At 40.8% G+C, this 521,712-nt stretch overlaps 2 protein-coding genes across 5 annotated transcripts; both read left to right on the forward strand.

Moving 5' to 3' along the window:
- The first annotated feature begins 549 nt into the window (after positions 1 to 549).
- CEP112 (centrosomal protein 112) lies at positions 550 to 278,926 on the forward strand. Of its 2 annotated transcripts, XM_030534468.1 has the most exons (28): positions 550 to 996; positions 4,244 to 4,362; positions 8,224 to 8,414; positions 9,931 to 10,100; positions 23,985 to 24,081; positions 26,885 to 26,959; positions 43,293 to 43,340; positions 43,469 to 43,546; positions 66,542 to 66,628; positions 70,257 to 70,356; positions 71,538 to 71,656; positions 74,401 to 74,544; positions 81,869 to 82,023; positions 82,357 to 82,486; positions 84,064 to 84,156; positions 85,418 to 85,477; positions 90,393 to 90,472; positions 127,745 to 127,880; positions 135,765 to 135,872; positions 153,610 to 153,792; positions 173,652 to 173,756; positions 191,272 to 191,502; positions 219,618 to 219,680; positions 231,810 to 231,959; positions 260,489 to 260,578; positions 273,002 to 273,103; positions 277,069 to 277,133; positions 278,568 to 278,926. In XM_030534468.1, exons 2-28 carry the CDS (start codon positions 4,263 to 4,265, stop codon positions 278,569 to 278,571), a joined length of 2,964 nt encoding a protein of 987 aa, XP_030390328.1. In that variant the 5' UTR covers positions 550 to 996; positions 4,244 to 4,262; the 3' UTR covers positions 278,572 to 278,926. The 2 variants fall into 2 exon arrangements, with proteins under 2 accessions (XP_030390328.1, XP_030390329.1); XM_030534469.1 differs by lacking the exons at positions 173,652 to 173,756; positions 278,568 to 278,926 and having other exon boundaries at positions 277,069 to 277,137.
- A 55,342-nt stretch (positions 278,927 to 334,268) lies between these two features.
- On the forward strand, positions 334,269 to 362,875 carry AXIN2 (axin 2). Of its 3 annotated transcripts, none has more exons than XM_030534660.1 (11): positions 334,269 to 334,325; positions 336,244 to 337,200; positions 343,473 to 343,613; positions 350,681 to 350,783; positions 352,895 to 353,035; positions 353,330 to 353,817; positions 354,026 to 354,208; positions 354,504 to 354,734; positions 355,481 to 355,576; positions 356,848 to 357,015; positions 361,084 to 362,875. In XM_030534660.1, exons 2-11 carry the CDS (start codon positions 336,377 to 336,379, stop codon positions 361,208 to 361,210), a joined length of 2,502 nt encoding a protein of 833 aa, XP_030390520.1. In that variant the 5' UTR covers positions 334,269 to 334,325; positions 336,244 to 336,376; the 3' UTR covers positions 361,211 to 362,875. The 3 variants fall into 3 exon arrangements, with proteins under 3 accessions (XP_030390520.1, XP_030390518.1, XP_030390521.1); XM_030534658.1 differs by lacking the exon at positions 334,269 to 334,325 and adding an exon at positions 334,771 to 335,085; XM_030534661.1 differs by lacking the exon at positions 334,269 to 334,325 and adding an exon at positions 335,422 to 335,494.
- Positions 362,876 to 521,712: the final 158,837 nt, after the last annotated feature.

Raw genomic sequence — 521,712 nt, forward strand, 5'->3', positions numbered from 1 at the left:
CCATCCATCAACCTGACACAGCCCCACCACAGCCTCCTCCCCAACCCCTCACCCCATCTCTCCTGCACCCCAACAGCCCCCGACACAGCCCCTCACCCCACACACAACCCCATCCATCAACCTGACACAGCCCCACCACAGCCTCCTCCCCAACCCCCACCCCATCTCTCCTGCACCCCAACAGCCCCCACACAGCCCCTCACCCCATCTCTCCTGCACCCCAACAGCCCCCAACAAACCCCTCACCCCATCCTTCCCCACCATCACAGCCCCCCACCCACTGCTTAATTTATAATGAAAGAGGTGCCAGAGCTGAAGCAATTTGTTTTACATTCCGAACGGATGCAGCAAGCCCAGAGGTACCAGGGCTATGAACCATCCCCCCCCCCGAGCCAGCCCCGCAAACCACCCGTCCCCCCTTACAGCCTCCCTCCCTCACAGCGCCCCCCCGAGCTCCCGGCCCCGGCATTTCCGGAAACCACCTGCCCCCAACACAACCGCGGCCCCCCCCGCAACAACGTCCCTCCCCTCCCCCCGGCCCGGGCAGAGCCGGGGCCTTGCTCGCTCCGGCAGCGTCGCAGCTATGGCAACCCCCGCGGCCTAGCCCGGCCTACGGAAACGGAAGCCGGCCGGGGCTCTGTCGCTCAGGCAGCCGGGAGCGGCGGGGGGGGTTGGTTTGAACCGTTGGCTGCTTAGCCGGGTGCCTAGGCTGGCAGCGGCCTCGGCCTCTCCGGGGCAGGGGGTGCCAGGCCGAGCAGTGCCTGGAGAGGGACGCTCCCTCCCCACTGACCGGGGGGTACTGAGCAGGCCCCCCTCCAGCCTGAGACCCCCCCCGACCAGCATAGGGACCCCCCAGAACAGGCCTCGTGCTCCCCTCCCCTCCTGCTGCAGCAGCCCCCAAAGCTCCCCGTTGGGTGCCGTGCGAGCTGTGGAGCCCCGGGGAGACCCCCAGAGTGCGGGGGAGCCGTGCCCAAGCCTCGACGTCGTGGACGCGAGGTAAATGGCGCTGCGTGGTCATGGCCCAGCAGACGGATTGAGGGGCGTGATGGAGGGAAATCGCCTTCCCCACGTGCGAAATCCAGCAGCGGGGCGCGAAGGTGGTTAAAGCTCTGGAAGTCGTGGGGGAAATCACATGTCATGATGGTACCTGATGCAAAGTGGGGAAAAAATAAATCTGAGAGGAGAGGGGGAGAAATAGCATCACTCCTTTCCTTGCGGCCACCTTCCACGGTTGCGTATGACAGCTTGTTTGCGAAATGCTTAGCAGTGGGTAGGAAGGTGGGAACAGGTGGCTAGAAGATGTCACTGTGCTTAAGTGATCTATGGAAGAGATAGCAAAGGAAACCAGTGCTGGGGGCTGGAAAGTTGACAGGCTGAGTAAGATACATATAGTGATATATCTGTCCAACTGCTAACAAGGGTTGGGAACCTGTTTAGTATGAGGCAAATAGTGCAGCATTGTAATATATGTAGTATAACAATACTTAAATCACAGAACATATAGATGACAAAGTGGGGGCAACCTACCCTTGGATGGAAAATTATTGAATTTTGAGTAACGCAAAGGGTCTTGCATATCACTGATGGGTGTTTATGTATAATGATTTATTTGTGTAATTTCTAGTGGGAACAGCAAGCCCTAGACTACTTGTAAAGCATTGTAATTAGCATAATCTTGCAGTGTAATGTAGAAAATGTTTACTATTTTAAAATTTAGATAGAAATTAATGATAACAGGAACCCTTGGCTCACTGCATTTCCAAATTTCAGTTCAGTTTAATACCAATACCAATACCAACATTAGTATATGCATTTACAAATTTCAATTTGGCACAAATGGAATACTAGATTAGAATGTTACATGATAGTATACATTGCATAAAAATAGCTGAAGGAGAAGAAGAGTGAGGAAAAATACATTTTCCTCTTGATATGGAATATTATTGAATGTTGGAGCCGGGAGATAGATAGTATGTGAGGGAGGAGACTTTCCCTCTCAGTTGAAGATGTAAACAGGTAAATAGTGCATTAGATTATAAAACCCTGATCCTCCAAAGACATCTGTGCATGTACTTAAGTTTATTCACTCTCAATGGACCCAAAGGCTAGTTGGGCTTGGTGTGTCTCAAGTTAGATACGTACATAGGCCTCAATCCCACAAACACATTGCATTTTACATCATCCCTATATATTTTAGGCTGCAGTTAGCATGATCATTGCTAAATGTAATCTCCTGAATGGGAAACTAATGAATTTATAAATCATGAGATAGATAATTTGGAAGAAAGACTTTTGTATGATTCTCTCCTAACCCCCTAGTACATAAGAATGGCTGTACTGGATCAGACCAAAGGTCCATCCAGCCCAGTATCCTGTCTACTGACAGTGGCCAATGCCAGGTGCCCAAGAGGGAGTGAACCTAACAGGTAATGATCAAGTGATCTCTTTCCTGCCATCCATCTCCACTCTCTGAGAAACAGAGGTTAGGGACACCATTCCTTACCCATCTTGGCTAATAGTCATTAATGGACTTAACTTCCATGAATTTATCTAGTTCTCTTTTAAATGCTGTTATAGTCTTAGCCTTCACAACCTCCTCAGGCAAGGAGTTCCACAAGTTGATTGTGCACTGTGTGAAGAAGAACTTCCTTTTATTTGTTTTAAACCTTCTACCCATTAATTTCATTTGGTGGCCCCTAGTTCTTGTATTATGGGAATAAATAAATAACTTTTCCTTATCTACTTTCTCCACATCACTCATGATTTTATATACCTCTATCATATCCCCCCATAGTCTCCTCTTTTCCAAGCTGAAAAGTCCTAGCCTCTTTAATCTCTCCTCATATGGGACCCATTTCAAACCCCTAATCATTTTAGTTGCCCTTCTCCGAACCATTTCTAGTGCCAGTATATCTTTTTTGAGATGAGGACACCACGTCTGTACGCAGTATTCAAGATATGGATGTACCATCGATTTATATAAGGGCAATAATATATTCTCTGTCTTATTCTCTATCCCCTTTTTAATGATTCCTAACATCTTGTTTGCTTTTTTGACTGCCTCTGCACATTGCGTGGATGTCTTCAGAGAACTATCCACGATGACGCCAACATCTTTTTCCTGATTTGTTGTAGCTAAATTTGCCCCCATCATATTGTATGTATACTTGGGGTTATTTTTTCCAATGTGCATTACTTTACATTTATCCATATTAAATTTCATTTGCTGTTTTGTTGCCCAGTCACTTAGATTTGTGAGATCTTTTTGGAGTTCTTCCCAGTCTGCTTTGGTCTTAACTATCTTGAGCAGTTTAAATCATCTGCAAACTTTGCCACCTCACTTTTTAAACCTTTCTTCAGATCATTTGAATAAGTTGAATAGGATTGGTCCTAGGACTGGGCCTTGGGGAACGCCACTAGTTACCCCCTCTCCATTCTGAGAATTTACCGTTATTCCTACCCTTTGTTCCCTGTCTTTTAACCAGTCTCAGTCCATGAAAGGACCTTCCCTTTTATCCGATGACAACTTAATTTACATAAGAGCCTTTGGTGAGGGACCTTGTCAAAGGCTTTCTGGAAATCTTAAGTATACTATGTCTTTGAGGGAGTCAACAACCCCTTGTCCACATGTTTATTGACCTCTTCAAAGAACTCTTAATAGAATTAGTAAGACATGATTTCCCTTTACAGAAACCATGTTGACTTTTGCCCAACAATTTATCAGTAAATCACTGTTTTTAAAAATGTACAACAGAGTGTTGTATTTTAGCTATATCTTCTGTTCCCAAATAACTTTTTATCAAAATATTATTTGTAATATTGTTCTTCTTGCTTTACACATTGTTTTCATTTGTAAGTGGTATCTTGTCACTGACTTCCAAGTAGGAAACGCTGTTTTTGGATGAATATTACCTAGTTTAATAGCTTTTAGGGAGTAATAAGATGGGTTTATTTATGACCTGTATCTTGCCAAATGCTTTTTTTAGGTGGTTATTGTTCTCTCTCCAATAAGCATTTCAAAATCAAACAAACATATTGTTTGACAAACTTTCCGGAGTGTTAGCTCTTTGCAAAAGTGTGTGTGTGTGTGAATTTAGTGCTAATGAAATAGCTATATTATTGTTTGTTCTTTTTAGGTAGCTCAAAAAGTTAGTATTTGCATTTAGACATTAGGTAGATTAATAGTAATCTATAGAACAATGAGGTTTTATATAATTTCTCTATTTCAATTTAAAATTTGCAGGTTGGCTGTTAAGTGCACAATGAGTAGTGAAGAGGAAACATGGGAGAAGTTGGATGCGGAATTTGATCACTATGTTGTAGATATGAAGCCATTTGTGCTAAAATTACCACATAAATCAGGTAAACTGTGCTACGAATTTGCATGTAAATAAACATGACAATCAGAAATACTCTAGTTTTACTACAGAATCTTGGTATATTATGAATCTCGAGTGTAAAATAATGACATCTGTATGCATTTGTAAATGCATTCTGCTAAATAACAAATTAAGTACCACAAACCTAATGTTGCAGAGTGCATCGTCATATGTGCTCAACTTTTAAAGTTGATTTTTAGGTTATCTTTTAAGCACCTTTTGTGAATACTGTTTATTCAAGCTCATCCTTCTTATTTTGATGACGTAAATGTACTTTTGCATAAATATATTAATTCCTGTATTTTCCAATTAATGAATTCAGTGGAAATTAAAACTAAAATAGGCTTTGTCTTGGAGATTATGCCATTTATAAAATTGCAAGCATTTTTTTAGAGACCAATCTGTCAAGATACAATTATGTTTATAAAAGAAATAAATCCAGCGCTGGAACTTTTTAAACTACTAGTACAAGTATCAGCTAAGGAGTGATTTTATGAGCTAAGTCATTACTTTCTTTTAATAGTATGCAGTTCACTTCTTATCTTCATATTAAGGGCCTGATTCTCCAAACCTTTGTTTGCACTAATAGTTCTGAATCCCACAGGTGATCTTGTCTTCCATGGAAGGATTTGTTTGAGTAAGGCTTCTCTCTCAGGCCTTTAAATTGAATGATAAAATATTAATGCTCATGCAAACTGTATTTTGCAACTGAGGGCATGATTCTGAAGGCACTGACAGTTCTCAGCTTGCATTGAGTTTAATAGAAGGATGCTCAATACATTGCAGGATCTGACATGATCAGAAGTAGGTTTTCATAGCATTTCAAAATGATGCTGTAATCAGATTACTTTCAATAGAACAAATTTTATTTTACCTCTGAAGCATGCATTAGAGAGAATATTCTTCTCTGGAATTGAGACTCAAAATATTTATATAATAGTAGAACCCTGTACACTAAGCATAAATATGAATCCACAGAAATTAGTTCTGGAATGTGTCTCTCTTTATCCATTTGAAAATATAACTGTTACCATGGATCCACCATTATCTCATGTTCTGAGGCTGGCACACACCTTTTCTTTAGGTGAAGGGCTGTTTTTATGGTTGTCCTGAAAAGGCTAATGAAGCAGAACTCTTCTGGAAAATCCTGAGGGAAAACATTGTTCCTACTAGGGTTTGATAGTATGTATTAATAATCTCTTAAATAATCTCTTATCTTCAGCAGTCAATAAAGGGTGCTAGGAGTCTTCTTCTCCAGCTTTGCCTTCACAGGCTGCCTTGGTTGATAGCCGTTTTCCCTCCTGCTTAATCTGGGACAGTGGTGTGGGAAGTCTTGGTTGAAGCTACCTAACAGTCATAAAGAATTTAGTGAATTTTTACACTTTTTTATTTTGTTTGTTTTTAGTTTTGGTTGATAATTCATATTAGTTAAACAAGCTGGCTTCATGTCTTGGCTGATTTGAGTACCTCTGCAAAGAAACTTCTGATTACAGAAAAAATGAGTGGATTTTGGGATGGCGGCTAGATCTAAAGGGAATGAAAGATAAATTTTATGTAGCTGAGTTTAGGCCAGTGATGTTTCATAGATGTTTAAGGCCAGAAGGGACTATTGTGATCATCCAGTCTGACCTGCATAACACAGGTCATATGACTTCCCTGTATTAACTCTTGATTCAAGTCCAATAGCCATGCTTGAACTAGAATCTTTTAGAAAAATCTCCAATCTTGTTTTAAAACTTTCCAGTGTTGGAGAATCCATCACAGCACTTGGGAAGTTGCTCCAATGATTAAGTATTTTCACTGTTAAAATTTTATGCTTTATTTCTAGCCTGAATGTGTCTAGCTACGTCTTCCAGCCATTGGCTATACCTTTGTCTGCTAGATTGAAGAACCCTCTACTATCCAATATTTTCCTCATGTAGATACTTCTAGACTGTGACCAGATCACCCATTACATTTCTTTTTGATAAGCTAAATAGGTTGAGCTTGTTGAGTCTCTCACTATAAAGCTATTCTCTGAACCCTCTCCAATTTATCAACACCCTTCTTGAATTGTGGACACCAGAGCTGGATGCAGTATTCCAGTAGCAGATGCAATAGTGCCAAATACAGAGGTAATATAACCTCACCACTCCTACTCAATATTCCCTTGCTTATACAATGAAAGATTACATTACCCCTTTTGGCCACAATGTTATGCTGGGAACTGATGTTTAACTGATTATCCATAATGACCCAAGTCTTTTTCAGTCACTGCTTCCTGGATAGTGTCTCCTATCCTGTAAGAATAGCTTACATTCTTTGTTCTCAGATGTGACCTTACATTTGGCCATTTACTGAGATACTAAAGGTGTTGGGAGAACTTTTTGCTTTGTCTCCTTGTTCCTAACTGGCAAATGTCATCAGGGAAGAACTAAGCTCATTGTTGGTAGAGGGACGACAGGGTGCCATCTTCTTTTAAGGAGGTTAGTCTGTAGCTCAAGAAAACAACATTTGATCCTTGCAGTCTGGTTATCATTTAGTACTGTATTTAATCTTCCATATTTGGTAGTTTATGGGAAGAACTGTGATAATTCAGAAGCATCAGATTTCCTTGACACTTGTCATCCTTCTGCAGTTCTGGGAACAGGACAGGAATTGCGTTGGTAGAAGATAACTTCTTAGTGATGGATGAAGACCGAGTGCGTATGTGTATGTTGATACTGCTGGATGATTCAGTTGTCCTCAATTGTGAGCTAGTTTTGGTTTTCCTATGGCTTGCATTGGGAGAATGCAAGGCTGCTTTTGGGTGAATCCATTTCTTCCTTGATGGCCTCCTTGAGAGAGTGGGGTTGGAAAATTGTTCCTCATACCTATAGCATGCTGTTATATAGTGTTTCACAGAGTTCAGTCTTTTCTCCCTTCATGTTCAGCATGTAGATGGGGACTTTGGGAGGGTATGGCTTGCAGCAATTTCAGTAGACTGCTGATACTTAACTTGACTTCTCTATTGTGCATATCTCAGCTAGTGCTGCCAAACACTTGGCTCAGTGTCTCACTTGGAATTGGGGGCATTGAGTTTCAGCCAGCTGGTTGTCATCCATCTGGATAAGACTGAGGTGCTGCTGGTAATGTTGGGGATAAGCAACTAGAAATTATGGTGAAGATTATATTTGTTGAGGATATGTGCCTGCTATTTGTAGCTAGAGTTTGCACCTTTGGATTGTTGTTGGGTAGCAAGCTGATGTTGGAATATCACAAACCACAGTGTTGAGGAGGGTTTTAACTCATATATACCTGACTAGGAGACTGAGACTCTCTTTTGGATGTGAACCTTACCACTTTGGTCATAGAAAGATTAGATTACTGCAGCGTGCATGGGACTGTACCCTAGGTCAACTCAGAAATTGAAACTGGTTCAGAAAGCAAAATAAACTTTAAGTGATATAGTACTCTGGGAGTACATAACATTAGTTGTCCATGATCTGACTGCACAGGCTGTCTATAAGTTTTCAAATTGAATTTAAAGTATATGTTTTGAGCTGTATAGCATGGAAGTATTTCTATGGCACTCTTCTTAAAGTTAGTACGGAATTCAATTTTCTTTTTCTGTGATATTCTAGTGGATAAATTATATTTTTCCATTTGTGTTTTGTTTGACCTGAAGTTCCTTTCCATGAAAAATATACACATCCTTGTAAAATTTCATGTTCTACCTTAAAACTTCCTTTGTGCAAAACTTAAATTCTTGATTGAAGAGAGAGATGTCTACAAAGTTATGCTGTGGTTCTTTCATAACTTCTGCCGTTCTTAGGTTTGTTCTGTTTTCCGAGAAAGTCTATTGTAATGGAATGTATTTTTCTAGAACGTCAGAGATGTGCGCTCTGGATTAAAAAACTCTGCGAGCCCTCAGGAGCAGGTGCGGGAATTATGGGTAGAAAGAATCGGAACTTGTATGCAAAATTGTTGCTGCATATGCTGAAACGAGGAGTTCTAGAAGGCCCTTTTACACATAAACCTGAACCTGGAATTCTGAAAACCTTGCCTTCATATATGGTGGGTATTTATTTCATTTTTATGGAGAACAAACTTGAGTAGTTCATAAATGTAATTTAAAAATTGTATATTTAAGTATTCACTTTTGGTTACAGATGGAATCAAATTCTGCAGTGATTGCAGTGGAATTGCAAAGAGTGAATGTTGGCCTACAACTTGTACTGTGGTTCCATTAATAATTTGTAACTGGAGTTGGCAAACAGATTTCTAGGTCTTTGTGAATTTTTTTTATGTGACCTGTTTTGTTTTCTTCTTCAAATAAAAAAGAAGTTCAGGAAGTGTGGAAACATACCTTTTTGATGATATCTAATTAAGTTGCTAACTGATATTTACAGATAACTTAAAATATGTTTAAAAGGACATAATCAATATTTTCAAAGCTAGACTTAAACTTCAAATTGGTATAGTGAAAGGAAAGAGAGTCTTGTGCTTGAAGCTTAGGGCTGTTGTATTCCTGGCTTTGTTACAGACTTAGATGGGTAAATCAATTAAATACTTTATATGTATGTTAAAAAAAAAAAAAGTGTGTATGGGGATAATGGCTCACATGGGCATTGTGAAGGGTAGGGCCTGACTTTTAGAAATTCTGAACTTTCTGCTGCTCCCTTTGACTTCAGCACTTCTGAAAATCAGTTCTTTAATTTATTATTATTGTAAAATGCATTTAGCTTTTTGGTGTTACTCAGTGGTATTGCTACTCAATTTTTAGTTTTGAAGGGTTGTTTTAATTTTATATATGTTTGGGTTAAACAATAATGAATTGATGATTGGATTGAAAAAATATTGATTTTCTATACTAAACTAACCATCTCTGATCCCTTAGGCCATCAAAAGTTTTTTTTTTTCCCTTGTTTGTTCTTTCCTCTTCCTTCTCCAACTTTAATGCCCCAAACTAAAAACAATTAATGTTTTAGAACAATGTTTTAAATGTTTCAAAACAATGTTCTCTCTGCGTGTTGAGGATGGCTTCATGATGAGCAGGGCCCCAAGGTAATGGGGATGCTGGGGTTGAAGTACTGGGCTGTGAATCTTACTATTGGAAGAGGCAGTTGGATCTGGATCATAAGGTGGCTGATTAGTACAGGAAGGTTGGTCCCTAACTGGTTCCTAACATGGTATGTAGCTAAGCCTGATCCTGCTCTTCAGAGCAAGTTATCAATTTATGACGCTGTTCATAGAACAGTTTTGTTAGTGATCAGTAATACAGGCTGTGCAAAGATGTTCTGTGGTAATAAGTGCTATGTAAACTTATAACTATTTTCCCTTATATCCAGGACTCAGTATTCTTGGCCCCCTATTTTAAGCATGCATTCACTGAACTTATTGGCAAACCCCCTTTGACTTTACTGGAATGGAATTGCATTCTTTATGCTGCTACCAAACCAGCAAGCAAGTGATGATGATGATGATAAAAAAGGGTGCATATATTCCTGGGTTGTTTTTGTTTTTTTTTGTCTAGATCTTACAATGTTTATCTTTTCTGACTAACCGGATCTTTAATTTTTTTTAAATATAGTCAATCTATTTTGATGAACCAAATTCAACGAGAGCACAGAGTGGTAGCCCAGAAGCTTTACCTGACTGGGTCATGGGAGAACTAGGAACAAGTGAATCAAAATTGGAGGAATCATGGAAATTCTCTTCTAGAGAGGAGTCAGCTTTGGTAGCATCACCACTTGTACACAGGTAAGAATTCAAAATCTGATCTATAAATAATGCTTATTAACATGTCGAATTGGACATAATCTTACTGTAAAGTGCTAGTTTTTTGTATATAATAACAATATGTTAAAAAAAATTAAGGTTGCAAAGTCAGTCACTCAAAAGTTTGGAAGTGTCAGTATTAAGGTTGCCTGAACAATGTTAATTCGGCCCTTTGTGAGTAAGCACCATGATAGTCTTTAATTACAAATTATTTTCCCTCCTCCACTGCTACAATTCAATTTTCCTGCCCTCCCTCCTCTCCCACTCTCTGGCTTCTGCAGTCCTCCCTCTCCTTCCTCTCCCTTCGCGAGGTATTCAAATCACTCTGTTTCCTCTTCCTCCTTGTACCCTGAGCTTCGAGAAGCACAGGAGAATGTCTCCTTGTTTTCAGTTCCTGTGCCTGGCTTCACAGTGGTTTCCACAGCCAAGAAGAGCAATTGCAGGGAAAAGCCTGCCCTCTGCAGGAGCCCTGGACTCGGAGCATGCTCAGTGCAGACTCTAAGGAAATTTAGCAGCCAAACTCTAACAAGTCTCTACTGAGCATCTGCAAACTGAAATTTTTGAGAAGCTTATAATTTGGCTATATTTGGGCAGTTTGATGGAGAACACAGAGATGGCAGAAGGTAAATCTCTCACACCAGTGTGTCCTCTCTGCCAATTTTAAGTCTCTGATCCAAAGCATGGAGGTGCTAGAACTTCTCAGCAAAATGATTGTAAGAATTTTTATTCACACGGGCAAAACAATTTATTTTTCCTAATCTTGCTCTGAGAAACAGTTGAATGGTTTTTGCTGAAGTGAAAAAATACAAAAACCCCAACATTCAGCCTAAAGCAGACAGCCAGCAAGGAAAATTTCAGCCTGAATGGTTAAAGTTTTGCAACGTTTTCTGTAAGTAACTGAAAGCAGGGTCTTATAATAGAAAGTGTTGGTCAACCTTAACTATAGGTGGAGGTGCCTACTCCATCTCTGATAAGTGCATTCTTGAAAGCCTTTAGAGATCAGAAAATCTTCACAACCCTCTTGCGATGTGTGTAAGTGAATATTTTACATCATTTGACAGATAGGTACAATGAACTGAAAAGCCCAAGGCCTCAGAGGGAGTTAACTTTGGATGCCTAGATTAGGACTTTGGGTGGAAGTAAGCAGATCCAATGGAGGCATACAGGCAGAGTCAAGGAGAGGCCTTGAAATCAGTGCAAGTTTCTCTTGTAGGTCTCCCAAGATTCGGGATCTTGGGAAGTACACTGGTTCTGGGCAATTATTTAGGACGTTGCTGATCAAAATATGGTATATGTTTTAGAACAGGAATCATCTTATGACATTATATAAAATTTAACAAGATGTGTATATTGTGTTGATCTTACTTCTGTCTTCAGTTTGTTTTGTGCTCCGAGCTTTTTGACATATAATTTTATGATATTTTATAGACCTATTTATTATTGTGTGAAAGCTCTTTTGTCCATGACACTGGAAAATAGTTTTAACTAAACAGTGAAAGTGGAAAAGGAACAGTCAATCTACTGATGTGAGGGATAGCTTAGTAATATGGAAAAACAGTTGATTAGTTGACTTCTGCAGGAAACTTTTTAATATAATCAGTTTAGGAGCTTTGGGAACAGCTCGCTGAATTACAGTCAGGTCTCCAGATTGACACTTGGAGTTGCTGAGAGTATTGATCAGCTATCAGATCTCTGGGTGCCTAACCTGACTTTCCTTAATGAACTAAATATAAAACTTACATCTCTCTTTTAGCAAATTGGTTACCTTGGCAAATGTGATGTTTTGACTAGAAACATCTTTTGGATTTGTTTTTATTGATACGTTCTCTGTTAGAAAAATAGATTTACTTATGTTTCCCTTATATTTAATTCATGCATGTAAGGAAGCATGCTATTCTGGGCTGTATTCTTCTTCAAACTGCAAATTCTTCTGCAGTCTTCCCTAAATCTATAGCTCTTCCTTTAACCATACATATGAGGCTGAGGTAATATTTGAGATGTCAGCTGGTGTAGTTTTATCTCCTCCAGTTGATCCAGTACAAATTAATAAATAAAAATCTGCTAAACAAACAGAAAAGTGCACAAGAAACTTTTATTTCACATGTATTTTTATAGTGAATAATTTATTGCAAATTGGAACTGAAGTTTAATGCCGCCTCATAAATTTTACAACCACTTCTACTTGTCCTTTGAAAAACCTCTTTTAATCTTAAAAGATTTTTCCCTCTTAGTGTGTTTTGATCACTTTATAAAATCTTCCTTTACTTAGACCTTCTTGTATGTGAGGTATTTCTAATGACATTTTAGATTATGCTGTTTGTGTGCTAGCCCTTTTTTTTCATTATTAAAGATGCAGTCTTTTTGAAGTCTTTTTCTTGGGGCTCTTGTTAAGCAGCTCTTTCGTGTCTAAATCCTGTGTAAGACTTTGGAACATCTTCCTGTGTTCTGCTAGCAGACATTTTCTCTCAGTGCAGTAGTTCAAAGGTGGCTATGCTCTGATAGCAAAGATTGGCCACAATTTTCAAGTCTAAATGCTTACAGTTAGGAGTGAAATCCTGACTCCATTGACTTTAGTGGGTGTTTTGCCATTGATTTCAGTAGGGCCATGATTTCACACTAGATACCCAATTTGCAGAGGCACTGAACACGCACCTTGTTTATATTTAGATGATTAAGAGTTGATTTAGGTGCTCAATGTTAGACACAACCAAATTTGACATTTTTGCTATAAGATTTCAATATTATATCTCTCATTCATTTGCACACCACTGAGCCTTTGGTTTTTAAATCCACTATTTTTTCTCTCATCTTACCCAAATGTTTTTGCCTGTGGAGGCTACTTTTTTTTAATCCAGGCACAAATTGATAGGTGAGTAGTTAAACTTTCAGAAGTCTTATTGAAAGTCTGTAGAAAAGTAAACATGATTTTTGGCTCCTAAGTCAGTCACTTAGGGACTAAACATTTTACCAGATGGCTTCACGTCCTTCTAACAGTGACTTAAAATTTCAGATTGTCTTAATGTCCATTAAACCCGAGATAACACATGTATCACATTTGATACTCTTAGTTGGTCTTTCGGTTGCCTTCACTTATGCTCACTGATATGGATTTCTTGTCTTGAGTGTAGATGCCAAGCATAGATGCAGAATATCAGTAGTTGCCATGAGAGTCCCGGCACTACCATGGTACTCTTCTAGGTTTTGTCATACATCTTGACGCTGCTTCCCAAAAAGAAATGTCTAACTAGAAAAGGAAAATAAAATACATGTGGCTCGATTAACCCTTTAGGCTTGGCCACCCTTGAATATGAGGTGGTGTGGAGCTGTGCCACCCTAAAAATAGAACCAGAAAGGCTTTGGGCTTTAAAGATGCCTCTCTGAGACATGTTTCCTCTTTAGCTCTCCTTTTATTCTCAGAGTGGGGTTGAAGGGGGTTGAAATATGTTACATTAGCACTATACAAGATGCAGCATACTCCTCCCCTCTTGCATCCAACCCACTCTGGTAGTCAGCGTGTGGGGGATGTGGGCTGGAGCCATACCTCCATCTACTTTCAGCCCTCCTTTCCCCCCCCTCCTTTTGTCTTTCCTCTGACTTGCTTGCAGGGAGGAATATCAGGGAGCACAACCTCTTCTCTCTACCCATATCTGGATCCAGCGTCCAGATAGGTCCTATGCAACTGCACGGGGAAGTGTGGTGGTGGAGAGTCGTTACCTCATTTTACTTTTCTGTGTTCTACATAACACTAAGATATATTTCTAAACCATAATGGGCAGCTGTTGTGGCTACTAAGAAGACAGATGTTGGATCTGGTACCTGAGAATCCCTCTAAAGTTCCATGCAGTCTGTTAAGTGATTGTAAAAACGACACCACCTTACTCATTAGATCTGGTCTCTATGTGTATTCAGATATCAGCTTGTTTGCTTACTTACTTACTATATCTGCTTACTTTAGAGGGGGGAAACCTTTTACTGCTGTTATCCCTGCAGAATCAACCCAGTTCAGGCAGTATGAAACTGTTGCTTTTTCTGATTTGCATATCAGCAGAAGAATTGTTAACTAAATTCTACGTGCCAGGCCATCTGCACAGATTATGCATCTAGTTAAGCCTGTGCCACCACAGGGAACAAAGTTTCACAGATGACACTGAGGAGTGGGGAGGTGTGGGAGGTCTAGGTTGGATATTAGGAAATACTATTTCACTAGGAGGGTGGTGAAGCACTGGAGTGGGTTACCTAGGGAGGTGGTGGAATCTCCATCCTTAGAGGTTTTTAAGGCCCGTCTTGACAAAGCCCTGGCTGGGATGATTATGTTGGTGTTGGTCCTGCTTTGAGCAGGGGATTGGACTAGAACCTCCTGAAGTCTCTTCCAACCCTTATCTTCTATGATTCTATGATATCCTCTGAGGACAACAGGGTTGCATGGGTGTAACTAAAGAGCAGCATTTGCCCTTGGAATCTTTACAGCAAGTGAAGATACATGATGCAAAAAGAGCATCACATAATTTTCAGATCTCAGTCTGTGTTTGCCATGATGGTAAATAAATAAGCCTCATTATACTTCTAAATTGAGCAAATTCAATATTAAAATTGTGACAGTAAATGTGGAACTCCATTGTGACATTTTTTTCAAAGCCACTTTTCAGAGTAGAATTGCACTTTCATAGAAGATTAGGGTTAGAAGAGACATCTAGTCCAACCCTCTGCTTAAAGCGGGACCAACCCCAACTAAATCATCCCAGCGAGAGCTTTGTTAAGCTGGGCCTTAAAAACCTCTAGGGATGGAGATTCCACCACCTCCCTAAGTAACCCATTCCAGTGCTCCACCACACTCCTAGTGAAATAGTGTTTCCTAATATCCAACCTACACCTCTCCCACTGCAACTTGAGACCATTGCTCCTTGTTCTGTCATCTGCCACCATTGAGAACAGCTTACCTCTATTCTCTTTGGAACCCCCTCTTCAGGTAGTTGAAGGCTGCTATCAAATCCCTCCTCACTCTTCTCTTCTACAGATTAAATAAGCCCAGTTCCCTCAGCCTCTCCTCATAAGTCATGTGCCCCAGACCCCTAATCATTTTTGTTGCCCTCCACTCGACTGTTTCCAATTTGTCTGTATCATTTCTGTAGTGGAGGGGTAGGGGGCAAAACTGGACGCAATACTCTAAATGTGGCCTCACCAGTGCCGAATAGAGGGGAATAATCACTTCCCTTGATCTGCTGGCAAAGCTCCTACTAATGCAGCCCAATATGCCTTCAGCCTTTTTGGCAACAAGGGCACACTGCTGACGCATATCCAGCTTCTCGTCCACTGTAATCCTCAGGTCCTTTTCTGCCGAACTGCCGCTTAGGCAGTCAGATCCCAGCCTGTAGCAGTGCCTGGGATTCTTCTATCTGAAGTGCAGGACTCTGCACTTGTCCTTGTTGAACCTCATCAGATTTCTTTTGGCCCAATCCTCCAATTTATCTAGGTCCCTCTGGACCCTATTCCTACCCTCAAGCCTATCAACCTCTCCTTCCAGCTTAGTGTCATTTGCGAACTTGCTGAGGGTGCAATCCATCCCATCATCCAGATCATTAATGAAGATGTAGAACAAAACCAGCTCCACGACCGACCCCTGGGGCAATCCGCTTGATACCAGATGCCAACTAGACATGGAGCCGTTGAGCCAGATGATCTAGCTAGCTTTCTATCCGCCTGGTAGTCTGTTCATTGAGTCCATACTTCTTTAACTTGCTGGCAAGAATACTGTGGGAAAGCATATCAAAAGCTTTGCTAAAGTCAAGGTATATTACGTCCACCGCATTCCCCATATCCACAGAGCCAGTTATCTCATCATAGAAGGCAATCGGGTTGGTCGGGCATGTTGACTGTTCCCGATCACATTCACCTGTTCCAAGTGCTTTAAATACATGTTGTCCTGTAAAGCATGATCATGGATGGTGTTCTTTGGCAGTGTAGCATTAGTCTGCAGCTAATGGCTAGCAGGCAATCAAAAGCACAAGATACTCACTTCTAGAAGTGGGTACTCCATTCAAAGAACACATCTATTTTTGGGGGGGGGGGACGACTTTAATTTGTGCATTAAATTTTTGAAGAGGAATAAAAATGGAGGAGAAAACCTAGGTTACTTTTACACTTGGCAGTTCTTCTGAGTTACATGTTAAATTCATAAAGTGAGTTTCCACTTCACATAAACTGAGTATAAAAGAGAAAATATTTAAAACATTTAAGCTATGCAAAGGGTAAGGAAGGGCCAAATGGAGCTTTGTTATCTGTAAAAAGAAACAATATTTCATGGGAATAGTTGATGTATAATGTGTCTCTATTACTTTGTTACATGTCTTCCTTTGTTTTTACAGTGGTGAACATGCTGTCAGTGCTCAGTAAATAAATATTAAAAGTGTGAACCTTTTTCAGTGTGTTTCTTGGTGCCTCTGCAATTTATTGTAATGCCAGCAGATGGCGAACTTCTTCCATTTTGTGTAGTAAAGCAAATTCTTCTTTGTACTGGAGCATGTTTATTAATGTGGCCTATGTGGATAAGCAGTATGTTTTAGCTTTGATTAATATTCTATTATCCTACTATTGGTAATTTAATTCTTACAGGTAGACCATAGCAGTTTCTGAAGACATTTTAAAACAAGCCATTTATTTCAAAGAAAGATGTTTATGAATTATGGTTTTGAGAGCAACTAATACTCAGGTTTGAGTAACATAACCCAAGATTACCACCCCCCTTTTAAAAATCGGAGTAAAAGAGCACTTGTTGGCCTGCTGTACTCTGTTATTTTTGTACAGTTTGTGTATATGCTATTTTACTTATGGAAATGGCGGTTTTTCCTAGGAACCTACTTACCTGTTACATTTATAAAATAAATGCAGATTGTCAGATTTTTTTTTCTGCCAGAGTGGGATTGGGTAATGCTGGACTTGACGCGACAAGAGAGGTCCTTCATGTCAAAAATTGGGAGGGTAGATTTAAACTAGCATTGTATAGTTAGATTTTAATAGAAATCTGACCTTTCAAACTGAATTAGTAGATGTTGTTTATAGACATCTAGATTATGCCTTAAAACCAGTCCTGTTGTGTTGTACCACCCTAAGAGGAAGCCACATTTTCTCCCACCTGGTTCCTAGTAGGAAATCATTTGCTACTCTCCTTTATCAGTAAAAATTACTCCCTCTTCCTATGCCAGCCCACTGTCCTGGCTGGTGTCGGGGTGAAGAAGTTGGAATCAAGGCTGTGGCCACTCCCTGTCGACCTGCATTGGCAGGGGAGGGGGAAATAGCACCCTTGTCTACTACTTCCAGAGATGAACAGGGAAGACTGCAAAGGAACTCCCCCTTATGTCCTGTATGGTTTGATTAAGGCTAAGCAACAGTCCCCATCTTTTCAAAGCTTCTACTTATAAAACTGAGCAATGCTGCTTCTTTTTTAAGGTCCACTTAAAAATAACAAAGAGGTGCCTAAGTATATCTGAACACACTTTTCCAGTTTTAAAATACTTGAGTAATCTTTTGTGGGTAAGATTGAACATGACATCTGTTTGTTTTTTTTTAAACCTGAAGCTTTATCTAGCCATCACATAACCTGAAAAGAAACAGCCTATATTGAGATAAAGTATAGATTTACATACAGATAAAGATTTGTTGTCTTGTAATATAAAATAAATCCTGGCAGAATAAAATTCTGTTACGGGTAGGAATGTTATGAGTCACTGGAGACAATATTTGCATTTTTATATTCCTTTTGTTCTTTTTCCTCCTAGTTTTTGTTTATCCAAACCATTCGCTGCAATGCAATCACTATTGTTTATCCTCACACTTTATTGATATTTACTCATGCCAGAAGAAAGGTATGCTCCAGCTGGTACATTTCAATGCTCCCTGCTGCTTAGATGAAAGCTGGGACTGTTTTCCTCATGGAAAGTTGGTTTGTGTTTCAGTTTTCATAGAAGTGACTAATTTATACTGTACATCCAACAATTGTGTCTCTCTTCATAAACACTTAATTCATCTCAGCATCTCTTGGCATAACTCACAGCTGAATTTTTTGCTGGGAGGGAAAGAATGTAAGGTATTTTAATAGTCTGACTTGACTTTAATAGTACGTGGCTATTTGTTAATAGGTATATTGATTAAGGCGATATATTTTTATCTTAATGTGAATGGATTTGCACTGTACATAGAAAGATTCTTCTCTACAACCTCAAATTTAGCATGGCCAAAGACAGGCTTATAATTCTTTCTCCCAGATCCTCTTCTTTACGTCTATTCTCCATTATGATCTAGATTATAGCCATTCTGCCTGTGACTCGAGCCCATAAGATGAGACTTATTTTCATCTCTCCCTTTCCTTCACATATACAGTTCTGACACTTTTTACTCCAATGTTTGTTCTAAAAATACACCTTGTCCTTTCTTCTCTGGTGGACAAAGTTCTTGTCAATGCCCTAATCATCTTCTTGCTTAAATACTGCAGTCTTGTCCTTTTCAGGACTATCCCTACCCTGTCCAGTCAATGAGGCTGACATGAAATGAAACTCGCAAAACATTTCTGGTTTGACCATGTTACTCTCCACTCCCACCCTTTAAATTACTGGTTCCCCATGAAATGCAACATTAATTTCAAACTTCTTGTCTTTGCCTTCTAGATTTTACAGTGGTCAGCATGTGCTTATGTTTCTGACCTGCTTTCTTGTAGCTTTTCTTCCACTCTGTAGTGATGCCAGCTCAATGCTTGTTTCTTTTCCTTCTCTTACAGTTCCCACACCTTATTTTGTGCTGCTCTTTATGTTTAGAATGCCTGTCTCAAAATTATTTACCAAATAATCTACTTCACTGCATTCGGGTCTATTCTAAAATCTCACATCTGTTGTCTTGTCTATGAGAAATAAGAGGAGGAAAGATAAGAGCCCTTAAAGTTTGCACAATCCTAGCTGTATAACCACTGGTCTTGCTATTTTCACCTTTTTTCTTCCTTTTCCCTCATGTACCTTTTCTGTGGCCCTCACTTGAATGTAAATGTTATATTCCATGTGTTTATTTGTGAGCTGCCTTAGTTCTTCAGTGTGGCTAGGGCTAGTGCTAGGGCCTAGAAATAGCCATGCAAGCAGAGTTCCATTCATTCATTCATCCTTAGTGATAGTAAGAAATCAAAGTTGTAAGCTCTTGGAGGTAGGGATTGCTTCTCCTTTTGTAAAAGCAGCAAAGAATACCCACTTCTTCAGATGCATGCACCCACGAAAGCTCATGCTCCAAAACGTCTGTTAGTCTATAAGGTGCCACAGGATTCTTTGCTGCTTTTACAGATCCACACTAACACGGCTACCCCTCTGATACTTTTCTCCTTTTGTGTTCATACATTACCTGGCACAGTGGGGCCCTGATCTTGATTGCCACCTCTGGGCACTACTGCAATATCAAAAGGTTATTCCTTCCTGCGGTATTTAGACCTCATCCTGGAAATATACATAATGTTTGAAAGGAGAGTGTTTTCTGTGTGTCTTTCCCTAATTTCCTGTTTATATTTTTTCTCTCAATCTATAGTCCAGGTATCTAATCTTGCAGTGATAAGAACACTGCAGCACATTGTTGTGTAGGTTTTCTAGTATAATAACCTTTGAAAGAGCAGCTTTTATTTCAGCAGCACATAAAATATGTGTATTGATACTCTAGGCATTCCCATGGCAAGAAGTCATGAGCTCTGGAAGTTGGGTTATATGCATTGTAAAAAGCAGAGAGGCTATTGTTACTTTAAGCTGACATCATTTGTGACATGGGTCATATGGGAGCTCTATGTAATAGACAGTACAAACATTTCTAACTTGTTTTCATTATCTATTTAACAATTAAAAGAAAATTTAATGTTTAATATTTAAATAATGCTTAATTTTTAAACAAAGGGGTTTTTGTTGTTTTAATCCATTATTAAAACAGGATAGAAATTTTGCCTACAGCTCTCTATGAAGGACTTCCATAATGCAAGTGTCATAAATGATGATGTTTTTGGTCACCGTTATGTAGAAGGTACATACAGTAACTATGATTTAAAGTCTTTATTTTCAAATAAGTTTGACTGTGTTTTTCACCTTTTAAACTTTCATACTTCTGGATGACTAAAACATTTTTATCTTTCATGATATAATTAAATCTTTTTTGAATGTATTTATAACTCTTGAATCATAATTAAAAACCAATGTGTAAGCACTACATTTTTTGTGAGAGAAATGACTGATTATAAAACTGGGCATTTCAGTTCTAACTGTTATGATTCTATCAACCTGATAAATGTTATGAAAAAAATATGATTTAACAAATGTTAGGGGCACAATTAAAATATTTTGATTACCCTAATATTTTGTTTGGAGCAGAACAATTTGATGGGTAATAGTTTCAGAAAAAGGACCATGTTTATTGTGAGATGTTGAGTGTAGTTTAAAAGTTCTATTCATCTTTTTTGGCTCCTGATTCATATTGTACTGCAGGAAATGGTGGTAATGAATAAGTATGGCGTGTGCATCTTGTCTTGGTTAGTGATGAATTAGTGTCTGACTGCTGTTAGTGGGCCCTCTGTTGCTTAATATTCTGTCTTTCTAGTATAGAGATACTGACTACCTTGGTAAAAATGCCATGCTATTTTTTGCAGGAGTAACAGTAATAGATTGTGATTATCAGACAAAACTCTGTGTAAAGGACAGTAAGTGTTGCACAGGCCTCCTGAACTGCGGGGGAGAGGAAAGAGTGAGAGGGAAGAATTTCACAAGCAGTTTCATTTTAGGGTCTCAAAAGACTTCCCAAATGTTAATTAAGCTGCCGTGCAACCTTAATTCGGCACCCTTGTGCATATGCATCGTGATAGTTTTAATTAAATGAACACATACTATTTTTTTTCCCAGAGGACCCCTGCCTCAGTGAGTGCTCTGAACACAGAATTATTAATTTCCTCTATGGCATTCTCCACTATATTATCTGAGTGCTTCATAAACAGTAATGAAGCTGTTTTCACAAGACCCCTGTGAGATGAGGCAGTATTATTTATCTCCATTTCACAGATGGAGAACTGAGGCTAAGAAATATTAGGGTAAAAAGACACCTAGGACCTAATTTTTCAGAGTACTTAGCATTATATAGCACTTCATGTGATCAGAGGGTAGCTGCCATTGACTTTATTTGCAGTTGAGAGTGCTCAGCCCTTTTGTCAATCAGACTGCAGGGTGTCAAGTTGAGCATCCAGTATGTGAGGCATACACAGTTGATGATCATGTCTGAAAAGTTTATCTTAAGTGACTTGATTGGCATCATGTAGGAACTCTGTGGCAGAAGCAAGAATAGAAGTCATTTCTCCAGGGCAGCGTTCAACGGTCTTTACCATGAGACTGCCCTTTCTCTTCCTGCCGATCCCTGCCTCATTCACTGCATAGCTTCCGAGCTTCTGTAACAAATCAGGTAGGGATCTTACAGACAAGACAGCCCTTATTCAGCTCCAGAGGAGGTCCATCATTCACATTGAATGAAGCATGAGTCCTGTGAAAAAATTAGTATGCGATCATGTAATTAAAAACTGTATCATAAAGCACACACACATCTCTGTTACTGGAGGTTTACAACCATGGTAGCCCATTCTGTATGATCCTCTACTAATCAATTTGTGGATAAATAATCCTTTTGATCCACCATTTATACCATCTCCTCTGTCCAAGATCATCTTTTTCTGCTTCGTGTTTTTCTGTTCGCTTTCTCTTCCAGTACCCGTAACATGTATTGACTGCTGAACCTCTTAAAATTTGTCCTGCAAATTGAATCTTTCTTTTCGTAAGATTTCTGACTAGCATTTGCTGAGTTTCAGTCATTTCCAATACTATTTTTTTGGTTACTTGGTCTGTTCATGATGTATTTTCAGACTTCTTCTATAACACCATAACTCAAAGGATTGTAATTTCTTTATTATCAATATTTTGGATGTCCATGTTTCATAGCTGTAATTTAACACAGACCAAATGTAAGATTTTAAGAGTTGGAATTTAGTCTTCACATTTATGTCCCTTCTTGCAGGGCTTTGGAGCTGTGCTCCAGCTTTGCTCCAGTTCCAGGCTAAAACCTGCAGCTCCACTGCTCCATGCTCCAGCTCCAGGCTCTGCTCCAAAGCCCTGCCTTCTCATCAGATATTTAGGTTAAGGCAACCTTAATTCTGGCATTTCCTAGTTTTTGAGTGCTTGACTTTGCAACTGTAGTAATATTCTTTTTAAATAATTTTTTGTATGTAATTTCTTGGGGGTTTGAAAGAGGAAACTGAACATACAAATTCCATCATGTGGCGTCATATTAACACCCACATGGGGAATCTGCAGGGTTGGAATCTTTAGCTCCATCACGCACACCTCTCTCACGTGAGCTAAGAAGCTAACTGATAGCAGGTAGAAAAGTCTGTGCCACAAGAGCACGCTCCTGTCCAGAGCCTGGAATAGAACCTAAGACTTCTGAGTCTCACCATTCCTTTTATGTCAGCAAATATCTGTGAAACCCACTGGCAGAGTGTCCTATCCCCATCCCAAGTGGTTGTCTAAACAGCATAAATATTAGTTTGCCAGCTATCACATTTAACATTTGGGTTTGGGGAACTCTGTGCTTCCTGCTCATCAAGAGCTGAAACAATGTTCTTGAGGCACCGAATTACCAGCTGTTGGGCTCTGAATAGAGCTGAACTGCCAGTGCCATAAGGAGTTAAAAATCTTGAAGAACTAGTGGAACTCTAACTTGTCTGGTGTAAGAGATCTGAGACTAAAGAGCAGGGATCCAGTCAAATGATATCTTCAAAGAAGAATAACGGATGGTGTGTAATTTCCCTTCCATGTTGGATGAAATGATTTCTATGTATGGTTTTATCAAGCCCTTTGATCCTTCTGATGAAATGTGCTATAGATGGAAGATAATTGTCATATCACTGTGACCCTACTCGTGACATCAACTGAAAATTATCTCACCAATAGTACAAGCTGCTTCATAATATAGCCTTTCTGTTTCTGAATATTATTCCACTGCCATAAATGCTTTAGTCATCATTAAATATGTGGAGCCTTTTCTTATTTTTTCCCTTGAACTTAGGAAATAGACCAAGTAATAACTTTGGAACAATCATGTAGAGACCCAGGAATTTGATAGGTATCTTCAACGTACAATGCAATTATCAGTTTAGGGTGCGGTTTTCCAAAAGCATCTAGGGGCATTAGGAGCACAAGTCTAATTGAAGTTGTGTTCATGATGTTAGAATTCTAATGTTCTATATTATCAACAATTCACTTTCAAATAAGCTTTTTCCTTTCCAACTTTAGTCTGTGTCTTCTGATGTTAAAAACTCTATTCCTGAGCAAAATCTGGGTATTTTTAGAAAATGCAATCTTTTAATATCACAAAATAAAACCTAACTGTACTGGGCCGGTGCAAATCTTCTTTAGGAATAAATGGATTAAAATATACACAATTGTAAAGAATAAAATTCCAGCTAAATTAATAATTGTCGTATCACCCAACATCCATATCTATATAACAAGCAGAAACAAAGAAAACATATTGAAATAACATAGCATTACATTATATGTTAAATATTGTGAATTTATTTTTTAAGAGTATTTGAGAAATTTATTCATCTTCCCACTGTTTTTAAAATGCTTCAATTTAGATGCTACAAAAACACCATTTTCCCTCTTATTCGGTTAACCAATTTATTTTTAATCTGCATCACCTCACATAATATTTTCTCCTGTATCTATTACTTCAAAAATATTTTGAGATCAAGATATCTGTCCACTGTGTTGTTAGATGTGAATTCTTTATATTCTGGTTGTTACTGTTTTGTGATGACAGGGAAAGATACAAGTATAATGGGAAGCTAGCGTTAAGATCACATTCTATGAGTCCACCTCACCGGTCAGATGAGGACAACCGTGCCATGCAGACACCTGTAAGATACTTTTTTGTAATAAATTTGATCTTGTTTCAGTGAATTATTTTTATGTAGCCCCATAAAATTGTCATTTCTCATTGTAAAAGTCATCCCTGTGTGCAGGTAGAAAAATGTAGCAAACAGCAGTGGGAAGGACTGAAGCTCACCGAAGTCTGTGCTCTGCAGTTGCTGAAAAAAAAATTCACATTGGTTACTTGCACTTTGTCCTAGATGGATGACTCTGATTTAGTGCAGAACAAGGCTGGTCAGCTGCATTGTTCCCATTAAACAATTTGGCAAATTAACTGCTGTTGATGTCATCTTGTATTTTTCAATAATAGATTAAAGAAAACTGCTGAGGCTTTTTTGGCTGCATTTAATGATAGTCGACCTTTTGAAGGACTGAATTTTTGACTGATTGTTTTATCCAGTGTCAGACAGCCAGCATTATGTCTTACTAAGAGAGACTAAACAGACTTTATATAGAATCTTTTATAGTCCTAAATATTTGATGATATGTCAATTACAAGCAATTTAAAAACAAAAATTCTTGCTAATAAATGTGTACAGTTGTCAATATGTATGCTGTTTCCCTGCATAAATGTGATATCTCTAGACTAGGTGGTATCATATTCCATATGCATTTGACATGTTTTTCAATTTAGTAGAGGTGCTAGACACTTTAAAAAAGTGTCTTATTGACCAGTATTTGCTTTATTTGAAGCAAAATAAGTGTTTAATATGAAACACTATTTTATAAAAGAAAAGGATGGTCTTACACTGAAGACTCTGGACTGGGATTCAGGAGATCTGGATCCTGTGCCCAGCTGTGCCACAAGCTTCCTGTGTGACTTTTGTCTCACCATCTTATTTTGCTTTCCTTCATTATCCCAGGGTTGTCTATACAGTGCCTTAAGTTTCCATAAGAGTGATGTAAATTTTAATCTGCACTAACATGTTGCATATTAACTGGCCTTTGTGGACCCTGCTGATGTGCACTAAAAGTTCCTTTAATGCATGTTAATGTAGTCCGGTTTCAAACAGTACTGTATTAGTGTGCACTAGAGAACTTCTAGTGCACACCAGAATGTGGGCCAGTTAGTATGCAACACGCTAGTGCAGACTGAATTTACCCCTCTCTTGTGTGACTAAAGCTCTGTGTAGCCAGCAAGCCTTCATAAACCACTGTGATGAGTGCCATAGAAAAGCCTATTAATAAAATAATTCTTTTTAGCTTTGCCAAACAGTTTGGTTGTTTTGGCTGTCTGGAACAAATAGCATGTTATGGTCCATGATGTGCAGATGTTCTGGCATAATTCAGTCCCAGGTAGAGGAATTAGGGAGTTTCCTTAAGAAGTAAAGAACTCCCTCAATTGTGTGTTCATTCCTTGAACTAAAAGCTCACTTTTCTACAGGGTTATGGTGTCTGAATGAGAACACATTTTTGAACACAGAGAAGCTTGCATGTGATCTTAAACACTTCTAGTTAACAAAACCTAATGAGACAAAATAATTCATGCTTCCGTGCATTGTTTTTCTAACTACTGTAGTTTACTACAATTAAACTTCTATTATAGAACTGAAATAGAAACGTCTGGAATAATTTTTTCTAAGTCTTTTTAATGCATTAAATAAAATAATTAGTTACTGTCATGCTACAGTGAAACCCATTGTGAAAGAGACTTGTAGCCTAAAGCAACAGTAATCACCAGTCATTGCTCAGTGTTGGAAACTGCTTTTCTGGTCTGGAGCTGGTCTGCTGCTCCTCTTGGCTCTGGTACTAGCTGTTCTGCCCACTCCCTTCTATACTACAGTTCACAATCTTCAGCCTTCCTCTACTTTGTGGCTGGTCAGTGTGCTTGTTCCCCATCACAGTTAGTCCCACCCAGCTCTGTTTTGGGTTATTGCTAGGCATACCTCAGTTCCTTGCAGAAAGGCAGATTTTGGTCTCATCTTGTAAATTCACTCTCTGTGCAAGAGGTCACCACTAAGGCAGACAGGGAAAAGAATTATGTTCCATGAAAAATTTTGAGGTTCTGAAATTTTGTTTCACTTCCACCATGGAACGAAATTGAGACCTTTTGAAATTTTTCATGAAAAGTGTGAGAGAGAAACTCTCACATCCCAGCACAGGAAATCACAATAGCGGGGGCATTCACCTGGGATGTGGAAGATTCAGGTTTAAGTCACTGCTCTGAATCAGACAGAGCAGGGACTTGAACCTGCATGTTTCAGGTGTGTGCCCTCACCACTAGGCTATTAGCTATTCTGGGGTGGGTTTTTCTATCTCTGATGTTGATTAAAAATTCCATTCTGGACCTGAGTATCATCCCAACAAAAGTTTAGTGAAAATGGGTATGTTTCCATGAAAAGTTTAAGTTTTGACAGAAAATGCTAATTTGACAGAAAAATGTTTTATTGAAAAATTCCCAGCCAGCTTTAGTCACTGCTCTGGGAACCTGCTTGGCGGGAGGAAGAGTATGTGGGCGGAGGGAGGGTGTGTCCTGTCCGCTTTTATAATGCGGTTATATTTGTTCTTTTGGTACATTTTGAGGATATGGAAAGGGAGCAGCATTAGGCACAAATTATCTAGCAACAGATAGGTGATGGAGCTACCTGAATTAAAGCCAAGAGGAGCAGCAGCCCAATTCCAGACTGATGGTTTCTCGGGCGGGAAGTGAGTTTTCAAGGGGGACCAAAACTCTTCTTTCTTTTGATATGGTACCATATTTTTTTTTTCCTTTGAGGGCAGTATAGTTCAACTAAAAGTTTCTTTAATTGTATATTGGTCTGCTCTTATATCTCCATTTTCATATTCCAGGAAGATCAACACAAAAAGCCCATTTCTTTGGACGACAGTGATCTTGAAGCTCGTCTCAATAGTTGGAATCTTGGGGTAAAATAAACAGTGTATTAATTTATTTATTGGCTTCAAATGAAAGCTGTCTGGTAATTTAGTCTGTTTCTGAAATAGTAAACAATAACTTGGCCATTCCTTTTAGAGATGGAAACAAGTTGGAAGCAATCATGACACTTTGAAAGATAAATCATGAATAAATGTCATTTGAGAAGAAACTATTAAAAAACACGTGTCTATATATTATGGTTTTTTAAAGGATGCTGGCATAGGCTCAACTCCTCTAACTTGGTGTAAATCCAGTGATTTGCATAAATCCCTTGTGAAGCAGTCTGCAGTATTAAGGCCGATATTCCTGTACAGTTGTGACTTCCTAACATATTTGTAAATACTGTACTGTACTTTGTTACAACTTTGAATGATGACAGACTTGACTTTAGCTTGTGAGATAAATCATCTTTCATCATATAGATTAAATCTGAAAGAGAATACTTCATTCTGAAAATGAGGTCGGATGGAGTTCTCTCTCCACCAAGATCCACAGACAGCCTCAGAATATATATTTATTGGATTTTGGCAGTAATGGATGATAGGGCTCTCTGTGTTTTATTTCCACTTTTACCATTAGGAGAACTTTAATTGGGCTTAAAACATTTAGATAGGACATTAACATTTTAAAATATTCCAGCCAGTATATTTGCAGTCTGTCATCTCTCCTTAGGACACAGACATATTTTTAATAGTATTTTAATGTGCTGTGTATTTTTGGCATTACAATCTACATTAGGCAAATACAGTTAGACAATTAATGTATTTCTTATAAATAAGATGAAAGGAGTTTGTTAAAATCACTTCAATATTGTATTTAAAATATTCTGTGGTTTTTCGTACATTTGTGTGTGCATACAGATTTAGCACGTCAGGTTTGATCTTTTTCTGTTGATCTTTAGCAATTAATTCAAGTTTTCTAGACTAGAACAAGTTTAGATTCCACTTTGATTTAAGATAGCTACCATATTGAGATTTTTTTCTCTTCATTCCTTCAGTTACGCTCCTCACTCTCTCATCACTCATCACTGTGGTACGTGAACAGCAGGGATTTGATAAAGTCCCTACTCTTTATAGCAATACTCTTTCATGATATTTTGTCTAATCCTTCTCCAATTTGATTAGGATTATGGATCTAATCTAGTGGATCTGGAATCACCCAGTTTTCATCCATTTGAATAGGTTTTTTTTTTCCCCTCACCCTTTTCTTTTTTCATCAGTTTTTCCACTGTGTATTTATTTCTGTGGAGCTAGATTCTCAGAAGATTGTTTTGATACTTATTGGACAGAAGTACAATTAGTATATAGGTTTTGTCTGAGTAAGGATTTGAGGATTGGGTTCAGTGTTTTGGAGTGGTGGTGAACACTCCACACTTAATACTGAAGCTTCTTCATGTAAACCCATGACTTTACCAAAAAGAAGTCAATCCCCTGAAATTTCGCATGTTGTATCTCATCCCAGAGTAGAGTTTTCTAGAGAGTTTGGAAGAAATTGAGAAAGGAATGTTACAGTTACAATGTTTGAAGAATTTTTCTGTCATTCAATTTTCAAAAAGCTTTCTAGTATTTTTTGACTTGTATCTTCAAAATTGCTATAAATGTGTTTGACCTTGCTGAGTGTGCTGTTTGCAATTCTAAATTTTTTTCTTCTTTTGAGGAGCTTGGGATTATTTCAGGAACAAAGAAGATATAAGAGCTGTTTGGGTGTATACAGTGCAACATTTAAAAAACGCATAAAAATTCAAAAGTTGCTAATATAAAATGGACTCCAGGCTTTGCTACAGCAGGCTAAGATGAGCAAGACGTGTGGGAATAACTGGGTAAGGTGATGGAGGAGGGAGTGGGAGACTGTCGGATGTATGGAGATGGGATGAAGGAGAGCACGGAGGGCTAGGGAGTAGAAAAGGGAAATAAGAGAGAGCGAACACTGTACTGCAAGTGACTGGCAGAGGCGCAGGCAATATGCTTCCTATTAAGAGATCCATTTCCAATATTACTATAACATCAGATCATTGCTCATGTAAAAAAATGATGGCCAAGATGTTCAGAAGTGACTAGTGATTTTTGGTATCTGTTCTTCGCTACCCAACTTGACACCTTAAAGGGGCCTGATTTTCATAAAGTACCAAGCACCACTCTCTGAAAACCAGGCCCCTTTAAGGTATCTCCTTCTGGGCATTGAAAAATTGAGATACTCCAAATTGCTCATTGCTTTTGAAAATCTTGGCCTACACAGTTATATAAATCTGCTGCACGATATAACCCATCATATCACTAAACAGATGAATTATTCATAAAAATGTTCTTCTACTCCACCAACAAAATCATGCAATGAGTAAACTTACAGATCTCTGAAAAATTAATAATTCTGAGAGTATATTCATTTGAAAATCTTTCCTGCGTGGTTAAGAAACAATATACTCAATAGTATACCTCACACATTTCCATTACGAAACAGGAAATGTTAAGGTTGAAAGGCTGTAATAATATGATGTGGTGAAAGTAAGTATTGAAGGATTATATTGCATCGAGGTACTGAGTGTTCATTTAACCTTTTTTTTTTCCTTGATGTAAATCTATAATTTTTTGGTGGGAGTGAAGGGCATGGAGGTGGGAATGTTAGCTGGGTTCTGCTGAAAAACCCTGAAAGTTTGAACTTTATTTAAAATGTTGTTTATTTGGGTTAAGATAACATTTTTCTAGTCTATCTTCCATTTGGTGAAATGTCCAAATGCTGCTTATTTTTCTTATGCTGTGTCCAGCATGGATGGACATAACTGTGTTTAGAAATCTTGGCCGGTGTTTTGCATTCATGGTGTATGGTTTTCTTCAGTAAAAATGTAAGCGATAACAGAGGACTTCTGTTTTTTGCTTCTTTTTCACAGTATTATCTCTCATGCTTTGGTGCCTGTTGACATTCTAAATGTAAATTGCACACTTGCTTTTTTTCTTCCCAGAAGAGGAAAAGCTTGACCTTGAGCCAGTTCACTAGCTGTCTGTCTGCTTGTTCCAAATCTAAATAAACGAAAGGATTCTAGATGCACCTTCTTGGCCCCGTGAACAACTCAACCTTTATATAGCAATAAAAGATCAATTTCTACCATTTTAAGACTTCTCTGAAAAACACATTTTAAAAAGATTCTAAATTACATACAGTGAAACTACCTGAATTACTAAACTTCCAAACAGCCTTTTCAGTAGTAGTCGATGCTACAAGAAATACCTTGCAGGGGACAATAACAAGAACTTAACAAGATTTGCAGACAATTGAGAAGTGCATTGTATGAATATCTAGATAGACTAGATTAGAAAAATGTGCATGTTTTTTAAACATGTTAAGTATTTGAATAGTTGGGGAACTTCAGTCTCTGGATGTTTAATAAGTTATAATTTAGGGCTGTCAATCGCAGTTAACTCACGCGATTAACTAAACAAAATTAATCACGACTAATCGCAATTTTAATCACACTGTTAAACAGTAGAATATCAATAACAGTAACAAATAACAATAGAATTTATTAAATATTTTGGATGTTTTCCTACATTTTCATATATATTGTATTCTGTGTTGTAATTGAAATCAAAAAGTGTACAAAAACAAAACAATGTAAAACTTCAGAGCCTACAAGGAGATAATGCTGTTCTCTTAGGATCATAGAAGATTAGGATTGGAAGAGACCTCAGGAAGTCGTTTAGTCCAACCTCCTGCTCAAAGCAGCACCAACCTGAACTAAATCATCTCAGCGACGGCTGTGTCAAGTCGGCTCTTTAAAATCTCTAAAGGTGAAGATTCTACCACCTCCCTAGGTAACCCATTCCAGTGCTTCACCACCCTCCTAATGAAATAGTTTTTCCTAATATCCAACCTAGACAGCCCCCACTGCAAATTGAGAACAGCTAGAGGGGGAAAGAAGTCTCAAAAGACCAGGAAAGGGTTTAAAGTGAGGGCCAATCCGCTCCTGGCTGACCCATGAGAGGTTGAGAGCTCATAGAATCATATAAGGTTAGGGTTGGGAGAGACCCCAGGAGGTCATCTAGTCCAGCCCCTGGCTCAAAGCAGGACCAACCCCAGTGAAATCATGCCAGCTGGGCGTTGAAAACCTCCAAGGATGGAGATTTCAGCACCTCCCTAGGTAACCCATTCCAGTGCTTTACCACTCTCTTAGTGAAATAGTTTTTCCTAATATCCAACCTAGACCTCCTCCACTGCAACTTGAGACCATTGCTCCTTGTTCTGTCATCTGTCACCACTGAGAACAGCCTAGCTCCATCCTCTTTGAAACCCCCCTTCAGGTAATTGAAGGCTGCTATCAAATCCCCCCTCACTCTTCTCTTCTGCAGACTAAATATGTCCAGTTCCCTCAGCCTCTCCTCATATGTCATGTGTCCCAGCCCCCTAATCATTTTCTTTGCCCTCTGTTGGACTCTCCAATTTGTCCAAATCCTTTCTGTAGTGGGAGGCCCAAAACTGGATGCAATGCTCCAGATGGGACCTCACCAGTGCCAAATAGAGGGGAATAGTCACTTCCCTCGATGTGCTGGCAACGCTCCTACTTTTGTAGCTGGCATTGCAAGGTATTTACGTGCCAGATATGCTAAACATTCATTTGGCCCTTTGTTCTTTAGCCACCATTCCAGAGGACATGTTTCCATGCTGATGAGACTTGTTAAAAATAATGTGTTAATTAAATCTGTGACCGAACTCCTTAGGGGGAGAATTGTCTGTCCCCTTGCTCTGTTTTACCCGCATTCTGCCATATATTTCATGTTATAGCAGTCTCGGATGATGACCCAGCATATGTGGTTCATTTTAGGAAGACTTTCACTGCAGATTTGACAAAACGCAAAGAAGGTACCAATGTGAGGTTTCTACAGATAGCTACAACACTCAACCCAAGATTTAAGAATCTCAAGTGCCTTCCAAAATCTGATTGGGATGGGGTGTGGAGAATGCTTTTAGAAATCTTAAAAGAGCAACACTACGATGTGGAAACTACAGAACCTGAACCACCAAAAAAGAAAATCAACCTTCTGCTAGTGACAGCTGACTCAAATAATGAAAATCAACATACGTCGGCAAATAATGAAAATCAACATGCATTGGTCCACCCTGCTTTGGATTGTTATCGAGTAGAACTCATCATCAGCATGGGTGCATGTACCCTGGAATGGTGGTTGAATCAGGAAGGAACATATGAATCTTTAGCACATTTGGCACATAAATACCTTGTGACGCTGGTTATGACAGTGCCGTGAGAATGCCTGTTCTCACTTTCAGGTCACATTGTAAACAAGAAGTGGGCAGCATTATCTCCTGAAAATGTAAACAAACTTGTTTGTCTGAGCGATTGGCTGAACAAGAAGTAGGACTGAATGAACTTGCAGGCTCTAAAATTTTACATTGTTTTATTTTTGAATGCAGTTTATTTTGTACATAATTCTACATTAGTAAGCTCAACTTTCATGATAAAGAGATTGCACTATAGTACTTGTATGAGGTGAATTGCAAAATACTATTTCTTTTGTTTTTTACAGTGCAGATATTTATAATGAAAAATAAATATTAAGTGAGCACTGTACACCTTGTATTCTGTGTTATAATTGAAAATGTAGAAAACATCCAAAAATATTTAAATAAATGGTATTCCATTATTGTTTAACAGTGCAATTAATTGCGATTAATTTTTTTAATTGCTTGACAACCCTAGTTATAGTCATACTTTCTGATATTAACTAAGGGCAAAATGTAGTTTTAATACTTTTCTTTTCCTTTTTTTTTTTTTTTAACCTCTAGGAGCCACTGTAAATTCAAAACTAAATATTTCCTCCACATAAACCTGTAGGAATATAATCTAATAATCTTTTATTTGTGGTGGGGAGATGGAAATTCTTATTAACTGAAGGACTGATTATCTTTTGGACAGTGCTAAAGACAGAAAGTTTCCTTGAAAGTTTGTTACATTTGATATGCTAATTAATCTCCTAATGCAGATTCAGTTATAACATCCACAATAAGATTGGTACCAAAGCAAAGCAATTTCTAAGAATTCTGTGTGTAAAAGGGTGGATTATTGATCTAGAATTTATCAAAAGGAAGTAATAGTGGCCGATATTGTATATACAACTTTACACTTACATTAAATATATTTAACTTTCAGGGCTGTTGTGAGGATTATTTGATATTTGTAAAATGCTTTTAAAATATAAAGTGTGCAGGAGTGCTAAATATTATAATGTTTCAGAAAAGATATTTAAAAGATTTCTTATTTCATATGGTTGCATACAGGCTTTCTAACATTAGGCCTGGCAGCATAAGAAGAAGAATGAACAATCAAACAAACAAACACACAACAACATAATGAAGCACAGACAATTCTCATTCTCAATCTCTAATATATGACAACATATTTAATCTCTCCACAAATAGATTAGTGTATTCTCTTGCAGTCATGGCATGCAGTGCAGTATAGAAGATACTGCGGTATTAGAAATGCCATCTTTTGAACGAAGCAGGTTCCTTCTTTTGAGCTCTTATGGCTCTGTACATGAAATAAGAGATTCCAAAGATGTAATTGGCTAATATACCCCATTTCTATTTAAAGAAAAATAAAGATAATAAGAACTATTGTGTGGTACACACAAGTTGAGGAATGTGACCACACAGCCATTGCACTATTGGTACCCTGTCATTTTTTTATTACATATTTTAAGGATACCCCAAATATGAGGCCCTATATACAATCAAAGTCTTATTCTGTTTATTTGTGAAATCTAATGTTTCCCTTTGGTTGGCTTTTGAAAGATCATACTCATTTTCTTCACTCAAAACCATAATACTCCTCTGGAACATTTGAGAAATTACAGGTGGATCAAGACCTGCCTTTTCTTTTTCTCATTCTTTTTCTCATTCTTATGAGGTTTTAAGTAGGGCCTAAATAAATATTACAGTATTCAATGCGCTTAAATCTATATGTTCTGTGAAATAATCTTTCTCTGAATGTCTGTCTTTAAGATAAATCCACAAGTCAAGAGTGCTTTATGGCACTTCAGTACCAAAGCAGATTTAAATGATTCTCCGAAGGTGGCAGTCAGCAAGCATCATGGACACCAGTGTGTATTCTTAAATGTCTAGTGAGAGGAAAGCAAGAAATTATTGGCTTGCCAGAGCTGGCAATGTGTTTTGGCTTGCAACTGTAGCTTGAGAAGAAGAGTGAGACTGTTGGAAGCTTTCCAAAAAAACAATAACTTTTGCTTTAGTGTACATAGTGTATTTCCTATTCTAAATCTTCCTTCACCTTGCATTACCTTGATAGAAAATACTTCCAAATGCTTTCTGAAATGCATTTCCCTGTGCTCAATATTTCTTTTAGAGAAGTTTGAATATTATTCTTCCTTTATCAGGTCAATCTACAAATAGAGTAACTCCCAGTCATCTGTGTTTGTATAAACGCTACTACCCAGGGCCAGCATGCTGGTTCAGTGGCATTATACTGAGAGATCAGAGTTCTGATCCTGAGCATTTTATCTTTTCCACAGGGTAGCATGCTCAGTTCTTGGGAGGATTGAAATGAAAAGATTCCGATTTCCACTGCTGCCATCTTTGTGCCATCTAGGCACTAACAAGCAAAATCTTACACTGTGCCCTGTGCTCTGCCAAACCACTTGAAGGAATAGGTTCAAGAGGTGGTAAAAAGCACCCTGCTGCCTCCCACAAAGAGTTTAACTTAATGAGCTGACACAGAGAATGACCCAGAAAATAATTCCCATTTCAGGACACACACGCACACAGAGGTTATCCCTTAAGTAACTAGTATCAGAGGGGTAGCCGTGTTAGTCTGGATCTGTAAGAGCAGCAAAGAATCCTGTGGCACCCTATAGACTAACAGACATTTTGGAGCATGAGCTTTCGTGGGTGAATACCCACTTCGTCAGATGCATCTGACGAAGTGGGTATTCACCCACGAAAGCTCATGCTCCAAAACGTCTGTTAGTCTATAAGGTGCCACAGGATTCTTTGCTGCCTTAAGTGACGGGCACCCAAACCATTTATGGTTTTGCAGAACATAACAAACACTTTAAACTGCACAAGAAAGTGAATAGAAAGTAAGTAGAAATGGAGCACAAAGTAAGTGCTGGGGGGCATGTCTGACAGCTTTCCCCATTAACAGTCCAAGTTGCTTGCATTCTACCCCTCTTTTGAAAGTACCACCAGGTTGTGCATCTTGCAGTAATCTTGAGACTGTAAAGAAATGGATCACTGGTGTGCGGATTGCTTCAGAGAAGGAAAATTCCCTTATCTGTTGCAACTGTTTTCCAAGAGTCCATTTACATACGGAATCATTGACTGTATAAGGAAAGTATCCTCATCTCTGTCTTATCAACATATAAGTTCTTAGTGTATGTAAAAATAGGATCAATAAATAAAGGCCTGATGCTGAGTTGCTAAGTGCTTGAAACTTGTTGTTTCTGGCTAAGTCAAGTCTAAACTGGTAGTCTGAATTCTTATCTAGATTTTTGACTGCTAGTTTTTACCAGATTCTCCTTTCTTTGTTGTTGTGTCCAGTTATATGGGAAGAATATGGAATTTAGAATGTGTTTGCAATTGTACATTTATAAGGTCAGATCTGAAATTTAACACTGCTTCCAAATATTGTCTTGTATGTTTTTTGGTTCATGGGCCTGATTGACTCTACTTTTATTTTTTAACATGTGGTTATGTCTTTTTATTGCAGAATATTGCTTCTTATCAGAACTATCATGAAATGCTTTGTTTAGGGAAGTCAGTGTTTATGATTTCTGAACCAAATGGAGAGGTTAATGCTTAACAAGTGTTATGATATAAAAGCTTCAAAGTATATTTATGATATCAACAAACTCTTCCTCTACAAGAAAAATATTTAAACATTATTGTATCAAAAAGTGTCACATTGCTTAGCTTAACCATTTTGTTGCTTCTTGCTAGTAACACTATTGCCCCATTTGTCTTGGAGCATACTTGAATATCCCTATCAAATGTTGCATTATTTTAGCTCTTTAGATTCTAGTCATGTTTGGACACATTTGAAAAGTAGGCTTTTGATCTTGATAAATTTTGCCTTTCATAAATGGAACACTAATATAAGATGACGTTTGAATACATTATAATAGTCTCTTTCTGAGCCTTTATTGAGTTTTATCTAAATTGATATGAAACTGTCCTTGATTAAGTTTTGCTGCCTTGAAGTTGAATTAGTAATGCAAGAAAAAAAAATCTACTGTGTTGCTGTTTGGAAGGAAAAATTTTTCCTTCTGTAAGATCAGTTGAGTTCAAATCTCCAGTTATGTTGCAGCTACTTTGAACTCGTTTTGTCATTTGTAATTTATTTTAGAATCTGTTAAAATATATATTTTTTAATACTAGAGTATACAGCAGCCTAAAGATTGTAGGTATTCTATCACACATTTTAATATACATTGTGAGTGATCAGACCTGGTTTTTAGTTTTGTTTTAGAAAAATTGCTTATCGATTGAGAGTAAAATACTTTACAGAGCAAATTTCTTTTCCTTTAAATTAAATGTAATTGTTTATATTAACTTTGGAAATTTTTTATTACTTTTCTCTGATGTAAGCAAAGTTGTTGGTTAACTTTCTAGAGTGAAAAGAATTCCTGTGTGAGAGAATATATATGGACAATAAAACATCAATGTGAGGAATAATATTTATACAGTATAACTGAACTAGTATTAACAAATGGATACTTTTGTAACTTCTTTCATCCAGAGCCCCCAAGGCAATTTGTAAACACTGAAGTAGGCTTCACCATATCCCTGAGATAGCATATCATCTACCACTGAGTGGAGCCAATTCTGAAGTATGCTATGGTGGCTCTTTTATGTGTGATGGTAATACAACCCAATAGTTCAGGAAAGAAAATGCACACAAATATTGTATCCAATTGAAATTGGAAGAGAATTTTAGTGAGGCAAGGTATGCTTTGATTAACTAAAAATGGATTAACTCCCAACTTTTATCAAACGTATTATGCCATAGGATCTTTAATAAAAAGTGCTCAGGACCTTGATTTTAAGTCTTAACGTGAAGAATTTCTCATGTGTTAGATTCTCTTATAATAAAGAATCAAAAGGGTCTCCTGCCTAAGAAATTCTTTGGTCAGTGATTTACTTTACATTTTCTTAGGTTGGATGGTGGAAGAAAGAGAGAGAAAAATGACTTAGGATCCACTGCTTAATTTTTTTTCTTCTTGGAGAAACTAAACATAAATTGCTTGTGAGTCCAGCAAGACTATTTCCCGGGTTCCTCAAAGTAATTAGCTGGAAAGGGATGTGAGGCTTTTCATTCTTCCTAGGGATAAATGTGTTTCTCTACAATGCTTGCAGAGCTCATAATTAAATAGGTGTTCCTGGTGGGGCAGCATTTAGAGTAGTGGACTAGTCTAATTGTTTTATATTTGAAATAATTATAAATATAATTATTGTACTATGTATATAGAATACAATAGGTATTATAATTAAGTGATTAACATAATTTTCTTTTGAAATTTATGCTAAAATGTTCGTGCATTGAATCTTTCAGAAAACCCATCTAAAATGAAATGTTCTTGCTGCTTTACAGCATGTGTAAACCCACGTTATAAAGTGCCTAGTCTGATCAATAAAATCAAGTCCTCTGATAGGAGAACCATCCATTAAATTCTGTAATAGCTGGACTAATGTTTAATAATTTCTTTATTTCAATATATTTTGTATTTCTTAATATTTTCAAAGATCTGGGCCAAGATTTCAAAAATAAGTAGTGGTTTTGGTTTTCCCAGGTTTTGAGTGCCCAAATGGAGATGTCTGAAAGTGTCCTTATTTTCTGAAAATTATGCCCCTTTAAGGTGTATGAAATTGGGACTCAAAATCAATTTTGAAAATCTAAAGGTCAATCAATGGCTATTAGCCAGGATGGGCAGAGATTGTGGTCCCTAGCCTCTGTTTGCCAGAAGTTGGGAATGAGCAACAGGGGACGGATTACTTGATGGTTCTGTTTCTTCCCTCGGGCGTCTGGCATTGGCCACTGTCGGAAGACAGGATACTGGGCTAGATGGACATTTAGTCTGATAGTTTTTATGTAAAACCTGATCTGTAATCTCTTGCTTTTCCATCTGGGCAGGACTGTAGAAACAGTGGACCAAAGTCAGCCCTGCTGAATGTGGATGCAATTTCTGTTCAAGTCCATTGCACTTGCACCCTCTTTTGTAAAAGGAGTAATTTGGGCTGAATGCACTTAGTCCTGGGAGTTTGCGGGCAAGGGTACTGTGTATTTCTTTCTCTAGAGACCCTTCTGGCTGTGGTAGAGGGGCAGCATTGACTGGCTGCCAAAGGAGATCTGTGAATCAAAGATCTATCTATCTTTGTCCGGAAGGAATATAGCTGTCCTACAAGTTTAAAGTAAATAAAATTATGGCGAATTCTTGGGTGGCTTCGGCAATAGTGCAATCTATGCCTGAAGTTTCTTGGGTGCTTGGCTCAGATCTTCCTTCTTGTCTCTCTATTCCAGTTAAACTCAACTATTCTGCACAAGCTATGTCCTTTCTTTTGTTTGGTTTTCTTAGTTTCTCTCTGTTGCTTATTGTAAACATGCCTACTGTATATACTGTGATGTTGGAGAGCAGCACCACTGTAAAAACTTTCCCACAGTGAACTCCAAGTGGTGGTGTGCCTTCAAAAAATAAATTCAACTTTCATGCTGACAAACAGTTTTCAGGTCCTTTAATGTCCTTCTTCCAAGACTGCAGCAGCAATCTTAGAGTGTACTTCACTACAAATCACAATGTTAGATAAGAATGTCCATACTTAATTTCCTGAAACTATTCAGCATTTGTTTCTGTAGCAAACATGCTGGCTGACTGAGTTTGTTAGATTAATGTAAGAACTCGGGTCAAGGTTCAGTTTGGTTGTTTACCATTTCAAAATCTTAAGTGTTCTTAACTCTTTCATGTGTGTTTTTTCCATCCTTGTTTTGAAAACCAAACATATTTTTCTCTTTGAAGAAGCTTACAGGGAAATGTGCAGCAAGCTTTCTGATTCAAATGTTTTTTCCGAAATCTTAAAAGATGCCTTTCAATTCTAGTATTGAACTGTAATACGTCCTGTATTATTTTAGTTTTCAAAGTATTCCTTAATAAGTGACTTCCAAAGAACAAAATATGATGCAGGGGAGGAGCAGGAAAATTGTAGCCGTTTCTGTGATATTTGCTGTTTAAAAAGAATAGGGACACTGGTTATAATTTTATACATTTAGGGTTAGATTGAGCCTCATACTAAACTTTGTATAAGGAATGGCGTGCAGCTGTGCCTACCCAGGAGAAGCCCTAGGTACCCAGGATGCGGGGGGTAGGGATAGTGGTTTGAGCATTGGCCTGCTAAACCCAAGGTTGTGAGTTCAATTCTTGAGGGGGCCACTTAGGGGTGTGAGGCAAAATCAGTACTTGGTCCTGCTAGTGAAGGCAGGGGGCTGGACTCAATCACCTTTCAGGGTCCCTTCCAATTCTATGAGATAGGTATATCCCCTGTGGAAGGAGCTGATGCTCAAAATCACATTTCCTTTCCTGCTTCCTCTTTGCTTTTGGGGGAAGTCTCCTTAGTGCAGTTTCATTTCTCCATTGTGCCAGCTCCACTCTGTTGGCTAATGCATTACAGGGATGGAGCCTTGGTTCCATCCACTGTCTTCCCCTGTTTTTCCCCTCCCTACTCACCTGCCTGAGGAAGTGGGAAGTGGAGGACTACTGGGTGCACATGCTTGCGGTAATGCAGTATGTGTGTATGCATGTGTGCTTACTTTAGTTTACTGTCCTGCATGACCATCTAGGGTGGGGTAATATTCCAGACATTAAATAGAAATTCCAGAGCAAAACCCAAATTAAATATGTACTTTTTTTTTTTACGATAGTGTCTTGCCATAGGAAGTAAAAAATTAAAATATGTAATCATTTATATACATGTTGGTATACAAATATTTAGCAAAAACATTGCACAGTGCCCGCTGGTTTTATGTGAGGTTTATTTGCGGCTGTGGTTCTCTGTGCTTTGTCATATTGATGACTTAAAGTGGATGAGTGAGGTTTCACAGTATAGCTGATACAGCGTCTCTCTATATTGACCTTTTGACAGCAGTGTCCAGATTAGAACAATATTTGGTAATGAAAATGTTAGTTTGTATAAGGTAATTGGGGCCTGAATCAGTGAGCGGAAGCCTTTTTAAAAAAATTTTTTTTTATGTTGAGCGGCTTTGGTTCAGGCCCATAGGTAGTATGTCACTGATATATTAAGAGATGTAGAAACACATTTTAGTAAATGGATGAAACATGCCATGGAAAGTTTTTACCATATTTAACATGTCTTTTGTTTATAGAAGTATAAAAAGTAATTTCAATATCCAGTGAAATACAGAACATATATTTTTAAAGGTTATGGACTGTAGTGTGATAGCGGACAACAAAGTAAAGTGGATTATCTTTATCAGCTGATCAAACAGAAAATAACTTTTCGAATCAAGTGTATTGTGGGTTGACATTTTTCCTGGAGCATGTATCGGTTGCTTTGAATTATAGGTATTAGTTGATATAGAATTGAAAGTGCTATGGAAAATCCAGCTGAAATTTGACTGTTTGACTGAATTGCTTTTTCTTGCTGATGTGCTGATTTTCTGCCCTGCCCCAGAGCTCCACTAATTTTGAAAAAGGAGATTCTTCCCATAGTTCCCCCCCTTTTCGTTCTGAGTGTTTTTTAAACGGCTGCCCTCCTTAGCTTTCCTACCATCGAACTGTTGGTTTATGAGGGCTCAAGTGTTTTAAGGTGACCAAACTAACCTTCACAAAACAAAACATGATCTGTTGCCTATATAATTGTTTGACTGACTAATGGACAGAAGAGAAGAATCCAAAACCTTTTCTACAAAAAATGTTTGAAAAGTCAGTTTGTACTAAGGGTATTTGCAAATGAAAGTTCAACTGTATGTCAAGTAAAGATATATTTCACTTGCTTCATACCCAAAAAACTTTGTCATGTGATTTACTATTTGACACATGGCAAACCTTGTACATCATACATATGTGGTTTGATTTGTCTTCGACCTTTGACTTCTTATTTTTAAATTTGCATGTTTCTTACAAATACAAGTCCCCCCCCTTTTTTTTAGCACTTTTCACTGTGATATTCCTCCTTTAATGTGGTATAATTTTGAGAACAAGAAGTCTTGCAGAAGACTAGCATGAAAGGAATGAATGTTGAGACATTAAATGTTTACAGATCATTTTAAGTGGATTTAATCCACAACAAGTAACAAAGTGGGAACATTTAACTTCAAAGCACATCTGGCTGCTGTTACAAAATCAGAAAATGTAATACTTAGGCCATAGAACGTATTAGAGCCACATTTCCACCCCCACGCCCCCTTTTGTAAACAACTAGCATATACCTTCCTTATTCAAAGTGGTGCTGAAATTAAGCAAGACTGAAAATTATTGCGTTTCATGCCCAAATAAATTATGTCAATTGGTTGTAAATCTTTAGCAACTTTTATCTTTAAAAAGCTAAGAAAAATTGTTTACAATGTATGTGAAACATGTGGGATGTTTAAAAAGCACTTACACCCTTGAAGCCTGATCCTGCATTCCTAGTTTCCTCATAACTTTCCTTGAGGTTAATTGAAGCTTAGAATATGTAGGTTCGGCCCCCCAAAAAAAGCTCTGGGGCTAAGAGTGCCTTATCCCTTGGAATCTATGGAGGCTATCTGCTCAATCTTAGATCCATGCTGGTGGGGAGGATTTGGCAGGGTGAGGTTATTGGTAGGGACAAGACATTATGAAGAGGCAGAGAATTATGGCTACAAAGTTGATTATTGAAGCAGCAGCTTTTGTCTCTCCCTCTCCTGCACCTTCTATTAAGTTTTCTGTTTTTTTTTTTAACTTCTGTGCTTGCTCTTTTTTCATTTCTCCTCATACTTCAGTCTATTCCTGCTTTCCTTTTCTTTCTCCCCTATTTTCTCTCACTTTCTCTACCACACTCATTTCATTTGATCTATTTTCCTTACACCAAGGATATGATGGTCTCTTTTGTTCACCTTTGTCTGTTCATATCTGCTGTCAACCTAATGTGAATTGGTAGCTTCCTTGGTAATTTTTAAGGTGATGGTGTCCCTTCAATTCCATTATGCTGGAATATTTTTGGAAAGTCCTGGCTGCACTTATTTAAATGTACAATCATGGTTTTTATGATGAAAACAATGTCCTCATTATTTTAATAAGTGGATGTGGTCATTGTAAAAAGTTGAACTTTGATTTTTCCTTCTGAAATACAGTGATGCACATTAAATAATACAGGAAACTTTGTCTAAAAGAAGGTCTGATTGATCTGCTATAATAAATTCCTGCAAGGTAAATAGTGATGGGTTATTTAGAAAAAGGCTTTAATGTTTGGCTATAATGATGATCTTGAATGTATGTAGCACCTTTCATCCAAATGGAACCTAGAATGTTCAGAAACGTTACTGTGTGTGTAAAATATGCTGACATTGCATATCTTTGAACTATAGCCACCTCTGGGGTGATATGACAACTTTTGAGCAGCACATAAGAATACAACATAATATTTTAGAACAGGAAAGACGAATACCATCTCAGATTGAAATTACAGAGAGATTAAGCCTTCTTCTTTCATTTATAAATTCAAAAAAGTGGCAAGCACTCTTGATATATTTCGTATTTGCTATGCCTGATAGATCAGTTTAATCTTCTCTAAAAATAAAGGACTTAATGTTGTAAGATGTGTATTGCAATCACATTTTCATTCCAAATCTTCATACCACATTTGACAGATTATATTCTTGAAAGCATTTCCTGGATGTTATGCATTCTGTGTGATGTGATGTTAGAATCTCATAATTAGAGAAAATTGAGATATAGCTGTCTGATAGAGGAAGTGGTTTGTGCACAGTGTTTCAAATGCCGTTCTTAAAGTTTGTGATTGAAACGGCTGCTGTAATTATACAATACTTTTAATGAATTTTTCTTTTAACAATGAGTTCCATGTATGATTGTTGTTTGTGTAGTCATATTGTTGTCAGTTATATTTTTTGGAAAAAACACTACGTTGAATTTTTCTCTCAGTTTAACCAGCGGAAAGCCAGATTAACTCCACTGAAGCTAACAAAGTATATTTGCATTTACATTTACTTTTGTAAAATTTGGCCATAGTTTTTTAAAGTTACTTTATAAGAAATAATGATGAAAAGCCATGTCATATGGTCAGTAAGCTGCTGTTGTATAATGTCTTGTTTTCCAGCTAGAAAATCCAAGATATTTGCGAGAGAAGCCCATACCTCTGTCTCTGGTAAGTGTTATATTCCCTTGATGATTTATGGAGGTAGACTACATTTTGTCTTTTATATTTTTCACTTGAGAATGATTCTTCTCAAGGTAATGCTTTGAACTTTAAATATGATCTTTCTCATTCAATAGATGACACCCAAAATGGGCTTGGGAAAAATTAGCACTTTTCGAGATGAACAGTCACTGTTTCGCATCCACGAAAAAGAGGTAAGATACTTCTTAAGTATCTGGATCTTTAAATATCCTAAAAATTTTTTTCTTTCTAGTGAAATAAGTGATGGTTTCATCAGCAATCTCTGTTCTTTCGAAGAAGAGAGAGTATGTAATAAAAAACAGTATATGTATAGTAGCAGTGTAACTATGAATATGCTGGAAATCTTGCTTAAGACAATATACTTCAAGGTCACTGAGTTTGTGCTAAGCAAATAATTTCTTTACAACAATTTAGGAAAAAATGACACCCTCAATATTTAAAGAAAAACTGTACATTGGTAGCCCTTAAAAATGTCAATTAATTTCCTTTGGTCCTGCAAACACTTACACATTATTAACTTTAGCCATGTGATTAGTCCTGTTAAATTACAGTATAATACAGATTCTAGTAACTGTATCTATTTGACTTCAGTAGAACTGACCAGTGTTCTGAAGAGTGGCCACTCTATTTTAATTCATGTCAGTACATACAAAATATGTGCTTTTGGAAATCTATATATAGCATAAACATCAACAGCTTCCTTCTTTCTTCCCCTAACTTCCACCAAACTATCCTGTGAAACTGAGGAATGATATCTGGAATATATTGGAAGGCTGAAGGAGAAAGGTGTCATGGGATGTGGGAGGTGGACAAGAGACCTAGGCTGTAAGAATTATTTTTGAAAATATGTAATGTATTAAATAAAGTATCACTTCCTATGAACATAAATTAGGGGTATAATAGATTCTGATGACATGAACAAAGCACTCAAGCTTTGCTCTTATGGCTGATATCTTTGCCAGAGTCCCTGGATGGAATTTACAGTCTTATTATGTACAATGTGGGGCACATTCTTCCTTGTACTATAAAACCAAATCCTTTAATACGGTAACAGGGAAATCTTTTTATGACATGCTTGTACCTATATTATTGTGACGTCTTTGCCATTCCTTCTGTACATATTCTATTTCACTGATGCATGTTAGCAACTTGGAGACTAGGCAAATACTGTGCATTCTATTATGCTCTGTCAGCCTAAGAAGCTGCTAGACTAGCAACTTGAAAATATTAGTGTTCTGAGGGTTAAACTTCCAAACCTTCAGCTAAGCGTTTGAGATCCATAAAACATGTGCATTACTTCAGCCTAAATATCCCACAGTTCTGTTCTCATGTTGTTTTGTTTGTGGAAGTTTACAGTATTCAATTTTCATCGATCAGGCCATGCATCAGATAATACAGAGATGGTGTGTGAGATAAAAGTAGCAGGCTGCAAATTTTATTCATTAAAATAACATACTGGGGTGCATGGGAGGGCAACTGTCTCCTCTACCCTACCCCTTTTCCCTTGAGCTATCAGGCAATTATTTGAGTCCAGTGTGGGATAGATGAGTTTGCTGATCCTATGCCTAACCCCTGGATAGCCTGTAACTGGGAATTTCACACTTGAGCTGGAATCCCAAGCCATTTGTGTATGGGATGAGAAATGCAGATGGAGGGGACTCAGTTTATGTGAGACTCAGTTACCCACTGCCCTGAGAACAGCTGGGTTAGATGTCATTGGCTTCCTGGATGCTGGCCTTGGGTTTACACTTAGCCTGCCAGCACTGGATGCTGACTGCTAGCTGAACCATTTTTATAATTTTCCATTTTAAATTCTAACTAACCAAACAGGTCCTCAGGCTGGCATGGGAGAGTTTTAAAACGCAAACAACTTCCCCTTCCACTCTATTGGATATTGGCCTATTTTATACAATGGGAAAATCCCTTCCTCTTTCTGATCCCGAAAAGGCAATCTGGTTAGGCCCATGGTGGACTAGGGACTTCTAGCCAGGCAACTACAAAACAGTGAGTTTGCGTGAGTGCATGCTTTCTGGGCTGGCTTGTAGCTCACATCCAGGAGAGGGCCTCTTATCCTCCCAGGAGGAGGAGCTGCATGAGCCAGTCAGCTGCTCCTGCCTGCCATGAACAAATCAATCAGAGCTTGAGAGGTATCACTGTGATACTGCCCAGGGATACTCAGGCACCTTGCTACCACCTCTCTTTAAGTTAGGGAAGCCTTGTCTGTATCTTCTAGGGTTCAGCTCCCTAAGTGTCCCAGTCACAGGCAACACAAGCGCTCCCTTCTCAGACCACGTGGGCTCTGCTGTCCCTCATGCGGTCTAGTGATAGGCACACTCCAACCCCTGAGTCCTCTGATCATCACCCTGTGGTGTCCAGCTCCTTATCCCTTGAACACTCACAGAATTATTATACCTGCTCACAAAGGAACAGTGCGGTACAGCTTACTAGTTATACCTTAGACCCCCATCTCTGCTTAACACAGAGCACTTACATGTATGTATAGTGAAAATAAGACTAAGTTTATTTAACAAAAAACAGAGAGTCAAATGATAGCAAGCAGAAACATTGGAAACAAAGGATGACATATAATATCAGAACATACGTTTTAGAGCCTAAACTCAACTAACAAGATATCCTCTTGTCTAATAAGGTACTGCTTACCTCCAAGTCTTTCTCAGAGCATTTTTCAGGATGGCTGAGACTTTTTTCATGAGATTAGCCCACGGGCTGCTTGCCTTCCCAGAGAAAGGATAGACTCAAAGATGCCAAAGCATCTTTCTGCACCCCAGATATATCAGACCAGTCCTTTTTTTCTTCACTTATAAAACAGGATTTTCACCCTGCTGTTTACCTATTCCTGTTAATTTTCCTTCTGAAGTCCCCTCAATTTCTTCATTAGCATTTGATTCAGTATGCTAATTGTCTTCTATTGTAAGAATGGTTGGCTAGGGGAATAAATGTCTCCTACCTCCTATTCTGGTGGAGTCTTGTCTCAAGGCACATTACCTGTGCGTGACCTGCCTTACATAAGTATATGTATGTGTATATATATACATAATGTCCTTACATGTTATCCATGAATACATTTCTCAAAAATGTTGATGGCCACTGCGATACAGGCTTTCAGGAGAAAACTTCCATGACACTCTTTGGTGAACTAGAATGTAAATACCAGACCCAGGGGAAGCCTGTAACCTTTATGCACCCCTGTTCTCTCTGCCAGTTGCCATCCAGGGGTCCTTGGGTCACAGTCACCAGCCTTGTTCATGCTTTTCCTGTGTGCCCAGAAAGGCATACTTTCTATATGTCCTCACCCTCCAGACCCTGAAAAGAACCTTACTGTGTCCTGCTGGTCCAACAGAAAACAGAATCTCCTGCTGGTCCAACAGAAAACCTCACCCCTTGTTTAGTGGCAGGGGCAGTTCTTAATGACACTGTAATAAATAGGATATTGATTGTTAACCGGTGATGTCTAGAATCTTAGCTGGTGTAAATCCAGATTTTCTCAACTGTGTTTCTTCTATTATCCTTCATCAGAAATGGCTGGCATTTTGTGAAATGATAGGAGATGTTTTGTATCCATGTCCAGGTCTTTTCATGTTATATCAAAGGAAAAAAGAAAACATTTTTTTGTTATCATAGTGGTAGTCTGCATATATTAGATCCACCTGCTTTTTACTCCAGTTTTGATTCCATGTTATTTTTGGATGTTTATTATTGGACGCTGTTCTAGTAATTTTTCTTTAGAATGTGTTACGTGAATAATTAAGAGGAAACGGTCACTTTTAATTATGTCTTGCATGTAATGAGATCTTCGCTTTTTAAGATGACATTCTGGTACTGGAATAAACATTAGAATGCTACCATGTTTGAGCACTGAAAGAGAGAGAAAGCTGTGAACCTGTTCATTTATTGCATCTAATTCATTCTGAATTTTTTTTGTGGTTTTATGTGTTTCCACACCCTAGGTCTGTGTGTGTGCACGCTTTACATGGAGTGCTTTTATTTTTTGTGTCTTCTCTGAGACGTTTGAAAATGCATTGTGAGTTGGTGGGTAGCTTGAAATGTCTCCTGTAAACATCCTGGCCCCAAAAAGAATTGACTAGTTTGCTAAGTAACCCCATGATGATTGTTTTGTGATACCCTCCCTCCCAAACCCCATGCAGTAATGCTCCTTACAAACAGTACAGCAGAACTCTAATTATATGACTAGAATGATGGATGTGAAACCTATTCTGCATATACAATTTTTTTTTCAAAGCAACATATTCAGGTCTGAGAACACCACTTTCATCTGACTAGAATAAATACCCTTGTAACTGTGATGTTTTTTGGTTAACTTTTAAAAATCTGCACATTTGTACTTTATAGCCTTTTTTTATAAAATGTTTCTCTCTCTTCCCTCACCCCCTTTTAAAAATTCATATTGTATTTATTTTACCTTAATATGCCAAATCCCGCTTGTCTCAACAAATCTTAGTAGTCTGTTATGTTGTTATATTTTATTCATTTATTTTGAGTTTATAAAATATCAGTCTACTCTATGCTCTGGACTCCCTTGTGTAAAGACTGTCTATATAAAATAAATACCTTGTATTTTGTAGCAAGCTGCTCAGCTCGCTATAATAATTACGTGAGCATCAGACAAAAACAGTAAATATAATTAAACAAATTGCCCCCATTCAGCACTCCTCCTAATTCATAAGGAAAATGATGGCCCTTGCACATTGTCCAGAAAGTTAATGACTCTAGAGCCAGTGGACCAAGTTGTGGGAAAGCAAATTCCATGACATATTTAAAAAATACAAAAAAAAAATTACACATGCTTAATTTTAAATATATAAACTACATTGTTGTAAGATTAAAGCACAAGTACGTAATTCAGTAAACTACTCATAAATACTTAGAACTGCATAGAACTCCAAATCTATTAGCCAGAGTTGGAAAGGATAGAGCCATCATCTGCAAACAATCAGTCCTCCCACCCTTTGATAGTAGATATGTTTATAAGAAGAATAAAACTTAGAAATGTCTTAACTTTATATGTACATGAAGCCTAATCCTAAAGACAATCAGTAGAAAAAAAAATCTTTGGCCTAGACATGAGGAAGAGCAAAGCTGGGTAGCAACACTTCCATGACTAATGAGGGAATTAATCTGAAAAGCTGCTCCCTATCAACAGCTACTAGTCCAACTCGATACTCAGTCACATTGTGTAGATGTCACTTTTCCTGCCTTGCTTTGGTATTGCCTAGTCCTTTGGATTGGCAGTATTCAAAACCACCAATTGTGCCAGGACATGGTAAGACAGGTTTCATTAAAGGTGGAATAGAAAATAATAATAATTAATAATCAGAAGCGCACACGTCAGCTGAGTAATATTGTAAACTGCAAATAGCAGGAATTCACACTAAGAGCCTCAGTAAAACACTCAACAAGTGATTCTGTTGAAATTGCAAATTCTCCTGCAAACCACACAGTGGGGGATCCAGTCCCTTTTGCTAATGGTACTGTACTGTGGGCTATTTTTAACTTGAAAGGTTATAGAAAGTATTTCACAATCACCATATGCTTACTATTAACCAAGAGGCTTAAATGTGTTTTCTTCTTAGTTTGACTGTGAAGCTCAGTTAAAAGTGAGGCCTTTTCATTTTGAGTATGGAAATATATTAACAGAAAAGTAGTGCTATACAAAGGAAAGTTTTTCTAAAGATTTAGCTTTTTTTTAAACTTCTTTGTGGTAAAAGGGGAGAGCATTAAATAAAATAACTGTGGTTTTTTGCTTTTAACCTTTAGCCCTTCATTCGTAAACCTTCCCTGCACCTGTTTTAACTCTCTAATGCCAAACACATGGCCATTTTCAATGATAACCACATCACAGAGTTGTTCAAATATGAGCATCATCAGGCAGCGGTTTGTAGTAGTGTTCCCCCCAATGCTTCTGACGTGGATTAAACCATTTGGGAAACTGTCATCACTAAAAATCTTGGATTCAAACAAGGAAGAGGCAACAAAACAAGGGCAGATCAGTTTTCAGCAGTTCAGAGCAACTGAGAACAGATGGCAGGAATGGTTCATCTTGAGGAATAGGCAAGCTCCCTTTGAACTTCACCTCCACCCATTCTGAATGCCACCCACCCATGGAGTGAAAAAAGGAGTGAAGTCCTTATTTATGTTTTTCAAAAACACAAAACTGACTGTGTAGTTAAGATTGGATTTTGAACCTCTTGTGGAGTGGAAAACAAATCTATTTATATGAATCTACTATTTTAGTGGTTGTGGGTAGCCCCCAATGAGTTTCCTTGACATAAAATACTTCATTTGGAACTACTTTGTGTTTCTTTAAAGGGCTTCTTCTGTTTCATATTTTTTCAGTTTCATATTTTTATTCTTTGCTAGAACATTTTTTATCTTTGTTACCTTTATTATCTCTCTACAATAGATTTTTTCCCCCAGTAAGCAAGGTATCTAAACTCAATAAATGCTCAACAGATCCGAAGCAGATATATTTTAAGTCACTTAACATTCTGCTTTTTTAATGTTACTAGAATGAAAATAACTGTCAATAAAAATTTTGTCAAGAGACAAACTTTTATTTATTTATTCTTTTAATCTAAAGGTTGTTATAGTACAATCATGAATTTTACTGTAAGAGTATTTACACGGCTTGTGAAGGTAGCCTAATTACAGTATATTCTCTATAGTGCTGCTCATCGCTGCTTAGTCGATTGTAGATGAGGCAATTATTGAAGGCTATGCAGAGTGTAACAACTATGTTATGAAACTTGATATGTGACTTGTGAGACAGGGAAGGGAAATATGCAGTGTAGTTATCGCCATGTTGGTTCCAGGATATAAAGCTACATCTACACTGCACACCTTATAAAAGCAAGTCTCTGCCACTGCAGTTGTGCCATTGTAAGTTGCACTGTGTAGCCGCTCTTTATCACTGGGAGAGAACTCTCTGTGACATTTTTATAGTTAAATGTCTACAGGGTTTGAGATGTTGAAAACAGAGTAACTCTGTCACCTTGTGGACACTTTGACCTGCATTTTGAGGATTGGCAAATGTAGAGTCCATCCCTCATTCAAGAGGGAGAGAGAAGAAATGGGTCGAAAGGTGACTAGAAATGGAGGACTACAGAAACTGGGACTCAGATTAAAGAGAAGAGCTAAAATAAAAATGTCAAGTTAAAGAAGCGAGGGAATTATAGAAGAAAAATGAACAAAGCATTTTAGAAAGATGAAAATGATAGAAAAATAATTCAAGGAAAACGGACATTGAACAAGAATGAAGGAAAAAATGCATCAAACAGTGGGGAAGGCTGGCTGGATGACCCAGATACTGGGACTCTGGTCTTAAATCTGGCAGTGTGATTCACCGGTCTGGCTTCTCCTTTCATTAGTTTTATGAAGTGATCAGTGTGAATGAACTTTTTAAAGGGTTTGATTCTTCCTCTTAATAGCTTTATTCCATGGGAAAATATTTAAACGTACAAATTAGACATTTAATGCATACTTGATTAAGAGCAATTAATAAAAACTAATTTGATGACAGCATTCTAAAGGATGACTCTTGTAATTAATCAGAGCTTTTAAAAATGTAAAAATAAAATTGCTACGCTTTAGGCTACATCACGGAGCAGACATTTTTCTCTTCATTAAAATCAGATATTTTTGCCAAGAATGTTATAAACTGTGTCAGTATTGTTTTCCTATAATGGTTTGTGTATTTTTTATATATATATAAAAATATAAAAGCCCACACAACACACATGAGGAACCTTAAGAGCCTGAAGCCTGGGCAAAAAGGTTTAAGCCAATCTTTGTTGCTGTATTGTTTATATTTGTGATAATAAAACCAAGCTCCAACAGGGGGCTGAGTTTGGACTCTCCCTAATATGTGAACTGTGTTAGAGAGCAGGTTAGGAAAGGCATCTGCTCACATGAGGTTTGCAAGGCTTTCTTCAATTCAAAGGTAAAGAAAAACTTTGAAAATACAATATAAATGTGATTCAGGCCCCAATCACTATTGTATACAAAGTAATCTTTCATGAACTTTATTTATTCTTAAAAGCAAAAGAATTTTTTCTAGGAGAGGAAAAAACCATTGCACTGTGTATTTCATCACAAACTACTAAACAGTTTATTAAGAGTATTTTTTTAGCTTAGTGTGTTAACTTGTATTCATTTATGAAGAAATGTAGCTGGGGTAGAAAATCATTGCACAGGGTTAAATTTTCTATATGTGCATTCTGCAGATAAATTACACAACTGTAAAACGCCCGGAATCTCATATCAGTTGCTGATAATTAGGGGCCCTAAATCTATGCATAGACATGTTAACTCATTTATAACTTCCATTGTATCCCTATTCAAATAATTTTACAACCACAAACTTCATTCTTTGTTGCTTACTTAAATCATAAATAGAGACATATAGTACCAGTCCTGCATTAATACTTCTGTTTATCTTCTCAATATAGCTTATTTATTTTTGCATTATTATTAATTATTTATTTTACAGTAACACCTGGAATATCCTACCAAGATCAGGGCCCCTTTTTCTATGCACTGTTATGTGCATGAAGACTGTTCCTGCACTTCAGACCTTAGTCTAAAGAGACAATACAGACAAAGAGTGAGAGCCATGAAATATTATTTCTGCTATTTTACGAATGATGAACTGAAGGACACTGGGGTTAAGTGATCTGCCCAAGATCACATAAATAGTCTGTGGCAGCACTGGCAGTTAAACCCAGATCTTCCAAGTCCCAATCCAGTTCTTTACTCATACATGGACATTCAAATTAGGAGAATCATCATGCAATGGCTTACATACACACATAATCTCCATTATTGAATACTACTGTTTCACCTGTGGGTGGGGAAAGCCTGAGAATTGCAGAAAGTAACATATTCAGAGGCATTCCCTCCTCCTTTCCTGTGTCTCTTCACAGTATCCACATGAGAGGTGCCTTACTCCTGCAGACCTTATGAAATGTACAGGAGTAGGGTGAGTGCCTCAGTCTCCTGATGAGCTTTAGAAACTTGGCGAAGGGGCCTGCTCGAGCCCCCACAAAGCTTTAGAGTGCTCTTCAGCGGCCACCTTTTATGAAATATTTAGGAAGCTTGCTTATTCCAGACAAACCTAAATTGAATAGTTTGACCCCTGGCTTTGGAATTGATTTTGGTTTTTAATCTAAAATAGCTGAAATCCAAAGATTGAGAGGGCTCATTGTAAGGCTTATTGTTTTCCACATGCACCTGAAAACAGTACAGGAGGAATTGTGATTTCAGGAGTGGGGAATTTTTTGAAGGGCCGAGGATTTGTGGTGGGTTATATTAAATTGCTGTTCTTATGACATATATTTTTCAGGACTTGTCTACATGTGGAGTTGTAATGGTTTAAGTGGAGATGTTATTTGAAACTCTTTTAGTTACAGCAGTGAAAAAGTCTGTGGGGACACTCATTTCAATTTAAACTAGACTTACTTAGGTCATATCTACACTACAAAATTATGTCAACCTAACTTCCGTTGGCATTCAGCCATTACAGTTATTAAATTGCTTGTGTGTGTGTGAGAACACTTGGCTCCTTGTGTCGGCGGTGCACGTCCTCACCAGGAGTACTTGTATCAATTGTATTGTCAGTGTGGGGCATTCTGTGATAGCCCCTGAAAGCCTGTAACAGTTGACATAAGCAGCGTGGTGTGTACACTGATACTGCGTCAACCTAATTATATTTACTGTGACTCTTCACCAGAGGGGGAGGTGGTGTTACTAAATTGGCGTAGAGAGGTACGTACATTGGCAGGAGCCAGATTTAAAGGAAGACACTTTCATAGCTACCTAGATGCAGCTCAGCTTACATCAACCTAACCATGTTGTGTAGAGCAGGCCTTACATTTACCTTACATCTAATTTGGAATAAACAATGGACACCAAATAAAAATGTCTATATGTGGTTTCTACTAGTTTATCTAAACTAGTTTATTTTAAATTCATACAAGAGTATGAGCAGACAAGGCCAAAGTATGTAAAAAGTATATGGATGGCTGGGTGCCCTTTTTCAGAATTTCTATAATGCAGAATCAATAAATTATGGACTCCTATTTAAGCATTTAATGGGGCTGATGATTATACTTAGGCTTGTCCAATTCTGCTGAGTCTAGTAAAAGGAGTGGGAGGGTAGTTGTTGTGATGGACCTCACAAAGCCTGTTATGGCTTATGGATGGGTTGATCTGTATTTTTTCCAATGTGCATTACTTTGCACTTATTAATATTGAATTTCATCAGCCATTTTGTGCTCAGTCACCCAGTTTTATGAGATCCTTTTGTAACTGTTTTAAGTCAGCTTTGGACTTAACCATCTTGAGCAATTTTATAATGTCTGCAAACTTTGCTACCTCACTGTTTACTCCCTTTTCCAGATCAGTTATGAAAATGTTGAACATTGCAGGTCCCACTACAGATCCTTGTGGGACTCCACTATTTACCTCCTTCCACTGTAAAAATTGACCATTTATTTCTACCCTTTGCTTCCTATCTTTTAGCCAGTTACTGATCCATGAGAGGACCTTCCCTTTTATCCCATGACTGTTAACTCTGCTTAAGAGCCTTTTGGTGTGGAATCTTGTCAAAGCTTTCTGAAAGTCCAAGTACACTATATCAATTAGATCACCTTTGTCCACATGCTTGCTGACACCCTCAAAGAATTCAAATGGATTGGGAAAGCATGATTTCCCTTTACAAAACCATATCTCTTGTTCATGTGTTTTCTGACTAGGGTGACAAGAGGGCCCAATTTTATAGGGACAGTCTCGATATTTGGGGCTTTTTCTTATATAGGCACCAATTACCGTCTAACCTCGTCCCGATTTTTCACATTTGCTATCTGTCACCCTATTTCTGACCCACTAAGTTTCTACAAAACGTTACTTACAAAAGTAGTCCCATTGACTTCAAAGTCACGAAATCTAATTTTTATTTACTTTAACCCTTCAGTGTTGATCTTAGTAAGACCAAAAACTTATTTTAGTAGTAGATCGGCATGGCACAGAAATAATAGAGCTACAGGAAATGTACAGCCAGGATGAGAAACATTTTTCCAAACTGACTTTGTAACTTTTATAATTTACTAATATTGATACTGCTGGTAGTAGATTTCTTAACAATTCTGTATATGCCACATATGTGACATTTACTTTCCATGTGCAGTGTAGTTTTTCTATGACAAAAAAAATGGAGTGGAAATGCTGAGATGAATTGCAATATAATGGGCTATATGTAGAAAATGTGTGAAAATGAATGAAGTTTGATGTTTTAGCAGATACCAAGATGACTGGAATTGAACAAAGACTCAGAGATTGATGAAATACACATTAGAAAACAATCAATCATATTTGTAAACAAAAAGCAAATGTGCGGGTTTCAATTGTATGTATATTTGGTGCATAGAAACTGGGTTATTACAGTTTATTCTCTAATTTCTGCTACATAGAGAAATCATTGGGATTTCTATTGCTTAATTAGTTTGGGGTGACAGATGAACTGGCAAATACAGTAACTCCTCACTTAAAGTCGTCCCGGTTAAAGTTTCGTTGTTACCTTGCTGATCAATTAGGGAACATGTTCGTTTAAAGTTGTGCAATGCTCCCTTCTAATGTCGTTTGGCAGCCGCCTGCTTTGTGTACTGCTAGCAGGAAGAGCAGACCGTTGCAGCTAGCTTGTGGGGGCTTGGAACCAGGGTCGATCGGCAGCTCCCCTATCAGCTCCCTGCTCCCCTAAGTTCCCTGTGCAGCAGCTGCCAGCAGGCTTGCAGTTGCAGCTATCTCCCCACACTGCCATGTGCTGCTTCTGCCCTCTGCCTTGGAGCTGCTCCCCGAGCCTCCTGCTTGTTGTGCAGAGCGGGGTGGGAGGGGCTAAAGTCAGGGTGTCCCCTTCCCCCCTGCTCCTACACCCCGCTTACCCCTTCTCCATATAGAGCAGGGTGTGGACAGGTACACTGAGAGAGAGACAGAGAGAGCCTGGGGCAGCAGCTGCTCTCTCAACTTCCTGATCCACTTAAAAAGACAATGGGTTTAAGAGTGGGTCAGCTTATTTAAAGGGGCAGTGTGTATCTCTTTCTCACACACAGCTGTCAGCCTCCATCCCAAACCCCACTTTGCCTCCAGCATTTATAATGGTGTTAAATATATTAAAAAAGTATTTTTAATTTATATGGGGGGAGATCACACTCAGAGGCTTGCTATGTGAAAGGGGTCACCAGGACAAAAGTTTGAGAGCCACTGATTTAGCAGCAAGGCATTCCCTGGGAAATATCCCACCGTCTACCTTTACCACCTCAACCAAGCTTCACAATCATCATAACTGTGAACAGTATTAAATTGTTTATTTAAAACGTATAGTGTGTGTGTGTGTGTGTGTGTGGTGAAAAACGTTTCCCTGGAACCTAACCCCCCCCATTTATATTAATTCTTATGGGGAAGTTGGATTTGCTTAACATTGTTTCACCTGAAGTCGCATTTTTCAGGAACATAACTACAATGTTAAGCGAGGAGTTACTGTAACTTGACTTAGGTAGTGGGATAATTTTCTGTTTGCCTCTCTACTCACGATGTGTTTGATCCTGCAGGGGGCTGAGCATGCACAAATGCCATTCACTTCAATGGGAGTTAAGAGAACTCAGCACTTTGCAGAATTGGGTCCAATTGGAACTTTTCACTTAGGCCCTGATCCTGCAGTCTGAACTGATTTTTCCTCTGTCACCATTTGAAGCCAATAAAATTCCATGTAGGCACAAGATTCCACCTGGATGAATCAACTTTTAGGATTGGAACTGTAAGCACTAATGAGGATGCAATTTTTTGCATTTTAGAGCTCTATTTTTTTTTCTGTTTATCAAGGTTTGCTACCAGGGCCGGCTGCAGGCACCAGCCCAGCAAGCAGGTGCTTGGGGCGGCCAATGGAGAGGGGCGGCATGTCCGGATCTTCAGCAGCAATTCGGCAGCGAGTCCCTCACTTCCTGTTGGAAGGAAGGACCAGCCACCGAATTGCCCCCGAAGACTGAAGTGGCTGTGGTAGAGCTGATCGTGGCTTTTTTTTTTTTTTTGCTGCTTGGGTCGGCAAAAGCCCTGGAGCCTGCCCTGTTTGCTGCTGTATGTGAACTTTGACAGCTAAACATTTCAGGCTTTTTGGCACTTACTGATCCTCAAGTGTCTTCGCTACAAGTGTTAGAGAATGTTCATGATGTATAAGAAGTGGGACAGTTGTCACTCCAAATAAAACTACTGAATGTTCTTTCACTACAGCATTTAAGAATTCCTTAATATATTTAATATGATGTGCTATTGTGAATAAAGTTACTTTAAGTGACTAAATTTGATCAGGGACAAAACTCATCATTCACTTCAAAAAATTTTCCCTTAAAGTTGAAATCTATGACAATATTAAAAATTAAAACAAAGACTTTAGATAATATTTTCTTTTTTGAAAGACATGAAACAGATCTCCATGTAAATTATGAAGTGACAATGGCTCTAAATTTTTAATTAATTTATAAGTACAAAAAGATGTAAAATCTGTGTACAAACCAGTGCCTAAGGGATTTTGAGAAATATACTAGATACTTTCTTGTTAGGAAAAGTAAGTGGCAGATAGAGAACATCAACTTTTAGAGCAAACACTTTTATATTGGGACATTTAAAAATAATGTCCTGTTAATTCATAATTTGAGTGGCTATCACATTGTTTATAGCATAAGCATGTCCTTTTAAAAAATTTTAAAACTGAAAAACACCCATATGCTGCATACAAATAATGAATATATGATGCCTTTGCTTTGTGAATTAACAATGAAAATTTTAAACCTTCTAAAATTTTCCTAGTGAAATTTTAATTTTCTTATTTTAATTTCCTGCTGAAAACTATACATTATTAAAATGCAATTACATAGAAAAGGAGTTGCATACCAAGCAGCTCTTTTTATTGTGATTTTGGAATGTACTTAAAATTGCTTAATTGCAGTTTTATTTTTGCTGAGATATGGCACCAGTCTTGCAAAAACTGACACATGCTTAATTTTATCAGTTGCTCCATCCATGTAGATAGAACCAGTAGTTCTCAACATGTGGCCTGTGGGCTGATTGCAGCCCAATCAGCACACAGATGTGGCCCATGTGACATCCTCAGGACCATACAGGTAGTATTGGATGCAGCCCACAATGGTAAATAGGTTGAGAACCACTGAGATAGACCCTTTAGATGTGTGAAGCTTTTCTGTCTATGCAGATTGAATTGTAGGGTTAAGCCCAAAGCTAGATATCTACGATTTCAAAATGACAATTACCAAAAATTATTTCTACAACAGAAGTATGTATTTTAAGTAATTTAATTTTAATTTCTTCCTATATCTAACATTATAGTACCATGTGAATTCTGTCAGTAAGTGAAATAATATGTAGAGGTTTTTTTTTTTTAATTGTACTGATACTTTTGATATCACTTGAAAAACATCAAGAAAAATGCCCCAGGTTAATGCAAATTCCAGATGGAAAAGCTGTTTTTATTGTTCATTGTGTTCTATTGGGAAGAAAACTATTTACGATATCCTTTAATTTGTAGAATATGTTTGAAAATCTGATAGTTTTATAAATTTAAAACAAATAGAAATGTAGGCAAAAAATATCTGTGCTCCCTAAAAGAATCATTTTTGGAAAATTCAAACACAACAATGGAGAGGCACAGTACCCTCGACACAGAGAAAAAAAAGTAATTTTGCATATAGAAAAAAAAATCCATATGCCAAACTCAGATTACTTGTTTGTTTACATAGAAACCCAGATTCATCAAATGGAATGAGTCAAACCTCTGAGAGGTGCCCCACTTGGTTAGTGATTAGGTGCTTTGGGGGCCCAGGAGGAAAGGATGTGTTATGATTAGGCTTGATCATCCTGTTACACAAAGTCAAGGACTCCTCCTTAAGTCTTTAGTTGTGAAGGAAACCTGACTTTTCACCAGAATATCATTTTTGTCAAGGATACCTTCATCTTGTTCCTTGATAACTTATTTGCAGAGTAGTGTGGTGTAGCAATGCAAGCTTTACTGTAGTCATTAATTCCTCTGCTGGTGCAGCTTAGACATACTGTAGTTTTTAACCTCCCAGGAATTTTAATATGAGATATTATATGTAAAATCATCTCCAGTGAAGCAGCCCTCCTCTTTAAATCTTGAGATTTTTCTCCTGTTATCCTTCAGACAGCTTTATCCTAAATAGCTTAGGCAAAGGACACAGGCTGTGGACCTTCTTATAAGTCTCGCAGAGAGCAGCTTTTTTTTGCTTAAGGCCTGAAGATCAGTCAGCTGTCATGAACAAAGCGCTCTAAGCCCACGTCCAGACTAACCCGCAGCATCGGTGGGTTAAAATCGATTGCTCGGGGATCGATATATCGCGTCTAGTCTGGACGCGGTGTATCGATCCCCGAGCGCGCTTACATCGATTCCGGAACTCCATCAACCCGAACGGAGTTCCGGAATCGACACGGAGAGCCGCGGACATCGATGCAGCGCCGTCCAGACGGGTGAGTACCTCGATTTTAGAAATTCGACTTCAGCTACGTTATTCCCGTAGCTGAAGTTGCGTATCTAAAATCGATTTTAATACCTAGTCTGGACGTGGCCTTAGAGTGCCATGCTGGAGTTGCAAAGAAGTCAGCTCCACTGCACTTTAAGCTAAGGCCTGTGCTGTGGTCATGGTTAAGAGTTTGTCCTGATGTACATGAGTCTCACTTCCACTGCAGTTTTTTGTGTTGCTGTACATTTTTCTGTTAATGTCTTGCCTTTTTTAGGCTTCAGGATGTTTCAGGTCTTGTATTTCTGTTGGAAAGAATACAGTCAGAGTGATCAATAAACTTATGCCAGAAAAGGAGGTATTTTGTTAAAAGGGAAAAAAGTGTATGCCACACCAAAATAATCCCCTATCCCCTTTTTTTCCCCCCTCATAAAGACCACTAGTTTGTATTTTCTGCTTGAAATCCCTTTAGGATTAAGTGGCAGTACTGCTCTACAAAATCCTTTACTTACCAGTGAAAAAGGATGGTTTTAGCTCTTGCTTTATATAAAAAATATTTTATCTATCTATATACTTCCTTGCAAGTCTTTATTCATGTATATATTATCTCACGGACAGACATACTGGGTTATAAGAAAAGATATGTGGTTAATTTGAAAATGAGGAACTTTGTTTTGCTATTCTCATGTATTTTATGAGTGCATAGTTGTGGAAGTGGAGAGGATAATTATATTTTGTAATGTCAAACAGTTCAGTACTAAGAATTTAAGAGAAATTCATGCATCAATAAACTATGCTCTAATTGTATACGTTTACAGAAAATAAACCAGTATAAATGAAGGTTTTATCGGTTTCCTTTTTCTGCCAATGGCTTTGTGTGTGACTTTCGGCAAGTCAGTCATTCTATCTTGCCTCAGTTTAATTTTGGGAATAAAATGAAGACAGTTATCCTTACTCATCTTCATTGTTTAAAAATAAGGGAGTAGGGTACAAACTTATTTTGTAAATATAAAATAATAATAAAACCTTGAAAGTGTTTCAGAATGGGTAGACAGTAGTTTAATAAATATATAATATACCTAATTCTACTTGATAATTTGGTGCAGAGAAAGTTTGACCTTTTGTCGCTAGCATCAGTTCATGTTTCAACAAATTTTGCCATATATGTTTGTTACACACATTCATGATAGCTAAGGAGAGTAAGTAATGAGTTGCCGCAGAAAATGTATTGTAATTGAGTTTCCCCATAGGATACTACAACCTCTGCACATTCTTCACTACAGGCCCTGTGGGAAATAGATTCTTGTTCACTTTCTTTGCTGTACTGTATCTTCTATGAAGTACATGCACAAGTTTAAAGTTCTTAGGATGAAAACATGTCCCCATTGAAATAAACAGGAGTTTTGCTGTTGACTTCAGTGGAGCTAGGATTTCAGCTTAATATCCTTGATATATGGTAATTGTTTTCTTAATATATTTGATGTATGGTAATTGTTCCTTTCTTTCCATTTCATGGAAACATAAAGATGAGGTAGATTTTGAGATTAGTGGGGCATCTGACTGCCACAAGAAGTGAAAAATGGAATGTAATAACTACTGTACATGATGTTAAACTGTTCGGAGCCATAATTTTAGAAGTGTGTAAATAGTATCTAAAACTAAATAATGGAGACTTCCAATAATCTATAACTTAAAAAGATTCTCTACTAGATAAAATCTGTTGTTCAAGAGAAGTGCAGTGCAGTACTTCTACAATGATTCAGCATTTGAATTATCCAGATGAAAGACTATATGTGCAAAGAATTCTTGTTTACTATTACTTAGCCCCATGTATTAAGAGTTGAGTAAATGGCATTCAGTAGGAAGTTTACTAATTACATAGTAAAGAATGAAGTTTTGTTAAGTTTCATTTTTTATGATTATTAATCATTGTGGATTAATAATTCCTTTTTTGTCTTCGTGTTATGCAGGTGTTGAAAATTTTGTCTTGAGATAAAAACAAGTTGCACTACTTTATTGGTTCTAACTTTGAAGTTAGAATTTACAGGTCTCCCTTCACCCCTCCCTCCCCTCAGTTAGTGAAAAAAATCTGGCGAGTGAACATAAAGTTTTGGCAAATATCCCAAAAATACTAATATACAAGATGCCACCTCTGGCCTGAAGGTGATTAGTCCAGTGAAGACAAGCAAACAGTGATCAATAGGAATTCAAAGTATCTCTGAGCCCCAGGCACAGAATAACATGGCTGATCTGCATAGCGATATGTTTATATATCAGGTAATTAAACAGATCAAACAGATTGTACTACCTCAGCAAATTCATGTGAAAAAAAATAGTGGCAGGATAAATGCTGGGATTGTGACATATGAAAAATTTGGGAATTACCTAGATAACTGATATTTATGGCAGTAATCGGATGGCCACTAAGAGGTTTAGATTATAGCTGCATTACTAAGGATTCCTGAAACTGCCTTTCTCAAAATGGAGACAAAGTGGGTGAGGTAACGTCTTTTATTGGACCAACTTCTGTTGGTGAGAGAAACCAGCTTTCAAGTTTACACAGAACTCCTACATTTCTGAAAATGCTTTACAGTGGTTTGATGACATAATTGTTTGCTGTTGATGGGTTTTTGAAAATAGGAAGAAAGGAAAGTCTGACTAGGCACTTAAAAGCTGTTCTGTTGGTATCACCCTCCATGGCTTTAAATAACAGGGGCAGCACAGATGTTTGACATCAGTAATGTTTACATGGCCTTAGGGTTTAATTGCTTCATAGTCTCTGTGAGGAGAATAAACAATGACAGAAACCTAAAGGAATGATAGTCAGGCTGTGGCAATGGATAAATTTCACACTTAATTGCAAACTTTTCAACTATGGATAAATATCTACTCAAAAATTAAGTTCTTTCTCTGTCTCAGGCTTAGTGCATCATGTACTTTCTGTTCTAAGCCATCTCTTAATTAGGAATAAGGAGATGAATCCATATGTAAGTTGTTAGTATACATGGACATCAGTACATAAACCAACAGTTGCTTTTCTCATGAAGATGAATGCACTGAGGTCTAAATTGTTTTCATCTGCTTTCTTTCTGACACACATGAAAGGGTTACCATTACATCGTTTGTATAATATTTTGTGTTTGCAATATATATTAGACCTATAAAACATAACACAATTTAAGACATAGAAACTGCTGGTAGATGAGAGGAGCTGGCTCAGAAATACAGTCAGCTGTCACCAGTTGAATTTAGTGATAGGAGATTAACATGATAGTAAGTAAAAGTTGCAGTTAATTTGACTCATTTACGCGCATTTTAAATTTCAGAGATATTCCTTTCTTTAAGTAGATAGTTAAGAGTATTCGAAGTGTAGGGGGAAAGCCCCTTCCCTTGCTCCAACCTGCCTCACGCATGCTTAGCCCAGGGACCCAAGACACTGAGATGCAAGCTGCAGGTAAGGCTCTGGTCCTGATGAGCATAGACGGATGGCCAGGACTGCAGAGGAGGATGAGCCCTGTCCACAAGGTACTTCTGAACAGTTCCTTCCAAATGATGATTCCACATTCCTGGCTGGTGAGTGGCAGAGCAGGACCATGACAGCAGAGCTGCAAAGGGCTCCCTGCCTGGCTGTGGGGCTGGTGACAGCTGGCTCCTACAGGTGCAAGATGTGGGGAGGTCCGAGCACAGACTCTGCTGCTGAACATTTTGTGCTCATGAATGGAGTAATTCAGTAACAGGTTGGTCTCCCTGTAGCCAGGGACTCATCCTACTCTCTGTAGTCCTGGCCAGGAGTGTCTGCTCTGCCTCCCCAGGGTCTTAGCCTTCCTTGCAGTTTGCACCTGCTGGAATCAGGTGTTACTGGCCCTGTGGCAACGCAGGGAGCCCTCTGCAGCTCTGCTTTCATGTTCCCTCTCCCTCATTCCTATGATTGCAGAGTTGGTGACACCCAATCCCTGCAGGAGCAAGGTGTGGGGGCAGCTGCATGACACCTGTTACCAACTGATTTTTTTTCTGGTTGATTTCAATGTTGTGCCAAAATAGAGGTTCGCCAACAAATATAAATTGAATCCTGCCCTGTCTGCCATTACACCAATCTTTGTGTTATCCTTAAATTTTATATTTACTACCAAATCATTGATGAAAGTGTGTTGGGGTAAAAGTTCATCCCTACTCTAAGGGCTTGCCCCAGGCATATGGACAATTTAAAATCTTATTCAAGCCTTTAGAATAGGACATAAGTAGGACTTAAGTGGTGTATAGTTTGTACTGTCGCACTGTGCATCTCTATCTAAGGAAAAGCTGGCAGTAGTTCTAAAATTTTAATATTTTTAGGTTTATCACATTAAACAGTTGAGTTAATGGTTTCAAAATGGCTGTGGAAGATAATACAGCTGTACTTATGCCTCATGGACATAGAACTGAGTATCAAACTCATAATCTTAAATATTATTACCACAATTTTTCCAACAAGTCAGTGAGTGCAGGATTAGTCTAACTTCAAAGATAAACTTTAAAAAACACCTTTTCTTTGCAAAAGAAAATCCTGACACCCCTAATTATTAAAATATATGCCACTTTAAAAACTTTTTAATTAAATATTTGAAATATAGTTTCCCTGTTTTACTTGTGTCTCTGATGTAGACTTCCCCAGTATGTGGTAATGACATCATACATGGTGTCAGCCGATCAGGCAGGGCAGAAAAACACTGGAATTTTAAAAAGTACCTAAGGGAGTCATGCACCCTTTTGCCAATGAGAGTTGGGCATCTAATTTTTGAAAATCCTACCTTGTCTGCACTGTTTGGATAATGTATTTATTTGTTGTAAATGAAAGGGAGAATGCTGAGTATTTGGGATTTGTGAGGTAAGAATAATTTAACCATTTTTTCTAAAATGGAAAAGGATTTGGTAATTTTAATCTACCTAAGGTATTTCAAATGTTTCTATCCTTGAGTAATGAGCCTCCTCTCTCTTATCCTAAGCAAGCATTTTCAGAGTTTTTCATACTGTATCTCTGGATACATTCATTCGCTAGTCCTCTTCAGATGAAGTTTAGAATCCTTTTCTACAAAGTAATGCCAGGTCCTGTTACACTTGAAAGGAAACTCTACTGGAATTAGTACATTTAGCGACAATGCACTCTTGCTAATTGGGGAAAACTAGTTGCCAATGAGAGATATTTGGTACAAGGGCATATTATGAAATGTCTAAGCATTTGATTGTCTTGAGAATACAAGCGTCTATGATACCTGGAAAATCAGGGGAATAGATTTCCCTTCCTTTGGATTAGACATCAGTCCACCCATCTGTGTTGAAAAGAGTTGGATCTATTGGCAAAGACTTGGAGATGTTTTCTGGTATAGTAGCTTGCAAAGGACTTCAGACCTATTTTGGACTTTGGGTTAGATGTCCTCCGTAGGCATAGTACAGTTAGATGTGTCAGTTACTTAAATGTGGAGAGTCCTTGATGGAAGGGCTTGCTGCACTTGCCTCTCCTACTTTCAGCTGTTGACAGGATCGATTGCCTGTAGGATTCTTTTTGTTAAATTCAGTGCAGTAAAGTTGTGATCTTTTAGTATGTGGACGTTTTCTATATACATTTACAAAAAATATCTATGCTGGTATATCTATGTGTTACAGTGAACGGATAGCAGCGTGTTTGTATTAAATATGTATCTTTATATACATAAAATAAATTAGATCAAGTCTTGAAATATTGTGTTTATTTAAACCAAAGAAAATACAGAAAAATAAATGTAACGAATTAAGAATTTGATTCTTTGTCCCAGGGTGCTCCACTCACTGCCGGTATGGTGCCTCCTCCTGATTACTCTGGGGATTATCTCTTAGGCCAATGCCCCGTGCGCAGTTTGCATGCCATCACTCTGGTCTGCAGCTCCTCTTGCTCCAGCACCTGCAGCATCTTCCTTATCACTCAGTGTTCCCCCTCTGGGGTCAGTACATCAACAGTCCTAGGCAGTCTTCCCATTCACTGCCCCAGTGCCACTCCCTCAATGGCTGGTGAGGGAATCTGGGCCTGCCCTTTACTTCAGGTTCCTGTCCGGGGACTCTCAGCTCAACAGTTCTGGGCTTCCTCTCTCTGCCCTCAATGCTCCTTCCCTGAGCTGCTTCCTACACTCTGGTTCCACTTCTCTGTCTAGCTGTGCTAGCTCCAAGAACCCTCTCCCCAGGGAGTGACTGCCTTTTCTCTGCAGCTGCCCCAGTCTGTAGTCCCTTTCCTGGCTCTATAGGTCCCACCTGTTCCTGCACAGATGAGTCTGTTCCTAATTAGCTGCCTCCAGCCAAAAGACCTCTCCTCTCCTCTCCTCTCCCCCCCACTCCGAAACCTAATTAGCTGATTGTGCTCACCTGGCCCAGTTCTGCTCTTGGAAGGCTAGTGTGTGGCTCTCAAACATATTCTTTTATATAATACAGTTTATCCATCACGTAGTTAAACACAAGAGGCCAAATCTGTGGGTCCAGCCAAGCTGTGCAAGAGCTGAGGGTGGAGGGAACGTGGCTGGGATCCTGTTTTCAGCTGGCTAAGGAGAGCGGTGGCAATTCAGCATCTCTTAGAACAGCTTAAATGTTGGTCTAAGTTGTGCTAGTGGGAACAGTCCAGGAAAGAACATTCTGCTGGCCAGCCATTGCCACCCGTGACCTAGCCTGATGTGTCACTTATGAACAGCGGAGGTTGTAGGGCTGATTATGCTGGGGTCAGCTTTCTGGCTGCATTGCTCCCTGAGCAGCGGAAGTAACTAGTTTTAAGTGGGAGAGATACAATTTGGTCCAAAGTATCATTGGTCATTTTAGAAAGCTTTTTGGTATACACAAAAGAGCTATGATACATGGAGATATAATTCTGACAATGCTTTTCAAAGGCCATAATAAAAATGTGTGAGAGATTTAAATGATCATGTTATCATCTTAGGTGTACAACTTGTCCTGTTTACAATGAACAGCAATATCATTGGCATGTTACATGGAAGCTTTTAAATAAACTACAATAAACAAATAAAAAGGCAAAAACAGGATATTTCCAGCTTGCTGATTTGCCAGCAATAATCTTAATGATTTTGTAAGTAAGAGAATCTTTAAAAAAGGAAGTGAGTACAGAATATAAAATCTGTGAATAATAGAAACCTATAAAAATAAACATCAGTGAGAGCTGAAGGACATCCTTTGTATAAATTTGAGAAACACCTGCCTAATAAATTAAAGAGCTTTTAGCATGATTTATGTGCATTATCACAAATATTAAAACTTTCTTTTCACACTGTTTTGTTTAAAAATATGATTTTAGCTTTTTGGACAGTAATTTTGTCTCTTTCACCAGCTGAAATCTTCTACAATTTTGTAAACAGTGGGTGCAGATTGAAACTGTTAATGTTTGTATGAAATAAATGGTCTGAAAACACTTCAAAAACTGTCCTTGGATTTTTTTTTGTATTGTTTATTGAGTAGCAACCCCTCTACACCCCCCCCCAGCAAAAAAATAATTTTCTAATTATGGAAAGTAAATAATCACTGAAGGGCCTTAATGTAATTTTATTCTGCAAGTGAATTAATAACTATGAGATACTTTTTCCTTTAAAGCTGGAGATGAAAACAAAAATAATGGAAGCTAAATTTCATGAAGAAAAGCTTAAATTACAGCAGAAACATGATGCTGATGTTCAGAAGGTAAGAAATGTTTGGATGTTACTTCTGAGGGATGTACAGTACATGAATCTGTAATATTGAATATGATCCTAAAAAATAATTCAGAGCTGAATTTAATTGCTTTAGCTCTTTCAGATTAACGTTAATTTTGCTTTAAAATAAGATGTTATTGTTTGTTGCAGTTGGCAAAAATTGATTTGAAAGGGAGATCTCCAATACAGGCATGAACTTGGAAAAGGAAAATGTCTCTGTGAAAAGTTAATAAATGTGCTAAGTGATGATATTGCAGATATGAGTGTTTGAAGAAAATTTTTTTGCTTCACAACCCATCAACTTCTGTGGCTTCATCTGATGGTGAAACTGTAAATCTGTGATTTTTATCATTAACTAAGACCATCATCTGATTATTTTTTTGAAACTCCAGCTCTAACTCTAGCATTCTGTTTGTAAATTTGTATTACTTGGCTTTTATTAACTTTAGTGTAAAGTTCAGTGTCACTTTAACATTTTCTTTTTATTTTAATTGTTTAAATGAGTGTACCAAATGCATTTTCTTATCACAATGGTTACAGTACTTGGTTTTACTGTTTTATTTTTGACACTGTGCTTGAAAAAGTAGGCTGTTTTAATAAATAGATTTGCAAACTGTTGAACACTTACAATTCAGCTTAACTTAGTTTATCAGACTGTTAGTTTACTTTTGATTCTACACAGCAATAAAATATCACTTAATAATGGTTACTTTGGGCTATGTAGGATTTCTTCTGACTGTGTTGCAAAGCATCACTTTCCAAATGATTAAAAAGACTGTCACCACCTATATTGTTTATCTTAGTATCATGTTTTTTATCATGTTTTTACATAAGGTCACATCTTCTGAGGTAGTAAGTGCTTCTTCGTCCTTAACTCCCATGGAGTTACTGGGAATTGAGTGCTCCGTACCTCACAGGATGAGGTTCATGGGGCCTTATCCTAATTTAGGCTTTACTGAGTGTCTCAGTTTTGTTTTTCAAAACTGAATCACAGACTTGGAGGAAGTCAGTTGACACAACACTATGACACATCAAAGACTCCCATAAAGGATGTTAATATTTGGTCAGGTGCATATTTGACTCATCTGTTCTGAAAGCTTGTAAGTGTAACTGGCTAGTGAAGTTGAGAGTCTAAAGGAAACAGCTTTGTAAGAGTAAGAAATAGTTGAGATGCCTTCCCATCTCCTTAGTTGTTGTTTTTTTCAAACTGCTGTCAAGATTCCATCTTTTGAACTTGTTTTATCATGTTGGGTATGTTTTAGAAGAAGTTAAATAGTTTTGCATTAATCCTTTAATCACAAGACCATTTAATGTAGGTGAGAGTAACATTCAGTTTTGGGGTGGCAGCGTTCTGCTTGTTAAAAGTTTTTAGAATTACTATAAGTTAACATTAAAACATTTTAAACATAAATATTAAGTTTAACATTGAGTTTATAATATTCATTAAAATGTGTCTTAAACTGCAGCCAGAAGCATAACAACTTACATAAATATACATCTTTTTATTTTAATATTCAGATTAGACAGTACTATAAATTTCGTTTGTACAATTTCAGGGGTAAGTGTATTTTTATAAATACAGAGGTGTTTGTATTTTTATAAATACAAATACCTATATAGGATTGTCTTTTGCTGTCAACATATCAAGACAACTTATGTTGTTTAAATCTTTTCTATGAGAATGTGGAAAGAAAAAAGAGTAAAATATTTTTTTTAAATAATCTTGATGGTTTAAGGAAACGAAGGCAGTCCAGATGAGAGGCTTCCATATCCCTACATATCTGTTGCTTTCTTTCTGTGGCTTGCCTCCAACAGTAGTGCTCTCTTGGGATGGCCAGATATATTCAGTGGAGGGAGGGAAGAAGGTTGAGATACCAGTGCAAGGAGTTGGTGGGGGTAAAGACCAGCAAAGGTGGGAAATTAGCCAATTATGCTAATGAGTCTGATAGGATCAAAGTGCTTGACTGGACAGAGAGAACTGGTGATTTTCGGAAGAATGAGAGTATGGAGATATGTTTATGTATAACCAAAGAGTGGTTGTGGACAATGAAGGTAGACAAAAAGTTGTCTTTGCCTTTCTATTGTAGATTCCATTGTACATAGAACACCATAGTAAATCTCCATTATAGAGTACTGTCTTTGGCTTGAAAGACCTACAAAACACAGTAAAGGAATTGAAAGCAAATATATAAATGCTTTCAGAGATAAGATAATGGGGAGAGGGAGTTTTTAATGAGATATTAAGGATACAGGTAAATGTATAGCTGGGAGTGAAAAAGAAAACAGCTGAATACTATTAAAACTGTCAGACATGGAGAGGAAGTTGGTGTGGGTCATCAACGTGCACCCTATATCCCCATAGAGAATGTAGTCCTACCAAAAAGCAGGGTAAGGACCAAAAATACTGTCCTTGCTTTTACTTTTGGAATAGCCAATTATATTTTTTTGAGTGCCACAGCAGGATCACTTGGTAAGATGTCTTACAGTATTTTAAAATAAAAGAAAAAATTTGTTTACCCACTGAATGGCAAAGTGTTAATTCTTTTATAAGGAAAATTTTGCATCTTATATTTTCTTCTCTGTGTTTGTGTTCTTTGATGGGATCCCATAGGGATTAATTGAGCATTTATCAATAAAAAGTATGTTCACATTCTTGGATTGTCTTCAAAACTGTTAAATTTACTGTTATGACAACGGTGTATTGTGTTGGGGCTGAGACAAAGATGCTTGTTCTAGTGGTTGGAGCAGGAATCACAGTTGGGGAGTCAATCCAAAGATCGGAGCCGGAGTCAGAATTGGGAGTCAAGCTAAAGATTGTAGCCAGAGTCAGAGGATCAAGCCAAGGAGTTGGAGTGTCAAGCTGAGTGTCAGAGCCAGATTCAGGGACTGGAGGCAAGAATCAAGAACAGGACAGGATGGCAGGAACAGGTCCTGGAAGTAGGAACCAGGGGCAAGGTTGGAAAGCAGGGTTCAGGAGTCAGGCAAGAAGGCAGGGTCCAGTGTAGCAGCCAGGTAGAACCCAGTTGTGTGGACAACTTCCTCTTCAGATTTAAATAGGAGACCCTGATCAAGCAGAGCTCAGTATGTTCCTCCAGTCAGGCCTGGGGAAACCCTCTCTGATGTAACTTCAGGTTTCGTGATCTCTTCTGCTCAGCCACTGGGTGGGAGCAGGCAGGTGACAATCAATTAGGAACCCTGTGGACCAAGGTTCAAGACCTGTAGAATCATGATGCTCTTGATGCCTTGTGAAGATCATTCTTTTTCAGAATCAGTTCTTTGTCTGCGTAACATTTTCTCTTCACTTTCTCTTTGTTTATAAGGACATTTACACTAAAATAGTATTTTTGTTGCTGAGAAGTTCTTCTCCTGCTGTTGCCTGCTTCCCATCTGAATTCATCCTCTGTTTATAACCATTGCAGTTAGTTACTGTGGAAATGATAATTTCATACTTTTCATTACTTCCATGAGTCCAAAGCATCTCTTGACTACTACTCTTTTATAGATACAAAATTATTCCATTGTTATATATCCACATATATGATATTGTTCTTTGGTTGTGGGTTATATTTTTCTTTTCAATCACAGGTTTGTTAAAGTGTTGTGAATTTCTACTACAGATTTTGGATAGAAAGAATAATGAAACTGAAGTATTGAAGACCCTCTACAAAAGTAAACAGAATGAAGCTGAGGAGACTATTAGGAAGCTAGAAAAGAAAGGTGATACAATGAGAGAACATTTTTTGCTTTCTATTTCTGTGTGGTGGTACTATATACATTAATGACTAAGGGCCACATTTTACCTTTAGGTGCACATGTTCAACTCCTGTTGAATTTCAGTAGGAGTTGTGCTCATAAGTTTGCGGGCAAAGATTGGCCGTAATTTTTCATTTGACTAGGATGCTCATTTGATTCCCTTTGTGCTCCATTTTCCATACTACATTTTTCAAGAGACAGCATGTTCTTGTTAGGTTTAGTGCTTACCGTTTTTTGTGGGGCTTAAAATACCACATAAACAGTGTTTCTTGTGATAGAAATACTTTGATATCTCAAATCCTAATCAGAAGTATCTATTGGGTTTCCGGGAAGTGGGCGGGCTAAGCCCGCCCACCCAATCAGAAGTAGAAAGTTTAGTGGCACATGAATTCTAAAACTTATTTAAAATGATCAGTTTGGAACCTTGTAACAAGTTCAAGATTAGTTTTAAGCTCTGGGTGGAGAATTGAGCAATTTATTTATTCAGTGTATTTAGTCCAGCCCTACTTTATGGTTTATTTAAATCTTTATTTCAAGCATTTTGAATGCCTCAGTATTTGGGAGCCCAATGTAACATATCTTTAAGGAGCCTGATTTTCAGAGGGTAGATGCCCAGCTTCTTTTGAGAATTAGGATCTTTACAGGTACTTTAGTTGGCCACTCAGAATCACTAGTCACTTTTCAAAATTCTTAGAGAATTGCATGTAAACTGCTATTGGTTTTCTGCTGTTCTGGTACATTTAAGAAAAATTGGCAGCGCATAACATCTTGATGCAAGGTATTTAGAGTTGCAATGTTTTTATATTTTCTTATGTCACATACTTACTGAAGGTTTTACAGCATTTTGTATATTCATATTCATGTTTTCACAGAGAGAGAAAAAAAGTCACCAGGAAATATTTTATAAGTAAACAAAACCACAGTGGAAAGAGAACATCCCATATTTGTTTAAATATCCAGTTTAAGGCATGGAATTTAATGTTACATTTGTAAGGAAGTTATCATATAAACAAAATAATGTTTTAAAAGCACAAAGATATCAGAAAGTGATATTAGAAAGGAAGACTGGAGTTATCTGATTGCATTTGTTGCCAATATTGGAAGAGGGCATCTCTTGAATTGGTTTATTTTCTATTTTTTGGCAGTTCAGACCCTTGTTCGCGAGTCACAAGTTGTCAGAGAGACTAAGGAAAAGCAGATTGTGGAGTTAAAGAAGTTGTGTGAGCAAAGCACAGATTCTTTGAACAATGACTGGGAGAAGAGGGTAATGGATAACACTTCATTTGCTTTAAGTCTGAAGTTTTCATTCAATAGAAATGTAGAAAGATCAAAAGTACAATTCATCATATTGATAATCATTAATTTAAAAAAATTATAAGGGACACATGCTACTTCTGAAATTATTTTTCTGTATTCTCTGTGCTCACTTTTAGAGTAACATTGCCAGTTTTTCTTAATGTATATTTCACCTAAAATAGATCTTTGTAAATTTGACCTACTACAAAATTTTGCCATTTTAATTTGTATCCACCACCATCACTACATCTAGTCCTCCAAAGCATACAAGCAAATCCCAGTCTTTCTTTGGAGGCTTTCTGCAAGCCCTATTTTTTGCTTTTGACAAACCCATTTGCCTGGGTATACAAGGAAGGTGTCCTGCCACATTCTTTTGGTGACAGTTTATCTGATGTGGATTTTTTGTCTGTTAAACTGTTGCTGCCCACAGCCACAATGACTCTTTAGAACAGCTATTTGTGCAGTGACACTTAAATTGTTCAATAAAAGTTTTATTTACTTTTAGGCTTAAGGTATCATCAATGTGTGCTGAGACAGATGTATCACAGTACAGCTCCAGCCTTGCCACAATATTGATGCGGCACTTCCCAGAGAGGATGTATTTAATTTTATGTCTTGGCACCTGGACCTATGAGCCAAAGGCCTTGTTAGTTTTTCTTCTTGCTTTGGAAGAGAACTTGCTCATAAATTTTGTTTTTCCCAATAGCAAAGAACCTGAGGCAAGAATGCTCAATGTTTTGTTTCTTACAAAAACAGTGTTTTGATCCTGAATTCATCATACTTGCTCTGCTGGACAGTTAACTAGCAAGCGTTATGCCCAAAGCTGCCATTGTCATCCATGATACAAGTACACAAACAAAAATGCTATGTTAAGTTTAAATCCACTGAAAACCCAGGAGAGGTGTAAAGGCACCATTTACCCCATGGGGCAAAAAGTGATAGTCCAGTATTCCAAGACAATGCAATAAAGATGGATAAGTAGAATATTTTTCTAGTGTATATGAAAGTTATTTCATTTTGTCCTTCTCAAGTCCTTTTTTTCCTTTGAATAGAAGTTGACCTTTGCAAACTCACATCATTACTGTCCTTTGTTATGTAAGGAGTCAAGTTGTTGACAGGAGACAGCATATTTTGCTGATGTAGTGTTGTAGAACAAACTGGGGGCTGTTTCCAGCATGATTTAGAGTCAGAAAAACATGTTGCATTGTGTAACATTTACTTTAAAAAAATGTAATCAGGTATTCTCTGATTTTGTGCTTACTGAAAAGGCCTTTTTTCATCTGTCCCAAATTTTTAATAAAGAAGAACTAGATAAAGTTCTTTTTCTCCTGATAGTAAATATTGAGCCAATGATAAAGTCATGTTAGTTGCTTTCATTGTGTGGAGTTCCATTCATCGTTTGGGTAAGAAGTTTTTCAGTAACTGCTACAAGGACTGTCCTGTAATGGGTATCCATTAGTTTTTTTAAATTTAGTGGTCATTTTAATATTCCTGTATATAAGGATTGGTACTTTTTAATTTCTATTTTCAGATTATTTTTAAAAGCATTATAACTACAATTGAGTCTCTTGCAATTCAAAAATAGATTCATTTTTCCAGCACTGACTTTTCCCCCTCGATACAGTTTTAATTTTCATTCTGACAGTTCTGGGAAAGACTTACATTGTCACTGTTCGCAGTAGACTCTATGAAGAGGTGGTCCTGATGAATAGCATCACTGCATAAATTTGCATAAAAATCATAAGATCAGCATTTTCTGTATGTTTCAGGCACCTGACAAGGAGACTGACCACTGCTGTGGTGTTTTTATTTAAAAAATAAATATGTATAAATTAATATGGTTTTAACAGTTTTCAGAGTGTCATTACCCACATTTATGTGACATTGTGTGTTCTTTAGGTCATTATTGTGAGTGAAATGGGCATGTTTGAAACCTGAGCAACACACTGTAATGGTTCATGCCATCAATCCACCAGACAGGATCTGGCCAGTTTAACGTAAAATTATTGCCAAGGTGACTTGTTAATCAATTTAGATTTGAAGGTCCAAATTTTTAAATATATTTAGGTGCTTAGGAGGCTAAATCCTATTGAAGCCCTTTTTAAGATGAGATTTTTGGCTTTTAAATCAGTTAGGTGTTACAATGCTGGCGGAAGCAACTCCTCAATACCTTTACAAATCTGGGGGCTCTAGCTCTTAACCCAAGAAGGGATGCACTTAGTGTTACAATGGAAGTAATGTGTTGAGCAGTATAGTTGGTAGCTCAAGACTGGTGTCACAGATAACACTCTCTAATTCAGGTAAGTGGATAGTTTTTGTTTCCAGGGTCCCCAGTCTCCTGCATTTTGAGACGTACTGTTAGAAGAAGGAAAGTAGTTGTGGAGAGCAAATTATTTGTACAGTAAAAAATGTATAAAGTTTGTACATTAGTAAGTGGTTCAATTTCAATATTAAAATGAATACAAGAGCAACAAAATTAAAGGCAAAAACTACAAATATATTTTCAATGTTCTGTGAAAGGTAAATATAAATTGGTTGGTGTATACATATTTAAGAGTCTTTCCTTTTTAGTTCAGGAGCAGTGATACAGAAAACCTTATTATGTATTAATAAGGGGGGAAATGATAAGGTTTTTATTCTAAAGGTCAGAAACGTCAGCTATACAGTTTTATAAGTCACTGAATAGTCTGGTGATATTTTTTTTAAATATAGCTCCATAATGCTGTGGCAGAAATGGAAAAGGAAAAATTTGATCTTCAGAAGAAACACACAGAAAATATCCAAGAACTGCTTGAGGACACAAATGCACGTCTTAGTAAAATGGAGACAGAGTACTTGGCACAGACAAAGGCAACTGTAAGTTTTTTATATCCAGATCATGACCACAAATATGAATTGCGATGTTTAGGTTTCATGCACCTGTGCATTTTGGAATGCTCATTTTTCTTATGACATGGTGTATCAGAAAGTATTGGGAAAGGAGTTCAGATAAGAATTACTTTTATTTTGTTCCTCCACAAAAGTGTGCATGAAGACTGTGGGGCTGAAAAACATTTTTGACAGTATTACACTATCATGCTGCAATGCTATGACATTGCTTCATCAAAGAGATAGTAGAAGTAACACTATTTCATTTCAAATGTCTAGGCAGTTATTTTTTTCAACAGAGTCAGATTAGAGATGTTTGAATCTCACTTCCCTGCTTCTTTTAACAAAAGTAAAATGGTGAATTCTAGGGTTTCTGAAAGATGCTGGATTGGTAGCACTGGAAGCTACAATCCAGTGCAGTGTGGACAGTTCCAGTGCAAAATTCTTCAGACTTAACCATTAATGTGCCTTTGATCTGGAGGGGGGATAATCTTTAGGAATGAAGATGATTCAGTCTCCATCTTTATTTAGTCCTTGGTTTATCTGCTGAGACTAATAACAACTGTATTTTCTGTGATGGAGGTTGTTAATTGAAGTTATTCATTTTTGAGGAATGTGATTGAGAGTGCCCTTTCATTACAGTAAGCAACCAACTTTCTTTTCTTTAACTGGGAAAAAAGACTGAGTACATACTGTAAATACTTTATGAAAATGTTTCCTATTATTAATTTTACTTTCTCACCATTTCTCCTTCTATCTATTGCTTCTCCCTGTTCATGAAGCTGAACTTTTCCTTTATTTTCCAGTTCAATTAGTTTACGCCCAAAAAAGGTGGTTGACACTTTGTTTATGAAAGTCTTGAGAGTTATCATTTTGCTCAGCTACTCCTGTTGTCATATAAGCATAACGATAATCTGTTGTTGTTTTTTGATAATGCATAATGTGTTCAAGTCATTTTGTTAGTGCTTTATGTCAGGGATTTTGTATGTGTGATTCTTAAGAGTGTTTTTAAGAATTATTCCACTAGAACAAACAAATATTAAATGAAAAGCTTCCGTTTTGACATTACCTTTTTTTTCAGTTAGCATAATGAGTCCATATAATGCAGAGAGTGTAGAAATAGCAGGATCCTTTTTAAAGGTAGGTATTCCAGAAGTCATCACACATCTCCCTGTAATTGCTCATCTTTAGAGCTCCACAATCACAGTTATAATCTTTTCAGTTTAAAGCCTGGGCGAAACTCACTGAAATCCATTAATGCGGCTACCTCATGAATACGCTAGGAGATGTAAGTGGGTACTTCTAAGGGCATGTCTACACTACAAAGTTAAGTTGATATAATTTAAGTTGACATTCAGCCACTGCAGTAATTAAGTCAGATGGGTGTGTCCACGCCCCACACATTGTGTTGGTGGAGTGCATCCTCCCTAGCAATGCTTGCACTGATGCCCAGCACATTACATTGTTACACTGTGGGTAGATATTCCACAGTTCAGCTAGCCACATGGGGTTTTGGGATGGGCTTGCAATGCCTCATGAGACCAAAATATTGTCATGGGGAGAGGATGGGACCATGGCATCAACCTCCCATGATGCAGTTTCCTCCCTTCCTCTCCCATGATATCAATGGCAAACAACCCATGATTTTTCACACCTTTTTTTGAAAGTTTGGCTTCAGCACATGTATGTCATAGCCTGAGAAGCATAGATGTCGCTCAGCTGTGCACTCTTGTGAGCATTACAAACACCTCGCGCCTTATCCTGCAGTATTTCCAGAGGTGAGACAGGAGCTGCTGCACAGAACATTGTGATGTCATTCAAGCAGCTCTGATGCAAGCCATAGAACAAAACAGTGCTCGGTTGCTGCTGACAGCCGCGCAGCAGTTGAACATGGTGAAGGACCATTTCTGATCCCAGGAAACAAGCACTGCCTGGTGCGATCTCATCGTTATGCAGCTTTGGGATAATGAGCAGCGGCTGCTGAACTTTTGAATGTGGAAGAGCACATTCCAGGAACTTGGTGCAGTGCTTTCCCCAGCCCTGAAGCACAGCAGCACTAAAATGATACTTGCTCTGACAGTGGAGAAGCAACATTCAGTACATAGTGGATGGTTTTGCTGTGGTGGGGTGCCCTAACTGCGATGGGACAATAGATGGCACGCGTATCCCTATCTTGGCACTAGACCACCTTGCCAAAGAGTACATAAACTGAAAGGGATATTTTTCAGTGGTGTTGCAAGCACTGGTGAATCACAGGGAGCCTTTCACCAACATCAGCATGGCATTGTCAGGAATGGTGCATGATGCACACATTTTTAGGAACATAGGTCAGTTCAGAAAGCTGCAATCAGGGACTTTATTTCCAGATTGCAAAATAACCATTGAAGATGTTAAAATGCCAATACTGGTGCTGGAAGATCCAGCCTGCCACTTGCTCCCATGTTCAGCTGCATGGGGGAGCATGTGTGTGGAAGCAACAGTTGCTGCTTTTGAGAGGGTACTCATTTTGTCATTAAGGATAATGCCCACCTAGAAGTGTGGAATTATACAGGCAGTATATTGGAAGACCAGCAGTCACTGGGGTAACCTTTCTTTGCTCAGCCCTCGTCCAGACTAACCCGCGGCATCGGCGGGTTAAAATCGATTGCTCGGGGATCGATATATCGCGTCTAGTCTGGACGCGATGTATCGATCCCCGAGCGCGCTTACATCGATTCCGGAACTCCATCAACGCGAACGGAGTTCCGGAATCGACACGGAGACCCGCGGACATCGATGCAGCGCCGTCCAGACGGGTGAGTACCTCGATTTTAGAAATTCGACTTCAGCTACGTTATTCCCGTAGCTGAAGTTGCGTATCTAAAATCGATTTTAATATCTAGTCTGGACGTGGCCTCAGTCTAGCAATGGTAGACAATCCTCCCAGGAAAGAAGCAGTGGGCAACTAACCCTCACCTAAATTTGTTCTAACACACTTGGAGAAGGAAAGAGTTCATTCTGAATTCCACATAAGTGCTTACAAACCTCAAGGGAGCGCACTGTGTATCATTAAAATACTAAAAGGCAGATAATTTGAAACTCAGTTGTGAACTGTATTTACTGTACACAGTTTATAAAGTAAATATTTGTTAGCAAAAATCAACAAGTCCCTTTCAAAGAGGTATCTTGTACTTTTGTCATCAAGATGAGACATTAAAGAAAAGTGATAGTTTGAATGAACTAAAGGGCAACGTGAAACAAACTTTATTCTGTCATTAATGAATGTTGAATTGAAAAATTAGCATTCAGACCTTGTCATAGGCAACAGTAAATACGGAGAAAAATGGACACAATCTGTCAGCAGGATTGAATTTAAGAACCATCAAAAGCAGACAGATCTTTCTGAGCAGCTCCTGATTTAATAATTAAACAAGGTAGAGTTCAAGGCATGACTTAAGATGAAAGACTAGACTATCACTGAAAATTAGTTTCTCTTTTTTTGTTATTTTAGATTTTTTTCATTTTTCATGGCGTTTCATACTGTCAGGAGTGCCATTTATTGTGAACAAGTGAATTGGCTGAATGATATAACTCTTGTCAATGTTATAATATAAGTGTTTCCCCCACTAAAACAAACATTTATTTATTGGAAAAAAATACTTTAGTGCAGATAGCAATGGTTATGAAGTGTGTGTGTGATTTAGCATCGATAATTATAATACACTGAAGCAACAATGGATTACTAGCTATGGAAACACTTTATGAAAATTTATGAAAGCTTTATGGCTTTATGAAAAAGGGTTTTTGGCATTAGTTTTATTACATAAGTAGTAAATTTATTTTTTTACTACTCATATATTTTCAGCCATCTCTGCCATAGACCTTACTTTACCATTATCCATAGCAGTAGTCCTGTGGTAAGTGTATATATAGGAGGATATTTGGGAAAAAGAGAGAGGACTGGGAATGTGTGCACACCATGCAAGTGATTAATTGCAAGATGAGTTAATGGTCTAAATCATCAAAGTCAGCAGTCATTCCAGACTTACATCTGTGCAACTCAGAGAAGAATGTTTGGGGGAGGGATTTAGGGGTATGTAATTTTGCTGAATCAGCCAACTTGAGGTCCTGAAGAGTGATGTCTTCTCCTAGAAGCTGAATCTCACCTGTGTAATACAACCAGACACTTAGAAGAATTGAAAGCATAGTGTTGCTCCTTAAATTATTCCCTCCCCCCGAACACTCATGCTGTATATTTTACTAGACTGTGACTATTTATGGTAAAAGGCCCTTAATAGTTACATCTCATAATTTGTGATATTCTGTAGTAAGAAATATGCTGTGCTGCTAAAAGGCATCTTCACCTCCTAACATTTTAAATAATATTTTAGGTGAATATTGATGCTTAATATTGACTGAGTTTTTGTATTTACTTTTGTTAAGATACAGAGGAACTCACAGTCCCTACTCTGAGAAGTTTACAGTGTAATTTAAATGGATAATTCAAAATGCATTGAGAGACCCAGAGGAAGGCTCTGATTTAGCACTTCTGTGTCTTTTTAAACATTTGGGTGATAGTGTTTTCCACTGACATTGGTTAGTGTTTGTCACATTAAAAATGTTTTGGGAAGGACATGTTTTCTAAGTGAAAATGCAAGAAGAGGGAATTCCTTATGGTTGGGTGAAAGTAATTTCAAATTATAGATCTGTAGAAAAAACTCCTAAGAAGAGCCAAAACAAATCAATAGTTTTGGAAGATCCTTGATGACTCGTTTGTAAATTGAGAGTGAAATCCACCCAGAGGGTATGAAATGAATACCCACTGTGGTTAGATTAGTGCACAAATCTAGAGTACGAAAGCTTTCACAATTGATTGGACATAGTTTAATATAGTCTTTTGCTTAAAGGGCCAGATTCTGAGCGCTGATGTAGCTGCTGCTTTGACAACTGTTTTAGATCCTGATCTTGCATTAGACTTCCTATGGACAGCCTCGAGATGCAACATCCATGTAGTCCAGGAGCTCTAGTGACCCATACTGTGCAGTGCACATTTCAAGAGGAGTATCCAACAGCTGATGGATTATGGGGGGGAATACCCACAGTACATTGAACAGCCTATCAGAGGATTCAGGCATATTCTTAAATATGCTCTTCATTAAGGAGCATACTGACCAAAATACTGACTAGATAAAGGATGGCTCCTCTTATTAGTACTACATGTACATCATAAAAATGCCAACTGTTTTCATGCAATTTATAAAAGATATTACCCTGATTTGAAACTACTGTATCTTGTTCTAAAATATACAACCATCAGTGCAATTCCATATTAATTGTAACACAGTTTCATTGCATGCTACAAATTTCTTAGGGGATTGGCTTTGTTGTGCCTCAATTGACCTCTTAAGTTATCTTTGAAGATAACTCTTCTCATTGGCAATTAAGTTGATAACTTTTTTTCTTGCCAAATTTCCCCCAGCTGGCAAAGTGGGATATCCTCCTTATTTTATTCTATGATTCAATCTATTGGGTACAGGATGTCTGAAAGCTGCTGTTTGTCAAAACGAAGATAGTAATCTCCACTAGCTACATGACAAATCCTGTAACTTAAAAGTAAAATATACTTGACTTTCTTTGTTGTCTAAACAAACCAGACCCTGCAGCTGGCTTTGCATTGTTGGAAAGAGTCTCTTTCAAAATGCAACACAAGTGTTTGGTTAAGTTTGGTGTGTTTGAGAAAATATTTTAGACTGTTTTGCAAAGCTTAAGTAATGCTATTCTGATTGCATGAGTGTGTCAGAAATGTCTCCAGGCACATTTAAATATACTACAAAACTTGAATGGAGTTGACAGATGTTTGAGTTTTTACTTTCCTTAAACAGAGGGTGAAAATATTCTTCCACTTCCTCTCCCTTCCCCCATCTCCAAACCTTTGTTAATATAAAAATAACTTTGATTTGAACATCCTGAAAAGGCAGCTGTGTCTTATTTTCCCACCTCTGCCTTCCCAGGAATTCTATTCTCATTTCCTTATACACTAAGATTACTTTAGGAAAGAATGGAGAAGAGAAAAAATATATATTTTTTGGAATTCTTAGATATTTTTATTTTAAGTTCTGAATGCTTTGAAATTGTGTTTAACACAAAAACGTTCAGTGTACATTTATAATGTATTGAAAAAGGATTCGTTATAAGGAGAGGTAAACATAGAGGGAAGCAGGCAGGGAATTTGGAATGCCTGTGTACTTGGCCTGATCCTGATTGCTATGTCCCCTTGAGCCAGAGTATCTCTCTCTGTGTGCTTCCAACTTCCCATTTTTGAAATGGGGATAATGCCACCTTCCTCATGGGGTGATGTTTGTATTTGTGAACAGTAGTTGTTAATATTTGTAAATTGATATGAAGACTTACTAAAAATGTGTCAAATATTATTGAATATTGTAATAAATGTATCATCATCAGTCCTCTTAATAGCCTCCTAATGTATAGCATGCCACACTTATCTGTATATCTCAAAATATCTCATACACATATGTGAGCATGTTTACTCAGATACATAGAGAAACAGTCTTTTATGTATGGAAAATGTCTTTTATCAGCTGCTATATCATGTTATTTTTCCAGTCTCTTAGATGTGACACTAAAAGAGACTTACTGCAAATAATGAACAACTTCTGAATTCTTCAATTCTTTGGTACCTCAGTATATTTATTGGGAACAGGCATTGGCCATGATAGCATTTTAGTAACTGAATAAGTATTTTATTACAGTAAACATTTGGTGCCAATATAACGTACAAATTAAATAAATTGGATTTCATAACAACATTATAAAGGCTTTATCTGACCAACTGACTTGTTTGTTCTTGAAAGAGACTATAAATAAAGAAAAATATATATGTTTCCTAGTATTAGTCTTGAAAGTTTTTTTGGGGGGCTCTGTCTTACATGAAGGCTGTCTATATTGTCATTGGTCATAATGTTGTTTGTTTCTGACAGGTATGAAGTAGCTCAAGATACATTATCCTTAATAGCAATTTTTTCTTTAAACTGTTTGTTTTGCTTCATATTATAAAAACTTTATTCTATAGAAATCTAGTGCGAGTATTGTTCCAATTTGGGTCTAGTGGCAGAGGTCACACTTTTACTTTGTTTGAAACATGAATATTTTGAAAGCTTTGATACATTATAGAATTTACTGTCCTGACTGATGACAGCTTTGCTTTTATAACTTTTGTTTCTGTGGACCACCAGAGAACTGCAGTTACTCTAGGCTGTTGAATAACAACAGGAGTGTGCACTAATTTATTCTTAACAATGACCTATTCTTTTAGAACCAGATGGTCAAAGAACTGGAGGCCCGTGTCCAGCAGCTGACTGTAGAGGCTGAAAGTAGTAATTTACAGCGTCAGAAATTATCTCAGGAAAAGACTGATCTAGAGCAATGCTACCAAGCAGTATGCACTGAACTGCAGGAGATGAAATCAAGGTAATTAATAAACTAGTCAGAGTTTAAACCAAAGCAATTCCAAAACTAAACATCACTCCCTGTCTTCAAGAAAATCAGTGCTCAATTATTCAGCCTTAGGAAATTGTCATGAAAATTTACCAACCCAGGTGCAAAAACCACTGTTCGACACTTACCAGGATGTTGATCATGAAAAAAATATATATGTTTTACATTGTACAATTTTATTTTACATTTTATCAGTTGAGAGGACTAGGTGGGTGTGTAGAATTTTGCAGAAGCTTCAAAAATTACATAAAGCAAATAAAATTTGAAGCCAATTTCCATTTATTTTTCCTTTATTATTACTTGTAGGTGCAACTGCCTTCAGAAAGAGAAGGATCGCATAATACAAGATTATGAACAGAATATTCAACAACAGCAAAACAAATATGATATTGACATAAATTTTATGAAACAGGAACATGCTCTCTCAGCAGCTAAGGTATGTTTACAGACATATAACCTCCCAGGAATAATGGGCATAAAAATGCTTGCCTACCAATTACGTATATAAGAGGACACACTTTCCAAATGGTCTGTTAGGCTTCAGTCCTGCAAATATTAAGGCACGTGAATGACTTTACGCGAAGGATGTATAATATATCAAAGACCTACTCACTGGCTGTGATGGCTTGGGGGGAATCTGTCTGTAGAACTTTTGAAATTTGGTTGATATTGTGAAGTTGTGTTATGAAATTGCTGTAATTTTTGAATGCCTCAATATATACGTGGATTCCACCCCTGCATGTGTGACCGTGTCCATCCTCCTTGATGATATGCAGTGGAGGGTTGTTAGAACTCAGTGACCTCTATTCAGGTGAAAACACCTTGGAACATTGGGTTGGACTCATGCCTAGGAAAACTAGTTATATCCTACCCCTCTGCAGGGAGGTGGGAAAATAGGAGCAATGGAAAATAACTAAAATATAGAACAAAGAAAGCCAGGTGTTGGAAAGGGCGGCATATAAAGAGAGGAAGAGCACAGCTAAGAGGAGAGGAGGCAAGCTGGGGAAGAAGACTCCATGAAGGAGAAGTAATGAAATATGAGAGCCTGCATGAGGGAGCAGATCATGTCTGCCTCCCTGAGCGCAGATGGCCATCCAGGGACTCCCAAGGGAAGGATAAACTAACAAAGGGCATTGTGGTTAGGATACATATTATTTTGTATGTGATCTGTACTCTTTTGTGCATTTTATAATTACATAAAAGAGCAGTAATATGCAAGAATTCTGTGCAAGATGTCTCTATGTGTTATATACTTCACAACTGCCACATTCCTCCTGAGAGAGTTAAATGGTAAACCGTTTAGCTGAGCTCTTGTTTTGGATGTATGAATGTAACTTGAACATGCAAATTTTGACAAAAAGATTAGAGAGTTGGGTGAGGCCTGTTTGAAAAATTGTTACCAAAAGAGTTATGAAGAAAAATATTTTTCTTCAGGTACATATTAAAATATTGTCCTGTTTTTATTCATGAAACATTTTGTTGCATACATCTTTGAACTGAACCTTTTAAATAATCAGCACAAAAATGTAAGAAATTATTTTTTTTATAAGTCGCCTTTGTGATAGGTTATCTAGCCTACATCATGTTCACATCAAATATATATTATAAAAACATAGCAAATTTCAAAAACTGTAGCGTATTCTAAACTATTGGTTAACCTAGAGCAAACATGGCATCCACATTTTGGTCTGAATTACTGGAAAGCTAAGATCTCTGATAAGAAAATGATAACTGACTATCCATTTTATTTTCAAAGTTCTTTCTTAAATCAGCTGCCTGTTTGTTTTGTTTTTTATTTTTGTTTTGTAATTTTTGACTACAGTCCCATCTGCACTCTTATGGACGAATAGAAATGAAGTACATATGACTAGTGTTGAAAAAGATTGTCTTTTCCGAATTTATAATTTTTTCTACTTTTCTGATGCAACTTTGGAAAGGGAAAGAGTAACTTATTTCTGTAGAGCAAATAGAGATTAAAAGACAAACATTCACTCTTCTATTAAATCCCTGCAGGCATCTGATGTGATTGAAGAATTAGAACAGAGTGTGTCTGAATTAAAACAACAGTTACAAGAATCAGAACATCAAAGGCAGCAACAGCTGAGGGTGAGCCCTGAATTTTTCACTCAGGAAAAATGAAGAGCCCTTTTTACTTGTTCCTAAGATTTGTATGAATAGAATGCCAAATTAAGAAATATTTTGGAGCTCTTGGAAATCAGAGGAGCCGATCCCTTTACACTTAACAGAGTAGAAATTTTTCTTATTCTTTTGGATAAGGCTTTTAAAGAAACTTTGTGGCTATTTGTCTTATTTTCCTGTGTGTTGAACTGATACAAAAATGTCTATCAATGGATTATAGAGAAGTACAAAGTTGAAAGAAATCCCTGTCTCTTCCTTTCATAGCAGTATCTAAGTTTATAAAAGTTAGCATAAACTTGTTTCGTGATTGTTACAGTGCATCCCTGTTGGAGCCCTGGGTATCTCCTTTTCCCCACATCTCATTATGTTCTGTCGTTACTTGGGGAAGGGTAGCCATTTTGACAGGGCCGGCCAGAGGGAGGGGGAAGTGCGGCAATTTGGCCCAGGCCCTGGGCCCCATAGGGGCCCGCAAACCGCTCGGGGTTTTCGGCGGCAGGTGCCACCTGGTGAGTACAAGCATCGCAAGCGGCAGGGGAAAAAAAAAAAGCCGCGACTGCTCTACTGCTGCCGCTTCATTCTTCAGTGGCAATTCAGTGGCGGGTCCTTCCCTCCGAGAGGCACCCGCCACCAAAGTCCCGGCCCTGCCCCAAACCCCCTGAATCCTCTGGGTGGCCCGGCATTTTGATGGCACAGGAGGACTATGTACTACTGTCTTTGGAATCCTTCAACATTTTTTGTTTGATAGAGTGAATTGTTGTAAATCAAGGAGAAAGCATTCTTTCTCCCCTCTTGCACTCATCAAGATCTAACTTCATTGCCTCCCATCTTATTTTAGTCTGGGAAGCTAGGGACTAAGGGCTTGTCTACACAGATACTTACTGTTCAGCAAGCCAGTATGTAAATCTTCAGCATATTAGCTTCCTGTGCTCTAAATGGACAAGCCCTGAGACCTATGTCTTCTGGTGGGTATTCTGGAGACACCCCACACTAATCAAGTATTAGTAATAATGCTGTGTAATTGTTAGAACTAATATAAAACATATTAAAATTGTTTGTAGATTAATGTTTAATTACGAAATAAAGTTGGACACTTTTTGGTTGATATAAACCATACTGCACTCTAGTAAAATGTGCAGGTTTTGTCTAGGTAAAGACTGCTTTTGAATTATAGTAATCTGTTTAAAGAAGTAGCGATTCCTTATTAAAAAATCAATTCCTCAATTTGCAGGATCAAGAACACAAATTTCAACAGGAAAAACTTCATTTAGAGCGGATTCATGAAAAAAAGGTAGTGTTTGAAGGAAAAATAAAAATGTTATGTGCACTTTCAGATGTCTTAGGCAGCAGCTAATGATTTAAATCCACAAATCCATAAAAAAATGAATATTGGGCAGAAAGGGGGTATGTAACTGATGAAACCTAAAAGCTTGTCTAGCAGTTAGCAGCTTTTAAACAAGGATTAAGCTGTTAAAATGTTTTCCAGAAGTATAATGTATGTGGTTCGAAACATATTAATGCCTGCTATTTAATTCACTTAGGGTGAAATTCACCCCAGTGAAGAGGATGCAGACAGGGCCCTATTAGGTACTACTTTTGTTCTTACTGTGATTTTTCACTCTCTGCTATTGCTTTAGTAGAAGACAGAGGGAGTTTGAAATTGCTATTGATATTTTAGCATTTTTCCCAACAAATACTTACTGTACATTTTACCTGTACCCATACATATGCTCTATAATCTTCCAGAGGTAGTGTTTAGAGAGCAGAATTTTTTTTTTAAATTGTGCTTAGCACTTATAGTACATATTTAATCTTGCAGCACTTCGCCAATATGTACAAATTTTTATACTTAAGCATCAAAGGTGTTGACATGAAACAATCGTTCATTGCAAGAGTTAATTATTCCACATGACTTTGTTTTTTTAATAACTTTGTCTTTAAAGTCAAACCTGTGTTCAGCTGATGTAGTGATTTAATAACAGAATGTATGTATAAAAGTTTACGTAATGGACTTGCATGACTTATTTTTTAAGCTTTAGTGACAAACTCATGATGGGAATGAATTGAAATACAGCTACACGTGAGCTACTCTTCATTTACTTATAACAAAAGAAACAATGGATCTAAATGATGCATTGTTTGCTAGATCAGTGTTATAGAGGGCACACAATTTATGAATTTACCCTGTATAAGCTTTATAGAGGGTAAAATGGATTTATTTGGGTTTTGGAGTTTATTTGGGGTTATCTGAGTGTTAAAGACAGGAACACTTCTGTTAGTTGCTTTCAGTTAAATCTGCAGCTTTGAGGCATGTGGATCAGACCCTGGGTCTGTGTTGGAGCAGACTGGCATGCGGGGGTGTAGAGCTAAGACTGGCATTGGAGGCTGGCAGAGAGACAGAGATTGGGAGCTGGGGGTGGAGACTGGGTGGGTGGCATTTCTAGAATGGCCTAACTTTAGAGTGCTTGACTTTTCAATTTTAATAATATTTTAATGAAGCTATTTGTATGTAATAAATGAGTCTTGTTTTAAAATGGCACACATAATTTTCTTTAAAAATATTAATGATTACCAAAACAATTGTCATTGCTACAAGAACAATTCAAGTCTAAACTGATGCAGAACCACGTCAAAATATATGTGCGCATATATGCATATATGGGAGTTATTATTTGAATTGGAATGATTACTTCCTACCGTTTTCATATTTTTCACTCTCTCTTCAGTTCAGCTTTCTTTTGCCTTTCTATCTCTGTGATATCTCTTGAGAGCTTCAGGTCAAGAATGAGTATTGTCATCTCATCCCTTAGGGAATATGCCCTTTGACTCTTGAAATAGATAAGATAAAGCTTATTTCAGGATGGATTATATAACTGTGTGATGATAAACAAGATGGGAAAAACTTTTGTTTTGATAGAGATTAGCACAGGTGTCCACATGTTCAAAAGCATTGATGTAACTGTATACTGTGAAAATCTTTTAGATGAGACAAAAAAATATATGTGAACCATGTTATTTACATATGCCCATAAAATAGAGGACTGATTCACCTATAAAATACTAAAAACGATAGCATATTGTTGAGTAAAGGAAGCGTGCATTGTGAGGTATAATCTGTTCACTTAAATACATACCAGTATCTAATAACCTTTATTGATCTATGGTGACTATTCCCTGTTAAGATCGTTGAACATCAAACAAATAATAAATAATAACCCTAAATGTCACTGTTTGATTAAGGATACTAATCTACTAAATCAGGAACCGGTTAGGCTAAATGGTTTTACAAGTAAAGGAAACACCTGCTTTTTACAAATAATCTGCTTGTATTCCAAACAGGCAGCTCAGTGTAGTAACCGTGATACAATATTATCAAGAGCAGTTCTTGTAACAGCTGTTATACATATATAATATGCTAGGACAGTAAATACTGATTCCTGACCACCCTAATGGAAAATCCCTCTATCTCTGAGAATGTTCCAAACCAGCTAAATACTCAGACTTCCACACATTTAGCCTCTGTACTAAAACTTGCTACCAGTGAGTCTTTTTAACTGTGTTTTTCCTTTCTTGTTTTTCATCTGAGATATCAGTATGCTATGTTGGAGTATGTCAGTTGCATCTTGTTATAGACATTCAAGGTCATTGATACTAATACAGATTCTTGCCTAGATATTTTCTAGAGATATGATTTCTGATCATATTGTGCAAATACTTTTGCAATATGTAATCAGCTAAAATGTACTGATTCCTGTGGTTCACATTGTAGAAGTTTATAGGGTGTGGGGGTTTATTGAATTTTCTTTTTTTTCCCCTTGAGGCTTCTGTAGAACTACAGAAGTGCTTTGTGGAGCCAGAGCTGTGACTTCCCATCATTTGTACATGTTCACAACACTTTTTAGCTGATGGCACATGTATTGCTTCTAAATGTTCTCAGTGCCATTCTAGACTTCTGTACTTCATAAACCACATTTTCTTTGTTTGCTCCATCTGTTCTTTTTCTCTCTCTGCTCTAATTTCATCACACTCATCAGTTTGAAATTAACAAATATTTAATGCCCACTTTATCCTAATATCAATTGTTATATACTATCAATAAAAATAATAATATATGCAGAACCATGGAATCTCTTCAATTAGGTATACATAAAATTATGCACCAATTTCATAAGCCTCTGAGAACATTCATATTAATCAAACATCATGCTGCAAATAATTGGGTACTAGAAGACCATTCCCTAAATTTACCACTGCTCTTTGTCTCAAAGAAAATATAGATATGTGGATAACATCTCCACACTATTGCCTCAGCAATGCTCTAAATAAATAAATAAATCTTTGACACCTAACCTGCCTTAGGCAAAAACCGGTGTAAACAGATGTGCTTTGTACCATGCCTGGAAGGTTGACACTCTGAAACTCACTTCCCCCTGTTGGCCCAACAGAATCAGAGTAAAGAACCCTCCACAGATTAAAACTTGCTACTAGCCACCTGACACTAAAAGGTAGGGCATGTTAGAAACAGCCTAGGAGCTCTGAAATGGCTTACAGGGAGAGAGGTGATCTCAGATAGCTAGGATCTATACCATGTAAAGCCTTAAAAGAACAAAATTGTCAGCTTAAATTGCACCCGGAAGTCTTTTTTTTTAATCATTATTATTTAGTACTTGTATTATAATAGCATCCAAAATGTGCTGGGTGCTGTGCAACCATTTAAAGCAGTCCTTGCCTCAAAGAGTTTATAATCTAAATAGTTTTAAAAACAGAGAAAAAAGATGATATTAGGAGAAATGGGGTCTGTAAAATAGATTAAGCATGTGTGTCTGTACACATCTTCTGGAATGTGTACATGTGAGGGGGGCAAGGGTGTTTGTTTTGTGTGTGTGTATGTACATATATATATATATATATATATATATATATATATATATATATATATATATATATATATATATGATTATGTTAGTATATACATATATTGGCTGACTGAGGAGTTATATTTATGATAAAGATTCTGTAACCTATTATGGGTGTGCATTTGTTTGGGTGTTAAGGTTAGATGCACAGTTCACATATGCTGCAAAATTACAGTACCCAAGAATTTCAAAATGATAACAGATTATTAAGCCTTGACTTATCTTGTGCTTGTTGAAGCATGTGGCTAAAAGTATATATAGTCTTTCTCACATGCTTGTTGAATCACTCACCTTTTATTTCAATGAGAGTGAAGAATTCTAGAGTAGTCCAGTTCTCTTCTTCCTCTGTAACTTTTCTTTCCACGGGGGCAACAGCTCTTGGATGCCATAGTTTCTGAATGTATATCAGGGGTCGGCAACCTCTGGCATGCAGCTCGCCAATGTAAGCATCCTGCTGGGCTGGGCCTGTTTGTTTACCTGCCGTGTCGGCAGGTTTGGCTGACCATGGCTCCTACTGACTGTGGTTCACCGTCCCAGGCCAATGGGGGCAGCGGGAAGTGGCATGGGTGAGGGATATGCTGGCTGCGGCTTCCCACCACCCCCATTGGCTTGAGACGGCGAACCACGGCCAGCGGGAGCTGTGATCGGCTGAACCTGCCGACGTGGCAGGTAAACAAACTGGCCCGGCCCACCAGGGAGCCGCGTGCCAGAGGTTGCCGACCCCTGATGTATATTATACTGTGGCCAGTATGTTTAAGTAACTTAAACCCATTTAATAGTATTTTTAAAAAATGCTTTGTGAAAAAATCTTCTTTATAAAAATTTGTTGTAAGTTTAAATTCAAACAAGTCAATGAGTAGGGACTCGTGTCTAGGCTATTAAGCAGTGTATGATATGGTTCAGACAAATCTGTATCTCTTATCTACCCTTTATTTCATGATCTCTTAGTATCCTCATACTGGCAATTGATACTAAAGAAAAAACTAGTTATTTTTAATACCGTTATTGTATTTTTAGCACTAGAAGTTTAACATTTCTTTGGACAGGAAGAAAAATCACACTAGTAGAGAAGGTTATATTCTATAGTCTTAGCCTGCTGCTAATTTTGTCCCTAAACTTTGTTTGAACTGTGGAAACATCACATTACATATGTTGATTCTTTTTCAACAACTTCTTATCTAAATCTATACGAAACTAATTTATTACATTCAAAATTGAAATAATACTCAATCATTCTGTTGGTCACATGCTGTAGTAGCTAAAATGTAAAATTTTTCTTTGAAATGGTAGATTCATGGCTTCCAAAATGACCTTGATAAAGAGAGAGGGGATGCTCAAAAGAAAATTCGCAAACTGGAAGAGGCTTTGAAGTAAGTGAAACGTGATAAAGAATAATTTCTTTCTTGAAATGTCTCTGTGTTTTTATTCAAATTCAGTGAGTAGACCATATGCTTTGTGTTTTATGACAGCGCTCTATAGTTTAGTTTCGGTCAACTTTCCATTATAAAACCTTATTTTTAGGGTTTTATTAGTCAGCTGTAAAAATTTTTAAAAAAATTAGTTCATCTGGTTTTAAGTGATAGGAATGTAACAAAATAGAAGTTAGTGGTTTCAGATGCTCTCTTCCCCTTAAGTAACTCAAACCAGCTTCAGTTTAGAACTGACATGTTTACAGACCATAATTCCTTACTGAAGATCAGTTGTTTTGGACATTTATTAGGGGAATCAGGTTACAATTGAAATATTCATGTATTGTTGTTATTTATTTGTTTGTGGTAGTACATAAAGTTGTGCCCCTAGGTACTGTACAAACAGGATTCAGTGGTTAAGATGCTAGCTTGAGACTCAGGAGACCTGGATTCAGTTCCCTTTATCATTACAGATTTCCTTTGTGACCTTGAGCAAGTCACTTAGTTTCTGTGTCTGTTCCCCACATGTAAAATTTCCTTATCCTCCAGACCTGTTGTGAGGATAAATATATTAATGATTGGGAAGTGCTCAGATATTGCAGTGATGAGCATTATATAAGTATATAAGATCGAAATGTATAAAAAAGAGGCAGTTCCTATCCCAAAGAGATTACAATCTAAGTATAAGAGGAAACACAACAGATGGCTACAGCAAATAGACTGGGGAGCTCGAGCAACAATACCAATTTGCATGATAGCAGCCATCATGACACATCATCTTCCGTTCCGTTGTTGAGTTTGTAGTAGGCATTATGATAGAGGAGAGTTGGAAGGAAGGATTTGAAGAAGGAAAATGTGGTACCTTTGCACATTTTTGTACAGAGTTCCTCCCATTCAAAAGGGGAATCATGGGAGAAAGTGTGAAGGTCCTTGCTGGAAAATTTTACAAATTGGCAGGCCAGGCAGTCATCAGTTGCACAGCGGGTGCAAGTATTGACATCTTGATATTGTATAAGATATTACACGTAGGCAGGGATATGCCGTGAAATCCTTAAAATGAAGACTGATTATACGTGTTAGATATGGTGGAGAATGGAGAGCCAGTGGAGGGTTAGTCGAAGCAGTGACCAAAGAAAATAATCTGTGCAGCAGCAGTTTGGAAGGATATAAATAGTCAAGATGGAATTTGTTGCGGCCAGACACAAGGGGGTTGCAGGAGTCAAGATGATGAGGTTAACTTATCCATTTTATTTCACTAAAAAGTAACTACTGGAAATGCACACTAACATTTTCAGGGAAATGCGTCTGACAGAGTGGGTATTCACCCACAAAAGCTTATGCTCCAGTACATCTGTTAATCTATAAGGTACGACAGGACTCTTTGTTGCTTTTTACAGATCCAGACTAACATGGCTACTCCTCTGATTTTCAGGGAAGAATCATAAGAATTTATATGACTTAGTTTTAAAAAGGCTGATTTGGATCTAAGATGCTGTATTTGAGCTCATTTTGTGTGTCATATTGCATCTAGTAAGTGATTTTCCAGGATTTGTGCCTTGTATCTGGAGGCAGAATCTGGGTTTAAAACATGCATTTCAGTTGTTTTGACATAATACATCTCGTGTGACAGCTTTTCACAGTCTAAGTAGCCCATTGTGTCAGTGATTAATGAACAAAGTAGACTACCTTGTCTAGTGTGATGTAAGCCTTTGTAGTGTCTGATCTAAAGTGTAGTATCTTGGGTCTAAGCACAGGGGGCCAAAATTAAAGACAGAGACCTGGATTCTAATCTTAGATGTATAGTTTGAAATGCTACGTGTCTTGAAAATTCACTGTCATGCTAATTCAGTAGTGAATTTTTCAAGCTGTGTGAAGCCACGTGCTGTACATCTGAGTTCAGAATTTAATTTTTCAAAATTGAGCAGTTTAATGGGCTGTTTAAATCTGATAACTGGATTCTCAAATCAACACTTAAGAACATAAATAGCCCTTTTATTACACGTAAGTGATCATTTGTACATTCCAACATATTGAAACATCCAGTTTTGATAACTTTGACATGTAATGTTAATTTAGGACCAGTCATTCTTAATAGTGTTGAATAATACCTTAATCTGTAAATAATCCCATTGATTTAAAAGATAAAGAGGACTGGATAAATTTGAAATCTTGGACTGAAGCAAAGATCTCCTTCATACTTCTCCACTAATTCCATTATTTTTATCTGTATTCACCCACGAAAGCTTATGCTCCAAAACGTCTGTTAGTCTATATGGTGCCACAGGACTCTGTTATTATTTTTATTGTTGATCAGAAAAATCAGATTAGGCCAGTATCCTTCTGAGTACTTTAGATTTGACAGGCCAGTGATGGTACTGAGATCGTTTGGAGCTGTCATGAGAAAGCCCCCATATCTTCTTATAAATATAATTTATACTGACACCCAAAGATCCCCAGTTAGGATTGGAGATCCATTGTTTTGGACTTGTACAAACATAGATAAGAGATAATTCCTGCTCCAGAGAGTTTACAATCTAAATCATCATCTAACAGTGTCACCTGACCTCCTTATGCACAGTTCTTCTTCGAGTGACTGTACATGTGCATTCCTATCTTGGTGAGCCCAGTACAGGATCGTTGAAAACGTTTTCTCTCAAAGGTACCCATTGGGTGGCTCAAGCTACCATTGCTGCCGTGTATCACTTCATGAAGGTGGAAAGGGCAGAGCCTCCCCTAAGTCCGCTTAGTTCCTTCTTACTGACTGTGATGGTCATTGGAACTCTGTTCAGTACCAAAACAGTTCTGCCTTGGTCCCAGAATTTGTAAATATAGTGTGTGTTTATGTAATTAGTTTAGTCTTCAATATACTTAGGATAGTAAGTTTTAGTTGTGTTTAAAAGAAAAAAAAGATTTTTGGACTTGTTTTCCTGTTCGCAAGCTAGACATGGAGCAAGATTTGGGCGGGTTGTCCTTCCGTCCCTGTTCAGAGGCACTCTGATCCCGTCATCTGTTTTCATGACTTGTGAGTCATCAGGAGTGGAATGCACATGTGCAATCACTCAAAGAAGAAAAAATGGTTACTGACCTGTTCCATAACTGTTATTCTTCAAGATATGTTGCACATGTCTGCTCCACGATCTGCCCTCCTACCCCTCTGCATTGGAGTTTTCTGTCTGAAAGGACCCGGTGGTGGTCCTTTATACCTGCATGCAGTGTGAGCTGCCCCAGTGGGTACCGTGGTGGGAGAAAAATTCTGACAACTGTTATAGAGGCACACACACACACCTACAGTATAACGGACATGTAGAAAACATCTCGAAGATTATGTTACAGAACAGTTCAGTTACTTTTTTTTCCTAGCAGTGGAAAAGAACTTATCTCTATGGGGAACAGATAACCTGTCTCCAGGTGTGCCCCAATTTTATCTATTCTGGACTATTTATTATACCTGAAGTCTGAGCTTTTCCTTGGCTATGTCTTCACTACCGGCCGTATCGGCGAGTAGCAATCGATTTCTTGGGGATCGATATATCGATCCCCGAATGAGCTCCTGTCGACTCCGGAACTCCACCAACACGAACGGCTGTAGCGGAGTCTTCAGGGGGAGCCGCGGACATCGATCCCGCACCATGAGGACGGTAGGTAATTGGATCTAAGATACTTCGACTTCAGCTACACTGTTCACGTAGCTGAAGTTGCGTATCTTAGATGGATTCCCCTCCAATGTAGACCAGCCGCTTGTCACCATTCAAAGTGATCTATCAACATCTCAACGTACTGTTTTCATTTGGCAATTGAAAATTCTTCAGCTATTCCACTATTGTAAGATTCCACAAAGGACTAGTTAAGATATCTCCACTAGTCAGAAAACCTATTCCAATCTGGGATCTTGGTGCTGACAAAGTTAATGCATGTTCCTTTTGAATAACTGGGAGAATGCTTTTTAATTTAACCTGTTGTTAAAGACATTTACAATTAAAAATTTCAGGTCATGTTAGACATAATTGTCCACAGAAAGAGCCAACGGCTCACCACGGCCCACACGTGCCTGCGACTGATGGGCCACACAGCCGCGTGCACCTATGTGGTAAGCCATTCCTGGTTCATTTGAGGCCCCTGTAAGAGCAGCTGGCCTCGGTTTACGTTCCCAGCAGCCATGCCTGGACCGAGTGGTCGCGGTGCCGAGCCATCTCCTCTCGTCTCTGGAATGGTGGCGGGATCCCAAGTCAGTGCTGCAGGGAGTCCCCTTTGTGACCCCGGCGCCCTTGCTCACCTTGGTCTCAGATGTGTCTGATCTGGGCTAGGGAGCCCATCCAAGCAAGTTCAGTACCCAAGACTGTTGGCTGCAACATGACCTAACCCTTCAAATCAATGTCCGGGAGCTCAGAGCAGTTTTCCTGGCATGCCTCACCTGGAAGTCAAGGTGGTGCAGGTCCTGATGGACAATACTGCTGCAATGTGCTACATCAACAGGCAGGGCAGTGCCAGGTCTTTGGCCCTTTGCTCATCCTCTGGGACTTTTTTGTGCTGCATGCCATTCATTTGGGGGCTGCCCACCTGCCCAGAACCAAGAACATCCTAGCGGATCATCTTGGCAGATCCTTCTCATCTTGCCACAAATGCTCACTCCATCTGGAGGTGGTCAGTCTAATTTTTCGCAGGTGAGGAACTCCCTAGGTGGACCTGTTCACGTCCAGACAGAACAGCAAGCGCCATGTGTTCTGTTCTCTGCTGGGCAGGGACAAGGGTTCTGTGTCAGATACCTTCCTGATTCCATGGTCAGGAGCGCTGATGTATGCCTTCCCACCGGTGCCGTTAATCCACAGAATCCTGCTCAAAGTGAAGCAGGACAGAGCGACGGTCATCCTTGTAGCCCCTGCATGGCCTCATCAGCACTGGTTCACCATCCTCCTGAGTCTTTTGGTAGCCATCCAGTTGCAGCTGCCTTGTCAGCCGAATCTGCTGCATCCAAACCTGGTGGCGGTGTACTTGACGGCCTGGTTTCTGCATGGCTGAGTGCGGAAGAATGGCAGTGTTCCGCGGGTGTCCAGCAGGTCCTGCTGGGCAGAGGAAACCCTCCACCGGGCTACCTACGTGGCTAAGTGGAAGCGGTTCATGTTTTGGGCCTCGGATTGCCTCATCCGGGTGGAAGAGGCCCCCTTGCAAAAGATCTTGGACTATTTACTGCCCCTTAACCTCCAGGATCTGTCACTGTCCTCAGTGTGGGCCTGGTGGCCATTTCAACTTTCCATTCTCCGTCTCGTGGCAGGTCGGTCTTCGCCCATCCCATGACGGTGCAGTTCCTGAAAAGTCTGGAGCATCTTTACCCGCATGTCTGGGACCTGGTTCATCCTTGGGACCTGAACTTTGTGCTCACAAGGCCTCCGTTTGAGCCCCTGGCTTCCTGCTCCCCTCTGTTTCTCCCTTGGAAGGCCTTCTTTTTGTTCGCTGTAACTTTGTTCTGTAGGTTGTCCGAGATCAGGGAGCTTATGTCTTATCCGCCTTATACGATATTCTATAAGGACAAGGTCCAGCTGCGTCTGCACCTGGCATTTCTGCCCAAGGGTCGTCTCCCAGTTCCATATCGGTCAGGACATATACCTACCTGTCCTCTCCCTGAAGCCTCATACTACGGATGGAGAACGCAGACTGCATACTCTGGACGTGTGGCCAGTGCTGTCCTTCTACGTAGAGAGGACGAAGCCGTTCTGTAAGTCTACATAATTGTTTGTTGCTGTCGTGGACAGGATGAAAGATTGCCCAGTGTCTACCCATAGAATCTCATCCTGGATCATGGTTTGCATCCGCTACTGGTATGAGCTGGCAAAGGTGCCCACGCCAGCGATCATAATGGCTCACTTGACTAGTTTGCGGGTGTCATTGGCGGCCTTCCTCACTCAGGTGCCCATCCAGGAAATCTGCTGTGCAGTGACTTGGTTGTCTGTCCACACGTTCACTTCGTACTATGCGCTGACCCAGCAAACTCAGGCTGATGCTGGTTCGGCAGGGCAGTACTCCAATCTGCAAGACTGTGAACTCCGAGCCCACCTCCAGGGATTCTGCTTGTGAGTCACCTACCATGGAATTGACATGAGCAAGCACTTGAAGAAGGAAAAACGGTTATCTATTGTTCGTAACTGTTCTTTGAGATGTGTTGCTCATGTCCATTCCATTATTCGCTCTCCCGCCCCTATGTCAGAGTTGTCGGCAAGAAGGAACCGAGAGGGCTCAGGGCTGGCGGCACCTGATTTACCACGCCATGAGCATGGCACTCCAGCGGTACCTGTGTTAGCGGCCCTATGGGTGCTGCTAAGGCAAAAGTCTCCGACGGCTGCGCATGTGGGTGCATGCACACCTACAATGGAATGGACATGAGCAATATATCTCAAAGAACACAGTTACGAAAGGTAGGTAACCATTTTTTCTCTGAGAGCGTTGCCTGTGTGTATTCATGTTATGTCCACTTTCCTCTTTTCCTCGGAGTTTTACTCTTCAAGGGTCTCTGGGGTTTAAGAGAAGGAAACGAGGCTGTAGGGGATCACATGGGTTTCTAGAGGCCATCTCCAAATACTTGGCTCTGTGGGGTGGTGCTTTTATAGTTTCAGCGGGGACACTGCTTTAGAAAGTTTTTAAAGCTTAGAGGTGCCAGGAGTGCATCCTACTAGTGTGAATGTGTAATGGCTTCTTTCTCTCTCTCTCGGAACTACAGTTACTAGTAAGTAATCTTTCTTTCTCCTTTTTTCAAAGATAACTGAAACAGTGTAGAGAATTGGCACACGCTGCACTGAAAAGAGATAGATATATTGCACCAACTAAGTTTTTCATTGAGTTTGCATCTTGATCAAATCTTCAATATACAACAAACCCAGTATTTTCTGGGTGTGTATGAGTGATTTACACATAGCAGATGTAAGTGTGACAAGTTTTGCTTCTTCCTCTTTTGATTATGTAGAATACTATTTCCATATGTTTTAGCCCAATTTAATTTTTGCCTATCTATTTCAAAGTTACAGAAATAATTTTCTTAAAAAAGCAAAGATTATTCTGAAACAAACCGGAAATAATTTACTAAAAACTAATCAGTCAAATGTTAGTGTTACTTATGCGATGGATTAGGGGCTTTTTGAGGATGGTTTTATACAGTAAGAATAGGCACAAAGCAGAAGTATATATGTTTTTATTCAGATAATCTCTTAAGTATTTGGAATAAACAGGGAATATTTCAAAATGCTCAATACATTATTAAACTAGAACTTCCAAGCGTTCGGTTGTCTATATGGTATATCTTTTTGTATTTGTGTGGGGAGCACATTCATTGTAACTATTTTTGCCTCAAAATATTAGCCTTTTTTGCAGCTACATCTCATTGTTGGATTATATTTCATTTGAGATCTGCTATAACCCCCAGATCCTTTTAAGCAAGACTACCATCTATCTAGTTATTCCCTATTTTGTAATTGTGCATTTGATTTTTCTTTCCTAAATTAAAGCACTTTGCACTTGTGTTTATCGAATTTCATCTTGATGAATTCATATCAATTCTCCAATTTGTCAGAGTGGTTTTGAGTTCTAATCCGTCCTCCAAAGTGCTTGCAATCCCTCACCGCTTGGTGTCATCTGCAAAATGTATAAGCATACTCTCCACTTCATTATCCAAGTAATTAATGAAAGTATTGAATAGTACTGGACCCAGGACTGACCCCCTGTGGTACCCCAGTAGATTCACCTTCCAAGTGTGACAACGAACCATTGGAAACTACTCTTTGAGTATGGTCTTTCAAGCAGTTGTGCACCCATCTTACAGTAATTTCATCTAGACCACATTTCTCTAGTTTGCTTTATCTGTCATGCAACCTCTCTGACCTCCTACCATTCTCTTTTATAAGCGCACTTCAAACGTTCTCTCTTCCCTTTCCCAGTAGAGCTGGAACACTTTTTATAGTGGGGAGTGCTGAAAGGCAATGAAACTATAAAGCAGTGGTCCCAAAAGTTTTTACCTTGTACACCCCCTTACTCCTGTCCGCAAACCTCCACCTCAGAGCTGTGACTGGGAGCAGGGTCATGCTTCGGGGAGGCAGGGGGCTCTGACGGGGTAAGAGGGCTGAGGCTGGCGCCCTGGACGTGGGTCTGGGAGCAGACCCCTAGATGCAGAGCCAGCAGCTGGGACCCAGGGCATGTAAAACCTTGGGGTGCTGCAGTACCCCCCACACCCTTTGTTCACGTGCCTATTCTCTTTCCTGTATACTTGTTGAGGATCTTCTTTTGTTTTATTTTGTCTTTTTGGTAAAATTTTCAAAAGTACCTCCAACTGTGAAAAGAGCTTAGGCACTTACGCTCCTAAATGTTGTTGAAAATTAGTGGGACTTAGGCTCCTAAGACTCTTACATGTTTTTGAAAATTATACTGCTTGTCTTAAATTTTAAAATCATTTGGGCAGAGACTGTGTTAAAAGCTCCATGTAAACTTACAGCACTATATAAATGATTACCATCACCATATATAAAATAATACTTTTGGTTACAGTAGAACTTCTCAGGCTAGGGATGGCTTATTTAGATTTAAAAATGAATAGTTTTGTTTAAATCCAATTTTTTAGTGTAAAGTACTTCTTAGCCTGTAAATGTTACTGCTGAGTTTAGCTAAATGAATGAAGTTTTTTCCTTAAATTAAGAGAAATAACCAGCAGTTATTGTTCATAAAGAAATATAGTATCAAGTTGTTTCCTAATCTTTGCTACTCAGTGTGACTATGCTTCATTTCCTTACTGTTATAATATACACAGTCTGAGTTTTTTTTATGAAATGGAAGCTTTCCTTTTTAAACACATTATTATAATACATTTATTCTACTTGTCTTATTTGTATGCAGTTTACAGTATTTTAAACTATTTTGCCTTGGCTGGTAGGAGAAAATATGTCCATTTGTTATATTTCTAGCAAAAAAATCTATTTACAAAAATAACTTCTGATGTGCAAATAATTTTTGATCAAAAATGCCAAAATACTGAATGCTTTCATCATTTTGATGCATCCATTGGAAATATTACTTATTCTTTCCAAGATGGGGCATACTTACTAGGTATCTGTCAAAATCAACAGTGTGTTACTCATAATAAAGAGCAAGATGAGCTATATTCCTGTAACCATAAAATGTCACTAAACTGTTACCTTTCCTTTGTACTGTTTCTCTTGGTGCTAAATACCATGGTAAACTCCAGACCACTACATTCCTAGTCTTGTAATATTGTATGGTATGAAGTAGTTATTTAAGGGGGGCGCGAAATTCCTGACTGCAAGAACTTTTAAAAAAACCTGAACCCTAATTAAGAATTTTATTGAAACTGATTAAAATGAGGTAGGCACAGTATTTTCACGGAACTCCAGAGGAGTTGTATGTTCAGTATAAAAATACAGTTCTCATGGTTGATAAATATGTAGTTATATTCAAAATTCAAATATTGACAATTTGATGTTAGGGTAGGATCTGTAACCAATGATATACCAAGGATTTCACATTAAAATTACTTTTGTCTAGTGCCAATTATTCACTTTCTGCCAGTAAAAATGCACATACTTCCAGGGTTGGCATCAGTCCCTACTGGCATACAAAATACAGCTTAAAAATGGTCACTAGGCTCCAAAGATTAAAGTGAAATTAAATCTATGAAGTGCAGATGGAAGGAGCAGAATGGGAATACACCACAGGGTATGACATTGAAATGCTGACATCATCCACATTCTGTAAAGCAATAGTTCTCAAACTATGGGTCGAGACCCCAGTGTGGGTTGTGACCCTGTTTTAATGGGATTGCCATGGCTGGTGTTAGACTTGCTGGGGCCCAGGACCCAAGCCCAAGCCCCATGCCTAGGCCCAAAGCCGAAGCCTGAGCCCCACCACCCAGGACTAAAGTTCAAGGGCTTTGGCGCTGGGCAGCAGGATCAGGCTTCGGCTTTAGCCCTGGGCAGTGGGGCACAAGTTACAGACCCCAGCCTGGGGCGGCAAGGCTTGGTCTTCAGCTTTGGCCCTGTCACCCAGGGCAGCGGGGCCTGGGTGGGCTCAGGCTTCAGTACCGCCTCCTGGGGTCGTGTAGTAATTTTTGTTTTCAGACGGGGGTTGCGGTGCAATGAAGTTTGAGAACCCTGGCTGTAAAGACATAAGAAAAATAAAGGTGAGAAGCAATAACAATAATATGAGCTCCAATCCCTTGAATACTAAAGGGGAGCATTCTGAGTCTGTATGAAGGCAATTGCCTTGAAGGACATTTTCCAGATATTTTTTCTGCTCCAGGCCCATAATTACTGCAAGTATATTTACATAACTGGAGGTGAAAGGAAAGAATAAGGCGGAGTGGGTTATATAAACCATGGGGCCATTATTTATGCTGCCTTTTCAAGATCTGAACAAAGCATATCTTCAGGTCTTCTTCTTACCGGGGATCAGATCTACAGGTTGCTAGTAATAGTCCGGAATCCAGAATATGCTTGTGATTGCATAGTGTTAAGTAGTTGTTAAGTGTAGTTAGAAGTTAGAGTCCCAGTGGGAACTTTGCCCAAGGCGGGACATGCCCTGGTCTCCAGGTCTTAAGCCTTGTGTGGACTGTAACAGGCCAATGCCTGTAAGTGACCCCCACAGCAGATGCTTGGGGGAATCAGATGTGAAGGACAAGTATTGTATTTGTACACATTTTTTGACCCAGGTCTCAGAAAGAGTGGGATATTTGTTTGTGGGCTCTCCTTATGGAGGCTGCCCTTTGTCCGGCTTCCAAGCATAGTACCTCAGCGTGCAGCACACCCCCGGCGCCAGGCTCCACCCAGCGTGAATCCCTGGCATCGGGCAAAAACGTCTAGGGGGCATTGAGGTCCTTAGTCCCTTAAATGATCCACCACCAACTCCTGGGAGTGGTAGGGGACCCAAACTTCTGGAGGCATCAACGCCTTCCCAAGCTCCCCGGCTCTGAGAAAGCAGAGGCTTCCATTTGCACCGCTGGAAACTGCAAAGGGCAAGCCAGCCGCTGAAACCCCTCAGGGGGCAGTGGAGCACCACCAATCCCCGAGACAAGGCCACGCTCTCCATCTCAGTGCCTCATATCTCTCGTGTTGCAACCCATATCCTTTGCGGCTCGCCCTCGGTCACTGGCACTGCGATTGCAGTACCCACCCTCTTGGCACAGATCCCTAGGGGGACACGTACTTTGTACTACTGGCACCATTTGCCCTCCCACCGGTCATCCTCTCGGCGCAGATCCAGGTGCCGATCCAGGAAATCTGTCGGGCTGCTACCTGGATGTATGTCCACATGTTCACATCTCATTATGCGCTTACCCAGCAAGCTTGAGATGATGCTGGCTTTGGCAGAGCAGTGCTGTGTGCTGCAAGACCGTGAACTCTCAGCCCACCTCCATTGATACTGCTTGTGAGTCACCTAGAATGGAATCAACATGAGCAAACACTCAGAACTAAAAACTGTTACCTACCTTTTGGTAACTATTGTTCTTTGAGATGCGTTGCTCATGTCCATTCCATTACCTGCCATCCTGCTCCCCTGTTCGAGTTGCTGGCAAGAAGGAACTGAGAGGGCACAGGGCAGGTGGCACCTGATATACCAACGCATGAGCACAACACTCAAGAGGGCGCCACAGCCAGTCCTACGGATACTGCAAAGGCAAAAATCTCCAACGACCGCGCACATGGGCACGCACACACCTAGAACGGAATGGACATGAGCAACACATCTCGAAGAACAACAGTTACAAAAGGTAGGTAACCGTTTTTTCGACTGTCAAAAGAATACATGCAAGTGATCTAGTTAAGAGCTTCATGACTTGCTTTACTCTGTCTTTTTCTTTCTTCTTTTTTTTACCTGTCTCAAGAGCCAAGGCTAAGCACTTTGCAAGTGCTGATGATACAGAGCAAATGTTCAGCAGCTGGCTCATTTAAATTCACTCTATAAAATTGTTTGTTTACACAAGAAACTAGCAACACCTCTTTTCTCTATTGCCTGTCTAGTCTTCATCCAATCTTGTTTAAAACTAAGAGCTTTGTATAATGTCACCATTTTGGGGGCTATACTTTCCAGAAACTGACAAAGCCGATCTACAGACAGGCGTGCACTTTTAAACAGCAGTTACTAAAACATGTTGATACTGTTGTAGCTCTTTTTTGGTGATCTGTTTCAGATGACATACCAGAATAGCACCACGTTCTTTCAGTCAATATTATTTCCCCCAAAAAGCTGAGGGGACATGGCCATGGAAATTCAAATCAATATTTAATCATTGTTAATTTTATATTTAAATGTTTTAACTTGTACTATTCAGATATTTTTTATTTATATTTTGGAGTTGCAGGACAAAATTCTATTCCATTTTATACTGGGCTAAATCTAGAATAACTATGAGATTTGCACTTTGGGTTTTCATCAGCATAATAGAGAGTAAATTTTGCTCAATATGTTTTTAGTCCTTTATTTCTGTTTCTTAAGTGATAATTCAGGAACTGTAGTATTGTATGTTGATTACACATTTTGCATAAAACATGTAAAATTGACAAAAGTTGGATTTTTGAAAATTTAATGTAGAAATGCAAGAGGTTAACAGTAGGGCTTGATTAAAGCCTAGGACTTCTGACCAGTCTGAACCTTGTTGAATTTCAGGATTGTGCTTCTGATAAGAATCAGTGGATCATGACCCTGGCTAATTGGTTTTGGTTGTAGGTTGGCTCCAAAATCAGAAAAAGATATTTCTGTTGAAGTTTTGGTCAAAATCTGATGAGAATTGCCTGTGAAATTTCAGCTATATCAAATCCAAACTCATTCCTGATGTAGCCTTGAATCTGAATTTAAAATTGATCTGATAAAACAGAACACTGCATCCTTGTTTCATCTTTAATTATGATGAGATTTTTTTTCATGTACAGTTTGCAATCTAAACTAAAAGTTCAGTATTGCTAACGTTTCAGGGTCTATAAAGAGGTATTTATTCTAACAAAGTTAGTTAATTGGTCTTTTGATAGTATCAATGTTTTTCCAAGTTATAGAATATGATTAAAAATGCTGAAGCTAACAGGTAGCATATATAAATATATATAACAAATATTAATTGGTTGGCAATTTAGGATATTTGATAGCTGGGCACTAGAGATTGTTCAGCTTGGGTATATAATCCAGTTCTGTTCCTGCCAACTTCCAGCCCACACCATATGTATAATTATTATTTTTTTTTTAGGGATCCTTCCAGTGAGAATCTGATAAGAGCAGAAGTGGCTCTCTTAAGGATGAGGCTATAGAAGTGTCTCAGCAGTACAGAAGAAAAGGTTTCTTTCACTTCATGGTGCTTCCTTATACTGAAAAAGAGAGATGACCTGTGTCCCATTATGGTATCCTCATTACAATCTTTAACTTACACATGCTGACATGAGCATCTATTATTTCTACAATTTTTGTCAGGTATTGTTCAGTGTTCTCATCTTAAAGGATGCCACTTCCATGTTACTTTCAGAATGGCTCTCAGAGGATTACTATAGTTATTATGAATACAAGGTTTTGTCCTTAAGCCTTTCTGCATCCCCAAGGCTATTTAGAAAGTACCTCACAAATGAGGTAGACAGACTCAGGCATCAAGGAGTTCATAGATTCATGTACTAGCTGACTTGGTGAATTGGGGCTCTGCCTCACTAGGCCTTAGACTAGTCATTCACCCAGCATATGCACTGTTTCAGTACCTAGTTCTACATAGACTGGGGCAAACCTACTTTTGTACCAACCTAAATAATTTCCTTTATTGTTTCTGGCATGGACAAACCATTTTCTCTTACAGATATTTGCCAAACTGTCCTCCTGAGGAATAATCCTCTAAATTCAGAGAGATTCTAAACCTGTAGCTAATGGGGTTGTGATGAACTGAGAGAGACCTGCATTATTCTTACGAATATTGAGTGACTCTGGTTTTCTTGTGCAGTTTTGTATCGCTACCTACTTGAACTTAAAGGGTTGTCAGATCAGAGCTGAGACTTGGCCTAGGCAGGAAACAAAACAAACATTAAGAGATAAGACATCTCAGGCTTTGGAGCAGTTAAGTGAACAGTGGGGCTATCATCAGGAGATGCTAAAGGTTGAGACCCTATATATTAAAAGAGCCTGACCCATTAAAAGGTATGGTTAAAAGGTGCCCCTGGCAGAAAGCAAAGAGGAAAGTGGTCAGCATGCCATGAGACTGACACAAAGATGAGAGAGAGAGGTAGACACTGCAAGGCTGGCTGGCTGTCTCCAAGCAGGGCCTAAGTGCTTAGAGCAGGAGCAGTTAAAGGGTTCAGTAAGACCCATAAGGCTAGGTCTCTCCTTGTGTTATTTCTAACCAGTGTGTCTGAATGCTGCATGCCTCCTGTTACCGTTAAATAATGCTGTGTGAGTGCTAGCATGACCCCAACAGGCACTGATTTCTTGAGGTTTGTTAATGCTCAGCTCAGTTGGTGCAGTTAGGCACAGATAGAAGTACCTGCCGTCTTGACATAGATTATCTTGGGGGAGGTGCCAGTCTCTACTACTGGCACCATTTGCCCTCCCATCGGTCGTCCTCTCGGCGCAGATCCTGGTCGCCTGCCCTGTGAGAGCACTCTCCATCCTAGGGTCTCCCCAGCACCAGTACCCTCAATACCGGCACCGATCCCCCCACTCCAAACACTGGTCTTTGGCAGCGAAAATCAGCAGGCAGACACAGGCGTCGACGGCCCCACCATGGTCAATGGAAGGGGATTCCTTCTGCATGGAAGGGCAGGTCAGCCCCTTACCAAGACCCCACTGGCATGATTGGGCACCTGAGGCTGCGTTGACGTCTACAGCACCACCTTGGCAGCATGGGCAGTGGCCAGCACAGTGGCCTTATTGGAGTGCATGGAGTATGCCGGTGATGATGATGGCCCCCTTTGCACCACTCATGTGCTGGCACATCGGAGCAAAAACTAGCAGCACCGGGCTCGGTGCATGTGACCTGCTCGGAGGTCAGGGTACAGGAGACAGTGTCCACCCAAAACTCCCCTCCCTCAGGGGGGATGATGCCCCAGAGACTCCTCTGGCGGGACAGTTGTTGTCCTCATCCCCGGACGAGGCAGTTGCAGGACTCTCGAGGGCCAGCCTGATGGACGAATTTAAGGAACACCAGGCTCTGCTTTGATGATTGGCTGAGAACTTGGGCCTAGAGGTGGAGAAGATGGCCGAGCAGGCAGACACCTTGTTCAGTGTCCTCTCTGCCTCTACCCCAGCATGTGTTGCGCTACCAGTGCATGACGAGATCCTGAAAATTCCCAGGTTTTGGCCCAGGAATTTGGCACCCTGGTGGAGGAGGGCACTGAGGCAGCTAAGTGCTCTCTCCAGATGGCTTGGGACACCGTGGACTCAGCAGCTAGGGTGGTCACATCAGCGGTGGTCATGAGGTACAGCTCTTGGCTTCAGACTGCCAGCCTGTCCTAAAAGATGCAGACCTCTAACCAGGGGATGGAAACAGTCTCTTTTTGGAGTAGACTGATGCAAGGCTGCATGGGTTAAAGGACACTCAGCCACCCTTCGCTCACTGGGCATGCATGCACCGCAGTCTACACAGAAGCAGTTCTAGCCACCCCCGCTGCCAAGGCCTTGGCAGCCTCGTCAGGGATCTGCAAGAAGAGATAGAGATACAAGCTTTAGTCGCTGCTGCCCCTCCTCCTCCTGCTCACTCGTGCAGCCCGGCCTGGGAAAGAATCCCAGCGGCCAGAAGCGCTCATTTTGAAGGTCAGTTCCCGGATCCAGCTTGTTCTTTCCTCAGCTGTCTTTGTCCTGACCATTCAGCCTGGTCACAGGTCACCTTGGACCGCTGGGTGCTGGACATATTATCTTGGGGCTATACCCTGCAATTTTCAGCCGCCCCCTTCACCATCCCTCTTCAGTGACCCTTCTCAAGAGCAACTCCACGTTGAGAACCTCCTGCACCTGGGGCCAGTGGAGGAGGTCCCATGGGACACGAGAGGAAAAGGTTTCTATTCCCGCTACTACTTAATCCCGAAAGCAAAAGGGTGTCTCAGACCCATTCAGGACCTGCGTTGTCTCAACAAGTCTCTCAGAACATTGAAGTTTTGCATGGTCTCCCTGGATCTGGGAGACAGGTATGCTGCCTTCAACTTGAAGGACTCGATGCTGTGTGAGTGCTAGCATGACCCCAACAGGCACTGACTTCTTGAGGTTTGTTAATGCTCAGCTCAGTTGGTGCAGTGAGGCACAGATAGAAGTACCTGCCCTCTTGACAAACTTCTGTCAAATGCAGACATTAGAAATCCTGCCTAGGGTCTTCCATCTTTTGAGATGACTGTTCTCCTGCAGAGCCCCACAGTCATCCACTACATTCCTTTCTTCAGCCTTGTCCTGATAAATACATATAATGAAAATGATGAAGGGCTCCTGAGAGATGCCTCCTGAGAGAAATAGAACACACACACACACACACACACACACACACACACACACGAGTTGAAAAGAGAGAAATAGCTTGAAAGCAAGGAAAAAGAAGAACATGTACACAAAAAAGAAAAAAGATGGTGGAAGAAGATAGAAAGAAGAAGGGGTGAAGGAGTACAGTGATGATCCAAGCTATTTTACTTTAGTTCAGACAGTTATTACATAATTTTGTATTGGCAGTTATGTTTAAACATGGACTACCAAAATTAGCCTTTCATTGTGTATAAAAATGGTAACTTTAGGGCAACTGTGTTTTGCAGTGAGTCTTAGGAATTTGTTTGCCCCAAATGGTTTAAATCAAAATAATTTAGGAATCAAAAAAGTCAATAAAAAAACAAAAAACATTCTGTCACTGCTACATATTTCCAAGTTGCAGTCCATAGTTGTCTCCATGATATCACAGTTGAGTGTTGTGAAGATTGTTGTGATGTCATAATGAAATAATTATGGCTGCAGGTTAGATATAAGCAAGGACTGATAAAAATGAATAAACATCCTTTAAAAATGAAAAGCCTGAGTCATTCCATTATGACACTGAAGAATATTTTTTTGAAAAATAGTTTAGTTTTCCAGAGTGGTGGCTTTCAGCTCTGCCTAGGTATTATAGCATGTGCTGTGTAAAACCAACTCTTCAGAGGGACAGCGGCACAGCAACTAGGTATGACGTGGTAGTTGAATAAATGGAGTTGTAGCTTTAATTAGGAGTTTTCTTCTTAGTTAAAACCAGACTCTCAATATTTGCTTTATATTTTTTATTTTAATATTTTTCAAGATAATTGCTCAAAATGTAGCTGCTTTTCTGTAGTTAATTCCATTTTTACTTGAAAATGAAGAATTCATGTGTGTTTGTTGGAATTCCTGTAGGAATGGAAAAACTATTACTATATTTAAAGCAGGAAATAATTAAAGAAATATGAGAGGGCATTGTCTTTCATTCCAAATGTTGCAATAAAGAGCATTGTTAAGAATTTGTATTCATATTCATCCTGTTCATCATTCTCTTTTGTTGATTGTTGTGTTGGCATAAATATTTGTATTATGTTGATTTAAAGCCTATGGTAACTTTAAGTGGTTGAACATTTTGAATATAATGTTCTGTTTTAAAACAGCTTTCCCCCCACCCTAAGAATCAATAGAAAAACAGCAAGCTGTTCCTCACTCTGTGCTCTACCAGAGCATCTGAAACCATTTAGCACAGAATCAGTCAAAGTTTCCAGCATATTGTAAACATTCCTTTAGCTATAGTGAACATGCTGACATAACCCTCACTCTAGGGGGCACAATGTAAAGTATGAGCAGAGGACAGAAAATATGTGGTAACCTTATTTAACAGTCTTAGTTTAAAAGAAAAAAAAAGTCCTATTAACTATTTGTAGCCTGTCATTTACTCTCCCATATCCTCCAGAGGCATGTTAGTACCAGTGAAGTTTGTATTTAAAGGAAAACTCTAGTGTGATACTTTTTTCAGAAGATCTGTGCATTTTTCATCTTTTGTCCCTACATAACACAACAGCATGATTACAAAGTGTGGCACCTCAAACTTGTGTAATGACAGTAGTGACTACAAGAGTGAAGCATATGAAGCTTGAAGCTTGTATGTCACTTGAAGACTGAAATTAAAATATTGCTTTATAATGTGTGCAGTCTGAATGTGTCTTCTTATAATATTCAGATAGCAATGAAAACCAGTCTAATGTAAGTATCCAGTTTCCTTAATTTACTATATTTCTAGTTTTTGGACTTCTTCCAATTTCTTCTTCCCACCTCTTGGTCAAATAATTCACTAGGAGTAAGATATTTTGCAAGACATTTTGCAACAGAAAAGTAACAAACTGAAAATATTTAGCCAGATTCTGCAGTTCTTACTCCCGCTGAGACAGATTCTCAGCTGGTGTAAATTGTCCTAGCTCCATTGATATGAATGGAGGTAGGATAATTTTATACCAGCTAAGGATCTGTCCCATTGAGTTAACCATGTGAAAACTCACCATGAACAAATGTGGCAGTGTCTGGGGAATTCAAAAGGATTCACTTTTTATGATATATTAAACAAAATTAATATAATTTTCCCAAATACACTGTCCTGTTAAAGTTTCTAACACTACGCCATTTACAAGTGCACAAATTATGTACTTTATACCATTACATGACTGGAATTTGGGATGATATAAATTGTGTTGAGCTGTAAAAGTGGCATGGAAGTAGTCTGTTGACGTCAGTGAGGCTACTCATTTACTTGAGCTTAGGCATGTGCTTAAATAACTTGCTGAATCGAGGCTATAAAGGCGAAAAATGAAAAGGAACCAGTTCTTGGATTGCCAGGAACAATCCAACTGGTTAAGGATTTATTCCAGTGATTTAAGACAGTGTCATTGGTGCCCTTCTTTTCTCTGTCTACACCTTATCTCATCCGCCAATACAAATTTAACTACCGTCTCAAATGCCTGTGACTCTCAGATCTCCCTCTCTGCTCCTGTCCAAACTAAAAACACAGCCTAACTCTCTGACATCTTGTTGTGAACGTCCAGCTGTCAGATCTAGCTCAATATGGGGATAGAGCTCTTAATCTTGCCGCCACCCCCACCCCCAACTCAGCTCTCCCTGCAATCTCCTTTCTTGATCACTATGGACAACACTGCCATCCTGCCTGTCACTCAACCTGTAACCTGGGCATCAGCTTCAACTTGGACCTCTCTCTAAGTCTTCACATTCAGCCTATGATTAAATCTTGCAGATTTTTTTGGCATAACATCTGAGATATATTGCATTTCCTATCCATCCACATAGCTAATGCTCTCATCCAGGCTCTCATCATCTTGTGTCTCAATTACTGCAACCACTGTGCGTCTGGACTTGACAAATGTAATTTTGCCTTGTTCATATCTATGCAGAGTGCTGCCGCAAAGATCATTTTCCTAACCTGTGGCTTTGACCATTTATTGGCTCCCTTTTCTCTGTTTCTCAATCATAAGCTTCTTGCGCTCACTTTCAAGGTCTTCATAGTCTATCCTCGCTCTCCTTTTTTTCTCTCATTCACTATTGAGATGTTGATTCCCACCTTCAATCAGCCCATGATGCCAGCCTCTCTTGCTTACTTGTTAAATTATCAATCACCTTTGTGCTTTTTTCCATGCTGACCCTCGCACTTGGGAGTAGCTCCATGTAAATATCTGCACAGCTTCCTCATTACTCCTCCTCAAAAGAGTTATTAAAACTCTCCTTTGCTGTGATGCCTACAAAAATCTTGACAACACTTAGGCTGCTGGTGTGCTGAGTAGGGATGTAAAAAGTTAACCAGTATGTAATAATCTTACCGGTTAACCCACCATAACCATTAACTCCAGGCTGGCCCCTGCAGCCCTGCGCTGGCCAGCCCACCAACCCCTGCGGCCCCGCAGTTGCTGGTGCAGGCCCAGCTGCCCTGCCCCGCTGCAGCCGGTCTAGCTGTGCCACCATGCCAGAGCAGTGCTTCTTGGTGGGATCAGTCCCAGCCACTTAATTGGTTAACTGTTTAAATGACATATTTTTTTTATCATTTGAACAGTTAACTTTTAAAACAGTATTTACATCCCTAGTCCTGAGACCACTGCTTATCATACTGACTAATATTTACTCATTGTTACCTTTTACTCCTCTGTCTGTTGGTGTCTATCTGCTGTTCTTTTTCTTATACTTAGATTGTAAACTCTTTGGGGCAGGGACTGTGTTTATATTCTGTGTTTGTATAGCTCTCCTGCACAATAACTGCCCCTTGGACCATGACTATGGCTTCTAGGTACTATGGTAATACAAATAAACAATAATAATAGTAATTATATTTAATCATGGTCTCCTTAATTAATCTACAAGGCATTTCTACTTAACATAACTAAATTATATTTCTGTTCTTTCTCGTAACTGCATTTCTACACATGTGAAATATTTATTCTAAATACATTAATGGCTTTATGTAATCGTTTAGTTAATATCACCCCATGATTTATGTAAAACATAAGTACATGCGGTTTATGAAAAAACATTTAAAATAATTGTATTCTAAATATCATTCGTCACAGCATATTTAAAAGAATGCAGACTAGCTTTTTGATGTTAACATCCCAAATTATGCAAACTGTAAACATTTTATACGTGAGATTCATGCTTTTCTCAGCTAGACAAGCCCATATATACTTAAAATCAGAATAAAAAATAAGATTGTCTATTTCACATTTTTATTCTATTTCTCTTAAGTGATAAATACAAGTTAGAATGCTTTCTAACAGCTTCAAAATATTAAAGTGCCCAGGGACAGGACAGGGATGATGTTTTGAAGTCAATAAATATTTCAGCTTCACATTTCAGCCTTTCTTCTTCATTCCTTTGATCTGGCTTTGGTTTAGTTATCATTCCTCTTGAATGACTTCACACTGTCTTTCTTCCTCTCCACACCAAAAAGAAGTGGTTCTGCATACATTCCACATGTTTGAGCTTTGTCATTGTAAAAGATAGCCATAGTTTCCTCATTGTTTGCTGGTAATAACTGCTTCTAAAATAAGATATTTGACCACATATAAGATGCAAGCTTTGTAAACCTAATGTATAATTTATATAAAAAGCTATTATTTCATTATCACAGTTTATCAAATGTAATAAAACATGAAAAGTAAAATTATTTTTTGTGTTTCAGAGAATTCTTCATAAAAATGAAGAATTATTTTTTTACAATAAACACTACAGAATGTTAACCCCTTGAATTCTAAAGGCATATGATATCTTTAGTATTTATTATTTTATGCAACTGAAAAGTCTATATTTCTAAAGGTTGAATTAAAGAGAAGGCGGTCTATAAAGTTACCATCAAGAGATCTTTATTTTCCAACAGTTAATCCACCCCTACAATCGGAAATACTAGTTGGTCCTTGATCTTGCAATTGGATACGTGTTGGGGAACTCCTGCACTGACATGGATCCCTATTAATATTAATAGGATTCCATGTGGGCAAAAGGGTCTTCCCATGCAGATCAGATTGCAGGATTGGGGCATCATTTTCTATTTTGTGTTTAGAAAAATGCTATAAAATCTCAGCTAACTGTGGTAGATGGTGATATATGTGAACCTTCTAGTGGTTATTTTGTGCATGTGTTGTTATAGACAAGAAAATATTTACAGCAGATTGTGGACTATCCTCTACCATGAATGTCTATGCTTTTCTTTTGGATAATATCAAAATTGTTGAGCAGGGTAAATTTTAAATTTGGGATTTTACAGCTACTCAGCATTCTGTGCTTTATGATCTCTGTTGCATCTTCATGTTTGACTCTGATCATGTGTTCTTCCAAGTGGGCGTTTCCAGCTTTACTGATTGTAAAGAGTAAAACAAAACTATGGCCTGATTCTTCTTCCACTGAAGTCACTGGGAGTTTTGCCAATAGCTTTAATGGGAACAGTCTCAGACTCTGAGCCACAGAAATGGTGTAAATCTTTCCTTTGGCATTCCAAGTGTTGGGTCCTTTTAATCTCTCCTTTGGGTATTATCACCCTGATTTAGCAAAGTACTTAAACACATACCTAATTTATCAAAACATTGCATCCATCTTTAAAACACAGACACTTCTTGGGTGAAATGTAGCCATTTAATATTGCCCAAGCAAACAAAGCAGTACAGAATTCTATGTATAACTCAGCATGATGGGGGAAGGGGTTGGCGGCTTTTAGGTAGAGACCTTGTAAAACTTTGGTCGGACATTGGTTCAGTACTGACACGGGAAGGAGGGAATCAATCACACACCATTTCATCAAGTACCAGAGGATATTAGTGTAGGTGAAAAAAGTAAGACAGATAGTGATTTCCCTTTGTTGAATCTCCAGTATATAAATGATGAAAACCAGATTTCATTATTTAACTTAGCAAATAGAACATTTGGGTTACATAGGAAGTGCAAGGAAACCTGTATTCAATACAGAATAAAACTACAAGACAACTAGGGCTGTAGATATGTCTTTAAGATACTGATGAATGACTCTTTAAGATGTCTATCTGGAATATGTGTCATGCTTCTGCTGATGTAAGGGAGCAATTTATTCAGATCTAATTCTTGGTAATACAGGAAACATCAGTTAGCAACATAAGCAGGGCCCTACTAAGTTCACGAACATGAAAAAATGTGCCATGAACTGTGAAATCTGGTTTCCCACAGTGGAGTCTGGTCTTTTATGTGTTTTTACCCTATACTGTACAGATTTCATGGGGGAGACCAGCATTTCTCAAATTGGGGGTTCTGACCCAAAAGGGAGTTGCAGGGCGGGGTCACAAGGTTATTTTAGGGGGGCTGTGGCATGGCCTTACGTCTGCAGTACCTTCAAAGCTGAGTGTCCGGAGAGCAGTGGCTGGTGGCCGGGCACCCAGCTCTAAAGGCGGCGCCCCACCAGCAGCAGCACAGAAGCATGGCAATACCATGCCATGCCACACTTACTTCTGTGCGACCACCTTCAGAGCTGGGTGGCCTTGAAGGAATTAGTGGAGGCTCCACTTCACCAACCTTTGGCTTCCTGTTCTTCCTCTCCTGATGAGATGCTGATTACAAGGCTCATCAGCAATTGTTGAAGAAGATGGTTGCAGCTCTTCATATTCAAGTGGAGGAGGACCTTGAGAAGTCACACAAACTGGTGAGCATCTTAGCCTTGATGGGACCCTCTAGAGTAGCTCTTCCAATATACAAGGCTGTTATGGAGAATGTCAAGGAACTATGGTGGATCCCATCATCTTTTCTCCCATTGCAAAGAGGACAGAAAGGAGGTACTACGTCCCCTCTTGATTTGATCATTTGTATAACTATCCCTCTCCAGGCTCCCTGGTAGTCTCCACTACAGAGAGAGAGAGAGAGACAGACAGACAGACACCATGCATTGATGACAAAAGGAACAGAGTTTAAGATGTTGGACATAATTGCAAGAAAGCTTCATTCCACAGGAGGTGAACAACTTAGGATTGCGAGCCAGCAGATTCTTCGTGTCATGATGACTTCGCCTGGTGGGATAATGTCTTAAAATTTCAAGGACAGGTTACTGGATGAGGTGAAGCTAAAATTCAGGGCAGTGGTGGTTGAAGGCAAGTTAGTGGCTGGAATGGCTCTCCAGGCCAGTTTAGATGTGACTGACTGCAGCTAGTGCTGTGGCATCTGCTATTACTATGCAGTGGTGTTCTTGGCTGCAGTTGTCAGTCTCCCTCCAGAGATCCAAGAGACCATCCAAGACCTCCCATTGGAGGGTCCATGGTTCTTTTCAGAAAAGACAGATGACAGGCAGCATAGCCTCAACGATTCAAGGGCGACACTTAAGTCACTGGACATCCAGTAACATAAATTAAACCGTATTCGCTACAGCAGTCTCAGTGATACCTATTGTTTATGCCTCGTTCCCAAAACCTATCCAGAAGAAAAGCACAGGTTATGAGAGGCAACTGCCACCTCCCTCCTCTTCTGTACCTGCCAAATCAGGTAGGCAAGCTCACTTTTCTAAACAAGTATTTTTACGTGTTAGTCAAGGATGCACTACCAGTCCCCAGAGTGCCATCCTGTCCTCTCATGTTGTTTGCCAATCATTTATCCCACTTCCTAAGTGCTTGGTCTCAGATTACCTCAGATCAGGGGGTCTTAAGCACAGTGGAACTGGGATACACCCTTCAGTTTGTTTCTGTTCTTCGACTGTTTGCTCATGTCCATTCCACGTTAGGTGTGCATGTGCTGCGTGCACAGTTGCTGGAGATTTTTCCCTCAGTGGTATGGCTCTCGCACCGTCTTGTGCCACGCGCTTATGTGCCAGTCATCTTGCCCCGTACCTCTTCAGTTCCTTCTTACTGCCCATGATGATCTCTGGAACAGTTTCTTTTGCTTTCGCAAGACAATTAGCAGTGGTTCTTATTATTCCCTCTTTTCTTTCCAAAATTTATTGTCTTCAGTTTATTTCTTTTAGTAGTTGTGTAAATAGTTGGACCCTTACACATGTTTAGAGGGTCATCCTCCAATTCTGGTGCCTAGTGTGCCCCAGTCTCCGGGCTTCAAACCCTGCAGCAAGCCCCTGAGATCTGAAGTGTCTGGGGAAGGCTCATGTACGAGAGCAGTCATGTCGCCAGTTCAAGTCTTGTACGAAAAAGGACAGAGAGGCTAGGCTAAGGGTCATGTTGATGGAAGCCACATTCAGACCAGCGTCGGAGCCACGTTGGTTTAACATGGCATTGGTGTGGAGTGCTTCTCTGTCAGCACAGGTCTCTTGGCACCATTCCCATTCACCAGCACCAAGGAAGAAGCACTGTCCCCTATTTTATATCCTCAGTCCATGTGCCTGGAAAACACTAGCCCAGACATGTCCTGGTAAACTTCGCTGAGTCAGAGAGTTGAGCAATCTCCCATTGTGTGATGCGTGCGCAGCCCTTTTACAGCCTTGTAAATCCCTTGATTACAACTTCCCTGCTGATTAATGATTGTTTAACATCCTCTGGAAGTGGGTTACCTCCTTTTGTTGTCACTGAAGAACTCTCAGTGGAGGCTGTCAAACTTACAACATATTTCAGTAGTAACCATACAACAAAATCTCAACTTCATATTCACTAGCAATATACATATTTTGACAAACAATGAGTTTCAGCAGATCATGACTTTTTGTATATCTTGCACGGCATGCCTTGTATGAAATATATCATAATTGTATGACAGGGTGAATATGGGGGTTCCCGGATGCTACTTTGAGGTGCAGAGTGCAACACACATTAATCAAGCAATTTACTTACCAACTTTCTTTCCAAAGCCTCATAAACATAAAGACAAGGAGAAGATCCATGTGCTGGTCATTAGAAGAGCCTTGGCTTTTTACCTGGATTGGACATTTAAGTCAACATTGCAGTTGTTCATCGCGATTGCAGAGAGAATGAAGGGCAATCTGGTGTCCTCCCAAAGCATCTATTCTTGGATTTCAGTTTGTATTTGTTCATACTCCCACTTGGCTAACATGACTCCCCTGGGCAGGGTATTAGCCCGTGCAACCCAGGTCTCGTGAAATTTTTGCAGCTGTTCACACTCGTGTGCCCATCTCAGACATTTGCCAGGCGGCACTTGGTCAACAGTCCCTGCTTTTGCCTCACACTAGGCCTTCTCCCCTGAATCTAGAGACGATGCCAGATTTAGATGTGTGGTCCTCCAGTCCCTGTTCAGGTAGACTCTGAGCTCTTCTCCAGAATGAACTGCTTGTGAGTCACCTACAGTGGAATGGATCTGGGCAATCACTCAGGTTACTAACCTTTCTGTAACTATTTTTCCTAATTTGTGTTACACATGTCCATTCCATGACCCACCTTCCTTCCCCTTTCTACTGGAGGCTATCCAATAAGAAGGAACTGAGGGGATTGGGCTCCTCTCTTTACCCCTGTGCCCAGTGGTGAGAGGCAGCAGGGGGCTCTTGCACTGTCCCGAAGGGTACCACTGGGGAAAAAATCTCTGACATCTGTGCATTGGATGTGCACACAGCTATAGTGGAATGAACATGTGCAACGCATATCAAAGAACAAAGGTTAGTAGCCATTTCTTACCCAGGAGGTGGAACAAGGTGACTGTTCAACAGGTCTGAACCAATGGTACTGTAGCATTGGATAGACAATAAAGAATGGATCCCATTCAAGCTATAGAAGATATTTAAAGTCTATTTTCGTTACCCACTTTCGTATTTAACTAGTTTAAACTAGATTCAACACCTTAGGAAATATGCCTGGAAATGTTCGTGACCACAAATACATGCATATTGTCACTCATTCCAAAAACCAGCACCCTTTAAATAAACTAGAAAATATACAGTAAAACGATGAACTGGTTTAAAAAAGTGACTCAGGATGGAAGCTAATATTTTAACAATAAAAATATCAACCTGCCTACAATATCTTGCATTCAATAGTGCTTTTCGTTTTAAAAGATCCCAAAACACTTTAAAATTTTCACTATGTACATGGAACTATATTCTCCAGGGAATATGAAAGCATTGTACAGCAATGAAGTTTAGGACAGAAGGTGAGCAAGAATAGAGCTTCAAACTAATACTGTACTTGAGTCTAACTACTCAAGTTAGAATTTGAACAGGACATTGGGGTTACTAGCTAGACGGCATAGAATACTTGTCCGTCTAGGGAGCAAGTATGTAGTAAGCCGTGGGTGGACTTGTATGTGGTAATTTTATATGTTTCAATATTTTATGACATAAATAGCAGAGCTGATAACGTCACACAGTAAGGCTTTTAGCATCTGCCTTTTGAAGAAAGTACAGATTAAATTTGAGAATGACACTGTGGAGAGTATTTATTTAGGAGAACCATTATCATGTACAATTTGTTTGCTGTCTGAGATCATAAGTGATGTTCTGGGAATTCAGGTATGCTTTAAGACTTTAGTGGCTGTATTTGTAAGTTTGTAATTAAGTGTAAATCTCCATACTAAATGCCTGCATAGCCTATTCAGACTAGCAAAGGAGACTTGAGTTCTACTGGATGGCCTTCTTTGCTGCAACAGAAACTTACAATGTTAAGGAATAAGTTCTTGAGAATAGGATATTCTGGTGTTTTAATTGCTCATTTTATTATTTTAGTTGTTGATTTCTTTGTAATCTTATGCAAAACTTAAATATCTTTGTTTTTACAAACAGAAGAAAATGGATGCAATTAAATTTTAAAGCTCTTTCCACAGTTTTGCCCTCCATAAATCCGCAATTATGCATACCCTGATACCTGACAGTGGGGCTCAAAATGGTTTTGTCCATTGTCAAGAACGTATTATCCAGTTTTTAAAAGAGAGAGAGAATGAGAGACTGACTGGAAGTCGGGATATTTCAGGTTTTTTTAGCTAGTTGTTGTCTGTGTGATATTGGGCAAGTTACCTAACCTCTGTGCTTTTTCCTTTTCCCTATCTGTAAAATGGGCATAATAGTATCTATTTCACAGAAGAGTTGGGCAGTTTTTGGATGTTTTTAAATGATTGTACTCAGTCCTTGAGAATTTACGTGATTAAAGAAAAAATTCAGGAAATTCTGACTTAAAAATTCAGTTATCACTATTCTGCCACAGAGAGCCACAGTCACTTTAACGTTGACCCTACATTCATTGACATGATATATAATTATATAAATACTAGTAGCTGGAAATCTGTGCTGTCACACTGGTGTAAAGTCAAGTGTTTTTAAAAAATGACTGAGAACTTAAAAATTGGATGGTAACAGACTGTGAAACCCAGTGACGAATGAACCTGATGATATTCTAAGCAAAAAGAGCTGTCAGTCATGCTTGTAGCGGTTTCTGTTGCTTCTCACTAACTCAACATTCTAGGCTTCAGAGTGCTTTGGGAGTTTATAGTGAGTGTTGGGTGTGGCGTTGTGTGGGTGGTGGTGTTGATTTGTGTGTGGGTTGTTTTGTACAGGAAGAGTTGTGTAGATCTGTGTAGGAGGTGAATAAGGGATGTGTATTATGGTCAGGGGCATATGTGTTTGGGGTAATTGTGTATGCTGCTGATAGTTTTGTGATTATTTGTGTCTGAGAGATTGTGCTGGGAGATTTCTGTTGATTTGTGAGGGTGGCAGTTGGCAAAATAATCCACTCATTTGCGCAGTCTCCCTCATACATCCGATTAAATTGTTATATGCTAATTAGCTGTAGAATAAGGATAGAGAGAGTCTCTCCAGGGGCACTTTTTTCAGGTTAGAGCCCTACTTCTGCACCTCTTTGAGTGGAGTCCAATGGTTCATCTCAGTGTTATACTGCATCAACAGGCTACAGAACCTCCTGTTTACCACCTGTATTTACTTACAGCAGGTCCAACTGGTTTTGGCCCTTGCGATAGGATCCTCTCCAGGACCTGTGACCCAAGCTGGTAAAAGCAATGACAGAAAACAGCTTGTTCAAAATAAATTATGATTTATCCATCTATAGGAACATCACAAGTAGAAAGAAAAAGGTTAAAAGTAAAAAGAATCTATATGCCTCTTAACCTTATCCTTTCCTTGCCCAGCAAATGTGAAAAATTGGGATGGAGGTGGGGGGTAATAGGACCCTATATACGAGAAAGACTCAAATTGCGACTGTCCCTATAAAATTGGGACATCTGCTCATCCTACCATTTAGGCAGGTTCCACTTATCCCAGTCACCTCTGCTGAGTCTGAGGTTCAGCCTGCATCTCTGCAGACCCTCTCTCTGAATTCACAGGCTGTCTTTTAACCATTTCAGAGTTCTCAGAACCTGATCCATACTTGTTTGTGAGTTTCTCCAGAGGGGATCAGAGATAATTTTCCAACCTTGGATTTCCTGTATTGTCCATTTGAGCACAAAGCAATTAGAGTTGTGTAGAGTCATTAGTTTTGTTTGCAGGAACCAAGTTAATTGACTTCATACTTAACAAGCAAACCATTAAACATCAAACCCACAGATTATATAAATATATCATTCATAAAAATTAATGCACCCGTGTTCTTCGAATGTATGTCATAGGAAGAGATAGGAAGATATATGTATAAATGGCATGTGTTTTGCCACCACAGGTTTAGCAGAAGTAGACTTCAAATATGGGTTGAGTGTTTTAGGTGAGAGAGAGAAATAGGATTCATTTTTTAAATCTACTTCTCCTTACAAATGTACTTAACTTTTATGAATGGATTTTAACAACTGGGGCAGTCAATGTTTGCACCGTGCTTGCAGTCTGTTTTTTCATTATCTCATTAGATAGTTGTAAATCTACCTCCTTTCAGCATAGCCAAATTGTTCTCTGTGCAACTAACCATATTGTTCTGTGTTTATGGTATTCATCTCACACCTGATATACTCTTCAAAAATAGTTTTGGGTGTTTTTTTCTGTCTGCTTGGTTGCCCAAAGGTAGAGTAGTAAGGGAAACTGGAGAATTCCCTCCTAGTTCTGTGGCTCACAGCCACCTACATAAGAACAGCCATACTGAGTCAGACCAAAGGTACATCTAGCCCAGTATCCTGTCTTCCGACAGTGGCCAATGCCAGGTGCTTCAGAAGGAATGAACAGAGCCTAATATATGGTTGAACCTAAAATGGGTAGCTGCATGAGAAGACTTATTACATACTGGGTGCTTCCGTTGAGTACCCAATTAAGCACACATTGTTTACATAATGCTTATTACATAACAAAGAGAACTCTTCTAAAGAAGGCTCCTAACTATCTGCCACAAAAGCCAAATTTGTATTTGCCCAATGCTGTTACAGCTTAGGGTACATCTATACTAGCCACTGGATCGGGGGTAGCGATCGATCTATTGGGGATCAATTTATCGCGTGTAGTATGGACGCAATAAATCGATCCCTGATCGCTCTCCCGTCGACTGCTGAACTCCAGCTTGGCAAGAGGCGGAAGCAAAGTTGAGGGGGGAGCCGCGGCATTTGACCCCGTGCCATTTGGATGCGAGGTAAGTCGAACCAAGATACATCAACTTCAGGTACGCTGTTCTCGTAGCTGAACTTGCGTATCTTAGGTCGATCCCCTTCCTCCCCCCCCTCTTGTAGACCAAACCTTAGTGAGGGCCTAGGCAGAGTTAAGGTGGTTATGAAACCGCATGGGAACTTTAACTGAGAAGTTCCTTTTGCTTTGAAAGGAGTGCTGCATTTGAACTCAAAGCAATTTTTCCTCTCCTAGTCTAGCTGAGCTGTGTTGCTGTACCTGGATGGCACTGAAGTGTGTGACACAGCAGTTAAACAATAGGTTTTAGGCAGTGTCCCTCCCCTCCACCCACCATTTTAGACCACATTGCACAGGACAAGAGGGTGGGAGTTATAGAGAAGATCTTTCTGTATTGTTGATACTGGCATAAGAAAACTCAAACTGGAAACAGTAAGTTTTATGGAAGTAATATCCCAGAGCTGTTTTAGCTGCATTATCTTTTAATACATGTAGGGGAAAAACAAGGAAATTGAAACAAAAAGGCATTAAGTTTCCAAAAGTATTTGAGATGTGCTAGAAACCAAATGTATATTAAATACAGTCTTTTTATATACTTTTAATGAATAAACTATTGAATATTTACTACCCATCTGAAATTCTCTTTATTCTTTTGGTACGAAAGACATTTTAAATCATGAGGAAATTGCATTGAAAAGAATAACAAATTCATAAGTCTGGAAGCGGTCTTGAGAGGTCATCTAATCCAGCCCTTTATGCTGACTCATAGCCAAGTATACCTAGACCATCCAGAGATTCACAAACTGTGGTCCATTGACCACTAGTGGTCTGCAAGCTCCATTCAGGTGGTGTGCGGATAGTTCCCTTTAAAGTGTGTGCCCAGGCAGCTGCATATGAGAGAATGAAGGGCCACCTACCTAATTAGTGGAGCTGTGCAGGCATGGCTGCTATAATTAGACGCATTGACCCTGGAGAAGTCGCACATGTAAGGTGAGGTGGTGGCCTTGAGGGGAATAGAGGGTAGGTGGAAGGGGGCAGTGTGGTGCGAAGAAGGGATGTGGGGAATTTGAGATGTGCAGGGCTGCAACTTTCCCCAGCTCCAGGGCTGCAGCTGCTGGGGAGAGACGGCCCCCCCTTCCCAGCCTCAGCTCTGTGACTGTTGTTGTGGGGAGATACCACCCTTCTTCCCAGCCCCAGCTCAGGGGCTACCATGGCAGGGGAGAAAGGGAGAGACCCATCCCCCTCCTTCCTAGCCCCAGCTTGGGGGTTGCTTCGGTGGGGTTGAGAGGGCACATCCATCAGATTAGAAAGGTAAGACTATTGACATGAAAATATGAGTTGTGTGCTTTTATTTGTAGAACAAAAAAAGTTAATAAGTTTTTTTTTATAGTGCTTTTATCCAAAGTGCTTTACAATAGTTAGCTACCATACAAACAACATTTGGAAAGATCATTAAGTGCTCCACCGAGACCCTCAGCAATTTTCAGGTAGTCCGCACACAAAAAGAGGTTGAGAACCATTGGTCTAATCTATTCTTTAAAACCTCTAATGACAGGAATTCCACAACCTCCATTGGAAGCCTGTTCCAGTACTTAACTGTCCTTATAGTTAGAAAGTTTTTCTTAATACGTAACCTAAATCTCTCTTGCTTCAGAGCAACTCCGCAGTGATCCCTGGGTATTATAAATTACATTGTTTTCTTTTCTTCAATGTTGTTACCTTTTTTAACCATGCTGGGATTGTGAAGCTGTTATGGCTTGCTGTCAGCATGCCACTCTCAGAAACTAATGATGATGAAATATTCCTGTCATTATCCATATTGTAGCTGACTGGTAGCTGGTATGACTATAAATAACCAATGACTAGATTGTGGCCCTAAGCAAGTGAATGGTTCTTAAGCCCTCACCTTCCCAGGAACAGCCCTAAAGGCACTGGGACTTAGATGTCATACCTCTGACTAACAGTCCATCCTCTGCATTTTCCTATCTCCTGGGGAGTAATAATATTCTTCTGGTCAACACCATTGGTAAATTATTACTCTCCTGCACTGGATCTGCTCCAATGACAGTGTGTGGGAAATCTCCATTTAGTCCTCACTAAGCTGCTCCAGGGATGGTGTAAGTGGGTGAAGAGCCTTGCCTACACCTAGTGCCATGAACCTAAAGTCATGGTAGCCCACACTGGGTTGTGTATAAAAGTTGGGTTCTTAATCCATTCTTATTCCCCTGAACAGGCACATAATCTAAGTCAGAATCGATCCCAAAATTAACATAATGGGCATTATCTAGCTTCCATAGAAAAAGCTCTCAGTAATTTCAGTAGTTGCCAAATGCGTACGTTAGCCAAATACATCAATTTTAAATGGCAGGAATGCTTAGCAGAAGGTAGACTATGCTAATGTGTTACTTTGAAAATTCTTTTTCTTTATTTTTAAGGGAATTGAAGTGGCTGGCACATGACAAATCTCAGGCCTGTAAATGAAGCCATCTGTGTTAATGCTGTCTTCACAACTATTTTTGGCATAGAAAACATGGAAAGGGAGAGAAATTTTGCCTTACTGTGGCATGTTTCACACTGCATTTTGGTACATACACCTTGCTCAAGAACTGGATATTTAAGACTGTTCTCTGTGTCTGTGCTGTTAGGCTTCAGGAAAACACAGTCTTCTGAAGAATACATCTTTGTCAAAGTGATTCCTTCATCTCCATTTATAGGTTTCACCAACCTTTATAAGCATTAGGCTGCTCAGCCCCTATAAGTGGGATTCCACAGCTGCCAGAAATGTAAGAGGACTTGGCAAAGAACTTACATAGTCATGAATCTGACTGACTGGTATCATTTTAACAAGAAAACATTAAGGACTGTTATGACCTACAAATTTTCAATATTACTGAAAAACCCTATAAACTACAAATTGTGTGTATGCTGGGCAGTGGAGATGGAGAATAAAATTAATCACCCAAGAATGGTGGGGGGGTGAGAGAGAGAGAGAGAGAGAGAGAATTCTGAAATGTCATAATGAATGGAAGATTTTTGTTTGGTGGGTTCTTTATTCTGGGAATGGGTGGTTTATAGATTGGCTTGTCTTCCCTACCCTAGGTTACCATTCTGTCACTGTTGTCTTTTTATTTAACTTTTTTTATTGTGTCATATTGTGGTAGGCATCCAAGGCCCTTGGGAACCTTACTCACAATAATACTGGTTCTTACTACATCTGAGAGAGCCTCTTGAGGTTATTCTATCTCATGTAAATCGCTGGACCACCACTGTTTTCTATTGATTTGATTTATAATACTGTAATAGCTTACTGCATTTAATTATTACCTCCAGGAAGACATTCTAGAAGCCAAGGGAAATGATTATGTTGAAGCACTAAGGAAAAGTAAATAAAAACATTTTCTACTCCATTTATAAATACACTTCACAGTGCTTCTTTCTCAAATTGCCATCCTAGACTTCATAGTCAACTTTAACTGCGATGATCTGTGCTTGTGTAAGACTTCTAGTTCTGTTGCCTTACCCTTTATACACTGACACAAGAGGAATTTGCTGCTTTTTTTATAAATAAATTGGGGCCGAAGAGTAAATTCACCCTTTTTTTTTATTCATGCCGGCTCAGCTTTAGGGGATTTGAGTGATGTAAGTGTATTGTACTGGGCCCCACAACTAGTACAACAGAAAAAATAATCTTCAAAGTGAATATTTTAGTGCTTCATGCAAAGCACACTGCTCAAAGTCTGGGGAAAAAAATAAAGCTGCTCTTACATTTGTGAACCACAGTCCATTGTTGTACATGTTTTCTAAGCTCCAATATCAATCTTAAATGTATAACAAGTAGACAGTACTGACGCCCACACCCTTGAAAAAAATGAAGTCTTATTCCTGATTATAATGAGCATGTTGTATCTGTTCATGGGATTAAATCCTTGAAAGAAAGGAAGGTACATAAAATCAGATTTCTAAAGGTTAAGTAGAGTTCACTGCATTTATTTCATAATATTTCAGTATGAAACTCTAGTCTTCAAGGAAGTAGATTCATGAAAACCAATTATGAAGTTCTCTAATAGCATAAAGACTGACACCTCCTTTTAAATTTAGTTTTATCATCACATTATTGGGTAGACTATGAGTTCCATTGTCTCTTGTCAATTATCAGTGGGGATATGTTTGAATAAGCTGTATGTTTGTTTTTACTTCTTATCTGGAATTGATGCTAAGGCTTCAGATGGACAGGAGGAGTAAATTGTCTCTCAGGATTCAGTCACCTAGAGTAGAGGCCCTTGGGGAGGATTAGAAAGACATTGAGGTTCCCCTCACCATGTTTCCTCTAAATTAGTTCTCCTAAGCAGCACCTTACCGGTGGCATTTTGCTAGGATCTCTCCAGTTTCTCCACTTTTGTTACTTCACTTTAAGGAGGTTCTACAACTCACAAGGACCCAGCAGAAAATTAATTCAACCTATGCTGTATTAATTTTCCTGTAGAATCCCAGTGGGGCTGGAAGAAGCGGGGGGAATGATGCATGTTCTTCTTATCTCTGCTTTGAGTCTTCTCCTTCCCCAATTTCTACATGCATATGCCCCCCCCCCATGCATTGCATGGATTTCAGGGGGATGACTGAGTCTAGATATGAAAGTAAAGTATCAGGCTCAATGCATGACTCAACTGTCATGTGTCACGTGATAGTGGAATAGTATTCTTGGCAATTGAGCCACACTCAGTACATAAGTTCTGAGAAATTTGCCTGTGTTTTTGTATTTATAAACTGTATGAAATATCTTTGAATCCATAGCTCCTGACTATCATATGGTATGGTACAAATTAAAACCTAGAAGTTCCCTCTGCACACTGAATCTAGAGATAAAACCATATGTTGGTTTTGTGCCACTTATCTGTGTATAATCTTTTGAAAGGGAGAACGATTTAGCAGTTCAAGCATAGAACTAGGAGTCAGGAGTTCCGAGTTCTGTTCCTGGCTCAATCATTGACTTGCTGCGTCACTGGACGAGTCGCCTAAACTTGCCGTGCCTCAGGTTTCCTATCAGAAAAATGGTGCTCCCTGCCTTCCTCACAGCAATATTTTGAGAGTAATTCAATAATGGTTGTAAAGCATTTTGAGAATCTTAGGTGGAAGCTACCATAGAATCGCAAAATGTTATGTTATTTTTCTATTTAAAGTGTGAAACATGACAAAAACAAAGGAAATGCTATTAAGTATATGACAATCTAAAGAACTTTGGCTTCTTGGATTTAATGAAACATGTGAAAAGTGTGCTAGTGTAAAAGAATGTGGGAAGACCTAAATTGTTCAGACAAGATCATAGGGAATGCCAAGGAGGGTGAGCCAATTTAATATGTACATAGTTTTAAAAGTAACTGAGAAGCAATATTTAATTTCATAGGTTAAAATAAGGGACTGTTACAGAAATAAAACAATGTTTGTATAAAGAAAAAGCAGCTGGTACTGGTTGTTTGTGAAAAGAACAAGCTACTGGTATGTAAGTGGGTTGGAAATGTGGTGTATTAAATTCATGTAGAGAATTGCATCTTTACGCAGTCCATAAAAGGAAACTAGAAAATGGAAATGTTTTGGCATTGAGCATAAAAAATGTTTGCCTAAGGGTTATATATACCAGCTAACAATATTACGACGAGAGCATGAAAAGGCTAAGGAGGTTAACAAAGAAAAATGGCATAACTGTTTTCACCAGGATATTTCCAGAGTATTACGTGAGAAAATCTAACTAAGTACTCTAATTAAAATTAGCATTTAAGTCTTTTTGTTGTGCCCAGTTCCTTTTTTACTTGGAGGGCGGGGAAATAGGTATGCTCTATAAAACAGAATTCCCAGTCTCCTTATGTCTGAGTTGTCCTACAGTAGTACAGGTCAGCAGAAATATAGGGTATTTTTTCAAATATATTTTTGTTGTTACGTGACCATTTAGTTTTCTGTGTGTATTTAGCCATAACCTACAAGAGTTATTTGATCTTTTTGAGGTTAGAATCCTGTCCTGGTCCCCCAACTTGTGAAGATTTCAAATGCTTTCTTTGTCAAAGTGTGTTATGAAAGCAATAGAAGCGGATGGGAATGCAACAACTTCCAGCATATCAGAGTTGGCAGCTCCCAGACCTTTATTAAAAGATTGCTTGTTGGTATATTGCAAGCTCGGTGCTGGCAAGGTGATGGGATAGATAACTTAGTTGGTCTTTTCCATCTCTAACATATCTGATTTTGATGGCAATCATTTCAGTCAAGAACTGGGATATTCACCATAAGGGGCTACCCCTGCGTATAAAATGAAAATGTCAACCTGAACTGCCTATTAGATGCAGGCCTTGTTTTAACTATTTTTCTGTTACCATTTATGCCACCATGCTGTGCCTCTCTATACTAAAAGGTGTTTTTATGATCTGGCCTTTGATATTTAAAATGTAATATCCTTAAACATTTTCTATTAGCTAATTTTTCTTCCTTTCAAAAGTGTGCATCAAAATGTTTAAAAATTATTTATGAATTAGGACAGTGATATGTCAGTACAGTGGCAGATGCCTGTGATTTTTTTGCTTATGTCTGTATTTACATATGTATATCTTGATAGTTTTGTTACATCTTGATAATTTGTAAATATTTTAAAAACAACAATGCAAATATGTGTACAGACTCCTAAAAATAGTAGTTGATTTGTTGATATATTAAGATACAGTGCCTTGGAATAATAAGACTTGGAAATTTAACTCATGTCAATTCTGTAAAGGCTGAATGGATGTCATAGTATTAAGGGTTTTCACTAGATTTGACTGTGCAGGTACTATATGCTTCATGTTTTCAACACTTAACATTTTGATATATGCCAGGCAGTTGAATAATTCTCTCTCCCCCTTGGCAGAGATGATACAGGGGATATGATCTTGGTCAGTTAATGGAACAATATAGTCTTACTGCAAAGCCTTTTTTTTCTTATAAATATCAGTGGAAGATACATTTTAGTTATTGAAAGAAAGATTAAAGAAAAAGTTTATATGTGGCACAATAAAGGTGTATCATTTAAGCTGTTGTATCTTAGTTGAAGGCTTTGAAGGTGGTGTTGGTTTCATGATATCCATATAGGCTTGCTAAATCCAATAAGAGAAAGTGAAAATAATTCTAGACTTCTTACCCAGGTTACTGTTCTGTTCTTCAAAGTATTACTGAGGAAAGTTTGGCATAAGCTGAGACAGAAAATTGAAACCTGAATACTATTTTAAACTGATAGGGTTAAAGGCCTTTCTTTTACACCAGCATACTTGTTCTTTTATTTGATACTTGAACTCTGAAAATTTTCTGTGACTTTCTAGGGAGAAGGAGGAGCAGCTGACTCGGGTGACAGAGGTACAGAGGCTGCAGGCTCAGCAGGCAGATGCTGCCCTGGAGGAGTTTAAGCGGCAGGTGGAGCAGAACTCAGAAAAAGTCTATGCTGAAATGAAACAGCAGGTGAGAAGGTCACAATGCCAGCCTTTCTGAAACTCTGTCTCAGTAGGATAGCATATTCTGATCTTATAATGCCAGAAACATATTTCACTTGATAGTGCTACATCAAAATCTTTCACAATGTAGTGACTTTGCTAGCAAGTCAGAGGGGGCTGTTAGCAGTTGATTCATCTTTATAAGAAAGCCAGAATTGTCATTGTTACACAGCTATCTATAGTTGTATTGCTGATTAGTGCTTTTCCAGGATTCAGAGTAAAATGCGTTAGTTTATATACTTTTATGGAACAATGTCTATGCTTTCCCACTCTTTCAGCTTTCTCTCTCTGGCTATTCTTTTAGGGACATGTCATTCTCCTATTAATGTGAATTTCGCAATAGTTTCAATGAGAACAGAGCCAGGCTCATTCTAATGGTGGTCACTGATGAGCAGATGACAACAAAAGCCTTTTTCCCACTTGAAAATTACTATTAACAATCATTTATTGGCATACTACTTAGTGTGATAGTCATTTTACAGAACAAACTGAATTAATGTATTGGCCCAAAGGAGCTTAGAGATATCACACGAGTGAGAATAATGAACAGTAGAGTGGGAAGGGATGAGAAATAAAGGTACATGGAGTGGCCTACTAATGTCATAAAAATGCTTATGGTATCTCACTCCCGTGAATTGACCTGATCCATTCTGCCTTGCCAACTTGCCTCTTTAATGGGAAAATCCAGTTGTTTCTTATTACAGGATGCTGTAGCATGAGACAATGGATTTAAGCGGCAACTGGTGGTAAAGCACCTTGGTGAACACTTCTATGAAATAGAGATTGTTTCCATTCTGAGCCTTTCCTCTTGTATTGGAGAGCAATAGAAATAGTGGAAGATGTGATCTTGTTGCAGATGCCACTTCTGGCCATCAATAGATTTCTGTAAAATATTATTTGTGCTTCAGAATTGTTTGGGATGAAAGGAGCTATATGAATGTATGATACTATAAGAATCAACATTTTACAACTTCTTAAAGGGATCAGTTCTGCATAATCCATGTACAACATAGAGAGATTCTTAGTGACAAGATTTTTTGTTTACTGTATTGTTTCAGTATGAAATTGATTTGGTAAAATGAGGGGAAAAGAGTAAAAATGTTATAAATATTTACTGGTAACTGAAATGCAATGTAGCGTAAACATAATTGAGATAAATACCATACAGATATATACATCTTATTCACAAATCATTAACTTTTAAATTCATATTAGTGGTGTAATATGAACCAAATATTGGTGAGAAATAAAGCAGTAGTGCTAGAAATTTGATTGCTTATTTTGTTGAAAAGAATGAAAACCTTCCAACTTTGCATGCAGTCTGTATTTTTAACAATTGTTTTTGTTGTTGTGAAATGCTGGTTTTGCTTCTTTCAAAATCTTCAGTATAAAAGCAGCAGAGCTGTAAGGCATCTTCTGTTTTAAAAGTCTTGTACAGAGAGCAGATAATGGAATTTTGAAATAAAAAGGCTGAGTCTGTTTTGAAAAGACAACTTTTATGTTGCAAACTAGACCCATGAGGGCAATAAAACAGGCCCTAAAATTTCAAAGTCACTGTCCTACATTTTTCTCTTATCTGAATCTCTCCTTTAGCTCCTCCAAGATTACTTAAATTAATAAATTTTACTTCTGCTCCATGTGAGAAATGTATTTTAATTCTTATTGAAGATATGGTTTCATTGATCCAGAAAGATTGGGCTCATGATTTAATTTCTTTCAAGAAAAAGTTTGTGCAAAATAATCCTGAAAATATATTCATCATGAAGTGTTGTTGTTTTTTTAAATTTCCTTAAAAAGGAAACAAAACACTGAAATACTCCAGGAAATTTAAAAATACATTTAATTGAATTCCATAAAAATGTCATGTATTTTTTTCATTTTCTATGTGCTGAATACCATTCCATTTGTATGTTAAATACAGACAGAGAAAATGTGTTTAAGATAACCAAACTGTTCTTTTTTCAGCTTCATTCACTGATGCCTCAGTCCACGTTCAGGATACCTTCAGCTTCATCCAAAGTATTGTTGTGAAGGCCAAGACTATAACAGGGTTCAGAAAAGAACTAGACAAATTCATGGAGGATAGGTCTATCATTGGTTATTAGGAAGGGCAGAAATGCAAAACCATGCCCTGAAGTGTCCCTAGTCTTTGTTTGCCAGAAGCTAGGAATGGGTGACAGGGGATGGATCACTTGATGATTACCTGTTCTGTTCATTCCCTCTGACACACCTGGAACTGGCCACTATGAAAATAGGATAGTGGGCTGGATAGACCATTGGTCTGACCCAGTATGGCCGTTCTTATATTCTTATTGAATTGTGGTGAGACTGCCTTATGACAATGTCGAGCAGTGTTTTGTGTGGTCTTACTGAATGGAAATGGTGGATAGTGCTCAGTAATTGACTGTTTTTGTTCATAAACAAATATAATGGTGTGAAACAATGTTGAAGAAAGAAATATAGAAGCTATTGAAGACAGTAAAATATTTATGTGATTTATTTTAATTCACCAAAAAGATAAAATGTCAATGGCCAAATTGTCAAAGGAGCTTTCTGAATGGTACTGCAAAACCCTACATTCAAGTAGGCAAATAGTTCCACCCGCATACATTTACCCTCTATTTTCTGCAGTTGCTAGTTTTAAAATGAGTGGTTTAGGATGCTTCATTGAAAATTTAACTGTATATCCTCTTCGCTATAGCAGGTGCCCTAGTTATTATCATAATTGTGATCTTCTCTTTCTTTTTATTTGTATTACGGTTTTGCCCAGAGAGCTGAAAGAGAATTGGGGCTCTCTGTATTAGGAGTTGAACAAATAGATAGGAAAACCTTGTCTAGTCCTGAGGAGCTTACAGTTTGGGGCATTCAGATAATGGCTTCTGTTCAGTATTGAACTGATTTTCTTGCAAAGAAAGAGCAACTCAAAGACCAAATCCTTTTAATTCCCTGCCTTAGATAACTGCATTTGATGTATAGCTTAGGAAGTGTCATTAGTCTAGTGCTGGCTTCTGCTGTTTCACTCTGATAATGCTGTCAGTGTAGACCTGTTCTGGAGGAAGTTCTCCTCACCTGAGACAGACTCACCACAAGATGGAACTTTGGGGATAGAGTGAGAAAGAAATGGAAGAATTCCCTGTCTGTGGTACATAAAACCACCACCACCTAAGGCAGCGGTTCTCAAACTTTTGTGTTGGTGACCCCTTTCACATGGCAAGCCTCCGAGTGCGATCCCCCCTATAAATTAAAAACACTTTTTATATATTTAACACCATTATAAATGCTGGAGGCTAAGTGGGCTTTAGGGTGGAGGCTGACAGTTTAGACCCTCCATATAATAACCTTGCAACCCCCTGAGGGGTCCCGACCCCCAGTTGGAACCCCTGACCTAAGGCATTATCCACCTGATATGTAAGACATTAGCAAGGTTGTTAAATTACATAATGATGAGAGAAATCCATCACAAGTGAGGAACTGCAGAAGAAATGCTCACACAACGTTCTTTATTTGGCTCACCGTTGTGCTTTGTTATTACAGGAGTTCCAGTGCGATATGAGATGTGATTTACTATGTGCTGTTGTACTTAGGCCTGGGAAAATGAGTTAAGCAATAGTTAGCCATATTTTTTACTCTTCATGCTCATCATTTTACACAGTGTTTCACTATTACAGTTTTTCATTGCTTAAGCTTAGTGTGCTGAGTGTTTATGAAACTAAAATATAATACCCCGATGATGGAAACACAAAAATTAAACAAAGACTGATACAAATCAATAAGTATCAGTCTTTGTTTAATTTTTGTGTTTCCATCATCGGGGTATTATATTTTAGTTTCATAAACACTCAGCACACTAAGCTTAAGCAATGAAAAACTGTAATAGTGAAACACTGTGTAAAATGATATGCTATTTAAAGAAATGTGTTCATAGCTGAGAATTTCTTTTTTTAACATAAGAACATAAGAACTGCCACATTGGGTCACATCAAAGGTCTGTCTAACCCAGTATCCTGTTATCCAACAGCAGCCAATGTCAGGTGCCCCAGAGGGAATGAACAGAACAAGTAGTCATCAAGTGATCCAGCCCTGTTGCCCGTTCCCAGCTTCTGGTAAATGGAGGCTAGGAACACCATACCTGCTCATCCTGGCTAATAGCCATTGATGGACCTGTCCTGCATGAATTTATGCTTAATTAGGCACAATAGAATGTCTGTTTTTTTTCTTGTACTTTATTGGAAAGAATTAGATTGGTAATACAATTTTGCCTTGAAATACCATGACAATTTCTGGTTAAATGCTGAAATTTTCAGTGTGCTTTTTTTTACATTGATGATTATGGGGGGGAAAAAATCCCTAACACAAGTGCCCATTACCATTGGTGATTTGTCTGTGAAGGACTGAAATGAATTGAAGTGAAAGTAGCAAAGTATATGGGCATATTTCAAAGGATCATGTTATTACTTAGAAAGTAGTCTCTAATAGCAGAAAAAATTAGAATATTTTTTAAAGTTTTGGGGGAGAGCATTAAATGGATGTTACATCTATTAAGAATTATCTTCCCTGGATTTACTGTTTAATGAGAGCTTAATCGTGCCAAGCTTTTTGTGACAATATAGAGGAGTAAAAGCAAGTAAGAATCTCCCTTTCCCTTGCATGGCCACTTAAGGTCTGCCTGAATTGCAGCTCTGGCACTAAGGGGGGAGAACAAAGTGCTGTGTGCCAAATGCTTCTCTTCAGAGCAGAGGGGGAATGGGCAGTAGATGAAGCAATGATTTCTCCTATGCAAGCGCCAGCCTGAGGATCTGACTGGCCACTTGAAGAGGATTATGGTGTACCTCACAAAGGGGTGTCACAAATTACTCTCCAGTCTCTTGGATACATGTTAGCCTGCGGCAACCCCTGGCAGCAAGCCTCCCACCCCAGGTCGACAGACTTGGCTTATGGAGTTTGAGCTACTTCTTTAAAAATAGCTATGTAGATGGCACTTTGAAGTTGCATCTTGGGCTGGAACTCAGGTTTTGTAGACTACCCTCTTCCTTAGGCTTCAGAGCCTGAGCACCAGCCTCCAGCATGGTCTACACAGCTATCTGTAGTGCGGTAGTGTGATCTTGAGTCTGTCAGCCCTGGCTGGGAGGCTTGCTGCTGCTGTCTGATATCTCTGAAACACAGTGCCTCCTCTTATTCTGAGGTGCTCAAGTAGCACAGTTTATCCCTGGGTTTCTAACATAGCTCTGTGGGATTAATTATACCAAATTTACTCAAGTTGACCAATTCCTTTGCTTTCAGTGACAAGTGTGGCAGAATTGGACCCTATGTGTTCATCCTATAAACCCAGAAAACTCAGGTTCAATTGCACATTCCTTCTTGACAAAGCAAATCGGTTTATGCTTTGCCTTTATTAAGCATATAGCACAATTTTCTTTATAATGAGTATTTCAAGGCTGTTGTTTTTCAGCTAAGACGTGTCAAACCATGTTGTAAATGTTGATAGCATGTGGTAGTCATGCCTTCTAAACGTCTAAGTTTTCAGGCAGTTCAGAATATCGGGTCTGTTCCTGAGAGGTACTGAACTCTTCAAACTCTCATTGACTTCAAGGAGGCTTGTAGGTTATGAACCTCTTGGGGCCAAGTTCATAAAGAGCAAATGATAATGTAAGACGTAGGAAACTATGCTACAGTGACTAAGCTTCAAGTCGTACTTCAGAGAAACAATACTGAAGCTCTCTTTTCACCCATCCTTTCTCATTTCCCCTCCACACATGCACCCAATTCTCAAATAAGCTACATATGTTCTTCCAAAGACAAAGTGATATAATATTGGAGCAAATGCCATTGCTTTCTCCTAGACAGATCATAGAATGACCTACTGACATCATAAAATGGAATCTTGAGTAACTATAGCAACACTGGACTGTGAACTTCACTGCAAATATTCAACTTCTGAAATCCTCTTTTTACTGTAATGTTGATTAAGGAAGTAACAAATGGAGTGGGGTCTGGCATTATCAGTTAGTATAATTGATATTTGGTTTATTTATTCATGTAATTTATGACTTTGAGAAATTACTTGCCATCTGCTTCTTATTTTTCAATAAGCTCATGATTATTAAGTCATCTGATGTCCATTAGATGGGTGACTGAAACAGTTTCAACTTTAAGCTCAGTTTTGTTTTTTCCAGATCTAGGTGGCTGTCCTGTGACAAAACTTCGTTTATCGGTGTTTATGTGGGTATAAATATAACTGATGTTTTCATACATGCTGCTTCAAGCATTAGCCAATTGATTTTAATAGCATATACTGCATGCTACATCAAAGACAAAGGGAGAAAGATCAGACTGGTTTATAGAAGTCCAGATTAAAAGCACTGTATACACATCACTCACAAAAGAAAAGTATTTACAAAGCCAAATAGTAACTGCCAAAAAATGAATAAACAGAATATGTGACAATATTTTGGCTCTAGTATTTGTTGGGATTGGCAAATGAGAATCAGAAAATCTCATAGCACTTATGGCCAATATGCATACTCTGTGCTAGAGATTAAATAACAGAAACATATTGTTTTACTTGTAGAATTTATATAATATATTACTTTTTTGTATACATTTTCGGTGTCAATTTTTAAAACATTTTCATTATTAAAAAGATGATTCTTTTAATATTTTGGACTTTATTTTGCTTTAGTTTTTCATTTTTGTAAAGTGTAGTTGAGAAAAACTAAGGGGCCTGCATTTCTTTGATGTATGAGATGGGGAAATAATGGGCTACAAGGACGGGTCTAAACTGGATTGGGAGGAGAGAGAAGGTGATGATAGCAACGGAGGTCCCTCTTTTAAGGGCTTACTCGGGGTGGGAGGGACACGGAAGAGAAGCATTGCTGTTTGTGCTCTAGTCACCTTCAGTGCTGCAGTTCGTCCCCTTCCTATATCTGGGAAAACAATTCATGTCCATGCATCTTTCCCTTTACTTGAGATAACTTTTAATTAAAATGGCTTCCCCATTGTTAGTGATTACTTTCCTCCTCCTTATCTGGCTTAGAAGTGGCATTTGAGCCCATTGGCAAATACATCTATGGGCACTCCTTTAGGCCAAATAGGAATTTTAGCTTAGGGTACAGAAATTCATTGTTTTTCTTCTTCTGGTATTGCTGATGGACTTGCAGCAGAAAATGGATTCCTTATAGCTATATTCCCCATCCCTCTTCTGCCCCTTTAGGGAGATACTGCTACTTAAGTTGGGAACTAGATCTAAAAGGAATTGGTGGGTAAGAAGTGAGGTGTCGTATTGTATGTAAATAAACCCTTGGAAATGTGACACAGAAGTGATAGTTGTGCTTTTGATACAAAAGCTTTTGTTAACTAAGTTATGAAATTGCTTCCTTGATACCATGTAGGGGAATCTGTGTGACTTGTTATTCATATGCAATGACTGTTTCAGAGAACTTGCTCCTTTAAGGTTCTTTACTGATTTTAAGATAAATTTATTTTAAATGTATAGGTTGTGCATCCAACTCAGAGCATTACTTCCACTAAATTTCAACAAGCAGTATATATTTTAAAAAAGTATTTTTAGTCTTGTATATATAATAATCAGTTGATTTTTGTGGGATGTTACAACTGTTGAATTAAAAAGAAGACCTTGCATGCTAATCAGAAACAGGTGATATAGGTGACGTATTTGTGTAACTAACTAATGATCCTCAACATACTGATATGTTCATTTCCTTACAAATGGGGATTTTTTATTACTGACTTTTATCTTTAGGTCTTTGATTAGCCATCATCTATCAAAAATGTGTCAAAATGTGTTTGAAGCTATAAATTTAAAAACTAAATATTCCCTTTGTTTACCTTGTAGATGGAAAAGGTGGAATCAGATCTAAGCAGATCAAAATCTCTCCGTGAAAAGCAGTCAAAAGAATTCTCTTGGCAGTTGGAAGAACTCAAACAAAGATATGAGCAACAGGTCAGTCTGCCATTTTTATTTGGTGAGACAAGGTGGTTGAGGTAATATTTTTTATTGGATCAACTAGTGTTGATGAAAGAGACAAGCTTTTGAGCTACAAATACCTGAAGAAAGCGTGTCTCTTTCACCAACAAAAGTTAGTCCAGTAAAAGATATTATCTCACCCACTTTGTCTCTCCAATATCCTAGGACCAACACATCTACATTTTTATTTGGTGGTATTTGTCTTTTCAGTGTTGTCTGTTCCAGCCTGGTCTTGATCTGACGCACTCATTATGTTGGCATTCTTTCCTTTCCGTCAAAGCTGGCTACTCTGTTTGCAAAGCCAGGCATTAAATACAAAAGCTCCTTGTTTCCTCTACATCGACTTTGCTGTCTCTGGGCACTGACTATTTCCTAAAGGATTCCCAGCCGTACAAAAATAAAAAATGTATTTATAAAAAATAAAATGGCTTGACTGCCCCTGTCTATTTTTTTCTCTTATTAAAAAATTAGATAATTTAATTTTAATATATTCTTGATTTTAATATTTTAATTCATTCTATGGCACAAACTGTGTTTTTAGAAAATATTATTATTTAAGTGGTGTTGATAGATTATCATTTTAAAGATGTAATAAGCTTTTTTGGTGCTTAATTTTGATAGGCAGTTACAGTAGCTCTCTGGCTTACAGGATGCAATAGCTTGCTTCTGCTTATTGTAGGAAGCTTCTTATATTTCTGTTCCTTTCCCTTTCACAATTATTATGGCTCTTCAGTAACACCTTTTGGGGGCTGAGAGGATTGAGCCATTTTATGGGCTGCCACAGCATTATTATATTCTAAATAAAGGACTTCTTTCTGACTTACAGCAGTGATACGATAGCTCCATAAGCTGCAGGTAATCCATTGGCTAGATTTTTTTGGCAAATACAAGTTTGTATTTCCGTGAGGGAAACCTAGATTCAGTTCCCTGCCCAGATTTGTGTCTAGGCTAGCATGAGCAGGAAGTATTGCAGAGGGAACACATTCAGCCATTGGAAGTGTGGGAAGAGACCACCCTGGCTTAACCCGGAGATCTTCAGTGATCTAAAAATCAAAAAAGAGTCCTACAAAAAGTGGAAACTAGGTCAAATTACAAAGGATGAATATAAAGAACTAACACAAGTATGTAGGGACAAAATTGGAAAGGCCAAGGCACAAAACGAGATCAAACTAGCTAGAGACATAAAGGGTAACAAGAAAATATTTTACAAGTATATTAGAAGCAAGAGGAAGACCAAGGACAGGCCCATTACTCAATAGTGGGGGTGGGAAATAATAACAGAAAATGTGGAAATGGCAGAGGTGCTTACTGACCTCTTTGTTTCAGTTTTCACCAAGAAGATTGATAGTGATCTGACATGTAACATAGTGAATGCCAGTGAAAATGAGGTGAGATCAGAAAAGGCTAAAATAGAGAAAGAACACGTTAAAAATTACTTAGACAAATTAGATGTCTTCAGGTCACCAGGACCTCATGAAATGCATCCTAGAATACTCAAGGACTGACTGAGGAGCTATCTGAGCCATTAGTGATTATCTTTGAAAAGTCATGGAAGATTGGAGAGATTCCAGATGACTGGAAAAGCGCAAATATAGTGCCAATCTATAAGAAGGGAAATAAGCACAACCCGGGGAATTACAGACCAGTCAGCTTAACTTCTGCACCTGGAAATATAATGGTACAAATAATTTAGCAATCAACTTGCAAACATCTAGAGGATAATAAGGTGATAAGTGACAGCACAGATTTGTCAAAAACAAATAGTGTCAAACCAACTTGATAGCTTTCTTTGACAGGGTAACGAACCTTGTGGATAGGTGGGAAGCGGTAAACATAGTATATCTTGACTTTAGTAAAGCTTTTGATACTGTCTTGCATAACCTTCTTATAAACAAACCAAGGACATGCAACCTAGATGGAGCTACTGTAAGGTGGGTGCAAAACTGATTGGAAAACTGTTCCCAGAAAGTAGTTATCAGTGGTTCACAGTCATACTGGAAGGACATAACAAGTGGGGTCCCACAGGGATCAGTTCTGGGTCCGGTTCTGTTAAATATCTTCATTAATAATTTAGATAATGGCATAGAGAGTACACTTATAAAGTTTGCAGACAATACCAAGCTGGGAGGGGTTGCAAGTGCTTTGGAGGATAGGATTAAAATTCAAAATGATCTGGACAAACTGGAGAAATGGTCTGAAGTAAATTGGATGACAATTCAATAAGGACAAATGCAAAATACTTCACATAGGAAGGAACAATCAGTTGCACTCATGCAAAATGGGAAATGACTACCTAGGAAGGCGTACTCCGGAAAGGGATCTGGGGGTCATAGTGGACCACAAGCTAAATGAGAGTGAACAGTGTAACACTGTTGGAAAGAAAGTGAACATCCTTCTGGGATGTATTAGCAGGAGTAAGCTAGACATGAGAATTCTTCTGCTTTACTCCGCGCTGATTAGGCCTCAACTGGAGTCCAGTTCTGAGTGCCACATTTCAGGAAGGATGTGGACAAATTGGAGAGAATCCAGAGAAGAGTGACAAAAATGATTAAAGGTCTAGAAAACATGATGTATGAGGGAAAATTGAAAAAATTGGGTTTCTTTAGTCTGGAAAAGAGAAGACAAAGAGGGGACATGATAATAGTTTTCAAGTACGTAAAAGGTTATTACAAGGGGGAGGGAGAAAAATTGTTTTTCTTAACCTCTGAGGTTAGGACAAGAAGCAATGGGCTTAAACTGCAACAAGGGAGGTTTAGACTGGATATTAGGAAAAGCTTCTTAACTGTCAAGGTGGTTAAGCCTAGGGAGGATGTGGAATTTCCATCATTGGGGATTTTTAAAAGCTGGTTAGACAAACACCTGTCAGGGATGGTCTGGATAATATTTAGTCCTGCCATGAGTGCAGAGGGCTGGACTAGATGACACCTCGAGGTCCCTTCCAGTGCTATGATTCTATGATATTTGGGTTGCCTCACTATATCTAAAAGGGTCTCTGGGTTGAGCAGTTAAGGGATGGGATAGCTTTACTGGGTTCTGAAAGAGGGTCCTGTCCAGAGCTTGGTTGGAAGAATAATGCTTGTGATATGTCACTTTGAAGGTAAATTGAATTAGAGACTAGATGGTTTCAAATCAGAGTCTGACACATCCTCACACAGAATTGTCATGGTTATACTGTGAAGAGTTTGACTGACACATAATGTAACTATAGTAACATGCAGGTATTAAGGCTTTGTCACATTGGAACAATTATAGCTATAAATACCTATGAGTCTCTCGTTTTTATTTTATCAAAGATTCACGAATAGTCAGGGTTCCACTTTTTTTTTCAATTCCAAAGTTGGACTCCTTCTGTGTACAGAGCCCATCAATAAGAGCATAGTTGTGATTCCTGTCCATCACAATTAAGTAAAAGCTACCTGTAGTAAATGGATAGGGAGCACTGATATGTTTATGCTATTGCTAGTAGAGCATGGAAATAAGTTTTTGTTTCTTACACATGGAAAGACCATTGCAGCAGTTACTTGCATTAGTGGATTAGCGATCCAATGGTTAAGGAGATTACAGAAATAAATAAGATAGCAAGAAAGTTGCATGCACCAAAGACTAGGATGGCGTAAATTAGTGTATATAGACCAAGGTGAAACTCTGTACAGCAGCAACCAGGCTATGTGTAGTAAATCAAAATCTTCAGGAGCACAAGAAGTAGTGGATCATTTTTCTCACAAAAGTGAAGACGATTGTGTTGTATTGTCAGACTGAATTGCTTTAGTCTAAGGTCATGTTTGAATTCAGGCTTTGTTGTTATGTGGTAGTTTGACATACTGAAATAATCTGGATGCCTTATCTGATTTTACAGTTATGATTAGATAGTTATTGCTGCTGTGCTCCATCTATAGTAGAGTCGTCTTGGGAGTGAAGCCTTTACCTCATCTTGGTAGCTGTTGAAGGTACATACTTTGCCTTTTGTTAGATGAACTAACGTGAGGTTTCCAGGCCCACTGATAAAGTTGGGTGGCAAAGGACATTTGGTCTGCTGACTTGAAATGACTACTTTTATCTTATGACAAAGTTCTAAGTCAACTCTAAGAACAATCTGAAGATCTTAAAAACCTTGATCTAAAAGTCAAAACAAAATCCCAAAGCTCTATGTTTCTCAGTTGAAATGGTTTCGTTATTAACTAGCATGAAAATTATTTTTACTATTTTGCCTTTATAGGCTAAGAGAGTATGTCATAAAAACGGAGAGGGAGCGTTATACCATGTTACTTTAAGTCTGTGATCACTTTCTGTCTTTAACTAGCTATGTGATGTTGCTGGGTGTTGCCTGAACTTGACTCTGGAGTGAGTTGCAGTTCAGTGGTTGAAGTGCTTTCTGAGGTGATATGATGATTTTGGAACTAATCCTGCATTACTGAGCATGGTGGTTTCTTCAAGTAAAGAGCACTGTGCTCAGCAGAAAGTGTTCAATGGACGGGGTCCTTTGTTTACAAGCACCTGGGGATGGAAAGCAATATTTAAATATCAGATCATAAGACCATTAATCTTTTAAATAACTTGGGGAAAATAACAGAGATCTTTCATAGTGGGTACCCCCTTTTTTAAAATCATTTTCATTATTTAGCCTAACACTGGCTGTGTGACATCTTGGTAAAAGGCAACATTAATTTCTGAAGTAGTAATATTGGAGTCCAGTTTCAGAAACTGTAGACCTCGGTTGATTTTGCTTTCATATTGTCTTAGCAATCAGATTGTTAATCATTTACTAATTTAAATTGTTCTTTAGATTCCATTTTAAAGCTCATCTTAAAATGGGTGGAATTAGTTATAATCCTATACATGGATTCTGATATACTAGAGTTAGTAAATTGCTCTTCAATCAAGTAGCTCAGAAATGTCAAAGATAGTTGAACATTATTTTTTGAAATGAACATTTTGGGGCAGATTCTATGTTCATCCACAGCTCTGCTCATCACAGGAATGGAATAGGGGCCAAAGGTGGCTTTAGACCCCTGTTGTTTCTCGCCACCTTTGCAATCTGTCCAAGGGGTCTATCTGGCCCTCAGCGTAAATGAGGGAAGTGTGAGGACTAACTGCTCCAACTTACGCTCAGCCATGAATAACTATGCTCTCTTCTCCCAACATCCTCCTTACATCAGAGGTGATTGCTACTGGTGTTTGGTATAGATCCTTCCCAGTAGATCTTCTCAACTAGGACATGAATATTCTTTGGGGATGGTTTCAGCAATTGTAATGACCTCTTTACAGCATCAGAACAACATAAAGGAGCTGGAGAAACTTTTTGCATTTTAGATGTGGGGATAGATGCTTCTTAGCATTTGGCCTTTCCAAACATTGTGCTTAGCAAAAATTGGTGCAGTTTTATTTTACACTTTGTTCCTATCAGATTAGTGTCACATGCCTGGTGAACTCTGCCATATGTAATTCTCCAGACTCCCCCTGTGCATGCTTCTTAAAAGTTGCAAGGAAAATATGCATTTAATGCTCACACAGATTGTGTTTCCATAGCTTTAAGAACGTAATCTGTAGTACTGTATGCTAATCTACAGTTTGCCAAAAATTAAACTGATGTTACCATATTACTGTTAACTTGAGACCAATAGTAATTATTTCTCCTGATGTACACGGTTGGAAATACCAAAAGCATAAATATGCTTCACCGACAAATCCTTGACTGTTTTTGTCAGACTTCAAAAGAAAACAGTAATTCTTAAAAATGTCATGGTTTGAAAAACCAATGAGCAATTTCTTATCTTGTACCTTGGTGCTTCCAATATTCGGGGCTTTTGGATACCTGGGTCACAAAAGTAAAAACTCAAGTTAAAAGAAGAAAAACTTACAAGAAGTAAGTTGGGTATTTAAAACTATTTTCTAGTTAATCTTTTAAATTACTTTCTGTAGCAATGTCGGTATTGGGGTAAACACTGAGTTGAATATTATCCTCTAGGAGGACATCTTGTTTTGTTTTGGCTCACTACTACTTTTATTATATCAAAAGAACATCTATGTTTTATGTAACATCACTGAAACCTAAGGAAAGAGTAGTAAGCATCAAGCTACTAGAACATCAGTAGAATATTCAAACATATCATTTTTATCCCCTACTAGCTTTCTCTGTTGTATCTGTTCAGATTTCACGTAAATATTCTTTAAAACCACACAAACATGAAAAATTGGTGATCTCTACCATAGATTGTGATAATTTGTCATTAAATACTACGTTCCTTTTGTGTTGTACTTTCTGCTAATAATACAAGGCTCCTTCTGTGTGGTTATATTGTATTGAGAACTCTGTTCTTTCAGACCCTTTAAAATTTCCTTTTAACGGTGCCAAGTTTTCTCTCCTCTGTGTTATTCTTTATTTAAAGTCAGGAGAGATTCTGTACTATTTTTCGAAGCAGCCTTCCCCTTGCCTTGTTTTATTGGACATGTATCTTTGGTCATTGTTTTGGAATTAATAGCTATATTTCCAAATATTGATTAAAGTTGACTGTTTGAGCAATAAGATACATGGTTATAGCATGCCTCAGGTCATATAATAAGATAACAGGCCAAAGTCTGTATAACTTAAGTATCTGAAAAATGAAATAATTGCTTTGAAATGTTCTGCCTCAAGTGTCTGATTGCTATTATGAAATGGAATTGACACACAAAAAGAAAAAATACATTTTAATTGTCTAGCAACTTGAGCACATAGGGCCTGGTCTTGCAACCTTATCTTAAATGAGTAGTTGTCCTTACTTCTACAGGTAATCCCATTGATTATTGATTTCAAAGAGACTAGTACTATGAGTAAGGACAGCACAAATGCTTAAGGATTACAGGATCTGCCTCTTATTGAGGCTTGAGGGCGAAAGCCCAGTTTTTCCTGCATATGGGATATGCTTGTAGCTCCTAGAATTTGCATACTCTGAAATTTTTAATTTTGCTTACAAAAGAAAGGTTTCCAATTTTGGGATGATTAATTCTTTTTTTTTTATTTGGAATGTAATTTGTAGTCATTTAAAAATAATACCTGCATGTTATATTTAATTTTTAATTCACTTTAATGTACTTAAAATTAATAAAGAATTTAGGTGAAATCCTAGGAATCTGCGGTGTTTAGTCTCAGCCACACACAGTTCTTGATTTCAGCTTCAGCTGATTCACAGTGTCACTCTCTTTTGAAGTATCTGCCGAGGGAACTCTCAGTAGAGAGAAATTAGTGTTTTTTAAAGAAGTATACTTTAGCTCAGCTTTGTTCTACTTACAGCTGGTGGATTTGAAAGTACAGTATATTAATTTCTCACTCCCCCCCAGTTCCTATCTGCGGGGAGCAGCTGTCATGGGTACTTCAAAGGCACCGGACACCACAGAGAAGACCACAGCCTTTCCTGCCTTTGAAATGGTTTTAGTGTCTATGGTCAGGCTTCAATGGGCCTTCAGCACAGGAAAGCAGCTTTTTTTTTTTAAATAGAAATAAAGCATATATAACTACCTGTTAATTGTCTTTGCTGAAAGCATCTCCAGTATGAGCCACAGATACTTGAAAGGAGACATGCCCAAACTTTACAACAGCAAAGGCCATGTAACTAACTTGCCAGAAAACCTGAGGACTATGCCTAACCTTCATAACTTTTGGCAAAAAACAGATGCAATGTAAAATTAGCTCATACTTGTATCTTTATGGATAGTTTTAAATTACATTGCTTCACTGTCTCTTTATTTAAAGAATAATTTCCCCTTTCGTTTTACCCCAGGATCTTACACTTCTCAAAAGATTTCTCTCAATTTAGATAATAATGAAAATAAAAAATAGGTAAAAAATTTTTTTTCCCCTTTGTCAGATTGATCTGTGGAGACTCTAAATTATTGTTTCATGTTGTGGATTTGCTTCTCCCAGATCAAAATTTCTTGTAAGTTTTCTTACCTTACACTCCAGTGTATTTTCCAGCTAGTTTTCTGAATTTTACATAGACTTGCATACTGTAGTCTTTCACACTCGAGTCTATCATATTTTAATTAACTGCCACATCATAAAGGCAGTGCATATAGGGTGAAACTGACTCCTGTGCAAAGAAACAACTCAAGCTGCACCATTTACATCCCACTGTTCCTCTAAAAAGACTGTAAGTGGTGCAGAGGCATTGTGCACAGGTGCAACTTTCACTCATAGACTTTATATAGAGCAGAGTTTCACAACTGTGGTGCATAGGCCTCTGCTAGTCCATGGAACACTTACTGGTGGTCCTTGGAGATATTGTTGGTCCCCAGCTCCTTTTTTCTAGTTGTTAAATTGCAATACTAGAAACTGTGACTATATTAGATACTTTTTACTTTTCAACGTAAGCAATTATTTAATTATTGTAGTTGCCAGCTGGATGTTATGTGATTTGTTTCATGGACTTTTTTTCTCCCATTCACAATCTTTCTTTTAAAATGTGGAGCATACTGTGAAAAAGTTTTGAGAACTGTTGCCATGGTGAAATGGAGTCATTTGCACATTTATGGACATCCTCTGCATGGTTAGTTTGAACAGTATTCGTCCTTTTTTTTTTTTTTAACTGATCTGGAACCATTCTATAATGGTAAGAGTTTCACACTTATGTAGTAAAGTAGAAAGCAAGAAAAAGTATTACCTGATTGTTAAAGAATCTCTTCATATTTCAGGAAATCCTTTCATGCTACTTCTATTGTTGGTTTCAGACATCTATAGAACTTTTGAAGGAATAATTAGATTTGTCTTTCTGTTCCATTTAGTCAAACAGGAAAGAAACAGGACATCTTGTTGAAAGCTTTGCTATATAATTGTGTGTGTGTGCGTGCACACGTGTACCCAAGTAGCATGTTCAAGATGACATCTGTAAAAGAATTCTGCCAGCCCATGAACATTCCTTACTTTAAAATGTGCAGAAAGTCAAAGGAGTAGATTTGAGTTTAAATAAATGAGGTGCATTCTCTCACTGAAAGGCCTGACATTAACTTGCATAAGTTAGATAAACTAGAGAAAGGGATGTGGAGAAGTGCTGAATTAGTTAGTAAAAAGGAGTTTAAAAGAAGTGTCAGTGCATATGCATTAAGTCTATAATTACATGGTCATATACTATTTTTTCCACAGGAACCCTGCCTCATTCAGTGCACAGGATGGACAGTGCCAATTTAATGAGCAGCTTTTCAATATTTTGTTTTCTCCTGACTGTTCAATGTATGACCTTAGGCCTTATTTACTACAAGTTATTAACAGCCTACTCTGAAGATTGAATTTTTAATTTCCTCATAAGCTTTTGTATGGTACTTGTCACTACAGTATCTGAATGCTTCACAACAGGCCTGTCAATTTGATGAAGTTACAAGAGATTACAGTCAAATGTTTCTACTAATTTTGGGAGTACAGTTTGAGATGACTAGGACCAGATTTTTCAGAGTACTTCACATTATATAACACTCAGATATTCAAGAATAGCTCCCGATTACTTTAGTTGCAGCTGCGAGAGGAGCAGAGGAGCCTGCCCAAAAGTAAGGGGGCCAACGGCCCCCAGCCCCTCCGTGGCCCCACCCCATCTTCCTGGCTCCGGCCAACCCAGAAGCTGGAGTGGGCTGGGAACCGCCCACCCTCCACCTGCCTTGGGTGAGGGGGACTGAGAGCAGCCTCAGCCTGTGTCCTCACCCTTTAAGCCCTTCATCCAGGGCAGGTGGGGGGTCCGCAGCTCCTCACAGCTGCCTGTGCGGCTCTTACCCTGACCGGGCTCCAGCTGGGGGATGAGGCCTCAGAGCCACAGCCTGGGCATGGTAAGAGCTGCGCAGCCAGACAGCTGTGAGGAGCCACAGATACTCCATCTGCCCAGGGCGATGGGGCCAGGAGGAGTAGGGACATGGGCTGGGGGCTGCTCTCGGTCTCCCCAACCCCGAGCAGGTGGAGGGTCTACAGCATGACACCCCATGCTGCCTGGGCTCCCCAGCTGGGCTCCAGCTGCCAACCTGCCCAAGAATGGAGCCTCAGGGGAAGAGGAGGAGCAGGGACAATGAGTGCCTTACAAGAAGTGGACGAGGTAGGCCCATCCACTTTCAAAAAGTGGGAGGGCCATGGCCCCCTGGCCCTCACTATTCTGGCACCCCTGGCTGTGAGTATTCAGCACTTCTGGCAGTCAGGCCCTACGGTCTAAGGTTGGGCACCCAGAAAATGACGAACACGCTATTAAGTGACCACCTGTGAAAAGTATGGTTTGAGTAACTTGCTTAATGTCACACAGGAACTTTGCAAGAGGCAGGGATAAAGTCCAATTCCTAGGGTAGCATTCAGTTTTCTTCACCATGAGACCATCCTTTCTCTACCTACAATCCCATGCCTCCATCACTGCATGTCTTCCAACTTCTGCAACACATGAGCAGGTCTCCTTTACTACACAATCCTCATTCATTCCCAGAATGGATCTCACTTGTGCATTGAATGAGGCAGGAGTCCTATGGAAAAATAATCTCTGACCATGTAATTAAAGACTGTATCATCATGCATATGTTCAAGGGGGATGCTAATTAAATTTGCACAGGCAACCTTAAGTCAGACATTTCCTAACTTTTGAGGGCTTGACTTTGACCTTAATAATGTTCTTCTAATGTAGTTTTTGTTTGTAATATACATAATTTAAACTATATTATGTGGGTGTGTGAATGTGCATGTAAAAATAATGTGATGGGAAAGCAAATGCCAAATAGATGTATCATATGCCTATGACTGCATCAACTGCCCACTAATGTATCTATCTGGGACTTCACTATAAACCCGGAAGGGGCTGAATTAGCTATAATATCATGACTTTTTATGGATAGAAAAGCTATTTTAGTTAAATCCTGAAAGTGTTTTATACTTTCTAGTTATAATTTTTCCCTTCTCTCTCTATTATTAATAATAATGTATTATACCTAGCTCTTATACAGTGATTTTCATTGATGCTGTTTATGGTTGGTTTCTGAGTGCATTAACATACAATGCTAAACATAAAGCACCACGAACCCTTCCTATTACAAATGGATATTCTTTATCCATTGAGAAACATGCAAGCTAATGCTTTGCAAACTGAGATTGGTGGACCATGTCTTAGCAGATCCCTGAGACTTGTACTCCTATGTTCCAGGAGGCATTGATCCTGTGCTAAGACTGGCAACACCATTTTTCCACTAAGTCATCATTGTGAACAGGTCTGACTACGCCTATTTATGTTGTTCCAGTATTTGGACTGAACTGTTTTATGGACTAAATTATATTTTATGCAGTAACATTGATTAACATGTGCTTTACATGAGTTGTGGGTATTTAATTGGAATCCATTATTATGTAATACAGTAATTTCCAATTCCTTCAGGTGTTTACCTATGGTGTAACAAATGAGGAAAACCTTTATTACCTCACTCATCTTGTGTCTCTAATATCCTGGGACCAGCATGGCTGCAACAACATTGTGTCTCTTTAGGTGGCTTCAGCAGCCTAAATGTGAAATGAGGGGCAAATGGTTCTGTTCTGTGCGGTGGGCAACTGATGGCCTTCATGACAGCTCATGTACATATCCATACAGACTGTATGTGATAGTGTAGTGCAGTTCAGTTAATCTGAAGTGCACCTATACAGAACAGCTGATATTTTTTAGAGAATACCTCTTCCTAGCAGTGGAAGCATGATTATTTCCTGTACTTCATAGGGGAAAATACAGGAAAACTGGGTAATGTTGATTAGACAGCTGGGCACTGCAGTAAAATGTCAGATGAAATGTGTAACAACTGTATGTTTGTGTTATACATGATGTATATATGTGGTCATGGCAGGGCTGCTGTGTAATATATTCCAGAACCAACTGATATTTATTTATCATATGGTTCTATAATCATGCATTTTTTTTACTGCCTCATTTGCCTTCTGCACACTAAGTTCATCTCTCCTCCTTATTCCTAACATTCCATACAAGGATGGCATGGTATTTACCAGAGGTGGCTTTTACTAAGTAAAATCATGGTTAATCCCAGTTTGAGGCTTTTTCTATGTTAAAAATTGTTTAATTAATGTACACCACATTACATGTAGGTTTGGTTTAGTTCAAATTGTGGTTACATAAGGCAGTAGATTTGGAGATTAATTTGGGGTTCCAAAAAGTGAAACTGCAATAGGGGTAATTCTAATATATGTAATATAATACTGAACATTGGAATGTCTGTATATCTTGCGGTTTGGTATTTTGTCAAGGAAGTTATTCGTGTCAGAACTCATTTCAGTTTTCAATGTTATTTAAATATTAGATATTCTGCAAAACTATTATTGAATTGCTATATATTTCTCAGTAATTTTCATTAGGCTCTCCTAATAATAATTTTATTTTTCCCAGTTTCCTGGTTTATAGTGGGTTTAAACCAGTATTTACCAGTGCCCTGTCTGAAATTACTTTTTCCTGGGAAATTGCCAACCCTGATTCCTAACCTTTGAGCAGTTTTAAAAGACTCTATGTTTATCTTTAAACTAATCTGCTACAAAAATGTAACTGTTTTCCCCACAAATGAAGAATTCTCCCCTCCACAAATACATATATATATATCTCAACCAAAAATAGTTATACTGAATGAGAGTCCGTGATGGGCATTATTCAGTCCTCCACCAGTGATGGGTTTAAAGTCCAATATCTGGCATTTTGATGGATTAAAAATGGGAGCTTTGTATCGTTAGAAAGATGAAATTCCTAGCTTTTTAGTGAAACACACAGCACTTGTTTCTAAGTCTACAAGGCAGAAAATATTAGAATTTAAATAATATATATTTTTTGCTATAGAACAGAAATGTTATACTTTTGTTAAATCTTTTTATGGGTCTCTTCGGAGCCCTGTACAACTGGAGTGATGGTAAGTAAGGAACTTGATTTACAAATTAAGGAATTAAAAAGAAACCCCCAATAAAATATTTTAAAAGTCTCTAAAACTTTTGAGAGATTGACTACAGAGCTTCTATGTGCTACATGCACACTACACGATGATGTAGTTTGATGTAAAGACTTTGTTGTCACTAGTTTAGGATGACCTGTATAACTTGCTGTTGGATTCCCCAGCCCTACGAAATGCAATCATCTGAAATGTCTATTGATAAAATCTTTATAACACACCAAACCGTCATATATTACCCACTCAGACTGTACATGTTTCTGTGAATATTTTGTATAAATGAGAGTGTGTACACATACACACAGGCACACAAACAACATAAGGGTGTACAGCTTTTGAGATATTATTGCACTTCATGTGTGTAGTGAAGCACATATATATTTAAAAAAATAGATTTTAAGAAAATCCATATTTAGGTACCTAAATTAATGGCCTGTGTTTCAGAGATATGGGTTTTCACTACCACAACTAATGTCCGAGTCTGGCTCTGTCACAGACTACCTGTATGACTGTGTGCCTCTTTACATATTCAGTAATATGGGGGTAATTATACTTACCTCAGAAGAATTCAGCTTGACAGCTGCTACCTATGTTTGTCGCCTATTGAGAACCTCATGGGAAACTCTACTGATGTGCCAAATATCATTAACTTCTATTTTTATTTTAGGGAGAGACAAGCTCACAATATTTTCATAAATAAGTTAATATATTTACAATAGTTAGAAAAATCCTATTTTATATATAGACAGATCATGATATACAATATTTTTATTATTTCCTCAGTTGTGAACTGTTGATTTAAGTGAATTTTCATACTTCAATGTGAAATCTTTATTGTGACAGCAGTAGGTTTTCAAAGAGGCACTTAGACACATAACTTACTCCAATTCCCTCCCATTGTGGTTTTGAAAATCATTTTACAGTTCCCACTTATTCATGAGCTTAACTTTTCTGGGAAAAGTCTGAGTACAGTTTGAGTCGTCAAAGCAAAACCTGTGGAAGATCTTGCTTACACTAGAGATATTTTTTTTAAACATCCATCATTGATAGTGGCAGTAGGAGCTCTATGACTTCTAATTTCCAATGTATATAATGCTGAAAACATTCTCTGCAGCCAGCAGGCTGTCTACTCTAGAGCTTCTAAGCTTGTTGAGACCAGCTCACTTGAGTGAGTTCTAGCAGTTGTGGGAGTTTTTTCAAAAATGTCCCAGGTGTAGACAAAGGCCAAGAAACTACCTTTATTAGGCAAACTCTCCTCTTAAGAGACTGTACCACAGTATCCCCAAATGTCATGAGTACAGTTCTCATCCACTGTATTAGACCACCTCTGATAAGTAGCAATGTTTCTCAGTGCCCTGCATTGTTGCCTAAGATAGTCACGTACTATTTTTAGGGTTAACAATAAATTTTTCATTGATTGATGGATGACTTGTCACAATTATTAGATTAATCTTTAGTAATAGGCTGGTACTTAAGAATTGCTTCCTTTTTTCTCCCTTTCCCTTCTCTGGCAAGTTGGGATAGGGAGCTATTGTTAAATTTCAACCAGTGAACAAAGATTAACAAGTATAGGGTGAAATCCTCACTCTGTTGTAGTGATTTTGAGTTTTGCCACGGACTACAATGGGGCCAGGATTTCACATGTCCGGTGTTTAACATGCTGACAAATGGAAGTTATTAAACGAAAACTGTGTGTCACAGACTAAGAATTACTCTGTAGAGACCATTTATTCAGAGAACTCCAGTTACTAGCAAGTAATGTAGCGTGATGATAATTTTGGGGGAAAAGAGGGAAGCATCTGTGCAATATTGTATGTAGTGTAATTAAATGTGAATGCAGTGACAGGGCACTTACCTCAGTTCCCTCAATTCCTATAGTCCATCAACTCTAGATATTTGTGATCTCTGACATGTCTCCCTTAGCCTCTGATTTTTCTCATAGTCTTTCTTCAGGTAATGTCCTCTTCTTTAGTTTTTGTGTCATTCTCTGTTGCTTGTTTATCTGCAGTGCATGGCACCATCAGCTCTGTATCCTTTACTCAATTGTCAGAATATTTTGTAAAAATAAGAAGTCTGTTGACATTACCAGTTAATCATTGTTCATGCTTCGACCTGACATTATATTGCAGTCAGAGTTGAATACCCTGAAATGTGGAACACTTCCTTTGAGGTGCAGAGACCCCTCAACACCCATAGAACTTCTGAAGAACTTGACTGTGCTGTACCCTTCATAGGATATGCTCAGTGCCTCGAAGGAAAGGACCCAATATTAGAAAGAAGAAATAAAAGTCTCCTTCTACTGAGATCAACTACATAGTGGTAGGAACCCCATACTGGTTTATGAAGCATTAATACAGTTTTCAAGCAGTTTATCTTGATGAGGGAGTTGGGTTAATGCTGAAAAACAGCATGCTGTTCTTGTTCTTCTTCTTGCTGGAATAGATTAAATCTCCATTTTTATGAATAAAAACTTCAAAATTAAAAAAAGAGAGATAAGAGGGGAGGAGGGATGGAGTAGCACTGGTAGTGTAACCAAAGTCTTAATATGTTTAGGAGAACAGGGTGATCAAGGAGGAGGATCCACTTGTGCAGTAAAATAGCTGTTTAATTATTCATATTATAAGTCATAATCAAAACACAAAGTACAAGGAAGTACATTTAGTTACTAATGAAACTTCTATTTCCTTGCAAGCATGCAATAATTATTATTATTTATTAAAGGGTATTAGGTAGATATGAAAACTTCCTATAGTTTTAAGCTTTTTTTTTTTTTAAATCAGAATTTCAGGGAGTTGTTTGCTCTTGGAAGTTTTCGGCAACAAAATTGCTTTTTATAAAATGTGACTCTCCTCACACCCACATTGTTTCTATATCTAAAACTGTATTATTGCTCCAAGACAGCCCTACTGTACATATGAGGGACAATCCTTTCTAAAAAAGATTTTAAAGGCTCTTACAGGCATAATATAGTAAATCAAAAAATGTGTGGTTTTTGGGGGGAAAAACTGACTTCATTATAATTGACATTTCAATACAATCACAAATGGGGATGTGGCCATCTATTCCTGTGGCTCGCTGGGAGAAGTGGAAAAAACAAAACTAAAAAAGCTAAATTAATTGACTGAGAAATCTAGAAGTAATAAAGGAAAACAGATGTGTGAATAGACATATAGAGGTCTCTCTTGCAAGTGTAATTTCTCATCAGGTGTCACTTATGTATTTGCATAACTTTTAAAATGTAAAATAACTTCATTTTTCTAAAATTCAGACAAACACTAGATAGTGATCAATTTTAGGAAGTAAGAACAACTCTATCATTTAAAGAGACTAAGGGCACAGATATTCAGAGTTGGAAAATAAAATAGCATGTACACAAACTTTTGACACAAGGCTGACTTAAAGCATTTTGTATAATGATTCCAAGTTAAGTACACATAATATCATTCTGGGATTGCACCCATGGGTTAATGAGGTCTTTATTTTTACTAAAAGATGCAGACACATTTAAAATATTAAAATATCTCTTTTGCTTGTGCCTTTTCTGATAATGAAACACACCTCAGGATATATCAGAGAGTGCCATAGTTGAAAACAGATTTTAATTTTAAATTCATGATACACTGATCAGCAATTTGCAAGAATGGTTTTGAAACAGAACAAAAATAAAACAAAACAAAAATCACGAAACAGCTAATGTTGATGCAGAATGCATGTTTTCAGAACTGAACGCTATAGCTTTAAGATCAGGTGCCTGGGCGCTTTCCTTACACAAACAAGATCGATTTTGAGCAGACTCCTACTGTTAGCTTTTTTGAAGAAGAATTCTCACGCTGAAAATAACCCAACATATTCTTGATAACGGCATTTTTTCCCCTCCCTGAAATCCACCAAAACTGAAGAAAAATCCAAGTGACTGTTCTTAGCAGCTGTGTGGCCTGGAGTTCACTAGGGAAGCTGGCTTCCTGCAGTCCCCTATTCATCACCTGCTTCAAAGGCAGCCTAGCTGGCTATAGTTTGCAGGCCAGGTAGGGTGCCATTGTGCACAGTCTGGGAGGATTAGTATCAAAGCTGCGGCAACCAGGCCCTTGGTCTCGGGCTGCCATTCAGTCTAGCAGGGAGAGGCTAAGACTGGCCAAGGTCACAGTATCCAGTGTGGTGTGGACTGGGAAAGGATCCTGAGAACAGAATGCTTTTTATGAAATCATGGCGCAAGCTTGCAGCACAGCAGGTCCCCTTCTGGAACACATACATCTGTTTATGTTGGTATACCGAAGCTGACAACAAGATAATAGAGCTTTACCTTTTTATAATTGTTTTTAGAAGACAACGGTATATACAATAACCCAGATGATTATTGAAGTAAGAGCTTTGATTCTGGAAATCATAAAGAAATCTTTAAAAGATTTAATTGCTGCTTTTTGTGTGTATGTATATATACTTAAATGAAGAGGATCGCAGACTGATTATTAACCATTTATAATCCTTACCATTGCTGATTAGCAACAGCAGGATACTTTGGGAACATACACAGAATGCGACAATGATTTTTTTTTAAACGTTCCCTCATTTGTACCAACGAATTGGTTAAAGATGCACTGGGTGTGCTTAGTTGTCTTGAATGTTAAAATTATTTGGAGGAATTCTTTCAAGCCAAATGTCGTTTTAAAAAGGTGAGGTAATAATGACGTAAAAATAAAATTGCCAACTTGATGAAATTAGGGGGGGAAATTAAGCTGTAGACGAGTTGTCATGACGACAAGGATGTTCTATTGATGAACTGTACTCCTCATTGTCCAATCAGATAGTAGAGCTGAAGCTGGAGCATGAACAGGAGAAGACGCACCTATTCCAGCAGCACAACACAGAGAAGGATTGCCTGGTCCGAGATCACGAACGGGAAATTGAAAAACTGGAAAAACAGCTCCGCGCTGCCATGACAGAGCACGAGAATAAAACTCAAGAATGCAGGAAACGAGATGCACAGGTAATAATCAGTAACATTTGCAAAGCCGTATACTTATTAAAAATATATATAATAATAAGCGTTTCCTGTTTTCCAGCATTGTTGATAAGGCACGCTGTTTGATCATTTGCAAAACTGACATATAAATGTGATTTTTTTTTCTTTTTTCCATCCCCATCCCCCACTGCTGAATAATGCTTTAACTGCAAAAACCACAGGTAGCCAGATTAAAAATCCCATGGTGCGCTATAACTCGGCCTCTTATTTATAATCTTGTCTCATTTTCTTTCATGATGGATTTGTTTAAGAAAAAAGTATCTATTCCTCTCCACCCCCACACTCACCCCTCCTTTGCTCCTCCCTGGATAAATCCCTATGAAATATATCTAATTCATTCATATGCTTTTTTGTTTAAATCTCTGCAGGTAACCCACAAATTGCTTGTTTTCAAGATCTGACTTTATTTCTCAATAATTTTGTGTTCCATGTTTGCATTGTGTGTTTGATTGCATATGCCAGATAATCAGTGATAAGATGATATGGATTTTGGTTTGCTTCCCATCAGGTTTGCTATTTTCCTACACACACATACGCACCCCTCCCATCCTTCATCTCTATGGTCACTGTTGGAAGCCATTTGGCAGAATAACCCTCAGCTGTGGCAGCATTTGACTCTTCAAACTTATGGATGAAATGTACACTGTCAGCATGAAAAATGATCTTTATTAGTTTCAGTTCAAAAAATCTTATTGGATGTATGTGGGAGTTTTTCTGTTTATTTTGTGAGGATGTGTTTATGGGTGTGTGTGTGTATGGTGTATTTTTCTAAGAGTATATGTTATAAAAGGCCTGCAGTGAAAACATTTAAAAATTCAGGATGATTTCAGAGTAGAACATTTATTTAAATGAACAAAGGGAAAATAATTATTACTTTACTGATCTGCATTAGAATTACTCATCATTAATTGATTATTTTATATCAAAATGGGCGTTTTTTGTATGGAAGGTATAACCATCATATGATCTCCGCGCATCAGCTTCTTCCCCACATGATGTAAGATCCTGGCAATAAGTCCTTTTCATTTTAACTTTTGTTAGGATTGCTTGTATTTCTTTCTCACCTATACTATATATTGTAACTAAATGAAATTAAGGATTTAATTCTTAATTTCTTTTTTTATATTTGAAAGATTCATTATCCATAGAATCTACAACTGAGTAAATATAAATATATATGATAAACAACAGTCTATAGGGGAAAATATCTTACAAAAACAATAATGATTTATTCCATTTGTACCATTATTGTTTTCCATGTAAAACAGGGAGAGACTCTGTGGGCATGCTCAGTAACAGGAAATTCAGAAGACTGCAGCAGAATTAAACATTATCCTTTTTTCCACGTATTTTGATGATGAATAAAAAACTTAAATAATTAAAGGAACTAGTCTTTTGGCACTTAACTATATAGTTACTTTGCGAGTATCCCTTCAAAGTCGTATCATTCTCTCAGTTGGATCCCAGCACTATATTGTCAAGCAGTGACATTTGTCTGAATACCATGAAGTTCAGTACTTACTTTGAATACAGGGTGTGTTCATATCACTAAGTATAAAAATCAGTTTTATAAATATGCAGGATTGTGTAACGTACCTACAGTAATTCATTACCATTACGCTGTTGTGTGTAGACATGATGGAAATGTAACCCTTGAATAGTAAATTCCGAAAGAATCTTTAGATGTCCTATATGTTTGTCCGACCTATTTAGTTAGATTGTGGCTCACTCATGGCAAAGGTTGGCATCATGGAGTTTGGGAAAGCTTGTTATTTAAAATGAAATGCCGATGCTATCACAAGTGATATGTTAAACAATGGAGAGTTGAAATAGTAATGGCAAAAAAAGTAGTCTTTTAAAAGTCTTTCTCTTTTGAATATCTCTACAGTATGAGCGCTGCTGTCATGGCAGTATTAGTAAAGAGAGAAAATATGTTTGCCTTGACTAGCGCAGCTGATTCTAATCAAAAGGAGAATTAACATCTGTCTGATAATTGTTACCACTTTCAAAGATACATTTATTTAGTTTGGTGAATAAATCAAATGTTAAATTGATAAATGTTAAAGCCTTCATCTATAAAATACATAGGTATTTAAAATTTACATTTGACTTTGCAGTGGGGATAATATGTATTTAAAATTACTTCCCAGTGTCTTCGGTGGAATTTTGAATACTGCCATTTATTGTATTTTTCCAGCACTGCATTTTTGGTCCCAAAATACATGTTTTTGGACTATTATGGGACTGATGTACAGCATCTTTATGAAACAATTTAAACTAAGATGCTACAGGGATAAGTAAATTATATGGCTCTGACTTTTTCATAAAATAGAATCATATTTGTAGATTGTATTGTCTTTAGTTTCTCTGCATTACTATGAACCTGCTCCAACACAGCAGAAGAGGCCATTTTGTTTAGCTAAATGAAGAGTGTAACTGCTAGATATTTCGTTTAGTTTTAATAATAATCAGAATATCTAAAAATTGGTAATCTCTTGAATCTTTTGGTCTGGAGAATCTAGCTGTTCCATGATTGCTGGGTTGTGTAAAAGTACCAGTTTTCCTTATGTAAAGCAGCTTATTTTTTAAATAGATGCTTTTACCACATTATGAATAACTGACAATTTGATGGATCTCTGGAAAATAATGTATTCTGCAAAATTACTGAAAAAATTTGTTCTATTTTTATTGCATTTCCAAGGTGTCCAAGTTCAGTCAGACTTTCAGCTATGGTGAAAGATATTGTACAAAATAGAGAGAGAATTTTAGATGTGAACCTATATTAACACTTCGCTGGTCAATAAAAAGTGTTATCTCCAGAATCAGTAAAGATTTTAGATGGGTCTGTAGATTCTAATTAAGAAGAAAATTACAGCTTTTGGTTCTTGTATTATAAATTCAGCATGGTATTAGGTAAAGCATATTGATTTAAAGGGATAGCATGTTTTATATTGTTGGTCAGTTACTTTCATTTTTATGTGGCATTTACATTCCATTTTAGTATTCAAATAATATCTTTTCAGAAGGGTTTCTTTGCTTTTTTCAGCTACGGTTGTAATGTTTGAGGAGGAGTAAAATGACATATGGGTCAATAAAAGTCAAAAGAGCCTAAAGGCTTGTGTGCCATACTGTGTTCTTCTAGTTTTTTTCTTTAAATCCTGTATTTTCTGTGAGCTGCAAAAAATGTTGTTGTTAAAATAATGTTTTCCCTTAAAAATATAGAACTTTGGATTTTAAAATTATATAATTTTTAAATCCAAAGTTCTATATTTTTAAGGGAAAACATTATAATATGTGTGTGTGTGTATATATATATATATATATATATATATATATATATATATATATATTTAAAATTGTGGTTTTAGTTTAGCATTTCAATTTTATCTTTGATTCTGGATATTATTCAGAATTTCCTTACAGATACCATAAGTACATTTTCCAAAATGTGGTTTATGATGGTTCGTTTAAAGAAATACTCTGTGTATATTTTCTTTCACAACACATTGTATTAATTCTTGGTAGAAAATGAGATTTTCAGAAACAAAACTCTTCTGATAGTAGAAAATAATAAATCATATTTCATAGAAACCAATTGTTTCTAAAAAAGAAAATGTTCTACACTATCTTCTGCCTGAGTAGGCCAGATTGGATAATGAGGTTGGGAATCTTAATATCCAGTCCTAACCAGGCTACCATAGATATACCAACTGCACAGTCTTCTTTGATCAAATTGTCCCTCTTTCCCCAACTTATGATATATACCCTTACCATCTGTAACATTGCAGAATTCCAGGTGCTGTATAGAGTTATATAATATTAATGCTTGTTCCTTGGCTTTTTGACCTTTTGGGTAGGGAGAAAAGGAAGACCCCACACTTAACTTCAAACTGAATGCTTTGCTTTACTGTCATGTTGTGAAGAAGGGAGCTGAGGAAATTGAAGTCTTTTTCCACTTTCTGTTGCCAGGTGATAATGTGCAGGTCCACCTTTTTCTTCCATTTGTAACTGGGTCAAGAATAATTTAAACACTGAAGCACAATTCGTCACCATTTGTCACTGTAATATTAACTTAAATATAATAAAATAGTATATTAAAATTATTCAGAACACTGAGTTGCAATAAAATATATGTAGCAATAATTTAGAGGTTTGTTAGTCTCCAGCCCATCAGTTGTCAGGAAAAAAGAATAACAGATTAGTTCTGTAGGTGTGCAAGTCTAAACACGCCATATATGAAAGACATCATAAAAGCAGAAATGGGCTAGGGTGGGCAGGAAGAATGACTAAGGTATTTCACCTCTGCCTAAATCTCGGTTTCTATGTCTTCCCACTCCCTCTGTGGCTTTCAGCACTTTTCCCAGTGCCTGTCCTTACTCCTCCCTTTGTCCCATTTTGCCATTTGCAGATTTACAAGGCCTTCTGTGGTGCCCTTCTACATATGGGGCAGCCTCCCACTTCTTGTCTTCTGAGCTCTCTCTCTGTTTCTTTCCTTTAAGCCACTTCTCCTCTAAATTCTTCCTACACTGGACTCCGAATAAATGATCTTTCAACTCTCTCCCACACGGAAACTGTTGCTCTGCATTAATTTTTTTTCCCAAGTTACACTGTACATTGTTTGAGCCTGACAATGTGATTATTTTATGTCTAATAAAATGCTGCTTAAGTGTAGGATGATGTATAAATAATAATAACTTAAATAAAGGACACCCCTCCTCTGAAAATATTGTCTCTTCCAATGTATGCAGCCTTCCTGAAATAACATTATTATATTATGAAGGCCTTTTATCAGCTAGAGAAAAGGTAAAAAACAAACAAACAAACTATATGAACATATATATGAATAGACTGATAAAGGATTACTACTATAGCACTGGAGAGTTAAGTATAAGAACCAGATTTATACTTCAAATGAAAAAGAAAAGATGTGAAAGAGTCTCATGCTGTAAACCAAGGGTTCTCAGACTTTGGTACATGGAACACTTGCTGCTAGTCTGCAGATAGGTGCTGACTGTTCCTTCTGTTTCCTTTCTCCTACAAAATTTCATTAAAAGAAGGCAAAAATAATCCAATATTTCCTCATCTGTTTCTTTGTAATGTAAATAATTACTGTAGTTTGCACAAGGATTTTTTTTCCATTGGCCATTTGATGGGAGGTGGTTCACACAGTTATGTCTTAGAAGACATCTGGTTCACAAGACAATCCCTACATTAAAATGTGGACTACAAATGGGTATATCCCATTTAATCATTTCCCTGCATTGCAGAGGCTTTGATCAATGGTGCTTGTTGGTCTGTCTCGCTCTCTGTCTGTGGTACATAGTAACTTAGTCTCTTGTGAGTCTCATTTACTTTGATCTCATTTCCACTTTTGGATTTGGTGTGCTGGTGTTGGTGCCCTGTGGCATGCAGGAACTCAGACTGGATGATCTGGTGGTCCATTCTCACCTTAAACTCTATGACTCTGTGAAAAAGTGCCTCACTGCTATAAAACTGTTTTGAGCAGGTAACTTAGATAATTGACTCTTTTTCTAGATTCTCTATGCTCCTCTAACAAACAGAAAACATCTTAGATATGAGAAGATTTGTTCCGTGCTGTACAGCCTTGTCCTGCCGACAATTAGGCAGGTGGCAGTCTCAGTCTGAATTCATATATATGTTTGTTCCACTTACCTTGGCTGTTGCATGGAGGCTCAGGGCTAGAGCTCAGCAACCAATAGCTGTCTTTTAGGCCTTGTCTAAAACTGAAGTTTTGGGCTACATGGTACCACGTGTTAACTGATTGCCATTTACCACGTTTTGGCTAACAAGATTGTTAATGCTAATTTAGATACTCACCAGTGTTTGTTCCAAGACATACACAAGTTTTCTCCTGATGGGCTGAGGGCTGAAGTTTGGATGGAGCTTATTGACACAGACAAAAGATCTAACCATAAGCCTCTACTGTTGAACAGAGGAAGAGTTCAAATTTAGGCCCCAATCCTTCAATGAGCTCTGTGTGGGAGCTGCAGCAACATGGAGCCCCATTGAGGCCAGTGGAACTTAGCTCAGGATTAGGGATCTGCCCACGGGGAATTCATTGCAGGATCAGGGCCTTAGTCTCCTGTGTGCTGCCCCTCTTTACTCCTCAAATGAAACCAGTTTTGTCACATCAGTTGCTTTTCTATCATTCTTGTCTCTGTACCTTCTTCTAGGCTGCCACCTATTTATTAGATGCTCTCCCAAAATCTGTTCAACAGGCTGCAAACAATCCTTTCCCTCCTTATTTGATGGAACCGTCAGAATGTGTGTGCGCCTTAATAAGTGTCTGTGTAGTGTTATGATTGTCAGCTTGTTCTTCCATTTCCCCTTCCCCATTTTTGGTCTATTTATGACCATTACCTGTTACATCATGTCTGAATTTAGACTGTGATATGTTCAGGGAAGGAACAGTGGTTTTACCTTCTTCTGTGTAGCACCTAGCACACTTCTGGGCATTCAAAATTAATTTAAATAATTACTATACTTTACTAGAGATAATTTTGAAAAGCAGCAAAATGTGTTTGCTCATTACAAATGTTAAACTGGCATACTAAAGAATTCACTATACTTTGTACTGTATCCACAATATGTAGAAAAAGGAAAGTAGTTGCCATAGAAACTAGTACATCACATGATATGTACCTTGATCCTGAGCTGGAGTTCTTTACAGAATAATCGACTTCCAGTTTATATCATGTAAACTTAAAGATGTAAATTGGCCAGTTTTTATTGGACCATAATTGTCATTTTATAATAATATTTTATAAAATATTTGTTTTTTAAAAAAAATTTATGTGTAGTTAAATTATTAACATGGAATATAAAATTCCATTTGAGAATTAGGGAGTGCAAAGAGTGTAGTAGGCAAAGTACAACATGTGAGTAGTTCTTTTATCTACCCAATACATCCAGTGGGGAAGAAGTGATTATTTCTTGCATAAAACCTTATTAGTTTAGGTTCCAGCTTTAAAACATGAGCTCCATATTATCCATTAGCTGGAAAAAGTTTCATTACATATTCTAATTATTCTCATTATCTCTACTGCATGCAAATAGGCGTGGCTTTTGTATACAAGATTTTTATGTCTCAGTTCTAATGACTCTTCATAAATTTGTTATGTTGTCCCCTGCACTTGGAGTAACTGTCCTCTTCTGGTGTACCATGCACCTTTTCTTCCTTCAAAGCCATCCTTTAGTTTTACTTTCACTCGCCTTTCCAAAGCTGAGCTTTTTTTACAGTGCTGTCTGCTGTCTCTCTTTATTCCTCTCGTGTCCTGAAATTAAAAAAAGCCCCAACTAAATGAAAATAGTAATGTCAAACTTCATATGCAACATAATCATCACATTATCTCCTGTTGTTATAATGTTCATCCTCTCTTCTCTACACTTCCTATTCTGTCATTTTCATTCTTTTGTGCTGACAAATGCAAAGTAATATGTATCAGAGGGGATGATGTGAATTACCGATACAATTTGTTAGGTTCTAAGTTAACTGTCACCTCAGGGAAAAAAGACCTGGGCATCACTATGGACAATTCAGTGAAGACTTCTTCTGAATGTACAATCAAAAAAAACTAAAACAACAAACTGTGTTAGGATGTACAAAGAACAGAACAAAGAATTATATGGAAAATGTTACAACTATATAAATTGGTGGCATGTTGTCACTTGCTTCTTTCATTCTAACTCATTATCCTACAAATCCTTTAAAACTCTTCTTTGCCTTCAAAAAATGACAACAGGTCAGCAGTTGGTGTGCTGAGACTACTGCCTTTCATGCCTCTCATTGTTCCTTGTACTTCCCTATCTGTCTGTCTGTCTGTATTTGTTGTCTTATACTTAGATTGTAAGCCCTTTTGGTTTTTGTACACCATCTAGCACGTTTGGTCCATGACTATGGCTCCTAGGTGCTGTGGTAATACAGATAAATAATAATATATTATAAACTGTTTGTGGTGGAGGCTGTCTTACACTGCTATATAAATATTAAATAACTTTGCTCTTCAAACTGTGTTCCATTGTGCAGCATCTTTTCTCAGTGGTAAAGTATAGTACTCATCACAAAAAATTGATAATTACTACAACGTTTATGATATGCTGCTACACTTTTGCAGTTTCTAAGTGCTTTTTAATTGTAGGAATGCCAAAAATATTGTGATAAAGTAAATTTTACTGGCATATGGTAACCTGTCAATTTGTTAAAGGAACGCTTGTAGTCCAAAGTGTACTCCAGAGAATGAGATCTGAGAGCACAAGTAGCTAATGCACAGGAAACAGTCAAATTGCAATTTTAGAGCCTCAGTCTTGAGGTGCCATACAGTCTCAGCTCCCATTAATTCAGCAGCTGTCAGGATTGGGCCCTGATGTTGCATTGTGGGTGTTATTTACATAATGAAGACCATGTTAGAAGCTGTTATTTTTGTATATTGTAAATACTGCTTGTTTGATGATAGGAAGTTTCCAAAGGATTATAAGGGTTGTTGGTTTAGTAAACACTTTTTTGTTGTGCAAGGAAGGGTGCTTAAGCAGAAATGTTTGGCAGTTCTGTGTTAATTTTTTTAATGTATTCCTTCGGAAAATGTACTTTTTCCGTGAATATAACCAGGATGGAAGCTTGTTTTCTTTGTTAAAATTGTGAACTTTAGTACTAATGGAAGGTGTTGGGTAGAGAGATGTTTAAATCCTTTCCTAATTCAGAGAACAGCTACAACAGTATGGGAAGCAGCAATGGAAACGTCTCCAAGCAGCTCCACTGAATGCCTGGAGGGGGACTGCCTGTAGATAAAAACAACAAGGAGTCCAGTGGCACCTTAAAGACTCACAGATTTATTTGAACATAAGCTTTTGTAGGTAAAAAACCTCACTTCTTCAGATGCAAAAGCTTATGGCCAAATAAATCTGTGAGTCTTTAAGGTGCCACCGGACTCCTTGTTGTTTTTGTTGATACAGACTAACATGGCTACCCCCTGATACTTGTCTGTAGATGTGAGCGTGCAGACCAAGATTCATGTTGAAGTCCTGCACTATCTACTGTGATTGCCAAGTGTGAGGCTTGTTAGTATCAGCTACAGTGATGGCACTTTTCTTTGAACTGTTTTTTCTTTTGTTTACTAAAAACTGTACTGAGCCTGGAAAGCATTTTAACATACCCTGCTTAGATCACCAGATATAATAATGTTCACTCACTGCTACTATAAATCAAATTTGAACCAATAATCTACCAATTAAAGGCTTTGTATGACAGTACCCTAAATCAAAGGTATTTTAAATACCAAATGAAAGAGTGAAACACCAAGACAGAAATGATGACAATCTATGGTTTAGAATGTCAGCATCACTTGTTCTGGCAATGTCACTGTCTTAAGAAAATAGGATCCATGTGAATGCTAATTTTCCTAATTTCAAGTAAGAAATAGAACCTCTTTATGATCTAAATCCTGTTACTCAATGTCACTGGTGGGTCCAATAGGCACTTTTACAATGAGGTAGTAAATAGACATTTTAGAGGTACAGTTATTTGTATTTCTCTTTTATGTGGTTCATGATGGGGGGAGAGAGAAACCACAAAACCAATGAAAAGTCTTGCCTTCTCCTGTAGCTGACATAGTTTGGCTGAAGATATGTCAGTTGGGAAATATGAGGCCTTGCATAAGGCTCTGCACAATCCCACATTAAAGTATTATAGAGAAAGCTTCAAGTGGAAAACCAGCAACAAATTACAACTGAAATGCTGATGGCACCCTCCACCATGGTGGGAACCCCAGGAATCCTCTGTTCAGGCAGCATCCTGCTTCAGCCCAAGGGGAAACCTAGCATCCAGTCTACTGTCTTTTCACCTCATTGGGAGAAGCTAAAGAAAAGAAGATGTGACCGGTGCAATGTGCTTCTGAAGAAGATGCTACTGGCACAGATGTCAGTCCCAGTAACTTACTGTTGATCCTCTTTACAGTTACTTGTCCACTGACCACACTCCTGCACCTTTTAGCAAATCCCTAATGGTCCAATTTCTGCCTCATGTTTTGCAACTCTGCCACTACGTCAGCTGGACAGGTATCCAAAGCCACCTCCCTTCTTTGGTACCCCTGCTCAAGCAAATGCCGCCTTTAATGGGTGGTGCTGACTCAGCTGCATCCTCCTAGCCTCAGAACATCCCTGCCCATCCTTACATGTCCCGTTCATTAGTTATCCATCTTCCTTTCCTACCCAAGGTCAGCTTCTATGCATACCGTTCCCTTGCTACCCCAATTTTCCATCAGATTCATCCCCTCTTTGTTTCAGTCACTGTCTTCTGCTTTTCCCTTTCACCATGATCAGAGTCTTGACCTTATAAGATGGGGCTCTTGTGCTCTGCAAAAGGAGAATATCTTGCAAAGAACATTCCATATCTCTTTCGTCAGTGCCGTAAGGCCAGAGAAGCATTTTGTGTTAGGTGTATGTGTTCAAGTTGGCTGTCGTGTACTTTAGTAGATCTTTTTTTTTTTAATCTAGGAAAGCATTTTATCAATAATTAGTGAATTATAAATGCATTCTCTTAAAATAAGATAATGAATAGTTGCACTATGAACTAAACTGTAGAGCCGCATCTTGGTCCAGTCACCCTTAAAGAAGTGATTGTCATCTGTTGGTTCCTTAATAAATAATGTTTCCTTTCTGCTGAAAGAATGTCAGAGACACCGACAATGATTTAACATTTTTGGTGTAGAGTTCATAAGAAAATATAAAATAACTTTTTTCCACAGTGTGACTTTAAATTGGACTCCCCCCCCCAATTACTATACATGTTGGCAGCAAATTAGCTTTGAAGAAATATTGTGCACATCACAATTCTCCCTTGATATACTGGGGAATCATTTTTGGATCTTTTAGTTCAATCAGACCAATGACTGACATTGTTAATGTCTGCAGTTGACATAGATGTGAAAGACTTTTTTGTGACAAGGAAGGTGATGTGAAGAAGAAGCCAGTGCAAGCTATGATTGTGTTGATATCATCAAATGCTCAAAGACTTTGCAAATTGAAGCTTATTAAGCTGACATTTTGTCTTCTATTCAGCACTAATTGGAATCATGCCTGGATGCCTGATGTGAAAGATATTTAATACCTGAGTGTTTATCATGACAAAATGACAGAAATTGATGTCAAGAGGACTGTAAACTTCTGTTTAAGTAGGAAAACAATATATTTCAAACTAAAATAATGTATTTCATAGTCACTAGTTTTTATATTTATGAAAGCCCTCGTGAAATATTACATTTAAGAGTGAACTTTAGGGCCCAAAAAGAATTGGCCTGATTGCAAATATTTCATTTTAGGTGTTTAAAAGAGTTCTACAGAGTTTATAAAAACAGCAGTGATTGTCAGAAAACCTGACACAGTGTTTTTACTTGAAACAGATCTGAAAATTCCAGGAACAGTGAACTCAGCTCTCTTATACTGGTGATGTGGTTCTTTTAAAGTTTTTTCTGACAGCTTGAATTCTTTTGTAGTCTGTGCTTTCTTGTGTATTGACATCTGTAAAGTGAATATAGAAGAGAGAAAGAGAGAAAGCATGCACTTGGAAAGGCAAGCAGCACGAACACGCAGTATGTTGGAATATTTGAAAATAGCTGTGTGTCTATTTGTATGCCCCTTTATATGAAATCTGGGCCTGAAATCAGTTGGAACATCTGAGCATTAACTTCCTATCACCTTCAGAGAGAAAAGTGTGCTCACTAGCTATAATAAAATAGTTTACTAACATACAAGCTAGTCATCAACTTTATGTTACTTTAAAGGCAAATATGGATTCATAAGTTAAATTCCAGTTTTATGATAGACTTAATGGATAGTACAAATGTGGTGTTTATCTAATCTTTGATAGCAGTTGACCATCTGTTCGTTAAAATTAACTGAATTGCTATTTTGTAATGAAATAAAGATTAACCCTTGTGAAAGAATATAAAAAACAAACATATCAAATTTAGGAATCATTGGTCATTATGTGACTTACATAGGCTTTCTGGTTTTTATTGTAGTTTTTAGCAATAATCAAATGTTTGCAAGCTGTGGTCTGTGGACCGCTGGTGATTAAGTGCTACAGAAATTCAAGTAATAGTGGCCCTCTTGAGGATTGAGTCACCATTATGTTAGGCCAGTCATCCTCAAACTTTTGTTCTGGGGAACCTTTTCACATAGCAAGCCTCTGAGTGCGTCCCCCCCCCCCCCCATAAATTACTTTAAAATAGATTTAACACCATTATAAATGCTGGAGGCAAAACGGGATTTCGGGTGGACACTGACAGCTTGCAACCCCCCATGTGATAATCTTGCACCCTGAGGGGTCCTGACCCCCAGTTTGAGAACCCCTGTGTTAGGCACTGTACAAACACATAACTATAAGACAGTCCTTGCCCCTATGAGTTTATAGTATGAGTGTATGATAAGACATAACAGGTGGATACAACAAGTACATGGTGGAACACATGGTAACAATGAGAAGATGATGATTAGTATAATGAGCAGTGTTCATGGCACATGAGCTGGTTAGCTGTTGTAGTTCTGTTGGTAATTTGTTGCTGGCTTCTCCTCCTCCTCCTGATTTCTGTGTGCCAAATTGTATCAAAAGACACTACGCATACATGAAATACTTTCCATCTCAGCCATTTCTTTTGCTGTTAAAAGCAGGGTTTGTTATGTCATTGGTGTTGTTTTTTTTAAAAAGAGACAGGTGCATGCAAGACATTTTCTATTAAAATGTGGTCCACACTGTGAAAAAGTTTGAGATCCCTTATAATTGATGTTGTTTTCATGAACACTAGTTTTGCAATACATTTAAACTTCTGTATTATTTCACTTCAGTGTAGCTAAATGTGACCCTTCTGAAGAAAATTATCATGATTGATTCACATGCATAAAAACATATTTAAAGGAGAATATTTTCAGAAAGAGGCTTTATTGATACTGTGGGGAGTGGGATATCAATTTTCCATTGATGATGATGGTGAAAATTATAATTTTCCATGCTGTGAATTTAATTCATAATGGCTGGTGTCTATGTGCACCTCTGCCCCTTAATGGAAGGAATCAATTCATTATAGGGAGATCTGGTGGTGAAACCCTATTGCTAGATGCCTAATGCTGTCCATTATAAAAGATTCTTGCAGCCTTTTTTGTAAGAAGCTCTAATACTGTGGATGTTTGTAGCACATCTTTGAAATTCAACAGGGAGAAAGCCCAGTGGCTAGAGAAGTGCCTTTTTTTTGTCTTGTGAAATTCCATTCAGGGTCAGTTGGATTATAAACTGGTAAAAAATGCCATTTGGATTCTCTCGCACATGTTCCTGAGAATATTTTGACATGCTGGCAAAAATTATAATGGCACATGTGCATGGTTAAAAGTCACCAAAGCAACAGTACACACACCATTGGGAACAGCTGGGAGCTTCTAGATCAGCAATAGCAGTCAGTGGAGGGGAGAGCTGGGCCTGGATCCTCTCTCTTAACCACACCCATCTGGTGGGGTACATTGCGTCATAGTCCCAACCCTCTGTTTGGGGGCAGCACATGGGCGGGAGCTCCTCAAGCTCTCGTGAGGCTGTGTGTACACGCACGCACTCGCATACACACACACACCCCAGCAGATGGTCCCAGTAGCCCATTTTTACTCTGCCTGGTATAACAACCTTGTGTCAGTTGCCAGCTAATGTATTTTGTCCTGTAGCTCAAGTGGTAGAGAGTAGGGTTCAAACCCTGCTGGTGATTCATGATTTTTGGGGGAGGGGTGTTATAATGGTACATAACAGAATTTACTTTTCCCTTAAAAGAACTATAGCACCTTGGAAATGACATTTAAAAAAGTGCTATCAGAAGGCAGATCATTAGGTTGTAAATTCAAGCACTCAGAAGTTAGAACATCCCAGATTTACAGATGCCTGTAACTTAATTCTGCCTCGTCTGTATGAATTATGGTATACTCTTTAACATGATAGATCACATGTTGTTTTTCTTACAAGACCCTTGTCTCATTCAGTGCACAGGTAGGATGCACAAGATGCCAGACATAAGGTTGCTCAGGAAAAGGTCGATCTGGTATTTCCAAATTTCCATACTTAACTTTACAAACTACACTTTTTCTTAACATTGTTTTGATTTGGAATAGGGTGTGTACTGCTAACAGCTTTCCTTAGCTTTAATGGTATATATATGCTTGTGCCTTCTGAGCAGGCATATCCAAATTCTATCTCCACTGCCTCTGTGAAGTTTATAGTGGCCAGGGTTGCCAGTGTAGTGATTACTGGGAAGTTCCTAAATGGGTACAGATTTGATTCATAAATTAACATGAGAAGTTATATTGTAATACCTTAAATGTTGTTATGAAAGTGTGAGGCTGGTTTAACACCCACACACACAGAGATGTCACTCAACTGTGCCAGTGTTTCAGTCTTGACATTGTGCTTCTGTGATCTAACCAGACATCCATTAATTTAAATGAGTCATCATTTTCTTTGTATTTATGATTTAATTCATTATTTGGATTTGGGTCTCCAGAGGAGAAAGGATAGTGCATTAACTGACTTTGCCCCTGATATGGTATCTTTATTTTACTTGCTGAATAACTCCTGTACGGTGTGACGCAATTCAGTGCTATATTTGCTTATACTTCCTGAAGTCCTACTCTCAAACACATAGCTACTCAAACACAGAATGGCAGACTACTACAGAAGTACTACTGCACCAAAGATGTCAGTTTATGCTTAGGAGCGGAGGGAATTTTTCCTATTTTGTGTGCAGCTATAATGTACTACAGTTATCATTCCTGATGGTTATTATAGTAATTCTACAGCATGAATGATATGCATATGTTAAGGGAGATTAAAGATACTTCGATAGCTTCTTTTCCACCCAAGCGGAGGACTTTATCAGCATTAATAAAAATAGTTGTTTCTTTTTTAATAGGAATAAGTGGCTTGCTAGAAATACTATTTTTCCCTAAATAACGTTCCCTTTTCTGAAGACTCTGACAGCTCTTGCATTTTTAGGATAAATTGAAGATTTTTTCAAGCATTGTTTTTATTTGACACAATTTAGTTCATCAATTAATTTTGAAGGCGCACACGTGGTTAAGTGCACATGAAGAGTATAAAAGTGTAGTCACATCCCATCTAACATACGCAAATTGCGATAGTATTAGTAATGTCACCGTTAAAGAACAGAAGCCGGCTACACACAGTAACTGTATTTGGCCAATCCCATTAAATTACCATAAATATTTGAAGCAATCTGAATAGTTTTGGACTGCCTAGTATAGCTTCCCTGTTCTTATCTAACTCTAGAGGAGTGTGAAATAAAGTATTCATTTAACCAAGTATAAAAATATGTATGCTATGCAGTTATAATCATATGTCATTAATCAGAAAATACTGCAGAAACTCTGACAAATTAAAAACACAAGGATGTGTCTGCAAGGGCTTTTTCAGTCATTGAAAAGCTGCTTCACCTCTCAGGCAAACTATTTAATGGCAACTTCTTGCTCAGTGTACTGACATCTTCAAAGGCTTTGACATCTGTCGGCCTTTGAACTACCATTAAAAAATATTATCCAATTTCCATTCTTTTATGCCCATTTTTTTAATTATAGCCCTTCTTTCAAGTTGGGAACATGGTTGGTTTAAATGATGCTGTCCTTTCGTTTTCAGCCACCCAGCTGCGGTTTGAATAAATTGATGTAGAATCAAAGGCGGGACTTTAAAGGGAAAAGGTTTGATGGACTTGGACTCCGAACCAGATGAGGTTTTATGATGAAAAGGGTTTAATCCCAGCACAGGCATCGCTTCTATCAGTCGAGCAGTACAAAGCGATTCATATATATAGGTTCACGAGAAATGATCTATTTTTTTTAAACAGCACAGATCTCTTCTAGACTTGCAAATGTGGCATTAACTAATATTCAGATGATTTCCTTTCATCCACCAGAAGCTTATGATTATAGTACAGTTCTCGAATTGGAAATGAGAGCTGCAACACAGATTTAAAGCTATGCTGTCTGATTTGTATTCAATATACATGTCACTGCGGGACAAGCTAGTCTAGGCCAAGCTGGCTTAATAAAAGAAAAAAACAGTTTCATCATCTGAGATTCTGAGAAGAAGAAAAAAAAATGGTGCCAATTAATTAGTACCAGCATTACCTGACTACTGTGCTAAGGTACGTAGTAGATTGGTATCTTCTGTAAAATTATGCAAGTAGCATTTTAAAACAAACTTTTAGTTTTGATAAATAATATTTGTTTGGATTCCTTCTGTGTTGCAGATTGAGAGAAAAATTATGAAGCATTAATCAGTACTAGCTTCTAGCAGCGTAATCTGTATGGAACACAACATTTGTTTTTCTGTACTCCAGTTTCACAGACGTTCCAACTGACAGAATCATTGCTATTTCTTTATGACAGTGGCTTTCATTAAGCAGAAATTATACATGCTTATAAAGAGATCTGAAATCTCTCTATACAAAATAACTACATTGGTTGCCATTTGCCAACATAAACCACAGAGTGGTATCTGAGATATCATTTTTCCCTGTTGTATTTTCTATCTGAAAACAGTAGTCAGCAATATTTTTGTTCTCTAAAGATGCCTTTGGATACAAATATGGTACATAGTACTGATTGCTTATTTTTATTTACTCATATTGACGAAGTGTCCATCCAGCTGTTCAGAAAATTAGAAACAGTACATTTTAAAAGGTAAAAAGACCGCAAATAGACACGCCTTCAACAGACCATAGTTTTATTTTAAGTACAGCGAAGAGTTGGTTCTATTTAACAGATCAACTCCCACCAACATTTTCCTTCCAGAAACTCCCCCAACTTCTCATTCAGCTCCCTGGTCATCCCGAAACAAAGAATTAAATGAAGGATAATACACTATTCTGGGCATCTGACCACAACTTCTTGGCCATCTGGTCAGGAGTAGTCAGTCTATAGTAAAATAAATACAATATAAAAAAAATTATTTCTGCAGTGGATCTATTTGACTTCCAGTTCAATAGACAGGCCCTCCGAAGAAGTGTCTGCTTAAGGACACAAAGATCCACCCATGAATTAGGAAGGCCAATAAATGGATGCTGGAGGGAGATACTGAGCAGAGATTCACTGTTCCCAGGAAATGATCAAGGGAATCAGTAGATGCTGTGCAGTAGAATTCTGTCTGGATGTTTGTACATGTGAATCCAATGGAAATGGGCCTACAGTCGCAGAAAGTCTCCCTGTGATTGAGCTGCTTCTGCTGGACTGCTTGAAAAGTGCCAGGAAGAGGTTTATGAGGAAAACTCTGGACTTAGTGTATCCACAGATGGAGTGACCACAAATAAAAAGGTGAGTGAAGAAGAGCAACCAAAACTTGAAGAGCAGGTTCCAGAAAAGGTGGAAGAGAGGCCACAGCCTGGCACGCTTAAGGTCAATGTGTGAGAGAGTCTATAAACTGTGCCAGCACAGAACCATAAAGGAGCCACCAACTGATGCCCCCATCAGGCATAGGAACCAGGATGGAATAAAGGCTTCTCTGTTGAGACTAAATGGTTTTTTGCACATCTGTAACACCATTCATCAGAATGAGGCTTCCATGCTTGCTTAAAGACTGCGTAATCTTCAACAGAGCAGCTTGTCATCCCTAGTGAGATCACCTCTCAATGTCGGAGATTCACTAATGGTGGACAGCACACCCAGGCCAGTACATTTCAGTTATCTTCAACCATCAGCCCAGATTATAACAGATTGTACTTTTGTGGGTTACAAAGCTCACTTGAGGAAATGAGACTTCCTAGAAATATGTTGGAGTTACAGGTGATTTGTCAGGTTTTCAAAATGTTGATGGATTGAGGAAGAACTTTGTCAGTTTTGATAAGCAACATTGCAATCATGATAATATGTGAATCTTAGGGCAGAAGCTCCCTTCTGAACTATATGTCAAAAAAGCTGTCTGGCTCCGGGAATAGTATATTCTACATCACAGCACTCCTTGTGCTTCATTTGCCCAATGAGGAGATCATCTTGGCAGATGACTTGGTTAGGATGTACAGGACCCAATAACATTTCCTCAAGGTGGTGGCAGTAACTTCGATAATCTGAAGTTGGAGATCCTCTCAAATAGGTCCCTCTCCAACAAGAAATAACGTGTAATACCCTCAATTTTGTCCTGGAAGGGAGGGAGGTTAAATGCATCCAAGCTTCCTGCCAGACACTTCCTCTGAGATGTCAAGGTTTTGACATAACTTACTGCCCCTACCACTTCTTTCCAGGAATCTTCAGAGAAATAAGGCTAGGCAGAACTCAGATGATAATAGTAATTCCAATTTGTGTACATCAGTTTGGGCTCTAAATTTCTCCTAGTTTTGACTTGTGGAACTTCTAGAACTTGTGTTTCTTCTGTCTGAAGACCACAGTCACATTTTTTATCCAGACCTGAAATCCCAGTTCTGGCAACCAGGATACTGTTGCTGAATTCTGATTCAGACTGCTGAAGTTGGGTCCAACAAATGTCGTTAGGAAGATTTGAGGAAAATATGTGCCTTAAAATGGAAGAGGTTTTTAATTTTTGTCTCGCAGAACAGAGCTTAACCTTCAAGCTTCTGCAGTTCCTTTAGTGTTGGACAGCTTGTTTTCGCTCAGGTACTCTGAGCTGTGAGTACACTGTTACAAATCCATGTGGCAGCCATCCTACAATACAGGGATGGCCAGTTTTCCCACATCCTAAAATAAAGACATTTTGAAAGGACTGCTGTGTATTCTGACCTACATCTGAGCCTCCATTTTAACATCACACATGAAGGCAAGCAACTAAATATTGACTAAATGTACAAGTGCTAGAAGTCTATATACTAAGAGTAGTCTAAATACTCAAGTGCCTGGAATAAAATGAGGATATTGGTATAACAGGCAGATCTTATATTCTTATATCTTCCAGCTTAGGAACTTAAATCTGTTCCTTGCTAATTTAATAGAATCACATTTGAATTTTTAAGGAACATTTCTTGTTTTTCTTGCTCATTAGGACTGCATTAAATATGGTAATAACAAAAGCCAGGAGAGTCAGTGAAATTCGAGTGCGAATAACTATCATAGAATCATAGATTATTAGGGTTGGAAGGGACATCAGGAGATCATCTAGTCCAACCCCCTGCTCAAAGCAGAACCAATCCCCAAATGGCCCCCTCTCTTAATATGTTCTATAAAGATATGACAATAAAACATCCTCATTAGATTTCTCATTAACATGGTTTCTGGTTTTCATTAAACGTAAGACCATAAGAGCTGCTATATTAGATCAGACCATGATCCATCTTACCAAGTATCATATCTCTGACAGTGGCCCATACCCGGGCTCAAGTGAGATTGCACAGAACAGGGCAAGTAAGGAGTGATTCACCTGTGTCTTCCACTCCCGACTTGTAGTAGTCTGCAGTTTAGGGTTTTTCTGAGCATGGTATCATCTTGGCTAACAGCCATTGATTAACCTATCCTCCATGAACTTACCTAATTCTTTTTTTGAACTCAGTTATAGTTTTGGCCTTCACAACATTCCATGGCAATCTGTTCCATGGCAATCTGTTCCATGGCTTAGTTGTGTATCATGTGAAAAAGTACTTCCTTTGCTGACTATTCATTAATCAGGTGACCCCTGGTGTTTGTATTGTATAAAAGAATAAATAACACTTCTCTGTCCATTTTATATCATTCAGGATTTTATTTACTTCTATTATACTCCTCTTTAGTTGTCTGTTTTCTAAGCTGAACATCCCTAATCTTTTTGATCTTTCCTCATATGGAAGCTGTTCCGTATCCTTGATCATCTCTGTTATCCATCTATGAACCTTTTCCAGTTCCACTATATCCTTTCTGAAATGGAGCAACCAGAACTGGACACAGTATTCAAGGTATGGGCGCACTATCGATTTACATATTGGCATTGTGAAATTTTCTGTCTGATTCTCTTATCTTTTTCCTAATAGTTTCTAACATACTGTTAGCTTTTTGCCTGCTGCTGACAAGATCTTCTTTTTGGCTGTTTACAGCTAATTTAGAACCTATAAAAATATATGTATATTTGGAATTTTTTCTAGTATGTATTACTTTGCAATTATTAATTTTGAATCACTTTTCTTCTCTAAATTTCATTCCATAGCTAAGACTTGTATAGTTTAGATGTTATATTAGTTCTTAGTTATTATATAGGGAACTAAATCTTTTAATAAATTACATAGATTTGCATGTACGGGGAGAAAGAGCAACAAAAGAACAGATTTGTGAATGTGAGGAGAGACACAGAAGAGCAAATCAGTAGACAGTGATTATCCAGTGAGGCCATAACACACATCCCATGAAAGACAGCTAACGATACATGAACACATATCTAATATTCCTTTTCCTTTAAGGAATTGCTGTAGTTGTCAGATGTGCTATTTCATTGTGGAGGGGAGATAAGGTACTTATGAGACAGTCTTCTGCTCTATAAAAATTTTGAAAAGCCTCAGTCTAATTCAGTCAATTTTTTTTATGCAAACTTGTTATAACCTTGCAGGTGTCTCAATCCCCAGAAATCTTATGGGGTATATTTCCAGGTCAAAAGAAGCATTTGTTGAATGTCTTTAGAAATACTGCCATCACTGAGATATGTAAGTCTCCTATCTGGAGGAGTTCATGTACTGATGGAAAACTGCTCCTTTGCTTTGGCTTCCAGGTCTAATGTTTAATTAGGGAGAGCAGTCCCAAAATTTTTATTTACTAGTCAGCTTCACATCCACCTGCTTACATGATTGTCACTACTAATTAATCTTCCCTGAGTAGATATCTTGAAGAAGATGAAAGATTATTTGCCTAGTAACTGACCATATAGACCCATGCTCCTCGTCCATATCTTTGGATTCTTTAGTATGAATACTGTTAGGGGGTTGGGGCTGCTGCTTGTTTAATAATCTCAGATCCAAAGAGTTCAGTGTTCTAGGGTGTTTTGAACATGGTACTGAGACTCAATGTACTCCCAAGGCTTGTGAATCTGTTTTGTCAGTTTCATCAAGGAAATTGTTACTAAGTAAATGACATTTGTTTACCATTCTCTATGCTGTAGTCTTCTCTTGATTGTTGTAATCTTTTCTCTAGCCTCCCATCTTTGTTTCTACAGTTTATCCAAAATATCAGTAGTAGTAAGGATGACTTTGTTCTTTTGTCATTTTACCATATCAACCTTCTACTCCTCAAATACCTCTTGTCTTTCTGACTCTTAACACGTCAGAGACAAACTCCTGTTCTCACCTTCAGGAGACCACATAATCTTGCCCCTCCCTACAGATTTGCTCTTATTTTCTTCTATCTCCATACCTTCCTGGCATCACGCAATCCTCTTTCTTTACTGTTCCCTTCATCTCTTGTTGCCAGTCTCAGCTTTATAGTTTTACTCATGTCGCTTCCTACACTTGGAACAGTCTCCCTGTTCTTTTCTACCAAATACCCTTTCTCTCCTCCTTCAAATCTCTCTTAAGCCACTTCCCCCCCGCCCAGTGGTCTAGACTACCTTCTTATCATCAGTCTCTACATTTCCTTACCTGAAATCTTGTCTTGTGTTTTGTCCTGTCCAAATCTGGGCTTAATCCAGTTTCATTTGAAGTAAATGGAAAACACCCTTGGGCTCTAAAATTGTTGACTCACTAGTTCATGAAGTATGACTTACATCATATTTCTGTAGTGCCACGTACATTTATGCAACTATGGCCCATACGTTTGTAGATCTGAGCCTATATAAGTAATTTTAATAATAATTTTTCGGTGCATCAAAAAGAGAGCATGCCCCTCTTGTTTAAATGATTTACAGCACAGAAAAGATGACACCAAAGCCCTTTAGCTGTCTGTACTTTTTATTTCTTTTGAAGCAGAAGTCCTAGGGTGTCCTTCCTTTTTAACATGTTCAAGAATCTTCTATTTTACGTCCATTTATCTTTTTGACTTCCAGTCCCTCATTAAGCACCTTTTCCCCAGCTAAGTGGATAAATAGGTAGAGTATGTTTTCTCCTTTAGTACAGCTGACAGTACTACTTTGTCATTAGCCAATGGCAAGGAAGGAAGGCTGGTTTCTCACAGGCAATATAACCAGTGCCCTCTCTCGGGGCCAAACACAACTTGTATTAGCAATATGTTTAATCTGTTCTGGCTCACACCAATGAAGGTCCTCTAGCAATCCCCAAATACATGGTATCTAAATCTGTGAATTCTATATTTAAAGTAAATTTACAAAATCTAATAAATTGACATTTTAGAGGTCCAATTGGAAAGGGGAGCAGCACAAATATGCAGTATGTTGGAGTATTTGAAAATCTGAAATCATTAGGAACATCTGAGCATTAATTTCCTATCACCTTCAGAGAGAAAAGCTATGCTCACTAGCTAAAACAACATACTTTACTAACAAAGAAGCTAGTCTTCAACTTCCCATTTTACAGATGGAGAAACTAAGCCAGTGATGTTAACTGAGCTTTACTTTACATGAGAGCTTCAAATAGAATATTATGATGAATTGTAAAGCACATTTAAAAACTAAAAGAACAGAGTAGCTGGCAGTGCCAATCTGCATGTTTTTGACTTTTAATGGAGAACAAAAGTATAAAAAAACCCAGTAACAAATAGAAACTCGCAGGCTCCTTTTCTAACATGCGTCTCCCAGTGCTGCTTCATTGCTGTTCTATGAGAAAACATTAAAATGTGAAGAATGATATGTCTTCAGCTGTGATAATAGATAATAATCTAAGATATTTAAACTTTTAAAAACAAAACTCTAGATTAATTTTAAAATAGGTATATCACATAGGAGATGACTGAAGAATATTGATATATTGCTGGATAAAGGTCTTAATTTTAGTAATTAACAGGCATCTTGATTATTGGGCTCTTTTGTGGCAAATAGGTGTTCATCTTTAAAGGTGTTATTGAAAAGAATAAAGTATCACTAGCATACAAAGGAAACTTGACACTCGGGTATATAAATTAGAGGTAGTAAACAGATTAGTGTGTAAATTATTTATTAAAATGTTGTGAAAAAAGGTTTCATTACAGGAATGCCTTGGATAGTTGCTTCCATGAATTAAAAAGAGGGGGAGCTAAGCAGGTGATAACTCCTCTTTACTGCTCTTCATGTGTCAACAGTTCAATCACATTTCAAGAAAATGCTTAAGGTGCAGAGCAAAGGAAGACAAGATAGAGCATGTTCATCTCTCTCTGTGTATGTATATAGTTGTATATAGTTATATAGCCCTTTCTTGGGGCTATGTATAAAATACAAGGGAAGAGAAACAAAAGAAAAGAGAATTATTTAGTTCGAGAATAAAAGAAAGAGGCTACATTAAGACCACAACTTTGTTCACTGTGTAGGATGGTAAAAAACTGACAGCCGTAAAGATATTATACAAAAGAAGACATGTTAAAGAAGTTATGGATGCACCTTTAACAAATTCACAGCAAGTAGTTAAACAGTCTTTGGAGCGTATACAATTTCCAAGCAGTCAATTTAAAGTATCTCATGGAAGAGCTTTGACATTTGTAAGCAACTTAATACTATTAAAATTAATGGAGCAAATATGTAAGTTAGCATCAAAACACCTTACTTTACAAGTTCCACCAGACATTTTTTAAAAGAGATGTCAGAGAGATATTTGCAAAGGTGAAAAAAACTAAGATCATGTTGAGAGATAATTGAATGCCTCTGTATTAACCCTAACACTGGGAATTGGGATTTTGCGAGAATATCAGAATGACCATACTGGGTCAGACCAGTGGTCCATCTAGCTAAGTATCCTGTCGTCTGACAGCAGCCAATGCCAGGTGCGTCAGAGGGGATGAACAGAACAGGGTAATTATCGAGTGATCCATCCCCTGTCATCCATTCCCAGCTTCTGGCAATCAGAGGCTAGGGACACCCAGAGCATGCATCTCTGACCATCTTGGCTAGTAACCATTGATGAACCTAGCCTCCAAGAACTTATCCCAGTTATACTTTTGGCCTTCACAACATCTCCTGACAACGACTGTGTGTTGCGTGAAGAAAGTACTTCCTTCTGTTTGTTTTAAACCAGCTTCCTGTTAATGTCATTGGGTGACCCCTGGTTCGTATGTTACATGAAGAAGTTAATAATACTTCTTTATTCACTTTCTTTACACCATTCATGAAGTTACAGACCTCAGTCATATCCCTCCCTAGTCACCTTTTCCAAGTTGAAATGTCACCATCTTTTTAAATCTCTCCTCATATGGAAGCTATTCCATCCCCTTAATCATTTTTGTTGCACTTCTCTGTACCTTTTACAATTCTTATATATGTTGAAATGGGGCAACTAGAACTGCATGCAGTATTCAAAATGTGGGCATGGCATAATGATATTTATTATCTATCTCTTTTCTGCTGATTCCTAACATGGCTAGCTTTTTTTGATTGCCACTGCACATTGAGCAAATGTTTTCCGAGAACTATCCACAATGACTCTACGATCTCTTTCTTGAGTGGTAACAGTGAATTTAGATCCCATCATTTTGTGTGTATAGTTGGGATTATAAGAACATAACATAAGAATGGCCATACCGGGTCAGACCAAAGGTCCACCTAGCCCAGTATCTGTCTACCGACAGTGGCCAATGCCAGGTGCCGCAGAGGGAGTGAACCTAACAGGCAATGATCAAGTGATCTCTCTCCTGCCATCCATCGCCATCCTCTGGTGAACAGAGGCTAGGGACACCATTCTTTATACCTCCTGGCTAATAGCCATTTATGGACTTAACCACCATGAATTTATCCAGTTCTTTTAAATACTGTTATAGTCCTAGCCTTCACAACCTCCTCAGGTAAGGAGTTCCACAAGTTGACTGTGCGCTGTGTGAAGAAGAACTTCCTTTTATTTGTTTTATGTTTTCCAGGGTGCAATATCTTGCGTTTATCGACATTGATTCATATGCCATGTTGTTGCCCAGTTACCCAGTTTTGTGAGATCCCTTTGTAACTCTTCACAGTCAGTTTTGGACTTAACTATCTTGAGTAATTTTGTATCATCCACAAACTTTGCCACCTCACTGTTTACCCTTATTTCCAGATCATTTATGAATATGTTGAACAGCACCATGGTTTACCTCTCTCCAATCTGAAAACTGAGCATTTATTCCTACCCTTAGTTTACTGTCTTTTAAGCAGTTACTGATCCATGAGAGGACCTTCCCTCTTATCCCAATACTAAAGCTAAATGCTAATAACAAAGTGTTTGAAAAAATATTGCCATTAGTCCTATTTTGACATAACTTTTTTGGGGGATGAGGGGGCAACGATCATTCAACTGTGTGATTGTAGAGAACCTGCCACACTTCTGTTACACCATCAAGGTTAATCATCATGGCTTTGTTTTACATTATACAAACTGATTTATAAATTCTGAAGACTGATTTATGAACATCTGAATTACTGCATCCCTCCAGTGAAAAGTAACCGCCTCTAGGGTAAAATATGGCTACTGTTAACCACACATATACTAAAGCAAAAACATTGTGCAACCATTGCTTTTTCTCTTGGTGAAACTGCAAGGATAAGTATCAGAGGGGTAACCATGTTAGTCTGGATCTGTAAAAAGCGACAGTAAGTCCTGTGGCACCTTAAAGGCTAACAGATGTATTGGAGCATGAGCTTTCGTGGGTGAATACATCTGTTAGTCTATAAGGTGCCACAGGACTTGTTGCTTTTTGCAAGGAAATGGATGTTTACATGAGCACAAATATTTGGCAAAAGGGATTTTGTCTGTTAAAGGCAATTGATTGCTTAGAAAAGGCTGAATAAGTTCTTGAAGACAAACTCAGGCTAAATAATAAGATGGCTTTTTGAATACCTTTTTAACGGTATTCAGTGGTATTCTTGATGTCACAAATGCTGCTATGCTTGCAAGCTTACAGCCTGTTTTTATTCTCCTTGACATTCATGGCAAAGCTCTATTGACTTCAATGAAAGCATCATTAAAATGTTCAAAGAAGAATCACTTAAGAGATTAAGATGTATCTATAAGCTATCTTAAAGTGACTGAGAAAAAGACTTGTCCAGCTTCTGAAATGCTTTTAAACCTCCTCCCCAGGATGGTGACTCATATGGCCTGTCTCCCGCAACACCCAGTTCTGAAGTTGGTCTCTTATGTTTTGAACTACCAGTAGGGAGATGGGTTGCATCAGGAAGTCAGGACAGGAATGGAGAAGAATTAGCAGTAGCAAGGCATGTTGGTGGGGGAAGTATTATCTGCATTGAGTGGGGAAAGGGACTTTTCCAGTGTTTGACTGGGGAGTTAGGGTTGTGGTCTCTGGTGAAGGAGTAGTGTAGTTCTTGCTGGTGGTGAAAGACAGATGGAAAGGGATTAGAGCACAATATAGGAAAATATTCTCTGCATTGGACACAGAGGACACACGTGCCTGATGTTGTTAGGATTAGCAATAACCGTGGACCAGAAAGCTGAATAGACAGCGCCTTACATAGATCCCTTGTGGTTTCCTGTTTTTCGGGTGAAAATAAATTACTCTAGCAAGAGCGTCTTTGGGATTTTAGGGTCCTTCAGTGGTCACTGAGTTCATTCCTGCAAGAACATTTCTGTCCTTATTGCTTGGATCAACAAGGACTGAACTGCTGCTGAAAATTCATAAACCATTAACCTGGTGATAATTTTGGGAGGAGAATTTGGATATTTTGATTACAGTGTACAAGAAGGTACAGGACTTCATCCCTCTATATGACATTATCTAGAATAATACCACTAGTATGTTTTTTCCTCTTGATATTTCTACTCTTATGCTACCACTCCCCCCAACATAGAAGAAGTTTATCAACATTTTTTACTAAAGAGCATTTTGTATGTTTCATTTTTGTAAACAGTGTTACCAAGTTTCCTAAACACTTGCTATAATTGGATTGGTGAGCTAGGAAGAAAGAGACATGTCTAAGCTGCTGTGATAAAGATATTAACTGATTTTATTGAATCGGCCCAGCATCTCATATCACATCAGAAGTTAATATGTGAAGTTGTATAGATTGATTTGTTACTGTTCTCTTAGGGGCTTGATGCTTCAATCAGAGGCATTATGTAAATGCCAACTATTATTACTACCTTCTGTATGCATAAATGAAATACGTATAGATTAGCATATCTCTGTCCCTTCACTCCTTCTGAATCCTATTTTCTTCCTCTTTACATCCCTCAAGGCCATCTTTCTTGGACAACATACTTCTGTTCCTTCTGAGTCTTAAGAACCCTGCTTCCTGATAAGTTTGATTAAATCAAAGTTGAGTGACACCAAGTTGAGTGAGTCTTTCTCTATAGCACGTCTACACTTTACTGAATAACGTAATCAGAGTTAAGGAATAGAAATTTGACTAAGATCGCCTGTTCTGAAATTCAATACACAATTAAGCATTTTTTGTTTGTTTGCACTGGGATGTCTCTATACAGTACAGAGAGTTTCATTCTAGGCATGGGAAGGAAGTAAAAAGTGTTCCTGTGGTTTTCTGACTGTCACTGACAAGCAGCATTTCCTGTAGAGTTTGGGTCTTTTTAATTTTATGTGATGCTTTACATGCGTTCTCTGCTTGTGTTTCTGCAAGCTTTTTTCACTGTTCACCTTTGATTATATGTTATTGTTTTCTTGGACGGATCAGATTTTGGTAGAACTCATTGGACCTGGTACTGCTAAGGAACTAGTTAGTATTGATCATGCTATTTTTATTGGCAATGTTGATGAAAATCCTAAACGATTTAGTCCTGAAGAACCCAGATGACAGATAGTGAAAGATAATATTCTGTAGAAGCCACTGCTTTCTTGGGAATTTTAGTCAGCGTCCATGTGTGCGGGTCTGGTTGCCCCATCTCAAAACAGTTATATTAGAATTGGAAAAGTTATAGAGAAGGGCAACAAAAAGGATTAGGTGCATGGAACAGCATCTGTACAAGAAGAAAGTAAAAAACCTGGATGTTCAGCTTAGAAAAGAGATGATTAAGAGAGTATATGATAGAGATCTATAAAATCATGAATGATATGGAGAAAGTGAATAGGAAAGTGTTATTTACCCTTCACATAACATAAGAACTAGAGGTCACCCAATGAAATTAATAGGCTGCAGGTTTTAAACAAACAAAAGGAAGTATTTCTTCACACAATGCATAGTCAACCTGTGGAACTCATTGCCATGGGATGTTTTTAAGGCCAAAAGTATAACTAGATTCAAAAAAGAATTAGATAAGTTCCTGGAGGGATAGGTCCATCAATGGCTATTAACCAAGATGGTCAGGGATGCAACCCTATGTATCAAGTGTCCCTAAACCTCCAAATTCCAGAAGCTGGGACTGGATGACAGGGGTTAGATCACTCAAAAATGCACTGTTCTGTTTACACCCTATGAAGCGTCTGGCACCTACCACTGCTGGAAGACAGGATACTGGGCTAGATAGACCATTGGTCTGACCCAGTATGGTCAGAATGGCTGTTCTTATTAGGTGCTAAAATGAATGTGTTTAACCTTAAACTGTTGTGTATTTGCACTTCATTCAGGTTGCCATCTTATTTGTATTCACCTTTAATGATTAGGAGTTAGATTACTTTTATCTATGGGAGGCTACAAAGAGCCTGTCAACTCTACAGTGAAACATATGTTGTTACTGAAATGGGAAGTCAAATGTCTGTTCAAGAAATCTGGCTCATTTACGTGGGCATTATATTGTAGGTATATCTTCTAAATATGCAACAGAAACTTTATCACCAATGTAAAAAAATCCTTATCTCTGTTCTCTTCTCCTTCCCCTTTCCCTCTCCCTTTTTCATTGTATATTATTAAGTAACCATGAGATGGGCAGAATATGGCCTGTGGTCCGCATCTGGCCCATCAAACATTTCTGTCCAGCCTGCCAGGCTCTTTGGCTGCCCCCTTGCGATCTCAAAGCAGGTTGCCTGCCTGCTGTGGCCCCATGTTGTTCCCAGAAGCGGACGGCTGCTGCTGGTGTGTCTCTGCACGGCCCTGGCGGGGGAGGCAGTTCTGCGTGCTTCCCCCACCCCCAGCACCGTCCTCACAGCTTCCATTGGCCAGTTTCTGGCCAATAGGAGCTGCAGGTGTGGTGCTTGTGGGCGCGGGCAGCTCATGGAGACCCACAGCCCCCCTCCCTCCAAGGGGCATGTAGAGACATGCCAGCAGCAGCCGGCCATAGCCGCTTCCAGGAGCAGCATGGGGCCACGGCAGGCAGGCAGCCTGCCTGAGCCCTGCTGCACCACTGGCCAGGAACTGCCTCAGATAAGTGCCTCCTAGCCAGAGCCTGCACCTCACACCCCCTCCCACATCCCAACCCCCTGCCCTGGTCAGAACCCCCTCCTGCAGCCAAACTCCCTCCAAGACCCTGCACACCAGTCCCCAGCCCAGAGTCCCCTCCTGCAACAAACTCCTTCCCAGAGCCCATTCCCCTCACCCTCTCCTGCACCCCAACACTCAGCACCAGCCTGGAGCTCCCTCCTGCACCCAAACCCCCTCCCCGACCCCACATCCCCTCCATTAATATAGTAGAAATGTGCGGTCCATGACGCTGTACAAAATTCATGGAGTGGCCCTCTGCAAAAATTATTGTCCACCCTGAACTAATCTGACACAAAATTTCCTTGGAATTATGATGACTGGCTGAGGTTAATGGCTCAAGGCTGTCTCTCAGGCCAGAAGCTCCTTCCACATGGTCTTCATTTGTTATTTCTTTGGTAGGTTACTTAGAACTAACATAACTGAAGAGTACAATCTCTCATATATGGATAGATAAGAAGCTTCGGGATACATAACTGTATTTCAGGGCTCGTGCTATTGACAAGTTTCTAATTTTACCAGTCACAAGTAAAAGTAGATAATAAAACTTACACATATTTTAATTGAAATTGACTTAGTATAAAAAATCTTTTAAATACCATTGATTAAAATGGAGACAATAAGTTAATTATGAAGCTATATTTAAAATATGGCATTCAAATTAGTTCTTTAAGTTTAATCATTTAACTATTATTAATTTAAAATTGTTTAAACCAAGTCATTTGGAGTTTGAAATGTCATGCATTTTCAGAACAGAAACAGAGTGTAGTTTAAACATGTATGTTCAGATCCTCAGCCTTACTGCAGCCCCTTTTGTCACTCTCATGGTGCAAAGAGGCCATAAACTTGGCTTAACCAGACAACAGAAGATTTCTCTGGCATGTTGGAAAGTGCAAGTGTTGTAAAACAGCAGTGATCACCCTTGCACCTATCCTTGCAGCCCCAGGGTAGCTGATGTGCCTGGACAGCTACTATGGCGTGATCCATTGAGACGATGGACATCTGAATGCACTTTAGAGCAGCCTTGAAGCTGTTCTAAGTTGCACAAGGGCCAAATGGCTTTCAGGTGGCTGTAAGATCAGTGAGTCACGAAGATAGTATAAAGTCACCTTTACCCTTGGCCCCTGAAGTACTGAATGGAGTTCGGCAGGATTCAAGGATTGGGCTCATTGGCCTAGTTCCCAACGTCCTTATTCAGGTAGAATCCATACAACAGGAGTAAGATTTTCAGTCTTTTTAGAATGACTTAATGAACCCAGAGTGTTAAGTGATAACCATAGTGGTAAGACATGCTTTATATAAATTAATTTTTTTTTAAGCACAAACCAAAGTGATTGCATTTGAAGTTGTTATGGATATACTCTGTATTTGCTGATAGCTGCAAACAAATTGCATTTTGTTTACTTTTTTAAAAAGTTCTCTTGTGCCTGATACATTGCATGTGTTTTGGAGGTAGTTGAGAACAACTTTACTATTTCTAACTATATCTCAGTACTTAATAAAGCTTCATTTACTAATAAAGCAAATTGAGGCCATTCAACTTGTCATTGTAAACTCTTATTTTCAACTGAAGTCATTTCTGGAGTATTTAGCGCTAAATATCCAAAGGTTCGGTACATTGACCAGGACAGAATAGTCCATATTCCTCTAGGAGTGTTCTGTCAGTGGATGTACCTTGTATAGTTATGTGCATTAGAACAGCCTCATTAGTAAATTGATTAGTGACATTTTTTCTGTCAGGTTACAGCCTTGACTTTTGTCCTATGTTATGTATTGTATTCCCTGAGATTCTTTTCTGCCTTCAAACTGAGGGTTGTTTTGACCTCAGACCGTCTTTTCTTTGGCCATGTTTGATAGGCCTTTTTCAAACAATCTAATGTGTGATGAGCAGCACTCTGTCTACCACATTTGTCACCATGGTATCAGAGCACCTTAACAATGCTGTAGAAACAAATGAAATATCTCCTTATGGAATCAGCAGACAATCTGTATATTGAATTGTTTTAATAAGTGAATTTTAATTTTCTTCAAAGTGATACATCACTGAGTAGGAACAGACACAAAGAGGCAATAACTACGCATATAATCTTACAGCTAGTTGGGTTATACACAAACTACTCTGTGGCATTCCTCAATTCTGGCCAGTAATACTATCGCTCTTTTGATTCTAGGATGTTCTGAAACAGAGGCCTTTAATTAAGGTGACTTGACAACATGTTTAACATCTGACCAGGAGAAGGCAAGCAAAGTCTCTGTGAGATAGTCATAGACACAGTAGCAGCAGTTTCTAGCGTTGCAAATCATTATTTTCTCTTTCCTCCCCTTGTGCTAAGACCTAGTGAGGTTACAGAATTTCAGATGTCAGTTCTGAACTGGAGTCTTTTATATTATTGTATGATGTGCTGACCTACCCTATATAATAGCCGCTTGTGTTGTTTATATTGCCTTCCCTTCCAGTAAGTGGATAAAGAAAGGTCTGAATATGATCAAAGCTGATGTTTTTTGGAATACATTAAATGAGATGCAGGCTTCATCAGTAGGGCTGATTTCACTTCAAAAGTTATTGATAATTTTTCTAAGTAGATATTTTCTAGTTATCACCTTAAATGTTGCTGGCAAAAGAAGGCTTCTGGACCTTTAAATTATGCCCTGGTCTACACTGGAGGGGGTGGATCGATCTAAGATACTCAACTTCAGCTACGAGAATAGTGTAGCTGAAGTCGACGTATCTTAGATTGACTTACCTTGCGTCCTCACGGCGCGGGGTCAACTGCCGCCGCTCCCCCATTGACTCCGCTTCTGCCTCTTGGCAGTGGTGGAGTTCCGGAGTCGACGGCAGAGCGATCGGGGATTGATTTATCGCGTCTACACTAGACACAATAAATCAATCCCTGATAGATTGATCACTACCCGCTGGTAGCGACTGACCTCCTTGGGGAGAATTGTATGCATCTTGCTCTGTTTTACTCACATTCTTCCATATATTTCATGTTATATCAGTCTCGGATGATGACCCAGCACATGTTTTTCATTTTAAGAACACTTTCACTGCAAATTTGACAAAATGCAAAGAAGATACCAATGTGAAATTTCTAAAGATATCTACAGCACTCAACCCAAGGTTTAAGAATCTGAAGTGCCGTCCAAAATCTTAGAGGTATGAGGTGTGGAGCATGCTTTCAGAAGTCTTAAAAGAGCAACACTATGATGCGGAAACTACAGAGCCCAAACCACCAAAAAAGATAATCAACTTTCCACTGGAGGCATCTGACTCAGATGATGAAAATGAACATGCGTCAGTCTGCACTACTTTGGATTGTGATCAAGCAGAACCTGTTATCAGCATGGATACATGTTCTATAGAATGGTGGTTGAAGCATCAAGGTCATCTGACATGTAAATATCTTGTGATGCTGGCTACAACCATCTATTTTCACCAATATAACATTTCTTCATTCAAATAAAAGCCAGTTACACTGTTAAAATTTAGTTTTAGCTCAAAGCCATAACAAATTTCTGAAATAATTATAAATGGTATATGATAGATTGTATACTGTTTTAGTATATAAACAAATTTAATTTAAAAAAGTTAACCATGTACAGAGGAAAAAAACAGAAAAGAATGCAGATTGCATTGTATAAATGAGGGGTGGCCAACCTGAGCCTGAGAAGGACCCATAATTTACCAATGTACATTTCCAAAGAGCCACAATAACACGTCAGCAGCTTCCCCCCCCCCTTCACCACAACTCCCAGAGCCTCCTGCCCACTGGCAGCCCCACCAATCAGCGCCTCCCCCTCCCTCCCCGCACCTCCTGATCAGCTGTTTCGTGGTGTGCAGGAGGCGAGGGGGAGGAGCGAGGGCACAGCAGGCTTAGGGAGGGGGCAGGTAGGGGTGGAGTCGGGGCAGGGCCTGTGGGTTGGGCAGTGAGCACCCCCCAGCACTTTGGAAAGTTGGCGCCTGTAGCTCGAGCCCCGAAATTGGTGCCTATACAAGGAGCCGCATATTAACTTCTGAAGAGCTGCACGTGGCTCTGGAACCACAGGTTGGCCACCCCTGATATAGATGTGTTTGAAATAATGAAGATGTAGTTAACATGTGTAGTTAGTAGGTCATACTTTTGCACACAAATAGTGGACTTTCTACACGCACACACACACACACTCGATATACTTTCTCTCTACACGCATACACAGAAAATGTATAACTTTGACGCAAAGGGAATGATTCCGTGAATAATGAAGAAAGTCTGTAAATAAAAAACGATCTTGTATAACAGCTTTCCAAGAAAGGTTAATACTTATATTAGCATAATGAATTTGGGGGCGTACACCAATGCAGAATGCAGTATTTATGATTTAGTTATCAACTTTGGTTAGAAATGTACTTAGATTGTCTAGTACTTTTGTGAATGGTACATTTCCTTTTTCTTCAAAGTCTACTAGATGCTAACATAGTTCTCAGATATTATGAAAGAATATTAAACATTATTTATTTAGATGACTGTAGATGCTACAGTATAAACATGTAACATACACACACCTTTTAGGAATGAAGTACTTGAAGAGAAAAGTAATACAGAGATCTAAAAGCAACAATGAGCATTCCAAACCATTCAGAATTCATTTGGGCAGTTTATAACACAATCTTGTTATGAAGCTTCTCACCAAACTTTAGCTGTAAAATCTTGAATTCAAATAGATAATTTCAAGATGATTACAGTAAGACTATTTGTACTTTTCACAATGAAAATCATAGTAATATTTTATATGTAAATATTCATTTCTAAAGTTCTTGCTATTGAATCATTTGAATGGTAGCAGCATTTAGTAGTAGTCATTATTATGTGTAGTAATTATTGGACATAGATTTAAAATCTAATTGCTATGACATGTATGTGAATGGATCCCAGTGAACTGTTTCCTGTGAGCTCACACACACTCACACAGAGTTTATAATCTTTCAGTGAAAATGTTCTTGTTCAAAACTACGTATAAATAAAAAATGTTGGTTCATTACGGCATGTATTGTAATTCTTAAAATAAGAAAAAATTTACTTTATAGTAGCAAGATGGAAATGTATTGAAGGGAACGTTCATGAAAAACCTACTAGAAATTATTAAATCAATAAAAGAATAGTAGAATGCAATTCTTGTATGTCTCTCATTATCTTCTATTACTTTGTACTTTGCTTCCAAGGAGACAATCTGTTATCTTCTAAAGGAACTCAACATATGATAGACAAAAGTCAGGAATAATTGGACAATATCAAATGCAAAGCTTAGTTGAAATCATGAATCTTTTGAAAGAAATTCACATTTAGAAAATTACAGACCAAGGAAAGGAAGATGGAACAAGAATTCACATCATGAAAATTCTATTAATAGAAGCACTATGTGTTTAGAAATATAGTGCAACCCTAGATTAACAACACTTGGTTACCCACAATTCCTTTTTATCCAAATGGAACCAGGTTGTCAGTGTCTTCATTATCTTGAAAAATCCCTGGATTATCCAGAACTCACTGGTCCAAATGTGTTCAGTGTTGCTATGACTCAGATGTCTGAGGCCGTGTACTGATCACTTTATTCAGTCTTATTTACTGAAACAAGTAATGCCACAGAAGGTTACAAAATTGTGCAAATATGTCCTTTTCAAAATCCCAAGAGATGATGCATAAAATTATATAAATTATATATCGATAGACGAGTCTAACTTTGTGAAACTTACATTCTGAAGAGCTGGAAAAGAGTGAGATTGCTGAAAAAACAACTGAACAGTGTGTAAGAAATTGTAAATCTAAAGTAGCAACTCCTACCATAACTTATACCTTCAGCCTTTTCCAAGTGTAAGTTAGAACAATTAGATCCCTGCAGCTTACTTACAGACATATAACTTTCACTGTTTGTATGTCACTTCTGAATTTGACCCCAAACATAAGTTAAATAAGTTACATATAAGGGGTACCTATTAAATGCCTCCCACTAAATACTACAAGACTATTAGTACTGTGGCTTTGTAATTTCCTTCCTCTGAATGCCAGAGCTGTGCGAAGCCTAAATCCTGGGCTGTAAGTACTGTGTTACAATTAGGGTAGTCTGTTATTGCATCTGAGGACCTTTCTTTTGTAAAATTTTCAAATGGACCTAATAGGATTTAGGCTCCTACGTCACTCTGCTACTTTTGAAAATGTCCCTTGCCTGAGACAAGTTCGATGAGTCTTGGCAGTTCATCAACCTCTGTCATCTGTTGTTGTGCGTTCCTTAAGTCTAACCAAGATTTGGAGATGCATGGGAATGAATTGGCTGGGAATGAATCTGGCCACGATGGAACTGTTGCTGCTAGTTTTGGGAATTCACATAGAGAGAAGAAAGACTGTGCCTGCACCTTTTTCAATGTAGTTCTGAGACTTGAGGTTTTGTTAAATTCTTTATGGCTTCTTGGTATGTAGATAATGATGGTCCTGTGTAGTGTCGTCTTTTATTAGCAGTCAGCCAGTCATCTTTCCTCTCAGATGTAGACCTTGCCACAGTGACCCATGTCTTTGCCATCTATAGGCTGGATTACAACAATGCACTCTCTTTTATGTGACCTTTTATGAACCCTTAGGTGCTTCATCTTGTTCAGGACACAGTGGCTTGTCTTCCAATTGAGGAAAGTCAATATGCTTAGCTACATTGTCTGCACCGTCTACCTGTTCATTTCAGGGTATGGTTTTAGGCCTTAATGACCATACTCTAAGTCTTACAAGGGCTAGAACCCTGTTGTTTAAGTGGCTACATTCCTTCATGATAGTTGGGGTCTGTTGGGTTGTCTTGCCTCTCAGTGCCTGGAAATCAGTGGCAGAGGTCTCATGGTTAATGCTCCTTTTTCAAACTTACTTTTCATCAGAACGCAAATTTACCAAGCTTCATATCATACACCAAAGCTGCTTTGGTCAGTCATAGAATCACAGAATATCAGGACTGGAAGGGACCTCAGGAGGTCATCTAGTCCAAGGTCCTGCTCAAAGCAGGACCAATCCACAACTAAATCATCCCAGCCAAGGCTTTGTCAATCCTGACCTTAAAAACCTCTAAGGAAGGAATTTTTTCATGATTTTGATAGCATTTTGTTTTTGATATCTACTTTTTTTGTTCTTGGATTGGATGTCTGTAACTAGGGTGGTTTTATGAACAGTAGGACTGATATATTTCGTTTTGAGCTCAGTATTTTTCTATTAATTGTGCTGCCTTTGCTAACCTTTGTCATGAGCACTTTATCAGATCATAACTAAATCTCTAGAATAATATCCAGGGCCATCTTCCTCCAATTACCTTGCCAAAGACTTTAAGTTTCAATGTGATACAAGTTATTGTCATTGTTTAGATGCTCTACCCTAGCCGGGAATATGGTTTACGCTCAGTAACTATCAGTTATAAGTGATTTTCATTTATGGTCGGTGAAGTGCTGGTTGACCCAAATCCTGTTAATACAGAAAAATCTTTTTTTTAACATACACTAAAAAAAATTGCCTTGGGCATCACATGTTTGTATCCTTTAGCTGCCTGACAGGTTCACGAACAGTGTTAGCTAGCCCTAGAGCTGCATCCTTTGTGCGTAGACCTTACTGAAGACGTGTCTTAAGGAGGGATTTTAATAAGAAGAGAGTGGTGGCATGGCACACTGAGATTGAGATGAAATAGTATAGGAAAAGATACAAAGCCAGGACTGGAAGAATGAACAAAATGAATGGTAAAGCTGATTCTTTGGTGGAGTGAAAGGGAGGGTAAGTGGATATTAAGTTTGGAACTCTACTTTGGCCCTAAAGCAGGTTTTTCTTGCTGGCTGCTGTGACATTGCTGATAGCCTCCATCCAAACTTTGGCCAGAAGGAAGCTTTTCCCGTTTGCGTGTGAAGGCAAAGTCAGGGTAAAAGAGAGAGGGAAAATCCTAAAGTGCAGATGAATTCTGATGGGAGGGAAGAAAGGGAATTCTTCCAGCTTGTTCCCTATCCTACATGATAAGTCTGATCAGAGGAGTCATACAAGAAGTGTTCCTCTTCTTTTTTTTTTTAATTTAAGATTATCCATGATATGGAGGCCCAAATCCACAAGCTGAGAGAAGAGCTTATTCAGGTAAATGCTCAGCGGAAGCAACAGCTGGTAGAGCTTAGCCTTCTGCGGGAAGAAGAAAAGCAGAGGGCTGCTCGGGATCACGAGACTGCAGTGAATAAGCTTAAAGCAGAGTCGGAAAAGATGGCCTTAGACCTGAAAAGGACACATGCTGCAGAGACAGAGATGACATTGGAAAAGGTAAGAAATTCATATGATGGAACTACACAAACCTGATTAGGTCAGAGCAAATGAGGGACAATGAATCCAAAGTGACACACTCTGTAACAAATTATACAAATCAGTAACAGTTGTGAGATTACTTAAATAAAGGAAACTGCTACAGATCAGAGTTTGTCAAATCATATGGCATTCAGGGCTGGAGGAGTTCAGAGTTTTGAGGTCCTAGAATGAAAGGCTTCTATGATAACAAAATGCAGATTTCATGATGATAATTACTATTGTTTTGACTAGCCTTCTTCCCCAGCAGAGTGCCGCACTCTAACAGAAGTAGCAATAGGATCAAAACACCAATCTAGTAGTTTAAGTAGGGGGAAATGGTAGACCAGAATAACAGCATGATTTGAAATGCAGCTTCAATCCAGGATGGGTTTTATCCCTTTTTCTTGATTAGGAAGGGGTTGACAAGGGAGATCCTACTTTATTAATCCATGCATTTTGCTCTGTCAAAAACAGTTTAAGGGGGAAAGTTCAGGATACAAGTATCTGGATATAAATTGCCTTCAATATAAAAGGGAAAACTTTTGCGTGCTTTTTTTTGTTTTAGTAAGTAAGGACTTAGAGATCAATTTTGTGGAGTGGGGAGGAGGGAAGGTTGGGAAGAGGAGCGTGAAATGTTTAAGTTTGGGGATTCATGTTTTAAAACACACTGGTGTTTTCTTCCACCTTATGCTTAACCAGTTCATTCACAGAATGAGTCAGTATATGTCTGTTTTTGGCTGAATGTTGACTCCTTTTTATGGGCTTCACTTTCATTCAGCAGTGAGTAGGTGTTTTTTATACAAATCAGCAAGATTTGAAATACTTAAGGACAGGAACACAAAGAAATGAAGTGTGAAAACCTCACTGCTATGTGATATAGAAATAAAAATAGTTAATTATATGTTTTGATACTAATATTTTAGAAAACTGTGTATTCAAAAATCTCTGTACATTTTAAATAATATCATGCTTATAAAAGATGGTATTTTGAATTTCCTCAATAACATTTTACGAATTCTTTTTAAAATTGCTATGTACGTTTCTCCATTTCCTGTCCTTTAGATATATTTATGTGATCATTTACCAGTGTTGTCAGCTAACATCATCATCATTTCCCTTAGGATGTTGGCTCATTGGCACTAAGGAACTTTCATATACATATTTCAGCTTTTCTTGTATCCATTTACTCATCTGAGATTGGATCCAACCTCTATGTCCTGGGTGAAATCTAGACTGCTAATGGGAGTGTTTCAATTAGTTTGGTGCTGCAGAGACTAATCACAAGTTTTGTAGGTATTCAGTTCACAGTACTGGTGACTGTACTGCCAAATTAAAGCAAAATCTTTAATATCTTTTGTCAGTATGTAGTCATAAGAACCAAGTCAGAAAATAGATATTGCTAGATATTTAAGTATAGATAGCAGTAACACTGAAGGTTGAGATTTTCAAAAGAGAGAAACTAGGTGACCAAGTTTCAATGGGATATGAGTGACTAGGTTTCTTAAGCTCCTTTGCACATCCCAGCCTAAATATAGAGCCTGATCCTGAAAACAGTTATGCATGTGAGTAACTTAATTCAGGTCCATTGCAGTCAATCTGACTATTCATATGGTTAAAGTTACTCATGTGCATGTTTGTAGGATTAAGTGTTTAATACAGATGGAGTAGTAACTAATGAACATGGCCTTTTAACTATGGCTCTGTTCCTTCAAACACTGATGTACATACTTAACTTTTCTACTGTGAGTAATCTCACTAAAATGTCACTTATCTGTGGTAATATTGTTAAGCTTGTTGGTAAGGGTTTGCAAGATCAGAGTCTTATTCTGTATTGAGGTTTGTTTTTTTTCTTGTTTTAAAAATATCACCGTTATTGGATTCTTATTTAGTAGGAATAAAGTCTTACCTAGCCTGCTGCAGCTTTTAATGGCATAATCAGCATATAGTTATCTAGAAAAGATCACCAAGACTTCAAAATCTATTTTATAATATTGTCAGTTCCTCAGAAAAGAAAATAATTGTAATCAAAGGACATGTTTAAACATTGTCCTAAACTAAAATGAAAACTACTTGATGTTTAAAATAGGCCATGTCTGTGTGTAAGCATACAGTTGTTTTAAATATTTTGACATGTATTAGTGTGGTAAATTCCACATTTGATTACAAAATGATACTGCGCAACAAAAAATAAGACTATGCATATACTGTTCCAGTGGTCTTTGTGAAATTGACATTTCATTTACCTGCATCAGGTTCTTGGTCCGTAATTTTAAACAGCATTCTGAGGATTATGTTGGAAATCTGCCAGCCTGAAGCCATTAAATGGCCATGATCAACAATTCAGAATCTTTTTTGAATTTAAGGAAAGCTCCACTTGGCATAATTATTTAAAGCCAAGGTCACAGAAAGTATTTAAACCTTTGAAATTCATAATTAAAGGATTAATATTAACTCGTGAAGACATTGTCATTTTTGCTTAAAAATGGAATTTGAATCTCAATTATTTTCTTTCTTTGATCTTTTTTTTACGTTAATAGTACAGCAAAAGGAAAAAAGTTAACTTCTTTACATCCCTAAATTAAAGTTACAAATAATCCTTAAACACTTCAGAGAAAAATATTCTTAATAGTCTTGAATCACCATTACTGTCAAAAATATGCTTTTTAAACTTTCAGTTGAATTTTTTTCATTTTCCAAATAAAATTACATGAAGACATTTCTAATTTTAATTTACATTAGATGGCATTACATTTTAAGGGACTATGTTTATCATTTAGCCTATTTCTTCATTTCTAATTTATGATTGTGAGATAATGTGCTGAGGGAAAAAATATTATTTTGTGAGGAAAAGGAGTTTTACATATTCCTGTGTAAGCAATCATGAGCTACCTTTACTCATTCCTACCCTATTTCATCTCTTTGTACAGCCCAAGCTCAGGGCTCTGCAAAGAGGCCACCTAGGTCCCAAAGGAGTTTGGAGGAGACCTCCATTTTCAGCTGAAAAGTGAAAATGCTACTGTTTGCCAAACTGAAATGAAATTCTGACACAATTGAAGTCAAGGGAGGGTTTGGGATTGGAGATTTTTTTATATAAAAGAAAAGAAAAATAACTTTAATAATAGCCCACATGCTGCTGCTTTTAAAAAGTAACTTTCCTTCTGAGGTTTTGAATTTTTTAGCAAATCTTGTTACCTTTAAGTTGTTATGGAAGAAATGAAAGGAAAGTTTTGTTTGTTTTTGTTCATGTTTTGTCTTCTAAGGTTTATGTTCTTCAATTTACTTGATTATATATGGTGCCAGGAACTGCTAGCTGAACCTCAGAAGTTTTAGTGGGTCTGGTTTTGGTTTGGAAAAGATCTTATGAACATCCAAACTTTTCAGAGGCTCATTCCTTTTCCAGGGGTGAAGGGATTCATTCCCGGGTGGCCTTATATTCTGTGCAATATTGATTTCTCTGTGTGTTGGTTTCAGGGGTTTATGGATTGGCATTCCCCTGATCAGGATCAAGTGTAGGAAAAGTTTTCTAAAATTTCAGTGAAGACCTTAAAGAAGAAAGAGAATTTATAGAGGCATGTCATTCACATACTTTTGCTTTCTCGATAACACTGATGCAGAATGGGAAAAAAAGTCTAAGAGAATAAGCTTTATTGATAGCACCCTGCTCATGAGTATGAACAGATGTGATCTCTTGTAATGAAACATGTGGGATTAATTTGATGTTGCTTGCTACCAGCAAGATTTTCACGTAGAAGAGATGTTACTTTCTTATCCTTCAGGCTTCTCTTGTGGATGGATGATTAATTGATACTTAAGGTCCATTGAACTTTGTATTGCGAATTGCCAGGCTGGGAATTAATGAGATGTTACTGTTCAAACCAGACATGGCTGGTAAACTTAAACAAGCAGGGGATTTTGCCAGTTTCCAGTTTTGCCAGTTTCTTTGTATTGATTAAATGGGCGTGATGATGGCACTTTATTAGCATAGAGCAGAGCTAAATACAGATTATATTAGTTTGTAAATGGCAGGCCCTTATATGTAATTCTGATTTTGTGTTTTTTAATGATACTTTCTATAATGAGGTAAATATGTTTTAGTTCGTTGGGGCTGTATATATTTTGGTATTTCTATTTTTTAGAGTCACATACTGTCTCATCTTACCTTCTGAGATAAAGAAAATTAATATTTTAATTTCATTATATTTTGGTAGTATTTAATGCATGATTAGAGTATCTTAGCCATTGATGCCTATAAGGCTGCTCTGGAATAGTATGTAAGTGAAATTTTAAAAGTGTGAAGCTGACAGTAACTATCTATTTATAATTATTTCATCTTAAAATTAGATTAATCAATAGGAAGGATAAAATATTGTGCTTCCTGGAAAAAGTCCTTATCTGGCAGCCAGATGAAACTGTGTAATCCACATTGTAAAGAAAAGAAACAAGTCACCTGTTATGGAACAAAAAAAAAAAATCCATAATTTTCCACTGACCTTACTCTGTAGCTGGCATTATTTTCATGTAACCCCGCTGTGAGGTGTTTTTCTGAAATGTGAGCTATTAGAGATGTAAATGTTTTGGAACTTGCTTACCATTTCTGTCCCAGACAAATCACAGCTCTGTTTGACATCTCCGTGCCTGTTCTCTTTGGGGGAAATTCTGCTCTATGCACTATTAAAAGCACTGAATAGGATGCTTTCCGTCGCCTGGGATTTCCAGAAGGAATTCTGTCTGAACCAGCCAGAATTCCTGTCAATGTATCTGCTGCAGCAGTCCTGAAAAAGGTGCAGCATCCTCCATCTGTGCTCCTGGCTAGTTCTATTGATGATTGTGAAGGAATGGGGATGATAGCCCGGCTTTTAGTTTGCCCTGCCTTACCCCTTTCGGGCAAGTGACCACAGTGTGCGAGGAGGGAGCAAGGTGCTCTTTGAGTCTGTAAAACCCCACAACAGTAAGAGGAGAAGGAGTAGCAACCTGTATCCCCTCTGCTTGTGCACACTTGTGGAGTTGCTGGCCAGAATCAGGCCCTTTCTGAGGCTCTTTTGTTATATTTATTCTTGCCTGAAGATGCTCTAAAATATTTTGATAATGTAATTTACTTCTATTCTATTAAATTGGAAAGAGATTTTTAATACCTTTTTATGCCCTTGCTAATTTGGGACTTGAACCTGTGCACCCTAACTCATCCAGGTAGTAATATTGAAGACAGTGGTGTAAAAATAGATTTACATAAGAACATAAGAATGGCCACAGTGGGTCAGACAAAAGGTCCATCAAGCCCAGTATCCTGTCCTCTGACAGTGGCCAATGGCAGGTACCCCAAAGGGAATGAACAGACAGGTTATCATCAAGTGATCCATGCTCTGTCACCCAATCCCAGCTTCTGGCAAACAGAGGCTATGGACACCATTCCTGCCCATCCTGGCTAATAGCCATTGATGGACCTATCCTCTATGAATCTATCTAGCTCCCTTTTGAACCCCGTTATAATATTGGCCTTCACAACACCCTCTGGCAAGGAGTTCCAGAGGGTTGTCACTGTGTTGCATGAAAACGAAGGCTTGAGCACTTAGTTATATGGGCCTTTTCCCCACAAGATTCTAAAAGCGCTGTTCACTGCAGGGGTTAAACTGCGGTTGATCATTGCAGAGGTGCACAAGTTAAGGGGAGGACACATGAGCTTCTGTTCTGCTGGTCTTGTCCCCTCCCCTCTGTGTGAGTGGGAGCAGTCATGAGTTCAGTCCCTTACTATCCTGAGAGTATGAGTGTAACCGTGCAAAAAGGACCAGGAGCAGGGTCACACAGTTCCTTCCTAAAGGGGGACTGAAGCAGGTGAGCTTCCCAGTAGCTTCTGTTGGGGCAGCTCTAACACAGGCCTTTGCATAATAGGCACAATCTAGCCATATACATAATGGATTACTGAAATGCAGCCACCTCTGGGATGAAAGATGGCAGCCATTTATCAGTGCACAGCACCACCATAATAGTTCAGGACAGAAAGTGTTACTGCAGTTAGACTCCCACTAGCCATGTTACACATAAATCAGTCCAAGACATTAGCATGGAGAGTTGAAATTGTTTGTCATGTCCTTGTGTCTTCATTTATTTTCATGACATCTATTGTTACACTCAAACATAACACAACCTGAAAGATTACCAAAATTTCTGTAATCAAAAGTAATAAAAGATTATTTCTGGGAAGTGGACCATTTTAATTGCACTGATTTGATTAAAAAATGAAACAACGCCTCTGCCCAGCAAACACAGTTTTAAGGTAGAGATTTTATTTGCTTTCTCTTTAACATATTTTATATGTCAGTTGATTATATTATTATAGTATATAATGACCGTTTTGCATTGTAAGTTACACCCACGTATGAAAAATGTTAGACATAGGGTGTTTAAAAAATAAATACATTAGAGATACTTACTACTGTTGTGTGGGCTGCACTAATGACTAATTTCAACAATAGGGTGACAGATGTTATAGGTTGTATCAACAACACTTGTGGCATAAACACTAGTCAGCCAGGTGTAACATACTATACAAAGCTTGTGTATATTTTCAAGTTTGCCAGAAATTATTAAAAGAAAGACGAGAGCTGCATTTCTAAGTGCGTGCAGATGTGAATTTTGGCTAACATAGCTGTTTGTAACATTCATCTGTGGTATTTTCTTGGCAAAGAAAATGAGTATTCAGAAAGCATGACCCTAACAGACCAGTAGACATGCTAACAATACTCTAAGGAAGCAACCTTGGAACACTGAACCTAACTCATAAAACAGTTATATCTTTGATACATATAAAAATACATACAGTGTGGAGCTGAAGTGTTTTTTTTCCCCTGTATTTGAATAATTTCCATCTTGAGCTTTTTGTTGACTGCGTTCCTGGAGTCTAATAGACATTTTGGTTCCTTTTATCAAGTGTTTGTTCAGATTTAAGGACTGTCTGTCTATTCTTTCTCACTGCTACTTTCATTCCAGAGAGGAAGTATGTTTCTCTATGTACACACCTGTTTAACACATATGATAGTTAAAATTATAAGATGAAGTTAGGGCCACAAAGAAAAAGAATAGTCCAGTAGTTCAGGTGCTAGCCTGGGACTCTGAAGAAAGTGAAAATCAATGCAATTTAGGCACCTAAGAGCCTAATTCACTTTTGAAAATGGAGGATAGGTGTCTAAGTCACTTAGACCTGGCAATGCTGAGCAGAACAATGCCTAAATACCTTTTAAAATGTGGGCTTCTGTGTCTCAGTTCTTCATCTGTAAAAGGGGATAAGAGCACATCCCTACCTTGGAGGGTAAATAAATTAAACATAGTGAGGCATTCAGATACTACACTGCTGGGGGCAATTGTGAGTACTTAAGTAAATAGAGTTCACTGGTGACAGATGGTTTGTTATATGTATCTTGAGGATCTGATGAAATATGTATCCTTTTTCACAGTTATTTTTTGTTTACTTGATGGATATCATGATGTTTAGTCTGGAACATGTATCTTCATTAAAATCAGACATAAATTATCACTTTTCCCTCATGGATGCGTGCTTTACAGTAGTCTTTTTGAAAAGCACAGGAAAACGGAGACTTGTTTTGCTTGGTTCTCACACATAAGCTATAATTTCAATACAATTATGAAACAGTTCTGTTTGTGGAGCTGGGCATGTGAGCTGGCAGGTAACTCAGCCAAAGCTGCACAATTCAGTTTTATTGATTTAAATGATGTAACAGTTGCTTGGAATTTTTTTTTCTTTTTTATGCTTATAAAGCCCTGTATTTTATAGTTATTACAATCATGAAATATACCTCCAACAGGATTCACTCTATAAACTGTGTTAAGATCAGGATGCAGGCACATAGTGTTCTGAGTTCATATTGTCTTTCAAGAATGGTAGCATTTAAATAAGAGATAGATACCCAGGAAATTCAGAGGTAAGGTTAAGCTTACGAGAAACACAAACATTTGAACATATGTAAATTCATCTAAGATGCCAAACTTACTTAACTCTGTCCCTAGAGATGGTCATTTCCTGACTTCTCTTTTTGTGTTTTTATAATTATTTTGTAACATGCTGTTTTTGTAAAAAGGACTTTTTCTAAGAACTTTGAGGTGTACAGTGTGCTGCTTACATTTTGAACAACTTCGGTTCCTGTGCAATTTAATTTGCAGGTGGAGTTTTAGAAATGTGCACCACAGATAAATGGCTTCATCTCTCTATTTGTTAATTTGTTAGCTCTGTATTTAATGACACTTGGATCATTGGGTTCGCAGGTTCAGTTGTAAAGACCAATCCAGTGGGGTACTGAATACTTTCATCATCTTACAGGATTGTCCCCTTTGTATGGAAAGAGAAATCCTTGCCATGGAATATGATTTATCTAATAAGGAATTTGTACATCAGTGTTTTCCTGTGGAGCGTATCTGACCATAAAAAAGGCCATAGTTGGTATAAACATTGTGATTAAAGTATGCCTTTGTGGTCAATGATAAAATGAAACTGTATACAGTGGATAGCGTACACTGCCTTTCTGATTTCTTCAGGGTATTGCTAATGGGATGGATTTAAGATAGTTTTGGAAATTGAATTGAATTTCCATACTTTCAAATATTTTTGTTTTTTGTACATTTAAACTTAGATATTCAGGAAATTTAGAATATTTTTAAGCACTAATCTTTTACTGTAATATGCATTCAAAACAGATATATAATTTCAACTGTGACAAAGACCCTCCTCTACCTTGGTGGATCCTGCGCTTATTGGCAGATTTGCTCACCTCAGTGATCTTCCCCACAGTCTGGGTCAACTTCTCATGTATCTGATCAGGAGTTGGGAGGTTTGGGGGGAACCCGGGTCCGCCCTCTACTCCAGGTTCCAGCCCAGGGCCCTGTGGATTGCAGCTGTCTATAGTGCCTCCTGTAACAGCTGCATGACAGCTACACCTCTCTAGGCTACTTCCCCATGGCCTCCTCCAAACACCTTCTTTATCCTCACCACAGGACCTTCTTCCTGGTGTCTGATAATGCTTGTACTCCTTAGTCCTCCAGCAGCACACCCTCTCAGTCTCAGCTCCTTGTGCCTCTTGCTCCCAGCTCCTCACACACACTTCCTCTCCTCTGGCTCTCCCCTGCCTGACTGGAGTGAGCTCCTTTTTAAACTCAGATGCCCTGATTAGCCTGCCTTGATTGGCTGCAGGTGTTCTAATCAGCCTGTCTGCCTTAATTGGTTCTAGCGGGTTCCTGATTACTCTAGTGCAGCGCCTGCTCTGGTCACTCAGGGAACAGAAAACTACTCATCCAGTGACCAGTATATTTGCCCTCTACCAGACTCCTATACCCCACTGGTCTGGGTCTGTCACACAACCTTAACAAAAGTTTTTGCATTGGAATTTTCTTAGTTGCCTTAAGGTCTAATGGAGACAAATTCTGCTCTTGCAGACCCTAGGAGTTCCACAAGAGGGAACCCTGGTCCAGCAGACCACTTCAATGGTTCACTGAAGAGGGAATGCCACCTTGGTTTGCTGGCCATGAAATCTTCTAATGGCCACTGGACTGGTCTCTCCTAAAATCTGCAGGATGGTGAAAAAAATGTATCAGCACAGTAGTTTGGGGTCAGCAGAACCAGATGGAAAAACTCTCCTTCCTCCTGCTGCTAACCCCTAGCCCCAATTGAGCAAGTCCTGGGCAGTGAAAACCCCCAACCCTGCCTCTTCTACTGCATCCTGCTTCCTCCTCTGCTTCTCAGTTGACCTCCCACTGCTCCTGCAAGATATCACAAGAAATGAACGATCCGCTGCCCTACTCCTGCTGCCCTCCTGCTACTGCTCCCTAACTTGGGGGTGAGAAGTTGCTCTATATGCCCCTCCCATACAGTGCTCAACATCTCAGCACCAACCCTTTCTCCAGACTCCAGTCCTGAGACTCAGGCTTCTGGATACCACAGCTTTCCAGCTTCATCCAAGTTGCTTTCCCCAGAGGACCTTTTCATCCCAGAGGAACTGACATTTCCCCTGTGAAAGCCCCTTCCCTGGTACAGCTCAGACACCTTGAAACCAGCGTCCTCCAGGACTGAACCCCGACAGGACCTCTATCCTATAGCTGATGTTCCCCCTTTTAACCCAGGGCTCTGAGATTTTAGGCAGGGCTCGCTCTTGGCACCATAGTGTCATACCCCACTGAGCCAATATTTTGAAGAGAATCTTCCAGACCCTACCAGATTCCCTATATCCAGGAGTTATGCGTATCCATGGGGACCCTCTCCATCTGCTTACTGTGGGCTTACTGGCATCCCTGGGGTCACCTTGGTGAACAATTTTGTAGTGTACCAGCCAGAAAGAGACCACAATACCCACCAGTACTGCATCTCTCATAGACATTTCCTGGCCAGCCTGATGATGGCCCTCCAGTACCTTATGCCCCTTCAGCATTGGGAGGCACTGGAGAACAGCAGTATAAGCATTTGCTGTCATCGGTTGCTTTAGCATTAACTTCTTGACTTTCTGCTATAGATTTTTTTCTCTTTGGTGTTTACTCCTCCCTGTCAAATATTCATGTCTTTGGCATCTCTTCCGTAACTTCTTAATGAATCACAATACCTCTCTGTTTTGGTGTGATTCATAATTATTAGGCAAAAATAAAGATGAGATTTTACTCTGGGCAAACTTCAAAGGATCCATAAGCCACCAAAAAAATTCCCTAACTTCCTCTCTGAGCCATATTATTATCTGGACACCTCTAAAATCTACAGTGACTGTGTAAGTCCCACCATGGGCTTTTCCTTTTTAGCATAGTGAGACTATGGTCCTGCAGCCATTAACCTCTGCCAGGCTTGTCTTTGGTTGGCTCTTTCATCTCCTTTGGTAGCCATGGTCTGATATTTTCCAGCAGTCCCTCATCTAGGAATGAGCAATCTAACATGGATTTTTCATCTTCTCCAGCACGCTAGCACAACTTTGAGTCTTCTAAGGAGGAATGCTTGGAGCTGCCTAAGAGCCAGCTCATTGCCACAATTATGTATGAATTAGAGAATGAACAGGTACATCTCCAGATAATCCCTACATGTCCAGCCTTCCTTCTCCATAGATAAATTTAGCGTCCAAGAATAAGGATACTTAGATGCAATTTCTTGGAGGAGAAAAATAGGTGTGCTTTCTAATGAGCGGAGCTCCCCAAATGTCTTGCCTGAACACCCCTAACCTACCAGTCCCTGTTCTTCAGAAACTGTATGCTGGACAGAAACTGATTGAGGATGGAGCACTGTACCTCCACTAGGTGGTGCTAGTATTGGTGCATATGCTGATTTATCTTGGGGTAACTGCTTTTAACAGCTCTTATTTAGCATAGATCTGCATTGGCAATATAGTCTTAGACTGCTACTGTTAAGTAACCTAGGTATTTTTCTGCTGCAGTTTATCTATTATTGGCATAATTTATGTTTACATAGTTCCTTTAAAACCTTTTAACAAAAAGATTGTTAAAAATGGATATACATTGTTTGATATTATGTGATAGAATGTGTTAGAGTATTAGTGAAAATAGGGTTTATACGCCTCCTACCTTCCCATTTCTTTTACCATTTGCTCTCAGAGAGGGGCATCTCCAAGCAACCAAATCAGAGCAGTGTGGCTTCGGCAGAGGCTAGAGATGGCATCGTCTACAGTGAGTGTAAGATCAGTAGACTTATATAAGGAATTTTATAAATGAAACACTGGTGACCATGATGAGGATGTAGTGTGAATCTCTTTTGATATGAGTAACCAAATTAACCACTCATTGCACTGACATCCTGATTTTCCTCTTGGGCTGCAATGACATCAGTCGTATAACGTGAAGATATATATTCCCTCTCTATACAGTGAAGCATGGAAATGGTTCTGCATTGTATAGATGCTGTTGCCTGCGTCTGCTCATATGGAATTTAAAGATTCTAGAACTCTTACCAAAAGAATAAATCTATAGTTTTGTTGTTCTGTACCATGTAATATCTCTTGAATACATCACTTCTTTTTATCTGCCTTACTGTTCCTGAGCAATAACTTCCTTGTTTTAGTTGTGTTGCCCAATCCATGTATGTTTACTTATATATGGCCTTGGAGCGATTCCAACATACTAGAGTAGTGATTCATGAATTAACACATTTATACTACCAAAAGTGAGCATGAAGCTTTGGCTTTGATGGGAAAGTGTCTTTCCAAAGTTTAAAAGACCTAGGGAAAAAAAGTTTAATTTAAAAATGAAATTACATCATCCCATAGGGAAGCTATTTGGAAAAGTCTTTAATCTGCACCAAACTTCAAAAATAATATTAGAGAATAATCTCTCCATAGTACTTTACTCAAGTGAGACTAAACAACATTTATGGCGCTATCCCAAGGACTTATTGGAGATTTTTCAGAGCAGTAGTCTCGTTTGTTCATACATAGTGGGATTGTGCTTTCAATACCGTCTCTTTTTTAAAAAAAAATCCTTTTTTGCCCGTACTTCATGCTGCCACATGGATTTAAAACTGGCTGGAGAGCTACTAACAAAGAGTAATGATATAAATGTCATTGTAATAATGTATATGGAGTTGTCTGCTAGGGTACTGTGCTGATCAGTGTTAGGGCTAGTTTTATTTAACATTGTCATTACTGATCTAGGTAAGGGACAAACATCACTTTAATTAAATTCACAAATAATACCATAGCACTGAAAATTACTTTGACTGATGTTCTGGGACTTTGTCTGGACAATTGTCAAAAAAGTGCTACTAGATGGAGGAACCATTGACAGTTATAAAGTTTTATTTCCATCGATGTAAAGCATTCACTTGTTTAGGGTAATACAAGGAGGTGTAATTAACAATAATGGGAATAAGCAAATAATATTCTAATTAATTTCAGTGGCTGTTTCCTGTGTGTGGCGCGTACAAGAAGAGGCTCTCTTTACTTATTTTTAAAATGCACACACAAGAATTTGTTCAAGAAGTTGACCCCTTAAACCACCCCACAGTTATGATATCCATGTGAGAAGAGTTGTGCGAAAAGCTAGCATTATGGTGCTAAATTTTCAGAAGGGTGATTTAAAAAAATTAAAAGGAAACCAAATAGTACCTAAAAGAAATGAAATAATTAGAACAAGAATGGAACTACTTAAGCTACCATACCGGCATCTCAAGAAACATATCTACCCCTATGGAAAAGAGGAAGAAGCAAGAAAAAGAACAGTAAGACTAAATGACGAAGTATGAGAGAATATTTGAGCCAAAAAGATACACTTCAAGAAGTCCTGTGCCGGTATGTCTACATTATGGACCTTACGGTGGCACAGCTGTGCCACTACAACTGCGCTCCTGTAAGGTCTCCTGTGTAGCCGCTCTTTGCTGGCAGGAGAGGCTCTCGTGCTGATACAGCGCTGTCTGCACCAGCAATGTGCCAGTGAAACTAATGTCAATCAGAGACATGTTTTTTCACACCCCTGACCAACAAAATTGCACTGATGAAAGTGGTAGTGTAGACAAAACCTAAGACTCACTTGCAGAGCAACAGATTATATTTAAGTCTAAGCAAGTGTTAGGGGAATTTAATTTGCACTACCTTATGCTTCACTTCCGAACATAGCCTTATGACTTTATCATAGGACCTTTCTCTCAACATGCTTAAATATACTCTATCTCATATTACTCAACTTTTTTGGTTTGCGGGGAGAGGGGGTTGTTAACAGGTAGCAACCTGATCTAAAGTTGTTGGTTTGTTAATATTAAGATAATGAAACACATTCTTCCCAGTTCTTTGCATTATTGTTACACACTTCCTGTGGTGCCCTTTCTGGAAATCTAGTCTGAAATTTCAAAACTTCATCCTTTACATATATCGATAAGCACTTCAGTTCAGAAAATGTTAGGGCTCATATCTGAATCTTGACCTTCCTAATCACAAACTATACTGCTGATTTTCAATTAATAATTTCATATTGCAGAATTACTATTTATTCCTACTTTTTCCAGTGTCTTTTTGTCCTTTCCTACTTAACCAGTATCTCTAATACACTAATTTTACCTGGCATTCCATGACTACTTGGCTTCCTTTAGATTCTTTTATCAAGGACTTTATCAAAGTCTTTTAAAAGGTCCAAATAAATTATTTCTGTAACTTCCCCTTTATTCACCATTTTGTTATCTCCTTCAAAGAAGTCTGAGAGTTTGGAGAGGTGCAGTTTTCATCTACAGAAGCTGTGGTGATTTGACCCTGTCTTACCATTCTTCTCTATTTATAACTTATAATTTCAGGTAATTTGCCTGGTTTACTGGTTTGTAATTCCCAGGATCACTCTAGTTCTTTTTATAAAGATAAGGACAACATTGGCTACTCTCCAGTGTAGTAGCTGATTGAGATGCAAGATTACATTTTTTTTTTTTTTAGCAGCTCAACCAGTTCATTCTTAAATTCCTTCAAAATTGTTGAATGACTACCAACTGGTGGCAGTGTAATTTAGAGGACCCCATGCTTGTATGGAGCCACATAGATTTCAGTGTGTTCATTTGCATGATCTGATCTGATGATAAATTATCATTTAGCTTAAACATCTTTTCTTTTAACATCTCACCATCTGACAATCCCTCGTCTTTATTATATGGAATAAATAAGTCTGGGTAGATATCTCCCCAACATCCTGTACGATAAACACACAGGGTAGATGAAGTAATGTTGTTTATTGGACCAATGTCTGTTTGTGAAAGAGAGACGCTTTCAAACTTCTTCAGGTCCTTTCAGCAGCAGACATTGGTCCAATAAAAGGTATTACTTAACCCACCTTGTCTCTCTATTATCCTGGGATCAACATGTCTGCAACAAAACTGCAATGAACACATGTCATTTAGCTTCTCTGCAATCTCTCTGTTCTCCTTGAGTGCTGCCTTTACTCCATAGAGTAATGCAGCAGGCACACTACTCTTTTAGGCTTTCTGCTTTTGATATTTAACAAATGATTCTGCATTTTATTATATGGAATTTGTACAATATGTTCTTGCTTTGTAAATATTCATTTGGATATCTATATTATTCACTGTGGTTTTCTTTTTAATATAGTTTTCTGTTTAATAGTACACACTAATGCAAAGCATCTGTTTGCCCCATACATTTATACTTGTGTAGCATTTGTATGCATGTCTCCACTGTCATTGATATCCTTCATTTCTTCAGAATTAACTTGAGAAATTTTGCAGTTTTTTGTTTTTCGAAGTGGGAGGATGGGAAGTGGATGGTTGGGAAGTAGGGAGTGGGTAAAATGATGTTATTAGCCCTACATAGTCTTTAATGTGAAAAAACAAAAGTGTTCCAAAATAACTTGCAGCTGCAGAACATGTCACGGAATAAAAACCACAGTTATTAAATGGGTGAGAAAGAATTATAATTGTTTTGAAGTTCTTATGATCAGCCTGCATGTGCTTCATTGTAATATGATACTAAAGTGCCTCAATTATGATTTGTATATTTTGGTGCCAGAAGGTTTTTTTTTCTTATGCTAAATTATTAAATTCTGTCAGCTGCTGGGCTGTCATATAGAGATACAGTAAATCACGTTATATTTTGTCATGGATTACACAGAGCAATAAATTTGGGAATAGAGATCAAAGTAGTTTCACAATCACATCTGAGTGTAGGAGGGGTGTTTAACTTGTAGAAAATCTGATTTAGGTGAAACTGTTGCAGTTCTTGTGTGAATTTGAAATGAATTTGGGTGTTTGATTGAAAATGAATGAGGTACAAAACCCAAAAAGAGTTTTCTTTTTAGTATTTAGTTCAGAGGAGTTAATTCTGACCTACAGCTGCAGAACTGAACACAGATAAATAATTCAACATTGAGAATATTAGTCTCCAAAAGTCTTGGTTTGTGTTTTTTAATTGCTTTCATGATTGAGCAATGTATTCCATTCTACTTTTAATTAGGATTTTGCTGGACTTACAGCACCAATGACTAACCATGTGCAATACTTTCTGGCTCATGAAGTTGTACTATTCTTTTTTGGAAGCTTTTGTTTTATCTGAAACTATTAAAAGTAATCCAAGGTAATCTCACTAAGGAACACTGGTTACTTCAAATCATGGGCTTGGGGGGTTTTTTGGCTCTACTTCCCAACTGTAGGGTTTTTCTATTTATTACGCTGTTACATCAACCCCCCCTTTATAATACTTACATTTCATGGAATAAAAACCCCGCTCAGAATGATGCACACTTATGATTTTTTATTTTAATCATTATCTTCTAGTTAAAAGTTGCTTTTATTGCCTCAAAATATAACTGAAAATGAGAGTCTGTCATACTCATCTAGCACATACATTCTAATCTTTCTGTACTGTCTCCAATAGCCTTTCGCTCGTGTACCATATATTGATAAAGACCAGCGGTCAGATCCTTAGCTGATGTAAATTGTTATAGCTTCATTGATGTCATTGTGGCTATGGCAGCTTATCTCAGCTGAGTATGTGTCCCCAAATTCTGACAGATTCTGCCTACTGTAGAACTCATACCAGGTAAGCCTTTAGATGAGCCAATGATCATAGCATGTATTTGAATTACATTACTACATAGTGTTAATGTGTAGTATTTAAGAAAATGACTTGAGCTAGTGACTTTATTCGCTCTATAAATGTGTCTGTGATATAAGTGGAGCTGGCAGTGACCCTTATATTTAGGGTTTCTCATACTTTGCATTAATAAAGATACTTAGAATCTTTTTGGGAAGCTCTAAGAGTATGCACAGATAGCATGTGTTTATAAAGTCATGAAGATTAACATAAGAACAAAAGAACGGCCGTACTGGGTCAGACCAGTGGTCCATCCAGCCAGTATCCTGTCTTTAGACAGTGGCCAGTACCATATGCTTCAAAGGGAATGTGCAGAACAGGGCAACTATTAAATGATCCATCCTCTGTCATCCAGTTACATCTTCTCCCATATTGAAGATTTAGGGGACGCCCAGAACATGCAGTTGCATCCCTAACCTTTTTGGCCAATAGCCATTGATGGACCTGTCCTCCGAGAACTTATGTAATTTGTTTTTGAACCCAGTTGTACTTTTGGCCTTCACAACATCATCTGAACATAAGAATGGCCATACTGCATCAGACTAAAGGTCCATCCAGCCCAGTATCCTCTCTGCCGACAGTGGCCAATGCCAGGTGCCCCAGAGGGAGTGAAGCTAACAGGCAATGATCAAGTGATCTCTCTCCTGCCATTCATCTCCACCCTCTGACAAACAGAGGCTAGGGACACCATTCCTTACCCATCCTGGCTAATAATATGCCAACAAGTTCACAGGTTGTGACTGTGCTTTGTGTGAAGTAGTACTTACTTATGTTTGGTTTAAACCTGCTGCCTATTAATTTTGTTAGGTGACCCCTGGTTATCGTGCCATTGAAAAGAGAAAATAATACTTCCCTATCTACTTTCTTCACACATTCATGATTTTATAGACCTTTATCAAATCCCCCCTTATTGTCTCTTTTCTGAGTTGAACAATCCCAATTTTTTTTTATTGTCTCCTCATATGGAAGCTGTCCCTAATCATTCTTGTTGCCATTCTCTGTTCCTTTTCAAGTTCTAATATATCTTTTTTGAGATGGTGCAGCAGAACTGTATGCAATATTCAAGGAATGGGCATACTGTGGATTTATATAGTGTCATGATTATATTTTCTGTCGTATTATCTATCCCTTTCTTACTGGTTCCTAACATTGTCAGCTTTTTTGACTGTTGCTGTGCATTGAGCAGATGTTTTCAGAGAACTGTCCACAGTGACTCCAAGATCTCTTTCCTCAGAGGTAACGGCTAGTTTAGACCCTTTCATTTTGTATGTGTAGTTGGGATTATGTTTTTCCAGTGTTTATTGCTTTTTACTTATCAGCACTGAATTTCATCTGCCATTTTGTTGTCCAGTCACCCAGTTTTGTGAGATCCCTTTGTAACGCTTCACAATCAGCTTTGGACTTAACTATCTTGAGTAATTTTATATCATCTGAAGATTTTGCCACTTCCGTGTTCACCCCCTTTTCCAGATCATTTATGAATATGTTGAACAGCACATGTTCCAGTACAGATCCTTGAGGTACTCGACTATTTAGCTGTCTCCACTGTAAAATCTGATTAGTTATTCCTGGCCTTTGCTTCCTTAATCTTTTAACCAGTTACTGATCCATGAGAAGACCTTCCCTCTTAGCCATGATTGTTTACTTTGCTTAAGATCCTTTCATGTGGGACCTTATGAAAGGCTTTCTGAAAATCCAGGTACCATCATATCAACTGGATCATGTCTGTCCACATGCTTTTTTGACTCCCTCAGAGAATTCTAATAGATCGGTGAGGCATGATTTCCCTTTACAAAAGCCATGTTGACTCTTCCCCCAATGTATCATGTTCATTTAAAAAGGAAAAGCATATTGGTGTAGAAAATAATCTACTGTAATAATTAAAACACTTAAGAGAATATATTTTCCAAGGTTTGAAACTGAAGTAAAGTTTTACATACAAGTGAGATGAATTTGACAGCTGATCAGCTAATCTCTAAAATTTAAATAGATGATGTACAAAGTGTTTTAATATACTGGATTGCAACCAAAATTGCTTGAGTTGACCAATCCTAGGATCATTTATGTCAAATTATGCAGTATTGAATTTTGGTATAAAGCATAATGCTGTCAGACTCATAGAAATATTCCAGAAGGTGGAGTTTTTTTAAGTAAATGGGCCCCATTTACATTAGCTCTTTGATGTTAAATTCTTTGTTGCACATCAGAGAACAGTTGCTTCTTCCCTGAAGCAAGTTTTCATTTTCTCTCTTCCCTTCCTCCCTTCCCCCACCTTTTTTTTCTTGTTTTAAGTTTGCTTACACTTCTATCAAGATAATTAGTGAGCATCAACTTGCATGTGACCACTATTTGACTAGTTTTTTAAAAGTGACTAGTTCTTAGCTACACACACACACACACACACACACACCACCCTCTAGAGTTCAGGGGAGCTGTCCTTTTAAATCATCTGTATTTTAAAGAGAGACTAAGGATGAAATCTTTGCCCAGATCAATGGCAAAACTCCCATGTACTTCAAGAGGGGCAAAATTTCACCCTAAATCTTTAAATAATTTGTTTCCCATTAAATTTACTTATAGTAATTAAAACTTCAGTTGTATACCACTATTTTTTTATCTGGAAGTCACTAGTTGAAGGATGAAAGATTTGCATTGACATTGTTTACACCTGTCTGACCTTCTCTTTTTTATTACTTAAAAAAAAAATCACTGCTCTAACTTACATTGATTCTGCAAGGTGTTCCACCAACTCCTGGAGGTGCTGTCTGCTCTCAGCTCCTATAGCCTTCAGTGGAAGTTGAAGGTGCTGTGCCACTCCACAATTCATTGAGTTCCTTGCAGGACTGAGCCCATAACCACTGGAAAGTTGTGGTTTATCATACTTTTCATAAAAATAAAAAAGAAATACTAGCATAAAGCAAATTATTATTTTAGTAGCAGTTCGTTATTTCTCCTTCATTGTAGGTGTTGGCAAAAATTGCTTGTACGGTTGAATGCCATATCCTTATACCTTGAAAAAGACCAGTTTCTGACAGATTCTGTACTCTGTCTATGGTGCATTCATTAATGACAGACCACTTTGCAGAATTCTAGAAAATCAGATCTCAGGAAACTGACACCTCTTGGCATGGATGTCCACAAGAAAACTTATGGGGTGGGAAGAATTAAAGAAAATGAGCTGTTCTTATGTCTGACTTGGTGTAATAGTGACTTGTAATAATTTGATGGTATATCAACCAATCAATTAATTGACATCTGGCAGTGACTAAAAAAGTAAAAGTTAGGCAGTGAAAATTATGAAATGAAATATGCTTCATAAAAACAATAACATGGATTTTGAGTCATTAATAGTTAAATAAAAATCAAAAAGGGACTTAACTAAATACAGTTTTGAGGTCAGATTGTTCTCTCATGTGAGATTCATGTCTGTGTATCTCTGTTGATATTGGTGGAGTTACTCTTTACATTCAAGTAAGAGGAGAAGTGGGCCCATTATTTGAGATTTTCTTTGTGTAGAGACAATTTAAAATAATACTTTTGTCTTCATGTACAAATTAGACTATATTTACAAGTGACCAGATTTACAAGCTACAAAGAACAACAAATGAATGTCAGATTTCTGTCATGTCATTCCAGTAAACAATATTTGGCGGGCTGAAGTAGTTAGTAGGTGACCATGATGATAGGTGAAATTTAATAGGGTGAAAGTCTGTTTGGTTATATCCATACTATTTGTATTTCTAATACTATGAAACTACAGACAACTTTACAAGGGAATTTTCCTTTAGTTCTACTCTTAATACGATAATAATTAAGGCTGTAGTCCCTGTTATCTGAAGTAATGACTCTATTTACCTTAGGATATTCCACATTGTAACTTCCTCAAGACCATCTAAACCAAGGGGTCTCACGAGAATTTTTTTTATGTCCTCAGAGTGTGGGCACCAATTCTTGCTGGTGTCCGCTCTGACAATTTTTCCTAAAATACCTCATTAACTTTAGGAAAAACAAAAAACATGAAATTTACATGTCCAAATCATTGTAATTTTCTTATATAGGTTTTTATTGCAGACTGAATAATAAAAATAATGTACAGTTGTCTCTATTCTTTACTGAACCTAAACAGAATAGAAACAAATAATGTGTTTTGCACGTTCTTGTCTCTTTCGTTGTTGTTTCTTGTGCTTTTTTGGTGGCTTTTTTTTTTTAAAGACTTGCTAGCTAGTAAGCCTTTTTCTGTGAAAAGTGATATTTTATGTTTGTTAACACTACTTCCCCTCAAGAGGCTGTGGCCCCACAAAAAGCCCATTGTGGCCACATATGAGAAACACTGATCTAAACCAGGGGTCTCAAACACGTGCAGCCTGCGGAGTTATTTCCTGTGGCCTGTCATAGGCACCGACTCCACCGGCAGCCAGGCTCCCCCCAGCACGCCGTATCCCCGCTCCTCCACCTACCTCCCAGTGCTTCCTGCTGCCAAACAGCTGTTTGGCAGTGCTTAGGACTTCCCAGGAGGAGGGGGGAAGAGCGGGGACGCGGTGCCCTCAGGGGAGGTGGCGGAGCTGGGGTGGGGTTTTGGGGAAGGGGTTGGAATAGGGGCAAGGAGGGGGTGGAGTTGGGGCAAGGACTTCGGGGAAGGGGTTAGAATGGGCGGGGAAGGAGTTGAAAGAGGTGGGGTGGGGCAGGGCCTCATGGATTAGATGAGCAGTCTGAGGTATGAAGTTCAGCATGTATGATTCTTTGCTGTAAGTAGTTGGGAAGGATGTTTGTTAAAAGTGGCAATGTATTTTGTATGAATAGTTACTTTAAAAAGTTCTTTCCATTACAGCTATGTTGATAGACTTTTAGTGTAGATCATCATCAGTGTTACTGACCACATAAGGAGTAGTTACAGGTGTTTATATTTTATTAAAACCCCTTTTCACATTACAGTTTTTAAAAAGTTAATACACTGACTTTTAATAGCATACTATGTTACGCTTTGTTTTTTTTCGTTTTTGACTCTACTTTTGTATCGTTGTATAAAAAAGGTTTTAGTGATGCGACCCTTGGGCCAATGTACTAGTCCTCATGTAGCCCTCGTGGTGATTTGAGTTTGAGACAATTGATCTAAACAGATGACCACTTATTAATGTTTGGATAGGATTTTTTGCACAATTAGAAACGTGTATTTCAAATAAAAATACCAAGCTCCCGCCAAATAGCCTTTTGCTGTCTCTGCCTCATCCTCCCCAATTATTTGTTATCTAATTGAATGTCATATTGCAGATTCTATGTTACATAGGGGCTGCTTTGCATGGTTGCACTGGTGCAAAGCAGCCCTAGAGAAGGTTTCTTACTGGATATGGGAAATCCGTGGCTGCTGGAATGGGTTCTTCTTCACCCTCCCAGCTGCTGACTTGGGGAATCTAACTGGGGTTTCCTTATTCTCAGCAAGTCCTTAGGTTCTGAAATGACCCCTGGGGTTCATTGGCAGTCCACATAAATTAGAGTAGTCTTCAGCCCTAGGATACCTTTGCATCCCCCATGCCTTCTCCTTTGCCCCCACTAATCTTGCATCAAGAGCTCCTTAGCTACAATGGAGAATCAGGGCCCATAAACATACTTCACAGTGGAGTTTGTAACAGAGAAATGGGATAGCTCAATTCAGTGATAAATCCCTGTAATGTTCTATGTAATAAAGGATTGATTTCATAGTTTTGCAGTTTGCCCTTGCTAATGCTTATGTTGCCTCTTCTGATTGCTCTAAAAGCTGCTGCTGCTGCTTGTCTTCTGCTGGTGACAATATGAACATTCTGGCGTCAGGGCTGGGTGCTCACAGCCAGTCTTCACATGCCATCATGGGGGAGATCAATTTCAGAGCTAAAAAACTAGAGCTGCTAGTGTAGACAATCCCAAACACTATCACCTGCTGCATGGCACAGGAATCTTAAAGGAGGATGAAAATAGGTTTTCAAAAGCAGACATAGATATACAGTGAGGTCCTGCACTTTATTCCACCATTGAAATGTTATCTGAATGGTGATTGAATCACTTAGCCATGCTAGCACTAAACAAAGCAGTGTTTGTCCCCCTCATTTTCTTTGCCTAGAAGTGGAATCATTAGGTCTGTGAGGATGAAGGCAATATATATCCCTTAATCTGCTTGCGCAACTCTCACTGGCATCAGTCTGACTTCAATGGATTGTAGGCAGTATATGACCCTAATTATGCACACTACACCTGTGTACCTTATCTTTTGATCATTAACTGACCTTGTTTTGCACATGTTTTGTAGATATCTCCAAAGAATGGGAGATTTTGAATGCCATATGTTCTTCAGTAACCAGGCAAAACCAGGATGAGTTAAGGACAAAATCATAAACTTGGAATTTCTTGCTATTATGGGCAGAAGTAAGAGCCTTAACATTTCATAGAAACCCTGCCACATTTGGAAACTAAAAGACATACTTTGCCAGAACCAACTCTACTTGTCATTATCTTTTTTCTCCGCTTTTACTCATCAAGATATTTGTTTATAAATAGAAACTTTGACTTACATAAGTAACCTTCTGTTGCTGACTCATTCAGGAGAGTGATAATTTAGTGTTTATGATGTCAGAAGTAGAGCTGGGCAAATAATGGATTTTTTGGTTTGCTGACAATGCCAAAATATGGGCAAAAATCTTCATTTTGGATCAAACCAGAAACCATTTTTTCTAACTGTTTTGGTGAATGGAAAAACAATATCAAGTCAGGTCAAAATGTTTCTTTTTGAGCTGACATTTTTACGAAAGCAAAGGAGTAGATTCATAAAATTCCAGGAGGGGGGCCTCCTTAATAACCTTTTGCCCAATGATTAGGGTTCTGTCCTGGCATGTGGTCAGCACAGGTTCAGTCCCCCCCCTTTGCCTAATACGGAGAAGAGATTTGAACTTGGATCTCCTACATTGCATAGGAGTGTCCTAGCCACCCAGGCTATGGGATATTTTGGTGTGAGTCTTTGTCAATCTCTCCTGTTGAAGCTGTGTCACATTTTATAAATATTCAAATCGTTATTGGAGCAGGGACTTGGGTCTTCTACATCTTAGGTGAGTACCATAATTGTCAGGCTATAGAGTTATTCTCACTCTTTTTATTCTCTCATTCTCACTCTCTCATTTATTTGCCAAAAAAAAAAAAAAGTTCACCTAGCTCTAATCAGAACTGATCACAAGGTAAATGGTTATAATGTCACTGAAACAGGACCATAGTTCCATTGAGTGGAAGAATGGAATGATTAAAAGTTGTTTTCGCTTTACACACAAATATCTTGCTAATCAGCAATGATGTTACTCAAAAGTAGATTAAAGAGTTTGGTAACACACAGTATTTTTCAGACTTTTCTGGAGTGTGTTCCCATAATTGGTTGCTATGTTTAAGTTCCTTTATTTTTAATTGTACTATTGTATTTCATGAAAAGAAGAAAATAAAATTCAGTCTTTAGTAACATAGTATCCAATATTTCAAACATCATATACTGTAGGCTATGGATCTAATACCATTAAGTTGTTTGTATTCAATGTTCCATTGAAGTCAGTACAGTTTTACTTAGCATCTATAGTTTGGATATAAACAGTATGGATTATAGATGTATGAAACTTGTTACAAAACTGTAGTTGCTTTTTACAGCTGAAAAATTGTAACAAGGCCATAAAATATTTTGTTTTAATACAAAAGACTCTACTCTGTAACATAAACTAAGTGCATATAACATTTTCACAATAAAGTCATTTTTAACTAAAGTTTGTCTTAAAACATGTGAAACTAAACAAAAACTACCATGGCTTATTGAATTTAAGCCCTTTTACTATGAAAATGCACATCATAGCTGATGTTTCAGTCAGATGTGAATTACAGAAGTTACATAAAGCCCATGAAAAACTAGGTTTTAGGACCATTAACTGTATTGACCCTGCTGTCCATTGCTATGAAGTTAGACCTTAATGAATACTGCCTGACCTTCCACAGGATTGTTATCCAATTTGATTCCTCTTCATCATTGTTTCTGAAATACATGTCACCTGAAAGTGAGGAAATATGCTAAAATTAATAGAGAAGCAGCTTGTGTTTCATATAGTACATGATCATATTGGCCTATTATGACAGTTGGACCCAGTTTTGAAACCGTCCATGAAAACTGATGCTTTTTTTCACCATTCCATTTTTAGTCTCCTCATCTGTCAAGATAAATTTAATTTAAATCCTGAACTATATTCTCTAAATATAGTTATATGTAAGCACTACATAGAAAAATGCTAACCTAGCACAAAGCCTAAGTAAAAGTGCTTTTGCATAGCCATGTTCCATATGTTGACAAGGGGCAGATTTGCCTTCCCAGGCTACAAAGCAGCAACCCATAGTCAAAGATCTCAGATGAATATAGGTACGGGTTCTGTGCAAAATGGGGATGTCATATGTTCTGGAGTAACATAAGATAATTGAAGTGGATCCCCATTGTATCACCATAGGTTTTTTTTTTTTTTTTAAATCAATTGGATTGACCTGTGTGATATAACTTGCAGAAATTTCGTACTATGTAGCACCAACTGCAGTGTCTGTGCTTTAAAGTCCAGTAAAATGGGACAGAACTACATATAAAAGTTGAAGCATATACTTTCAAGTGTCCACTAGTTTTAGGTGCCTCAATTTTTAGGTGCCCAACTTGAGAAATGTAGAGCCTGATATTCAGGTGTGCTGAGCACTCACTTTTCTATTGATTTCAGTGAGAGCTGTGAATGCTGAGCATCTCCGAAAGTTTAGGCTTGAACATGTATATAAAAATTTGGGTTTAACTGATGAATTTAAACAAAAGCAGTAAATGAGCTAATAAGAGTTGGTTTGCACTTCTGATTCCATCTTATTAAAGCTGTTATGGTGTCTTTAGTTTTAAAAAATTAAACACAATAGTTAATTTTAAATCAGAAGTTAGTATTATAGAGGTTTGAGTTCCGCTAAGAGTAAAGCCTTGAAATTTAGCAAGTTTCTTTTTCAGATCTTTTTGGTCATTGTTTGTCAGACTGGCTTCCCCAGCTCAGTTCGGTATTGGCTAACTTCTGATATGTTTGTGAAAGTTATGGGTGTGTGCTTGTGTTATTTATTAAGATTTCTTCTTTGGGTTCAAGAGGTTATAAAATTGACTATATGGGAGATGAAGTCCTTCAGTCTCAGGCAGATTAAGAGTGAACACAAGAGTAATGTGACACTCTTTGCACTGTCTTGCTAACAGCTCACTCGCTCTCCACACACACACTATCTATATATATACATATATGTGTATGTATGAAAAATCTGAGAGTATAATGTAACTTAATCTTTCTACTACAGTATTTTTTAAATTTGCCCTAAAGATAAACAGCCAGTTACAATAATTTTATGACCCACAGTGGTAGCAATAAGTGATCTGAAACCAGAAGACTATTAAAGAAAAAAGTGTTAAATGCAGAAAGAAGTGTAGATTGGAACAAACTGTGAGAAGCTTCCACACAACAAATTCTTCTTCAATTAACCCATCACTATATCGTATATTGACTAGGACTGAGTGGACCCCATGTTCAGTAGATTATCTAAATTAGATGAACAGATTACTTTTAAATGTAATTCACCTGTTATTTCAGAATCTTTGTTCACTTCACTTCACTTAGAGAAATTAATAGAATCTTAGGCATGAATTTAAAGGTAGCGCATCCACTCATGATATAGAACACTTGATTAGTCCTACAATTAAATGGTAACATTCTCATCTCCCTTGGACTTAAAACCAGGGGCGACTCCAGGCCCCAGCACGCCAAGCGCGTGTTTGGGGCGGCAAGCCGTGGGAGGCAGGCAGGCTGCCTCCTGCGGAGGGTCCGCTGGTCCCGTGGCTGGTCCTGCGGTGGACCTCCCGCAGGCATGAATCCACGGGACCAGTGGACTGTCCGCAGGCAAATCGCCGGAGGCAGCCTGCCTGCCGTGTTTGGGGCGGCAAAATCCCTAGAACCACCTCTGCTTAAAACTTATACTCATTCACTAGAAAAGTGTTTCTGATGATGCTTTAGAAAAGTGGTATTTCATACCATACAATAGTTAAATATGGAAACAGCTATGCATCTTACAGCTTTGTAATAGTTAAATCTGAAGAAATTTGCGATTTAAAAATTAAATATTTTGGTGAAATATAAATTTTCTTAACTGACTAATATATTTTACATTAAAAATAGCATTTAAAAGAGCATTGATTGTAAAAGTTTTCATATTCTTCTAAATTAGCTGTTTCACATTTTCTGTACCATTTTAATGTATATTCATTAAGACTCTGATCTTGCAGACTTACGTGTGTCTGCAACTTTAGCATGTGTAGTCACATTGAAGTAAATCAGACTGTTCACTTGAGTGAAGATACATGCATAAGCATTCACAGGATTTGGAGCCTTAAATCCCAATTTTGCAACTACGTCCATACGGAGCCCTATTGGCTTTAGCAGTGCTCCACACTGACATTGGGGTCTGCCTGCACAGAGCTAGCTGCTGCATCAGGGCTTTGTGATGGATTCTGTCCTCTCTAGTGTTGTGAACATATCACTTTGAAAGGCTGCTTGCCCTAGACTTGCTTCAAAACTCAGCTTTCAGAGTGCTCTTTTACTGAAAGATACATTTTTCTCAGACATTTAGCCTCAAATTTTAGAAGCAAGAATACGAGAACCATTAACTGAACATTTATGAGGAAACTTTTCGAGACAGGTCTATCGGCTATAGTACAGCAATGGCTTTTAAATCTCCAACCCATTTCAGAATTGTGTCCTTCGTTTGGATGAAAACTAATGGTGAATTTAAGAGCTGTGGGTTTTTTCACTAGATTACAGCTACACCTGCTTCTCAGTTACCCATGATATCAGAACAACAAAGGGCCTTGTTTCCAATTTTGTTTTATTCCTTATTTTTGAGATATAAAAGATATACCAGGAGGCAGAAAGAGCTGTGTGTCAAAGAGGGTCCAAATGGTTCTCATGCATCATGGGTTTGATTTTCAGTTTAATAGCAGCAGTCTTAAAAAAGAATGTAAGATTTGACAAAAGGAGCTTGCAGACATCAGCTGCCACATGAAAACATATAATACATGTCACACTGAACCCTCACAGCCTCCACTGGAACTTGTGGCTTTTTTCTTCCCTTTTTTCCTCTCACAGAGATGAAGTCATCCTGATAAACTTCTCTCTCTCTCTCTCTCCCTCCCCCTCCTTTTTTTTTTTTTATCCGTAGAGGCCTTTATGTTTCTCTAATAATTGGCAGCAGAGGTACAATTTTTCCTCTCTTTTAAGTGATGAATAGTTGGCCCTAGATCAAAGACAAGCCCTTGTGGTTTTCTGGCTGCCACAAAAGGGTGTTGGAATTGGCACAGATCCCAGCTGCTTAGTGATAGGCATGTAGATGAGGTGCCAAGCGTAGGGGTCAGTGGCAAAGTGTCTGTACACATTCTTCATCTGAGCTAATCTGGTTTCCTTTTCTCTGTGTGTGTGTGTGTGTCTATTTCAGGCCAACAGCAGGTTGAAGCACATTGAAAAGGAATACAGTCAGAAGTTGGCCAAATCTTCACAGGTAGGCAACATGAAAACAAGAACCTCAAATTAGTAAGCTTGATTTGGAAATTTAAAAGGAAAAATATATTTACCGTACTTCTATTCTGGAACTTTATTTTTTCTATGTCCAAAACTTCCTGCTACTCCCTCAAAATCAAATATCAATTGCCTTTCCCAAATTTTATTACAGTACTTTTAAAAAAAAAAAGCCCAGAAAATTTAACTGACCAATTAAAGCCTTGTTTTTCAGCTTGCTGTTTCTTAGCTATTGGGAGTCAAATCCTGCTGGGAGCGTGAGCACCATTAACAATGAGTCAATGAGAACAGTCATTGAGAACTGAGGCAAAATTGGCCCTGTACGCAGGCCTGCATAACAGTGCATCTTGTAAAAACAGCGAAGGTTGCTTGCATAACCATAAAGTATATAGGCTATTACAAGGCAGTTCTTGGCCACATATCTGATGACAGGATTTTAGCCCAACTATGCAGTTTTGATATTTACCATTTGTAGGGCTTAATCAGTCCAGTAATTTTGCTGAATGCTGACACAGCTTTTTAACAGCCCAAAACATTTTAAAAGAATTCTAGATTACATCATGACATAGAAGATAACTGCTTTTTCTTAATTGAGGAATTTTTTGTTCCTTAATGTAAAATGGTTTTTTGATGACCCTTGACATGAGAACTGAAAATGTATATTCAATTTACCATTACAGTTCAAGTCAATCAAAAAAAATGGTGGTCGTAAGCGATTCTTCACAATTACTTTTGAGTACCTTAAACTTTCATTTTAACTTGCACATGGTATGGAAATTTAGGTTACATCAGGGGTAGACAACCTATGGCACATGTGCCGAAGGCAGCACGCGAGCTGATTTTCGGTGGCACTCGCACTGCCCGGGTCCTGGCCACCGTTCTGGGGGGCTCTGCGTTTTAATTTAATTTTAAATGAAACTTCTTAAGCATGTTAAAAACCTTATTTACTTTACATACAACAATAGTTTAGTTATATATTATAGACTTATTGAAAGAGACCTTCTAAAAACATTAAAATGTATTACTGGCACGCAAAACCTTAAATTAGAATGAATGAATGAAGACTCGGCACAGCACTTCTGAAAGGTTGCCGACCCCTGGGTTACACTGCAGACATCTGCTGGACCAGCTGTGTTGATTCGGGGAGTGAAGAGGTGTGATCCATGACCGAGATAGCTAATCCAGCAAAGCCTTCTAGTATAGATGCAGTTACACTGTTAAAACTGCACTTTTACTGGTATAGCTTCCTTTGCTTGGTGCAGGAGGAAGTAGTGGTAGAATAAACTATACCAGTAAAGGCACAGCTTTGTCTGTATAAGCGAAGTCAACACTAGAGGTTCTTAGCCAGTGTAGTATATTGGTACAGCATACCAGTAACATGCTCCTAGTGCATGGTTTTAGACAATGGTAGAATATGTAGATGCAATTGAAGGTTAAAATTTTAATAGTGTAAATTTTAGTAGTGTAAAAACTGTCATGAGGATTTGCATGTAGCCATCGTTCTTCTCTGAGAAGCAAGAGTCTCACAACCACAAATGAAGCCTTGAGTTTGGTTATAAAGGTTTATTCTCAGCAAAAGTAATATTGGTCAAATATTCCCTTAATGCCAACAAATATAAGGAATGTTTCAAGTGCCCACATACTAGGCAGCAACATGGAAATTACAAATCATCTCTTTTACTGTTAAGCCAGAAACACTTTGCAATTTATTAATAATAATGAATCTTAATTTCTACCTTCAAAATTTCTACTTTTCAAAGGAACATCGCCAAAACTGTCGACATAAATACTGTGGTGGGATATCATAGGACTCTCAAGTCTGCTGCACTAAAAACTTAGGGCGCTATACATGTATCAGAAAATATGTTTTATATAGCTATTATGTCTAGGTAAATAATATACATTTCTAAAATAATCTAAATGCATATTTTCTGTGCATGCATTTACATTAAAGTGGGATGACTGACTGGAATGCCAACTTTAAAAACTTAAAAACTTCCTTGAGAGACTTTTTATAAAATCCTCTTGCATTTGTTATGTCACCATGAAGAGAAATAAAAAGAAAACAAACCTTGAAAATAGATTGATATAATCCAGAAAGTTTGACATCAATATAAAGAAATTCAGGCCTGAGGTTGAAGTTCCCTTAGCTACTAACTCTGTAATAACTTGCTATGTCTGTGGCAGGTGGGGGATTTCTAAACAGCTCTGAATATGTAAAAGGCATAAACATCAAGGGGGGAGAGAAATAGCTTAGGATGTTACAAAAAGACTATATGAGTAATAAGGAATAACTAAGATAATGAAACTAAGATACTAAGATACAAACTAAGATAATGAAAATTTAAACTGACGATCAGGACAAACTTCATAGTAATGAAATTTAGTAGACAGTGGAATAGTCTCCCAAGAGAAGTGGTTTGAGACCCATGTCATAAACAGATAGCTAAGGGTTAATGTTCTTTTACCTGTAAAGGGGTAACACCAGTAACCTGAAACACCTGACCAGAGAGACCAATCAGGAAACAAGACTTTTTCAAATCTGGGTGGAGGGAAGTTTGTGTGTGAGTTCTTTGTTCTTAGTCTTGTGGCTGTGCCCTCTCGGCTATGAGAGTGATTTTTCTATCTCCAGCTTTCTAATCTTCTGTTTCCAAGTTGTAAGTACAAAGATAGGAAGACCATAGGTTTATATTGTTTTCTTTTGTATTTACATGTGTATAGTTGCTGGAATGTTTTGAATTGTATTCTTTTTGGATAAGGCTGTTTATTCATTTTTTTCTTTTAAGCAAATGACCCTGTATTTGTCACCTTAATACAGAGAGACCATTTTTATGTCCTTTTCTTTCTTTTTGTAAAGCTTTCTTTTTAAGACCTGTTGGAGTTTTTCTTTAGTGGGGACTTCAGGGAATTGAGTCTGCAGCTCACCAGGGAATTGGTGGGAGGAAGAAGTCAGGGGGAAAATCTCTTTGTGTTAGATTTACTAAGCCTGACTTTGCATATCCTCTGGGTGAAGAGGGAAGTACTTGTGTTTCCAGGACTGGAAACGGGGAGGGTGGAGTCCCTCTGTTTAGATTCATGGAGCTTGCTTCAGTGTATCTCTCCAGGAACCCAGGGAAGGAACACCTGGAAGGGAGAAGTGGGGGGGGGTAATGGTTTATTCCCCTTTGTTGTAAGACTCAAGGAATTTGGGTCTTTGGGGTCCCCAGGGAAGGTTTTTGGGGGGGACCAGAGTGCCCCAAAACATTCTAATTTTTTGGGTGGTGGCAGCTTTACCAGGTCCAAGCTGGTAACTAAGCTTGGAGGTTTTCATGCTAACACCCATATTTCCAAATCTGGGAAATATGTTATGACATGGTGGCATAGTAATGTGGATAGATAGATAGAATCCAGAAGCCAGTAGGAATATATATATATATTTTCTCTTCTAGGGCTTTTAAGCAGAGAGAAACAGTTTGGTTTTAAAAGGAACCAGAGAGAATTTTTTTTTCTGCTCTCTCTTGCAGTTTTTGGCTTCCATATTAAGGAAGGAACCATTAAGGAACTATTAAGGGTCTTTTGTGAGACAATAGCACTCCCATTGAGAGTCAAGTATCCAGCAATACACATGCAAATAAAGTGGTTTTTCTGGTTTACTTTACATTTAAAAGATTAGCTAGAGGAAGAAAGGGAAAAAGGCACTGTTGCTAGGCAGACCCCAGGAGGCAACAGAGAACCTGCAGTTCAGAAGATAAACACCGGAGGGCACCCCAACACAAGAAAACAGGAACCAGAATGTCACGAAAACCAGAAGCTGTACAGCTGGAAGCAATGAAGAAATAAATAGAACTGCTCAGAACACAAATGGCCAGAGATGAGGCAACTCACAAACAAGAGATGGAAAGGCTACAAAAGGAACAAGATGCCAAAAATGCAGCCCACCACAGGAAACAAGAAGAAGAGGCAGCCTACAGAAGACAGGTAGAACTCCAGAGGGAGACCCACCGACAGGCCATGGAATTAGAAAAGGCTAAGCAACATGCTCCAGCCAATCCTAACAACCCTTCGCCAATTATGGTTCCACATCCCAAGAAATTTCCCACCTACAAGGCAGGTGATGACGCTGAGGCCTTCTTAGAACATTTTGAAAGAGCCTGTCTTGGGTTCAGCATCCCTGAAGACCAGTACATGGTAGAATTGAGGCCACAGCTCAGTGGACCTTTAGCAGAGGTGGCGGCTGAAATGCCTAAGGAGAAAATGAACGACTATAAACTTTTTCAAACCAAGGCCAGATACAGAATGGGAATAACCCCGGATCATGCCCGTCGGCGTTTCAGAACCCAAAAGTGGAAACCAGATGTGTCCTTTCCCAAACACGCTTACTATGTTGGGAAAAATTATGAGGCCTGGATATCAGGACACAATGTTAAATCCTTGGACGAACTGCACCTCCTCATACAAATGGAGCAGTTCTTGGATGGTGTTCCTGAGGACATAACACGGTACATACAAGATGGAAAACCCAAAAATCTCACCGAGGCAGGGGAGATTGGAGCCAGATGGATGGAAGTGGCAGAAAGCAAGAAAGCTATTGTCAAGGGGAACGAATACCCCAGAAGGCACACCGACCATAAACCCTACAACCGAGGACAACCAAAGACCCCACCTACAACCAAGGAAAGCCACAGACACACTATTCTTCCACCTCACCAGTCTCCAGTAACCCACCTCGACCCAGTGACCAGTCAGATGGAAGATGCTTTAAGTGTAATGAACTGGGACATATAAAGGCCAACTGCCCAAAGAACGCCAACCGAGTGCAGTTCATTACACCACCATCACCAAAAAGATCTCCAGGCCCAGATGCCTCTCAAATACCCTTGGAGTGAAGGGAAAATTTGAGAGTGGGCAGAAAGAAGGTTACTGCGTGGAGAGACACGGGGGCACAAGTGTCAGCTATCCACCAATCCTTCCTTGACCCCAAATTCATCAACCCAAAGGCCCAAGTGACAATTTACCCCTTCATGTCACAAGCTGTAGACTTGCCTACAGCTGAACTGCCTGTCCAGTACAAAGGCTGGTCAGGAATGTGGACTTTTGCAGTCTATGACAATTATCCCATCCCCATGCTACTGGGGGAAGACTTGGCCAACCAGGTGAAGCGGGCCAAGAGAGTAGGAATGGTTATATGTAGCCAAACCAGGCAAGCTTCCAGACCCATTCCTGTTCCTGAGCCGTCCACAGACGCCCCATCTGTGTTACCAGAGACCCAGACAGAGGTAGTGGACCCGGATTCCATGCCAACCACTGAAACAGCCACAGCACCTCCAGTCCCAGGCCCGGAACTGGAACAGCAACCAGCACCAGCAAGTGCAACCACATCTTCAAACTCAACACCAGAGGGCGCCAGCGACCCAAAACTGGCAGAAGCAACAGACAGCCATACCCAAAAGGCTCAGCCAGAGCCTGAAATACCCACAGGTGCACCAGCGAAGAGCGGTTCACCAGCAATAGAAATAACCCCATCACCTACATCGCTTCCAGAGGGACCAATCCCAAGTCCACAGTCTGAGGAAGAACTGGTGACCCCAGCCTCAAGGAAACACTTCCAGACTGAGCAGGAAGCAGATGACAACCTGCAGAAAGCTTGGGCAGCGGCACGGAGCACCCCACCGCCTCTCAGCTCTTCTAATCAATCCCGGTTTGTTATAGACCAAGGACTTTTATACAAGGAGATTCTTTCTGGTGGACACCGGGAAGAATGGCAGCCGCAAAAACAGTTGGTGGTTCCAACTAAATACCGGGGGAAGCTCTTAAGCTTAGCCCATGATCATCCCAGTGGCCATGCTGGGGTGAACAGAACCAGGGACCGGTTGGGGCAGTCCTTCCACTGGGAGGGGATGGGCAAGGACGTTGCCAAGTATGTCCGGTCTTGTGAGGTATGCCGAAGAGTGGGAAAGCCCCAAGACCAGGTCAAGGCCCCACTCCAGCCACTCCCCATAATTGAGGTCCCATTTCAGCGAGTAGCTGTAGATATTCTGGGTCCTTTCCCAAAAAAGACGCCCAGAGGAAAGCAGTACGTACTGACTTTCGTGGACTTTGCTACCCGATGGCCGGAAGCAGTAGTTCTAGGCAACACCAGGGCTAACACTGTGTGCCTGGCCCTAAGAGACATTTTTGCCAGGGTAGGTTGGCCCTCCGACATCCTTACAGATTCAGGATCTAATTTCCTGGCAGGGACCATGAAAGAACTGTGGGAAACTCATGGGGTAAACCACTTGGTTGCCACCCCGTACCACCATCAAACCAATGGCCTGGTGGAAAGGTTTAATGGAACTTTGGGGGCCATGATACGTAAATTCGTCAACGAACACTCCAATAATTGGGACCTAGTGTTGCAGCAGTTGCTGTTTGCCTACAGGGCTGTACCACATCCCAGTTTAGGGTTTTCACCATTTGAGCTTGTGTATGGCCACGAGGTTAAGGGGCCATTACAGTTGGTGAAGCAGCAATGGGAGGGGTTTACCCCTTCTCCAGGGACTAACATTCTGGACTTTGTAAGCAACCTACAAAGCACCCTCCGACACTCTTTAGCCCTTGCTAAAGAAAACCTAAAGGATGCTCCAAAAGAGCAAAAGGCCTGGTATGACAAACATACCAGAGAGCGTTCCTTCAAGGTAGGAGACCAGGTTATGGTCTTGATGGCGCAACAGGCCCATAAGATGGAAGCATCATGGGAAGGGCCGTTCACAGTCCAAGAGCGCCTGGGAACTGTGAACTACCTCATAGCATTTCCCAATTCCTCACTAAAGCCCAGAGTGTACCATGTTAATTCTCTCAAGCCTTTCTATTCCAGAGACTTAAAGGTTTGTCAGTTTACAGTCCAGGGAGATTATGCTGAGTGGCCTGAAAGTGTCTACTACGAAGGGAAAAAAGAGGGTGGCGTGGAAGAGGTGAACCTCTCAACCACCCTGGAACGTCTGCAGCGGCGACAAATCAAGGAGCTGTGCACTAGCTTCGCCTCATTGTTCTCAGCCACCCCAGGACGGACTGAACGGGCATACCACTCCATTGACACAGGTAATGCTCACCCCATTAGAACCCCACCCTACCGGGTGTCTCCTCATGCCCAAGCTGCTATAGAACGGGAGATCCAGAACATGCTACAGATGGGTATAATCCGCTCATCTACCAGTGCATGGGCATCTCCAGTGGTTCTGGTACCCAAACCAGATGGGGAAATACGCTTTTGTGTGGACTACCTTAGGCTAAATGCGGTAACTCGTCCGGACAACTATCCAATGCCACGCACCGATGAGCTATTGGAGAAGTTGGGACGTGCCCAGTTCATCTCTACAATAGACATAACCAAGGGGTATTGGCAAGTACCGCTAGATGAACCTGCCAAGGAAAGGTCAGCATTCGTCACCCATGCGGGGGTGTATGAATTTAATGTCCTTCCTTTCGGGCTGCGAAATGCACCCGCCACCTTCCAGAGGCTAGTAGATGGTCTACTAGCAGGACTGGGCGAATATGCAGTTGCCTACCTCGATGATGTGGCCATTTTTTCAGACTCCTGGCCCGAACACCTACTACACCTGGAAAAGGTCTTTGAGCGCATCAGGCAGGCCGGACTAACTGTTAAGGCCAAAAAGTGTCAAATAGGCCAAAACAGAGTGACTTACCTGGGGCACCAGGTGGGTCGAGGAACCATAAACCCCCTACAGGCCAAGGTGGATGCTATCCAAAAGTGGCCTGTCCCAAAGTCAAAGAAACAGATCCAATCCTTCGTAGGCTTGGCCGGGTACTACAGGCAATTTGTACCACACTACAGCCAAATCGCTGCCCCACTGACCGACCTGACCAAAGAGACCCAGCCAAATGCAGTTAAGTGGACTGATGAGTGTCAAAAGGCCTTTACCCAACTTAAGGCGATGCTCATGTCTGACCCTGTGCTCAGGGCCCCGGACATTGACAAGCCATTCCTAGTAACCACGGATGCATCTGAGTGTGGTATAGGAGCAGTTCTCATGCAGGAAGCAACGGATCACAACTTCCATCCTGTCGTGTTTCTCAGCAAAAAACTGTCTGAGAGGGAAAATCACTGGTCAGTCAGTGAAAAGGAATGCTACGCCATTGTGTACGCCCTGGAAAAGCTACGCCCATATGTTTGGGAACGGCAGTTCCAGCTACAAACTGACCATGCTGCGCTAAAGTGGCTTCATACTGCCAAGGGGAACAACAAGAAACTTCTTCATTGGAGTTTAGCTCTCCAAGATTTTGATTTTGAAATTCAGCACATCTCAGGAGCTTCTAACAAAGTAGCTGATGCACTCTCCCGTCAGAGTTTCCCAGACTCCAGTAGTTAAAAAGTGTTCTTAAAATGTAGAAGTCTGTTAGTTATATACTTAGTGGTATATGTAAAGGTGCATGTGTTGTGTTAATCTGTTTATTTTAAAGTTCTAGGAAGAAATCGCCGCCAGTGAGCTTCCCCACTGTCTGCAATTTGGGGGGCGTGTCATAAACAGATAGCTAAGGGTTAATGTTCTTTTACCTGTAAAGGGGTAACACCAGTAACCTGAAACACCTGACCAGAGAGACCAATCAGGAAACAAGACTTTTTCAAATCTGGGTGGAGGGAAGTTTGTGTGTGAGTTCTTTGTTCTTAGTCTTGTGGCTGTGCCCTCTCGGCTATGAGAGTGATTTTTCTATCTCCAGCTTTCTAATCTTCTGTTTCCAAGTTGTAAGTACAAAGATAGGAAGACCATAAGTTTATATTGTTTTCTTTTGTATTTACATGTGTATAGTTGCTGGAATGTTTTGAATTGTATTCTTTTTGGATAAGGCTGTTTATTCATTTTTTTTCTTTTAAGCAAATGACCCTGTATTTGTCACCTTAATACAGAGAGACAATTTTTATGTCCTTTTCTTTCTTTTTATAAAGCTTTCTTTTTAAGACCTGTTGGAGTTTTTCTTTAGTGGGGACTCCAGGGAATTGAGTCTGCAGCTCACCAGGGAATTGGTGGGAGGAAGAAGTCAGGGGGAAAATCTCTTTGTGTTAGATTTACTAAGCCTGACTTTGCATATCCTCTGGGTGAAGAGCGAAGTACTTTTGTTTCCAGGACTGGAAACGAGGAGGGTGGAGTCCCTCTGTTTAGATTCACGGAGCTTGCTTCAGTGTATCTCTCCAGGAACCCAGGGAAGGAACACCTGGAAGGGAGAAGTGGGGGAGGGGAGGTAATGGTTTATTCCCCTTTGTTGTAAGACTCAAGGAATTTGGGTCTTTGGGGTCCCCAGGGAAGGTTTTTGGGGACCAGAGTGCCCCAAAACACTCTAATTTTTTGGGTGGTGGCAGCTTTACCAGATCCAAGCTGGTAACTAAGCTTGGAGGTTTTCATGCTAACACCCATATTTTGGGCGCTAAGGTCCAAATCTGGGAAATATGTTATGCCAACCCATTTAAGGAAACTGGACATTGCATTAGCAAATATACTGTAAGGAATGTCCTTTATTATAGGGGGTTGGACTAGATGACCTAATCAATCTGTTACATTTCTACTTTTGGTGATTCTGTGACAACCATTGTAAGGGATTTCTAAACAGTGGCTGATTTTACAGACCATACATTGTATGCTACAGTTATTTGATACAATGGGTGAATTAAAGATGGGGTTTCATTCTGGATTTCTTTACTCTTGTGGGTTTGAATCAGACCCTTAGTGTTGTTTGAATATATTTTTTGTAGCTTAACATTAATAATAGGTCATTTGTAACTTTCATTTGGTTATGTTGCTGACATCAGCCTATATCTTACTCTCTGTGGCCTCTTGGAATATTCACTTTTAACACCCACACAGAGAAGATATTCCCAGAAATTCTTTTTGAAGTTTATACAAAATAAACAGTTAGATTTTTTTTTTCCTGAGAATTACTGCCCAAAGCAGGTCCTTGTCTGGAAACTTTTGTCAAGATTTTCTTAAAATATTTTTAAAATGTTTATGTATGTCCAGGTTCTTAACCCAATAAACTTCTAATAGATCAAGTCTGCCCAGTATGTCAGTGCTTTCCTCTCCTACTGCTGCATTTTAACCAACTTACTATTTTTTGTTACCCTAAATAAAATGGACAAAAATTCAGCAGATACATAGTGATATAACTACGCATTGGTTGTAAATAGCAAAGTAATGTAATTTATACTTATTTGGTATTTTCTGTCAAATGAGTGCAATTTACATTGGTTACCACCCTCTTCTACTTCCATTTTAAATACCCAGTAAATACCAGATTGGTGATAATTTTCTGACCCAGACTACCATTTATATTGCTGCTGAATTCAGACTACAGACTTTTATTGGAGTTGCATTTGCTTAAATTAGCTCTAAATTTGTGCCCATTGATTTTACTGGTAGAAAACGGTATCTCAGTACTTAAATATAGAATTGAACATTTCTAAAGGACTGGATAGCAAGTTCTTATGTAGGTTCTTGTATTGCTCCATACCATCTGGTCATTTATAATCTTTTTTTTACCTTTTCAAAGATAATTTCCTTGTTACTGCAGACGCCTAATTATACCCAAATAATATAATACTTAATTTTCCACATAAAGGAGAACATTTGATCATATATCATTCTTGATATTGCCTTTCTCTTAATTTACATTTGTATTTTACAGACGTTACTGATATTAATACCCCATAATGTTCCCTGCTCATGTAGATGCAGGAATTAGAGATTCCTCCAATATCCATGCCCTTATGTTTTTACTGACAATTAGTTTGCCCCTTAAAAATTATGAAAGCATTAAGTCTAACCAGTTGTCAGTTAAATAAGAGTTCAAAGGGATACTCTCCATATGAAACTGGATACTGATAAAAGTTTAGATTATTAACAAGATAAGAAGTGTTAATTTTGCAATTTATATCATTTGTATATTTTTGGCATTTTTGTCCATTGTGACTGAAACTGGCAGGATCAGTTTCACTTTTTATTTATAGTCTATCTCACTTTCTGGTTTTCATCCATTAGCAAACTGTAGGGAAATGAATTCACAATACATTTATTTAAAAAATTACTTCCCTTCTCGTCTCTTCATAATTCCAATATTTTTATTTTAAAATATTTTATAACAGTAATATCAGATATACATCTGAAACCTTCCGTTTTCCCCCTAAATAAATTAAATAGTGTGGCCTTAAACTAGTTGTCTCTTTACAGTCTAGGGATCCAGTCCTGCAAACACTGAAGCATGTGTGAGTAGTACAGTTGTTATCATTGAACTATTCATATGCTTCAGTGTTTTCAGGATTGGATTCTGTGGCCCTAGTAGAGCAACATAGCTTTAATCACATCAGTAGTTGCATTGATGTCAATGGGTCTGCTCTCATGCTTAAAGTTAAGCATGTGCTTAAGCGCTTCACTGGATCAGGACACTTGGGTCTAAGCATAGCATTCTATAATATATGCCCCCAAAGTGTGGCTTAATATGGCTTTTTACAGTGATAAAAAGGGTAAAACAACTAGATTTCAGATAGTCAACAAATCATGGGTGTTTCATGTAAAAAGTCCCTGGGCATTGAACCAGACCTCAAATTTATTGTTAAATAAAATACATTCCTCCCAACAGCACAGGAATGCCCTGTCAAGTTTAACATTTCAGTTAAGTATGTAAAGTACAACTTTTTCTTACCTACAGTATCAAACTATGATGTATCTTTCAAACAGACAAAGAGCTATTAGCATGTTCATTTCAGTGTTCTTTGATTGTTATAGTGCAGAAAGTTCTGAAGTCTTGCTAAAAATCCCAAGAAGACATTTCAGTGAAGTGGAAAACTGGAAACATCTTATATGTTTGAGATCACAGATGTGCTTTGTTCTGATGAGTAAATATTATGGAATGTTATAGTGGAAAACTCTTCCAAATATTTTGTGTTCAGCAGTTTTATGCCATTCACAGTTTTATTATATTCCTTTTCTCTGTGTGGAATTTCATGCTTGCCAGTGTGTAATATGTTAATTTAAAATATTTAGTTTGCACAGTGGAGTTTGCCAACTCCATTCTTGTGTCAAGTATAAATACATGCAAAATACATACAGCTCACTGAACAAGGAGTTTTAGCATGCTGTTTTCTTTTTAGATGGTAGCTGAACTTAAGACAACCATTTCCTCTCTGACAGAGGAAAGCAGCCGGCAGCAGCTTGCTGCAGAAAGGCGACTCCAGGATGTTGTACAAAAGTTTGAAGATGAGAAGCAGCAGATGATTAGAGATAATGACAGAGCAATCAAGGTAATCTGTGGAGTTCACTCACTGATGCTACTAGCTGTTTTTGTGTAATTAAAATTTGAAATCATGGCAGTAGGCAAATGAATGCAGGTATCATTCTTGTTCATACAGCATTCAGTAATTGTATTCACTGGAGTTTGACTTAGATGTATCCAGTGACTCAGTATAACTTTCCTCTAGCAGATTATATGCCTGCATAAAAAGTCACTTTTTGGCAAATCCAATCCAATTACATGAAGCAAATGTTTGAAACTAACCTGTTCTTTTTCTTGGAGGCCTAGTTTAAGATATTCTCATATAAACTCATTCATATATTTAAGCATGTTTTCAGCATGATTCTGTATGCATTTATAAATATTGGTCCAGATCCACAGCTGCCGTCAATCAACACTGCACCAGTGACTTCAGGAGAGCTACACTAGTTTCTACTAGCTCAGAATCTGACCCACACACTCAACTTCTGAATTAAGGCCTTGATTCAGCAAAATATCCATTGCCAAATTCAGCACAAGCTTAAGTGGTTTGTTGAATAGGAGTGGAATTAATCACATCTTTAAATATATAGTCTTTTGTACCAAATTATTTCATTATATTTCTGCATAATATAAAAATAATAGTTAAATTCTTCAGTCTCTTTTTTCTTTTCTTTTTTAAGCTTTGCAAACCTGCTGTTTTTATATTTTCTGACACACTAAGCAATGTATCTCTGGTCATCTTGAGACATAGCCTGATTCCCAGTGACTTCAGAAATGTTGCTTACATAAGCAGCAGTGCATTTTTCCTGGTTTTTGATGCTCAGATGGTGGGAAGTTTCTTGTTAAAACATTCCCCTTCCCCCCCCTTAGAACAGAGTAGAGCGGATGACTTTCTGAAACAAGCAACATTTAATCTGTGAGGGTCTGCACTTAAAATTCATAAATAAACATAGTTTAAAAGGAGAAACCTCTTCTTCCTGAGTTTGTAAGAAAGGCTTTTGTTTGTGTTAAACAAAAAAGCTGTTTTGCTAGGGGAAGGAGCTTGGGCTATATGAGAGAGCACTACGGAAGTTTACCTATCAGAACCAGGCTACTGCTGATCTTGTTCTCCATATTTAATTAATTAGCATAATGAAATTCACATTAACATTACTATCTTATCTGCACAATGATCCTTGTCACTTTGTTTTCATAAATTGTTTAATGATATTTTTCCTATCTGTGTGTAAAGGGACGAAAGCTTTCTTTGCTATCATTCCCTAGTCTCTTCTGTTAATGGTGTCGGTATATAGACAATGATTGTAATCTCTTATGTAAGTCTGATTATTACAAGTAGCTCTTATTAGCTCAGTGACCCCAAAACTGAGCACAGTTAAGGCACGTGTTACAATTTTTTGGAACATCATTTACAAATAAATTAAGAAAACTCTGTATTAGTAAAAACAGCAAAGAATCCTGTGGCAACTTATAGACTAACAGACTGTCTGTTAGTCTATAAGGTGCCGCAGGACTCCTTGCTGCTTTTACAGATCCAGACTAACACGGCTACCCCTCTGATACTCTGTATTAGTAGTAGTCTAGTCAAGAACCTCTCACCTTAAAAGTGACTTTTTGGATGTACAAGAAACCCTATGACTTCAAAAGGTGCTCTAAATCATCAGAAATATGCATATATTAAACAATTCTCATGTATTATGGCATATGTTGAAAAAGTGTCTCCCAAAATGCTTCTCTTTTCTTCTGAGGATCTGATACTTTTCAGCAAATTACACTGTTAAACTTATGGCAAGATCAATTAATTTATTTTACCATCTAGTAAAAATGGAAGGATGGGAAGTAGAGTGGCTACTAAATACCAAAAATATATAATATCCTTCTTAATGTAAATCCTTTACTGTGTGTGCATTTATCATATATTTCATCTTTAATCCCCATGGGCGAAAAATATAAAATGAAAAAAGGATGGATAATGTGACCGAGAGGGGCCAAAGGGGAGCTCTGCACTGTGCTGCAGTGTTGAGTCCTCAGGAACTTTTGGGATATCACCCAGCTAGCATATTCCATGAGAGCCCTTTGGTTGGAGAGAAAAGTTTCCAAGTGTTATACACAGAGTTCTGGAGCTCTGTTTTAGCATCACTAATACTGTACTGGAAACAAGTCCTTCTTTTAAAGCTCTTGGACTTAGGGAGCCTTACCATGAGGGCAGATGTCCAGACAGAGACTTCTTATCAAGGAGAACTGCTGTAAAACATGCCTGGAGGCAGGGGCGGCTCCAGGCCCCAGCACGCCAAGCGCGTGCCTGGGGTGGCAAGCCACTGGGGGCGCTCTGCCAGTCGCCGTGAGGGAAGCAGGCACGCTGCCTTTGGCGGCTTGCCTGCAGAGGGTCCACTGGTCCTGCGGCTTTGGCGGACCTCCTGCAGGCGTGCCTGCGGAGGGTTGCCTGCGGGAGGTCCGCCGAAGCTGCGGGACCAACGGACCCTCCGGAGGCAAGCTGCCAAAGGCAGCCTGCCTGCCGTGCTTGGGGCAGCAAAATGCCTAGAGCCGTCCCTGCCTGGAGGCATAGAAAAGAGGCTTTTAAAGCACTGATCACTTAAGCACATTTCAGGACTTTTCATATGCTTATGGTTGAGCATGTGCTCAAGTGTTCTGCTGGATAAAGACCCTAGCCCCCTATTTGTGTTTAGAGCATAAAGTTGTTCATTTGTGAAAGTAGGTCTCTTAGAAATATAGCCTTTGTCACGTCACCTGCATTATAATATGCAGTGAGATAGAAGAGCTTGAGAAAAGACTGTTGACAGAAACAGGTGTGTTTGCTATACATAGCATTGCTGATTGAAACTAAAACTGAGGAACAGACAGATTGCAATCTCCTTTATCTGGCATTGGGTGACATCCCATGAGACCTTTCAATTACTATTACCTTTTAGAGGAAGAACATTCTTGAAGAGAGACTGAGTAGCTCTGAGACTTTTCTTTAGTGGTCACTGGAGTGATTTCCAAATGGGGATGTCACAGTAGATGAATTTGCTTCCAGTGATGATGACAAAACCTTCTGCCAGACACGCAAAATAAGAAATGAAGTGAAATTGATACAGTGAAAGAGAAAGCATTTCTCTTCATTAAAAGTAAAGTTTTATATATACCTTCCCCACAGTCTAAATAACAAAAGGTTTTTATGCAGTTATTCTGCATTTCTCCCTAAATTCAGGATTATCTACTATCCTACCAAGTTTCTACCAAAATATCCTTATTTTATAAATATATCCATCTAATTGGTCTTATTTTCTTTATCCCATCAACGTAGTAGTGCAGTTCACCTTTAGGTCTGTCACGGGGTGCCACTGGCCCTTTAAGAGGGAGCAGGACCAGTGCACCCAGTGCACTCTGTGTCAGGTCTGCTGATCCCAGTTAGGGTTAAAAGAGGGCACTTGGCCTAGCGGGCAGGAGAGACCTCATCAGAGCCTGGGAGCTGCAAGAACTGGGAGCAGTGAGAAGAGGTAAAAGAGGGGAGGATGACCTTGGGAGCTGTTACCCAGAGTGGACCGAGGAACTGTTTTTTGTTTGTTTTGAACATAACATAAGAACATGAGAACGGCCGTACCGGGTCAGACCAAAGGTCCATCTAGCCCAGTTTCTGTCCACCAACAGTGGCCAATGTCAGGTGCCCCAGAGGGAGTGATCCTAACAGGCAGTGATCTGGGAAATCAACTGCCAGAAAAGAGATTCTGGGTGTGGCAGAGAGTCCTTTGGGAGCTGAGGAGAAGGCCAGCTTGTTACAATGTCATGTTCACATCCTGTGATTTGTAGTCTGACGAAGTGAGTATTCACCCACGAAAGCTTATGCTCCAATACATCTGTTAGTCTGTAAGGTGCCACAGGACTCTTTGTTGCTTTTTGTGATTTGCACGGTAATCAAGTTCATTAAGCTAACATTTTCAGAATTCAGTGTCTAACATTAAGCACCTAAATAAAACTGGCCTGATAAGACATTGAATATCTGAGAAATGGGGGCTATGTATTTAGGTGGCCAATTATTGATGCATGGTGCCTAATTTTGGCCTAAACTTTGACATAAATAGCTTCATCAAACATTTATTGTGCAAAGAACTTAAATTCAGTCTGCACATAAAGCATTATGCCCTTAAAGTCAGTCAGTTTGGGCTCTGGCAGATTAAGGAAGACATTGAATTCTAGAGTTACAAACACCTATAGAGAAAACCTTGCAACCAGAGCTATGTAAATAACTGATTGTTTGATTCATTGGCCATTACAAAAAATCGGGTGGTGAGGGGAATTGTGTTGGGTTGACCCAAAATGAAAATTTTTCAAAAATTTTGGTAGACCTAAAAGTTGAAAAATTTCCTACAGGATTGAACAAAACATTTTGTTGAACCCAAAACAGAACATTGGAGACCACAAAGTGGGAAAAGTAGAATTGAATACGTTCTGTTTTCCTTATAAGGAGGAACTCCTATTTTGTGTAGGTTTTTGTCACTGACTCGAGGATTCTGTTGAGAACGCTATCCACCTGTGTTAATATTCATAAGGTTGGGCACAATCTCATTAGCATGTTGTGATCTTGTGACAAAATATTTCAGGGCAACACTCAGTTTCTATTTCACCTCATTTAACACCATTCTGTTAATAAATGAGACTCCAGGATTTTCTAAGAAATAATGTCTTATGGTGTTATCTTTTAGTTTTAATCATTATAAAAGACCATTTTCCTTCAGTGTCCCTTAACTACTTTAAGAAAAAAAATTCAGAAGCGTATTTTAGTTATAAATATAGAGCCAAAACAGAAAGGGTTGTACTTAGAACACAGTAGCTTTTTTTAAAAAATAGTCTGTACCTCTGTGCACATTATATATTGTTTGCATCACCACCATTTATTTCCTGGGTGTTGTCACATCTGGGAACAGGAAGAGAGTTGTCTCTGATACATATGTTAGTCTGAGGGCATGTCTATACAGGAAAATTTCCAGGCATACCAGAATAATTACTTTGCTACAGTTATACTGATATAGGTCCCTGAGTGGACACTGTTCACTTTTATTCGAGGGATTTATATTGGTAAAATTTTAGTGGAAAAATTACTCCAATGTAGCTATGCTGGGAGATTTCCCCATGTAGACAAGCCCTGAGTCTGTGGGCTTAGCACTTGAATTCCCAATGTGCCTTGGAGCCCAAGACTCCTGCACATCTTGTAACATTCTGCAACAGGGCTGCATGGCTGGCTGGCTGCCCTTCTTTTTTTATTTGGATAATCCTCCCCCTCCTTTGCCCTTTCATGTTTGGTTCCTTCTTAAAATAAAACAAATTATTTTAAGCCTTAGGGTATTTAAAGCATTCAGAATATTTCTGTTAGGGCGCCTGACACCGTATTTCGAGAACATAGTTGGCAAAAATGTACCTGTAGTATTTACAAACCTGTCACAAATGCTGAATGTTGGAACAGCCATGCTTTCAAAAACCTCATGAATATGCTAATTTTGCCTGTAGTTCTGTTTTCTTATAAGCCTTGCTATGTTTGTTAGCACATAGCACTTGTAATTGTAAATAATGTTTCACGTTTCTGTAAGAAACATGTCTAAGCTACTCAGTGCTCTATGGAAAACATTGACTTAGTCGTTGGAGGCTGCCTAAACCATTCTGTCCATCTATCCTCAGTATACATCTTGGAATGTCACTGTAGCACTCTGTAATGTCAGAGGTTCAGGGCAAGCCAGTGTGTGTTTCTGTATTTCTTTATATTACAGGTAGTGTCTAAAGGTTGAAACCAAAACCGGCATCCCATTGTGCTAGGCACTGCACAAGCACAGAGAGGTTTTTGCACCAAAGAGCTTACAATCTAAATTGACAAGATAAAGGGTGGGAGAAAGAAAGTGTTAATGACCTTATTTTACAGCTGGGGAACTGGTACAGTGAAATTTAGTGATTTGCCCAAAGATACACAGTGAGTTTGGGGCAGTATTGGGGTTGAACGCAGATCTCTTGCATTCCAGTTCAATGCCTTAACCCCAAGAGCATTCTTCGCCTCTCTGAGGCAAGTTTCAGGAACCAAGCAATGCTAAATCTATATGTAGTGTCCTATCGTTGGAATGAGTTTGGAAATAGTCATGAACCTTATAACAGAAAAAATATGTAAAATCAACAACATATACACTTTCCAAAATTCTAGTCGATCTAGTCAAACTTAATGGAGAATTGTGAAAACTTCAGTGGTTGAAAATAAAAAAATATTCAAGGTCATTTACTACACAATTACACACAGAAATGATGCTGCGAGGTTGCATTATATTGTACATTTTGAGAGAGGTACTTTGGGAAGCCATGACTATTTCTGCTATCGTATAATCTGCAAAGTGTTTTAGCAAATATTGATCCATTAGCTAGCTACATTTGTCACCTGTAGTGCTGATTATTATCTACTGTTGGAAGTTTTCCCTGAAAATTAGATGTTGGAAGCACAATTAAGAAACAAGACTTTCTCAAAGTATTTTGCTTAATTTTGTAAGAAAGCCCGTGGAAGAGAATGGTGCATCTGAATGATGATCTGCTGCTGCTACATAAATGCTGAAGTGAAACAGAAGCATTTATTAAAAGAAAACATTGAGGCAGGGCAGGCTGAGCTGTTTTCTTGTTTTAAAACTGAAAGACATTTTTCCTCTGGCTTTGTTCGGTTTCAGTTGTTCTATTTCCGGGATACCAAATGATCAATAATGAAGAGGACAAACACATCAAGTTTTGGGGAGATGTTAATACAGTAGATTTACACTTGTTATTTACAGTTGTGCAGTGTGCCACTTTTGAGAGACTTATTTAGTAGAATCCTTTCCTTGCTTCATATTCAAATTACTCCCTTCACAAAAATGACTATTTTGGTTTTTAAAAGTTCGTTGTCTGAAAGTTTTATTTTTAAAAGAACACTTTTGTTGGAACTGCAGTAAGTTGTCCACCATTTTTTCTGTCATGGGACTGTAGGTAGCCATGAAAGGTGCTCATTTAATAGCCTAGGAAACAGATAAAGCACAGTTACTGACAATTAGAGAGACAAGGTGGATGAAATAATATCTTTTATTGCACCAGCTTCTATTGCTGAGAGAGACAAGCTTTCAGGCTTCACAGAGCCCTTCTTCAGGTTAATGTCAGAGCTGTAAGGAGAAACTTGCAATGTGATTCAAACCTATTTTGGTGAGTCTACCATTGGCAGTGAGAAGATAGTTGAATCTTCATCCAGTTCAGTTCTTTGCCCTTTCGCTACATATGCCAACAAGTTTGCCAGCTATGTCAAAAAAGAAATGTAATTGGGAACACTGGAACATTTTACATGTTCACCATTCTCTTTGATGCTCTCTGTGTCTTTGGAGATTAGAATGTAATGGTCATTGGCTGAGAATCTTATGACAATGTTGTAACTGGCAAGCTATGAAAAATTATTAAATACAAGCAATGTTTAGTGAAAAATGAAAACACTGATCACAGCTTTTTGTACCTTATGACTTTACTACTTTTATGTCAAATGAGTAGCGATTTGTCTTTTTATCTGATGTGTGTTGATGCAACAGGATTGTAATGTTGTTGAGTATCTGTGTTTTGACTATCCTAGATAACATACCTGTTCTGTCCTTCATCCAGTGAGAAACCTCTTTACTCATTATTATTTTTGTGTAAAGTTTACTGTGATTTTTGTAAGTTAGCTAATGTTGTTGTTTCTGTTATCTGTACCCATAAGAAAAGAGCAACAATTCATCTGCTGCAGTCGACACTGATTTCCTTTCTGTAAGCCATCTGGTTAGAACATGTTTTATTGTTTTTAGTGGTTCTACATCCACAAACATGCCAAATTCTGTCAATCATTAGAGGTCTCTTTCTGAGAGGAATATGCAATAAGATTCTCTAGAGGAATCTCAAGTCCATTTAAATTACTTTTGTAGCTAAACATTGCCCTAATGAGCAATTTGATATAAAGACCTATATAGTTGTATAGAATATTTATTAGTCATAACACATCATTTTCTGGATCTGTATTTCTTAATTTGTAACATCAGTCTTTTAATAATAATACCATTGCAATGGTTTAATTAGGAATATAGTATTTGAATAGACTGCAAGCCCCAAAAAATCAAATCTTTAACCTCAGCCTTATAAGATGGTCATGAAAATTTACAAGCACAGTCACATTATCTGCTGCCCACTCTTCAACACAATCCTTCAAAACATCATGAGAAAATGACCCAGTGATATTACCCAGCAAAGAAAGTTATTCATCCCCAGGGAATGGGTGAGTAAAATTTACAAGGTTTTTATGGTATATCCCAGGATTTTCTGTTTTCCCCATTATAATGGACCACAGTTTGAAGTCCTTCCTCAGTCAATATTTTCATTTACATAAGTAATAATTTTGCCTGAGTGGAAGAGGTGTGTGGACTTCAGGATTTGGCCCAAGTGTATTGATTTTAGGAGAAAGAACTATGTTTCAGCTATTCTGCTGCCTTGAGTCTATTGACTTGGATGTCTTAAAAGTCTGTCTTGGCGCATAAAAAGTTGTTACAAATAGGAAGGAGAAAAATTGTTTTCTTTAACTTCTGAGGATACGAGCAATGAGCTTAATTTTGCAGCAAGAACAGTTTAGGTTGAACATTAGGAAAAATTTCCTAACTGAGAGTGGAAAAAAATTGCCTGGGGAGATTGGTGGAATCTCCATCGTCTGAGGTTTTTAAGAGAGATTAGACAAACGCTTCTCAGGGATGGTCTAAATAATACTGAGTCCTGCCTTGAGTGCAGGGAATTGGACTAGAAGTCTTCTTGAGGTCCCTTCCAGTCCTACGATTCTATGATTCTATACAGTGGAGTCGCATCATTGGCGCATTTAACTTAACGCTATTTTAACTATACGTGCTCGGCAAAACAAAACAAAAAAGAAAAATAACAATTTAAATACTGTACCTGTAGTGCGGGCAATTCCACCCACCATTCCACTCAACGAGTATTTGACTATACACAATTTTCACCTTACGCGCTGACTTCAGAACCTAACCCCCTTGTAAGATGTGACTCCCCTGTAATTCTATGATTCTGTGAATTGTGCCAGAGTGAAGACAGAGGTACTTTCAGGTTGACATAAAAGTTCACTTTAAAGCACAATTATCTAATTTAATTGAAATTTTAAAAAAAAATCCCTGTTCCCTTTCATAGTAATATATATTCCAGTTACAGAAAATGTTCCATTGCATGCAGCACAGTATCTTCTCTTCAGAATTACATGGTTTCAAATGTACAGCCAATCAGGCAATCTGAATTTCTGAGCATCTGTAAGCACTTTATAATGTCTTTAACATGCTTTGTGAGACAAAGAACTGAGTCATCTTTTTTTCCTGCAGCTAGCTTTGTGCTCTGGCATTTCTCTTGACTTTTAATGTCTCAGCACGTTGAAAACTTATCATGGACAACAGCGAAATCATACTTACAAGTTTTACCAAAGGCTAGAACTGGTACTTGCCTACTATCTGAACTGCACTCCACTATTCTCCAGCATCTCTTGAAGTTGTATTTTCACTTTCTCTTGCATTATTGTTGTCTTCTTCAATGTCTTGCTTTTACTAATGCATGACATTAAGTTCTCTTCATTCATTGCCAGTTCTGGGAGAGGAGGACCCAAAATTCTATCTACCAGTGCGAAGATTATGAAAGATAAGAAAAAAATCTATAAATACATTATTCTGCCTAGCTAGTGTTGCAGTTTTAGTTAATGGCTTAGCATACACTAATTGCACAATGGAAGAATGGGAAAAGAAAGGTAGAAGAACCCAGAAGGTCAGTGCTTTCAGTAGCTAAAACCAGAAAATTTCAATACTGTGGGCCAAACTTATCTTTAGTGTAACCATTGGAGTGCCTTTGGCCCTAAGCTATTAGCAGTGTGTGAATAAAAAGTCATTGTGTGGCTTCTAACTAAAACAATATGCTTGAGATAAATATATGCACTTTAACCAATGAACCGGTAAAGAAGGGTAGAAAAAAGATGTTTAAAAATTGCGATATAAGGAAATAAGTTTCTTAAAAGCTGCCACTCGGGAAAATAATAGAATGGACCATTGTCTGTTCCCTGCATTTCAGAGAAGATCTGCTCTCCCACAGAGCATTGGGGGACACATGGTGGGGAGAATGCTAGGTTTGGAAAGAAAATTGGGGGAAAACCCAGAAACCATGTTTCAGGCAGCCTTTGTGTCAGGGATAGGTACTGAGAGGAAGAACTGTTGCTCAAAAGTCTATGACTTTGCTTAAAAAAAAAAAAAGATAAAGTATCTAATGTTCTCAAAACACAAGGTACCTGTAAAACAGTCTGTGCATAGCACTCTGTTGACTTTCCAAGGGTTGTTCTTAATTCCATTTCCAATGACTTTCTGGAATCCTGCCTTCTTCCTTCTCTCCTCTGGAACTGCCTCGATTTGGAGGTTTTTCCAGCAGTGTAGGTGGAAACACAATATGCATGAACCTTATACTCACCAGCAAAAGGTCGCTGAAGCAAATAAACATCTTCAAAGCAAGCTTTCCATAAGGTCACAAACATTTATTACTCCATTGGTACATTTTAAAGCTTGGCACAATAACACAGGTTACAGGTTTTGGCAAATTAACATAGGGGCCAGGTTTAGTTATCAACATATATTTTGATACTTCTTTTAATACAAACTGTCCCCGCCTAAGGGTGAGATAAACCAATACCATATTACACTAGAGTATTCCAAAAGAGAAACAGACAAGCAACACATATGCATGATTTACAATGTTATTTTGTGTAACAAATTATTTGCAAAATTTTTCATAATATTATAAGCTGTGATTCTTTGTTGACTAATCGTGATGGTATCTGATGAATGGATATCAGCAGGGAAGGGTCACCTAGGACTTCAACATCATCTATAAAAAGTGTCTTGCTAAAGCTTTTATTGACTTTAGGAATATTCAGATTCCCTTTTAGCATTTTCTGCTGGTACAGTAGTTCTGCTTAAGATTCTGAACCTCAAATAGATGTAGTATGAAGGGGCAGGAAACACCAAAGCTAGTATTACAGCAGGCTTTTCTGTGCACGCAAAGTTCTCATGAATTTAGTCATAACTTACTAAAAAACAAAAAGCAAGACAAAAGAGAACAAACTCTTCTTCCTGAAATGATAAATACATAGGAGAATAGAATGATCCTTATTAACATGAATATTTATTGTTTATTATGCTAGTTTCCTTTTTTCCTTTTTTAAGTGTATTTAAGGGAACTGTTGCATTTCTGATACAACTGAGTGAGTCGCCGCTATCACTGTCTTGTCATTCCTGGAAGGCACTGCCTTTAGTTTTATAAATATAGCTCTGCTTTCCATGCAAAATGGAAATATATACAGTTCCCTTAGCATTAGAGGATTAGTTACAAGGAAATACTAAAAGGGAGCAGCCTTAGCTGCCATATATCTGCCACTTTTTCACATGAGTGGAGTTTAGAATAAAGGCACTTTCCAAATTATAGTACAGTACTTGCAAGGAAAAAAGTATGCAAGGACTTTTATCTTTGTATCCCGTAGATCAGATGGTAAACTCCCCCAGACAGACTAGCAGGGGACCCAACTTCTGCTTTTCTTAGTAAGACTTGAGTGGCATGAAGCAGCAGCTAAATCAGACATCAAAAGATACAAATGTATGGAATCTAAAGGTTTGATTTTACAAATATCTTTCTAATTAGCACCACTTTAAAAAATTGCAAGTTCTGGCATTGATTTTCTCATGGTTTCATGCTCAGTAAAAGTGGCATTTTCATCTTGAAAATATGTATAAAGCAGAAACTTACAAATGCTCTCCCCCGCAGCTGACATTTCCTATCAGTGTTATAAATGCACTCTATTTTCCCTCTATCAGCAAGCATTCTACAGTTTCCATAATCAGCTAGGAACTGTTTTACTGAGCCAAACTTCTCCTGGAAGAACTGGCTCATTTTAGGTGAACATTATTATTAGCCCCACAGATAATTTATATCTAAACCAATTACTGTGGTTTGAGAATGAAACTGAATGAAGCAGTTCAGCTGCCTAGAAAATGTCCAGGGACTAAGGTAATAACATTGCATTATCAGTCAGTCCCAATCTGCCTTCATCATCAAGGGAAGAAATTTGATTTGTCCCTTAGTGGATAATATTTATTCTACATAAATTAGCCAAAATATCACTAGAGGCCAAAAGAGAAGTAGACCCCTCTGAGATACTTTAAATAATACAGATATTTTGACAAGAAAAAGGGGCCTGGTTCCCTTTTGATGCCCAGGAGATGATCTGTAATGTGTTCATGCAGTACTGGTATAAACCATATGCAAAATAATAAAGGTAATAGTTAATTTATAATATAATTTAATAAATAATATTGTTTGGGCCCTGTCCGGAGTGGTGCTGAGCCATCGGTAACTTCCACTGTGTTTGGAATGGGGACCTCAGTGGCCTGTCAGAGGCCAAGTTCATCCTTTCCTGTGGAAACACCCACTGAAAGAGATCTACGAGGAGAACTTAGCACAGAAACCCACCTGGAGTTTGTCACAAATTATTCCATGGAAATGGTGATGGGGAAACAGAGGATTTTCCCTCCTACCAAATGGCCAGTCGTTCTACCCCAGGACCCTGCAAGTCTCCTGAGCTCTGCTGTCAGGGTCTCTCCTGGCCACAGTTGTCACTGGGAGCCTCCATTAAAGAGGATGTGGGTCGAGGTTCAGCTGTGTGGATTGGGGCCATGGGAGAAGTATTACAGTCTGGAGTGCTATTATTTTGTCAACATATTTGCCAACAGGCCCAATCCACTTCCAGCCTCAGCCTCACCTTGTCTCTACCCGCCTCCACGTGCAGTTTTCATCTCTGCAGAGTCCCATGAAGGGACATGTCCCTGCTGAGAGGAGGATACCCCAGAATTGACTGCCCCCATCGATTCTGTGCCAAGACACACCAGGCACTATCTGGCCTAGTGTTTACGTCCAAGATAATATGTTGAAGAGCAGATAGAAATACAAATGAGAGAAAATTAAATATGAAAAGTAAGTTCATTGGATGCTTCTTAACAGGTAAGGGAGAAGCTGAATGAAATTGTAAAGTAAAAATTCAGATCACCAAATGTGAGACACCTGTTGGAACCTTTTCACACTGTGGAACAGGCCAACCTTTTATGAGATGGTTTGCAGGAAAAGCTGGGAAATGTAATGGTTTTCTTTAGCCTTAAAAAAAAAATAAAATAGGACAGTTTGTCCTTATAGGACTGTATTTAGATTCCTTATATTTTTGTTTCTAAAGTGAATATAATTCATATCCTTTACAGTTTAGCAGTTGCAATTCACCAGAGTAAAAGCAGCAATTACAAGAGGCTATGTAATAATCTGAATCATATCAGTAGGTTCTAATTGTCTGCATACCTGGTAACACCCTTGACCACTACTATTTGCCAAGCAGCCATAATCAGCTCACCCTTGATATTATGTGTTTCCTCAGTTCTACCAGAATACCCATATTGCCTTTACCCACAGCAGTGTAATGCTTGCAAACCACAAAAAAAGACACTGGAAAACAGAAGGAGATGGATGCGCAGAGATTATAGTGCGGTCTGAGTTGTCAGTCTTAATGTTCTTCACTTAAAGTGTTTTCTTCCATTTATTTTATATACTGTTTTGCCATTCCTGTTGCCCTCTATCCAAACCACCTCTCCTTCCTGGATGTTATAAAATTCACATTTGGAAGTGGAGTTTGGCCCTGTTGTGAGTTCAACTTTGCCAGCACACATCTCTAATGATCTGAAACTTTATTGGCTTCTGTAGTTGCAGTTTTGCCTTTTGTTTCTTTAAAAGGTTGCCTATGAAATGTAATTACACAAAGATATTTGGTACTATACATCTAGAAAAAGTAAGAGAAAATTAAGAGGGCCTGTTTTGCTTAAGATATGCTAAGTAGGTTTGGCAGTAATTCACTTAGCATTGATCCAGCATTGTTCAAAAATTCTAACCTCTGCAACATTTTCTACCTGCCTGAAAACATTCCAGTCAAGCATTTGTGCAGACATTGCCTTGGAAACTTTTTTTCTCATTTTCAGAATCTAAGATGGTAACTTGAATGTGTTTCTTTTTTAGGAGCTAATCAACACATCAGAGGCTAAATACATTTAGAGGTCTGGGGTGCTTACAGCAGATAAATGTCAAGGCCTTTATTAGCTCAGGATACAGTTTATTGTACCCAAATACGCTTTTCCTGTTTTCAATTCTTTTTTCATCTGAGCTGCTATAAATCCATCCTCTTTCATAGATTACTGTCCACAGGTCTCCTTCATCACACAACAAACACATCTATCCTACTTTTAAGCACTTTTCCACCATATCTTAACTCTTCTTCCCAGTATTTATACCCTAATTTTCTTTGTCCTTTGATGAAGGTTGACACCTTCTCCATTCACAGTGCCCTCTCTCGATATATATGTGTGTGTTAAAAGTAATTCCTTTAAAAATTAAACTGCGTTTACTATCTGTCATTAGATGATGTGACATGGAGGGATTCAGAAGATGAGGCTGATATATTTGTGACGAGCATGTAGATAGGCTACCTACCCTCAGAATTCACTGCCATAGCAGAGCAGTTTGTAGTAGCTGGAGTAGAGTCTTTTCTAGGACCATTGTACAATTATTGATAAATTAATCTCTAATAGACAAATAATGACATTGTCTGAGCTGGTTGGCAGTGCATATACGTGGAAAAGACAGTGGCAATAAAACCAGTTAAACTTGATCTCAGACACCTGGAAGAAGGTGCGTATCAGAAAGAAATGGTCACAATAGACACAAATTAAAAAGGTGGTTTTGGCCACCAGTTGGGGACACAGAAACATGCGCAGACAGCAGATCTCTTGGACTAAAGGAGTCTGAGTCACATCAATAATGTGAAAAGACACCATTTCAACCATGCCTTCAGAGTGCTGCCTTCATCCTGCCAGTATCATTTCCATCTGCATTAAGTTGGATGACAACAAGTCCTTATCTCAGCCAGGCACTGGCACAGCAAATAGACCACCCCACATCTTAGTTCACTGATAAAGTAGTCTGAGCCATGTCTCTGAATATGGATGACATTGCTGCCCACCTCACCTCCCCTTACATATATAGTGAATGACACTTGAGTGTAAAGGTCCTTGCACAACCTCACATAAGAAAGCCTTTAGTCAATTACCTCATTGCCACCTTGTGGGAACTCTTTAAAAGGAAAGAACAAATCACTGAAGAGATGTCCTGTTGAGACCAGTCAGGGTCTACAAGGAAGTCAGCAAAGCTGTGTGGTCAGTGGTATCAGAAGCTGCTGACAGATCTAAACAAATAAGCAAAGGGTACGTCTACACTACGGGATTATTCCGATTTTACATAAATTGGTTTTGTAAAACAGATTGTATAAAGTCGAGTGCACACGGCCACACTAACCACATTAATTCGGCGGTGTGCATCCATGGCCTGAGGCTAGCGTCGATTTCTGGAGTGTTGCACTGTGGGTATCTATTCCCTAGCTATCCCATAGTTCCCGCAGTCTCCCCCACCCCTTGGAATTCTGGGTTGAGATCCCAGTGCCTGATGGGGCAAAAATCATTGTCGCGGGTGGTTCTAGGTAAATGTTGTCAGTCATTCCTTTCTCCGGGAAAGCAACAGCAGACAATCATTTCGCGCCCTTTTTCCCTGGATTGCCCTGGTAGATGCCATAGCATGGCAACCATGGTGCCCGTTCAGCTTTTTTTTTACTGTCACCATATGTGTACTGGATGCCGCTGACAGAGGCGATACTGCAGCGCTACACAACAGCATTCATTTGCCTTTGCATGACAGCAGAGACGGTTATCAGTCGTTCTGTACCATCTGCTGCGCCATTGTAAATTGGCAAAGAGATGACGGTTATCTGTGGTTCTGTACCGTCTGCTGCTGTCATGGGTGCCCCGGCTGAGGTCGGCCTGGGGCGCAAAGACAAAAATGGGAATGACTCCCCGAGTCAATCCCTCCTTTATGGTATCTAAAAATAGAGTCAGTCCTGGCTAGAATATGGGGCAAGTGTACTAGAGAACCAGTGTACCAGAGACCACAACCGCTCCGTGTCAGATCCCGCAGAAATGATGAGCTGCATGCCGTTCTAGGGGGTGTCCCTGAAACAACCCCACTCATTGCTTCCCTCCTCCCCAAACCTTCCTGGGCTACCGTGGCAGTGTCCCCCCCATTTGTGTGATGAAGTAATAAAGAATGCAGAAATAAGAAACACTGACTTGTTAGTGAGATAAAATGCAGGGGAGGCAGCCTCCAGCTGCTATGATAGTCCAGGCAGGACATTAAGAGGTGTGGGGGAGAGGAGCCCAGCATCCCGCTGCTATCATAGTCTAGGCAGTACAGAATCTTTTCTTTACACATGAAAGGGAGGGGGCTGATGGAGCTCAGCCCCCAGTTGCTATGATGAGGACGGTTACCAGCCATTCTGTACCATCTACTGGGAATGACTGGGAATCATTCCTATTTTTACCCAGGCACCCCGGCCAGCCTCACCTGAGGCCAGCCAGGAGCACTCACGGGCTCATGACCAGGACGGCTATCAGTCCTACTGCACTGTACCATCTGCCACCGGGGAGGGGAGGAGAGAGGATGCTACTGTTTACTGCTGCAGCACCGTGTCTACCAGCAGCATGCAGTTATATATAGGGTGACATATAAAAAAGTCAAGAAATGATTTTTCCCCTTTTCTATCATGGAGGGGGCAGGGTGGTAAGTTGACAAGATAGACCCTGAACCACCCCGGACAATGCGTTTGACCCTACAGGCATTGGGAGCTCAGCCAAGAATGCAAATGATTTTCGGAGACTTCGGGGACTGTGGGATAGCTGGAGTCCTCGGTACCCCCTCCCTCCCACCATGAGCATCCATTTGATTCTTTGGCTTTCTGTTACGCATGTCGCGCAGCACTCTGCTGTGGACTCTGTATCATAGCCTGGAGATTTTTTTCAAATGCTTTGGCGTTTCGTCTTCTGTAACGGAGCTCTGATAGAACAGATTTGTCTCCTCATACAGTGATCAGATCCAGTATCTCCCGTACAGTCCATGCTGGAGCTCTTTTTTGATTTGGGACTACATTGCCACCCGTGCTGATCAGAGCTCCACGCTGGGCAAACAGGAAATGCAATTCAAAAGTTCTCGGGGCTTTTCCTGTTTACCTGGCCAGTGCATCTGAGTTCGGATTGCTGTCCAGAGCGGTCACAATGATGCACTGTGGGATACCACCCGGAGGCCAATACCGTCTATTTGCGGCCACGCTAACCCTAATCCAATATGGTAATACCGATTTTAGCACTACTCCTCTCGTTGGGGAGGAGTACAGAAACCGATTTAAAGAGCCCTTTATATCGATATAAAGGGCCTTGTTGTGTGGACGGGTACAGCGTTAAATCGGTTTAACACTGCTAAAATCGGTTTAAACGCGTAGTGTAGACCAGGTCAAAGACACAGAGTTTTGTCCATCACTAGGAGATCAACTAATGAAACTACTGCAGCTTTTGTGCAGCTCAGAGCCAGATCAGCAAAGACTTTTAAAACATTATTAGGACTCCAGTGACACCAAATTTGCTTTGCTGCAACTTTCTTAATAACCTCACCCAAAAAGGATCGCTTAGGGTCAAGAAACGGAATGTACTTTTGGCATTGCTGTTGCAAATTTCAAAAAAAGATTTATGCAAGAAATTTGGAATTTGTGCACAATTATATTTAGGATGTAAACCAGGTAAAGATGGACTTTTAAAATTAACAGTTTCATGGGGGGTGTTTTTTTGTTTATTTTATTCTGTTTTGCACCAGATATTCTATATTGCTAAAATACTGGGAAAGAAATCTAAAAAAATCTATTGTAGATTTTTTCTCCTTCATTTAATTTTTTTATATAAATCCAAAAGAAGGATTTTGAAATGCAGATGTACTTGCACATATAATTTATGCTGACAATTATCTCTGCCATAACTTTGTGTTACTAACTAGATCAGATACATTTGGGGACAAGCTTACTTCCAATCAATATGTCTTTTAAAAAAAAAAATTTGACGGCCAATGCTCTCTAAAGTATATACTTGAAAAATTGTTTTCTTTTTCCTCAGGCTAATAAGATTAGAGTATAGTAATCTATTTGACCAGCTGCAGAGAGCCGCCTTTTTCATTTTTTCTTTTTCTTTTTAAGTAAATGAGTTTCACCTCAATCTGATTAAAAAAAATTAAACTTCAGAATGCTCTGTTTCCACCCATTTATTTAAATAGGAGCAATTGCATTACCAAGTGTGGTTGCAAATGTAATAGGGCTGGATCTCATTAGACTTTGAAGAAAAGAATTTGAGTTAAACTACTGTATATCCTACGCTGCCAAGAACCATTGCAGGTTTGGCTTAAAGATGTAATTTTGAAAAGGTATTACTTTGCTGCCTTTCACATCCCAGAGCATATATTGAATGTGCAGGATCAGTTGATTCAAGCTAGCTCTTGTTCAGTTCAAAAAGCAGCCGTTTACTTTGCAACTTAATGTAGTTGATTAAGGTTACTTTGAAAGGTGTAAAGACATTATTAAGCACCTTCCTTCATCTTTTTCTGTGTGCAGTAGAACCTAGTGTTATTTTATCCAACAAATACTGCTCCTACTGCTACAGGGAGAATGCAAGCATTCCTGAAAGTGGTAATTGGTAGTTCAGTAATCTGTCCCGCAGAGTACCACCTTTTAATTTTATATGTACAAAGAAGTAAATTAGCCTATTGATTAGAAATTCCTGAACATTTAATATTGACTAGAAAAGGAGCAAAACTTCATAAGATGCTTCCTGAAAATGTCTGAAACATCAGGGCTTCATGAATCTACAGCAGAGAATACTTTTTTAACAGAAGGTTGTAAAGAACTTTGCGGCCAGTGCAACATGCTGATTGCCATCTGTAAGCTGCTAAGTACCAAAAGCTTCCATTATAATCTATGGAAGTTGAGGGTCTTCAATATATTGCAAGATCAAGTTTCACTGTCTAAAGACTGAATTGTTTAGCAAGTAATATATAAATATCTTTATCATGAGGCAGGAGCACCTCAGAACCATTGCTGGCAGTATTGATAGGAGCCTGATATTTGCTCTTTTTGAATTATATTAGGAGAAATCCAACATGTGCTGAAACAGCTCATGATAGTGTTACTTATTAATGAACATTCTCAATAGTAATCTTCCACTGATATATATTCAATGATGCTACATTCCAGATATGTTTATGGCATAGGTTGACATATACCAAAAGCGTAAAATTAACTTCAGGGCTTCACAAAAAACCTGCTATGAAAATGACAGACTCCTTGCAGCTTCCTTTACTTATATGATTTAATGAAAAAAAAATTATCTAGCAGATCAGTCAGACATAACCTTTATGCACGTTCAGCATAAAAATAGTTTATTAGGCATTTAGCTTGATTGGGACACTTTTATTTTGCTTAATAGTCCTGAAATCAGACTGAAAGCCTGACTTTAAAAATACCTTTGCATGTGTGCTCTGAGGTTGATAACGAACTCTGCAATTCAAGCTTTAATAACTAGAGGGAAGCTAAGAAACTTCAAAAGGTTGGGTGATAAATGTTTCTGACAATGCGTCAGCTGAACATTAGACAGAATCTTGGTAAATCCTCTCATTCTAAGTGGTTTAAATTGGAAGTTTTGAATTTTTTCTTCATAAGTGTATGCTAAGGATGTCATGGTATCTTTGGGTTTAAAAGATCCATTTTATCTAGAATATATGAAATACCGTGTGTTTTCCCCCTACATCCCTCAAAGTGAAAGCAGAAAAGAAATTAAGTAGTTGACTTTCCTTTGTGACCTCTGACCTCCAAACTCTCCCAGAGTACTCTTGACCGTGATCCTAATGCAGCTTGGGAAAGACTTGCTTTTAAGCCTACACACAAGATAGTCTTGTAGAAATACTGCAATAACTGGAGTCTGATCGCTGACAAGCATTCCGAATATCTTAATCATGGCAACTCGAATGCGTTCTGGTACTAGACAAAACAGTATTTTCACATGATAATGCCATTGTTTGTTGTTTTTTGTAGGTCAGTGAGAAGGACATGTGAAAGCCAGTTTATTATTGCTCTTTGAATCTCCCTGTCATTCCCCACCACCACCACTGCCACCTCAAAAACATCTTGTGTTTTATGTTACTGTTTTGAGTTCATACCTTTCCAGTACTTACCTTACCTTACCTTATTTCACCCTATATGTTCCAAATTGATTCCCTTGAGCATGAAGAGCTCTAAGACCCCAGTTTAGCAAGGTGCTTAAAGCACATGCCTGACTTCAAGTGTACCAGTGGTCCTGTTGACTTCACTGGAACTGCCTGCATACTTACAGTTAGGTTTATGATTAAATACCTTGCTGAAACAGGGACTAAAAAGTTGGGCCAGCAAAACCAAAACATTTCCAGAAAATGCTGAAAATACATAAACCAGGATCCAACGGAAAGAACACAGTGATACATGAGTTTGCAGCATTAGAACCAACAGTGTTGAAAATCTTGATCAAGAATATTCAGAGTACTCTGGAAGACCACCACTTTCCCAGATGAAATTTGATGGATGGATTGAGCTGCGCAAGAGCCAAAGTATATAGTGTATTGTTGATACATCCCTTCTCCTCCTTTCTGTGACTTGTATATAAGTCTTGAAACTTAAAAACAGGCTGGTCTTAGATCCTATGATGTTCAAGAAAACTTAGAGTGAACAATCTCTCTTTCATGGGTAGTTTTGGTGACCTAGTAGTAAACTGTTCACTCCAGTGCTCTTTTTATTTCCCCCTCCACCCTCCCCGCTGCACACTAGTGGTATGATCAAGTGGAGGGGGAGGAATCTTGCGTTATGCAAATGTAAGAAGCTGTATTGACAAGCTCAGAAAAGAGCCCTGGCCTAATTTTAAAAAGCGTTCAAGAGTCACAGCTAAGGCCAGATTTCCAAGAGCTCTCAGCTCCCATGTAAGCACATCAGCAAAGTGGCTACATTTTCACATTTGCTCAGAATCTAGCCATTGTTCTCAGTGGGAGCTGCTGAATCCAGAGTCTTTTGAAAAGCTGTCTAATTCTTGACCAATGAAACTTGTTTTTCATGGTGGTAGCAGAGAATGAGGAAAATATGTTGAGGTTCTTTTAGAGATATATAACACTATGGGGAACATATTTTTGAAAAAGACAGATTAACTGGTTAACGCTTGTGTTTTCATTCTAGGGTGTGATTGCTGTCTGAACATTAAGAAGCAGTATTAGTTAGTAGCTTGCACAAGAGATTAGATATCAGGATTCCTGGAGTCTATTCACACTCTGGCACTGTCTTGCAGGACCCAGGAAAGTGAGTTACTCCCTATGCCTCAGTTCCCCATCTGTAAAGGGTATATAATCCTTATCTAACATTGGTGATGAGGCTTAATTGCTCATAAATGGCTGGGAGAACCATGGAAGGAAGGTGTTATATAAATGTAAAATACTGTTTCAGGTGTTTTTAATTTTTATCCCTGGTGTGCAATAAATCATCAGAGCTATCTGTATAGACATAAAAATAATTCCAATTTTATTTATAGACTGTGGCTCAATTCTTAAAGGTATTTAGGTGTTGCTGCGGTAGTGTTGAAACACCTAAGTGATGTAGGTGTCTAAATCTCATTTTCAAAAGGGATTTAGAGCGCCACAAAGTCTAAATACTTCTAAAAATCTGGGCCTGTAAGAATAACTTGAGTGATTAAACCCACAAACTATTTTCAGAGCAGAATAATAATATGAATTTTTTTCTTTTTCAGTTGCAGTAATATTGACCACTGGATATAGGCTGAGGGGGAAGTGTTGTTTGTGAAAACAAAGCTATTGTTTTGACATAGACCACAGAAATGTTGCCTTTCATATTGAATCAGTAGCCTAATGAGTAGTGTAGTAATAGTTCAACATCAAAGCAGAATTTCTTGGATATATGGTGTGTTGCAACAACAACTAGAAAGTTCCCACCAGAAAGGAATTTTGCCATATGTGAACAGCATACATATGTATTAGGTTAAAACCATAAGATTTCCTTTCCTTTACACCAAAAACAAGAGAGAAATTGAGCACAGAAGTTTTGAAATGATTATGCACTGGAATGCAGAACAATCGAGGGAAAAAAACCAAGGTCCAAATTCTTTGGTGGTGTAAATGGGCAAAACTCTATTGAAATCAATGGAGCTGCATCAATTTTGAACCAGCAGAAAATTTGACCCAAATCTCAATCCTTGTCCTTTTAATAAAAATACTATACTTTTGTGACTCAAGGAGCATAGCAGAGGTCTCTGTAGTGACATTTTCCCAAGTTTTTTTTTTTTAATAATAATAAGCCCAGCCACCTTTAGTGCCATGGGTTCTCAAACTTTGGGTCAGGACCCCAAAGTGGATCACGACCCCATTTTAATGGGGTCACCAGGACTGGCGTTATGGATGTGCCTGGGCCCAGGGCTGAAACCGAAGCCTGAGCCTGATTGCTCAGGGCCAAAGCTGAAGCCCTGGGCAGCAGGGCTCAGGCTACAGGCCCCCGACTTGGGGCTGAAACGCTTGGGCTTTGCACCCCGCCCAGGGTGGCAGGACTCAGTCAGGCTCAGGTTTCACGCTCCCCTCCTGGGATCATGTAGTAATTTTTGTTGTCAGAAAGGGGTCATGGTGCAATGAAGATTGAGAACCCGCTTTAATGTAATATCACCCAGAGGATCACATAACTTTATTTAATCAGAGTACAATTACTTAAAAGGAGAGATGGGGCACAGATTAGTTGGAGAGTACTCGAGATTACTTTTGATGATAAACTTGACCTATTTTTCAACTAGGAGCTGCAGTTGCCTCTCTAAATAGAGAAACCACCCAACTAAGAAGATGAGTTCTTACCTGTGTGATCTTTAGACTGTTCCTGACCTATCACTCCAGATACAGATGTTAGGGCTCAGGATCGGGTCATTGCTGTTTTGTCACGGTTTTAGATAGTTTACAAGTGCACTTGTAGTTCTGGCACAAAATGCTGTGTAGTTCTTGTTCATGTTTGTATAGATTTTCCTCAACCTTCCAGAGTTAGGCTTTTCTTCACATGTTAGTGGAGAGGAAAGTCATAAATGATTTTAATCTGAATTAAAGAGGTATGCAAAAGGAGACCTGTACTCCAGAATTATTGTTGGCACAGATTTTGAGGGTGTAAGGTAGAAGCACTCGTCTATTGGCATTGTTAGATAATTAAGACAACAGTAGGTAATTACAGTAGCTTTTATTGCTACATCTTTCTCTAACTAATTATATTAATTGAGTAATGTATGTGAAGCCCTTTGAAGATGAAAAGAACTATTACCCCTATTATTAGTATTAGTCTGCATTGATCATAAGAACTGAGGTCTGTTCTCTTCTTGATGTGTATGCATAGCTGCTATTACAACTAATAAGAGTTATGCATGTTTATCAAAAAGAGAACATGCCCCTACCAGGCTTAATCTGATCTTGATGAACAATGACTTTCGAGTTTAATACCCTGCTCTTCAAGATTAGAATACCGTCAGGTCTTGCATGGAGAACATTTTAAAAGACCTCCCCTGCCCTACAAACCTCTCTTATTTATTCAGCTAATTATATTGAAGAGGAGGAACAGCATACCATGTTCACTGTGGCCAGTTCTGTACCACTGAAATCATTGGGAGTTTTGCCATTGACTTTAGTTGGAGCAAGAACAAGGCCTTTGTGCTCAGTAACTTACATAAAGGAGGAAATAATTTTCGTTGAAGGTTTCTGAAGAAAATACAATAGTTAAATACTTCGCATTAAGCAAAAATAGGTCAAAACTGTTTTGGTTTCTGCCTGTTCAATTCTTCCAAGACTGTATTTTTATGCACAGTTTTTTCTCTTTAACTCCTTCCTGTACAGTAGTTAAAGTACAAGCAGAACACTTTTCCATGTATTAAAAATGAAAAAAAAATCCTTCTTGTATCACCATTGTATGCTTGTTCATTTGATCCTTCCAGGTCTTTTTTGGGTTTTTTTCTTCAAACTAGATCTTGTAACTAATGCCTCACTGTGTGTTTCTGTCTGAAAAGTGATGTTATTGAACTGGCATCACGCCGTTCCATATTTATGTCTGTGACTTCAAGTCAAAACTATATGGTTTACAAGTTTAAAAAAAAATCTGTTCACACATTCCATCTATCTGCTAATATCCCCATCATATCTGAGTGTCTCACAGATATTAGCGAAAGCAGTGTTAATATCCCCATTTCGCAGCTGGAGGAGAACTGAGCTACAGTGACTTGCCTGAGTGACTTGCCTGAAGTAATAAAAGGAAGCCTGTGGCAGGGCCAAGAATTAAACTCAGATCTTCCGAGTCCTAGATCAGCACCGTAACCACAAAACAGTCTCGTCTCTCTTCCATCAGGCCCATGACTATCAATGTAGTGTGTTCTTTACATCTTATGAACAGTTGATTAAAACTCAGAAACGTTTGCAATATGAAATGTTTTAGTTTTTTTCCATTTTTATCAATAAATCTAACGAATGTGCTGTTTTCCGCAGCTGTAGTTCACCCACATTGTTGCAGTAGAGCTTTATTATCTCATTTACATTTTTAAGTGCTTTTTAAAGTGTAGGATATCTGGGCTGGAAAGCAAAACATTTCATTTCTTTGTTCTCAGGCCAACACAAAGCACTTCCAAGGTCAGGTATGGTGTAGACTTTCAACAGCAAACATGTTTACATGGTATTTGAAAGCCAGTGTAACTGAAAAAATACTGTCTTTGCAGCAGTGATGTAAGCTAACTCAGAAAAGCGGAGAAGGGGATGAATTTTGTACCTTGAACAGTTTAACTGATTAACAAACTGTTAACGCATGTCAACAGAGTCCACATGGACAGTTAGTACATGGCAGGCTAATGTGAGGTAGAGTCACACTGGAGTTGCAGCAAACTTTGTGTGTCCAGACACATCTAAATTGGTTACTCTTTTGTTTTCCATTTGGAAAAAATGGAAACTGCCTTTGTGATTCAAAACTTAAGGCTGAATTTTTTTATTTTTAAACTATCCTGTGTTGTCTATCCTATCAGTCATTAAATGTAGGCATCAGTATTCCATGGGTAGAACTTCGCATTTTGAAGATTTAGCATAAAAGCTTATACTTCCATGAAACAAATGCCTAATTGTGTTACTGAGTAATTGGGGTTAGTGCGGTATAGCAATTTTTTTTGCTGAATAATGACTTTTGAACCCTAATCCTATGTTTAATTTTCCAAAAGAGAGGTTATACAGTGCTCCCAGGATAAGCTGTCAACTGTTTAATACATTTTAAGTGCATCCTGCAAGAGGAGAGGTAGATTGAAGAGCTTTGTGAGCCCTGGATTCATAGCTACCCTGAGCCGCACACTCGGTAAAACCTTGGATAACATCTCCCTTTGGCATAGAAAAGTAAGACTAGATCTAAAAGTCTTCTTGTCTATGCTGTGGAAGTGCCCTTTTCATTGACACTTTATGCAGCTTTACACTCAGTTTTCTCTTGGGATATCCATCAAGGTTCTTACTCCGTAGGAATGGGAATCTTGCACAGGGACATTATTTGTCTGTAATTCTTATTCTCTGGAGATATTGATATGCAAGGATCTCACTCCTCCAACCCCACACTTTTCTTTTCTTTTCTTTGGATTGCCTTGATATAATGCTGATTATCTTGATTTGGTGTTTCCTTCTGGATGCTTCACTTCCCATGCAATGACGGGAACTAACGGAATCATTCAGAGAACAGCCTTGCTACACAACAATGGCTGCTGTGAAGTGACCAGTATTGGACTTGGCTCACACTCTACCCCACTCAGAAACCTTAAGTGCTAGATGACTTCACAAGACTCTCACAAAGGAATTAAATGTCTCTCCACCGTCCCACATGCAAGCATGTTAAGGACTGACAGTTATAATAGATAATGGTAATGGTCTATAAACTCACGCAATATATTCTATTTTGGATAATTGTATAATGGTAATTAGATCTGTAATAGAATAGAATTTACAACATTTTAAGAAGCAAATGTATAATAGTTAAACCCACATATCCTCAGATTGTCATGTACTTTTCACTGTATGCCCTCTGCAGAATATATTTGTGTGCTTTAAAAAAATAATAACAAAGACAAAAAGGGGAAATTGATGGATGAGATGGTGCTTTACAAGTTCTCTTCAATGGTGCCAAGTTGTTGCTGTGTTTACTATCAGTACGGTCTTGGTGGATGTATTTACTTGCTCCGGACTTTCCTAGTGGAATCCAATGAAAGTTGTTGTTTTTTCTCAAAGATGAAAATAAAATAAAACTGTATACACACATGCTCTTTTACACCACAGAAACCAAGCAAATGAATGAAACTTTCCAGTTAGAGGAAGGTTGGCAGCTTTGAGTGAAGGAAATAAATGTGGTTAGTGGGTGGTATCAGCACAGCTGAGGATCCCTTCCAGTGTACAAACAATTCCCTAATTCTCTTTTTCACCATGATATACTAGATGGATGATATTAGTTGCTCAATTGAAAATGGTAGTAGAAGGTGGATCCTGTAGGATCTCAGACAGCTAATACAAATATGGCTATTAAACATTACTGATTTTAGTAAAAAGGGAAACCAATTTCTCTATATGCTCAATCCCATTGAAATCAATAACAAAACTCATTTAGTTCATTGGGTCCATGGCCTGTCTCAATTGATTTTCTAGTACATGAAAATACCCCATTATTTTTACAAATTCATGAAATAGTATGACATAATTATTTGGGTTTTTGAATCATAAGTTATAGTTCTATTTTTAAATTGCCATATCAGAAATACAAAAACAAAGCACACATTACATGAATAATTTTTTCAGGCTATTAATACAAATGTATTGAACTCCAAGACATGTTGAGCACAGAAGATTGGCTGCAAAGATTGGTTTTCAACATTATCTAGCAAAAATGATAGTGTAAAAGCCACTGGGCAGGCTTAAAGTCCATTAAACTTTTTGGCATCAGAATATGTAATGGTTTTATAGCTTTAATACTTTAAAGTTAACGCCTGGCATCACTTCAAAACAATGTGCAAGATCTATCATAAGTAGTCCTCTTATCTTATCTGCATAGCAATTTTATCCTGTAAATGATTTGAGACTGCAGTATTTCAGTGCTGTGGAAAAGAGAGTTTTTTTCTGTTAAATCTTTGGTACTGCAAGTACCTTTAATTATTCCAATTTATTTATGGGTATTCCACATTGAGTAGCATGTGATACCATACCACATGCTCTGCAAAATGCATTAAGGGAACACAAGTTTGCTGATCTCTTTTTTACAGCAGACTTTCGAGTAGCATGTCCATGCTGTTTAGATTTTTAAAAGTCATTATAATTATATTTATTATGTATCGTCAGATCTAAATTTCCATTTTCAGAGACAGTCCTGACCCTGCTCTATACTTTCCAGCTGATACACTAGCTGTGTTCCCATTTCCTAGTCTTCTACAGATAACCCTAAATACTTCTCTTGCTACCATCACCACCTCTGTGATGGTGTTTCTCTAGCATAAGCATTGTGCACCTTCCTTCAAGTCAACTCTTGAGGTACCAATGCCCAGTTTCAAACAGGGGCCTATAATTAAACTTCAGGAAGTGAATATTCAGTATGCATTAAAACATTTAATGATAACATAAACAAACCTTTTTGTTAATTGTTTAGTTGTTGGAATTATCATATTTCAATTATAACCTCCTTGGGACATGAACTGTCTTTTGTGTGTTCTTATATCATCTAGCACTTTGAAGCCTTGGCCTGAGAGTTAGGTCGTGAGATCCAGCAATACAAATAAATAATAACAAACCAAATAATTGTGTCTCATCTGATTTTATTAAAAATTGTGATGATTTAAGAGCAAGACAAAGATCAGTTAAATTAGCATTGTTATTAGCAATAATTATTTATTGGATTTGTATTTCTCATTTGTATATATATGTGCAAGGTGCTTTAGTAGCAGGTAAAGCCTTACCTCAAGGAGCTTACAGTTTAGATAACTTTGAGTCCATTTCCACTGTAGATGCAAGACATGGTTCCTGAGAGAGCAGATTTTTTTTTTCCCCTTAAGTCTAAGTACTGGTGCACCATGAAATGATTCCAAACAAAACACAGCTTGTACAAATAAAAAGAGTAAAGGGAACTTTATGAACATTAGCAATACTTGTAAATAGATGAGAGAGCTCAGTTCTGCTACCCTTACACCTACATTGGAAGTCCTGTTGTAATCAGCGGAACTACCTGTGTAGTAAGGTGCTAAGTGAGAGTCAGGGTGTCAGAATAAGTTTGTCAGTGGCTCTCTTGATATTGTTGAAAACGAAGATTGAAGAGTATACAATACCCATGACTTTTGCTACCAACTGAACGCAATTATATGGGTTTTTTTTCCTTCCATCTTCTAATTTTTAATGTGTGTTTTGTATTGATTGATATTGTTTCAGGCTTTACAAGATGAAATGGAAAATTATTGCAATCAGGTACGGTCTACAGAAAAGAAGCTGCAGCACAAGGAGTTGGAGACACAGGAACAGGTAAACAGTACTGTCCTACTAGATTTCTTTTCTTGGGCAAACAGACTTTACATTTGACAATAATATCTTGCTTCAAGAGAAAAGCAGATCTTCTCCTACCATACTTTCAGCTAGCTTTCTTTTTTGTTTTTGTTAATAAAAGAGAATTAAACTGTCTGAACCCCAGGGGCAAATACTTATCCAATGCTCTTTGTTTCAAGATGGTATTTCAACTATTTTAGCTGTTAAATTATGCTTTTTAGGCAACAATATTGTTTTGAATGGAGGTTTCTGGTATTACTATAACCTGTTATTTCATGACTTTTGTTAAGAGAGCTATAATTTGACAATACTTGGGATAAAAATAATGTTTATTGTAGATCTTATGCATTCATTGTGTTAGAGTATTGTACATAAATGATTCCATATGATTAGCACTGCTAAGATTATTCTGGACATGGTCAGTGAAATCAGAAATTCCTAATGTTCATTTTTCCTCAGTCTGCTCCATAGCAGAGCTCACTATTTGTAATGTACAGATTGGGAAAATTAATCTAATATTGTTATCAGAATTGTTACGTGAAATTATCACTGAAATGCAAAGTGATATGCCTGCATTAGAACCATGTTGTAAATTGAAATATGCAGGAAAATACAGAAGTAGTAGAGCTTGTACAAATCCACATATCCCTGTCTTTGATCATGCATTCACACAAAGAAAACCAACCTGATGTAAGGAGAGGTGAGTTTGTAGAATCCCCCCTTGTCTCTATTGCTTTTTCTGTACTGACTTGTAAACACTTGTGCAGTGTTTCAGATCTTGATTTGGTGCCAAAGTGCCCATGGCTCATTCTGTATGTTCCCATATCTGTACTTCCTCGTACAGTAACATTTTGGGATAATCATCATCAGAGTGTCTCAAAAAATTTGTAATGATTAGCAAGTATTATTGTCCTATTTACAGATGGGGGCTGGCCCATTGAGACACAGACATATGATGACTTGACCACAGTGGTATAGTGAGAGTGGCAGAGTCTGGAACAGAACCCAGCTTTCTTGAGTCCTAGGTCTCTCTCCAACTATTAAATAGTGTTTTCAAGCATCTCCTCTAGATGTGTCAAACTGTTTGCCTAATTTTCTCCCCTAAGCTGTTTTTTCCTTCCAGTATGTGTTTAACTCATTTTTAACATAGTAATATCTTAATAGTTGCAGTTTCTGTTGGTGTCTTTGTTAGTTCATTCCACACATATCCTCTTGAATAAAAAGTTTTTTAGGAACTTCCTTAATACCCATTCCTTCCTTAGTTTCATTATACCTTTCTAGCAGTTTTTATGGCATTCACCTTCAATATTTATCTTCTTCTTTACACCTCAGTAATGTCCACTAAATTTCCATTCCTTTTCTAATTCTCTTATATCGTTCCTATAAAAGAATTCCCCAAAATTGTACTTGTTCTTCTAAGCATTGGGTAATGTTCAGAAATGTCTGAAATGTCATAGGATTTAAAGTCCCATTTTCAGACCTGAGGTAGAAGCCAAATTCCCATTGATTTTTTCACCGTCAAGTCCAGAGCTGCTTCTGCAATTTGTTAATATATTAGCATTGGAAGATGCTGATTCTTAGCCACAGTGAGTTAATCAACAATTGTGGCTTTGTTGAATGAGTTCAAGCTTGCTCATCTCACAAGGTTTTTTGAGTCTTTCCTTTTAATTTTTTAATTTAGTCTCTCTCTCCAGAAACTCAATGGTAAAATGGATCTCTGATATATTTGTCATTGTTATTCCTTGGCCAGACTACCCATAGACATGTTCAGAGAAGGGGCAATAATGGTAGACAGCCTCGGATCAGGCGGTTGAGATATTCAAGGCACTTACTTGGAACTTTCTTCCTACACTTATCAAATATTGCTGCCTCGATACCGCATTGCATAAAGGATTGAAATTTGCTTGGCATCATTACAAAGGACAGTTTTCTGGGCTTTTACATGTCTCCTTTAAAAAAATAATAGGAGGAAGGGGGTGGGGTTAAACTGCTTCTGCTTTTCATTAAAAGGAAAAATTCTGTGTTTTGATTCTATAACAACAACAAATAAGTGAATGAGACATGAAAAAAATATTTTGTTGTGCTTTTAATTAAAAACAAAAAGCTGGTTCTTGTTATGGCTTGTTGGGTGGCATTTTAGTGCTCAATGTTTGTCTTATTTCTGTAGGGGCATCCTTATAGCTCTGCAGTCTCCAGAAGTGATTGATGAATTTACTAAGCTTACCCTTTGTTCCTAACAAAGAATTAACCTGTTCCTTATTAAATTGGTCAAGACAGATACAATATTTACACACACATTCCACACAAAAAAGCTATAAAAAGATGATTAAGGTTGCAGAGACAACTAGAACTGAATGCAACTAGAACTGAATGCAATATCCCAGTTGAGGGTAATCTATTGATTTGTATAAAATACTATAATATTTTCCATCTTGTTTTCTGGCCTAGTCTTTGTGCAGCATAACATTTTGTTTGCGTATTTGACCACCACTGCATACTGAACAGAAGTTGTCATGCACTGTCTTTGTCTTTTTCCTAAATGGTTACATTTAATTTAGAACTCAACAATGTGGCTGAATGTTTCAGTTTATTCTTTCTGGTGTACATTACCTTGCATTTCTCAATATTGAGTCTCACCTGCTAACATGTTGCTCATTCTTCCACTTTTATTAAATCCCTTGAAAGTTTTTCAGTCTTCTTTAAATCTTGACTAACCTACATTTTGCAACAGAGAGTCCTGTGGCACCTTTAAGACTAACAGATGTATTGGAGCATAAGCTTTCGTGGGTGAATACCCACTTCGTCAGACGCATTTTGCATCATCTGTAAATTTTGTTGTTCACCCCATTTTCCATTAAGTAACACTAGTTCTCGTGTGGAACATTGGGGCACCTCATGCCTAACCTTTTGTGATGTTGAAATATTGAACATTTATTCCAAATATAAGCTTCCCAACCACTTGAGACATTTTAAAATTTTATTCCTGGCAGGCAACTAATGAGAGGTCAGTAGAATTTGACTCAGAATATTGGAGAGATGAGGTTTCCTTATAGGAGTGTCTGGACCATTAAAACAACCCCAGAGAAGTTCCTGGGAAATCCTGGAGGCATCCCAATGCAGGAAATAACTAGAGCCATTTCCTAAAACAGGGCAGTAAGGTTTCTTGCTTCCCAGTAATATGTAGACTTCTGATTTTAGATTAGTTTTCCATATTGTCTGTTCTGTGTTGCAGCCAGGGCCGGCGCTTCCATTTAGGCGACCTAGGCAATTGCCTAGGGTGCCAGGATTTGGGAGGGCGGCAGGCTGCTCTGGTGGACCTCTCGCAGGCGTGCCTGGGGAGGGCCTGCTGGTCCCGCGGTTCTGGTGGAGCATCCGCAGGCACGCCTGCGGCAGGTCCACCAAAGCCGCAGGACCAGCGGACCCTCCGGAGGAACGCCGGTGGGAGGTCCGCCGGGGTCGGCAAGCCGGCCCTGCCCCTAGGGCGCCAAAAGCCCTGGCACCGCTCCTGGTTGCAGCATTTAATTGTCTTTGATAAATGCATAGTTTCAACATTGTCCTACGTATTCAAGCTCTCTAATGGGAAGATCTACATCCTTCACTTTACTGGAGAACTGTTCTGTTTCTTGAATTGTACGGCTTCATATCAAGCTGCCACCTTTATAGAAGTTTTAAAATCTGAGTCATTATTGCAGCTGTCCCTATATTGTTTATATGACTTCAGTTCAGCAGAGGATGTAAGCACATGCTCAAATCCCATTGACTTGAATGGGAATTAAGCATATGCTTCAAGTTAAGCACATGCTTCAATGCTTTGCTAAATATGGGTGGACTTAAGCATGTGCTTAAGTGTTTTGCTGAACTGGGGCCTATTTTAACATCTGTGATAGATATCCCAGTCACATTCTGGCTTGAATATCTGGACTTCTTTAAAAAAAAAAATTTAAAGCAACCACCACACGCAAAATATACAAAAAGCTTATAGTAGACAGACCTCTGAGAAGTTCTCCATGGGAACCCTACCTCAGAAACCATTTCAGAATGTTGCTCCCCTGTTTACTTTTTCATTTTGAAAGGACTGCCAAAGATTTTAAATTTTGGAGTGGGAAGGACATTGGGTGAAGTTCGTACCCCATGAAGGAGGAAGAAAAAATTATAAAATTCACCTTATGCTCACGATTACATGAGCACTGTAGTACAGCTGCTACTATACAACACTGAAGATGTTTAAACCATAGCAATCATCCTCAAGGGTAAAAGCATCAGTCATGTCACAAAAAGAGCCTTAAAGGAGAGGGATGCTGTTCAGACAGAAAATCAATTATGTACAATTCATGAATATTATTGAGGGGAGTCAGGGTGAGTGCCAGTACAGATTTCCAAGCCTTTAATTTCCATTTTCTCTGATTGATTAAAATAAAGGCAGAGGGAAATTAGATGAGTTAGGGTTGTGTTGGAGGTATTTGGAGTGAAATCTGTTTAATAAAACAAAGCTGCTTCATTTTATTCCAAAGTACAAAATGAAAACAGGAGTGATAATTGAGAGCTGTGACTCAATAGCATTTATTGAATTTTTCATGTTTAATGTTTATTATTCTGACTTGCTTAATTTTATGACTGCTGGATATTTACTGCATTCAGTTGCCATGCCAAATTAATATATTTGTTCACGGACAATGCTATTATGCAGCATTCTGAAACGTTGGTTCTTCAAGTGGTTGCAGACGTGCATTCCACTCAGATGTGCACGTGCCCAGTGCACCAAAGCTTAGCAGTACCTGTGGCAGGTGGGTCAGCACTCGCACACTTTGGCTCCTTAGCCCCTCCCCTAGCTATTTAAGGGCAGCACTCTCCAACCCTCCTTGGTTCCTTCTCACTGCCCGTGACTAGATTGTAGCATTGTGTGTGGTATTTTACCTTGTGCTTCACTATTTCAGTCTTTCTGGACCTTTGTTGTCTATAGTTAATAGTTAGATAGTATAGTAGTACCCTTAGTTTTAGTTAGTAGAAGTCAGTTATGATCAATAGGTATCCTGGTATGATGCCACCACCACAGTTTGAACATTTTCCATTGCATGGGTTGCTGTCCTCAGTAGTGATTCCCAGTTGTGGTGTTTATTGTGCCTGACAAAAGGGAGCACTGAAGAAAGGTTCAAAATCTGCATATGTTCAGGTGGTGAGAGACTTACACTTCAAGCAGAACCTTACAGAGCAGACCATGAGGCCCAGTTTGGCACCGGGGATCTCTATGGATCAGTTGGCCCTCTCAGGCAACTTTGGAACCAAAACAGGCCAATGTTCCTGTGCCAGGCTTTGATACCTCTCCAAGGAGGAAGATAAATTGTTGTTCTTCCTTGGATCTTTTAAAAAAGAAGGTCTCAAAAAACTGACTGCAGCCGCTTCAGAGCTCAGAGATTCATTCTCCTCTTTCAAGAGGAGAGCAGACTGACACTATGAGTATTCTGGCATGTGGGATGAAGCTGGGCCATCTACCCACTCTCTAGTACTAAGGTGGCATCAGCAGGACATTGTAGTGTCGACTCCAGTACCATCTGTGTGACGCCCATTGAGTCTGATACTGATGACATTGTTCGCGAATGGTTCCATGCCATTGGCATACCAGGCAGCATTGGACAGGCTTTTCCTCTCTGTTCCTGACTCATCAGTTATTCAGGAGCATTCAGCGTGTCAGACCTTCTTCTGCTCTGTCCTCTGAGCCACTTGGAGTAATTGCAGACTTGCCTCAATTGTCTGCACCATCTTCGGCACTGCCTAAGAGTCAGAGTGGGCACTCAAGGTCAGCCTCCTTGTGGGTACCAAGATGCCCATCAGCACAATTAACGTCTTTGGTGCCAACTATGACTGTGGCATGGACCACATCTACAGAATCAGTACCAGCCCTGGTTTCAGTACCGTCTTTTGTTTTGGTGCTGGTTGGGAGTGTGATGCCACTGCCAGTCCTCAAGGCATTGACTTCTCCACCTGCCTTGATATGTATCCAACTTTCAGCTTTCAGATGAGTCTTGCTGTCTGTTCACTCCACCAGGGTTGGCTTCTCCATTGTCTTCAGACACGTAACACGTGACACCTAACAGTGACTTCTCTAGCCAGTTTGCGGAGCAACATGGATGTGAGCTGAGTGGGAACAGTCCTCCACCAGTGAGAGTCCTTTGGATGAGGGGTTAAGGAATTGGGGATCATGAACATTCCAACAGAGACAGTGGAGGCCCCCTACTGGAGGGGGAAGGCAGAGGAGGGAGTTTGTTAACCACAGCATTCTTTGTTATTCTGTGGTGTTGACAATGAAAGCTTTTATTCCTATCCAGCTCATGTAATCTCAAGAATGCTGTTCTTGTCATATGCAGCCCGCTGTTTTTTAAAGTTTTGCCTAGCTTCTCTTCCTTTGCAGTTATGAATTATATAGACCTTTAGTGCTTAACTACAGACGGAGGATTTTCCAGGTGGGGGATCTGGGGTAAGAACAGAAAGATATTGAAATACAAGCCGCTAAAGTAATAAGGTCTCTTGGATGCAAGTTGAAAGAAACTGATTTAGAGCAGAAAGCTTAGATTGTGCATTGAGCAGCACAGCATAACTGTGTCCCTTAAGGGTTAGTAAAACAGCAAGGCAAAAGATGTTTTGGACACTCAGATGGCTTACTAGCTAAAGAGAGAAAAACACAAAGGTTGACTATGCCACCACCTTATGCTTTATTGAAATTGTGAGAGCAAGGTGGGTTCTGTAGCTGAATTTATTTTGCTATCATAGAACAACATGGTGCATATTTGACGAAAGAACATGAGTGGCTGATATTGCTCTATGATTTTCAGTTGAATTGAATTTATGCAATTTTTAATGCTTATTACTAATGAAAACTTAAGAATAGTATAGTCAAATGAAATTGTTGTATGTCTTTAAATCTGTAAGAACCACATGTCAGCATGCATTTCACAGTGAGGGTAGTAACTCCAACCTCCTATCGTGAGTTTCACATATCCAGGATTTTGCAAATTGGGGCTGCATTGTAATAATAATACTTATATACTGAAGAGCTAAATGTCGCCTGTTGGAGGCAGGCAGTCCCATGGGGTAGAAGAAGAGTTGCTGGGTTTGGAAGGATGAAGGGCTTAGTTTTGGATAATTCACATACACACCCAAACGAAATGTCTATCTCCTGTGAGACTTGTCTTGACTCATTATGACAATACATCATTTTATGCCATGCAGTTCAGCATTTCTTATATTTCATGTTGGAATGTGTGGGGATGGTTCAGCTCTTATGTTTTTCCTAACTTGTGTGGCCAGCCAAAGGTTACTTTATCTATCTGTGGCAAATACAGCTTTTAATTGCTTCTGTTGACATCAAAGATGATTAATAATGTAGAATTTCAAACTGTATATGCCATCCACATACTTGAGTAAACAAAAAATCAGTGTGACAACTTGTATTAAAACCTATAAAACCTTTCCTGGAGGTTGCTGGATTAAATCAGCTCATCGAAATGAACAAGAAAAAAGGCTTTCTCACGGCTGAAGAAAACCTAACACAACACCAAATAAAACAGAGCTATCCCATCCAACAGACTAAAGCCCTCCTGAGGGATGAAGAACTGCAATTTTAAACATCTCTTAAGGATATAGAGGAGACATAGCTTTGGTGGGTCCTAGGTAGGCAACTCACATCAATGAAAGAACAGATAAGTCTTTAGGGACAAAAAACCAAACCAAACAAAAACACTCTTCAGTTTTAGTTTTCCTTGGTCTAAAATAAATCTTAAAAATATAGACTCCCTCCCCATCAAAATTAGCATACCATACCCAGCTATATGTTGTGTGTTAGTTATAAAGAAGTAATTTAGACTTTCACCATGATCTATTTAAATCTCTTGGGTCAGTAAATCTTGTTAGTAACTTCAGCCAACAACTATTAGCATGTTGTTTAGCACAGTGTGACAGGAAACATCTGGGATCTTATTTTCATCTCATTGTGCAATTATTAATGAATATAGTTGAAAGTAATATACTTTCAACAAACTATCTTGGCACTGAATTTATAGGGAGATCCTCTTCACCGTGATATTACGGTCTAGTATTTTGCATATCAGTTTTCACTGCAAAATGGTGCATGCACCTTCTCACTGAAGTCCAGAAAGAAATCATTCTAAGAATCAGCCCCAAGCAATCCTTCAGCTACCAGGGATTATTTCTTGCTTTGTCTGTCTCTCTATCTCTTTTTTTAAAATAGTACTCAAGAATTTCCTTCCAGCCAACTTAGTAATGTGTATCTGGATTCTAAAGCATGGTACTTATTTCTTTGTGACTTTCCAAGAATTATCTTCCTCAAAAGGGAACATCTCTCTTCAGCCTTTGCTGGATTACAGTGTGAAAAGTGTACAACAGTTTTGTGAAAACATGCAGTTAGGTTGCACTTGAAGATTATACTGGTAAAAAATAACCAGGTTGGAAGAGGCCTGTCGCAGAATTTGACCATAATTAGTGCACTCACAAAGCCATGTCTTACCTGAAGTTTTCATTACACGTATTTGGAATAAAACTTACTTGACTTCCAGAAATTGCACAAGAAGAATACATATTAAGGGGTCTGAGCCACCCTTCTTTACGCATCTAAAACTCCCATTGACTGAATGGCTGGTGTGGCTGCAGGGGCGATGCTGGTTTTAGCCTTAAGCGCTGCCAGCAATCAGAATGGTGAAATTCACCCCACGGTGGGCCTAGTGCAAGACCATTCACAACATGATATATGTATGGTATGGCAATGCAGATAGGAACAGGACACTGCAATGGGGCCTGCACACAATGGAAGGGTGTCTCTGAATATGCAAGGGTGGAAAAGGGCTACTGGCAATAGAACTGAGTAGCCAAACTTGCATGGATCTAGTGACCAGGAATTAGAGGTTCTGCAGCCACTATTCCCATAGACTGAAATGATGGTGACAGAAGGAGTGGACTGGCATCCCACTGCCTGTTTGCAGAGTGGGGGCCATGGAATTCTTTTCCCTGGACCTTGCATCCCCAATTTTATAAGCTTTGTGCATGCTTGTAATGTGAATGTGAATTTCACTGTTATTGTATTATCTTTAGATATGAGCTCAGAAAAGCTCTCCAGCACAATCTGCCTGATTGGTGAAATATAGTTTTTATTTTTTCTTAACTTCCCCAAAAAAAAAATTTAGCAGTTCTAGCTGTCTGTTTCTTCTCCTCTCTCACCAAGAACATGTATAACACATGGTAAATGAAGACAAATATGCATGTTCTGCTGCATCCAGAACTCCACCCTCAATGAGCTCTTGGCTCAAAGGATGTTTATCCTGGCAAAGTACATATATCTCATAATGTTTAAAGCACTCACACAAATAATAGCATAAATGTATCTAAGTTATTTTATTTTTAAAAGAATACAAATCTTGATATCTCTCTCTCTCTCTAACACTCACACTCACACTGTCACACACTGTCACACACTCACACACACACACACTTCAAACAAGATTCTGTGAGTCAACAGTGAAACACTGTTGCAAAAAAAGTGAACATCCTTCTGGGATATATTAGCAGAAATGTTGTAAGCAAGACATGAGAAGTAATTCTTCTGCTGTACTCCACACTGATTAGGCCTCAACTGGAGTGTTGTGTCCAGTTCTGGGTGCCACATTTCAGGAAGGATGTGGACAAATTAGAGAGAGTCCAGAGAAGAGCGACAAAAATGATTAAAGGTCTAGAAAACATGACCTGTGAGGGAAGATTGAAAAAATTGGGTTTGTTTAGTTTGGAAAAGAGAAGACTGAGAAGGGACATAACATTTTAAAGTATGTAAAAGGTTGGTACAAGGAAGAGGAAGAAAAAATGTTTTTCTTAATCTCTGAGGATAGGACAGGAAGCAATGGGCTTAAATTGCAGCAATGGCAGTTCCAGTTAGACATTAGGAAAAACTTCCTAACTGTCAGGGTGGTTAAACACTCAAATAAATTGTCTAGGGAGATTGTGGAATCCCCGTCATTGGAAATTTTTAAGAGTAGGTTGGACAAACACCTGTCAGGGATGGTCTAGGTAATACTTAGTCCTGCCACGAGTGCAGGGAACTGGGCTGGATGACCTCTTGAGGTCCCTTCCAGTTCTATTGTTCTGTGATTCTATGATTATTTATATTCAGCTGAATATAAATTATTTATATTCAGTTGAAACTTTTCTCCTTACTGTAGACATCTGCAAAGACATCTTGCTTTAACCCTCCATCCAGTTGCATGGCCTTTAAGTATGAATGCTCTGGAACTATTGGATAAAAAAAATCATCACCCAAACTCTCCTGAGACTCAAGAGTATTATGTAAACAATGCACCAGGGCAGCACAGCCTAGGCAATGAGAGACATGAGTCTCATGGGTCTCCTGCATGCTTTGCTTACAACCAAGCCTCTAGAAATGCCCTTTCCCAGTCAGTTTTAGTTGGAGGATTGTTTAAAATACTGATTAAAAGGAGGGGGAAATTAAGTATAAAAATAATTAGAAAATGATGACTGCAGCTGGTTATACTGTTTCCTTAATGTGTATAAATTAGCCCTGAAGTGCATAGGACATACAGATATGGGCACTGCTGGTAGGTTCCAAAGATGCCATGGTAGTAATGCATATCTATGTCAGAAACCCCAAACGAAATAGCACAGAACTCCTTTACTTCAGCCTTTATTTATCATAACTTCTTTCTGAAAGTTTAAAAATATTTTTTTTCACTCTTGCAGCTATTTCATTTTGGGACTTATACACCCTTTCCATATTTAAAGGGCCTGATATAATGCCCACCGAAGCCAATAAGGAGTCCTTCCATTGACTTCAATGGGTATTGAATCCATCCCTCAATGACTGGTGATCATTTAGGTAGACAAAAATCAATTCATGATTCTCTATATAGTTAGAATAGAGACATAATTTTCTAGTGATATTTTTAAGCATATACACGGATGAGCTGCTAGAGTGGTAATATTTCCTTAATATATACCCATAATCATGTATAAAAGGATCACACACTGGTCTCTTGAAGGTGCTCACAGAGTCATTCCAAGTCCAAACATTTTAGAAATCTCTTTGAGCATTTGAATCTCCAGCAGGGTCTTGAATTCATTGCAGCCAAAAGGGAAAGGTCACGCAGAAAGCAGAAGCATATGGATATTGCTGTAGTGTCAGATAATGTGTTTAGAAATTACTTTAAAAGAGAATAATCATTTCAAGAGACAGGTTTTGGTCCTACTCAAGTTAATACTTTTAGAGCTTAGTTAGAAAAATAGTAGATCAACAATTTTTACTCTGCTGCAGTGACTGAAAAATGAGCTGTGAAGAGGGCAAGGAATGTCTTGCAAATTTTCTGTGTAATAATAAGTAAGACAAGATCCTCAAAATATCTAGATGGGAATTGACAAGTCATTAAACTATTCTGACTGCATCATTTAGCTGGAGGGCATTAATAGTCCTGGAATGAAGTCCAAGAAACACCAAGCTGTAAATAAAATATAGTTATATCCATAGACACAAAATGTTCCTCCTTACAAAAGTTCTTAATTTCAAAGTGTTTTGAAAAAAATTCTGGTTACAGAATTATTTTGTCTCGTATATTAGGAGTGAGACACAAGCAATGCCTGTGGACCTGAGCTAACGCCCACTGAAGTCAACATGAAGGCTCCCATTGACTTCAGTGGCTGCTGCATCAGGCCATCTGCCCAGTCCCCAGCCTTGCTTTCATTAAAGCTTCCCATGTACGGATATAGCCGCATGGCCCTTCCTTTGTCCTCTCACACCATGTCTTAACAGAACTCCTACTAGATCTCCTTTTCCTGCCCATTTTCTCCACACTCCTTTTCTAGCTTTTTCCTTCTTGTTTTCTTTTCTGTCTACTTGTTCTCTTCTTTATTCTCTTTTGCTCTTTTATATGTTTTGGGGGGACACTTTATCCTCTCCGTGCCCCCGCCCCCTCCAGCCATCCACCAGTACAGCAGAACCTGCTCCCTGTTCTCCCACTCACCAGAATTCTGCATGGCCCTGGGGATGGTAACTGATGCCATACAAGGCTGAGCTGAGTAATGAGAACTACAGCTGGTTGCATAAAGGGCACGGCAGGAACGGAGAGGGAAGGTGGGTGACATAAAGGAGCTGCCTACCACTTTATCTGCAAAGGTGGCCGCATGCTTGCAGTGTCTGTGTGCGATGGTGGTGGGTGGATCTGTGTTCCTACAGCGTTCTTCCTCCATACTGATCCTACCTTGCCCCCCATCCCCAAATTAGTCTTGTTCTGGCCTCCAGATTGGGGGAAACTGCTCTAAGAAGAAGCTGACTGTGAAGATTCTCTCCTGCCCCCTAAATTGGTTATGAGTCATTTAAATCTCTTTATTCAATTTCAGGTGACATACATACGACAAGAATATGAAACCAAACTTAAAGGTCTGATGCCAGTGTCTTTGAGAAAGGAACTCGAAGACACCATTGCATCTTTAAAATCTCAGGTAAGATATCAGCACTCAGTTGTCTCCAATTCTAGGGTTTAAATAACACTCATCTCTTTTATAAAGGAAACTATGAATGCATTACATTTGGCAATATTGGATTGATGTCAGTGATAAACTGGCAAGAGTCCAGCGTTCATCACACCATCACCTTTCTTCTAGGATCCCCATCTCCCCAACTCCTTCATCTTGCTAGGCAAAGAGTCATCTCTCTTGATCCAAGCCATTTACCTCAAATGCCTGCTGAAAGTAGAAAATAAAGTCAGCAGTGATGTTGCAGCTATTACCTTTTTTCCCTCAAGAATATGCTGCTGAAGACAGAGTACGGTTAGCAACTGTCTATTATCAGTGTTTCTTCAGAAGAAGAATGCACTGGTGGAATCTTTGGGTACGTCTATACTACCCGCCCGATGGGCGGGTAATGTTCTATGTATCGAGGATCAATTTATCACGTCTCGTCTGGACGCAATAAATCGGTCCTCTAATCAACACCCATACTCCACCTCAGCAGGAGGAGTAAGTGGAGTCGACGGGGGAGCCGCGGGAGTCAACTAGCCACCGTGAGGATGGCCAGGTAAGTCGAACTAAGATACTTCAACTTCAGCTACACTATTCGCGTAGCAGAAGTTGTGTATCTTAGTTCGAACCCCCCAACTAGTGTAGCCCAGGCCTTTGTTTCCTTTGCAGCCTGCATAATAAAGCAGCCCTTTGCTTTTTCAGGTACTGCCTCAAAAGCCCATTGTATTAATTCCAATTTTGGTTGATAAAGTTAATAGTGTTGATATAATATATTGTTGAAGACATTTGATTTGGTACACACAACATTTTGGTTTGGATTTTAAGCGGGAATTAACTCAGAAAATCCTATGATCTGTGTTGTGTTAGATAAAACTAGATGGTTCCTTCTTGTCTTAAATCTATGAAACTGTAAATTAATCTGAGTGGCAGCACTAGAAGTAAGAATAGTAAAGATGAAGACAAATTGTTAAATGTCACTTTCTTAAACCAATGACTGATCATGTTTAAAAAAAACACCTTACCTCTTTGGTAGGGCTACTGGCCTAGTGGGTAGTTAGGAAGCAGTAGGTGTGATATATCTTGACTTTAGTCAGGCTTTTTAGTCACACAGCCCCGCATGATATTCTCATAAGCAAATAAGAGAAATGTGATCTAGATGAAATTACTATAAGGAGTGTGCAGAACTGGTTGAAAGACCATAATCAGAGTAATTAACCATGGCTCACTGTCTAAAGAGGAAGGTGTATCTAGTGCAGTCCTGCAGGAGTCAATCCTGGGTCCGGTAGAATTCAATATTTTCATTAATGATTTGGTTAATGGAGTGGAGAATATACATATGAAATTTGTGGATGACACCAAGATGGGAGAGGTTGCTAGCACTTTGGAGAACAGGATTAGATTTCAAAATTAACTTAACAAATTAAACAAAATGACATTCAATAAAAACAAGTGCAAAGTACTACATTTAGGAAGGAAAATGCACAAGAACTGGGTAGAAAATAGTACTGCTGAAAAGGACTTGGAGATTATAGTGAATGACAAACTGAATATGAGTCACTGATGTAATGCAGTTGCAAATAAGGCTAATATTCTGGGCTGTATTCATAGGAATGTTGTATGTAAGACATGGGAGGTAATTGTTCCACTCTACTAGGCACTGGTGAGGCCTCAGCTGGAGTAGTATCCAATTTTTGGGTGCCGCACTTTACGAAACCCGTGGACAAACTGGAGAGAGTCCAGAGGAGAGCAACAAATATAATTAAAGGTTTAGAAAACCTGACCTTTGAGGAAAGATTTAAAAAACTGGGCACATTTAGTCCTGAAAAAAGAAGACTGAGGGGGGACCAGATAAGTCTTCAGATATGTTAAGGGTTGTTATAAAGAAAACTGTGATCAATTGTTCTCCATGTCCCCTGAAGGTAGGACAAGAAGTAGTGGGCTTAATCTGAAGCAAGGGAGATGTAGGTTAGATATTAAGAAGAACATCCTAAGTACTGGAATAGAGTACAAAGGGAGGTTGTGGATCCCAAATCTTGGAGTGTTTTAAGAGCAGGTTAGACAACTATCTGGGATGGTCATAGAATCATAGAATATCAGGGTTGGAAGGGACCTCAGGAGGTCATCTAGTCCAACCCTCTGCTCAAAGCAGGACCAATCCCCAACTAAATCATGATAGGTATATTAGATCCTGTCTAAGCGTGAGGGGTGGACTAGATCCTTTCCACCTTACATTTCTTTGATATTATAAATGTATGCTGTATATGGTGGTGATGTGATGTACAAACTCCACTCTGGGGAGCAGAATCCTTCAGGAGCCATTCATGGAATCATTTGAAATGCCAAGACATGCCATATGTTCATGAAATGCCAAAGGTTTTGGGGGGAGGTTTAAACTGGTATCTGAGATGAAAGGAATGAAAGGTTAAACTGGTATCTGAGATGTTAAGAGTTAGTTTTTTCATGCAGAAGTCAACATTTTTTTGGCTCAGATTTATTTGGTAAAATGTTGTTTGAAATGAGATCGTTACTTAAAATCATAAAACTGCTTATAGTTTTTGGTACATACGATATTAAATAGACCCACATCAATTTCCAAGAAACACTTACAAGCTGATATAGATATACATACTCTCCATGTCCATCTCTATCCCTGGAAATGGTAGTTAGTTTAATTTACTTACATTCTCTGTTTATAATGCATAAAGGTTAGTTTATAATAATTTTTGCTATGCATGGAAATTTCCCTTAGCAATGTCTTTCTTTAACAGAAATATGAAATTTCCAAAAGAGAGAGCTTTATACTAAAGGTGACACAAGTTAATAGTTACGATTGCAGATATTTATTTATTGCATGTAAAGGAATTTCCAGTGGTAGTGATATTTATTCTGATTAAAGTCACTGCAGACCAATAAAGGGTTAACGAACTACCAGGATGATCTATTTCCAGTTGATAGTAAAAGGCCATTTGAAAGTATGGTTTACTGTTAACTTTGTCTGGTAGGAAGCATTCCATTGGGACAGATATAAGAATACTTCACCTTACAGTGAGTTTTGTTTTTTAAAATTGAAACTGATATACCCCTGCAGGGCTTCTTTTGGATCAGCAGCATTTCAAAGGACTGAAAGTAACTCCAGACTCCTAAAACTGGGTGTTAATGCAGAAACACGTAGCTGCCGGCTTCATTTGCAGCAATATATGGTAGTCACAAACCATTCAGTAAGCAGGGTTCTCTTCTGAAGCACAGATGTCCTCGTCTTTGAAAATTGTTGAAATTCCAGTTTGAAAACATCAGAAGAGAATGGCAGTGGAATCCTTGCACCTGTCAGGATTATTAATTGTTCCTGGGGGGTGATGGACCAAAAACTGTTAAAAATGAACAAATATTCACTGCTCAGCAAAGTTTTCTAAAACTTTAGTAAAGTTTAAAATGCATTGCCACAATTGTTCACTGCACCCCCCTGTGAGCTCTTTGTAAGCTGTTCTAACATGGTAGTGCTACATAATATAAGCATTAATTCTCTCACACACCATGTGAGAAAGTAGAATATTGTTTTCACCATATTTCAGATGAGCAAACTGAGGTAGAGAAGTGAACTGACTTAGCGTCAGAGCTGGGATTAGAACTCAGGTTCTCAGTCCCATGTTTATTCACATGCTACATTATCCAGCATAGCTCTGAGTCCAAAAAGTTTTTGAGGCTGCCTTGGCTGCTGACTGAGTGGATAGGGTGCAGGATTAATGCTGTGGGTACACAGGCAGGAAAACCACACTAGCAACTTTCGGTCAAGCATCATGCTTAAATCCAGCTCGCGACCAAGGTGCTATTGAGGTTTCACTAGCCAATGTAAACTGGGCTTTAGACAGCGAAGTCAGTCTCTGTGAAACAAGTACCAATCGATTCATTAAAATTTTATACACCACTTTCATATGGGATGTATTTTGTAGGTAAACTTTCTGCAGAAGAGAGCATCTGTCCTACAAGAAGAACTGAACGTGTACCACACCAGAAGGTAAATGAGTATCTTCTCATCAATTTGTACCATTTCACACCTGTGAGTCTCAGCTATTGAAGTTTTACAGCTTAATTAAAATGCTTAAATATGGTTGCAGTTTAAAAAGAACCTTATTTTCAGTAAACAAGCTGTCTTTGAAAAGTTACCTGGCTCTTCTAACCACAATGCTTAGTCAGTACTATTAGAGCAAGATTAGAGAACTTTCAGGTACAATACAAGTCTGGGCTTCGCCTCCATGTTCATGATGAGACAGTGGCACAGTGCACAGCTGCAGGTCTGTGGTGATGCTGCTTTCTTTTAAAGATAGAAGACGATGATGCAATTCTGAATATTACAGCTCACAGTTTCAAAGTACAGGATCTTCATGAGCTTTAGATTTGTTTCAGAGCTGTACACTATGCAAAATAAATGACTACAAGTGTTGCAACAACAATAAAAAGATTCTCTGTGCCCTTAGAGTAAATGATTCACATGGATGATTGGGAAAAAAGAAACTTCCAAGCAAGGTCATTGAGGTTTTTTGTCCTTGTAGGGTTCATTGATAATTGTATATCTCACATCAGGATTTCTGCAAAGAACAGGATGTGCACATATAAACAGCAGATATTTTAATGAAAACCATGTAAGATATAAAAACTAGTCTGAAAATCTGAATCTTGAAAGGACTTTTTAACCTTTTGTGTATTTGTATCTGAGAGTGATGATAAAATATGTACAAGGGTATGTGTGTGTCTGTGTGTGTTCATATTTTCTCCCTGAGATTTTGTATTATAGGAGATATTGTCAGATAAACATATTGATTCAATGTATTCATTTATCCCCAACATACCTCCATTGAGAGCAATGGATTTACACAACAGTGCTTTTGGCCCAAAAGTTTCCACTGAGCCAGTCAGTCTGTGTCTTCACACACAGTACTAGCTGGCTAAGAGATTGGTAATGGTATATAGATCCAGTCATAGGTTTAGATCCAGGTCAATACTGACCAAAAGTTGAGCAACACATTTGAATGTGGCTTATGTGTAATGACTTTAGTGCCATTCTTAATAGAGCAGAAGGGTAGGAAAATTAACTTTACCATTGTATTCCAATGGATATACCAAAGGTTAAACCACATTAGCAGTCCAGTTTGGAGAAGCTGTTCTGTGATTAACAGAGGACCAGGCCAGAATCTTTCACAAGGACACCTTATTTGGGAGGGTGGGAGTAGGGGGGAGTATTATCTTCATACTGATTCATTAGCAGACCCTTCTTGGTTAATGTTGTGCAGTGTTTGGGGATACCTGATAAGCTTTTCCGTGCAGGGACTGACTGTAATATATATGTGTTTAATACGTAGCATAAAGGGGCTAGATCCTGATTCATGCCTATGAGCATTTTCTAATACAAATAATAGTAAGCTATAACTAAGGAGAGCATTTTAATTTTTAGGTAACTGCTGCAGCAGAGGAAATTGTTCAAGTGACAAATGGACCTCTTTCAGCAGGTTTGAAGATTTGGATCTTGTAAATTAATCTGTGAGATCAGTGGCTGTTTTGTTAGCACAGAAAATGTAATTAAGCTCATGAAAGCACATCTGTCCTTCATGCCAGTATTTTTTGAGTTGTATCTTACTTGAATTATTTTTTACCATTATCTTATTACAGATTTACAATTTTGCTATATTAAGTGTGTTTATGTGTGTGCTCAATTTACTTATTGCGCAACTAAATTCCCTCCACTATTGGTTTTGCTATTACTTCCTAATGTCATTTTTATTCAGTTTTATACATGATAAAATCATGTTTCTATTATTATTCAAGATATTTTAAAACATATTTTACCTTGTTTTCATGTTCATATGTTCACATAATATTAAAATATTCTTTTGTACTTTTTTGTTTTGACATTGTTTGTGGTCCCTGAACATTTCATTTGCTGAAATAGTCATGATGTTTGTGAGGGTTTTACATACCATAATGTATTCATGGGGAAAACGCCTGTTCTGACTTTGGAAACTTCACACGTGCTGCCTCCAGTCACTATTCTGATTAATGGCCTTTAACGGCCATCAGTGAGCATTACATGGGCGAGGCAGCCACAGGACAGGGTGCTTTACTATGAAAATGCATTGAATTATATGGTGTATTTTGAAAAGATAAAAGGCAAATAAGAGCCCCTATTCTGCAAAACATATGTGCTTAACTTTAAGTATCTGAGTAGTCCCACTGAAGTCATTGGGGCTACCCATGGGCTTAAACCCTAGCAGGTTCCTAAGTGCTTACAGCAGTGTTTCTCAAACTGGGGTCACCACTTGTTTAGGGAAAGCCCCTGGCAGGCTGGGCCGGTGTGTTTACCTGCACCATCCGCAAGTCCGGCCAATCGCAGCTTCCACTGGCCGCGGATCGCTGCTGCAGGCCAATGGGAGCAGCTGAAAGTGGCGGCCAGTATGTCACTTGGCCCGCGCCGCTTCCAGCAGCTCCCATTGGCCTGGAGCAGCGAACTGCGGCCAGTGGGAGCCACGATCGGCCGAACCTGCGGACAGGGCAGGTAAACAAACTGGCTCAACCTGCCAGGGGCTTTCCCTACACAAGCAGCATCCCAGGTTGGGAAACACTGAATTAGTGATCCCACTGCTTATGGATAAAGGTTCTTCATAGCTCTCAGATAATCAGAGAAGTGATGCAGCAGGTGCCACTAAGCCCTGCCTTGGGTGATGGTGTGTTTTACTAGGAGTGATGTGCCAAGATACATTTAATTTGTTGCGGGTAGAAACATTAAAAACTATTTACTCAAAAGGACATTAATTCAGTTCTTCAGAAGAAATTTCAAGAGTTCACTGAGTTGCAGCTTATGAACTGAGTGGATTAGCTTTTGTAAATTGCATTGTGTTGGGTCTGAGATAGAAGCATCTATTGTGATGAAACCTCTTTTCCCAAGCACTAGTGAAATGAGATGTTTCTGATTATTAGCATGTTGCTAATATTTTTGCACCTATCAGATTAGTTAGGGCTCTTGAAATCAGTGGAGTAGCCAAACTAATGCACATAAGCTCCGTTGCACGTGGATCCCTAAGTTGACTGAATGCAGATCTGAATTTCATTATGTATCAAGGAAATGGGTTGCTAACATCAGTGATGATCTCAACAAACAGTTTAAGAATGAGCGAGAAAAGCAGAGCTTGGTCAATTTGAGTGTTTCAGAATTGAGGTGATCTCCCCTTATGGAGAAAGTACTGTGGAGGCCAACGGTAAACTAAACCAGGTCCTGGGGTTCACACCATAAAATGAATTGCTATAATTTTTAAAACATTTCTTACATTTAAAAAAAGTTGAGGTTTGTGCCTTCCCTGTAATTGGTATATGACCAAGAGGTATCATGCCGGGATGTGATTAACTATCAGGTAACAGTTGGTTTCACTTCTGTAACTCTTACTGCTGACTGGCTAGTCAAGGCCCTCTACCCCAGTTTCACCTGCTAGCAAATGAGTTGTCAGCTGAAAGTGGCTGATTTCACCACACACTTGTAGCAAAGCAGGCTTGATTACGGATGTATTTGTGCACTATTATTTTACTGACTTTTTGCAGTAGAAAGATGACTTTAATTCTGTATAAAAAAATCACACAAATAATTTAAAAAAAAAAAGACATCAAATCATTCACCTGTCGGGAGGGAGTCCTCGCCCTTATCAAGGTGAAACTTTGTTTCACTGCCGCTTACAGTTCTTGTGATACATGTAACAAATGTTTATTTCTCTTAAAGTTAGAAGAAAGGGGATAGAAGCCCCACCCACCATCAAACCCCTTTGCTTTGTTCTACCACAGTGCTTTAATTGTAAGGGTTTGTTTTGTTTTTCTCCAGCATAACGGAGGCTCTTCTGCTACTTGCCTATATCCTATACAAACAACTTTAATGTTTCATGTTGTTTCAAACTGAGAAATAGCTTCGCTCCTAACAGAGAAGACTTACTGTGACCGGAAGAAAATATTTGTGGTCACTAATATCCTGTAATGTTAAAGTTACACTGATTTAAAAAAAAAAAAAAACATATACAGCCCCAGTGATAAGCAGTCTTAATAAAGAATGTAGCAGGGATCTGATTTTTAAAATTATCTTAATGCAAATCACAATTCACTGAAGGCACTAGGCACTAATGAATTTTACTAGGTCTCATTCTGATGGTAGAAAGGGAAGATAGAACATCAAGTATCATATGAAAAAGTTTCAGAACACAAGGTCATTTTAATTCGTACTTTCTTTTTTTTAAAAAGAACTGTCTTTTCTCGGCTTTGATATTTTGTTCAGAAATGTCCTTTCTTTTAAACCTTGTCATAAAGAAGGTTTGCTCTTTAAAGTGCATTATCAAAGAGTGCAGAAATTGCAAGTTGCTGAAACTAAAATGCATGATCAGTTTTAAGTCCACCAGCCAAAGCCCACTTAAAATGAAATGTACTCTTGTGCTGGCGGCTTCTTTGATAAAGCCCGTGAAAGATACAAAGTTGGTCAGTTCAAACCAGGAAAAGAAGATAATTAAGTAAAACTTTTTTTCCTACATTTGAAATTACTTTTATGGATGATAAGCATTGAGGGGACTGATTAAGGGCCCAATCCTGCAAACGTGCTCTCACATGAGAGAGAGAGCAGATAACTTTGTAGGATCAGGCTCCTAAAGAGCAATTACAGAGTCGTTATATGTGAAGTTTGAGACTTTGGAATAACGTATAAGCCGGACCACCAAGTGTGCATTTCAAAATGTCATTTTTATACAATTTGTTGCCACAACATGATCAATATCTTTCATTATAGTGAACCATAACATAAAGGAGTGCAGGTCTTATGTAGTGCACCTGCTTTACCATTTGTGACTATTTCAGATTCCCCTCTTTCTCTTGATGCACGTTTTACCCTATAAACTGCTACACTTGGTTACCAGGTTTTGGGTGCTTTTCTAGTTTCAAGGGGACACTGATAAAATATGGGGGAATGGAGAATTTTCTTTGACTTCTCATAATTCTATTATTCACAACAAAGGAACTTGAATTTTCATTTGACATGTTTATACTCAAAATCTTTGAAATAATCAAAGGGATATTAACAATCAGAGAACAGGTGATGGAATACCATCATACAGACCAATTTATTTCTACCGAGAGCCATTAATGAGCCACTCTCTACAAATAAGTGCCGCATTGTACGCTACGATAGCACATGCTGATCAGTTCTTTAGCCATTGGCATTAAAGGCTTGGGGCCTGGGTTCTTATCTCTCTTACTCTAGTGTAAATCAGAAGTAACTCCGTTAAAACTCAGTGGAGGTACACTTAAAATGGTGTAAGTGTAAACTATCAGAATCAGGCCTGAGGCCTTCATTAGTTACACTTCAGCATTATAAACTGCTTAGTCTTCCTACCTCTCCACTTCCCAACATCTATTGAACTTTTTACTGTTGGTAGCATATATATATATATATATATATATATATATATATATATATATATATATATATATATATATATATATATATATAACATTGAAGCTGGGATTTTCAAAGGGAGTAGAGTAGCGAGACCACATTGATTTTCAGTGGGATTTAGGCACTTGGAAATGGTAGCCTAAAACAATATTATCTATAGAAAAGGGCCTCTTCTTAGGTTCTAGCAGCCTAGAACTCAATGGGAGGGGAAGAATATAAATTTAAAATGTGAGCTGATGCATCAGAATCGACATGGAAGATTTGTATTATTGTACAGGGCTAAAACCAAGCAAATATACATGTCCGTGCTCATGGAATGGGTTAAGTGATAGGATAGTTATGTCCCACACTTGGTCGATAGGTTAAACTTGCAGCATTTTTAACTTACTAGCTTCTATTTCTCAGGTTTGCTCACTAAGGATCAAATTCTGCTCCCACTGATTTTGATATATAACTACCGCTACTTCAGTGGGAGCCAGATTTAGGCTTATTCAAGCAAAACTGCCCCCGAACTCCAATCAGTCAAGCTTTGCCTAAGAAAAGTTTTCAAGATCATGACCCAAGATGAAATTCTGGCTCCACTGAATTCAATAAGAGTTTTGTCATTGACTTCAGTGGAGCTAGGACTTCACCCCCTGTTGGTTAATCTGGGGCCAGTTCCATCCCATCCCTTTTGATATCCACTGTCCTTTCTTTTCACCTTTCTCTCGTTCCCTTTCCTGCATAATTGGAAATGGCCTACAGCTGTATATGACTTCAGACAGTGGAATTTTGATGGTTACTTTTATGACAGGTTCTTTTATTTAACTAGTGGGGAAATCAAAGATACACAGAGGGCATTTGTGAAGGAAGGTATGTCCCTAAACATCATGTTTCCCACAGAAGTGTGATCTAGTCAAGATATCTAGAAGAGGATTCCTAATTCTGTAAGAAATCTGTCATTGAGAAAGTGATCCTGAGCCTATAAAGAATATTACTTAATATCTTTGTCCTTTACCATGGAACAATGCAGTGGGACTAGAGCTCCCCAATGTTATGAATAAGCTATATTTTATTGGACTTATTTCATTGTCCTTTAGCTTTTATAAGGAAAGAAAATTAGTCTGGAGACAGTGGATTACTGTCAAAAGTAATCCTTAATTTTTTATTTATTAATTTGTTTGTTTGTTTTGAGAAACTGTATTCCTCTCCACCACTACTTCAACAGGCGGGAAATCCTCTGCGCAGGAAAATGCAATGTAAAATGCATAGGGTTACAGCAGGGTGTGCTCTAATACCTAAAATCAAGAACTCAACACAGCAGCTACATTGCAGATATCCACACTTGTATCTCAAGGACCAAGGAAATCAGTCAAGATTATGCATTAGGATAAAATTTTCCTATATACTTTATATTGTACTACAATCCCTTCATTGTCTTTGGGGCTGCATATACTAAGGGTTCCAAATAGCACGATAACTGGACTGATTGATTAATGGTTACTCTGAAGGGCAGAAGCTTGGCCCAGCTGAAGACCCATAAGAGTTTTAACATGAACTTCAATGGACCAAGGAGCAAAACCTACAACACACAAATTGGACTTCATAACTGACCAGTTTGGTTTCTTGACACTGAAACCCATTATCTCTGCATAAAATGGAATGAAGTTCCTTTCTTCAAATAGGGCTTCCTGGAACAAGGAAATAAGCCAGAGGGTTTATAAGAGAATGAATGGGGGGAGGGGCTCATGTTTGTTAGAAAGTTAATGGGCCCATTTCTATTTCATGAATACACACTCTCAAAAAAGTTGGAGCCTGAATCTTTAGTAGGGCTGTGTTTAATTGTATTCAGGAATATCCTTACATCTTCTGGCATTTATTTGGGACACTCACTTGTCTTTTGCTAATTTGGTTAGTTGGTGTTGAATGAGCTGACATTTCAATACAGATGTGAATCCATAGGTCAGTGGAAAAATATTCTAAGCGGGCCTCTCTTAAATATATACATAAGACTGGGCTCCCTCCCCCCTTCTCCCCAGGATAGTAGATGGTACTTACTTTTCCAAAACTGGTTTTATAGGTAGGAGTGGTCTTGTGTTTAAGGCACAGAACTGAGAGAGCAGAATCCTGTTCCGAACTGCCGTAGACTCAGTCAGCATGTTGTTTCAACGTGAGAACAGTCGTTTCTTCCAAGAGATTGAGAGGCTAAGTAATGTTTATAGAGCACATTAAGACCTTCAGATGGAAAGAAGATAGAAGTGCTAAATTTTACATGTGTGTGTGCACTTACATATGTAAATAAATTAGCATAATCACTGCTCCTATCCCAAGCTTTGAGTGCATAAAGAATGGAATATTGTGCTTTCAAAGATTACAAACTCCCTTTGATCCAATGCCAACATTAAAGTGCTCTCCAGCCCACAAAGCCTGAGATCTCCCTTCCCCCACCACACCTCACCTCACTCCTCTCCTAAGGAAGTAGATTTTTAGACAGGTTTTGCTCTAAAGGGGGTAATAAGTTTTAGGGCACCCTCCACTAAGAATGCCTCATGCCCCAGACTAATAGAGGGATCTCGTGGATCAGTAGCTGGTTAAAAGGAAACAAAGGAAGGAATAAATGGTCAGTTTTCACAGTGGAGAGGTAAACAGCAGGAAGGATCTGTAGTGGGACCAGTGCTGTTCAGGTAAATAGTGATGTGGACAGTTTGCAGATGATACAAAATTACTCAAGATAGTTAAGTCCAAAGCTGATTGTGAAGAATTACAAAGGGATCTCACAAAACTGGGTGACTGGGCAACAAAATGGAAAACATAATATACATACAAAGGATTGGGTCTAAATGAGCTGTTGCCATTCAAGAAAGTCATTGTGGCTAGTTTTCTGAAAACACCTGCTCAACGTACAGCAGCAGTCCACAAAACTAAGAAAATGTTCAGAACCGTTAGGAAAAGGATAGATAATAAGACAGAAACTATCATAATGCCACCATATAAATCCATGTTACACTCACACCTTGAATTCTGCATGGAGATCTGGTAGCCCCATCTCGAAAAAGATATATTAGAATTTGGAAAAGTACAGAGCAGGACAAGAATGATTAGGGGCATGGAACAGCTTCCATATGATAAGAGAGTAAGAAGACTGAAACTATGCAGCTTAGAAAAGAGACAACTAAGGGGGAATATGATAGAAGTCTGTAAAATCACAAATGGTGTGGAGAAAGCAAATAGGGAAGTTATTTGTGAAGGGGCAAATAACAAAGAACCAAGAGTCACCCAATTAAATTAATAGTCAGCAGGTTTAAAACAAACATAAGGAAGTACTTCTTCACACAATGCACAGTCTTAGCCTGTGGAACTCATTGTCAGGGGAAGTTGTGAAGGCCAAAGGTATAACTGGGTTTAAAAAAGAATTAGATACGTTCCTGGACACTAGGTCCATCAATGGCTGTTAGCCAAGATGGTCAGAGATGCAACCCCATGTTCTGGATATTCCAAAACCTCTGACTATCAGAAGCTGCAACTGGATGACAGGGAATGGATCACTTGATGAATTGCCCTGTTCTGTTCATTCCCTCTGAAGTATCTAGCACTGGCCACTGTTGAAAGACCGGATACTGGGCTAGATGGACCCTTGGTCTGACCCAGTATGGCTGTTTTTATGTTCTTACTGTTCCAGCTGAGCTCAGCCACCTGTTCACTTTTGCAATACATATACTTACTATGGCTACTGTACAGAAGTTTGAGGAGATAGCGTGGAGATGTTTCCCTTCTTTGTTTCCTTGTTCCATGGAAACCCTGAGCTCAGGGCCGGCGCTTCCATTTAGGCAGCCTAGGGCGCCAGGATTATTGGTGGGTGGCATTTTGCCAGAGGGGGTGGCAGGTGGCTCCGGTTGACCTGCCGCAGTGGTGTCTGCAGAGGGTCCGCTGGTCCGTGGCTCTGATGGTGCTGCCGCAGTCGTGCCTGCAGACGGTCGGCTGCTCCCGCGGCTCCGGTGGACCTCCCGCAGGCATGACTGCGGCAGCTCCACCAGAGCCGCAGGACCAGGGCACGGGACGGCGAAATTACCGTGCGCCTAGGGCGCTAAAACCCCTAGCGCCAGTCCTGCCTGGGCTGGAAGAGCAGGAGAACTGCAGGTCAGGACACATGCATCAGTACTGTCACATGAGGGCTCAGGCCTGGAATAGCAGAGGGTGTTGTGGGCTGGGGTCAAGCTGCACTGCTGAAGTAGAGTGAGGAAGTTTGAACTGTAATTTCCTAAGTACTATGCTTAGCTCTAATCAATATTACTTGTCTGTTAGTAGAAGGGGATGGTCCAGTCATTAGGAAGCTTATCTGGGACTTGGGAAACCTGAATTCAAGGCCCTGCTCAGTCCCAGAATTGCTGTGTGACCATGGGCATGTCACAGTCACTCTGTGCCTCAGTTCCCCCTCTGTACATTGGGGATAATAGCACTGGGAATTTGCGGACATTCACACCTGTGTTTGGTGTTCAGATAAATACCAAACTGCCACCATGTGAATTTTAAAAATGAATGAATGAAACAAATCTGCAGACAAATGTTTCAGCTAAATGCCTTCTTCATGTCTTCTTCTAAGTGTTCTGAACGCCAAAGGAGGTACGTCGCCAAAACATTTAACTACAGAATGGCTTGCTGCATTGCTAGAAACCTGTTCCTCAGTTGGCTCATTGAAAGATAAAGGTCATGGAGGGCACAGTATCTAAATCAGATAAAAACTCAGGGTATGTCACACTGTATTTTAAAACCAGTGACTCTGAGAGCGAGTCTTTACCCTCAGGCACATGTGGCTCCCACTCAGGCACTAAAAACAGCTGTGTAGATGTTTAGGCTCGGACTCTGAAGCCCAGGGAAGGGGTGGGTCAGTAGGACCCGGGTTTTGAGACTTGCTACCTTAGGTTTTAAAAAGCAGTGTAGGCATATCTTCAGAAAGCTCCGCTTACTGATAATTTATTTCTTCTAGCATGATTGCCTGTATTGTCTCAAAACTGTCAATCTGTGTTAAAGAGTTAGTATTTTATAGTGTCAAAGCCCCTGTTAATTTTGTATAGAGTTGCAATGAGACCACTAGTTAAAAGCAGCTATGAGTGAAGTTCAAAAACTTCTATGATTGAGTTCAAAGGCTTCACCAAAGCTTATATGGATTTATCCAAACCCCACACAGAGTCTAAATCCAAGTGGAATTTTCACAAAATCAGGCTTTTTTTGAATGATTCCCAGCACATCCCTTGTGTGCCTATGCCAGAAGTAATGAAAGAACAGTCTTTCGTTTTCTCAGCTGTCAGGTCAGTAGAGTCAATTCTCAGAAACTCTGAGCAACATTAGTCTGAAGTTCCGTGACACGGAGCACAAAGCATCAAAACCCAGCACCAATTAGGATACAAACAGTAGACAGTTCCGCACAACTAAAGATTTCCCAAGAGGAAACAGAAGTTACCGAAAGATTAAATGAAATGCTCCACCCCAGCTATAAGGTAACGAGGTGGTAAAAGAAGCTACAAAGAGCACTCAGTCAATGGCAGAATTAGAGGGCCAAGAACCTCATTGTCGGGTAATTGTGCAGTGTGTGCTTTTCCTCTTTTTTAATTCCAATTAACAGTATGAAAGTTGTGAGGTGGGTCCTATTAGTCAGACATGAAAGCTCACCACAAAGATGGAGCGCTGATAGAAGCCAGCAGAGCAAGCCTGGCAGCCTTGTCATGAGTCTTTTGGGAACCCTCACGGAAATGGTTTTGAAATTCCAGTCCTCCACTAATAGTGCAATCAGCACCAATTTGCAACTTACCCAGAGAAGCCAAATTAATCAACAGTTTTTGGGAAACTATCCCTGGGAACTCCATGGAGTGAAAGTTTGATTTCATTTTTTCTTTCTTTCTCCCCCCTATCTCTTCCGATGGGAAGCAGGGTAGAGGAAGCCAGTTGTATCCCAGCATTCAATGTGTCTCTCCTCTCCTCGCCATCCTCTCTCTTTAGGGTGACCAGGTGTCCTGATTTTATAGGGACAGTCCCAATATTTGGGACTTTGCCTTATATAGGTGCCTATTACCCCCCACTCCCATCCCAATTTTTCACATTTGCTGTCTGGTCACCCTGCCTCTCTTGCTTATATCTTATCTGCTTTCGGCAGCTCTGTGCACTAGGGGCCTGATCCAAAACTCTGTGAAGTCAATGAGACACTTTCCGTTGACTTAAATGGGCTTTGGATCAGGCCCCAAGAGCTCCATTTGGTTTGGGAAGCACCTTCTTAAAAGGGGACAGTCCAGTTTATTGAAGAAGTCACTCCCAGAGAAGGGTGTATGCTAATTCAGAGGTTGCACTACTGCCCTATTTGATAGATTGTATTTCCTAAATGGACAACCTAGCCTAATTCTCAATTACTGAGGGACAATCTCCACTCATTTTGCTTTCCACAACCAAATCTCTGTACAACTTCTCATGAGTGACGTACCCGAATACTTGGATGCTAATATCTAAACTGTATTCTTACATTTATTCACCTAAATTTGGGTTATTGCTGATTATGTCCTCCCTGTATCATATGATTTTTAAAAACAAATTCTACTTGTGAATAATCTAAGCACTATACCCAGATGAACAGACACTTTTTTCTCAACCTACGTATTACATTAGCTTGATTAAAATGTTCAGTTCTGAGCCTAGTAGTGGGCAGTTGATATTCGCTCTGGAAGAGAAAGTTGCCGCAGATAATGGCTTTGTCTACACTACAAATGCTTTGCTAGTATAGCTATACCAGCAGAGCCCCCTACTGTGGATGGAGCTTATGCCAACAGATGGAGTTTTTCTGTCAGCATAGTAACACCTCTTCCCAATCATACCTGCATCTACATTGGGGGGGTTGTGTAGCTGTGGCCGCTAGAGAGGGTGGTTTTTTTCACATTCCTCACTGACATAGCTGTGCCAACAAAACATTGTAATGTAGACCTGGCCCGAGGCTGCTTAAAACTATCCTTCTAACTTTAAAAGGTCACCTCTCCAGCAGAGTGATTTCCAGTGAACAATACTGAATCCTTGTAAAATGTATAATTAAAATGTTAAGGCCCCGGGACTGTATGGGGTTTGTTTATATACACAGTGGACACTCCATGCAATCTCCCTTATTGTCCTCTTTGTTTGGCTTCATTCTCACTTGCATGCTGTGACGATATTGTGTCATAAAAGTCACACAAACGCTGTGTCTTGTGCAGAGTCTGGACGAAGGAATCGTATTTACAACCCTCCACTCTTCGTCACACAAGACCAAGGGGATGCTGACATTTGCTTCATGCCAGGCTGATCCTTTCACCACTCACTCCAAAGAAGAAAAGCAAATTCATTGAAACTTAGTTCAATGGCATGTACTTCACTCCAGCGTTCATCAGATCGAGCCTGCTGCTTTCTGTTCTAAGCACATGCACCTCTAACTCTCTTGTAAGATGAGCTTTTCAAACACAAGATAGTAGGCTAATCCTTCTGGCTGGTATCAGACACAGAAGTGCACGCCCCTATAACAACACTGCTTTCTGTTTAGCTGGGAGTCACATATGCTCTAGAGTGGCATCTCTTTTGTGGCTGTATTTAAACAGCATTAAAACCAAGTATCCATATCACAGAATCCATCGCCACTGTTGGCACAAACCAGCCCTCCTGTTACTGAAATTTCAGATCAGAGAGTGGGGATTTGAACGGGCGATTGAAACGGAGCTACCCTCTGAACCACAGAGCATGGTCCTGTGAGGAAGTTTACACTGCCTCTGTCCATGTTCCTGGATAAAGAGAGCTTCAGTTTCCAGGGCCATCAGCCTCAGCACTTCTATTTTATAAACAACTTTTACAAAACACCCATTTTCACATATTTTTTTAAGCCATTCATTATGGTTAGAGTGTCCCCTGGCACCTCCTTTGGAGCCATTCTGCAGATCTTTTACATGATACTTCCTGACAGCTCTTTCGAAGGCATAAACTATCCCATTAATCAGCATTGTTACAGTTTGTAATACAAATACTTTGGGGGTTATAAAAACAATGAGCACCTGCAGAATCATGGGCTCTCCCTCTCCCCCACCCCATAACAGTGAAAGTGGGGACTAACTGTTTCGGAGCCTGGAAACTAAAAATAGCAGGATGAACAGGCTTGAATCTAACGGGGCATCTTTGGCCCCCAATTGAGCAAAGCACATAGCCACATGCTTAACCTTAAGTCTGTGCATAAATCCATCCCTGTTCGGGAAAGCACTTAGCTATGTGCTTAAGTGCTTTGCTGCATTGGGACTTTAGAGGGGTTCTGAATCTAGTGCTGAATTTTGTGACTGGCCCGCTGCTTTTATATGAGGATAAACTAGAGCCCGTCTATGCTCCCATCATTTCTCTCTTAAAGTTAAATGAATCCTCCTCCAAGTAACCACATTCTGCATGTCTATAGCACCTTCCCTCCTGGGAGATCCTAAAGCACATCACAAAATACATACATACAGACTGCAGAGGTCAAGCCCACTGAGATCTGGGCAGCTACCTATGGACATCCAGGAGGTGTCAGAACCATCAGAAGCTTCACAGGCTGGAGACCCTGGGAGGGCCCCGAGAATGGTGGACTGGAAGACGTGGTAGGAAGCAGCCCTGGGAAAATAGCTAGTGATCTGGTCATAGGACCATGAACTACGTCACTGTGCTTCAGTTGGATCCCCGCTGACCCACTAGTGAGTACACTTGCCGCTGACAGGACCCTGGGCTGGGACCTGGTGGAGTAAGGAGGGCCCAGTTCCCCTACCCTGGCCAACACCACCCTTGGGTGGTGGCCCATCCCCCTCTAGCCATTAAGTCAACAGTCTGGTGAGAGAGGCTAGCCATATTGACTTTGGCATTAGGCCACACAGCCCTTTGAGGAATGGCAGCCATGTTGACTCTGGCCACTAGGCCTTATGGTCGGGTGAACTTAGCCGTGGGGCTATAACACCCCTTTCCCCTCCCCAAAAGGGAGGGCTGAGGTGTACTTACCCCACAGCAAGGATCCCATCTGTTAAAAATGTAATGTAGTGTTGGGCTGACCAGGGTTTTCCCACAACCGAGGCCCAATCCTGCAACCAGTCAATGGGAGGCTGTACAGGTGGGAACAATATCACTCATACATGTATTGATAGGACTGGACTCATGCTTTGGTTTTGCCTACACGTTGATGGGATCAAACTGCGTTTAACTTTTTATAGGGAACCAATAGGGTCTGTAGCACATCTTCCCCAACATGCCTGTGGTGTGGTTTGGTGATATCTCCGCAGGCAGCACTGTCATAAACAGATAGCTAAGGGTTAATGTCTCTTCCACCTGAAGCACCTGATCAGAGGACCAATCAGGAAACCGGATTTTTTCAACTCTGGGTGGAGGGAAGTTTGTGTCTGAGTCTTTTGTTTTCGGTCTGCCTGCTTTCTCTGAGCTTTGGAGAAGTAGTTCTGTTTTCTAATCTTCTGTTTCTAAGTGTAAGGACAAAGAGATCAGATAGTAAGTTATATGGTTTCTTTTCTTTGGTATTTGCATGAATATAAGTGCTGGAGTGCTTTGATTTGTATTCTTTTTGAATAAGGCTGTTTATTCAATCTTCTTTTAAGCAATCGACCCTGTGTTGTGTCACCTTAATACAGAGAGACCATTTGTATGTATTTTTTCTTTCTTTTTATATAAAGCTTTCTTTTAAGACCTGTTGGAGTTTTTCTTTACTTCAGGGAAATTGAGTCTGTACTCACCAGGGAATTGGTGGGAGGAAGAAATCAGGGGAAATCTGTGTGCGTTGGATTTGCTAGCCTGATTTTGCATTCCCTCTGGGTGAATAGGAAAGTACTTTTTGTTTCCAGGACTGGGAACAGAGAGGAGGAGTCACTCTGTGTAGTTTCACAGAGCTTGTGTCTGTGTATCTCTCCAGGAGCACCTGGAGGGGGGAAGGGAAACAGGATTATTTCCCTTTGTTGTGAGACTCAAGGGATTTGGGTCTTGGGGTCCCCAGGGAAGGTTTTTCAGGGGGACCAGAGTGCCCCAAAACACTCTAATTTTTTGGGTGGTGGCAGCAAGTACCAGGTCCAAACTGGTAGCTAAGCTTGGAGGTTTTCATGCTAACCCCCATAATTTGGACGCTAAGGTCCAAATCTGGGACTAAGGTTATGATAAGCACCAAACCATGTTATAAAATTGACGCACACAATCTTGTCCTGTGTGGCCCAAGACAGTTGCAGCTGTAGTGTAGATGGGACCACTGAAGCAGCACTCACAGTGTTAAGCAAATTGACTAAACCCATCACTGCCTGGCACATTAACCCTACTGAAAAGATCCAAACAACTAGCAAGTTGGCATGATGCCCTCTTAACAGATGGGTTTGAGCAGCCAGAGACCATGTGTGAGCATTAAATTTGTGTGTTTGTTAGGGGTAGGATTCCCATCTGGAAATGTCCAAATGGTTGCCCACTCTAGGCTGACATGCCTAAGGATACAGGGTTGTGCTGTCCCTAATTCATCTCGCGGCTGGATTGCTTTTCAGACTTAAAAACTAGAACCTTCAGCTGCGGAAGGAAAGGTCTTTGATCTGGCTGAGTCTCTGAAAGGTGCATATTTTTACTGAAAAGTATTTGCTTGGTTATTAAACATGTATTAGAGCAGGATCCAAACTGCTGGGAGATTTGGAGTGGTAGGGCCCCTGCCTCACACTGCTGCTGTTGCAGAAGATGCTGGTTTTGAGCCAGATGGTCATTGTGTGGAACAAGTTTGAGAAATGCCAAACTGAAATTGAAAACCTTATTTTGAAATGCAAGGAATAGGAACTTTCAGAATGTTGGCTGCAAAACAGACTGGAAGTACAGGTCTTCAGCTTCTTTTTAATTTACAACAATAATCCCTAAGTAATTTAGAATGGTAACCTGAATTTCATATATATAAAGACAGTGGAATATCCCTCAAGGGAAGTGATGGAAGCTTAGATTCATAGAATTTTAAACCAAAAATGGGCCATTGTGAACATCTAGGCTGACCTCCTGCATAACACAGGGCATAGAACTTTCCTGTATTTATTCTTGCTTCAAGTCCAATATCTGTAGTTGGAACAAGAGTGCATATTTTAGAAAAAACGTCACATCTTGATTTTAAAATTGCCAGTGATGGAGAATCCACCGCAACTCCAGCTAAGTTGTTCCAATGGTTAATTACCTTCATGGCTGAAAATTTGCACCTCATTTCTAGTCTGAATTTGTCTAGCTTCAACTTCCAGCCATTGGATCTTGTTATACTTTTGTCTGCTATTTTGAAGATCCCTCTGTTGTTAAATTTCTGATCCCTCTGTAGGTTCTTATAGACTGTGATCAAATCATCCCTTAACATTCCCTTTGATAAACTAAATCGAATTAGCGCCTCCAGTCTCTCACTATATAAAGCATGCTTTCCAATCTTTTAATTACACTTGCGGCTCTTCTCTGAACTCTTTCTAGTTTTTCAACATCTTTCTTGCATTGTGGATACGAGAACTGACCACTGAATTCCAGAAGCGGTCACACCAGTGTCAGTGTAACGCTGTTGCAAAAAAAAGCAAACATCATTCTGGGATGTATTAGCAGGAGTGTTGTAAGCAAGACACGAGAAGTAATTCTTCCTCTCTACTCTGCACTGATTAGGCCTCAGCTCGACTATTCTGTCCAGTTCTGGGTTCCACATATCAGTAAAGATGTGGACAAATTGGAGAAAGTAAAGAGAAGAGCAACAAAAATTATTAAACGTTTTGAAAATATGACCTATGAGGGAAGATTGAAAAAAATGGGTTTGTTTAAACTAGAGAAAAGAAAACTGAGAGGGGACATGATAACAGTTTTCAAGTACGTAAAAGGTTGTTACAAGGATGAGGGAGAAAAAATTGTTCTCCTCAACCTCTGAGGATAGAATAAGAAGCAATGGGCTTAAATTGCAGCAAGGGTGGTTTAGGCTGGACATTAGGAAAAACTTCCTAACGTCAGGGTGGCTAAGCATTGGAATAAACTGACCATCATTGGAGATTTTTTGTTAGACAAACACCTTTCAAGGATGGTCTAGATCAGAGATCGGCAACCTTTGGCATGCGGCCCGTCAGGGAAAGCCCCTGGTGGGACGGGACGGTTTGTTTACCTGCCACGTCCACAGGTCCGGCCGATCACAGCTCCCACTGGCCGCGGTTCACCGCTCCAGGCCAATGGGGGCTGTGGGAAGCAGCGTAGACTGAGGGATATGCTGGCTGCCGCTTCCCACAGCCTCCATTGGCCTGGACCAGCAAACTGTGGCCAGTGGGAGCTGCGATCAGCTGAACCTGTGGACGCTGCAAGTAAACACACTGACCCGGCCTGCCAGCAGCTTTCCCTGATGGGCCATGTGCCAAAGGTTGCCGATCCCTGGTCTAGATAATAGTCCTGCCATGAGTGCATGGGACTGAGCTAGATGACCTCTCAAGGTCCCTGCCAGTCCTACGATTCTATGAAATACAGAGGTAATATAACTTCTCTACTCTTACTCAATCTTCCCATTTATACATTCAAAGCTCACATTATCCCTTTTAGCCACATCCTCACACTGGGAGTGGAGCTCACATTCAGCTGATTATCCACCATGACAGCCCCTCCCACCCCCCCAATTCTCTTTCAGTCACTGCTTCCCAGGATAAAGTTCCCCGTTTTGTTTGGATGCCCTACATTCTTTGTTCCTAGATGTATGATCATACATTTGACCCTACTGAAACACACATGGTTTGCTTGCACCCCGCTTACCATGTGATCCATGTTGGACTGTATCCATGACCTGTCCTTTTCATTATTTACCACTCCTCCGCTCTTTGTGTCATCTGCCAACTTTGAGCGATTGTTTTCTTCCGTTTGATTCCCCATTCACAGTTGCATTTTGATATGTCTCCATCATTTTAAGCCATTTAATATGTACCACATAGATTTTGTATTATTCTAGTTTTTTAGTCAAAATGTCATTCAGTTCCAACTCAAAAGCCTTAGAGGCGTCTTAATTTGTTATATCAATACCATTACTTGTCATGTCACAAAAGAGTATATAAAATTGGTTTGACAAGATCTGTTTTCCACAAGCCCAGGTTGATTGCGTTATTATATTACCCTCCTTTAAATGTTAATTAATGGAGTCCCATATCAGCCATTTCATTATTTTGTCTAGGATCAAATTTGTGAAACTACTCAAGTCAACCTGTTTACCCTTTTTAAATATTGGCATGTTAGCTTTCTTCTACTCCTTTGGAACTTCCCCAGTGTTCTAAGACTCCTTAAAATTCAACATTAATGGTCCACAGACCTCCTCAGCCAGCTCTTTGGATGCAAATTATCTGGACCTGCTGATTTAAAGATGATAACTTTAGTAGCTGCTGTTTTGCATCCTCCTTGGGCCAGATCTACACTACCAACATACATCAGTTAAGTAATTATACCGACCTAGCCCCTAGTGTAGACAGCACTGTGCTGATGGGAGGGCTTCTCCTGTCGACATAGCCACCACCTCTCATGGACATGTATTAACTACGCTGATGGGAGAAATTCTCCCGTTGGTGTAGTAGCATCTTCGCTGAAGCATTACATTGGCAAAGTTGCACCGGTGCAGTGTTTTATCCCCACATACATAACAGAAATGTTTATTGAGCATTTCTTTTCTGCATTATTATTAACAATTTTACCATTTTCATCTAGTAATCGACCAAGACCATTGTTAAGTCTCTTTTTGTTACTTATGTACTTAAAAAACTCCCTCTTACTTACTTGTAGATTTCTCCTTGTGTCCTCCTCCTTCCCTTGTCAATTTCCTACCTTTATCTTCTAATTTATATTCATGGCTATCGTGTGTGTGCACGCGCACATGTGTGTACATAAATGTAGTTCACATTCAGTTTAAGGTGGGCTGTTTTATAATCAGTGTAACCTTGTGTCTACATTGTGAAATTGTTGCTTTTGGGAGCTAGTAAAATGTTCCTAAACAGTTCCCAATTATCTTTCACATATTTGAGTTTCGATTATTTCTCCCAGCTGATTTGTCTCAGCATTCTTTTCAGTTTTGGCCATTTTAAAGCATCAGGTATTTATATTATTCCATTGCTTGGGACAATTAAAAACTAGATTGGAGATCAGACCATAAAGCATATTGTAGAGAGGAAGAATTTCTGTCTTGGATTAGTCCAAAGTACGGCAAGTGATTCTATGGTGTCAATCCAAAAACTGTGGTTAAAATATTCTTGAAATCACCTTCCATTGTAAATCTCAGCCAAGGGACTCCCTGCAGCTCCTCTGTTGTTTATGCACTGAAAGGTCACAGCCTTTGACCTTGCACCCAGCCTGGCTTTGTAACAGTGAATTCTTTCAGAGAGGGCATTGTTTACCAGTCAGCCAGGTTAAAGCCTTTCCCCTGCCCAGTGTGCATTTGAAGCTGTGTTTTCAAAACAGCTACAGGTTTTGATTCCTGTTGGGTACTTTTAGCTCTCAGATTTGAATGCCCTAAGGCCTCTTTGATAGAAACTCTTCACAACTTAATGTTCTCCTGCAAATCCAAACACCTTGAGTAATTGAGTGAGTGCAAATATGAATGGTGAGATGGGTAACAATACAAACAAACAAAAACTGTCAGCTGGATGGTTCTTGTTACCTCTTAGAACTAGAGAAGGAACTGAACCCAGGTCTGAATTCTCCTGAACTTTTGGCCTCAGTTCAGGGAAGTACCTAGGCAAGTGCTTTGTGGGGTGTGGAATTGAGATCTGAATGTCATGACTGGCTCTGTCCCTCTCCAATGGAATAAGCCAAAACTCCTGAATCAAAGATGGGATGGGATTTCAAAATCTGGATCCAGATCCAAATTTTATAGCTCCTGTCCGATCTCTACTTCAGTCTATTTTGCCTGACATTAGATAGACAGGAGAAAACTGTGTCTGAAGGCTAGGTCTTTCTATCGGTGACCACTTGATGTTTCAGTTACTCTTCTGTGGACAGGAATAAAAAACTCTTTGTGTTTAAGGTGAGTGTAGAGTTTAGAGAGAGTGCAATGCTGTGCCTGAGTATTTGTGAGACCTTGGAACACCTGGTGTCCTCTGCTTGGGTTCTTTACCGTTCATATCAACTGAATCCAGAGATAAGACTAACAGCCATTCCACACCATGCAAGCTGCTCCTCACTGGCAATTCACCCCTGCCAAACCATGTTTTATTGCTTATGTGGATAGGAAAAACAAACTGTTCTAAGAGTATCAGAGAACTATGGCTTAAGCCTGGTAGATATTTAGGCTAAAACAGAATTCTCTGACGTGATTAAAATTTTTATTGTGTTTGTTTATTTTTGCCTACAAGACAAGAGTTGCCTGCATTCTATCATGTTTTTCTCAGATTCATATTTCACACCCATCGTTATTTCTGTTGTGCGGACAGCAAGTATATTTTCAAAAATGCCTTAGTCACATTGACTTTCAATGAGATTTAGGCTCCTACGTTACTTGTGAAATTGGACTTAGGTGCTTTTGATCATTTTCCCCCGGGCCTTAAAGGAAGATGCTATTAACTGTTTGCCAACCTGGTTGTGCTGAGATGAGTTTACCACCTTGCTGTTGCCACAACTAAGAAGAAAATGTGGTACAGTATCACTTTCTAAAAACACTTTCCAAACAATATTATAGCAAAGTTTTCATCCACACTAAACACAGCTACCAATGGTGTTATACCCATATCCAGAGAATTTGGTGAAACTCTATGTAAGTCTATAGCAGAGGTGATTAAGCTGGGGATCTTGATCACCCTGCCTTTCTCCTATTACTAAAGGGGAGACTAGATGGGAAAAGGGTAGGGGGTGGGGGAGCCCCCAGTATGGAAAAGGTTGAGAACCACTGGTGTATAGTGTAGTTCAGAATCCCTGACCCCCACCATGTATTAGCATAATAATTAAAAACAGCCCTCTGTGCTTATATCACCTTCCAGCTGCAGCTCTCAAAGCCCTTTACAAACCTAATTGTCTGCTTCTCCTGGCCTCTCCAAATGCACTGTCTAAGAGATCTCTGTCTTGAGAGATCATCTCCTCAGATTATGTTTATGGCATGAAGATTGGCTGCTAGTGCTTTGAAATGCCTATTTCAAAAAGCAGATCTGCATTTCCACTAGATGCCAAGAGGCATGAGCTGTAGGAGGTTATTAGAGATGTTACACAGCATAGGCCAGGACTTGAGCAATGGGCTTGTCGGCATCTCTTTATTGTGGCTCAAAGTCTGGCCCCATCGTGGCCCTGCATGAAAGATCATGTGGTAGACTGTGTGAAATCTGTACTAGGCTAACAAATAGTAATGAGCACAAAGTTTGGGGCCAAATATGGTTTCTTCTCGGCCTTTTATCTATTGCAGACCTGCCCTGCCCTGTACCACTCACATTTTTGTCAGGTGGTGGTGGAGGGGCTAGGGTTTCAGTACAGCTGCCAGCAGGGACCACAAGGCAGCTGGGAGCTATGTCGAGATCCTGGACCCACCGTATGGATGCTCCTGCCTTCTGAGGGTCTCCCGAATTCCATGCAGGTCCAAGTCAAATGCAATGTCTGTCCCCCAAATGGGAGCAAACTCTCTCCCTCTCTGACAAAAGGAGGCTGAGTAAATTCAGCCTGTGGAAACTGGTGGAGTTTCTTTGCATCTTGTAAAGAGGGTAGAATGGGCCCTTGGATAAGGGAAATGGATGGGTGGGGAGCATGCTCAGCTGTAAATGAAAGTAGGGGAAGGGTTAACATTTTCATAGAAAATACTCAGCTCTCACAGGATTAGGCCCTTAGTTTTGACTCAGGCCAGCCCTTCAGGAGTAAGGCTGCTGGGATCCAGCCCCTGGATCTCAGGGTTTTGAGCTTCTTATAGCATTTCCTGGCAAACAGATTTTCCAGCGGAAAGCATTAACATGCTGTGTGACTTTGAAAGCACCCCTCTCCCCAGCGGCTCAGTACCACTCTGGGGCTGGCAGTAGCCAATCAGAGCGGGGCCTGATTCAACGTCCAGGTGCCAACCAACTCCAACTCTTCACTTTCCTGCAGTGAGGCAATTATTCTCTCAGACGCATTCATTGTTCTCCTTACACCAGGAATGGTGACTGAATTAAACATGCACCTACCACTGCACCACAGATGTCACACAGGGCTGGATCCTGTTTCCACTCAATTCAAGGGCATGTTAGCGGTTCACTTCCATGGAAGCAGCATCTGGGGCCACTGTACCCGATACTTTAGCAGAGGGCCAAATCCCTGCCCTTGTTTATACCAGCATAGATCATGTGTAATTCCACGGTGGTCAGTGAGGGTTTCTCTGGATTTATACCATTGCAGCAGAGTCCAGAATCTGTCCCATAAATGCCCTTGGATATGTACAATCCTAAACGTGTTCATTTGTGTCTTATAACTGGCATACCATTGTCAAATATCTACAACTGGGGAGAATGTTTCAAGTATAATTTTAGTCTGACATGAATAGATAAAGCACGTTGTGGCCACGTGAGAAGACTTAATACACAAGGGATCATTCCCTATATTAAAGCAGAATAAGGCCTGCAGAAAGTTGATGTCACTATGCGTAATCTTGTTATATGATGTGGTAACCTACATATGCCAGAGGGAAGCTCTCATGGAAAAGGACAGCCTCATTCAGCACTGTTATACAGTGCTCTGTAAATAATAAAATATCCTGACAGGCTGATTGTTGGCTCGTACTGTTTGAATAGGTGTATGTTTGTGTAGGGGGAAGGGGGAATGTAGCAGTGCTCATAGATTTAGGGACCCATTCTGACCACCTCAAACTCTCAAGGAATCAGGCGAGGAACAGATCCTCTACTGGTGTAAATCAGCATAGCTCTATTGAGCTCAGTATAACATTAATTGAGATTGATGGAGGAACTGGCCCATAGCATCACATTTCAGCAATAGTGACGTACTACAGTGCATGGATTCCATAGTGGGACTGTAGTTAAGCTGACGCTTTGCTCTTCCATCAAGAAGCACAGATTTTCTTTTGTTGTTAAATCTCCTCTATGTGTCCACAGAGCTTAGAAGAAGCTGGAACCGTTCCCTAGCGTGTCAACTGATAAATTCCTTGATTGTACGTGTTTTAAAAAGGGGACCTGGAAATCATGGCTACCTTGGTGTATAATGTCAGGATTCACCAGACAGGATTACAGAAAGGGCTTTTCTTCTAAGCACTGGCGCTGGAAGTTTGTCTGCATTTCTGTTCTTGTACCGCCTCTCCAAGGAGGTTTTTCACTTTCTAAGAAGGATGCTACCCACTGAGCTATTCATAGCAGTTAAATGAGAAAAGGGGTTAATAAAATAAATGCTAGAAAAAAGAAAATAAGATTAGAGGGACTGATGTTTTGGCTGCAAGGTCTTCTTTGGGCTGGCGGGAAGGGGGGCAAACGAACAAGATTTTTTTCCCCCATCCCAAAGAACTTCATAGCCAGACTGCCACCACTAATCCAATTTTCTCTCTAACAAAGTATTTTATCAATGTCAACACCATTTTTCCCCTTCTTCTCCCAGTTGCTACACTGACATATCACTAGTTGTGTTCTTAGGGGTATGTTCTTAGTTCAGGGCTTCAGCTGTGCTGTATCCACTGTGACTATTATTAATAGCCTATTAAGGAGGTTTGTTTAATTCAGGTCCTGGTGCCCTCCTTGAAAACCCACCCATGGAAAAAAAGTTGTTACTTTTATGACACCTGATCTCCCCCACCTCCCTTCTATCACCAGCCTTAGAAGAGTGTTCTTTGGGAATCAGCGTAGCACAGGTTGGCTAAGGATCAGCGGGCACTTCCATTTAAAACAGAGGGAATAAATATTCCATAATACGATTTTAGTATTATTAATTATGAGCATGTTTTCCCTCATATTCAGGGATCTCTAAACACTTTACAGTCGCTAAACCTCACATCAGCCCTGCAAAGTAATACTATATCACACACACCCTTTTTAACAGATGGGAAAACGAAGGTTGAGTTTCCTACACTTACTCATAATAATTCAATGGAACTACTCAAAGGATGGAAGTTTGGATCCAGGAAAGTATCTCTATCCAGGACAGCATTTAGGTACCTGCTTAAGTACTTTTGTGAATTGGTGCATAAGTGAGTTGCCCAAAGTCATAGGCCCATTTGACGTCCGTTGGATCAGAGCACAGTGGATCTATGGCAGAACCGGGAACAGAACTCCTGACTGTGTTATGTGCTCTGACTATTGGACCATGCTCCTTTCCTGCTGCACTCTTGGTAAGGCCGAAATTACATTTTGATTCTCAAATGTATTAAACCTTATGCCCTGTGTTCACTATTAACAGAGCAGTTTTCATCATTTCAAAGCGCTTTGCAAACTGAAGACCCAAACAAGTTAGTAATAGGAATTTGTCATCGACTTCAGTGGGAACTGGATCAGGCCCAGAAAGTCAAGCTGCCAACAGGATCACTTCACCTAAGTTACTTGCATTTGTCTTTTGTCAGAGCTGGTCACAAACAAAAAATATTCTTCCCATGCAGCCACTTCTGGGATGTGCCACCACACTCCCCAACTTCAAATAACACAATCCTCCTGCTTCAGAGATCCAGATGGTATGAATGGATATAATTTATCTGCATAGTTTTCAGTGATACCCATGGAGACACCAGTTCTTGGTGACTGCTATTTACTGGCTGTGCTGATTGGCATCCTGTGTGTATGAACAGTGACCTGGTGAGGGCATGAACATCACAACATGAAAGAGATCAAGAGAAAAATTGGGTCCTGTTACCAGAAAGCATTATTTCAGCATCATCTGCAGAAGCCTTGCCCCCCACAAGCTCTAGCCTGTGGCACAGCGGAGTTGCCCTGTACTCCAGCACAAGTGAGAGTGGAGGTGCCCCGTGACAATCCACTGAGCTGTAGGTGGAAGCAGATCCCAAGCCCCATGTGCACCTTCTTTTTATTCTTCCCATCACACCAATTAGCTCTGCATGTCATTTTTAGGCTTCACTCTCACTACCAGCCTGAGTAACTTGGCTATGCAGCAGCACATTTATTAATGGAGGAGCGCACCCCACGCTGCTAGTTACTTTTATGATCCTGCGGCTGTATGTGCAACCCTCCACATCTTCACTGGGGGTAGCAGAGAGGAGAAGATTCCTATTCATCTCGAAAAGCTACCATCAATCAGCAAGACCTGTGGCACCAGCAAGAATATTCCTCATCCCTCAATACACTTCCCAGAAAGAGACGTCTGTGGAAGGGGGATGCTTAGCAGCAATAGGATGCAGGACATGCCAGGCTTCCACTGCCCCTGAGCTTGGTAAGTTTCTTGCATTCATCCTTTATCAGAGCTGGTCAGAAACATGCAGAATGTTTTTCCAAACTGGCCCCAGGCTTTATGTAGATCCTGAGACCAGGGTGAAGGCTGAGGGTGCATGAGAATGAATGCATCTTTCCTTCCTAATGGAGAGGCCTGAATGGCATCCCAAAGCTCTTCACAAAAGGAGTTGCAGGGCCAAATATGTGACAAGTGCTCAGTAATAGATAATGTGGTCTGTAGCCTTGGACATTAGATCTTATCCCTCTGGGAGAGGCAGGATGTTTCTCAGGAGGCTGGCACCGTCTTCCTCTGTTCTTTTAAAAGAAGGACAGACATCACAGGAGTAGGATTCAGTTTAAACATCTCACCCAAATGACAGCATCTTTGATGGGTCAGATATCAGAACGAGAATAACTTGTGAGTGGAATGACCTGCCTGCATAGGTAAATGAGATAGCGTTCCCAGAGACTTTTAAAATGTAAATTGGATAAAACCCATAAAGAACAAGTGCTTTTGAGCTGCAAGAGGTAACTTGGGACTAAGATGATCTCCTGGCACCTGCCCTCTAGAACTGCATTGGCTACTGGGTCAGTTCAGTCTTGACCTCACCGTCATTTGACCTAGAGGTAATGATGATGTGAATTGAGCCAGACTGACCCTCTCTTAAGGAGGGAAATGGGTATTGTATTATGGGTGTGATGTGAACATGATTATTTATTTCAGAGATGAGCACCTGAGGCAAATTGTAAGGATTTCTCTCTCCATCGCTCCTCTTTTAAATCAAGTGGAAGAAGTAAAAAAGACATATCACATGCCTTATGGAAAGTGTGTGTGGGCGGGGGGGGTGGGGTGTGGGAACCATTAAGGAAAGACCCAGGAAAAGACCATTTATCTTGGGTGGGGAGAGAAAGAAGCTAGCCGCAAAGGAAAGGGATTGAACTTCATTAGCCTGCGGCTCCTGTCTGGCTGTGCGATTCCTGGCATGTAATGGAGCTCTCCCTCCTTCAGTGAGAACTGACTTGGGGTAAGCGTTAAGTGTGTCTGATGCTGAGAGGCATGGGAATGAAGCATACTGATGTTAGGGCTCAGATTGACTCACCTCATCTCATGGGAAAACCCATGGCTGCACCTTAAGTTCTGTGAGCTTCCCCTCATGGGGTTCCTTTGATTCCTTCTCTCTCAGCGGAGTGGCATGGCTGTCTTCCCCCTTGAAAGAATCAGGGATTTGGCCCTGCAACCTGACAAATCACCTCAAGATCTGCACGGATCTTACAGAGTCGGTTGTAGGCCCAGATCCTCAAAGGTATTTATGTGCCTACCTGCCTCTTTAGGCACATATGTCCACCACTTAGGTGCCTACAGGGTTAGGCGGCAGCTTTGAAAATGTCGGTGGAGCCTAAGTCCCCTAGGTGCCTAAGTTTCCTCCGATTGGTATTTGACAAAGCCACCGAAGCCCTGACACCTCCCCACAGTGAACAAGCAGCTGGCCTGCCTTAGGTACCTAACTCCAGGAGAGGGTTCACGGCCGAGGATCTTAAGCGAAGAGCAGTATCTATCCCTGGGCCCATCAGTCACTCAGGTGCCTATCCTCAGCATTTCACACCTGGCTAGCTTAGGCAGTGCCCCTCAGCTTACTGGCTTCTGGGAATTGGATCCCCTTCTTAGGCACCAACTCTCCCTAGGCATTGTATCGGGAACCTGGGCACCAAGCCTGGGGCCGAGAATTCCACTAGGCGGTAGGGCACATTAGGTGTTGCAACATGGTGCAGAGCAGATCAATGCCTAAGTACCATTGAGAATCTGGGCCAGCGATCCTGCCCCACCCCTACCCCAGTGTGCACTGGCTGAGCCACATTGAATACAGCTCCTGAAGAAGGCAGGGAGTTTCAGCAACGTGGGAACCTAGACCAAGATCAGAGACAGTGGTGTATCATGGGAGATGTAGTCCAATTAGGTAGCCTGGCTGTAGAGGAGAATGGGAGCATGATGCGTCCAGACTACAACTCCCTTTAGGCAACATGTCAACATGTCAGAATTGAAACGTTTTCAGCTGAAATATATCAGTTTTGAATTTTTCACAGAAAACTCCGAATTTTCTGTGGGAACACACTCTCCCCTCCCCCATTTTCTAGATCACTCTAGACATGATGTTAAAAACCAAACACTATAGCCCCTGTCTACACTGGCTGCTAAATTGTATTTAACATCATGCTCAATAACACCACTCCACAAGTTCATGTTTTAACACAACCTCATTTTAGTACCTTGGAGGGTTGCCTTTCCTTTCCACGCCAATCCCAAGGCTTGTGTTTGTGACAATACTGGGCTTGGTGCAGCAATTACTGGGTGAAATTCTGTGGCCTGTGGTAATAGCTAGATGATCACACGGGTCTCTTCTGGTCTTAAAAATCAATCAATCACTTGTGTTTGATCAGAATAGAGTCCTTATCCTACAAGCAAAAGGCCATGTAGGGACATGTAATTATTTTTAGATTTTAATTAATTTTTAAATCTTTGACAATATTTTAAGGCCTCCTTCAGTCATAAATACCTTAAATATCAACCATTTTCACTTGCCAATACAAGAAACAGTTGTTTAAACGTATCAAAACCATTTCTGTATAAAGGACACATTACAATTACTTTCTCATTTTGTTTTTTAACCTATGGGTTGTGTGTTTTTAAAACCATATTTTTTTCATATCAAAAGAGCAAAGCTGAATAGCAAGATTGCTAACAGGAATGCAAATGAGGACCATACAGGTCTTTTCTATGTGCCCCTAGGGGCATTTTAATCACATTATAAAGCAGTTTTTAACATATGTAAAATAATTAACTTGTTTTAAAAGTTTGGGATTTCGTAGCATTAACTCTAACTTGGAGCAGATGACTTGTACCGTGAGACACCCTATATTGATGGAGAGCATGAACCTGCAGCCTTCACTCAGGCAAAAAGTCCTTACACACATGGGGGGAAATTCACCCCTCTGTAGAGAGCTGGCTACAGCTGGTCAGGAAATGGTTTCTTCCCCCTGTGAAAAATGTCAGCTAAAGCAAAAACTTGTAGTTTGTCTAAATGTTTCCACAATTGTTTTTGAGGGGGAAAACCCCCAACATCCTAGTTTGGTTGTTTTACAACCCCTCCCCCTCAAATTATCCACAAAAATGGAAATATTTTCACATAAACATCCATTTTGCCAAGTGGACATTTGCTGTCATAAAAAGAGTCTCAGAAGAACATGTTCAACAAGCTCTAGTGCCAGCGCCAGAGCCTACGCACCACTTAAATCCCTCTTAATCCCTGTTGGGTTGAGTGGTGTGTAGACCTGCAGGCCCGCTAACCAGGAGTGAATTTCCCCTGGGATGAGAGTGCTCTGGCAAGTAAGGGCTGCAGGATCGGGCTCATATTTACTAGTTTTAAAATGCTTTTTCTCAACTCTAATAGGTTGTTGCCTGGGAAAATCTGGTAGCAAATGACAATACATGTGTAGCTTCCTGAAAAGCAAATGGCTGCTGGAGCCTACGGCATGCACATTCCTGTCAGAGAACTCTGTTTGGACTGTGTAAACAGGTCTCTTACCTCTCTGGCCATGATTCAGTTTACCCTCTTCCAATTGACAGTCTGTCGCTTCCCCCTGGCAGATGGGTGAGTTAAGGCTTAGCCCTCTGGCCAAGCCACATATTGCAGTCCTTCCCCATCTGGGGAATCAGCAAATCACATCCATAGCAAGCAACCCAAGTACTCAATCTCTCACTGTTCCCTCTCCAGGCTCAGTAATCCCATCTGCCCCTCGCTGGTCTCCCTGGAGGCGGAGGTTTCCAACCTGGAGACCCTTAACTATGAAGCAGCCTGTCCTCTGAACCCCAGACTCACTTTACCCTTTCACTGGACCACTCCCCACATCACCCCCTAGGCCAGGGCTTGATGGCCAAGATCCTCCCAGCAGGTCTCTCAGTCATTTTTCCCAGATTCTGGAGAGTCTCCAGAGCTCCTGCCTCCACCCTACACTCTCAGTCCTACAAGAGGAAGCTACTTTTCCCAGAATGCTTTTTGTTATAGGGCCACGCCCTGGAACAAAGCTGCTTGGTTCCATCCCACCACTACACTTAAAGGGGACAGGCTGCCCTGTTAGAGACCTGACCCTCACAGGGCCAAAACTTTTGTAAACACTTTGGAGGCCGGCATTGTCTTCCCTGTGTGTCTTGTACAGATTGTTAGTATTTAACAAGTAACAATGAATTTATTATTATTAATAATTGAGGGTAGTGGGAGTTTTGGCTGAATGAGGAGTGTGGAATCAAGCCAAACGCTCGCTTCTGAAAAATGTAACAAAGGCAAGAGTGGCTGTTTTCTTGAGCAACAGCGGTGTACAACAATAATTGTCTTTGGGCTACCTGGATTGTGAAACAATGTTCTCAGCCTTTAAGCTTCATGGCCTCAATCCCTTATTTTTTTCCTCTTGAGCAATATTTTACTGCTGTTGCCATAAAACCAGTTATTTGGGTATGTGTGTATTAGAAATGTAACAATCTGATGTGGGGTGAGTGTGTGTAGCACACTCTATACCCCAGCCAGAAAAGCAAGTTCATTCTTCATTTTCTACTACATTTGCACCAAATGAAATTAGACACAAATCCAGATATCGTCACTGGCTCCAATCAAAGTGGGGTGATTTTCAAAGGTGCGGAGCACATGCAGCTCGCATGGACATCACTGCAAATTGTGGGTGCTCAGGGACTTCTGAAAATCAGGCCACTTTGATTTGATCTGGTACCAAAATTTGGATTCTAAATGTAGATTTGAGCAACTTACTTTTAGGGATTTAAGATTAAGAAATATTTGACCATAACGATACACCAGTTTCTTACTCCATGGGCAGAATGAAACAAACTGAGATTCTGTCTGCCTTTTTAACCTAACAGATCACTGCCTAGTCACTATAAAAATCATTCACTGAAAACCTGGAAAATGTACATTGCTGGAAACAGAATTAATAACTGAAAAATGTACAGGCAAAAAAAAATATCAAAGTTATGTGTCTGATCTTTGTTCCATGAGCTCTCCTGCTTCAGAAAGGTATATTCCTAGCACCACTGCAGCTTCATGACATATTTCAGGAGATGGAAGGTTTAGCTGTTGTGGCAGAAAATGTTTTATCAGGGAGATGTTGCCACTCTGAGACAAAGAGGAAAACAGAACAGAGTTGGTGGAGGGACAACTGCTAGGAAGGTGGCCAGTTGTGATCATTGCTATTGCATGAATGAGAACTGCCAACATCCCGTTATATTTGTTATCCTATTCCCCCCTCTCCCCAGCTTACTCACCCACCTGTTAGGGTCTGGCCTGTAGGGGCTACGGTGAGATAAATGTTTTATAATAATGACGTAGAGACAAAAGCAAAATGTGATCTCTCTCGTCCAGTATTATCAGTAATAATATCTGCCCTCATCAAGGGGGAAAAAGCACAACAAAATGGATTCACTGTGCTAGTGAGCAGCATGCTTCAAACCCAAACCCCTTCCTTTTTAGTGCTGCTGAGACCTCTTCCTCCCTCCCCTTTTAAGTTAAAACAGACCATTCAATAAATCTTGCTGGGTTTTAGAGGGGGAAATCTGTGCTAGCACTGCAGATATTTCCCTCTGAGTTTTAATCTTTTCGATGTAGGCAGGCATTCAAATTGGGATAGAAGGAAAACGGGTTGAAAAATGAAACGTGTAACCATTAGTTAGCTGCTTTCTTTTCTTTTCTAAACAGCATAATGAGCACAAGAAGGTCCTTCTGCCAGATCCGCAGGGCCGTCGTGAGACAGTGTGGAGTTTGTTTGTATGTTGTTCTTCTCTAGCTAACCGGCTTTCCTCTATGGCTGAGTTGGGCCCAGGATGAAAGATGCAAACTGCCTCCTCTGGGGACAGATCTTTCTCATGCTGTTTCCTGTTGTCTCAACAGCTTGATGCTCCAATGATTCACTTCAGAATGATCACTGCTGTAACTGCATCGTTTCAATAGTTACTCCTTATTTAGGCCCCTGTTCAGTAAAGCTTGTATGCTTAAGTCCATTTCTCTTCAGCAAAGCATTTTATTTGACACTGGGATCCAAGCACTTCCTTAAAGTGCCTTGCTGAATAAAGATGTCCTGCTGAATTGGGCCCTTAAACTGCTGTGAGTGAGTGGAGAATCAGGCTGCACTCTCTGTTCTCTCTGCCCCCTTTAACAGAATTATGTACCATGTCGGACATCAAAGCCCTGATTAAGCCAATACTTTAATTGTATCTTTGTGCTTCATTACTTTTCCCCCCTTTCCTTTGATGAGGTCTTCACCTCTGTTCTCCCCCTAGTTATTGTTTTTGCTTTATTTTTAGTGGTGATTTGGAAATTGCTGGGCCCCCTTTATAAAAAAAAAAAAGATCATATCACAGAGAACAATGTCCACCCCTCTACTCCCCCCAAAAACTCCAGCCAGCCGTTAAAGGGACATTCACACCTATTTTCTTTTGCCTTGTCTCTCCTATTCTCATGAAGCTCTCATTGATTATTGCCCTTAAAATTCCTCGGTCTGGTCATAGATAAAAGGATAACCACTTCAAAGAGAGGTGTTAAGAGTTTAACCTCAAGCTAAAAGAGTGGACAACAAGGTAATTGAGGGTAATAACTGATCACAGACCTGCTTTCAAAGGCCCATGCAAGCCTCACTTTCAGATGGCTTTAATTTTATTAACATTTGTAGCAGCTCTAGATGCTTTTGAATCATTACAAACTTCAAAGCTGAAGGTAACACTCCAAATGGAGAACCTGACACACATTTTTTTTTTCGTTCAGACCCAGGTCCTATTGATAGGCTCTGTTGTGAGTATACCGCATCTCTTCTCAAACTGTAAAATCCTAGATTTAAAAAAAAATTGTCAAGAGAAGATCAAAGGCTTGACTTCTTTTCGATTACACAAGACACAAAAACAAGAAGAAAAAGTATTTGTATTATTCCAACCATGTTCATCCACATTTTAAAAAGCTTTTCTCCTGAGGTGAATGATGTTTCTTATGAAGAATGATGTTTCTTATTGCCAATTTGGCTCATTCTTCTGTCCTCTAGGAGTTTAGAATGCAGCGTTGTGCAAACATTCCCCCATTGCATGAGGTATTTAAAACGAGGCTGGCCCAACCATTAGGAATAGTGTGAAGGGATCAGCCCTGCAGAAAATCCCTCTCTATCATTTAAAAAACAAACAAAAAAGAGAGCCTACCAAACCTTAGCTCATATAGCACTTTTGCATTCATAGATCTCAAAGAGCTTTACAAAGGAGGTCAGAGTCATTATCCCTATTTTACAGCTGGGGTGACTGAGGCAAGAGATAAAGTGACTTGCCCAATGGCACCCAGTGGTTGACTACACTGAGATCTAAAACGAGTTTGTTGCAGTTTAGCACAGATTTCAAGATTTGCTCCTTATGTAGTCATGATGGAACACCAAGAGCCTAGGAGCCTGGTTCAAAGGCCATTAAAAATCAATGGAAAGACATCCTTTGATTTTGGCAGCTTTGGATTAGGCCCTAAATCTCTTATCACCGGTTTTGTGCTGATGTAACTCTACTGTTGTTAATGAGTTTACTTCCTGATTTTCACCAAGGTGCCAGAAAGAAGACTCAGGCCCAGTACATATTTTGCACAGATTCTTATTCAGCACAGTCCAGGATAAATGGCCACAATTGTTATAGTTAATATTTCTACTGGCCTAATATCGTATTCATTGTTGTTAGTCACACTATGACCATTCTGGCTTGAAAATACAGACCTAATACTCATCTGGTATAAATTACTGTAACTCTGCGTCACTGAAGTCAATTAAACGATTCAGAATTACGCCAGGTGAAGATCTGGCCCATACATTTTGGTCATTTTACTAACAATCGTCTCTGACACATCAATAATTGATTGGTGGTCTGATGTAAAACATCTCACATGGAGTGTCATTATAATGTACTTCAATGGCAGATATGAACTGGTATGAAACTCTGGAAACCACCTACTTTGAAATATATTGAACAACTTAGGCCTGGTCTACACTTAAAACATTGGCTATGTCTACACCACACAGCGACACGACTGCGTCGTTACAGCCGTGCCACTAAAAGTCGTGCAGTGTAGCCACTGTTTGTCAGTTCTCCTGCCGACAAAAAACTCCCACCCCCCAATGAGCGGCGTTTGTGTTGTCAGCAGGAAAGCGCTCCTGCCCACAACACTGTTCACACTGGCACTTGTTGCAGCAAAACTTTTGTCTTTCAGGGGAGGGGGGATTTAACACTGCTGAAAGACAAAAGTTTTGTTGTTGAATTGCCAGTGTAGACGTAGCCTGAGGCTGACATAGGTATGGTTCTCTGGGGTGTGCACCATAGCTATGTGCCATCTGGGAGTGCCACAGCTATGCAGACATAATGCCTGCTGTGGCGCAGCTTGGTTGATGGAAGAATGCTTCCATCAACCTGGCTACCATTGCTCGGGGCGAGGTGGCATTCCTACAGAGATGGAAAAAGCCCTTCTATCACCGTAGTCTCCATCTACACTGTGGGGTTAGAGCAGCATAGCTGTGCCCCTGCAGCACCCAGAGTGTAAACAAGGCCTCAGTCTATAATTTGTACCAAACAGTGCATTCTTTAGTAACTGGAAACAGTTTCATATAAGCTGCTTTGTATTCTGATGTTAGGTACATGTTTGTGTAATGAAAGGACAATGGCACATTGCTTAAGTCCATGGAATTTTTGTTGTTGTCTAAAGTTACATCTGGAATAATAAGCAGTGATTTTAGCATTTCTAGTGTGCTTTTAATGAGTCTGTTGTCAGTTGCACAGATGGGGGAAATGAACCAGACCCAACATTAAAACATATGTTATAAGATGCCCATAGCAAGCCCTGACTCGCAAATTTAGATTTGCACAAAATATAGTTCTTCTGGAAAATTAAAGTGCTTGTAACTTTGGTTACTTACTCATTTTGGTGCAAGACATCAAGGATTCCCCACCCTAATGGACTGTGTATATCCCACTGCCACCACCTTGCTTGTCTGACCCGAGATGCACTAGTTTTTCCAGAGAAGAACAATTCCATGTCATTTGAATGACAGACATATTACCCAGTTCTTATTTAATTTACGCCAAAACCTCAATACATGGGGTGCAAATGACATGAGAAAGAGGCCCTTAGTCTTCTCCGCTGTTGGAAACCTATATTTCCATAATTTTCAAGCTAAGGCTTATATTCATGATAAAGACAATAGAGCATTCTCTTTTCAGTGTACATGGGACTTGCGTGCCTAACTCTCATTAACGTTAATGGAAGTTTTGTGCAGCCAGAGGAAAACAGGCCCATAAATGTATCACTAATATGACCTTTAGAACTGCCGTTTGAATTATGTTTTAGATTTATACCACCTCTGCTGCAGGGGTGCTGGAACAATTTGTATAGTGGGGGTGCTGAGAGCCATTGAACCAAACTGTAATCCCTATAAATGATGGAAACCACTTCAAGCCAAAGGGTGCGGCAGTACCTCCAGCACCCCTAGTTCCAGCACCTATGCTCTGCTGCTGAATTATCCTGTTCCCCTTGGGTGCTGGCTACTGGTGTTACTTATAAGAGGGTTTCGCTATCAGTGCCTTTTAAAAGGCAGAGATACCCCAAATATAAATGATCATTTTACAAAAAAGTGCCTCTCAGTAAGAGAAAATAGCAGAAATAAAATTCACACTTAGTATCTAGGAGGTTACATCTTCTATCTCTCTGTCTTAGGGTTTCCTATAGTACCCATCACCATTTCTAATTAGTAATTACTATTTAACTGAGCTGAACAGTTTATAAGAACATCTCTTTTTTGGTGATGGGCATGAGGGAGAATGTATATTAGAAATTGCCATTGTAACAAGCACTGTAAGAACTCTTCCAGTGCCTAAAAACCATCAAGAGAACATTTTACATACTGTACAAACTAAGGGTACATCTATAGTATGAAATTAATTTGAATTTATTCTATTCAAATTTTCAGAAGTGATTTTATACATTCGGTGTTGTGTGTCCCCACTAAAACTTGTGAATTTGGTGAAGTGCGTCCACAGTACCGAGGCAAGCATTGAATGTCAGAGTGGTGCACTGTGGGAAGCTATCTCACAGTTCCTGCAGTCCCCGCTGCCCATTGGAATTGCGGGTTAAGCTCCCAGTGCATGATGGGGCAAAAACATTCTCACGGGTGTTTCTGGATGTGTGCCATCACTTGCTCCTCCCTCCGTGAAAGCTACGGCAGACGCCATACTGCCAGCAGACAGGGCAGTATGGTGCACCACCTGTCTCTTGGTACTATGAATCTCCTGGTACCTTGCGTGTCCTCTCGTCTTTCTATCTACTCTTTTATCTAACCATTTCCAGCCTTTTTTTGGCTACCATGAACCGAGCAGCACAGCTTCTGCCTCAAACTCTCCTTTCCTGCTCTTGCATTGCTAGCTAATTTTTCCATGTCGTCTGTCCTGGGCTAGCTTGCAAGCTACAGAAGGCAACAATTCCCTGCTGCTTTTTGGCCATCGTGAACTGAGCCGCACAATTTCCGCTGCTTTTTCCATGTTGTCGGTCCTGGGCTCCCGTGGAAGCTACAGGTGGCAACAATTCCCTGCCATTTTTCGGCCATTGTGAGCTGAGCCACACAGCTTCCGCCACAAACTCTGCTCACACTTCCACTGCAAACTCTTGTCTCCTGCTCTTGCAGCTCTAGCGAGCTTCCTGACTTTGTGAAAGCTACAGAAGACAACCATTTACCGCCTTTTATCATCTATCTTGAACCAAACAGGCCTCCTACATTTCACGCCCTTTTTCCAGGATTACCCGTGCAGGCGCCATTGCATGGCAATCATGGAGCCTGCTCAGATCTCCACTGCAGTTTTGGCCATTGTAAATACCTCGCTCATTATCCAGCAGTATGTGCAGTACCTGAAAAACTGGGTGAGGAAGCGATGACAGTGCGATTACTATACTGATGAGGACTTGGACATAGACGTTGCTAGAAGCATGGCATGTGGCAATTGGGAGATCATGGTGGAATTGGGCCAGGTTCATGCCGTGGAACGCCGATTCTGGGCCCGGGAAACAAGCACAGACTGCTGGGACCACGTAGTGCTGCAGGTCTGGGATGATTCCCAGTGGCTGTGAAACTTTCATATGCGTAGGGCCACTTTCATGGAACTTTGTGACTTTCTGTCCCCTGCCCTGAAGCGCAAAGACACCAGAATGAGAGGAGCCCTCACAGTTGAGAAGCAAGTGGCCCTAGCCCTGTGGAAGTTTCTAATGCCTGACAGCTACTGGTCAGTCAGGAATCAGTTTGGAGTGGGCAAATCTACAGTAGGGGCTGCTGTGCTGCAAGGAGCCAACGCAATCATTGACCAGCTGCGGTCAAGGGTAGTGACTTTGGGAAATGTCCAGATCATTGTGGATGGCTTTAATGCGCTGGGGTTCCCTAACTGCAGCAGGGCAACAGACGGAACATATATCCCTATCTTGGCCCCAGCACACCGGGACGGCCAGTACATAAACCGCAAGGGGTACTTTTCCATGGTGCTGCAGGCACTGGGGGATCACAAGGGACATTTCATGCGTTTCACTGACATCAACATGAGATGGCCGGGAAAGGTGCATGACGCATGCATCTTCAGGAACTCTGGTCTGTTTGAACAGCTGCAGGAAGGGACTTACTTCCCAGACCAGAAAATTACTGGTGGGGATGTTGAAATGCCTAGAGTTATCCTTGGGGACCCAGCCTACCTCTTAATGCCATGGCTCATGAAGCCGTACACAGGCACCCTGGACAGTAGTAAGGAGCAGTTCAACTATAGGCTGAGCAAGTGCAGAATGGTGGTGGAATGTGCTTTTGGATGTTTGAAAGCGCGCTGGCGCAGTTTACTGACTTGGTTAGATCTCAGCACAACCAATATTCCAGTTGTAATTGCTGCTTGTTGTGTGATCCACAATATCTGTGAGAGTAAGGGGGAGACATTTATGGTGGGGTGGGAGGTTGAGGCAACTCGCCTCACGGCCAATTTCACACAGCCAAACAACAGGGCAATTAGAAGAGCGCGCAGGGCGTGCTGCGCATCAGAGAAAGTTTGAAAGTCCCTCCCCGCACCCGCACTGCATCCACCGTGTGACTCTGATGAGGCTCTGAGCAGGGATGAGCCCTTTAAACTAAACACGAACATCCCAGCATGGCTGGGTTACCCCTCTGCCCCCCACCGCATGGCTCCGATCAGGCTCTCACTCACCTGAAGTACCTTCTCCAGAGTCATAGTCCAGGAGTTTGCCTTGGGAGTGGGGGGGAAGCTATTGGCTCCAGCGTTAAGAATAGTTCCTGGCTAGAGGGGAAAACGGATTCCCCACTTGCCACCTGTGCATTGTCCTCCTCCTCCAATGACTCTTCCACCTTGCTCCGTGCAACTCTCCCGGTGCAGGTGTCCATGGACAATGGTGGGGTAGTGGTGGCGTTACCTCCCATAATTGCATGCAGCTCATGGTAGAATCAGAATGTATGGGGCTGTGACCCAGAGCGCCCATTCGTCTCCCTGGCTTTTTGGTACGCTTGCCTGAGTTCCTTGATTTTTGTATGACACTGCTGTGTGTCCCTGGAGTAGCCTCTTTCCGTCATGGCCCTGGAGACTTTAGCGTGCGTATTTGCGTTCTTTTTTTTGGAACGTAGTTCTGTCATAACAGACTTGACTCCCCAACATATGATGAGATCCAGTATCTCCCATTTGGACCATGCTGGAGCTCATCTGCGAATCCAGGACTGAGTGATCTCCTGTGATGGTGGACTCTGCTTGGTCGCCTGTGATGGTGAACTGTGCTGATGGTGACCAAACAGGAAATGAAATTCAAAAGTTCCCGGGGCTTTTCCTGCCCACCTGGCTGGTGCATCGGAGTTGAGAGTGTTGTCCAGTGCAGTCACAAGGGAGCATTCTGAGATAGCTCCCGGAGGCCAATAACATCAAATTGCGTCCACAATACCTTTAACCTGGGATTGTGATCTCAATTTAAGCGCTAATCCACTTGCCGACGTGGAGTACAGAAATCGGATAAAAGAGCTCTTTAAATAGAAAAAAATGGTTTGGTTGTGTGGACAGCATCTTTTTTTTTTTTTTTAATTAACTCAGCTAATTCCAAAATAACAGACTAGTGTAGACCAGGCCTAAGGAAACTGGAGGGATCTGGGGAAGGCAAAAGGTGTTTTTAGGGAGCCTGGAAGGGGCCTAATCCTACAAGTACTTGATTACTCCTATGAATAGACTCAGACTTTTTTACACTAGGCTTTTATCTTTTTATCTCTTTCCCATCACACTTTCCATTTCTAACACTGGTGCAGCTTTCCTAATGGTGGCACCAAGTGTCAGTCCTTTCAGCCACTCTGTCACATAGACCTATGCAGAGCAAGTTTAGATTTTATGGGGCTTAGTTCCACAGCTGCCAGCTGAAGTCCTGTCTACACTAGCACTCCCACCATTGCTACTACTGGTGGGAAGCTTTTCACAAAGAAGGCTGGTGTAGACACAGCTTTTGGCATCTATAGCACATTAGTACTATAGGTTTCAGTGGAACTATTCAGTGTAAGTAGCAAGGGTTTGTGGGTGATGGTGGGATTAGATTGTAAACTCTTTGAGGTAAGGACCATCTTTTTGTTCTGTTGCTTGTCCAGTACCTAGCACAATAGTGGCCTGGTCCATGACTGGGGCTCTAGATGCTATCACAACATAAATGCATACTAATTTATTAGTAATGTTAAGAGTCTTTCTGGTCTTTGGTGCATTCATTGTGCCCCCAAACTGTGCAAACGAGACGAACCTTCAAATATTTCCTTTCCTGCGGCCTTTTCAAATATGTTACTTGCTTGATCTGCCAAAGCTCTTCACAAGCTGCAGTTAAGCACCTAGTGACTACAAATAGATGAGATTAAATACCCATGATCTCTACTGGTAATACCTACGATAGCAGAATAGAACCATAATTAATAATAAGGCTTTGCATGACTATAGCACCTTCTGTCTGGTGACTTGAAGGCATTTTTCAACCATTAAGAAATTCTCTTAACATTCTTGGGAGATTATTATTGTTATCCCCATTGCACAGAGGGGAAAAATGAGGCACACTGAGGTTGCAATGCAAGTCAATGGTCCAACCTAGAATATAAACCAGATATCTTCTGACTCACAATCCTGTGCTTTCACCACTAGACCTCATTGTAAGTTTTCAATGCCATACAATTATATTTTTAAAAAACCATACATGTGGTTGCAGCAAAAAAAAAAAAAAAAAAAAAAAAAATAAGGGAAAACATTGGTAAAGCAATGTGAGCAGAGGGCTAAACTACCTTTTAAATGCATGTTGTCATGGTCAAGACTGGTCAGACCTAGTTAAAATAAATCATACGAGGCGGGGGAGGCAGGGGGAAATCCTCCATGTTCCAAATACCTGATTTTAAATTAAAATCTACCACCTCATCTCTGGGAATGTTTGTTTTTAAAGTTACTATAGGCCCTACAGGAACATCTCTTTTACTCCACTTTGAAATGCTGCAGGAACATTTACTTGGTGATTTCCAGGGTGGTGACGGTGGTATTAGCAATGATGCCAAAGCACAAGGATTATTTGGGCAAGATAACAAGAGACATAGGTTAAATTTGCTCTTAGAGAAAACAAAAGGCGTATTAATTCCAACTCCGTTCAAAACACAGGGATGAAAAACCCAGAGCCTGATTTTTCTGCAGTTTTACACTAATGTAACACTATTGTGCCAGATCCTAGATGCTGTAAATCAATGTAGCTTCATTGACTTTAATGGAATTCCATCACTTCAGTCCAGTTGGGGTCTGGCCCATTGACTTCAATGGAGTTACTCCTGATTTACATTACTCTAGTCTGTAACAAAGGAGAATCAAGCCGCCAGTCTCCTGCCACATGAAAACAGCTACAGAGGGTTAATGATTTCCAGCTTCTAAGAATGTATTAGAAATCGTAGGCAGTAAAGAAGATATTAAAACAATTTTTGGATGCTTTCTCCCTCTCAATATTATGGTTTGCACGGGAAAAAAAAATCAATGATTCTGAACAAAAGATATGTCCAAACAGCAATCTGTGTGTCCTGTCTGGGGATATATCGACTTAACACTTACCAAGCTTCCCCTAGGTTTACTGAAAGGGTGAAACAAAAGTGCCAACGTTAATTATTTAACCTCACTTTTAAGGACTCTAGTCAAGGTTTTCCACAGGGGAAGAACATGCCTTCTGTATAATCAATAGGGCTTTGACAGGGAGGGCACTGGCCATGTAAGAAATTAATGCAGAAATGAGATAAACTGGGGTGGAGGTGGGGGAAATGCAACTCTAGTACTGTGAAACCTTTTGTTATAATTTTGCATTTTGCAGTCCTCCGACATGGAAGGGACTGTCCAGTGCTGATAATGGGCCCAATCCTGCCATTCTTACTCAGGCAAAACTCCCCCTGAAGTCAGTGAGACTTTCCCCATTTCAAGTAGTGAGTGGAAGCAAAATGGCATCGCGTTGTAACCGGGTTGGGAGACAGACCTTGTTGCGCCTGTAAAGTAGGTCAGCTGGCCCCATGGCAGCATGTTTCCACTGCCATGAAAGGCCAGCACAGTTTTCTGACCCTAGGGCCAGGTCCACACTACAGCGTTAAATCGATTTAAACAGTGTTAAATCGATTTAATGCTGTAACCATCCACACTACAAGGCACTTAATCGATTTTAAGGGGTCTTAAAATCGATTTCTGTACTCCAGCTAAACGAAAGGAGTAACCCTAAAATCGATATTACTATATCGATTTAGGGTTAGTGTGGATGGAAATCGAAGGTATTGGTCCCATTCTTTTACTGAGCTACCCAGAGTGCACCGCTCCGGAAATCGATGGTAGCTTGGGACCATGGACGCACACCGCCGAAGTAATGTGCCCTAGTGTGTACGCGTAAAATCGATTTTATAAACCCTGTTTTATAAAATCGATTTTACTAATATCAATTTTAAGCTGTAGTGTGGACGTACCCTTGATCTAGAAATTAACCAAAAAAAAAAAAAAAGGTCCAGGATAAAATCCTAGCCCCATTGAAGTCAATGGCAAAACTTACTTTGACTTCCACAGGGCTAGGATTTTAACCCTAGGATCTAACCAAGTTCATTCTGTCTGAAGATGCAAATTTAAAAACCAGAATGAGTTCTGATTTAGGTTAAATGAGGTTAGTTAGCCCCACCCCCATCTCCTTTAGATTTGGGGGGGGAGGGCGTGTCAGGTTTTTACAACATTAATTATATCATCAACGGTGGCCAGTTATCCAAAAGAGTCAGCCTTTGTTTTTACAGTAGTTAGGGACCCTCCCTGGGCCCCATGTATCACTATTCAGTTTGCAGTTCAATAGAGAAGAGATAATATTTAACCCACTTTGGTTTACCTGCCAGTGACACATTTTGTGAAAGCAGAATCAAGCCACCCTCTGTTGCGTTTAATCTGGAACTTTACTATATTCTCACATACTACGCAAGGCACACACCAGCTGCGGATCAGCAATAATCTCCTATTTATTGATACTGGTCTACACAGACTCAAGGTCACTGCTGTCGTCCCATCATTTCTAAGGCAGACAGTCCAGGTGAATTATTTCTAGCATCAGCAACTGAAGTTAGATTCCAAGAGGTGTTGAGTAGATTCAACTTCTATGGAGCGAAAGCAGGATTAGCCAAGATATTTCTGATTCCAGGATCAGGCCTACAGAAATCTTGGACTCAGCACATTTCACATGCTCTCCTCAACTGTGGGAGAACTTGCTCTTTGGCAATATGATGATCTCTGTTCATGCTTATTCACTTTGTATTTTACCAGTTCATCTTTTCAGGACTATCCAACCACTATCTTGGGGGATGGGGGGGTGTCCTTTTTTGCTGTCCTGGCTCTTCCTTCAATTGAGATGTGCCCGTGATATTCCTCCTGGTGGTCTCTCCAGCAGCACATGCTTTGTTCCAGATAAAGGCGCTGATCTTGCAACTAGCTATGTACAATGTGCTCCATGCTGTGGTCTGCTCCCATGGAACCACTTGGAGGATTTGCTCAGGCAGTGGTCATCTACTCACTCCTTTTTACACTTACTAAATGAAAATTTCGACCAAATTAAAAAAAAAAAGTCTTAATGATGCCTTGCTGGTCTGGCTTGTGCAAAGGCAGATTATTGGAATCAGACAGGACTCAAGCACTCTAAAGCGTTTTCCGGGCTGGTGCCTTGTACCATTCCATATTGTATCAGCTAACAAGAATTGAATAGACAGGAAGAAACAAAACAAAACACAGTTGGCCGGTATCATATTAGGGTTCTGAGATTTGATAGCGTCCCTACAAACAACTGTGCAAAGGTCTTTTTCTTGATGGAGAGTTTTATTTGACTTACTGATCCAAAAGTCTTCCTGCAGTCACCAAAACCTATTAGCACTTGATGGTTGTCCCCTTGTCTTTCCATTATCATCCTTAAGCTGTCACCTGGATTGGGGGACACAGGATCCTGTTTGTCCAGATATGCTTCAATTTCCATCTTCTTTGACACACATCTGGGATGCCCATTGGCAGAAATGAGTCAAAATGGGATATGCGCCAGCACATTTAGGAATTCTCACAATTTTTCAAGTTGCTGGCTTTCCTATACCAAATATCAGCCCCATAATATCACCTCCTCAGTCTATCAGCATGTCTTATGTAGAATGGCCATAGCTAGCTCACCACAGTCATTCTAAACAAATTCAGCAGGCTTACTATTTCTCCATTTTATTTATTAATCATTCCTGAATGTCAGTGACCATTGCTAATGTACCTGGATGGTTCAATCATTAAAAATAATAATTTACAAAACCCAGGCAGGGGCTCGCCATCCTTAATTAATGAGCTTTTAAATGATCAAATAGTCCAATGGAAACTGAAACTTACTGAAATGAAGACAATTTGCACAGCTAAATCTCATTCACGCCTTTTTGCCCGATGCCTAGACTCCAGAAATGCAGGGAGCATGGGGTAATGGTTAAAGCATGGCATTTGCACCCTGGGCAGCCTAGGTTCCATTCCCAATTCTAAATGTCTTGCTGCGTGACTTTGAGCCAAGTCACTTATCTGCCCAGTGTCTGTTTTCCTGTCTACAGAACGATTACTTATCATATCCAGATACTATGAGATCTAAATCGTATGGTTGGTGAAATTCACTCTGTGAAGAGGGTCCGGGCAGGTCTACGGACCAGTTAAACCCCACTTTTGCCCTATTTTGTGCACTTAAGTAGAAGATAGGCATTGTGCTGGTCTTTTGCACAGGTGTGACATTTACCCTAATGTCTGTAAAAGACTTTGATGAAAGGTGCTAAAGAAGTACTAGTCATGAGCCGAAAAGGCCTCTTGATGCTTTGCAGTAAACACACCCGTTCCAGCATAGGAACGGTTAAGTTTTATGCTGCAACTGCAAAGCCCAATTTCTGTATTTCCTGTTAATGACATTATTGCCTACATAAAACCATTGGAACATGTTTCTTTCATTTGTTTAATTTCAAGTTCTGAGCACACGAGCTGGAAACTATGTTTAATAGTTAAACTCAAAACATTTGGATTTCCTTTCCTCTCTGTGATTTTCAGTAAGACTTAGTTTAATTTTTCAGTAACCAGTTTTTACACAGCTATAGAAGCCAGCCGGCAAACAAAAAGGATTATAGTGCAGCATCAAATCACATCAGTTAAGGCTAGTAACACATCATGTATTTCGCTTCCTCCCTAATCTTGCCAAGATCTCATCAGACCCTACTTGTTACCAAACAGAACAAATTCACCCTTCCATAAGGCAGGGTGTCCAGCCCTTTCAGAAGGAAAGCCAGGCCTCAGCTTGCACGATAGACATAAGAACACTTTCCCTTAACATGCATGGAAAATATGTTCCTGTTTCCATGAACAAACAGGATGGAATGTTACCTTAGTCCCTTCCTGCCTCTCATTGGCAATGGCATTCCCTTTACCTTCTGATCTTTAGACTTGCCATTGCTCTCCTACTGTGACTCGCTTGCCAAATTCACACTGTTTCATGAAGTGCTCCATTAAGTCAGGATAAAATGGAAACGCAGATCATTTAATGGTAGCAGAAAATCCCATGTCTTCTTGTTAGAACAGGGCGTGTGGATCTAAACACCTTTGAATATCAAGGGGAACCCTCAGATTTGAAACTGTGCTCATGGTTTTGTTTCGGGTCAGATCCAGACAGCTAGGGAGCTATTTTCTGGTTCTGAATACATTGGAAACCTTACAAAGACAGACGATTTTTAGCCCTCATAACATGATGGAAATTTCATAACCGCTGATTACGTGAGATTTCCTCCACTCAAGATGCCCGGCCTAATGATCTAGTTGCCAATTGGGGCTGTAATGTCTCCAAAACAACTTGTGAGGTTTTGGTGGGCATTGAACCCAAACCAATAACCAAGCTTAAAACTATTCTGGATCCAGACTCAAAGAGACAATCTCCTTTGCACATCTGCACCCAAAGAGCCAAATTTATGCCTGATGGAAATACACTGGAGTCAGTGAATCTACTCCAGGAATTAACGTGGCTAGGAACATCTGTCGTCTCCACAGGGTTAACTCATAGTACCTGCCAAGTAGGCAAGACTCAGTTATTTATCCTGTTGAACAGCATTACTGGATACCACTCTGCCATTGCAGCCATATGGCCTGATCCAAGCCCATTGAAGTCAATGGGAATCTTTTCACTGACTTCTTAGGCCTTTGGATCACATCTGGTGAGGAACAAATTCTGTTCTTGAATGTGCATGTGGAGCAGATCACTTCAATGGAACCCAAGCAGATACATTCAAGGGCAAAATTTGGCCCCAAGATGGAGAGTTCACTCACTGGTTGGTACCTTGTGAACAGAAAGTATGTAGCATAGCTGGCTAACTAGTATTAGCATAGATCCAGATTCTGCACCCCTTCCTTCAATGGGGTAGCACTTACCTATGCAAATAGTCCTAGTGAAGCCAAAACTTGAATGGTGTTTGTCATAAGGGTTGCAGAATTCATCTCATAGTGGTTACTTGTAAAATATGAAGTTAGTTAATAGGGTTAAGTGGTCACTAGCCAATCAGTGTCAGGGGGAAGAGTCCATGAATGAATGAATCATGGAAACTTGGTCACAAATGTCTTAGTCCCGCGTTCTGTCCCCAAACTTCGTTTCCAATCAATATTCCACACAGGTGAAGGAAACAGTTCAAAAATGTTAATACATAGCAAAGAGCTTGTGTGCTTTATCAGCTGCTATAGAATGTTTAAGTCTAAAAAATGTGGCCAAGAGTGAGCAGATTGTGGGGAGTGTTTTCAACAAAACATCAAGGAACAAGTCAGTGTTGGGGGATGGAAGCGCTAAAAGGATTATAGTAAGAGAAAAAATTATCAGACCTATCTGGTAGGACTCCGTAATAAAAGTATGTTCACTTATGGAACAAACTTCAAATCCTATAAATCTAGCTGTGTGTTTCCTTCTCTTATATTTGAGTCTCTTTCATAATCCTTTTTCCTCTGCTGTAAATATGTATCTGCATGTATAATACTCTGCACTTGTAAACTGACTGCTTTAGAGAGAGAGAGGGTATACAGATAATCAGGTTTGCACTTATTAAACTAATGATGTGAAACTAACTTACCGGAAAAAAAAAAAAAAGATGGAAGGAATAACTTCAAAGGTATTAGCTCACATGTGGGATGCAAACCTCATGTCTTCTATATACAGGGCCTTCCTCTTATTTTGATCAAGTCTGTTCCTAACACTTCTGTCGAACTACTTGCAAGCCTTTGATCTTGTTATCAACATGACCACCAGTCAGAATACTGAAGCTTGCATAGCATATGACAGTACATATGACATCAGTCACAAAGTGTGAATAACACAGCTTTTGGGTTTAGATTTTACTGTCATGTTTCTTCCCTGGGCTGCTCTTTTTCCTTCAGTCTCATGCAGAAATGTACCATACTTTAATAATGATTCACACCTTGCACTTTTTCATCCAGAGATGAAAAAGTGGGAAGAGTAAATAGTTCACAAAAGTGGGAAGAGTAAATAGTTCTACCCTTTTCTCTCTCTCTCTCTCTCTCTCACACACACACACACACACTCTCTCTCTCTCTCTCTCTCTGCCAGATGGGAACAAGGTACAGAGAAGCTTGGCACAACTGGGATTGTGCAGGAGGGTTTTGACTGGAGGCGAGGTGACAGGGGTTTGGAGATTTGAGGGTGGACAGGATTTGAGACAGCCTGAAGCTAGAAACACTCTCATCTTTCTCCTTCCAGACTCAAACTTCCCATCCTAAACAGAGACGTTAGCTCACTAGGCAGGCAGCTATATTTCTTCTTGCCCTAAAGGGCAGACACTCCTCACAGCCATGCAAGGAGCTCTCGCTAAGCGCATCTCCCCTTCCCGCGTTCGGCATACCCCCTCCGTCGCACACTCCTTCCAGATACATACACAATTAAATGACCAAACCAGGGGGCATTTGCCTCTGCTCAGGCTTAGTTTCCCTGTTGTGCCACCAGCTGCCTGGTGTAATTGTGCATACCAGCTAGTAAGAGGCAGGAGGGTATGCCTAAAATTTTCCAATATGTACTGTGGTAGCCAACATGCTCAATATTACACCATGGTAGCAGGTGGCACGCTAGCAGCAGTGGGGCTCAGCAGAGGCAGCTGGGCCCTGTCTCAGTCCTTCAGTTGGTTAGAGCTAGAGGAGGCACCATAGAGAGAAAGGTCAAGGAAATACAGTGGGGGAGTCATACAGGTACAGAGCAAGGACACCATATGCTAGCACTTGCTTTGGTGGCTTTTTGGTGGGGTGAGAGAGGCTTTCATTTTGCTGCTTTTTCTGAGTCTGAAGCCCCAGGTGGCTGCCTGTCTAACCCAGGCACCAGTTATTTACAACACACAAACTGACTCCAGAGATTCTGATTTAATTAAATGGAGAATAAAATGACCTGGTGATTGATTGACGTGCCAGGCACTTTATATCTCTCATGTGTTTTGATGAAGGACTGGAGTGTTGTGTTTACTGCAGGACTTGGAAGACCAAGCCACTTCTCTCTTAACAAGATGAACTTTACAACTAACAGTGCTGCTATATTGTCCACAACCTATGCCCTTCTGTGAAAGGGGTCACATCCTGCAGGTGGTACCTCCTTATGGCTGTTCTAGGGATCAGCTCTCAGCCAGTCTGGTGCCCTCTTCTGTCAGTTACTCAAGCTGTTATCCTGCTCCCCCTCCCACACCCTCTTCACAACTTAGCCCTCTGGCCACATCACTATGTAATCCTCCCCTTCCATGGTAACAAAGTCTTTCCAGTTCAGCTGTCCAGTTGGAGTCTCTGACACTCCTATGCTACTTCCCCTACCTCATAGGGAAACCCAGGCCAACCCCATACACTGGGTTCCCTTCCAGCCCAACAAGCAGCCAACGCTTGCATAGTCCTACCCCTGGCTGCTGTTTCCCTGGGCTTTTTCCTACCTAGTCCTCTCAGGCTTTCTTTTCCCACAGCTCCTCTGGGGGTGAGCCTTCCTGCAGGGCTAGAACCCCAGGTCTTATACTCCTTTTCCCCCACTCCCAGAGAGCAACTGCAGACTCTTTCCCTGCAGTCCCTTTCTGCTGTGAACTTCCTGGCTTTATAATCTAGCCTACTCCTGCCCATCTGGGCTTCTTTTCAGTTAGGTCTGGCTGTCTTCTAAGTGCACCTAGCCACCTTAACCCCTTCAGGGACTGGTGTGGAGAGAACTCCCCATCACACCTTCTGCAATAGAGCTAACAGAAGGCATTTTCAGGGGACAAACACTTATATAGATAGACTCCAACTTTTCAATAGTTTTCATTAGTAGAAAATATATGACACCAAATTCCATGGTGGGAATTTCAAATTGTGTGTCCACTTAATAGTAGTTCCGCCAAGCCCGCATTTCTCCAGCTTACCTATCAGACTGTCATGTGGGACTGTGTCAAAAGCCTTGCTGAAGTCCCGGTGTATTATGCCCACCTTCCTTGGTGACATGCCCCTACTTCCATTCCCTGTATGTATCCCTTTTGGTTTTTAGATAGCTCAAATATGCTCCTTTGGGCAGTCACATTGGCCTCCTGTGCCTCTGCCTTGGACTAGCCTCATGTTTAGCCTCCAGTATTACATCGTTTAGGAACTGCCAGCTCCCTTTAACTCATTTTCTGTTAGCTCAGAACAAGCATCCACATGAATAGGTCAAGTTTTTCCAAGTCTTTCCCGGAACGATTGGGGCCCCTTTTGAACAGAAAGTCCCCTTGGTTTGCTGGATCAGAAAGCAAGCCCTGAGACAATTTAAACTCAGGCTATTTATCCAAAAGTCCTTTATCTGTTTTCCTCTGGAGAATCCAGTTTGAACTAGTCTAGGCAAGCTTCCCTAGGAGGTGGTACCTCTGTAGAGGTGTTACAACCTGAGTGAATTTGCCTAATCACCCCTCCACTGTTCTTAATTCCTGGAGAAACTGTGGTTTCCATCCCCTAGGGAATTACACACAATTACTGGCCCACAATGGTATGTAAACTTAATTCAATAAGGTTTAACTTAATTCAGTAAGAGTTGTCCAAGCTATTGCAGGAAGCTGCCATATCTCTCACACTGACTTCCTTTGTGAAGCACCTTGAGCTCTATAGATGAAATGTGCTATATAAGAGCTAGGTATTATTATTTCTCAAGGCCCTAAGATGTGAGTGTGCAGTGGTGCTCTTCACATCATTATTCTTTCCAGGAAGCACAAGGTGCAAAATACTTAAAACTAATGTTGGCCGTAAAAGGCAATTGCTTAGGATGCTGGTTATGTGTTTACTTTGGTGTAAATCAGAATAGTTCCACTGACAACAGTGGAATTAAACCAGTTTACACCAGTTGAAGATCTGGCCTAATAATTTGTCTTCTATTTCTTTTGTGAAAATCAGAGCTAGGGTCCAATTTAGCATCTTGCGAAACATCCGCAAAACTGCTCCTCTCAGTGGAACCGGGAGGTGTCAGAACTGATCAAGTTGTCCTTGAGCAGGTGGACAGCTTTAGCTAGGTTTGAGCTGAGAAATGAAACAAGGCATTAGAAATTCTAGAAGGCCAGAAGTGGCTTGATCAAATATGTCATCACAGACAGGGATATTCCAAGATGAAAACGTTTTTTTAAAATGGCCAAATTTAGCTCTCTTAGTTTGATTATACCCATAAATAACTATGGTCAGGAGAGCTGACTAAGGCTGCGCTGGTATAGTCTTTTGAGATTCAGCATTAGTGGCATTTGACCTACTTTTATGCGGGAAGACAACTATCTGGAGACGTCTTTTTCAGAGTGAGACAACAGCAAAGCAACTGCCTTATGGGCAGAGAAGACATTGATGGAGCAAGATGCCTGAAAGTTAACTAGAGGAAGTTACAATGGTCTAGAAAATGTTTGTGTTATAATGGCCTCATTGCTAGCATTACACAGAACCACTGAAAGCCGAGATGAAGAAACCTGATTTGATCAACTACTCAAGTTCCTGAAGAAGCACAATATTCTTCTGCACAAATTTTCTTCCTCTCTGCTCCAAGGAGGCTTCTAGGGAAAATTCCCTTTTTTCCAATAAGCTGATTTCAAGCTCTTTGCCCTAAATGTAAATGTCATGTCCATAATGTCAGAGGGGGTTGGCACGGTTGGCTGCCACTGCTTAAACAGCCCATTTTGTCACTTTATGACACTTTCACTGTGACATTATATAAAACACAGAACGTAAGGTGCTATGAAGTGAATATACATTGTTAATTTTGCTATCTGTTCAGTGTGGGAATTCAGATTCAACTGTGGGTTGGTGAATCACAGGAAAAAATCAAAGATATCCAGTTTCCTTGGTAGCTGTAGTAGCTCCCTGAACAGAGAAACTTTCCTGTAGGCTATAAACAAGGATTTCCACAATGCCAGATACTGATAATGATGAAGAAAACTCTGGAAGTTCTACTTGTACCCATCATTGTCTATTTATTTCATCAGTCTAATTCCAAGTGGACCCTGGCAGTGTATGTACCACTCAGCATGTTTACACATCACAGATGATGAGATAATATATTATTATAAGGTTACAAAGTTTTCATTGACATGATGGGGACGTTCCCATTACCCAACAGTGGCAAATCACGCGTGAATCAAGCAGGATTGTCCCCAGGTTCCAATACAAGCTTTATAGCACCCATAAAAGTGTGCTTGTCTCCTTGCAAATGTGGGCCACGGTGACTGTTTTGGAGGACAATGATGGTCAAGTAGCCCCAAGGGATATAAAAGAAATGGTACGAAGGCTGTGTAAATGTATATTGGCTCCTGTGCTGTATCACCCTCCAGGTATCATTTCCAGGGCAAGGGCAGTATTATTACATGAGGGCTGTTTACCAAAATGGCCACTATTTGTTTAAAATACACGTTGACAAAAATTACATTTTTTAGACGCTAAACTATGAAAATGATGCCTGGAGACTTCTTTGAAAGGGGGCGCGTGTCCTGCCTCACACTTTTGTATTGCTTCGAACCCGCTAGAACAGAATTCTAGTACAGCACATGATGCTCTTTCAGCTAATCAGACAGAGTAAATAGTCTGGATAATTAAATGGATGTTACCTATGTACGACCTTAGAGCTCTAGTTCTTCCCCTGTGAATGATTTAACCACAAGAGAGAGCTTGGTTCAAAGTCAGTCCAGGAGATAAGTAGCTGTTTGATACCTGTTACCCTCTGATGACTGTTTGATGATCTCAGTCTAATCCTTAGTCAGCAGGCGTCCCCATCAAAAATCTCATCATTGGAATGGACAATGAGACAAGAGTTGTAAGCTTTTCAGGGAAGGGGCTATCTTTTTATTATATGATTGTAGTGCCTGGCACAAAGAGGCCTTGATCCGTGATTTAACAATAACCACAACAAATAATAATAATACCATATGCCTCGTTCCTCCAGCTCAGAGTTGGGGCAGCCGCAGGGAAGCTTGCTGTACCTTCCCAGTGGATAGAGGAACTCCATCTTCCAGGGTGGAAAAACTGGACACTTTCACCAACAATAAATCCCCTTACGTTTTATTTTGTTTTAAACTGAAATGGAACCGACAACTTCCCATGACGCCCAGGAGATGCATATATTAATATGCAACTGTGTTAGATACATGGTTTCTGTGCTGTCCAAGATTCAGCCAGCAGAGAGTTAATCAACAAATGCGCTCTTCAAGAGCCACCCGTCTCTTAGTACCTTGGACCTATAGCTTAGGCCTAGGGCCACTGAAACACACGAGGTCTTCACTGATTTATCTGTAATCTTCCAAGAGGTGGTAGTGAGGGCTGGGAGGAAGCCATGCAAAGGTCTCAAAACCACAGGTCAAGGGAAATAGCTTGTTTAGCAATACAATTAGTTATGGATATTGAAAACCTAAAACATATTTTTAAAGGGTATAAAAGAGAAGAGAAAAAGATGCAGTCCTTGTCAGGAAAGATTCTTACAGGGACACTCATTTTAATGAGCATAATTTAACTTACCATGGTCACAAGTATCGTCTAATATTAAGTGAAAGAGACTAGAGAAAAAGTGTATATTTCTTTTGTTTTTCTTCCCAGTTTGCTCTGTGGATTGACAACACTTGTTATAATTTTCTCTGTTTCCCCTATATAATCAGTTACGGCCTGGGCCTGTGAACACATAAGCATATGGATAATTTAGCTGAATAGTCCACCTGTCTTCTACAGGGTGACTCACATATGTAAGTACTTACAGGCCTGGGCCCTTCACTGGGTTCTTCATTGTTTGTGTGGGGTCTTTAACACAGCAGCTAGGTGTGAAACACATAGGGCCTGATTCTCCGATGATGAGCATCCACATTTCACTGCATAATCCTCTCAAGCTCCAGTCAAAGGCAATGGGAGCTGTCAGGTGCCCAGCACTTCTGAAAACCAGGCCCTTAAAGAATAATCTGTTCCACCTTGCATGTGACACTTCTTACCTTTCTCACACCTGAAGACGAGCTTGGTGGAGCTCAGAAGCTTTGCCAATAGAAGTTGGTCCAATGACATATCACCTCACCCATCCTGCCTCTCTCAGGCCCTTAAGGAAACAGGTGTGATTGTAGAACACAATAATTGAGAGGGGAGCGTAGGGGCAGGTGCACTACTTCAAACTACTGCTCTTTCTTTCTAATTTTTTTAAACTGATGAAATTGGCAGGGCCTCTTTGATGTTTAAAACCAGGGAACGGATAGCTTTGGATGGGAGATTGGGTGATGATTTCACTGCATAACCCTCTCTCTCTCTTTCACACTCACACACATAAGGATGACCAGCAGGGCCGGTGCTTCCATTTAGGCAACCGGGTGCCAGGATTTGGGAGGGCGGCAGACTGCTCCAGTGGACCTCCTGCAGGTGTGCCTGCGGAGGGTCCGCTGGTCCCGCGGCTCCAGTGGAGCATCCGCAGGAGCCACGGTGGAGCATCCACAGGCACGCCTGCAGCAAGTCCACCGGAGCCGCGGGACCGGCGAGCCGGCCCTGCGCCTAGGGCACCAAAAATCCTGGCGCCACTCCTGATGACCAGACAGCAAGTATGAAAAATTGGGATGGGGGGGGGAAAGCCCCCAAAATCGGGACATCTGCTCACCCTCTCTCTCCCACACACCCACCCTCCCTTCCACTGGGACTCCTGCAACAGGGCTGAAGAGAGGAACAGGATTCCCATCTATACTTCAACCCCCCCAGGTTCCACCCACCCTGCCAGCCCTTACGCTTTGCTTAGCGTGGCTGGCTTTTCCCTGCCGATCACAAGGGTTCGCCCATCACCCGCCCTCCTCCCCTTCATTCATGAAAGGGAACTCAAGCCCCGCCTCCTTCGCACGCCCGACTGCAAATGTATCAATCGCCGGCGTGTGGCTCTCGCTCCGCTGACTGTCCAATCAGAGACGCCAGGGGAGGGCGAGGGGCCAATGGGAAGTGTCCGAGTGACACACACCAGCTGCACGATCGAACTAGAGCTGTCAAACCTCATGCTCTCTGGGAGAGATCACCCCCCCTCCCCAGGGCTTTCTCTTTGACACCCTCGCAGCTGCAGAGCGGCACGAAGGCAAAGTATCATGCAATGGCACGGCGGGGGAGGGGCAGTGTGTAACCATCCATTCCCAACTCAGAAATAAAGGTCCCCGTTCCGCAATATGATTATTCCTCCCCTACCCCCACCCCGAACCGTTTATGGCACCCCAATTCCTCCAGGCCACTTCCCACTTCCCCTCACAGAAAATGCCTGAGCTCCTTATTCTGATTACCCCCCCAATACCCCAGTGCCACGTGTTGATTGTAGCCCCCAAAATATGCACTACGGCCCCTGTCCCCTGCCTGTAATGTTTTCTTGCCCCATGCACTTGCTACTTCAGGTCAGTAAATTACACCCAAACATGAATTAGAGACAACTAAGGGTCCCACCAACTTTCCCATTAGGGCATGAAATGTAAATCTCCCCTGGCCCATAAAGCCTAGCGGTGTCACTTCAATGACACGCTTCGTTGGTTAGCTTTGATTTTACAGAAATAAGCGGCCAGAATAGATCCAGGAGAGTATAGGCTGCTGGCACACATCCAGGGGAGTCTCTGTTTACACCAGCTAGGGGTGTGGCTCTATTGACTTCAATGGAGCTACCAGCTGAGGATCTGGGCCCATTGATTTCAAGGCAGCTAGGCCAACTAACATCCGTGGGGTGATGGTGATGGTGAACAAACGAGAAAGACTGCTCCTGACTCTGGGTACTGGAGCCAGGCTGATGGAAATTGTACATAATTGCTATTTGCATTGCCTCCACTATGTATACTTTGGGGGGGGGGGTATGCAGAGCAGAGAGAAAGGCAAGTCTTGTAGTTAAAAGTTAGTCTGAAAGCCTAATAACAGGTTACATGTAGCTTTTGCATTTCCAAGGGATTGTCATAAATTACATTCACAAAAAAGAAGCTGGTGTTTGAAAAGCATAGCCCACGTGCTGCCTGTCATTCCCGGGCAGTCCCAGCTCTGCCCTGCAGCAGTCGCCATTCTAGACACTGACTTGCCCGCACACAATGCCCGTTTTCAAAAGGATCCAGCGATCTCTATTTTGGCACCTCAAGGTCTGATTTTCAGCCTTTTCCACTGAGAACAAATGGGTGCTGAGCACTTTTCAAAATTCAGCCCTTGGTGCATATAGTAACGTTCTGACCATAACATATTGTCCTTAGATTATGAGCGCCTTGGATTGTGCTTTTTAAGAATTGGGGCACTGCTGTAAATAAATAAGCACCTGTAATAATGCATGCAACTTGGTGCAAATGAATAGTCCTATTGGGCCTACCCACGTGAGTAACGTTACTTACACGCATGAATATTTGAAGGGTGAGGACCTTACATGGGCAGGGACTCTGTATGTACTGGGACAAAGCACTGTGAGTGAACCTGTCTGCGGCCCCTGGGTTGAATCATAATCTAAAAAATAACAGGAAAAATCTGATTGCGAAGTTTTTTCATCCCATCCAGGACCAAAAACACCGGTTGCCTTGTTTTGGCCATGCAGAGGGAAGCTTTGCCTGCTTTTTGTTCATACGGTTTTAAAAACTCTGAAATACGTGCTCTGTGTTACCTAGATGGGGACCCGAAAAGTTTTTCAGTCCACTAAAACTGGAGATGAGCTGCAGCCACAAAGTTGGTACTGGACCTGCCACTTAGGACACGGGTGTTCTGGTTCTGCCCTTCCCCCCAAAATAAACACAGCTGAGTAAGGGGGAAAAGGTGTTAGTGCAGCCTATAATGTGGGATTTCTCAGGTGACAGGGGTTCTAATCCCAGCTCTACCCCTGGACTGCGGGGTGACCTTAGGTGAGTTCCTGTACCTCAGTTTCCCCTTCTGCAAAATGAGGGAAGTGATTTACTCGACCTCCCTTTATAAAGCGTGTTGAGACTTCCTGATGAAGTGTCATGCAAAAGCCACGCCTGCGGGAGAGGAGAGGGATTGGATGAGGAATACAGGTTTGGGGTCCAATCTCTAATTAAAGCCTTTTGTATAAAGTTTTTAAAAAAAACCCATTCTGTGTCTGTTTAATATTTCACATATGGGGAGAGAGGGATGTGAACACAGCTTAAGCCAGAGTTCTGTTTATGTGCCAGTTATATTACAATCAGATATTGTTTAATTAGGATGCAGCCTGAAAACAGGCATTTGGATCATTAAAACGGACCAATTTTCTCCTAATATGAACAGTTGGAGGGGAGGGGGGTTAAGTTTTTTTTTTTTATACCGCAGAATACTTTCACCACTCTCCAGTCCTAAAGTTGACCAGAAAAAAATAAAGGCAATAGGCTGCTGGTTGGCATTATCTAAGAAGGGAAGAGTTAAAGAACAACTGATACCTATCTCGCTGGCGGCTGGTTACAAAGCAGAGACAGAGCGAATGGGGTAGGAAGGCGGACTGTGCATGCAAAGGGTTACAGGCAGGGCGCAAAGCTGGCAGCAGCCGTGGTAAAGGGGGGGTTGCCTGTCCCTTTAAGGCTCCGGCAGCTCTGGGAGAATTGCAGGGATAATACGATTGGGGCGGCAGGATCACTTACTTCTGACGTTCCAAAGCCTGGGGGAGTTGGCTGGAGATTGTTTCCCTTTGATAAGGTCCTGGAAACTTAGTAACAACTCCAGAGATGAAAAAAAAATAATTCCAAGTCTGAAAGCTTGCATTAAAAAAAAAAGCAACATAATAAAAAATCCGCCTTTGAAAAAGAATTAGCTCCAGCTGTATGCCAGGCTGCCACGGGGGAGTCTGGCGCAATGGTGCCACAGGAAGCTGAGGCGTGCATGGGGTGGGGGTTTTTTGGTGGTGTGTGTGGGGGGGGGGAGGTGTTGCAGAAAGGCGCTTATCTCCCTTGCAGGACCGTTCTCTCGGTTCTTCACTTTGATGTGCACAGTTAAACCCACAGCTCAGTGTTTGTTGGAATAGCCTGGAGGACATTTGGTGCATGGAATGACTGCCTGAAACAGGACCTGAGTTGAAAGAAGGGGGGTGGGGGGTCAGGAGAAGCAGGGAGGGATCAGCTCTTTTGTATTTTTTTAAAGGGGGGGGTTGGTAGGAGAGGATCACCCTGAACTCTTTAGCTTTTCCCATACGTTCCGTGCAGCCGCTTTCTGCCAATGCTCTCAGATGCTATTGCAAAGCCAGAGAGGAGGAGGAAGAAGAAAATATAGGGGGGGCGGGGGGGCAACCGGGGCAACATCGAGGATACTTTTGGTGGGAAAGGGCCGGGGGGCGGGAGGGGGGTTGTTTTAAGGAGGAACGGAGCGGCGGCGGTGCTGAGAGAACTACTGGGATCCATGGTGAGTTGCAAAAGAATGTATGTGTGATCCGAGCGCTCCCCCCCCCCGCGCTTTTCTCCCTCTCCGGGTCGCTTTGATGTGCTCTTCGCTGGGGCTTTGAAGTTTTAAGGAAAGCTATTTATGTGCTAGCTATGAGCAAGCAGGGCTGGGCTGATACTGGAGTGGGGTTTTATTTTATTTTTGAATTATGGTGCAAAAATCCCAGATCTTGGTGCCTTTTTTCTTTTCTGCAAGAGGGGAAGCTTTTATTTTATGGGCATGGTGGGGAACGAGAGGCAGACATAGCAGGATGCATTTTTGTTAAAGGTGGATGTGGTGAGAATGAGATTTCTCTCCTCTCCCCTGTCCCCCTCCCCCTCCTTACCCCTCCCACACCCCTCAGCACCCCCTGTGAACTCCAAAGAGGCGCTGCACGCTTAGTTAGGGGTCAGTTGTTGCACAGGACTCGGAGGAAGCAAGTAGCTTAGGACTCTCTCTCTCTAAGATCTCTTTCCAACCTCTCATTTCTCTGCCCGTCGCCATTTCTGGAGCAGGTTTTTTTTATTATTATTTGGCAGGATTGTCCTTTGAGGGCTTGGCGCCTCCTGGATTGTTTCTTCCCTTCTGTAGTTTTTATTTTTGGAGGGTCTCTCTTTTTGTCTTTTCTTTTTTGTTTGCAGGAGGGGTGGTTGGGTGTATTTATTTTTGCTCTAAGGTGGGGAGCAGGGGGCTGAGCTTGGAGGAGATGAGAGCCCAGGCACGGGATGCCTGCAGCAATCAGGTACATTATAGACAAGGGGAGGCACTTTCTCTTTTCTTTTTCTACAAACGGGACTCGATATTGCAAGACTGATGATAATAGGGGTGACATATTGAACTGCTTGTTTATGTGTGTGTGAATTTCTGCTTGGGTTTGTGCAGCAAAGAAAAAAGCCAGGGACTCAGTTCACGCTTTCTGATTAGTTTGAGAGCCTTTCACATGCTTATTAAACCAGCTTTTTATTGGATGGAAGCAGGTTTTATTAAAACTGTAGAGAAGCTTTTAAAAATCATTCTGCACCGTAGCGCGTTTACTTTTTTTATCTTTTTTTTAAAACCTGTGGCAAGATTGTTAGTTTTTACCTACTAATGATGGAAACTTGTTCTAATAAAAAAAAGTCACTAGTGAATCAACCTTTGGAGGCAAATGGGTTGGTGATTTTTTTTCTTCTCTCTTTCAAACTTTTAACAAGTGCATGTGCTTAACTTAACCAAATCCATGAGAGTTTTTTTTATTTGGAAGGTTGTAGTTCTGAAATGAGTCAAACTTTTAAAAATGAAACATTGTAGCGATCCCCCCCCCCAAAAAAGTCTTTCTGAACGTGCCGTTCCAAAACAGCATTCAGCATTGTGCTAGAAGGGCTTCTGGTGATCATAATCTCAATTTTTAAGGAGTGAGAGGAGAGGGGGGTAAAATGGAAACCAGATGCCGAGAAAGGCACGTCTTGTTCCCTGCCTTGAATTATCTACAAAAAAAGAGGCAAATTTGGGGGTGGGGGGGTGCGTGCGCAAAACTGTTTTACTCTGCAAACAGCCGGACAGAGCCAAGTTTGTGTGTCTGATGCTATCATTGAGAGGGGAGAAAGTTTACCTGTATTTTTGTAAAGAGGCGTGTGTCTCCACTGGAGACGGGTTTGGTGGGTTGTGATTACATATGCAGTGTAAGTGAAGGGTTAATTCTTTTTCTTTCCAACCCCCCACACCCCCCCAAGTTAAAAGTGCGCCGAGAGTTCAGAAAAGCATATCTGATACTTTTGATTAACACTGCAGATAGCTGAGTTGCTTTTTTTTTTTTTTTTGAATGTGAAGAGTTGAAAAGCCTGTTTACTTTTTGTCTTTGATGTTGGGTGGATCTGGTTTTGATTAGATCAATACTCTTTTCTTTTCTTTGTTTTTCTAGAGAGGAGGCTCAGAGGATCTCCTGCTGACTTGAGAGAGGCGCGCGCACACATATACACACACACACACAGAGGCAGATTGCTGAGGAATTTAAGGGGGGGCGGAAAAACCCTACCAGAAGAACTCGTGGAGCCATGAGCAGCGCTGTGTTGCTGACTCACCTTCCAGACCCCAGCAGCAGCTTCAGGGAAGACGCCCCCCGCCCACCTGTGCCAGGCGAGGAAGGAGAGACACCATGCCAACAGCCTGCAAGCTCGTTTGTCATGAAAAGCCAAAGCTTCAAGGCCATGTCAATTTCTTCCAACCCAAGGAGGAATGAGGATGGTCTTGGAGAGCCAGAAGGCAGTGCATCTCCAGACTCCCCTCTGGCAAGATGGACCAAATCCCTGCATTCCTTATTGGGGGATCAAGATGGTGCCTGTCTCTTTCGGACCTTCCTGGAAAGAGAGAAATGTGTGGATACCTTAGACTTCTGGTTTGCCTGCAATGGCTTCAGGCAGATGGACCTTAAGGATACCAAAACTTTAAGAGTAGCCAAAGCTATATACAAAAGGTACATTGAAAACAACAGCATTGTCTCCAAGCAGCTCAAGCCTGCCACTAAGACCTATATAAGAGATAGTATCAAGAAGCAGCAGATCGATTCTATAATGTTTGATCAGGCACAGACTGAAATTCAGACTGTGATGGAGGAAAATGCTTACCAGATGTTTTTAACTTCTGATATATACCTCGAATATGTAAGGAGTGGGGGAGAGAATCCTGCTTATATTAACAGCAATGGACTGGGGACCTTAAAAGTTGTCTGTGGCTATCTCCCAACCTTGAATGAAGAAGAAGAATGGAGCTGTGTGGACTTTAAAAACAAAATCTTGCCTTCTGTAGTTGGGCTATCCAGCAAGACTTTGAGGGTTACAGCAAATGTCAGAGCTACAGAAACGGCTGAGAATGGATACAGGTAAGAAAACTCTATGGAGGAATTGCCTTTTGTTTTGATTTTAATGACTTTGATTATTCTTTAAAAGGTTTGAGAAGTGGGTGTTTGGTGTTAGATGGTTTTAAAACAGAAAGCTAGCAACATAACCCCCCCCCCGTTAAAAAATGGTCCAGAAATCCTATTAGTTAAGCATGCCATTGGTAGATTCAACACAGATGCTTATCTCAGACTTAAATATTCAGGGGTTTATTTTGTTTTTTTGTTGCTCTTTTCTGAACAGAAGAAACACTGTATTGTGCTGTTAAAGCTTACTGGCCAAAAACTTCATAGCAACTTTGAAACATATTGCGTGTAACGGTAAAGAGCATCTGTATAGGCAGATGAAAAATGAAACATTAGTTCACCAACTTCACCACTAACGGTGCTTAAATTGGTTGGCTACATGGAATGCAGTTGTGTAATAACAGAGCAGGAAATGTATGCACTTACTACGTAGTAAAATACATGTAAAGTTTGTGTATGTAATACAAAATCTTTCTCTCATATCACATTCATTATTGGTATCATGTCAAAGCCATTCCAGCTGGCTTTGAGTCAGTGTATACAAGAGGATAAGATCTTAGCATCATGTATTTAGGGTTATAGTAGGTCTGGTATTCTCTTATTGGCAGTGTGCTTGAAGTTAAACTTATTAAAAGCTGGATCTATGTCTTAATGCCAAGTTCAGAGTGTGTAGTGTCTGTTATGCAATACCAGAGGCAAAGTCTTCATTATGCACTTAGGCAGAGAGATTTCTGTGATACTTGAGCCCTTCATTTTGCTGTATGCTTTGTTGAAAAGGTGGAGTGAGGGGGCAAGTAGTCGCTTACAGAATGACCATGATCATATTCCAAATGAGTAAAATTGTCTTCTGAAAACTTATTTTCCCTCCCCAGCCCTTTGCCCCTTCTCCCACCAGCCTTTCCATTAATGTGAATTGTTGAATAAAGATCTGGGGCAAAGTGATCTGTTTTCAGTTGTGTGCTAGCACAGATGCAAGGAGTTTGTTTTTCAGTGTGGTGAGTGTTTGACATCTGGTTTACAGGAATTTTGAGAGCAGTTTCTGTGATTCATGGACATCAAAGGGCTTCAGGCTTCTATTTCAGTTGTATTCTGCCTCTTAGAGGAGGGTGATTGTAGTGCATCTCTCTGCTCCTTTCCTGCCCTTCAGATTGGGCTGTGGTGATCAAAGTGGATCCAGGGACTGTGGGGTTAATTCTTCTCTTACACCTGTGTAAATTTGTTAGTCTCTAAGGTGCCACAAGTACTCCTGTTCTTTTTGTAAATTTGGAGTGACTCCTCTGACATCTATGGAGTTACTCTCCATCTTACATCAGTTTCACTGAGAGCAGTATTTGGCCCCTTTGTCTCTTCTTGAGACCAGCTTTTTAAGTGAAGAGGGAAGGGGGGTTGTAATGCTCTTCCATTCAAGGGAGTTTGCCAGTCTGAGGGCCTAACTGGCAGGCAATTTGTGGGGATTTACAAGTGCTGTGAGCCTGACCCTCTTGCATGAGTGTCCTAACTCAACAGTCTACTGTTCTCCAGTACTAAATAGTGATGAATTGTGATGTTCTGTTATCTTTTGGTCGTCTTTGGAATTCAGTGCCCAGTTGGGCATGGATTTTACATTCTACCAGTTGCTTCTGGCTCAAGAGAACTTTTTCACAACCATGACTATCGTTGCCTTCCTGGCCAGGAGTATTGATGGCCATCATGCCCTGAGATTGCAGTTCTTTCAAGTGAAGCATATATATATATATATATATATATATATATATAATTTGCTACTTAGATGTCAGATCTGCCCCCAGGAGGTCAGGTGGTGCTATCTGCTTTGATCACCTTCTCTTGCATTTTCAATAGCTTTTTGAATCAAGATCTCTGGACTCCATGGAGAATACAGAGAGGGAGGTCAAGTTGAGATCCTTCCCAATCCAAAGGCTAGTAAACCGGTTTCCCTCTCCAAGTTATCCTTGTTCAAAGGTGTGTGCGCCCGCCCGCCAGCTGGTAGCTAAGGGGTGCATGGATGAGTTGTGTATCACTACTCACTGCATTTAGGATTGGAACTGGAGCTTGATAAAGAAGAGACTTCACTGAATGCTGGCCAAACCACACCTCCATCCTGTGTGTACGATTCAAAGCACTACACTGGTTAACTGCCTACATCTGCCACTAGCTCCTAATAAATTTCAATTTAAGTATAAATAATATAGGATTAGAATCTGGAGGGGGAAAAAAGGGAATTTGGTGCATATTAAGTATTGGTTCTATATGTGGGCTCCTGATGTATAATAAATACTTTGAGCTTGTTTCAATTTCCCCCTCCCCCGAAACAATTCTTTTTTTAAAGTATTGGATGTATGTCTAATGGTTTTTGTGAGACTACCACCCTCAAACCATTGAGTTTGTGCTGGACCCAGGAATGTAAAATGGAATCTGACCATTATTTATATTTGGTTCTGAATATATCATGCATATGTTTTATGTACATGGAACTTTAGAGTGCTGCTTTTATAATATATTTTTATTCAATCCAAGGTGGACTCATCTGCCTCCCATTATGTTCTCTGTTCTAACATCACTGACACTGGCCTTGCTTTAAATAAGTTGGGGCTAGCAGATGGCCCTCTGCTGGCTCAAAGTGCTTCCTGTCCTTTGAAAGAACTCGCTGATGGGGCTCATTTTGTGTGAAGTTATTGGAACCAAGTTTGGCTTCAATTATCAAAGTAAATGATGCCTTTGTAAAGCTATGCTTGAAGCAGTGCTCCACGGTTAGAGCATGGAGGCTGTGATTAACATCGTTTTGCTAATACATAGATTTTTACGTTCCCCTGTCATGCAGTGATGTTTGTGTCTCAGTGAAATATTTAGTAAGCTTCAGCATGGCCTTGAAAAAACACTGCTTGAGGATTTATTTCTCAGTGTGTAAGTCCTTTGGTTTAAACTGCTAGGTTGCTTTTTATTTCAGAGAGCCATAGGTTGACTGTGTGTGCACTCACCAAAAATCAGGGGTGCTGGAACAGTGTCTATAGTGGGGGTGCTGAGAGTCATTAAACCAAACTGCCTGTATATGATGGAAACCACTGCAATCCAGGGTGTGCTGCAGCACCCCTAGTTCCAGCACCCATGCCAAAAATGCTCCTGAAAACAGGGGATCCAGAAAAGAGCTCCATAAATTCTAGCTGCATTGTAATCCCTCTGATTTTTACCCATTACCTAACATAATGTATAGAGAGCTACATGCTGTGTGTCATCTCATCAAGATAAGAGATAAGAATAGCCTGAGAAACATCAGTCATTCTCCTTGATGCTCCAGAACAACTGCTACCTGACAGCTGAAAACTCTTTGCATATTGAGTTTGAAGATTTTTGTGTATGTGCAGAATCTGCATCAGAGAATTCCACTTTCCATAGGAATTTAAAATCCTTGAAGGCAATGTGATGCATGTGGGTGCAATTACTGTAGTGTGGTCAAGTTTTTAAAAAGTTAATTGTAAAAAAAACAGCCTTAATCAGTTTTGTTGAAGTATGTGGGAATTTCTATATGGGGCTACTCTGAATCTTTTTCTGCCTTTTTTTAATAAGATGATTAAAGACAAAGTAAAAGTATGTGTGTTTTTTAAGTTAATCAAGTTCTGAGAGATGACATTCTTACTGAACCACTGTGCAAGTTATAATGATCTCTGTGGGGGGAGGAGGGGTTGGTTTTGGAGTACAGTACTCATCAATGAGTTAAACTTTATTCACATAGGGTAGATTAAAAGCTGAATTTAGAGAGATGAAGAGGGTATTTTATACACACTGAACCATCTTTCTAGTAAGTGATTAGATAACACTACTGTTGTTTTTTTAATAGGGTTGCGGCATAAACTATCAAATGATTAATTGCTTCTGTATTAGCATGATTAAATAGCAACACTGAACATGAAATAAAAGGACGGGACTTAAGACTCACTTAAAAGCAGGATTGCTTCAGTACATATGGTGAACATCTTGAAACCAAATACTTTACAATAATAAGCCTAATGGGTCTGGGTTTTGTAGAAGCAAGACATTAAACAGTTTCCAGTAGAGTGATTAAAAAGTAGAGGCTTCAGCCTTTCTGTGAGCTACAAAAAACTAGCAGTGGCCTGAAGAATGTCACTGGAACCTTACAAGCTGACTTGTATCAGCAAGAGGGTTGTATTATTTTAAAAGGACACTTTTTTTGGTGGTAGGGTAACTTGGCTTTCATCAGCATGTGGAATTAATTTATCTTTTAAGACTTGACTTCTTTCCTGTGGCATTCCATACTATCCTCTCTTTTTTTTTTTTTTCACTTAAAAAAAGTCTTGGATCTTCCCATTGAACTGATTTAGCATGCTTTGGAACAGAATGTAATCCCAGCTGTGCTTAAATACCTGACTCTGTGCAACAAGGCCTCCTGCAAAGCTCAAGCCTGAAACTGGGGCCCGGAACTGCAGTCATGCTGTTTGCAGTAGGGCTCTCATACCAAAGAGGCCCATCTTCCCTCCCTCAGCCTTTGCAAAGGCTCATGGTTTCCCCCTTGCTAGTGAAACAGAGGAATGCACCACAGCAGGAGAGTGGTTTGTGAGAGAACTGAATTAAGACCACTGAAGAGGTCGAAAGTGGGTAACTGGGGCAAATGAAACAAAGGAACTAGAGATACTAGCAGGAGGAGAAGTGCCGCTTTCCATTAAGGCAGCTGTGCTGCTCACTTAAATCAAGCTGGCCTCATCCAATCCCCGAAGGGTTGGGGTGGGGAGTGAGGAGTTTGAAAGAACATTTAAAAACCTGCAGAGCATGCTGTTCTGTTCCTGAGGCCCCAAGTGCTGTGTAAGTGACCCTAATTATTAAAATCAGCAGACCTTATCAGATAATGAGGTTCTGCTTTGATACACAAACTCAAAAGCTTAACAGCCAAGACCTGCATTTATATATAAACAAGTATGCCTCTGAAAACCCCTTGGCACAGACCACTTACCACAGATTGAAAGATTTGTAAATGAATTTACACTCTTAAAACTTGGAATCATTTTGACTTAAACATTGTCCAGTGGTTAGGTGGTCAGGGCACCTGGGGTAGGTCAGACTTTTTGATTTCTCCATTCTTGGATACCCAACCTGAGACACCTAAGGCTGTTTTTTTTTTTCATCCCTCCCCTAAGGTGCATTGATCTTAATTGGTACTGAGCACACACAACTCCTAGGCACCTCGAGGTGTCACTAAAAGTTAAAGTACTCTTGAAAACTGGCTTTGTAGTTTCCCTCTTTGTAAAGGGAGCACCAGGGCACTCACCTTTGTAAAAGCAGTTAGAGATCATATTGTTAAGCTGGCTTGTATAAATGCTTATTATTTATTATAATTCTAAAGCTTGTCTGATGTCAGTGGTTGCAGTCAGTTATCTATGGTGCCTGAAAGGAAAGGTGGTAACATTTTCAAAAGCACCTAAATCCTATTTTCAGAAGAGACTTGGGTATTAGCTCAAGTCCTAATGACTTTCTGTGCTCTAAGGGCCAGATTTTTAAAGGTATTTAAGTGCTTCTGAGATTTTCAGAAGCATTCTTTTGAAAATCCCAGTAGGTGCCTAACTATATCTCTAGGCATCTCAATACCGTTAAAAATCAGGCCTCAATTCACTTTTGAAAATGGGATGTTGGGTATGCCTACACAGCAATAAAAGACCTGCAGCATGGCTGAGGCTGGCCTGGGTCAGTTGATTCGGGCTTGTGGGGCTTCGGAGCTAAAAATTGCAGTGTAGACTTGCAGCATGGAGCTCAGGCCCTGAAAATCTACAAGGGGGTTGGTGTCTCGGAGCTCGGGCTACAGCCCAAGCCTGAAAATCTACTCTGTTATTTTTATCCCTACAGCCAAAGCCCCTGAGACTTAGTGCTGAGGCTTTTTACTGCAGTATAGACATATCCTTAGAGTCCCAATTCCCTTAGGTGCATTTTAAAATCTTATCCAGAGTGCTCAGCCACCAGCTGATGATGGGGTTTATGTAGAGAATGGTTGGAGACTGTGTAGTTCTGGGTCCATCTTAACTCTGTGTGTTCGCTGTCAAGATAAACTTCTTGTGGACTGTGAGAACAGAAGCATTCTGAGTGTCTATTGGATATAAAACAGCGGATGGATAGGTTTTTAAAGAAATTCATTGTGTCTTACGTACACATCTACCATGAGTATGACACTAACCTTCTGTACTTTTTTTCAGATGTAAAAATAATGCAACCACTATTTTGCTTGTCCCTAGGTCATTCAAGAGGAACGATCCTATTAACCCATACCATGTGAATTCGGGCTATGTTTTTGCCCCAGGAACTAGCGCAAATGATAGCGAAATATCTAGTGATGCCCTGACTGATGATTCCATGTCAATGACGGACAGTAGTGTGTAAGTATTCCACTTTAGCAAAGTCCTTTGGAATTTACCTCTTGAAAACTACCTGTGCTGATGTACCACAATGACTTGCCAGCATAACTGTTCTATCATTTTAATACGGCTTCCGTTTTTTCCATTGGATGAAATCACTACAGGCATCTTAAGCCATCCAGAAGTATTGCTGATCGCTCTGCTATTTACTCATGTCTCAGATATTGGCTGCAGTAACCATGGTGGGTGGGTCTTCCTTTTTTCCTTTTGCCACTTTGCAACAATTCTCATTTTAATCCTCAACTGAGCAAATGTGTGTTCTCCCATAGGCTGAAAGAATAAAATAGAAACACTGCTACTAACACATGGAATATATTTATAGTTCATCACACCTTTTTATTTGAAGGCCACGCCTCCAATAGTATTTGATTTGTCATTTTAAAAAAAACAACACACAACTTTCTACAGGAATTGCTTTCTGTAATAGTCAGAATCAACACTAACAGGGTTACTGACCGACCTGAAGGCTACTGCACATTATGATCTTTCAGAGAATTATTTGAATGGAGCTTTATGGATTAAAATGTCAAGAGTCTTAAGAGCCTGTAGAGGAAAGAAAGGATGGTCCTGTGGTTGAAGACCAAGCTTGAGAATCATCAGATTTGGGCTCTGCCATGACTGGCTGTATAACCTTGGACAAGTTGCTTAACTTCTAAAATGGGGATAATGACACTTTTCCTTCCACATGGGGGTATACTGAGACTTAATTCATTAATATGTGTAAAGCTCTTTGAGATCCTTTGATGAAAGGAATTATAATTAAGTGCAGGTCACGCCACCAAAATGAACCAAGTCCTCTGGAAAAGTGTTTGTTAAATAAAGTAGTGTGTTCAAGGCCTTAATCTCATAAATGCAACTCCTTCAGTGTCTCTGTTGGATGTGTATAGTGAATATGTTTCCCCACCAAAGATCTGCTTGCTGGCTTTTTAAAGTCACCAGTCTGCTGCCTGATGATGCACGCACACTTTAATGGAAAACAGAGCAAGTTTTTTACAAAAATCCTAGATGCACAAACAGATGCGGGGTTTTTTGTATTTTTTTTTTTTAATGCACATGTGTGTTTTGAACTGATGATATGGAAAAAATAGCTTGTTGTCCCACCGGATTCTCTTATTGACAATATTGGCATTAAATAAAAGAGCTGAATCATAGGGTGACTTCTTTATTTTGTCTTACTGGCCCTAGTTGTGTGTGATCATGTGTCAACAGAGCATTCATTGGGTTAGTCATTTCTGGCCCAGTATAGGGTCACTTGGGATTCACAGGGCTAGGATTATACCCTCTCTTCACAGCAATGCCAATTGTGGGCCTTATACAGATGAGAGCACTGAGCAAGAAATAAAATGCATGGTGGATGAAAGGCTTAACTGAATCGCTTTCAGCCTATTGTTAGTCTAGGGGAGCTTAGAGGGGATAAGAGGGTAGCAGGCTGCTTTGAAATTTACTTGAACAAGTGAATAGGAGCTCCCCATAAAGCAGTGCATGAAAGGAGCCTGGCTGTTTTTCCCTGCCATAACAATAGCCAGTGCAGACTGTGAGGAGCTTGGGGAAGCTTGGCTCTGATTAAACTGCTGGGAGCTTCAAGGTTTTTTTGGGGGTGGGGGGCAGAGGAGAATGACAGAAGAGGGGCATGTGTGGATTTTAATAGAGTGCAGGGTTACATGGTGTTAAGAGCCAAACCTAGAAAGTAATAGTTCCTGCTACAAACTGCACCAGTCCCTGAATCTTTGAAAGTGCAGGACTCCCTCTAACCATACTTACTCAGTGGGGGTGGGAATGGCCTGACTACTGGAAGTGATGGGATGAGTGTGTGTGTGTGTGTGTGTGTGTGTGTGTGTGTGTGTGTGTGTGTGTGTGAGGTATTTAATTTTTCTCTCTAGTGTGTGTGCACGTGCATGTGCATGTGGGGCGGCAGAACATCTAAACTTACATCAGGCCTTAGCTATGGTAATTTTGTAAGTAAAACTGCCTCTACAGAAATGTCAGCAGCTATTGCCAATATTGTAATGCAACATGCATAAAATGTCTGGGATTAGTTTTCTTCTCTGCCTTGGATTATATAGAAAATGGACTTTGCTAGAGATTCTGAAGTCTTTCTAAAAAGTTCTGCTGCGTGGATTCCCACCGTTGTTGCAAGCTGTGTTGTGGTGTTTTTCTTGCTGCAAGTGTGCAGTTCTCCCTCTTTCACACAAGGCTTTTACTATTAAACCAGTGTAAATGCAAATCAGCTCCTAGTGGAGTTACTCCCTGTTTATGCCGATGTAAACTGAAGAGCGGAATTTGTCCCATAAAGCCTATGTCAGTCATACCAGTAAAGTGAGGCATGAATTTTATAAAAAAAATCTTCTATTGAATTGCAGCTATAGGTAAAATTGCCAAACAATACACACCCTGTGGTTTTTTTTAAGTTTAGTTTTGTGTGTTTTAAATGTCAAGTATAAATTTAATTTTATAATAGCCACAAAGCATCATGCAAATTTCCCTTGCTTGATTGGGGGAGGGGAAAGAGGAAAGGGGATTTTTTTTTATTTGCTTATATCTTATTTATGGATTTACTTTGGACACAGGGGAATGCTGCTGAGCGAACTTCAAATATTACCTTATCTTACAAACCAGGCTTTTGATGTTGGCAAGATCAGAGGCTTGTTTCAGAACCGTTGCCAAATGAAGATGGGAGTGAATGCATATGCGCATGAGTCTGATATTTCAAAGCAGCAGTAAAACTACATTCAGGTTAGGTCAGGCACATCTGAGTCAAAAGGCTAAGATAATTGGCTCAGTTTAAATGGCAGCTGACTGGAAAGAAGATTTCAAACTAGTGTTTCCCCCAGAAAGAGATTGGCTTAGCACCAGGCTGGGTAGCTGAAATGTTTATAATTAAACTATGCTATTTAGTGCCTAAACTCTGTAGCTCTTCAGCCCACAGCTTTTAGTAGCCAAGAAATTTGAGTGCAAATGTTTACTGCTGGAGAAAGAGAAGAAGGTTATATTGAAATGACCTATTTGAGGAACTCCTGTTTTTAAAAACAAAACACAACACCCCCTCCTCGCTCCAAATAGTAATCCTGTGCTATGCACTATAACATCTGGCAAAGCATAACCCTTTAAAATAAAAGGCATTTTCTGGTTGTCACGGTGGCCTATACACGTTTCAGCTTCAAATTTTTCTGTAATATCTTTTTCTTATTGCACCCAAGCTGGCTGTAAACCCCCAACTCCAGCTGCACGTCTTGCCTGTAATAAGTGATTGGCCATTCTTGTTTCCCCCTTAAACCCGGCATCATTCCCTGTTCCACATAAAATGAAGAAGGCCTACATTTAAAAAGCAGACATCAAACCAACGACAACATTGTCTCTTCCTTCTTTAGAAGCCCGGACTCTCCCAAGGCTACTAAGTAACCTTCCCATCTCGGTGAAATGTCTTTGCTTTTTTAAAACCTGTATCTTGTACCTTGTTACAAGCTGTATGAGCAAGGAGCTGATCCTGACTTGTGTAACTGCATTGAAGAGAGAATCGGGCCCCCTTCTCCCTAGCCCATGTTGGTGTCATCTTTTCCGTACCTTTTCTGGAGTTATCCATGGCCTATACATCCCACGCCCCACCTCTTTGTTGTCTTTCACCTGCAGCTATCTCATTGCGGCTCTGAATGAGCCTGACCATGGCTGGAGAGGTGTTCATATGCTTGTTTCCAAGCCAGTGTTGGAAGTTGTCTGGCAGCTGCCTGGGCTGCTCTGAAAGAACAATGCTTGGAAAATCCTGGCTGCTTATTGACTGAAAATGGTGCTGGCTGAAAATTCTTACATGACACAAAAGGGGTTAACTTTAAATCAACCCAAACCAGGCATATCTAAGTGCAGATGGAAATTCTGTCCTACAGTCACCTATTGTGGCTGATAGGTGAGAGATGCTTTTTTTCTATGAGGGAAATTATCCCAGTTTGGTAGGAGCTACATCCCTGTGGGAAGAGCAGCAACTCTGTAAATTGCAGCTTGCTTTCCATCACATCCTCTCATTACTGCCCCCATGGATGGAGCTGGAGGTCTGGCCTCTAAAGCCTGTAGTCCCCAAAGCTGGAGCACCGAGTGTTTTGGAGGGATCCATCAGACGTGAAAGGGACTGGCAGCAGAGCTGTCCTAGCCCTTGCCACAGAATGCTGTGGCCCAGATAAGCAGGACTGGGGTGAGCTGTTCAGTTTGTCTATTTCTGCTGATTTTGGAGGGGAGCAATGCTATAGACGGTGGTTTGGTTCCCTCCCTTGGCTATCTCCTCTGTCATTGGAGCCCTAAACTCATGTGCTTCAAGCAGCAATGTTGCAGGGCAGGTGTCTCTTCTACCTCACCCCACCTCCCCTCCATCTATTCTGTTGCATTTGGGTTAGTGTTTGTGCAGGCTTCTGTGTGTGTTTATGTACAGTACTAACCTAGGCAGGTGGATACTTGACATGCTGCTTAAGGTGGAATTTCTGTCAAATAATACTAAGGCAGACAGCTTACCTTGGTGGAAAAGATGCAGGGGGTCTTTAATTCCTCTGTATGCAAAGTTTCCTTTAAAACACCTTCAACTTGGTAACCCTCAAAGAACAAAATCCCTCTCCTCCAATCCACATGATGAGCATTGACCTCCTTCCTCCTCTGCCCCAACAACTGCTGCTCAACCTCACTACAACCCAACCCATACTCATGTGTTGTTATGAGGGGCAGGGCCTCCAAGCCAAGTTCAATAGATATTTTCATACTTTTATTGTCCCTTCTTTCATCATGATCATAAATGTTTAGTGCTTGCGATAATGACTGATAACCCCGGTTGTGGTACGGAACAGTGCAGACAGATGCTGTGCGTGATTCTCCAGAGTGTGTTCCCATATGGGGCTCTGTGCCTGAGCTACTGCTCTTCTGCAGAGACCTACCTGAGACAGAACTGAAGGCAGATTTTCATTAGGAACTGAACTGAGCACCCTAAACTCACTTTGCTTGTGACATAACCAGTGTCTCCAGTGATTGTCCACCCTGTTAAATCATTGCCCCAAACATCTCTTCTCTTGACTAATGCTCTGTTCTGTCTGGATTTTCCAAAGTTTCAAACAATAAACTGGTCTGATCTTTTTCTTCAGTCTTTGCTACTCCATATCACTTGTGAATTAGTTGCTTCGTAATGGAAATTTAGAAAGCACTAGGCCAAGACTTTCACAGATGACTAGGGGTTGTGCACCTCAACGTTTGGGTACTCAACTCAAGAAACTATAATGGGGCCTACTTTCTACCATGTCCCCCCTACCCCCATCCCCATGGGGGTGGATGCTTGGCACTTTCTGAAAATGTGGCCCCTTCAAATTGTCTCAGGCTGGGCACCCAAACATTGAAGCATGCACCTGCACACGAAAAGAATCACTGGTCATTTTTTGGAAAAATCTTGGCCTTAGTCCTTTCACTGTTGTGAGAGTGGGAAGTGCCATGCTACCATAATGGTGGTGGATCTTAAAATGGGGTTTGTGTGAGAGAGGGAGAAATGTGAGGGTTGTGTGTTGTGTTTTGTTTTGTTTTGTTTTTGTTTGGGTGGTGGGGGGAGATGATACAGAAAGAGAGAAGTGCATAATAGCATTCCTGAGTGCAGGTCTTTTCACTGGCTGTGAGTGGAGTTTATATTCTACCCTTCTATAGGTCGTTACATCCAAGGACTTCAGAGCACTCTACAAATATTAATACTCGGGTGTTACCTCCCTATCCAACATGGTGCTGTATTATCTCTTATGGATTTGAGGGGGTGGAGAGACTGGCGCACAAAGACTATGGTTGTGCCTCAAATTTATGGGAAATCTGAGACTAGAACTTAACAATTAGTAGTCATGCTTTTCAAACGCTGGACTATCCCTGCTCAAAGTTCATTTATTCATGGAGAATAAGTCCATCAATGGGCTATTAGCCAGGATTCAAAATTATGCTCTGAAGTGTCCCTAAACTCTCTTTCCCAAAAGCTGGGAATGGGCGACACGGGATGGATCACTTGATTACTTGTTCTGTTCATTCCCCCGGAAGCACCTGGTGTTGGCCACTGTCAAAGGACAGGATACTGGGCTAGATGGACTTTGGTCTGATCCAGTATGGCTGTTCTTATATTCTTAATACTAATGTGGGTAAATCTTTGCATGGCTAGATGACAGCATACCTCATTGCTAGAGAAAAATTACTACTTCTGCTGTCTTGATGGCAATTTTCATAGCTCTTCTCACTTGGGCTGGGGATTTTTTTGTTTTGTTTCATTGCTTTATCTCAATGGGCTGACGTAGCCAAGAAGAAGAATGATGTCCAATAGCTTTAAGGGCCTGTGTTCTGTTGCTGCGCCTTGTAGTGACTTGACTTGGTTGTGCCTGACAACCTCAAAGGCAGAAAAGGCATCTTGGGTCCCACCTGGGGGGGGAGGGGGAAGGGGAGCCCTTTGTGACCAATACTTTTTTTATCCTTTCTTATCTGCATAGTGTTGGCAATCTATGAAGTGCTTTAGACCTAGCAGCCCCCCCTACAGTCATTGGTGACATGCAGAACAAGTGTACGGAGTATGCATGTGTGGTGTGAAACCTATTACTGGAAGGCCCCAGTCCAGTAAGCTGTTGTGTACAGGCAGAGCCCTGTTGAAGTCAGTGGGACTCAGCAGGGATCTGTCCACATTCAGATGCCTAGATGAAGGGAGCCAGATCTTGCTCTGCTGCTCATGCTCAGCTATTGAACATCCAGGCCTATTGACTTAAGCTTGATTTCTGTTTTCAGAGGCATTAAACATCAGTAGACTTTACTGACTTTCAGTTGGAGTCTTCAGTGCTCAGGACTTCTGAAAATCAGGCCCCTCAGTCTGTTTAGATTATTTCAAAGAACATGGAGGGGGCTTGCTGGGAACAGTAAAATGATTAGATAATTTTGAATTGTCTTCTGTTTTGGAAAGTACTTGCAATGGTTCATTGATTTACCGCATAATAAGTTGAAATAAATAGGCCTAGGATATCCTGGTTGACACTGACTTGTCTTTCCATTTGCAGAGATGGAATCCCTCCTTATAGACTTGGGAGCAAGAAGCAGCTCCAGAGGGAAATGCATCGTAGCGTTAAGGCCAATGGTCAAGTTTCTCTACCTCATTTTCCGGTAAGTCTGATGCAGAGTCCTCTGAAAAATGTCTGGAGAGAAGGCCCTCTAATAATGCTAGACATGGCAACACCTGGAAGAGACTGGGCGAAATCATTGCAGGTTTACAGAGAAAGGAGGAAAATGGCTTCCTTCTCATCGGCTTGTTGCATCCGTTTGTCTTTGAATACAGAGATAGACAGCTTCAAGAAGAGAAGCTAATAGATGGGTCAGCTCTTCAGCTGGAGTCAATAGAGCTACAGAAACCCAGAGGACCCAGCTTATTATTCTTACTGCCATTGACCTGAGGTCTTTGAGCTTATTCTGTAAACATATAAACCCCAAACATCAGCTTAAGACCCTCCTGAAAAATTTGCTTGCATAGGGTTGCTTTGGTCACTGGTTAGGTTCTGTGTAAGGTTTTTTGCCTTTCTCTGGATCGTTGAGTAGAGCTCACCTTCTAGGTTCAAGGTGGGAGCACCCCATCTGGTTGATTGTATAGACATGAACATGGCTGCATGGGTCCTTCCTGTCTAAATCTAACCCCCCACCCCCACCCCTACTTTCACACCTTCTGTGCTCTGATGAGGGTTGGGTTTTGCTTTTCCTGTACTCCCCCAAGACTTGAAGGATTTACTAGCTTCCCAAAGAGAGAGATTGGTAGCCAGTATGTGCCTTCTAACAATAATAATAGAACAACTTTATCTGCCTTGGCTTTGAGGAAATCCAGTTCTTCTAGTTGTGTTGCTACTGAAAACCAACTCATTGACTTGTGGATTCAGTGCAGACTTCAGGAAGGTGCTGCTGGTTCTTGCAGTGAATAAACTGTTTCCACAGACAAGTAGAAACATAACTTGTCTTGAGATTAATATTCCAAAATTCCTCTTTCTTCTTTCTTAAGCAGCAAGACATTTTAGATACTGTTTCGGGGGGGGGGGGGATATATGCTGGATTGAATAGGGATTTTATTTTTTGGAAGGGAGGGTGTTCTTCACCCCCTTCTATAAAGAAAGTTCTGTAGCCTGAGCTTGTAAATTAGATTATTTTGTCCCAGGGCGTGCAAATCGACTTTCTCTGTAAGGCAGTGCTTTGATCAGGGACTGAATAGAGCTGGCTTGTGTAAGAGTGACAATTTCCAGCAGAGTGGCCTTTTTCTACCCTCACATCATTTCTGGAGCTAAGTGGTTGTCGGAGAGAGGCCCTGCCTCATCTGGTGGGTAGTATGTGAAAGAGTTGGCAGTTCAGCTTTCTGCTTCAAAAAAAAGGGGGGGGGGGTGCAGAGGGAAACTAGGGGTGAGGGTGAAGAGTGGGGTGTGTTTGGGGGGAGAAGATGACAGGAAGGAGGAGGTAGAACTCTGGTGGGTGGTTTCTCTTTCTTTTCTCCCATGTTTGCTGCTTTTGGCAGAAATTCTCGTTTGCCTTTTTATATTCTGCACTTGATTTGGAGATGTTCCCTTTTTCCCTTGATAGATCTGCTTGAGGCAGCCAAGCTCAGCAGTGTACCACTACTAGCCTGCAGCAGCTTTCTTCATTTTCTGTACAAAGAGATTGAGGGAGGGAGGGAGGGTGATCTAGGACACTGTTGAGACAACACTACCTCAAAGGTGCCCAGTGTGTAGCCAGGAAATAAATTACCAGCACTTCTCTGATCTGCAACTGTTTGACTTTTTTTTTTTTCCTCCCTTTTTCTCCCCCATCTTCTTTTTTTTTTTTTTAATTTCCAACTCCTTTCTGTTTATACTCACTTTATTCCTTCAGTTAAAGGCTCTCCCTCCCACCTCAGAGGGTTTTTTTTTTTTTTTGATGTTTGACAACAGTCTTTGAAGATTTTCTACTTCAGAGTAGCTACTGATGGGCTGGTTGTACTACAGAGAGAACAAGTGGGGTTCCTCGGAGTGCGACCAACTGCTCCTGCCGAAGGCAAACGCTAGTGGGAAGGATGTCACTCCATGAGGCCACAGCACTAGCTCATAAAAATCCAGAGCAGGCGATGCCTACTTGCGGTAGTCTCTTCATCCAAACATGGAGACACAACAAGCATAGTGGGGCTAGAAATGCTGCTCCAGCTAAGTTTCTGCAGCTTGCACTGCCTGCTTAACATGACTTGTCCCTTTTGTCCCTGCTCTGTGTAGAGAACCCACCGTCTTCCCAAGGAAATGACCCCTGTGGAACCAGCTACCTTTGCTGCTGAACTGATATCCCGGTTGGAAAAGCTGAAGCAAGAGCAAGAAATGATGGATAGTCTGGAGGAGAGGCTACAGCAAATCAAAGAGGTAGGAGGATTAACCCCTCTGGCACCGGTGCAGTGCTTGAAGCCTGCTGATCTGACATCTTTCTTGGGGGTGGGAGGGAGTGGCATAGCCTGTCTGCACTTAGTGTAAGGGAAGACGGCTTTCCTTTGTAAGTGGTGTGTTGCATGCTTTAATGATCTGTCCTGTGTGTCCACTGTCCCAGCAGCAATGCAAGCTTTGCTTTCCCTGCTAGCCTAGTGGGAAGAGCCCCTGTTCCAGTGCAGCTGGTGCCCTGTGCTTTTTTTAATTAATTCTTACTAATGTTGCACCTTCAAGGAAGAAGAGAAGGAGGGATCAGAGCTACCTGCAAACACGCAGACCAATCGGGAGGCAGCAACCACTCAGCATCAGCAGCACCCACTCAGTCTCCTGCCATCCGGCAGCTACGAGGAGGACCCGCAGGCGATCCTGGATGACCATCTATCGCGTGTGCTGAAGACTCCCGGCTGCCAGTCACCTGGCATGGGACGGCACAGCCCCCGCTCCCACTCCCCGGACCGCCTCCCAGGGGGCAAGCCACAACCAAGCATGGTATCACCAGCTGCCTGCACCCTCATCAGTAAGGGATTTATCACCAAGCAGACCACCAAGCACGTCCACCACCACTACATCCACCACCACACCATCCCCAAGACTAAAGAGCAGATAGAAGCCGAGGCAGCACAGCGGGTCCAGTGCTTCTGTCCTGGGGGCAGCGACTCCAACTGCTATTCAAAATGCAAGAGCCACTCAAAAGGGACGGAGCTTCTGCTGGAGCAGTTTGGGTAAGTTACAGGAGTTTCTCAATAGGAGCTACTTGCCCTTTTAAAATGTATTTTTCAGCAAGAGGCAGGTGGGATTGACTTAGAAAACCAGGTGGAATTAGCCCCTTAAAAACAGATCCATTGGGAAGTGTGGTCATGACATGAGCTCAGAATATTAACGGTGCCTGCTGGGGGCGGGGAATCCTGTCCCCTGGTGTCTCATCCTTAGCAAAACCGGCACGCTGACGAAGAGGAACAGCAAAGGAACGGATGGCGTCGCCCTGCCGGCTGGGGAAGCAGGGCTATCCGCAGTGCCCGGGCTCCAGCTACCTGGGGGCGAGGCGGATCGGTCACAGAACGTCTGGCAGTGGATGCTGGAGAGCGAGAGACAAAATAAGCACAAGCCTCATAGGTAAATATACAGCTGTCTACAGCAATATCGCTCCCGGTAAATATTTATATATTACATAGGCTGTCTATTTTTACAATCACTAAAAACAAATGAGACTCTTTGCTCCTCCGGTTTAATATAAAAGCCATTCTGCAGAACCAGAAAAACCACAAAAATGTCATGTTTTTGGCAGTAAACCCTTTTCATGTTATGACAGACTTTGGGGAGGGAGTGAGCAGAATAGGAGCTGCTATTAAAGTCATATTTTCCAGCTTTTATAAGCCGGTTCCTTTCCTCTTCTCTTCCCGCCCCCCAGCACACAGAGCACAAAGAAGGCCTACAATTTGGAGTCCACCAAAGGGATCCCTGGTGAGCGCCCGGCCCGCCACCACCTGTGGGGGAACAACAATCACCCACGCGGGGCACAGCCTGCCCACCCATTCGTCCAGGATCCCACCATGCCCCCGCTGACCCCACCCAACACCCTCGCCCAGCTGGAGGAAGCCTGCCGCAGGCTAGCGGAAGTGTCCAAGCCTCCGAAACAAAGGTAACTACAAGGGGGGTGGGGGGAGTGAAACGTTTTTTGCAGCCCTGAGTGCCTCATTTTATTAGTTCCCGCTGATAGGCAGACGCCCCCTGCTGGGAATGGGTGTGAATCGCCAATATGGCTTTCTTTAGGAGGAGCCTTATTTCAGGCTGCTTGTTTCCTTCTTCCCTCAGGCTCCCCGCCATCTCCCAAGGGGCATTACTGGCTGGCAGGCAGGTGAACTTAGCAAGCTAACAATAGACATCCAGGTAGCTAGAAATTTTATGTGATGTGCATGTAGTCTTCCTTCCACTGTTAGGAAGAGGTCCAGATTTGTAATGGGAGGCATTGCCACAAAATGTAACTTAAGCCCCAAAGGTGAATTGTTTTTGTTTTGTTTTCCCCCAGTCCTCAATAGTTTGACTTCCATATTCTGCCTCTCACTATCAGAATGGATAGCATTCCAGAGAATCAGAGAATACCAGGGTTGGAAGGGACCTCAAGAGGTCATGTAGTCCCACCTCCTGCTCAAAGCAGGACCAATCCCCATTTGTTGTCTAGAACTAACTCAGCTACAGACCAAGTATTGAATTAGGTGGTTTATTGTGCATTTGGATGTGGAAGGGTAAATTAGTCCATAGCATTCTTAATCCTTCCTTTTGACTGTGTTTTGATGCATAGAGGGAACTTAATGGCCTACAGAAGACTTCAATTAAGAAGATGTATTTTAATTTAATTTTGCTTGTTTGTTTATCCCCCAACTTCAGATGTTCAACCTCAAATCAGCAGAGGGATCGAAACCACTCATCTTCTGTTCAGGGGGGAAATGCCCCTTTTTGCAATGCAAGTCTAACTACAGAAGAGTATGTACATATATACATTACGTGTATTTCCATGACTTTTAACTATACTTGCATTAAATGGATGGCACTTTGAAAATAGAAGATATTTTTATATCTGAAGTTTAGTCTTTCAAACATACTTTTGTTCTCTCTTAAAAAAAATTTATTTTTTTTTTCAGATCTTGTTCCTGGTTCTTTTTAACTTGCATTCCTGTAAAGTGGACAAAGATTGGATTAGTCTAATTACAGGATGGTTCTTTTAACAAGAAATCCTGCTACAGAGAGGTCTAAAATGGCCTAAATAATTAAAGTTTTCTTTTTTTACCCTCTTCATCTTAAGCAATGAGCAATGTTTGAAGTCCAGACTAAGCCACCTGACTAGAGTCTTTCATTTTTAATTGGTTGACCTTAAATCCACCAGCTGTCTTTGCTAGGAGCTTTTTTTTCTGAAGCTACTCTACAAAGACTTAGAACAAATTAGGAAGACTACATTACTGTGGACTAACACTTTGTGACCTTTTGACATGCCAAGTATACATTGCCTCAGAAGTAGTTCTGGATTTAGCTACATGGCATTCACTGCACTGTTGCTATTTTGTTATGTAGTAATTTTTTTTTATTCTTTAAGAAGTGTTCCTCATTTCAAGTATCAAGGTCCACTTTATTTTTGCCTGGTTGTTCACGGCTACAGTAATGCTACCTGTGCATTCGAGACAAGTAATCTTAGTGCTCTGAGCAGATTTTGAATGGCAGGCTTTGAAATTCCAGCGACACCCATTAATGGGTGTATACCTGGAGTGCAACACTAAACTGTTATTCTCTGCCATATAGTTTGCATGAATGAAAATGGTGCGAGTTATCTTTGTGACCTTTGAAGGCCAGACATGCAGTAGTCAATCTGGCTTAATGGGAATGTGTTTAGCGTAATGGTTAGAGCCCTAACCACTGGGAGTTACTGTTTGATCCTCAGCAGACCATGTGATCTCTGTCCCTCATCCATAAAATGGCAACATTTCCCTATTGCACAGGTGTGCTCTGAGGAATAGTTCATGAATGTGCCCCAGCTGCTTAGAGATCCTCTTATTATTTGTATTAGCATAGCACCTAGAAGCGGGCCAGGACCCTGTTGTGTTAAGTGCTATATAAACATGGCACATACATTTGCTTTCATTGCATCGGGCTTTCAAATTGAACCCGGCATCAGTCTGGTTGCCATTGGCTATAGTAGAAATATTGGATTTCAGTGAAGTCTTTGTTTCCAAATGAGAAACATGCTTTGTTTTTTGTTGCAGTCACAAAGAACCAAAGAAACTCCCAGTGGTTCATGCCTCCCAGTCCAGCGAGTTGGTTGTCACTTATTTTTTCTGTGGAGAAGAAATACCCTATAGGAGGATGTTAAAGGCCCAGAGCCTGACACTTGGGCACTTTAAAGAGCAGCTGAGCAAAAAGGGAAATTATAGGTAAGACTCTCGTGGTTTCTTTCGTCTGCTGAGACTATGAACCAAAATAACCAGCAAATATGTTTCTGCAAACACGCCCACAAGTAAAAACTTACAGCACCTTTTTCGGGAGGTTGGCTGCACTGGCTCACTGAACTCTCTTCTGTCCTTTTTCTACTCCCCCACCAAAGCCAGGGTGGCTTAGAGAGGCAGGCATGGGTGCTATGTTGCTAAACTTGGCCTTGTCTCGTGGGTCAGTCAGCTTGGTTGATGTCTCCCCTGATGTCTATCCCCCAAGAATTGCATAAGGGAACGCTGACTGGCCAAGGGCAGCTATTGTCTACATGCTGACTCCCACAAAGAGGAAAGATGCTCTTGTGGTTATGGGATTGGGCTGGGACTCTGAGAGATCTAGGTTCAGTTCCCTCTATCTCTGACTTCCTGCCACACCTTGAGTGTAATCTATCGGTGACTCCATTCCCCATCTGTAAAATGGAGATAATGGCACTTCTCAGCTTCACAGGGGCGTAAATGTTTGTGAGGCACTTGGCCTCCTTTGGCAGAGCCTCCATATTTTTGTTTTCAACCTAGTTGAGTTCCTGCAGATGCTCTTGCCTGTTTCTAAACTCCTTTCAGCTAGAAATACCAAGCCTTGGAGGATGAATTCCACTGAATGACACTTAAAAAACAAACAAACCCCTATCTTCCCGCTCCTCCTTATAGCCACCCATATGGATATCAGGAATTCTAATGGTTTAAGATTGTGCCTTTGTCTGGTATCTGAAGCCGGTTTCCCCTGTTTGCTGCCTTCTTGTATCGTTCATTCCAATTACAGTGGCTTGTCCTCAGTTATTTTTACTGTATTAGCCAAATGGATCTGATCAGTAATGAACTGACCGTGTCCTATTGGTCGGCGAGGCTCTTTCATCTGTACAAAAGAAACAGCCAGGTTTAAGTATTTTTAAATTTTGTTTTGAATTCAGCACTCCTCCCAGGTGCCAGAGGGTGTCCTCTGGAGACAGAAGTCACAGAAATGTCAAAATAGTACAACTTTCCCCAGGTGGCCCCACCAGTGAATCTTCACTGGCTTTGAAAGGTCCACTATGGCTTTCTATTTTATGTGGATGCTTGTCCAGTGGGGACTGGGGTTTGAGACACCCATATTCCCTGCCCCTCCCAACTGCCTTCAGTTGGCAACAGCTTGTAATTGCTACTAACCTGAGCTGGATCTGAACTGGCAACCAAGCAGTGCAAAGGATCTCTCTCCTATTGCCCCATTCTCTCAACAGTCATTTTAGTGCTTCCAGAACATCTCATTCGGTTTCCTATGAAATTCTTTCTTGTGATGCTAGGGTGCTTGAATAGGATATTAAAACTTCTGTGGCCTTAAAGCCCCTGCAGGTGCAATTATTTGTGCCTTGTCAGACTGTAATTACTTTAGAAAATGTTTTTAAGTGACTGACAAGGATGAAACAATGTTTTGCTTAGATCTCTCCCCTTTACACCTGGGTAAAGACAATACAGAAATTTATAAAAGGAACTTGGGTACGTGCCCAGTATTTTATCTTGCAGAGACACAAGGTGAAACTAATTACACAAATGTGTGTACCTCCAGGGAATCATTTTGATCTAAGCTTTGACTTTTGGCTGGACTTTGAGTGAAACTGCAGGTGACCTTCAGGGAAGAGGGCCGTGCTACCCAGAGTAGAGTGAGTGTGTGTCTGTCTGTGCTGGGGAGGCAGTAACTAGACTGCTTTGGTCACATCTGGCATTGATTTCTTTTTAAGGCACACTTAATAAGCATGTCTTTGAAGCTTTTGCCTTTCATTTAATGCACAAAGACGTGCATAAATGGTCGACTCTCAAAATTCTTTATTGATTGAATCAGTTTGCAACATCGGTATCTAAAAGCTCTATTATTGCTCCCTTTCCAGTGCTAAAGTCATGTGTCCGACTATGCAGTGGGATATTCACCCAGCACATTGTGTTTCAGTCTTTTTCTTAAATAAATAAAATAATTTTTTTAATGCTGATGGTGTACACACACGCGCGCGCGCACACACACACACACACACACTCTGGGTGGTGTCGGGTAATCTTAACATGGCAGCAGTTCAAAACAGAACAGCAACACCAGGCCTGCTAGATTCTATTGGTGCCAGATGTCAGGGGGGAAAAAAAAAAAGCAAAGCTTGCCACATAAAACATATTTGAATGGAAAGCCCATTTCTGTGAGCAAATAAGTGCAGAGCGACTTGTTTGAAGATGATGTGAGGGAGGATATTGCTTTGCTTCTCTCTCTTCCCCTTCTCTCTCTCTGTGTGAAATAAGGTTGTAATTATGTAAAAGGTCATAGCATGTTTTCTTAAATAAAGATGCAATGTTCAAACAAAAAAAATTTTTTTTGTAAACACCAGCAAAGTTTGTTTGTGGGAAGTTATTGGGAAAGCAGGCTGCTCCCTGAAAGAGGGTGGGGATGGGAAAAGCGGGGAGAAAATCCTTAAAACTCATTCACATTTTTGTTTGTTTTTGTTTTGGGCTTACTGGTTCATGGAATTACAGCTCTGACCTGCACCATTAAAGTCAGTGGGAGCTTTGCCATTGACTTTAGTGAGTGTAGGTTCAAACTCTATATGAAGAACTTAAATAAGAGCTATTTTCATGACCGAACCATTAAAAATACGATGCTGTACATCAGTCCAACTGGGAATGACTTTAAAAAAATAAAACTTAATTTAGCTTGCCTTAAAAAATACATTAAAAACTTCTTGTTACTGGGTCTTTAGTTTTCAAATATTTATTTTTATAGCAAACTCATTAAAACTGCTAAAGCCCAATCCATGTTTGTAATAAAGTGAAAAATCCAAGTTAAATTTTGGGGGCTCCTCCTATAAAAGTTATGACCTTTAACCCTCCAACACCTTGTTAGAAAATGACAGACCAGGGCATTTTTTTTTTTAATCTTATCTGATGAGGATTTTCTTTTGCTGGTGATCAGATCACAAAGTGCTTTCTAAAGAGCGCGAGAGAGCAGGGCAGATCGGAGGTGGTGTGTGGTAGCAGACGGGCAGGCTCCTTAAATGCTAACCTTCTGAATGGAAGCCCTTCATTTGTGCATATGCAATTAAGCAGCCTTAGAAGGAAGAATGCTAGAAAAGGGATAAAAGGAACCTTTAATCAAGAAGCTGAACGGTCTAATTCGGGATAATAGAGGGGTCCTTACTGTTTGACACAAGAGGGGTGGGGGCGCTTTTTGTCTGGGCGAGCATTGGCTTCATGATCTAATGACCCAGAGCAAAAGAGAAGGAATGCAGGACACTTCTACTTGACCTTCCAGTGTCAAATATTGCAAGCTTGACCAAGATTGCTCTTTGCATGTGACCGGTAGGAAGCATCAGAGAACAAACACAGCCATATCTGTAACTTAAAAGTGGATGCATGGTTTTAGTTTTGTTAAATGCAAGGCACCCTGTTTCACAAACTGGACTAAGGGAGAAATGCCACATACTTCGTCTTGTTTTGCAGAAAGCATGTGACAGACTTTGAGTTACTGTTTTTTGTTTCTTCCCTAAAAAGCCTTTTTTAATAAAAGCTTCTCAATGCCATGCTGTGCTCCAGAATTTATGCATGAAAGAAAGGAGAACAAGAACTAGTTTTTTATTTTGTTAAGTAAGATGTTTGGCCAGAGATTGCTCTGCTTTTTATTTTCTCTCATTGAAAATATCTGCTGCCAACACGTATAACTTGTTGAAGGCACCGTCCCTGAGGTGCCCTATTTTATGAAGTAGTATACTCCATTCCTTTGCTCTTGTTCCTCAAATGCTGCTTCTTTAGCACTGCTTGGCTGGCTGCAGTTGCAGCCATTCTAAATTGAATATTGCCAGATGCATGCAAACAGATCACTTGTGAGTTATGGAGGATTTTAATGGTATTGGACCCGATTTTTCTTTCTTGGTTATCTTGTTACACTCGTGTGAAAGGAGACTCCGACCCTTTGTTGGAAATGTTTGCTGCTGTTGTCTAAAAAGAATTGTAAAGTAACACTTCATTATTTAAACTGCTTCCTCCCCCCACTCCCTTCTCCCTCAGGTATTATTTCAAAAAAGCAAGCGATGAATTTGACTGTGGTGCAGTTTTTGAAGAAATTTGGGAAGACGACACAATTCTGCCCATGTATGAAGGAAGGATTCTTGGAAAAGTAGAGAGGATTGATTGATGGTATCTGTGTTTCTTTAATGCAACCTAAGCTAAAGATGTCTTTGGACACACAACAATAGCAGCAACAACAACAAAAAAAACTTTGAAGGAAAGTTTTGAACCAATGAAGAAGAAAATGAGGCCTATGAAGACTTTGCCAAATTAGCCTTAGAGAAAAAAAATGGCATTTATTATTCATGAGTTGGGTACTGAGATGATAAACAACAACCCTGAACTATTTATTAAAAACATGACCACTGTTGGGCTATTGAAGATGCAGACCATGTTTGAGAGACTTCCATACATAATATATGACTTCCTGGGGATCTGAAATCTATGGACTAAGAGAAACTGTGTATATCTTACCTTACCAGTAATCCTTATTGATATTTATTGAACAGTCTGTTTTCCCTTAAGTCCAGTTTATGGATATGCTGCTTTAACAATGGTGAAAAGAGGGGGATGTGGGGGGAGTGAGGGAAAGAGTTGAAGGGGTTATTTTTTATGTCCCACAAGCTACAACTTGGGAGTTCTGCTCTAGGAGTGCATTAATAATTTCTACCACTTTAAAGGGATTGGGGTGGGGGTGGGGAATTATGCTGTGCCCAATATTTCTCCAAATGAAGATAAAATTCTTTTCTAATGAAATAATTTTTAAAAATTGTCCTGCCATTCACTCATTTAGAGACTGGTGCATTATAATCTAAGCTGCTCTAATTTGTAATAAAGGTCTTTAAGTGTTTAAATGTGTTAGATGCAATATAGTAACAGCAATTGGTTTCTGTCCCTGGGTGGTGAGGTTTTTTTCTTTTTGTTGCTCTCATTGTGTGGGACTCCATGTTATGTCCAGTGCCTGTCTTTCACAAGGCAGACTAGCAAATCCCAAACCAAGGAGGAGAGCTGTTAGAGAAGCCAGACAGTTTTCATTTACATGTTAACACACCAAAAGGACACATTGCAAAAGCTAGGTTAAAACCCAGATGTGTATTCCACATAGCTAGCTGTCTTTTTATTTTTTGGTAATTCTATTCCAGTGTTAGCACATCTTGTATTTAAACTACATTCATATACGACAGGGTGAATTTTCCGATGCATTTTTTTAATCTTACCTAAATGACACCCATTCAAGCCAATGGGAGTTGTGGGCTAAGCTCCTTGCAACACTTTGAAAAGCTTCCTCGTGTGAGTGTGTGTGCGTGCGTGCATAAGTGGGTGTGTGCGTTGGGACAAAGCAACCCTTTTCCAAGAAAGACCTTGCATTTCTACATTTGGGTTTTGTGTTGATTAACTTAATCTGTGCATTCTGTTTGCCATTGCTACTTTGTATAATACGTCTGTATATATTGTAGAAAATGTATGGTGGAAAAAATAATAATACACTATCTCTAGTGTTTTAAAATGTATTCAGTACAGTACCTGTGCCTGCATGGTGTTACTTTGCCATGTGTTGCCCTATATTCAGGGTTCAAGCTTTCCCTTGTTTGTTTAAGGGGTTTATGTATAAATATATTTTATGCCTTTTATTACAAGTCCTGTACTCATGACTTTTGCCATGGCATTTTGTTCTACTTATACTGTAAATTATGCATTATAAAGAGTTTCATTTAAAGAAAATTACTTGGTACAATAATTATTGTAATTAAGAGATGTAGCCTTTATTAAAATTTTATATTTTTCAAGTTAATAGGCTTATGGTTTTGAATGATGGTAGCACCTCAAGGCCCTGACTGAACTCTGATCCCCTTTGTGTTTATGGGCTATCCCTGGCCTGGGTAGCTTGCAATCTAAATAGACAAGACAAAGAGTCAGGGAGAGGAACTATTACTCTTATGAGATGTAGTAAGAGCTAAAGGCTAAAATTTTCACACAGAATCTTAAGTCCCATTTTCAAAAGTAACTTGAGCGCTTAGGAGTCTATGGGGGGAAAACCTCCATGTGAATTAACTTGAAGGTGTAAAGTCAACCCGCATCAATCAAAGCCTATTAATCCCCTCATTGGGGAGTAAAGTGGCCTTAGATTGCTGTAACTTAATCCCTCCTCTAGGTATAAGATATCAGGGTTGGAAGGGACCTCAGGGGGTCAGCTAGTCCAATCCCCAGACAGATTTTTGCCCCAGATCCCTAAATGGCCCCCTCAAGGATTGAACTCACAACCCTAGGTTTAGCAGGCCGGTGCTCAAACCACTGAGCTGATAAATCTCATTGCCTAAAGCTACCTGATTTTCACTTTTCACTCAGTAATTTAGGAGCCCAAGGGAGTTGCCCTGAGGTTCCACAAGAAGTCTATGACAGAGCCAGGAATTGAGTCCAGATTACCTGAGTGCCAGTCTGATGCTCTAACCACAAGCTCCTCTTCTTTCACGTTACGATGCAGAAACTTGTTTTAGGGATGAGCGAACCTCATTAGGCCCTATTCATCCCCTGGTGGAAGTTATTGGTTTCAGTAGCGTTACACCAAGGATGAATCTGACTCCAAGCAATCACCGACAGGCCTCCGAGTCTCATACAAGTAGCTCTTGAAGAGTGATCTTGGGAATGTCTTTGGCCCGTTGTGTTAGGAACTGAAGCCTAATCTTTTTCTTTTTGATACTCCTGTGGCACCTATTGCTTTTTCCCCCACCCTCTTTTTTTTTTCCATGTCGTTTAAAGTATCTGGGTTGTTTTGTGTGTATGAAAAGACTTCATTTAAAACATCAGTAAAACTTCTATCAAAGGGCCCAGCTTCATACCTAGTACACAGAGCTAAGAACTGAATCTTTCAGTTAAAAAGTAAAAAAGCTGCAGGTGGTGTTGCACATTTAAATGCATGGAGTCTTTTATATTAAACACCTTTTGAAATTCATGGGGTTCATCTTAATTGATAAGCTGGACATAACGGATGGGTAGGGCGACTTCAGCAACATGGGGGAAGAAAGGTGGGTTTTTTTTTTTCCCTTCTCCATCAAAGGTTAGGAACTTAAGCATTGCACAGTAATATTATTTTTCTTCTGCTATTAAAATGAATCACACTGTGCCTAATTCTTCTTGGGAAGATAAATGTGTTTGAGGCTGCTTGAAGTCATTCACTGCCATACAAGCCTTTGCATCTTTTTATCAATGTTCCAAAATACTCACCTCTTTTTTTTTTCCGGATGTCTGTAGAAACAAAAAATAAAATGGCTTCAAATACATGGCAGGCTGTTTAGCAGAGATGAAAGGGTATTTGAATAGTCTTTTAAAAATGAATGAAAAGTGAATACTCTTCTGTTTCAATTATAAGTGGGCTGTGGAGATCATTAGACACCACCATAATGTGACACTTTGAAAGTGTTCAGCTATCTTGACTTGTTCAGAACCTTATTTTTAACTTGTCACAGAGGCCAGAGAACCTAGCCACAAATGTGCCCATGGAATGAGAGACCAGCATGAGCAAGGGCTGTCTACATGAGAAAGTTGTGCTGCTCTAACTTACTGGGTGAATTTAAGCCAATCTAATTAAAGTGGTAGCTGGGTGCCATACAAGCTTCACCTCACCACACCACTCTGGGAAGTGCACTGACAAGAGCCAGATTTTTAAAGCTATTCAGGGGGGTTACGTGACTTGCCTCAGATCACACAGGATGTCTGGCAGAGCCAGGACTGAACCTTCTCAAGTCCTAGGTTAGTGCCCTAATGACAGAACCATCCGTCTTTGTCTGTGCTGCCTTCAAAGCTGCGAGTGTAGCTCAGGTCGGCCTGCGTATGCTGAGCTTTAACTTAGCTATCATGGTTAACTATAGCCGTGAAGACATGGGCAGTGTAGGGTATCAATACCAGTATGTACCTAGGGCCCCAGTGGGTGTGTACACCTCACATTGCTGTATGCTCATTGTTAGTTTTAGCTATGCTAGTACCAGCAGAGCAAGCATGGGGCTGCCTACCCAGGCTGCAGGCGCACCTCTGATTTATAGACATACCAATGTAATACTCGCTAAGGGCATAAGAGTGGCTTTTATTGGTTTAGCTTAAGAAGGCTGTTAAGAACAAGTTTAACTCAAAATAAGCTACTCTTACTGAAGTAAGTGCATCTTCTGCAGTTTAACACCATCAGTTTAAATGCAGCTTCATGTTATGCCAGTGTAGCTTGCTTGTGTATTTGACTGGTGAACTGACCCCTCCCCACATGAACTCCTGCCAAAGGCTAGTCTCAGGTAGTTGCTGGGCTGGTTTGAAGCGTCACTGATGCTAGTTAGCCAAACTGATTTAGTATAGCCACTCTCCTGGGGGGGTGTTGTTCCCAAAGGGATAGTGTTTTGTATGAAACATTTTTCTGCAAAAACATACAGTCCCCCAGATATGGTGCCAATAGACTACATGGTGCAGCCACAACTGCTCTACATACTTAAAGCATGTGAATACTTAGTACTCACTGAGCTTTTTCCAAGCTTAGCACATGCCAGAATTAAACCTTGTGACACCCCAGTGACGTAAGTGAAGCCAGAATGTGCTAAACTACAGAGTGGTTTATAATTGGTGGTGCGGCCAGGGCAACCACCCCAGTCTGTAGCTCAAGAGCACTTCAAAGGGAGTTATGGTCCTGCTGCAAAGTGGTTTGTGTTCCAACAAAAATAAGGAACTTGGTTACAAAATCATTAAAATGTGTAGCTAGAACTATAATGGTCTCCTATAGCTGAGCTAAACAACCAAGTTATAAGCGTAGGTGTTGGTCTGGTACTAAGGAATAGTTTAGTGGTTTAAATATCTGCCTGCTAAAAGCAGAGTTGTAAATTCAGTCCTTAAGGGGGCCATTTAGGGATCTGGGACAAAAATCTATCTGGGGATTGGTCCTGCTTTGAGCAGGGGATTGGACTGGATGATCTCCTGAGGTCCTTTCCAACCCTGATATTCTATGGTTCATAAAGGCCTGTCCATGCTACACATTTCAATTGTGTTACCGCACCCTTTTGTTCTGTTGTGGTTGTAATGTGGAGTTGCCCTTCAAGAAGGTCAGTTGATGCTGGGACAGTGGATTTTGGGCACAGTGGGCATATTCTCACAAACGTCCCTTGGACCCTTTGGCAGAGAGGCCTGCTTCTTTGGGTGCATGACAATGGCAACAGCTGATGCTAATGATCAGACATGAGATAGATGGTCTGGCACTTCATGAACTGCATCATGCATTAGTCAGGTGCTCCTTATCTTGCAGGCCCAGAAAGCCTTACATTAATTCTGTGAGCATTCTCCATTCTGTTTGACACAGGAAGCAGAGCAGTGAAAAAATGTAGCATCCCTTCCTCCTCCAAATAGCCTGGAAGGGGCAGGGAGGAAAAACTTCTGATGATCTTCCAGGAGCTAGGATAGATCATGCACTAGACAAATACAAAATCATGGTACAGCGCATTGCTTTGCAGCAGAAGATCAGCACATGACCCTGACCCATGAGAGCACAACATCATTACAAACATGGTAACACTGGGTCTGTGACTCTAGGTTGAGATGGATGAGGATTGCTGCAGTAGATGACACTTGATTTTAGCTCCGAGGAGCCGAGATGACAGTATTTCCAGTGTGAGTAACAGGAGGATAAGCAGGCTCTTCTTTGAGCTGTGACTATGACTAATTTAAACGTGTGTTCCAATCTGTTCTACCATGTGTGAATAGCATGCATTTTTAGGTGGCTATGTAGTCCACTAGCGACTGTGTGTTACAGGTCTCCCTCTGTGCTGAAGCCACATAGTCAGAGAGTTATTACAGCCCCCACCTCGATAGCACTGACTCTTTAGCTCAAGCTGGAGTTCACGCTTTTAGCTCTGGCACCTAGGGGCTGGAGCACCCACAGGAAAAAAATAGTGGGTGCTTAGCACCCACTGATGGCTCCACCAATCAGCTCCTCCGCCTCCCTGCTAGCACCTCTTGCCTGCCGGTGATCAGCCGTTCAGTGGTGTGCAGGAGGGATGGGGAGGAACAGGGGCAAGAAGCTGTGGAGGGTGGGGTGTGCTCGGGGAAGGGAGAGGACAGGAAGCGGTGGGGCTGGGTGGGGTCTTAGGAGAAGGAATGGAGTGGGAGGGGCGGGGCCAGTGGTGGAGTAGGGGGGGGTTGAGCACCCTCGGAGAAATTAGAAAGTTGGCACCTATGCTCTGGAGGTGTCTGGTGTGTTGGCTGGGGGGGGAGAAGGCCCTCACATACGTACAACAGGGAATCAGTAATCAGAAGCAGCATACTTACCATCATTTCAGCTGACCAGTGGGCTTCATGTAACCATTTTCTAAAGCAGTCCGTCCTCATCCAACCTGTATTTCTGAGTCTGAGGCTAAACAGGCAACAAAAACCAGTCAGCTCCTTGGTTTAGCTGTCAAACAGATAGGCCCAAGAGCAAGAGAGTGTTCTTATTAATGACATATGTACTGTGAAGCATTTGTTCCCTTGCTTGTGATGGATTAAATATTCAGTATTACTAACGCCAAAAAAATTCACACCTCATCAGTCAGAGCCCCCCAGATGCATGAGCTTGCCCCCCCCAATAACATGAGATTAAAAATATAGATCTATTAACTCACATAAGTGGGGCTGTTTTCTGCATGCCCCATGCTTTTACGGTGTTGTCAACACGCACAAATTTATAGTGGCTGAACCTCATTTGGCTACTCCTGCAGGACCACTCACTAGAAGACCTACCTGACATCAAATTATACACCTTGGTGTAGACGTGCACACAGCTGTATCACGTGCTCCCCTCAGGCCGTGGGGGGAGGGCCTTCTAGCATCTCCTAACACCCCTCGCCCCACTTGCCAATTTATTATTCATGCACTCCTCAGCCCCACATCAATGCTGTGCCAGCCAGCCCCACTTTGCCTGTCCCCAGCTACACATCAATGCTGTGTTGCCTTTCTCCCCACCCCCACCACACACCAGTTAATTATGCAACCTCTGCCCCATCTCATGTAATGTTGTTCCCCCCCCCACCAGACTCTACATTTGCCCCAACCCTGTACCCCCACCCCAAATAACTACTACTGCTCCTATTGCAGGCCTGCAGGCGCTTCAAACCTCCCCCATCCCAGCCATCAGGGAAAGCAGTGCCAGCCGGGATCTTCCTCTTTCTCTGTCCAGGGCTGGTGTTGCAGGGCTAAAGCTGAGGAGCTGGGAATGGGGAGAAGGGAGCAAAATCTCACTGAGCTGCTGGGGGACGGGGGGTAGGGGGTCCTTCTGTTCCCTCCTCCCTCAACCCCTCTTGTAAACATGGAATCAGCTGCTCCCCAAAACCCAAACCCAAACAATCTGTCAGTTCCTTGGGAGGCAGGGAAGAGTTCAGCCTACAGTTTGCCACAGGTGTGGTTGGCTGGTAGGTGACGAGACAGCAAATGTTAAAAATTGGGATGGGGGTGGGAGGTAATAGGAGCCTATATAAGAAAAAGACCCCAAAATCAGGACTATTCCTATAAAATTGGGACATCTGGTCACCCTATTGGCTGGTCTTCCTCCAGAAGCGGGGAAGTGAGGCTGGCAGCTATTCAGTGGGGTTTTTCCTTTGGCCGGGCTGAAAAATCCCTGGAGGGCTCATCAGCTCACCTGGAGCAGGGGCTGAAATCATGACAGTTGGCAGCACTGTGCTATTAGACAATTGGGGCCTAAGTTTCTGGGGTGTCAGGCATCCAAAAACCCTATTGAATGCAACAGGACTGGCAAATGCTCAGCGCCTTCAAAAGTCAGCCCATAATTAATCTTTTAGTCACTATTAAAATGTTAGTCATAGAGCTGAGACAAAAAGCTTATTATGCCCATCAAGGCCCTCCCCTTGCTTATGTGGGAGTGTACCTTGCAGCACATTGGCTAGGGGTTTTCCACAGTACCATCCCCTGGATGCTCACAGAGGCCCTTGAATTAAGCTTCACAGTTCTCCCCTATGTGGTAGATAAGCACTAACCCCATTTTACGAGACAGTAACTGAAGCACAGCTTGGTTAAGTGCCCTGCTCAATGTCCTGCCACCACTCTGTAGTCAAAGCTGGAATAGAAGAACCAAGACTTCCCAATCCTTCCGTCCCATGCTTTATGCACAAGAGCATCCTTTCCCCATTTAAAATGACCCAGAGCATGGGGATGGGGGGGGGGTGTCTCACTTTATCCTCCCACTGTTTTTCTATAAACCCACTTCCCATAGGCAAGTTCCATGCGCGCAACAGTTAATTTGCATGTATTTTCATGGGCAGCTATCAGGCTGGGGGATCTCTCTAACTGGAAATTTCGTCCCCCTCCACCAATAACATTGCAACTCTCCCCACCCTTCACCCTTCTTTTTCAGCCTTTCATTAAGTCTTTTTCTAAGGCAGTATATTCCCTTCAAGTTATGATTCAGATGTATCCCTGGATTAGGCTGAGGAAATCTATTGTGTTCACATTTTGCTTGGCTTGCGTAGGAGCTTCATTTTCTGTTCTTTCACTTTCCATTAACATCACATTAATGAATCTAAATCAAACACACACATCCATCCATTTCACAACAGTAGAAACCTTGGATTCATTTTAGAAAAATACCAGGGATATCGTGTCTTTAAAATAAGAATCATATTCCAGCACTCTCAAACGTTTTCTCTATTAATCATATAGCCCAGGAAACACCCATACAAAGGAGGATCTGACTGGCTGAAGAACTATTTAAAGCAAATCCTTTTTCTCTACCCCCCCCATCCTCCAACCACCATAAAAAAAAGAAAGATCAGAGTAGTTATGGGTATTGAAATCAGCCCTAGTTTGGGTTCTTTGAATTCCACAAGACATTGGTGATGTCCTCGATTTCTGTGAGTGATTTCGTTGATGAATATGTGGGCACTGGCTGCTTCTTGTCCTAAACTTCCTTAGACAGCATTGTACTCGTTGGCTCTCTAGCCATTTCTTCCTTTACACTTGATTTCATTAGGACATTAATAATAATGGCTTAAAAAAATCCTGATCTGCATTTCCACAGCGTTAAACTACATGTGCCGTAAAACTGCAGATTCCCCTGATAGATAATATGAATGCGCTGATATATTTAGGCTGCAGGGATCTTGAAATCGTAGTGAGAGGATGTTAATTTTGGACACCAGGTCTAAGTCGTTGCATAGTTTAAGACAGTCTCTGCTGACCTCCCTGGGCAAGGCACCTCCCTGAAGGGGGAAGGGGGTAGTTCAGTGGTTTGCGCATAGGCTTGCTAAACTCACAGCTGTAAGTTCAATTCTTGAGGGGGCCACTTAGGGGTCTGGGGCAAAAATCAGTACTTGGTTATGCTAGTGAAGGCAGGGGGCTGGACTCAAAGACCTTACAAGGTCCCTTCCAGCTCTAGGAGATTGGTATATCTCCTCTTATTATTATTTTTCTCTTTCACAAGAGAATCTGTCTATTGGCCTGGCAGTCCATTAACTCTCACCTTCCATAGTTCAGTGGATCTACTTGATAAGATTTGATGGGAAGAAATTTTTCAGCAAACAGAAAGAACCTCTGGGATTTCTAGCTTTCAACATTTGTCTTGGACCCTACAAGAGTCTGGAATGCTTCTGAACCTTACAGTTCATTCATCTTTGAGAGAACCACAGGTTCACTCATAATGTACAGGCTACCAGTACCTCCTTCTAATCTGTAGTCAGAACACTTTTAGCTACTTGCTTCCGCAGATAGCAACAGCTCCTTACTAGATCATCTATAGCAGTTCTTTCCAAAGCAAGGTCACAGACACCTTCTCTGGGTAGGGCAAAGGTCCTATTTAATTGTTACACTCAAGGAGGTTAATGAAGCCAACCGGGTTTCTGAATCCTCTAAGGGATGATACCTTAGAGGCCTAGTAGGACATTATAATCATTGTCTTCAGCCACTGGTGCAATGACTCAACATGTGTTCTCATCCTCTCAAGCAACCTTGGTATATTTGGAGGGATGAGTCTATGGGAAGGCGGTTAGACCACTTGTGGTGGCAACCGGATTGGCTGCTGTACAAAGAGTTGCTAAAATCCTCCAGTGCCACAGCTGGTGAGGACGCTGCCAGCAGACCTGTTCCAGGCAGTGTACTGTTTGGAGAATCCAGACTGTTTTCTCTTGGCAGGCGAGATGAACGGTGCTCATTGAGCAGAGTCTTCTATCTACTTTGGAGACAATGTCAGGAAGATTCTGGTCAGACTGACTGGCTGCAGTGGATCTGTCTTTGGAAGAGATTAAAGGAAACATACATTAGCTCTGGCATAGCAGGGAGTTCTCCATCCTTTCATGGCCTTTTAGCCCTGCGCACTGCATTTTGGTCATTTTCTTTCAGAGCGGTTCTAGAAGTGCAGGGAGAAATGGACAACTGGCCCTCTTGACTAGTAAAGCCAGGGCAGGAAACATTGGGCCCATTTTTGGTAGATATCATTAAAGCCTCCACCTTGGAGGAGAGGAGCCATTGTCTCTCAAATCAGTGATGGGCTAGGTCTATGCTGAAGAAACCGGGCTTGATTCTGTTGATCTCTGTGTCTAACCTTTTCCTTTTGATGAAGGTTGCAGGGCAGCATCTTTGTCATCTGGTGTCTTCTGATTCCTTTGATCCTGATCTTTATTTTATATCTGTGTCTATGTGGCCCATGTATAATACAGCACATAGACTGTACTATTCTCATTGGTCGATGAGTTCTTCCTAGCGATAGACATAGGTTCAGCATCCATGCTGATTCGTTCAGATCTGTCAGCAACTGTTGATGTAGCTGCTCATGATGTTTTGCTGAGCTGCCTGAGGTAGGGCTGGGAGCTAATTAACTCTTGGGGAATTTTGATTTTGCACTATTGCTCAGCTGCCTTGGGGGAATCTCTAGTCTCTCAGACACCCCATCAGAGAGGCTGCTGAGGGTGGGAGATATTGAGATGATTTGGCCTGTGATGCAGCCTTTATGCAGCTGAGAAGGAGCTTGATGGCTGCTTGGCATCTTGCCCTGACAGCACAGTGTATCCTGCTCTCTCAATGTCTGGCCAAAGCAGAACAAGCTCGCTGGAGCTCAGCTCAACTGAGATGAAGCGCATGTATGTAAGGGGAAAACCTTTATGGTACGTTGGGCATGGTGCCTTTCATCGCTGTTGAAAGGGTTCTCGATTTGTGGGAGTTTTTTGGACCTTGGATTGCTCTTGGATTTCTTGATGCTATTGGTGGCCAGAAGTGGATTTTTTATCTACAGCCGGTGAGGCACATCTTATCCTGTCTCTCAGTGGGAAAGTGTGTCCCAGCTACCCATACAGCTGTGTCTTTTAGAGCTACCCTTGAAGATACAGCTGGCACAGAGGGCTGCTGCCCACCTACATGGTAATGTGAGCTTCTAGGCATCTATGGCACCATTCTATCAAGATTCTAAAGACTCCTGGGAGCAAGATTGAAATTGGTCAATAAAGCCTTCTATGGCTTAGGCCCAGCTACTTTAAAGATGGCCGCTATGCCCAAGTGCTACCACAGCATTTGAGATCAGCTGTGGCACTCTGCTAAAGTTCCCTAGATTTGCTCTTGTCACCCAGAATTCTTCAGACCATTCTCATCACTTATGCTTAGCCTGCTCTTTAAGGAACATGGAATTGCCAAACTGGATCAGACTCATGGGCCATATAGCCCAAAACAGTGGCTTAGTACCAGATGCTTCAGAAGAATATGCCTGGGAGTAAGTGGCTATTGAATAACTGGCTCACAGAGAAAGTTTCTTCCTAACTCCGTCACTTATGGCCTATGTCCTGAAGCATGAGGGTTTATAATGCTTCCAAAACTTTGGAAAATCCTTACTGTTGTAGCTTTGGATTTTCTTCATTATCTATACAAATGTCCAGTCCTTTTTGAGTCCATTTTTGTTGGAAATGCTTAAGATTGCAGTGGGCTGCCTTTTCATTTGCATTTACTTATCGACTTACTTAATTTACAAAACTGAACAAAGCAAAAGTGGAAATGAACAATTCTAAAGAAATAACACAGGGGACAATAAGGGTAACTTCATTACGAAAATCTGATTCAGAAAAATACCAGAGGAAGAGAAAAGAAAATTTACTTTATAGGATTATTCTATAGATGTATATCTAAATAGTTAGTAAATAGATATAGTACTAGTAGATGGTGCACAATAATATGTAGTTACTGGGTTTGCAGGACCAATACAAGTTGTTGTGTGCTGCAAACAGTATATGAACAATGGAATAGCTTCCTCTGGCAGGTCTTTACATCAGCGCTTGATACTTACAACCCTTTGTTCAGTTTCAGACAGTAGCATGCACAGCATATAGGCCACCAGGATCTTTGGGCAGAGAAATGGAGCACAAATCGATGGAGATGACAATGTCAGTGTAGAAAGAGTGGAGATATTTTTACAGGCCAAATTCTGAAAAACTGGCAGGTGTGTGGAAGAGTATGAAGATAATAAGAGGTTTTGAGAGGCTATTTTCTATGTGGCAAGGGTACTCACCATCAGAATGTGTTATCAAATTGTTAAACTGGGCAGCGTTTGTGGTTTCCACACAAAAGCAGATATGAACATTTTGACTGAGTTTTGCGTTAAGATTCACTCACAGCTCAAAGCAGAACTCAGGGAGGAAAGTGCCAATTTAGAGTAGAACTACAGAATATGTTCTCAGCAAACTCCTGGGAAATTAAACCAGCAAGTTTCATAAAGCTTAATTCAACAGGTAATTTGAAGAGAAATAATTTTCCTGCTGACACTCTCTCACCCAGAAAGGCCCCTATTACTGAACACTTTCTAAATAGCAATACAGCCTATATATTTGACATGCCCCAGCATCTTTTGGACCTGTCATTTAATTCCTTTTCAGTTCTTTCATGCCCTTTAGAAAGAGATGGGCCTAAACAAATAGGCTTGATCCTATCACCATCAAATAGTGATGACATTCATATGCAGGATTTCCTGATAGTCTCGCTGATGTATTAAGTCACCCACCTCAAACATAAGGAGATAGTTCACATCCAGATCTCTACTTCATTGCTTTTTAAGATGGGCTTGGATCCAGATCTAGGAGGAATGATCCAGGTGACAAAACAACCAAACCATATTCGTTTATTTTAAAACAAACAAACTAGGGTTGTCAAGCAATTAAAAAATTAATTGCAATTCATAATGCTGTTAAACAATAATAGAATACCATTTATTTAAATATTTTTGATGTTTTCTACATTTTCAAATATATAGATTTCAATTACAACACAGAATACAAAGCGCACAGATGCTTGCTTTATATTTATTTTTATTACAAATATTTCACTGTAAGAAACAAAAGAAATAGTATTTTTCAATACACCTCATACAGGCACTGCAGTGCAAGCTCTTTATCATGAAAATAGACCTTACAAATGTAGAATTATGTACAAAAAAATAACTCCATTCAAAAATAAAACAATGTAAAACTTTAGAGCCTACAAGTCCATTCATTCCTATTTCGGCCAATTGCTTAGACAAATAAGTTTGATTACAATTTGCAGGAGATAATGCTGCCATGTCACCTGAAAGTGAGAATAGGCGTTCTCATGGCACTGTTGTAGCCGGCGTCGCAAGATACTTACATGCCAGATGCACTAAAGAGTAATAAGTCCCTTCATGCTTCAGCCACCATTCCAGAAGATTTGTGTCTAAGCTGATGACGGGTTCTGCTTGATAACAATCGTAAGCAGAGTGGACCAACGCATGTTACTTTTCATCATCTGAGTCAGATGCCACCAGCAGAAGGTTGATTTTCTTTTTTGGTGGTTCGGGTTCTGTAATTTCCACATCTGAGTGTTGCTCTTTTAAGACTTCTGAAATCATGCTCCACACCTCGTCCCTCTCAGATTTTGGAAGGCACTTCGGATTCTTAAACCTTGGGTCAAGTGCCATAACTATCTTTAGAAATTGCACATTGGTACCTTCTTTGCGTTCTGTCAAATCTGCAGTGAAAGTGTTCTTAAAACAAACAACATGTGCTGGATCATCATCCGAGACTGCTATAATATATAACTGCAAGTAAAACAGGAGACATACTATCCTCCCCCAAGGAGTTCAGTCACAAATTTAATTAACACATTATTTTTTTAACGAGTATCATCACTATGGAAAAATGTCCTCTGGAATAATGGCCGGAGCATGAAGGGGCATATGAATGTTTAGCATATCTGGCATGTAAATACCTTGCAACGCCAGCTACAAAAGTGCCATGCGAATGCCTAGTCGCACTTTCAGGCGATTTTGTAATAAGAAGCAGGCAGCAGTAAGTCCCGTAATGTAAACAAACTTGTTTGTCTTAGCGATTGGCTGAATAAGAAGTATGACTGAACGGACTTTAGGCACTAAAGTTTTACATTATTTTGTTTTTGAGTACAGTTATGTAACAAAAATCTACATTTGTAAGTTACACTTTCACGATAAAGAGATTGCACTGTGGTATTTGTATGAAGTGAATTGCAAAATCCTATTTCTTTTGTTTATCATTTTTACAGTGCAAATATTTGTAATAAAAATAATATAAAGTGAGCACTGTACACTTTGTATTCTGTGTTGTAATAGAAATCAATATTCTTGCAAATATAGAAAACATCAAAAATATTTAATACATTTCAATTGGCATTCTACTGTTTAAGGTGTGATTAATCTCGATCAATTTTTTTAATCATGGTTAATTTTTTAGTTAATTGCGTGACTTAACTGCAATTAATCGACAGCCCTAAAACAAACTGATGAAAATGGTTTTTTTTAAGTTAATTAGTCTTAATTTGGGGCTAATAGTTGGTCTGTCTGTATTTATTCTTTGAGAGTCACCCAGAGTGAGCTGGTCATCATTGGGGGATGAAGGAGAAGTCATTTAGGACATACCTTCCCTAAGTGACAGACTGCCAAAATAAGGCCAAAGCAACTAGTCACTTATATTAGCATGTAGAGCCTTTGTGTTTAGAGTCTTTGTAGATTTGCACTGCCTTTAAAAACCTTCACAACTGTTCAACATGGGGTGTTTAATTACCAGGTAAAAGAAAATTTTTTTTGAGACTACATTTAATTGTTTGATTGCACAGTAACCAAAGAGTGTAAGAGGGCTGTAGCCAGAAGGCACTTCAAAGCAATGCCTTGATGTTTCTTAGTGGGCATTAATGGTTTCTGAAGGCAGGAGATTGTTTAAAAAAATATTAAAACCCTCCTCATGATCCCACCAGCAATCTCCAAAAAATGCATAAACACTGGAGTCCTCTGCCAGCAAGGAGGAAAAAAAAAAGTTCAAAGGGATCTGAGAGTTTTCATGTAAAGTTTAGAGTTTAAGGCGTGACTGTTGGCTATGGAGCCCCACTGTTTGAACTCTTGTTTATTAAAAACAGTTTCCCAGCATTTCACAGAGTTCAGAAAGACAACAGAAAAGTGCAGGCCTTTTCCCTGTGCAATGTTTAAAGGCTCTATTGATTTCTACCTATATGCTTCATCTTTTGTGTTTTTTCCATCACTTTCAAAAGTATAGCACAATATCCAAGAGAAGGCTGAGCAGGGTTTCAGGAGCAGAACAGGTCTGGAATATGTTTTTTTCCCCCAGTACTGCCTTTAAAAAAAAAAACCCAAAAAATACTGGTAAGAATTCACTCCAAGTTCTCAAGAGACACAAACATTTGGATGACATCAACATTATCTTCAGTAATGAACTGACAATTCTGCTGGCATAACAACACGTTTTGCTGTCACTATCTATCCTCCCCCCTTCCCTGACAACAAAACTGTTGACTAATGTCCCATCAAACAATGGGACACTGGGAAAAGAAAAGATTGCAATGTCTCTGGTGGGAATTGATCATTCAGCCTATCGTATCTCATCACTGTAATATGTAGGCACCTCTTTCCTCTTATTATCAACTTGTATCTGGCATCCGCTGATTTAGCCAATCTGATTAGCTTGAAAAGCCCTCCATGAAATCCAGGGCTTTTCATTCAAATCGGAAATGGACAAAGGGGGCAATGGAGTTTGCAGTGCATCAGTGTAATACGATTATGGTGGCTTTGGTTGCTTAAGAGCTATGCTTGTGAGTGTGGCATCAACTAGACCTTCCAAACGGTAGCTACATTCAGCCCAAAGAGAATGAGTTACAGTGATTTAACCAAGAGGTCAATGGAGTTATACCAGTGAAAGGTATCTAAGTATCTAATGAGCTAGCTATCACAATAGTATCTGAACACTGGGGGACGTATGAGCACCTGGTAATAGCCTGCATTGTCCTGGAAAACAAGCTTACAAGTTGTACATTTTATACAGAATTCATAAACCTAATTGAATATATTTGGAGGTAACAAGACTCAGAGCCACTCAAACTTTGCATTTAACGACAGAGGCTGCCATCCATCCAGCGTAGGCCTAAAAATCATGTCAGGAGAGATTTAAAAGGTGTATTAGGAAGAGACTCAGAGTACACCAAAAAACCCCAAAACTAATTGAACCATCTGCTGACCAGGTAGCACTGGTAACATGAGGTCTGTTCTCAAGGCCAAATCCTCAACCCTAAATCATTGGAGCTACCCCAGCTGAGGCTCTAGCCTTGTCATTGTCTAAACAATGTGTAGGAGAAAGTGCTGATAATAATGTAGCATCAGAATCCAGTCTTCCCTTGTGTAAGCATAACAAAGAGATAAGAGAATACGATGGAAATAAGGGAACAGATGTTAGTTTGAATCAAACTGGGTTCAGTTCTACTCAATTTCATTGTGACGATAGCTTGCAAGCATTTATGTTGTTTAAGAAACAGTGATCTTTCTGTGAAAGTCTCTCCCCTTCTGTGACTATTGAAGCTAGTTGGCGTGGCAGAGGAGGGGAGGGGAGTACTGAGGCCAGGTTCTGATCTCTCTTATGCCATATAATCAGGAGTAAGTCAGGTGAAGCCAATGCAATTATAATGACATAAAACGAGTTCAGGTGAGATCCAACCCTATATACTGAAGATTAGCTTAGAAGGCAAAGACCCAGAATCTGAGAGTGGTTGAATGTTGTTCTGTTGACAGCTAACAATGATAAATGTTGTTTATTTACAAAGGCATGGATAGAGAAAGAGCACACAATGAAAGTGTTTTAGGAGCTTTATAGTCACACAGGAAGACAGGCTCCTTCCTCTCAAAGAATTAACAAACTAAGCAGAAAATATATAAAGACTAAGAAAAGACAGAAGACTACAACATGAGCCTTTGTATATGTATATAAAATGGTATCCTTTTCACTTCAACTTATTACCCTGAGCTATGCCTTAATGGCAGGACTGTGTTCCAGAGATGCCCCACACTCACTGTCATCTCACCACCTGATGCTGTGTGAGCAGTAGAGCTGAAGAGATTTCTCCTTGCCAGCTTCACTTCAGGGAGGAACAAAAAAAAAAAAAGCACTCAAACTGCAGGGAGGGATTGATGGAAAAATATGAACTTAATTTTGGGTTCTGTTTTCCCTAAACCAATGCAGCCCCAGTAAAATCAGATTAAAATACCTCCAGTTCCTGATGTTTGGAGATATTTAAAGTCAGATCAAAGTCCTTTTAACCAGCTCTTTTGGTAGCACGTTTGATGAGAAACACAGGTGCACTAATATATTAAGCCAGCAGTCAGGCTGATTTTAAATACCATCTTGAAATCCTGTTTCTGATCCCCTTAAATATCAATCAAGAGGAAAAATGATGTTTTAATAAAACCAGGGATTTTTTTCTGGATACAATTTGAGCTGCTTCACTTTCTACATTATTAAAATTTTGACTTGCTTCTTTGTTAAAATGGTTACAATGGGAGAAGGCCTCTCACTTTGGAGATGCAGTTCTGTTCAACAGTCAGCATATGCCCAGCCACATGAATATTGAAGACAGAGTGACTTTCTAGGAGACATCTTCTGCTGGGGGACTGCATGGCCTGCACTTGTGTTTGCACAGAATTACATGTGCCCAAACATACAGCCAGCACAAACACCTGCTCAGAATTCTAACACTTGGGCATACTCTTTAAACAGTCTGATGCCAGCACATGGGCAAGGTATAGCATGAAATTTGCCAGATTCAGTGGGACTGTGGCTTCAAATGTTAACACATGTGTATGAGCATGCATTAGGCTATTCAAATGGTGTTCATGGAAGTATTTGTACCTTCAAAATGCAGGCATAAGTTTGTCATAAATGGAGACTGAAGGTTGAAAATCTGTCTTTGTGAACCTAGCAAGAGACGCCTTTCCATTCCCACATCCACCCGCTCTTTATGATCACCACAAGATTGAAATTGGAACAGCAGAAGGCAAATCAGTAAATGAGGCAGACACATGCTAATTGCATAGGTTAGCCCCTCTCCCTTTGTTGTATGATCACATCAGATAGTAGAAACTCTCAAATGCCAGAGTGGTGAGGTAGAGGAGTTTAAGGGATTTCCCCAGAAGCATTTCTTTAATGAAGATGGGTATTTTTCTTTTTAAACATTTAACAAATGCGATAATCAAATAGGAAAGACATGGAGATATTTCTAAAATTATTTCGAACACCAGTGGTGGTATTGTAGTGGGCAGTGCACAAAGCAAGTCCACTTGGAATAGAATGGGCATCTTTCATTGCACCCAGATTTTTGATTTTTCGTAGACTGTTTGTTTAAATGACAGATTCTAGAAAAACTCTTAGTGATCTGAAGAGCTACATTTCTTAATGGCGCCAAATACTTGCTTTCCTTAAAAAGCATAATCGGTGTCTCCTATCCCCCACCCCAACTGAGAACATGCCAAATTAAATTTGTTATTCATAACCTTTTACTTTTAAACCCCAGGAAAATTAGTTGCTTCTCACTAAGGGTTCACTCTTGCTTTTTTTGTACAAGCAAAACTCCCCCAGCATTTCATATGTCATGGGACTGGATGGCATGCAGTATAAAGCTTTCTGAACAGGGAGCATTTAGGTTTTATTGCGGTTGTTTAAAATGCAAATAAATAAAGTAAAATTAAACAATATTCCATACAACATTCCCTGGTGAAACAAAGCTGTCAAAACGGAAGAACAAAAAGGGAGGGGGGAAAAAAAGAACAAAGATTATTTCCTCTCAATAGAAAACACGAAAGTTGAACCAAATGTATTGTTCTTATCAAAAAGAGATCCGTTTCAACAATTTATTTTTAAATTCTCTGTTTTCTACAATTAATATGGAGGCCACTGGACACTGATATACGCATCTCAGCGTTTCTGGCCCAATCTTACAAAGAGAATGGTGAGAGTGGACCAGCCCCATTGAAGTTAGTGGGTAAATTTAGAGGGGAATATAGGTGTTTGTGTGTGTGTGTGTATACACACACACACACACACACACACTTTCTCTCACATCACTTCATCTAGTGTAATGCAGCTATCTCTGAGTGGAACACAGCTGGTTCAGAAGGCAGAGTATCAGCTATTGAGTCACCAACACCACTTTCTGCAGCAGTGATTCTCAAACTTTTGTACATAGCAAGCCCCTAAGTGTGACGCCCCCTGATGTATTAAAAACACTTTTTTATATATTTAACACCATTATAAATGCTGGAGGCAAAGTGAGGTGTGGGGGTGGAAGCTGACAGCTCGCGACCCCCCACATAATAACCTCACAACCCCCAGTTTGAGAACCCCTGTTCTACAGCAACTACAGAGCTTCCATTGGAAGTCTCCCATCCAAAATACTGGCCACATCCAACCCTAATTAGCTGATGAGAGCTGAGGAGCTCAGCCTGAGGTGGTATTGCTTTAGGCCACATGGAACATTATTGTAGCAACACCATTCTGGCTACATGAATGAAGGATCTGGTTAGATTAATTGCTTTTGCTAGTTTGAAGACACAGTATGAATTATTTCTCCATTCAGAATGATATATTTTTCTTTTCAAAGCAAGTGACATTAAAATAGAATTTAAAAAACCCACACAGACATGAACATGGAATTTCAGGATTAACAGAGGGGTCATAGTTGAAGGGGAGCTGGCAACAACCCCCATATCTAGTTTACCAAACTTTTTCCTTTATAAAAGATTCCTATGACCTTTTTATGAGAAGCTCTAACACCTCCATGGTTTGCAATTGACCTTTGAAATTCTGCAGAAAGAAAGCCCTAGGGCCAGACAAATGCCTTTTCTTTGTCTTATGAAATTGCCATCTGGTTTGACTGAGTTATAGACTATTACAAATACCGTTTCCCTTCTCTTGCTTGCATTCCTCATGAAAATGTTGGAAACATGACAAAATAATAACTGAATATGGACAGTTTAAGAAGGCCCATTATTCCACTAAATCAGCATCAGTCTACTGCACTAGGAATGTCTGGGAGCTGCTGGATCAGGTGTAGTAGCACAGGTATGTGTGGGTGGGGTGAGGTCCCTCATACCCTGATCACTCCCTTCTGCAGACCTGGCACATGGCCCCAGCAGCCCATCCCCCACTCTTAAAATACCACATGGGACAGGAGCTTCTGCCTCCTGGTAGAGAAGGAACTGGAGCCCCTCCCCAGCATACGGCGCCAAAGGCCCATCGTCCCCTCTGAGATAGCATTCTTTTCCTGGTGTCGGCTAATGTTTGCATCTCAAGTAGTAGCAATCTATGCTACAGTACTAAGGGTTCACAATGGGATGGTTGTACAGAATATTATTAGTCTTAAAAAAAACCAAAAAACCCTAGGAAATCACATACAAAAAATGTCTAAAGGATATTATTTCAGTGGAAAGTCAAGCACTTGAAAGTTAGCAACTCCCAGATTTGCAGTGGCCAGATCAGTATTAATTTTGTCTCTTGTGCACATATCTTATGATACAGTTTTTAATTACATGATCCCATGCTGGGTTTTTTCACAGGACCCATAGGGCACAGAATGAACACAGAGGAGGACAGAGTTAAGTTTGCATAGGCAACTGGAAACCAGGCATTTCCTATTTTTCAAGTGCTTGACGTCACAACCTAAATAACATTCTTTTAGCATAATTCTTTTGTATGTAATAATGCAAATGATGAATCAGCAATTATACCAAGCCTTTCATTGTTTTTATATGAACAGATCTAACCCTGTGGTTTAAAACACTATAAAACAATAATTAAAAAAAAGATGATAAAGCTGTACTCATTCACTGGTGTGATAAATGACAAGATTGAATAACAAACAAGACCAATATTAGGGAAAAGAAAAACTGAAAACAAGACAAACACAATAACAAACCTTGGAAAGAAAATAAGAGATTAAACTTGCACATGCGCTTAATCGAGATGCCTTTCCAGAGTTTGCAGGATCAGGCCTTAGATTGCAAGCAGTTTGGGCTAGAGACCATGTCTTCTCTTTTTAAAGCATTGAACATGCTATTGGTGTTTAATAAATACAAGTATCAATACCACACACACACACACTTTACACTCTTGCTTCCTTTGGTTTGAATAACTGTTAAAAGATCATGCTGTTCAAAACCAAACCCAAGAATCTCTCCCTGTATTTGAGAGAAAATTTGCCAAGAATGCCCCAAACTAAACCTGGAACTTTTTACTGTTCTCTTCTAGGCTCTCCCTTATTCCTGATGGTTCCCTTGAGCCAAACCCCAATGCCACTGCCCCCTCCTCAAAACCCACTTCTGCCAGGAGGCCTACAAGGAATTTCCAATGACTCATGGCTGGATTGAGGGCCAGTTGAAGATAGTTGATACTTTCCATAAATAAATAGTTTTCAATTGTATCTTTTATTGCTCTCTCTCCACCACACTTTTCATCTATTGCTTATTGTAGTCAGTGAGCTCTTTGAGGCAGGAGCTGTGCATTTGGACAGCCCCTGACATATAGGGGACCCTACTGCTATACAAATAATAAAGAAGAACAGTAGAAAAAAGAACAATTAGCTGATGATGGAAAAGAGGAAACTGCAGGAGTGCTCCCTATCTGCAAAATAGCCCACTAAAATCTGTGGGTCGCACCTGCAGAAGGTGTAAATTGTGCAGCTCAATTGACTTCAAAGCTCAGAACTTCAGTTACTGCTACCCCGATTTACACCAGCTGAGGATCTGGTCTGTGGTTTGAACATAAGAGCTGTTCCCTTCGTTCTCACTAGTCATTGTACTTAGAGTTGTGATTTTCTCTCCCCCTTTCACATGGCCGTTGACCTTCTGTTATCTTCCCAAATCAATAGCAATGGCTTCCTTTAAGCCTCTTCTTGGCTCTCACTCTTTTTAACAAGATTTTGATAATTCTGATTCTCCCCAACTCTTTTTTTTTCATTCTTCTCTCTTCACACTGCTTGTCTGTCTCTAATTCACAGCATTTCTTCTGAGATAACATCAGCGGGACTTGAGGGTTTGGGTGACTTCTATTGCATGGATGGGAATCAGACACAAGATATTGAGAGAGGTTGTAAATCTCAGACTCCTTCACTCTGTGTGTGTGTGTGTGTGTGTGTGTGTGTGTGTGTGTGTGTGTGTGTGTGAATCATTTTATGAATGAGCTGAGTTTCTGGCCCAAAGCGTTTTCAGATGTGGAGATTAGATTATATGACATGGGCATGTCACCAGATTCTGCCTACAGTTTGGAACACAGGGTACTCCACTTTAAAACTCTGGTTAATTGGCCAGATTCACCCCTGGTGTGACCTCACAGACTACAAGTGGGTTACACCAGGAATTTATTTGGCCAATGATCTTTTAAGGCCAGTATACCCAAGTGACTGGCAGAAAAAGACGGGAATGTCCTTTATCTACACTTCTTAATGCATGACATAAATAAGAAAATCCCAGCGGTCCATGTCCCACATGACACCAGTTATCAAGACAGAGAGCGGTTGAATTCAGAAACTTAAAATCACACAGTGCAAAGAGCCTAATGAACTGCTGATGACAAGTTTAGCTTCAAATGATGACTTTCCATAACTGTTACATTTCAGCACCTCTCTGCTCCTATGATCACTCAGTAAGTGGGGATAAGATCTCTTCATTTGGTGGGAGAAGATGACAGTGTGAGACAGGCATTGTCTAGCGAGAAGCCACGTGTGTTGCACACACTCACTAGAGCAGGGGTGGGCAACCTATGTCAAGTGTGCTGAAGGCAGCATGCAAGCTGATTTTCTGGGGCTCTCACACTACCTGGGTCCTGGCCACCGGTCTAGGGGGCTCTCCATTTTAATTTAATTTTAAAGGAAGCTTCTTAAACATTTAAAAAAAACTTATTTACTTAAAATACAGCAATAGTTTAGTTATATATTATAGACTTTTAGAGAGAGACCTTCTAAAAACATTAAAATGTATTACCGGCACGCGAAACCTTAAATTAGAGTGAATAAATGAAGACTCAGCACAGCACTTCTGAAAGGTCGCTGACCTCTGCACTAGACCTCACCCACTACACCCAGAACATCAGCAAAGATGCTTTGTATGATGGCTTCTCTGAGGGTCTTCGCAAATAAGGAATAAGAAGTGAAAATTCACATTTTTTCAGTGATGTAAGAGCAAGGCTATTACATTCATGCTGCAAGAGGATAAGTAGCTGTTGACACAGATGGGGAGGACATGTCAACAAAGATCCCCAACCCCAAATATTGCAAAACAAACCCAAATGTTTTGAGAAGGCCATTCTGAGGGCCTCTGGTCGAGTGTGAAGTGAGCCCTAGCCCTGCTCTCATGATGCCACGACAGAGGCCCATCTGCCTTATACGCGAGATGGTAAAGAAAGTGCTGTGGAGGCAGCACTCACCCACGTGAGGCTTCGTGCTCGGATCCCAGGGAGATTATCCAGGCCATTGAATTCAATGGAGTTAAGCCCACTTATACCAGGACTGAACTTGGCTTGCTGATATTAATAGCACCACTTGCTTGAGAGTAAGGTGAGCAGGACTCTGCCCTTAGAGAGGAGGTCACCTGTTGAGTGCCTTGTAGGGTGACCAGACAGCAAGTGTGAAAAATCGGGACGGGAGTTGGGGGGTAATAGGAGCCTATATAAGAAAAAGACCCCAAAATCAGGACTATCCCTATAGAATCGGTGCCTTGTTAATGTTCAGAGCAATCATTCTGACATGCTGAGCCCCTGATGTCCCTCTGCAAGGTTTGAGCTGTGGGCCGTAGTTTCCTCCTCCCCCACCCCCAACTTTGTGTCCTGTTAGTAGGGAGGGAGAGAGAGTGGGTGAGTAGGGTTCTAGCTAATTGATCTTTTGCAGCAAGGCCCAGATCCTCAAAAGGTGCCTGACTCCCACTGGAATCACTGAGAGTTAGGAGCCTAAATACCTTGGAGGATCCAGGCCCAAGTGAGTTGTGCTCACATTTTGACTTGGTGGAAAAAGTCTGAAAACAAAAAATATGAGTTGTTGTTTTTTAAATGACAGTGACTCACTCTACCACAAGCTGTCACACAGCCTCAGACACAGATTGCTCACCTGCTTCACTGCTGTCTGCTTGTGGGCTGTAAGTTCTGAACTGCCCCTGAGAGCTTGGGGAGAGATGCTGGATGGACAGATCTGGAGACTGGCGGTCTCAGTTTATGCAGCACATGGACAGCGGCAGCAGCAAAAGCACCCTCACGCTGCTCAGCTAATAGATCTCAGCCCTGACCTTATCTCTGGGTGAAGGGAGGCACAGCCTCCATGGCCCTTTCACTTGGCTGAGACAGCCAACCATGGTGTCAGTTGGAGCTTGTAAAGTGGAATCTGGGCCACAAAGAAGCTAGCTGTGAATAGAGGTGAATGGTTTTATTGATCAGCTTGCATGGTTTCATGGCCACAGCATCTGAGTGACTCAGAATCTTTAACACATTTATCCTCACAACACCCCTTGAAGTAGGGACAGCGAGGCTAAGTGACAGAGCAGGGATGTAAACCAATATCCCAAGTCGGAGGCTAGTGCTCTAACCACTAGACCTATCCTGCTTCTCAGTCTGTCACCACATTATTTCACATAGGCATGATTTGAAGTGATGAACTAGAGGTAAAAGGCCTATTACCAATTCCCTGAACTAGCCCATTCCCCCAGTTACACACTCAGGCGGGGCTGGCTGTTCTTAAAACTCTAATCACCCACAGGGAATTTTATTTTTTGATCAGGGCTTTCCTTTTTACCCCAGAAGGTATGAAACTCATCTCGCTAACCATGGCAGAAGAGACCTCAGTCTGACTCAGTTGATGGATCCCAAAAATGATGGATCCCATAAAACTCAGTTAAGTGAAATGTCTTTGGAGGAGAATACTTCCAGTGCCACTCTGATTACTTGCCCTCTGTTGTCTTCTACAAAGGATACTGTGAAGCTAATGATCCAGCCGTGGAATTTTAAATAGCTGCTTCATGACTAACAACATGTGCTCCAGATCAGCTCAGGCTTGTATTTACATATTTCCCATGATAAGTCAACATATGGTTCTTGTTTGTAATGTGGAGTTGCGCTCTTCATATTATTGCTATGATTTTTTTCTTTCACAGTTATGGTGGAGAAAACTTTTTTTTTATATAAATTATTGTTAGAGAACGTGTCATGCAAATAATAGTCTATTAGGGCAACAAAAAATCTGCTAATTGCTTTGTTTTGATTCCCACTAAATCCTGAGCCACTGTTAGTCATGAAGGGAGTAGAGATTGTGACTCATAAGCAGTATCATATGCACAAGGTCAGTTATATTATGCTTCATGCTCCTGCTGCATGAAAAGGGATTTCATGACAATCTTTGAGGGCTCAATAATGATTTTCCTTGGGAAACTTTGCTGAGTGGTTTCTATTTCTTGTCGCCTAATTTTTGCATGTAGATAATTTGTACAATTATAATTTCCCCCCTTATTTTCCCCACATCAAAGAGTCATTTAATTACTGGATACAAATGTTCTAAATATTCTTTTATGGCATGTTTGGAAGCATAGAAATTAAAGCTGGAAATCCCCTATGTCTGTTCCCTGCATTACATTCCCCAGTACTGGGTCCTCCTGTCTAGTTTGCAATGACTCAAGTCAAGAGGCTTCCACTACTTCTCCTCGGAGACTATTCCACAATGAATAGATGTAATCATGAAGAATATTTTCCAACTCTTCAGCCACAAAAGTCCTTTCCTTTATTTAATCCAATTACTCCTCATTATAACCCCCCTCCCTCCCCACCGTTTTGAACCACGCTCAATCATTCCTCTCCTCCTCTAGTGTTTATACCTTCTCATACTTGCAGATGGTTATTATATCCCACCCTTAGTCACCATTTAGCCAAGCTAAACATATGTAGCTCTTTTAATCCTTCCTCATAAATCAATCCAGCCCTTTCATCACTTTTGTTGCTCTTTTCTGAGTCTTGTCCAATTTGTTGACATTGTTCTGGTATTTAGCAACCTGGAGAATGGGTATTTCAGAGGACGTCTCATCAGTGGGCCAGTATCATTGCAAAGTTACAATTGGCTTACTCTGATTAGCCTCAGTCATTTTTAGCAGCCTGGAGCTTGCTTCTACGATCCTTACTAATGAGAGTACTGCTGACTCACACTAGTAGGCCATTAACTACACCTGGGCTAACGAATGAGTAAAAGCTTCCCGAGTGTTTCCAAGCTAGCTAAGCCTAAAGCAGATTGTGAAGAGTTACAAAGGGATCTCACAAAACTGGGTGACTGGGCAACAAAATGGCAGATGAAATTCAATGTGGCTAAATGCAAAGTAATGAACATTGGAAAAAATAATCCCAACTATATATATAAAATGACGGGGTCTAAATTAGCTGCTACTCCTCAAGAAAAAGATCTTGGAGTCAACAAGGATAGTTCTCTGAAAACATCCACTAAAAGTGCAGTGGCAGTCAAAAATCTAACAGAACGTTAGGCTTTGTCGACACTGAAGTTTTGTTGGTAAAACTCTTTTTGTTCAAGAGTGTGAAAAAAACACCCCCACCCCCGAACGACAGAAGTTTTACAGATGAAAAGCACCAGTGTGACCAGCACTTTGTTGGTGGGAGAACTCTCCTGCCGACTAAGCTACTGGTGCTCACTGGCGGTGGAAGTTTTTTAGTGGCGGCAGAGCTCTGTCCTGCTGTCAGCCGACAGACAGTGGCTACACTGCACGCCTTTTAGTGGCACAGCTGTGTTGCTAACAGGTGCATAGTGTAGACATGGCCTTAGGAACCATTAGCAAAAGGATAGATAGTAAGACAGTAAATATTGTAATGCCACTATAAATCCACAGTATGCTCACACCTGGAATACTGAATGCAGTTCTTTTGAAGAACTTCTAGTGCTTTTGCTTTCACTCTTGTGTCAGGACAAGGGCAGAGTATCTGGGAGATGCTGGTGGACATTTCAGTGGTGTTTCTGACCCAACAATGGCAACTGACAGAGTTTATGATAGATCAGGAGAACAGACACACAGCAGACTTTTTTTTTTAAATAATAATTGGAGATATACCAATGTCCTAGAACTGGAAGGGACCTTGAAAGGTCAAGTCCAGCCCCCTACCTTGACCAGCAGGACCAATTTTTGCCCCTGATCTTTAAGTGGCCCCCTCAAAGATTGAGCTCACAACCCTGGGTTTAGTAGGCCAAGGCTCAAACCACTGAGCTAACCCTCCCCCCTGGCTGAGGCTGTTCGTGACAGTCAGTACATCCCCTGATGTCTCCTATGTGGGCCAGCACTTCTGGAGCAGGATCACAAGCACAGACTGGAGGGACCACGTTTTCATGCAGACCTGGGATGACCAGCAGTTGGTCCAGATGTTTAGCAAGACGAAAACTTCAGTTCTCAAGCTTTGTGAGCAGCTCGCCCTGACCCTCCAGCTTAAAGACATACACATGAGGGCAGCCATCCCAGTCCAAAAGGGGTTGCTATACCTGTCTGGAACCTGGCTCTTCCAGACTGCTACAGGTCCATTGTCAACCAGTTTGGTGTTGGAAATTTGACTGTGGGTAAAGGGCGGCAGTGGTCTCTGAGGCAATCAGGCGTGTGCATGAACAATTGCAAACAGTGAAACCATGTACAAGACAGAAACCTCCTATCATTGCATGTCCCATGGCTCTCCATTTTTCTTTCCTTTCTTTCCCCCATTTGCTGCACATTTGGCACCAGGAGCAGAAGGTGGAGGCATCCACAGAGGAAGTCAATACGGAAGGCTGCATGGGGCAAAGTTGTCCTGTCCAGCCCCTCATGGGGACCAACTGCATGGGCCAAGCTGCCATGGAGTTTTCCAAGCTGTTTCTGGACTGCATCCCAGGGTACCGCACAGGGGACTCAGGCTGTGGCATGAGTGATGCCACAGGAGCTGGTATTTCTGCAGCCATTAGTGAGATCAGTTGGTCAGACAGTTCTTCCTGCTGAACTCTGTACTCCTCCCTCGGCCACCATTCCTGTTCCAAGAAACAAGTGCCTGAAACCCTGATCTCAGGCTGCGCAGCCAGCCGGAGCCTTTCCTCTAGCTATAAGCCCTGTCTTTGGTTCTGAACTTGATGTTGGCTTTGATCAGAACTTCAACCATAACTTCATCATGGAAACGCTTCCTCTTGGATTGGTCCATGAAGGTATATTCGTCCAGGCTTCTGCTGCAGTATGGGTGAGCTCTAGAGGTACTGCAGCCAGTAGCGGCAGAGGGGCCTGGAATAGGACAAGACACAGGGGATTATTGTCTCAGATAGCTCAGTGCAGAAGCACATTAAAAATCCCTGTGGAATTTCAAGGACACAAAATGTTACTTTTCCAAACTGAACTTCAGTATATTGTGAGAGGGATGCTACAGACCACAGAAACTTCCTGGACAAACCCTGTTTAATCACAGTGAAAGACGTGCTGAGACAATAGTATGTTAAAAATTCAAAGCGGTTTTTTGTTTTCTAAAAATTGCAGAACTTCTTGGGTTGGGGGAGGGAAGAGAGAGAGTGCCATCAATGGCCATGCTGCCAAAGCTTTTTCTATCACTTCAGGCCTTCCACCTTTTGGAGGACATAACAGTTCTCATGGTGTCTGATTGGCAAAGGGAGATGTTATTCCAAGCTGCCAGTGGGAAACCTGAGGCATGTGCAGCTGAAGTATTCCAACGTATAGTAACTTGAACAGCCGATCTCTGAGTGGAATGAGCTGATCAGCCACAGAGGTTGCCTGGGGAAATGTGCCTTTCCCCGAAATATGACTAATTATCAGGAACTCCAACATCAGGAAAAGTTTGTAGCCATCCCAGATGGCCAGGTCCTTATGCACCACCACTGGCTCCATGCTCAACACAGTGCCCAGCACCCGGTCAAATTCCTTATAAAACGGGCATGATGTTGGCAAGTTGCCCGAGGTGCAGTTCTGGCCCCAGGTTTTCCTGTGCACTCTGCTTAATCCGCTCCCTGAACTGGTCACCGGTCTGGTAAATTTGCAGAGCTGCCAGCTTCTTTGCTATGTGCTGGTACGCGTGGTCATTCTTGGTATGCTTGCTAAAGTCCACTGTTTTCGCCTCACACCAGAGATGTACCAAAATTTGGTAGGGAAGGGATAGCAAAGCAATGGCTCCACCTCCTCGACATGCTGGCCATGCAGCGGGGAATGTGCTGCACTCCATAAAGCCCTGGGAGGAATTTGTGTCTCTTCTTTCCAAAGGGAAACTCAGTACAAGACAGTCGAGGGCTCCATGTGAGTAAGCACTACTCCTTTGGGACTGGAGGGTCAGGCCCCAGAACATACCAGGCAGGGGTTACTGGGCTCGGAGTCAAAGTGGACGTTAAAGGCTCAGGTTTTCAAAAGTATTTAGCCATTGCTCTGCTTAGCCCTGTAAGCCCTAAAGCCCAGATCCTCCAAAATACTTAAACTCCTAACTCCCATTGATATCAATGGCACTTACGCACCTAAATTCCTTTGAGGACATGGGCCTTAGAAGTCCAAGTCTCATTGAGAGGCGCCTAAGTCCCAGTAAATTAGAGTGACTAGATGTCCCGATTTTATAGGGACAGTCCCGATTTTTGGGTCTTTTTCTTATACAGGCTCCTATTACCCCCCACCCTCTGTCCTGATTTTTCACAGTTGCTGTCTGATCACCCTACGCTAAGTGCTTTTGTCATTTTTGGAAATGGGCCTTAGCCACATAAGAGACTTAGGGCCAGATTTGCACAGGTATTTAGGTCCTGAAAGATATGGTGCCTGTCTTCAGCTCGAGGCATCTAAATATCTTTAAAAATATTGTCATTAGGCCTTGCAACACTGATGGAGCAACTCCTAAATACCTTGGGGGATGTGGGCGTAAGTGTTTAACCCCCGTCAGCACCATTTAAACCCCATCTGAGATGTACATGGATATATTTCATATTGTGACCCTGTTCCTAGTTTAGCAATTGCTTGCACTAGCTCCCCCTTCTTCCCCCTCCCCCCCCCACCCCTTGTTCTAACATAGTAGCAGGCAGTGAATAGGAAACATTTCATGTAAGATGCTACTGCATAGTTGGCAAGTGCAAATATGCAATCACTTTAAATTTCACAATTCTGAGCAGGGTATTAGGAAATAACCACTATTCTAATAACAATGTGTTGTAAACTAAATGAAAAAATGCAAAGAATGCAGTCACGCCTGTGCCATTTTAAAGAGAGCCGAGGGGCCCATCTAGTGAGCTCAGGGAAAAACTTTTGCATTTAAGGTCCAAATAACAGAGGTGATGAACCAGATTTTGCCCCAGTGCAAATCTGGAATAATCTCACGCAGGCCATTGGCATCACTCCAGATTTACCTTGGTCTGAGAGCAGAATCTGGACCAACATTTATTAATTAGTGTGTTAAAAGCAGGAATCAGTCGATAACACAGAACAAACTCATTTGAGATCCTTATGTTGTTTAATATTATTTATATGTTGGCTATATTACTTTAGCACCTAGAGACGCTACATTGTACATACTCGTGCCTGCCATGAAGAGTTTGCAGTCTAAATAGACATGGGAAAAGGGGAAACGGATGCACACAGAGATGGATTGTGGAAGGTCAGTAACTGAGCAGGGGGAAAACTGAGCACCATGACCTAGCCACTAGAATACACGGCCTCAGCTATTGCTGCTGAAGACTTGCCCAAGTTAAAATGTGTTAGTACAGCAAGCTACTACTTCTCTTTTGTTATTTAGTGCGAGGTTTGTTGCTGCTTCACAGCAGAGCAGTGGAGGCGGGTGACACCGGAAAGCAAGTCAGTAACACTGACCCATACGTGTGCTCGGAAGCAGTTTATGGGACCAGAGCACACTGCACCTGACTAAGCTGGATGGACAACACCTACACTGCAGAGCCTTCACCAAAGCAGGAGCGCTGCCTTCTTTCTATTTTGCCAGAGGTGACAATGGTGTTAGTGATGAGTACACCCAGCAGAACTAATTCTTTGCCTGTGCCAACGGGTTCCTGCAGTGGGCCGAGCTCAGTCAGCTTCCTCCCTTTCCCATCACACGCCCATTATGTCTCCAGTCCATTCCTCTTCTGGTGACACACCCACCGTGGAAGATTGATTTGGGCCTAGCTGCCTGGGGGTGACACTTCCACTTTTAATTTTTCCTGACCGTCTCAGGAGTGACAAGGGTCCTTGATAACACCACCCAGCTTCCCTAACCTCCCACATGCCCCTTACGTCAAGCATCCCAGCCTGATATCCCTTCCCACACACCAATGCTCAAACCTTCTACTTCCTTGGACATGTTACCTAGGTCACAGACCCGGGCTGAAGCCTCCACATCCCTTGTATGGCCCCCAGAACCTATGAATGAGTGGCTTATCCAGGAGGGACTGGGTGGAGCCCACCCACTCATTCCTCACAGGCCTCCTGGCATTTTAAAAATGTGGCTGGAGCTGTGCGGAGCTGAGTCAGGGGCTCCAGCTCTGACACAGGCCTGAACCTCAGCCCCTGCTCAGTGAAACAGTCTAAGGGCGGCTACTCCCACAACCGGGAACCCAGTGAACCTTTCCTCAGCCATCTTCTCTCCCCTCCTCTCCTCAACAGTCAAATGGTTCCCCCGGCAACGAGCCCCATCAGGATATTTAAGACAAGGGGTCCTGAGCCTTGCTGACTGTTGGCTGCGGTGAGAAAAAGTAAAGCAGAGCCAGCTGTTGAAGAGCTCCCCTTGACGTTTGGATTTAATTGATCTTCGAGCTGCTAGGTGAAGCTACAAAGATATGTCACGCGTCCAACCCCTGCAAACACAAATCGCAGGGGTCATTTGGCCAGACCCGATTGTGAACAGAACCCTGCAGTTTGCACAGCCCTATACATGTGCCAGACTCTCCTCTCCAAGCCACACTGCAGATCTCAAGGGCGTATTCTACCAGCTCTCTGGAACTTTCACAGTTCTGGGCATAGGGGTATGGGGGGGAGGGAGGAAAGTGCACACAAAGTCAATAGAACACATTGAGTTGAACACAATGAACATAGTTAAGAAGCGTGTGAGGTGTGCATGTGTGTGTGTGTGCGATATGTGCATGCTGCATCCTGTCCAGTGGACCAATGCAGATTCAACAGGAGAATTTCGCCCTGCGTTGCCTGCCCCATAGTCAGCACTTCTCCCGATGGAGCCAGAGCAATTCTCCCCGTTTTACTGCAGGTCAGTGGTGGGTTGAAAGGAGATGGTGTGTGGATGTGAAAAACAAGGATGGAGGGAATCAGATCACAGCCAGTAGCTAAGAAACAATGTCTAAGAGAAGCCACTGCTGTGACTGGCACCAAAAACAAATTTGCTAATTACACCTTTATAAATGGATTAGCCAAAGCTGCATTGTTTAGGTACTGGGTTCTTCTGAGACATTGTTAAGGAGGTGTGACTCTTCCCAAGTTTATGGTCTGACTTCCTTTTTACCCCTTCTGATGAGAGATTGCATTCCAAGGCACTACATGCTACAAAGCCAAAGGGCTTTCTGTTAGAAAGCCTTTCTTACAAAGTTAATTCACTTTGGCTCTCAACAACGCCACAATTCGTAACAAACAGACTATAATAATAAATACCTTGGTGAGATCAAAAGATCCTTAAGCTGCCTTAGAAAAATCAGGGAAGTGTGATTTGGTTCTGTCTTAAAGGCATTTTTCTGCACTCATTGCAGAAGGCGATTGCTGTGTAACTTTTACATTTCAAAGATCTGGGTCTTATTTTATGTTAAGAGGCAGTTTGTGTGCTTTGTGTTCTCCTCCAGCTTTTGTCCAGCAGTTGTCTTGCTAACCACCTGTCTACCAGAGGAAAGACATTTCTCCTCTTCCTGCTGACAGCATTTTCACTTTGAAAGAGAGAGTCAACTGCTTCTTAATTAGTGCTGTCATGAGCAGGTCACTCAGGGTTGGGAATCGAGTGAACAAGCTCATGTATTCACTCACGGCTGTTTGTGCATACAGTTTGGTGATGCAAATCCAGCTGAAAATCAGCTGAGACTGCAAGCAATTCGGAGGGCTATTCCTAATGGCCCAAATGTAAACACATCTCATAAACCTTACACATATATGTATGACACCTACAAAAACCCAAACAAACCCAAGAATTGCCATGTTAGTACAGAGCACCCTTTCATATCCCAAGTATCCCATTGTGCTTTACAAAATAATATCAGGGGCCTGCACGCATTAGAAAATTGGCCTCCCATTGTGCCAACACAATTGTGCAAGCATAGCTAGCGGAAATCAGCATAGCTCCATTGAAGTCATAGGAGCTATACCAATTTACACCAAATAAGGATCTGGCCCATAGGGAACTGCAGCTGTGAACAATGCCAGATAAGAATCTGCCATCTAAACCCCACCATTTACAGGTGCCTGATCGGAGGCCACGCTCTAGGAGTGAGAGTTCTAGAATTTAACTTCTTATCTTCTGGCCCACAAATTAGAGGGCCAGTTTTTCAGCTGATGTTTAATCAGCGCAGCTCTGTCAAAATCAATGGAGCTCTGTTGATTCACACCAGCTGAGAAGCTGGCCCTGAGTACTAACATATGAGGCTTTTAAAAAAATGTCATTTTAACTAGAGATGAACCCAATCCCAAACTCTCAGCTTTGAGCATCCCAGACTTTGAGGAAATCTAGATCTGAAATCTGAGGCAAGTGTTCATCTATAGTTTAACAAATGGCCAAGTTTTCAGGGTGACAAGCTCCCATTGACTCCATTGGGAGTCATGAATGCTCACCACCTCTTCTAGGGGGCATGGATCAGTGTTCATGTCACACTCCTCATCAATACCTGTCCTGAGCCAGGGAAGTTAATGGTCCAACCAGTGGACCAAATTTGGTGAAGAATCCTTGTCACATGTCATGTGAGGCATGTTGCGTATACACTAAGAAAAAGAAGATTACCATCTTTCCTAACTTAGTTTTTAGCCTAACTGGAATCCTAGCTATGAGAAACAACTCTCTTCCTCTCTCTCCTCTTGGAACGGAAATAATTTTTTTTAAATCACAGATTTTTTTGAAAGAAGTCCCAAGTCCACCCCACCCATCCAATAAAAAACTAAGAGTGGCTAAACATGCTGAAAAGGAAAGAATGCTCCCATGATATGAACATTTCATAAAAGATCAGGTAGAGGGAAGGGACTCATCAAAGTCCTGTGCTGAGGCAGGACCAAGTAAACCTAGACCATCACTAACAGGTGTTTGTCCAACCTGTACTTGAAAACCTCCAGTGATGAGGATTCCATATAAAGCCTGTTCCAGAGCTTAACTACCCTTAGAATTAGAAAGTTTTCCCTAATATCTAACCTAAATCTTCCTTGTTGCAGATTAAACCCATTATTTCATGTTCTACCTTCAATGGACATGGAGACCAGTTGATCACCACTCTCTTTATAACAGTCCTTAGCACATTTGAAGACAGTTATCAGGTCCCCGCAAGTCTTCTTTTCTCCAGAGTCTAGCCTAAATATGCTCAGTTTTTTTTAACCTTTCCTCACAGGTCAGGTTTTCTAAACATTTTATCATTTTTGTTGCTCTCCTTTGGACTCTGTCCAGTCTGTCCACATCTTTCCTAAATTGTGGCACCCAGAACTGGACGTAATAGTCTAGTTGAGGCTTCACCACTGGCCAGAAGAGCAGGATAGTTATCTTCCTTGTCTTACATATGACACACTTGTAATGATATAAGCCTTTTTCACAACTGCATCGCATCATTGACTCATTCAATTTGTGACCCACTATACCACAGATCCTTTTCAGAAATATTACTACCTAGCCAGTTATTTCCCATTTTGTAGCTGTGCATTTGATTTTTTTTCTTCTTAAGTGTAGCACTTTGCAGTTGTCATTTTTGAATTTCATCTTGTTGATTTCAGTCCAATCCTCTTGCAACCCCTTTCAGCTTAGTGTCATCTTCAAATTTATAAGCATACTCTCATACATTATACATCATTATCCAAGTCATTAATTAAAATATTGATGAGAAATGAACCAAGGACTGACCCCTATGGGACCCCACTGGATATGGCCTCCCAGTATAATAGTGAACTATTAATAACTACCCTTTGAGTACGGTCTTTCAACCAGTTCTGCACCCACCTTATAGTAATTTCATATAGACCACATTTCTTTAGTTTGCTTATAAGAATGTCACATGGGATTGTGTTAAAAGCCTTACTAAAAATCAAGATATATCACAGCTACTGCTTCCCTTGTACCTACTAGCCAGTAACCCTATCAAAGAAGGAGATTAGGCTGTTCTTGAAAAACCCATGCTGGCTATTCCTTAAAACTCTCTTATCCTCTAGGACAGCGTTTCCCAAACTTGGGATGCCGCCTGTGTAGGAAAAGCGCCTGGTGGACCAGGCTGGTTTGTTTACCTGCCGCGTACACAGGTCCGGCCGATCGTGGCTCCCACTGTGATTATCTGTGATAATCTACAGGACAATATATCCCAGGGCAGTGTTTTTCAACCTTTTTTTCATTTGAAGACCCTCTAAAAAATTTCAAAGTGAGGTGTGGACCCCTTCAGAAATCTTAGACATGGTCTGCAGTGGAAAGCCACTGTCCTAGAGGAAACAGTAACAGCACTGCTGCTTACTGAGCACCAATTCCTGACCAGGCTGTCTGTTTTTCCTCTCTCCAGGCCCCTATAAGAACACGCAGGGGTTTTCTCTGGTTAACAATACCCTGGCCTAGGGCTAGTTTAATACCAACACCAGTTTACAACAACCCAGAGTTCAAAACGAGATTTCATTCCAACAACACAAAAAAAAGGTCCAGACTTAGTTCTGAAATTTTCTCTCACCCTCTGGACTCTTTTTCTATCCTAGTCTGATCTCCCAGGCAGTCCTTCCAGCTCTCCCTTGCTAGGGCTCTGACATCCAGTCCCAAATACACTCAGGGTTTCCAGCCCCCAGGAGCTGCCCGCTTGCTGGGCTTTACCCTTCAAGTTCCTTTATGTCCTGGTCCTTCAGGACCTGTTTTTTCTCCTTTTAGTGTCCATCAGCATAGCTGCAGCTCCCTGGGCTCCCGTCACATGCTTAATGTTTAAAAAACCAAAACACTGCAGCAGCCACCTTCTGCTTTCTATAGTGAATTACCTGATTCCCCTCAGGTGGGGCTCTTTCTGTAATCAGGGTTGGGTTAGCCCAAGGCACTCCAGCCTCCTGAGCAAGCCAGCCTGTTACAGGGATGGACTAGACTATCTCTTAAGTCTTTTACATCTCTTATCTCTATGATTCTACTTTATGAAAGCCCTTGAAAATGCAAGACGTTGGGCTAACTGGCACTCCATGAGAGTTGCACCCATGAAATGGAGAGCTAATTTTGGACCCTTATTTCCAGGCAGGACTCTCTGAACCTGGAAATCTTAGAGCTTTGTTAACAGAAAAGTGAATTTGTCCTTCTTCTGGAGCCAGTGAGGTTTGCCTGGGTTTTGTGTTGTGAGGGGCCAGTTTTAAGTATAAGTGATACATGGATATTTATGGCCAAGTAAATAGTTCTTTGCAGCCTGAAAATCTTCATACTTTGCAGACTTCAGAAGACTGAACTGCGTATATGCAGAAATCAGTTCAACCGCTTGCTAAGAGGTGTAAAGAAAGATGACACCTATTTTGCATGAATAATGGTATTACTCTGATGAATTTAGTTAGACTAATGGGGAAGCTTAAAGAATAAGCTACAGCCTGTGATGGATTTTTTTTTCTTTAAGGCAAATAATAAGGTTCTGGAGGGTGTAACCTTAAACAGACATTTCATAAAAGATTCATCTCTGAACAAAAATGTCATGAAAGCATGAAATGAGAAATAGACGACAATCAGAATTCCACTTGAAGTGCTTTGTAGTAATTATTTTAAAAAATCCTCACAAAAGACTCTTTTCAATTGCAGAATAGCAAGCAAGGCATGTATGATTCAAGGCCACATAATTTCTGCAGTGGAAAAAACAGCTTCAATTCTTCGATTCTGAGCTAAGGTGTTTTAAATGGGCTCAACTTTCAACTACTGCTTTCTTTACGCGCCCCCCCTTTTTTTTAAACTAAGGGAAATGAACCATTTCTGAAAAGTATCAGTAGAATCTAGCTTCCTTGGGACATGAATTATCTATAGTCAAACCTCTGCAATCCACTGTTATTGGTGTGATTTCCATGGACATATATATATATATATATTGGGGGAAGGGTGGGGGGTTATAAAAGTCATGATGTTGTTAAAAATTAAGTCTGGAAGGTGATGCTAATTTGGGGGCCAGTCGGGTATTTACTGCGTGTGCCGGCATCATCATTACAATACATATCAAAATATTCATTTACTCAACACAGTTCTTCCTATAATACCTATTCACTCAATTTTCAACAAGAGTCAAAGGGTTGTAAAGCTGCCCTTAATTCCAAGAGTTAAACCCTTCCCTTATGCAGTCCCTGAAGCCAATGGGAGTGGTAGCTGGACAAGGGTAGCCCTAAAGTAGTTAAAGAAATATGAAATAGTTATTATTGTCCTTACTCTTAGAAATACACCTACTCCCACCATCAGCATTTTAGGGTGATACTACAACAGTGTAAATAGGCAAGAGTCAATAAGTAGACCATATGGATGGGGGGTAATAGGCACCTATATAAGAAAAAGCCCCAAATATCTGGACTGTCCCCATAAAATCGGGACATCTGGTCACCCTACTCACATATAGACATGTGCTCACTGGTATCTGTGCCCTCAGTCTCCTATGTAAGAAAGAAGGAGTGAAGTGGGATAAACAGCCCTGCTTGGCTGCTGACAGGTATTCCACCCACCCCCTCCTTCTTAAGCAAGGATATTTCATGCTGTCTAGGCTTTTCATGGCTTTGTTTTTCTCCCCTATCTCCTTTAAGAAGAGGCCCTAAGATGCAAAATCAGAGGTGTTCAGATCTTGGGTTTTTGGGGCCCAGCTCGGTTTTTGAAGGGTTAATACATACCTTAAGCTCAGTAGCTGTAATGGGTTGTAGTTGTGCATGGCACCTTAGTGAAACTAGTCAAAGTTCCCTGCTCCCAAACAGAGTCTATGCCCACGCTGTCAGTGTGATTGTAGCTTTAATCTAGCTAGCACAGGTAACAATAGCAGTGTAGATGTGGTGTCATGGGATTCAAACCAGGCTAGCAACTTGAGTACAAGTTTATTCATTATACATATCGGTGTGAGAGAGAATTAGATTTCTGTGAGGGAACAAAAAGCCAGTGCCCTGAAATAAGCACTTATTTAGCTACTGATGCCCATAATCTCTCTCTCTCCTTTTAGATTCCAAATGCATCCTTGTCCCCTTTGCTCCAAAGCCCCATGGTTCACTCCACACCTTTACCAGCTCCTCTGTTTCCTCCATGCCCTTTGGTCTCTGATCTCCTGAAAGTACAGTAATTATTTAAACCCTACTGGTGGGCTACCCTGTTTTCCTGGTTCTCACCATTGACAGTTGCCATGTTATTTCCCCTCAGTGCTACAAGTTTGTTATCAGGGTCTTGAAGATTTCTCATTTTTCCACTTTCTTTTAAACACACTTCTTTTTCTGCAGCTCTCCCCATCCCTAGCCCCGCAGCTCCTTGGTGAAGAAGAGCGGATGACAAATCCACAGCATGCAGAGATTCCACTTCAAAGCATGTGCGTTCCTAATCAGAACAATCAGTTTCATCAACTGGTCTTTAGTTCATAGACAGACCGCATTCCTTTCCCTCCATTTTTGGGCTTGTTGGGAAACTTGGTGGAACGGGTAGATCAACAGGAGAGAAAAGAAGTGTGGAAAGAAAGAAAAACAATACCTTTTGTTTAGGAAGAGGGGCCTTGGGTGACATTGTTTATTGTAGGTAAGTATTGGTGCATTTATGTTAGCAGCTTCATTCCCAGCTTAGGCTGTGTGTTTTCATTCACTGGAGCCAGATTCATCCTTTTGCTTCTCAGTAGCTCTGAATCCCCAGCCACGCTTTGCATGGCCAATAGTGACATGCTCACAATTTAACCCAGAACTGGCAAATCTCTGAATCTCCAGCTTTGTTAGACTTGGGGCTTAACTAAACAAAACTTGTTTTTGGAGCACGGCTGTGGATCGGCATCCACACAGCCAACACCCTTCCCAAATGCTCTTTTCTACAGTTTTTTACAGTCTTTCTATTTATGCTCTGTGCTCTTCGGTGATTATAATTTTGCACTGAAAATCCTTCTGGTCATTTTTAAATTGAGTGCTGACTTTCATTTAAAACTCCATTGTTTGAAGCAGAACCTAGTGCACGCACCCTCCCAGAAGATTTTAATTTTAAACTAACTGTTATGCTTTGTTTCCAAACTGTTTGTTCAAGGTGTCATTTTCTAAACTTTATTTCATCTTTTCTGAGCCGGTTTTTGGTTCCTGATTTTTAGAACTGCTCTCGCTTCTTTTAGGAGGATCCATAGAGAAATTAGCACTCCTATATTCTGTTCCCTGACTCAGCCACAGACATGTTGTGTTATCTTGGACTGATCTTTTGAACTGTGCCCTCAATTTACCCATATGCAAAACACATGTAATATTACTGTCTTGCCTCATAGAGTGAGCCTTAATTAATGCTTGCAAAGAGCTCAGAGACATTCAGGTGGAGAATCCATGTTCTAAGAGTCATGGTAAGTATTTCAGGATTAATCTATAATAATAAAGGGATTACAGGGGGCTGAGGCTCTCTTAACATTAACAATGTTTACATCTCTTCCCCTGTGAGAGGCTTGTTTAGAGTTGTGGGGTGGATAGCACTATCTGATTTCACAGTGGAGATCTGACATTGATACTTGATGGGATAGTTGGTGTGGGAAACATTACGTCTTTGGAGGACAGGGAAGAGCAGGTAAGGACCAGCATACAATAATGGAGTAAATGAGAATGGTAAGATTCGTACTCAAACAGGCCAAGGTCTGTACTTTAATGAGGTTCACTTGGCATTCACATTTTTTTTTGTCCTTAATAGGTTTAGGGGAAGAGCCTGTACTGAGGGACATCTGGGCCTCTCCTCCCACAGTGAGGGTAACCTTTCAAATAATTTTAAAATAAATGAAACATTAGGATTGTCCTATTTATTAACCAGCTGGAGAAAAAGCAGTTGGGATCAGGGACGACATAGGGACTGTTGGAGCATCCGCGGTTGGAAGGAGTCTTGGTTCATTGAAACAGGGGACACAGAATTGATGGCAGGAACTAACCCAAACCTTAGTGATGCTGATAACCTCTAATTTCATGTAGTCTTACAATGCTTTTGGGCTTCCTTGGAAACGGTGGGTCTGTCTCGCCACCGTGACTCCAGTGTCACGCTGGTGTAACTGCACTGAAAAAGAGTAACATGAGGTAAATCAAGCTCACTGCTTCTCAAACATCATCTAAACTGCCATTTGTCTACAAATGGTTTGGGCTTCCTGCTCCTCCCCCAACCCGTCAATGACCAACTCATCCTAACTAGACTCAGAAAGCGAGAGCAATGCTGCCACGCCAAGCACCCACCTGCTAGAGCTTGAGGCAAACCCAAGGAATTTAACAAAATGTCCATGTTGTTTCAAGTCCCACCGAAACTGTGAGGGAGCTATAAGGAATGGATTCTTCATGCCCAACCTGGATGCAAGGTCTGAGCCCAGTTCCAGAGGTGCCTATGTCCAACTATTGCTGGGTTTGAGTTGGGGAATAGTGGACATCTGCTCCCCTCCTGCATGAACTTGTGCTGTACATGTGTCCTGTGGCTGTGCTCTGGGCATGCCCCTCTGCAAGACTATTCTATTCCATCTATATCTTTATACTGCACCCGTCACCAAGGCGTCTGTGGTGCTGCAGGAACACATGCTGCTTTTGGTTCCCCTTTTGTACTGCAAACATCCTGGTGGCTAATTACTGTAAACCCTCCATGCTATTAATTATTAAGCTGGTCGGCTTTGTAGCAGCAGACAGGCATGGCTGAAATGTGTTTGCGGTGTTGGAGGTGTGCGTGTGACAAAACTAAGAATGGGCACGTTGTCTGATTTTCTTTTCCCCCCCTTGCAATGAATTTTTGTAGGTTGATAGAAGGAAATGAGTCCCCTGTCTCTTTGCTGTGAAGAAGATGGTGAGAAGGGGAGTTGAAGCTGTGGCTCATGCATCTCATGGGGGTTGGGCAAGCTCAGAAATACCACCTCACTGGATGGCACGGGGGCAAGGCTCACGTGCTAGAACAATTCTGGGGGTGGAGGACTGTGTCAGCATATAGAACATTAATGTGATTATATCATATCCCGCAATGTTGGACGACATAATGGATCATATAGACCTGATGTTCGTCCATCGTTGTCGATGAAGACCTCAACAACTCATTCGTTCGATGACCGGACTCTGTGCGTCCGAAGATGACTGATCAGTCTGATTCAGGCCTGGAACGTCCTGTCACACGTCGGGCAGACATGTGATGGCACTGTCGATGATGTCTGGGCAGCTCTGGACTTGCGCAGCTCATGCTTTCTTTCAGACTCAGCAGTATGCCTCGCCTCAGAGGTATTACTGCCTGTGTGAATGAGGCGGCGCCATCCTGGACGGTTCAGTGCGAGGGTTTCCCACGTGGTGGTGTTGATCTTGAGGGACTTCAGAGAGGTCTTCAGTGTGTCCTTGAACTGCTTCTTTTGTCCTCCAGGTGAGCGCTTTCCCTGGGTGAGTTCTCCGTAGAAGAGCTGTTTAGGAATGCGCTCGTCTGACATTCTCACGACATGTCCGGCCCATCTGGTCTGGACTCTCATCAGCAGAGTGTGAACTGACGGCAGACTGGCTCTGGTAAGGACTTCAGTATTGGACACTTTGTCCTGCCATCTGATTTTTAGAAGCTTCCGCAGACAGGGAAACGTGGAAGTGATTGAGCATTCTTGTATGATTCCGATAGACAGTCCACGTCTCGCAGGCGTACAGCAAAGCTGGAAGCACCGCTGCTTAGTAGACCTTCAGCTTTGCTGGTAGACTGATCCCTCGACGTTCCCAGACGTTGGAGTGCAATTGGCCAAATGCAGAGCTGGCTTTAGCAATTTGGCAGTTTACTTCATCATCGATTGACACTGCTCGGGAAAGGGTATTGCCCAGGTATGTGAAGTGGTCCACTGCCTGAAGTCTCTGTCCATTTACAGTGATGGACGGTTCTGAGTATGGAGCGTGGGGAGCTGGCTGGTGCATGACCTCAGTCTTCTTGATGTTAATGGTCAGACCGAAGGCTGAATAGCTGCTCTGTTCCACCCTCGAGGTGGCTGCACTTCAATGTGATTTTTATATGGATAAGTACAAATGCATACAGTGAATATAGTCCTTGTGCTAGCCTTCTCCCAAGATTACATTTTACCCTTTTATGAATATATACAGTACACGCATTCCAAAAGCGAAAGCTACCAGTGCAACAACCTGTGAAGGTTGCTAAGTGTTTATTTACTACATCACTTATCTACTGCATCATCTACAAAACCCAACTCTTATGAGCAGAGAAGTGAGCAATTACACTGCCTATATCAGTGGTTCTCAACTAGGGGAACATGTACCCCGGGGATACATAGACGTCTTCCAGGGGATACATCAACTCATCTAGATAGTTGCCTACTTTTACAACAGGTTACATAAAAAGCAGGAGCAAAGTCAGTACAAACTAAAATTTCATACAATGACTTATTTATACAGCTCTGTATACTATACACTGAAATGAAAGGACAATATATGTAATCCAATTGTTTCCTTTCACAATTATAAGGTAAAAATGAGAAAGTCAGCAATTTTTCAGTAACAGTGCACTGTGACACTTTTGTATTTTTATGTCTGATTTTGTAAGCAAGTCGTTTTTAAGTGAGGAGAAACTTGGGGTTACGGAAGACAAATCAGACTCCTGAAAGGGGTACATAGTCTGGAAAGGTTGAGAGCCACTGGCCTACATAGTAAACACAGACACATTCTTATCAAGTACAAGGAAATGCATATTTCATCACAATACCAGCCACAACAGAAGTAATTAATAACAGGCTTAGTTGCAACCCATTTTCTTTAAATACACAATTATATGGAAAGATTTAACTATATGCAAAGTTTGAAAGGGTAGTAACAGGTCATTTCTGAGCAAGAAGGAGACTGTAGACATTAGATAATAAGTAATGAACAGTCAACATCGGGGTATTTTAAAATGACCAATAACTCAAAAATGGCTTGACAGATTTTCCTCAAACTTGGTAGAAAAATTATTTTTCACCTTCAAAGTAGAAAATGACAATTTTCAAGTCAAATTTCCCAAGCCATAGTTGGAGTGGGTGAGGACAAAGAGAGGGCTTAAATAATGGTATATAATGGAGGCTGGTTGCAACCTTAACTAAGTGGCTGTCACTCTTCAACAATATTGTATACACAGTACTATATCTAATAATGTATATCGCCGGACAGTTTGTAAAGCTCGTTGGAATCCCTTAAGATGAAAAGTGCTGTCATGAATGTAAAAATATAGTGTTTGTTGTTAGATGTTAATATTATACATAGCCACCACAGTTTTACAGTCCCAAAAGAGTTAGCTCTTGACCTGAGTCATTGCAGAGTGGGGCTGAGTCATGTTCAGTTATAGCTGGGGATGTAAACACATGCTTTATGTGCTGTTAAGCTGGGAGTGGTATCCCCTACCTCAGGCCAAAGCTCAGCTGTTTGCCACATGCAAGTTTGGTCTGCTATTATAGAGCACATTCCAACTAGTTGGATGTCCCCTGCCATCTGCTTGCAAACTCATGCAACATTAATGTTGGTGAGCTCATACTGAATTTCAGAGGGACTGTATTTTGCATTCTCTGGCAAGTGATCCTAATGTGCACAACTGGAAGGTCAATATCTTTTTGCGCGCTGTAACTGCTCCAGAAAATTACCCATGTTGTTGCTTCCAAAGAACTAGCTTTCTACACAAAAAGATAGCCAGCAACAGGTCAAAATCAGGGATGGTAGCTAACAATGAGGCCACAGCAGAAGCTAGATGACCAGTAAATTCTCACTGTGTTAGTCTATGCTCATTGGCACATAGCTGGCAATCGACCCGAGTCTCTTTCATTCTCAGAGCTAAGTACTTACTATTAACAGCAGCTTATACAAGAACTGTGAACCAGGAGGGACCATTAGTAAGAACAAACTGGTCCACAGACATATGAAGCTTCTCTGTAGCATTCATGTCGAGTTGCTCACTAGAATTAATCTGTCCACTTGTGCATCTATATTTGACACTGTGAACTGCATCCTGCATTGCATAGAATAAGCAGTCCAGTGAAATTATGCACAGGATGGGCCTTAACAGGGGGTCAGCAGAACAAAAGGAAGGCAGAGGACCAAGAGAGGTGGTGACAGAGGGAATGAATAATGTGGTCACAAGGGAAGAGGAGATAAAGGAATGAAGAGGAAAGTGGAGAGAAGAAAGGAACAGGAGAGAACAGGAGATGAAAAGGAAAAAGAGAAGATGAAAGTATAGCACTTATCAGAGGGAGAGTTCTACTCATTCTTTCTCTCTTACCCTGCAAATTCCACAGCCAAGCAGGTCAGTGATAACCTGAATGGGGGCATAGCAATATTGCCAACCTCAAGCCCAAAATGATAAGATTAAAAAAAATGTTGGTATCTCTTGATTTGCCCTCTGAGCCCCTCTGGTTCACATTCTCAAGCTTTACTCTGCAATCAGGTAGGCCAGAAGCTTGTTTCTAAACAAAAGCCAAAATTCCCACATAATCACATGACTCCAGGAGCTCAGGACTTCAGAAAAACACCAAATTTTGTGACGGTTGGTCATGCTTTCTCTTATCTCAACTCCTCTTTATGGTCTGGGCAGGATCTGGCCCAGCATGTAATAACAGAACTGAAACTGCAAACAGCCTCACCACACTGCTATTGCACTGATCAGTGAGTAAGTCCGTAGGCCTGATGGAAGAGCTTGGAACAGAAAGCCCTCACTTGTCCATGTCGAACGAGTGCATCCCGGATGACTCTGACTCAAAGTTATTTACAGAAGTCTGAGATACCCTCTTCATTATTATGTGCTGCAGGTTCACTGCAAAACTTTGCTACAACATTTCTGAAATGGTTTGCGTTCCCCTACTAGCCTGATATATTTTGAAAAGTCATAAACAAACAAACTGGCTTTTCAGGTGGAAATTAGAGATGCGTTGCTAGCATTGTGTTCCATAATTCCCCCTTTGCTTCTAAATTAGAAACATTCTTCATAGGAAATGAAAGAATATTTAAGTTTACCAGGTATTTATTATTATTATGACAGTAGAACCTCAAAGATAGGAACACCAGAGCTATGGACTGACTGGTCGACCAGACATCATGTGAAACCAGAAGTAACCAATCAGGCAGCACCAGAGGTTAAAAAAAAAAAAAAGCAGCAAGTACTGTACTATGCCTGAATTGCATCTTGAAGGTAGGTACACCTGGGCTTCCTGCTCCCACCCCCACTTGTGGGCAACCACTTACAGCAAGATGCTGGGGCTGCCAGCTCAAGGCAGCCAGAGCCAGCACAGCAGGAGCAGCGCTGGGGTCTGCACAGCTTTCACTGCTTCCCCGGCCACTGGAAGTGGGATGCGCTGTTTTTACCCCACTTCCTCAGGAGGGGGGCATACTGTTTTTTTCTCTCCCTCTCTCCCCCTCACACACAAACACACACACTCTGCCTGGAGAGGGTCAAGTTTGCAAACTCATGCCGGGACTGACTAGGTTGCTCAGCTGCTGGATCTGGGGCCTGAACTGCGTTTTGTCCAGTTACGAACATTTCAGAGTTATGGCCAACCTCCATTCTCGAGGAGTCTGTAACTCTGAGCTTCTACTGCACTACTACATGACTAAGATGGCGGTTCTCAGAGACAGTATGTTTCAGTGGCTAACATACAGGACTGGGAGACAAAACACCTAGGCTCTAGTCCTGTCTCTGCCACTGATTTGCTGTGTGACATGGGATGAGTTGTGATACTTCTTTCCCTCCGGTCCTGCCCATTGTCCGTTAACGTGTGAGACGGGGGCTGTCTCTTACTAGGTTTACAGCACCTAGCTTAATGGTACCCTGATCTTGGCTGGCTGGTATACAACAATAATAGCAGGCCATTGCAGAGACCGAGTGTCCTTACTCACCCCTTGGAAATTTGGGTTTCAGCTCCACCTGCTCTCTGTCCATCCGTTGAGAGCTGAAGAAAAGCTCTGTGTGAGTGTGAAAGCTTGTTTCTCTCCCCTACAGAAGCTGATCCAATAAAAGATATTACTTCACCCACCTTGTCTCTCATCTATCCATCATGACATCCGAGCGCCTGCTGTCTCCATGTAGGGCACTCTAGGGCCTCACAAATAGGGTGTGTGTGTGCATGTTTCACTGCAGCCTATCTGGTGGTGTGGAGGGGCGAGAATGGCAGTGTCAGGCTCATAGCTGGAGATGTTTGGACATGCTCAAAAGAGGGAGGGAGCTGGATGGGATGCCACATGTGTTGCTTTAGATAGAGTCCCTTAGAACTCAAGTGTTGGCCATGGTAGTGATGATGGACAACCCTCAGCTGGGGGCACTTTGGTTCAGATTAAACTCTGAAGTTCAGATGCTTTGCTGAATTTCATGAGAAAGGAAAATCGAGCTAGAAAGGTCTCATTAATAAGTGTTCTCATGATGCTTTGGTTCTTCTGACCCACATAAGCCAGGAAACAGAGAGAGTTTTATGAACACAAAGGAAGGAGAAGAACAAAAACCTTCAAGAAGTAAATTCATTAAACCTTTCTGAATCTCTCAAAATCCCTCAGTTCACCTTTTGGATGAAGGTCTTCTCCAAACTCAGGCATCTCAGAAGTGTCCACCACTACACAGAAGATGTAGGGGAACTGAAGAAACAGATTTTAAAATGATTTACACGGAGATGGAAACAGGAGTACGTCATTGAAGACACAAGCTCAATTAGGGTGAGGTGAACCTTGTGAAGTCAGAGCTTTTTGCAAACCTTTCAAATTATTTTTTTTGCAGAACTCTAGCTTGTGAATCTTTTCCCACCTGTAATGTAACTGCCTGATGGATTTGTTAGTTGGTGTCTTAACGTATGATATGAATTGTACTTGCGCCATACATTTTGTTGATTTTTCACTCTGTCAGCTCTTTCAGCAGAATTGTTTTCCCATTGAATTTTTATTGTTCTGATGCTTTTTTCTTCACTTTCTATTGAGTGGAATGCAAACCCAGTCAGGTCCAAGTCTGAGTCACAATTTGCAATGGTTCCCAAGTTAGGCAAAATGAATGTACCTGTCTGCCGTTTAAAACTGTGACTGCACACAGGCTCAAACGCTATCCCCAAATCCCAGTTCTTGGTCTGAAGCTCCAAAAATAAATTGGGAAGTTGAAGCTATAAAGAACCAAATGCAAGAAGCCTCTAAAATCATTAAAAAGGCAGAATGCAAACTTCAAACATTCACCATGGGGGTCAAATTTTCAATGAAGGGCTTAAGCTTTTAACTGTTAACATATGATACTATTTACTGGCTTCCATCGGCTACTTTAAATATGTCACCCAGAGTACTAGCAGCTAGCCCGAGTATTATTAATAATGCATTCCATGGTCATTAACTTGAATTCAGCAAGTCACAAGTGACTCTAGCAGGCATGATCTTGGTAATCACCATTTATAATTACACTAGCTGCCCTCCATGCCCAGCCCGGGCACAAACTATTTTTAAAGCTATATAACATTTTCCTTTCTTTCGGACAGTTCAAGATGCTCTCATATGGGGCCCTTTGCCAAGAAAGGAAATGGCAAGTAAAATAATTTGGCTTAGGAGCTTACCCAGTTCTGAGCTCCTTTGAGGCATATGCCACATCTGGTAAGTATCTTGGCAGAGGCAAGACTGCAAGAAACAAATTCTGTTTAAGATTTTAATTAAAAAAAACTAACAGAAAAACTAAAGGAAGGTGCTCAGAGCAGCAGGGCTGAATCTGTTGGATATTTTTTACCAGATTCTCCACTATGGAACATCGAGAACATGTGAAGTTCATGTAAGAAAATGCTCTGATTGTTTTTATTACCATCAAAAAACCTTGTTTATTCACAGAAACAGGTAGGCAAGTGCAAATTTCCCCCTGCGCCTCTTCCTCACTCCTGCATTAGAGTGACATAGAAACATATGAATTGCCAGACAGAATCAGACCCAAGGTCTATCTGGTTTAGTGTTCTGTCAAAGACAGCGGCCAATGCCAGATGTGTCATAAAATGCTCATAGAAGAAGTTTCTTCCTAATCCTAAACATTTAGTAGACAGTTTACACCCTCAGCATCAGACATTATATCACTGTACATTTATATCCTAACTGATATAACTGGAACTGTTCTTTAATTCAGATCCTCCAGAGGTAAGAGGATATTCCTTCTCCATGGCCCATTCAGCCCTTGGCCTCTCTGAGTCTACCAGGGTGCTGATTGCTCATGGCACTTTTTGATACAGAGTGCAGACCACTAATTCACTTACGCAAGCCTTTGAACAGCCATTCAGTGGACAGAACAGTTGGTTCCAGACCTAGGCTGGCTTTGAAGTAGCGACCTAGAAGTGAAAGGCTTATATCACCGCTCTAGTTTAACTCCCTTTCCGGACTCTTACCAGTCTGCCGTGTATGCTGGACCCATACGCTTTAAGCTTCCTGAACCTAATCCTGCTCTAGGCACATTCCTGCAGTGCAGATCCTCTGTCTAGCACTCCCTTTTGAAAGCTGAGACCCCATGGACCAACTGCCTGGATCCTGAAACTAGTGCCAGCTCCCCCAGACTTCTCGGTAGCTTGTTTTCCCAGGGCGCTCTGGGTTACAGTTAACCTCTCCAGAGACATGTGATAGTTGAAGCACATAAGACACAGACTTTGCTCACAGAGTTCTCAAATCAATCACTCTTTACTTTAGACAAAAAAGAAACCTACAGCTCTATAGAAAGCAATAGAACATCTATACACCTTATCTTCCTCACCAATCTGGAGTGTTCTTTGCATCACTTCAGGATTGCAAGTCCCCTTCCTTGGATGCTTCTCCTCTGGAAAAATTGAGTCTGCTCTCTCTCTCACTCGTTCTCTTCCAGACAGTTTCTATTGACTTTGACTGGTCGCACAGTCAAAAAAGTTCCCTCTCCCTCCAAAAGCATTTGCATTTGTTCCTCTCGAAACCACATTATCCTTAGCATATCCACTGCCTTGCCAGAGCACAAGTGTTAAGGTTAACAACTTCTTTTGTTGGTTCTGTAGGTTCTTCTAGGGTGACACTGGACAGGGACCTTGTTAGCTCATGGTTGACTTACTACACATTGAGGCATTCAGTGATCCAATAATTTCATGAAATTAACCAGAATTCAAAAGCAGTACATAGACAGAGCCCTCAAATCATCACATTTTAGCACCAGTTTCCTTCTTCATTTTATCTTTTGTAGATCCGGTCAAAATTTTTTGAATTTTAACACCCGGATGAAATTTCAAAGTTCTTAGAAAATTTGGGCTGAAATTCTCTCCCTCCCCCTACTTTTTTGACCAACTATAGAGCTGGTTGAAATTTTTATGAAATTTCATATTTTGAAATTTAAGAAAAAGGGGGAAAGAACATTTCCACAACATAAAATTATCCCCTTCGCCCCCCTCCCCCTGATCATCTCTGCACTTTCATTTTGTTACTGTGAAGAAGAAAACTAAACCATTTGAGTCACCAGAGCCCAGTAGAGAATTCTGCTGCTCCTGCTAGTGGTGTCAACATTCAGTAGAGAGACAGCCTATGTAGAACCCCATGATAGAAAGGTAAGAGCTTCGCATAGTCTCCGCTCTGTTCATATTTAAAGTTATGTCCAAGTATTTTTATACATATTCTAATTAAATCTCATAGTAGGAATATATCATCATCAATATTGTGGGCCACATTCATGAGCAGCTTAACCCTGGCTAAGGCTGCTTGTCTTGTAATTTACATGTGGCATTCTGGACTCTCCCAGTAACAGTGCCCTTGTAGAGAATCTGAGAACATAAATTTTGGTCAAATTCATGTAATAATAAGCTGCCTTCCCCATTTCTCCTGATATTTTAAAATTGTATATGGTCATTTTCTTTACTCTTCTTCAGTTGGTGGGTAGCGTGGCACTTACCAGCAGCAGCTGCCAGACTCCACTCCAAAGGTGGCTGCATTGCAGCGGTGGGGGAAGCCATTCCTGAGTAAGCAGAGCTCTTAATGTACTTTCAGATCCTTAAGGACATACAAATGTGAAGTTATTATAAAAGAGGCTTTCCATCAAAATGACACTATACTTTGACTGCAATATAAGGGACCCCGAAATAAGACTTACTCCCCACTTGTACAATGAACTCCATGCTGACAAAGGTCCGTATGGGGTCCCATTGCAGTCAACAATGACTTCTACAGGCGTTGGATATCTGCCTGTTTAATATTAGAGGATTGGGCTCTTAAAATTCCCATTCCAAAGTCGGTAGGTCATTTTTACATACTATATAGATCTGAACTGAGATTTTTTAAAAACATTCAATAATAAACACATTTGCTGTGGAACCAAAAAAAGGGAAAGCATTTTGATTAGTTTAAACCTTACCATATTTTTGGCAATATAAGATTATGTCTTAATAAAAAATTAAACCACTGCAGCATGGTTTCAGAATATATACTTTTATAATAGAGTGCTGTTTAAGTGTTCATATTATGTGAACTGTAACACACAGTAGCAGAAGAACAGACATTCCTATTCCCCTTAGATTGTACAGATGTTTTGTGCTCCCAGACAGTATTCTAAAAGAGACGAACAATGTTACTATGTATCTATTATAACATTATTAGCTACACTCCTAATTAATTCTTAGGAATTCCAGGCATTTTTCATTTAGTTCTTAGCAAAGGAAAGAAGAAAAAAAGTAGAAGAAGGTTCCTTAACAACTGTTTGACTCACAGAGTTCATAAATGAGCCCATCACCCTGTACCAGAACTGGTATAATTTTATCGGAATGAAAACCATTCTCTTTGATCTCCTCCAGTTCTTAAATCCAGCAGTTGTGTATTCGAACATCAATGGAAATGTGGTTTCAAGCTTCCTCTTTCATTATCTTTCTCAAAGATAAAAAAGAGCAAAAGCAAAAAAAAAAAAGTTCTGAGCTTTGGAGATGAGGCAATATTTTTACAGTAATTTCTTTATCTGATTTCATCCTGTTTACCGAAGCTGCTGTTTGGAGGATCTCCTCGCTTCCCAGCCATTTTTAAAAAGGCTTTTCTTTAAATAATTTTTTTTATATATAAAGTATACAACACAGTCAGCTTCCTGCTTGCTCTTTATTGTAAAGGAGATAAGGTTGCTAAATGCTATAATGTCTGACTTAGGTTCAGTGCCTGACCTACATGGAACAAGATGGAGATTTAATGATTAAACTTAACTCCTTTATCTTCAGCAAGGGGGAAAAAAACCCCAAACAAACTACTTTATGTTCAGGGATGATAGAATTACAGTTGAACACAATAATTAACTCCCTGACACATTCCTGCGAGGCTGTAGATGTTGCTAACCATTCTGAAATGCCCCCTTGACGTTGTTATATTTGTTATTGTATAGTTTTGCTCAGCAGTACAAACAAGCTGGGTCGAGAAGGTCAAGGCTGGGGAAAAATATATATATATATATTTATAATCTCTTCTCGGTTGATTCGTACATACCACAGGTGGGTTTCTTGGTTTTATGTTATATCGGTTAGGTGCAAATTTAAGGGTGAATTGAATTAAACCAAAACATTGCCCTGATCTACTAAAACTTCAAAGCATTTTAATTCCCTTGAATAGATTTTTCCATTCAGCCCTGTCCCATGGACTCCCAAATCTCATTGCTACACACAGGGCTGCCTTGAAAGATGTATTGGTCTTTCTCATCCAAACTGCCGTCCATCCAGCACAGACTGGTTGTTGCTCCATGTTCTTTCTCAACGAACAAGCTAGGGAAGAGCTCACCTCTCTCTCTTGATCTCTCCCAAACTAGTCTCTTCTCATTGCTGCATCTGAGCCCCATCCAACCCACTGCATCCAGATCCCAAGCATCTTGAATTAATCTGCCCGAGAGTGAACTTCAAAAGGTTCAAAAGTGTCAGTGCTAATATGACAGTAAAAGTTTCAGACATTTATCCAAGCAAGACTTGTGCAAAAATGTTGGCAATGCGGCAATCAAGCCATGCAAAATGTTGGGTTTCATTACAAACTTGAAGCTTCATCCAGATTCACTGAAAGACTTGCTGAGGATGGTGAATATTTTGAGTGAACCTTGAGGCTGGTGTGAAGTGGATGCTGGGGTTGGTTTATGGCTTTGTATCAAAACCACTTGACATGCTCCCTTCTGCCTTATCGTTATTGCAAAACTAGGGAGCTCCTGCCATCCGTGTAGATCCAAACTGCGGAAAGTTTTTGCACGAACCTCTCTGGCAAACTGAAAGCACCAAGTTACACTCACCATCAACCCAAATCTCTAGTGGTTGCAAAACTGGGCTGGAATGCTCCCAAAAACCAGCTCCCTTACAAGCTTCCTAGTTACCTTCTACATCTACCCAGACTAGAAATACATCAGGAGCAGCTTTTCCCATGGTAAGCTGGTAATTCCACTGTACTGTCAACTCAGTGAACCAGCTAAAATGGCCTCTAAGGTCCAGTCTGCAGCATTCAGCAAAATGAGAACACAAAATCTGAATATAACTGGGTTTATTTTCAAAAATCCTTGCTCAGGTGCCAACCTAGCTCTGTCAGGTGTAGGCTGCATGTAGGGTCAGCTGTAGAAAACACATATGGGGCTTCCCCTAGGGAGCCCCAAAGCCACAGCAGTAATGATTCACTGAACAGTAGCTGCAGAAAACTGAACACACCTGCAGCTAAAGTGAGTTTTATCCTGCCCCACCCAAAATGTTGACCTAAACCCGCCATTGTTCTTCATCCTATCCTAGCCAGGAATAAGGACCTTCTCTGGTTCCACGGAGCTGTGTTTATGGCAGAAGCTAGAGGAAGAAGCAAAGAGTAGCTTTAAGCCACCATTTCAGGCCCCTCTACACCTCAGTCTTGGGGACAATCCAAGTGCTGAAGCCGTCTCCAGTCTACAGCAGAGTAGCATCAGGGCAGTACTACCTCACCTTTGGCTATAAGAGGATTGCCAGAACATAAGCCTACTCCAGCCACACATCCTTTCCCTTAGGCATTCCCCTTCCACTGGAACCTGGAACGGGAGGTGGTGGAGGAGCTATCCTATGGGCACAACACCCCTGGATGGTTCCTTGATTTTTCAGATAAAGTGGTTTGGGTTTCAGGTTTGAGTGAAGACTTGGGTCAGATTTATTTCTTTTCAGAACCATTTCTCCCATCCCGACAGAGCTTGTATATTCCCCACCACCATCCCTCCACACACACACACTTTATAGACTGCACAGCACCATAGCAGCTGAGAAGTTTGGCCAGGAAATATAGTGTAAGTTAATTGATCTCAGCCCTTGCTGGTTAGAAGTACTGGAAGGAAGCAGCTTGGAAATACAACGCTTACTCTTCTGTTAGAGAAAAGGGATTTTCTGTCTGGAATTCTGTGCATGCCTGTCACAGTCAGAACAGACTGTCTTCCAAAAGATGCTGTTTAGCACCAGGGGAAATACTGCGGCACCTTTGACTCAGTTCTTCAATTACATTATCTTGGCCTCTGCATCAATCGGTATTAGATCATTGTCTCTCTGACTAATCATTACTTGGACAGTTAGCGGTGCTAAATTCCTAGGGGCCGCCATTGTGGCTTGAAGTTACAGTGTTAAGGAAACCATTAACTAGTGAGGAGTGAGATGTGGATTTCTCTGAGTTTGTTGAAAAAATTGAGATGTGCATAAACGAGAACACCAGCCCAAAGCCTCCTGCACAGTTGGACAGAGGGGATTGGCAGAATGAAGAGCTGTCGTTTCCTCTGAAGTTACTCCCTATGCTCAGGGGCAGGACGACGGCTGGTCTGGGAGTCAAACTTCCTGGACATTTGGTTCCAGAATTAGATACAGCGCAACAAACCCAAACAGCCCTGGTGTTTGGCAGTGGAGCCAGTTCAGGATCTGTTGATACTCAGATTCTAAAAATAAATGGATAAAGTTTGAATTTAAAGGAGAAATCCAGAAGAAACGAGAAGCTGCTGAGCTGCATGGAAAAGGAAAAGGAAGTGATTCTTTGTTGTCATATGGGCTATATTAATTACACGGTGTCTGTCACCCAGAGAGATTGGTGCCATGTTATGAAATAAAATGTAACACAATTCAGTTGTACAGAACTCATGGTAGGGGGAGGTATACTTTGCAGGCATTCACGCCAAATTGCCTTTGGCTTCCATCCAGGTAGCTTTAAACCCCTTAAACCCAACAAACCTAACTTCCGACAGCAAAACTGTGTTGGAACTTTTGTGTTTTACCCAGGTGTCAGTGCCAGTGAGAATGGCAATTGTTATGCAATTTTGATGCAAACCCCACAACTCTGCCCAGAAGTGCTGGGTAACTTAATGAACGTTTCCACAACCATGGCCCACCACATTCCAAGGCAGTCTGAGTAACCACGTGGATTCTAGAGCACTTAGAGTCAAGCTTTACACAGAAAGCTGATCTAAAGCTGAACTAGAATAGATCCCCTATAATATCAGTTGGTTTTGAGCTTGTTACAAACATTTCACACAGCTCTGTTCAATACAACACCAAGCTTCATGTATGGGCAGTGATGGACCTACAGCAACAAAGCTCAGGTCCGACTCCAAATACTCACTACGTTTGAGGGGGATGTTTAGCTCAGGGATTTTGTTCAGCATGTTACAGAGGCAGGGTCTAGTGCAAAGTTTGGATGCAGAACTGACCTCTCTCACCCATGCCCCAAGTTCAGCGGTGTTTGAATCCAGGTTTTGAATTCAAGCCCAACTCTGCCCAAAGGACGGACCGACTGGTGATGGGAGTTTGAGGACACAAACAATAAGCAAACCGACCCACGTTAGAAAACAGCAACAGGCTTGTCCAGCTGATGATGTTTTGTTTTGTTTGGGTTTGTTGAATGGCAGGGTCTGTTGTCCCTTAATAAATAATAATAATCAATAAAATACTGATGACTCCTCCTCCCCAAATACACCTATTTTGAAATTAACTTTGAACCTAACTATTTCTTTTTGTTTTGATGAGGTTACTTTAACATGATGCATGTTTAAAGCGGTGACGGTAGTGACACATATGTATTTTGGTCTTTCCTGAGCCATTTCTGTTCTTCATCCGCTTAATGTCATATTCACTGCTAAAGTAGTTAAGCCCCTTTTGAGTTTCACAACTGGATGAAACTGCAGGGTAGAAGCTGAGTCGTATGATTGAATGTCTCTATATGCTGCTGTGCATGGTCAAATTTGTTGGACTGATGTGAAAGCTCGTCTATCATTGTTGTTAATTTTATAATTGCATAGGAAAATATTTACAGTGTATGTTTTATCTAGTGGCATAGATATATGCCAGTCGTCACAGCAGTTAAAATTAGAAATTGGCCTATACTATGAAATTTGGGCCCAAGAGTAAAATCTAGATCTGGATTTACCTACATTTCTGGAAAGGATAAAACTCTCATGCGTCAGGGCATAAACCAGACGCTAATTAACTGGGGAGAAGGAGAGGAGTTAGGAAGAAACTTTCCCTGGGGGCACGCTATTCCTTCAACCACAGAGTTCCTTATATCTGTCTCTGAAACAGCTAGTACTGCCTACCACCAGAATCAGAATACTGGGCTAGATGGATCACTAGTCTGATCCAGTCTGGCAATTCCTAGATATGGTTTTGAATTCCTGTTACAGATATGGGATCGAGCTGTGAAGTTTGGATCTGAAACCTACTCCAACTCCCCAAAAGTTCGAGGAGGTTTGAGTCTTGTGTTCTGGTTTAAATATAGCACTTGTTAATTAAAAAACAAATGTAAAATCTCTGTCTTGTAGGTGCAAATAATGGACAAGGAATAACCCAAGGATGTTATTGGATGTAGGTGTCGCATGACATATGGCAGTCGGTGAGGTACAAAAGCAAGAGCGCTTTGCAAACGTTCATTCTGAAGCTGTCCCACGTAGACCAGATAGCTCAAAAAACAGCACAGGACTGTGGGTGGACAGTGGACAGACTGGATGTGGAGGATAGAGGGGGGACTTGAATTATTTTGTTCAGAGTTCATTTTCTCTTCACTGTGTCTGGTGAGGCCCCAGAGCTGTTTTCTTTCTATTTGCCACAGTGAACACTGGGAATCTCTCTAATCACGTTCCATTTCTCCTAGCTCTGCTATGCTACGTGATGCATCGCTTGTCCTGCTCGTTCTCCCACGTGTCCTGAAGATGTAGGAGAGGATCCAGCCATGTGTGAATACATAGGACAGGGACAGTCTTCAGAAAATCTTTAGGGGAGCTGGTTTGCCCAGGCAGTGGGTTTTGACAAGCCTCCACACTGAATCCTCCAAGCTCAGAGCAGGGTACCAGTTACATTCTTAAGTCTTGCTGTGTCTGGAAGAGAAAGACACAGGGCCCCCTGCAGAGACCCAGCATGGTGACGAGATGCCAGCCAGGGCCATAATACACCCACAGCTAAAAAGGCATTTTGGTTAGGTGGAGCTGAGTTAATCAGGGCTGCATTGAATTGCTCACACTACAACTAGCTGATTAAAAAGAAAACAGAGCTAGACTTGAGTAAACACCTATAAAGTAACTCCATTGCACTTTTACCACCCTAGATCCTGCGTGTCATCGTTCGGAGCAACTACAGCTAGAACAGAAACAGGACTTACATCTGCCCTTCTCCAAATCTCACACTGAAGTTCAGTTCCTTGATAACAGCGATATTAGATAGCAGAGTCAGGTATCCCAGCATGCCCCACTTAAAGACATGAGTGTTGCATCATCCCTTTCCCAGCATAGCAGGTTTTACAGTGAAGCTTCCTTAAAGGAGTCCTGAAAAGGGTTTGAAATTAACCCCCTGTCTGCAAGGTTCCACCCAAGGACAGTTCCATAAGTGCTGTTCAGAAATGCAATCAGTGTGAGATTTTAACAGAATTGAAGATGTTGCTAGGTCTATCAGATCCTGAGCTGCAGAATTCCAGAGACAAATACATACCCAAGGTGAAATCCTGGCCCCAGTGACCTCAGCGGGAGTTTTGCCATTAACTTCTCTGGGGCCAGAATGCCACCCTTAGTGATTTCAGTGGGTTGTCAGGCTGCAGGAATTAACCCAGCTTGTTTCCTCTACTACAAGGTGCGGCCACAGGACCACCACTAAATACAAGTTCAAAGATCCGTTCATTTCCAAACATCTGAGTTGCAACTTTTTTAAAAAACATCCATTTGGCCTGGAATTTCTCATACTATAAGCCCCCAAACTTACTTGATTGATTGGTTGATTGATTGAGGTGAAAGCTCTATGAAACTTAGCCCAGCTGTTTCTGACTGACATGAGCATGAAAAAAAAATTCTCCCAAAATATCAGGTCTCTTTATTGTACGTTCGAATAACTAGAAAACAGTTTAATTGTTGAACTTCCCAGATGTAACCTCTCCTCCTCTTCCCCTGCCCATGAGCACAAGTGTCATTTAAAGAAATTCCTCTAAAAGATAAACAGTAAATGATTGACAATAATGTACTGATCATGCTCCAACCTAGTGGTGTGACAAGTTTCACTGGTGAAGGATTATTATTGTGCTGTACCTTCCCTGCGATATTACACACACAGTGTAACACGGATAACGCTGTAGTTAGACTAGAGAAACAGCCCAATGTAAAGTAACAATCTCTTTATTCCATCAACAATCGGCACTTTGGGCCCGATCCACAGAAGTACTGAGACTCCTAACTTCCATTGATTTCAATGGAAGTTAGGAGCTTAAATACTTTTTTGTGGATCTGCGCCTTAGTTACCAAGGTGATAGCTGCCTAAGGCAAATAAATATAAAACTGGAATTGTAATCTAAGCAATCACATTAGCCTATCAACATACAAGTGTGCATTAGACTGTTAAGGTACATAGTGCAGTTGCACTATTGGTTTGATTACAGTGTGTAAGATGACAGACTGATTAGAGAGGTGACAGCTCCTGGTTATCTGCAGGTATCCTGGTAGTCAGCAAAGACTGGAAGGTGTCTGGAAGAAACAGCTCTAGTAGGAAGTGGAGTCAAAATTCTACCCTACAGCACTGTACAAAACAAAAGCAATATTTTTTTCTCCTTTTCAACAGGGAATTTCTCCTCCCTTCACCTCCCTGTGTGAATGTAGACGGGGGAGCAATGGGAAAGGAAATGCAGAAAAACTACCCAATGATTTAATGGAGCGTTAGCAAAATATTATCATTTGAAATGTTTGTCAGCACGTGGCAGTTTGCTTTGAACTAGGGATGGTTTAAATTCCTTCTTTCTTTGAAGACTTAATTTCCCGCCCCCCATAAAGATTATGGAGACCATCGTGGATAATTTTAGGACTCAGGAACACAGTTTGCTGAGCTCAGGTATGTTGGGGATATGAGTCTATTTTATTTGCCACCTGCTCTGGCTGGAGTGTCTGATTTTTCACCATCCACTCATGGAGTTACAGCACTCAGCTAATCATAAATCGCTGACAAATCATAATCAATGTAATTAATTCTGGCCCCGATCCTGTAATTGGATCTGTGTGGGCCGATCCCTTGGCTCAGGTGAAGCCCTAAATTCAAACATGCAAAATTATTGGACAAATAATTCCTACAAATAAATTGTAGGTCTCAATCCTGCAAATACTTACAGGTGCATAACTCTACACACACAAACACTCCTATTCAATTCAATGGATGTGCTCACATCCATCAAACCACTCATGCATGATTTTAGGATCAGGGGAGCCAGGTTGGTCGCTTGTGAGCAGTTTGTTGCTAGTGTTCAATGTTTGGGTTGACTGGATGCATACATCACACAGCTCTGTTTTAACAGATACTGCTCTGATGTCTTAGGAGTACTTAAGCACTTGAAGTTTGATATGTGCTGAAGTACCTTGCTGAATCAGGGCCTAAATCCAGGAAATTCCAAGCTGCTCATAGACAATCCACAAAAGGTGAAATACATTTGAGGGCTTCTGTGGTACTTAAGCTGTGCATAGGACCTGAGTGGGCCCTCTGCACAGAGATGAATGTCACCCTAAGGTTGTAATCCAACTTCCCTTTGAAATCAATGGGTGTCTTCCTACACATATCAAAGGGAGCTGGCTCTGAACCTAAATGAAAGGCACAGGGTACAAGGCGTGGGGTGGGGCCAGGATTTCACCCCCTGTGTTGCTTAGACAATATAGACTGATATAGAAACCTTTAGAAATCAAACTGTTCTAAAACAATCCTCATGAAAATCATTGCACTGGCATCCCTGAAAAGCCCTATTTATTCATAGCACAGGTACATGATGGGCAGCAACAATGCAAGGTTCCCTAACACTGACCTCTTTGTGGCCTTATTCCTGGTCTGGAGGGCCATGGCACTGATGGGAAGAGAGTCCACTTTCATCTCTCCTGGATTGCCAAGAAGGTTGGCAATTTGCACCAAATGTTATGGATTCCCCTCCCCCCATGATCTGGAAGCCTATTGTCCTTCGGTAACTGGACTGGGAACCAATATCATTTCAAACAGGCCACTAAAAGAGTGTCTGATATTTTGGTCACTAGCTGAGTCTATATTGGAACCAGGTACCTAGAAAAGTGAAAGAAACTGTATGGTCCCCAGATATGACATGTATCTAGCCGCTAAGTATTTTGAGATACAAATTCTTAACACAGAGCCTGTGACTTGTTTTTTTTTTAAATGAAAACAAGTTCTGTTTCTTTCTTCTTTTTTTTAAAGAGACTATTCTGCCAAACAATGTGGAAAAACTCTTCTTTTGCAAAATGCAGATAGAGCCATTTCCCCCTTTTATGGAATAGTGACCGTTTGTTATTGGAGAAGCAGATCTTTAATTTAAAAGTATCCATGAGCCATGAATGTTTCATGACATTGGTCCTGGTTTTTGTTATTAACGGTCAGTTTTCACGGCTGATAACTAGATGTTTGTGGCAATCACATTTCTTAGGCAATTTACAATTCATTTAAAAATAATAAGAATGATTAATAATAAAAAAAAACCCAGACAAACAAACCAAGGTTGAATGTATATATTCAAGGTCTGGAATTCTTACAAGCAACATGATGAGTACATCAGTGCATGAAAATACATTGAAATATTTAAGAGAACACAGCAGGGCTATTTTTCTAGATGTTCATGAAATGCATGGGAATGAGAACTTTTGGTAGTCAGCACATTTCTAGCTGGCTCATATAAGGTCACCAAGGGATGGAGTATTTATTTATTTGGTTTTTTAAAAAATGTTCCCTGAGGCGCTTTGGGTTCATATACATGAAAAATAATAAACCTTACCAAAAACACTCCCCCAAAAAACTAGTAATGAAATTACAAACACTCTTCAGCACAACGGCTTTTTGGAAAGAATCATGTGACCACATCCTCCCTGTGCCTGAAAGTGCTAATCCACCCCCATGTCCACTACTTATCCCACTCACTTCTTCAGAACTGGATGTGCCAGAAGGTCAACAGATCTGGGTTCTCTCGCATCTAGGAGGAAGCTATTTCCAGAGTGGAGAGATCTTTGAAAGCCCCCTGCCTGCAGCCCCCTTGCAGGTAAATCAAGAGGTGGTCAGCTGGTCTCATCTACCGCACTATTATATGATGTTCCTGGTGGGAAGGACCCAAACTACAAAGAGTTAAAGGGTCAAGATCTGCCAAAATTTCAGCCCAATCATACTAAGGGCCGCAAGAAAAGCTCTCTCTCAGCACCTGGCCTCTAACCACAACAAAAGGAGACACTTCAAGTGTTGCTCCCTCCTATTGCCTTCTAGCACTAGACGGAGTCTACACCCATAAGTCCTTTTCATCTTCCTCTCAGAACCAGCAGCCCAGCCTACCGTGGGAAAATGGTTGATAGGAAGGCATCGAGGCTCACTGCAGTGGCAGGGAGTGGATTCCAAGAATCCTTCCTCAGTCCTCCTCATTACAAGAGACTAGAAACTCACCCTTCTCAACTGACGGGAAACATTTAGGCCCAAATTGTCAAAAGTGTCTTCAACTTTTGGGTGTCTCCATTTCTCAGGATACATTGGTCCTGATAGTCAGAGATACTGAGCACCAGCTGCTTCCACTGGAGTGGTAATCTGTGCCGTCTCTTTAAAAATCAGGCCTCGAGTGCTTTGGGTTGAGCACCCAAAAAGCAGAGGCACCCACAGTCAGTGTCCACTAATGAATATTTGGTCCTTGGCCCTGTCATGGACTTCAAGTACACAGGTATTTGGTAAAGCTGCACACCACACCATGTGTTAGTGATGTCAGTGGAGTTACTCCATATTGATGTGGGTACAAACCACAGAAGAAGCAGATCCTTAGAGCTATGAACCAGTTTGATCTCATGGACTTTTCCTCAATCAATCAGTCCCAGTTGCCATTTCATTCTGCTTTCCTGTCCCTCTAACTTCCCGATATTTTACCTTCACTCTCACTGGTCAGTCAATGGCCTGGGCCCAAACTTGCTCTGACTTAAAGCCTTGCTCCCGTTATAATTGCAAAGAGAAATACTGAAACCAGGCACGTCTGTGATTGGGGGGGGGGAACCTTTTAGTGTGTATTTCAGTCTGTTCACTCAAGCTTGCAAAGGTGACTCGCAGGATCCTCCTGACCTTTGATGCATCCGCTCATTTCCCTTCCAACTCGCTTTCTGTTGCTTTACAAATTAAGGCGCACGTGAAACCAGAGCAGTTTCTGATCTCTCATCCGCCTAAAAAATTAGAACATCAAAACAATTTTTACAACCAATAAACTAAGCCACTTTGAAAAGTGAGGCAAAGGATCTATCCAGAGTCAGTAAGACATTGTTAGGATCTCTTTGATCGGGAGCCTTAAATGAAAATTATCAAATGGCGCTTTAAAACATACACCCTTTTGTTTGATTAGCCTGCTGTAGATAACCTTTATTAAACCTGATCTAAAATTACAGCCATGCACTGGTGCTTCTTTGATGCCTAGGCTGTTTCATTTCCTGTTTATACTATGATACACGTTGCACTAGGAGATAAAGCACTTCTGAGGGATATTAAGACATGAAAGTCCCTTGGCTATTTGCTGGCACTGTTTTGATGTTTTCTTGCTCTCTAGAAATTAGCATATCCTTTTCAAAGACTGCCTCTGATGAGAGTAATCCTTTGCCATGATGTATTTGCTAAAAGTCATAAATGATAGTATATTGTGTAAAGAAATGACACATAAAAGGGACGATGCTAGATTATTGATAATGAGGCAACTTGTGCACCTCCGCTTTTGGCTTTTATAAAACACATTTTTGACACCACAAATACATTGAGCTTCTATTAATGAGGATTTAATACTTCTGAGATTTTAGAAACTTGCTTAGAACAACTTTTCAAAAGAAAGCTTTTTGGAGAAGTATAATGTTTTCACTAATTTCTGTAAGATAGTCTGTTAAGCATATTTTGCTGCCTCGGTAATGAGCAATGATGGAAAGGTTTTTAGCTTAGCTTCATCAGAATTAAACTGTGCTGGAATATTTATCTTATTATTTTTATAGTACCTATTGCCGAAGCAGTTAGGTGGCTTAATTACAGACATTTGCAATGAAATTGTACTGTATATTTCCTTTTCAGAAAAAAAGAACTATGATGTACATGTAATCGGAAAGACAAGGGTGCAGATCCTCAGCTGGTGTAAATCAGCATCATTCTATTGAAGCCAACAAAATGACATATTTGTATCAGGTAAGGATCTGGCCCAGCAGTTGCTAACGCGTTACCTGTGTACTGTCATGGAATGGAAGGCTATGCTCAGAAGATACACAGCTCATGAAAAAACAACATTTTAGGGCCTGAGCCAAAGCCCTTGGAAGTCGATGGGTGTCCTTCAAAGGCCATTGGACCAGACTCTTAATATGAACCTATCTGAGTCATAAGAAAGACAATAATATATCAATAATAAAAGTAACAACAACAACATCACTTCGTGCTTTCCATTTGCAGAATACGTTACAAACACCCTCCAATACTCATACTAGATCGTAGGAGCTTAGATAGCACAGTGATTGGTGTAAGAAAGTAAATAGACTAGTTAGTTGGAGCCCAGAGTCTTTCCTAGCTGGTATAAATAGGTGTAGTGAAGTGGGTGAAGCAGTTCCGATTTCTAGCTAGGAGCCTGGCTCATTATCTTCATGTTATGAGGGAACGGAGGCAGAGAGGCAAAGGACATACTTTCCAAAATTGGTTGCCACCGTTAGGCTTCTAAATTTATATCTAGGCCTCAAAATCAGTGACATGGGAGATCTTCTACTGAAGCTCACGGAAGCTGAAGGTGCCCAGCACTTCTGAAAATCGGGCCCCTTATTTAAGTGCCTTTATGTAGATGTAAGGGTCTAACTTTGGGCACCCAAGTTTGAAAACCTTGGCCGAAGTGACTTGTCCAACGCTCATTGAAACAAACAGAAAGGTTCCCATTGACTGGAATGGGCTTTGGATCAGGCCATAAAGTAATTGGTCCAGTTCCGCTGAGGGAAAAGTGTCATAGCCAGGATTAAAAGACAGAAGTTCCTGGTACTATTCCTGTGCTCTGACCATGCCTTTCGCTGTTCATTCTTTTTCAGGAGCACAGACCATTTAAAGTTGCAGCCTGTGCCATTTAGCACAGATAACTACGGGATTCTCATCTTCTCCTCTATATGCCTCAGTATCTTGGCCTAGTACACTGGGTATTTACTGGTCTGGATGAATTGTGAGACAGGTTGAAAAGAAGGGAGCAGGATGCACTGGGGCATGAAAGGCCAAATTCTATCCTTACGGTTCCTATATCCTTGTTCCACTGAAATCAAGGATGAAATTCTTGTTGACTTCAGTGGGACCAAGAGATGGCCCTGGGAAAGGAGAAGCAGGTGGCTAGAATTAGACAGATCACTCTTTCCCATTCAGACCAGGGTCCTCCAGTTGTTTCTGATGGGATTTGCCTTCTCCCTGCTTTTACTGGATCAAAAGCATGCAGAGCAACAAATTATTACTATTTTAATGGCTGTGAAAATTGCAGCTTGACAGGAAGTTGACAATTGAATAGAAAGAGTTTTTAAAAATTGATGGCGGTTTCTATATCTTCATCAGAAATACTTCAACTTTGCTCGCAGAGAGAAAAGAGATGACGAGGATGCTGAGAAGGAATTGCTTCATGAGCCCCTGCTGTCTTCCCTGCAAGGGGTGATGTGGAGTGAAGACATTTTGGATTAATTCACAGGAAATGGTGATCCTCAAGCCTCCTTTATACAGGGGCCTTTGCTTATTGGCTGACATGCCATCCACTAACGGGATTTGTGTAGCCGTTGCCAGCTGCTTAGAGAACGTGTCCCATTCCAGTGCTTTGCCATGTGTCAGATAGAGTTTACGGCAACAGGCATGACACTGAAAATCAGCTTACCAGGTATGCAGGATTTCTGCAAATTCCAAATAATTGAACTGAACACGCTGCATACAAAGACATACTTGTGCTGTGTTCATATTCCACTCAAAAGAGGAACACACAGAATGCACTCTTCCTCCTCAAAGCCAAATGTCTTCTTTTCCCCTCGAGAGCTATGACAGGTTTCTGAAGATGTCTCCATAACCTCCTACCAACCCCAAGGACTCCATCCTTCCAAGCAAGAAGAACATGGGCTATGTTTGAAGCTTATCACCACACTACTTAAGCAGACCAAGAGGCAGTTGTTGAATGAGGCAAGAGACTCCCTCTTTACAAGGGGCTGATATTACTTAAAAAAAAAGCACACAAAAAAGGACACATTTCAAGAAAATCTAGTGATGGCAGCAGAAATTGATTTGAAGTCTTATCAATGAGTTTTTCCTGTATCTGCCATTGTCTAATGGTATGCTATTTTATTTTCTATATTTTTAAATAACGGAACTAACACTTAAACATGCCTTACACAAGCAAAGTAACCTAAACCCCATCTCGCTATTTAAAAATAAGAGATTCACATTACAACTGGAGAATTTGCAATATGCTTACAATGTGAAATTATGATTCATACGATGCTCCTTATTTCCACCAAAGGCAAAAGGATGGCTCTGCAGTGAATGAGTTTTAGAGTAGAGTAGGTCAGATATTAATGCCATTACATCATGTAATGAAACCTCCCAGAATAGATCCAAGCAGAGTTGGCAGCCCTAGCAGGGGCCCTGAGAGTGAGGCAGCCAGGCACATGCTCAGAGGTAGAAACTTAGGCACCTGGAGAATTTTTATTGCAAAAACATAGGCGCTGAGTGACTTTAGATGTCTACGGGGTGAGGCGCAGCCGAGCAGGCTTTTTGTGGATAATAGTGGCGCCTAAAAGCAGGACTTAGGCGCCTTTACCTTTGAGTATCCTGCCCAATGAGTCTGCCTCCTTCCAAGTGCCTCACAGGCTAGCCATGGGAGAGAAAGACAGGCCAAGTGCAAGAGGCTGTCAGTACGTTACAAGGTGGTGAGTAATCTGAGGATCATGAAGAGGTGTTAGTCTCAAAATGGAGTTTAATAACAGTAGGTATCAAAGCATAAGCACCTTTAAATGAGACAGCATATAAACTTCAGAGTCTTGCAAGAATGCTGGAGGGCAATTACTGCATTTTATTCATTGTTCAGTCTTGCTCTCTACAGGAATTTTGGTGCTGATGTGTTATTGCCCCAAGCACTGCTTTGTGGGGCAGTGTTTCCAGGAATTCAGCTTCCAGGATGGTAGCACCCATTAGTTGGGAGGTAGATGAGATCTCTTTTCTACCTGAAGGACTAGGAATGTACCTTAGGTGTAACATAGCAAACAAACCAACAATCAAACGCGGCTTTTTTTATTGCATATAAATTCATCAGGTAAAGTCATTGCAGCTTATGCTGTTGCAGGGTAAGTCATACACAGCCACAGAAAGGCAGGAATAATGAAGGTTCACCCTTCAGAAATTCACAGTTCGAAAGGAAAAGAAGAAATGGCTTGTTCAAGTATTTCCCACACACTGTGTAGCAATCTCAACGTCCTCTTTCATATATCCCCCCTGGATCCCTGTCTTCCGGTCTCTGCTCCCACTGCACTGAAACTGTCATTAACATAGTCACCAGTGACCCATTTTTGGCCATACTGGAAGGCCTCCTCTCTATTGCTTAATCTATGTACTGTCTCCAACAAGGCTGATGTCTCCTTTCTCATGTAAACTCTCTTCTCACCCCGGCTTCAGAGACGTGCTTTCCTGGCTCTCCTTCTACCTCTCTAACTGCTTCTTCAGCATCTCCTTTGATGACTTTCTCCTGCTGTTTGCCAGTGTCCTCCAGGAGCCCTCTGCTCTCTCCTTTGTGCTCTGTCACTCTGCAGTCTCATCTAGTCAAAGTTTTAATTACCGTCTCTGAGCTAACAATTCAAAGGTCTCCCTGTCTGGCTTAAGCAACCATCCTCTGTTCAGGTTCACCTCTCCTGGTTGCCCCTTTGCCAACAATTCCATGTGACAAACAGAACTCCTTGTCTTTCCATCCCTTCTTCCATAATGGTCAGCAATTTCACCAGCCTTTGTCCCAAAGGCTTGCAATCTCCCTGTCATTCTTGTCTCTTCTCTTCTCCCTCAAGACAGTAACTGACCCAAATGCCACCAGTTTTATCACTTCAGAATCTCCAATATCCATCTGTTCCAATAGTTTGCAAGCAGTTCACAGCCTGCAATATCTCTGCGTAGAACCCCATCCAATAATGTCTATTCTAAAGATCTAAGGATTTGCTTGTCTTTTCATTGCAGTTTGCAGAACGGAAACCTTCCTGCCTTCCTTGGGGCCCAATTCTCCAACCCTTACTCAGACATCTTGTCTTCATGGCTCTGTGCCATAGATGGATGATATGGGCAGGTGCCAGGTACCCACCATCCACAGTTCTGGCAATGCATCTCAGTTCTTACCAGTGGCATCCCCTGTTGTGCTAGTCTTGGGGAAAGACTGATAGACACTCCAAACTGTATGGAGCCTATGGTATGAAGAGATGTTCTCTGGCTGGCACCTCAGGTTCTTATACGGTATCACTGAAGCTCACAGCTTTGAATGCTTCAGGAACCACTTCTTCTTTCCCTTGTTTCACTTTCACACTGGTATAACTCCACTGAAATCAATGGAGTTACATCCAGTTTTCACCGTGTGAGAGGCGAATCAAGCCCCTAGACACCCGAAAGTGACAACTGGATGAAAGAAGAATACAGTGAAATGAACTAGAAAGCATATGTAATCCATTGGTGGATGTGTGTTATAGGTCCCCCTCTGGGCCAGATCCACAGAAGACATGAGTCTGTTTTAGCCCCAGTTAGGCCACGCTGACACTGTGAACTAGAAGTGCAAGTCCCAGCTTGAATTCAAATACTTGTGCTAGTTCCCTGAGAGGTGGTGTGAGTATAAATAGCAGCATAGACACCAGGGGCATGGGCAGTGGTGGCACGGTGTGAGTATAAACCAGTCTGAGCACTGTGGATACATACTGGGCATGGCTAAGTTGTACTTCCATCCATGCTACGGTAGAGATACTATTTATACCTGGACTCTCTCTCACTGAGCTATGTGAACAGAAATTTGCATCCCCCAGCTCGTAGGGGAGCCATAACCTAAGAGAGGCTTAGCTCAACCTGCAGCAGCTCAGGCTTTGCGCTCTGAAGATCCCCAGTCCAATCACTGCTGTCAGCCAAGGTAGGGGCCATCACGCACCTGTGGAGGGGGCCACCTAAAATGCATGTCCCCCTCTCTCAGATATACCTCTGGCTGATCCCAAGATTCCCCCATCAAGCTGTTGCATTGCACAAGGGCCAGGGGATCAAAAATATTTGGCTCAGGACTTCAGAATCTGAAGTGTTTATTTCTGCCTGCTACAATGGTTGTTTTCGGGTGCTGCTGATGGAGTTGATTGGTCACACAAAGTGGAGCAGGCAGGTTCATTCCAAGAGGTGTAATCCCTCTGGAATTCCTCCATCTCCCCTCCCTTTGTCTCTCAAGCATCATTACAGCTTAAACATGATCTCAGAGGCGCTAAGCCGAAACCATCTCCCTCAGATCCTCCGCACCCTCTTGTCAGGCACGTTGGTAATGAAAACACGAAGTGTAAAGATATCCCCTTCCTCAAGGTAATGGAAAACCTGAGTGAAGATTGACAGTGGAAATGAGATCGTCTGACCGAGAAGCCAAATAAAAAGGAGGCACATCTGGTTCCATTTTTCCTTGTGAAATTATCTCACACTGACCAAGCAGGACCTTCTCTGAAGTATAGAAATGTCGAAGACGCACACACATGGTTGTTATCAACCAGTATTGTGCAAAATTAAATTGGCTACTTTATGGTGAAATGGAGAAGGAAAGCAGGCATTTCAAACACATGCGTGTCTCTCAGCAAGGTCTGGAAGCGATCACGCCACAAGGATGGCTACTTTAAAATATCTACAAGTAGTTAAGGCCATTCTGCTGGATGAATAAGCTGGGGCTGAATTTAATAAAGTTATCAAGGCCATAAGAATTCAGGGGCCACTGCCTGAAACTAATAAGCTGTTTGGTGAGCTTGAGATAGTTCGTTTGTGCAAAGCATTCCTGTAGAGCTGACCTGCAAAGGTAAAGTACCATACCAAATCCCACTAACTTTACCAAGATGTGCAGCCTTCCCCCCTTGGCTAGACTTAGCCAGCTAGATTACAGGGGACATTCAACACATTTTTATATAAAAACTGGTCGGGGGAGCGGCTTCTTTCAAGCTCTGCAAAGCCCATCGCTAAACACAGCTGGCCAGTGATGGTCTAGCGTGTGCTTTGCAGGCAGTGGCATGACCAACACAGAAACTCAATGAATACAGCACCCGGCTCTTCAAGGTCATGCCTTTTCTCAAGTATGTTGAACCTTACACATATTTTTTGCTTCATTCAAAATGGTAAATGTGAGATAACAAAACTGAATGATGAACTAGGAGAGTTACCAGCAATATCTAAGGATAATCGGTTACAGTAACAACTAGTCCCACATCCAGCACTTTTCAGCTATAGATTTCAAAAGCACTTTACAAAGGTGGTAGCTATCCTTAGCCCCGTTTTACAGATAGGGAAACAAGGGCTGGCAGAAAAGTTTCCGATGGAACAGTTTCTCGTTGGAAAATGTTGATTTGACAGATTCAAACTGTTCTGCAGGAAACGTGTTCATCCAGACAATATTTTTGATGGAAACTAGGCAGGCTGGAATGCCAGCCATCCTGGTCCCACTGGAGGATATGCTGCCCAGCTCTCCAGTGGCCAATTCTCTGGGTTACCTGACTCCTCGGTTAGCTGGCTGGGTCCCCAGCTGCCTGCCTGCCCAAGCTAACCACCTGTTGGAGGGGTGTTTGGCTTGATACCCTGGAAGTACAGCCATCTCACCGTCCCTGAAATTTTCAAACCAGTTTTTGGTTCTTGCAAAATGGAAGTTTTCAAAAACTTCCATTCCGTATTTGACTTTTTGTTCAGATTTGGAACAAAAGTATTTTTGGAACCAGGAAATTATCTACAAGATGAACATTCTGATTCCTGCACAGCTCTAGGGGAAACTGAGGAAAAGAGTTATGAATTGACTTGCCCAAGTTCCTCCAACAGGTCAGTGGCAGAGCCAGGAACACTCCACACTTCTCCTGAATCCCAGTCCAGTGCATTATCCATTAAGCCATACTGCCTCTATATGCGTTCCATTAGCATAGCACGCCTCTCCAACTGAGACGGACTCATGGGCAAAGAAGGAGATTTCAACAAGCCTAATAACAATCCCAGATATTTCATCATATTTTATTTTTCCCATTCAAATTCAGACACTGAGCACAACAAATTACGGAGACAAATTCAGAGCTGGTGAAATTGGGTGCAACCTCAAGGCCTCTGAAAATTCCTCTTACTCCAGGTTGGAATTTGGTTCATTGTTTGATACCCGAGTGCTGGAATTATGGTGCTAAATTCTCAGGCTGAATCTTCCAGAGATGCTGACTATATCTGAAACAGCTAGAAGAATAGGACTCAGCCATATTTGGTTCTGACCTGGTGGGTCATTTAATTTCCTGCCCACCCCTTCCCTCTACACACTCACACACAGTTTGAAGGGGTTCTAAATGTTGGTTTTAGCTTTTCTCTGGTGTATACAGGGACTGACTAGGAAGCCTTTGCCCCTTGAAGTCAATGGTAATACTCATGTGACCAGTGGGAGCAAGGGTTGACAATTAGGCCCACGCTATTATTAATCATGTAGTGCCTTGGCACCAACCAAGAATGGGGCATTGTACAGACAGAGCAGTAGGCAGGCCCTGCCCTGAACTGTTTACAATAATAGCTACTTAGGAAGAATTTACCAGTGCATCATCAATGCCACATAGTGACTGAAAGGTAGATCAAGCTTTAAAAAAATATATTAAAGCAAGTTCCCACTGCAATTAACTTTAAAGCTCTCCACTATGGCTCCGTGAAATGACAGTGAAGCTGGCTACAGAGGCGTCCTGTAATTTGGTCTTGGATTTAACAGGGAAAGAGTTATAGACAAAACTTCCAGATTGCCTTGGGAAATATGAAACTGAGCCTCAACTTTCAATGGAAATGCAGTTAGGAAAAACCTCAAAAGGCAAACTGCAAGCTTCAGTCCCTGATTTCCTCTCCCTTTCATGGCACAAATTAGAGAATACAAACTTAGTGGAGTTGCAGGCATCTAAGAATAGCTTTGATTTTCCTAAACATTTACAATTCTGTTTTATGTATGTAGTCAGAAAAAGAGCAAGGAAATAGGAAATGTAAATCTTTAAATGAACCTGAATATCAGGGAGACTTTACATATCTGCTCGTAACAAATGGGATTTTGCAGCTCAATCTCAAACAGGGGAATCACAGAGACTCAATAGCCATGGATGCATGGAATAAAATCAGACATGGGATGGTTTTTATAGGATCTTTTTTTCCTCCCTTGTAGGTTAAGAAAACTATGGTGGCTTATTATATCCCTGTTTACTTTGATGCCTGCCATCCACTTCTGTTTCATGGCTCACAGAGATGGAACCCATAGCTGTTTTGAGGACAGCAACGTCATGCCAAGCCAAAAGTTGCATTGCCAGCTTCTGCAAACAGGTCGAGTGGTCTCTCCTCTGCGCTTGTAATCTGAGCTCTCAACAGTGTTGCCTTTAAAGCCAGCAATGACGTGTAATTGTTGGGGAGGGGGGCACACAATGTAAAGGTTCTGGTGGTAGGCAATGGGGTTTAGGACAGGGCATATAAACCCTGGCAGAAATCGGGGTGAGGGATGTGACCCTGCGTGGCTCCCTCACCACCATGCGTCACCTTTACTGAAAGTTAATATAAAGCAAGGCTTAATGAATCTAAAAGCTGGGGATCTGAAACCACCTCGGGACATGGAAGATTTACAAGGATTCTGGAGCGCCTGTTGGGAATTTTTGATATAATGTAACATTTACAATGGGGACATTGTTCTCCTTGTTGCAGCAATGCTGAGGGAAGAGTTGCATTTGGGGGAGGCTATTAGATCTTCCCTCAGCAGGATGGCCCTGATACGGCAGAAAGCATTAAAAAAGCAATTTAAAAAGCATAATGCTCAGGAAGCACCTAATTTTACTGCCAGCTGGGTGTTAAATTAATTGCGTGTGTGTAGAATGCAGCACAAGACGGAAGAGTCGGTCTTTAAGTGCATGTACTTTGTTAAGAGTGGTTTTGTTTCTCTCTGGTCAAAAGGAATGGGGTAAACATCATCAAAAGCAACCAGGTGAGGACTGTGATAACGAGATCGATTAGGACAACGCACATTTGCTTAGGGCTACTGAATTGTGATAGCAACATAATAGTTAACAACAATACACACTTATGAGCACGTGTTCCCATCAGTTTGGAAGCAGAAGATCTCTCTGAAATCAACAAGGAATGCTGCCTAAACATGAAACAGCTTCTGTATGAGGAGAGATTAAATAGACTGGGACTTTTCAGTTTGGAAAAGAAATGATTAAGAGGGGGCATGATAGAGGTCTATGAAATCCCGACTGGTGTGGAGAAAGTGAATAAGGAAGTGTTATTTACTCCTTCACATAACACAAGAACTAAGGGCCCACACAATGAAATTAATGGGCAGCAGATTTAAAACAGACAAAAAGAAGTATGTTTTCACATAGCGCACAGTCAACCTGTGGAACTTTTTGCCAGGGGATGCTGTGAAAGCCAAGACTATAATGGGGTTCAAAAAAGAACTAATTAAGTTCCTGGAGGGTAAGTCTTTTAATGGCTCTTAGCCAGGATGGGCAGGGATGAAATCCCATGCTCTGAGTGTCCCTGGCCTCTGACTGCCAGAAGCTGGGAGTGGACGACAGGGGATGGATCACTCAACGATTGCCTCTTCTGCTCATCCTCTCTGAAGCACCTGGCATCGGCCACTGTTGGAAGACAGGATACTGGACAAGATGGACCTTTGGTCTGACCCAGTATGACCGTTTTTATGGGAGGGACATTCACTCAAGTGTTTCAAAGCACTTGACTGGCATATACTGATTAAGCCTTGGACTTGCCCTGGAGATACCTATTATTCCCATTTTTCAAAGGCATAAATTGAGACCCAGAGATGCTATGCCACTTGCCCAAGGTCAAACATCATTAATGGCCAAACCAGAAACAAGACCCAAAACTCCCCTGCATTAGTAATTAGGAGACACTGTGGCTTGCGTTCCAAAGGCATTAGGGGCCTGTTATCGAGAAAGAACCTTTTAATGAACATGTCCTTCTGAGCACCCTTCCCTCTCTGAAGGCGTCATTTCAGAATCTCCACCAAGATAAGTGGCACTTTGTGGAATGGCATTATTGTATTAGCATCTGCTTACTAGCTGATCCTTAGGCAGTGAATCTGGTGCAACTCCACTGGCGTCACTCCTGATTCCCACCAGTGTCAACAAGATCAGAACCGGGCCCCTCCTCTCCATTCTCAAAGGCATTATCTTAATTCTGGCTGCCTGATGCATTATGCAAAGCAAGAAAATTTCATCCGAAGATATGTGCATCTCCATTATTAGTATTATTATCTGTATTATCATAGCACCTCAGAGTTCCAGTCATGGACCAAGCCCGCATTGTGCAAGGTGCTGAACAAACACAGAACAAAAAAATGGTTCCTGCCCCAAAGAACTTATCGTCTAAGACAAGAGACAGCCGATGGATAGGCGGACCAACAGGGTGTATAAGGACACAGTGAAACAATACATGTCAGCATGAAAGGTAGTGGTGTCAGCTGGGAATAACCAGTGTCGTTTTCAAATTTCCATCTCAAAGTTCAGACTATTTCAAGCCTTTTTATTTGGTCAGGAACTCGCTTTTGTGCTGGAAATACCCTAGACTGTAATAGTTTCTCTCATACTAGATTACTTGGCATTGTTCGTACACTGATGAAGTGCAAACTCTGAGGTCCTGCCAGGCGAAAACAGGCACCCTATACAGCTGAAGGAAACTTTATTTCAGTTATTTATTAGCTAGGTAGTCTCACATGTTCACCCTAAGTGAACATATAACAGGTCCCTGCCCAAAAAGAGCTTACATAAGGCATAAGCAGAGTCCAACACAAGTGACTCACACAAATCTATGGAGAAGGAAAGTGGCAGAACCTGGATTAGAATTCAATGGGTCCCAATTCCCATTCTGTGCTCAGATCATGGCTCTGTCTGAGCCTGACGAGAGAAACTAGCAGTTTAGCATCAAAAGGGTTTTGGGGGAACCTTTTTGACTGTTTCCATCCACATGGTTCTCACACGGTTTGAATTTTGGGTGGAGCGTTGGGGCAATTTGGAATCTCAATTAAATCCATTGAGTTTCATGGGGTTTAGAATAAAAAGGTAGCCCAGAACCCCTGGCACAGGGTAGATTCAGCCTTTCTTCATTCACAACTCGGTCCTGCTTCTCTGAGGATTTGGCCCCATGGTAGTATGAAGCCTACCCCCAGGTTTGCTTGAAACTCATGCCGAGTCTGTAAATCTTAATTAACTTTTCAGAAAGCTGGGCCTGAGTTTCAAGTTTATACCAAAACACAAGCCCAGGTACTTTCCTGCAGTTTGAGGTTTTGTGGAGAAAGATTCACTGGGCATGAGAGTGTAGCTCCTGGTTTGGCTGGATCTATTTGGTCACCCTAGACAGCTGGGTGTGTTGTGGATGTGGGGCCAAACCTGTCCCCGGTGTTGACTATTTGCGAGTGATCAACATTTTCAGTTACTCTCTGGTAGGTGAGAAAAGACAGATGATAAAGTACAAAGCAAAACTGTTATTAATCTTTTACACACTAGTCAAGAAATTTTATGCTGTGATTATTTTTTAAAGGCCCCATCTATCAGCAGAGTTTTATAATGGCTATATTCTCTAAAATATACCAGCTCACATGTTCATTTGAGTTAAAAATGTTTAAAAGTATATTCTTAACTTGTAACGTGACTATGATCCACTACTTTGTTACTTCACAGATATCACAGCTAGTTTCTCTTGCTATTGCTCCATACACTGATTTTAATGGACTCTCAGCAATATCCCAGCAAAAGGACAGTTTTCACACAAACATGATGGGCAACATATGAAAATGGTCTCTTGGCAAATCCAGTCCTTGGAGGTACTTCTGCCTGTCACCATTGTAAAGCACCAGTTTGCTGGCCAGTAATTAGCTCTGCTGAATCATAGAATATCTAGGTTAGAAGGGACCTTAGGAGGTCATCTAGTCCAACCCCCTGCTCAAAGCAGGACCCATCCCCAGCTATTTTTTTGCCCCAAATCCCTCCCTCAAGGATTGAGCTCACAACCCTGGGTTTAGCAAGCCAATGCTAAACCACTGAGTTATCCCTCCCCCCTGAAGTCTGACACAGCAGATCTAACTACAAAGGCATGCATTTTTGAGGAAGTTCTTTCTTGCGGGAGCCTTTCTAGAAGGGCCTGCTTAAGTCCCTCCTGTGATCTCACACAGTAGAGCTAAAAAGTGGATTAAGAAAAAGTAATAAGCTAAAGGGAAAAAAAACCACAGTGCTTTGCTCATTTATTTTATACATTAAGGGGAACACTGACCTTTGAGATATCTTTTTTCCCCTAGTATTCAGTGGTGATGAATAGAATGTATTCTGACTTTAAATGAAACAGAGTGCTTTGAAAAGACAGAAAATTAGCAACATATGGACCAAAGAACCAAAAGAGATGAGAAAAAGGGAGTGGGGGGAGAGACTGAAAGAAGTTGCAGATGTTGCTGTGATCTTGCACAGAATATTTTATTGTATATATTTTCATATAGTGATTAGGGAAGGTCGGAGCCCCCTTGGACATCTCACTGACTATGTCTTTATTCATGCAATGCAGAGCAGGAACTATCACCCTTGCAAATGTGTCTTGCCTCTTCATTTTGATGTAGTGGCTGACCCTGTAGAAGGGAAGGTAGCAGAATTAAATAAACAAGTATATTTCTCCCTTCAGTATCTCACCTACACTGTGAAGCCGAGCTTTCTGTCCTCCGTGGATATCAGTCTGCTCTCACTTATGCCACTGAGTTGCAATTCCACTGGCTCCAGTGAAGTTACTTCTGATTTACACCTGATTTATACTGGTGTAAACAGAACCAGAATCAGGCTCTGTGATACCAATCTGCAGGTCCAGCTGAACCCTGCTCAGTGCAGGACTCAAGATAAGGCTGGGGGGGGTGTACTTTTTGTACTTCCTTCAATGCCAGCTCAAGTCAGAATGGCCTCAGGACAACTATAGCTTTTGCCGGCTGGCAATGGTTTCCAAGGGGCTGTTATAGTAGCTGAGGATCATTGGCCTTCACGTGCACTCTACACAATGCTCCAAATGGTTCTGACATACCCTCTACTCGACTCTGAATCAGCCAGGGATTCCTGAGTTGCCTCTCTCTATATATATGAGCAATAGTATTTCTTGGTTTAACAGAAGTTTAAAAATGTTTCACATCCTTCTTTAGTAAATGAATGTTTTTGTATGAGAAATATTGCAAACATTCACTTTGACTAGAATCCACCAAATCCCTTAATGTCCAACTTTAACTCTTAAGAAAGTTTTTTGTTTGGAAATTTCTTTGGTTTTTGCTCCAAGTTTCACCACAGTCGGGCCTCCTCATCTGATGCACTTCCTAGGACTCAGATCCTCAGCTGATGCAAATTCGTTGAGTTCCACTGAAGTCAAGAAAGCTACACTAGTTTACATTAGCTGAGGATCTGGCCCATAAATTGCTCATAGTGTTCCGATGAGCTGGAATTGTCTTCAGACCAGGAAGTGGCTGAAACAGCAGTCGAGCACCAAAAGCTGTTCACGGTTAACTCTAATTTAATCATTTAAACATCTTACTAACTGATTCAATATTTGTAATTAAAGACATGCAGAAATTGCATTTTTAATTAAGGTCTGATGCAAGCCAACCAGATCTAGGAACCAGCTCCACCCTTCACTCACTGGCAGCACATGTTTCGAGATGTCACATGCTGATGTGAAACACCTTCAGAGAGGTAATTAGCATGGTGACAGATGAGATTAACCTGGGCATTGCTGCCTATATAACAATGACTTTTGGAAATGTCACATTTGTAGATTATGCAGACAATTCATATAGACAAAAGTGTCTTTTCAGGGTGAAACCAGTCTGGGTACAATTAGCACTCTATCGTGCTAGTCTGTGCAGCACAGAGCCAAGTCTGCTTAGCTTTTCCATTCTTTGTCATTTCAACTCAGTTTAAAAAAATAGTAATATGCTTAACACATAAGCATGGATATTGTTTTGTGCTCCCTACATTACTGATAAGCACTAGGTATCTTCCACACTTCCTGTAGTATATATTACATTACCATGCTTAGACACTTTCATAGACCCGTTATCAAGACGTTTATTTTCATCTTGAGCTGTCTAGCTAGAAGCTATTCTGAAACTCAGCTTTGTACATTGGGCATTGATGCTATATGCTTCTGAACAACACAGAAAAATGTTTCTGAATATCCTTTAGCAAATACTAAAAAAAGGCCAACAGAATATTCTGTTGAACCAGCTAGAGCGCTAGAGGCATTTTAAAGCACTGAAAGCCAAATGGAAGCTAAAGACAGAAATCCTCCATTCACATGGCAAGCAGCAATACTAACTCCCTTTTCCACCTATTTGTGTGTTTCATCCATGACCTGGACTGACCACCCTACTGGTGGAAGGGTAGTTGGGTCTCCATGGTGTATTCAGCCCGTGGCTACTCTGCTGCATCTGCCTGTAATGCTGCCAGTTAGTGCCAGTTTTGATTAGGGTTTCGTGATGTGGAAACTGAGGCCACCGGTGCATTTCACACAGGAGGTCACTAAACAGTAATGACAACTGGTAAAGGCGGCTACCCAATGCTACTTGAGACTGTCCAGAGCTGGAACCTTTTGACTGAATCCTTCTAAACTTTGGTGGGTTATATTAAAATGAAACGTAAATACAAACCAGCCCTGGCGTTTGCAAAATTAAAACTTGACTCACAAGATTTTGCAAAATCAAAACTTAAATCAGCCTGCCCTGTTTGACTTTTATGGAGGTGGGAAAAAAATGGGAACCTTTTATCTAAAACTTTCTCAAACCTCCCTTGTTGGGATAAAATGGATCCCAGATGCAAACTACCCCAAGTCTGGTTCTGCTAAACAGGACCCTGCATCCTCAGCCAAACTCTAAACACTCCCAACATATGTTACATTAGGACCAGTGGCTTATAGGTCCAAGACTCTGTCCTCCTGAGACCATCCCACACCCTGCTAAAGGCACGATTTTATCATAACACAAGATACATAGTCAAATTATTTTCCAAGCGGCAGAGACTCCAGGCCTGTTACTTATTATTTGAGTGGACTTTCCAAAGCTCCTAAGTCACATCGGAGTTTTGGAACCTCCACACTTACAGCACCAAGAAGACTGCTGCGTGCCAGTGGAGTGGCTGCCAGCTCTGGCTCTAGCGTGCAGGAGAGCTGCAGTGGTAGGAAGTCAGGGCATAGGCTTGTTCACAAGAAGTATCCCAAGCACTTGGTTGCTCTCTATGAAGCGTGCGCGCCCGTGCACACACGCAGACACTGGATGCATGGAGATGCCAACACGCTGGTATTCAGAAGCAGCGACATGTACAGCTGGATATTCCTGACATACACTCCTTTTTCTGGCTGAAGTTAGGCAGCTTTTATGAAGGTAACTTATGAAGCAAATGTGTTTTACTCTTCCCACCATATAACCCATAGGAACCTCCTGGAGGAACTTTCTGGGTAATGGGCCCAATTTCCCTCCTAGACAGAGATACCTAATGCCATGATTCTTTCCTGCCACCTCCCTCCTCACTTCTTTGTCTCATGCACTTGCTATATCTTGTTGGGTGTAAGTTCTTTCGGACAGAGATGGTCCTTTCCTGCAAGTTAGCAAAGTGCCCAAGCACAACGACACTCCAATCTGGCTCAGGTTCCTTGATGCTACCACAACATAAGTGTTAATTAATAAATCAGAATCACCACCACCTTTGTGGGCACCAAGGGGGGTGCATGAACCGCTAGTTGGGGGAGGCTAGCCGCCAGCCCTGCCCCTTCCACCTGAGGCCCTGCCCCTTCTGCCCCACACCGGAGCCCAGAGCCCCCCCACCACCACTGCAGCCATTGGCTCAATCCCACCCTAGGCCAGCCCCCCAGCCCCAGGAGGGCAGGCAACCCACAGACACAACAGGAGATGCACAGCCCCAGCTGGAGCACTGGGGGCTGGGGGACTGGAGTGGCACACAGGGAGCAGTGGTAAGCAGAGGGCAGGGCCACGCTTAGCTGTTTAGCCTCCCCCAGCCTATGCGACCCACTGCTGGTGGGCACAAAAATATACCACAATTATTTGCTGGCACAAAACATACCTGCAACCACCAGAGGCTATTTCTGGAAATCAGGCCCTCTGTAGGTGCTGGGAAGCACCACCTCCTGTATGGGATCATGCCATCAAAACCCTTTTCATCCATGCAGCAGGTTTGCTTTCTCTTTTACTGAGAACTTACTACATGTTTCTACACTCCATGCTGCCTAAAAATGAAACTTGTGGCCCCAAGTGCAAAGCCTTCCAATAATGATTTCTAGGGTCAAATCAATTCAGCCCTTTTATTTTCCAGTGGGCAGCTATAGGAACCACATATCAAAGAATCTGGTTAACAGATGGTACAAAGCACCCAATGTAGGTTCAACGCAGAACAAAGTGTGACATTGGGTATTGTCAGCTGTTGGTCCCAATTTTAAAATATCATCAATGTTCCTTCCCAAATGTAGCTTTTAAAATTCACTATTGTGGTTTCTTACATTGATTTCACTCAAAGAGATAAGACTTTTTTTTGGCTGATGGCCAGCTTAACTGTGGTCGGCATCTTATAGTTTAGGACTGAGCTGCTGGATTCTTCTATCAAAATAAAAGGGCCTTTCAGTTTATAGGCACAAGTACATGAATAAAGGCATATTTCATGCGTGATGTCTAAATATATCAATCAGATAACTGGAACTGGTGTGCGTGTGGGGCAATTTCTGACATATCATCACTTTGACATAGAAGAAAGGAGCTTTCATTAGGCCTGAGTGTGGAATGTTAGTTGTACACTAACAAGTGATTCAGTAAAAACTTGAAAAAACAAATTTAGCCATCGTTTTCAAATATCCAAGAACCTCCACTATCACAACTGTAAATCAGCAGCCACAATTTGCAGAGCGAAAAGAGTTCCAAACCCCAGAACATGAAAAAAGAAGGAAAAAAAAAGTTGGAAAATGCAAAGTGACATTCATAAATAATGCTGACAGGGCCAATAGATGAATCGGTTTGCTTTGCCACCACTGTCTCCCTCCTGGTTTGTTTTGTTATTTGTTAAAAATCTGTGCAGAATAAGGATAGGGAGGTTTGAAACATGTGACAATCCTCTCATGCAAATAGCCTTTTGTATTACAAACACAGATGTGACTTTCTGATTCCTGCTAAGATTAAGAATCTCCCATATTCGGATCCTGTGTTCTGTTGAGATTTTCAGCTTATCTGTAATGTTGAAGACTATCCTACCCAGCCCACAGTACTACAATGATGTAAATGCATTGTGGCAGGAGCATGCACCATGTTATATACCAAAACAAAACACTCTAGCTAGGGGGTAAATTGCAAAATTATGATTCTTCAGCTGGATTTGAAGACCCTGAAGTCTGGTGGGTTTGCGTTTAGGTTCATCTCTACAACACATTTAATTAAAGTTAAATGAAAGGTCTGATTTGATCCACAGAAAGAAAGGAAATGAAATTCAGTCTGAAATTCCTTCCTCAAAACCCCCTCTACACCTTGCCCAGGTATTCGAATACTTGTGATGTACTAAGTCTAATCACTCAGTGTTTGGAAGTCCCAGCAACAGATACAGTACTTCCTGTGTATGCACAGCATGATGGATTAATAACACCATTTTCATCTTTAACCTGAAGAATTTCCTTGTCTTTGAAAATGCTAGCCAGACTCCTAAGGTTGCTTTCTTGTCAATTTTTTTATCTTATTTATCATACGTATTTATATGGCACCTCTCACACTAGGATTTATGTGCCAGTCTGTCAGCTGGAATGTCCTTTGATTTGTTTTAAAGTCATTTCATACTAAAAAACTAATGATTTCATATTAAAGAGTATTAAAGGTATTATAAAAAAGAGGGGAAATTATTATATGTATATAAAACAAAGAGGATAATGCACAAACTGTATCTGGTCTACAGCTGTCACGGTCTATTGTAGCAGTTCCCAAGATCTAATCTTGAACCACTGGTGGTCCATGGAATATTTCCTTGTGATCCACAGAGTTGGCTGGTCACATGATGCTGGTTCCCTTCCTTGGTTCCAGCTGTTCAATTGCATAAATAGACAGCTAAAAATGCACTTAATACTTTCCTAGTATGACTTTCCCACATATGCAGTTGCTGTGGTTGACAGAAGAATGTTATTCAATTGTGAATGAGCAGGGAGGTGATCTATGTGGGCACCTCTCCTCCCACTTGCAATCACAAGACAAGCACTCTATTAAGACGTTCTTATGTCTTGACAATGTCCACATCTACTGAATCTAATGGCTGAATCACTAGTGAGTGAATTGTTGTTGTACAAAGAGCTGTAATAGTTTCATTGCTAGAATTCAGCCGCTGAGTCTTTTAAACTCTATGCTGTTGAAAGTACCATGCATGTCTGGGACCAAACGGCAGATCACAAAGCCAGGAGGTAGCAGTGGCACATTTGATACAATATCATTGTTGCATGTCATGTTGCAACCTGTCATTGTTGCACAGGCAGCAGAAGTGACTGTGGGATCCTTTAATGTCCTGCAAGCTAAATTTACAAGATGGGAGTTCAGGTCCTCAAAAATGTCTTTGATGGCACCTTGCCTTTGGTGGCGGTACGTGCTGCATAAGTGCAGTTTCAAGGAAGCATGAATTTTTAGCAGAAGCAAAGGAACTGGGGTGTGTCATGAAGGCAGACAGAAGGCCAGATGGCACCAGTTAATATTCCAGTCATTAACATAAAAATATGTCTGCTGCCTATTTCATTAACAAAGATATGCCTGAGCTATAAAGGTGAAAGAGCCGTATCTAAACAACACAACTTCACTTGTTTGCAACATTTCTATGACTCAACTACAGAGGGGCAGATTCAGATGGGGGTCTAAAGTGCTGTAATTTATACCTTTTTTTGTCACCATAGCATATAAATTACACCATTTTATAGCCTGATTCAAAGCCCATTGAAATCAACCACTAATTTTAATGGCATTGGAACAGGCCCATAGACCTACAGACCAACATGTAACCACACCCCATTAAACATCACCACTCAATCTGTCCCTTAGAAACTGGTTTTGACCAACTGTGCTAAAAAGAACCGTGTTTCTGGACAAAGACCTTGTATATAAAGATTTAGTCTGAGCCTCCTATGGCATTTATAAACATCTTACTGTATGAGTTCCTGGGAATAAGGTCTATAATGGAAATATAATGATAGATCTTTGATAGCTGTAAGTTATGGTGCTGCTAATCATCTCTATTTAAGAATGGAGGTACTATTTCAGTCTTAACATTACTATCATTATACTTCTTAAGTTTGTGTGTGTAAAAAACATCTATGGATATATAGTGACATCTCTGTGTATAACAACACATATATACAGTGCTTCAAAAGACTGATATAGAATTGACATCCCATATGCAAATGATATTGTAATCATGTCATTTCATCTAGTTCTGTGGACTAGAACAGCATGATCAAAAAAGACTCTGCCCACTTCAAAGAAAAACGTTAACAGCTATGCTGAGCTAATAGTATTACTGATAAGGAAATGAACTTCACTATTCCATGTTGGTTTACATTTTAATATCCAAAGTCTGCTTATTTAAAGTAAATACCCTCAAATTATATTTTTTAAATAAAAAACTTGCACTATAGTTTTCAGGGATATATGTTCATTTAAGATACGGTGATTTTAAAAAATATATATTGTATAGTACTAAATTGTAAGAGGAAAACAATATGCTCCTCGTGAACAATGCACAAATATTGTGTCACACAAATCTCTAGAAATAAAAGTTCAGTAATTGTTATTGAATATGATGTGTGCAACTTTTATTTTTGTTTTTTATTTTTTCTCCCAGTTGGCAATCTAGCTCACAGACAATGATCTGGAAACACACATTCCCCGCATGTTTGAAGCAAATAATGCAACTGCAACTGAAAGCAATGGAGGAATCACTCTTGCCTTGTGGGCATTATATTTTTTAATCTACCAATAAGTTTGGGTTTTCTTCCATTTTTTAGTTTTACATAAAGTAATTCCAAACTGTAAGCCCTGGCTGACCTAACTACTTATTAAAAATGCTAATATGCTTTTGTGCTTTGATGTCTAGTGAACAATAAAAGGGAGAGAGTTACTCTGGGACACTGTAATCCTTTATTTGTCACTAAGTTATGACACCCAGCAGAGCTGTGTGACAGTCCAAATCAATCATCCCCTGTGCACTGCAGGCCTTCTCTGCCTCCTGCAGAGTCTATGCAATTTAATTAGCTTTTTTCACACTAGCATAATGTACATCTGCAGCTTCAGCAAGAAAAAGAAATGGAGGATAGTTCACTGGGATATGGCGCCTAAAAAAAAAAGTTCATATAAAAAGGTCCGTAAGAAGAAACATCACAACCCTTTGTAGTTTACTTCAGAGGAGTTTGCAGTGGAAATTTACAGGACTGGGTACTCTATATTGTTAAACGTAGATTTTTTTTAACTTAATAAAGCCCTTTTCAGCTAAAATATCAGATGGAATTTAAAGCCTTTTTCTTCTCTAATGGTCTATATCTTTTATACCTTTTTTGCGGTTGATCATGCAGTAGCTCATTATCGCTTCACCTTCCCCTCCCCTCAAGATTTCCTCCATTACAAAAAACCTGAAAAGTCTACTGTATCAAACCAGTATTTGCTGATTAGCAACTGTTAGCCAGATCCTCAGCTGGTGTAAATCGGTGTAGCTCCATTCATGTCAATTATATGTTGAACTGAACGGAGCTATGCTGGATTGACACCAGATGAAAGGCCCTGTATTTGTTCATTTTCACATGCATTTGTAGTGGTGGACCTGTGACAAATAAATACCACTCAACAAGCAGCTGAAATCAGACCCTGCAGGACTGTGGTTGGGAAGAATGCGTATCATTAAGTGTGTGGGGGACCTGCTCAGTTCTCAGTGTCAGACACCAAACAATGCTTCGTCTTGGGTCAGAAGTTTTTCAGACAAATGAGATCATGTCATCCTGAGAAAACATTTCTGGCCTTAATACACTAGTGGTTTGATTCCACTGAGCAGTCTAGCAGATATAAATGACATGGGAGAAACTACCTAACAGGGCTCCTGTCTGGAGAAGGCTAAAGATTCCTTACTAGCCTCTCCAGCTGATGAAGAAGAACGGTTAATTTGATGATGCAAGATAAAGCTGGTTAATTTATTTGGCTTTGTAATCGGGTCAAGATGCATTTTTAAAGAAATGCATTATCATCCCCTTATCCTGTTCCTCGGACTTTGACCACACAGGAGTCACCTGCAGAATACAACTCCTTGATTCAGTGACAGATTGCATTACTGGAGATGTGTTACTCTTAATAATCTTTCTGTAAAGAAATACATCCGAGGAAATGACAGATCAGGCTCAAATGACAAATATTTAGTAACCACTTCCCCACCACCATCACCACCCGTTTAGATGTGATACAAGGGTGAGAAAGTCATAGAGGTGCCTGCTAACTTATCAAGTTACAAACTGTTTAAATTTGAGTCATTTGCAACAGTGAAATTCATTACAAAGGTCAGTAAAATGTATAGTCTGTGGGGTTTATTGGGCCAGAATTTGTAAGCACATATTATTGAAATAATATGGAGTTCTGCATAAAGTCTGATAGTACAACATAGTCTCCTATATATTGTTATCCACTCTGCAGACACAATCTGATTGGTTAATCTTCAGGACTGATGTTAACTTTAGTATGACAAGGGGAATTCAGCCCTACCCATGAATCTCTCTCTGTGATGATACCGTCTTTAAGGTTCTTTAAGGTTACTCTAGCCTAGTCATTTTGCCAATTACTACATCTTAAACATTGTTTTTTAAACGCCATCTCTTTAATTCTTCTTTATTCTCCGGTGAGTGTTGTGGTTTTCCCAGTTCAGGTGGGTGTAAAATATAAATGCATCTCCTGCACAATTTAGCATTTAATAATAATAAATAGCATGTATACATTGCTTTTTCATCTGTAGATTCCAAAGTGCTCAGGCACCTACAAACAATACATTTCCCTATTGTATAAACTCTGCTCCCATTTAATTTAGTGTAAGTTTTACCAGGGAATTCAACAGCAGTAGTTAGGCCAATGTTAAGCCACTTTGAAAAATCTCATCCCACCTCTTTAAATGTTACAGTTGGTCTGGAATTTCTTGACAGAAAGTTTTCCTGTTGAAAAATGCCAATTTTTCAAAACCAAAATCTTTTGCAGGAGACCATCAGTTTGCATAAATTTCCCACTGAAGATTAAATTGTCAAAACATCTCAATTTGACATTCTTGAAACAAAAAGTTCACTTTGTCTCAGAAATGTAACTTAATTTGTAGTAAAGAAAAATTAAAAGTCAAAATTAAAACAAAACATTTCAAAATTAACAAAGTGAAATAGTTTCAAATTGACCTGAAATTATTTTTTGGATTTTTAATTTGGAAAAATTTTCAAGATTTTGACTTTTTGTTGTAAGTTGGGACAGGAAAACTACTTCTCTCCCAGCTCTAATAAATGCCTGAGATACATGGTAGATAGAGAGATTAATAGAGAGAGAAAGTGGGTCAATATATTATTTCCATTTAACAGGTGGGAAAACTGAGGAACAGACAAGTTAAAGCAAGAATTTTTCCATGAAGTATAAAGCAATTCCCTTAGGAATGGTGCAAAACATTGGCAGAGCTGCTTGTAGAATCCAGATCTGCTTAATCCGTGTCCTCGCCAAATACAAAACATGAATCTGAGTATATTTTCATGATGATGAACTTGGAGTAAATGCAGAGAACCCTAGTATAGGGTTTCTCAAACAGAGGTCGCTGCTTGTTTAGGAAAAGCCCCTGGCAGGCCGAGCAGGTGTGTTTACCTGCCACTGGCCACGGATTGCTGCTCTGGGCCAATGGGAGCTGCTGGAAGTGGCAACCAGTAAGTCCCTCAGCCCACACTGCTTCCGGCAGCTCCCATTGGCCCGGAGCAGCAATCCACGGCCAGTGGGAGCCGCGATAGGCCAGACCTGTGGACAGGGCAAGTAAAACACACTGGCCCGGCCCACGAGGGGCTTTCCCTACACAAGTGGCAACCTGTGTTTGAGAAACTCTGTACTAGGTGGGATCTGCGGTCAGATGCTGACCAAATCTTCCAGAGCAAAAAGAGACAAAGCACTTGGGTGAATTTCACCCCTTTATGCATAGGGTCAGCAGTAAAAAGGTCTAATGCTGAGCATGGCTCAATTCAGAAAGGTGCTTGAGCCTAACCTTAAAACAGGTAAGTAGTCCCATTGAAGCTGATGGAACGAATATGTGCTTATAGCTAGGCATAAGCTAAAGCACCTGGCTGAATCAGGCGTGACTCAGCGTTAGGCCTATGCAGTCAATGGAGTTAATACACACATACTTTAATTTAGGCACGTGCTTAAGCACCTTGTTGAACCAGGGGCAACCCTCAGCAAAGGGGTGAATTTCACCCTTACAAAGACCAGGAGTAAGCAGTGCTGTGTGTGACTGAGATCAAAGGGGCACGTCACATGAAACAGGAGACTGCCTCTTGGCATTTCATTTCAGTCCGACACTTGAAGAGGGAATGGAGGATCTCCAACACAAAGGGGAATTTGTTCCTGAAGCTTATTCAATGAGAAACATTTGAGCAAGCTGGCACTCTTCAGGTGATCTCCTAGGAAACCAGGGATGATTTTTATTTATTTTTAACCTCCTTCATGATGCAGACACGGAGATGATCGAGCCCACAAGACAGATCCACAAATGGTAACAGGAAGCTGAGTAGCATCACCTGACCACATTAAAGGAACCCAAGAAAGATGAAGTTTCACTTCCTCTTCTCTCACTCATGCTCTTTTTATGGTCGAAAGGTTTTTCTGCTTGGTAGAGATAATAATTTAAGCCTACTTACAAGGAGAGAAACTGGAGAATTTTCCTTGTAATTCAGCAAATTATACATGAAGATAGGGGGCCTAACCAAATCAAAATAAAACTAATTTGTGGTCGGACATCCTGCCTAACAGAGGGAAAATCATGGTCCTAAGAAAGAGCAATCTGCGGAAGAAAGGCTTGGACCATTCTGGGAAGGGCGTACCTGGGAAAATAGAGTTTATTGTCTCTCTTGTTCTTTAGAAGTTGCAGAGAGGGAGTGATAGAAGTTAATTCTCTTTTTTGCCTCCTCTGGAAAACATTGATAAGAGTTTCCTCCTCCCCCACCCAAGTACATCCAGCATCGAGGCCTCTGTGTGTTAGTCAGACAAAATGCCAGCTCAGATCTGGTCTTGGTGCTTGCATGGCAACCTCAAGCAAACCCCAGACTTCCTGTTCAAGCCGGGACTCAGCAGAAGGGGTTCTGCCTTACTTCTGATGGGAGCCTTTTATAGTCTCCAACTTGCTGACACTTGAAAGGCATCAGAGAAGGTAGGAGAGGGCTTCTGCAAAGACTTCTATCAATGGGAAGACTCATTTTCAAAGCTTTGATTTTCCCGGGTCCTGGCACCCCTTCTGAGAGCTGTTATTGCTTGGGGGGGATTCCTTCTTGAAAGACCTTCACATCACAGAAGGGGAAGTCCCACTTTGAAGATTCTCACTAGAGATGGGCCAAACCTCCTGCTTTGCATTTCATTTTTTAAGCTGGATGAAGTTTGCTCATTGCAAAATGCTTGGTTGGTGCCAAACTCTTCTAAAGCAATGAGGCAATGTGATTGCTCAGTGTCAAGTGGCGCATGCATACGTTTGACTGAGAAATCCGCCGTCAGTTTATGTAGGTAAGCAAGGTGAATTTGGGTTAGGCATACTCCAAATGTAGTGCTGGTTTGCTCTGGCAAGTTGGAGCAAGCTAGATTAATACCACTTGGAGGAGAACACTTCCAGAGTTTGTCCTTGGCAGTACATTTGAATTCTAGAATGAAGCAGTAAATAGCAATTACGAGGAGTTTGATCTGTTTTCAGGTTGCCTCATTGTAATTGCTTTGTTGCCAGCCCTCCGGTTCTGTGCGACTCTGAATTATGGCAGTGACAACCTCCCATTCGGACATCAACACTTCAAACATGATCCATCTGGTAGATGGCAGAGCACAGGGGGTGTTTTGTCCCATATACTAGACAGATGAAGCAGCAGTAAAGCAGTTAATTTCCTTCTTTTTTAGCTCCATTTTACCCCCGCTGCAAATGCTTCTTTAATTTGTCAAACACTCATAGCCTCTTGTGCAGTAGTGAGATGATCAAAGCAGCCAGGATTCCTGGGTTCTAGCCTGGGGTTTGGCCATTGACTGTGTATCATTTTGGCAAAGACATTTAACATTCCTGTGCCTCACTTTCCACCATGTTCCAAAAGTGAACATGATGCTACCTGCCTTTCAATGATGCTGTAAGCTTCCATCGATTTAACGTCTGTGAAAGGAGTTTGTAGATCATCGGCTGACAGGTGCTGCCGAAAAGGCCAAGTCTATCTTGACAGTCCGGCAAGTCCTTTCCTGGTTCACACAAGGCGCACCAAGCTGTCATCCTCCAGTGCAAATGGACACAAGAAATGTTCTTCGGGCTGGGAGTGAAATACTCCATGGTGCAGAGGGCCAACACAAAGCCCTCTGCACCACCTAAACCTCATATAGGAGTGGCACTAGGGGGTCTGCTGCCAGAAACCTGTGCACTGTGCATGTTACACAAAGGGGTTCTGCAGAGACCCTCTATAATCCAGCACAGAAGGCCTATATTGGGAGAAGGCCCAGTGCAGGGTTGCAAATATATCTTTGTGAAGCTCCATGGGCCCCAGAATCCTATGCAGCTGGTACAGGGGGGCTGCAGCTGCTATTCCAACCCATAGAATTTCACCTCCCCAGCTGCTCTGCATTCTACCCATGTCGCTTGGGCACTCGAGGATCCCTCTCAAGAGTACAGGAGTGGGGTTTGAATGGAAAATGGTGATGTCTGGGCAGACGTGGACTTGTGTGCAAGCATCAGCGTGCAGATGAGCCACTGAGCTCCGTGCACCCCTCACTCAGACCTCAGGGGTAATTCCGCCGTGGCAAAGCAGTGGCTCATTTTGTTCTGCTCAGCATTTTTTGCCTTACCCCTTTGTGCACAGCTCTGCACCTACACTGTGCAGCATCAAACCCCCTCAGGGGCCTGTTCCTACTCCCACTGAAGTCACTGCGCCCTAGACTGCAGTGGGTACAAATAAACAGGATCTAGATGACAAATATCTTGCGACGCCAACCCTTTCTCCCAGTTTTGTGCATGGCAGCCAAAGCCATCCGTACACAGCTGGGCTGAGATTTTTACCTTGCCGTTCTGAGAGTGCAGGTCTGCTGCTTCTTTGTTTAAATGTGAGTCATTTGTTGACTCAGATGCGCCCACTTTTCAGTCCCAAAGGCAGCAGTGCAAATGATACATCACTCTAATGAGAGTCCCTTCAGATAACCATTGCCCTGATTTTGGATACCTGGAGAGAAGATGCACATGCTAAGGAAGAATTCTTGAAAACACACCACTGACTAGACATCAGAGGGAACCTCAAAAGGACAGTGAACTAGAACAAAGAACAAAAACATTTACAGAAGTGCTATAGGGGTGGGGGAAAGATGGGGAGAACTGCACTAACAACAGTAACGAAGTCAGCTATAAAAAACAGAATGAAAGGGGACGGCTAGGGAAAAGAGGCAGCCTCAAAAAACACCAAGAATTAAGAACACAGCTTGCTAATTGGATCCTGATGATTCCCCTAAATATCTTCCTATCAACAGCCTTTTCAGCAGGAAGAGGAAAAAGTTTAAGTAGGTGGCTTAGTTCAGTTGGGTTAGACACATTATAGTGAGTCACAAGAGTCTATGATATTTAACCAAAAAACTAAGGCTCTGAGTCAGTGGGATTCCTCAGATGGCTCTAAGGGTTTGGTATTTTAGCAGTGGTCAGTGAGAGTTATGCCACTGACTTTACTGGGAACAGAGCAGCTCCCAAATGAAGCTATGTATCTAAGCAACTCTAATTCTTTTTAGGCCCAATCCTGGATTTTGATATGGGTTGGCAGATGCTCTCACCTGCTCAGAGACTCACTGGTGCCCTCTAAATACATTTGGTGCTCCTCCCACTTGAAATGAATGGGGTGACACCAGTATGAAGTCAATGTAAATGAAATGAGGCTCAGACCTGTGAGATTTACCAGAATAGGTGTTCTAGTTAGGGCTGGTTGACAATTTTCTGTCAAAACTGCTTTTGATGGAAAGTTGGGTTTTTGACTAAATAAAAAAAAACTTTTTGTGAAAAATGTCCGTTTTCCTTGGAAAATTTCAACTGTTCATTGAGAAATCAAATGCCAGAGAACTGAAAAGTTTTCAGTTTTTGTCCATAACTAAAATCTATTCAGAAATGTTGCCACATTGCTTCATGGGAATTGAAGTTTGGGTTCTTCTCCATGTGCTAGGATACCCACCTGGACTACATCTCCCATGATGCAGGGCAGTGGTTCAGCAACAAGGGAATACCATGATACATCATGGGAGATGTAGTCCAGCCAGGGTCATGAGTCATCCTACTATAACTCAAAGTTTTGTTTTCATTCTTTGCTGAAAATTTATAATTTTCCACTGAAAACTGTGATGAAAACTAATGGATTTTGTTTTCATTTAAATTTTCAGCAGGATTGTTTTGTTTTTGTTGTTTTTGGTGGGTCAGCTCTAGTTATAATGGCAATCACTCTTAACTAATATAGTACTAGACATGTTTGAAGCACTGTACAAATATTAACTAATTAAGCCTCACAACACTTTGATGCGGTATTATGATAGAGGAGATGGGATTTGCCCAAGGCCACACAGCATGGCAGGGCTGGGGTGCCTGGCTCCCAAGCCTGTGCTCTGTCCACTCCCTCACTCTGCCTCTCCACCTTAATGTGAGCACAATGCCATAAGGTATGTGTTTATTTAGATTTATGCCCACTACCATTCAAAAGGAGTGCTTGTCCCTTGCTCCCTCATAACAGCCATGGAAGAAGACCAGTCCCCCATTAAATGACCAAACCCCACTGAAAGACCAAATTGTAGAGCCCAGTCACTTTTGAGGAATCCCATGTAATCCCACTCCCACAACCAACCATAATCCAGCATAAAAAGAAGCCCCTAGAGCCTTCACACTAGGGTAGTAGATGGGCAGCATGCCCTGAAGGTCAATAAACCAGGGCAATTATGAACCAACTTCCAAAGCAGAGGGAGCTTTACAGAGAATGTCCTGCCAGATTCCCTTTCTTTCTTATAAATGAGTGAGGCCCTACTCAGTCACAGCTGTGGCTATATGTGATAACATGGAAGAGCAAACAGAGGGCCCAGCCTTGCAACACTTAATTGAATGCTTAGTCCTTATGTCATTGCAATCCCCCTGATTTCAGTGGAACGCCTCTCCAGAGTAAGACCACCACCCATGAGCTCATTTTGCAGGACTGGGCCCAAAATTTCATTTTAAGGTAGGTCCCATATTTTCCCCAATCCCTTTCCTGCAAAGCAATGCTTGTTAGCAAAAGTGAAGAGACTTTTACTATCTAAAGCCAACATTAGAATGAGCTTTCCCCCCAGGAGAGCACCTGGATCTCATGTTTAATGAGTAAACACAGAGAAAGAGAGGCTTGCAGAATTATTGTTCCCAACATCATTACTTCTAAACCCGACATTAAAGAGAAGTAAAAGACAACAGCACAGCAGTTCTTTGTTTTTCCACCACTCTTCCTAAAAAAATATCTTTAATGAGACGCATTTGAAGTCTAATATGGGGCCGTTCTCCTAGATTATAATTGATAAATCTTCCAAAGTGGTATGGGGAAAGGATTGTGTAATAATTACTTGTTTCTTTTGAGGAAATAAATAAAATATGAAAAATGTAAATACTAACCAACAAAACGCAGAGAACTTGTTTCCTGCTGCTCCACCAATCGCAATATGAAAAAAGTTGGCATTTCAAAGGTCTCTTTCTGAGTTTGGCATGACAAACAACAGTGTTGTTGCTCTTGTTTGTTTTTCAAGTGCCAAATTTTCCAGTTGGAGTCATCAGTTTGTTTGCAGTTCTTGCATTTATTTGTGCGCTGTAATTAATTTTTCTTTAAAAAGGAACAAATTGCTGTTCTCAAAGAGTGGGAAGTGCTGAATTGATTTGCTTCAGAATGGAGGAGTGTTTCTTTCAGTAGTTAGAGTAGGCGAAGGCAGTTCAGGACTCCTGGGGTCTCTGGACAGGTTGATGCAATACTACCAAGCCAACAGCGGATGAGAACCCAGGGGCACCACCTCCTTTACCATGCAGGAGTAGAAGTCTTAGGTGTGATGTTTACTGCTCGTGCTCCATTGGCAAATGGTTGAAAGTAGGAGAGTCCTTGGGGAATGCCACCCCTCTTACTATGGCATAGCTGGAACCATCTCTTCCCCCACATCCCAACCCATCTCCTTTTTAACAGAAATGCTCCATCCACTGTACTCCTAACTCCATCCACAAACAGGAGTTCTGAGCACAATCCAGATTTGACTTAGAATCTTGTGATAAAACTATACTGTAGGCCCTCACCTCAAGAAAGCCTATGGTTTTGCTAACATAGTTCTCAGATGCAAAGGTTTATAACACTGATCTTAGACTAAAAGAAATGCTCCCCCCCAGCCCCCAAACCACTGGAACCTGTCACCAGAACCCTGTTGACAACAGTTGTTCATGAAGCATCCATTTTTTCCCTATACACTCATGTATTTCATTGGTACCTAACAACAACGATCTAGGCAGGAGTCCCATAACAGTTAAATACAGGCTCGTTTAAAAGCTTTCAACTTTGCTTCAGACCCTTCTGGTTCTTGGTGGCCTGGGGCTATAGTACTGGGCACCTGCAAAGAGGTAGAAACACACCAAAGGGGAAACAAAATGTTGAGGCACATTCTGTGCTGCACCTCAGAAGGGGTATGGCCCAGGAGGGCACAGAGGTGCCTTTATGCTACCTTTTGGCCTCCTGAATTCTGGCTGGCATAAGGTAGAGCAGCCATCGGGACTGCTCTAAATTACACTGTCTTAAAGGCCTCCCAAAGGAGCTACCCAGAGCACACTGGATACACTTCCCTCTTCCTCTGACATGCCCCACTCCTGCCCATGGGCTACCCTGTGCTGGGTCTGTTACATCAGCTCTGTGCTGCCCATGGTACCCCCTGTGATGAGGAAATACATGGCTAGGGAAATCCACCAGGGTTACAGCCACTTTATGCCATGGAAGCAGCCTAAAGGGCTGGACTATGGTCTCTTTACTACACATGCTTTTCAGCATGGACCCTCTTTGCTCTGACTGGCTTACAGAGGGATAGGAACTAGTCTTCCCTTGCCAAACCTAGACCAGCTCATTTGACCCAGGAGAAACCAAAACAATGAGAGAAAACAGAGTCTAACTTAGAATCTCTGATGAGAAATATAACCTTTTGGTGGGCCTAGCATTTGGTATCCAGGCTCCCTATGGGACCCCCGGGCTGGAACTGGACCTCTCATGCCTCTATTGGAAATTAACTGCTTCCTCGCTTGAGTTAGTGTGGGGACATGCACACCTTTTCTCAGTTATAAATTGCAAGGAATTTCCCTTCCTTTCAGTTTTTATTGCTTAACTCTACAACTGGTTCATGTGCCAGATTCTTGGTTCCCAAAATACAGTCAAATATTTAAATACATTCCTGATTAGACTTTGCTTTCTCATGTTTTTTTTAACCATTCCTTAGAACAATACCATACAAATTTAATGTGGTTAGAAGACTTCAAGCCACTTCCCTCTTGCTTAATTTTGCAAAGTTCTATCATAAATATTTGATAGCATTTTTTTAACCTTTCCTTAAAACAGCAGTCTACATTTTTCATGCACAACTAAGACCCCCAGCAAACTTTATCTTACGTGTATTTGTTGCTTGATCTTTAGCATCAGAACACAGTAATTAAAAAAATGGATTTGGTTTGCCTCAAGTAGTGCTGATGGGCATGTGTTGTGTATCTGGCTATGTAGCTGACACACCTTTGTTTTCTGTGTACTGAAATCTTAAATTTTTGTTTTCAGAGACAGGTAGCCATTTGTGTTTGGTTCAGGGCAGACTGACAGAGAACACATACAGGCTGTGTCTACATTAGGAAGACAGGAGTGTTCTTGACTCAAATTTACTAAAATGAGGTAAAATCCTAGTCAAAACAAGGCAGGTTGTAGTTTTCACGCGAGTTACCAGATTGAGTTAAAGACTCTAAAAAAGGGAGGATAGGGGATTTTCTGAACTGTGTGCTTCTACTTGCTTCTGGGACCTGTTGAAATGGATGAAGTTCTACCTGCCCACACCATATCTAGTCACAGCCCAGGAAGAATTTTCAATAAAGAAACACAAAATGTCCTCTCCCCCATGCACACACACTGTACCAACAGGAAAAATCCATTGTGTGTAACCAGTGTGTTGCCAGGCTAGCGGATGTGATATTTGCTATATCCACAACACAAAGCTTTTCCACCGTGATGCTCACGCACCACTAACACCCCCTTCTATCCCTAAACCCCCTACCAAATGTTTTTTAATTAACAAAATCTTTAAAAAGAATTTTTTAAAAAAACTTTCCAAAAGCAGAGTTTTCACCCCACAAAGAGAGAGGTTCCAGAGACTCCATGAAGTCCAGTAGGGACTTCGCTATTATGTGATACTACTGGTGGTGTGCGGCAATACAGAACTCTAAGATAGATTGATAGATATAGCATAAAGTTACAGTGCTTTGCATACAGTCATTAAAGCCCAGGCCAAGCCCAAATGTGCCAAGCCCTAGGCCCCAAGCCCTGCAGGGGCTCCGTGAGCCCTGGCCCGGCGGTGGTCCAGGTCTTTGGCAGCATTTTGGCTGTGGGTCCTTCAGTACTGCCAAAGATGCAGGGCAACTGAAGGGCCCCCCGCCACTGAAATGCCGCCGAAGCCCTAGACCGCCCCTACTGAGTACAAGCACTGCAGCTCCCCTGCTTTGCCCCAGGCTCCCTGAATTCTCCGGGCGGCCTTGGCCCCCAGAAATGCACTTGTCTATGAACAAGACTGAAAAGTCTTGGAAACTTGGACTGGCTTCCCCTCCTCGCAACCCGTCCATCAAGAAATTGATTCCTGTGCTGCACCTAGACAAGGGTTGGGTTTTGCAAGCCTGATGCGTGTTAAGTAGCACACATAGGAGTAGTCTCACTGAAGTCACACCCCATAAGATTTACAAGACTCCCTGCTATGCTGGAAATAAAACATGGACCTTTTGGGCCTATCCATTGAATAAGTGCTGCTCAAGGTGAATGTGGCTTGCAGAATCCAGCCTTAAAATGCTCTGTTCAGATTCCCAGGCAACTAATGTTCTGCCCATCTCTTGGGCATTCTGCCAGCATTTTCCACTAAATGCCGAGATGTTTAGCCTTCTAACCCTCTAAACTCAATAGCACAGGCTGTGGGGAATCTGTTGTCAGTTAAATTCACCCTAGGCACTCACTGGTACAGCTCCCCTCTTATATATTCCTTCCTGCTGTGTGTACTTATCCCCGCATTGTAAATGTGCTTTCTAGACTAATGCTCACCATTGGTTATTTTTAGATATCACAGACATTTTTCTCAAGATCTTTCTTCATTAATTCACTAATTCACTTTTTTGTCTTGATCCCAGTTGCTCCATTTTCTTTATTGTCTCTTAACAATGCTCAAAAGGTGTCAGCACAGATTAGCAGGGAGTTTGATAGCTGCTGGAGAAATGCATTTCATGTTTTCCTGCATCATTTTAAGCATGCTACAATGATTTGCTCTCATGGCCTCATATTTATAGACTCATAGACTTTAAGGTCAGAAGGGACCATTATGATCATCTAGTCTGACCTCCTGCACAACGCAGGCCACAGAATCTCACCCATCCATTTCTATAACAAACTTCTATAACAAACCCTTAACCTTTAAGTTTGGCTGGTAAATAGCTTGCAGTTACTGAAGAGCACATAAAACAATTTAAGATTTCTTTTCCTGTTTTAAAATAGATATGAAGTATAACACAGTGCAATAAGAGACAAGCTACAAAAGTCAAAGTCTGGCCCTTTAAATAATTTGCATAATTAACTTTCCCTATGAGTTGATCAATAAACAGGAAAGAATCATATGGCTTGCTGCTGGGAAATTCCCAATGGGAGTTAGGCACTTAAATACCTTTGAGAATATGGACCTAAATATGATTAAGAATTCTCGCTGGAGTTCATCATGCTCCATTGGCGTCAATAGAAGCAGCAGTGGGAATGTTATCTTCATTTGGGTTTTTAAAGATACTTCTCAAGAGACCCAGTAATGTTGAGTCCATCTCTCAAGATACCAAGGGTATGCCTACATTGCCGCTGGGGGTGAGTCTCCCACCCAGACAGAAAGACATGTGCTAGTGCACTAAATATAGTTGTGTGGACACTGTGGCACTGGCAGGAGCTGGGCTACCCACCCATGCTTAGATCCTCCCTACCCCAAGCCTCCCCCACTGTGGCACTGTCCATACAACTATTTTCAGTGCACTAGTGTGAGCTCCGCTAACACAATTCTATCTACCTGGGCTGGGTGGCTGGCTGCTTGATGCAGCATACACTACTCCAAGGACACTGAGAGGTTGCTTCCTCTACGGGAAAGCTGTCCGCTGCTGGAAAAGCCAGACAGGCCAGAGAAAAGTGACCAATTCATGGACCACGTCTGCTACCCTTTCACATGCTGAATAGGATCTTGCCCCTCAAGTACCCAAGGACTACTCTGTGTAGGGTGACCAAGATGTCCCAATTTTATAGGGACAGTCCTGAAATTTGGGGTTTTTTATAATATGGGCTCCTATTACCCCCCACCCCCATCCCTATTTTTCACACTTGCTATCTGGTCATCCTAGCTCAGCGTGGAGCAGAGTGACACCTGGCAGGGCTGGTCTCTCACTAAGCACTACAGCACTCAGATAAACCCAGAGACTGCCTGTCCTCTTTAACATCTAGATAGCCAAGACATAAGGGCCAATAGGTTCACCCCCATGGTAACTACAGGCTACATTTGTCACAGACTGCTTCTGGGCTGGGGAAACCCAGCTGACCAACTCACTTGTCAAGACTTGGGGCGAACAAGGAGGACCTTTAATAACTATGCTAAGGCAGGTTGGGTGAAGGATTGCTACACTCTTGTCACTCTTCAGTGGAATCATTCCATTCCATTTCCTGTATTGTGTAGGGGAGAGGGGTTGTGTATCAAAATAAAACAAACAAACACACACACATATAAAAATGTGAGTTTATGCTAAGCAGAGTGTACTTGTCACCTCACCTCTGCCAATCACCAGATGAAAGGAGTCATTATTTTAAGACCCCTGCCGATGTCTGTCTGTTTTTGTGGCATTATTAATTGGAGCACCCACTGTGCTGGCTTCTGAAAGGCCTGGAGTCTGTGTCACACAAATATTTCCTCTTTCCAACAGGGTTAGATAGATAGATATGTGGTTCCAGGTGGCTCTAGATTGCAAGACTCCTTTTGAAGATTTCCTGGCGCAGTCTCTTCCAGAATTGTCCTGCTCTGCATCGCATCCCACGGCACCAAGAAGGATGCCAGGTTGCTAAGGTGTAAACCAGCATGACTGGCCACCCAGGTGCTTTAGCGTTTGACAGCTTCCACCTGCAGCCCTAAGCTCAATCAGATAATTAATACCAGCCTTTACTACCTGCGCCACTAGAACTGCTAGGGAGAATAAGGTTGTTTTTTTAAGAGCTTTCATGTGGTTACTGGGGCTTATGAAAAAAACAACCCAACACTCCTCCGGTAGCCGTCTGTACAGCTCCCTTTGTCTTTTCTTCCCCTCTACTTTTGGGCTTTCAAGTCATTTAACGTTTCGACATGGCGCTGGGAGAACAGAATCATCACAAAGATGTTTGAAAACCTTACAAAATACATTAGCAGCAGGGCTGAGATATTTAGCTGCTTTGTTTGGTTGGGTTTCTTTTTGTAAGTTATTTCCCAGGGAAAGCACAGCACTGGGATGCAGCATCTGGCTTTCCAGGGAGGAGGTTTCAGTCTTTTCTTTTCTTTTTTTCTTCCCCTCCCCTGACATGCACTTGTCCAGCTGGGGTTCACTGAGACACAAAGAGGCCAGTGACTGCCCCAGGGTTACAGAGCAAGCTGGTGGCTCAGTCCAAAAGACAAACAGGAATCTTCCCCCCCGTATACACACACACACACACACACCCATCCCTGCTTTGCCTCCCAGTTCCTTGGTCTGAATCACCAGACCACACAGCCTCGTTCTGAATCTTCTGGGGATTTCAGAATGTCTCCAAGCAAAAGGTTTTGTATCCGAGCTAAGCACATGGCCCCCCACCCTTTTATAAAAAACAACAAGACACAACACGCGTGAAACCACACCCATCCACATAAAGTGACGACACCACCCACAGAGACCCACACGCTCGGCAAGAAACAGATTTTGGCATTTAGAGAGCTTGATGCCCTGGTTCCTATTTTATGTAATGATTCTTTGTATTGGATGTGCTTTGTTACATGTATCAGAGACCTATCTGTCCTACCCAGCTAATGTGGGACACTGAACCGAATCACTGAACCTTTCTTCTCCTAGGAACCTCTGTGATTCCGTCTAGTTGCCGGATGAAATCAGGGCCTCAGCTGCCCCTTCTCCAGATACATCAGGGTCCATCCTCCTCTTACTATTTAGCCTTGCTACTTAGTCTGTTCTGGTTCTTATACCATGCCCGTCACTGTGATAGCAGATTCCCTGGTCCACCCTCTGCATAACAGCACTTCACTTTAAATATCTTAGCTAATGAAGGTCTTCAATCCTGCTCTCCCTGGGTGCCCAAAATTCCCACGGACTTCAGTAGGAGTTTGGGGTGCCCCAGAAATGCAAGATTAACCCTTAAATCCCTATTACAGCTCTCCCCTGAGTAAGACGTGTTACAGCTAGACAGGGCAGGCCAATGCATGTTGACACATGAGGTCAAACCATGACAGGATGTGAAGGCATTTGCTGCCCTCCAAACTAGGGTTGAGAGAACATGCCCTGACAGGGAGAAAAAAAAATATTATATAAAATGGAGAGCAATCTTCATGCAAAGCTTCCTGAGAAGTGTAATGACAGCATGAAGGATGCATATCGCATGCCATCATTTTTAAGGGAATATACATGATCACTAGAGAAACAGAGAAATTGTGAGGAAGAAAAACAAAACAAATCCAGGACATTTTGCTCATGAGTAATACTGTAGAATCTCAGAGTTACGAACACCAGAGTTAAGAACTGACTAGTCAATCACACATCTCATTTGGACCAGAAATACACAATAAGGCAGCAGGAGAGACAAATAAATAAATCAAAACAGCAAATACAGTACAGTACTATGTTAAACTACTAAAAAAATAAATAAAGGGATAGCAGACTTTTTCTTCTGCACAGTAAAGTTTCAAAGTTTTATAAAGTCAATGTTCAGTTGTAAACTTTTGAAAGAACAACCATAATGTTTTGTTCAAAGTTATAAATATTTCAGATATGAATAACCTCCATTCCCAAGGTATTTGTAACTTAAGAGGTTCTACTGTAAACTAATAAAATAAATAATAAACAACCTATCTAGCATTTTTTTAATCAGTAGATATCAAAATGCTTCACAATCTTTAATATATTTATCTTCCCAACAACTCTATGAAGTTCCAAACTAGTGCACTGGGCTGTGTTTCCAAAAATCACAGTGGGTTATTTCAGTTCAAATCATTTAGAAATTTGGTAGACAGACTGCCACACACTCAACCCAATCTTTCTATGCATCGTATTTTTCCCACAGGTTCCAGTAAACATCCATTTTCTCTATAGCGGTGTAACTTGCTCTCGTTGGAATATTTGGATAAGAGGGGGAGGGATAGCTCAGTGGTTTGAGCATTGGCCTGCTAAACCCTGGGTTGTGAGCTCAATCCTTGAGGGGGCCACTTAGGAATCTGTGGCAAAATCAGTACTGGTCCTGCTAGTGAAGGCATGGGGCTGGACTTGATAACCTTTTAGGGTCCCTTCCAGCTCTATGAGAGAGGTATATCTCCACTAGACTGAGAACTAAAGCAAGGATTAGGTTTAGAGGACCTAGAAGAAGTGTATCATAGCAGGAGAAAATGAGTTACTGTACAAAGACCATGCGCATGTCCCAGTGTGAGGAAAGATCATTGAAACAGACATGACCAGATGACTGGAGAGGACTTATGAAGTGTTGTTATATCCATGTTGGTGCCAGGATAGTGGTGGGTGAGGTAATATCTTTTATCTGACCAACTTCTGTTGGTGAGATAGACAAGCTTTTGGGCTTATGCAGAGCTCTTCTCTAGGTCTTGCCATATGAGACTCATCTGGGAGCCTCATAGTTTTGGGGTGCTCAGATTAGGAGACCTGAAATCAGGTGAGCCACAAGGGAGCCCATAGGTGCTGTGCCAAGCTTGACAGTGATCTCTAGTAAATTGTGAGGCAGGCATATTGGTGCTGTGACCAGGTTGCCCAAAATGTACAAGCAGAAAGAGTATTCTAAAAGTCTCCAGTATATTGTTCATAGATTTAATAGATTTTAATACCAGAAGGAACCATTATGATTATCTAGTCTGATTGTGTAACTGAGGCCATAGAATTTCATCCAGTGATTCCTGCATCTAGCCCAACAACTATAGGCACCCACTAGGAAAAAAATTGTGTGTGCTTAGCACCCACCAGCCACAGATGATCCCCCACCACACACTCATCAGCTGATGGGGAGTGCCACAGCTGATGGGGGAGGGAGAGCAGGGGGCAGGAAGAGGCAGAGCAAAGGCAGGGCATTGGGGGAAGAAGCAGAGTACCCCCAGGGAGAAGGGCAAGTCGGCACCTGTGTCAACAATGTATTGAATGAAACTGTATATTTTAGAAAGGCATCCAATCTTGATTTAAAAAGGCTCCAAGTGATGAAAAAACTACCACATCCATTGGAAACTGTTTCTCTGGTCAATTACCCTCATGGTTAAATATCTTTACCTTATTTCCACCTTACCCTTCCCTAGTTTCCAGCCACTGGATCTTGTTTTTCCTTTGATAGATTAAAACAGCTGTTGCGTATCAGATCCGTATTCATTACTTGGAGAAAGTGGTCATCTGCCATCCCTCAAAACAAGAACAGGGTAATTTCTCGACAAGTATAATCCAGGGAAGCAGATGTCAATATTGTCATCTTGCAAAAGACTCCAGCTGAACGGAGACACCACACCTGCCTTTCTAACGTATGTTTCTAAGCATAAATACGGAAATCAAAATCATTCTTTAAAATGGAAAAAGAGAGGAAGAAAGCAAGCCAGTATGTTGAATTCAGCAGTTGTGATAGGTTGTACCATGCCACAGAATTTCATACAGGCTTGTTGGATTGCATGGATGATTTATTTCCCCACCAGCTTTCAAGAGGAGGAGCAGCTCTCCGGAAAGTATTCCAAATGCGCTGTGAGCTCAGTGGCCCTTGTCCAGGTCTATGGAGAGATGGCACCAGTTCAGGAAGAGTGCGGACACTGGTGCTGCAGCTATGAAATTATCAGACAGCCACAAATCACAACTTGAGAGGGGCTGTCTGGACCTGAGCACACAGTTTGCTTGTGACACTGTGAAGCTGTCTCTTTTGCAAAGCCAGGCTTAGCAGTTTAGTTACATGACGAAAGCCGGAAATCAAAGTCTAAAGGAATTTTCCTACAGTTTTGTGATCAGAAAGAAATATGAAGGGTTTAGTCTAGGAATAGAAGAATCATCTCACAAGTGTACATCCCAGGAAACAGAAACATTATCTGGGTTTATGTTGTGTTAGGGCCAGATTGTGATATTCTTATTCACATCAAGTAGTACCTTACTCCATAAGTTGTCCTATTGACATTGGTGGGAGTACTCAAGAAGTAAGTTACTGTTCTGTGTGTGTAAAGGCAGCACAATCTATTCCTTAGTAAAAGGAAGGTATCACTCAGGAAGTGCAGAAGAGTCTATTTTCAGCTTTTGTGGATAAAGTGTTCTATTCTGAAACAAAACTTGGCTAATTCCTGTGGTTACATAGTGGATCAAACTGTTGTTGTTTTTTAAACCAAAAAGATGTTGCACTTTTGTCAATCAGATTAGACCTTGTATTTACTAGACATTTTGGGCCAGATTTTCAAAAGTATTTAGGCAATTATAGATGTGTGGGATTTTCAAAAGTGCCTGTGTGAGTTAGGCACCTAAGCTAATGAGGCATTTTGACAGGCATCTGTCTGTATCTTTATATACCTACAAAGTTTTGTAAATCTGATCCTATAGCTACAATTGCACCACCACTAATTGAGATCACATCACTGAATCCTCTACTTCAAACAACAAATTCAACCCCCTTTCTACAGACATCAGCTTTGAAAATACCGGCATCATCCTCATCCCCAAGGCAAATCATTCTTTTGGGAGTGAAAGCAGTTTGAAGCTGCAGCTCCCTCACAAGCTATGAAGCAGCAGTGGCCCACATCAAGGAACATATCAGAAAGTTAGCAAAGCTTATCCAGATTTTGCTATAACAAAGCAAAATCATCCATCACACCCTCACTACAACAGCTTTATAGCTGTGAGGACCCAGCCTACCCATTACAACAGAAATATAGCTTACAGGTTATGCGGAGACCAACTGACATTGTGGTCCAGTGTTTTGTGCATAGACATTTGCATTTTTATGTTGCTATATACAGGCTCTTAGTCTGCTCTCACACTGGCGCAGATCAGAAGTTATTCAGAGGATTCCCACAGAGTTATACCGCTCTGAGACAGAATAATTAGATGCAGAAAGTCTGCAAAATAAATAAATAAAATGCAGAGTCCCAGGATGGAAATGCCCTAGGTCATGACCTGGTCTAACACATGCAAATAGCAAGATGCTGCTTTGTAACTGGTTGGGAGCAATGGACTGTCCAGGGATTAACTGCAGACATACTTGTCTGGCTTTGGTGCAATGATCTGTGAGATCACTTTAAAGCAGAGACAGGCTCAAGCTACAAAATTTGGATCTTGGTTTCAAAAACTCCAAAGTGCAAGGAAGTTCAGATCTAGAATTTAAATCTAGTTCTAAAGAAAGAGAGGGGCCATATGCAAAATGCAGATTTGCATTAGGTTTTTAAACAGGAAGGTTCACCTGTACAGTATATGCGGTGGTGGTACAAGCCCATCTCAAATTTAAAGAGTCAGTTTCCTGGCTGCAAGAAAAACCCACAAGATTAACAATATGTGCCCTGATACCATGGGGTGGGTGAATTTACCTGACACCGGCTATTACTGGGCAGTATGCCGTCTTTGAATCTTAAACCATTTTTGCTGATGCTGACCACAAGAGCCCAAGAGCCCTCTGCTTGAAGTGAGAATCTCTTGATGTTTGTCATCAGATCCTGTGCTCCTAACATCAAATGCAATCTCATAAAACTAGGCTGGAGCTCACTGGAGTGGAGCAGAAAATTACATAGCCTGAAATAGAGAGGTCACTTAATCAGGGATTGTGTTGTTTGGCCAGTGCTTTTTGTTTTGTGTTTTTCCACCCACCCTCCCTACCATTTTCTCAGGCACTCGCTAAGTCCATCCATTGGGCCAGGGCTGGCCCTAGGGAAAATGGTGCCCTGGGCGAGCTTCTCTTTTGGCGCCCCTGGCTCCCATGCATGCAGTGTCCCCCACATTGCCCCCGGCTCCCATGGGTGCCCCAATCTCCCTTCACTCCTAACCCCTGCACTCCCCCTTCACCCCAAACCCTTGCCTCCTTTTGTGCCCCAGCCCCTGCACTGTTCTCCGTTCACTCTGCACCCCAACCCCTACACAGTGGTCCCTTTGCACCTTGCTGTGGAGAAGGCAGAAGACTCCAGAATGAGACTAGTAGTTCTGGTAGCCTGCCCTAGAGAAGGATTTTCAGTAAAGAAAAAAAAAACAGTGAGGAGTTTGGAGAGAGAGGAAAAGATCTAAATATTGGTGGCTTTTTATGCAGCTCTTTTCACAACTGAGCAAGCAGGTTAGAGGGATGCGAGGTTTGTGTGAACGTTTGTGCTCCTGGAAGCACATCAGTGTCTATAGAAGATGGTGCAGTTTTTAAAACCCATCTAGGAACATCATTTTAGTCTTGCTTGACTGAGAGGAGAAACGGAGATCCCGGCATACACAAAAATGAGATTTCAGACAATGGACAAATGTTCAGAACATCTGGAGAGCCCAGCACTGCATTGAGAGCCCACAAATATACACCGCAGCTCTTTACAAGGAAAGTAAATCCTGACTCAGAGGACATTCTTCATTCCCAGACCCGGATTTGACACCTACAGGCCAAATAGCCAGCCAAGCTCACATTTTAGCTTCTGATAGCAAAGACTGACAGCTAATCCTTTCCCAGGGCTTTGGTACAAGTGAAGAACTGCCTTTATGAGCTGGTGGTTTGAGTTTTTGTTCCCATGATATGACTAGTTAATTGTAATCAGCAGAGTTCCTCTTGCTTCTCTGTCAAGTTAACATTTTGCCTCAGAGAATGAAAGCCAGTCCAGGGAGCAGGGTACATGCTGATCTCTCTCGCTTCAAGTTAATAACCAACCTTCCTTTGAAACTATTTGCATTGCAAATCTTCTGAGTTCAGGCAAATTGCTTTTTTCTCATTGGTTATACGCACTGAGGGAAAACACCGTTTACAATGCAAAAAAAAATAAAATAAAGGAGACTGCATGAGGGGAATATTGGGAAGTCACATTTGGTACTTTAAAAACAAAACAACCCCCCACCCTACACCCCAATCCTTGAGGTGTATATATAGAGGTACCTATGTCTATACTAGTAATTAGATTTATTCACACAAAGGCTTAATAGCTAGTTATTGTACTCAGCAAGAAAAATAGATCCTTTGAAGGCTGAAGGTCTATATGCATCATCCCAGGGAGGAAATATAGCATCATTGTTAAAACAAGTGTCTGTTCTAGTCCACCAACTTCCTAAAGGACCTTATCTTCTCCAAGCATCAGTTTCCCTAACTCCAACCGCTAGGATAGGTATTATGAAGGTGAATGGATTAATGTTTGTAAGTGCTTTGAGATGCTTAAATGCATCCCTACAAATGATGATCTCAAAGCACTTTGTGGCACTAATTAATGGATATTCCAAGCTTTTCATTTAGCTTGTTTGGTTTTTAACCTATCTAAGAAAAGAACTGGAAAAAAAATCAATCAAACCAACATGTTGGCCTTTATATATCAGGAGCCAAACTTCTCCGACAACCAGGCATCTTCAGATCCAGTCCCACCTCTCATCATAGCTGGCTTGCCATGGAACTGACGCTGCTTTAATTATGTGCAAGAGAGGAACAAAGCCTGAGCTGTAATATGGACTCAATCCAATCCTCAGTTTCTGAGAAGAGAAAATTCGGAGTCCCTGAAGAGGAAAGAGGCGGTGTTGTGGTTTCTGGAAGGAGAAACTTAATACAAGAGTTTAGAGTAAATAAATTGCAATTTCATTCTGATGACTGGAGTGTGAGAATCTACAATCCCAGTTACTGAGAGTGAAAACCTGCTCTTCCTGAGTGCAACTGTGCTGGGGTGGGATGCAAAGTGAAATCAGCGGAGGGTTCAGCACTAGGGTCATGATGCCAAGGCAGGGTAGGCTAGACAGGGATGGCGCAAGCATAGAACGTTAGATTGGAGTGCACTTTGTTGATCATTTGAAAGGACAGTGTGTACTCATGGCTAGGGCCTGCCACTAACTTCAGGAAGCTGCTAGCTGTCTGGACACCTGGCTGGATGTAGCCTCTATCCAGCACACCTTGCTGCTGTGGAGTGGGACTGTTGCTTTATCACTCACTGTGAGTGGAATGGGAGAGACTGCCACAAGTAGCAGGGACGGCAAAGTTCCCTAAACCCGTCTGCACTCACATATTAAAAGGTAGGAATCAGTCCTGAAAGTTCTCCTTTGTAGCATCACAGTTAGCCTTAAAAAGCAAGCAAGCAAAATAACCCACAACAAACATCTCAGCCGTAAAAGAGCTTGGCTAAAATTTCCACAGAAGGCCAATGATTTAAAATCAGGGGCCAGCTTTGGAAAATATTGACCCTAACTTATAATTTCCTGAAACTAAAAGATTTTCTTCACAGTAAAAGCTGCTTGAAAAATCCTCTCTCTCATAATCAGCGCGGCCCTACCTAACAATTATTCAGGGAAACGTTATGTTGACATTACTGTTTAGAAAATAAAAAAGGGTTTTTAGACAGAGAGAGAAACATGACCATATAGCACTAGTGAATGATTAAAAATTTAGATGACTGCCTTTGAAACAATAAAAAGCTTTGGAAGCTTCTTAATGAGCAGCTATCAGAAATGAAGCATTTAAAACTTCAGAAAGTGCCTCTGTGGAAATTTCAGTGTCTTTGATGCTGTAAAACAACTGCAGGGTGGATTCAAGTTCTTTTTAGCATACTGGTTGTTCAGAAATATTGGGAGATATCTTTCTTAGCAATATGTGGGGAAAACAATGTCTTGGTCGCTTTCATTTATCTGCAATTTGACAGGAGTGCAGTTTATTAACTTGAAAAGAGACAGATACATTATCTGAAACACAGAGAGTATAGTGGATATTGCCTCCCTTTCATACCAGTTGGGAGTCCATGACACTTTGAACTCACTCACCATTAAACGCCTTCCTGAGTTGTTGAAGAAGCCTTTAAAAAGGGAGCCGGTGCATTTATGATGTAAATTCGTTATTTTGACACTCTTTGAAATCTGTCATATTCACGTCCAATTTAATGCACCGCAAAAATTCTTTTCTTTTAAAATACTTTTCTTTTAAGGTTTCAAAGCCATTTTTATGTAGAAAACTATTGTTATACTTCATATATCCTGAAAGTGTTTTAGCAAAGGAACTTATATGATTCTGTTTTAAGTCATGTCAGGTTTTTAAACACGTCATTTCTTCAAATAAGCTTTGACCACGTTATCTTTTTCCCCCCATTAGTTAAAGTGCACTTGATTTCCATGGATAGAATTAGTCAGACTATATGCTAGGATATCAACATTCACATCAATTGAAATTCTTTTGGACTGTATTCGATCAAGCATTGCACAGATACCTAAGATCCGTGCAGACCTGCAGGCAGGTAGATACGCACACAAACAGGTGTTCTGGATTGGAAATTTCAGAGCTTAACTAAAGCAGGAAGTATTTAAAAAAATAATATGAACTGGTGATGAAATTTAACTGCTTTTTTGAGGGGAGAGGAGAGCTATTTATTCTAAATGTGTGTATATATCCCGCATCCACTGTTCAGTTTAATTCTAACTAAATCCAAATCTCATATTTCAGCTCAATCTTCAATCCAAAACAAACCTCCTCAAGTTCACTAATCCTGATTACGCTGTGGATTTTAGCTGTACCTGCACTTCTTTATCAGTTTGCAAGATATTTTCAGCTGGTACAGAGGTCTGCATGCAGCTCTGCTTCAAAGTTGCACATAGAGGATGCTCTGTAAAGAGTTTCAGAGAGCATTTACAGATGCCTTATCACTATGGGGGAAGAAGGGCACTGGGCAAAGAGAACAAGTTTCTCCAAAGGGGTGCAGAATCGTCCTAATCGGCAGAAGCAATCAAATAAGAGTTTCAAAGATCTTCTTCTACAAAGGAGAAAATTATGCTTAGTTATTAGCTGTTCAAAATCAGTGACCGTGTTTTGCAAAACATGTCTGTTATACTATGGAATCTTACACTAAACAGTGTAAGTGATATTTTATATATGTCTTTAATGAAATATAATTACAAGCAGTTATATTTCAAATACAGTTTATACTGAGAGTGAGATAAACGAGGAGAATCATTACTTTGGTGGTACTTAACCATATAATGGTGGTGAAGGGGACTAGCACTGATTTTATAAGGTCATTGTTATTTCCTTTGTTGCCTGGCTTTGTGATGGTACTTTCACATATTTCTCTCTTCCATCATAGGGAATGATATTTCAGGACTTACAACTCTTCCACTCTTTGAGCAAAGTCCTTCCCCACTCACTATGATCACCTGCAAGTTTCCAGAGGCTGAATGTAAAGATGTTTTATATGACATCTCTGGGGCAGAAATCCTAATAATAAACCTTAGGAAAGAACTATTAGGGGCTAATCATCTTATAGTAGGCAACCAATGTCGTGCGTGTCACAGGCGGCACGTGAGCTGATTTTCAGTGGCACTCACACTGCCCAGGTCCTGTCCACCGGTCCGGAGGGCTCTGAATTTTAATTTAAAATGTTTAAGAAGCTTTATTTTAAAATTAAAAACCTTATTTACTTTACATACAACAATAGTTTAGTTATGTATTATAGACTTATAGAAGGAGACCTTCTAAAATTGTTAAAATGTATTACTGGCACAAGAAACCTTAAATCAGAGTGAATAAACGAAGACTCGGCACACCACTTCTGAAAGGTTGCTGACCCCTGAGTTAGATCATCATGTCCCTCTGCAAAGGTAGGATATCGTCCCCTTCTAGATGTCATATCAGATATTACCCCAATACTACACTTGAAAAAAAGGCAGCTTGATCCTTGAAGCAGGGAATCCTGCAGTACTCGCTAATCTTGTGGCCTGGTTGGGATCCTCGACAGAATGCATTTCTGCTATCATTTTCCCAAGTTTCAGATTTCCGGCTGGCATGAACAAACCCTTGGGTTCCATGAAAAATATTTTGAAACGGTGCCTAATTGACTTGGGCCCAGTTCAGACTATAGTATGCCACATAAACCACCACAACATCAGTTCAAGGGAGAAAGGATGTCCCCATGCTTGGCTCAAACTATAGGGTATTTCCTTTGCCAAAAGCATTTTAATCACACTTAAGTATAGGTTTGTTGTGGCGGAAAGACAGAACCATTCCAGTTATTGATTTTTCCCACACAAGGAAACTTCTGTAACACAGCCCATCCAGTTAAATGTCCTGAGGTTCATTACACCAACTTAGTTGAGTTAACTAGCCTTATCATATCGCTTCTCTTTTCTCTGCATTCCCACAGTACAAGGCATGTTTCTGTGGTCTGCAATAGTATTATTTTAATTTAGTTTGTTGGTGTTAAGCTTAGTCCCCAAGCTCTGGACTCCATATCATTCCTCTGGTGTTTGTTTGATTCTCTCGTCTCTCCCTCCTTTTATTTTTTTACTAATTGGCTTCCCCCATTTATCTCTGATGGTAATTATAGTGCCCCCTTGGCAGAGAAGAGACTGGATCCAGTTATGAGTATAAATGGAATACTTCTAGAGGTGGCTGGACACAGAAAGACTCTGTGGTTCTCTTTGTCTCTCTAGTTCAGCAGCTGATTGCAGACAGACCTAGTATCACCAGTCAAGGTCTTACCGAGTCATGATCTAGAATACACACTTATGGAAGGGGCTGCTGACCATACTACAGCAACACCCATGGGGCTAAGCACAATGGCAGAGAAAGTCCACAACTTTCTCCCCACCTACCAACCTACAGTGATGTTCAGTAGTGGGAGGTGTTTTCAAAACCCAGCCTCTAGTGCAGTGGTCCCCAAATGTTTTTGCTTGCAGCGCCCCCCCTTATCTGGTCTGCACACCCCTGGGAGCAGTGGTAGGGCCAGGAGCGGGGTCATGGCCAGGCGCCGTGGTTGAGAGCGTGGCCAGGGTCAGGCGCCGTGGTCAGGAGTGTGGCTGCAGCCGGGGCAGGGTCATGGATGGGCCAGGAGCAGAGCTAGGGGCAAAGCAAGGCTGGTGGTGCTCCTTCCCCATGGAGGCTGGGCTAGCCTGGGCCCCACTGCACCCCCCTGAACATTCCTCCATACCCCGTAAGGGGTTCACCCCACAGTTTGGGGATCCACTGCTCTAGTGGTTGGGAGTTTGTGCCACATCCAGTGAAGATGTCAGAAGAAGCCTTTGGAACATAGGATCGGCCTTGTGGATTACAGGGGGCATGCCAGCATAGTTGATAGGGCAGGTGCCTCATGCTGGCCCTGCGTGTTAATACCTAGCATAGTTCCTCCCACCTGAATATCACAAAGCACTTATGTCTGCTTTTAGTCTTATAATTTAGATATCATAAACAGGCTTGCCTGAATACCCTGGCTCCAAACACCTCAGACTCTGAAGAAGTTCTAATGCCGATCTATAGCGTGGGGCTGTGTCTTTTCCTAACAATGAACTAAAGCAAACTCCAAGATTTTGGTTCAACCAAGGGAAAGTTTAGATGCAGGTTTCACCTTTGCTGTCCAAGCTCATTGTATTGACATGGTTACTTGCAATATGCTGTAGAGAATTCCAGAAAGGGTGTGGTCCCTGGTAAGCCAGGGAGACAATGCTGGAACTTGAACTGTGTGCAAGTTTGTCTGTGTCTTGTTACAGGTGTTTTGTTCAATAAATGCCACCTGTTTAAGAAGATGACACCCACCTCTTTATAGAGTTTGGTTCTAAAATTGTTTTCTCATTCTGGCATCTTTCTTATGGCCATGCAGAGTAGCCCACTTGTACCACAAGCCTAGCTGTCCACTTAAATTAATGGCCACACCTTTAACAAAATGACTATTAATTTTAGATGCCTCAATTTTTGGCCACCTACCTTGATACATTTTCAAGGGGGCTGATTTTCAGAAAGCGCTGAGCATCCACCCTCTGGAGACCATGCCCCTTTAGGTGGCTGAGATTGGTTACCTCAGAAATGTGTCAACCAAAATCACTTTTGAAAATTTTGGGCAATAACTACATTTATTAACAAATTAAGGGCCCCATCCTGGTGTAAGGTCAGCAGCCACGTAAACCAGGGGGCCAGTCAAGTGAGGCAAGCTCAGCACAGGGATTCATGATGAATCTGGAAGAAGCCATGTTGCAGTGTGTGCCAGCGCTGTACATCATCATGGCTGGGAACTGTTCAGTGAAAGTTCACTACCTGGGCATGTAGAGCATCACCATTAACAGCAGCTTCCGTTATCAACCCATTACGTAGCCTCTTTCTTATCTTCCACTGCCCAGGAAACTGTGGAGATTTGTTCATGAATGTCAAGAGAGAGAGGGAGAGAAACGTATGTTAAGCCACTGTGATAAATCAGACATACACTAAGACAGGGATAGGCAACCTATGGCACGTGTGCCAAAGACAGCACAAGAGCTGATTTCAGTGGCACTCATGCTGCCCGGGTCCTGGCCACTGGTCAAGGGGCTCTGCATTTTAATTTAATTTTAAATGAAGCTTTTAAAAACATTTTTAAAACCTTATTTACTTTACATACAATAATAGTTTAGTTATATATTATAGACTTATAGAAAAAGACCTTCTAAAAACATTAAAATGTATTACTGGCATGTGAAACCTTAAATTAGAGTGAATAAATCAAGACTCGGCACACCACTTCTGAAAGGTTGCCGACCCCTGCAGTAACAGAAAGAGGGAAACTGAATGAAGATGAAAGCAAAATAATTTTTTTTAAAAGCCATATTAAAATCCTTCTGAAATATTCTGTTGATCACAGGTGCACTCACAATATTTATACCTCAGATGATGCCAGTGGCAAGCAAACAAACTTTCTAGCCATTTGCAGACATCACTATTTGAAATACTCATGAAATGGAAATTTTATCATCATGCGATTCCCCTGATAATTCTAGTCTAATTAATTTCTCTACCCCTCCCCTCCCCCAAACACACACACAAATAGAAAGTGTGGAGGTTTATTCAGTGACGTAGTCATGAATGGGCAGCTACGAGAATGCCCCTGCCAGTGTGAAGTCACATGCAGGCTGTGCAGAGGATGCCATTTTGCTCTACTAAATGGCATCTTCCATGTAGTGTGACCTTACATGCAAGGTCATGCTATATGGAGGACACCATTGAGAATAAAAAGGCATCCTTCACATGCCAGTATGTCGTTCCAGCATTATGCAACCTCACTACAGAACAGGATGTATTCAAACGCCACTCCCCAAGAATGAGCTGTCCCAAAAATGCTCAGTCATGAAGCCTCCTCTGGTTCAAATGAGAAGGGCTGTTGGCTGAAGTGCTTTGGCTGATGGTAGCTGCCACCCACAGTATCACATAAGGAGAGCAGCTGTCCCTTAGGTAGCCAGGCCTCAAACCATGTCGGGCTTGGTAAGTTGAGGTCACCGTGTTCTGTGCAAGAAATCCCACTTAAAAGACAGGCTGCTGAATTCTGTGCTACTTGCAATTTCTAAATGGATTTCTGGAGATAGGGTGACCAGACAGCAAAAGTGAAAAATCGGGACAGGGGGTGGCAGGGAGGTGTAATAGGAGCCTATATAAGAAAAAGACCCAAAAATCAGGACTGTCCCTATAAAATCGGGACATCTGGTCACCCTACCTGGGGAAGCTCCACATAGAGCATTACAGCCAATCCAATTCAAGAGGGATTGTTCCAAGGGAAAATCCAGAAGAGCCAATATTACTCTGCAGCTCTATGTCCTAGTTATGTGGTGATGTGTCTGGATCCAAGATTCTGTACTTGGCAATGTCCTTTTTTGGATTGTTTTGTTCAGAGACCAACACTCATTTTGGACAGAGTGATTACCTTTTGCTCCTGTATTGCCCAACTGCATGAAAGGACTTGCTGCCCCAGCTACGTCACATGCATGTAATTTCTGAAAGAATCCAAACTTGGTAAGATAAACAAATCTTGATAGATTATGCAACCACAGATGGAAAGCAAGCATAAAGGCTTGCTAAGGAACATCATGGCATTAGGATATTCACCAAAACATCTTGATATGGAAGTTTAACTGTGCTAAGGGCAACTCTGAAAGAGACAATTCTGTGCCATGCAATCAGCATATACACATTTTACCGTTTCACGCTCTTTGAGTTTCTTATCTTCTCACCCTGTCACTGCATGCAAATTGCATGGTCCAGCCCTTCTTGAGATACACAGAAATCAGCCAAACAATCCAGCACATATTTTGTTAATATCCATTATGTGTTTGTTGCTATTTACCATCTGTTTTTCTATGCACTGAAATAAACTTCAGATGCAAATCCTCCTGTTAGGATAGCTGAAGACAATTTAAAAAAAAAAAAAAGAAAATCAGAGGGAAAAAAAATAAAAAACAGAGGAGCTGCTAACTACGTCCCAGACTGAAAGAAAAAGTGAAGCTGTACCACTGGATTGTAAAAGTGGCATCCACTGCACTATGCACTCTCAACCCCCGCTTTTATTTGCTGAAGAACAATCCAAAAGAAGCTTTAGCCCAGCACAAAGCTCCCCCATGAGGATCCTTGATTTCTATTAGCCAACAACTAATTTTCCTAAATGCCACTAACATCTGGCTCTTTTGATCTGTCATTCATAGTCTGCCCCATACATAAATACAAATGCCTTGTAATTCTGATTCTATCACAGGCCACATGAAGAACAGTGATACTCCAAACTAACTTGGCTGTTAGTTTATTAGTGTTACAGAGGAATAAATCTCCATCTTGACTAGATTAGTGTTACACATTTATATAGCACTTTTCATTTGGTTCCAACAACACACACACACACACACACACACACACACACACACACACACACACACACACACACACACACCCCAACACCCCCGTTGGGCAAATTTTGTTCTCCGAAGCTGGCACACCAATATTTTTTGCTCAAATACCATGGTGACGAGTGTATTATAGAATCTTAAATGGAATAGCATAGAATAAAAGACAGTGCAACTTAACAGCTTCCATAGAACTGAGTTATACCTCCTTGTGCACAGGCAATGTAACACATGAAATGTGTCCCAACAGTATCGGTCAACTTTAGATACAGTTGGAAGAATCCCTGAATATCTATACCAGTTGATTACATAGACCTTGCATTGGTGTAACTGGAGTACAATTTGGCCCTGAATGTATTGCGATTACTCCACCAGGCATCAAAATGGATCAACCCCTAGGAGGAAACGTGTAGAGTTGCTCACAGAGGATGGCTCCCAACAGGTTTTGTGGAAGGGACGTAAACTCAACCACCTGTAACTTTTTCTGTTTCACTTTTTCTGATAATATACAACCTTAGCGCTCACCAGCTTCTGAGCTACTTTAGGACTTGAGCGCTTGCCTCAAACAGAAGCCTGACACTTATCCAAAGCCTGCTTAAGTCAACAGGTAGGCGCTCCTTGATGTCAATGTACTTTGGATCAAGCTCTTTGGGTTGAGGCTGTGGTCTCACTTACATAGTGCTTACTACTTGATTCTCTGCATTAGATTTGACTTGACTGTTTGAATGCTTTCTTGGGGTTTTCAATATTACTCCCACTAATAGAAGGAATCAATAATATATGCTGATTGATCATTTGACTCTGTTTTCTCTTTATGGCTGACTTAGGATTTCTGCTGATCTATCTTTTCAAAGAGCAGAAAAGTATGTGAAAGAAATTTTATTGAAATGTCTTTGGCAGAAGAGCCTAATGGACACTGCAGTGTGACCTAGGAGGGAAGGTAGGAAAAGGCTATTTCAGAGGCAAATACAAGTTTCAGAAAAAGTGTCCTATCCACTTTTACATTCACTGCTGTTAATTCCCCAACTTTCCTTGCATTGTGCCAGCCATTAAATGGACAAGAACATTCCTTTTTGGTGAGTGGCAAAGTTCCAGCTTCATTTCTAAAATCAGGGAGCCCACCCTGTTTTCAGAGATGGCCAGTGCATGAAGGTAAAGTGTCAGCAATAGCCAGGAGAGGCAACGCATGTGCTACGCAGGGGTTCTCAAACTTCACTGCACCATGAGCTCCCTTTGGGTAACAAAAATTACTACATCACCCCGGTGGGGGGCGGGGGGGAGGGCTGTAACCTGAGCCTTACCACCCAGAGATTCAGCCCCAGGCAGTGGGGCTTGGGCCTCAAGCCCCAGGAAGTCTAATGGCAGCCTTGGTGAGCCCATTAAAATAGGGTCCTGACCCACCATTTGAGAACGGCTGTGCTACTGTAATCCCTTTACCTGTTCCACTAATGTAGTGTAGAAATAGGGACAGTGGTCAGAAATACATCAACAACAAAGCAAAAAAATATCTGGAATGAGTGAGTGAGTATTTGGGAAGAAGCCTTCAGGGTACTTTGTATGGTCGGAAGGCAAAGACCTGCTGTATTACTTGCACTGTGGCAAAGCCAGCGAGTGATATGAAAGTTACTCTCTGGTTTGCATTTCAAATCTTGTTTGTTTTGTTCCTGTCTTGTGCATCTCTCCTTTACCTTCTTCACATGCGACTCACAGAGCTTCCCTACCGCAGACAACTCTACAAAGTCCTTGGATCCTGTTTTCTTACTTTAAGGAAAGATTTGTCTTCTGGGACACCAAACTCATTTCATAGTGAATCTAAGCAGGCTATAAATGATATAAAGCCTTCACACTCAATGGAAATACTGATGCTAGTTTAGACTTTAAATATTTATATTTTTCTCTTCTGTCATCTCAGCATCAAAAATTCTAAAGCAGAGATTATATACATATGCAATATATAAATAAAGCCTAGAAGAGCTGGCATGCTTTTCTGATCTGTATGGGTTTTACAACAATATTTGACCCACTTCCCAAGCTACACAGAGATGGCTACCTGCAAAGGAAGTTTGACACGAACAGATAGCTCACTGGAAGTATTTGACATTCAAGCGGTGTTGAGTAATTTTGCTTGGACACTTAAGTCATGTGACATGTCTGAAGAAATGTCTCCTCTCAAAACCTGTCTGGTTGCATTGGGGGATTCTTCACATTCTTCTCAGAGATCTGAAGATTCACACACTAAACCCCTCCACGAGCATCCAGGATCAAGTTAATCCCAGATGTAATATGACTGAAGTTACACCACCGCTGAAATTGGCACCTGCATCACAATCATCCGCCTTTGTCTGAGTGTTAATACCATGCTGATCAATGTAGCATCTGATTGAAGGACAGGAAAGGAGTCCCGCACAGGTTCACAATTCTGAAGAACAGCTGTCCTGCAGAAGGCCCATACATAAACCCTACTGTCTCAGAGAAGGAGTATTTGGCTTTTAATCATATTTCTGTTAATTCTGCAGTAATCATTTCCTCTAGCATAATGTTGCTATCTAATTAAGGGAACATAATTCTCCATTCCCCCCAGTATTGATATTCAGTTTGCTCTCCTTTGATCTAAGGGAATCTTGCTGGAGTTCAAAGATGGACGGGATTTGTGTTTTCACTGTTTGATCCATTTTTATTATGTATTTTTACCTCTATCACATACTTTATGCTGCTTTACTTTTATTTAATCATGCATCGTTATAACTAACATCTACCTACTGCTCTTTTTTCACTCCTTCTGGTCTCCCACACTCTCGTTACATACAGTTCAGACCTGGGATATAAACTTTTATCTACCCAAAAATGCCAGGGGAAGTGTACTATTCTGGTAGCTTTAGTACAACAGGAATAGCAACTCAAGTGCACTTCAATATCAAAGGTTTATGGACCAGATCCCACACTGACAATCTACCTGGCATCACTCCACTGAAGCCAGTGGAGTTAAACCAGTATAGCTGGGAGAACAATCAGGCCCATGTCACCATTGTTCATGGAGAAACAGTGGAAAATGCTGCCCCTGTCATATTCTCTTTTGGGAAACACAGGAGACATTGTTCCCATGGACAATTAAAGGGCCACTGCTATGAACAATGGATTGCAAAGCCAATTTACCTGGAAAGCGTTTAAAGTCCTTTCCTAAGGAAGAGATTGAGTCAAGTCATGAAGTTCAGATTCAGAAATGGATCTGAGCCCAACCTTCGCCAAAGTTCAGGTCTGGTGGGGACATGTGTTCTGCTTTAGCTTGTAAGTAGGACTGTATGATGATGTCAGTTTCAGAACTGCATCTGGATCCACACTTCACTGAAACTGGAGTTTGTTCAGTTGTGTTCTGGCTCAGCCTGTTGTTCAGACACAAAAGTTCTGATGTGGAACCAGAGCTGAACCTGAACGTCCTCAAAGCTCAGGAAGAAGTGCTGAGATCTGGTGTGTGGATCAAGCCCATTTAAAAGATGGCAAATGTCTCATCGCAGTTTTGGAACAGTGCAGAACCCTTCTTCCCATGCTCAAAAGTTCCATTCATTCTATTGGAAGGCTCGACAAAATCGTGCCTGTGCTCTGTCTCCTGCTAGAGTCCAGCTCTCTGGGCTTAGTTTCTAAACATGCACTCAGATATCACACTGATGATTTCAGTATAGATGCCTGGAGAGAAAGACTATTGGATTGGCAGGTGAGGTTTTTTTGGTAATGAGAAATAGGGAAAGAGAATTCGTCTCCCTGTCCACCTCTTTCACATTTAACATAAATGAGTGCAAGGGACTGGACTAGATGACTTCTCAAGGACCCTTCCAGTCCTACAATTGTATAAATGGGAACAGGGATTTCCCTCACTTCAAGTATTAGTCTTTAGCTGCAAACCACCCAGCCAGCTACCTCTGAAAGATCTGCTATTTTTCTTCTCTTGTCCTTTCCATCTTCTTTTCTTTCTCTCCTCCAATTTCCCTCCTCTGGTAGACCATTCATTTTAAAAGGAAGAACTAAACCAAATAAATGATGATTCAGCTAGCCTCACAAATGCAGTTTTGAAAACTGAACATATACCTTGTTTTTAAACTTGCATGTGTCTCACTGCACATGGGTCACCTTCCTCCAAAGGTAGGACAAGCTAAACTTTCCTGAAATGTACAGATTTCCCATGATCTTGTACTGTGCATAGGGAACTTTGTGGATTTCCTATCGCAGTCTTGCCTCTTCTATCCAAGTCTCCCAGTTCTGGGAACCATGTGAAAAGTTCCTCAGTGTCAGCATCTCCTCTCCAGCAGGCCTGGACTGCAAATCCTTTGTGGCACTAGCTCAGGCAAGAAGCAAAAGACAGAAAAGTCTGGTAGAATTTCCCTTGCACCTGAAGGTCTTCCCAGCAGTGTCACCTTTATCAGTTTCTTCACTTAGGACTTGTGAAGGCAGGAATGTATTGATGCTCAGCATTTTTTATTGTTTCCCAATTCCAGATTTTTCTCCTGAACTTCTATGTTTGTCCATGGGAAATAAAACCCTCTATTATAAAATTTGTCAAATGAGACCACCCAAGAGGCTGAGGGGAGAGGATTGGGGAAGTAAGAAATGCCTTGAACACCCATTTTCTTGTTGATGGCTTAGAAAGAGAATTGATGGTTATTGTCTCCCTTTAAATATGTTCTTTATGAGGAGGTCATGTAGCAGGCACATCATTTTCTAATTACAGCTATGCAGATAACATGGAAACAAAATATATGGAGTTTTTCCAAAAGAGAAGATGCACTCTCAAACAATATACCGTACGGTTCATTATCCCAGCCGCTCAAATACAGCATACAGCTTTACTCAAATGGGACTAAATATGGTTATAAGCCATTGAACGCTTTATTTTGCCAATTGTTTTATTGCCAAGGGGGTGTCTAAGCTTAATCAGCCATTGGCTAATATCTTGAAAATGTAATCAGCAAGGTCCATTGTTTAAATAGCCACATGGAAAACTGAGTTTGTGACTGGGATTTGCCAAAAAGGACAGACTTTTTATTTTTTGCATGTTCCATATTTATTTAAAGTCCAACTTCTACAGTTGCAAAGAGTTGCACAGGATTTAGTCAATGGAAATTACATGTAATGGGAGCTGTTTGATGAAATTCCATTTAAGCCAATGGGAAGTGTGTGTAATGGCAAATTGTACAACTAAAAGTCCATTGATTTCAATGGGAACGGTGTACTTAAATCCAATTAACGTCAATGGGATGGAGTCATCCGTGGTGTAATTCTTCTGAAGTCACCAGAACTTCACCACCAGAGATGAACTTGCCCAGTGCAAGTTGTATATAATGGTGCCTGATCAGCTAAATCCCATTAAAGTCCATTAGGGCTGATTCGGCTCAAATCCCATTCAATGGGAATTATGTGGCTTAAGTGACAAATCAAAATTTCCAGAGACAAACCAGTTACTGTAAAAAGAATGCTTGCAGGTATAAATAAATAGCAATGGACATTCCAGCAGTCCATGGCTCTCAGGGCTCCTTGCCTAGAGAAAGCCATATGAAACCACAGCAAGTGAGACTGAAAAACTCTTCCCCCATGATTTCAGTGGGAAAAATTATTTGACATTGAATACTGTTTTGGAGTACACATCTGTCAGCATTTGGGGGAGGGAGAGTAATGAGTTGGATTTTGCATACCCTGTGAACAGCTGGTGTGCAGAATACATAGACAGAACTGAGACAGGCAATAGAAGATCAGAGGCTACAGTCTATTATCTTGCCACGAGACAAAGAGGGTACTATTTGTATTGACATTGGATGCAATTGTGCATGTTTTGCACCCATCTCATTTTCTGGTTTTCTGGTTTTCAGAGCTCTCAGTTAATCAAGTTTTCTGATCCTCCACAAAGCACTTCTCTGCCTTAGAGAAATTTGAGGCACTGAGCAGCATTTGGAAACTCTCCTACACATATAATGCACTGTAGCATCCCCATACAAAAAGGGGCTCCCAGACATGAACAGAGTGACCACCATTTGGATTAGACTTGCTTAGATCGAGGCTGACTAGCCACCAGGCAGGCTTCCACTGTGCCAGTCTCCCTGACATAGTGCCAAGGGAGATGGAGAACACTGGGACAATAGCCCCACAGTGCAATTAGTCCTCCTGCTACCGTCCCAAGGTGCACCAGGGACTACTCAGGTGTCACACTGGCTCATTCTAGCTGAAACTGACAAAAATAAGTGATGGAGGTTTTCCATGAAGGGCAATTTATGTGTGTTTATACTGCCACTAACCCCCTGCTTTGTTTTTATAAGATATTCAGGATAAAGGGATGTCTCCCTGATCTCTCTGTATTTGAAGCAATACAGTAGCATGTAATTGAGGGAGGCTCATTTTTAGGCTAAATGCACTGCTCAGAGTCCCTTAGAACAGTGTTTCTCAAACTTGGGACGCCACTTGTTTAGGGAAAGCCCCTGGCGGGCCAGGCCAGTTTGTTTACCTGCCGCGTCCACGGGTTCAGCCAACTGTGGCTCCCAGTGGCCGTGGTTTGCTGCTCCAGGCCCATGAGAGCTGCTGGAAGCGGCGCGGGCTGAGGGACGTACAGGCCACCGCTTCCAGCAGCTCCCATGGGCCTGGAGCAGCGAACTGCTGCCACTGGGAGCCGCGAGTGGCCGAACCTGCAGACCTGGCAGGTAAACAAACCAGCCCGGTCCACCAGGGGCTTTCCAGCGTCTCAAGTTTGGGAAACATTGCCTTAGAATAATAAATGGTCGTATGGTGAAGGAGAATAAGATAACATGCCAGATTCTGATCTCAGACACACCAGAGGAAAGCCTGAGTTTAACTGAAATTAAGAATGGTTCTCACGTGTTCTGACTCCCATCTCTCTGCTTTATAGTGACCAAACTCTGCTTCTTTCCTCATTTGAAGCTATTTCTAACACTCAGTAATGCATCCTTAAAAAAAAAACCAACAAGCCTTAAGAAAATGGGAATTTCACAGAATTATTACAGAAGCAACTGTGTACAGAATCACTCTGGATAAACGGCCACTTACTGGTTCTGATCTAAAACTCATCAATACCCCTGGGATAGACCTCCATGGCTGAGACTGTGATCCCCATTACACCAGTACAAAACTAAGGAAATTCCATTGACTCCAGATTTACAGTGACACAGGCACAGCTGAGCACCTCACTCCACTCCAGAGTCCCCCTCCTACGTGTCAAGACAGGTGATGTGGGCACCACTGCAATCAACATTCAGCTAGGCTTACTCAGAGAGCACACACCTTTGGAATACATTCCTCCTGGGGTACCACTGAACAAAGATTTGCACAACCTGAGCCTCCACACCCCCTTTCCCAGAAGCTTACTAGGCACCCTGAAACTTTTCTGTGATGGATGTGGGAGCTGCACTGTAATCATTTATGAATACTGCATGTTGGCCTGGTTATTGGGATGTTCACCGTATGAATATATTGGGTTAACTCAGGAGAAGTCTGTTTGGTAAAATGGACAAGTGGGGGGAAGGGTCACACTAGCCACTTCAGCTAACACCTAGGAGTTGTTAAGGTACCAGTAGCAGGATTATCTCTGATGATTTTGCCTCAGTCGCTACTGGACTGGTTTTGACCAGAAGAGTCAAGGTCCACAAACTCAGAAGAAAAAAGAACAAAGGACTCAGAGGATGAAAAGGGACCTTCACTCAAGGGGAGGCTATAGTTGTCCAAGGAAGCAAGTCTTAGGACACAGGACCTTAGTGGAGGTGTCAGAAGAAGCAAGGCCTCACTAGGTTATCATCAGAGGTAGGTGAGAGAAACATGTAGGCATGCAGAGTGTCCCTTGGGAACAGGCTCACTTGCATTGTAGGGGGATTCTGCACTTGGGGAGATTGTTCCCCAAGACATGTGAAACTCCAAACTCAGCTATGGCAAGGAAGAGAACCAAACAATAATACAACCCACAGAGCATGTGCAGCCTGGCAAATGGCAGCATGAGCTTCTTTCACACTGCCCCAACGATGTGTTGGAAGGGCGGCCTGGGGAAACAGATGGATGTGACAGTGTCACCCATAAGGCTTTATAAAAATTATATATAAATAACATAACTAGAATGTGTTTTATGCTACATACGCTATGTAACATCTCTGTAAAGGTCATGGTCTACTAAATCTATTAATCCTATTTGTATGCATGTATCATTTTTCTATTCAAAGTTATGAATATTGGCTGCATACTTGTTTAATTCTAGAGTTGATTGTAGTGAAGTAGTTGGCCAGCTTCCTGAGGAAAAAATATTCTCAGTAAGTGCCCCATCAGGAAACACTTAAGCCAACAATGAACTTGGAGACACCAATCCACATCTGGACTTTCCCAGGACTGTGGCTTGGCTGGTAAGGAACTCAGTCATGCATGGACATGTGACTTGCCCAGGTGACTCCAATATTACATTTTATAGCTGGACTTTGCATAGGAGGGAGGAGGAGGTCTCCACCCACAAGAGAAAGTCTATTTAAGCCCAGCGGAGACCCCTCCATTTTGTCTTCAGCTGGCTAAAGAGAGAGCCTTTCCACCCCCCAAAATACCTAAAAGAAACTGGAACAAAGGACAGTGACTGCAAGGGGAGGAGGTGAGTGATTGCTGGACCCAGACTAAAAGGAGACTAGCCTGTAAAAGGAAGCCTTCTGGAACTGATGAGGATCTTATCTGTATTCAGTTTCTTACTGTATTAGACATAGACTGGCGTGTTTTATTTTACTGGTAATTCACTTTGTTCTGTCTGTTACTACTTAAAACCACTTAAATCCTACTTTTTATATTTAATAAAATCACTTTTTACTTATTAATTAACCAGAGCATGTATTAATACAGGGGGGAAAAGAGCTGTGCATACCTCTCTATCAGTGTTATAGGGGGCAAACAATTCATGAGTTTACCCTGTATAAGCTTTATACAGGGTAAAACGGATTTATTTGGGTTTAAACCCCATTGGAAGTTAAGCATCTAACACTTCTGTTAGCTGCTTTTGGTTAAGCCTACAGCTGTTAGGGGACGTAATTCAGACCTGGGTCGGGTTTGCAGCAGGCTAGCAAGTCTGGCTCAAAACAGGCAGGGCACGGAAGTCCTAAGCTTATGGGGCAGGAAAGCAGGGGTAGAGGTAGTATTGGCACATCCGTTGGTGGATTCCAAGGGGGGTTCTGTAATCCAACCTGTCACAATGGGTTATACGTACATCATGTTTCTTTTATATCTTAATGTGTGCTCAACTCAGACATTAATGAATTAAACCTCACAGCACACTTGTAAGGTGGTGACATATTATCCCCAGTTTACAGATGAGAAACTGAGGCACAGTGTGAGAGGCTGAACATTTCAAGTTTGGCTGCTTAAAAGTATTGATAAGAGATGACAAAGAAGTAAAGGTCAGTGACAATCAGTTTGGATTCATGCCAGGCAAGTCAACAATGGATGCTATTTTTGCCTTAAGATTGCTTGTGGAAAAATAAAGAGAAAGGAAGAAAACTCTGCACATAGTATCCAACAGTCCTGAAGATTATCACATTCTGAGAGCTCCTATTAATGCCAAGAGAGCAAATTACTTCATCTTCCTGTGCCTCAGTTTCCCATTGGCAAAATGGGGATAATAATCCTTATTTACATTACAGCACTAATGTGAATTTGGGACTTGAGTTAGAGAAGCTGAGTATCTGCTGCTCCAGGCTATTCATTCATTAACCTGGGTAAAGCACCTCAGCTGGAAGGTGCTGGAACAACCCAAAGTATTAATGATAGGAGAGGCAGGATGGCTTTGTGACTAAGGCAATGGATTGGGATGCAGTAGTCAGCTCAGTCACAGACATCCTATGTGTGACCTTAGACAAGTCACCTAATCTCTGAATTAATTCCCCGTATGTAAAATGGGTGTAATAATTCTCCCCCCTGCCCTCTTTGTCTGTCTTGTCTATTTAGATTGTGAGATCTTTGGAGCAGAGAGTAATTCATCACTGAACATTTACCCAGGGTCAAGATGGATTCTCCATCACTGGTGGTTTTTAAATCAGCACTGGATGTTTTTCTAAGAGCTCTGCTCTAGGAATTATCTGGGGGAAGTTCTCTGGCCTGTGTTATCCAGCAGCTCAGACTACATGGTCACAATGATCCCTTCTGGCCTGGGAATACCTGAATGTATGAATCCCATGTGTATGTATAGCACCTAGAACGGTGGGACCCTGATCTCAGCTGGGGCATCTCAGCACCACCATAACATGAATACAAGTAATCATATGGGGAAAGAATTTGAAAAATATATTCACTTTCCTAAAGATTTCACTCACAATTCTGGTTTGGATAGAAACTATCTTTTTGAAAAAAAGGAAACCATTCAAAATAAATGATTTTTCAGCATCAAGTTTATGGTGTTAGGACTTTCAGTTTTTCAATGAAAAACCACCCATTTCCACTGAAAATGGGTTTTTAAAAATTATTTTTACAAAACCCCAAACAATTTCACCCAAAAGGATGTCCCCTCCCCCACTTTCCTCAAAATCTTTCACAGCGGGAAAAAAAGTCATCATAATTTCCTAATCAGCTAGACCTTTCTTGTGCTTTGTGTATTTTTCCTTTATTATCCCAATTCTCAATAGGATTTGGTTGTGAACAAGTGTTTTTTCCTTTGCACCTGGATGCCCGAAGCTGATCCTTTGCCCTAATTTCCATCCTTAGGATACTGCTCTAACTAGCCATGTTTATGCACATTGGTCCAGTCTGTGCATGTCCATTAGGGTGGAGGGGTGGAGATTTATTACATGGTAGTTTTTTGCTTGAAGAACTTGGCTTCTACATTTTGGAAATATAGCCCCATAAATGTAGTTTTATGACTCCTCTGGAGGAGGAAAGAGGCAGGTGAAGGACTGAAAGATGCAGAGAGGAACTTATTCAAAACAACAGATATGTTGAGGATGTGGAAGGATCAGCAAGGGACAGACAGAACAAGGGAGGCAAAGTAAATTGCACTTTTGTTTAAATGCTTTCTTTCCAAGCCTGCCCCAGTGTGAAAGCCCCCCTTTTAAAGGGAACTGAGTGGCAATTCACACCTGTAAGCTGGAACCACTGCCTCCTAGGCTCAGGATGGCTAAATAGACACAAGTCAGCTTAGATCAGTTTCACTGCAGCTGGTGCATAAAGGAAACTGAACTCTTGCCTTTACACTGGATTACTCTGAAAGAAAGCAGTATTTGTTCGCGATGGGCTGAATAGTTCTGAAGTATTCACTTTGTATCTGTGTCCATCCCCAAAGGGTCCTGCAAATTCAAATGAAAGCTTCTTGAGCCGCTTGTGAGGAAATCATTTGACACTGGAGCTGGTTGGTCCTGGAGCTTTTTAGATGCATTACTGGAAAACTATGTGCTCAGACATAGCTCAAAACAAAAATATTCAGCAAATTATCCCTTCGAAACCCTAACCAAAAGGGTCCTCAGTGGCTTTATAATTGGTCAGTGTTTGACTGCAAGAGACTCTAAATTATTTTGACATTACTTGGCTGGTCATCTCCAGATCTGATCACTGTACATTCACTCACCTAACCAGGGGTCAGGGGCAACATGCAAGATCTAGGAGAAAACGGCTGCTTTCTTTCACATCATCCTGCTCTTCACTTTGGACCAAACCCTGGTCCCATTGCAGTCAATGGCAAAACAGACAAGGACTTCAGTGAGGCAAGGATTTGAACCTTTGAAAATAACCAGCTATTAATAAGTTATTTTACATGGCAGTAAAACTAATCCAGGGGAGTAGAAGTGGGGCTTTGGATGGCCTGAGGGGTTGGTAACATGTTACAGAGCCATTCAGCTTGGGGTTGCTGGTACAAAGCCAATCAAGGTCAGCAGTAACTGAAACCTGAAGGATCCTGAGTCATTCCAGTCCAAGGAAAAAAGTTATTTACTTGTTCCCATAATATAAGAACTAGGGGCCACCAAATGAAATTAACGGGCAGCAGGTTTGAAACAAATAAAAGGAAGTTCTTCTTCACACAGCGCACAGTCAACTTGTGGAACTCCTTGCCTGAGGAGGTTGTGAAGGCTAGGACTATAACGGTGTTTAAACGAGAACTAGGTACATTAATGGAGGTTAAGTCCATTAATGGCTATTAGCCAGGATGGGTAAGGAATGGTGTCTCTAGCCTCTGTTTGTCAGAGGGTGGAGATGGATGACAGGAGAGAGATCACTTGATTGTTACCTGTTAGGTTCACTCCCTCTTGGGCACCTGGCATTGGCCACTGTCGGCAGAAAGGATACTGGGCTGGATGGACCTTTGTTCTGACCCAGTATGTTCTTAGCTCTCTTAGCACAAGTGTCTGCACTGCAATTGGCATAAATAGCAGTCTCAGCAAGGAGGTCAAGAAGTGAATGGAGGTGGGGCCTACATGGCTCTCTTCCCTGCAGTCGTGGCTCCTCCCAGGGCAGGACTGGACACTAGGAAGTTTAGACTTGAAATTAGATGAAGATTTCTAACCATTAGAGGAGTGAAGTTCTGGAACAGCCTTCCAAGGGGAGTAGTGGGGGCAAAAGACATATCTGGCTTTAAGACTAAGCTTGATAAGTTTATGGAGGAGATGGTATGATGGGATAGCCTAATTTTGGCAATTAATTTGGCAATTGATCTTTGATTATCAGCAGATAAGTATGCCCAGTGGTCTGTGATGGGATGTTAGATGAGATGGGATCTGAGTTACTACATAGAATTCTTTCCTGGGTGCTGGCTGGTGAGTCTTGCCCGCATGCTCAGGGTTTAACTGATCGCCATATTTGGGGTCGGGAAGCAATTTTCCTCCAGGGCAGATTGGCAGAGGAGGTTTTTCGCCTTCCTCTGCAGCATGGGGGATAGGTCACTTGCTGGAGGATTCTCTGCAGCTTGAGGTCTTCAAACCACAATTTGGGGACTTCAATAACTCAGACATAGGTTAGGGGGTTGTTATTGAAGTGGATGGGTGAGATTGTATGGCCTGCATTGTGCAGGAGGTCAGACTAGATGATCGTAATGGTCCCTTCTGACCTTAAAGTCTATGAGTCTATGACTGAAGCAGAGCCGTATGGAGATGCTCCCCCTGCTGTTGCTACTTGTGCTATGCTGGTTCTGTGGAGAAATTCTTTCAGGGGTTGATGCAGGATGTGCTGGGTGAAATCTAGGGCTGGGGTTATGCAGGAGGTCAGAATAAGTGATCACAATGGTCCCTCCAGCCTTAATCTATGAACTCAACCATCATCTCTTGACCTGTACCTTGCATGGTCATGTAAACCACCAGCACTCTCTTTGGCAGTGTTATGCCCACTGAGTACACACTTTGCACTGGTGTAGGACTGCACAAGATGCAGGGCAACAGAATAGTGCCAGAGTGGGTCAGTTTGGGACCTTCCCCGAATCACTAAGTCTCTGCACAGAAAACTCTCCCCTTTCCTGCTCCTCCCCAGAGATCCTGACCTTCACAAGGAGGGCCTTACTTTCACTTCCTCTCCACTACCTACAGCCTGGACACATACATGGTCCCCCAAGCAGTGACATGGCTCAGAAGGTGCACTTTCACCTCAGCACTTTTGGGATTGATAAACCCACCTGATTATAGTCTCCTCTAAACAGCAATTCACCTTTTTGCATTTAGTGGTATTGCAGCCTTGAGTCCAGCCTGTTCAGAAACAGAGACACAGAACTAGATCACAAGCGACTGAGCGTTTTGTGTATTGTAGGTCACAGTGGCTGAGTAAATGGCTAGGGTGTGACGGTGTGGAACAGAGACATCTACTGGCTGAGCATGTGGAGTGCTTACTTCTAAACATGCAGAAGAAGCAAAGGCAGAAAGACCCCAATAGTGTTTCAGTCCCAACTAATTGTGTCCGGTATTAATGAGTATTTGGCAGATGCTATAATTTCTAACCCCAGCTTGGGACAATTCAGAGCCTAGCATCTTTCCAGTTCTGCACATTTAGAATTTGCCTGGCAAAAAAAAAAAAAAAAATGAGGTCAAAAAACCCAAAAAACACTATTCCCTTTCCTTTGCTGTAATCTTCTCAAAGAAGAGAAGAAATATGAAAAGAACACACAATATTTATTGTAAATCAGTGACTTTTGCATTAAAATGATCAAAGCGTGTTGGGTGTGCACTTGAAGTTCAGATGCAAAGTGATTTTGAACTTAAATAAATAAGATTGTTTTTCTGTAATGCAAATTGAGACAGCAAATTCCAAGTACAATCAGATGCAAAAGCTATTCAGAAAGGACTGTCCCTTAATCAGAACCCAGATATTCTGGATGGCTAATGCACTTCGTCTGTTCAAGGCTTCATGCACCCACTCTTACTTGCCCTTTGAAGTAGAATGCACTAAACTGCACTAGAAAAAAATGGCACCCATTTGTCAGATCATAAATAAAATGTAGGTTAATAGCATAATTTACAAATTCAGATACTGATCCTTGGGGAGTGATCCTGGCTTGAAGAAGGGGCATCTTCTGCTGGCTGGTTTCTCATCTAAACTACTTCCAAAAGAGACGGTTTCTTACATGTTCCACTAAATGCAGACATTTAAGTGGTCACAACAACAAGTACCTGGCATGATGAGATAACAAAACTGGTTGGGAACATAGTCTGTGCCTTTCAGAGAAATCCAGTGATTAGTAGTAGTGCTAATAAAAAAAACACATCCTATTTTGCATTTCTCTAGCGCCCTTCATCTAGGAACCACAAAGCACATTTCTGCAAAGCAGGTTTTATTAGTTTTCTATTTGTGAAATGAGGCTAAGGCACAAAGATTCCCAAGATTTTCAAAAGAATTTTGGGTGCCCAGTTTGAAATACGAAAGTCCCAATTAAGTCAATGAAAGTTAAGTATAAGCAGGTAGCCATGTTAGTCTGTATCCACAAAAACAACCAGGAGTCTGGTGGCACCTTAAAGACTAACAGATTTATTTGAGCATAAGCTTTCGTGGGTAAAAAACCTCATCTCTTCTGCATCTGAAGAAGTGAGATTTTTTTAAACTCACGAAACCTTACACCCAAAAAGACTAACAGATTTATAAGGTGCCACCGAACTCCTTGTTGTTTCAATGAAAATTGTAGGTGCTCAGCACCTCTGAAAAGAAAAATCAGGCCCCAGAACTCAAATTGGGCATCCAAAAAGTGAGGTACTTAAAAATAAAAAATAGCATGACATCTTTAAAAATGTTGGCTGAAGTGACTTGTCCGCACGTGCACAGTGAATGACATAGCCAGGATCAGAACTCAGGAGAGAGCTCTCAGACGCCCTTGTTCTACTCCAACTGCTGGCTACTCCTGACCTTATTACTACTAGATAATTGCACACACACACCCTCAATATTTTAACTGCTGCCTGCGCTGTTCATTTATGGAGGTTGGAGAGTTAACAGTGGGAACCTTTTCTGGCGGGGCAATGACATTGATAGTTCATAGATAGTTTTCTTTGGGTGAGGCTTTCCCCTTTCATAGGTTTTAGGAGAGTGCACAAGTTCTTGACTACCACATAACATAGGCTCATGTGCCAGGTAGTTCCACTGAATCATAATATAATACACACACATTCTTAGTTCAAATGTGCCTCTTCCACATATACACAGGGAGATGTCTAATTTGTATATTATGAAACTTACAAGTAGCAGGTAATGTTCCATCTTTAATTTTAAAAATTATGCTAATAGCCAATTTTTTTGCTTAATTACAGGCTAATCCTAGTTCCTCAGAACATGTGATTTTTCTTAGTTCTCAAAATGGAAGAGGCACATTTGAACAAAGTATGTGTAGGTGGAGGATTTTTGATTATCTGCATAGTTCGTGGCTAAGAACAGCAGAGACACTAGCTAGGGTAAAAAGCTTAAATGTTATGGTCTAGTTAGCAGTCCACAGACTTTTGTGACCTTGGACATGTACCTTATTCTCTCTGGGCCTCAATTCCTTATCTGAACAATGGGGATAACAGCAATTCCCAACCTCTCACCTTGGAAGGATAAAGCCATTAAAGATTGTGAGGTGCCCACAGCCATACAAGTGCCAGAGATACAAGATAACTTATCAGGCATCAAGGCCCCAATTCAGCAAGGTGCTTAAGCACATGCCTAACTTTAACCACATGAGCAGTCTCATTGAAGTCAGGTAACACTCCTGTCAACAGGGCTATTCATATGCTTAAAAGTTAAACACGGGCTTAAATACCTTGCTGAACTGGAGCCCAGTTGATCCACCAATTGTAGCCAAGAAGGTACTACACTCCCAGGGACTATTAATAGATGCATTATAGTGGTTTTTCACCTCTCTCCAAAGCATCATGCTTGGAGACAGGATTTTGGACTAGCTGGATGTTTTACTGAAACCTAAGCTCTTTTTAGGACCAAGGAGCTCAAAGTGCTTTATCACAGCTTAGTAATTAAGCTTCACAATGCCCCTTTGCTGTAAGAATAATCAGACTGATTTTACAGGTTGGGGAAACCGAGGCACCAGAGCAGTTAAGTGACTTGCCCAAGGTCACACAGTGAGTCAGTGGGAGAGATGAAAATACCCAAGCATCCTGCCTCCCTGCTCTAACCACTCGATCACATGGCTTTTGTGTTTCTCCTTTTGTGTTTCTCCTTTCAATTATGCATCCCCTCTTTCCTCCACCTTAATGATTTCTGATGTTTGTTCCAGCACACTGTAAGCAGACCTAGTAGATCAAAATAGCCAGTCACCTAAGGAAAAAAAATGTCTTTGCCCTTTGTTCTTCAAAGAAACTAAATAATCTCAATCCTCTGAGAAAACTCAAAGGGTGAAGGCAAAGCATCCACTCGGATGAGAACAATGGTGGTGTATCACCAATGGAGGAATGTATCTATAGCTCTGTGTGGTTATGCATTCCTTGTACTGAAAATTCCTCGGTTAATTACTTTCTGCAAGAAGATTTCCTAAGAGTTTTGTTGTTATTATTTAATGATTATACCTAACATAAGGGTGAATTTTTATGTGCAGAGATACAAGGTTTGGTAAATCTTGAGTAACAGATTGTATTTTCCACGTAATGTCTATGACTGTCACTAGTCACTATTTCATTTGGAGGCATGAGGAATTTTGCTCATTTCTAAAGATTACACAGAGAACTGCTGTGGTGTTTTCTTGCATTTCTTAGAATGGCTGTGTCCATATTTTAAGGAATAAAGGGCTGAGTGCCCAGTCCTGCTCCTCAATCAAGGTAGTGGCAAAATTCTCAATGACTTCAGTGGATGCAGAACCAAACCTCAGATTTTTCAGAACCATGGACCCTGACATGCAGCAGTTCTGGATACTTTCATTATTCTCTCCCCTCTTCAGCCCCATTGGACTCCATCCCTCACAGTTTGCACGGCATGTTGTAGAAAGAAGGTCACACACAAAATCTTGGGCCTTGAAAAACTGGGCCCTTTTTAAAAGGACTCTTCAGAGAGCTCCTGAGTAGCACAAGTCAGCCTTGGGAAAACAAAGGTGCAAGTTAGAGCTGGCTGAAAATTTTTCATCATAAAACATTTTCTTTTGGAAAAAAGTTTTCAACCCAAATGAAAAATTTCCAGCAAAAGGTTTCACTTTGGTCGAGGGGGGCATGGACCAGCATTCATGTTGCACTGCCCATCAGTACCTGGCTGAAGCCGGAAAAGCCAATGATCCAACCAGAGGACCAAATTCAATAATGAATCTGGTCACGTGTCACTGGAGGCACGTTGTGCATATGCTGATCAGAGGACTTTGGTCAAAATGTTTGGTTTTTCAATGAACATTTTCAAAACAAAAAATGTCACTTTGTTTTGGCTGGTGGGGGTGGAAGGGACTCTCATGGTTTTCCCCCCAAACGGAAGAAAAGGTTTTTCAAAAATTTCATTCTGACCAAAAAAAATTTGAAAATTTCAAATGAAGAGAAAACATATTTCTTTGGATTGCGTGTGCACATGTATGATATACCTATTTTTATTTATTTTTTTACTCTCTAGTGGAATGATCTGATTTGCAGTTGGAATTTGCATTGAGGGAAATATTACAAATACAGGCTGGGATTTGGGGCACCTAAGGACTCCCTTGAAAATCCCAGCACAGATTTTATGGGTTTTGCAAAGTGGATTTGCCCAAAAGAAGGACTCTGTTTGCACAAGCTATTTTGCCAGTGCATATTGCTGTTCACACAACTGCCACACTTACAAGTCAGTTCAGTACTCAACTACCCCACTGGCATGCAGCAATGCGGTGTGTGCTCACAGATAGAGAGGTGAAGCATATGAACCATGACCGCAAACACAGGGGTGGGGTTGATGACCCACTAAAACTTTGTCCCTAACAAAAGCCAATTAAAAACAAAACATCTATTTTGGTATGGGGAAAACCTTGATTTGGTACCTTTTGTTGTTTGGTGCAAACTTCCACAGTGGGATTTATCCTAATTAATTTGGCCCTCAGGCCCTGGTGGTCTGGGGAGTAACTTTCCTGTATCAGTAATCCCAATGAGTTTAACAGAACTCCTCATGTGCACGAAGTTACTCACGTGAGAAATGCTACTCATATGCACAAGTCATTGCAGGATTCAGGACCTAAAGAGGAACTTTGCTCCCATTTTATTTAGAGCTGGGTGCCTAAAAAAAATGAATCCCAGAAGTGTCTAGTCTGAGACATATCTGGATGTGAAGGATGGTCTGAAATGCTGCATGGATATCAAATATGAAGCTGAAATATGTCTGGGTCAAGCCAGTATTCTTTGATCATTGTTAGTCACTCATCATAAGGAGATGCTCAATTCCAGAAGGTACAGAGTCAGCCAAAAAAGGAAAGGATTGTGTGAGCACTTGTATATTAAAGATGTGCAGTCATTTAAAAAAAAATAAAAAATAATAATAAAAACCTAGTCAACCTCCCAAGGGTAGCAGTGTGTTATGCTTAGAAAATTAATAAGTATTTCATGCAACTATTAACTCTCCTATTCACCAAAGAATTAAGAGCTGCCTTCATTTCTAATGTCACCAAGTAATGTTACTTCTGATAACCCCTTACAAAATCATCCCATAGGATGGATGCTCTATTATTTACAAAGTATCAAAAGCTAATGTTATGGTTTTATGGCAGGCTCGTACAAAAGACAATAGCTTTCTATATATAGGGGGTCCTCTTTCCATTACGTTTAGAATAAGGAGCTCCTTGACTGTACTTTTGTAGCCTACAGCTCCCAAGAGAGCACTGTTTCTCAATGGTCATGCTAGAATTCTCAGCTCTGAGGGCTTCGTGAGACAGTAAAAAGCCTAAAAAAAAAGAAAATAAGCCAGGAGAAGGGTGAGGAGAGAAGTTTCCTTCCGTCTTCTCAGTGTCCAGAGAGGCCAACAAGAAAGCAAAATGCAGGCTTGTTTTGTTTACAGGAACAAAAATGACTGCAGTGAAAACCCTACAGGGGATTTTAGATTGCATGGTTAAAAAGCCCTCAGACAGACTTCTTTTAAGGTCAGATAAAACACGACATGCCCCAGAGGAGGCAAGAACCCTTTATTGTGAGTCTTGTTTTCATAAAGATATCTAGGAGGGAATGCTTCCTGTATTCATGAAGAGGACTGGGTCCTCCATTCATCACTGTGGCCAGCAAGCAGCATTTCTGATAACCCAGATTGGGAACCCAGCACCTGGGCTATCAAGAGCTGAAGCTGAGCTTTAGAGCAGGCCCTAAAGGAGAGAGAATATTCCCAGACAGCCTGCATACCCAGGGGCTCGCCCATTAGCAGCACTTTAGGTGCCTGGAGCCAGAACCCAGGGAAGAGACACTTTCTGTCTCCTCTCCATCAGCTCAGCATCTAGTGTTCACCATCATTGACACTGTGGGCAGAACCACAGGGATAAAGTGCCCCTCCACACACACACCCCAATTCCCAGCACTGACTCAGTACCCCCATGCTCATCCCTGGCACTTCAGATGCCCTGTGTAGGGACCAACAGGGGACAGAATGCATCAGTCACCCTTACATCAGCACTTGACCAGTGACTGACATATCAGCTGTCTTTGGTCAATGGAAAAAGAATGTTCCCCAGATTACTCTGCACTAATTTGATGGCACTTTAGTAACCATTGGTTAGGATGGAGGGAGATACCAGTGAAGGTAAGTCTGGGGTGTGGTACTCAAGCTTCATTATTTCAGATGGCCCAGGGGGAGCTATGCATTAGGCAGTACTGTACCAGTCCCCCTTAGCTTTTCTTTTGTGGGTGAAGAAAGGGAATATTCTTAAAAGAATGATCCCCCTCAACTGTATGTTAAACAGTTATAAATGCCCCAGTGTTATAACTACAGCTCTGCAAAACACTCTCTACCACACCCTAAACTCACTCGGCTTGTTACAAACTCAGTATGAAGCCCAGGTTGGGCCAAAGCTTCTGCAGAGGTTTGCAAATTCCTGGAGCAAACCTGGTCCCAATTCTGAGCTAGTCTGAAGCCAATCTGAAGCAAGCCAGGGCCGATTTATGGTTTTGAGTTAAAAAACACCTGTGGAAAATGGCAGTGTTACCCAGCATTGATAGGAAACCAGATGGAACATGGTGGTTTTCTATCAAGTTTCACTTAGGGTCTTTTTCTGTTGTTCAAACCTGAGACTTAAAGCACAGCATGAGGGAGTGGAGTAGGGTATTAGTGAATCCACACAAATCTAAACGGATGGGAAAGGGAAGGTTTGTGTGAATCCCTGTAAATCAAACCTGCAACCATTCACGCAGGGCTAGTTATAACAGCGCTGGAGGCGAGACACCATCAAGTTTTCCCTACCTCTAAAGGAAGGGCTCCTTTCCTGCTTTCACCCACCCTGCTTTCTGCTTAGCTAGGATTTCTTAGCAAACTTTAAAGATGACTCTGTGCTTCTTTGGACCTACAGTGCTGCACAGAACAACACTCTGCTCCAAAAAACCCCTTGAGCCTGTATTGCAACTGTAGCTACTTTCCTTGGGAGCCTGAAAAATCAGTAGTCAGAATTAGGTCACAGTGGAGTTGAACCTTTGACCTTCCTGCCCTATCAGTAAATCACAAATTGGTGCTAATATTTGCATGGGTTCAGATGGGACCAAATAAATGGCATCAATACTCAGTCTTCACTGATGTCACATGTTTCAGAGCAGTTTTTACAAGGAAAATGCCGGAGCCTCTTAATGAATTAAAAATAACCTGCAGTTGATCATTTACTCACAAGAGACAGCTTCAGAGATATGCAACTGGATTAAACAGAAGCATTCAAATTATTCAAAATGTGGCATGGGTCACAAGTCAAAATGAGCCTGAATTGAATGATGGTGTGTGTGTGCCCCCACATCAAAGTGCTACTGCATAATTGGAAGACTCCTGCATGACTGGCAGCTTGGATTTAGGATTAAGATTGCTGGAGTGTTGTAGGTCAGAACTGAGGCATACATGGACTGGGATGGGGGAATCTGACATCTGTAGACTGTGCTCACACCAGATGGGCCTCTTGCAAGGAGCATTTGCTTTCAGTTGTTTACATGTAGTATTTGAAAGTGCAGTTAGGGGCTTGCCCTCCGCCTCTTCTTGCTTTCTCCTTCCCTCTTTTCCCATCTATTCTCCTCTGTTTGGTGTGGGGTGGGGGGCGTCGGGGGAGGACATAGGGGAAAGAAGCCATGTAAAATGTGATGATTTGGCATTTGATCCAATAACTCATCTCTGCCCTTGCCCTCTGGCAGGGTCTTGATTGTTATGGAAGAGCTTTGAAAGAGCAAGCCTGAAGATCTAGTGGCAGCAAATGTACAGTGCAGAGGATAGGGGCTCATCTCCTAAGCTTTGCTCCCTAGGGGCTTGGCCTAGGAGCCACTGAAGTCAATGGAAAGACTCGCTTTGTCCTCGATGGACTTTGGATCAAGCCCTCGCTGGCTGTAGGTTGGAGATTGCTGGTAAAAGGTGGATTGGAGAGGATCTCCAGACAAGTCTTAAAAGAGCAGCTTATGTTTTCGTCAATGCTCCCACCTCACCCCTCTCTGAGAGTTTTAGCCAGAAAGGACCATTAGATCATCTAGGCTGGCCAGTATGTCACATGCCAGCCAGCACATCACAGGCCACCCAGCACCCACACACTAAACCCAACAATGGAAACGAGACCTGTGTCAATGCACCCACAGGAGACGAGGCTATTATGTTCCCAAAGCAGAGAATACGAAGGACCAAGATGCACCAGTGTCCAAGGCCCCTGCACTGTCAGTGAAATGATTAAGTGAGATATGCCTAGATAATCCCAGCATGTGACACACACCCACATGCTGAATAGGAAGGAGGACGCCCACCCCATGTCACTGCCAACTGGGCCTGGGGGAAAATTCCTTCCCAACCTACATCGGGTGGCCAGCTAGAGTCTAATCACATGAGCAAGAACCAGACAGCCAAGCACCTGAGAGAGAATGCCTGGACCTTCCTTTCCTATGGCTCCCAGCGAAGACAATGGGAGTTTTACCCAAACTAGCCCTTAGTCCCTCCAACTCTAGTAAGGGAGGAGGATAGGAGAAACAAGAGAATGTTTGGGCCTGTCTGGGTGCTGTTACCCGTCTCACTGGCTAACTTCCTTCCACCCCATAGAATAACAAGATTAATCTTATCTTTGCAAGAAGATGCTGATCCAATGAGAGATCCAGTGCTGGTTGTGGCCTCGTTTCATTTGTTTGGTTGACATTTGAGGTTCTAGACATTTGAATCCCCCACTCAAGCAGTTGTGTGATTTTCTGCTCTGGCTGCTGAAGCAGAGAGTTATGCTACTGGATAAGAGGCAAAGCTGGTAGCTGATGAAATGCGAGGGGACAGCACAACAGGCTGAAGTTTGTTACAGTTCCGGAGCCCAATCCTGAAGCCCAGGGACTAGTCCCACTGGCTTCCGCGTAAGGGCTGCAAGACAGGGCCCCTAACCATTAATCCTTGCCAGGTGCACAGGCAGCAGCTACATACACCCGTGTGCCAGCAAAGACCTTCAGGGCTCAAAACAAAAGAAAAGGCAATTAAGTGGAGTTTACAGTGGAATTAGCCAGGAAAACTGTAAGTAAAGGGGGAACATTGCATATCCGATCATGAGATAATTATATCACAGAAGCTTTCAACACTAGCTCATAAGGAGACACAGAAAAAGACCTGAACATATTTCTAATGAAAGGACTGAAAAAAAGCAAACAAAGCATAACTCTTAGCGTATTGCACTTTTAACCAAAAGGCTTAGCCTGCATAGAGAACAGCGCTTTTCCTGTTTAAATCCATTCAATGTTCTGCATGACAGAAGGAAATATATCCAGGGTTGGAAGCCCAGCTATGTGAGGGAACAAACTAGAAACACCATGTATCGGAGTATGGGGCACACCCATTATGCACACTGAGTAAGTCATGCTACCAGCTTTAAGTGCAGCTACTGCTAGAGAAAAATCTAGAGACCACATTTTACTCTTTATTCACTGATGGATTCCCAGAATTTGCTCACCTAGGGATAGATTGCTTTCAGCATATGGCACAATGGGCAAATGCATAGCTGCTCTGCTGCAGATGCATCCTAGGGAAGGAATTGTGACTCACAAATCACAATCTCTACCCTGCTTGTAGAGGGTAGTAACTTAGTACTCTTAGAATCATAGATTATTAGGGTTGGAAGGGACCTCAGGAGATCATCTAGTCCAGCCCCCTGCTCAAAGCAGGACCAATCCCCAACTGGCCCCCTCAAGGATTGAGCTCAAAACCCTGGGTTTAGCAGGCCAACGCTCAAACCACTGAGCAATCCCTCCCCCCGTATAGAATAGAGTCCTTAGGGCTTCTGCTGTGTTGCCCAGTTTGGAATTGAGGTGGGGGGAGGCAAGCTAAGGTTCTGGCAGTGACATGAGGAGAGGTGATTAAGGAAACCCACTGGGAGCAGGCTTTTTGGTAGAATCAAAAAGTGTGGATCCTAATAATGGTTGCAGACCTGGCAGTTAGATGGATGTTGCCCCTCTGGCCCGAGTGGTTAGCAGGGTTGTTTGCCTTAGGATGAAGGACTGGTGACTTAAGACAGGTATATTCTTAGTGTAACTTTGCTTAATTACCCCCAAAATTGTACACAAAGTCCTGTTTTCTTAAAAACAGTAGAAACACCACCCAGCAGTTTCCTTGCTCAGAAACCCCCAAGGATGCCACTTCAATAAGCTCTGTATCCAAGAAGGACAATCCTGGAAAGTTGGCATTCTAGCCTCAGCAGGGTTATCACCATTGAACTGCAAAAAAACAAACAAACCAGCACCCACAAGACAACTCCACAACCCCCTCCCACAACAGCCACTTATAGTATCTAGAGAGATAACAAATACATAAAACTGATAACATTGCATGTCTCTTCACCGCACTGCAGTTGCCTGGTCAGTGAGGTGAAGTTATGGTACAGCAGGCTATAAGACCTGCATGAATATATTCGTGATAGCAACTGTTCTACTCACCATTCAGCAGCACTTCCTTGTGGCTCATCCAGGCAATTAGCTCTGCCATCTGGTCTGAGGCCCCTCCCTGAAGTGACTCAGTCTATCAGTCTACTCACTTACTCGGTGGCCTTCATTTCAGGACCTGCAACCATTTCCTCTTCATGGCTTAGCCCTCTGACTAAGTCATATTAAGGTTCTCCTCCTCTCCAGGTATCACCAAAGTCTGCTTCCAGCCACCCCCAAATGGGCTATCCCTAGTGTGTCACTCCAGCAGCAAGTGGTAGGGGAAATCCAGCCCACTCTCTACCCTGGGTTCCAGTCCAGGAACCTCTGCCAAGCATCTCTGGGCTTTTATTCTCCTAACCCTTACTGCTCTTTCCCTGGACTGCTTCCTACCGTTCCCTTACAGCTGCCCGTTCTTCCCCCTTGGAAGTATGACTTCAGGTTTTCCTACCTGCAGCTTACCAGCTTCCCCTCTTTACAGATCCAGCCTAGCTTCTCCCCCAGCCAGCCTTCATCAGCAGTTAGGCCCTAGCACACCCTGGGTTTCCTCCAAGTGCAACATAAGGTTAATTGGCCTAATTCATGCCTTCAGGCCTTGTGTGGGGTGGCCAGCCCATCACAGTATTGATCTAGCTTTCCAGGCTGTGGGGCAAATAAGCAGAAAGGCAAGATAGTGGCTCTAGATAAATAATCACTGAAGCTCTTGGGGGGAAATTACAGGACAATGGCCTGCTTCCATGCACCAGCCTGAAGTGACACAGCTGTTTTGTCAATGCTTAGAACTAACAAATCCAAGGACTCTAAACAGTTAAAAAGGACCCACTCACTCCAAGTGCTGATAACAAGGGAAGGAGGATGACCAAAAAGATGGAGCAGCTTTTAAAGGAGAAGCAGGGGGAGAGAAATGGTTTGTGAATTAAAGAAACAGATTTTGCCCCACTGGTCCTGTGGGAGTGTCTGAAGAAATTTAGACCTCCCCTGGCTCCTAGGGATGGCAAGCCTTAGAGAGGCAGATATATGTACAGTGTTTTTGTTTTGAGATCTGCTTACTATGAAATACTTTTGTTCTAAATAAATAATGCCTTGTGTTATGGAGACTGTCTGGTCACTGGTTCCCACTGTCATTGCTCCAGTATGGGACAGAACTGCCGGCCCTAGAGATAAGTCAGGCCTGTTGAGGTAAACACAGCTGATGACAGAGGACTGCTGTGCAGGCTGGATCTGAGAGTGGGAGAATCATGTGATTCCCCTGCCTGAGACAAATGACGGCTTGTGACCCGATAGCTGGGTGCGAGGACACTCAAAGAGACCAGGAGTCAGAGGTGCAGTTAGTTCAGTAACTGTGACACACAGCTGGTCAAATATGTGGAAGGAATTAGCAGAGATGGCTGCACAGACTTCCCAACATGGGGAGGAGAAGAACTGACACTCCATATCCAGAAAAAGAACCACATTTCTTTCTTCTTGCCTGCCTGTGTGTCTGCCCTCTGAATGGAAAGTGCCACACTGACCCTTAAAGGAAACACTCCCTGCTCCTGAGAGAGTGCCTATACCGGGGTGGGCAAATTTTTTGACCTGAGAGCCACATCAGGTTTTGGAAATTGTATGGAGGGCCCCCCCTCACTTCTTGGCCCCTGACGGCCCCCCCTAAGACTCCTGCCCCATCCAACCCTCCCGTTCCCTGACTGCCCCCGGAACTCCCACCCCTGACTGCCCCCTGTCCAACCACCCCTTCTCCCTGACCGTTCCCAGAACCCCTGCCCCTGACTGCCTCATCCAACCCCTCCTCTCATTCCTGAATGATGCCCCCAAGACCCCTGCCCCCTTTCAACCTCCCTGTTCCCCATCCTCTGACTGCCTTGACCCCTATCCACACGCTGACCACCACCCCGAACTCCCTTGGCCTCTATCCAACCCCCCCCCCCCCCGCTCCCTGTCCCCTTATCATGCTGCCTGAAGCACAGGTGGCTGGCGGCGCTACAGTTGTGCCACCCAGCTGGAGCTGGCCACGCACCGTGCAGCATAGAGCCCTGGGTCAGGCTGGGCTTTGCAGCTGCGCTGGCCACCGCCCAGAGCATTTCAGCGGCAGCACAGCACGCTGAGGCCGCGGGCGAGGGGGAACAGCAAGGGAGGGGCAGGGGCTAGCCTCCCAGGAGCTCAGAAGCTCAGGAGCTGGGCAGGAGGGTCCCACAGGCCAGATATAGCCTGCGGGCAGTAGTTTGCCCACCTCTGGCCTATACAGTAGCGGTATCCACGGTAGGAAAATGGACACACCAGGCTGTGTCTAGTTACGGGTCTTCTACTATGAAACTCAACTATAATTCCTCTCAGTAAAACTTTGACATTCCCAACAAAGCTAAAGCCACTGCAACTTAATGAGATGGGAAAAGTATATCAAGCTCATTAAGTAATTATGAGGGAAAATCCCTGAAGCAGATGCTTGTGTTGCCTAATGCGCAGCTTACTTTTAACTGGCAACTTTGAAAAGGATTCTGCTATTAAAGCATTATTTGGTCCCAAACTCACAACAAACTCTTTCATTTGCTTTACCAGTGGGAACTAGATGGGCAAACGGTGTGGACATGGGGGCTACTTCTTAGTGGTACAGATAAAAGAGAAGACTTGACCAGGAAACCCTGGCTGAAGTCCTGGCCATATGGAAGTCAATGGCAATATTCCCATAGATTTCAGTAGACTCAGGTTTTCACCCAGTGTGCAGTTAGATGCTATGATCTCAAGAATCAAGCAAAGAATATGTTTGGAGAGTTCTGTATGTGTGTGAGAGACACTACAGATCCTTAAAAACAACGATGAGTCCGGTGGCACTTTAAAAACTAGCAGATTTATTTGGACATAAGCTTTTGTGGGTAAAAAACCCACTTCTTCAGATGCATGGAGTGGAAGTTAAAGATGCAGGCATAAATATACTGACACATGAAGGGAAGGGAGTTACCTTACAGACCCTTGGAAGAAGAAAAGGAACATGCTACACCTTTCCAGTATGTTTTTTCTACCAATCCCATAGAAATGCTGTCCCTAGAGGCACAGGGCACTAGATGATCCACATTCTCATTCTTTTAATTTTTAAAATTAATTTTCATCTAATGCAAGGTCATGGATGTGACCTATGGAGAATGAAAAGCAGCATGGGCCATGGAAGTGCAGACTTTCTTCTGCTCCCTGACCCCACTGCCCTCAACTAAATGTGCATCCCCCTTGACCTAGAGGTATCAGTACTTGGAGTCAGTGGGTCCTTCAAGCTCACATCTCCATCAGTTCTTATCCTTGGTGCTGAGGCTGCTGGCAAAGGTCAGCTGTAATAGGGACTTGGGGGAGGTTAGATCATAGTTACCTGTCCACTGGAAGCTGAGCTGAGATCACTAGCTTATTTCTTATAGCTAACTGAACAGCCATGGGACGGTATCAGCTGCCAGCCACCAACCAGCCTTAGCGATGACCATGGGCTGAAAGCTTCATTCCCAGGTACCAGTTCTATGAGGCATCCAGCCTCCAGGTGCATGTGTTTTGTTCTTTCACACAACTCTGGCACACTTTGATCTAGTGTCCTTGGTCAAGATGGGCTTTAGAAATTCATCCAGGGGCAGGCAGATTTAATGGGTGGCAAGGCTGCCAAAGGCTTCATGATCTTGGTGCCCACTGGATACACAAAGGTTTGCGGCTCATCCTCATCTGCCAACTGGGTCTTTCATTGGCTGTCTGGGCCTTTATCCTGACATCACAGCCCCACACAGAGTGGATCAATTGGTCAGTAGTGTGATATTACCATTTGCTGACAAATTGAATTGAGCAGAAACATACTGTGCTATGCAGAAATATTTGCAAGAGCTGCTCTCACTTCAGTGAAAACCAATTACATCTTCCTTCTCTAATTGCTGGCAACTGGCACTCAATCTGAAATAATACATGCAATGCGCATCCCTTTGCTTTTCAGCTGTGGCCTTGTGTTCAGGGAAGCAGAACAGGAAACTGTCGATCAGAAAACCATGCCAGCATCAGAACAATTATTTTTCATTGGCACTCAGGAATATCCCCAACACCCACCCACAAGATTTAGGGCTCAGTTCTGCCATCCTTTCTCTTGTTGAGTTGGACTTTCCTCCAGAAGGATTCCTGTTAATTTCAATTGGATTCCTTGTGCAGCCAATGGTATGACTCAATGAGAGTAAAGGTGGCAGAAATTGACCCAAAAATTTTTTCTTGGATGAACCTCAAGTGGATTGGACCAGGGATGGCCCAAGAAGGGGCCGTGTTTAGGAGCTTTTTCCCCCCAAACTCATCATCCTTATTTTTAAAGTGCCCAAAAGCATGCTGGGTGCCTCACAATAGATATAAAGAGACATAATATTTGTTCTGAAGATCTTACAGACTACTTTTTCCAATATGATGTCATAAATCAGGAGAGCAGGTATTAAGGAGGAAAGGCAGGGCTAACACTGATAAAGGTAGGGGATAACTTCCTACTCTGCAAGGACTTCTGGATGGCATGCAGGATAAAGAACATGTATGTAAAAGTTGGAATAAAATAACCGTCTATCCAGGGAGAAGTTTTGTATTAGGACCACACTGCAATGTCGGGGCAAAAAGGCCTAACGTGATCCTTAGGTGTATAAACAGGGGATCACGCATAGGGAAGTGATATTGCCTCTGTATGTGGTGCTGTTATTGGAAGGGTGTGTCCACTTGAAAACAACACTGAAAACTTGGAGAGGCTTCTGTGACGAACCATAAAAAATGATCAGAACTTTGCAAGTGGACCCTCAGTTTATAATGGCCCATCTGAAACCAATCACCCCTGAAACTATGGGGTGACTGATCCATGTATTGCCGCTTGAACTCATCTTTACCATGCAGTAGTATCTGTAGTAGGGGATCTATTACTGTAGCTACAAAGGACAATTGTTTGGACATCTTTGCTCCCAAATGGTCTAGGCTAGGGCAATTTCTAAGTAAAAATACCCAGTGTTTTCCATCCTCCCTCTACCTCAGCATGTCTCTAATCATGGGATCTTTACTGTCATGTGACTTCAGAGTGGTAAAATGGCCAAATTCAGAGGCAAATGCTGTTTGCTCAACAAACCTGTCATTAGCTATTTTTTACAGCAATTCATGTTGTTGTTTTCCTTTTCATAGGTAGTTTGTGGAATTGCATGGTCACGAAACCTCAGCTATTTTAAGGTCTTGTGAAACCCACACCCTTTGCTAGCTAGCTGTCCCTCCACTTATTAGTAACATTATCAATAAGGACGGTCATAAATCGCTCACTGGACAGGAACTCAAAGACCAAAGTCATGTAACTCAAAGAGGCTCAAAGCAAAGGGGTCCCTTTAGTGTCAGGGTGGTCTGTGTAAAGTTAGGAGACACCTGCTAGCAAGTCCTGGGACACTAGCATCTGTGTAAACTTGCCCCCTCCCTAGACCCGCAATCCTTATAAGGTGTTGAATGAATCAGTTTCATGAAAAAGGCACTGTTTAGAGTTGGTCTAAAGCTTACATATACCTAAGTAAAACAGAGCCAGTGCTGTGCAGTCCTGGGATGGATTACCAGGGACCACAGGGTGGCCTATTAATTATTGTGACAGACGGATCTGCTTGCTGACTGGTGGATTGAGTTCCAGGGATGATGTTTTGTTTTTTTTTTAATAACAGATCCCTCTGTGCAAAGTTTCAAGAAAGCACAATACAGTTGAAAGGATTTGAGGAAACACGAGCATAAGATGAGAGTCCAAAATTAAATAATTCTTGACAAAATCCCAAGCTGAAAACTAACAAGATCAGTGCCGTTTTAGCATTTCCCCAAATCTCATTGTCCGGTTTGATCTCAATCATGTTGGGGCGGGGGTGGGGGGAGCTAATCTTGCATTTTAGGAAGTTGGGTGCAGAGTCTCTCCTGTGTTGCAGAACTTTGCTGGAGGCAGATGGAGACAGTGAGGAGGGGGAAAAAAACCAAAACTGCATCAGATACTTTAATTCGGTGGGCTGATCTGCCCGGCCCAAGCATGAGTTGGAACAGCCTAAAGTAAAAGCAGCTGAGATGCACTCCCACACTCCCGTTGTTTCACTCCTGACACACCCCCTGTGGAGTGGTAGGTCAGTTGGATCAACAGCCAACTATGCCAGTTTTATGCCCTGAGAGCTAGGGGAATTCTCAGCTAGCCAGCCATAGCTACATCAGTGGTTCTCAAACTTTTTTTACTGGCGACCCCTTTCACATAGCAAGCCTCTGAGTGCAACTCTCCTTCTAAATTAAAAATACTTGTTTATATATTTAACACCATTATAAGTGTGGAGGGAAAGCGGATTCGAGGGGAGATTTTTTCCCTAAACATACAACCGGTCATCATGGGAATGGGGTGGAGGTTGAGAGCTTGCGACCCCCCCATATAATAACCTCACGACCCCCTGAGGGGTCCGAACCCCCAGTTTGAGAACCCCTGAGCTACATCCTGGCTTCTTTGCACCACCACAAAGTAGCTAGATTGCCGAAGACAATCTGTCCCTTAAAGTTATCTAGGACCTTATCCTTTTCCCACAAAAATCAGTGGCAAGCACGATTTGAGTTCTGAAAAGAGGCACCTAAAACCATAAAAATCTTAAGCATGTGTCCTCAAACATGCCTAATGAATTAAGCAGTTGAAGTATCCTGTGCATTAGCTCTGTGATGAGAATAAGAGCTGAAATCTGCAAATAGCAATTTTTTTACCAAAGACAATTTTTTAAGAGACAAAAAATGATGTACGTGATTGTAAAGACTCTAGCTGTAAATGAAAGTTTCTCATCACCGACTCTCAATATAGCCTGCACTTCTCTTGGAGGACATTTACTTTTCTCCATTACTGACGTTAGTTGAATTGTCAGATTACACTTTGTTGGAAACATTCAGACTTAGAGGTCAGAGAGAAAGTGGGAACACGCATTCTTTTGTCTGAACAAAAGTGCACATTTGGAATTTCAAATGCAAATTCTTTGGAGGAAGAATCACTTTTCTGGCAGGCAAGTACAGACAGAGCATTTGAAAGCAGGTTTGGCTTTAATTTTTTGACAAGTGTTATGAATAGACACTATTCGCCGCTATTAGAGGAAAGGGATGGAACTTTGTGAACTGCTCCCCTGTAGTGGTAGAGGGAAGATAGCAGCCCACGGGACAGCCCCCAAAGGGGACAACAGGTTCTGGGGAGTACATGTGAGAGTCCATCATTCCCATGATGATCGGTTGTATGTTTAGGGAAAAAATCTCCCCTCGAATCTACATTGCAGATCTTCTGGGGCCACAGTCTAATGGCTAGGACACTGCTCTGGGAAACAGAAGACCTGGTTCTATCCCTGCCACTGCCGGTGACCAGATGGGTGACCTTGGCAAGCCATTGCACCACTCCGTGCATCTGCTTCCCTCACCTCCTAAAAGTCTGTCTTGTCTCTTTAGACTGTGAGTGCTTCTAGTCAGGGATTTCTCTCTGTATGTGTTTACTCAGCTCCTACCACACTGGGGACCCAAACTCAGCTGGGCCCTCTAGTTTGCAATGCAAACAACAACAATAATACTCTGTGCATGGGATTTACATTAATGTCAATGGAAGAAATAGGTGCACACTAGGCAATGGGGCTAGGTGGGTGCTTTGATACCATGATGCCAAAATGCCTTAGATATAGAACCATTCATCTCTGGGTCACCAGTTCAATTCCAGCCCAGCTTGATAGGGACCAGATGGTGGCTTTTTAGTGGCCTACATGGAGTTTTATAGTCTCAATCCCTTTCCCAGTGGGCAAAGGGGGCCGCGTCATGAAACAAACCCGCCAATTCAGCTGGCAGCACCAGCTGGGCACTGACAGTCATCAAAGAGAAGCAAAGAGGCACGTGTACCACTTTCTTGTCTGAAATACAAAGCAGCTGTAATATTGGTCCTCTCCAATCTCAGGAGGAGCTAGGTTGGGAGGGTATTTGCACTCTGACCCTTGACAGCCCATCCCACCCATGTGTCCACTAGAGACAGTTGGAGTTATCAGCCATCTCAGGGACAGAGGCCGCAGGTAAGGTGGCTATACCAAAGTCACCAGCAGCACACCTTTCCCCACTCCCCAGGAAAACAAAACCCAAAGAACAAAAGAACCCCTCTCACTGAAATGAACTGGGCCAGTTCAGTGACTATGAATGAGGCTAAACTTCAACTAGGTTCCCAGCCTTTTCAACTGGCCAAAGTCAGAGCTTAGCTACACCTGTGTAACCTCAGTGGCTTGCATGAAAATAAATCAGGCAATGTCTGGTGCATACAATCTAGCTTCCATAATGCTCCCCACACTTTGCTTCTGGAGGGTCAGGCTCAACTCACTCTTCATATTCATGTTTCCTCTTTAAGGGTGTCCAGGGCAAAGAGAGAAGCAGGAGAGGGGGGAAAGATGCTCAGCAATGTCTCTGACTCCATTAGCTGAAACTACCAGATTCCGCAGTGTGTGTTGGGATTATTTATTCAGGCAGCCTCACACCCCAGGATTCACCCCCTTTTCCCTCACCTGAGATGTTGTTATGGGACATGCCCAGTTGCAAACTAATTTTTCCAACTGTGCCAAAAATTTCAGCAACACTTGATAAGCCAAAGGACTGGACAGGGGATAGGAAGGAACCAGCTCAGTTCCTCTGAATGTGTGTTAGATTACAGTCCAGTGTGCTACCCCTGCCTTAACAAGGCACACAGGTGCAAGTGAGAGCCTTGAGGCTACGCAGCACAGCATTTTCCCAAAGTATCACTGTTACAGGAAACTCTGTGCTCGGGCTGCTCACATTCATACCATATTGTGCCTGGGAAAGCTACCTGCCTAGCTACAGTGGTGGCACTTCAAAAGCTGCTTCCAGATGGAAAGATTCTCCTGGTCTGAGAGAGACTCTCTGTACATAAAGTGAGGAGACTGGTAGAAGCAGCAACATGCAGGAGGGAGATTTTCCAAGTGTCCCCTCCTCCGGTGCCCCTACATTACTACCTGTGTAACTAACTGAACCAAACACAAATCACTTTGCTGCATGCTGACTTGAGTGTGGCCTTCCACCATTACACTGACACTAAACACTCGAATGGTGTTATGTCAGTTCAAAGCGCCGTATAGATATTCCCCCATTTAATCCTTACAAGATATGAAATAGGTACGTGTTATTGTTCCCATTTTACAGATAGGGAAATGAAGAGATGAAGTGATTGCTCAAGATCACACAGGTCTATCAGGGCAGAGCAAGGAACAGAACTCAGGAGTCCAGACTGAGTTTAGAATTCATCTCAAAGCCCAAATGTGCCACCCAGTAGGCTGCACTGCCTTTCAGCATACAGGTGAACATAGAAGACAATCATTATGCAGTATAGTACCCATCACTGTGTTCTGATCTCCTAGGGATGTTCCCAGAATGTCCAGGGTCCCACAGACATTCTCACTAACAGAGATATGTTCTGGTCACCTAAGGTGTGATCAGGTGGGCCATTGTTTTGGAGGGAATACTTCCAGGAAGAGCATTATCTCCGATGGCTAGACTCTACAAGAGGACAGCTAGCCAAATACCTCCGTCCCCATTAGCAGGAGCCAGCATGGTATGTGGTGCTGAAGACCTCATGGAACTTCTCTGCTGATGTAATGAAGCAGTAGGTATAAGGGGGCAATGGTACCTTTGAGAAGCAGGAGCACATTAATAATAATACTTCATGCTTTTATAGTAACTTCCACCCAAGACTCTCAAAGCATTTTGCAAATTTGGCTGAAGAAAGCCTCCCGCCACCCATGTAAGGGAGCCCAGTATTTTTACCCCCACAGTGCAGGCGGGGAGAGTTTAAACTGAGGCACAGAGAGATCACAGCCCATATCCTGAAAAGTGACCTCTAGTTTTCATACACTTGGGCTGCGACACTCCAGCACTGGTTCCCAAAGAGAGGCACCTAAATCAAAGTTTTCAAAAATGACTGGCACTTGGGTGGCGGGGTGGGGACTCAGTTACAGGTTGCTCAGCTTGAAACACTCTGAAAGGGACCTCATTTTCAGAAAGTGCTAAGCACCCACTCCTGAAATCCAGGCCCCTCTCAGGTGGGCCCCCAAAATCAGAGTCCACTTTTTGAAGATCTAAGTGACTTGCCAAGTGGCAGAGATGGGAGCAGAACTCCAGTCACATCCTTCCCCTCTTCATCACAAGGCTGAGAAATAAGACCCAGTTCAATAAGGCATATGCAGCCTCTTAGCAACATCCCAAGTCCTGAAAACTCAGTCACATCGTCTGCCAGTTTCACAATCAAAAGCTACTTCTCAAGCCCCTTTTTATAGCATCCTCCTCCTGGACAGCTCCTCAGTGAGGACTTGAAAGTTGGATGCAGTGTTGTTTTTATTTATAAATGGCATTATGACAAATGGTGAGGGATGTTACACTTCAATCAAATCAAACCAAATCCAGCCGGGATCGAGGTCCCCATAGACAATATACTTGGAGTTCCTTAGCTTCCTGATTTGAATTACTTTGTTCTTCCAGAGAGTGGAGGGGGGGGGGCATGTGGCCTAAAATGAAACATTTTCCTTTTAAGTTGAACACTGGAAAATAGCTGGGAGGAAAGAGATTGAAATATTGTAACTGAGGAACAGCCCAGGACTTTCGCTGTTTGAAAACAGAAGCCAGGGAGCGAGCAATGGTGTGAAAAATGCAGCGCAGTGTGTCCTGCACACAGAGCGTGTTTGCAGTGACTCTGCAGTGTCAGAGCGTCTCTGGCAGTGACTGAAAACCCACTGCAAGGCACTAACCTAATTAGCTCTATCAAGAGCTCTGTTGTTAAAAGACAGTGGCACGGCCTATGGCTTTGGTAAAGGCTAGCGAGATGTTTGCTGTGTCTTGCACTACAATGACCAACATCAGAGTCACTTCACTTTCTTTTGCCAGATCTTGCCACTGCTAGTACAAGAGCCTTGTTCTCTGCAGCTCCCTCCAGTTATTCTTCTTTATAGCTCATTGACTTTCCAACTCTCCTCTGAACGCATCTCTGATCTGCACCGGCTGTGCCTCTAACTGCGCTTATGAGTAACCTTATGACTTTAAGTGGCACTATTATATCTCTCTCTCTCTTACACCACTGTGTTCTTCAGGTTGCAACATGTGCTAATCGCTCTCTTGCAGTGCTAGTTTCAGGACATGTATCTGAGATGCCGTTCCCAATACGCTCCAGGGATGAAAGTCCAGTGCTGTCGGTGGTGTTATATAAGGGATTGATTTGGCCCATGGGGTGTATGAAAGATGCTGTATAAAATCACATTGTCTTGTATCATTCAGGGTGGTGGAAATCTCATGAGATCTGGTGATTGCAAGACATTTCTGCTATAGGGGGCCAATGTTTTCCAAAATGACAAGACTTGGGTGCTGTTAAATAGGAACCCAAGTCCTAGCCAAGGTTTGGCTTTGAACTCAGACCCCTAAACTAAAATGTGCTGCGTTCCAGGCACTACCTCCTCAGTCTATCATTTCTAATATTAAAACATTGGGTGTTTCATCAGCATGTTTTAAATACTTTTCTCACCATTTCTCATCAATGCATGAGCGCACACAACCACACACACAGAAACATGCACACACATATATGCCACCACATACTTGCACATACTATCAAGGAACATGCACACACTTACAAACCTACACATGTGAACACACAATCATCTGGTTCCTATTTACACTAAGGCCAGTTTGCACAACTCTGGCCATCGATTACATTTGCACTCCTCTTATATCCTCTTTACACTTCCATGGTGAAATTTTGGCCTCACTGAAGCCAAAAGCAAAACTCCCATTGACATCAATAGGCCAGGGTTTCACCCACAGTGTGGTGTAAAGTGGCCTTAGGGCAAATGAGAATGAGGCACACACACATGAAAGTGCAAGCACACACACTCACAATCTAGCAATCATGTACTCATCCAGTTCTGAAAATCTATTTGCTACAAGTTTCCTCCCCTAAGCAATAGGCTTTGCAAAGTATTTTAAAGAATAATTTGAGCAATAATTCCCAGGAAATCATTTGTTACCCACACTTAATGTCCAGTCTGTTCACATTACATCTCCACTTTCTGACACAGAAATCAAGGAGAACACTTACAAAAATCAGGGGCATTAGATTCAAATTGGTTCAGCCTCTGAGGATAATAAAGATTCAGAAAGATGTATAAATTTAAGTGGTTTTGAATAGAGACAGCATTTCAAAAGGCAGCGGAATTGTTACTTTGAAATAAGCCATTATTTTCTGCTTTTTAAATGCTAGTCTTTAATGGTGGATGAGATCCAGACTGCAGAGAACCAGGGAGAATGTCTGATGCAAATGAAAGTCAGGAGTTGAGAGGCAGAGGTATATACCATAATGGGCACGTACCGACTGTCGACCTAGGGGAGCAGGGGCTCCAAGCACTGCCTCACACATCTGCAAGGAGAGGACAGGGGCAGAGATTAAAGTCCTCTCCCCTCCAAGTACTTTCCTCATGGCTTAGCTTGTTTTCACCTTGTGCTAACAGCGCTGAGCTCAAACCACAGCCCCAGGTCTGAATGTCCCTGAACTCCGGAGGTAACAATCTGGATTCAAATGTAAAGAAATCCACCAGGTTGGCTGGTTTTGTTATCTGACTACCCGGTGCCTCATTACTTGGGGTGAGATCCTGAGGGACCTGTGATATTCCCTCATCCTCATGAGATCCCACTGCCCATACACAATCTGCAGCTCACCATCATGGTGCAGTCCTTGGCAGAAAGCTGTGTGGAGTCCAAGTGTTAGAGGTGCTTCAGACCCCATTAGTTATATTTAGAGTCTTCACTCCAAAGCTTGCCCATGGGTCACCAGCCAAATCTTTGCAAACCCTCAAGGCAGAGTAGAGAGCCGCTCTAGGCTGGGATCTTCCCTGCTCCAGAACAACCAGGGGCTAGGGCACCAGATCCAAGCCTCTTTTCTCCTTCCTCTCTGACTCAAAGGGAATAGAAGGTGGCTGTGGTATCCTTCTCCCACCCCCTGCCCCCATGTTAGCCAGGGCCCGTTTCTAGTTGCCGTGTTGTGAGTGTTTTATGGCTACCCAGGGTTTGGCAGAACACAGCACGTTGCTAGTGAGAATTCGGTACATGAGGAGAGAAAGTGTTATGTGGTGGGGGGGAATAATATACCCCATTACAGACCACACCTGGTTCGTAAACGTGCTCCATGAATGGGTGTTCTGCGGGGGTCAGGCCACAGAGCAGCACTGCAGCTGCACAGGGGATTCTCCTGAGCTAGGGAAGATAGTCTCTGTGATGACTGTGTCCCCCTCACCCACTACAGTAGAACTTGGTGGGTGGCTCCGTGACCATGGATCTGCAGTCATCATGGACCTTGCCCCAGCCCATCCCTTATCTCCCCCTCTCCCTTGTGCAGTAACAGTGGATGAAAGTGGCCCAGAGTGCACTGCTTCTTGGCCTGCAAGGAACAATGACCCCTACACACTGGGGGATCCTTGCATCATGCCCCATTCCCTCACCCTCCCTAGGGTAGTGGAACTAACATAAGCAAATAGAAGAGCATAGCAAATACACTGGAAAACAGGAAGAACAGCAAACCCACGGGTCAGATGTTAGTCACATTGTGCAGTGCCCAACACAAGGTTCTCAGACACTAGGGTGATGAGGAGACAGAACAACCCATGGAAAATGGAACCAAGTAGAATAGCAGAGAAATGTGATAGCATGGGAAAAAAATATAAAGCAGCCATTAAAAAAAAAAGGAAAAAAAGACCTTTATCCAAAGAAAAAAGGATAGTTAAAAATAAGAGAGGCTCTTTATAAGGGCCAGAACTAGGAGTGAAGGGCTCAGCCTAATTCATAGACACCCATTTAACAAGGAAACTCATTGATAAGCAAACCACCTGATGCTTACACAGCAGAAAAGAAAACACCTGGTTCTGCCTATGGGTTGATAAGCCAATATCTTTAATCTTGGGTTTTTTCCCTTGATGACTGAAGTACACACTCTGTGAGGCCTTATGCTCCAGCCACATTGGTTAAAGTGACAAAGCTTTGATGTCCCCCTCATTCAACAGAATGTTGTTTAGTTCAAAGCGAAGAACAGAGGCGATTCTTTGCTTTTAAATTATTAGCTCCCTAAGTCTTCTGTAATGATATAGTTTGACTGAAGTGTGCAGTTTATTAACTACATAAAGACGATATTATTAGAGCGGAGAAAGGCAGCAGAAAGTTTTGCCTTTCAGCTCAGCAGCAGGGGTTTCTGATACTTTGATCTCAATCAATGCTCAATGTCTTTGTGAGATAGAGGGAGCAGCAGAAGTTACCTTTGGCACCACGGCTACATCAATTATTTAGCTCTTTTTCTTATAAATTAAAGTGTTCTTCAACTTTTATCCCAATTTCTGCTTTTGTTTTTTCCCCAGCTGATGGCGGGAGGGGGGAGGGAGAGGCTGACTAAAAATATCTGGCTGCGTGTGCTAATAATGATCAGACGGAGCTTTCCTACATCCCAGTATTGAGCTTGTGTCTTAGATGAGCTTCTTCAGAATTGAGGTAATGGATTCTTGACTATAACAACAAAACGGTGGTGCTGGTTGATTTGGTGTTTAACCATATGGTTATGGGGGTTATCAAAGCAGATATGACCATCCTCAATTTTTTTCTTGGAATGTCCCAGTGTTGTTAATGGAGCTGATGTAGCCCACTGTAAGAAGGCCACCCCCTTGTCTCTACAACAGCTCCAGCCAGGGATACATAATGCAACAATGGTGAATTTTAAGAACCAGGATGACAGCTACTGTCTTGGCTGGCAAACTGAGGATTGACCCAGGGATCTCTAGAGATGAAAGCAAGAGCTGCTACTCCTTAAGCTAAAGAACCACACTTCTTAACAGGGTCTGTCACAGACTCAAACTTAAACCCAGGCAAAATGTTTCAGACTCAACTTTTCTTTCTCCTGAAAAAATGCATGTTTGGGTCAGATGAAAATTTTGCAAAGTCATGTTGAATTTGCCAAATTGTAGAAAATAATCAAACATTGTCTAAATGTAACATTTTGACTTTGAAACAACTTTTTGTTTCAATTTCTTACTTTAATTTTATTTTTCAAAAACATTTAAAAAAATCAAATCTGAAATTAAACAATTTGGGTCAAACCAAATGCTCTGTCTGAACTGAAACAATTCCCCCCAAACACATACTTTTCTGGGTTGCCAAAAAAATCAACATATTTTATCTGCTCAGACAGAAACTGAATACTGTTTTGATTTTTGGGTTGGCCAATGAATTAAAAAATCAGTTATTCTCTATACGAGAATAGTGTAGCTGAAGTCGACGTATCTTAGATCGACTTAGAATCACTTACTGCGTATCCTCGCTGTGCAGGATCAACGGCTGCCGCTCCTCCGTCGACTCCGCTTCCGCCTCTCGCCCTGGTGGAGTTCCAGAGTCAACGGGGAGCACGTTCAGGGATTGATCACTACCTGCTGATCCGGCAAATAGTGTAGACATACCCTAAGAGCCAGTTTTGCAAAGATATTTAGGCTCCTACAGATGCTTAAGGGCGCCTAGTGGGATTTTCAAAAGAGCAGAGGCAGTTTAGGAGCCTAACGCCCAGTTTAGGAGCCTAACACCAAGTCAACAGGAGTTTGACACCTACCTCCTCTGAGGCTTCTGCAAATCCAGGAAGGGAACACACTAAGAAATAGACATGAATTGCCATTTTTACTTTTGGTGCAGCATGGGGGAATTGCATTGATTTCTGTGGGGAAGAATGAATATGGCCAGATGTTTTTGTCACAGCCATTGTTGTGGGGAGAGACAGTTCCAGAGAATTAGCACACTGATGGGTCTCCAAAAATGAGGCCATTTTAATGGATGGGAGGCAGGAGGCAAGGTGAGAGGTGTATTTCTGCATGCCCTGGTTCGAAGACTAATCCAGAGAAGTTGTATCAACTGAAAATGTTGAAAGTGCAGCAGATGAAAATGCAGATAAATTCTGGCCACAAAACTGAGCTTGGGAGAGGCAATGTGGGGTAGCAATGGACTTGGAGCCAGGGACTTCTGATCTCAGCCCTCCACTGTCTCAATGTGAGGCCTTGTGAAAGTTACTTCATCTCTCTTTATGCCTCTGTCTTCACCACTGTGAAATAGGGGAGTGATAACAGTTACTCCCCTCACAGGGGCGTTGGGAGAATGTCAGGTACCAGTGCTGGATGTTGTTATGGGTAATCAAATGATTTTACTTATTATTTATTTATTTATCGCACCATTAATTTCTTATATACATCCAGGGAAGGGTGGAGTTGGAGACTGCAACATGAAGGCCTCTCCAAAATGGAGAATATACACACCTGTCCAGTGAGTCTTTTAAGCTGAGAGATGCAGGGGACTGCGGAGGAGGATGGGAGTTAGTGAGCTGGCTGCTAGTATTGTGGATGAAAAATGTGAGAAAGGAAATTACACACACGCTTGCGTTCTGGATTCCTGAGAGTCTTTTTCCTTCTATGCCCCGTTTCCCTCCGGAGGCTCCTTTCTCTGTACCATCAAAGCCCTTCCTGTGATGGGGTTCTGGAAAAGATTCACCCCTCAAGCCCTTGGGTTTTCTATGTCTCAAAAGTCCAATCCACTCACCCCTTGGCACCTGGGAACAGAGCCCATACGGGGTGGTGTGAGATTCCATAGCCTGTAAGGAAACACCTGGACCCAGATCCTCAGCTGGCATAAATCAGAAGTTAGTGACATCAATGGAACTACACCAATTTACACCAACTGAGAATCTGGCCCTGATCTTTCAGACTGTACTCTGCAGCATTTGGGGAGGGTGGGAGTTGAAATTCTGTCCCTCTGATTGTGACCTTTTTCTGAGGAGGAAATAACATAGATCTTCATGGAGAGCAAAAGCATGAACTCTGGGAGCTTTAACACACACACACACACACACACACACACACACACACACACACACACACACACACACACACACACGAGAGAAACATAATTCTGTTTTCATGGTGATCAAAGTTTTGCAAGAATGAGAACACGAGGTGCTGTACCAAGCTGCTATGGCAACATGAATTTTAAAAAGTAAATCGAATTACAAGAGCTTCCTTTTCCCTTTTTAGAGCGGCACGGAACAGCTCCGGGAACCAGTATCACTAAGAGGATCCCATCTAGCAATCACAGCTGCTTCTGAGCCAGGCACGTGGCAAAATGCATAAACCATGTCACCAGGGAGAGAGGAGGAGATTCCACCAGTGACTGGATTCCCTGCCTTCTCCCCCGCATTCACACCCCTAATCTAGGCTCTTGACCTCCATCAGAGCACGTTCACAATGTATTGGTCCCAATTCTAACTAGGGGGAATTCACCCCTGTGCAGAGGGATAAGACTTATCCACTGCTTAAGTCCCATTCATGCCTTATTTTGAGGTCATGAGTTGGGCTTAAGTGCTGCACAGGCCTCTGCACCAAGGTGAATTCCACCAAGAGAGCATGATTTCCAAAAGCATCATTACCCAGAGATCTGTGCACAGGGGCCAAGCATCAGACACCCAGCATCCCAGTTGTGCCAAGTTGACACGGCATGAGGACAGCTTGCCCCATGCTGCCCCTACCCTCTGGGCAAATCATGGATTTCAGCCTCCAGAGGTGTCAGGCTGGCCCCTTTCACCAGCATAATTCCCATGCACGTGAACTCCAGAACACCTGGTTGTGTCTCAGCTACGGGCCCATGTTTGGATCTGTTTTTATTATAGCCAGAATAAATAAATAAATAACCCCAACCCCAGAACCTGATCCCCCCACTGCACTGTGTGTGACCCCCTCTGTCAGCTGGGAATAGGTTGCGACTCACATTGTTAATCAAGTATCTTTCTTCTCCCTGCCACCGCCCCTCCCAAAGGAATTCTTGTAAGTCCTTCCATTACCTTCCCCGCCACGCAATGTCCAACAGCAAGAACCAGGAGCACAAGAGCTGAAATTTCCTGTGCCTACAAGTCAAAAGCAGCTCAGTAGCAGTAAGCACTGCCTGTGGGATATGCACAGTTGTCCGCTTTGCAGGGCTGAGGCGAACGGTAATAGGATCTGAGCGGCTGAGGCTGCTTTATGTGCCTGTGCTGAACTGGGGATAAAATATCTTCCTCCCCCCACATGCTCACCCTGTCAGCGAGAAGGCAGGTGCAGCAGTGACCTACTCGCACTAGGGCAAAGGTTCTCCTCTGCTACTGCTGGATTCTTCTTTCTTCTGTCAGCCAAGCAGCAGGGAAGTTTTTGAGATGCTGCCCACAGGGAGCGATCACTTTTCCCAGTCATTAACCATACACATCCTTCACATTATCAGAATACTTTGGATGTCTAAGTTGCTGCAGCGAGCTAATTCCTCCAGGTGACTTCAGCCAGCTTTAAACGGGCTATCGCACAGCAAGGGGACTTGAACACCCAGAGCCAAAAGCCTGCCAGTCTCCAGTACATCAAGGCTCCGCCGCATGGGTGGGAGGGAATATCATCCGACGTCATTGTGCTAGCCGAGTGTAGTGACACGAGCACGTCTCGGAGCTGTCTAGGGATCTGAGGCCTCCAGAGGGATAACTGATAAGATCCCACCCCCATGTCAACCTCTGAAAGGTGTTTGCATCCTGGAGCTGATCACTATTACTACTGGCTGTGGACACCGAAGACCCCTCTCTGGGTGCACATTTAAATCCCACTTACGCCCCATTTTGAGGGATTAAGTGGTGCATAGAGCTGGCACTGGCCCTTGGCACAGAGGCCAATTTCACCCTCTGTGCGCAAAGCAGGTTCAGCATGGACAGCAGCCACAGCAGGCCAAGCTTCTCCTGTGCTGCCACCAGTTTGCCTGTAATCTGGAGGTCCTATAAGAAGTGTACAGTCTCCAGCCCCATTCAGCCCTGCGCCGCTCTGCTTATATTACCAATAGCAGGGAAGATTGTTGTGTGTCACTAGGAACTGGAAGGAGTCTCCATGGGTCACTTAATGGTCATCACATGGCAGTAGCTTTTGGTCACGTCTGTTGGCATTATTGGAAATCCAGTGCTGGTCAGTGATTAGTCTACTCTCTATCATACTAGTGGAAAATAATCAAGTCAAATTCTTTGTTCAAAATATCTAGAAATAAGATGCCGATGTTGTCCATCAAAATTTACCTAGGAGCCTGGGTTATGTAGCAGGACTCCAGATCTGGGGAAAGACCCCTCTGGTGTTGGAACCAAAGCCATAGAGTGCATTTGGAAATTCAGCGGAGTCTGAGAAGTCAGATTTGGGAGGCCTACTTGCTAGACTGCTCTGACATTATCCACTAATGACTTTGAGGGCAATAACCAGTGCTGGATCTTTCATAGTACCTAGGAGCCTGGGTTATGCAGCAGGACTGCATTGTGTTAGGCATTGTACAAACAATTCCACCCTGAAGGGGTCAGTGTTTGCAGAACTCACTGCTGAAATAAGGAATTTCCAGTCTTCTCCGGATCTGTTTTACTGTAAGCCCTTTGGGGCAGGGATTGCCCTGATTACTGTGTACGGTACAGCAATGAGCACACTGTTGGTGCTACCAAAAAAAAAAGAGAACAAGCTGTCAGTGATGGCCGTGGAGAGTCAATGCACCAAAGAGTTGATTGTGACTGGTGACAGGCTGCATGCCTTCCTCACAAAGCTCAGAGGATAATGTCAGAGCTCGACACATGATCAAGTCCCCGTTCTGATATGGTGCGGGGAGAAGCCCAATAAAGTGGCTGTTGACAGTGGCCATCGCTGGTGTGTCTAATCACTCTGTGTCTGTCACAGCCTTACAGATAGGAGGAAACCACACGGATACAGCTGGGTTCTAAATAACCACGTTTACCAATGACGTACAAACAGACATGTCCTAGCCACATGTATACACTGCTACTCAGTTAGGTTCTGTTAGCTTCTGCAGTAGAAGAGGAAGGTGGCCCATTAGAGCAGATGTTGTCAACCTTTTTCTTTCTGAGGCCCCCCTCAACATGCTATAAAAACTTCAAGGCCCACCTGTGCCCCCAATGACTGGTTTTCTGCATATAAAAGCCAGGGCTGGCATTAGCGGGTAGCAAACAGGGCAATTACCTGGGGCCCCATGCCACAGGGGTCCCCACAAAGCTACATTGTTCAGGCTTCAGCTTCAGCCTGGGTGGCAGGGCTCAGGGCCTCGGGCTTCAGCCCCATGCAGTGGGGCTTTGGCTTTCTGCCCTGGGCAGCAGCAAGTCTAACGCTGGCCTTGCTTGGAGCCTCTCCTGAAACCTGCTCAAGGCCCATTCCCCAACTGTTTAAAGGGATACTCTCCAATCCCGCTACACCACAAAGTTGCCCTAAAATTGTGAGTATTGGGTTCTATATTACCACTGCGCAAACCAAGTACAGCAGAGTAACTTGTAATACACATGGTGTTAACGATGGCAAATTACACCACATTTGTCACACTGGACATCAGAGATGACCATTGTCTGTAATGAAGTGCAGTGGAAGCAGATCCTTCCAGTAAATAGAAGGGAATCAGGGAGAGAACACGTTTTCAGTTCTCTTTTTAAATCTGGTACCTTTGGAATATTTTCTTCTAAGGGGAAAGCTTAATCATGAGGGGCTAGTTTTCTCTGTTCAAAGTCTGAGACAAATCCAAATCAAAACTCCCAAGGAAGGGAATGGGACTTTTGACTGCAAGGTCCAGCCTGAGTTATGTTATACCGAAGATATTTTTTCCACAATAAAATAAACGTTGGATCATAGTGCCAGCAGCTTGACACTTTGAACAGACGGGACTGCGAATATGCTCAGCCTCTGGGAGAAGGGAATGAGAGGTGGGGTCAGAGCAGGACATAATCCAGTGTTATAAAAGAGCAAGTCTTCTTTGTAGATGAGCTTTGCACAATATTTTTTAATCTCATAATTAAAGGGTAAACAATGACTGTTTTGCACAGGGTCAGTGAGATGCCAGGTGTAGGCTGTGTTGTTGTTGGCTTAAGCTATTCATTGCAACGACTGTGCTAACTTCCACCTGAGTTTAAGACTGCAGGTGGAGTGGTACAAAACAGCTAAGAGCGACTTCTGAACAGAGACACGTGCCCAGCCGCTGACCAGACACTGCTGCACGGTTCCCCTCTTCCCTTTGTGAAACTGTCTCTACCTAAGAATAGCTAGAAAAGCCAAGCAGGTGTTTGCGGCTTTCCACTGCCCAGCAGGGCACATGAGGAGTTGCTGATTGGCTCTGAACAAAGCCCTGTCCGTTTCCAGTATTCTTCAGACACGGGGATAGTGGCCTTGAATGTAGGAGGCAGTTAAAGTAGGTCAAAATCTTGGAGGGTTCCAGACTCCAGCAGGGGTCTAGCTCCCCTCCTCACAAAGGGGTAAAAGAGAGAAGTGGGAATGGGAGTTGCCAGAAGGACTCAGTATCACAGTGGGAGTCACCATAAACAATCATGGCTCATTAAAAGGCAACACGTCTAATGCAGACAGATGGGAATATATTTATATGCAATGTACTATAAATCTGCGGAACTCACTGCTGTAGGATGTTGGGGAGGAAAACAGCTGAGGAAGTGCCTTAAAAAAGTATATGAACATGAACATCTGCAATGACACTTGCTAGGATCAAATGGTGAGGGGGCCATCAGTCATCATGCTTCAAGGCATAAACTCATACACAATCAGTGTCAGCTTGAAAATTGGTACAGCATTACTCATTGGGCACTGCCTTTTGTCCAAGGCTGCAGTTCAGGAAAGCACTTAACTTCAAGCATGTGCTTAAATCCTACTGAGACCAATGGGATTTAAGCACATGATTGAGTGCTTTGCTGAACTGGGGCCCAAAACCAGGATTCCAGAGTAGAGTAGATGGATTATTGCTCAGCTCCTGTGTAACAATTCCTCTCTGGAAGGTTTCCTTCTCAGAGAAGCTATTTCACAGCTAGTGCTAGGAAAGAGAAGGAGGGATGCTGCCCCTTTGGGCTCCTGTCTGATTCCCTTCTGGTCTTTGGGACCCCTGATCTGGACGGAGTGTTTCTCTGCCAAAGCAGCTACAACTCTAACAGGGTAGGGCCAGTTCAGAAACATCTCCAGCTGTGTCTGACCAATTGCCTAGGTCACCTCGTTCCCTATATAGGTTGGGGAAGCTGTCCTCGGGATTCCCAACATGACTCAATGTGCATCAAAAGGCCAGGCCAGTAGCCTTGTGGCCTGTACTGCCAGGCAGGAGACCTGGTATCATTCTAACTCCCTCCTCTTGCTCACTGGGCTGGCAGCTAGCGTGCTCAGTCCTGGAGTTGGAGGAAGGTGTCTCGTTCTACCACGCTCTCCCTGGCTGATGAAGGAGCTGCATTGATTGGGTCCTCCCCACTCTCCTCAGCCAGAAGTGTGTCCCCCATCTTTGCCATATGCTGCTGTCTGTCAGGATCCATCACTATACAGGGACATGAATTCCCAGTACAG

Source organism: Gopherus evgoodei, chromosome 15 (assembly GCF_007399415.2).
Source record: "Gopherus evgoodei ecotype Sinaloan lineage chromosome 15, rGopEvg1_v1.p, whole genome shotgun sequence".
In the NCBI taxonomy this organism is placed as follows: Eukaryota; Metazoa; Chordata; order Testudines; family Testudinidae; genus Gopherus; species Gopherus evgoodei.

Excerpts from the sequence above, each read along its gene's own strand:
- CEP112 (XM_030534468.1), top strand. The coding sequence starts at position 4,263 with ATGAGTAGTGAAGAGGAAACATGGGAGAAGTTGGATGCGGAATTTGAT. Across the intron at positions 26,960-43,292 it reads TCAATAGTTGGAATCTTGGG|CTAGAAAATCCAAGATATTT; the intron begins GTAAAATAAACA and ends CTTGTTTTCCAG. Across the intron at positions 127,881-135,764 it reads ATGCTGAAATGAAACAGCAG|ATGGAAAAGGTGGAATCAGA; the intron begins GTGAGAAGGTCA and ends TTTACCTTGTAG.
- AXIN2 (XM_030534660.1), top strand. The coding sequence starts at position 336,377 with ATGAGCAGCGCTGTGTTGCTGACTCACCTTCCAGACCCCAGCAGCAGC. Across the intron at positions 353,036-353,329 it reads GGCTACAGCAAATCAAAGAG|GAAGAAGAGAAGGAGGGATC; the intron begins GTAGGAGGATTA and ends TGCACCTTCAAG. Across the intron at positions 354,209-354,503 it reads AATAAGCACAAGCCTCATAG|CACACAGAGCACAAAGAAGG; the intron begins GTAAATATACAG and ends CCCGCCCCCCAG.